The sequence below is a fragment of the Vipera ursinii genome (assembly GCF_947247035.1).
Source record: "Vipera ursinii genome assembly, chromosome: 2".
In the NCBI taxonomy this organism is placed as follows: Eukaryota; Metazoa; Chordata; class Lepidosauria; order Squamata; family Viperidae; genus Vipera; species Vipera ursinii.
This window is the reverse complement of record NC_139513.1, coordinates 152240394-152750132: the sequence shown is the minus strand read 5'-3', so window position 1 is coordinate 152750132 and position 509739 is coordinate 152240394. Positions and strand designations below refer to the sequence as shown.

The following is a 509739-nucleotide window of genomic DNA, read 5'->3' as shown; positions in this document are numbered from 1 at the left end:
TAAGGTGCCAATATTGGAGGGATGAATCAGATGCTGTGCAATAAAATTGATATTGTAAAAGCGTTACACTGAAAAAGAGTGGGTGATTAATTTCAGGTGTTTCTAAAGAAGCCATTTTTTTAATCCCATTTATATCCTGCCCTTCTCCGAAGACTCAGGACAGCTTACAATCTAAGCACAAATCAATGTGCTTAGCAATAGCCTTCATTCTATGTATATGCCTGCTTATTAGGGCTTTCACCCCCCCCCCAAGCGGCATTATTACAAAGTCAGCTTATTGCCCCCAACAATCTGGGTCCTCATTTTACCTACCTCGGAAGGATGGAAGGCTGAGTCAACCTTGAGCCTGGTGGGACTCGAACCTGCACTAATTGCAGGCAGCTGGTGTTACTTGAGGCATTAGCCCACTGCTCCACCAAGGCTCTTCTGTAATGATAGTTTTTTGTTTTGTTTTTTTCAAATTAATTCCTAAGGATTCAGATGAGGAATATCATGCTGCATTTTTCTGTTTTGGCTGTATTTAATCCTCACCACCATCATCCTAATATTAGAACCTGAACAGAGTTGGTTGAAAGATAGACAGCTATATAAACGTTTTACAAACAAACAAACAAAGTTAAAAACAACTACAATAGCCCTGTGGGCTCCTAAACAAATAAGAGCTTAGGAAATATCTTGCTCAGAGCAATAGCTCTTCTCTCCAGTATTTTATGTGGCTCACAATCACATGCAATTGCAATGCTTTCTGATCTGGAAGAATCATTTCTGACACAGTTGATGACATATAAACCTGTCTACTTCCACTTCTTTATTTGCATCACCTTCAAAATTGCCTTGATGGTATATTAAGGTAGTCTTAGCACTGCTGTGCTTGTACATGGATGGTACTAAGAAGGCTACTTGCTGCTACAACCAGAAGGTCAAAAAAGGGAGGGAAAGGACTATATTTAAAAGCAGGGGGGACATTAACACTCCTGATACATTGCAATTAATAGGAAGAGAAAGCTATTTCAGGACTGATACGCTTGAGGGTGAGATGTCTGGAATCAGAGGCCAGGGAATTGTAGATCTATGGATGATCATAATATATCACATTTCTCATCTCTTTCATTGTGGGAAGACCATCTATTCCTCTGCAGGTGTACTACATGGTCTCCAACAATTTACCTTCCATGCCATGGGTGGTTCTCCTCTATGCTGAAACATATAATATAAATTAGTGGGCAACAAAAGGAATTTGAAAAGATGCATAAGGATTACCGTAAAAAGAGCATAGACTCGAATCTTCAAGTATCCCTCAACATCTCAAGATAAGAGTTGAAATGTGAAACATACAGTATCAAAGTCTGAATAGTTTTGCCAGCTTTTGAAAATGTAGTTCTTAATGGGGGGGTTGTTCCTATTTCATATGTTTGATTTATCATAGAATGAATAATTAATATAAATATTTTAATCCAAAATGTCATAATCTAACTTTATATTTAAGGAGATGGCAGAAGCGTTGGGGGGAAAAAAACATTGTAGTCCTGAAATCCATATCTACCATCTATCTATCTTATCATCATCATCATCATCATTTTAATTTATATGGTTTCCTGCGTTAGGTTGATGATTTGGGGCAACTAACAATAATTAAAATAGTATAAAAATAAAAAAGCTATGCATATATGATTTATAACCACGGTAAAAACAAACCCACTAATAACAACCTGTTGTTTAATTCAGCAAGGCCCTCTCAAGACTGACTGAGGTCAAACACTGAGCCAGTATGACATCAAATGTTAAGTTCAAATCTATGCCTTTCCTCCATATGTTAGGTAAGCTCAAGAAAACTAGGAGCTGTTGGTGAAGACTAACTGAAACCAGGATTTGAGCCAGGCATCAGAGCCACATGAGACTCTCTATAGCAGGGCTTTTCAACCTTTTCACCCATTGTACCACCTTTAGTACCACCAGTCGCCTAGCAAGGTGTCAAAAACTTGATGACCAAAACAAAAACAAAAAAGGAAAAAAGTGATGAAATACAGGTAGCCCTCAACTTACAACAGTTCGCTTAGTGACTGTTCGAAGTTACAATGGCACTGAAAAAAGTGCCCTCCAAGCCACAGCTGAGCAGGACACCTGCCTGCCCACCCGGTGGCGCTCTTCCTCCTGTCCAAGGTTTTCACTGTTGTGAGCATTTCTGTTGAGGATTGGCAGGGTGGGTAGGGTGGGGAGTGTTTGGTTTTTATTCCCCCTGTCTGCTGGGTGGTCGCAGCAGGTTCTGGTCACTTCACATGACCCTGGGACACTGTGACCGTCATAAATATGAATCAGTTGCCAAGCATCTGAATGTAAATCACAAGACCCTGGAGATGCTGCAACATTCCACCTGATCGGTGCTTCTTCTGGGCTAAGCAGAAGCACTGGGATCAGCACCGATCAGCTGGAAAGCAGCACTGATCCTGGCGCTTCCGCTGAGCCCTGACAGCCCTGCAGCTCCAGCCATCTCTCACTCAGGCTTGTGCGGTGCTGCCACTGCTTCAGCTCATTCTCCTCCCCTGCTACCACTTTTCTAGGATGGTCATGTACCACCTGCCAGGTGCCAATGTACCAATGAAAAGCCCTGCTCTATAGCAGGGGTGTCAAACTGCCAGCCCGTGGGCCGGATGCATCATAGTGAAACCGCGCCCATCTCATTGCCAGCAATGGCAAAAAAAGTTGCGATACTTCACGACACGTCACATGACATTGCAAGTTTGACACCCCTGCTCTATAGTTGTTGTTACCTGCGAAGTCATGTCCGATGCATTGCGACCCCATGGACAATGTTCCTCCAGGCCTTCCTGTCCTCTACCATCTTCTGGAGTCCATTTAAGCTCACGCCTACTGCTTCAGTGACTCCATCCAACCACCTCATTCTCTGTCATCCCCTTCTTCTATTGCCCTCAATCTTTCCCAGCATTAGGCTCTTCTCCAGTGAGTCCTTCCTTCTCATTAGGTGGCCAGAGTATTTGAGTTTCAACTTCAGGATCTGGCCTTCTAAAGAGCAGTCGGGGTTGATCTCCTCTAGGACTGACCGGTTTGATCGCCTTGCAGTCCAAGGGACTCGCAGGAGACTTCTCCAGCGCCATAGTTCAAAGGCCTCAATTTTTTGGTGCTCGGCCTTTCTTATGGTCCAACCTTCACAGCCATACATTGCTACTGGGAAGACCATAGCCTTGACTATACGCACTTTTGTTGACAGGGTGATGTCTCTGCTTTTTAGTGTGCTGTCTAGATTTGTCATTGCTTTCCTCCCCAGGAGCAAGTGTCTTTTAATTTCTTGGCTACACTCCCCATCTGCAGTGATCTTGGAGCCCAGGAAAATAAAATCTGTCACTACCTCCATTTCTTCCCCATCTATTTGCCAGGAATTGAGAGGGCCGGATGCCATGATCTTGGTTTTCTTAATGTTAAGTTTCAACCCAACTTTTGCACTCTCCTTCTTCACCTGCAACAAGAGGCTCTTTAGTTCTTCTTCACTTTCTGCCATTAGAGTGGTATCATCTGCATATCTCAGGTTGTTGATATTTCTCCCGGCAATCTTAATTCCAACTTTTGATTCATCTAGCCCTGCCTTTCTCATGATGTGTTCTGCATATAAATTAAATAGGCAGGGTGACAGTATACAGCCTTGCCGGACTCCTTTCCCAATTTTGAACCAATCAGTGGTTCCATGTCCAGTTCTCATTGTTGCTTCTTGACCCGCATATAGGTTTCTCAAGAGACAGATAAGATGGTCTGGTACTCCCAACTCTTTAAGAACTTGCCACAGTTTGTTGTGATCCACACAATCAAAGGCTTTAGCATAGTCAATGAAGCAGAAGTAGATGTTTTTCTGGAACTCTCTAGCTTTCTCCATGATCCAGCGTATGTTGGCAATTTGATCTCTAGTTCCTCTGCCTCTTCGAAATCCTGCCTGTACTTCTGGTAGTTCTCGATCCACATACTGCTGGAGTCTAGCTTGTAGGATTTTAAGCATAACTTTACTAGCATGTGAAATGAGTGCAATGGTGCGATAGTTTGAACATTCTTTGGCACTACCTTTCTTTGGAATTGGAATGTAAACTAATCTTTTTCAATCTTTTTTTTTTTAATTCCATTTATATCCCGCCCTTCTCCGAAGACTCAGGGCGGCTTACAAGCTTAGCAGTAGCCTTCATTCTATGTATATGCCTGCTTATTAGGGCTTTCACACACACACCCAAGCGGCATTATTACAAAGTCAGCTTAATTGCCCCCAACAATCTGGGTCCTCATTTTACCTACCTCAGAAGGATGGAAGGCTGAGTCAACCTTGAGCCTGGTGAGATGCGAACCTGCACTAATTGCAGGCAGCTGGTGTTACTTAAGGAGGCATTAACCCACTGCTCCACCAAGGCTCTTTTTTGATTGTTGATTCTTGTGGCCACTGTTGAGTTTTCCAAATTTGCTGGCAAATTGAGTGTAGCACTTTTACTGCATTGTCTTTTAAGATTTTAAATAGCTCAGCTGGAATACTGTCACCTCCACTAGCTTTGTTGTTGCTCAGTTTTTCTAAGGCCCACTTCACTTCACATTCTAGGATGTCTGGCTCGAGGTCAGTGACCACCTCATCATGGTTATCAGGGATGTTAAGCTCATTCTTGTATAGTTCTTCTGTGCAATTTTGCCACCTCTTCTTAATCTCTTCTGCCTCTGTTAGGTCTCTGCCATTTTGGTCCTTTATCATGCCCATTTTTGCATTAAACGTTCCCTTCATCTATCCAATTTTCTTGAAGAGATCTCTGGTCCTCCCTATTCTATTGTTTTCTTCTATTTATTTGCATTGTTCATTTAAGAAGGCATTCTTATCTCTTCTAGCTATTCTCTGGAATTCTGCATTCAATTGGGCATATCTTTCTTTTTCTCCCTTGCCTTTCGCTTCCCTCCTTTCCTCAGCTATTTGCAAAGCTTCCTCAGACAGCCATTTTGCTTTCTTGCATTTCTTTTTCTTTGGGATGGTTTTAGTTGCTACCTCTTGTACAATGTTGCAAACCTCCGTCCATAGTTCTTCAGGCACTCTGTCTATCAGATCTAATTCCTTAAATCTATTTGTCACCTCTACTGTATATTCAACAGGGATATGATTTAATTCATACCTGAGTGGCCTAGTGCTTTTCCCTACTTTCTTCAGTTTAAGCCTAAACTTTGCAAGGAGAAGCTCATGGTCTGAGCCACAGTCAGCTCCTGGTCTTGTTTTTACTGACTGTATAGAGCTTCTCCATCTTTGGCTGCAGAGCACATAGTCAATCTGATTTCTGTGTTGACCGTCTGGTGATGTCCATGTGTACAGCCGTCTCTTTGGTTGTTGGAAAAGAGTGTTTGCTATGACCATCATATTCTCTTGACAAAATTCTATCAGCCTGTGCCCTGCTTCATTTTGTACTCCAAGGCCAAACTTGCCTGTTATTCCAGTTATCTTTTGGCTTCCTACTTTAGCATTCCAATCCCCCATGATGATAAGGACATCATTTTTTGGTGTTACTTCTATAAGGTGCTGTAGGGCTTCACAGAACCGGTCAATTTCATCCTCTTCAGCACTAGTGGTTGGGGCATAGACTTGGACTACTGTGATATTGAATGGTTTGCCTTAGATTCGAACTGAGATCATCTGTCATTTTGGGGATTGTATCCCAGTATTGCTTTTCCTACTCTTTTATTAACTATGAAGGCTACTCCATTTCTTCTGAGAGATTCTTGCCCGCAGTAGTATACCTGATGGTCATCAGAATTAAATTCACCCATTCCTGTCCATTTTAGTTCACTGATTCCTAAGATGTCGATGTTCAGTCTTGTCATCTCTTGTTTGACCACGTCCAGCTTTCCTTGATTCATGGATCTTACATTCCAGGTTCCTATGGAGGAAAAATCTTTACAGCATCGGACTTTCCTTTCACCACCAGATATATCCACAGCTGAGCGTCCTTTCAGCTTTGGCCCAGTTGCTTCATTCTTTCTGGCGCTACTAGTACTAGCCCTCTGCTCTTCCCCAGTAGCATATTGGACACCTTCCGACCTGAGGGGCTCATCTTCCAGCGTCATATCGTTTTGCCTTTTGGTACTGTCCATAGGGTTTTCATGGCAAAGATACTGGAGTGGGTTGCCATTTCCTTCTCCAGTGGATCACATTTTGTCAGAACTCTCTGCTATGACCTGTCTGTCTTGGGTGGCCCTGCACAGGATAGCTCATAGCTTCATTGAATTACGCAAGCCCCTTTGCCACGACAAGGCAGTAATCCATGAAGGGGCCCTGCTCTATAGAGATTAGCCCAATTGTCAGATGTCATCAAGAGTTGAAAACAGTTCACAGCAAGATTCTTAAAAATGCGGAGTAAATTTTTCTTTTTCTTTTCTTTCTTTTTTTTTTTTTTGAAGGCTTGGATTACATTGATTGCTAACTCATGTGCTATGTAACAGAAAGCTAATAACATTCACTCTGAAAATTGTTATTATTGTTCAGGGCACCTAATTGTTACCCTTAGAGTTGATGTAATGCAATGTAACATTAGAAAATCTTTGGACCTTTACAAAAGTAGCCCATGGTTGTTATTTTCCAGACTCCAGGGAGTTGAAAGGAAAAGCTCTGGTATTTAAACAACATCATTTGTTCAATAAAAAAGCCAATTTGTTTTCTGAGAGTGATGGAGATTGTATTATATGTATACAGAATACAGTTATGGGGGGGACAGTTAATGTGTTAACGTCAATGGTTCATAAAGGTTAACAATTAACAAACGGTACATGAGGTAAAACGTTGACAGCGGAACACGAGGGAGTTTTGACAGCTGTCAAAACTCCGGACTCGCGCATGCGCACGAGTTGACAGCTCTCGGCTGTCAAAACAACACAAGCCGCCGCACGAGGATCCGAACTGTCAAACGAACCGCAAAGCTGATTGGAGGAGAAAAGAAGCGGGAAGAAGACCGGGTAGTGATTGGACTATTCGACCGGCACCAGACTATAAATAGCCAAGTGTTCCTATTACTTGTTTGCTCTGTTCTAATAAACGTGTTAAGGTTACCTGCTGTCTGGAGTGGTCTGTCCAGCCACTTTACTGGCGACAAGGGTGGGATCCGCTTCACGAGCTGAAGTCACGGCCAGGAAGGCAGTTCCGGCCAACTGAGCTAGTCACTGGAAGTTTTAACTTCCACAGTGAAGCGGACCACCGAATTTTGACAGCATGGCTAATTTCGGACGAGTGAGAGAATTCGACACTCACCACCCCGAGCGATGGGAATCGCACCTGGGGCAGGTCGAGGGGTTTCTCCTCGTCAGCAAGATCACGGATGACAGAGCCAAAGCAGCAGCCCTTCTCTACATCAGCGGGCCACCCGTCTATGATGCTGCTGTCGGGCTATTCAGCCCCGTACCGATTACCGAGGTCCCATACGCTGAACTCATCGACCGGCTTAGCAAACACTACATGCCGGCTCGCTCGGAACTGTACTGGCGAGTACAGTTCGCCCAGCGAAGACAGCGGCCGGATGAAGCTGCGAACGACTTCATCGCAGGAGTCCGGCACGCCGCCCAAAGCTGCAACTTCCCTGATTTAGAAGAGCGGATCCGGGACCAGGTGGTCATCGGCCTGAGAGACGAACGCCTCAGAAAGAAACTCACGTCAAAACCTGAGATGACGCTTGCCCAGGTCTCACGGGAGATTTTGGCATACGAGGACAACCATAAGAAGTCCCTCAACCGAACGGTGACGGAACCCCAGAGCAGCGTCCACCAGGACGAAGCATCTTTCAGCGACGAAGAATCCATAGACTTGACCGACACGGATGCCATACAACGCCGTATGGAAAGAAGGCAAAACAGGCGCAGTGACACCAACGTCCGGCCCAAGCCAAGAAACTTCGCGCCAAGTGAACAACGCGACGCCTGTGCCAGTTGTGGGGGCAACCATGCCCGGGCCAATTGCCGGTTTAGGAGCACTAAATGCCCATTCTTACCCCATTCCAGCAGTAAGAGATGTCCTAGCTTCTATTCGCTCAGGCGCCATTTTTGCGAAATTAGACCTCACGCAGGCGTATTTGCAGTTGCCTGTGACAGATGACACTGCGGTCGCCCAGACAATTGTCACACACCGCGGTGCATTTAAAGTGACAAGACTACAATTTGGCATTTCGGCAGCCCCAGGCATATTTCAAAGTATCATGGAAAAAACTTTAAAAGGAATCCCAGGAGTTTCCCCTTACTTCGACGATGTACTCATCGCCGGAGAAACAGAAGCCATTTTAGCTGACAGGCTGTCAGCTGTGTTAGACCGGTTCAGATCGGCCGGATTTAAACTAAAGAGAGAAAAGTGCTCCATAGGAGTTCCGTCTACGGAATTCCTCGGGTATAAAATCGATGCCCAGGGCATCCACCCTACCAATGACAAACTAAAAGCTATTCAAGCAGCCCCCAGCCCCAAAAACAAACAAGAACTTCAGGCATTTTTAGGACTATTAAATTTTTATCATGCCTTCCTGCCCCACAAGGCTACAATTGCTGAACCGCTTCATAGATTATTAGACAAGGGCAGCCCCTGGTCCTGGTCAAAAGTACACGAGAATAGTTTCCAGTCACTAAAAAACATTATTTGCAAAAGCTCCACTGTCACCTTATTCAAAGAGGACGCCCCTGTCTGCATCGCGTGCGATGCATCTCCATATGGAATAGGAGCAGTCTTAAGTCACCTAGACCAGGATGACACTCAAAGACCCATCGCATTCTATTCCCGTACACTTACTAAAACTGAAAGGAATTACGCCCAAATTGATAGGGAGGCTCTGGCCATCGTGGCCGGAGTTAAAAAATTTCACGACTATTTGTATGGCAGACCTTTCACTATCTTCACAGACCACAAACCCCTATTAGGCATCTTTACCTGGAATAAAACAACTCCTCAAATATTATCCCCTAGAATCCTGCGCTGGTCAACCTTCTTATCAGCATACTCTTATAAACTGATATACAAGCCAGGCAGGGAACTTGGACATGCAGACTGTTTAAGCAGACTTCCAATACAGCGTTTCGACCCTGACCCAGCCCCCGCAGGCGGCATACTGGCTATCAGCGAACTACCAGAATGCCCCCTAACAGCTAAAATCATTGCTGACAACTCCGTTAAGGACAACACGCTCAGCAGAGTCCTGCGATGGGTCACAACTGGATGGCCTCACAAGTGCCCAGAGGAAAGGTTCCGTCCATTTTTTTCCAAACAATTAGAACTAACCTCACACTTAGGCTGTTTATTATGGGGAAACAGGGTGGTGATACCACATTCAAACATACAACAAACATTAAGAACCCTTCATGAGGGACACCCAGGGATGGTCAAAATGAAGCTTCTTGCCAGGAGTTATGTATGGTGGCCTGGGATAGACAAAGACATAGAACAACACGTAGGGGGATGTTATGCTTGCCAACTAACGAGAGGTGAACCACCCCAGGCCCCAGTTCATAAATGGGAAACCACAAAAAATCCTTGGTCCCGCATCCACCTAGATTTTGCGGGACCGATACGAGGACAGAATTTCTTAATAATAGTTGACAGTTTTTCCAAATGGCTTGAAGTGATTCCCTTAAATAAAATTACATCATACTCCACTATTCAAGCACTTAGAAAAGTTTTCGCAACACATGGCCTGCCAGACGTCATAGTTTCTGATAATGGGCCACAATTCACTTCTCGTGAATTTCAGATGTTCGCTTCGAGGAACTGTATTAGGCTGGTGACGTCAGCGCCATTCCACCCATCGTCAAATGGGATGGCAGAAATTATGGTAAGGTACACTAAAGAAGCACTTAATAAGTTCATAAAAGGAAACTGGCACCAGCGGCTTAGTCAATTTCTCCTAGCCCAACACACCACGCCGGGCACCACCACCGGAAAAACGCCTGCGGAGCTTCGATGGGGCAGGAGACTAATAACAAGATTAGACCGTCTGCACCCTGATAGAACATCTAACCACCAAGAACCCCCAACACCACTACCACGAACCTTCTCTCCAGGCCAAACCATCTGGGCACGGAATTACACCAGCAACCAAAAATGGATCGAGGGGGTTATAATAAAACAAACCGGCCCCGTCTCATACTTAATTCATTCAGACTCACAAGGCCAGTTACGCCGACACGTAGACCAACTACGTATCCGCAAACCACAAATTACACCCCCACCACCACCGCAACAACCCCTTTTACCTTCCTTCATACCAAGTATTCCACCTGCCGAAGAGGCAGGGCCACATCAACCACAGGACGAACCAGAACCCAGAAATGAGGCTTCCCTGCGACGTTCCGGCCGATTACGAAAAGCACCCACATATTTGCAGGACTACGAATGGGGAGGAAGTAACAAACAAACACATGGGGGCGGAAACCAACCAGGGGATGGGTAAGGGGTGTATTATATGTATACAGAATACAGTTATGGGGGGGACAGTTAATGTGTTAACGTCAATGGTTCATAAAGGTTAACAATTAACAAACGGTACATGAGGTAAAACGTTGACAGCGGAACACGAGGGAGTTTTGACAGCTGTCAAAACTCCGGACTCGCGCATGCGCACGAGTTGACAGCTCTCGGCTGTCAAAACAACACAAGCCGCCGCACGAGGATCCGAACTGTCAAACGAACCGCAAAGCTGATTGGAGGAGAAAAGAAGCGGGAAGAAGACCGGGTAGTGATTGGACTATTCGACCGGCACCAGACTATAAATAGCCAAGTGTTCCTATTACTTGTTTGCTCTGTTCTAATAAATGTGTTAAGGTTACCTGCTGTCTGGAGTGGTCTGTCCAGCCACTTTAGAGATGACAGACCTTTTTGAAAAACAGCTGTTTTTGTCCTACCACAGGTTGATTTTTTTTCTCTGTACAATAGGAGGCAAGGGTTTAACAGACAGCCATCTCCATAACAATTAATACCAATGGTTTCAGATTCTTAAATCTGTCTTTGATCCCCAAAAGGTAGGTGAAGGAGTAATGAGACCACTTATAAAGTTGAAAATGAAAAACGCCGAGAGTAATTATTCAGAGGAGAGGGAAGAGAGAGGAAGAGAAAGAACAAACACTGAAAGTAAAAGGCAGGGTTAAATAAAATTAAAATCTCAGAATAATGTTCATGAAGTCGTGCAGAACAAACATTATTAATTTTTATTCATTAAATATGAAGTTGCTAGTGGTACATATAGCTATACTATACTGTATACAAATATATATACCGTAGTGGTGTATACAAGTGAGCATCCTGATGCCTTCTTGATATTTTGGACTATAAGGGTTGCTACTTAGAGGAAAGGTTGTTTGGTATTGAAGTGGAAACGTTCTAGATAATTTCTGGTTATCTATCCCTAATCTGGCACAAATCTGCTTCTGTCAGTCAAGGATGTTTCCTAAATTAGGCAAAAGTCCATCTCAGGAAGAGAGCCCAAACTAGGCAGCCCAAATGGAGGATTATGAGCTCCTTTTCTTCCTTGCTCTATGAGGTGCCTGCTCCATGGTGCAATTCAAGTGCTGCTTTACTAAAACGTTCTAAGACAGACATGTCAAACACAAGGCCCGGGGGCCGGATCCAGCCCGCAAAGTGGTTTCATGTGGCCCACAAAGCCATCCTGGAAACAGTGAGGGAACAGCCCCCACTGCCTTGGCCCTGGCCCAGAGACCCTCCTCCTGCCAAAGACCCTCAGATCTGTCCCACTCCTACCCAGGCCCCCATAGGCACCCTTGATGCGAACGATGGTAGAGCTGGCCATGTCCACCCAGTAGGCCATACCCACTCTAGCTACGCCCACCCAGTAGGCCATGCCTACCCTGGCCATACCCACCTGGCCCCATGAGGGCAACTGCAATGCTGATGCGGCCCTCAATGAAATTGAGTTTGACACCCCTGTTCTAAGACTTTAAGGTCTGCTGTGGCTGCAGAGAGAGCCAGTCTGGTATAGTGGTTAGTTTACTAGGATAGAAACCAGGAGGCTGTGAATTCTAGTCCTGTATCTTAACAAAAAGGCAGCTGGGGGGACCTTGGAGCACTCCCTGTTTCTCAGCCATGGGAAGGAGGCAATGGCAAACCACGTCGGGGAAAAACCTTGCTAAGAAAGCTGCAAGGACTAGTCCCAGTGGTCACCAGGAGTCAAAAACTGACTTGAAGGCACACAGTCGTGCCTGCAGAGAAGGCAGCTGGCATGTGTGGCAATGAGAGTTGGAGGCAATCAGTTGCAAACTGTTGTTACTGGAGACTAGGAGCTCTCCACTCAAGCATGAGTTTGCTGGGCTCCTGAAGACTTCCTTAGAAAAAGAGGGGGATTTTACTGCCAGCTCATAAAAATTAGACAGAATCAAGTTGATAACATCCATGCTGCCACTGGATACTAAAGAGCAACTGAACCTTGGGCCTTCTGCAGACAAAGCAACAACAAAGATGCTAGCAGAAAAAAGTAACTGGAGGGAGGGAGGGAGGGAAGGAGGGAGGGAGGGAGGGAGGGAGGAAGGAAGGAAGGAAGGAAGGAAGGAAGGAAGGAAGGAAGGAAGGAAAGGAAGGAAGGAAGGAAGGAAGGAAGGAAGGAAGGAAGGAAGGAAGGAAGGAAGGAAGGAAGGAAGGAAGGAAGGAAGGCTGGCTTTTGTGGATAATGTAGGATTTGAAAATACATTCTAGCCACAGCTTCATCACTAAACCACATTGTCAAAATGAATTTCTGTACCTTCTCTCATACCACTAAAACAAAATGGCATTTCCTAGTTGATCTTACTGTAAGGTATAAATAGCAATGTTCTTCCAACGTTTATTGCATTATGAACACATGCATTTCTATTTCAGTACATGAACAGCATTATTACCATTGACAGAGTTGGCTAAATGCATTATCTGATATAAAGTCAAGGTCAAATTAAACATGATGGGAGGATTCTCACACTTTTCTTAAATACTTCAATGCTTCAGACAAGCATAGATCCAGTTAAAACAATCAAACCAAGTGTTTTATATTAATAAGGATTATGACACATGTAAAAATATGCAAGGTCCCTTTATTATAATATGCGTTTTTGTCCTGTGCATGGAAAAGGATACAACACCCCTTACTTTTAAAATTAGCTTTAAAATTCTCCTTTGAACATTTCTTCCTAAGTTATTTTTCCACTTGCAATCTCCCCAGAAATCTCTGTAACATTGCTTTCCTTTTCCTTCCTCTCAGTTAAATGAAAAGAGATCTTTGATATTTAAAAGCAAGAGCCAGAAAGAATATAGAAGACATAGCAACTATCTCTGTGTTGCTATAGTAAAAGCAAGATCTCACCACCCGCAAGTTATTTCTTTCTATTCTGCAACCAGCAGGCCTATTAGCAGGCAAGGTGAAACCAGATCGTATCACCCCATCAGTGCTGAAGGTTCAGCTTTTTATTCAATAGGAAAGATTTATGCAACATTAGCCAGGACATACTAAACATAGTTATTAAGAAGCAAGTGGCATGTACATTCTTACAGTATACTACAAGCTGCCTGCTCTAAATGGAAATTGGATTTAAGCACCTGAGCATCTAGATATCACCTGGTGAATTATAATTTACCAACCACAGCTTGAATAAATGGGTGGCTAGATAACTGAAAGCATTTCCTTATTAATGTTCCTTCCACCCCTTTTTGGAGAAAATTGAAGATGTTGGTGTTTTTTTTAAAATTAACCTGAGCAAAAAGTCCTTTGCCGAGACAATTTTCCTAGAGAATTTGGGGATGAACTATATAGACCGGCCCATTATATAACTGTAAAAGATGGCAGGGGAGAAGTAGAACGAGATGTCAACTCTATATTTAAAGATTGTGGGTGGGTGCTGTGTGTGTGTGTTTGTGAGGTGCTTGTGAGGGCAGAGTATGTGTATGTTTAAAAGCTTAAGTATGCAAATCCACTTATCTAGACTGTTAAATCTGCCTATTTTACTTTTTCCTAACTGTCACTTTTTATTTTAATCCTCATTTCCTTTTTTTAAAAAAAATATCTGAACTTCTGCTTTCAATTAAAGGACACCAATGGTTATTGGATACCTGAATTATTATTCTGATATTTTTAATAGAATGAGGTAGAAGGATTATACTTGCATATTTTGTGAGTTGTTTTTAAAGCTTCTTTTTTTTCAGATGAGATAAAATGAGACTTCCAACCAAGCTGTCATTGGAGAGCTGGTCTTCATTTTTAAAATTGTCCTTTCTATCACATTATCTCCTGACAACAGCAGAATCTACAGCTACCAGCAGTGGCTTGTCTCTTTTTAACAAGTTTGAATACTTTGTTCGGAAATGTGGGGAGAGAGCAAGAGTCTAGATCTGTGGTGGAGAACCTATGGCACACGTGCCACAGGTGACACGCAGAGTCCTCTCTGTTGGCACGAGTGCCATCACCCCAGTCCAAGGCCTTCAGCTGGGTTTGATAAAAACTTTTCGATTTAGGCCTCCAGCACTGAGTGCAAAAAATATAAATGGCGATGTCCATTTTGCTCTATGAGTTCATGGGGACCTAACCATAACCCTAACTGGAATTTTCCTCCAATGGGATTTTCCCATGCATTTTACCAGGAAACATAAGTAGGGCAGCCTAGAAAAGTCAGTGCCATCCTAACCATACCCAAGCACTCCAAGTTTGTTCATGATGTCCATTTTCCTCTATGACTTCATGATGACCTAACCCTAGCCCTAAGTGGAATTTTCCTCCAATGGGATTTTCCCATGTATTTTACCAGGAAACATAGATAGGGCAGCCTAGAAAAGTAGGTGCCCTCCTAACCATACCCAAGCACTCCAAGTTTGTTGGCGATGTCCATTTTGCTTTATGAGTCCATGGTGACCTAACCCTAACCCTCAGTAGAATTTTCCTCCAATGGGATTTTCCCATGTATTTTACCAGGAAACATAGATAGGGCAGCCTAGAAAAGTAAGTGCCGTCCTAACCATACCCAAGCACTCCGAGTTTGTTGGCAATGTCCATTTTGCTCTATGACTTCATGATGACCTAACCCTAGCCCTAAGTGGAATTTTCCTCCAATGGGATTTTCCCATGTATTTTACCAGGAAACATAGATAGGGCAGCCTAGAAAAGTAGGTGCCCTCCTAACCATACCCAAGCACTCCGAGTTTGTTGGCGATGTCCATTTTGCTCTAAGAGTCCATGGTGACCTAACCCTAACCCTCAGTAGAATTTTCCTCCAATGGGATTTTCCCATGTATTTTACCAGGAAACATAGATAGGGCAGCCTAGAAAAGTAAGTGCCGTCCTAACCATACCCAAGCACTCCGAGTTTGTTGGCAATGTCCATTTTGCTCTATGAGTTCATGGTGACCTAACCCTAACCCTAAGTCCATGCTGGTGAACCTATGGGACGCGTGCCACAGGTGGCATGCAGAGCCCTCTCTGTGGGCACGTGTGCCGTCGGCCCAGTCCTAGGCCTTCAGTTGGCTTTTATAAAACCTTTTTGCTTTAGGCCTCCACCACCATGTGCAAAAAAAAAGGTTCAATCAATCAATCAATCAATCAATTTCAACTTCTCGCAGGGAAAAAAAAGATCTCGCAAAGTTGGAATTAATTGATTTAACTTTTTAGTCCCACCCAGTCTGCTGCTACCACCATAGCCACACCCACCCAATGGGCCATGCATACCCAATGGGCCATGCCCACCCGGCACCCGACAATACATAAGTGGGGTTTGGGTCACAGTTTGGGCACTCGGTCTCTAAAAGATTTGCCATCATTGGTCTAGATTGAACCTTATGTAAGGCAAGGCCCCAGGAAGAACAAATACTTAACTTAAACTTCATACCAATCTGTGGTGCTCAGTGTAGCTAACAATAATAAAATCAAATCAAGACACAAACATGTGGGATATTAAGAACGCAAACAGCACTAATCCTGCAGTCCAGCATGAACCCATATATAACAAAGGCTTACCAAAAAATAGCATTTTTGCCAAGTGTGGTAAAGATAAGCCTCTGCTTATCTGTCAGGAAAACCGGGTGTCCCCTGGCAGGGAATTCCAAAATTTTAAGAGCAACCATGGGAAGATCCACTCTCATATTTGGTTGCTCCCATGATGGCAGAACAAAGAGAAAAATCACCCTAATAGTGAATCCCTTCCCCGCCACCCCCGGCAGTCAATCTCTCTCACTGGCTGTTCTATTAATCCTGTTTGATCTCTGAGTCCAGCAATGGCAGTAGAAACTTTTCACTTCCAGAGATAGGACGTTGACTTTAGAGTTTGATCATAGATTATTCTATATGTCTGAATGAATAACCAGAGCAATACAAGAGAGATTAGAGAGCTATCCGTTAAACCTCATATTTATTTATGCAGAGGCTAAGTTTCTCCGATAGCTGCTATTGTTTCAGTTTGGATTGCAGATCCAATCTTTAGCAGGAAGAATAGATATGATCTCCAAAATACCCTCCAACCTTGTGATGTTTCAAGATACACTTCAGCAAGCAAAAGACAGCCCAACCTTGGGCTGACATTGGAAGAGCCATTTATCAGCATCCTAGACACTGAAGTCATTGTGTCTTTGCTCAATCTGTAAGACTAATGGTACTTGATCTCCCATGAATTACGTCCTGTAATATTAAATAAACGAAAAGTCAAGGTAGTCACTTTAAAGCCAGTGGAATTACCTTCTGTGCCAAATCCTCTCTGGTGAGGGGAAATTGCTCTGCATGGACCAGAAGTGAATAAGCTCCACAGTCCCTGAAAGTCAAGCACAGCTGGAAAAACGTCACAGCTGATTATTCATCTGAATACCTTCCCTTCATCTCAAAGCCTTTTTTTGAGGAAACAGTGATCAGATACACGGATGCAGTTTTGAAACTTCAGAAGAAAGCTGGACGTTCTAGTGCAGGGTTTTGGTGTGGGATCTCTCTGGACACCTGCAGCCTGTCCAACATGTTAATGGGCTCCTTTAGAGGGCTGGTTGTGGTAGCATTCAACAGGAATATCAGAAGCAGGAGCTTTCAGTTACCAGAGAACTGAACCACAACCGAAAAGGCCTGAAGGCAGAGAGGTGGAGAGTTTCAGTGGCATTAAGGCCAAGACTTCATTGACTGACTGACTAACTGATTGATTGATTGAAATTGAATAGATGATTGCATCAACAGGAATCTGGACTACAACTTAGTGTAGGGTTTTTTTAAAAAAAAATTTATAACAATAACAGCAATGGATAAGAGAAGTTAAAATGCTTAACAGGTTTTTTCCCCCTCTTTATTTAAAACAGACTTTTTTTAAGATCATGTCTCTAGATGGACAGATAGTTGCTACAATTGAACAATTGCTGCTCGAATGCGATATTCATAAAAGATACCAAGCAAAAGATACCAGTTAAAAGATACCAGCTGCCTCTTGAAAAAGCACCTTTGAGACGGCCCTAACATTAAAAAGACATGTACATTTTTGACTTTAATAACAAAGTCTTTCAAATATTAAATTATTAACAGTTTTGACAAGTGTTTCATAGTTCTGATAAGTGCATCAGCCATTTGGTTAGTTTAAGAACCAGGCCAAAACCACATATCATTATCAAAAGATTAGTGTGATCAAATTCTATAGCCTAGGATTTCCCTGGAACTGCAATTGCAGTGTTATTTTTAATGATATGAATAGGGAGATAAAAAAGACAAAGATAAAAGGAAAAGAGATGGGCAAGGAAACAATGGAAGCTATTAAGGAAATTTGCTGATAGAGCAAAAGGCAATTATATTTCCTTTTAAATTCCAGAATTGGGAGCAGTGTAGCACAAGGATCACTCTCTTCAGCATGCTTCAGGCCCTTCCTACAGCATACCACGCTGCTTTTTATACAGTTCTTGTCTACAATTAAACTTTAAATCAACAGAACAATGCAAACAAAGGAGAGGAAGTCACAGAAACAATGATGGAGGGAATATCCTGATAAGATTTAGTGGTTAAGTTATTAACCAGGGTTAAGAAGAATGGTAGGCACAACAATGGACAGTGGGTATTGAGATAAGTTTTGGATACAGTATATACAGTATTTGTGGTTAAGTGACATCAATCTTAGTTGAGCTCATGGAAGAGACTTAATCTCTTCAGTGCTGAGAAAAGATCCTGTAATACCGAGGACACTTTGGAATAAAAGTAAGAAAGAGGGAGGAAAATTCCAAGATACAGTGATATCCCGAACAAGCCATGATGCCATTGAAATGCAGGGCATTTTTTCCTAAGGCGCACAAAAACAATTTTATCCTGACTTCCAATGGAAGTATACCTTACTTTGTTTTTATAATGATGTCAACTCCTATGTGATAACCTTCACCTCTCCCCTTGCAGATGATTGATGTTGGTGAGATAAGTATTTGTTTCTTGCGGCAGCTGTGTAAAACAAAGAGCAGGGCTATATATCTGAGGCACAAATCATACTGTCCTGCGTTTTATAGCAGGTCATTGAGTGCTTTCACTCAACTCAAGCCCTCCTAGGACAAACTGCAGTTTTATGTGTTAGATTTATGAAGACTGGCTCAAAGCCACTTGGTGAGTAGAAGACCACATCGATCAACCAATCAAATCAGCACGTAATGAAAATTAAAAAAAATCATTATTTATTTATAGCGAAAGTGCCTTTTTCATTAAATCACACATTAGACTTCGTTGTTTCTTATTTATCAGTTCAGTGGATCAACTGAACAGCCCAGATTCCTGCTTCTCAGAGCCTTCAAGGCAGCTCAACGCAAGGAAAGAAGCAACACTGAACTTTGGGAAGAAAAGAGGAAGCCAAGGCCTTTAAAATCTTTTCCAGTTCCACAGTGCTGCAAAGGGAGTGTGGAAGAGTTACCAAGAAGGGATCCAAGAGATATTTTTATGGCTGACAACAAATTTCTGGCAGGTTACCCAGAAAAGCAGCTGATGGCAACATAGGTCTAGAAGCCAAGCAACCTAGGCTTGATCGATGCCTGGCTCCATCATTCGTGTGTGTGTGTGTGTGAGAGAGAGAGAGAGAGAGAGAGACAGACAGACAGACAGACAGACAGACAGACAGACAGACAGACAGACAGACAGAGACTATATGTATATACTGTATGCAACACACATGTAACACATGCACTGTATTTCTTAGGCTGACCAGGCTGAGCCCAAGGCAGAGGTTAAATACGTCATCAGTCACAAGTCCCTGCGCAGCCACAAGAGATCAAACTCCAGCCCACCTTGAATTCCTTTCTTAACTCCCGTTCATTTCCCTTGATCACTAGTAGTTCAGCTTCTTAAGCTTGAAATAAATCATTTGAGCTTTATCATGCCTTGGTATAATACCACTTTATAACGCTTTGATAAGGCCACACTTGGCATATTGTCCAGTTTTGGTCACCATGATGTAAAAAAGATGTTGAAACTTTAGAAAGAGTGCAGAGAAGAGCAACAAAGACGATTAGGGGACTGGAGGTTAAAACATATAAAGAACAGTTGCTGGAATTTGGTATGTCTAGTCTAATGAAGAGAAGGACGAGGGGGTGACATGATAGCAGTGTTCCAATATCCCAGGAGCTGCCACAAAGAAGAAAGTCAAGCTATTCTCCAAAGCACCTGAAGGCAGGACAAGAAGCAACGGATGGAAACTAACCAAGCAGTGAAGCAACCTTGAACTAAGGAGAAACTTCCTGACAGTTAGAACAATTAACCAGTGGAACAACCTGCCTCCAGAAATTGTGAATGTCCCAAAACTGGAAGTTTTTAAGAAGAGACTGGATAGCCATTTGCCTGAAATGGCATAGGGTTTCCTGCCTGAGCAGGGGGTTGGACTAGAAGACCTCCAAGGTCCCTTCCAACTCTGTTATTCTATTTTATTCTTGTAAGAACTGCCTGAATCTCCTCATTTCTCTGGTGCTTGACAATTTCTCTGAGAAAGACAATCCTACCCTCACCCCAATATTCATCCTGAAAATAAACACCATCTCAGATTTGCAGAGACCTGAGAGTTTCCCCCCCCCCATTCACTTTTCCTTGACTCTAGGGCTCTCTGCATGCCACAAATGCATACCCACAGGTACATAAACATCTCTATTCTATACCCACAAGTTCAAGAAAGCTGTGTGAAGGGCTCTGTTACTTTGATGAGAGAGGCGATCCCCTCCTTCCCTTTTCCCCTCCCTTTCTCCTTCTTCCCCTCCCAATGTATTTTATACAAGATGACACATAAAAGCAAGTGCTCAAATTTAAGAATCAAGGGATTAAAGTCTCAAAGGGCAGGAGCGCGGAACCATAACCTTTGTCAAGCTGCAATGAATGCATAGTTTTGATTTCTCTTTGGTTTGGTTTCTTTTCCAAACAACTGAGATCACAGCTAATCCAGAGGCAGGCAAGAGAAAAACAGGTTAGGCTTCTCCACATGCCAGGACCAACACAGCACTTTTTCTTAATATCTTTAAAAGGGTTACATCTGGATACTCACATATTCCCAGCCATATACTGTCCCCCAAGCCTATTTCTTCAGGTTTTGGTTGTTTTCTTGCAGATGTTTCATTACACAGTACTGGTGGTGTTACCTAGTTGGGTGATGAAACATCTGTAAGAAAACAACCAAGCTCAGACAGCACCAAGGACCCCACAGTTCAATCTGAGCTATAAATATTCTCTTTTACTGGTATGGAGCTTCTCTGGCCATATCCGCTGCAAAGTAGGTTTCCACTACTACAAAGTGGAAAACACACCCTTACCATCCCTAAATCAAGAATAACATGACAAAGAAAAAGAAGAAGAATGACCTTAAAGGTGCCCCTTCCAAAATATTGAAAAAGTTCGTTCTGAACAGCCATGTAATTCAGACACATCCCCTGTGCGGGATCACTCTGCCTATTACCGCCCTTGTCTGCACCATAATGGTAAGATGCATTGCTGGCGAGAGATCCTAAAGATTCAACAATAAAATTCCCTGCTTAATTCAGGTCTTTGTCTTTGAGGCCTTTGGTTATTTCTCTAATTCCTCAGGAATGTAGGAACAAACAAAGCATGGAATTGCTGTGGATTCTGTGAGACAGGCCAAAAAGCAAAGAGAAATGTTATTTCCATGCTTCCTACCCGATGTTAAAGCATTGTATCTGATGTTTTACTTCTCCCTTGCAGAAATAAGAATATTAAATCCAGGATCTAAAACAGGGGTCTTCAAACTTGGCCCTTTTATGACTTGTGAACTTCAACTCCCAGAATTCCTCAGCCAGCATATCTGGCTGAGGAATTCTGGGAGTTGAAGTCCACAAGTCATAAAAGGGCCAAGTTTGAAGACCCCTGATGTAAAACTAGCCTGATGTACCATTGTTTGCTTGCTTTCCTGTTTGTTTGTTTGTTTGTTTAATTAATTACATTTATTGGCCTCCCATCCTATCACAAGCTAACTCCCTGTGGCTTATTGTATTCAAGGGACTCTTTGAAGGGAAATGCTAGACAAAGGAAACACTTAGAAGATACCTATTTGGTTTGAGGGGGGGTCTCCCCTTGCATATATCCCACAAGCAGACCAGACTTTATTTCTCCAAACAACTATACATTTGTCAAGCCTTGAGCCATTCTGAAATCCTGGCCCAAAACAAGGAGAGAATTTCCTGCAAGTATTACATTGCCTGGGCCCTTTGTCTCTTTTTATCATTATGTGATTTGCATAATGACCCAAAGGGATGTCAGATAAGAGGCATTGTGGGAGCTTATACAGTGCTGTTTTTGTAAGAAAAAAGGTGCCGGAACTCACACCTTGTTAATCTTTTATTTACCTTTTGCACATAGTCAATCACTGTACACAGACCCACACACATCAGTTGTGTAACGAAACATAACAGTCGTCACCCGCAGTAAGCACTCAGCGCGCAACCACATGACCAACTACAAGCCGAGCAGTGCCCCAAGCTGAGTAGCCAGATGAAGTACACATGCATCGAACTTGACACACACAAGCAGCCCGTATGCATCGTTTTAATGATTTTTGCCGCCGACCTCCTACGCTCGACAGGGCGATTCAAGTCCATTATGGACCAAACATCAAATTTTTGAAACTTACTTTTAAAACATGGAAAATCTGTCAAAAAAAAAGGTGCCAGAACTCTGTTCCAGTGAGTTCTATGAAAAAAAAAGCCCTGGAGCTATAAATGATGGCTTCTTTGTTTAGCTGATAGGTCTGTAAGAAAGGAGTGAAGGTGGATTCCCATAGGCAATTACCTGTTCTGTATACTAATGTATCTTATGTATTCCCTTCCTATGGTAAGAATTCCTATGATAAGAGTAAATATTCACATTTACTCCAATTTAAATAACAACAAAGTGGGGTAAATAGTAAACTTGAATGTGCGTCCAAATTCCTGTTTTTATAACTGATGAAAACCCAGTGCCCTCTTAACTCAGTAGGAAGGAATTGGGGGAGCTTATTTTATTGTTTACATTCATAAAAAATCATGATATCTATTTCTATCCTCTTGTTAAATGTCCAGACACTTAGTACCTGAGCATCTATAGAAAAGAATAAATCTTCTAGAAAAGGAAAGATCCTATACAGATCACACTGTGTTTCCAAGTATGCCAGCTGCAGGAATTCACCAACAGATGGGTGAATTTCATTTTGTAGTTGAATTTATCTTAGCTTTAGATCTATAGAAATATGACATATAGGTGCCAACATATCCTTCTTGTGGAATTAACCTCTCCTCAGATATAAGGCCTGCCCTCTTCCTGTTAAGTACGGTAGTTTGAGAAATGATTTTCAAGAAGAGATTGCTGACTATCTCAGCAAGACTGAGTGGCTGTGCGTACCGGCATCTCGGGAAATTCATAATATTCCATCTCTTTCTATGGGGGGTGAGTTATTACCCCCCGTAGATAGGGCTCACAACTTGGGAGTCCTCCTAGATTCACAGCTTTCTTTAGAAGATCATATATTAACTGTGACTAGGGGGGCCTTCGCCCAGGTTCGGCTTGTGCGCCAGTTGCGGCCCTATCTAGACCGGGATGCCTTGCGTACGGTCACTCATGCGCTCGTGACCTCTCGATTAGACTACTGCAACGCTCTCTACATGGGGCTGCCCTTGAGGACCACCCGGAGGCTCCAACTGGTGCAGAATGCAGCCGCGAGAGTCGTGCTGGGAGTTTCCCGATACTCCCATGTTACACCTTTGCTCCGTGAGCTGCATTGGCTTCCAGTTGTCTTCCGGGTGAGATTCAAAGTGCTGGTAATGACCTTTAAAGCCCTACATGGCATGGGTCCGGAGTACCTTAGGGAGCACCTGCGGCCAGCATCAACTTCCCTCCGCCCAGTGCGCTCCCACAGAGAGGGCCTCCTCAGGGTGCCACCGGTCAGAGAATGCCGTCTGGTGGCCCCCAGGGGGAGGTCCTTCTCTGTGGGTGTGCCGGATTTGTGGAACCGTTTACCGGTTGAACTCCGGACGGCACCCAACCTTCGCTCCTTCCGACGGGATCTTAAGACCTACTTGTTTGAACAAGCCAGCCTGGCCTGATGGGTTTTGGGTTTTATTATTGCTTTTAATGTATTTTAACTTATTGTTTTAAGGCAGACATGTCAAACACAAGGCCCGGGGGCCAGATCCGGCCCACGAAGTGGTTTCATCCGGCCCACAAAGCCATTCTGGAAACAGTGAGGGAATGGCCCCCACTGCCTTGGCCCTGGCCCAGAGACCCTCCTCCTGCCAGAGACCCTCAGATCTGTCCCACTCCTGCCCTGGCCCCCACAGGCACCCTTGATGCGAATGATGTAGGGCTGGCCATGCCCACCCAGTAGGCCATATGCACTCTAGCCACGCCCACCCATTAGGCCACACCCACCCAGACCACACCCACCCGGCCCCCTGAGGGCAACCACAATGCTGATGCAGCCCTCAATGAAATTGAGTTTGACACCCCTGTTTTAAGGGATTGGGCACTTGTTTAATCTTGTCTTAATTTTTGTATTCTTGTATTAGTATTTATTGCCCTGTTCACCGCCCTGAGTCCTTCGGGAGAAGGGCGGTATACAAATAAAATTATTATTATTATTATTATTATTATTATTATTATTATTATTATTATTATTATTATTATTATTATTATTATTATTATCTCCAGATTTTGGCTACATATTTTAAAGTGGTTGCAACTGTACATTTCTGATATTCGCTGTTCCTCATTGTTTTCTTCTTTGTCATTTTTAATCTTACTATACCGGTAGTAGGCAGATTGTAAACTGCTCACAAACTCTGAGCTGAAGCCACTTAAACATCTGAGCAAATATCCATATTTGCAGACTGCTGTTCCTTAATCCATGTGGCTCCAAATTCTTGAAATTTGGTGCCTTTTAACAATCGTTTATAAATAGTCCTTATTGGCTTAATATTTTGTCACATTCATCTTACTTCCTTTATCGCTAAAAATGGTTTGGAAGCGTTAGCTCAGAGCTATGAATCAAAAGGCATTTTAAGTGATGATATCATGACTGTGCACTTTTGGCCAAAATACTTATGTTGCAGTCACTCCAAAAACAGAATTCTTAATCTAATCCAATTAATTAATATAAGATAAACACCCTGCACTCCATTCAGGTTTTTTGATAAAAGGAATACCTTGCTATCTTTTGAGTCCAGGGTCCTCCCTCATGTTAATTTTACATGACTAGTGATCCAGTTTGGGACACCATCCCATCCTAATAATAAAGCCGAGGACTTCATATTGTCTAAGCTTGCCAGATCCTAACATAAAAAGAGCTTCACCTTCTACTGCTTTCTAGATGGGCTGTGAAGTCAAATTCCCTTTGGACAAAATTAGCCTTTCACAAACCCAGGATAAAAGTTATACTTGATGAAAGAAATTTGGCCCTTGACAATTAAAACTACTTTTCTCTAGTAAACCATGAGAGCTTCTTGACAGAAGAACGTGAATGGAGGAGGCACTTATTCAGTTAGAGAAAGAGATTTGCTCGATCCAATCATCTGACATTCACTGGACCATTTGACCTGGGCTTAACAGAAGACCCTAAAGAGATTGGGAGCTTTGCAACTGCTCTAGCATGCAACCCTCTGAAGTTGCATTTGAAACTGCATGCAGTTTAAAAGGAAACCAATCTGGTCAGTTACTAAAAAATCCAGGCAAGCCGGTTTTGTACCCCAACAGGTAGCAACATGATGTACTAGACTAGTGACACTATACACAAATGGAAATAAAATCTGTGCTCAGACTCCACATACAAAGTCCATTTTAAAAAAAATGCTTGTGGAATTCAGTGCAGCTAAAGAACAAGAGACAGAGTTCAGCAGAATGTGGAAAGGGTGATCGGCTTTTCCCCAATGTATTGACTAAACTAGCGTTTGTTGGACTTGTGTAACATTTAAGCCCTCAGCTTAACCCTTAACCCTTAACATAAACCATGGCTGGATTCCTAAAACATCCTAGTCAAACTCACAACAAAATATCACATTAGATCTCAGCAGGCTCCAGGGTCCAAATTTCCATTGTAAGGCATTGGTACTGAAGTTGTGTTTAAAGAGTTTTTGAACTTTCTTGTATTCTGCCTCTTGAAAGAGAAGCTTAAGAGTAATTGTTCTGTATTTAAAAAAAAAGAATGTTGTAACATCACATTGTTTAGTTAAGCTCTATTTAGCTAAGCCATTAGCATACAAGTTATCAGCTACAGTTTTTGTAATACACTGTCAAATTTCCTTGGGACATGTCTGATGGAGTCTTTCAAATACAAAAATTTATCTTTAAATCATTCTCTGGGGCAAAATGTTTTTCTCTTCTCTTCTTCTAACATAGATACTGTTCAAAATCTAATACACCACAGCCAAATCTGTACCAAAAGATTAGCTCAACAGCTTAATATATAGCATAACATTCACATTTATTAAAATTTATTTAACAGATTTGTATGGCTGCCCAATTCGCACACATTGACACATACTAGCAATACATTTCTGTTCCAAAGAACTACTATTTTTGTGCTTGTAAAATAATTGCTTATTGAGTGGAAGAGAGGAGTTATTTCATTGGAGAACTAAAAGGGTTCCTGAGTAGTTCCCTTTTTTATATATTTCCCATCTATTCATTTAATGACTCACATCTCATGTTTATCAGTTTGTCATGGGCAGATGAGATAAGGTTATTTAATTCCCCAAATCACAAGGTATCAACAGTCAAATATTTTCATACATAATGTGTTTAATTTTATAATAGGGCAGTATTCAATCTTCCAAAAACACATCATAATCCATTTGTTATTATCTTTCTACTAATTTCTCCTTATAGCTCCCTATCATTTTTCAAATATCTAAGCTATACTATAGCTAATATATAGATTATTAAATTCCTCTTGTCTTTGTTTTTGGTTTACTTTTTTACAGTTGTTTCTACCTCTTTTCTCTTCCCATTATTAAAATAAATAAATAAAAATACAATGTAACTGTTCCCAGGAATTTATGAACATTTTATGAATCATGATCCCTTAAACTTTCTATCTACTCCCTACAACTTTCCTTAAGGAAAAGACAACTTTCCTTAAAGGCTTTTGCTCATCATTTGGGCCCAGACCTTGCAATGAACCACCTCAAGTTGGGTTGAGTTGGGTAGGTTTCAAGAGAATGTATGCACAGGTCTTATGAGAAGGGTTGAAGGTCCAAAGATCTGGCCGTTGGTATTCCGAATAAAACAATAAACCTGATGCATTCCCCTATGACAGATTCTATACAGGTTCTCAGCTCACAGGTATAGAAAATACTAGAGGAGAAACACCACTCTACATTGCGATGTTAAACTGAGCTGAATGGCACCACAGTGAAACTAGGCTGCTTCTTGTAACACAAAGAAGTGTTGCAAAAGATGGGAAACACAAGAGTGTAATGCCATGCTTCATCATTAAAAGGTTCTTAAACTTTACTATAAAAGTATCGACTGTATCACAAGCTAAGAGGAATTTGGTCACCTAGCCTAGTGATAGATGATGTGTGGGTGTGTAAGAGAGAGATAGCGGGTGCCAGAGAGTTGGGATGGGAAACAATATTATTTATTCCCATTTCATTTCTCTTCCTGTTCATGTATTTTATGTTATTTTAATTTTGCTTTGACAGAAGGGAAGGTAGTCTTCTGCATCCGATTAAGATTTCAAACAGTATGTATACTGGACCATTTGGATCTCACAATATTCAAATTAGAAATCATTCAAATGAAGTTCCTTTCTCTCAAGATACCCACAGATTCCAAATGAGATGTCTACTAGAGTAGATGAATGAAGGACCCTGAGGTCAGAAGAATTGGCTGTGGGAATTCTTCTTAGCCCATAGACCAGGGGTAGGCAACCTTGGCTCTCTTATGACTCGTGGACTTCAACTCCCACAATTCCTGAGCCAGCCATGCTGAGGGGAAAGGGAGAGATTTCAAAGCTGAGCCATGCTGGCTCAGGAATTCTGGGAGCTGAAGTCCACAAGTCATAAAAGAGCCAAAGTTGCCTACCCCTGCCATAGACCATCTAAGACCCCCAACCCCGATTTGTATAGGCCTAATACTGCCTTGAGATGATGCTGTCAAATTTGGTGAAATACCAACAAATAAAAAAAAGCTGGATTTCTGACCAATTGTCAAAAAAGAAGCAAAAGGAAAAACTATGTCAGCCTTCTGGTAGGCATTATAAATCTAAAAACTAAAGCACTACTTCACTCTGCCCCTTACAAACACACACACACACACACACACACACACACACACTTTGGGTGCTCTCCACTCTTTTGTGATGTTACTGTATTGTGATTCCATTAGTATCTTTCGCTGCTGAAAGTCTGAAATTGGACTTGAAAAACTTTGGAATTAGAATTGGAAAACATTCCCAAAACATTTTGTAAAAAATCACTCTCTTTTGAACTAGGGAAACCAGAATCCGGGGAGGCAGAGCTCCTTATGTTGTTGCAGAATCAAGAGACTCAGACCCCGGAATCAAAAAAAGTTTGTTTTATTTTGTGCAAAAGGTTCAGAGCAAAAAGCAATATCAGTGTCTGAACATGTTTTCATGGAAAAGCAAGTACATATATAGTGTTCAAAAGTAGCAAAACACGGAAATGTAACTTATGAGCATTGATTGGTTACTTCAATTACAGCCCCAAAACTCCCCCTTGTTGCTATGCTGAATTTAGCTAAATATCTTGCAACCCTTTTACTGATCGAGGTCACTGGTTCCTAAGCACTTAAGTTTCCAGCACCATGTTTGTGGTTAGCTACAAACGAGACATAAGTGGTTAGATGTATCACAGCTCTGTGCTTGACTAAATAGGTGTGAGAGACAGATGAACTCGTGGTTTGGCATTTTCCATTTCCTTGTTCTTTTCTAACTAATACACACATTTTCTTTATGCCTCACTTTTATGTCCTGCCTTCACTTTATGTCCTGTCTCACTTTATGTCCTGCCTCAATGTGAAGGCATGCCATGTTTCAGAAAGAGCTACCTACAGTTAAGATGGCAGTCACAACTTCATGATCAAAGCCACACCTGTTTTTTTAATTGATTGCACTAGCAATGCATATTAAAAAGGGGGCAAAACTTCAAACACACAATTGTTGATCACCATTTTGACTTTTATCACTCCACTGCAGATGGCCCTAGTTTTGGAGACAGATACTCAAGATCTGTATTGGCCGTCAGCTCAGGACTTACACCCAATTCCCAGCAACCTGCAGTCTTGAATCCATACAAAACCACACCTTTCCTAAATCCTCCTCCCTCCCTTCTTCCAAGATGAGGCTAATTCTTCAGGTCTCTATCAGTCTCACTCATAGATTGCCAGATTCCATCCTTCTTAATAAGATTGTGTGTTCTCCCTCTGTTACTAAAGTCTTTGGCACTGCAAAAACAACTGTCAATGGAGCAACTGGATTTTCTAGGCTGCTATATTTGGAATCAAGAAGAATCTCTTTCCCACAGGCCCTTTAGGCCATGGATGATGGGAATTTTATTTTCCTCTGCTCTGCTATGATTTGCCCCCATGAGTCACCATCCTCTAGGCATTTGCCACATGCAACATCTGTTCAGTGGATTGCATGGTAAGACTAGTTATTACACAGATGTTGTAGACCTTCTAGAACTCCTTCTTGTGAAGAGAACAAGCAGGGCACAACTCTGACTTTTCCCTCACAGCCAGGTTGCACTACATATTTTCTTCCTTTTAACACTACAGATGACTTCTGTCCTTTCCATCTACTACCAGGTACACTTTGACTTACGACCACAATTGAGCCCAAATTTTATGTTGCTAAGTGAGACATTTGTTAAGAGTGTTTTGGCCCATTTTACAACCGTTCTTGCCATAGATGTTAAGTGAATTGCTGCAGTTGTTAAATTAGTAACATGACTGCTAAGTGAATCTGGCCTCCCTATAGACTTTGCTTGTCAGAAGTTCGCAAAAGGTGATTACATGTCCCCAGGATACTGCAGCCGTCATAAATATGAGTCAATTGTCAAGGGTCTGAATTTTGATCACGTGACCATAGGGATGCTGTCATGGTCCGAAGTGTGAAAAATAGCAATAGCAATAGCACTTAGACTTATATATTGCTTCACAGTGTTTCCCCCCCCCCCAACAATCTGGGTCATTTTACCAACCTCGGAAGGCTGAGTCAACCTTGAGCCAATGAGACTCGAACTGCCAAACTGCTGGCAGCCGGCAGTCAGCAGAAGTAGCCTGCAGTACTGCATTCTAACCACTGCGCCATCACGAGTGGTCATAAGTCACTTTTTTCAGTACCGTGTAACTTTGCACGATCACTAAATGAACTGTTGTAAATCAAGGACTACCTGTAATTGTATTCTTGCAATTAATCACCACATGTGATCACAACCTCAGCCTATCTATTGATGCTGTCTGCCTAGCAAGCTGCTATAGTCACCTGGGCTGGGGTGCTATACTCTGGTCATTAACTTCATGTTTGTTGCCAACAAGGAAAGGAATAATTAATTTTCAGCTTACTAACTCACCTTCCTAACAACCTCCCTTACCAATCGTTTCTCTGTGCCCATATGGGAAACAAGGCATTTGGCAGTTACAGTTGTGGCTTAGTTGCCCTTTGCAATAATAATCAAACAAGGGAAGCCAAACTGGAGAAAAAAGGATGGATAACAGTCTGGTGACATGACTTTTCCATCTAAATTAGGTATATATTTATGCATTTGGGTTACTTGATAATTAATTTCAACTCAATTTGTTTAAAGTATTTAAAGGCTGCCTTGCTCTTATTATTATGATGGTTGCTCATACAGACAGCCAGACTGGTTTGGATATTTCTGTCCACATACTGAGTCCTTCCAAGGACCTGGGATAGGCAGATGTGGATGACTGATGGTGCTACAGCTGTTCCAAGCGAAGCTGCCTTTTGCAATTGAGAAATGACAATTTGGTCAATGACAATAGCATTCAAATGGTGCTCCAGTTGTTCTGGGATTGTTTGTTATATAATGTAATAATATAATATACAATTACTATCAATGTTATATTATTTAAAACATAACAATAACAACAACAACAATAACAATAATAATTATTACTTGTCCCAGCTTCTGCCAACCTAGCAGTTCGAAAGCACGTAAAAATGCAAGTAGAAAAACAGGGACCACTCCGGTGGGAAGGTAACAGCGTTCCATGTGCCTTTGGCGTCTAGTCATGCCAGCCACATGACCATGGAGACGTCCTCGGACAAACGCTGGCTCCTCAGCTTTGAAACAGAGATGAGCACCGGCCTCTAGAGTTGGAAATGACTAGCACGCATGTGTGGGGGAACTTTTACAATTATATTGCAATTATAATTTGTTGCACAGTGAGACAGATGATTAGACTGGATTTGATATTTTTGTCCACTTACTAAGTCCTTCCCAAGAATCTGAGATAGGCAGATATTGTTAATCTGTTCCAAGTAAAGCATAATCCAAATTCTCATCTAATACTCTAATCTTTCCTCCACGTTTGCTCTCCCATCGCTTCCTAGGTATCATTGAGCTGCTGAATTCAAAGCAGGTCTCTAGAGAGAAGGCAGAACCCATCACTGAGAATAACTCATAAATAAGGCTGTCTCTGTCCCTTCCTCCTTTTGTGTTCACATCTCAGAGACAGGCTGACATATACATTCATGCACAGAAAAAGAGCACTGTTTATTTTCCTTTGTAGGTGTACCCACTGGCACAAATCAAGCCTGCGTGGACATGTATTTGCCAGTAGGCTGCCAGCTTCCTCTCAAGTTGAGTTAAAGCAATCTTGCCAGACCAGTGTTATCAGTCCAGCTCCCAGCAACAATTATGTCATTATTAAGATTCTCTACCAATGGAAAACAGGTCCTCTGTGCGTGTGCATGTGTGCGTTTGCTATGGAAGAATATAGGATGGATGCTGGCTACACATGTTCCACTGGGACAGAGAGCAGAGATTTTAAAAAATTGATACGGCCAATGCTGATCTTTTTGCAGACCCCATTGACCTGTGGCATTTTCAGTCTATTTCATTTTGCATTCATTTCTCTGTGCACCATAGCAGCGGGTCGGATTGAGGAGAGATGCCTTGAGCACAAACCCTTGCCCAGACCGTAGACTTGCCACTGAGCAAAGCTTTTACTGCCTCTCTCTCCCTCAGACTGTTTGTCTTTCTTACTTGCAAAATGAGTAGTCCATCAACCTATCTCAGAAGACAGATGAGACAGATAATTGCAGGCAGCTGATGCAAACAACAACTGTGAAATGAAACATTTGGCAAGGAGCAATGGCAGTTAACCCAAATCAAGTCTGCATATGTCCACCACAGCTTTTGGAGGAAGGAGTGCCATTTCTTGAGTTCCTGAAGAGAAGGTAGGATAACCATCTAATAAACAAATAGATCTACCAAAGGCTTAAAGAAGCTTGACTGGAAGATATTTGCTGAGAAATATACTAGAAAGCAGTGGCTGGCTTCTGAGGGTCAACAAGGCCCAATTAAACTGTAAGGCACCAGCGCTCCTGATGTAGCATTCCCTTGGTTGTAAATCAAGAAGAATCTTGCCAAATGAAATAGATTTCAGGTTTTCTGCAGCAAAGAGCTCTTTTTATAGTTCTACCTGATTCACCAGCTTCCCTAGGAACTCTAGCCTTGGGACAAATCAGCACATGAGAGCATGGTCTGGCTTTCAGGTTCTCCAGTCTCCCTCTGGAAAGAAATTCACTGAGGTAAAATATTCATTTCCCGAAGAACCCGGTTTGGCCAAGCTGCTTGTTATGATTGTCCAATGACTTTCCTGTTAATGAAAGGATTAAAGAAGAAGTAGACCAAAGGTGCCACAATCAAAATGCTTAAAAAAAAACATTCCTTAAACACACACACACACACACACACACACACACACAGACACAAACCCTTAACATACCAAATCAAATGTGCTTAGAAAAGGGCTGGGGGGGTGGGAAGGGGCAGAGTAAACAGACAAGGTGCTAATCTGTATGTCATTATGCAATTCTGTGGCTATCTCATAACAGCAAGGCCCTTCAACAGGGCTCCATTGTGTGGAGACAAAAATAAGGAAATCAACATCCAAATTGGAGCTTGCAAAAGGGGAAAGCTTAGACCTTGCTTGAAGATGGAAAGTTTCCAAACTCCAGAAGAGCAGGTAGAAGAGGGGACTGGCCACCTTCTTGGCTCCACCCACACCTGGGCACAATCCCTTCTTGCTACACCTACAGAGGGAAAGCTATATATATGTATATGTCTGCATGGCCCCAACATTTGGGCAATCCTTTTATATTTTTGGCCCTATGATCGCCAGTCCACCAGCTCCAGCCCAGCCATGAGGAAAGAAGTTTGCACCGTTGTTTTTCTCCGAGCCGTCTTCACCGAGTTCTTGGCAACAATGATTTTTGTGTTCTTTGGTTTGGGCTCAGCCCTGAAGTGGCCATCAGCCTTGCCAAGTGTCCTTCAGATTTCCCTGGCATTTGGCTTGGCAATTGGCACAATGGTACAGACCTTTGGTCACATCAGTGGTGGCCACATCAACCCAGCAGTGACCATCGCCTTCTTCGTTGGAAACCAGATCTCTTTCCTCCGGACGTTGTTTTACATTATAGCTCAGCTGCTGGGGGCTATTGCTGGTGCAGGCATCCTTTACGGCGTGACCCCCACCAATGCCCGTGGTAATCTGGCAGCCAATGGGGTAAGTAGTACCTCTCTCACAGGGTGGTGGAGGTCTAATAATTTGTATGAGGAATTCTCAGACAGGTCCATATTCTCCTAAGGGAGAGTTTGCATCTCAGGGGAAAAGAAGTAGCAGCTGCTCTGTTCTTGGACACTGGGGGAAAAGCAGCTTTTCCATTCCCAGAGAGCAGGTGGTGCAACAGATGGAATGCAAGGGGGAAATGTTCTCTTATCCAGACCCCTCAGCGTTTGCTAGCATGCATGGAGCTATTTACAGGGCAGAGCTCTTTGCAAATGTCCCCATATGCTAGGGGAGACAGTTTAAAAAGGAAAGCAAGAAATGCATTAACTCAATCACTGCTGTAGGTAAAAGGATCAGCAGGAACAGCGTAGAGAATCTACCTATAGTTATTGGTTGCTTATTAAGGATTCATCATTTTTCCTTTTCAAAAACCTTTCCCTGTAATTTCACACTTGATGCAAATTTGTGTGTATTGGCTTGGGTGCTCTTGGAAAGGCATCAAAAGAATGGTGCCTGGGATTTACATGCATGCACACAAGCCTACACATACACATCATTTACTATATTGTTCCTCCAAGTCTCCTAAGAAATGGCTTTTGGTAAACAGGGTCATCATTTCTGGTTCAATGCAAGGAATGAGGGCTTCGAACAGAAAAGGACAGCCAGCTACAAACATGTAGAATAGGCCTATCTCAAGATCCCCAGAAAAGATCACAGAGCAGCAATAAATTCATTGAACCCAAGGTTTCATCATAATAAATTAGATGAACAATCTGGGAAGCTTGTGAGAAACGTTATTAGAGTAGGACAAAAAAAAGATACAGAAAACAGCATGGAGATAATATTTGAAGGACCGTGTAAAAGCAAATCTCAAGATTTTGTATGGCCCTTGGTGACTGGAAAAGACACATTTATGTTTTCTTCTCAGCAAAGTGGACGTAGTTTGCCATTGTCATAAACCTCCCTTGTTGTTAAATGCAAGTGGGAGTTTCAGGTTTCATTTTTAAGAATTATAAGTAGAATTCAAGACTGGTTCTGTTCAGAATTATGCTATGATTTCAGATTATGGACAATGTGCCCTCATTCCATGCTTTTCCCAAGGACCACTTTTTTTTAGATTTTTTTAATCCTGCCTTTACTATTTTTGTAAATAATTCAAGGTGGCAAACATGCCTAATATATCTTCCTTCTCCTATTTTCCCCACAACAGCAGCCCTGTGAGGTGATTTGGACTAAGAGAGTGTGACTAGCCCAAAGTCACCCAGCCAGTTGTCATGTTAAGGCAAAAGTAGGACTCATTATGTCTTGGTTTCTAGACTGGTGCCTTAACTAGGTCAAACTGGCTTTTATTTCTCACTTTTATTTCTCCATCACATCTTACTTCATCAGTGCTTATTATCACAATGATTTAGATATTGCATCAATTGTCTAATTACGGCTATTAGACAAAAAACTTAAGGGGAGACAACTGAGAGCCTCTTGCCCCATCAAAGCTTTCTATTTGCATTATGACCCCAACTAAAGTAAGCATTGCCTTAGGGGGGAAATATATATATATAATTTAAAATGAAATATATTAGCACCAGTCTTTTCTAAGTCAAGTATAACAGATTCTTGGATTACGTATGATATCAGGACCCATTTAAAGGTCAAGGTTCAACTGAGGCTACCTAAAAGAAACTTTCAATCTATTCCAAATTACTGAACTCTCTCTTATCTTTGCTTCTGTTATCTTCAACAAGCCCCAATGGTTTTAAAGGCCATTTCACATAGATACAACATTATCCAAAGGAAAATATTCCAGATGGGATCAGCTGAGATGGGGCTTAATTTCTGTGACCAAGACACAATATGAAAGAGATTTTAAGAAATCAGGGCTGAACTCTTTTAACACCTAAAAAACCATGCTCTGGGGTGTGTGTGTGTGTGTGTGTGTGTGTGTGTGTATTTGCAGAGCTTTTTAAGATTCTTAGTTTGCTCTTTTGGGAAGGTGCCTCTAATCTCATGCCCTCTGCTGAAACTTAGTAAATGGAATTGTTTATTTGAGATTAAGGAACACACCCCCAGGGACACAAGAAAAATCATTGTACAGAGTTAATTGCAGATCACATCTCAAAACGTTTAAACCAAAAGGCAATCACAAAGACCTGTTTCACAGCTGAACACTCACAATTCTTCTCGATTTTTAGCAGAAGTGGCTTACTGACAAGAACATGCAAGATTAAAAGTCTAAACCTGTGTCCTTTTTCTTCTCACAGCTTAGTAACAACACAACAGCAGGTCAGGCTGTGGTAGTGGAGATTATCCTGACTTTCCAGCTTGTCTTCTGCATTTTTGCCTCAACTGACATCCGTCGAAATGGCAATGTGGGATCCCCATCTCTGTCCATTGGATTGTCAGTCACCCTCGGCCATCTAGTGGGGGTAAGTATTGTTTGTGCTCATTATGCAAAAGCCGAAGAAAGGAGCAAATGGAAGGAATGTACTAGTTCAACTCATCACTGCCTCCCTTGGCTGGTAACCACCCTCAGATCATAAGGTGCTATAACTTTATTTATTTATTTATTTATTTATTTATTTATTTATTATTACAGTCTGTGTGTACTCGTGTGCAAGCAGCTTATGTGTGAACTCCAGGGGCACTTGATCTTTAGGAATATGGGGATTTTCAGAGAATAGGATAACTTCCTGGGCAACTTCCTCCCAATTCTAAAGCACAAAATTTCAAAACAAAGTTAGGATCTACCATAGGCACCGTAGTCCAGGCGTTTCCAACCCACAGCCCGTAGGCCACATATGACCTGGGACAACTAGTAATGTAGCCCCACAAGATATAATAAAAATATTAAGAAATGAAGTTTGTTATTAATACATATAAACTGTGATATGTAATTAATATGCTGCCCAAGACAATTCCTCTTCACTCAATGCATCCCAGGCAAGCCAAAATGTTGGACACACTTGCTGTAGACAGAAGCTTCTGTGAGTGGTGTAATTAGCAGAATTCATAACACTCAGTCCTCACCCATCCATATGGTGCCTGTGTTGAGCTTCATGCTGGCTGTCTTTTCTCCAAACATCAGCAAAGATGGTAAAGCCTCTGTAACATCAAGCCACAGATGGAAGTGCCAAAATCACTCTTAAATAATAAATCTTCCTTGCTGTGTATTGCCTGATCTTTCCTGTTCACTGTGACTGGTGCTGGGAGCTAAATCTTTTGGAGGCCCTTTAGTGATTGGCCGCTGTGATCCAGAAAACCAGTTTTCCCATAATGTACGGCAAGGGGAATGCTAGCTGAATGACAATTGGCAGGTGGTCTTCCAGGGAAGCGAGTAGGCAGATTGTTAGATAAGTCTACCTTGAAGTGGCAAAAGAAGTCTATACGGTTAAGTTACTTTGTTTTTCTCTTGTACAGATCTACTTTACTGGCTGCTCTATGAATCCTGCCAGGTCTTTTGGACCTGCGGTCATCATGAAAAGATTTACCTCTGCTCATTGGGTAAGAAGTGGATTTATCATAGTGGCCTAGCCAGTGGTGGGATTCAAATATGTGAGCAATCGGTTCTCTGTGTGGATGCTGCTTCTGGAAGTCCATTCTGGGCCTGGGCAACAAAAAATTAGCTACCGGTTCTGCCAAAGTGGGCTGTGTTGCATAATATACTATGTCAAAACAAAACACAATATGCTATGTCAAAAGAAATTTTATTAAGTCTTAACTCAACTCATTATATCTTAACTCACTCAGAATATCATATTACATTCTGATTTGCACAACCTGTTAAAATAATAGCTAGCTTTTCAGAACCTACCAAACCTACTCAGTCCCATTTAATCAAGACTGTTGTGTTGTGCAAACCCACCAATAACTCTATTAACTGCGCTAACTAGCTTAATTGGGGAAATCTGAAAGTCTTTAACTAATTCCTTGTATTGGTTTCTCAGGTGTTCTGGGTTGGGCCCATTTCTGGAGCCATTCTAGCTTCTGTGTTGTACAACTACGTGCTGCTTCCTCACTCAATGAATATGTCTGAAAGGGTGGCCATCATCAAAGGTACTTACGAGTCAGAGGAAGAGTGGGAAGAGAAAGAGAAAAGCATGGAAATGTCTTCTCCATAAACAAAAGCAATCCAAAGGTGAGGGAGAGAAGGAACCTGACGGCTTGCGTGACAATAAACACTCCCTGTATACCTTGTAAGCCCAAGAACCTTCCCCCAGTGCCCAGGACCTGAAGAGGGAATGGAAAGAGCTTACTTGCCTAAATAACTGTCTTGAACCTGTGGTGTGAGTGCATGAGAAAACAACCTCCTGGGGCTGCAAAAACCTGGATGTGCTCCAGGACAATTCTATCCACATTTCTATTTTTTACAACAGGGCACAGTCTTGTCATTTGTTTAGATATTAACATTTGACTTCATGGCAGAAGTCCAGAATTTTTCATTATACAGGTTTATTGATATGCTCCAGGCTTTGGGGGAGGGGAGGGGCCCAGTGGCTTGAGCTCATCTCCTTTAGGCACCGATATTTGTCACCCTGAGCTGAGGGCAATTATGGTTGGCTTGTGAAAGAAGGAAAAACTGACAGCAGCTTTGCACTGGAACAGATGAGGATTTGTAGGAGGTCCCACAAAGGCAAAACTTTTGAAAAGAAGGCTGTGCTTTCAGATCCACAAATGGCCTTCTTTTCATAAAGTGTCAGGGAAAGCAATTTTCCTGCAGCCATTCCCTTCCTAAAGTGATTTCAGGGCTCAGAGGAAATACAGTGCATCCAAGTTCCTTGTTTTTGGCTTAATTCCCATCTTACACAGCTTCCAAGAAGCAACAGAGAGAACTTCTTTGAGGGCTATTCAGTAAAGCTCAGCCTGCCTCCCATAGCCATTTAGGCTAGTCTGACTCAGTTCTTCCAGGTTTCTGAGGGCTGAGAGAAAAGGGAGTGGAGAGTGAAGGATGGTCGCCATCATGTGTGCTGCTTAGAACAAGTCAGCAGGACAAGCCAGGGAAGGAGAAGCGCAGTTAATTGGTAAAAATGGGACCAGGTACAGAACTAACAGCAGGAGATGGAAGTTGGCTCTGGTATCTGACAACAGCTTATGCTTGGATTCCAGATACAGAGAGAGAAGCAGCACAGCAAGGTGAAGCTGCACAGGAGTGCAGTGCACTCATAACACCCCATGAATCACCATTTCACTCTCCCTTTCCTACCTCAGGGTAACACCAAATGAATTCCACCACCACCCCCCAAAAAAGAATGAGGATGTATGTGAAATAAATATACCAACATGCAATTTTAGACAGAATACTCCCCTAGCATGAGAAAGATGCAGTATTTCTTAGCATTCTGGGGAAAGATCAGGAGCAGATGACATCCATGTGGATAGCATTTATTTTTTTTTATCAGCTCCAAATTGGTCTCCAGTCAAGCTTAGGAAAGCCTGATTGATATATAGGGCAGGGGAGGACTCATTCTCCACTTAAGTATCTTAAATAAACTAATTTGATGTGCAGAGAAAAACAACCTTATCTGGCATGCCTACAGACCAAGAGAAAGTTTCTTGAGTGGCAACAGCCATGGTTCAAGAGAATGTAATGAAAGGCCAAGCCAAAGGTTGAATTTTAAGAAAACCTGCCTTTTATGAGGTGGGGGGGAAAGCCCTCATTCTCCACATAAAAGTCTGGAACAAATGTTTCACATCTGTCTGCTTTATAACTGAGCTTTGGAGGGAACAGGCCATGCCCAACTGTTATTTTTCTGCAAAAGAAGAATGTGTTTTGCTTGGAGCTCGGTTATTATTTGTGTTTCTGTAATATATTGTATTATTTATCATCAATAAAAAAGAAAGGCTGTGTACAACGACCTTTGGCTGAAAGTGTTTGAGATTTAAGGAACAGCTCTGGAGGAAAAGGGGCAAGGAAGTGAAGATGACAACACAGCTGCACAGTGGAAGGGCCGCCCTCTTTGTAAATGTATGCCATCTCAATTCATACACAGAAAAGTTAAGGTTTCACTCACACTTAATGCAACCACTATATTGATTCTTTTGACCCCCTCCTCCAAGGATATCTCTGACGAGCCATCTACTTCAAGTGTGAGAGACAGTAACTTAAACGGTTTATATAAAAAAAGCTGGTTACCTCAGGGAGCCAAATGGAGGCCCAAAGCCAACTGAAATGTTTACTTGAATTCACTTCACTCAAATTCACCATATCCAAACCGGAAGAACATCTTGGAGACAACAGTAGTTTCACCCTTTACATTTACATGTCTAACCCCAACCCCAATTTGTGCACTAGCCACACCACCCATCAATCAGAATTTCTGGTGATGGTGGGGAAACAACCTCACTTTTGATGGAGGAGCTCCTAAGCAGATGCTCGTCTGTGAAACCAGGATGTAAGATCAGTGGCGTAGCGTGGGTTGTCAGCACCCGGGGCAAGGCAAATAATTTGTGCCCCCTAACCCGTGGATTTTAGCACTCGAGTCTCTTCCACTAGCTCAGGAATTCTGGGAGTTGAAGTCCATGAGTCATAAAAGAGCCAAGGTTGCCTACCGCTGAGTTAGGTTCAAGGCAAAAAAGGGTCTCTGGAGAAGAGGGAAAATGCTAGTTTAAAACTGAAACAAGGCAACTTTAAGGTGCCTCAGCTGTGATTTAGGATGAGACAAAGAGAGGACATGGCGTTGAAAATGGTTAATGGGGCATGTTTGTTCCACTCCTAGTGGATGTCAAGATAAACCCCACGAGAGAATGACCTTACAACAGATGTGAATAGGCTTGGACTACGTTTGTAGATTGAGTGCATACATCACATGGAGCGATGATGGGCTTCATCAAGATTTATGATCCCACAATTGGCTAGTTTTCTCCATCTTGTCCTAAACCCTGGATACCAACCACGGGTTATGGCTTAGCATGTGGTGTGGGGTGACCCAACATGTTAGGCAACAAACAATGACTTCCAACTTACAATGCCTCAGCTTCCCAAGGTTATTCCAAAGCCGGAAAAGCCAACCAACCCACCCTGCAGCTTTGCCTGCTTAGGCTGAACCCCAGGAGTTCATACTTGCTGTGGCGCCTGACCTATTTTCTGCCCAGACGCTGCTTATCCAAGCCAAGCCGCCTCCTTCTCTTTGGCACCTTGCCCCAAAGATTTGCCGGACTGGCTGGAAACTCTCGCTGCTGGCGACGTGTGTCGGGGGGGCGTCCCGATCGCCTCCTGCAGGGGGAACCGAGTGGCCACAGAGAGTCAATACGGCAGGAGGAGGAGGAGAAGGAGGAGGAGGAGGAGCAGCAAGCAGCCGCAGGTGCAGCGGCTGCAGTTGTTACCTTTACCTCCGGGAAAGGAGGAGACGGGGGCGGGAGCTGGGTCGGGGGGGCGGGCTTGCAGGTTGAGAGCCAAGCGGAGGAGAGCCGCGGCGGGAGAAAGAGAGGGAGGTGAGACGCCGCCAAGCCTCCCCACCCCCATCCGAGAAAGGAGGCGATCCGTAGCCGCGAGAGGACGGGATCCCGCTCTGGCTGGGCACAGCAAATGCGGTTGCTTTCTACGCTCCGCCCACTCGCTCGCTCCTCCGACCCTCGGCGAAGCAGAATCGTCCCCCTCCGGCGAGCTTAATGGGCGCCCCCCCAGATGTTGCGCCCGGTGCGGCCGGCCCCCCCTGCACCCCCCACGCTACGCCACTGTGTAAGATGCAATGCTAGCTTACCTCAGCATGCCCTGACTTTTCTTTTAAGTTTACGAAGAAACAGGAAGAAGTGCTGCTTTGTTGCTTTCCATCTTTGCTGCTCCCATGCAAGATGGCAGAGCAAAAGGAAAAAAAATGACTGCTGGAAGATTGGTGGAGGGGGAGGGGTGCCCAAGCTATGGCATAAGCCAGGCATTTTTCCAAAGGACTTTTCCAAGGCAGCCGGGACTAGTGGCGCCACTGGGCTTCCAGCGATAGCCAACCTAGGTGTACAAGGCTGCTAGGATAATGTTCTAGTGATATGTTGACTGCCTTGAGTAGTTTGTAAAAATAATGAGAACAGGATACAAACAAAAATTGGCGTGACACGGCAGCCATGACTTGTATAGCAGTCTTTAGTTTCCTGTAATATTTTATTCTTAAGAGGACAATTAAAGCAGGCATAAGAGAGCTGTTAATATAAATGAGAAAAATGATATGCACAACAAAACCAACTGAGGTAATACTGATCACCCAGCTGACCTGATCCCTGGTCACTTGCCCTCTTTCTGTTGTAAACTACTTCAGTCAAATCCTCTTCCTTTGTAGCAAATTTATGAATAACACCAGCTCAGGGGAAGGATATAGGGAGTGGTTTATGAGTCTCACAGAAAGCCTATGGGGCAGAGTAAGCAATCTGGCATTCTGATGTGGCTAAAGTATAACTCTTGCTGTGGTTTACAATTGTTCATGCTTTGTAGATATGTTGAGGGTTGTAATTCAGCATACCATTGGCTACCTACTGCTTTTATCTGTCTTCAGGCAGGTTTAGTAATACCGCAGGTTTAGCTGAGATTATTTCTCTTTTGCAGGAGAACCCAATTTTGATGCAGCTGCTTCCAAGTACAAGCAGGAAGCTGACCCCACCTATTAAATTCAAGAGAAGGTGCATCAGCTTGGGGAAAAACAGTTGAGATCAAGAATAGATGAATATTTTAAGAACCATTTCAACACATGGTATAAACTTTGGCTGAGCCACCCTCTGTTTGGGGGTTTAGAAATAAGCTTTTCAGATAGGTGAGGAAATTAACACTTCTTCCTTTAGAAACTAATCACCAAAGAATGTGTTGATTGTTAGAATAAATCTGTTCAAAAACTGTTGGGGCTTAACATGAGCTTTTGACTCATTAATTACCTCTGTTCAGGCCATCTCCGAAATGCATATGATGCAGCATTCAGAGGAGGCCTAGAAAGGAAAATTTGGCACTAAGTTATTGAATAATCCATATGAAAGAACAAGCGATAATGGGCACTTGCAGACAAGATTGTTCCTAACCTTTAGACAGGAGTCTGAAGCCCATTTGCAGGAGTCCTCGCTTCTTCACTTCCCTTGTTTGCACTTCTGCAAGCACCAAAAACATGATAAGTCAGTCAAAGCTCATGCCCAATGAAAGTTTGCAAAAATTGCAGCCCTACCTATTTTCTGCTCCCTGAGCAACTGCAAATCCTAGAGCAATAAAATGTTCTGTCAGCCTTGCAAAGGAATCCAGACAAGAAGCACACACAATCTCTTTGATTAAAGTTGTATGTATAACAGCTAAGAGGAAAAGCGGAAGCCACCTATCTGTAATATATATTATCACATGATGTGCATATATAGAACAGAAATATAAAGAGAAACATGAATAAATGTGTGTGTGCATACACACAGACATATACATACACATACATTCATATATTCCTGTTTTCTGTTGTATATTTCTGTTCTGTATATGCACACACATTATATATTAGAGAAAGATAGCTGGCTTCTGATTTTCCTCTGTGTATACATACATATTACACACACACACACACACACAAATATATCTTTGGTCTTTTTTCAATCTCTTTTTTTCTTTGTATCTTCATTTCATTTCCTTACTTTTTTTCTTTTTCGCATTTACGTTATTATATTATATAAGCAAATGCAAAAACATTTAGATATTGAGGAAGAGATTAAATCTAAGGAGAAAAAGCTTATTTTGAATCCATTGGATAATAATTTAAGGATCTCAATACATTTATTGAAAGAACAATTTAACATGCTACTGGCTGATCAAGTAGCAACTAATTTGCGCTATGCTAAACACAATACTTTTTGTAACGCTAATAAGCCTGGTAGACGGTTGGCTTATCAATTAAGGAAGAAACAGAAATCACGTACTATAGATAAAATAGAATATAAAGGAAAAGAAGTCTACCAACAAAATTTGATTAAGAGGAGTTTTTTAGATTTTTATTCGAAATTATATTCTAAAGAAAATATACAAGCTTTAGATATAGACAAGTATTTACAGGGAGCTCATTTTCTGAGACTCTCAAAGGAACAACAACTTGAGATGAATTGCCCAATTACATCAGAAGAAATTTCTTTAGCTATTAAACAGTTGAAATTGGGCAAGGCTCCAGGAACAGATGGATTAACAGCAATTTACTATAAAAAGTTGTTGCTCGAAATGATTGAACCTTTAAAGATTTTGTTTAATGAAATTCAGACTGGAGGTGCAGTTCCTCCATCATGGAGTACAGCTTTTGTATCATTGATTCCAAAGGAGGATCAAGACCTTACTCAACCTAAAAATTATAGACCTATATCGCTTTTAAATACAGATTATAAGATTTTTGCTAACGTATTGGCTAATAGATTAATGCAAGTTTTGAAACAAATGATTCATAGTGATCAATCGGGATTTATATCTGGGAGGTATATGAAATATAATGTAAGACAAATTGTAAACTTGCTTGAATATTTGGATAAGAACAATCAAGTCTCCACAGCATTGATATTTTTGGATGCAGAGAAAGCCTTTGACCAATTGAATTGGCAATTTTTATTGAGAGTTGTTGAGGAGATGGATTTTTGGAGAAGGTTTTTTACATGCTATTAAAGCTATATATCAACAACAAACTGCACAAATTATAGTTAATGGGGGGCTAACAGAGACATTTAAAATTGAAAAAGGTACAAGACAGGGATGCCCCCTATCACCATTATTGTTTGTTTTAACATTAGAGATTTTATTAATTAAAATTCGAGAGTCCTCTATGATAAAGGGAATTAAAATAAAACAGAATGATTATAGATTGAGAGCTTTTGCTGATGACTTGGTTGTGATAGGATCTCAACCGTTACAGTCGGTTATAGACTTGATGGAAATTATAACTAAGTATGGTAAGGTTTCTGGGTTTAAGGTGAATAGTAATAAGACTAAGATATTATCTAAGAATTTATCTATGAGTGAAAGGGATATGTTATCTAAATTAACAGGTTTTGAAATAGTGAAAAAGGTTAAATATTTAGGAGTATATATTGCAGCTTCAAATGTAAAATTGTATAAGAATAATTATGAAACACTATGGTTGAAGGTACAAAGGGATTTAAATAATTGGAAAAAATTACAATTATCATTACTGGGAAGAATTGCAGTTGTTAAAATGAATGTTCTGCCAAAGTTTCTCTTTTTGTTTCAAATGATACCTATATTGAAAAAGGATGCCAACCTTGATCAATGGCAGAAGGGTATTAATAAATTTATTTGGGCGGGGAAAAAACCAAGAGATTTAAGATTTTACAAGATGCTAGGGAAAGAGGGGGACTCAAGGCGCCGAATTTGAAATTGTATTATGATGCGGTTGCCTTGACCTGGGTTAGTGATTGGCTTAATTTAACTAATAAGAAAATACTTCATCTTGAGGGATGGGATTTGGTATATGGATGGCATGCATATTTGCTTTACGATAAGAAGGTGGACAGGGCTTTTAAATCCCATATTCTTAGAAGTGCTTTATTGCGTGTCTGGAAAAAGTATTATTATAAGTTAAATTATAAAATACCGATTTGGGGAATTCCTGGACACGCGATAGAGGGCGTAACTATGGGAGTGAGTTTGGATATGGTTTCTTATAAGGAACTACTTAGATTGCAAGGGAATGATTGGCAACTTAAATCATTAGATGAGTTAAGACAAGAAAACATAAGTTACTCTTGGTTTCAATATACCCAACTGAAAGCTAGGTGGAAGTTAGACCAAAAGGTTGGCATCACAATTACAGATCAAAATTTAGTAAAACAAATTAGAGATTTAAATTGTGCACATATAAAGAGGATATATAATGCTTTAATTGAATTGGATTCGGAAGCGGAATTAGTTAAAGATTGTATGATAAAGTGGGCACAAAATATTCAGGAACCAATTTCGTTGGACACTTCGGAGATAATTTGGGTCAGAAATGTTAAATTTACTCAGGCTCAAAACTTAAGAGAAAATTTTTATAAAATGTTTTATAGATGGCATCTGGATCCCAAGAAGTTGTCTAACATGTATTCTAATTTACAGTCTAAATGTTGGAGATGTGGTAGTTTAGAAGCCACCTATTTTCATATGTGGTGGACTTGTAGAAATATAAAAGCTTTTTGGATTAAAATTTGGTGGAACATTCAAAAGATTTTTAAGAGAAAGATAAAGTTTTCTCCGCAATTGTTTTTATTGGGTATTGTTGTAGATTGTGATGTTAAAGAAACTAATTTGATGTTGAATATGATAACAGCAGCACGGTTACTGGTGGGACAATATTGGAAGAAGGATAGTTTGCCTACTATAGAAGAATGGGTGTTTAAAGTTTCGAATCTTGCAGAAATGTCTAAGATTTCTGCTTACTTGAAAGATCATTCACAAGAAATATATATTTCAGTTTGGAGGGGATGGATAGATTATATTCAGAACAAATATGGGACTAAAAAGTTCCATTTAGCTTATGAGTAGATTTTAGTGGGATATTGTTATTGGTACTTTGTAGGTAGTTATGTTAAAGGGGAGTTAAAGCACATTATGAATTTGGTTAATTGTATAGCATAATTTTTATTTAGAATATGATTATTATAACTATAATCCTGTATTTAGCTCGGGGAAGTGGGTGGGTTTGGGGTGGGGGGGATTTGGGGATATATTGTAAAATTTTGTTTTTGTAAAACTCTTTAATAAAAAAAACTTTTTTTAAAAAAACATATTTATTCTGCAGATATAGTTGACTCCAATGCCGGGTTCATTTTCTGTCACTTTACACTGTATTGTAATAACATTATTTTAATTATAATTTAAAATGTAAGGGGAAGTACAATGTTTTATGCCAAAAAATAGAAATCTTTTCAGTATTTATTTCTCATTTTATACATTTTCAATAGCCATACTCCTTTTTTTGGAAATTGCTTCTTCTACCTGTTTTTAAAAAGTGTACATCTCTATATTTTAGAAATGGCAGAATGTAAAATATTTTCAGAAAGAAGAAAACGTAAGAGTCACACAAGCTTTTTTCAGCACATCAAATATAGCAAGTTTATTATTTTAGCAATATGTCATTTTTTCTTCACTTTTTTCAATATGAAAAGAGTTAGGCTGCTTCAGTCAGTGGCACTGATAGGAGGTCTGAAGCACTGTATCTGAATTATATTCAAAGTCTATTATATCCTAATTATTTATATTACCATACTTTTCCATAAACATGATGATGATGATTTTAGCAATTGGAACAAGTTCTTACATATCATCAAAACAAGCATTTCCTGTATACTAATTGAGCATGAAAAACACATGCTAAGGACAGTGGTGGGATTCAGCCGGTTTGCAGAACCAGTAGCTAATTTTTTGTTGCCCAGGCCCAGAATGGAGTTCTGAAAGCGGCATCCACACAGAGAACTGGTTGTTCACCTATTTGAATCCCACCACTGGATAAGAACTATGGTTCAACAAGTAAAAGCATCAAGCCAACCTTGCTTATATCTCACGAAGCTAAGCAGGGTGGATCAGGACAGCAGTTGGATGGGAGACCACTAAAAGATACACTGAAGAGTTGGAAAACATCCCAGAAGTAGGCAATGGTGAATCTCTTCCATATATTGCCAAGAAAACTCCATAAAGTTACCACAATTTTAAGCTTAAAAAAGGGATACTTTTTAAAGGAATATACCGTATTTTCCAGCGTATAAGGCGACTGGGCGTATAAGACGACCCCCCAACTTTTGAGATGATTTTCATGGGTTAAAAAGTTGTCTTATACGCCGGAAAATACGGTATGTTGTTCTCTTAGATAATTAATCATGTCAGTGTTATGCCCATCATATTTACTTATTAGCAGGATAATGATGAACTGTTGAGGAATACAGAATCAGCCTTGAAAAAGAAACATGGCCATCATTAGGAAAATTTGAACTTAAGCCTGGAAAAATAGGAGTGAGAAAGAAACTCAAGATAGTCCCACTGTGATTTTCTTTAGTATAAAAAGAAAGCTTTAATAATCTTTCAAGATTGTGTAATTATAGTCTAGGTCAATAAAAGTAGAGTTCTAGTATTTCTTGTACCTGTACATTTTCTGACCTGGTCTACCTTAAAGGCTTGACATCAACTCATTCATATAAAAAAATTGTCAAACAATGAATAATTAAGGAAAGCTTTATACAGCCCTAAACAAAGAGCAGGACCACGCTCCCATGCCATGTTGGTTGATCAAATATACTCATGGGTTCTTTTGATTGACGTATGTACATGCAGCATCTCAAAAATTTAAGAGAAGAGCATTTTGATGTTTTTAAGGGGGATTTTGAAAAAAATGCATGAGGAAGAGTTCTCTTGCAGTTATTTAAAGCCTTGTTTATCTCAGCATTTTCTTTACTGCCTTCCAGTACTTCAGTGATAAATGTCTTAGAGAAGATATCTGGGGAGGTTGGATGTTTTATTTTACTTTAGCTTATATCATTGACCTAATCTATGTCCACACTTACTAATTTGGAGATACAGGTTAATGTTTAGTTTACACCTTTTCTTTCAGTTTTATTTGATGGAGTTATCCCGAGTTAACGCTTTGAAAATTCCTATTGAATTGTCACCCACAGATTTAGCTATTCAAAGTACTACTGGTAGTGGATCTGGGCTGAAAAACTCCACACTCCACACCATTCAATGGCCGCAAATAGATATACTACCGTATAAAAAACTCCTTGGGCATCCAATGGTTCCTCCCCACTTCCTCAGCTCATATCTGCCTTAGAAAACCAGTACAGCTTCTCCCATTCATTTCTTGATCGCTGAAGTAAAAGTGTTACCTCTTTAATGCTTGTTTGTTATTTTAAAGTTAAGGCAATGTGCCAGTTTAAGAGCAAAATAATTTTAGCTGCAAACTGTTCCTTTCTCCTGTCTTATTAGTAAAGCCATTGTTTCCAACAGGGCCTCTTAACTGTGTGTGCTGCCTGGAAAAAGCCATCCTGCAGTGATTATTTAATCCCAATCCTGAACAACCAGCCTTGCTGGCTTGTCACTCTAATCTGGCTGATAAAACACTTTGGAGCTATTGATTAGCTTTCTACAGATTCATATCTAACAACTCTTGGTCAGGTTTGTGGGTTCTGCAATGCTGGCTTTTAAAGAAGGCCCTGCACTGATTGTCTTTTTTTTTTTTAAACTGGATCAGAAATGAGACAGGGTAATCTGATGCCCTGGGGCCTCCCACAAATGCTTGGGATTTTTAACACATATTAATAGGCATTAAAGGGACATGGTGGTTCAGTGGGTTAGGACGCTGAGCTTGTCGATCAGAAGGTCAGCAGTTTGGTGGGTCAAATCCCGAGTGCCGCGTAACAGAGTGAGCGCCTGTTACTCGTCCCAGCTTCTGCCAACCTAGCAGTTCAAAAGCACGTAAAAATGCAAGTAGAAAAATAGGGACCACTACGGTGGAAAGGTAACAGCATTCCGTGCGCCTTTGGCATCTAGTCATGCCGGCCACATGTTCAGCTCTTTGGTCCTAGCCCGGTTCCCTTTTGGGAGGATGGGTGCAGAATGCCAGCCAAAGACCAAGGGTGGCTTCTAGCCCCAACTGGAAAATTCTACCTAGGCTGCAAGCTTCCTACATTAGGAACATATAAAGATGATATAAAGACGCATGTGCGGGGGAACCTTTACCTTTACCTTTAAAGATGATAGATCATTAAGCCTGACTCTTTTGTAACAATCAGGCAAGTGTCAGAATGGGTGGACAGGCAGGCTTCGCTGGCTGACTTGTGGTAGAGAGGACATGTGGTACAGCAGAAGGAGCTGAGCTCGCTGATACCGCATAACACATTTCTCAGACAGAGAGAGGACATCAGATTTGAGGATCCACTCTGCATGGACCATGTGTTCCTAGTTTGATCACTAGGTGGCGCTCAAAGGCACTGGCAGGGCTTATGTCAAAGTGACAAAAAACTGTGACAATTCTATGCATGTAAGAAAAGGTGGAACTTCATCAAATCACCACAAACCATTACTATTGTTGCTTTGTTCTTTTTCTTAGAGAGAGAGAGAGAGAGAGAGAGAGAGAGAGAGAGAGAGAGAGAGAGAGAGAGAGAGAGAGAGAGAGAGAGAGAGAGAGAGAGAGAGAGAGAGAGAGAGAGAGAGAGAGAGAGAGAGAGAGAGAGAGACGCTTCTCAATTGATACTGGGTCCCATGTGTTGCTGGAATACAACTGCCATAATTACCAACAGATGCTGAAAGGAGGTCAGGGATGATGGGCCTTTTAATCCAGCTTCTGGGAACCCAAGCCCAAGAAGCATGGCAGAGATCTACCAGCCTGGCATCCCCAGATGAATTGGTGGCTAGGGCAGCAACCAGCTGCTGGAAGGGAAGGGACACACAGGCACTGAAATCAACCAGAGACGGGACTTCCACTAGAATGGAACAATGCACTGGAAACCAACTGCTCTGAAGGGCTTAAGTAGTAAATGGCCATTTTGAACTGAAGCTGGAAAACACAGGCATGGGGTACATTTGCAGTGGGAAGGAGGAGGAGGAGGAGGAGGAGGAGGAGGAGGAGGAGGAGGAGGAGGAGGAGGAGGGGGAGGAGGAGATCCATTCAAAAGAGCTGTGGTGGTGCAGTGATCAGAATGCATTATTGCAGGCTAATTCTGCCGACTGCCAGCAGTACGATTTTCACCAGCTCAGGGTTGATTCAGCCTTCCATCCTTCTGAGATCTGTAAAGTGAGGACCCAGATTGTTGAGGGGAGGCAATCTATAAACTGCTTAGACAGAGCTGTAAAGTATTGTGAAGTGGTATATAAATCTAAGTGCTATCGCTATTCCTGCACTGAGGAAGTGGGTGAGTGGCCTGTACTGGTGATGGGCCAAGCAGAAAGTGAGAATTCACACTTTGGCACATCAGCCCAATTTACTGTAACCATAAGCTTTGTATAATTTCAGTATTTGGGCTGAAATACAGGAGGAAGAGAAGGAAAAGGAGGAGGAAGAAATGTGCTTTGACCTCTTTGGGGTGGGATAAAATGATTTGCAAATCAAAATAGCACACCATTTGAATTAAATTAAAGTAAATTATGGCTTTGCAAAGAATTCTAATTAAGGTGACAGGGCTTTTCAATCAGAATCAGAGATGCTGGAAGCCTTGCCTTTGGCATTCTGTTGTTATCTTCATAATAGTTCTCATAAGCCACTCTGGAGTCAAAGGGGAATGTGGCACACAAATAAAGGTTCCCACCTTCCAAATTACTGTGGCTGTGTTGAGGTGCTAGCTGCACAAATGCCACAATTTTGCTTTCAAAAGTCTTCCACACCAACAAAAATGGTAAACAGTAGTTTAGACAACTTTACAGGAGAAGGGCAGATAGCAAGTGCATTACAGTATTCTCTGATGGTAATGATGTGTTTATCAGAATTTGATTGGATTTTGTTTTATTTGTTTTGGGGGATTTTTTGACAGAGGACAAAAAAGAGTCTTTTTAGCATAGAAACAATTTCTATAGTAAAAAAAACAGGAAGGAAGGAAGGAAGGAAGGAAGGAAGGAAGGAAGGAAGGAAGGAATATTATTAAAATGAAAGAAAAAACTACTGTGTGACACAGTACAACAAGCATTTCTGTAGTTATTTACAGTAGCAAAATAATAAAATCTTATTATTCAGGCTTGTACAAATTGTTAAGAGTGCAGGATCTGATGCTTTTGTCAAATAATTAAATAATTTAAATAATTAAAGCAGCATCCCTCACTGTGCCTCAAGCTCTGTCCCTTTCATATGTATATGTGACATCATGGCATACTTACAAAAGGGAGGGAACTTGCAACATGACCAACCGTACAGAGCTGCTTTCATAATTTCACTTCCTTGGCCTCCTCCTCCCCTAAGCAGGTAGAGCCCATTTTTGTACCCTTTCCATGGTGGGAAATCTTGCTGTAGTCACTGCTATCCTTTGCTAAGTGGTTTTGTGAGCCTTGTATAAATCAATGGTTCTTTTAAGCCTCACATAATTAGCAGCCAGGGGTAGGCAACCTTGGCTCTTTTACTTGTGGACTTCAACTCCCAGAATTCCTGAGCCAGCATGGCTCAGCTTAGAAACCTCTTTCTTTCCCCTCAGCATGGCTGGCTCAGGAATTCTGGGAGTTGAAGTCCACGAGTCATAAAAGAGCCAAGGTTGCCTACCCCCGGCCTAGGGCAAAACAGTTAAGGGGTGCCTTGACTGTTATGAAGGTTCATCATGCCGATCTTCATAATGGGAACTCTCAGGAAAATATCAGCAGGCCTTACCCTGAATTTGAGACTTTTCCCCCCTTTCTCCTTCCAGTTCCACATAAACAAACCTTGTTGGATATTCTGGGATTGCTTAGCAAATCTCTAGATACTACCATTTTAAATATTCACTTAGGTTATACCCTACGGGTTATTTTCCTAACAGGTAACTAACCACAGGTAGTCCTCGACTTACAAACATTTGTTTAATGACCGTTTGATGTTACAATGGCCCTGAAAAAAGTGACTTATGACTGCTTTTCACACTTGCAGCATCCCCATGGTTTTAAGCAGTGCTTTTTTTGTAAAAGAAAAAGGTGCAGGAACTCACACATGTCATACAGCCCGCCTTGCCCTACCCTACAAGGTTCCATCCAAAAAAGGTGCCGGAACTCCGTTCTTAGCGTTCTATGAGAAAAAAAAGCCCTGGTTTTAAGATCAAAATTCGGGCACTTGGCAACTGGCATGTACTTAGGACAGTTGTACTGTCACTGAATCATGTGATCACTATTTGTAACCTTCCCAGCTGGCTTTTGATAAGCAAAGTCAATGGAGGAAGCCAGATTTGCTTAACAGCTGCACGATTCACTTAACAATTGCAGTGATTCGCTTAACCACTTTGGCAAAAAAGGTCACAAAATGGGGCAAAACTCACTTAACGACTTCCTTGTTTAGCAACAGAAGTTGTAAGTTTTGAGCTTAATTGTGGTTGTAAGTTGTGGACAACTTGAATAAATAAATCCTATTTATTTGCCCAGATTACAAATGCCTACAGCCGGGGTAGGCAACCTTGGCTCTTTTATGACTCGTAGACTTCAACTCCCAGAATTCCTGAGCCAGCCTTGAATTGAACTCCAGGAGTCATAAAAGAGCCAAGGTTGCCTACCCCTGGCCTACAGGGACATTTTTTACCATTTGCTATAAAATTGTGCATATTGCAATGGATTGTTTATCCAGAGGTTTTTACCATGTTGCTGCACGATTTTCATGAATGTAATAAAGATCTTTGACAAACATTATAAACAAGACCAAAATGTCCTCTGCATGTAATAATAATTTATTCTTCAGTTTTGCTCACAAGCACTCCCTGAATTTGTTGTTTTAAACATACCAAAGATTCCAAGACCAAATTAAATACCAAAGGACGGGGTTCACATCACATCTTGATTACTCTGGAGATAATTCCATTGATTATTATTCATGAGGAATAAATTAGAATAACAACAATCTATTCAAGAAATAAATTCTACAGGAAAATTATTTCTGTTCATGTCTTGTACCGAAAACTCAGTTTGTACCGTATCAAAGTTTTTCTCCACATCCAGTAATGCCTAACAGTTCTATAATTTTCTTCAATATAAAAAACTAAGTCATCAAAAACAATCTAATATTATCAAATATTTCACATTCTGTCATAAAGCAGGATTTCCCTGATGAATGATTGATGGTAATACCTTCTACAATCTGTATTTCAAAATATGTGTAAAATTATGACAAGTGTAACACATAATTGGACAGTCCTTTCTTTTGTTCTTGAGTTTATAATAGGATTTGCCAAAGTAAATTGCTGATGTGTTTGATTGCAATTAGTTTTATTTTGCTTTTTGACAGTGACAAGGAAGACGTTTTGTTGTGAAATTGTACTCTTTTGCATACACACAAACTTTTTTCATTTCTTTAAAAAAATTATTTGTCTATCATCTATCTGTCAATCTAGCTATCATTATATGTACAGTACATGTTTAGCATTTCTGGCTAGAGTATATCTTTCAACAAATCCCCAAGTGATTTAGCCATGACTTTTTTTAAAAAAAAATGTGGAGAAAACAGCACATCCAAGCAATGCATTCAAGGAGTCTTAACTGGCCTGCCATTTTCAATTTTCTTATTCTGGACCTGTCAACATATCAATAATGGATGTAAGAGTTTTTGTCAATTTCTGTTGGCTGAAGAATTCATCAAAGCATACTATTCTGAATTAAATTTTTGCCTCCAACTGTAACCATTGATCTGCTTGAATAATTTCTGAGAGTCTTCTTTGGTCTAATCTAGTAGAACATTTCTTCATATGCACACCAGCTTCACTCAGTCATTGTAATATCAGGTAGATTATTAAGCAAACTCACTAAGTGGTTGACAGTGCTAGTGATGTGTAAACAGGATGGGATGAAAAGATGCAGAAAATTAGACTTGATGATGTCCATTGATGAAATGGCAGAAGGCAATAGTTCCAATAAAAATAAATTCTATTCCATTAACCTATGGGGGGAAAAACAGTGAAAAGATTGAAAACAAAGCCAAAATCACCCAAGGGAGCTGGTGGAGGAAGTTGATTCAACAATTAAAATTCTATTGACAATTCAAATTGAATTGGGATTAGTTTGTCCCTCCCTACTTTTTCCTCACACTACATAGATGACCTATTTGTGAGGGAGCCTGTTTTCTAGATATCTGCATGTATAAACCTTTTAAGAATACTCAATTGCATATTCATCATTGTTTTCCAGACAACGCCACAGTAATGCAATGGGTAATGAGTCCAGGAAGTGCCATTCCTACCATTGGTGGAGGAAAAAGTGGCAGGAGTGAAGGGACATCCTGGAATGTCTCTTCTGCCCAGGATGGGAGGGCCGAATAAATACAGAGAGACTCATCTGCAGCTTAGGAAGCAAATATTTCCCATCTGAGGCAGGACCAGAAAAAGCAATAACAATTCAGAGATGAGGTTCCTAGTCTTGTACATTAGGGATTTGTCACCCATATCTTATTAATCTCTAAATATGTTCATAGTGTGGGCACATATCAAGCAATTCCGAAGGCTGTCACCCAATCAATGTCATATGTGAGTCAACACAATCATATCAATGCTTGAAGCAGCAATTGCTGTCTATGATTTATCCTAATTCAAGATTGGGTATCAGCCTTCCAATATAGACTAAATTTGGAAACCAAAGACACACAAGCTAATACTACTTTTAATGACAAGGTTATAATAACACAATCTTGTAAGTCTAAATGTGCTCCCTCCCTCTCCCTCCCTTTATCTTCATGAGAACTAGGGACAACCATGTCTGAGATACTTCTTCAGATTATGTTTCTGCCCTGAGCTCAGATTTCTTTTATCTGACTCTTCACTTGATTGCCGCTCTTCCTCCTGTTCCTCAAAAGTTATTTATTCTGCCCAATGCATTGTATATGACAATCTGAATGGCTTCTCCTAACAGCCATGTCAGTTTGCTATCAGGAGAAAGGGGAAATCTTCAGCATGTGATTTGTGGGCATTCTTAATCTAATTATATCATATCGCATCAGTGTAAAATAAAATGCCAAGAATTTCCTTTCTACGTATGGTTCAATATATCTCTCATAATTATTCATGATCTTGTTCTGTCTTTTTGCCATAGATTTTGGGAGGTTTTTTGGGGGGGTTGCCTGGTTGCTTTTAATGAATTAATCTAATTAATCTGAGTGTGACTGGAATGAGGTGAAGTAAAGATTTTCTAAATAACATAATTCCCTTCATGGATTACTGCCTTGTCGTGGCGAAGGGGCTTGCGTACCTTAATGAAGCTATGAGCTATGCCATGCAGGGCCACCCAAGACAGACAGGTCATACTTTGGCTACCTAATGAGAAGGAAGGACTCACTGGAGAAGAGCCTAATGCTGTGAAAGATTGAGGGCAATAGAAGAACGGGACGACAGAGAATGAGGTGGCTGGATGGAGTCACTGAAGCAGTAGGCGTGAGCCTAGATGGACTCCAGAAGATGGTAGAGGACAGGAAGGCCTGGAGGAACATTGTCCATAGGGTCGCGATGGGTCAGACACGACTTCGCAGCTAACAACAACAACAAAATAAAATAAAATAATATATAAAACAAATCAAATGGCTAAGAAAGGGACTGGTTTTATGTTCTTGGGCAAGGGTTTTAAAACTTGTTCGGGCCACAAGCAAGTTGGAAAAAAAAACCCATGCAATCCCTAATCAAAAGGCAAAGCTCTAGTAATATAAAATGGCCATATTTGCATAAACTATTTTTCCTCCCTTAGTTTTTCACAGAATGTCACCAAGTTCTTGCAGAACACTAGGGTTCTACAGAACACAGTTTGAAAAACACTGAACTAGGCAAATCTGCATCCATTTGGATGATAGATGCATTTTTGGTTATGGGCAATCTGATCAAGGCAAAGTCTGATCTACCTGAAGTACACACTCTGAACTGATATACGGATTAGAACATCGCTCTCTGCTTTTTCCCCCCCACATTGGTTGAATGATCAGATGCAGATTTCAGCTCAGAAAGGTATCAAAATAAAAAGAGTTACAGTGGTATCTCGGTACTCATCATTAATTGCTTCCAGAAGGCACAACAAATACCAAAAATGATGAACACCAAACAAATTTTTTCCCATAAGGAATATGATAAACAACTGACACAAGTTCTAGCTTGCGGTTGAGTACCAAACAAGTACCAGGACAAAATTTTCACGTCAAACGCATTGAGTACTAAATTCGACAAGTTTCAAAGCAGTTGAGTACCAAGGTGCCATTGCAATTGGACTGATATAGGCGGCTCCAGAAATTGAATGATTGGATGATTGGATGAATGAATGAATGAATAAAATACTTTGGAATAAATATGTTTAGAAATGTAAAGATGGGGGCAAGGGGATGGGGGAAGAGAGATATTGCATTCATTCACTCACTCATTGCATTGATCAACCACTCAGTCACAAAGTTCTGAGCAATGTACATTAAATAACAAGTATTTAAATTGTATTTTTAATACACATTTTTTTAAAAGGAAAAGAGATAAAGGTGAATATATTCTGAAATGACATAGGCCAGCAAATCACTTCCAAAATCATGCCAAGAAAACATCAGGAATTTGTCAAAGCCAGAAGTCACCTCTGACTCAGAGGCATCAACAGACCGGGAAGACCACCGGTAATAGCAGATGTGATAGTTGAGCTATCTTACCTCTTCTTCTGGCTTGATTTTAAGCCCCTATTGAGATCTGAGGTAGCAGCTGATCCTAGGTGACAACATTTCTGAGAACAATCTGGCTGAATAATTCATTTCAGTGGAGTTTAGATAGGAAAATGGATAGGAAATTATTTCACCCGAGAAGCAATTTCAGCTTTTGCTCTGCAAGCTGCTTCAAGAAAAACTTCGACTCTAATTCCAGTTTTTATTTTTATTTGTTTTGTTGTTGTTATTTTGTTGTTTTTTGTTTAAAAGAACTCTAAGACAAGGACCTTAAATATTTTCTGTAGCTGCAGGAGTTAGATACCCCCAAATCCTCCAATACACATTCTAGTCTTCATACTTTTTGTCATCTCAGACATCTGAAATCATCATATTTGTTGTTGTAATTGCCACTGTTTTATAAAAGAAAAGAACATAAAATACTTTTGTTTCTACTTGAAAACCGCTTCTAAACTTTGTGCTTGAGGTGGGGAAAAAAATGATATTATGGTTTTGGGTTTTTCCAATTAGACTGATTTGCCAATACAGAAATGCTTAGTGCATACTACTATGGAAATGTAAAAAGTTGAGATTGGATTTTAATGTCTGATTTTACTGCAACAGAGAGAGTCGGAAGTCAATGCCTTTTGTTTCTTCCCCTCCCTTTCTTGACACCTTTTTTGTTTTCCCTTTTTCTACTGTTGTCCCCTACTATTTGCTTTTGTATTTTCACATTTTATGTTATAAATGAATAAAACTAAGAAAAACAATATTTGTTGTTGTAATTGCCACTGTTTCATTGCCATACCATTCCTTTTCATCATTTATCTTTCCATTATTCAGCTTCCTCCTTTCAGGTGGCCAGAAGATAAAATGAATTTTTCACCTTATGTACAACCTAGCAGTTCGAAAGCACGTAAAATAAATGCAAGTAGAAAAATAGGGACCACTACGGTGGGAAGGTAACAGCATTCTGTGCGCCTTTGGCGTGTAGTCATGCCGGCCACATGACCACGGAGACGTCCTCGGACAAGCGCTGGCTCTTCGGCTTTGAAACGGAGATGAGCACCGGCCCCTAGATTCGGAAACGACTAGCATGCATGTGCGGGGGAACCTTTACCTTTACCTTTACCTTTACAACTCAGTGGCAAATGTATTAAATGGTCCTTTTGATCTATTCAGTGCCTCAAGTCTGTGAACACCAAAAATCTTTAAATAGGACTTTAGAAATGCTGTTTGTACAAGTTGGTTTCAAAAACATTTCTGCCTCATACATGCGTTATCCATTCTGTTTGAATAATGAAGACTATGAAAATGAAACACACACAGCTCTTCCTTAGAAACCAGTAAAGAATCTGGCCACAATCTGAATAGGTTTTGTGACATCATCCCATAGGGAAATATGATTGCCATTAGCATAATAGTCCGTATTAATCTAATGGCATCTGTAACTCTAGAACACAACATAGCCCAAAGCAGTGGAAGGCAAGATAACTTCAGATCAGCAGAAAAGAAACATAGGCAGAGTAGAAAACCTAGTCTGACAATAATCCCTTGGCCAAAAAACCTTCTTTTCATCCCCAAATTTCTGCTGACGAATGTATAGCACAAGTTACAAAGTGTGTATAACATTGTACTTGTTTGTTTAAATTTAAAATATGCCTGCATGGCTCACTTCCTTAATATCTCAGTGCACCTTTCAGAAAGTGAATAAAAAATACTGAAATACAATGTAAACAAACAATCGAGGTGATTACACGATGCATTTTAAAGCACATAATTAAGGGGCTAAAGCAACTACACTTATGAAAATGATGGATTCAATTAGAAGGCCCGAATAAACAAGGATGTTTTGAACCCTCTCTTCAACTGTAGTCATGAGGGTCTTCAACTTAGTGCTCAAGTGGCTTTCTCTGCTACAGCCTGAACTATCTCAGGAAGAAACCGAAATGAACTGGAGATGTCACATGGACCTGTGGTAGGACCCTCCGAGATCACCCCATTGATAAGGACACATGAGAACTTGGTCCTAAAGCAGACAAAGCTTTGTACACCCCACCTCAATGCATACAGTTGTATTTACTTGCATGTTACAAAATAAAATATGGGAACTCCCATTTTTCAGACAATGAAAATGCAAAGAAAGACAATGAACCTCTTATCTGCTTCAAGACCTCCAAAGTCCCTTCCAGCCCTATAATTTTATGATATTATGAATGCTCTGAAATAATTCTAAAAGACTTCTCAAAAACAAGCTAATGCTTTGAGAAGAATGCCCCCACCTTCCCCCAATCTTTAGAGCTCTCATTAGCTATGGAAATTGTTTGGGATATTTTAACCTCGAAATACAGTAGTCCTGATTCCAAAATTACCCTCAGGATGACTGACAGGTTTCTCTTTGGCCCCACCTCTACTTGGTTAAACCCATCCTTTTCTCTCTATAAATGCATGCAGCATGGCCCAGCAAATTCACTCCTTGCTCGTGCTGCCTACAAATTCCATGTTAACACCCACTTGGTGTCTACTGCACCAGGCATGGCTACTACTACTGAAAGACGAGCAGAGATTCTGAGCCCCAAATTTGCCTGGGCTATTCTAAGTGAATTTGTAGGAACTGCAATCTTTCTCTGCATTGCCTTGGGCGCATCCTTCAAGTGGCCTTCGGAACAGCCTACCGTTCTCCAGATTTCTTTGGCTTTTGGACTAACCGTCGCAACAGTGGTTCATATATTTGGTCCCATCAGCGGTGGGCATATCAACCCAGCTGTCACCCTCGCTTACTTTATTGGGAATCAGATCTCCATTGTCCGCTTCGTATTTTATATAATCGTACAGGTGATGGGAGCCCTTGCTGGTGCTGGAATCATCTATTCGGTGACACCTGGAGACATCCGCTCAACACTGTTTGCCAATAATGTAAGTCTTTATTTGCCAATTCATCTGAAAGAAGCTTGTGTGCACGATTCCCAACTTATTGCATTGGGTCAGTGAATGAGCATAAACCAAACAGGCAATTCTTTAAGAGCACCCCCTAACTTTTGTAAAAGATCCTATGGTATAGGTCCTATCTGGGTGCTCTGCTAAGGAATTAACCAAAGGGTAAGAGGTTGAGATGTCTAGCAGGATCCAATTTTCAAAAAATTCCTTTCTGAAGCATTTTTGCACAACAGAAGCATCAATCTGATCTTGTTGAGAGCATTTAGAGTTGACGTGTATTTAGGCCATGAGATGTGTTCCTTATAAAAAAGAAAGGTAATAACAAATTATTATGCCTAATTGCTATATAGAACCTTTATATGTAAAGCCCGCATACGGCACTTCTGAGTGTTAGAAGTTGTTGTCTTTGAGATCACCTTGCGGGACAGCGTCTAGTCATGCCGGCCACATGACCACGGAGACGTCCTCGGACAAGCGCTGGCTCTTCGGCTTTGAAACGGAGATGAGCACCGGCCCCTAGAGTCGGAAACGACTAGCATGCATGTGCGGGGGAACCTTTACCTTTTACCTTATAGACAGAGATGGCCATGCAGTGACAAGGAAGAGAGTCTACCACTGCTGAGGTGCCCTCAGGGACAGCCCTCCATGCCCTCCTACGACTGAGTCAGTAGCCTGCCACTCACACTTGGGGAAGTGTTTTCATCTGGGGGAAAAATGTGCTGAAGAATTCCACATACAGAACAAAACCTGCAGCCAAAACAGGGGGAAGAGAATTGACATGTCCTCCTCCGATGCAATGTTGACTTCCTAGTAACACATCTTTGGGAAGACAACATCAAGATTGTGTTGATGGGAAATTTACAAGGACACAGTAACAGGTTGCTTTTGCTGTGCCTGTGGTTTTTGATTTGTTTTTTTCCCTTAACTCTCCTTTCTTGCACTTTGGCAGGTCCCCAAAGAGACTTCTGCAAGTGAAGCCTTTCTGATTGAAATCATCCTAACCTTTTCTGTGGTTATGTGCATCTTCTCTGTAACTGATAAACGCAGGAGAGACGCCAGAAGCAATGCAGCATTGTCTATCGGCCTGGCTGTCTCTATGGCTCACCTTATCGGGGTGAGTCCCTTCATTTTATTCTTTACTGGTTATTAAGCAGAAAGATTCGCTTGTAGGAAACACATCACCCTATTAAAGAAAGCTGAAGGAAAGTGGTCAGGGGCTAGGTAAGATTTTGTGAGAATAGGGGGGAAGGATTACTCTTTGTGTTGACTTGTTTGATTTTGTTTTTATAATGTGACATCTCAAGGTTTTCAAAAGTTGATTGGTTTGTTTTTTAAGCAATGCTTCACTTTGAGGAGGCCGAGTAGAAGGCCGTATGCTTTTGAGACACTCTGGATCAGTTCAGATTCAAACTTGGTGATAGAAAAACTTGTAAAAACTAAACACTGAGCCAATTGGAGGAGCCACAGATATCTTGACATAGCTAATGAAATTTCTCACAGAGTGTTTCTGACCTCCTTAATCAGTATCAAAACAATTCAGTTCAGAAATCAATATTTATATTTATATATTTATTAAATTTTTATATCGCCCTTCTCCCGAAGGACTCAGGGCGGTGTACAGGGCAATAAATATCAAAATACAAAATACAAAAGTTAAAAAACATTAAATAATGTAACCAACACCCTTGATTCAGAAGCCCTATGCAGAATAAGTATGTCTTAATGTTGTTATTAAAGTGCAGAGATGAAACTCTGCAAACAGTAGTTAATTGTATTTGGATTTATTTGTAGGACAGTCTTTGCCTCTCAATTTCCACCAATGTCTTGAGAAAAACACAAGTTGGAATGTGTATCTAACCCAATAAACACCTATGCTGGAATGATAATTTTATTTCTGTCTGTCATCTTACATTTACAAATGTGTGACATTGTAATGAATGCAATATTAAGGAAAGCATTAACAAGCAGCCCAAGTGAGGGCATGATCTAATTCATATGTATACATGCAAATTTAGAAATACTTTGGATATTTTCAAGAGAATTTCAAAACCACTCACATAATGTGGGTGATTATGACCAGATGTCTCGTATCTGCCCACTCTGCTGTCTAGATTCTCATACAGATAAATAACTTCAACCTCATAGTGTATTATTTTTAAACTGGATTTGGCAAATAATCCTCTGCTCCCATACATGAGATCCTTCCATATAGAGAGCTATTCCCTATTTCTGATTGGGTTCAACACAGCTTCAACTGTTGTACTGAAAGGAAGTACTGCTGGATGCCACATACCAAGATCATTCCAAATTTATATCCACAAGAGAAAACTCAAGGAAGTGTCTGTAGATAACTTATATACAACTGTTGTTTCAATGGGCAATAAGAAATGGGAAATATGCTGACAGTGATGTTTATCTAAGTGAGGCAAAGAATCTCCACAAAGAAGGCAATAATAAATTATGCAGGACAGGAGAAAGACAAAATAAAGGCCTCCATGAATAGAATACTTTTTTATTGAAAAGTTTTTCAATACATTTTATCTTTAACAACCCCTCCCCCCACCCCCCACCCAACCCTTCCCCACCCTCCCACCCTCCCCTTCCCCCCTCCCTGTCCCCTACTTCCCAGAATAGAATACTTGAAGTCAATGTTTCTTAAGCCGAGCAACTTTGAGATATGTGGACTTCAGCTTCCAGAATTCTTAGCAATGGTTAAGCAAGCTGATGAATTCTGGGAATTGAAGTCAAGGCATCTTAAAGTTGTCCAGTTGCCTGACAGAAGACCACCACCAATCTAAATTAATGCCTTTTCTTCATTTAACAGATTTATTATACTGGCTGCTCCATAAATCCAGCAAGATCCTTTGCCCCTGCTGTCATACTGGGAAAATATGGTCCTTTTCACTGGGTAAGATTCTTTTTGTGGACTCAGATCTTCAATTGTTAGCCTAAACTTCCTGTAAACCAAACTTCCTTCACTGATAAACCTTCTTCCAGCTCCATCCATTAGTTACTCAATTTGTCAAGAGTCTTAACCCTGGTTTATATTTGAAAATTTTGAAAACAATGGCAGGGTTTAAGATCGTAATCCATAATAAAGACAAAGCAGGGAAAAGTCTTAAAAAGTAAAGGTAAAGTTTCCCCCGCACATGTGTGCTAGTCGTTTCCAACTCTAGGGGCCGGTGCTCATCTCCGTTTCAAAGCCGAAGAGCCAGCGCTTGTCTGAGGATGTCTCCGTGGTCATGTGGCCGGCATGACTAGACGCCAAAGGCACACGGAACACTGTTACCTTCCCACCGTAGTGGTCCCTATTTTTCTACTATGCATTTTTACGTGCTTTTGAACTGCTAGGTTGACAGAAGCTGGGACGAGTAACAGGCACTCACTCTGTTACCCGGCACTCAGGATTCGACCCGCCAAACTGCCAACCTTCTGACCGACAAGCTCAGCGTCCTAACCCACTCAGCCACCGCGTCCCTATGGAAAAGTCTTAGAGGGCCTAAAATTGTTGACAGTCAGAAGCATTCAAGTTTAATAACTAATTGCCAATGTAAGACTGCCAGAGTTCTTTTTCAAGCTCTCTGGGCCTGAACCAAGAGAATTCCATCACTTAAAAAACAGATTTTCATCACTTACTAGCACCAAAGGCTTAAAAGGGACTTAATCAATTTGTGAGAAATAATCATCCTGAGTAATCTAGATTTTGCTCTGAAATTGAGTCATAGAAAAGGGGAGCTGTCGTCAAAAAAAATAAGCAAATATACAACTGGTGTAGAGGACACACAAGACACCAGTGTGCATAGTATTCACAAACTAATATTTAGAAATAGTTGTTATTTCAGCAGATATTCTATGCACCTACGATGGTGGAGGAAACTGTCCAAGTCACCCATGTGCATATTCTATTAGCCTGGTGCTCACTGAAGACAGGCAGTTTCATTCTGCTTTGTCCTCTTGCAGTTCTTCACTTTTAGAGAGGCCTTCAAACAAACGATGCTGATCCTCAGTGACCCTTAGGAGCTATTGTGGTGCCCTCTCTCCCTTTGCTTCAAGAATATCACCTCTAATGGTATGCTGAGAGCCAATGCAGCGTAGTGATTAAGCTATCAAGCTAGAAACCAGGAGACTGTGAGTTCAGATCCTACCTTGGACACAAAGACATTTCAGTGATATTGGGCTAGTTAGTCACTCTCTCTCTCTCAGCCTTTAGAGGAAGGAGCTATTGGCAAACCATTTCCAAAAATGTTGCCAAGAAAATTGCAGGGATTTGTGCAAGTAGTGGCAAAGAGTCAAGACTAACCCGAAGGCATAAAAAGAAAAAAAAGTAAAACCTTGTGCTACACAGTGACTCTTCATCTATTTCTACAATTTAAATTTTGCTCTGAAGATGTCACGTGTATTGCATTTACAAGTCTTCTACATTTTAAGTGGTAGATTCAGAGAAGCAAATATATTATCAAGGAATTACTAAGACCACTCCTATCAACGTGGAGAGGGCAGATCCCACTCCCTGATAACACTGATAATGTTATCTAGGTTGGTAATGAAACGTTGGCAAAAAAAACAAACAAACATCCAAGCTCAGAGAGCACCAAGTATTGGCTAAGCACGAAATCTGTTCTAGAAGTGGAGTGTGAAAACCAGCGGGAGAGCTGGAGCAGTTGTCTTCAGAACATATTTTGGCACGAAGCATGTGGAGAGGAGATGGAACCATGGCAGTTAAATAGAAATTGGTGGTTCTTCTCAAGTGTCAAACTATTTGGGTCAAATTTGCTTCTTGGTGGCTTGTCTACCAATGGAACATTTAACCCAAGGTATACAAAGGATAAGGGACGCGGTGGCTGCTACGGTGCCGCGTAGCAGAGTGAGCGCCTGTTACTCGTCCCAGCTTCTGCCAACCTAGCAGTTCGAAAGCACGTAAAAAAAAAATGCAAGTAGAAAAATAGGGACCACTACGGTGGGAAGGTAACAGCGTTCCGTGCGCCTTTGGCGTCTAGTCATGCCGGCCACATGACCACGGAGACGTCCTCGGACAAGCGCTGGCTCTTCGGCTTTGAAACAGAGATGAGCACCGGCCCCTAGAGTTGGAAACGACTAGCACGCATGTGCGGGGGAACCTTTACCTTTACCTTATACAAAGGATCCTGGCCTGACGAAGCAACATTTTTACATTCTTCAAAGCTGCTTTTCATTTACTTCTTTCTGCAGGTCTTCTGGATGGGACCTTTCGTAGGGGCTATCTTGGCTGCTATAATATACAACTACATCCTGTGTCCCCAGAGGCTGAGCAAGGAGGAGAGACTGGCTATTTTTAAAGGTTTCTTTCCCTGCGAGGACGATCTGCAACAGTCACCAGGAAATAGGACTGACTCACGCTGGAACAGTGAGTGTGCAGAGTGATTATATCAAATCTGTGTGAATGGCTTCGCTATCCACCACCCATTCTCATTAACAATGCAGAACACAGAGAAACCGTGCCTCACCGTTGCAAGAAAAAGGATAAATTAAGGTGCTCTAAATTAAACTGTAATCTAATGCCATGCCCACTTAGTCCACCACAAGCAGACATGGGATTTAACTACAGGCCAAGGGTTTAAACCATGCCTGCAATAGCCATAGCATGTAGACTTGTATACTGGTTCACAGTGCTTTGTAGTCCTCTCTAAGCGGTTTATAGAGTCATCCTATTGCCCCCAACAATCTGGGTCCTCATTTTACCAACCTCAGAAGGATGGAAAGCTGAGTCAACCTTGAATCCGGTCAGGATCGAACTGTCGGCAGCCGGCAGTCAGCAGAAGTAGCCTGCAGTACTGTGCTGCACTGTAACCACTGCGCCACCAGTGCAAGTCAGATTAATAATAGGATCTGCCATGATTGCCAAATGTTCATAAAGTTTATCTGTTTGGCACAGAAAGAGACTGGAGATGATGTTTATGTCTGTATGTATGAACATTGGCATTGCTTCTAATCTAAATGGCTTATAATTACTGCATCAGATTTAATTTCCTTGGCCTGCCAACCAAGATTTATTATAATTTTCCCCATTCATAGAGAGGACCCACTCATGAATGTGTCTGAGCAATAAGGCCAGTGTCTACCTGCCTTCCCTATCTAAAATTTCCCAGCTGGCTGTAGAAGTCACTGCCCTTATTGACAGCAGTATCAAATACTGGGGAAGAAATTCCACAGCTCTTCTCCAAAGAGTATAGGCCAGGGGTAGGCAACCTTGGCTCTTTTATGACTCGTGGACTTCAACTCCCAGAATTCCTGAGCCAGCCTGGTTGGCTCAGGAATTCTGGAAGTTGAAGTCCACGAGTATAAAAGAGCCAGGTTTGCCTACTCCTGGTATAGGCTAACCAGCCCAATGAGTTCATGATTGTCCATTTAGGTGGACACTAGCTGCACCAATGGAATGAATCAACATATAGGTAGCATATAGAAATCAAATCTTATATTTATGCTAGGGTTTAAAACCTAGCCCTTTTCCTCTCATCCTTTTGAGTCTATGGACTTTGGGACATTACTTTTCCCTGCCCTGAGAGTCGAAGACATCAGCTCAATGTTTACGGTTATGTCTGACTTGGTTCCTACATTGTCAGCTTGAGCATTGATAGATATTCCTCTCGGGTACTTTTGAAAAACAGTAGTGTGTCTGTAATTGTGCTTCCTGGGACCCTTTAAATCAGGGGTCTTCAAACTTGGCCCTTTTATGACTTGTGGACTTCAACTCCCAGAATTCCTCAGCCAGCAAGTCCACAAGTCATAAAAGGGTCAAGTTTGAAGACCCCTGATTTAAATTGTACTGTTGGCTTCTCAAATTGGGAGCATCTATCCACCTCAGAGAGCAAAGAAAGCATCAGATCAGCTCTGCTTTCTATTTTGACTCATTTCCTTATTCTGAGTTTCTCCTGACCAAGTTACAGCAATGGGATAATACAGACTTCTACTCTGTTCTGAATTGATGCAATTATCCCATTTTGCTGAAGTTGAAAAGATGTTCACATAATGCTTTGTCACTTATAAGGCTGGAAGAAATAATTTGATTGGCTTCGGGGCAGACACATATAGTCCTTTGTGACCCATTGCATGTTTCATATTCACTGGAGAGGGGGCAATGGAAGCATTATAGAATCTGGGTCCTTGTCAGAATCACAAAATATCATTGTGATATTACAGCACAAGCCCCCACCCGTGGCGTGCATGTATGTGATGTGATAGTTATACAAATGGGGTACAGTTTGTGTTGTGACATTGCAACATATTTTGTCATCTCTATGCCCTGCATCTTCTATGGATGCCCATAGTTGGTGATAGTTAAATGGACAGATGGACACACATAGACATACATGCACACAAACAATATCCAGAAAAATCAGTTTTCATATTTTGTCTTACTACTACTTCTGTGGTTTACATAGCGGGGAGAGGACAGTCAATATATTTGATGGATGGATGGATGGATGGATGGATGGATGGATGGATGGATGGATAGAGAGAGAGATGATAGAGAGAGAGAGATCACACTACAATAGGTAAAGAGAGGCACAGTAACAATAACTTCCTGAGTGAATCGTTTGCACAACTCTTTGCAAATGAGTCTGGTAACTGGCAAGTTATGTTATGTGGTTCTCAGTCTTGATTGGACATGAAAGATCATGAGACTACAGTTCAGAGCTCCCCCCAAATGCGACTGCCCCACGTGTGTGCATGTGCATTTGGGCCAGTAATATCTCTGCTGTACAATGGTTAGCTCTCTTAAAAATAACCACTAACCCTCTGCCATTTTCAGATCCCTCGGGTCAGGAGAGCCACCCCATGAACTATACTTCACACATGTAACTTGGAAAGCTTTGCAAAGTGATGCTTACTTACCTCCTCCCCAAGATGTCCGTCAAGCATCATATTCCTGAAAAGCTCCTGTGCCAAAAAGACTTGACACTGCACTGGAGAGGAAGCAAAGATAGGTTCACTCCATGAAGGAGGAGGCCACACCCCTCTCAGTCACCATATCCTCTCTCTGAGTTCCATTAACTTGTAAGCATTTCCACTTCAAAACTGTGACTCAAATTCTTCTCTGGATTGTGGAGTTAATCGGGCAGCAGTTGTGGGGTATGTAATATCTAGAAATTTAATGGTGTACTAGATGTAGCACTTCTCTTAAATGACATTGCTGTTAATAACCCAGAAGGTGAGGTTTTATGTTTCTTTATATCTGTTAAAAATAAATGAGTGGAAATGAGTATTGTTTTTCCCTTGCTTTATATATACCGTATATCACGCGGAGAGCCTTTTTGACAGAAAACATTGTCTGATAATATAAATAAAATATTATTACAATCCTCATGCCTGGTGATCCCTTTATGCCTTGAATAGTTTAGGAATCATTTTCTTGTTCCTTTGCATTCCATTCATATGCCATTTCTGCATTTTTATAAATCAAACAAAAAATCTAAATAAAAGCAATGAAAAAGCCAAACAAAATTGCAAAGATACACATATGGAGGGAGGGAGGGAGGAAGAGAGGAAGGGAGGGAGGGAGAGAGAATAAAACCAATGGTCTTTTCTCTGTAGCTAATTATTCCTAATGCTACCAATGTACAGATGAAAATACGGTAAAAATAAAGTTTTCCCTTATCCACTTGTGTCTGACTCTAGGGGATGGTGCTCATCTTCATTTCCTAGCTGATGGAGCCAGCACTGTTCAAATAAGTTCCGTGGTCATGTGACTAGGTATAGGGGTAGGCAACTTTGGCTCTTTTATGACTCGTGGACTTCAACTCCCAGAATTCCTGAGCCAGCATGGGAGTTGAAGTCCACGAGTCATAAAAGAGCTAAGGTTGCCCACCCCTGGGCTAGGATGACTATACACTGAGGCACATAGAATGCTGTTACCTTCCCACTGAAGTGGTACCTATTTATGTACTCATATTTGCATGCTTTTGAATTGCTAGGTTTGCAGGAGCTGAGGCAAATAACCTTGCGAAGCGCTCAAGTCTTGAACTCAGGCTATCAGATTTCCAGCTGACAAGCTCAGGAAAAGTTTACAGTAGTTGAACCAGTTCAGTCTGAGAGAAATACTTGCAAAAATACCACCCAGTGCCTGTATTCAGGACATCCTACAAGTTCTCTGAACTTAAATCTGAAAGAGGAGTGCAGTTCCCACTGGAAAAGATTGGCTAACTCTTACAGAATCTATTTCTCTATCTGTAAATCCATCACAACATAAAGGAAGTTGGTTTAAGGAAACTCTTTTCCCTTGTTAATGATGTTTCACTTTCCATATTCAATTGGTTTTATCTTTATGTCTAGTGTCAGCATGAGGATATGAAAATGTGCTCCACCCCGAATTAAAGAGCACTGTCATTTGCTTAGCAATTAGCCTTCATCAAAATAAAATTTGTTTTATTAAGGTCTTCATTTGTGGTTAAATCATAGATGAGGAAGTTGACATGGGTATATTCATGGGATCTGGAGGATCAGAGGTGGGGACTATCCCTCTCAGAGATGTGCCTGTCTTGGTTTGGGGGGCAGCATCAGGCAGGAACTTGGGTGAAATAGCCATTGTCATTTGAGATATACTGCTGATGTTCAGAGGCGCTGCCTCGCAGATAATTGGATATGAGACCCTGTTTCTTAGGTTGAGCTCTGGGGACCAGTTGAGATTGTTGCTGCTGTACCACCAAGTGCATTACAGTCTCCCTCCCTGAGCATCTTGCCTCCATGGCTAGATTGGCAGTAGAACTTCTCAGGTATATTGTTTGAGGTACAGTAATTCAATCTGCCTTTTCTGGAGGTGGAGTCTGAGGTACCTTGGGATTTCATGATCACTATGTCAATCTTAGCCCTGATCCAGGTTATCGAGGACTCATCACATGACAGTGGTCACACATCTGCTCTGTTTTCCTTGTTTGGGCATTGGCAGCAGCATCTGGAACTGAAGGAGATCACCATTATTTCCACGTTATAGTAAGGTCAGTTTGATTTCAAGATGCCTAAGGAAGAGTTCTGGAAAAAGCTTGGGATGTCCCTGAAAGCCTGATGCAAAGTCCAACTAAGGCCTTAATCACCACTTGGAATGAAGGGGTGGCTGGGACCTTGATTGCACTAGGCTGCCTGTCTCCTCTCATGGATACTGGGGCTTCCTTCAGCTTACAAAGAACCTGAAGGAGATGAAATAGGAGAAGAAATGCCTGTCACTGGTGGACAACGAGAAGTAAACCCAACCAAGGACAACCTAGAACTGCTATTAAGGTCTATCAAAAGGCAGTAAGGGCAGTATTTCTCTCATGATGTCCATAGATAGTCATCCAGTACTGTACTTCCTGTAGTATCCAGTAGCCCTGCTAAAAGATATCCGTCTCTTCTTTGTAAAGGTGGAACCAAAATTTCACCCGCAATGCCACTGAGAGGAATATGTTAGACATCTGTTGGCTAAAGTTGCTTGGATTCACTTCAAGCCATACTTTAGTCATGAGGTCCCAGGTAGTTGACTGAGGCCCAGTCTGGCTTGGTTGTCTGAGATGAGTTTGATCCTGTTAGTCCTAGTAAAGCAGACAATGTTCTTGGCCACCTGTGCTTTAAATCCAGGTTAGTGAAATATATGTGATTGGGTCCTGGTGGTGGTAGATTCATCCTTGAGGAGTGGTTGGTTCTGCCCTCTCTTAAAGAGGCACTGATTCTCTTCCCAAAGAAATCACTATTGGACCTGACTGGACAATTTTCATCCTTGTCTCCAACCTTCCCTTTTTAGAAAAGATGGAAAAAATAGTCACATTGCAGCTTCAGAGAATCCTGAAATATATCAACTTGAACCCTTTCGGTCTGGTTTCAGCAGGGGAACATATATATATACCTCTAACCAGGGCTTTTTTTCTCATAGAATGCTTTTTTTTTCTCATAGAACGCTTTTTTCTCATAGAACGCTCAGAACGGAGTTCCGGCACCTTTTTTGGATGGAACCTTGTAGGGTATGCAAGGCGGGTTGTATGATGTGTGAGTTCCGGCACCTTTTTCTTTTACAAAAAAAGCACTGCCTCTAACCCTTTGGAATGGGATGTTCTCTGGGTAAACATATATGAGAATTGCATTTGCAAGAGCAGACAAGCAGAGCATCAGATTTTGGAGTGTAACTCCTAGGATTGCTTAATAGGATTTGAAGTCCAAAACTTTAGAGCAGGGGTGTCAAACTGCCAGCCTGCAGGCCGGTTGCATCATGAGGAAGCTGCACCCACCCCAGCTCCAGCGGTACATTTTTTTGTCAATTTCATTTCAAAACTTCATAAAAATGAAAAAATGACATCAAGGACCAACAGCCTGGAATAAGTTTACTCCTTAATTTATTCAGAAATTACAGCTTTTGGTCCTTGATGTCATTTATCTGTTTTTTATAAAGTTCTTGAAATTGACAATAATATGAAATTGTTAATATTCTGTTGTTGGTGAAGCATGCAATATAAATGTTTTTTGCTCTAGTTTGTGGGTCTCTGTCATTTGTTGATGGTTTCAAGAATGAAAAATTTTATGTATTGTTAAAACACTCTACTTAAAAGCAGGTTGCAATATGATGCCAAGTGTGCATTAACAATATAAACCAGTAGTTCCATATTGAATTTCCCTTCCACTGTATTGCACCACCCTAGAAATTGTTGTGTTATATAATGTCATGCATTACTCTCGGTCTTCTACCTTATTAACTATTTTTGTTGCCATATGTCACATTCCCAGCCCTGCACTTCATGATCAGAAATAAGCAGAATGAATCTACAATCCAATATTTGCTTTCAGCTTTGATCCACCTTTAGTAACAAATCCAAAGGACTGTTAATGGGAACCTCCCATTAATGCTAAGCTTCAAAGTAAACTTTTTCAAAGCTATCACTGAATCCCGACAGTTTAATTCTGCCAGAGATTAAGCTACCATGTATCCTACAAACTAATTCAATAGCATGCTTTATTGGTATTTACTTTAACTGTGACCCGGACATCCTCATATTGAATGGGTCAATTGTGTGAAAATAGGGAAATTGCTCCTGTTTAATCACACGGCTTAATCATACCAGACTCTAGATTCATAAAAATTGTGAAATCTCCACTTGGACAAGAACGTAACTTACAGTTCAGATTGGTATGTCTCTCCTTCCATGGGGTGGGGGAGAGGGGGGAATGTGACATTTACTCCTATTGTTATTCTTACTTCAAGTACCACAGAAATAGATCCCCAAGATATGTCAGAAGAAAAGCCATACCATTTAATCAAAGAGGATTAAGAAGCATTAGCTGGCATAAGAGATGGACTTGATGTGATGTGTAGCCAACTGTAAGCTCTTTGTTCTGTTCCTTGAACATGCTGTCATATTCAGAGTCCAGGGTTTCTATATCACATTGAGAAATTCTTCTCATACATTTAGCTAGGAGAAGTGTCAGAGATCTTTTTGAAACCATGGAAGGCCTAGGCCAGGGGTAGGCGACCTTGGCTCTTTTATGACTCATGGACTCATGGCTGGCTCAGGAATTCTGGGAGTTGAAGTCCATGAGTCATAAAAGAGCCAAGGTCACCTACCCCTGGCCTAAGTGGACCAACAGCCTAACCATATAAAGTAGGCATGCATAAGCTGTACCCCACCCCAAACTCCATGGGAATGCTCTCCTGAGCACTCCCAAAGTGATTGGCAGTCATTTTTCATCTGCCAGAAGAGAAATGTTGCATGATAATATATAAACTACACCTCAGTTCATTGAATTTTGATTTTCATTAAAATTAAATTAACTCAAATCAAACTGAGGATTGCCTGGATCGCCAGGACACTTTTGTGGTATTGTTGGCAAGCCTCAGTCCAAAAAAGAGTTTCATTCTTCTGACAGAAGGCAACTTATTATCTGAAGTTAGTAGGAGAAAGCTTTGCCTAACAAATAGATAAAAAGTTGCAGTGCCAGAGAATTTACCACTTTCATAAATTGCTCGTATTGGCTTTTAAAACAATTTTTTAAAAAAAACAAAGTCTATTTTCCTATTTTTCCAGTCACCTGAATCAAAAGCATGGTGCCTCAGTGGCTTAATGATGCTGGAGGTGATCTTTGCTCCAGCAATTCGAGTCCTAGCACTGCATGGTGGGGTGAGCTCCCGACACTTGCCTCAGTTTGGCCCACCTAGCAATTTGAAAGCATGTTGTATGTGAGTAGATAAATAGTTTCCAGTTCAGTGGGAAGATGAGCCAGCATTTCATGCAGACGGTCATAACCCCGATGGCACTGGACATTCCCAGATCTGACAGCCATTTGTGAGATGACTTTGGTGGAGGGAGAAGGCCCTGGATGATGCTGAGGGATGCCCTTGGCTTTCTTTCTGGTGTGGAGCTAACTAACCCTATATGCTAAATAAATAATAAGTCACCTGAATTCATCTCCAGCTCTCAAATTTTAGCTGTTTAGGAGCCGAGGGTGAAAATTTTCAATCTAAGGTAATTGAGGACAAAACTAGCTAACTCAATCCAATCCCTGAAGAGATCCTTCCTGGGCATTTTTTCAGACAGGTTCTTTTGGAGGGGAAAATGTGGAATCCATATCGTATACCCACACACATTTACACAGAGGCAACACCTAATTAAATCACACTATGTGCGATTTTAGTTCTGTTTAGAGAGCCTATTGTGGCTGAAAAGCTTGTACAATTGATTGATTAATTGATTGGCAGGAGTAAGTTTTATAACCACAACAGGAAACAATCAAATGATGCATTATTTACTTTTGGATTTCTCTTCCATAGCAGATTGTAGAGATGGTTTCCAGCCCTGTTGTTGTTATTTCATCAGAAAAAAAAGTGTAGATAAATTTATATAAAGGATAGGCATAAAGATAAGCCAAGCCCAGATTTTTATGGAACATCCACTGTAATTGTTGTACAGTATATAGAATATTTCTAGGTATGCTGCAGGAGAAAAGGGAAGTATGTATGTATGTATGTATGTATGTATGTATGTATGTATGTATGTATTTATTTATTTAATTCAATTTATATACACCCTATACCGTATCTATTTATTATTATTATTATTTGATATGCAGTGATAGGTGTACATTTAGTTTGGCCCAGTAGGATCCTTCCTTCTTATTCTTGTTTCTGTTGGGATTTGTTCTACAGAGCCAAGAGCTAAAAGATAAGTAGGAGATAAACCCTGTCCCTTTTTGGCTGTTGTCTTTGACTTTCCTGGCCCACAATACCATAAACAGTGCATATAGATCATGGATTCCTTCCTAGTTCTGAAGGATACAATTAAGATTTTATTTTTTTTACAGAAGAGGTTGAAGGAAAGGATGGGCAAGTCAACTGACTGGGCACCCAGTCTAGTTTCACTGCCCCAAAGCTTTTAAAACAACCCTTTCCCGCCATGATACTTGGATACTGTTGGGCTTACAACCGCATAGTCATTGTCATTATCCGTATTAGCTATTAAAAATGGGAATTAGCCTATAACAGCATCTGATCATTCCAAGGTTGAGGAAAGCTGTTTTAATGCTACAAATCCACATCCAATAATCGCAGCTATAAGGCTTAGAGGAATTCATCTCAGAGTTTGTTTAGAATATAGAATAATAGAGTTGGAAGGGACCTTGGAGTTCTTCTAGTTCAACCCCTTGCTCAGGCAGGAAACCATACATCATTTCAGACAAATGGTTCTCCCATCTCTTTTTTTTATTAAAAAGTTTTAAAATACATTTTTAAAAAGACAAAACCCCTCCCAACCCCCTCCCCTCTCCCCAACCCTCCCCAACACCTCCCTCCCTTCCCCCTCCCCCCTCCCCGACTTCCCAGAGCTCAATACAGGGTATAAAAATACAAGCAATCATAGTCTACCTTATGCCAACAACAATAAAATGTTAAATCTTTAACTCTTATAAAATAACTACAAGCAATTTAAATATCACATCAATACTTATTCAAATGCTAGATGAAACTTTTTAGTCCCATATTTATTCTGAATATAATCAATCCATCTTCTCCACTCCACAATATATCTCTGTTGCATTTGATCTTTCAAGTACGCTGAAATCTTTGCCATTTCCGCCAGATTGGAGACTTTTAAAGTCCACTCTTCTATAGTCGGCAGTTCTTCCTTCTTCCAATATTGCGCTACTAAAAGTCTCGCTGCCGTAATTAAGTTCAACATCAGCTTAGTGTCCACAGCAGTAGTATCAATAATAATGCCCAGTAAAAACAGTTGCGGACAAGTTCTCCCATCTCTTCTTAAAAACTTCCATTGTTGGAGCATTCACAACTTCTGGAGGCAGGTTAATTGTTCTCACTGTCAGAAAATTTCTCTTTAGTTCTAGGTTGCTTCTCTCTTTGATTAGTTTCCATTCCTTGCTTCTTGCCCTGACTTTGGAGAATAGCTTGACTCCCTCTTCTTTGTGGCAGCTCCTGAGATATTGGAACACTGCTATCACATTCCCCCCTCATCCTTCTCTTCATTAAACTACTAGACATACCCAAATCTAGCAACCGTTCCTTATATGTTTTAGCCTCCGGTCCCTAATCATCTTTGTTGCTCTTCCCTGCACTCTTTCTAGAATCTCAACTTCTTTTTCACATCATGGTGACCAAAACTGGATGCAGTATTCCAAGTGCAGCCTTACCAAGGTGTTATAAAGTGGTATCAACACATCACATGATCTTGATTCTATCCCTCTGTTAATGCAGCCTAGCACTGTCTTGGCTTTTTGGGCAGCTGCAGCACACTGATGGCTCATATTGAAGTGATTGTCCACTAGGACTCCGAGATCCCTCTCACAGTTACTACTATCGAGCAAGGTACCACCTACACTATACCTATGCATTTGGTTTTTCTTGCCTAAATGTAGAACCTTACTTTTTTCACCATTGAATTTCATTTTGTTAGTTAGTGCCCAACGTTCAAGTCTGTCAAGATCCTTCTGTATTTTGAGCCTACTTATGGAGTGTTGGCTATTCCTGCCAGTTTTTTTCCACATTTTTCACTGTACTTGATACCAGGAAATACCACAATCAAGCACAGTGAAACAAAGGACAGATAGACTAATCAACTAACCAAACTGGTTTGTGGATGAAGACATTTAATCCTGAATATACATCATGTTATTTGAATGCCAAGGAGAGGCACACACTGTTAACAAATGCAAGGCCTCCTGAAAGAGAGCCAAGGTGGCCTTATTCTGACTCAGAGTTGAACAATTCACATGACTGTGGTCTCAGGGGTGAGACTAGGGAAACACTGATGGATAGAGATGGGGCCCCATGAGGCAGAATACAAAAGGGAAGGGGAAGCAGCACCAGGAAAGCTGGAGGGGTTCAAGATTTTACTATACTCCCCATTTGTCAATCTGTAGGCTTCCCACAGGCAGAATCAATCAGATGAGCAAGCCAGTTCTTTCCCATAACTCAGGGGTAGGCAACCGTGGCTCTTTTATGACTCGTGGACTTCAACTCCCAGAATTCCTGAGCTACCACTGCCATATCTCATTCTTCAACGCACTCTACTTCACAAAAGAGAAGCCATATGATTCTGCCTTCTCTGCATACCTCGTATCCTCTGTTGGTTGCATATTCTCCTGCCTCCATCTCAACCACTTGCTTACTTTATGGCCTTAGGCATTCCCATCTTCCTCCAGCCAATCTTCCACTCCCAGTTAATAAGTGCCGAATAGCCTCAGGCTTCACTGAAAGTATTGATTACTCCATCATGTAAGACCAGGAAAGTCCAACCCGACATGACAGGATTGGTTACTGTAGACTAGAGAAGGAGGTGACAGGATTGGTTACTGTAGACTAGAGAAGGAGGTGACAGGATTGGTTACTGTAGACTAGAGAAGGAGGTGACAGGATTGGTTACTGTAGACTAGAGAAGGAGGTGACAGGATTGGTTACTGTAGACTAGAGAAGGAGGTGACAGGATTGGTTACTGTCCTTCCCTCTCCAAGGGGCAAACATCAGAAAAATAGTTCTGAATGGCTGATGCCATTTACCATAACTAAGAAAACAATCCATCCATTGAAAACAGAAATGATCTATTACAGGATTAGGCAATTTGTAGATCGCAATGTTAGATGCAACCTGATCCCTGTTTGTATAGATCCCAAAACACTCAGAAAGCAAACTGTAAATTTGGGGGGGGGGAATTACATTTATAATAAATTAGTCTAGCTTCGATATCTGTTTTCTTCAAGACTGTTAACATGATGAACACAAGAAACTAATCCACATTTTGTTCTTAGTTACCAGATTTGTTGCAACAGAACATGGAAGTAGCTTTCATTTGGAAGAACAGTATTTAAAAATATTGGAAATAGCACTGGCTGTAAAATGAACAAAGCAAAAAAAGTCTTGAAGAAGCTTTTAATTAAAGGTTATTTTATACTCCGAGTCTCAGTTTTTATTCTTTCCAGCTCAACAGTATGCTAGAAAGCAATTAGTGATAGGGGCTCAAGTCTGATTTACTATCTGCTTATCTGTCAGTAGCACTCTTGGAAAACAGAGTAAGACCAGATTTGGTGTGTGGGGAGACCCTGGCCAAAGAAAGATCAAGCTTGAAAATGGACTAGGTCAAACTAAAGGTTGCAAAGGAACAACAAATCCAGAAGAAGAAGAAAGTATCACCCAATGAAGCATATGAGAGAGGAGGCTGATATCAGCTTACCGAGATAGTCCACCTGGATAGACTAATTCTACTTTATTGTAAGGTTATATTAACAGGACTCACTGGAGAAGAGCCTAATGCTGGGAAAGATTGAGGGCAAGAGAAGAAGGGGACAACAGAGAATGAGGTGGCTGGATGGAGTCACTGAAGCAGTAGGCGTGAGCTTAAATGGACTCCAGAAGATGGTAGAGGACAGGAAGGCCTGGAGGAACTTTGTCCATGGGGTGGCAATGGGTCGGACACGACTTCGCAACTAACAACAACAACAACATATTAACAGGGTCTTGCAAGCCTGAAAGTACTTCTCTCCCCCACCATGCCTTTACTGTATATGAAGACTCACTTCTGAGATGTTTGCCACATACACATTTGTTGTGCGGGCTAAGCTGCCTCTTCTTCAACCATTCCCTTTGTTACGGCTCTTCTCCCTAAGGTCCTTCACACATTACATGGTAGGACATCTGTGAGTCAGAATGATGCCATGTCCAGTCATCCATTCTCAGTCTCCCTCCCCACCTTTCCCTCCCCCACACCCCAGTAATTCCAATCTACATCATAACCACCCAGCAGGGATTTATAAGAGGAGAGATGGCTTCAGCTAATATACAGACTTTCATATTTATGTTTACTTTTTCTGCCTAGCTTCAGAGGTCTAGTCTACTGTTGGTTTGGAGAGACACCTTGTGGGGAAAGAAAGCTGTCAGTTCCTCTGCTAGTAGGCAAGTCTTAAAACCATTCATTTAGGAACTGTTTGAAGTTATAGTGGCACTGAAAAAAGTGACTCTCACACTTATGAGTGTGGCAGCATCCCCCGAGTCACAGAATCAAAATTTGGGTGTATTTAGGACAGTTACAGTATCCTGGAATCAAGTGATCACCATCTACTACCTTTCCAGCAGACTTTTGACAAGCAAAGTCAACGGGGAAGCTAGAATCACATAACGACTACAGGATTCGCTAAACCACTCCACTAATTTGCTTAACAGGTCTAGCAAAAACATAGTTAAAATTGGCCACATTAATAACCACCTTGCTTAGGAACAGAAATTCTGGTCCCCGTGGGTAGTTATAAGTTGAGGACCACCTGTTACACAAAGAAGCTTGCTTTATCTGAGAAACACTGATGATTTCTTTGAACCTTTGGACTATTGACACAGACGTTTAATCTGTTCCCCATTGTATCCTTTATTTTAAAGGGCATCAATTGGAATGGTTCTGTGAGAGGACATAGATCCTGCAAAATGGCCGGCACCTGGGCTGTGGGTGTGCTGTCCTTTTAAGACCTCTCTCCCTAGCCAGCTCAGCAACTGGTGTCTATAAATCTGAGCAGGGACTGGAAGGGGAGTCAGAGGGAAGGTGGTTTGCATTTGTTTGGGAACCTGAAGCAGCCTAATTTATTTTTTTGATACTGTTCTCCAGAAACAGGGCCCACAAAGAGAAGATGTGGAAGAACAGAAGTTGGGGTAGAATAAAGGGAAGAGGGATAGAGTAAGTTGTGTGTACTAGCCTTTGAGTACTTGTGGCTGTGTTGCCTAGAGACCAGGTGGGATTGTGTTGACTACATTGGAGTGTTGGAGCCCACTAACCCACTAACATAAAAGAATTTGTGATAGGTCCAAAAGGGAAGGATGCAAAGCTGCAATGTAGGAAGTGGACTTAATTTGAACACATAGCCCACATGTTGCCATTTTTCTTGTGTATGTACATTGTGCTCAAGTGAGTTAGTCTACTATAGAAACACAACACAGCAGTTTAGGAAGGATCTTGGGCTTTTAAATTTTTTAATGATTTTGTAACACCATTATCCCTCTAGTTTGTTCCCCCCCAATCTAAATTTCTTCCCTTTTATTGTCCATGTCTTGTTCTAATGGAGTAAATCCAGATATAGTTCATTGATCTGTTCCAGCAACTCACCCAACCAACCTTGTCCAGATGAATGAACTTCAATTCCCAGCATTCTCAGCCTTGGTCATATTGTCTAAGAAACATAGGAATTGAAGTACCTGTATCTAGAGAAGCTTCCAAGCTAAGAAATATTGATCATGTTCTTCAGCATAGGATATGGTTCTTCACCATCTGCAACCTCTTAAAACTGAAATCAAGATCACTGCATGCAAAGTAGATAGACAGTCAATATGGGGATAAAGATTAAACTAGACCTTAACCAGAAGATCAAGAAGCAATGGCACCTTTCACTCAATGGACTGAAGATTGGATTGCACGCCACCTAGGAGCATGTTGCCTACAGATGTTAGACTTTGAATTGACCAATATAATGAAATATGGGCCTCACTTATAGAAATAAAAACAGGATAATAAAATGTTAGTTAATACAAATGCATTAAAATATATGTGCTTGAATAATAATTGCATTAGATAACATATAAAATTGTAATTAACAGCTAAAATATGTATCGTATCGTTTCATTTTTTCACTTAGAAAACACTATGGTATTTTTTTCTTTGACAATGTGTGTATTATATCTTTATGTGTTTTTCCCCCTTTTTCTCTGTTATCATTTTGACAGCAATAAATGAATGCATTTAAAAATCCAAGGGGATAAAGAGAAAGAATCCTGTCCTAGATTCTATTTGGTGCAGATTTGGTGAGACCATTTGTACTTTTTAATTTAGCAGAACATAAACAGGCTCTGCAAGAATGGAGTTCCTGCAAACAAACACAAAGGTAGAGCTTTTTTAAAGCACCAGTTTGGGATGTTATTGTATTTTTTCCTAAATTAATTTATTTGTTTTTAAAACACTGCAGTCATTAACTTTAACAGGTAAACATACATGTCCAAGATTCAAATAAAAATATAATTAATACAAATAATAAAAACAAAATTCAGCATTAATTTAAAACTGGAGTGGTATGTAAACAATTCCCAAAGACCTTTCAAAACTAATTGGAAAAAATATTCCAGAAGATTTTAATCTGCTTCTGCATGGCAGCAGGGTTGGGGGGGGGAAAGTAAGATGAATATTCATTATTTACATGTACAGTCAAATGTTTATTGATAACTGATCCCTAGCTGGGAATAGAATATTGCTTCTGTCTCTTCTCCATATTTCTATTTTGAAAAAAGTATAGTCAATACAGAATTGCTTATTAGCTTCTAATATTCTCTTCTCCATATTTCTACTTTGAAAAAAGTATAGTCAGTCCAGAATTACTTATTAGATTCTAATATCTATTATGCCTAACATCTGCATGAACCAAGTTATCACACTGCAACTTAATTTGACAGCAATCATAACAGAGGCACTCAATGATGCACTAAAATATTAGCTTAATAGGAAGTTCAGTTCATCAAAGGTTGCACTAATGAATCTGTATTTGTGAAGGTCAGTTTACGTCTACCCCAGAAGATGCCTAATTAGTAAGAGTCTCTTGTTCTCCAACAGATACTTTTTAAATGATATTAAAACAAACTCAGTGGAGGAGAAAACTCTGGAGTGAATATCATACACATCAGATGCATTCAGAATGAGAAGATTTATCCATGTCATAAGATCATGACTGGTAATATCCACATGGCAATGTCCAATCAAACTGGAGAGGAAGCAAAGGAAAAAATTGCCATTCAAGTTTTAACTACTTTTCTTCCTGCATCTTTCAACCAGATTTGCAGGGCATGATCCTTCAAACACAGGGCACTTTCAGATAGAGCTCAGACTATTTTAGTGTCCTTGCACAAAATCTCACAACAATTCCACAGTCTTCCTCATGAAACTCTACAAGATTTGGGCCACCTCGGCTGAAATGTCACAAGACTTCAGCAACCTCAGCAGATTTCAGAAGATTTTTGTTCAAAATCTTGGCTCGTCTGTGGTTGCATAAAGATATTTGAGGCCAAAAAAATAATGGATGGAGACTCCATTCAGAGACGTAGGAGGATAACCTATGCCTCATTAACTGGAACATCAGTTGGCACTTTTTTCCAGAAAATATAAAGGATACATGGAGGGGAAATAATTCAGATGAACATATTTTTCAGGTTATTGTAACAATATCAGCCCAGTCCTTACAACATAAGATTTTATGGATTAGAAGTTATTTCCTCAAATGTATACTGGATGACCTCTTTTATTGTTGACAGGAGTATATAGATTAATATAGCACAGGGTGAATATGAACAAATGGTGGAGCCCAACTGTCTGACTGTTGCTTTCTAATAAAAGGTAAAAGTTCCCCCGCACATGCGTGCTAGTCGTTTCCGACTCTAGGGGCCGGTGCTCATCTCCGTTTCAAAGCCAAAGAGCCAGCGCTTGTCCGAGGACGTCTCCGTGGTCATGTGGCCGGCATGACTAGACGCCAAAGGCGCACGGAACTTTCTAATACAAATCCCCAATATATGCCAGATTAAGAGAGGCCTATATTTTTCCTATGCTTAGTTAATATCTGAAAGATGGTGGATTTTTTAATAGGGCAATACATAATGTTGTATAGGACAAAACACATGATGTTCTTTCTCCATCAATTGCACAAGACATTTTGAAGGAGTTGGTTGGCTTCATCTTCTCTGTGGAACCACTAATAAAGTAGAAGGAGATGAAAGCAAGGAGAAATCCAGTAATGATTCATAAGTGACCTATCCAAAATTTGGAACACTAATGACCTACCTGTCATCCCTTAACATTCTACTAACAAGCTTAAAAGCACTGGTAAGAATAGCGTTAAGCCACAAAACAGCTCATACAAAGAAAAGGAACACAGGATTTAAGGAGCAACTTTCATCTTTTAGAAGGTAAGCACTATATGCTTCATCCCATTTAATACTACCTGTAGCATGAAAGGATGCATTATCATGGTAAAAAAAAATCTATTTGTCAGACAAAGTTGGAGGAGAATCTCTTATTCCCACCATGTTCTAGTTTTCTATTAAATCAAGAATGAAAGAATGTTGTTTGTTGTCCGTTGAGGACCTGAGAGGTTGTCTTAGATGGAATAACATAAGAAACATGAGCTATTTCTCAGATGTCAGTGTTTGTATCAGTTTAACTAGAAATCCTCTGCATTGCTTATGTTCTGTCAGTGATATGAGAAAGGCATATCTCATGATATATGGATACGCAGCTTATTAGATTGGATGCCTCTTTTCCTAAGCAATCAAGGGAGTTACAGTATTACAATCATTTTTACAGTAAAACAATCATATAGTAAATGGAACCGTTTGGAGAAAAAACACCAGGTTTTGTTCACAAGTTTTTAACATAACTCAAAGCTCTCTGTGTTTAGAAGACAGTGGCCAAATCTGCTTCAATGTTCTTTTGCAGTCACAGATTTTAAAAAATAAAAATAGTAAAAGAAGAGCAAAATGGAGATGAGAGTACACTGGGCAATGATTCCCATCTTCTGATCACCTTCGTTGAGGATGAACTTCATTATTGTTCTTCCTGTGTTAGAAATTGCCAATTCCTCTAAAATAATGCAAACATGAATCAACTTCTGACCAACTAATTTAGTTTAATTATTTTGGATTTTTCTGCTTAACCTTGAAAAAACTGAGTATACAAAACTCGGATTGTAAGCTCAATGCTTGCAAGAACAATTTCAACTCATCTCTGGGATAATGAAAAGCTTGAACTGTGTTTTCTTATGAGCATCCAGTCCTAAGCTGGTAGGAAAGTTAAAAGTGTGGTCCAATTCTTTTTCATGCTTTTGTTTGCCATGCTTCATAAGATCTGATGAAGAAAACATGGTGGATTTGTATCTGTGCCATGGTCATTGCAGCTTTACTCCCTGTTAGCCGGCAAATGATCCTGAAGGATTCAATGGACGAGTCCAGGTATGGAAAAACTTTTAATATATTTGTTTTGAGTTGGGGGTGTACGGGGAGAGGGAAGAATTGCAGAAGCCTCAGTGTTTGCCAACTTCCTACAGAAATCTTCTGCAACCTAAATTTGGGGAAAACAAAATTTGAGGAAGGCAGGGAGAGGAGAGAAGGGAGTGGAAGGAAGGTCAGTGGGATACCCTGCAGTAGATAGGATGGGACAAGGAGTGAAGGAAAAGGTGAAAGTGTAAGAGACTGCCAAAAATTATGATGAGAACAGAAGGGAAAGGTTGGTAGGGTAGCACATACAACCAAAACTTTATACCAGGGTCCTATTACAGACATATCAGTAGAGAGTTCCGGGGATTTTACGCTGGAGAACAATTTCAGGATATAGAGTTAGTTTTATACTTGCCCAGATGTGTGCCACGAGACTCCAAGGAAGGCATTTTAGCAGAACATAAACAGGCTCTGCAAGAATGGAGTTCCTGCAAACAAACACAAAGGTAGAGCTTTTTTAAAGCACCAGTTTGGGATGTTATTGTATTTTTTCCTAAATTAATTTATTTGTTTTTAAAACACTGCAGTCATTAACTTTAACAGGTAAACATACATGTCCAAGATTCAAATAAAAATATAATTAATACAAATAATAAAAACAAAATTCAGCATTAATTTAAAACTGGAGTGGTATGTAAACAATTCCCAAAGACCTTTCAAAACTAATTGGAAAAAATATTCCAGAAGATTTTAATCTGCTTCTGCATGGCAGCAGGGTTGGGGGGGGGAAAGTAAGATGAATATTCATTATTTACATGTACAGTCAAATGTTTATTGATAACTGATCCCTAGCTGGGAATAGAATATTGCTTCTGTCTCTTCTCCATATTTCTATTTTGAAAAAAGTATAGTCAATACAGAATTGCTTATTAGCTTCTAATATTCTCTTCTCCATATTTCTACTTTGAAAAAAGTATAGTCAGTCCAGAATTACTTATTAGATTCTAATATCTATTATGCCTAACATCTGCATGAACCAAGTTATCACACTGCAACTTAATTTGACAGCAATCATAACAGAGGCACTCAATGATGCACTAAAATATTAGCTTAATAGGAAGTTCAGTTCATCAAAGGTTGCACTAATGAATCTGTATTTGTGAAGGTCAGTTTACGTCTACCCCAGAAGATGCCTAATTAGTAAGAGTCTCTTGTTCTCCAACAGATACTTTTTAAATGATATTAAAACAAACTCAGTGGAGGAGAAAACTCTGGAGTGAATATCATACACATCAGATGCATTCAGAATGAGAAGATTTATCCATGTCATAAGATCATGACTGGTAATATCCACATGGCAATGTCCAATCAAACTGGAGAGGAAGCAAAGGAAAAAATTGCCATTCAAGTTTTAACTACTTTTCTTCCTGCATCTTTCAACCAGATTTGCAGGGCATGATCCTTCAAACACAGGGCACTTTCAGATAGAGCTCAGACTATTTTAGTGTCCTTGCACAAAATCTCACAACAACAATTTGCCAAGGAAGGCAAATTCAGAGGCTTTTTCAAGAATCAGTTTTTGTAAACTAGTAGAAATAGATGTACAACTTTTGCTTTGTGATCAATAAAATATAAGGCAAATAAATGTTAACAATATTTTAACAATTTACAGTAATAAAAGGAGATCCTATGTACCAACCGAAAGATGAACAGGAGTGTTGCAATGTGACAACTGGACAAATATAAATAAAAGCATACTTTTAGGGACACATTAACAATCCTTCTTCACAAACCAACTATAGAGTTCAACTTCATTCTCTTTTTATAACTAATTCTATTATTGTCTTGTTCCTTGTCATTCATTTTATGTAAATATATCGCATGGCATTGTTTTCATCAGCATATGGTAACCTGGTTGAGATGGTGTGATGATTCTCTTGTTAGTCTCATTGTTTCAGTTGATATATTAAATATAGAAAATTTTAAAGAGGAAGGTAGACGAGCCAGTAGGAGATAGAAGACAGCAGATCACTTTCCCTTTTTGAAAACCAACTTATTCAAACTCTATTAATAACTGATTGGTCTGTTTCAGTTCTATTGACTGTATCTCCGAGCAATCCCAATCGGCATATCCAAAGTAATGGTAGTTTGTGTCTTGTCACAGACCAGTGACACCTTTGGAGGAGAGTTGGATCATAGGGTAATTTCAGATAACTCGATGGAAGAAGACAAATATTTTTAAAAAATGCTAAGTGAAAAATTCTAAATTAAAGAGTTTGTTTGTTTAATTTACCAGATTTATAAGACTACTCAGTTGAGGACTCTAGGTGATGTGCAAGTTAAATACAGCACCTAATGCAAGGAAAAGAGCATACACCAATCCATGGATGCCATATCATTTAGGGGGACACATTACCTACCTTTTCCTCAGATTCTGGGGAAAAACAGGTCTTCAAGGCCCATTTAAAGGCTTGCATGGTTGGGAGTATCCAAACCTCTGGGGAGATATGATCCCAGGAGTTAGACGCTGAGATAGAGAAGACATACTTCCTGGTTCCATTTTCCTCAAAGCAGCCATGTTACATAAGACTACCAAGCCATAACCATCACTATCTGCATCACCGCATTCTGGACCAATTGCAGCTTCTGAGTAGTCTTCAAGGACAGCTCCACATAGGGCATATTGCAATAGCCCACTGAGTAACAATGAGGAGGCATTCCTGGTTCAGGAAGAGGTGCAATTAGTGTAACAGATAAATCCGAGTTATGGCCTCAAGGGCGAGCTGCAAGTCTAGAAAAATGCCCCAGCTGCACACCATTTCTGTCCAAGGGAATGCAACCCTAAAATTCAGAACTAAAACTGGAAAAATCATGGCAATGAAATAACTAGGACACCACAGACATGATAGCTAGTGAGATCTTATTAGAATTGGCCAGCACACCAAATTCAGCCATTTTTTTAAAAAAATTCAAAAGATATTATTTTGCTGTTGGCCATCAGTGGGCACCATGGTGTTTCGAGGGGTGTGTAGCACACCTAAAAAAAGAGCAGGGCTTTCATCACCTTTACCTTTTGACACACATATCCACCCCGTGAATGTCCTTGCTGGGCACAATCAAGAGTACTGCAGACACTACGACACCCATTGACAATTTTAAACTATATCAGTGTCATTGCTGACTTATCAGTTATATCATATTACTTTGTGGTTTTATTCTATGTATCAAAAATTATCATCACATGCTCTGGGACTAGAACAGGGGTGTCCAATCGTGACAGTGGCTTCTCTAGTATTAGAAATGTGTTGTTGGTGTACAATTGCAAGGAATAAAAGTACTGGGGGTTTTTTTGGGGGGGGGAGAATGCATAATGCAACTCATTCTTGGCTTTCACTCAGGTGGCAGCAGTCTTACAACATGAAAAGTGCCCACAGCTTTACTTCTGACATCAAACGCCATTCTGAAGGGACCTTCACCAGCGATTTTACTGAACATTTGGACAACATGAAGGCCAGAGATTTTGTGCATTGGCTTATCAATGCCAAACGATACAGGTAGAAAATGGTGAACTGTAGGAGAAGGACAGGTAGACCTTGAGGACTGAGGCTACAGTCCTTACAATCTAGGCTCTTGGTGTCAAACTCCCAGCCCCCAGGTCGATTGCATCATGCAGAGGCCACGTCCACCCCAGCTCCGCCAATGTGAAAAAAGTCGTGACATGTCGCGACACATCACATAATGCAGCAAGTTTGACACCCGTGTTCTAGGCATTCTAACTCTAACCCCTCTTCAATCCCGTTAACTCTTATCTAGCACCAATTTAATCCTGACCGTTAGTTGACTAGATTCTTGCACAAGCAATAAATCAGTTTAATTGGACCTTAATGTATGGGTCCTGATTCTTCATGCCTGTTATGAACCTTTTCTTTCCCATCTAGGAAAACTATCTTTTTTCCATCATAATATAGTTATTTCACTTATTATTCCAATCCATGGTATAACACAATGTTCAATTATCAGGTGAGCAATTAAAACAGTAGATGAAGAAAAAAATGTTAAGCAATATATAAAACAAATTCAAAAATTACATTAAAAAGATAAAATTAATTACATTTAATGACTCTATGAAAGAGCTATGTATGACATGAAAAATCTTGGATATGAATTTGATTTTAAGAGAGAAGAGCCTCTCAAGTAACATTGTACTTTCTTTTTCTTCTTTCTTTTGATTTTATTTCTTGAGATGAGTAATATAAAAGAGTTGGAATGGCTTATATAAAGGAAATGTTTTAGTTATTTAAAGGTGATTAACTTTAAGAAAATTACAATGGATTTAAAAATGTTTTGAATAAGAGTTAAAAGACTAGAGGACTAGATTTATTAAATGGAATATTTAAAGATTAAATATATTTTTAATAATGGTAAAAAGAATGAATTTTTTTGGAAATAAATATGTATTAGTTTATAGGAAATAGGGATTTTAAGTAGCATACTATCTTTTTTTATTCTTTTTTCTTTTTTAGTCTTATTTATTCCTTAAGAAAGGTAAAAGTATTGGGTTGGCTTACATGAAAAAAAAAATAGACTTAAATATTTAAATGTAATTAACTTTGAGAAAATCTTAACCAGTTAGAATGTTTTGAACATTGTGGGAAAAACAAATGTAAACAAGAACTGTAAACAGGATCTATGATGAGACAACCAGAATGTATAGATATGAAAGGAATATTATATTGATGTGATTATTATCTGTAGAAACATTAGAAAACTTTTATATTCAATCATCATTCACTAAAATAACAAGAATTGTATTAACTTAAGGTTGGTAAAAGAGAACATTATGGGAAAGAGTGGATTATAGATTATAGATTATATAAATCAACTGTTAGTGAATGTTTCTTAAATGTAAACCCAGACAACACACTGTTTACCGAATATTAAGGTGATTATGTTAAAAAAATTAATAAAACATATTAAAATGACCGACTCATGAGGGAGGCCACACCCTTGACCTAGTTTTCTTATCTGGACGGTGGTTAGATGATCTTGGTGGGGGCTCTCCAATTATTATGCCCCTGTCATGGACCGATCATCATCTCCTGCGGCTGGTCTTCCGTTTTGCCACCCCCCGCCGTGGGTGTTTGGAACCAATTAAATGGTACCGCCCCAGACGCTTAATGGATCCCCAGAGGTTCCAGGCAGCGCTGGGGTCCCCACCTGCCTCCCTTGCTCACAGCTCGGCAGATGCCTTAGTGGAAGCCTGGGAAAGGACGGCCACTGAGGCTCTTGACCGAGTTGTACCCCTGCGGCCCCTGACCCGGTGCAGATCCCGTCGAGCTCCATGGTTCTCTGCGGAGCTTCGGGAGATGAAGCGTCGGAGACGGGGCCTAGAGAGCGGTTGGAGGTCCAGCCGATCCGAATCCGACCGATTGCGACTAAGAGCCTACATTAGGTCTTATCTCGCTGCGATAAGGGAGGCGAGGTCTAACCACTTCGCCACCCTTATCGCGTCCGCAGATAATCGCCCGACCGCCCTGTTTAGGGTGACTCGCTCCCTCCTAAATCAGGAGGTGAGGGAGGATCCCTTGCAGGGTCGTGCCAAGGAGTTTAACCAACATCTGTCGGACAAAATCGCTCGGATTCGGACCGGTCTGGACTCTGACTGGGCAGAGTCTGACGATCAGGACACTGGCGGTCTTGTCGATATCATCTGGGAGGAGTTTGATTCTGTGACTCCGGAGGAAGTGGACAGGATCATGGGGAGGCTGAGCACCACCACGTGTTTATTGGACCCGTGCCCTTCCTGGCTGGTTTATGCAGCCCGGGAGAGGACACGCAGCTGGTTCCAGGCAGTTATATCGGCTTCTCTGAGTGAGGGTAGCTTCCCCGCCGTCTTGAAAGAGGCGGTGGTGAGGCCCCTCCTCAAGAAGCCTGCCTTGGACCCAGCTGTATTAAACAACTTTCGTCCTGTCTCCAACCTTCGCTTTCTTGCGAAGGTTGTTGAGAGTGTGGTGGCGCATCAGCTCCCTCTGGTCCTGGATGAAGCGGATTATCTAGACCCGTACCAATCGGGTTTCAGGCCCGGGCACAGCACGGAGACGGCATTGGTCGCGCTGGTGAATGATCTCTGGAGGGCTCGGGACAGGGGATATTCCTCTGTCCTAGTCCTATTAGACCTCTCGGCGGCTTTCGATACCATCGACCATGGTATCTTGCTGCGGCGTCTCAGGGGATTGGGAGTGGGAGGCACAGTTTTACAGTGGTTCTCCTCCTATCTCCAGGGACGTTCGCAGTCGGTGTTGGCAGGAGGACAGAGGTCGACCGCGAGGTCTCTCATTTGTGGAGTTCCTCAGGGGTCGGTCCTCTCGCCTCTCCTGTTCAACATCTACATGAAACCGCTGGGTGAGATCATTCGTGGCTTTGGAGTTGGGTATCATCAGTATGCTGATGATACCCAACTTTTACTTTCGACCCCAAACCACCCCAGTGATGCCCTCAACGTGATGTCCCGGTGCCTGGAGGCGGTTCGGGTCTGGATGGGGAGGAACAGACTCCAACTCAACCCCGACAAGACTGAGTGGCTTTGCATACCTTCATCCCGGGTTTATTCGGATGTTCCACCTCTGGCTATGGGGGGTGAACTATTACCCCCCGTAGATAGGGCTCGCAACTTGGGAGTCCTCCTAGATTCACGGCTCACCTTGGAAGACCATATAGGAGCTGTGACTAGGGGGGCCTTCGCCCAGGTTCGCCTGGTGCGCCAGTTGCGGCCCTATCTTAGCCGGGATGATTTATGCACGGTCACTCATGCACTTGTGTCCTCTCGTCTGGACTACTGCAACACTCTCTACATGGGGCTGCCCTTGAGGACCACCCGGAAGCTCCAACTGGTACAGAATGCAGCCGCGAGAGTTGTGTTGGGAGTCTCCCGATACTCCCACGTTACACCGCTGCTCCGTGAGCTGCATTGGTTGCCAGTTGTCTTCCGGGTGAGATTCAAGGTACTGGTAACAGTGTTTAAAGCCCTTCATGGCATGGGGCCGGAGTACCTTAGGGAGCATCTGCTGCCGGCATCAAGCTCCCTGCGCCCTGTGCGTTCCCACAGAGAGGGCCTCCTCAGGGTGCCACCGATCAGAGAATGTCGATTGGTGGCCCCCAGGGGGAGATCCTTCTCTGTGGGCGCTCCGGAGCTGTGGAACCAGCTACCGGTAGAGCTCCGGATGGCGCCCGATCTTCGCTCCTTTCGTCGCGATCTCAAGACGTTTCTGTTTGTTCAAGCCGGCCTAGCCTGATGGGGATTGGTGGGGTTTTTTAATTTTGTGCTTTAATTTTAACTAGGTGTTTTAGAATTTTATTCCAACTGTTTTAATATGGGCAATTATTTAATCTTGTTTTAATGTTTGTATTTAGTATTTTATTCTGCCCTGTGAACCGCCCTGAGTCCTCAGGGAGAAGGGCGGTATATAAATATTATTAAATTAAATTAAATTAAATTAAAAAAAGAGAAACAGCTATGTATGACTATCAGCTTCAGCTTGAACAAAACTGCCAGCCTCCATGGGACAACCATCTTCTAGGTTTTTAAATAAGAATTCAGTTTTATTTTTTTTGTTAGAAGTTATTCTAAATACATTCAAATATGTCTAAGAACATTCAGCAGAGTTAAACTGGGTGATACAAAAGGTAGTGAGGGATGTCCTTTAAATTGCCATGCGTTTCAAAATAAAGACTGATGTGTCTAAGGAATATTATAAGGAGTCCAAAGCAAAATGATTCTTGGAAATCATCTCTCGTGTTTAAGCAGATGGTGATTGAATAGTATAGATGATGATCAATTCTAATGATTGGTCAATGGATGGTTTGTGGTAAAATTATGATTTCAAACCGCTTGTTGTTTAATAGCTGTATGAAAAAGCTTTTCCTCACTGTAACTGGTTCGTTGGGATCCTTATCTTTATTAAGTTAGATGTTTGTTAGATTGTATTTGTACCCAAGATGCAGTTCACTCTTCAGTATAATCTAATTCCCTTCTCACCTTTTCTCCTCTTGCTCACCACACTGTGTGTGCAGCATGCAAGAGTACAGACTACAGGATACTTGCCAAGCCTTCCCAATTCTTGTGTAAAATAATGGGAGCTGTTATGTATGAGGGTTTAAGAGATACAGTAAGCCGCAGCATAGCCGATAGCACCAGGTGGCGCTGTACTGAAACTGCTGTGGCTGGTTAGTTTTCGGCGGGAAACTAAGGTTTAAACTGATTGGCTGAGAGCGTACCTGGCCAGGTATATAAAGGTACCGGTAACCCCTAGTTCCCCAGTACAGTTTCTACCACCAATAAAGAACTGCTATGCTGTACTCATCGGCCTGGCATCTTTCCTGCGTTCCAGAACCCACTATGCAATAGGAGCTGCAGGCAAGCAGCTCACAAGATCATCAGATTTGAGAAACAAAAGCCCCAGAATCAAATCAACGCCTTCAATCAAAGGTTGATTTGTTCACAGACTAGTCTCCAATTTCCCCAGGATTGATTTAATTGATTGATCCTAATACTTTAGGACAGGGGTAGGCAACCTCGGCTCTTTTATGACTCATGGACTTCAACTCCCAGAATTCCTGAGTAGCTGACTCAGGAATTCTGGGAGTTGAAGTCCATGAGTCATAAAAGAGCCGAGGTTGCCTACCCCTGCCTTAGTAAAACCCCAAACAAGACAGAAATGCATTACCCAAAAGGAGGACATATGTGGGTATAATGTGTGTGGGCTTAGATATGCAAATCTATACAAACAAGATACCCCCCCCATGTGATGCAGTGTAAAGGTATGTGGGAATGACTTTGGAAGACTGGGCAAAAAGACACAGGCTAAGAAAAGGTCAGATATAAAGAGCCTGCAAAAGGAATGTGGAAGGGACAAGAAGCTCAGAAGAAACTCGCCCTAGTATCTTTAGCATTAAAGGGGATGTGTGTGTGTGGTGGTGGTGGGGGAGAATATACTTTCAGACTTGCAAGATTCTGTTAATATAATAATACGAGCTATTATTAATATAATATTACAATAATGTAATATTATTGCATGGCTCCGGATCACATACAGGAGCACCTGCTGCCGGCATCAACTTCCCTTCGTCCAGTGTGCTCCCACAGAGAGGGCCTCCTTAGGGTGCCATCGGTCAAAGAGTGTCGACTGGTGACCCCCAGGGGGAGGGCGTCCTCTGTGGGCGCGCCAGACCTTTGAAACCGTTTACCGGTTGAGCTCCGGATGGCTCCGGATCTTCGCTCCTTCCAACGTGACCTAAAAACATACTTATTTGAACAAGCCGGCCTGGTCTGATGGGTTTGGGGTATTTTAATATTATTGTATTAATTTTATTGGAATTGGGCTGCATTATTAATTTTTTTAAACTTTTGTATATTGTATTTTTATTGTATTTGCCCTGTACACTGCCCTGAGTCCTTCCAGAGAAGGGCGGTATAGAAATTAAATTAAATTAAATAAATAAGTAAATAATGTAGAATTAGCTCAGCTGGCCATATTTCCTGCAGTGTATGCCTCCCAGCATACACAAAGGACAGCACAGCAGGAGGCTGATGGTGCAGATCAGCAGAGGGGCTGGACAGCTCCGGGCGATGACTGCTCACTCAGGATAAGCCTAATGACTTAAGCTGTTGACAGCCCCAGGCATGGTCAGCCTGGTGGGAAGCCAGGATCTACACCCATTGTCACCTGCACTGGCAGGAAGCCCAGGTTTGAACTGATTGGATGCCATCCACCTGGGCAGGTACAAATAGACACCAGGCTTCCCTGTTTCCCCAGTTCATTCTGTTCAGAATAAACTCTTCTTCACCCCAGCTCTGTGTCCATCTCTATGTGAAGCACGCGACTTTACATTTCCTCGCTGGTCTGCTTTGCAAGGTCAACATCCACAGATAGCTTATTCTGCAAATGACAGAATAGATAGGAAAAAAATACCTATATCTAAAAGACAAAAGACTGCTTATTTTTTTAATAGTCTCTAGTCTAGATAAGCCTTCCCATTAAGGAAGCCAGTCTTAAAAATGAATACTGACCTCCCGAAGAGCTCTTCAGGATATAATATTCTGAATATCTTTTTGAGGATGATATGTATCACCGTGAATCAGCCTTTCAGTTTTGGCTATTCAGAGTAGATCTAGCGCTTTCAGCAGGCAATTCTCTTGGATTTCCACCTGGAATTAAGTTCCACTGAATGAAGTGTGACTTACTTCAGAGTAGACCTGCTTAAGATGACAACATTTTTGTGGCTGTCATAACCTTTGCCTCATTCTTTTTACAGCTCTACAAAGCGGTTCATTAAAGAAAAACCCTTCTTCTTAGGCTATCCACCTGGCTCTTTCTGGTTGAGGTAAGGCTACATTAGGTAAAATATAATACTGCATATTGATGCTTAGGTTCACATTTCTCTATCTGTTTCTCAACCTCAGAATTCTGGGAGTTTGGGGGGTTGAAGTCCACACACCTTAAAGCTGCTGTGGTTGAAAAACACTGTTCTATCTGAAGGCCTCTCTCTTTCTGGGAAAAGACGGAAGTGCACGTTTGGAAAAATGGACTAAAACTGGGAAGTCCTCAGCTGAATTCCTCGCCTAGCTTTGAAGCTCACTGAATGCTAGTAGCCAAAGCTAGTTACACACTTCCATCCAAACTTCCTTCGTAGGATGGTTGTGAGAATGAAATGGAGGCAGGAGGTCAGCTGTGGCCACCTTCGCCTCTTTTGGGGGGAAAAATCAGAAAAAATACAAGAAACGTATGAAGCTTTCTGGATCTTTCTAAATTGCCTTTAGAAGCAGCACTTTCCACATGGGTAGTCCTCAACTTGTGGCTGGTTGCTTAGCAACCATTCCTTTATGGTGATTTGGCCTTATGACCCACTACAGAGGCACTGCAACAGAGTTCCAGCCATTCCCATGGTCATGTGATCCGTGATCTGGGTGCTTGGTGTCTGGGATGCAATTACGACGTTGCAATGAGCTGCAGTTGCATGGACACAATTTCGAACAGTCCTTGCCAGCTTCCCAACAGTGGAGAAGCTGGTCAGATCATGGTCACATTACTAACTTAATGACCTGCACAGTTCTTGCTTAAAGATGGCAACCTGATCTGCAAAATCTGCTGTTAGTAAACAGTCCAGTCACGTGACATCATACTTTATGACCTCGTTGCTTAGCAACAAGAATTCCAGTCCCAATTGTTGTTACTAATCAAAAGCTACGTGTAGGGCTGATACAATTGTCCCAGTCTTTCTATGCTGAGAAATTGCTCAAATCTCCTAAATCATCAATTCTATAATTACAGGGAGAGACAGTGATCCAAATGGCTTTGGTCAAGCCAAATGAATAATAATTTCTCATCATTATTGTAATTTTTCTAAAATGCACTCAGTAGTTCAAAGCAATTTGTACGGAACATCTCAGTGTCTTCCTGATCATTCTGTCTCTTTTACAGGTACAATTAAAAGGATAATATAGAAATTTCCATCTGCACATCCAGCAATGAGAACTTCTGATGCTCGTTTTCTGTTGTTTCCAACTCAGTGAATTACAGATACTTCTTTCTCTTGTTGCTAAATATATCTACAATAAATGTCATATTAAACATACCTTATTATATATAGTCTGTCTGGGAAGGCATTATCCAGTCGTTTTGCCTGGATTGGCCATCTATAGCAAACTACTATCATGTATTGTTTCCTCTTTCTCGTTTTCTTACACAGATAGTTTGAGTGGACTTTCACACTCATTTCTGGATCCCAATATATGTGTGCAATTTCCTCCTCCTCCTCCTCCGAATATTAACTAGGGAACGTTGATATACATGACCCATCCATAAGCACTTATTGGTCTAGATCAGCTTTTCCTTCAGAATGAAAACACTGAGTAGGCAGGAAGCCCACTTCATTGGAGACTTGTCAACAATTAAAAAAAAAGATGACATGCACCAATCAGAGAACGATTAAAGCAGAGAGTGATATTCTCCATATCAGCTCATGATTTGGTCACTGAAGACTTCCTTTATTCATGGCATGCACGCAGATTAAAAAAATTAAGTATCTTAAAAATATGAGTATACAGTACAAGTAAAATAATTTTTAAAAATCAGAAAATGAGAAAGCACTATAAAATTTTAAGACCTGTTTCAACGGAAACACTGTCTTCTGAAAATAACATGACAAAAAGAGTACATTTAGAATAATATTTTAATATTGAAGTTTCACATACAGTTCAGCAATGGGTACAAGTCTCAATCATCAGAGTGTTATCATTACTGACAGAGTTTGTACAGACATGGAGTATGAGGCAGAATCAGTGATTTTTAGCCATAAAACAACAAAACTATACTTATTTAGATAACTCATCTTTGAGCAAAGTTTTAGCAAATGTATTTCGGTTTCTACAGAACGAATAAGAGCCCATCTCCCCATTATTACATTTATTTACAATAAGGGGTGGGGTTTTTTAAATTACATTTCTTACAACAAAATAAATATTGTTTTCTTTTATATCTAAAAAGAAAATAGTTTCTCTATTTCTACATGTAGTTGTCATAGGAGGAAGAAAAAACACTAGAAAAATGTGCCAGCACCTTTTCTTGGATTCCCCTCCTTCTTCATTTAAGATTATGAAATTCTTCATAATTTTCAAAAATAGCCAATATGCTTGAACAACTGAACCCAGAGCGTGTTATCATCTTTTCCTATTACCTCCCTGTCTGTTGGAATTGCAGTTCCATCATCTTAGGATTTCCAGTTTGTGGGAGATTAATCTAAAATGGATCAAGAGCAGACCTCATGAATGTTCTGGAAAAAACCGGAACAAAGTCTACAGTCCCTTAGCCCCCAATGAATGATGTGGATTTACTACCTCCAGCTAGTCTTTATTTGTATTTTTTCTGGTCTACTTTGCAGAAGATTGGAATAATATTTTTTTTAAAAAAAAAAACCTATGCTGTGGTCATGGAAACTATTAGGCATTCAGAGGCAGCCAAGGTGAATTTTCTACCTTGTAATCTGTCCTCTTCCCTTTCCTGTGCTACTCAGAAGTTTAGCCTCCTTCCTCCTGCTTCCCCAAATGAATGTCAACCCTCTGAATTGAAAAACTATCCATCTGGATGCTATTTACCAAATAAATATTTATTCCTTTGTTTTTCAAAAGTATTTTATTCATCAATAGATAGTGGGCATCTTCTCTAGATTATGTAAGCGAAAGACACAATAGACTTATTTCTCAATACTGGGACCTTTTCCAGTCTTGAGGTTTACAGTATGCTTTAATTCAGAATGATCCCAAGTACCTGGAGTAACACATAGCTCCACAGATCCATCTCTGCCACCTTTCAATATTATTCCAAAACAGATTGTTTGGAATGAGGTTTTTTTTCTTCCATTCAATCGTAATTGAAACCACCTAGACAGGTCCTTGCAATTTTCTAGGCAAGGTTTTTCAGAAATGGTTTGCCACTGCCTCCTTCCTAGGGCTGAGAGAAAATGACTGGCCCAAGATCACCCAGCTGGCTTGTGCCTTAGGCAGGACTAGAATTCAGATTCCAGGTTTCTAACCTAATACTTTATCTACTATACCAAACTAGCTCTGTGATATGAATCTAGCCATGTGTTAACCGAGATTGTTGGTGTTTTACTTGACCAACTAATATAACAGTACTCTGTAAATAACCAATAATTGCCACAATCCACACATTAATGTATCTATCATGATACTGTTTTCTGTTTTTTCCTCTTAGCCCCTAATACAAGTAGTCCTCATTTACCAACTGCAGTTGGGAGTGGCAACTCTATTGCTATCAGATGTAAAGTAAATGTCATGTGACTGTGCCCAATTTAGTGGTGATTAAGAGATGCACTGTTGATCATTAAGCATTACATCATATCATGACTTGCCACTTCCTAATGGCTTCCCCATTGAAGCCTGCTGTGAAGGTTATAAATGACAAGAACGTGACCATGGGATATTGCAATCATCATAAATGTTTGCCGGATGGCAAGTGTCTGAATCACAATCACATGATTGTAGGGGTACTGCAATGGCTGCTATTTCAAGGACCAATTTCAAGTATCCTTTTTCAGTGTTCTAGCTTCAAATGACTGCTGAATGAGTGGTTTATATGTGAGGACTACCTGTATTGCTCTGCTATTTCCTACTCTGGTTCTGCCAACTTATCCGAAGAGTCTTTCAGTACTTTTAGACACAAAGCTGAGCATTTTCTTTTATGATTATTAAATAAAACACATTGCCACAACTAAGACAAACTCCTTTATGAAAATTAAGATGCAAATGATTTGGACCCTCTACCAGACCTGATTCTAGGAGATGTGGGGGTTGAGTTGTCTTCTCAGATCAATAAATCTTTTGAAAGATGCTTTTCCTTCCCAACTGATTAAGTACTACTGGGTTCTTTTTCAAATTATCCATCAAATTACCCAACGACTGAAACTGTTTTATCAGGTTGAATATACTGTATCTGATAATGAAATCAGTCATAATTTTTATTTTATATTCAGTTAGGCAGAATAAAGTAAATAATGTATATTCATTTGTAATTTGTTGCCTTTATTTTTAGCACTGCTTCTCTCCCACTGCTCTATGAAAATTCATACTAATACAAACCAGTGTTTACTGGCAGTGTCTCTCATCACCACCCAAATTAAACTCATGAAGAGTTTTAGAATTGGGTGGTGATGAGAGACACTGCTACAAAGCTCAAATTTCTGTGACTTCCTTTTTTCAGCAATGAAATCCATCAAAGAAACTGAAGGTCTTACTGAAAGACACTGCAACAATTGTTTGACAAATACTGTCTCATCATATATACAGGTAGTCCTTGACTTATGACTGCCGCTGAGCTCAAAATTTCTGTTGCTAAGCAAGACAGTTGTTAACTGCCTTCTGCCCCATTTTATGAGCTTTCTTGCCACAGTGGTTAATCACTGCAGTTGTTAAATTAGTAACATCGTTGTTAAATCAAACTGGCTTCCCCACGGACTTTGCTTGTCAGAAGATCACAAAAGATAATCATATGATCCTGGGATAATGCAACCGTCATAAATGTGAACCAGTTACCAAACACCTGAATTTTAATCATGTGATCACAGGGATGCTGCAATGGTTGTAAGTGTGAAAAATGGTCATAAGTCACTTCTTTCAATACCGTTGTAACAGTCATTAAACAAATGGTTATAAGTCGAGAACTACCTGTAACTGATTTATGGGAAACTTGCTGATGGTATGCAGTGTCAGTGTTCATACCTGCATAACCCAAGATTATTCATCCCCTGAAGCTTTAAATTTGTTTAGTTCTCACTTAATTTTGTTCAAATTGTCATTATTTTATTATTCTCTATAATTATGATTAGGTAAGCAGGAGAATCAGTACTGTTTTAATTATTATCTTCTTTATTCTAATATGCCACAATTTAAACGCTTTTATTTAAAAACCCTCAAAATTTATTTCGTGATGCAGATTTTTTTGCGGAAGGGTTTGTCATTTCCATGCAGTGGTCATCATATGAATAACCACACGTGCATGTGGGCCATTTTGTGAATTTCACCCATAACATGCTTTTCTGAAGATAAAATATGCCTACTGGCTTCAAAAGGTTGGAAACCCACGTCACAATGTTAAGTTGTCTCACGTCAATCAGAAAGAACCAATTGCTTGATTCTTTCCTATATTTGGTAGTGACATTGTAAGAATTTGAAATCTGAAATTTCCCATAGTGAAGCAGCCTAAAAGATGAACTACCAAAGAGATGAGCTTACAAGATGACTTGGCCACACTTCTACAGTACGGAGTACAAGGAACACAGAGCCAGCTTGGTTTCCACAAATACCAGTCTACATGGAAGCCTAGGATGTAAGCAGTGCTTTTTTGTAAAATAAAAAAAAAGTGCCAGAACTCACACACGTCATATAACCCGCCTTGCCTACCCTACAAGGTTCCATCCAAAAAAGGTGCCGGAACTCCATTCTGGGCATTCTATGACAAAAAAAGCCCTGAATGTAAGTGTATATAACTTTGCTTTCCCATCCTTGCTAGCCTCATTGCATCACAAAAGACACAATAAGGAGTCATTTTGCTGCGTCAAGACTGCATACCAAAGTGGATCATCTCTAAGAGTTCTCTGCAGGAAGTGGCGCTTCCCAGTTCTTAACAAAGGCAGCAATTTATGCTATTAGAGGAAATGTGGGGGGGAGGGGGGAAGTTTTATTGCCAATCACATTGCTCATCAATGCAGCTTTTTTCACTTTAGTTTTTAATTATTGGAGCTAAAATGCATAAAGAAACGTTTTGCTGCATACTTAGCTGTCCAATATTTACAATGAGTTTTAGCTTAACTTTCTCAGAAATGATACACTGAATCTAACTGACTCACTCCCGGGCAACTCTGTGTGGCAATCTTCCTTAACATTGTGACATGCCAGGATACTGGATAAGAATTTTGGGAACTGAACTTTAACACATCAGGTTAAATGTTTTAACGCAGAGAATATCCGCATTAACACTTTGTGCATTGCCTTTAATGGAATTGTACTAGAGTGCGTACAATTTGTTGTATGGTTAAAAAAATAGATATGCATCTGTACTTTTTAAAAAAGTCTGCAAAATATTTATCTTATTCTCCAAAAACATAAATCTTAAACAAGAAGGGTTCAGCGGAGTTACTTTAAAGCAGTTTTCCATAGGACCATATGCAAAGTGTGCTTTCATATCTATTATTTTGGTCCTTCTTTTTGTAAACTGTTTTGAGTGCTAGAAATGTGAGATTAAATATTCTATCACCAACAACAACAAGAAAAGGAAAAGCAATGGTGTAGAATGGACTATAGGGCAGGAATGAACGATCTCTTTGTCTGTCCACAGTCATATTTCGAGGGAGGTTAAACTATGGAGCCCACATGATGCTAGTGGATGGGATAAGAAGCAAGGTCTCTGTGGGATTAAAGTCATCCATTTTCTCTTTAACCCTGATCTCTTGTTTTATCTTCTTGATATCTTCTCTCTCCTTCTGTCTCTCCCCTTCTTCCTGTCAATCAAGCAGGCTGCGTGGAAAGGGAGAAATCACTTTTGCCAAATAATTTGTCTTATGTCATTATAACTATAACTTTTTGGAAATGAGACTGAGGAACACTTGAAATTATTATTCTAGAGAAGAAGAACAGAATCTTGAAAACTGTCAGAGCTTCTTTGTACTACATCTCGTAACGAGCAAAATTAGTTTGTATGTGTGCGTTATTTTGAGTTTCTTTCTCATGTTTCCTTATTTCTCACATCTGGGTAATATTTTGTGAATGACCACCCTTTACAGTTCATTCATCCCTTCCTATTCCCAAGGCCATATATATATTTTATCAAATGGATGAAGAGAGATAATAGATGTTTGCATTTCACTTAAGCATACTACACTACCTCCTAGTTTGTACACACCTTGAGGTCCAGTATCTATTTTATTTTTGCCCACACATTACCTTGGCAACTAGTAATCATCAAAATAGTGCAAACAGTGACATTGACAACTCTTCTATTAATCACCATTTCCTCCCCTTTGCACGGCTGAGATCAATGGCTTGGCTGAATTCACCCTAAATATGAAATCACATTAACAAAGAAACATACACATTTCCTTAAAATCTCTTCACAAGATTGGCTGCCAAATAAACAAGGAACCAAAAAAGAATTTAAGCAGCGTGATTATGAAATAAAATTGGGGGAGGGGGGGGAAACATGGAGACATTTCTCCCACTTATTTGTAATATTGGGTTACCTTTTATCAATTGCTTGTGTGGTAACTCAGCTACATTTTATTATTGGATTTTGCAGACAACACCCACATCTCTAAGTAGCACCCAATAAACCAAAACCAAAGAGAAACTCAAAATAGTTGTGGCATAATGTTGCTGTACATTCAAAGTGGAAATTGTTGAACACACACCGGAAGGCCAAAAAAAAAAAGTGGCAGCACTCTCTCTACTACTAAGAAATTGTAATACAGCAAATATGCACACAAGCGAGTCTTTAACACTAGACTTTCATTACCTTGCTGGTCAAAAGATAATTAGAATGCCCACTGAAGCACACAAAGGATAATCAAATCACTTCTCAATGGCTTTAATATGAACCCAGTTACTTGTATGAAGGAAGTATCAGGGCAGTTAGTTAGTCTGTGCCTTTTCCATTGCAAAAGTATGTTCTCTCCTTCACCTGCACACCTCGGCTCTTCCCTGAGTCATTTTCATGGGCTGCAAGCGCCTTGTCCCAAGCCAACTCCCAAATGGCCAAGCTGTAAATCGAAAATTGCCATTAGACATACTAGTCCAGGATACCCTGAAGACATTTTCCCGGATCTTTTATTTCTCCCCCACCCCAACTTGTAAAGAAATGAAACAGCAAATAATAACCATGGTTGTCCAGTTATGTCCTTGGCATATACAAACAGTCTAAAGTGGCACAGTAGTCTAGAAATGGAACTCTCGCCTCACAGTCAGAAGGCTGTGAGTTTGATCCTAAGTAGTGGCAGGTATTTCTCTCTCTGGGCACAGTGAGTAATTGTCTGCTGCGAACTCTACATAGGTGTCAGGAAGGGCATCCAGTCAGTAAATGCTCAAGCTCCGTTCAGTCGCCCCGACTCCACCCCAATGCAAGGGATTATAAGGTTGTCAAAAGAAAAAAAATGTAGTTTGCAAATTTCTGCTTCTGGATCAGAAGTCATTAGTCAAATGACTGGTCTTCCTCTATCTATACGCTATATATAATACAACTGTTGACTTGCCATGCTGCACAGAGGGTATGGTGATTTTTGTGGGCATACATTGACTATATTCAGTTCACAGTAATAGATGTAGGAAAGCTACAGTATTTGGAGAGGTGTGGATAACAATTTTCAGCATGCCATTTTTTAAAACTACCCAGATTGTTGGGGGCAATTAAGCTGACTTTATAATAATGCCGCTTGGGCGGTGTATGAAAGCCCTAATAAGCAGGCATATACATAGAATGAAGGCTACTGCTAAGCTTGTAAGCCGCCCTGAGTCTTCGGAGAAGGGCGGGATATAAATGGAATTAAAATAAAAAATTATATAATCTTCCACTGGCCCTTGGTGCTCTTTGAGCTTGGTGGTTTTCTTGCAGATGTTTCCTTACCAAACTAGGTGACATTATCATTTCTTGAAGATTTCATGTAGTGATTTGAGACTGCCCTATAGAAAATTTCCCATACCTATTCCTTTTAACTTCAGAGTTTTTCTGTGTTCATGGTGAGAGTCTTCCACATAGTTGTTTTAGGCATTTCTTCTGAGATGTTGATATCTGCAGGATCAGGCCTACAATAACATTTTCATTAAGAGAACTTCATATTTTATAAAATTATTCTCATCATTTAGAGTTGATTCCCCTGGCTTAAATGAGGTAGGAATTAATCACGGACTGTTTCCAAATACAACACATATAATTCAGTTTCTTTCAAAACACTGAATTATATTTTATAATTAGAAAAACTGTCCTTTTCCCTGATTATGTGAACAAAGCCATGACTATACTAATTAAGTGTGAGATGCCAAAATTTTTAAATATTAAAAGTGACTGTCAATGCACAAATACAGTTCATACATATCCCTATATGGGGGAGTAGAAGGAATAGCACATCCGTTTTTCTGATATTGTTATCCTTTTCTTAGTTGTATACCACCCTCATTAGATATAAGTAGTCCTTGACTTACAGTCATAATTAAGTCCAAAATTCCTGATGCAAAGTGAGACAGACGTTAAGCAAGTTTTGCCCATTTTACAACCTTTCTTGCCCCAATTGTTAAGCGAATCATTGCAGTTGTTAAAATTAGCAACATAGTTGTTAAGTGAATCTGGCTTCCCAATTGATTTTGTCAGAAGGTCACAAAAGGTGATCACATGACTCTGGGATGGATGGATGGATGGATGGATAGAGATAGATAGATAGATAGATAGATAGATAGATAGATAGATAGATAGATAGGTAGGTAGGTAGGTAGGTAGGTAGACAGACAGACAGACAGACAGACAGACAGACAGACAGATAAGAAAGGAATAAGGAAGAATGGGTGATAGTATAGCTAACTTAATTATAGTCTAAGTAAAATCTTTAAAATGGCCTGGAAATGAAAAACAGGTTTTTTTCTTTCAACAATAATGGAGAACTTGAGTCCTAGGAGCAAAATATCTTGTCCCACAACCCGCTGGAAATTCTAGCACAACACAACACAACAGGCAACTAGGCATAAATGAAGGGACTCATTTTTCCTTCAATAATGTGTGTCTGGGAAAAAGTGGGAGAAATTCAATCCTTTGTTAGATCTGTTTCAAGAAACTTATTTTCAGTACAGCATCAAGAACTACTCACGAAAGGGCACCTGCAGAATAAACAAATTATTTTGATTTTTTTTAAAAAAAGTATAATAGTAGCTGCATTGCTCATGGGGGGGGGGGCGGGGAGGAGAGAATCAGAATAAGAACAATCTACAGAAATAGTTCCTTTAACAGCACAATGTTTTAAAACAGCTGCAAGCTTTTGAGTTTAAAATCCTTCCTCCAGCTAAATAATTAAAAATCTCAAAAAAGAAGAGGGCAGAGTTGGGGCTGATGCTAGGACCTGAGGCAATCCTAAATGCAAGGAGAAGCTCCGGAGGAATGCTATTCTGATGTTAACTGGTGCAGGGTGGTGCTACACATTGAGCAACAATAATAAGGGGACATCTTTAAAGATCCTGGAGAGGGGGGATCCCAAACTTGGTCCTTTTTAAGGACTCAGCTTTGGAAACAGAAATTCCAGCAGCTACAATCCACATCATTTCCCATACAAGGGGGACACAGCTCAACTAGGCCGTGTATATATTTACAAAGCTGGAAAATATTTAAGATGCTACTCTTAAAAAAATCCCAGTGATGGAGCCATGATTGTCTGCATATGAGCAGAGTTGTAAAAGTGGTTGATAGCACTCAAAAGATGTGACAAAGCAGGGATCTTCAGACTTGGCCCTTTTATGACTTGTGGACTTCTGGGAGTTGAAGTCCACAAGTCATAAAAGGGCCAAGTTTGAAGACCCTTGTGCCAAAGGGTATTCCAATACCTTTCCAAAGAGGTTACTGGAAGAATTGAAATAGCAATACCAGGGGGCAACAACAGCACAAACAACAATGTAATAATTGCTTTTAGCTTATTTTTTTTTCTTTACCTAATGTCAATTTTTGGTACATTTTTTGAGTTTCCTGGAACTGCCAAGTAATTTGAAGTCATTGGAGACATTTCAATTAAAGCTGAGGTGCTGTCTTCCATCATCTTCTGAGATTCCTTTTTAACACGGAGAAATTTTGGTTTAGATTGTGATGAAATAGTCTGCACACAGGTCAACCAAAGTTTGCTATGACCGAATCGATAACGGTTACCTTTGGATAACATTTTCAACATTTTATATAGGGTAAGTTAACACTACAATCAGTTTATTTAGTATCCCCAATAACCTGAGTTGTACCAAGAATACTAATGACATAGAGTCTTCTTTAATGTCTTCCTATCAAAAGGAAGGCATGCAACTGAACAGGCATATAATCAACAATAATAACAGCTGAGTTTATGTCCTTTATATTCTGATAGCAAGGCATACAATTGTTGATAATGCTGGACCAAGATGCCCTACGCACAGTCACTCATGTGCTTGTGACCTCCCGTTTAGACTACTGCAACGCTCTCTACATGGGGCTGCCCTTGAGGATCACTCGGAGGCTTCAACTGGTGCAGAATGCGGCCGCGCGAGTTGTGATGGGGGTTTCCCGATACTCCCATGTAACACCTCCACTCTGTGAGCTGCATTGGCTTCCGGTTGCCCTCCGGGTGAGATTCAAGGTGCTGGTGATGACCTATAAAGCCCTAAATGGCTTGGGTCCAGGATATTTGAGGGAACACCTGCTGCCAGCATCAAGTTCCCTTCGTCCAGTGCGCTCGCAGAGGGAGGGTCTTCTCAGGGTGCCGCCGGTAAAAGATTGCCGGCGGATAACACCCAGGGGGAGGGCCTTTTCTGTGGGTGCGACTGCCCTCTGGAACCAGCTGCCTGTGGAGCTCAGGACTGCCCCTGACCTACGTTCATTCTGCCGAGACCTGAAGACTTGGCTCTTTGAGCATTCTGGCCCAGGCTGAGAATTTTAACTGGGGTTTTATTTTCAGGGATAATTTAATCTTTTATTTGTCTTTTAACTTTGTATTTTGTATTGGTGTGATTTTAAAATGCCCTGTAAACCGCCCTGAGTCCTTCGGGAAAGGGCGGTATATAAATCTAATAAAATAAAATAAAATAAATAAATAATTTATCAACTTTCATGACATTTGCTGACAATAAAGAAAAGGGTTTCCACCAGAGTAGTCTGATCTGCATTACGTCCTGAACGTATTATTTTATCTGTATTGCATCATTACTATAGTAAAATGTTCCAATTTATTTAGCACCTACATAGCCCATGCCTGAAGGAGGCGACGTTCTATCTATGATGGCCCAAGACATGGATTTCTTTCCTAAGGTAAAGGTAAAGGTTCCCCTGCACATGCGTGCTAGTCGTTTCCGACTCTAGGGGCCGGTGCTCATCTCCGTTTCAAAGCCGAAGAGCCAGCGCTTGTCCGAGGACGTCTCCGTGGTCATGTGGCCGGCATGACTAGATGCCAAAGGCGTACGGAACGCTGTTACCTTCCCCACCGTAGTGTTCCCTATTTTTGTACTTGCATTTTTACATGCTTTCGAACTGCTAGGTTGGCAGAAGCTGGGACGAGTAACAGGCGCTCACTCTGTTACACGGCACTCGGGATTTGACCCTCCAAACTGCCGACCTTCTGATCGACAAGCTCAGCGTCCTAACTCACTGAGCCACCGCGTCCCTTTCCTACAAGTTACCACCAAAGCCAGACAGTTATGCCCAGCCTGACCTAAGGGCCCACAATACCCACAGCAATTGCCACCCAAAAGAGACAGAGAGAGAGGAAGATGGCAAAGGATCATATCCCGAGAGTCTGGGACCACAATAGAGCAGCTAAGAAAAAAAGATATGGAAACACAAGAAAAAAAAGAGGACTGGAACTGTGTGCAAAAATGAGCAATTTAAGCTGAAGAAGAGGGCAACCTTTTCTGCTCAAAGCTGTTTTTTCCCTGGTGAAATTTCTGGAGAAAAAGCCAATCTTGTTTTTAAAGAAAGGTCTACGGCTCCCTCTTGTGGTCGTTCGTGAGAACCTAGAGAAGCAAGACTTGAAAGCAGCCTTGCACTTTTTCACCATAGTGGTGATTATATTAGTAAGGTGTCTGGATAAGATCTGACTTTAAGTTTCCCCAAAGCACTGGAGAGCTGCCTGCAGAAGCCAGCGGTCACATCAGATCAGCAGCGCACAGGAAAAAGGGACATGGAGTACAGTGTCCAGAAACCCGAAAGCAAACAACGATGTGAATGTTGGACGGGTTTCTGCCCCTGATTACATCATCACTCAATGCAGTTCCTGGCAAAGGGCCAGGACCCGTATATAGCCACAACATGGAAAAATGGAAAACATCAGTTATGGGCTGAGGGTGAGATGGAGACAGTATCAAGAGGACATAACAAGGTACATTCAAGTTACGGTTAGGGCCACGTGTGGACGAACCCTTGGAAGGGAGAATACCTGCAATTGTCATGCCAGTTCTGTCTGCATGTATGTAAAGAACTGCATGGACCACACGTTTATTTTGAAGAATTAGGAGAACCAGTTTGGTGTAGCGGTTAAAGCACCAGACTACAAACCGGGACACTGTGAGTTCCAGTCCTGTCTTAGGCCAGCTGAGTGACCTTGGGCCAATCTCTCTCTCTGTCTCAGCGCAGCCCACCTTCCAGGGGTATTGTTTGTGGTGGAGAAAACAGGAGAAAGGAGCATTAGGTGTGTGAAAATAATAAAGGCAGGATAAAAATAAATAGTATCTTTTTTCTTCAGAATTCCAGACTGTGTAAAGCAAGGATCAAACTTGGCCCTTTTATGACTTGTGGACGTTGATTCCCAGAATTCCTCAGCCAGGCATGCTGGCTGAGGAATTCTGGGAGTTGAAGTCCACAAGTCATAAAAGGGCCACATTTGAAGACCCCCTAGTGTAAAGACAGCAAACTTTATTCAACTTTGTCCAAACGGGATAAAAGATGTCGACAAAGATCAGTGAGAATAGATAGGAAAGTCATTTAGCCCCTAAGCAGAGGAAAACTTTAAAAAGGGATCACTAAAGACTCGTCCTTTCAACTCTGCTGAAGCACACTTAATTTCATACATACACACACAACACACACACAGACACACACGTACATATCTTGGTACTAAGTACAGGGAGTCCTCAACATACAATCTCAATTGAGCCTAAAGTTTCTTTTGCTAAGGGAGAGAGTTGTTAAGTGAATTTTTATCACATGACCATGGGGATGTTGCAACAGTCATACTTGTGAAAACCGGTCATAAGTCACTTTTTTCAGTGCTGTTGTAACTTCGAACTGTCACTAAACAAACTGTCGCAAGTCGAGGACTACCTGTATGTGTACTTAAGCCTACTCACGTCTTCTTGTTTTGCCTTTTGGATAGCATCCTCTAATGTTTTCTTCTTGCTTTCTGGCATGACATCATCAAGCCAGCTCAGTTCCCGCTTTGAAAAGCATAAATCCATGACCTTCCGAACAAAGACCAGCGCTAAAACCTTTGGGAGGGAGAAAAGAGGAAGGAGACAGGGGAAAAAAAAGTAACATTCCTGAGATGACAACAGTTTTCACTGGAAATGAGTAAAGTAGATAATAAGCACCAGAAAAAAATGAAATTCAAAGAGAGAGAACCAGTGAGTAAGTCAGGCATCATCAAGATCTCTTTTTCCAAAAGTTTTCATTATGGCAAATAAGCTTGCTTTTATGCTGATTCTGGGGCTGCTGTTCTCCCAATATTAAATAAAGACAACCATTGGTCTTTTATGATACTGCTAAAACTGATAGGAAAAGGCTAGAAACAATATAGAATTCATCAGGGACAATGGGTGCAAAAAAAGTGGATTTAATTATCTTGGAGCTATTTGGTAGACATACAGAAATGATCACATTGAGAGAAAATCAGATATTTTTAACTCCAAGCACATGATTAAAACCACAACTCCTCTGGTTTAAAAAAAAAGGCTCTTGTTAGCAAGCACGCTACAGGTAATCCTCACTTACCAACCGCCTTGTTTAGCAACCATTCACTTATGACCATCACAGCATCTTGCAGCCATGTGATCACCATTCATGGACCTGACAACCAGTTTCCAACAAGCAGAATTAACTGGGAGAACACAGAAGTAAAATCACAAGTTGTGGCCATGTGATACCTGATTTAACGACCACGGTGCTTAGTGATTGCCAGTCCTAGTTGAGGTCAGTAAGTGAGCACTACCTGTACAGCCCACTTGGGAGAACCTCCACCATAGCCATTAAGCATACGAGCAAGAGATCTATTAATTAACACTGACATTTAGGAAGAGATGATGGATGGCGTTGATCTGTTATGTCAATTGGACATGGAATTGTGAAATGGCATATTCCATCAAATCTACAAAAGCCTTCTTTATCCTAATTTCCAGTTTGTAAATAGTTCCACTGTTAACGTTTTCCCCTTAAGCCAGCAGCTTAAGCCAGTTGTCTTCCGGGTGAGATTTAAGGTGCTGGTACTTACCTTTAAAGCCTTACATGGCTTAGGCCCGGGATACTTGCAGGACCGTCTGCTACCGGGGACGACTTCCCATCGCCCAGTGCGCTCACACAGAGAGGGCCTCCTCAGGGTGCCGTCGGCCAGACAATGTCGGCTGGCAACCCCCAGGGGGAGGGCCTTCTCTGTGGGAGCACCAGCCCTTTGGAACCAACTTCCCCTTGAGCTTTGCATGGCCTCGGACCTCCGGTCCTTTCGCCGCGACCTCAAAACTTTTCTCTTCCATCAGGCTGACCTGGATTGATGATGGGTTTTTAAATATGTTTAAATTTTTAACTGTAGTTAATTTATTTTGGGGCTGTTACTTAATTCTTTTTTAATTTTTGTATTGTTGTTTTTATTGTTGTAAGCCGCCCTGAGTCCTTGGGGAGATAGGGCGGCATATAAGTCCCAAAAATAAATAAATAAATAGCTAATATATAGTAATTAAAGCACCAGGCTATAAAGTGGGAGGCCTCAAATTCAAGACCCACCTAAGCCATGAAAGGCAGCTGGGTGACCTTGGGGCCATCACTTTCTCTCATCCCAACTCACTCACAGGGTTGTTGTTGTAGGGGAAAAAAATGGGAAGAGGAAGGTGTGTTGGACATTTGTGTTGCCTTGAGTTATTTGTAAAAACAATCAAGGCGGGATACAAATACATAGATAAAATATGGTCATTCACTTGTTCTCTGACATACGTATAATATATAACCAACGACACATTTCTTTAGCATTGCAACTCAGGATTCTCAGCAAAATCGTATCTTCTTAAAATTGGGAAATGTCATACACTACCAGATCCCAGGTTAATGCCTTTGAGAGGTAATTCTGACTTTCCTCCCCATGCCCTTAGGACAGAGATGAACACTTGCAACTGAAGTATTTTTACCATCATGGGAAAGATAATGGCTGCAGGAGATGCCTTGACAACCCACAAGATGATCAGGCAGGTCAGCTGGATCATGGTGAAGAGATACACTTTCCTCAGCGGGACATGTCGCAGGTAAATGAAATCAGGCTGATGCTTGCTGGGCATTCCCATTAGCTTCAGGCGATCAAAAAACTAGAAAAATAGTACAACAAAAGCAGCAGGTGTTGTAAACAATGCAATTAGTAGAGTAGGCATTCTAAAAATTATATTGCTCCAACGGAGCATCCTGAATTTGTTCATGATAACTGGGAAGGCAAAGCAGAGAGTTGTACAATGGATGTGCTGCCATAAGGAAATCATCGCACAACCTAGTATGCAGGTGAAGAGCATTTTTCAAGCAAGAGCTCTAGTCAGCAATGCAAAAGCCATTAACCCTTCCTTCCAAACCTGCATCCTATGAACAGGAATCATATATATTTCCACCCATGACAAAAAGCACTTTGATGCTTTTTTGTGTGGTAATGTGTGGTTTCCCAGGGATCCTTTATTTTATACGTGGTAATATACTTTTAAAAAGTATATTTCTCAACCTCGCAATGCTAAGATGTATAGACTTCGACTAGCTGGGGAATCCTGAAAGTCCACACATTCTGAAGTTCTCAAGCTTAAGAAACACTGCTCTTAAATAATGACATATCCTCACAGCTTATACTTTCAAGATATTGCTCAAACTTTGAAATGTTCTAATTCTTAAGAAACAGCCCAGTTCAAAGTAAGGCATACGATTTGCATTCCATTGAACAGAACCTCAGCCCCCAATATCTCCTGCTGAAAGATAGAATGCAGTGCTTAACAGAAAAGGTTTACAACAAAAGAAAATGTATGTGCTTTGGGGAGTCACAAGCAAGCATGAAATAAATATATTGTGTCATATTCTGGTAGAATACAGAATATACAAAGTACGTTGTTGTTCAGTCACTACGTCATGTCCAACTCTTTGTGACCCCCTGGACTACAGGTCTGCAACCTGCGCCTCCGGAGCCGCATTTGGCTCTTTCAGCCATCTCCTGTGGCTCCCAGTCCTCTGCCATGTGCAGTCCAAAAAAAAAAAGTGGGACTAAAAAATTTCAACCAATCAATTCAAATATGCAGGTTAGGTGCATATCTCGCCTTGGCTCCACTCTTCAGTCAAACCCTGTTCTGCGCATGTGCACATGTACGCGCATGCACACACATTTTTTGTGGCTCCCAGTTTTTCCTTTTGTGAGGGAACAGGTTCCGAGTGGCTCTTTCACTGTTTCAGGTTGCTGATCCCTGCCCTGGACCATAGTATGCCAGCTCGTCTGTCCCCCTCCCCATCTCCCAGAGTTTACCCAAATTCACATTCCTTGCGTCAACTACACTCTCTAATCATCTCATCCTCTCCCCTCCCATTCTCCTTTTGTCCTCAATCTTTCCCAACATCAGGGTCTTCTCCAGTGAATCCTCTCTTCTCAGGAGGTGGCATACAAAGTATATCTGCATCCTTTTAAAATAGAAGTCACCAACTGTTTCATGAGATGGCATTATACCAAGACTTCAGTAAGGACATTCGAAATAAACTATTTTATTTATTTATTTTTTAAAAAATAATAATAATGAAAAACCTGAAAAATGGTCCAAATCTCAGGGTTTTATAATGTCCAACTCGGAGGGTGATGGGGAAGAAGTGAAGGTTATATGCTCTGATCCATTAACAGGCAAACATCCCAGAGACCAAAGCTCTAGTATGTAACAAATATCCAAACCTCTTTTGTCCAGTTTAGTGACCTCTGGGCCACAATGACTAGATCAAAACCCAACAGATCAATGACTCGTCTTATAGAAGCCCAGGGGACTGAACCATGGGGAAATGTAAGTCTGCAAGGCCTTGATACTTAAAGCAAAATGTCTGCTATTTTTTGCAAAGCTACTACGCAATGCTGAAATTATTGTCAGAAACTGTCTTCAGACCATGCTGGCCCCCTCAGCCAAGAAACAGAGATGAGCAGGGGTCCCCAACCTCTGGTCTATGGACCGGTACCGGGCCGCAGCATGCCAGCAACCAGTCCACACAAACAAGCAAAGCCCCATCCGCAGGATGCAGGCAACACGCAAAACCACACCCCCTCCGGTTCATGGAAAAACCTCTCTCCACGTAACCGGTCCCTGGTGCCCAAAAGGTTGGGGACCTCTGCCCTAAAGTTGCTCATGGCCGACTACGTTTTTACTACGGCAAATCTGGTGGAATGTATGTTTTCTCAGTTCGAAATGCAAAGTGCTTTTCTTAACCTTGCTATGCCTACGTAAAAATATATACATACCTGGATTCCGTTCAGAGAAGAAACACCCATATATAAAAACACTCCATAAAGAACAGGCATAGGTATGAACTGAAAAGAAAAAGAATGTAATAAGTACTACATGGAATGGAATTTAGGCATATCACTAAATTCTTTATAACTAAAAAAAATACTACCATCTTGTTTAACAATACAGGTAATCCTCGGCTTACAGCAGTTAGTTTAGTGACTGTTTGAAGTTACAAAAGCACTGGAAAAAGTGACGTATGACCGTTTTTCAAAGTTACAACTGTTGTAGCATCCCTGTGGTCACATGATCAAAACTCAGCCACTTGGCAACTGACTCATATTTATGACAGCTGCCGTGTCCCAGGGTCATGTGATCACTTTCGTTTCTTTCTAAAAATCAAAGTCAATGGGGAAGCCAGATTCACTTACTTATTTTTTATTTACTTATTTTAATTCCATTTATATCCCGCCCTTCTCCGAAGACTCTGGGCGGCTTACAAGCTTAGCAGTAGCCTTCATTCTATGTATATGCCTGCTTGTTAGGGCTTTCACACACACCCCCAAGCGGCATTATTACAAAGTCAGCTTAATTGCCCCCAACAATCTGGGTCACAAAAAAAAAACTTAACAATCATGTTACCAACTTAACAACTGTGGCAAGAAAGGTCATAAAATGGGGCAAAATTCACTTAAAAACTGTCTCATTTAGTAACAGAAATTGTGGTCGTACGTCAAGGACTACCTGTATAACTCCCCATAAATATGACATCTTTTTTTAAAAAAAAAACCCTATTCAATCACTGTTAAATATACTGGGCAAAATTAGTACATTTTGGCAACCACACTGCTATTATTTTCTGCACTACAGTCAGCCTTTGAAACACCACATGAAAATGCAACCTTTCTACTCGGTGAAAAGGAGCAGGACCACACAAAGCAACTCTAATTTAATGTGGTTGTTCAACTGAGTGGTGATTGGCAGGGTCCTGCAAAGGTCAAGAACTCCCCTTTCTGGAAGGTTTTAGACAAGATTTTGATGGCCACCTGTCAGGGGTGATTTAGTACAGGGGTCCCTAACCCAACAAGAACCAGTCCAGGCAATTGAGTGAAGCCCCATCCGCACACGCGTGGGATGCCAGCAGCATGAGAAACCACACACACACACACACACAGGGTCTGGGGGAAAAACCTCCCTCCCACAGAACAGATCCCTAGCGCCTAAAAGGTTGGGAGCCGCTGGCTCAGTGAATTTCTGCACTCTTGAATCACAGAGTTCAGAAATAGTTTTCGGAGACCGAGAAAAGGAGATATGATCTCCATGCTAGCATTACAAACATATGGAAGAGGGTGTTGTTATTGTTATGTTTAAACCCCAAGGGTCATAACTGTTTTTGAACAATTATGATAACTTTTATTCTGAATGAACAAAAGTGTCACTCTTGGTCTTTATAGCCAAGGATTTATTAAAGTTAATGTTAGTATCAAATCTGTCTTTAATCTGGGCCATGGGATACAATGTTGCATTTACACATTTTATATTGGAATTGAATGCAGAAAACCACACATTAACAGTTATGGGTTTCTCTCAGCTGTGGAGGTTTACTGAAAGGTACAGGTAGTCCTCAACTTACAACCATTTGTTTAGGGGCCATTCAAAATTATGACAGCACTAAAAAAAAGTGAATTTTAACCAGTCCTCGCACCTATAATCCTCACAGCATTCCCACAGTAAAAATTTGGGCGCTTGGCAACTGGTATGTATTTACAATGTTTGCAGTGTCCCAAGGGTCTTGTGATCTTCCCAGCTGGCTTACAATAAGCAAAGTCAATTTTTTTTTTGGGGGGGGGGGGGAGGAGCCGGTTTCACTTAATGACACGATTCACCTAACAACTACAGTATTTGCTTAACAATTGTGGCAAAATGGTGATGAAATGAGGTGCAGCTCACTCCACAACTACCTTGCCTAGCAGTAGTGGTCATAAGCCGAGGTACTGTACATACAATTTATAACTGTGGTCATAAGCTGAGGACTACCTGTCCTGTAGAATGTAACTATAGATAAGCTTCTAAATAAAATGAACAACAGAATGGTTTTAAGGGCGAATTTAAGATAAAACTGTTGCACTGAACCATTTTAGTCTACCTCCTGAGGCATGAACAAAGCCATTTATCCAAAATGGTATAGGGTTTCCTGCTTGAGCAGGGGGTTGGACTAGATGACCTCCAAGGTCCCTTCCAATTTTATTTTTATATTATTATTATTATTATTATTATTATTATTATTATTATTATTATTATTATTATTATTATCATCATCATCATCATCATTTTGTTGTTGTTGTTGTTAAGCATGGCTCTTCTGTTTCACTATGTTACTTCAGTCACTACTGTTGGGAAGTTACAGAGACTTCCACAGCTTTTTACATTTCACCAACTGATTTTATTGTGTATTTTCCCCCCACATCGTGTACGCATGTACACAGGTGCACAGCGAGGCATCTCTAACAGACTGTGTCAAAATGACAACATATGCAGTAACTTTAGGATACAAACTCTGTCCTGATGTCCTGATATCTGATGCAAATACATAAATAGCAGGTTTTGTATCACAATGTCATCATTTGCTCTCCCTTCCACCTCCCAATGCCTAGCCTTTATATAAATGTGCATGTCTATGCATGCATGATAGGATGGTGAACAAGACATTTCAGAATGTGCACAGAATGAAGCACCTCTTTTTGAACATTTAACGTCACCTGGTCATTTTTCAGGCACACGCAGTTGCTTGGCAAGCTCTCCCAGATCACCACCGCTGGAACAGGCATGCCCTTTCTGTTTCACGAACTAAAGAGATTCTACAGAATCTCTAAATTTTAAAGGATTTGCACATCTTTATCAGGCTGGGCTACACTTTGGATTGGGGAAAAATGGTGCTTCAAAATGCATGGATACATTCTGTGACGCTTGCATACCGATAGCAACAGTCAGCAAATCCTTACAGCAGCTGTTTCTTTCCCTTGGATCATCCAGATGTCCTCAACAAGCTTTAAGGAATAGCGAACAGGAGCTACGTGCATACCCATGAGTACGCCAAAGCACCTTTCCCCCCTTCAAACCCAAATTGCTGCACATCTATGAAAACGAATCCAGGATACTACCCAATCACAACGAGATCATTAATGGAGCACCACACGCACTGCCAGAGCTTTCTGCAGGTAAACTTTGAGTTACAACCACAATAGGGACTGGAAAATTAATCATTAAGTAGTGTGGTCATTAAGTTGGATATCACGTGATGGCAATTGATTTTATGAACTTTTTAGCCACAGTCATTTAGCAAAACATTGTGGTTGTTAAGCGAGACATCGCACGAAGATGACTTGCGGCCATCCCTGATGGCTTCCCCCACTGATTTTGCTTGCTGGAGGTTGGCAAATGATGATCACCTGACCACATGATGCTGCAACTGCCATAAATGCATAAGAATAGCCGAGCATCTGAATCATCACCTGGCCGCAGAGACGCTGTGGATAATTGTAAATATGAGGAGCCGTTTTAAGACACTTGTTTCAGAGCAACTTTGAACTGTCACCAAATATATGGTTGTAAGCCAAGGACTACCTCTATGGCAGGGCTTTTCAACCTTTTCACCCATTGTACCACTTTTAGGATATGGCAATATCTGAGTACCACAAGTCGCCTAGCAAGGTGTCCAAACCTTGATGACCAAAAAAAAAAAGGAAAAAAGTGATGAAGTACAGGTAGTCCTCGACTTACAACAGTTCGCTTAGTGACTGTTCGAAGTTACAATGACACTGAAAAAAGTGCCCCCCAAGCCACAGCCAAGCAAGACACCTGCCTGCCCACCTGGCAGTGCTCTTCCTCCTGTCTGAAGTTTTCATTGTTGTGAGCATATCTATTGAGGATTGGCAGTGGGGGTGGGGGGGTGTTTGGTTTTTAATCCCCCTGTCTGCTGGGTGGTTGCAGCAGGTTTTGGTCACTTCACATGATCCTGGGACACTGTGACTGTCATAAATATGAATCAGTTGCCAAGCATCTGAATGTAAATCACAAGACCCTGGAGATGCTGCAACATTCCAGCTGATCGGCGCTTCTTCTGGGCTCAGCAGAAGCACCAGGATCAGCGCTGAGCTCCAGCTGGAGCCTGGCGCTGATCCTGGCACTTCCGCTGAGCCCTGACAGCCCTGCAGCTCCAGCCGTCTCTCGCTCAGGCTTGTGTGGTGCTGCCATTCCCTTCCCCCACTACCATTTTTCTCGGATGGCCGCGTACCACCTGCCAGGTGCCAATGTGCCACGGGTGGTACCCGTACCACTGGTTGAAAAGCCTTGCTCTATGGCATTGGGATACCATGGCTATACATAATAGCACTAGTCTGGTGTAGTGGTGAAGGTGATAGACTAGAAACAAGGAGACTCTGGGTTCTATCCCCCCTTAGGCACGAGAGTCAGCTGGGTGACTTTGGGGCAGTTATTCTTTCTCAGCCCAACCACCTCACCGAGCGATAGTGGTGGTGCGGGAAATAGGAACGGAAAGGAGTCTTATGTATGTTCGCTGCTGAGAGTTAGTTATAAAATAATAAGAGTGGGCAAAAAAAAATCTAATAAATAAGAAAATTGAAGCCCAGATGTGGAAAGCAGTTATTAACTCTATTGCCTTGCAACCCCGTGGGCAGAATTTGCTCACTGTTATGGGAAATGATGCAGAAAGATATCTCCTTATTTTCTGTATATAAAAGGAATATCAGATGCCAACTTGAAGGGAGGGGGGGGAAATATCTTCGGGGGGTGGGTGGGGGGTGTCAACAGGGCTAAGGCCCACTTCCTTTAAGTTAGGCTTCCAATCTTCTCCTGACTTGGTTTGCGAAAGTCAAAAGTAGTTTTTGATACAAGATATGCCCTTTCAGAATGGGTCTTTCGAGTCAAGGTGGATGGTCTCAAGCCAGCACAACTCCATTAAAACTAGGATTATTCAAAAGAGGGAGGAGGTCGCCCTGACATACCCTTGAACGTTCTTCCATGCTTTTTACCTTTAACACACTAGTGATGAAGACTGAGAGGCCCATTAGTACAAAGATCATCACTCCGGTTACTCTTTGTTCAATTATGCCCAGGAATTTAGGTTGCTCCCCAGGAGCTGCTACAGTAGACTCAAGTCTAAGACTGTTCACGTGACTGATGGAAAGGACGGTGGCAGCAACATACCAAGGCAACCCCATCACTGAACACACACCAAGCATGATGCCCACCATGAGAAGGTCCAGATGGTAGCCACAACCTTTCTGTGGAAATAGAAATCATCGGCAGAGGTTAATTAAAACCCTGTTATCATTTCACTGCGAATCACTGAATATGTGCTAGCACAGGGGTCTGGCTGAGGAATTCTGGGAGTTGAAGTCCACAAGTCATAAAATGGCCAAGTTTGAAGACCCCTGTGCTAGAGAAAAGCTTACTAGAATCATTAAAAGTTAGAAAAGGTCGGTAAAGGTAAAGGTTCCCCCACACCTGCGTGCTAGCCATTTCCAACTCTAGGGGCCGGTGCTCATCTCCGTTTCAAAGCCGAAGAGCCAGCGCTTGTCCGAGGACGTCTCCGTGGTCATGTGGCCGGCATGACTAGACGCCAAAGGCGCACGGAACGCTGTTACCTTCCCACCGTAGTGGTCCCTATTTTTCTACTTGCATTTTTTTTACGTGCTTTCGAACTGCTAGGTTGGCAGAAGCTGGGACGAGTAACAGGCGCTCACTCTGTTACGCGGCACTCGGGATTCAACCGGACCTTCTGATTGACAAGCTCAGCATCCTAACCCACTGACCCACCACGTCCCTCTGAAAAGGTAGGTACGGTGTCTTATTTCTGGATGGTGGTAAGGGAGGAAAGTAGCTTATCCACATCAGTTACCATCAAAATTCTTTCACGTTTGAAAACATGTTCATCTGCATCGAGATTGGTTAGGAACACTTTGCTATGACCCAACTTTCCTCCAAGTGTGTTGCTCAGTCTTTCTTCACATGGTTGAGTACTAGGGAATCATGGTATGGAATAAGGACTTTTCACTAAGACGCTATCTTTTGGGATGGAGGAAACGTCAGACTTCACACACATTTAACTAGCGGTGAAAGCTAATCGCTGTTTCCATGGCTTTTTAGGTTTCTAACAGGGTCTTTTATCAGATCTGTTTCCTGATTTATTTATTCTCCCACATAAAACTCTTGACTTTAGGGCATGCTTTGAAATTGTGTGCATGCATCTGTAACCAGCAAAAGAGCAGCTCCTTAAATAGTGACAATTATGCACTACACCATATTGCTAAATGTACGGAATTCAATATTCTCAGGGCTGGTTTGAGTTTTCCAGAAATCAGGCAGGAATATTTCCTTCATGTATATGGAACGGTCAGGGATAGAGCCACAAATTGTCCGTTTGTTCTAATTGTCCATCTATGACATTGCTAAACAATCACCAACATGAATCTGTATTGGCATTTTTCTTATTCCTTTTTTTCCTTCAGGGTTTGATTTGACTGGCTGTGCTGCTTCCCATGCTGATCCTTGCATATATACGGTATACTGCACATTTGCCAAAAAGTGAACGAGGCGAACAAAACAGAGCATAAACCACAGGGATTTATTTGTTTCCATTTTAAAGCAGCAGATTGGCATGCTGGTACACCAAATCACCTATCAACTTAAGAAGTTTTGATGTGGGACTCTGAAAGAGTAGGAGAGAGGCACTTTTATTATTTAATTTCCTTTTATGCCAGCTCCAAGCTGCTTAATTTTTTTTCCCTCTGGAAGATAAACAAATGTTAACTGGAGCAGAGCCATATGTCTTCCACTTTTACAACAACGTTCCTCTAGAAAGTCTTCAAAATTACTTTTGAATTTGGGAGCGTTTCCATATTGATTCCTCCCTCTGAGATCAGAGCAATCTGAAAAATGCAACAGAACCCAAGATATTTTCACACAAGCAATGTAGGATTGCAGCCTTATTTGTCACTTGAAATGGAAGTCTGGCTCGCCCAGTTTCAGAAAACTGGAAATAAAGTTATTCCACAGGAACTTTAGATTGCCATTTCAAGAACAGATTTAAAGTTTTAATCTCTACTGTATGCTATGTACAGTAATCTCTCCTCCCCCCATGTACAGTATATGTACACCGGATTACAGCTATAATGGGATAGCTTTCACTGTGTCAGTCCTATAAAAAAACCTGTTTGAAATAGCACAACCTTCTAATTTTACTCAAACTAAAGTTCCACCTCGTCTGGATTATTATGCTGTTCCACTGTGATTTTACTTCTCACATCACAGACACAGAAAGAAAAGCTTCGCAAATTATCCTGCTGCTCCATCACCTTAAGTTTATGTTCTTTCCTGTTCACAATAACTGCTGTGATTTGTTGGTCCATAAATATCAGTATAGTACAGAGTAATGCTGGGATGATAGCTGCTAGCACAGACCACCAGGGATTGGGGCCTATTGGGTTAATGAGCCATCCACGGTCGTCTCTTGTTGGCTGTAGGAAAAAAAATACACAGATACAACAGTGGACTGTGCCGTGTTTGTATGCCCCCCCACCCCACCATCCCTTGTTTCAGCTGAAATTCTTCTTGCTTTCTAGACAATGATACAGAAATGCCATCGGATGATGAACATGTGTCTCAATTGTGAATGTAAAACCTATGACTCCTCCTTGGTAGGGAGTCAAAACGTTGGTTATACATGATTTCTAGGGCCAAGCCCAAGGAGCATTTTGAGTGACATACTACAGGTTTCAGTCTAAAAAAATAGAAGGGATTATAAGAATGTAATAGTTAGAGCCTGCTGTCAACGCTGCTAACATCGAATGTTCGTGCTTGACAAGAGATGAAGAAGCAGCTATTTCATATGTGAAACTTGTGTATTGCTTTCAGAGATAGGGTTAAGGCTGGGAGGAGGGAGGAGGAGGATTGTACCTCAAGGCCATCTGAAATTAAAGAAGATAAGAACTTGGCGGGGTTGTCTAATGGAAGAGAAACTAATTCTTTAATTGGAGAATGTGGATTAATGACAAAAATAGAAAGGTGGAGAATTGTATTTAATATATTGTGCAAGGGGGGGGGGGGAGATTTCAGATTCCAGCTTGATGTCAAGTTTCCAACGTATGGGCTTTTCAAGTGACTCTGAGGCACTGTTTACCTTAAAAGTCGTAAACAATGCCTCAGAGTCACTTGAAAAGCCCCTACGTCGGACACTTGACACCTGCAATATTAAAAGTGAAATTTAGTTTAATTTAAATTAAACACATTAAATACTCTTTACTTCAATCCTTCCTTATAAAGTTAGCCTTCTTCCCCTATTACCAGAATTAAAACCACGATTTTATGGTGACCTTTGGCCACTGAGTCACACGCAAGCCTTTCAGGGGCTAAATGCAACTCAAGAAACTCAGGTTTGTATCCCACTTATATTCCCACCACTCTAAAGTACTTTTCCCGCTTCAGAACCAACAGTGCAGCATATCCCAGATGTTACAAACAGGACCTCAGTTCCCAGTCAGCCAAACATGCAGCCTCAATGCCCTTCACCCATACACAATTAGCCACAAAGTGGGGCATCCTAAAGGATACCAGAAACCATACAGGACAGGCCTTGGCTTCTCTGTTCCAGTTACTCAGGCAAGAGACGTTTTCCCCATGCCACTATGTGCGCTTAGAGGAATTCAAGATGAGGAGAAGTACCTACCTTGAAGGCACCTGGGACATTCAGTTTTGGTGATGGAATTCCAGCGAAGTAGTCAATTAGGACCATGACAACAATGGTTATAAAAATAGCAAAATCACCTACCACATAGCGTATCTAAAGAGGGGAGAGAAAAGAAAAAAAAACACACACACACGTCTCAACAGGATTTGAGTTAATATGCATAGGATGTAATCTACGTACCTAAATAATCAGTTCCAGATAAACCAAGTGTTGGATGTATGGTATTTATATTGCCAACCAGGATGCCTGCCGGACATTGGACAGATTGCTGGACCCATTGTGGTTTTAGAGGGAGTTTGGGGGTTTTCCCCCAAAGATCTGGCATATGGCTTGGCTAATGCCCTTGTTGTGGCTTGAAATGAGCAGGTGAGGAGGATTTAGTTGCACCTGTGCAGACTCTCTGTGGATCTGGATCTTATAGAGCACATTGGTTTACCACCTCCAAGAGATGACCAAGCAGTTACCAAAAGATACCTAGAGCTTCATTGGAGGAAGGTAAAAAGTTAATCAAGCACAGGTAAGAAACTTCATTAGGACTTACCCTAAGGCAAGGGTGTCAAACTGCCGGCCCACGGGCCAGATGCATCACGAGAAAACCGCACCCACCCCATTGCTGGCAATGGCGAAAAAGTTCCGATACATCATGCGACATCACATGACGTCGCTACTTTGACATGTCTGCCCTAAGGCAATAAGGGCTGTGAAATGTATTTACTTCTCCATCCTTATTGTTCTGCAAATAGCCTCTCTGTGGCCCTGTTGTGGGTGATCAGGTCCTTCCTTCGTAGAGAGAAGCAGGAGTCCTTGCAGGGCCACTTGGAGGAATGTTCTTCTTAGAACCAAAGAGAAATATTCTTCTCAGCCAAAGTTTAACTGCTCCCATTGGACTTTGGATGAGCACATCTGTTGGAAGTGACTGAGACACATCCTATTATCTGAGAGGAGTTCAAGTCAGAAGGTCTTGAAGAGGTGGGAAGGATCCTCACGGCTGTGAGTTTGCTATCTGTGTTCTGGACCCAGGTCCTTCTTGTTGGTTAAGGCCTTCTGGGAGGTAACATCTGGTTGGGTTGGGTCTAAGCGGTGGTCATTGCCTCTTTGTGGGAAGTAGTGGTATTCCTTTCTCAAGAGGCTACCCTTGGACCAACAGCTCATGATAACTTTCATCCAGTCTTCAACCTTCCCTTTCCCATCACTTTGTTTAAGGGTGATTAGTGCTCAGCTACTAGGGCCGTGAATGGATTATCTGGGCCCTTTTTAGCTGGGATTCAGACCCGGGTAAAGTACTGAGATGACATTGTCGTGCTTGTTGATTACCTTGGAGGACTTGGAACAAGGGAGGTTCAACCATTCTGGCCCTCCTGGATCTCTCAGAGATTTTCAGTATGATCAAACATGGTATCCTTCTGAAACCAGCTTCTGGGACTGGAAGTGGGAGGTCCCTGCAACGTGGGATCCATCAGGGTTCAGGGCTCTTTCCAGTCCTGTAGTTTCATCTGCATGAAACTGTTTATTGCAGCAATTTGCCAGCATGGGTTGCAACACCATCAACATGCTCTTGTATATCTTCACCCTGGGTCAAGCAGGTGATGCTATTAAGGCAGACATGTCAAACACAAGGCCCGGGGGCCGGATCCGGCCCACAAAGTGGTTTCATGTGGCCCACGAAGCCACCCTGGAAACAGGGAGGGAACGGCCCCCACTGCCTTGGCCCTGGCCCAGAGACCCTCCTCCTGCCAGAGACCCTCAGATCTGTCCCACTCCTGCCCAGGCCCCCATAGGCACCCTTGATGTAAACGATGTAGAGCTGGCCATGCCCACCCAGTAGGCCATACGCACTCTAGCCACACCCACCCAGTAGGCCACGCCCACCCAGGCCATATCCACCCGGCCCCTTGAGGGCAACCGCAATGCTGATGCGGCCCTCAATGAAATTGAGTTTGACACCCCTGTATTAAGGTATAGACCTGGTGCTTGAATCTACTTTGAGGTATGGATCGAGAGGAATTGACCTTGACTCAATCCTGGGAAGATGGGGTGGCTTTTGGTTTTTGGCCCTTTGAGGCCTGGAGATATGACATCTTCGACTCATCGGAGAAAACTGATGTATAATTTGGGAATTCTCCTGGACTTGTGTCTACTGCTTGGCGAGAGGGTGGTAACTCTGGCAGAAAGGGGTGGGCTTCCCATAGATACATCTTCTGCCCAACTGTGCTCTTTCCTGAACCAGGAGGCTTACCTCACGATCACTCATGTCTTGGTTACTTCCTATTTGGATTATTACAACATGCTCAATATAAGGCTGCCCTTGAAGACGACCTGGAAGTTACAACTGGTCCAGAATGCGGTGGAACTCACAAGTGTCAGACATTCCTAGGTTCGTCCACAGGACAACCCTGTTATGTGAGCGGTACTTACTCCCAGTTTTTGTCCAAGTGCAATTTAAGATGCTGGTTATTGTTTTATTTTTAAAGCCCTACGTGGCATGGAACCAGGTTGTCTACAGGATCATCTCTCCTTGAGGACATCTGTGCATCCCACCAGATGGAAACACTCTGGATCTCTTCTCTTAAACCCTGCCATCTAATGGATTCCGACAAGCATGTCTTTTCCATTGCAAACTCTGCCCAATGGAACACTCTCTCTCCCCCCCCCCCTTGAGAACTGACAGGTTCCTATCTGTTTATCCTTCCAGAGACCATTTAAAACCTGGCTCTTCCCCCAGACGTTGGGACAGGATGGGGTTAGAGTAAGAGAAGAATGTGGCTGCAATCAAAGAAGTGTGGCTGTAGCACCAGGTTTTTTGTTTTCTGTTTTGTTGCTGTTGGTTTTATACTGTATTTGTATTATTTTATTGGTTGTGAGCCACTTAAGAGTTGTTTTTAAGATCGGCAGCTATACAAATGTTTTAAATAAATCTGGCCAATGACCTTCTTAGCCCAGCTTTCTGCTTCTTACAGGGACCAACAATTGCCTCTGGGGTATCTGGAAGGAGAAGGCAGACGCATATCCTCCTCCCACCACTGTTCCCCTTTAATTGGTATATTGGAGATATTCTCTTCCCAACCCAGGGATAACACTGACTCTCAAGACTGCAATCTGTAGGTAAGATAATGAAAAACAGAAAAACAATGAGAACTAGACTTCCATCTGAATGCAGATTGGCTCCAGTGCCTAGAAATGAGGGGAGAGATTCCCTTCAATTTCCAGCAATGGTATTTATTAATTTATTTATTTCAATGTATATGCCACCCATCTCACCTAGAGGTAGTTATGCATTCGAGGAAATCCATCTGGCTAGACACCATTATAAAGTAAAGCAGACAGTAGGAATTAGTCAGGGTTTCAAACTAGTGTTAAGCTGCTGGCATCTACTTACTTTTGTGGGAAAATATTTACTGCTCCTAAATTTCTTCAGTGTGCTCGACAAAATATAAGTAGTAAAGAACAAGATGCAGCACCACAAAAGAACATCAGGGGTAAGAGGTCCTTTGGCTCCACATGTAGATCCAATGAATTCTCCATGCATCTCCTGACATTGCTGATTGGACAAAAAAAAATAAGAAGTAGCAAAAAGTACAGTGTCTTCAGCAAAGAAATGGGGCTAGCTGTGGATAAACTATAGTAAACATCTGAATACATTAAGGCTCCTAATTCTCAAATGAAGAAAATGTCATACAAGAACTGAAATTAGATCTTAATTTCAGTTAAATGTAGTGTTCTGTTCCCAAGCAACAAGAACATTTAGATGCAATTGTACACATTTAATAATGCTTTGGGGAAAATAATAAGTTTAAAATCCAGAATGTTGTCAATGCATGCATAAAAGAAGTGTTTAAAATTTAGCATCAGAGTAAAGCATATCAGGGGTGGAAATTAAAATGAAATTAAAATGACATATGGTACGAGGGCAATTTGGAAATAAACCTCCATTTGGTTATCAATGACAGATACTCACAGATACAGAACTTTTATTATACACATTAGAAAACTACATTACATTACTTTTCGACATAATCGCCATTCAAATTGAGGCACCTGTCATAACATCTCACAAGGTTTGAAATTCCTTAGTAGTAGTGGCTCAGTGCCAAATCTGGGCTATGGTGGGGGGGGATAAAAAACATTAATGTCTGTCATTGATAACCAAACGGAGGTTTATTTCTGAATTGCCCTCATATATTCACATCTTCTACATTAAAACCAAAAGAAGAATTGATTAGTCTCAACGTATCGTTCATAAAAAAAATCTGTCCCACTTAAAGGTACATGCAGACATATTGAATTTGTCTGATTTATTAGTCCTAATGTCAAAGTGTGAAACAAATATAAGCGCACGGAAGCTTATATAGTTCAACAAATATTATGCAGTGACATTGCTTAATTATTATTTGGATAGCCTTGGTGGAGCAGTGGGCTAATGCCTCCTTAAGTAACACCAGCTGCCTGCAATTAATGCAGGTTCGCATCCCACCAGGCTCAAGGTTGACTCAGCCTTCCATCCTTCCGAGGTAGGTAAAATGAGGACCCAGATTGTTGGGGGCAATAAGCTGACTTTGTAATAATGCCGCTTGGGGGGTGTATGAAAGCCCTAATAAGCAGGCATATACATAGAATGAAGGCTACTGCTAAGCTTGTAAGCCGCCCTGAGTCTTCGGAGAAGGGCGGGATATAAATGGAATTAAAATAAAATAAAAAAATAAAAAATAACCAGCAGCATAACATATGACAAGCATATGAAGAACAAAATACATATATGCCCAGCCAACTGGTTGTCTTGGGAGTTTCCCGGTACTCCCATGTTACACCTTTGCTCCGCGAGCTGCATTGGCTACCAGTTGTCTTCCGGGTGAGGTTCAAGGTTTTGGTAATGGTTTTTAAGTCCTTACATGGCATGGGTCCGGAATACCTCGGGGACCACCTGCTGCTGGCGTCAACTCCCCTCCGCCCCGTGCGTTCCCACAGAGAGGGCCTCCTCAGGGTGCCTCCGGTCAGAGAATGTCGTCTGGCGGCCCCCAGGGGGAGGGCCTTCTCTGTGGGCGCCCCGGCTTTATGGAACCAACTGCCGGTGGAGCTCCGGATGGCACTGGATCTCCGCTCCTTCCGGCGCGGGTTAAAGACCCATTTATTTGAACAAGCTGGCCTGGCTTGATGGGGAAACGTCTGGGTTTTTATGGGTTTTTATATTAACTGTTTTAATTGGGCAATTTATTTAATCTTTTTTTTAACTTTTGTATCTCTATTTATATGCCCTGTTCACCGCCCTGAGTCCTTTGGGAGAAGGGCGGTATAAAAATCCAATAAATACTAAATACTAAACTTCAGAACATTAACCAATAATTGTTCCTGTTGAAAGGATACAGTAATTACTACTTTTCAAATGTCTGCAAGTTCTTTCACTGACTCAAGACCAAAAAAAAAAGGATTAATGGCTTAGCCTTAGAACTTCAATTATCAAAATAAACAGGAAGAAAAGGGAAAACGTACTGAATTTAGGCCAAGGATCTGGTTACTTTAGGGTTTCCTTTAGCAAATGTAGCAAGTAGCTAGATAATTATTCCATGAATGTATTTACTCTCTTTAAAAAATTAAATATATTGAAGCAAATCAAGTAAAGTACAGTCAACATCACATGTCTATCCCTAGTGATTTGCAATAACTCTTTGCAGAGATCTCTAGCTAACAGCCACCCTCATAATTCTACACTATCCCATTTCTGACATCCAGTCAGGCTCAGAATCCAACCTGTGAGGGCCAAAGCTCAATGCTTTTTAAACAGACTTCTCTGCTTAATATGCCACCTTACATTTTAAAAGAAAAGAAGGAACTGAATCAAGAAAATATTCCTATTACCAATTCCTAATATACCCAGGTCTTCCCATCAAAATTACTTCCCTTCCCTCCATCACTGGTTTTGTGGAAAGGAAATGCATGTAACCCTTCATCTCTTTTGGAAAGACTAATGTTCCATTCTAATCCATGAATCACAGAAATCATTTTGTCCACCATGCATAGAGTGTCAAGCTCATATACTTACAGAGACGGTGAGATTACCCCAGGCAACTTTTGAAGGATCGATCATTTGGCTGTTCCAGTACATCAGGGTATCATTACTGGGATTTGTAGGAGCTGCACATCTGCAGCTAGTGGGCACAGGAAAGGGTTAATGAGCATCACACGTAAAATCATGTTTACTTCTGAAAGCTCAATTCTCAATTTTTAAAGTTTCCATTGACTTGTTCTGATTTGAATCTTGCCATTATTGAATAAATTCAGCACACTAATGTTTCCTCCTCCTATTTTCCCTATGACAACCACAACCTGTGTCAATGTAAAACAGTTGTTTTATAACAACTATTCCAGGATCAGAAAGGAGGGGGGGGGACCCATTTGAGGCAGCTGGATTCAAAATGTTTTACACACTGCAGACTTTTAAAAAGTATTTCAATCTTTATTAATCAAAGACAAAATTAACCAACAATTATATGAAAGCACAACTTCATTTTAATAATATAGGAATTGTCTGAAGAATCTCAACTATCTCTTTTGACCAAATCAACCCTATCCAAATTTTAATTATTTGCTCCATAAGTCATCCCCCCAGTATCAAAGGGAACACTGAGCTTCTTCCAATGCATTAAGGAATCTGTGAGAGAATCATTGCTCAGGCTTGCGCAAATTATAGAATAAATTGTGTGGACAATAGAGCCATGCATACTAATTACATGTACTGCTCTCCCCTCAGTGTTTTCTTAAAAGGAGTTCAACTTATCTTTGTTGAGCCTCAAAAAGCATTCTTGCTGTATTCTCTATGATACAGAAGAAGCAAGATCTTAGTCAAGCAAACATAAAAAAGGCTATCACCAGCTGTCCTCGCTCAAGAAGGACAAGGAGTGAGTCAAGAAGGTATCACAAATACAGGACAACCTGTGCAGGCCTCTCACTTTTGGAGCTCAAAAAGGGGGTTCAACTTAGAGCAGACATGTCAAACTCGCAACGTCACATCATGTCGCGGGACGTATAGGACAGTTTTGCCATTGCCGGCAATGGGGTGGGCACAGCTTTCAGATGACGTGTCCAGCCCGCGGGCCGGCAGTTTGACACCCCTGACACCTAAATTGCCCATTCATGCTACATACGACCTCAAACTTTCATTGCAAGGCCCTAACTAGAGTTTCTCTAGCTCAGGGGTGTCAAACTCAATTTCATTGAGGGCCGCATCAGCATTGCGGTTGCCCTCAGGGAGCCGGGTGGGTATGGCCAGGGTGGGCGTGGCCTACTGGGTGGGCGTGGCTAGAGTGCATATGGCCTACTGGGTGAGCGTGGCCAGCTCTACATCGTTCGCATCAAGGGTGCCTATGGGGGCCTGGGCAGGAGTGGGATAGATCTGAGGGTCTCTGGCAGGAGGGTCTCTGGGCCAGGGCCAAGGCAGTGGGGGCTGTTCCCTCACTGTTTCCAGGATGGCTTCGTGGGCCACATGAAACCACTTCGCGGGCTGCATCCGGCCCCCGGGCCTTGTGTTTGACATGTCTGCTCTAGCTGCTCCAGTGAACCTATTGTACACTAACTCTTATGTAACTATTGTTAGGTGATAATGGCTTTCTTTTATTTCTTATTTAGGAAGCTCTGTTGGTTAGAATGCAGTATTGCAGGCTAAGTCTGCCCACAGCCCGGAGTTCAGTCCTGACAGGGCTCACAGTTAACCCAGCCTTCCATTCTTCCAAGATCGGTAAAATGAGGACCCAGATTGTTGGGGGCAATATGACGACATTGTAAACCACCCAGGGAGTGTTGTAAAGCACTGTGGGGGTAGTATATAAGTCTAAGAACAATTGCTATTTCTGCACAATAAGGAATCTTACACCAGTTGGTGGATTTATATATATGAAGTATATATATAAGTTATATAAATTAAATTAAATAATTAAATTAAATTAAATTAAATTAAATAATTAAATTAAATTAATTAAATTAAATTAAATTAAATTAAATTAAATTTTAATTTTTAATGTTATCTTAATTGTGGGCTGTATTAATTTAATTTAATTTTATTCTCTCTTTTGTATTGTTTTTAACTTGCCCTGTGAACTGCCCTGAGTCCTTCAGGAATAGGGCGGTATATAAATTCAACTAATAAATAAATAAATAAATATATGAAGTGTGTGTGTGTGTGTGTGTGTGTGTGTGTATGCCATTTTTTTGTTTGAAATAGAAAAAAAACAACACCAACTCACTAATACAAGGTCAGATGGTCCAGATTGCTATCCATGTAAAATGGGTAAGTCCTTCCCAGCTTAAACAGCTTCTCTATGGCCTCAAAAATGAAAATGAGGCAGATCAAAGAGGCAAAAGCTTCTTCTGTAAACCGAGTGATGTAGCAGACCAGAGAGCTAGCATCGGTGGCCACAAGCAAGAGGCACATGACTGTCGTCCACAAGCCAATGCAGGTTCGTAGAGCAAGATAAGAAAGCTTATAGTCTCTGCAAAGATGTGCCAAAGATAAGAAATAAGGAACATTGCATGCTGAAATCATTCAGATCATAAAATTGTAAAAGTATTGAAATGCAGAAATTGTTAAGCTTCATTAGCCATTAATTGATCAAGATCTTTTCTCAACTCCTATTCTTTCTATAGAAAGTGACAATACAGGTAGTCCTTGACTTACAACAGTTCATTTAGCAACCATTCAAATTTACAATGGCATTGAAAAAAGTGACTTATGACCATTTTTCACACTTACAACCATTGCAGCATCCCCATGATCACGTGATCAAAATTCGGACGCTTGGTAACTGACTCATATTTATGATAATGACCATGCTCGACTTACATCAGCTGTGGCCATTAAGCTAATCACCTGTCATTAAATGTAACATTGCATGACTGTGACTTGCAATTCTCTGCTGGATTCCCCATTGACTTTTTGCTTGTCAGTAGCTGGCCATGAAGGTCACAAATAGGAATCACATAATTGCAGAGATGCAGCAACAGCTACAACTTCAAGACTGGTCTTAAGTTTCCTTCTTCAGTACTGTTGTAACCTTGAACAGTCAATGAACAAGTGGTCAGTAAGCAAGGACTGCCTGTAATGGCTGAAAACTATATATATTGATATGGGTTGATAAATGATCGCCATCTACAGCACCTTAAGCATTCTAAGATTTCCACCCTAGAATCATTGCAAAGCTTTAAAAAACAACAACACCCTTCATTAGTTTCAAATTCAAAATTGGATAAATGATAAAGAAGCAGTTCATCCATTCTCTTCATTCAACCTATTTCTCACAAGCCATGAAACCTTCCGATTAAATCCACAGTGATTTAAGTAGGAATTGGAGTTCACAGAATATGAGTGGAATAATCCATTGAAGAAATAATAAGGGAACTCCCAGGCAATGTGGCACCTTTTAAAAGCCTGTAATATTTTTGGCCACATATGTTTTTAATAGGAATCTGCCAGCATTCCAGATTAGATTACCTCTGTCTACTATTCTGGATGTGGAGCTGTTGTTATCCATCAGAGCCAGGGTTTGAATCTGAAGGGAGGAGAGAAATAACTGCTCACAATTAGCACTTGGGTTGAAAATACTAACCATAATTATTCCTAGGAAGTGGAAGGGGATGGGATACTATTTCTCTTCAGATACAGTATAATACATCCAACTACATGCATCATAACCGTATCAGAATTTCACATTTTCTACCCTACTAGCTTTTCAGGCTTTCTAAGCATTCAAATGAGTCCCAGCCTATAATACTGCTGCCTAACCGTACTCGTATTTTGTTTCGTTTTATTAAAGAGGATGGAGAGGTCAGCAGTTAGAAATAGGTTAATTTATCTCAGTTTGATTCATCATCACCACCATCATCATACCTTGCAAAAAATACATAGCCTTACTTGCAGAACTTGTATAAAATTTTCTCGAAAACCAGTACTGGTCCTGTACTTCCCAGGATGGTGAGAGGCTGGCCAGCAAAGAGAGAGTAGACCACTCCAGTCAGCGAAGCTCCAAGCAAGGATTCCATAGCACTCTGCAGGTTTAAGCACAAACAAAAGAAGAGAAGAGCTCGCAATGGGTTAGACTAACAGTACATGCAGCCACTCTCCCTTTAGGATTCAGAAAACAGGGTACTTAATTAAATTGCTTTAATTTCCTCTCTCAGTGAGATACCACTGAAGACAAGTCAAGGTGATAAGCTTTGGTTCTTCCAGTTGTGTTCTGTTCCCCCCTCCCGGAATACAAATAGACAAGACTAGCAAGAGTTAATTCTACAGACTTTAGTTAATTGCCTTCTGATAAGGCCTTGGCAGCAAAATAGGCTCGTTACCTCAAACTTCAGCTGGAATGAGATAACATCCAAGTAAACAGTCCAGTAGCAGATGTAAAGAAGTGTTGCCAAGAATGCAGACCAGGGTTTCAAACACGAAGCAGAGTTCCAAAGATGTGACCAGAAGTTGTTTAAACTATTGTTCGTCACAAAGTTCTGAGAGCAGCCACACCCCCTTTATACCTTATGGCGTGTGGCTCAATGACTCAGCTACTCCCTGGCCCTCCTACCTAACCTACGTTGCTGCAGACACTTGGCCCTGCGTCTTTCTCGAGGGTCTAGCCATGACTCATCTTCGCTAGACTGCTGCAGCTGTTCGAGCACCCGCCCAACCTGGCTGCTCCCCGGCTGTTCCTCTCGGCCTCCAAATGGAGACGGAGGCCTTGCCAGAGAGGAGGGCCCCAGAGAGGGAGGCCTTGCCAGTTCCTCCCCATCATCCTCAGAGTCCTCTTCCTCGGTTAGGACAGGCGCGGGGGTCAGGGCCACAAGAAGTTGGCAGGAGTTGAACTCTACTTACGGGCATCTAAATTCACTTTCTCCTTCCTCCACACTTTTACTTTTAATTAAAGGAGAGAGATCTGTTGTGATGTGGGAAAAAGCAGCACTTGTGCTGGCACTGAACTATATTTTTCAAAGATCCTGGAGCACTGGGGAACTACCAGAGGACTGGAAGAGAGCTGATGTAGTTCCCATCTTCAAAAAAGAAGAAAAAATAGATCCAGGAAACTACAGACCTATCAGCCTGACCTCAATACCTGGGAAGATTCTGGAAAAGATAATCAAACAACAAATCAGCGAACACCTTGATGCAAACAAAGTCATCACTAAAAGTCAACATGGGTTTGTCAAAAACAGATCATGCCAGACAAATCTTATTACATTCTTTGACCAAGTGACAAAACTAGTGGACCAGAGGAATGCTGTAGATATAATTTACTTGGACTTCAGTAAGGCATTCGATAAAGCAGATCACAACTTACTACTTGATAAGATAGAAAAATGTGGGTCAGATAGCATCACCACCAGATGGATTCGTAGCTGGCTGACAGGCCGTACTCAGCATGTGGTCCTCAATGGAACTGCATCTACATGGAAGGAAGTGTGTAGTGGGGTGCCCCAGGGCTCTGTTCTGGGCCCAGTGCTCTTCAACATCTTCATTAATGATTTGGATGAGGGGATAGATGGGGAACTCATCAAATTTGCAGACGACACCAAGCTGGCAGGAATAGCCAATACTCCAGAAGATAGGCTTAAGAAACAGAAGGATCTGGACAGACTCGAACACTGGGCACTATCTAACAAAATGAAATTCAATGGTGAAAAAAGTAAGGTTCTACACTTAGGCAGGAAAAATCAAATGCATAGGTATAGTATAGGTGGTACCTTGCTCAATAGTAGTAACTGTGAGAGGGATCTCGGAGTCTTAGTAGACAATCACTTCAATATGAACCAGCAGTGTGCTGCAGCTGCCAAAAAAGCCAACACAGTGCTAGGCTGCGTTAACAGAGGGATAGAATCAAGATCAAGTGAAGTACTAATACCACTTTACAATGCTTTGGTAAGGCCACACCTGGAATACTGCATCCAGTTTTGGTCACCACGATGTAAAAAAGATGTCGAGACTCTAGAAAGGGTACAGAGAAGAGCAACAAAGATGATTAGGGGGCTGGAGGCTAAAACATATAGGGAACGGTTGCTGGAATTGGGTATCTGTAATTTAATGAAGAGAAGGGTGAGGGGTGACATGATAGCAGTGTTCCAATATCTCAGGGGCTACCACAAAGAAGAGGGAGTCAAGCTATTCTCCAAAGCACCTGAAAGCAGGACAAGAAGCAATGGATGGAAACTAGTCAAGGAGAGAAGCAACCTAGAACTAAGGAGAAACTTCCTGACAGTTAGAACAATTAACCAGTGGAACAACCTGCCTCCAGAGGTGGTGAATGCTCCAACACTGGAGGTTTTTAAGAAGAGACTGGACAGCCGTTTGCCTGAAATGGTATAAGGTTTCCTGCCTGAGCAGGGGGTTGGACTAGATGACCTCCAAGGTCCCTTCCAACTTTATTATTATTATTATTATTATTATTATTATTATTATTATTATTATTATTATTATTATTATTATTATTATTATTATGTCACATAGCCACATTGAGAAAAATGACAATGTTGGCAAATTCAGCTTATCTTCTGAAATGGAAGGTACTTCTCAAATTAACCTCTACTGAAAATCAATGTTCTAACTAGCTACCTTTCTTTAATTTATGTTCAGAACATTAACCTCCCCTAAAAACTGCAATCCACCCATAAACATTGTAGAGATGAATGAATGAATGAATGAATGAATGAATGAATGAATGAATGAATGAACGAACAAATAAAACTGTCCAGGATATAACTGTGGATATGAAAGATGGGCTGAAATATATCCAGATAACTAATTTTAATCGCCTGTTTCAAAAAAGTAATTATGAAATGTGCCTTCTATCAGAAATGAATATCTGAAAGCCACATTCTGTAGGGGTGCTTTAAAATTCTATTAACAGGACACAGAATATGAATGGGGTAATTTTGCGTCGAGTGCCTTGTACTTCTAATCATTAGGCACGCTGAAGCTGCTCCACCAATATCTTCCTGTTAGAAAAACATAGAAAGTGCAGGAAGATCTGAGGCCCTTGTAAAATTCTGTGTATGTGAATGGATCACCATCCACTTAAAACCTTGCTGGGAAGAAAAAAAAAATACACCAATAGTTTGGAACTGTGACCCATTCTAACTAATGCAAAATAGTATACAGACCAGCAGTGGTGAGGTTAAATGTCCACTGCTTTTGTAACATAGGTTTTGTTGTCACCTACCTTGACAATTATTCATAGCACATAAAAGGAAGAGGGCAAATGTTCTTACTATTTCTCCATCTGTTGCTTCTCCAAGCAGCCCCCCAAAGGTGATCACAGGAGACATGCTGGCACAATACAGGAAGAGAAAGGAAGCTAAACACTTCAAATTCAAAGCATCTCTATAGTCGCTCCAGTACCAAGGAGCTTTCCGTTTTATATCCAAGATCAAGCCACCAAAGAGCCTGCAAAGCAAAGACAGAAATTTCTAAGATGTCTTGGATTCACAGCAGTGAGTTAAATACAACAACAACATAGCCAAAGACAAACCATTTCCCAACACATAATATTGAAAGTGGAGTGGCAGCTCTTTGACATATTCATCCCATTATTTGTCCATAATTCTGATTTATAGGCTTGTATCTGATTCAAACTGAGATTCCCCTGTTCCATATTACCAGAAGCTTTCTTTCTCATTATAGTTCTTGGTGCTAGCAAAAATGATCTGGACCAATTCTTCAAAAGTTGCCCAGATGTCGCTATCCTAAATCTACTACAAGTACTCCTAGACCAGGAGTAGGCAACCTTGGCTCTTTTATGACTCGTGGACTTCAACTCCCAGAATTCCTGAGCCAGCATGGTTCAGCTTGGAAATCTCTCCCTTTTCCCTCAGCATGGCTGGCTCAGGAATTTTGGGAGTTGAAGTCCATGAGTCATAAAAGAATCAAGGTTGCCTACCCCTGTCATAGACATACAACTGTTTAAAGTTACAGTGGCACTGAAAAAGTGACTGATGATTGGTCGCCACAACTACAACTCCCACAGCATTCCCACGGTCATGTGATCAAAATCTGGGCACTTTGTAACCAGCGTGTATTTATAATGGTTCCAAGCATCCCAGGGCCATGTAATCGCCACTTCTCAAGTGGCTTTCGACAAGTAGAGTCAATGTGGGAGGCCACATTTGCTTAACAACAGCATAACTCACTTAAATTATTATTATTATTATTATTATTATTATTATTATTATTATTATTATTATTATTATTATTATTATTGATTCACTTAGCAACCATCGCAAAATAGGTTGTAAAACTGGGCGTTACTCACTTAACAACTGTCCTGATCAGTAACAGAAATTCTGTCCTAATTGTGGTTGTAAGTTGAGGACTATCTGTGCCTAGTTCATAAGGTGTCCATCCCTGAGTTTATAGAGCACTTGTAATGAAAGATGGGGAAATTTCCTTTAGTAAGTTTGGCCAGTACACAGCCCGCAAACACCACTTCTGCAACTGTGCAAAACTCTTGCATGCAGTCTGTAGTAGCACAGGGCAAAATGAAAGCCTTAAAATTTGGGAGAAGTTGTTTCCTTTATTTATTTATATTTAACACTTCTTAAACGCCCATCTACCTCATTATAATAAGGACTGAATTGGGCAAATTATTATTATTATTATTATTATTATTATTATTATTATTATTATTATTATATTATTATTATTATTATTATTATTATTATTATTATTATTATTATTATTATTATTATTATTATTATTATTATTCCAGAGAGAAAATCAGCATCTTAAGCTAGAGACATTTAACCTTTTGAAGCATCCACAAAATTAGTCAATAATTTAAGCCACTCTATTGCGCTGATGCCACTGATGGCACTGGCCATGCCCCCTGCAGGCCACAGAGGTCAAATACCTTTTAAAATGCAGTACTAGCTAGTAAAAAGATGGCTTATCCGCTGCTTCAGGGGCAGCCACACAAAACTCCCAGGACTCACTTTCCTGTTCTCTGGAGCTCCGGCCCCATGTGATCCTCGATTTCATCATCACAAAGCTTTCCATTAGATAACTTTCGCGCTCCAGGGATCTTCCTCTTATCCTAATGAAAAGGAAAACTGACAAATTAACTTGATTCTTCTGGCTTTTGAATCAAAGACACAGTGGCCTTTTTAAAAAAATAAAGAAAACTCAATATCAAAATGGAGGCTAAGCCTAATCTTGTGGTTACAACACTGCTTGTGTACCAAAAGCCGTATAAATGCCACACAGGTAGTCCTCGATTTACAATCATTCATTTAGTGACCGTTCAACGTTACAACAGCACTGAAAAAAGTGAAATAACAATTTTTCACACTCACAACCGTTGCAGCATCCCCAGGGTCACCTGAACAAAATCTGGACACTTGGCAACTCGTTCACATTTATGATGGTTGCACTGTCCCAGGGCCATCTGATCAGCTTTTCTGACATAAAATGACTAGCTAGTTTAAGTTAAGATCGTAATATGACTAGCTAGTTTAACATCATAAAATGGGGCAAAGCTCACTTAACAATGTCTCACTTAGCAATAGAAAGTTTGGGCTCAATTATGGTCTCAGGTCAAGGGCTACCTGCAATTTTATTTGCACACAGTTGCCTTATTGTTGATATAGCTTCCACTAGGCAAACAGGATCATTTCTCTTCCCTTGCAATTGCAACAGGCCAAAAAGCTGAGACAACTCTCTAGGGAACCTTAAGTATCAGCTAATAAATGACAAACATATATGTATTGTGCTATGATTCTACCCATCTAATTTACAGATAGTATCCCCCATATCAAAAGGGACACACTGGCTCAGTGGGTTAGAACGCTGAGCTTGTCGATCAGAAGGTCGGCAGTTTGGCGGGTCGAATCCCAAGTGCCGTGTAGCAGAGCGAGTACCTGTTACTCATCCCAGCTTCTGCCAACCTAGCAGTTCAAAAGCATGTAAAAATGCATGTAAAAAAATAGGGACCACTAAGGTGGGAAGGTAACAGCGTTCCGTGTGCCTTTGGTGTCTAGTCATACCGGCCACATGACCACGGAGATGTCCTCGGACAAGCGCTGGCTCTTCGGCTTTGAAACGGAGATGAGCACCGGCGCCTAGAGTTTAAAACGACTAGCACGCATGTGCAGGGGAACCTTTACCTTTAACTTTATCCCCCATATCAGACTTGATATTTTAAAAATATTACCATTTTGTTTTATTGAGCTAAAGAAGTAGGCCACAGTTTACCTGGGAAGGAACGCTTTTAGGTGGCTCAATTCTGATTGATGGGTCCCATTCCCCAGGTGGCAGCACAGTCACCTGATCTAGAAACTCATCAATGCCAGCTAAAAGATCACTTCGATCCTTGGCTTTATAAGCAACATCATGGAAAACCTATAGATACACAAGACCAAGACAAAATGCATTAATCATGATACTTCCTTACACACAATAGCTAAATCAATTCTAATTTCCCCATATACTGTATTCTCTCAAACAGCATCTTTGATTGTCTCGACAACTATTCTGGTAAAACAAGCGAAACTTTAAAATAATCTACCTTGAATGTGGAACAATATATAGATACATATGAAATAGCATCCTTGCATAATTTTCCACCAGAATCAAACATTTTTCCCTTAGCTGAGTGTACCAGTCATCCTAAACTACAGCTGTCTAACTGTGGCCTATTAGAAACAAGAACAAAGCTGGCTGTGATTATATAGTATATGAATGGAAAGCTAAGTAACACATACCATATGGGTTACTACAATACATGAACCAAGTCATGTAAATATTAAAAGGGGAGTGTGCATCACTAAAAACAATTCTACTATGTGTTTACTAATGCTTTATTTGGACTGTGCGGGTCATTATTTCTGACTTTTATAAGTTTTTTATGACTCTGTTGGTGTCCTTTTATGTATAGCTCTTTCAAAACAATGTGAACGGGCCCGCAGTGCTTCTCAACCTTGACAACTTTAGGAAACCTGGACTTCAACTCCCAGAATTCCCCAGACAGCCATGCAAAGGTTAAGAAACTCTGCTGTATAGAGTGAAATGATGCATACTTCACTTACCTCATCAGTCATGAGGGTAGCCATTGACCTTCCAATCTCATGATATTGCTGTCCTTTCCCTACCGGACCCAGCAAGACAAACAAGAACCTAGTCATTAAAAGAGAAATAGGGGAAAAAATGTCTGCAATATAAATCAAACATTTTAAGCCATTTGGAAACTAAGTCTCATTTAAATGAGACAGACCCTGTCCAATTAAAGAAAAGAAAAAGTCTTCAAAAGGCCTTTCCAAGATCTTCCAGAACAATGAAACTTTTCTCCAAGTGTGCAGCTGAAGATGAAATTGTGCTGAAGATGAAATTACTCCCTACTGAACCCACCAAGCTCTGTGTTGTTTACACTAAAGTCCTGCCTACATTCAGTCTCTTGTCCATAGAGACATCTTCAACTTTTTTTGGGGGGGGAGGAGGAAGGTAGGAGGTAAACCTATCTCCTTTCCATTCAGATCACATACCTTTCTGGATTCAGTCAATGCAAAACAAAATCCTGAGCAGAATAGGAACAAAAAGGACGGGCCTTTCTAACTGGGCACTGGTTGATCTGAAAGATTTTGTATAATTTATCTGGGAGAGCACTCCTAGCACATTACAAGAAACAAACATATGCTTTCTTCCTGTATATCAGCGCATATGTTTTCTGAAGAGTGTACACAGGTTATGCCCAATGTATGTGCATTTACGTGAAATCTTCACTTTCCTGTGTATAGGCATTCTGCATGCACACACATGCCTTTCCTATGTCGGTTAGTGTTTTGCTACATATCTCCTACTCCAGAAATTACTAGATATTGATGACATCCATGGAAAAAAATCACAAAACTTTGTATTACGGTATACAGTATATGTAGATCAACATTAATGTACATTAATGTAATATACTCTCCCAAGGCATCCCCTACCCTGACATGCTTCATGCTCCACTTCCTGCCTCTTGGGTCTTTTCCCACTTCCACTGACTCCTCACAGGCCTTAGGCCTGATTCCCATTTCCCTAAGCAAAACACCCTTCTCGCCCCTTACCTTTTGAATTGCTCCGAGGCCTTCCAGAGAACTGGGATGACTTTCTTCTGTGCATAACCACATGGCACAGTTCTGAAAGCAGCCACCGTTTTGTTCCACTGACAACATGGTGGCCGCATCTGGGGTTGCTACTGCACTGCCTGGGGACAAACTGGTTCATTTTGCTGCCTTCACCAGCTCTGCACAATGCTGCAGAAGAATTCAGAAGCTTCTTCAGCATTGTGGAGAGCTCTCCAAGGCAACAAAAAGCAGCAGTTTGTCTGGCGGCCACCATTTTGTCCCCACTAGTTTATGGGCAGGGACTAAATGGCAGATGCATTTGGGTCGTTGCTGCATGGGACACAGTGCTTTGTTTTGCTGCCTTAACAAGCTCTGCCCAGTGCTGTAGCTTCAGAAGCTTCTGCAGCACTGTGCAGGCCTAAGGTAGCAAAACAAAGTAGTTTGTCTGGTGGCCATCATTTTGTCCCCACCTGTTTGTGGGCAGGGACAAAATGGCCGCTGCATTTGGGTCTCCACAGTGCAGCCCAGGGTCTCATGACCTGCCCTCCCTCCATAACATGAGGTCTGGAGAGCTTCAGAAGTTAAAACTGGGGCGCAATGGGGGCGTGAGGAGGAGGCCCAATTACTGCAGGTTTCCGGTGGGGTGGGATAGGGGGAGAGAGGTGGGAAGGCATGGCAGCGACCCTGTGGTGGTTGATTAGGGCAAACAACCGCAGGCCCACTGCAGCTGTCCTAATTTTTAAATGAGGTCATAAGTAGCTTTGGGGAGTTGTCGCCTATAATTTCTAACATTTGCTAAATGGCCTGTTGCATCTTGAGGATTACCTATATTTAATACTGAAGTATGAATATTTATGGATCCTCTAATAGGATGCCTCATAGTAGGCGTAGCTTTTTTAAAAGGATTTAATAATGTAAGAACAGGCAGTATCCACAACCATCTAAATAAATGTTTAAATTTTTCCTATCTTGAGTCTACTGAAAAAGTTGGATTTTTATTTCAGCCAAAACAGTAAAAAACTTTTAAAGCTTCAGTCTAAATTACAAAATTACTAAAGTGGATGACTTTATTATTATTTTTCTGAACTCAGTGGGGAGGGGAGGCAACATTCCAAACTTTGCAACAAACACAATTTTAAATGGCATGGACAAATTATTTACAAGCATAAGCTCAAGTGTAATAATCAAGGTGACAAATAATATTAGTAGTGGATAAGCAGTGTGAAATTAGCACTAATTACTGCTAGGTAGATTGAGAAGGTAAAAAAAAATAATGAAACCCCAAAGGTGGCAAACCATCACTTCGGTTGCACTGCCAAGAAAACTACATAGCTGCACTCACTAAGAATCAACACTGACTTGAAGGTATCAGTACTATTAGTTATCCCAAAACATCCCCATCATCATTACCACATTTTACCTCGTAGGGAGGGGAACCTCAGTCATGCCTGGAAGAAGAACAGCTGGTGATAAGCGTAAGAAGGCAACAATAGGTTGCTTCAAGAAATCTGCTTCTCCAACTAAAACATTTGCAGCTTCGGCTCCAACAGGAATCTTCTTCATAAAATGAAGGTCTGCCTAATTAGAGAGAAAAAAAGCTTAATTTTTAAGGCAGAACTGATATTATGATGCATCTAATAAATACAGAAAATCCTCACATCCCAATCATTCTTTCAGCAACCGTTCAAAGCTATGACAGCACTGAACGAGATTTATGACCAGTCCTTGAAGGTATGGCCGTCATAGCACGCCCATGGTAATTTGATTGTAATTTGGATGCTTGACAACCAGTGTATATTTACAACAGAAACGGCATCTTGGGATCATGCAGTCCCCATTTGCAAGGTTCACAGCTGACATCCACAAAGCAAAGTCAATGAGGAAGTCAGCAGGAATTCGCAAGTCATGGTCACATGACAACACACTTAATGACTCATGGTGATTTGCTTAACACCTGCAACTGGAACTGATGTAAGTCAGCATGGACATATGTTGTTGTTGATGTTGTTGTTGTTGCTGTTAGTTGCAAAGTCGCATCCAACCCATCGCGACCCCATGGACATCGTTCCTCCAGGCCTTCCTGTCCTCTACCATCTTCTGGAGTCCATTTAGGCTCACACCTACTGCTTCAGTGACTCCATCCAGCCACCTCATTCTCTGTCGTCCCATTCTTCTCTTGCCCTCAATCTTTCCCAATGAACATGTGACATTTCACTTAACAGCTGTTTTACTTAGTCCCAGTCCCAGTTATGGTCAGGGACTACCAGTATAAACTCCAGAGAACCTCCTCCTTTGGGGCCTGATCTTAGAATTTTTAAAAATAATTATACAGAAATGTTCATATTCAGATGAGATGCTGACATACCATGGCTGCTACTCATATGACAGCAATAGTTGCCCAAGGTAAAACTCCAGGGAACCCAACTCTTTTCCCATTGACAGTGACATTATCACAAAGTCAGTCTGGCTGAAGATGCCAATTCAAAATAAAAGCAGTGCCAATTGTTTTCATTTGACTTTGATGGAGTCAGATCTGATTGGCTGCAAGAGGATCTTATAATTAGTGATAAACAATTAAATTAACTCACTTTGCACACATCTGTTGGGGTAGTATCATGAGTCAATCCATTTCTAACATCTAGTGTGTTAGAAGGAGGATGAAGAGACAATGAAGTCACTCCTAAGTAGAAACAGAGAAGAAAAATATCATTAATTATTATATTAAATACCACACATATATATAATTTTGAGAAAAATTATATTCGAGTACAAACCTTTCTCAGTATAAACACAGGTATAATGCCTGATTTCACTTACAATGTCCATGGATTATTTTATTTATGTGAATGGTGAGTACAAGAAAATAACTTTCATGAACTTCAGTGTAACAAACTTTTAAAGTGGTCAGCTCATGGCAATTTTCACTTTCAAGCAAAGGATGCAATTCTTTCAAAAGAGCAATTTGAGCAAAATGACGGGTGTTTCCCAGATCAGGGCTTTTCAACCAGTGGTACGGGTACCACCTGTGGTACATGGGCACCTGGCAGGTGGTATGCGACCATCCTAGAAAAGTGGTAGCGGGCGAGGGGAATGAGCTGAACTGGTGGCAGCACTACACAAGCCTGAGCGAGAGACAGCTGGAGCTGCAGGGCTGTCAGGGCTCAGCGGAAGTGCCAGGATCAGCGCCAGTCTCCAGCTGGAGCTTGGCGCTGATCCTGGCGCTTGTGAGCCCAGAAGAAGCGCCAATCAGCTGGAATGTTGCAGCATCTCCAAGATCTTGTGATTTACATTCAGGTGCTTGGCAACTGATTCATATTTATGGCGGTCACAGTGTCCCAGGGTCATGTGAAGTGACCAAAACCTGCTGCAACCACCCAGCAGAGGGGGGGGGATAAAAACCAAACACCCCCTACCCCACCCACTCTGCCAATCTTCAACAGAAATGCTCACAACAATGAAAACCTTGGACAGGAGGAAGAGCGCCGCTGGGTGGGCAAGTAGGTGTCTTGCTCGGCTGTGGCTTGAGGGGCACTTTTTTCAGTGCCATTGTAACTTCAAACAGTCACTAAGCAAACTGTTGTAAGTCGAGAACTACCTGTACTTCATTACTTTTTTTTTTTTGGTCAACAAGTTTTTGACACCTTGCTAGGCGACTGGTGGTACTCAGATGTTGCCATATCCTAAAAGTGGTACAACGGGTGAAAAGGTTGAAAAGCCCTGTCCTAGATCCCTCCAGGTTATTTTTTCATTATTGAACTGAACAAATGGTGAAAGTGAATGTTTCTAAAGAAATAGTATACCTTAAGAAGATGAAAATTTCATCCCCAAAACCAAAATTTCTTTTTAAAAAATAAACAAAAACTTTGTATGAATTTGCTGACTATATTCTTCCACTGTTCTGGGATTTCCATTTTTCCAATTTTCAAGCACAAACAAAACTGGATTGAAAGAAAATGAGTATGGAGGCCGAAACATCCATAATTTGCACTATGTTGATGGCAGCATTTTTATAGCTGAACATAAAAATGATATGCCACCTTTAGTAATTAAAGTCAAGAAACTTAATGAAAAAGGTCCAGGCTGGGGCAGTTCACCTTGGGGAAGAATCTATCTATATGGTTGTTAACAGTCAATACTGAGTTGACACAGCATAATAAATCAATGTCACCACCACTAGAGGCTTTTGGAAATTTACAATAAAAATGCTTATATAAAAATGATTAACATACCGTATATACTTGAGTATAAGCCGAATTTTTCAGCCCACTTTTTGGGCTGAAAAATTCCACTTCGGCTTATACTCCAGTCAACAAAAAAAACTTACCGAGGACTTGTGCGCGGCCGAGGCTTTGGTGCTTCCGGGATTGCGCGCACCTCTCCCAAGCAGCCGCCGTCTGGAGACCTGCCGAAGTTTGGGGAGGTGCGCGCGCACCTCCCCAAACCTCCCCAAACGTCGGCAGGTCTCCGGATCTCCATGCCTTGCCTGCCTGCTTCTTTCCGCAGCGGAAAGAAGCAGGCAGGCAAGGCACGGAGATCCCGAGACCTGCCGACGTTTGGGGAGGTTTGGGGAGGAGATCCGGAGACCTGCTGACGTTTGGGGAGGTTTGGGCACCTCCCCAAACCTCCCCAAACGTCGGCAGGTCTCCGGATCTCCGTGCCTTGCCTGCCTGCTTCTTTCCGCTGCGGAACAAAGCAGCCTGAACGAAGCAGGCTGCTTCTTTCTGCTGCGGAAAGAAGCAGCCTTCTTTCCGCAGCGGAAAGAAGCAGCCTGCCTGCTTCTTTCCGCTGCGGAACGAAGCAGCCTGCCTGCTTCTTTCCGCTGCGGAACGAAGCAGCCTGAACGAAGCAGGCTGCTTCTTTCCACTGCGGAAAGAAGCAGCCTTCTTTCCACAGCGGAAAGAAGCAGCCTGCCTGCTTCTTTCCGCTGCGGAACGAAGCAGCCTGAACGAAGCAGGCTGCTTCTTTCCACTGCGGAAAGAAGCAGCCTTCTTTCCGCAGCGGAAAGAAGCAGCCTGCCTGCTTCTTTCCGCTGCGGAACGAAGCAGCCTGAACGAAGCAGGCTGCTTCTTTCCGCTGCGGAACGAAGCAGCCTGCCTGCTTCTTTCCGCTGCGGAACGAAGCAGCCGGCGGCGGAGGCTTGCAGAACGGCGGATCGGCTTATACTCAAGTCACCAACTTTTTCCAGTTTTTGGGGGTGAAATTGGGGGTCTCGGCTTATACTCGAGTCGGCTTATACTCAAGTATATACGGTACTTATTATATCAAAAAAAACATTGAAAAGTGGATCTTTACCTGGGCCAGCAGGATTATTCTTATAATCCTACACTTTGGAGAGATTGTTTGGCTAAAACCTAATTAAATATAAGTTGGATCATATGCAGTGGTGGGATTCAGCCAGGTCACACCAGTTCAGCATAACTGGTAGCTAATTTTTTTTTTTTTTTTTTTTTTTTTATTGAAAAGTTTTACAATACAATTTTCCATTAAAAACCCCCATCCCCCCCGACCCTCCCCTCCCCAGCTCCCCCCTCCCTCTTCCCTCCCCGTACCTCCCCCCCACCCTCCTCCCCCCCCCGGACTTCCCAGAGCTAAATACAAGGTATATATATATAAAAACAATCATAAGCAACCATATACTAACAACCATAAATTCTAAAATCCATCACCCTCTAACTTGTATAAGAACAAACAAAACTTAACATTATTAAATATATATAAAAAAGAAAATTGGAAAAGAAAAGAAAAAACACGAAAGAAGACTTATTCAAATGCTAGATAAAACTTCTTAACCCTATACTTATTCTGGATAAACTCAATCCACTTTCTCCATTCCATAATATAACGTTCTTGCGAGTGATCTTTCAAATAAGCCGATATCTTCGCCATCTCTGCCAGGTCGGAAACCTTTAAAGTCCATTCTTCTATGGTCGGCAGCTCCTCTTTCTTCCAATATTGTCCTATCAAAAGTCTTGCTGCCGTAATTAAATTCAGCATCAACTTAAAGTCCACCACTGTAGCATCAACAATTATTCCCAACAAAAAAAATTGCGGACAAAACTTTATCCTTCTTTTAAAAATCTTCTGTATATTCCACCAGATTTTAATCCAAAAGGCCTTAACCTTTTTACATGTCCACCATATGTGAAAATATGTTGCATCTTCAGCCCCGCACCTCCAACACTTAGGCTGATAATTCGGGTACATACTTGCAAGTTTTTTAGGATCTAAATGCCATCTATAAAACATCTTATAAAAATTCTCTCTTAAGTTTTGAGCTTGAGTAAATTTCACATTCCTCACCCAAATCTTCTCCCACATATCCATAGTAATAACTTCCTGGATATTTTGGGCCCATTTTATCATACAGTCCTTAACAAGCTCTGTTTCTGAATCAATCTCAATCAGTGCAAGATATATCCGTTTAATGTGTGCAGGTCCCTGATGTCTAATTTGCTTTATCAAATTTTCATCAATCGTTGCAAATCCAATTTTCTGGTCTTCTTTCCACCTGGCCCGTAGCTGAGTATATTGAAACCATGTTTGTACAACCTTCTCTTCTCGCAAGAAGCTATATGATTTCAAACACCAAACATTCCTTTCTAAACTTAAAATTTCCTTGTAGGTAGTCTCATCGTGTTTGAAACCAGCATGTATATTTTCTATTGCGTGTTTTGGAATTGCCCACAATGGTATCTTACAACTTAGCTTATGTCTATACTTCTTCCAAACTCTCAGCAATGCCTGTCTTAGAATATGCGTCCTAAACACGGTACCTACCTTCTTATCATACAACAAATATGCATGCCAGCCAAACAACAAATCATGGCCCTCAAGATTTAATAACCTCGATTGCGTCAAGTTAATCCAATCACTTATTCCTACTAATGCAGCAGCTTCATAATATAATTTGAAATTAGGCAATTTAAGGCCACCTCTCTCACGAATATCCTGCATAATCTTAAGTTTAACTCGTGGCTTTTTCCCTGCCCACACAAATTTATTGATACCACGCTGCCATTCCTCCAAGTTAGAATCTTTCTTAAGAATCGGTATCATTTGAAATAAAAATAAAAATTTGGGCAGGACATTCATTTTCACTGCTGCAATCCGTCCCAACAAAGTCAATTGCAATTTTTGCCAACTCTCCAATTCTTTTTGAATTTTCCCCCACAATTTTTCGTAATTATTTTTATATAGCTTTGTATTCGAGGGCGACAAAATTACCCCCAAATATTTAACCCTTTTAACAATCTCAAATCCAGTTAATCCTTCCAAGAAGGCCTTCTGTGAAACTGTCATGTTTCTAGCCAAAATTTTAGTTTTCTGTACATTTACTTTAAATCCAGAAACCTTCCCATATTGTGTTATTATCTCTATCAGGTCCACAACAGAATTCTCTGGCTGGGTCACTGTAACAACCAGATCATCTGCAAATGCTCTCAATCTATAATCTTGATCTCCAACTTGTATCCCCTTAATTTTTTCCGAATTCCGAATCTTGTTCAATAATATCTCTAAAGTTAATACAAATAGCAAGGGCGATAACGGACATCCTTGCCTTGTACCCTTCTCAATATTACATACTGCCGTCAAGCTATTGTTAACTATGATTCGGGCAGTTTGCTTTTGATATAATGCCCTAATCGGCTGCAAGAAATTTTCCCCAAAATCCATTTTATCTAACATTCTCAACAGAAATTGCCAATTCAATTGATCAAAAGCCTTTTCAGCATCTAAAAAGATTAGCGCTGCAGAGATCTGGTTGTGTCTTTCCAAAAACTCTAACACATCAACTATATGTCTAACATTATTTTTCATTTGCCTACCACTAATAAACCCCGTTTGATCCCCATGAATCACCTGTTGCAGAACCCTCATCAGTCTATTAGCCAAAACCTTAGCAAATATCTTATAATCTGTATTTAAAAGCGAAATCGGTCTGTAATTTTTAACTTGAGTAGCATCCTGATCTTCCTTCGGAATCAATGAGATAAAAGCTGTTCTCCAAGACGGTGGCACCTTTCCCCCCCTCTGGATTGTCTGGAACAGTTCCTTTAACGGTTTTATCATCTCAAATTGTAAATTTTTATAAAAGGCCGCAGACAAGCCATCCGTACCGGGCGCCTTATCAACCTTCAAATCCTTAATTGCTGTAAGGATTTCTTCTTCTGTGATCAGTTGGTTAATCCCCTCTCTTTGTGCTTGCGTAAGGACCGGAATATTAGCATTCTCCAAATATTTATCAATGTCTTTTACCTCAATTTCCTCTTTGGTATATAATTTCAAATAAAAATCCACAAAAGCATCCTTAATCAGATTCTGTTGAAACACAACCCTTCCTTTATATTCAATCTTGTCTATGTTAGAGGCCCTTTGTTTCTTCCTCAGTCTATAGGCTAACCATCTGCCTGGTTTATTAGCGTTGCAAAAAGTATTATGCCTAGCAAACCGCAGATTGGTTGCCACTTGGTCTGCCATTAATTTATCAAATTGTCCTCTTAACAGCCTAATAGCCTCTTTAATCTTCACGTCCCCTGGATTCAAAATCAAAACCCTTTCTTTTTCCTTTATTTCATTCTCCAGTTCTTTCCTTCTAGTTTCCATTACACGTCTACGTCTATTATTCATATATATCAACACCCCTCTCATATAGGCCTTACTAGCATCCCAAACCATATCCATCGAGGTACCCTTATTCATATTAATCTCGAAAAAATCCTTCATCCGCTGTTTACATTCTTCCACATTTTTCTGATCTCTAAACAAGTTCTCATTTAGGCGCCACGAGCGCCTATCTCTTTTCTCCTTATCAATCTCCAACCAAACTGGACTGTGGTCTGAAATAGTTCTTGCACATATCTTCACTTTTTTAGTTCTCAAAAAGAAGTCATTAGTCAACAAAATAAAATCAATCCTTGAGAAAGATTGGTGTCTGTCAGAGTAAAAAGTATAATCCTTCTCCTGCAGGTGCCTCTCACGCCAGATATCTCGCAATTCCAAATCATCCTTCAATTCAAAAAAAGTTTTAGGCAATCTGGCGTGGCTTGGAACACGCTTAAAAGCTCCAGCTTTATCCAAGTGTACATCCAGAACACCATTCCAATCTCCCATAAAAATAAAAGATTTATAATCCAACTGGGTAAGCTTTGTATGAAGTAAGCTAAAAAAATCAGCTTGTTGTTGGTTAGGTGCATATAGTCCAACTAGAAGCATCTTTTTACCTTCTAACAGCAGCTCAATCATAACATATCTTCCATGCTTATCTGCTTCAATTAAATCTGCTGTTAGAGCACTTTTAACATAAACAACTACTCCATTTTTCTTATTCTCTGCAGAGGCAACAAAATGCGTACCCAGTCTCGCGTTCAATAAATACTTTTGATCCAAAACTCTAATATGCGTTTCTTGCAAACATATAACGTCTATCTTAAATTGCTTTAAATATTGAAAAACTTTCTTCCTCTTCTGCGGTGAATTCAGTCCATTAACATTCCAAGTTAAGAATTTAGTTGCCATGAATATTCTCCAGAAGCCCATGGACCACAGCCTTGATAGGACTAACTTCTTTAGGCCGAGCTCCTCCCACAGCTTGACTGTATGTACGTTGCGAAGAAACTGAAGACTTTTGTTGATCTTGTTCTATTATTTTCTTTGCTCGTTTTAAAGCAGCACGCGTCACTCTTTGCTCTCTAGGATCATCCAAAGAAGTTGCAACTTGATCTCCTCCCACTCCACTTTCCTCCGTTTCCTCCTCTTGTTGTTCTTCTTCTCCAGATCCTTTCCCAGCTTCCAGGAGCGTTAATGGAGTTGCTTTTAAAACATTGTTGTAAAAATCACGCGCTTGCTTCACAGTAATCAACCGGTACCTTTTACCTTCATGCATCACCATCAGCCCCTGAGGAATCTCCCATCTGAACCTTATATCTCTTTGCTTGAGCTCATGCACGAGGAATGTATAATCCTTCCTTCCCCTTAAAATCCTTGGAGGAATTTCTTTTAAAACCAAAACTTCTTGTTCAGCAATCACCACTTTAACATCATAGGCAGCTTGTATAATTTGATCTCTGATCTCTCTTTTTGCAAAATAAACCACCACATCTCTAGGCAACTTCCTCTGTCTGGCAATCCATGAATTCACCCGAAACACTTTATCCATAGCTGCTCTTATTTCAGATGCTGGCAGGTTTAATACTTCTTCAAAAGCCTCAGAGATCAGCTGCTTCAAGTCTTCTTTAGTATCCTCTTTTAAATCTCTGATTCTGACAGCAAACTGCATCTGGTAAAATTGGGCTAAACTTAAGTCCTTCTCCAGTTTATCTCTTACATTTTCATTCTCTCTTACTTTGACTTCTAATATAGCATTCCTTTGATCCAAATCATCCATCTTTTCATCTAATTCTTCCACACATTCCGCCACTTTATGCACTGAAGACAAAATGTCTACCTTCATCACGCTGAGCTTCTGTTCCATCCTCTCTTCCATTCTCTCCTCCAGTTTCTCCAATTTCTCCTCCAACTGCGCAAATTTATCAGCCATTGATTGATTAATTGAGTCCAAAAGTTTATCCACAGCATCTCGAAACTCCTTCGCTGTCAGCGCTTCAGAAGGGTGCAACGCCTGTAAAGATGATTGTTGCACTGGCGAGGATCCACCACTCCGAAGAGTTTTAGGGGGAGGTTTCGCCGCCATCTTTTAATCCTCAAATATGACGCACTTTCACTTAGAGTTTAAAAAGTTCAAGTAGTTAGAGAGTATATTAAAATAAGCCTCTTCACCTTTATCTCTTGTACCGCTCTGCCTGCTCCTTTAAATCATAGTCCTTTCTTCAGGCAGGGATGGTTCGCAGACGCCTGGCTCCGCTCCAGAAAGTTCAGAGCAGACACGCCGGCCAGCTGGGAGCAACCCAGGCTACGGGGGAGTTCAATCCTTCAGCCGCCCAAGCTCCAAGCTCAGGCGGCCTCGGAGAGCTCTACCCCTACCTGGGGCCTCACCCCCTCCTCTTCTCCCGAGGAGGGGGCTTCAATTTCGCCCGAACAGCTGTTCGACGCTGTTACGGGCGAAAAAACAAACAGCTGAGCCGCGGGCAGCCCGGGAAGGCTGTCTTCGGCGCCGCGACGCCACCGGAAGCCAACTGGTAGCTAATTTTTTGTTGCCCAGGCCAAGAATGGAGTGGCATCCACACAGTGGCATCCACACAGAGAACCAGTTGTTCACAAATTTGAATCTCACCACTGATCATATGCAGTGCTTTTTTTCTAAAAAAAAAAAAAGGTGCCGAAACTCAGAGGTGCTGTCACTGGGAGCGATGCCGGTGTCTTGCTACAGCGTCACCGCCCATCCTTTGCACCCCTGTCCCAGAGGCTTGGAGCCACATGCTGCGGGGATTCCCCTCCCCACAGCTGCTATGGAGATTCCCCTCCCCGCAGTTGCCACGTTGCGGCCCGTGCTGAGCCCCCACCCGGAGCTGCTCCGAACCCCAACCCAGAGCTGTGTTCCTCGTGGCAGTGGTTTCCGGCGCCAAACAGCCTCTTTCCAACCACATCAGAAAAATTTGTAACAAACTTTGGAATTCTCAAGTCCATGTTTGCTATTTCCCAGCAATCTGTTACTGGAAGGAAAAAGCAATACCTGCTGCGTTACTGATCCCAGAGAAGCATTTGCATGTATGCAGGTATCCTTAGGGTGCCATAGTTATGGATGAGAAAAACTGTTTGCAAAGTTGGCATTTCTGGATGTAATACAATATGTATATACTAGGTTAATTATTTAAAGACTGAAGTGCATCATAGCTAGATTCTAAATAATCTGTTTTTCAAAACACACAACAGTCCAAACAGTAAAAGTAAAGTCCAAATTAAGAACATTTCATTCTTAAGAATTGTTTAATTTAAAGTGGTTTAGTTATAATAGATGGTTATAGATTCAAAATAGTTTTCAAGAGTGTATAAAAGATACTATTTTTTCTAGCATCAGCTAAATTAGACATATTACATTGAGAAAAATGTTTCTATTTCTTTCCTGTTACCTTTATTGATTTCATTGCAGATATGTTAACATAGGAAATAGATTATTTTGTTATCTAATTTTACCTTCCAAAAAGACAGAAGCAGATGAAAAATGTGAGGTTCTTTCCTGTTGGCTTTTTTGAATTAGCTGTTTTAGATTCTAAAAGTTTAGTTCCTAAAGAAGTAACCTTGTAAATAATTTTAATGTCCTCCTCTAGTGCAGGGTAGGCAACCTTGGCTCTTTTATGACTCAAGGACTTCAACTCCCAGAATTCCTGAGCCAGCATGACTCAGCTTGGAAACCTCTCTCTTTCCCCCCTCAGCGTGGCTGGCTCAGGATTTCTGGGAGTTGAAGTCCACGAGTCATAAAAAAGAGCCAAGATTGCCTACTCATAAAGCCAATAAAGGGAGCTCTTTTTTTGCAAAAAAAAAAAAGGTGCCGGAATGCCATTCTGAGCGTTCTATGAGAAAAAAAGCCCTGATCATATGTATACCTGATGCTCAAAGCAGACAATGTCTGGGCTCATCCATGATAAACCATAAATTGCTTAGGCTAAATAGTTAAGGTAAAGGCCAACAAATTACAGTATACCTTAACATAATGTGTGAACTAGGCCATCAATTCAATATAGTTAACTTATTTGGGGACAGGATATTATACAGAGTAGTTTTGGTTAGTTTCACTAGAGATTATCATTCACTTTATTATGTGAATGCAGCCAGTTTGTCTTCCAAACTGCTGAGGCAGTATAACCAAATGGAGAGGATGAACTGCACATCCGTGCATCGAGTCCAGAGTCACTCAGAATGAGATGGGTGACATATAAATTTAATAAATAAATAAAAATAGGTTGAATAAATTTATCAGATGGAGCAAGTATTCTCCAAAATAATTTTTATGTTTTCTGTATTCCTCTGTTAGCCTGGAGTACAGACAATCCAGAAAACAAGCAGAGGTACTGATAGATTAAGACGGGATCACAAGATGTGTACACAAACTTTTGTGGTCTGGATTCGAGTGTTGTGCGACTGAGCGACTGGTAGTTCTAAATCATAAATTAGAACCAGATATGTTATATATTCCTAATGATTTCTCAACATAGGGTTTATAATTCCTAATATAATGTGGAAATTGGGCCAAAATGGCCATAGGACGGAGATCCTTACCAGTCTTATCTATTGAGTGAGGATCAGACTTTTTCTGTCCACTTTCTCCAAAAGAACGGACAATTGGAAGGATGTTTCTCCTCTTTTCATGCTGATGATGGTGTTTTTTCAAGAGGGTTTCCCAGAATTTTTTACGTGTAGATTCATAACAAGATTCCTGGCTATCCAGGATCATTTCTGAAAGACAAAACCACCTAATTATACAAATGCAATACGCATTGCACTGCAACCAGTGATCCCGAATTAAAATTATATTAATTAAACTCTGTTATGGTTCATCAGTATATTTTTTGTAAGGGAGGAAAGAAAGCCTTATTATATATATATTTTCCTATTATAGCAGCAAACCTGATAATTCTTTCTGCACTTGCTACTAGTTGCATTTTTAAAACTAGTCCATTAAAAGAAAATACTATTTCAAGAACAAGAATGTGTTTCTTCTTCCAAGGATGCCGGCATTTATTTCAATGTTAGAAGGGTTCAGTTATCACATAATGCAATCTTATTTAGAAGTTCACGCTCGGTCTTCTCTTAAATTAGCTCTCATAACCTGGGATTGGGAGCAGCATGCATGGTTACTGAAATATGCATTCTATTTCTTTCTAAGGAAAAAAAATCTAACACAGAAACAATACAATCACCCCAAAGCAACAATCAGAAGAAAATTCTTGGCTGCCATATTTAATTCTCAGAATACGGTAGCTATCCATGATGCAATTCTATGAGTAATGGTGATAGATGCGAGATTCATAAAAAGAGCCAAGTCTGTTCTGGCTTCCACAACATTTTTTTTAATCCAACATTTTAAAAATAGTTAGAGGAAAAACAACACTCTTTCCCCAACCCTTGGCACTACTTTGGCATCCTATCTTCCCAGCCCCTAATGGGGATTAATATTCTCTAAATGTAATGAATCACTGAACTGGGCTTGATTTTTAAATTAAACAAAACCTTCCCTTAAACTGTTGTCCTGCAGATGGTTGGAAATATAGCTCCAAGTATTCCTAGTCATCATGTGCAAGGCTCGATATTCCCAATATCATATCCCTAAAACATCTAGAGGGCACCAAATTAAGGAAGATTGCTGTTACTGTATTCTGCCTTGAAACAGATTTCCAGAATTTGAGGAAAACTCTGTCTAATCCAAGTTTGCACCTGGGCAGGTTATATCCGGGGAGGATGTTCTCTATACACAGGAGAAGAAGGCATAGACGACCCCTCCCAGATTCCTCGACCTTTATTCTCATAAATTGTCAAAAACTAGCACCTGCAATGTCTTCAGTGCAGTTTACAGGCTTATCCAGAAGGATACTCCCATTGATGATACAGCTCCTCAGTTCAAAGAGACTGTGCAGTGAGAGGGTGGCCACGTACGGCTTACTCCATCGTTCTCCTCCATCTTCCACATCTTCCTCAAATTTCAGCCATCTGCAAGTGAGGCAACCAACGCAACCCAAATCAAATACTGCAACAAATGGTTTCAGTATCAAATACATAATACTGTATTTATTTTTCCAGAAGGCTTGGAAGGCCCCAGCTGTAAAACAGAGAAGCCAAGCAATGCGTTAATATTAGTGAATAGTAATGTGGAGTCAGTGGACATATCTCTCAAAATATGCTAGGCTCCCTGTCCCACATCAATGAAGGCAATGCAAAACACCCATCCCTTTCATTATCTTTATTTACAAAAGGGCCTGTGGGTCCCATAGAAATCACAAACGACGTATGACCACAATTGAGCCCAACATTTCTGTTGCTAAGTGAGACAGTTGTTAAGTGAGTTTTGCCCTATTTTACGATCTTTCTTGCTACGGTTGTTAAGTAAATCACTGCAATTGTTAAGTTAGGAACACAGTTGTTAAGTGAATTCTCCATTGACTTGGCTTGTCAGAAGGTCTCAAAAGGTGATTACATGGCCCTGGGACACTGCCACAGTCATAAATATGAGTTAGTTGCCAAGCGTTTGAATTTTGACTACATGACCATGGAGATGTGCAACAGTCATAAGTGTGAAAAACAGCCATAAGTCACTTTTTCAATGCTGTTGAAACTTTGAACAGTCGTTGAATGAACTGTTGTAAGTCAAGGAATACCTGTAAAAAAATTATTTCCTATCTGTCAGTGACAGAAATTCAAAACAAGACATCTTGCAGCAAATCGTGTTTACTACCTGGTACAAACTATTCTGATCTGGAAAAACAGCCACATATATATACTCCAGGGAGGTAGATACCGTATTTTTCGGACCATAAGACACACTTTTTTCCCCAAAAAGTGGGGGGGAAAACGAGGGTGTGTCTTACGGTCCGAAGGTGATTCGTATGGCCAGCCCCAACCTCCGCAAGTGGAAAGTAAGGGAGATTGCCAGGAGCACGAATCGGCACATGCTGAGAAACGCCGATCTCACGCTCCTGCACTCTCCCTCACTCGGTTTCAGCTTCCCTTGCTACAAGAGAAAGCAGGCTGAAACCGAAAGAGGCAGATTGCCAGGAATGCGAATCGGCTGATCTCGCGCTGCTGCAATCTGCCTCGTTTCAGCCTGCTTTCTCTTGTAGCAAGGGAAGCTGAAACCGAGCGAGGGAGTTTGCAGGAGCGCGAGATCGGCCGATTAGCATTTATGGCAATCTCCCTCACTCCGTTTCACATACGGACCATTTCCTATTGCACAAAGACCAGCAAGGTGAGTGGCTCAGATTTTCAGTGGGAAAACGAGTGAAAGCAAACAGGGGGCCAGCTGCATTTCTGAGAAGAGATCCCGTTTAACATCTGGTAAACAATCTGGAACTGCAATTCAGAGAGAAGGAAGTCTGCACATCACAAGGAGCCACAAGTTTGTTTTAAGTGACAAGCAAAACAAATGAGCCCCAGTAAGTTGGGCCTGACTGGTAAAAAGTTCCCAAACTGTCCCTCATCTAGTTAGCTAAGTTTCATGTTCTTTTCTCTGCTGGGAAGAGTATGGAAGGAAGCCGTCAACCAAGTGTACTTTAAAAAGGGATCCATGGTTTTGTTTTGTTTCTTTAATTCCAGACAAAGTGAAAATTCTCAGGTTACATCTGCAATGGTAACAAACCACAAGCCATGCTTGCTTATAAACATGTTAGCGGCCCAGCCATAGTTTTTGTCTCTACAAGACCCCCGCTGCAATCCTCTCTCGTAATTTCTCTGGGATGCAAAATAAAGAGTTGCTGGTACCCCATCTTGCGGGATTAGTGAAGGATAATTCAAACAATAACCCATGTAAAGTATTTTGAGTAACACTCAGCATTGCCTGAAGTCCAATCCATTTAATGGCGACTGGAAGGAAGGAAGGAAGGGACAATGGGAGAGGGAGGGAGAGAAAGAGAGAGAAAGAGAGGGAGAGAGAGAGAAGGAGAAAGAATTTTTTTCTTGTTTTCCTGCTCTAAAAACTGGGTGCGTCTTATGGTCCGATGCGTCTTATGGTCCGAAAAATACGGTACATTTTAAAAAGAAGAATCAGAACAGACCAAGAATTAAGCAAACTTGTTTTTTTAAAAAAGATGAGAGATTTAACTTAGAAATATATATGATAAACAATCCAAATGAGTTCAGTTTTGGATTTCGTATATAGCAGATATGCGGGCCTGACTGCATGGAGAAACATTTACTGTAGTTTTTCTGATGCTGGAGATATATGCCAGTTTAGAAATAATAATGAACCCTGCTTGATTACAGACTACATGAATATCCCCTAGAGCCAGGGATAGGCAACCTTGGCTCTTTTATGACTCGTGGACTTCAACTCCCAGAATTCCTGAGCCAGCCATACTGAGGGGAAAGGGAGAGGTTTCCAAGCTGAGCCATGCTGGCTCAGGAATTCTGGGAGATGAAGTCCACGAGTCATAAAAGAGCCAAGATTGCCTACCCTTGCTCTAGACCAGCGGCTCCCAACCTTTTCTATACCTCATCCCCCTAAAACGCTTCTGATATATTCTTGCACCCCTTACAAAAGTTCAAAATGGCGGCAGTGAATTATGCCAATACACTATAATTTTGAAAACCCAAGTTTTCGCACCCCCTGGAATATCGTCTCACATCCCCATTTGGGAACCCCTGCCCTAGACTGATTATATAACATAATCCCAAAGTTTCACAGAGAAAAATTTATTAGCTCTGTTATTCAAGGCCCTATAGTGATGGCGAACCTTTTAGAGAGCGAGTGCCCAAACCGCAATCCAAAGCCCATTTATTTATCACAAAGTGCCAGGGCTGCATCAGCATTGTGGTGCCCTCAGGGGGAGGGCAGGGAGGCGCCTCTGAGTGCCGCCTCTGGCATGCAAAAACCGGGGGCGCAAAAATGGGCCACTGTGCTTCAAGGTACAAAAATGGCCACCGCCGCACTGCACCACGCAAGAACAGAGCAGGGCTATTAAGTATCACGCAGGCACTAGCCCCGCCCCATTTGCTGCACGTACATGCTTGCGGCCCCATGTGTCCATCCATGCATGTAAAATGCTTCCCCCCTCCCTTTTCTTCCAGTCCACCAATCAACAATGGTTGGTGACCTCTGCTCTACCACCTCTACTCAAGCTTACTATTTAGCCACTTCGCCTCCTTTGTGCTGGGCGGGGCTCCTGCTCCGGGCAGCAGTGGTGGCCTGATGGACCTGCCACAGGTGGCAGTGGCGTGTGTGCCAACAGAGAGGACTCTGAGTGCCGCCTCTGGCCATAGGATCACCACCACTGCCCTATAAAAAAGAGTATCAGATAATATTGGGGATCTTTCGGATACAAAACATATCCTTTACCCTCCAAGGTGTGGGCTTTCCCCAAAAGCATATGTTTTCACATTGTAACAGGTCTCTCTCTGAAGAGAGCTAGAAAAATAATAGTAACTAGAGAAAGGTTTTCCCCAGATCCTTTTCTGCATATACTTGAACTACTGAGACCACAGACTATGAAATAGGAATGGAATCATGAGGTTTTTTTTTCAAGGTTTTGATTCTTTAAGAGATTTTCCATAGAATGCTGACTGACTGAAATTTACCCAGGCAATTAATCTTAATAGATTTCTTGCTTTGCCCTCAATCTCAGCATATAACGATGATAAATTTACAAGGAGGCATTATTGTATCATTCCAATTCCTATTTATTTAAATAATAATAATAATAAACTCCCTTTTTATGACCCTGTAATTCCTTCATTTGGGGTAGATTCGGGGCACTCAGATGGAGCTGAGCATTTACTGGCCAGATGCCCTTCCTGGTGCCATGCAGAGTTCACAGCAGATATTTTTTTCTTTACGCCCTATGAGAGAAACATCTGCTGCTACCTAGGACGGAACGCTCAACCTCCTGATTTAAATAATAATAATGACAAAGTCTAAACATTTGACTGACTGTGCTACAATCATAGTAGCAACAGCAGCTACAGAAGTAATAAACTCTGTTGTGTAGTAGCAGGCATTAGTATTCCATCTGCCAGAAGATGGCATCGTTATACAACCAACCAAGCCAATAATAAATGCATTATTGTAAGGTTTCTATGAGCTTCCAAATGTTATTTTCTATTTACTTATTCATATATTTTGAATTATGTTTGGTAGTGCATTAAATGTACTCCTGAATAAAATTTGGAATTACTTTAAAACCATTTCTGAACTCTGTTCAAAGTGGTACTTGGCACAGTAGTTATCAGTACCATACTCAACAGAAATGCACTACTCCAGAAATTGATTTTAATTGAATCCAAAGATAATGATGTAAGCTTTAAAATTTTCTCATAGTTGTAAGGTGAGCTACTGAAAGCGCAGAAGTCGCCTGATTTGACATGGTCTTTTCTCATGCTGACACAAAACCAGCTGTACACGTCAAAATAATCCACAAAGTGGGGGGAAATTTGAACAGACTACCAAATTCAGAGATTTGCAGGTAAAATTAGGGAATCAAGAACAGATTCTGCACAGGAGCAGAAGTTGCTTCTAGACCAGATATCCTGATTTGACAAATTCTGTCCAAGTAAAATTGGAACAGACATACAGAAAACTATTGTACCAGTTCCCTTTGTATTTAAAAGGTGATTTGTCTGTCCCTCATTAACAATCAACATGCAGAAAAAAATAATTTGCTGGTTCTTTTGCTTTCTTTCTGGATTCTAAAGTTAAACCTATTGTACAGGAAGCTGGAATACAACCTTGTCTGTATGTATTTATATATTTATTTATTACCTTGCTGTTTCCTTCCACTCTGATTCTTCACCTTCTTTCACACAGATTTCATCCATTTCTGTGAATAAGTCATGGGGGACATGCTCCTCATCCTCTTCCATGCCAAGGATAAAGTGAACTCGCTGAGATGGGGTATCTAACAAAATGGAATGTTGCATTAATAATTGTAAGGATAAAGACAAACATGCAGGTAATCCTTGACTTACAACCATTCATTTAGTGACTGTTCAAAGTTACAACAGCACTGAAAAAAAAGTGTTATGAACAGATTTCACACTTTCACACCATTGCAACATCCCCATGGTCACGTGATCAAGATTTGGGCACTGTCAACCAGCATGTATTTATGACCGTTGCACTGTCCCAGGGTCATGTGATCACTCACTGTGACCTTCTCAGCTGGCTTGACAAGCCAAATCTGTAGGGGAAGCCAGATTCACTTTACAGCCGTATGATTCACTTAACAACTGCTATTATTCACTTAGCAATTGTGGCAAAAAGGTCGTAAAATGGAGCACGACTCAATAATTGCCTTGCATAACAATGGAAATTTTGGCCTCCATAAGTTGAGCATTGCCTGTATAAAGGGAGAGAGCTAATAGTCAAAAGGGGTAAATTATAGAAAAGATCTTGCCAAGTCATCAATTCCCAAAAAATATCAGTCAAAGATGTGATTCCTTTAGTTTATTGTTTCTAGCGTTTTATTCTTTGGTGAATGAAAGTCATTTTTAGTAATTTTGCTATTAGTGGAGAAGTACGGTAAATAGAATCTGCAGGAAGCTCAGAAGCTCATTTAAAAAAAAGAAGTTGCACAAAAGTAAAGTCACCTTTAAATGAAACTTAAGTTCATGGACCCACCCATATAGGTTTTTTGATAACTATATAGAGGTAGATTAATATTGCCTTCTTCTGGGATTTGTTTTCAAGTCCCTGTGTAGTTTACAGCCTTCTGTTTTCTGGAGATTTCTAATCAAACCAATTCTACTTACTTCTGACCTTAGAAAAGATTAGAAAATAATTAACCTATGAGCAAAGATGCCCACTTCCTGCACTTTAGATTATATTGCAATTTGTTTTTTGCTAAGTGTAATTCTTAGCAAGTTTCTTTCATTTGTGATGTGCCATGCTAATCTTTCAGTTCCCTTTTAAATTCCTTACTTTGGCAACTTATTATCTGAATGTCTTAACTGCATTCAGTCAGTTTTCTGACTGATATATAAATCTTTAGTCCTTGGTAGCACCCTATGAGCTGTGCTCAAGGTAACAAGGTGGAGAGTCTCTTGCTGGCTAAGCATCGCATGTAATGTAGTTTTACTTGTACTGGCTTAAGGATTTTATTTATTTATTTATTTGTTTTGATTTATATACCGCCCTTTTCCCTAGGGACTCAGGGCGGTTTACAGGGCAAATTAAAACAGTGCAATGTACAAATTAAAATAAAATAAAATTAAATAGCCCCAAAAGAGTTTAAAATTTAAAATGTAAAACCTTAAAACCCCTCAGTCCAGGCCGGCTAACTCAAATAGCCAGGTTTTTAGGTCCCGGCGAAACGAGTGAAGGTCGAGGGCGATCCAGAGTTCCACAGGCAGTTGATTCCATAGGACAGGCGCGCCCACCGAGAACGCTCTCCCCCTGGGGATAACCCGCCGGCACTCCCTGACCGGCAGGACCCTGAGGAGGCCCTCCCTGTGGGAGCGCACAGGACGATGGGAAGTTGATGCTGGCAGCAGGTGCTCCCTAAGATAATCTGGACCCATGCCATTTAGGGCTTTATAGGTCATCACCAGCACCTTGAATCTCACCCGGAGGGCAACTGGAAGCCAATGCAGCTTGCAGAGAAGAGGCGTTACATGGGAGTATCGGGAGACCCTCATCACAACTCGCGTGGCTACATTCTGCACCAGCTGAAGCTTCCGAGTGGTCCTCAAGGGCAGCCCCATCTAGAGAGCATTGCAGTAGTCTATCCAGGAAGTCACAAGCAAAGTGTATGGTATTACATCACACAGAAATACAGGTGGGATTTCCCCTTTCCTTCTTTTTGTGGTGAGTTTTACAACTTTAAAAAAATTACTTACAATGATATCTGTTTTAGGGGTTACACTGTAATTCACTACATCAAATTGTGAAAAACACTGTCACGAGTAAAGGTTTAACGCTTATTAGAGAGGAATCCAAGACCACCAAAAGTTAGTTTGTGCAGCTGTTTGGTTGTAAATTGTTCACTTCTGTGGTTTAGGCCAAAGCCTCCCTCCTAAATTAATGATCACATACACACAGTGGTGTGTCTGAAAAAAATGCTCGTTCACAAGCTGAACATGAGTTAGCAGTGCACTAGGCTTGGAAGGTAAGAATGGCTAAAGAGGATTTGAAGCTGCAATAATGAAATCATAGTGCCAAGTCATGGCAAGGAACTTTTCCACTTTATTCCACAGTAAGCAATCCTTCAGAACCCTGTAGAGATTTAAAACCACTTCTGGCTTTGACACTTAAGAAGAAATGTAATTTAGATGGGAGAAGGGCAAGTCAGATGATCCAACATATGAAAGACAGTTACAACAGACAAAAATCTGATGGTGGGGGTGGTATACTAATACTTTTCAATCTACCTGAAAGGCTAACATGCAAACACATCCTTTGCTACCAGGAAGCCAGGATTAGACCCAGTAAAATTCAGCTGCAAGTGCCATTTTTAGCTGAACATTAAGAGAAGTGTGCTGCTGTAACAGCAGTTCAGTAATGGAATTGATTGACTGGAGGTTTTAGGCTTCTCCATTAGGGTAGGTCTTCAAGCAGAGGGTGGGCTGCCATCAATTGGATATTTTAGTTTCTGAATCAAATTTTGGAATAGAATAATGGCCTGTAAATGCTTTTGTGCTTGTGTGACTCTAGGGCAGGGGTAGGCAATCTCAGCTCTTTTATGATTAATGGACTTCAACTCCCAGAATTCCTGAGTCAGCATAGTTGACTCAGGAATTCTGGGAGTTGAAGTCCATGAGTCATAAAAGAGCCGAGGTTGCCTTCCCCTGCTCTAGGGGAATCCTACTATTCCAGAGACAATAGGTCCTTATGTCCATCTCAAAATCTTTTGAAGATTGAGGATTCAGCACTTGGAGTTACTAAAAGATCTCAGCCATAAGATCCTAAAGAACTATACACGCCAATAGTATGACAAGTATGAGTCTCTGGCTCACTCTCCCACTGGGTTCTATTATCAACACACACTTACCATAAGTTTCATGCTCCTCCAATACACTTTCCTTTATCCGATCTCGTTTCCTGTGTTTGGGGCCGTGGGTTCTGTGATGTCTGTGGCCTTGTCTAACCAAAGGCATCCGTACCCCAACATATAATGTCCTGTGCCCTGGAACAAAAGCAATCTGTCAGTGTTTATGGCTTTGACTTTGTTGAAATTACATCAGTCCAAATTACATCAGAAATACAAAAGTTATCTAATTTTGGAAAAAAATGCCATCCTGCAGTTGGAAGCAGCCTTGACTCAACAATGAACAACAATGAAGTTTGCTAATTACATTAAGAGAACAAGTGTGCATTTATTTATTTACTTACGTGCTTTCTTGCTTTCCTTTAAAAGAAATCCCGCACTAATTTACACTTAAAAATTACAACCAAAAAGAATTTTTAAAGGATAAAACAAGTGATAAAAATATGTGTTGAAACTGTAAAATTAGTACTAAAGCAATTAAAACCCACAGTAACATTATCTTGTTCTTAAAATCTTGGTAAATAAAAAAGACTTTGCCAGAGGCAGAAAAGGCAATAAAAATGGTGAAGACTGAAAACTCAGCCAGTTGTTACACTTCAGCATGAAACAGCACCAAGAGCATTCTATAGATGCCCTGAGGGGAAGGGTAGAAACATATAAAAAGAAGTGTAAAAAGAAGAGATTGAAGACCCAAATGATAAATGGGTATATACTGTAGATTAAAACCAGAACCTATAACTGGGACAGGGATTCATCTGCAAGCCAGTAAAAAGAATAAAGAACTGAGTGATGAACTTGTTTCACAGCTCAAATCTTGCTGCAGTATTTTGTAGTAAGTGACATTTCTGAATCATCAAGGGTAGCCCCCACGTATCATGCATTAAAGGTAAAGGTTCCCCCGCACATACATGCTAGTCGTTTCTGACTCTAGGGGCCGGTGCTCATCTCCGTTTCAAAGCAGAAGAGCCAGCACTTGTCCGAGGATGTCTCCGTGGTCATGTGGCTGGCATGACTGGAAGCCAAAGGCACACGGAACGCTGTTACCTTCCCACCGTAGTGGTCCCTATTTTTCTACTTGCATTTTTACATCCTTTCGAACTGCTAGGTTGGCAGAAGCTGGGACAAGTAACAGGCGCTCACTCTGCTATGCGGCACTTGGGATTCGACCCGCCAAACTGCTGACCTTCTGATTGACAAGCTCATTGTAGCAAAGCTATCTCTATCCAAGGCTGAGCTAGTGAAAAATACTTCAATTAAAAAAAACACTTGGGTCTCCAATATCAAAAATGGGCTAGAAGTGCTCCGAGCTACTAATTGGACCTCTGTGGAAAATGGCCAGTAACATAGACTGATATATCCATGTATTAATCCATGCAGAGCCAAACTGGTAAAACTATAGCCGATTTTGACATATTTGATCTAATTGTCTTCAAAGTCTCTTGCCAATAAGTCACAGAAAGCTACCAAAGATTCTGTATGATCTCTAACAGGACTGGATAGTAAAAGCACCACAACTACCTGAAAGACTTGCAATGATTGACAGTGAAAGAATCAATGGTGGGAGAGAATATTTCTGGCCTCCATCACAACTTCATCGGTGTTCAATTGAATTCCATATGAGATTTTGTCTATCTGCATTCTGATTTGACTCTCAATCTGCTAAACTTTAAATGTTGAATGGTTTAGTAGTGTAATGTACAAACTAAGTCAGTACATCAAGCTTGTTGGTTTCTGAGTCTGAAATAGCCAGCCAAAGACTTACAAAGAAAACAAGCACTAAAAGAGGGAAAGCACTAATCCAGCATTTCCATGTGGACAGTGCTTCAATAATTACTGTAAATTATAGTTCCCATATAGCAAATGTCCATTTTTAGATTTTTAGACGATTGCCAGGAACTGTTCATTTGAGAACATAATCTGTTTGCTGCATCTTTCTTACTCGCCTTTCTCTATGTTTTTTGTTCATACCACTTGATATTCGCCATTGACAGGAAAACTGTAAGCAAGCATTCTTCCTCTGTCTCTAAGAGTCTCTGCTCAGGCATGAGTTTAGCCAGGATAATTATGCTACCAAGAGTTTCACATTTGCCCCTGGAGAGAATTCCCTGATGTTAATGGTGTAAACATGTTGCAGGCTCAGGGGAAATCATACTAATATAGGAAATGAGAGAGTAGGACTCTCATTTGTAATTCTATGTCCGCTGCACAAGGGCAAAGAACATTTATTGTAAAAAGGCCTATACACTCAGGAGAATTGAACTGGAAGAAAACACAATTAAAACTATGCTTGGTGCATACTGATCAAAAAATTCAGTTACCTGCGTAGATTAGGACCAGCATTTGTAAGCAGGAAAGGAGACCACAATTTTCTGAACAACCCTGTTTTAGAGATCTATTTTCACCTGCATTATAAGTCACCAAGTTAAAAACAATTCTTTTAACTGTTTAACACATAATAACCTTGTGGCTTTGCAGTTTGAGGTAGCTAGCAAAAAAAAAAGTGAAGGGCTCTGTATTTTGGTTATGTTAACATCTATGAATTATACTTTTCAACAATTGTTATTTTTCTCAACTGCTGTATGTATTTAACTTGCTTCTTTGTATTGTGATTGTAATTTGGTTTTAATTGATTCTTTACCACCCACTTGCTTGCCTTGGGCCCCCATATAAATCAAACAAATCAGTAACAACAGTAGCAAGAAAGGTCATAAAATGGGACAGAATTCACTTAACAATTGTCTTGCTTAGCAACAGAAATTTTGGATTCAATTGTGGTCATACATCAAGGACTACCTATAGCGGGGTTTCCCTTCATGTATTGTGGAACAAGTTGGCTCCAAGACAATATACAGATTGCTCTTTTTTTGCTGTTTTTTGTTCTACCAAGGTGGTAGTTTGTTCAGATACAATTCCGTACCTTATCCATCCAGAGTTTAACTTTCTAGCACAGGGCTTTTCAACCAGTGGTACGCGTACCACTGGTGGTACGCGAGCACGTGGCTGGTGGTACGCAGTGGTGCCTTCCTTCCCCCCTGCCTCCCCCCCTGCTCCTTCCCAGCTTGCAGCCAGAAAACATGCTGCTGCAGGAACCTACCAGGCCACGCGAAGAGCGTAGGCGCAGAGTGAGGCCCCGCTCTCCCCTGGGATTCATTGTGCAGCAACCTTGCTGTCCTTCCCCAAGAAGCAAGCACAAGCCTGAAGGGGACAGAGCCATCCACTCCCTCGGCAGGTAGGTGTTTGCGTCCACTCGCGTCCATCTTCTTTTTCTCCCCCCCCCCGCGAGCTTGCAATACCCCTCAAGGCCCTCACATTGCCTCCCTCCTGGGGCTTCAGAGATTTCCCCCTCTCCTCTTCCCAATGTGCAATGCAAAGGGGAAAGCAAAGTGGCCAGATGGCGCGCGCCCTCCCCGAGGATTCATCCTGTGTCAGCAGGTGGGAATCGAGGCCCACGTTTGTTTTCCTGATGCGTGCCAGGGCAGGTGAAGCCATCAGAACGCAGCTGTGGAGGGAAAAATGTGCCCGACTCCCTCCCCCCCTACTGTTGGCAACTCTGTACAGCTGGCCCTGACCTCCGCCGACTGGCGCCCATTAGCGGAGGACGGGGCTGGCCGTATGGAATTGCCAGCTGATCTGTATGGCCAGCCCCGACCTCTGCAAGTGGAAACCAAGAGAGATTGTCAGGAGCACGAATCGGCGCGTGCTGAGAAACGCCAATCTCGTGCTACTGCAATCTCCCTCGCTTGGTTTCAGCTTCCATTGCTGCAAGAGAAAGCAGGCTGAAACGGAGTGAGGGAGATTGCCAGGAACACGAATCGGCTGATCTCGTGCTGCTGCAATCTCCCTTGCTCTGTTTCAGCTTGCTTTCTGCAAGAGAAAGCTGGGTCGCAAGGCCGCCTCTGCAGGTGCTGCTCTAGCGTGGAGAGGGAGAGGCCGGTCCCCATTCAGCCTGCCAGCCCCGGGAGAACCCCGCACGAGTGGCTCACCGGCCGCCGAATCCTGGCTTTCGAGCAGGAGCAGCCTTGCCCTGCTTGCCCTTAGTTAGCGCTGGGAGCAGCCACCGCCACCTGCCCCGCTTTTCACAAGCCCTGCTATGCCGCTGCCGCAGGTTTCCAGCAGCGGGAGGCTCCAGGATGAGGGCCTGTCGGGGATGAAGGAGTTGGGGCTGCTCCAGCAGGCCGCTTCTGTGGCAGTGGGGCATGCTGGTGCCCTGTGCTGCACTCTGCTGCGGGGGCCGCCATGGGAAAGGTAGAAGTGCAGCTGTAGTCCGAGACGGTCAACCGCTCTGAGCCCTGTCTGGCCAGCTTTGTGCCTCCATCCCCCAAGAGCAGCTGGTTGTGAGTTGCTAGTGTGCACTTCCCTGAGTGCGCCTCAGCCCCGGATCTCCCCCCACCCGGGACTCCAGCTGCATCTGCAGAAAGCAAGTGGGGCGAAGGGCGCTTTGGTGCATCTTCCATCCCTCCCGTGTGAAGGGCGCCTTCCCGTGTGAAGGGCGCCTTCCTGTCCTGTCCACAGCAGCATGGCATGCGTGGATTGACTCTGAGCGAATACGAAGTGTTTCTGTTGCTGGAATAAAGCTTATTAAATGAGCTAGCAACCTCCAAGTATCATTGATAGATCTTCCCCAACTTTCCTCCGGTAATTCATAAAGAGTTAAGTGGGCGTCAGGTTTCTTGGTAAAAATGGATTTGGAAGGAAGGAAGGAAAGAAATGACAATGGGAGGGAGGGAAGGGGGAAAGGACAAAGAGGGAGGAAAGGAAGAAAGGAAGGAAAGAAGGAAGGGACAATGGGAGAGAGAGAAAGAAATAGAGAGAGGGAGAGAAAAAGAGAGAAATAGAGAGGGAGAGAGAGACAGAAAGAAAAAGAGAAGGAGAGAGAGAAAGCGAAAGAGAGGGAGAGAGAAAAGGAGAAAGAAATAAGGAGGGAGAAAAAGAGAGGGAGAGAGAGAAAGAGGGAGAGAGAAAAGGAGAAAGAAAGGGAGGGAAATAGAGGGAGAGAGAAAGGGAAAAATAGAGAGGAAAAGAGAGAGGGAGAGAGAGAGAGAAGGAGAAAGAAAGAGGGAGGGAAATAGAGGGAGAGAGGGAAAGAGAGAAATAGAGAGAGAGAGAGAAAGAGGGAGAGGGAGAGAAAGGGAGAGAGAGAAAGAGGGAGAGAGGAGAGAAAGAAAGAGGGAGGGGGAGAGAGAGGGGGGGGACAGAAAGAGAGGGAGAGAGAGAAATTAAATTAGTAACATGATTGTTAAGTGAATCTGGTTTCCCAACTAACTTTGCTTGTCAGAAGGTTGCAAAAGGCGATCACATGACCCTGGAACAATGTGACCATCATAAATATGAATCGATTGCCAAGCATCTGAATGTAAATCACATGACCCTGGGGATGCTGCAACGGTCATAAGTGTGAAAAATGGTCATAAGTCACTTTTTCAGTGCCATCGTAACTTTGAACAGTCACTAAGTGAATTGTTGTAAGTTGAGGACTACCTGTACTTTATCATTTTTTTCCTTTTTTTTTGGTCAAGTTTTTGACACCTTGCTGGGCGACTGGTGGTACTCGGACATTGCCTTGTCCTAAAAGTGGTACAATGGGTGAAAAGGTTGAAAAGCCCTGTTCTAGCAAACATTTAAAAAAGCAAAGTGCATGCAAATCTACTTGGAAGCAATACTCTTTTGACTTTGTAAAATCTATCTCATGGAATTCACGTTGTACCTTTTTAAGGGTGAGGAAAATTCACTCAGTTTATGTCATGGGCTCTCTTTCCTTCATTATTATTCCACTGCCTGAACCCTAGCAGTGAAAACACATGCCTGGGTTCACAAGAGAGGAAAAGTTTTGTGACATTTTGTGGCTCTGCTCTTTATTACTAATTTAAACACATTGTGCCAGGTAGGATCTGGAATAAGTATAAAGAGAATAAACTATAAGCCACAGAAATAGTTGTTTATTTCCCCTTTGTACCGACTCTCAAGAGTGACGCTTCTTTTGGCATAAAAGGAATTATTTATTGGAACTGACAACCTGCTTGCTTTTGAGGATGTGATTAAAAACTTGACGTGGGCAGCCACTCTGCTACCACTCTGAATCTCGTAACAAGAATGTTTTATTAAGTAGAGGTGCTTTCCCAATCAGAATCAACCTCCATAGGAGGGAATATAATCAGCCTTCTGATCTAATCACTATTGCTATGCCATAATCGCATCTGCGGAATTCAAAAGTAACAACTACACACTAAAGACTACAACATGTGAGTTAGAGAACAAGTTTAAAATGAATATATCTCTATCTTCCTATACACACACACACACACACACACCTTTTCTTTGTATGTTTTTAGTGGCATTCAATCCACTACATTGACCTCTATAAAAATGTATAGATTCAGAAGATTCTATTCTATTGTATAGATTTAATTCTCTATTTGATTCAATAGTATGACTCAGTTTAAGTCTGATTTCTTTCAGTGACTCGTCTACTACATGCTTTCTGTGCATTTTTCCTAAATCACTAAAGAATATGCTTCTGCTGCTGTATGCTATTAATAGGAGCTGCTATATACTTAAAAAATGTGGTTGCCCCAAATATGGTTTTGAATAAACTGCATATTAACCTAGACCAGGGGTAGGCAACCTCGGCTCTTTTATGACTCATGGACTTCAACTCCCAGAATTCCTGAGTCAGCATAGTTGACTCAGGAATTCTGGGAGTTGAAGTCCATGAGTCATAAAAGAGCCAAAGTTGCCTACCCCTGACCTAGACATTGCTAGAAATTGCTGATTTTACCAGTTGCAGCTTCTGAGTAGTCTTCAAAGTCAACCCATATAAAGCAAAGTACAGTACTGAGGTAATCAAGACAAGGGTGACCATGAGAAGGGCCTCCCTATCCAGGTACGGATGTAATTAGCAATCTGTACAAAGGCCTTGGTGGCTACCGCTCTTTAAGAGGGTCTAGGTCTCTAGGAAGTCTCCCAAACTGAGTATATGTTGCATCTGGCAGAGTGCAACCCCCTTCAGAACTAGAGATGAAAAGCCACCACAGCCTCCACCCATTGTGACACGATCTTAACATCATCACTCAATTGACTTAGGGGTCCACACATACAGCTAAATCATCAACATACTGATGAGAACGGACCCTGTTCTCCAATGAATGACCTCAGCAGCTGTTATATACTTTCCTAATATGCAGATATAATATTTGGCAGATAATGCTCTTTGGATATCAAAAAGATCTACCATGATTTTCTTCTTGCCTCAAGACCCTTATAACTGTTCTGCATGGCATAAATAAAGGAACTACCATTTAAAAAACTGAAACAAATCAACATTCTAAAAGTAAATTTTGGTATTTTTTGGTAATAGTTTTCGTGGATTTTCTGTTTTAAACAAATGTAGAATGCTTTGGTTGTGTGATACATAAAATACTTTTCATTATTCGCAGGTAGTGTCAAATAGAAAACACATTTAGTTCCATTCTCAAATATTTAATAATTATTCATGGTATAGCAGAAAAATGGAGGAAGAGATAAAAACACTAGAACATAATTGTCTTACCTTCCAGCTCCTCTGGTTCATAATGAATGTTAACAACATTGCTGGTGCCTCCCAAATCAACAACTGCCTCATCCTCAGGCCTCTGTTGGAAACATAAACATGGTATATCTCATAAATGGAGAAAGAGAGAATTTGTCTGCCGTTGAATACTCGCAGTATGATGGACTTAGTCTCTCTGCCATGGATAGATTTCAGAATCTTGTGCGACAGAGAGACTAACAACATATTTTGACAAATCTTTACAATGACATGGATTATGCAAGATATTTCTTATAGCTTTACTTCTATCACAAATTTTTCTTTCATTGTTTTGTATTGTTGAGAATTCAGTTAACACCATAGGAGAATCAGCTTCATTTCCAGAATGAAGGAGCAGAAGCATTTATTCTGTATAGTTGCTACATCTTTGGGCAAGTTTGAGCTTCTAATGTTACCGCCAATTGTTTGTGACAACCTGCATGAATGACTGGAAGTGTCCAGTTCTGGGTTATCACAATACAAAAAGGATATTGAAAGAGTGCAGATAAGATTATCAAAGATGATGAGGGGTCTGGAAGCTCAAATGTACAATGATCAGTCGAGGGAACTAGGTGAGTCTAGCCTAGGGCAGGGATAGGGCAGGGATAGGCAACCTCGGCTCTTTTATGACTCATGGACTTCAACTCCCAGAATTCCTGAGTCAGCATAGCTGACTCAGGAATTCTGGGAGTTGAAGTCCATGAGTCATAAAAGAGCCGAGATTGCCTACCTCTGGACTAGGGTTTGATATGATAGCAGTCTTCCAGTACTTGAGGAGCTGCCACAGAGAAAAGGGGTTGGCCTGTTCTCCAAAGCACTTGTGGGCAGGAAAAGGAGTAATGGATGGAAGGTCATTAAAGAGAGAACCAACCTAGAACTACCAAGAAATCTTCTGACACAGAGAACAGTTAACAGTGGAACAGCTTGCCGTTTAGAAATTTTGGATGCTCTATCACTGGAGGTTTTGAAGAAGAGATTGGACAGCCCTTTGTCCAGGATGGTATATAGGTCTACTGCCTTGGGCAGGAGATTGAACTAGAAGACCTCCAAGGTCCTTTCCAACCCTATCTTTCCTCGTTCTATATTCTATGACTTTTTGCTAGCTGCTCATATATCAACTTGGAAAAGCAGACAAAAGCTTCTGACAACAGAAACTGAGATTAGGTGTTATTTTACTTTCTCAAAGGCATCAGAGGTGCAGTTTTAAATTACTAGAGAACTCTGGGAACTGAGGAAAGTGAATTAGATGAAAACACATAACAGCTGGCATCTAAGATGGATGTAGACCGTGCTGGCATATGATTAGCTGTTTGTTTTAGAAAAATACATAGATGGCTGGTAATTCTACTGTGGAATCTTAAACTGCTGAAGCTTTATTTTGCTTCTGGGATAGCAGAAAATATTCGAAACGAAGCAGGGTACAAACTGGAAGATGGTCCTGAAGACAAAGGGCTGAGTGGATTGTGGGAGAAAATCTACAGTATATTTTGTAGATGATCCCACGGGGATTGAAAATGACAGAAACAAACAAGTTTTACCAGCCAGAAAGAAAACCAACTGTCAGTTTGATTGACAGAGAGAAACTGTTAGCCAGTATCTCTAAGCAATCCCATACACCTGGTTAAAAGTATTTAAAAACATAAAAGAGTAGAAATATATTTAAGTTCACCTTTATTATTTTTCTAAATAACTCAAGGTGATGAACATACCTAATACGCTTTTCCTCCTATTTTCCTCAAAACAACAACCCTATCAGGTGCACTTGGGCTGAGTGTGACTAGCCCAGCTTTCATGACTTAAGCTGGGATTAGAACTCACAGTCTCCTGGTTTCTAGTCTGATGTTCTCATCTTGCCAGTTTGCATCTATAGCTTGAAAAATACCTATTTAGAGAAACGTTAAGGTCCCTATTTAGTAAAAGGGGGGGAAAAACCCAGAACACCATTTAGGTAGTCTTTTCTGATTATCAGTAAAAGCAGCCAAGAAAATAGGGGAGAGCCATTCCTTGCTGAGGAATGCACTTAGATGGTCTCTTAAGGAGAGAAAGTCTAAAGTGATATTTTGCACTGAGTTTTCTATCAGATTCGGAGAACCTGTAGGAAGCTCCAGTCATGTGTTTGAATGCTGTTTCTGCTATTTCATCAAGACACAACTGACTGAAATAGCATGAAAGCTGAGATTCTAAAAAACATGCAGGAATTCTCATTGTCAGAAATCCACGAGATTTAGCTTGGCAATGAGGAATCTTTTTTTCCTGGCAAATAAATGGGAGATGGCACGCACAAACTACTACTTGGTTTAAAGTAGTAACTGTTAAGGAATTTGTTGTGCAGAGGTCTCCTTGTGCTACCAAAGAGTTGCACAGACAAGGAAAGGGTACTGAGAGCAGCAAGAGTCACACAAGAGTACACTGAGTTGTAAAAGCAAAAAGTAGTTTACTTTTGAGGTGGTGTAAAAACAAAAATGCACATTCAAAAATAAACAGTCCAAGTAGCAATCCAAAATACAAAAAGTCTTCTTACCGGTCCAGAGGTCAATACACAGTTCAGGTAACAGAGCAAAAACAGTAACAGTAGAGAGCAGTGAATTCAGAGAGAGAAAGAAGCTACATTACTAGCTCCCTCTTATGGCCATGAAAACACTTACACACCCATTGGCCAATTAACATCTTAAAGACATAGCATCATGGTTAATATATTTTCAACCCAACATTGTAGGCTAACACCATATGCCTAACAGTAACACACTGCTACTTATGCCTCATTGTATTTATTAACATTTTAATGGTCCTTCAAAGAGAAAGAAAAGACCACTCAATAAAAGCAGTCTTGCAGCCTCTTTTTATTTCTCTCCTCAGCCTAGAAATATAAATTATGCATGTCAATCTCATGCAGCTCTGTTGAAAGCAGATAGTCCCCAAGGAAAACCAAAACATTTTCTCATCAATGGGCCATAACAGGACGAAGCCAAATTCCAATATAAAAACAACAAAATGCCATTCTGTCTCTGCCCTGATTATTCCATAAATAGAACCCCAGTTAGGTTCTTAAATTTCAGTTTCATATCAGCAACTGGTCATTAGCTCAAAAAGCATAAGAGAATGGAAGGAAAGCTTTAAAAGTAAATGAATTTACAGAATCCATTACATTTCTTTTGACAATCATCTTTCTTAGAGACCAGCATAGCTATGAGCTTACACTTCTGTTTTGCTTTTATTTTGATTACACCTATGGTTCACAAGTCTAATATTTTCCAATTTTCCTATCATTCAATAAAACAATGCAGCTCTAGCCTTGCCCCCATGTTATAACAGACCTGCCTGTTTTATCAAGCCAATGCTTCAGGCTCTGTATTCCAGATGGTCCTTTCTCCATAGCTCAGACAAGTAGCAATAATACGCAGTCAGGGCCTTCTCTGTGGTGGCATTACACGTGCATAATTAATTGCAGAACCATTTTATCTGATATGATTTTCTTTTTAGGCATTAGGCACTCTACTTATCTCATATTAATGAAAGTGATATTTTATTTTATAGTTTTCATTTGTAAGTACTTTCACTTTTAAATTAATTCCTATTTGGGTAGCCATGATTATTAATTTATAAAGAAGAATCTTGTTCCTCTAGCTGTCAGAGGAGAGATCTCTGAAGGCATCTTCTGCATGGAAGACAGTTTGGTCCAAGAAGAATCTGAACAGGAAAAGTCCTTAAGCAGGAATCTAGGCCTTAAGCCTATTGTCACATTTCAATGGGTAACACTGTCCCTGTGCTCAATATCTTTTTTTTTTGAAATATAGAAATTATTTCCAATTTTTATGTAAACAGATAAATTGTCATATGCATATGTTATACAAATGGATCTCATTTATATTATTTTTTTAGTAATATTTTTTTCTTACCTGATACTCTACTTCCCATTTTTATATGTTGCATTAAGTTTGCCAAACAAAATGATAGAAATCTGTTAGACTTGCAAGAGCCAGTTTGGTGTAGTGATTAAGGCACTAAACTACAAACTAGGAGATTGTAAATTCCAGTTTAGGCACAAAGCTAACTGGGTGACCTTGTGCCAGTAATCCTATCTGTTATGTATTGATGTAAATTACTTGAGAACCGTTATTAATAGTTAACTGCTATGTCTGTTTAAACTCCAGACTGCTGCTTGTCTGCAGAATTGTTAGTTTGTGTTTTGGGCAGGAAATACTGCTTTAATTCCATTGGCAGCCGCTTATCGGTGGTCTTTATAAATAGAAGTTAAGCAGCAGTTAGTGCTGCTTCTGTGATAACCTAATAAATGTGTTGTTGGTTTCACCAATTGCCTCGTCAATGTCTCACCGATCCCGAAACATAACACCATCTCTTGCCTAGGAAGCACATACAGAAATGACAAACACTTCTGAAAATGTTTTCTTGTCCAGGCAGTCACCAAGAGAGCAAAATATTTATAAAATACTTATGATGCTTCCACACCAAAGATTCTCTGAGGGACCAATCAAACAATATTGTGGATCTATCCCTTCTTTGTCTTTTCAAAGACATACTAACAATAACTGGATTCACTTTTAAATATGTTTTTAGAGGATACACACACACACAGTTGATTCTCATTATTTCTGATAATTATATCCATTAAGTTGATGCAAACGCTGAATTAGTGAATACTGAACCATTGCTCCTAGGGGAAATAGAGGATAGTTGTTTACAGAATGAAGGCTAAAATAAGAAGGCAGTACACTGCCTTACAGAATGTAGAACGTAGAACAGGGGTGTCAAACTGCCGGCCCGTGGGCTCGACGCGTCACAACAAAACTGCGCCCACCCCCATTGCTGGCAATGGGAAAAAAGCTCCAATACGTCGCGCGACATCACATGATGTCGTGAGTTAATGACATGTCTGACATAGAATAACAGAGTTGGAAGGGCCATTGGAGGTCTTCTAGTCCAACTCCCTGCTTAAGCAGGAGACCCTATACCAGGGGTAGGCAACCTTGGCTCTTTTATGACTCATGGACTTCAACTCCCAGAATTCCTGAGCCAGCTTGGGAGAATTCTGGGAGTTGAAGTCCATGAGTCATAAAAGAGCCGAGGTTGCCTGCCCCTGCCCTATACCATTCCAAATGGCTCTCCAAGCCTTTCTTGAAAACCACCAGTGATGAAAACCACCAGTGATGAAACACTCACAACTTCTGAAGGCAAGCTGTTCCACTGATTAATTGTTCTGTCAGAAAATTTCTCCTTAATCCTAGCTTAGATCTCTCAGTAATTTTGCAAGTACACACACCACAACCTTCAAACATTAGCAAAATTAAGGTGAATTTCCAAGAACTTGAACAGAAAGTTTCAGTGATCTTACTGAAATTATGGACTGTACACATCTATAAGCCACAGCAGGTATTAAACTGAGCATCTCTCTTGCAACCAAGACAGAGTGGGCCTCTGTGGTACAGCACAGGCAGCTGCACCCACGGCCACACGGCTATTCTATTCTACTGCAGAAATACAGGCAAAGTTCATGAAGGTGGGGGGAACTTGCTGCATTGTGGTACTCTAAGGAAACATTTTTTCCCCAAGCAGGACTCCAAAGTCTAGTGGGAAATAATTAGTTTTTTTCCCGAACAGTACAGTCACAGAATATATTATTTCTCTCTTATTGTTTTCTCAGTGTGCCCTAAAGTCTGCCACAGAAATATCCAGTTTGGAAGCAGTATGGGGAATTCAAAGATGGCTGTTCCCAACATCCATCACTATTGGCCATAATGACTGAGGTTGCTGCAGCTATTATGCAGCAGGAGCTGCAGACCACAGATTGCCTCCTAAAAAACTTCAGATTTCTATGCTGTCCTTTGTTCAGGAGTTCAACAAATACAGAGCACACCTTCCTCCCATTTTTCAATGTAACATCACCCCCGCAAGGTAGACTGGACTGAGAATAACTGGACCAAACTCACTCAGTCAGTTTCCATAGCTAAGAGAGGGCTTGAACCAGAGTCAGTCCAGCACCATAACCACTATTCCCTGCCCATATAATTGCATACTATGAAGGACAATTTATATTTTAAAAAGCTCTTGTCCATAAAGTGTGTTAAGACAGCAGTCCCGACCATTTTGGCACCAGAGACTGGTTTCGTGGAAGACAAGTTTTTCACATATCAGGGCGGTGGGGGGATGGTTTTGCATGCTACCTAGATTCCACACATGCAGAGATGAAGCTTCACTCACTTGCACAGCCCGGTTCCTAACTGGCCAGTGGTAGTGGTCCATGATCCAAGGTTGTGTACCACTGTGTTAAGAAATCTGGCAAACTAATCATACAAGAGTATAGCCTCTTATTAATGATGCTCAGTATTTGGATGTCGTACTTGCAGAAAATATTTGAAAATTGGTTCCCTAGGCCACAGGTCTGCAACCCGCGGCTCCGGAGCCTCTCCTGCGGCTCCCAGTCCTCTGCCATGTGCAGTCCCCCCCCAAAAAAAAAGTGGGACTAAAAAAGTTCAACCAATCAATTCAAATATGCAGGGTAGGTGCATATCTCGCCTTGGCTCCACTCTTCAGTCAAACCCTGTTCTGCGCATGCGCGCATGTACGTGCATGTGCACATGTTTTTTGCGGCTCCCAGTTTTTCCTTTTGTGAGGGAACCGGTTCCGAGTGGCTCTTTCACTGTTTCAGGTTGCTGACCCCTGCCCTAGGCTATGCAGTCTAAAGCATGACAGTTTACCCTTCCATTCCTATTTTATAAAGCAAGCAATAAATCATTGTAGCTCAGTCATAGCTCAAGAATCACTCTGACTGTGCTTAATAAAATCTACTCTTTATCCTGAACATACAGATACAGGATTGTGTTGAAAATAACACAGATAATTTTGCATTTCTCCTATATGACCAATGATTTACTATTCCCATACAGAGGCTTTGAAGAAAAACACCACTCTTTTTTATTCTGAAAGATATTACGTCAAATCAAATGTGTTGCTACAGAATTGAACTTACTGGATATGTAACTTAGCAGCCAGTGTATTACTGTAATCACTGTTGACTTTCCATTTCCTAATTACTTCTGCAGCATTTCCAAATACTATTTATTCTATCTTAGCAACAGCTTTTCTGTAGGTTGCCCAAAGAGCAAGGAGAAATGCCATACATATATTAGCTTATGCATCACAAACAAATCTAAAAACAGGACTCAACACATGACTACACCCTTAGGATTCCTGTAGTATCTAGGCCCACCTCTATGACTTCCAAGTCACTTGAGCAACAACTCTCAGCCTTCCTGTCCATCTGGGACTACTGGGAGCAGAGGCCACAATTTCTAGCCCCTGGAACAGAAGAGCAGAAGCTGAAGAGTATAGCTTGGCATGCACGGGGAAGGAAAAGCTGTATCTCCACAAACTTGTTTTATTCTCCAAGGCATAGCATAGGATAGGTCTATCTAACGTAGTTAATGGGAAACGGCTGTGGAAGAGCAGGCTGCTGAGATAATTGCAGGCACCTGTGCTAACTTTCTCCCCCTCTTGTTTCTGCCCCAGCCTGAGCTGGGCAGAATTGTTTATGAAAAGCTTAATCTTGAAGCAGGTGCAAGAGGAGAAGGGAGGAGACAAGAGGAAACTGGTGTGTTTTTGAAATGCAGCAGGAGCAGCAAAGCAGCCAAATCTTTTTTTTTAAAAAAAAAAGTTTGCTTTTTCACTGAGTGGAAGGGAAAATCCAAGGCCAGCCCAATGTTGAGAAGATGCCAGTGCTTTATCTGCTGCTCATTAATAAAGAAGAAGAAAAAAACAATAGAAGAAATCCCAGAGGGGCAGGGAGGATTTAGAGACAGATCAGGGGCTGTAAGAGTTAAAAAGTACTGTTGCACATTAGTGATGATAGTACACCATAGTAACAGTAGTATCAGTATCCCTGTAGTAGAAATAGTATAATATAGCATAGAGCAGACATGTCAAACACAAGGCCCGGGGCCCGGATCCGGCCCGCCAAGTGGTTTCATGTGGCCCGCGAAGCCATCCTGGAAACAGTGAGGGAACGGCCCCCACTGCCTTGGCCCTGGCCCAGAGACCCTCCTTCTGCCAGAGACCCTCAGATCTGTTCCACTCCTGCCCAGGCCCCCATAGGCACCCTTGATGCGAACGATGTAGAGCTGGCCATGCCCACCCAGTAGGCCATATACACTCTAGCCACGCCCACCCAGTAGGCCACGCCCACCCAAGCCATACCCACCCGGCCCCCTGAGGGCAACCGCAATGCTGATGCGGCCCTCAATGAAATGGAGTTTGACACCCCTGGCATAGAGGTACATGGGAAGGAGAGTGTGGGTGAATGTGGGAACTCCATAGATGTTCAGAAGGTAAGTGAGCAATCAGTGATGGCAATAGGAAAGTGGGGTGGGACCTGATGGCATGGGAAAGCAGGCCCAAGGCCTGTGGGGACGCTGAAGGGCAGGAAGCATAACACAGGGTGCCTCAATAGCTGGCAGAGGCCTGGGGCAGGCCGGTGCTAGGCCTCCAGGGCCTCCCCATCCAAGGCACCCCATGCTTTGTTTAATGACATTGGGGAGAGTAGGGTGGGGGGTCATTAAACAAGTGATCACATCACCTTGCTTACTAACTGTCACAACCTGCAACAGTAATGGGCAGGCTCCATTATGGTGGTAACTTGACTACCTGTAACCCATGTAGAGATGCTTTAATGTTAGCATTTTCTCTGGATTTCCTCCCCCCCCCCCCCGGTAATACACAAAAAGCTTAGAAAAGTCCGAGAGTGTCATGTACAAACAAACATGAATTAGTAATGAACAAATCTGAGATAAAAAGGGATGATACTGTGTTGTATCACACCTCTTGTACAGCAAACAGGTTGCAAATAGGTCAGTTTTGGTGCAGTTTAGATAAACTTAATGTTATGACTGGGAACAAGCCTACCCTTAAAAACAGATTAATAAATTTTTCCACTGACCAAATTAACAGCAAGAATACTTATAAGGACCTTGGGAAAAGATATTTGATTAAAGTACTGAACTATTAATTATCCTTCTCTCTGTTCTCTGACAGAAGCCTTTCCATCGCCAAAAGGATTAATTGGATTCTGCCTGGAATGCAATAGTTTATGTAACCTACAAAGCATTGTGCTTCTTAATCAAAATAAATATCCAATGTTAACACAGAAGATCTGTGAAGATGACTAATCCATTCTCTATGAGTTGTTTTACCTGTGAAATTAAATTTCTGTATGATGTCATCATTTGTCTTCAGCACAGGTGTGAAAACACAAAGAGGAATTATCTTTCTTCTAATATGATTTAAGACTCCAAATCTAGTCCCTAGGCTATGGTCTCTCTTCATGCAAGTCGCAAACACTTGGGGTCCATTCCACACACCCAACCAGCTACATGCATGTTGTATCAGAAGCCAGTTTCAGAACTTACTATTTCTTCAGCATGTCTTTTAGACAATTTGAAAGATAGATTGCTAGGTGGGGGAAGGGAAAACAGTTGTATAATAAAGATACTGCTTTGATTGGATTTTCTCCCTTTCCTAGGGCCACATGACTATCATTACTATGACAGCACGGAACACAGCAACACAAACGTTCCAAATGGATTGGCCAAGATACCTATCCTTCCATCCCACCCCACTATATCCATTCCTAGAGAGAAAAAACACTGCCTATGATTTTCTTGAAAGTGAATACTGGTATAAAATACAATGGAATTCCTCATATTTTCATATTGGTAAGAAGGCTGCACTTTTTCTCTATGATATAGGTAAATCTAGCATTAAAAAGGAGTCATAACAACCACCACTATAGTCTTAAGAATTGTACTGAAGTCCTACCCCCAAGGACCTCTTTTCCCATATTTTCTAATTAACTTAGTTCCCCATTGGGAGGGGGGACAGTGTCTGTTGGAGCCTACACATTAATTTTATTGAAATAATTTGTACTGTTTTGTTTATCTTGGGTGCTGATTGTTTGTTTATTTTGTATTGGAGGGGTTGGGGTTTTTTAAAAAAAAAGTTTTAGCTACTCAATTACTTTTTTGAAATGAAATAAATCGAATGAACAAATGAATGAGTGAATGAATACAATGGTTTGCTCCATTATTTTCTCTCCATTTGCTGGATCATTGCTTTTCCTCTCCATCTTTTCTCTTCTCTGTTTATTGCCTTTCAGAATAAAAACACTGAACCTAGAAAATCTTACATAATTTTCTGCCTTTGTTGAAATGTCATGACTTTTTATTCTTCCTTTCTTTGTCTGTTTTCAAGTCTGGTATCCTCAAATAGCTAATTTCTCATATGAATGAATATATTGAAATATTGTTTATCCTCAATGGCTTTGAAAATGGTCCTCCCAACAGGCCCAAATAATTTTCTACATTGCCACCACTATAACTCCAGAAGTACATTCCTTTTGGGGGAACAGACAGTATTTAGTTATTATAGTTTAAACAAAATAATTATTAGTTATCAAGTGTAACCTCTACTAAAAAAAGAATTACCAATTCCCTTTTCAACTTTCCTTTGGACTATTGATATACACCACACAGGGATGCTCTTGAAAGCTACTCAGAGGTTCGATATACAGCAGGTTCAAAGTATAGCTATTCATTTTCTGGTAGGTAAGACTTGTTATAGCTCATCCACATTGACTATTACTCAAAGTCTAAAACGGCTGAGTGCCAATTTCATTCAAGCCATATGTAGAATTTATCTGTCCTGTATGGGTTGATCAAGCATGCTATGGATATCTCCTCAGGTTGGTAAAGATATGAAAGCCCAAAGCAGACCTTCTCGCCTATGGTCCTATTGCTGGAAGAACTTGCTGAGAGGTTAGGATGTTCCTTCCCCTCAAAAAGGCTGCTAAGCAGATCTTTTTCATATAGCCCTTTAGGCATAAGCTGTCAAATAATCTGGGAGTAGTTATCCAAATTTTCATGTTGATTTACTGTTGATTATGGCATTTTATGTATTGAGTATCCTTTGAATTATTATAAGACTGTTAGCTTAACTTGCCATGAGCTACCATACGTCTATCAGGGAAGTGGTCTATAAACAATTAATTTTCATAAATTCAAGATATTTATCTGAATGATTAAACGTTAATTCATAGAAATGCCATGGAAATCTCAGATCAGAGCTACATATCACTACACAGAAATAAGTCCCAGTTTGTCCAGTGGATCCCTGTCTTTTGTAATAATCCTATACATTTTCAACCTAAGAAGAATAGAGAGATATTGTGGCAAACCTTACAGCTAGCATTAAATATACATGCATTTTAAGAGAGTTTGGCTACACTTGGAATATTCCAGTTACAATTTAGCTTAACCTAAAGAAGAAAGCAGCAGAGCCTAAAGAAGAAAAATATTTATGGACCTTTGTTTTATAGACTCACATATAAGGGCCAAGTCTCAGTAGGAATGCTGTCAAAATGAAAAAAGAAGATAATTTATATAATAAATCAGCATTGCATTAATTTCAGTTCTAGCTCTAAAGTTATCCACTACACTAATATGGAATAACACAAGTGTGTTTATCTGTGCTGATTTTTATCAGGCCCTGTTGTATTCTAGTGTAGTCTTCTCAATCACACAACCAAATATGTAATTCCCACAATTCCTTGCTTAAGTCACAACTGAAATTGCCAGTAACATGAATCCATCTAGTCTAGGAAGAGTAGCTGTACCAGAAAAGTGAGGAGTTTGCACAAGGTTTACTATTTAGAGGCCTGTCTTGATTTCACTATAAGAATTCAGTTAAAGAAAATTCTATTAATACTTTCTGTCAAACTATATTTTCTTACTTATCCTAATTTGAAAGAATTTACAGCTTCATATAATGTACTATTGAAGAGGGCTGATTTCAAAATAGTAAACAAAATAATAGCAGTTGTACAAACTTTTTAACACATTGATGCTCGACAATGTTTCTTTTTACAGTACTTTCTTAATTACTGAAAAAAATATACTATGGAAGGTACATTATCCAATAAAAAGATGAAGGGATGCAAAATTAGCGTGAGAAAACCCGGGCTTAATAAGCATTAATTAGAGCAAAAGCAGATATTTTCAAAGGGATAAATAAAATTTTTGAAATAAAATATTTCTGGGTTAGTTATAGTTCTGCTGCTTGTGGGTTTGTGAGGTGTCCCTCTGGTGAAACATTGCCATGTATTACTTATTTTTTGTTAAGGTCATGTAAACTGAGGGTTTTTTTGTATTGTAATTTTTTTATATTATCCACTTTAATTTTTGTACAGAAAGGACAAAATTACTACAATGACAGCTGAACATAATGATTTTACTTGTATCTTCAATATAATAAAACATATTATGGCGTTTTAGACTAATATTTCTCAAAATATATTATTAAATAATTTAATTTATTATAGCAGATTCAGCAGTATTGTCTTTTTATAATTTAGACATATAGTCTTGCTTCTAAAATTGTAGATCACCCAGCTAACTCTACTTTCCCCTAAAGTAGAAGTAGAAGTCATGGTCTTCCAGTTCCTAACTTGGCCCCTTAACCACTGCACCATACTACTGGCTGTGTTCCTCATTCCCAGTAAAAATAACCTAGGAATCCTGGCTTATAATTATGGCAGCAACAACAGATTTAAGATTTTATTTTGTTTAAACATTAATTGAAATCAAGGTATTTTGTAGATATTAGGGCATTTTGTAAAGATTTTTAATTTTTTTTAAAAATAGCAAATATCAAAGAATAATGAATGAAATCAATATCCAACACAAAATCCGGAGAAAAGAATACATAATTCAAAAGAAAATAAAAAATGAGTATCTCTGTAAAAAAACTGACTTTCTCAATTGTAGCTGATATTTACATAGTGTGAATATTTACATATTTTGGAGACCTGTTTGTTCTAGTGCAGACCTAGATGTTTTACAACCCCTGGGCCACATCTGCCCTTTGGGTGTCCCCAGATCTAAATAAGTGCGCTGCAGGAGGCAAGGGAAGAAGCCAAGCTGGGTCTAGCTCTGTGCAATCGCCATGCATTCCTTCAATCAGTGGCAGCCATGGGAGGGCAAGGAGAAAAACTACTTTTTTTGTGCTTGTGCAGTGTTCACCCTTCACCTGGAAGAGCCTGAGGAGGCAGTAGCAGCAGTCAACGGCTAAAGGGACCCAGGCACAGCCTTGTTGGTGAACAGGCAGAGTGTAGCTGGGAGCTATTGGTTCACCCTTCCACAACAGCTCCATTTTCTCATGTGGCCCCTTGAAAAAATTAATTGCCCTCCCTTAATCTAGTGGTTAAGGCACCAGGAGACTGAGTTTTAGTCCTGTCTCAGGCTAGTCACTCTCCCAGACTCTGATGTCAGGCTCGGTCAACAAGCCAATTTCTGTTACAATAAATGGATCAACATTTAGTTGTTGTTTTTTAGGGTTTTTTTATTGAAAAGTTTTATAAAGATTACAATATTATCCCCTCCCCAACCCACCCGTAAACCCCCTCCCCCTCCCCCACTTCCCAGAGCTGAGTACAGGGTTACAAATATAATAATCATAATCTAACTAACATTAACCAACTATATAGATAACCAAGTTCATAATGTGCTTTAACTCCCCTATAACATAAATAGAAGTAAGATAAAAGTATTCAAGTTATTAAACAATACAAATACTAATAATAATAATAATACCATATAATTAAAGCTAATAATAAAAAAAGAAAAATTTCCACTATAATAAACTATAACAATCTAAAATTTACTCATAAGCTAAATGGAACTTTTTAGTCCCATATTTATTCTGAATATAATCTATCCATCTTCTCCAGACCGAAATGTATCTTTCTTGTGAATGATCCTTCAAATAAGCAGAAATCTTAGCCATTTCTGCTAAATTTAACACTTTAAGCGTCCATTCCTCTATAGTAGGCAAACAATCCATTGCCCTACCAATAACCTTGCATCTGTTATCAAATTCAACATCAAATTAATTTCTTTAGTATCACAATCTGTGATAACACCCAATAAAAATAGTTGTGGAGTAAACTTTATTTTTCTCTTGAAAATCTTTTGAATCTTCCACCAAATTTTATTCCAAAAAGCTTTTATATTTCTACAAGTCCACTAAATATGAAAATAAGTAGCATCCAAACTACCACATCTCCAACATTTTGGCTGTAAATTAGGATACATACAAGACAACTTTTTAGGATCCAGATGCCATCTATAAAACATTTTATAAAAATTTTCTCTTAAATTTTGGGCCTGAGTAAATTTTACATTTCTAACCCAAATTACCTCCCATATATCCAATGGGATAGGTTCTTGAATATTTTGAGCCCACTTTACCATACAATCTTTAACTAATTCCGTTTCCGAATCCAATTCTATTAAAGCATTATAAATTCTCTTTATTTATTTATTTATTTATTTAATTAGTTTTCTATACCGCCCTATTCCCGAAGGACTCAGGGCGGTTTACAGGGCAGCATATAAAAGACAATATAAAAAGATAATATAAAATTAAAATGAATTAAATTAATTAAAGCCCAACAATTAAAACAATATTAAAAAACTAAAACCCCTTCAGTCCAGGCCTGATAGATCGAAAAGCCAGGTTTTCAGGTCCTGGCGAAATGAACGCAGATTGGGGGCGGTTTGGAGTTCCACAGGTAAATCATTCCAAAGGGCAGGCGCGCCCACAGAAAATGCCCTCCCTCTGGGGATCACCCACCGGCACTCCCTAACCGGCGGCACCCTATATGCGCTCGGTTTTGATCTTTAATCTGTTTTACCAAATTTTCATCCATTAATGTAATACCAACCTTCTGATCTAACTTCCACCTAACTTGCAATTGAGTATACTGGAACCAAGACTGTACAATATTTTCTTGTTTTAACTCAACTAACGACCTTAATTGCCAGTCATTCCCTACCAATCTTAGTAATTCCTTATAGGAAATCGTATCCAAATTCACACCCATAGATACACCCTCTATCGAATGTCCAGGAATCCCCCAAATTGGTATTTTATAATTCAACTTATAATAATACTTTTTCCAGACACGCAATAAAGCACTTATTAAAATATGAGATTTAAATGCCTTGTCAACTTTTTTGTTATATATTAAATATGCATGCCACCCATATAGTAAGTCCCATCCCTCAAGATAAAGTATTCTTTTATTTGTTAAATTAAGCCAATCACTAACCAGTGTTAAAACCACCGCATCATACTATAGTTTCAAATTAGGCACCTTAAGTCCTCCTCTTTTCCGTGCGTCTTGTAAAATCTTAAGTTTAACTCTTGGTTTTTTCCCCGCCCAGATAAATTTATTAATACCCTTCTACCATTCATCCAAATTAGCATCTTTTTTCAAAATAGGTATCATTTGAAACAAAAAGAGAAACTTTGGTAAAACATTCATTTTAACAGCTGCAATTTTCCCCAGCAAAGATAATTGTAATTTTTTCCAATTATTTAAATCCTTTTGTACTTTTAACCATAACATCTCATAATTATTCTTATATAATTTCGCAATAGAAGCTGTAATATATACTCCTAAATATTTAACCTTTTTCACTATTTCATAACCTGTCAATTTTACTAACATTTCCTTTTCATTCATGGTCATATTTTTAGATAATATTTTGGTCTTATTATTATTTACCTTAAAACCAGAAACTTTCCCATATTGAGTTATAATTTCCATCAAGTCTATAACCGATTGAATCGGTTGAGATAGTGTAACAACCAAGTCATCCGCAAATGCCCTTAGCCTATAATCATTCTGCTTTATCTTTATTCCCTTTATTTCGGTTGATTCACGAATTTTAATCAATAAAATCTCCAATGTTAAGACAAACAACAATGGTGACAGGGGGCATCCCTGTCTTGTACCTTTTTCAATTTTAAATGCATCTCTTAGTCCCCCGTTAATTATAATTTACGCTGATTGTTGTTGATATATAGCCTTATAAATTGCAGAAATTTATCCCAAAAATTCATCTTATCCACAACTTTCAATAAAAATTGCCAATTCAACTGATCAAATGCTTTTTCAGCATCTAAAAATATCAATGCCGCAGAGACTTGGTTGTTCTTATCCAAATATTCTATTAAATTTACAATTTGTCTTACATTATATTTCATATATCTTCCAGTTATAAATCCGGACTGATCACTATGAACCATTTGTTTCAAAACTTGCATTAATCTATTTGCCAATATTTTTGCAAAAATCTTATAATCTGTATTTAAAAGCGATATAGGTCTGTAATTCTTAGGCTGGGTAAGGTCTTGATCCTCCTTGGGGATCAGCGATATAAAAGCCCTTCTCCAGGACGGGCACTTCCCGTCCAACCTGGATATTATTAAATAATTCGTTTAAAGGTTCTACCATCTCTACAAGTAAAATTTTATAATAAATTGCTGATAAACCATCTGTACCAGGAGCCTTACCCACTTTTAACTGTTTAATTGCTGAAATAATTTCCTCAGAAGTAATTAAACGATTCATCCCTTCCCGTTGTTCATGTGAAATTTAATTTAATAATTTAATTTAATATTTGCATTTGTATACCGCCCTTTCCCTGAGGACTCAGGGCGGTTTACAGGGAATTAAAATCGAAACATACAAAAGTTAAAACCAATTAAAAAAGCATTAAATTCACCCTGTAGATTAAAACCCCAGTTAAAATTTTCTCCTCAGCCTGGGCCCGAGAGCTCAAAGAGCCAGGTCTTCAGGCCCCGGCGGAATGATCGGAGGTCGGGAGCAGTCCTCAGCTCTACCGGCAGCTGGTTCCAGAGGGCAGGCGCTCCCACTGAGAAGGCCCTATCCCTGGGTGTCACCCGCCGGCAATCTCTCACCGGCGGAACCCTGAGCAGACCCTCCCTGTGGGAGCGCACTGGGCGAAGGGCGTTTGATGCCGGCAGCAGGTGTTCCCTCAAATAACCCGGACCCAGGCCATGTAGGGCTTTATAGGTGATAACCAGCACCTTGAATTTCACCCGGAGGGCAACCGGAAGCCAATGCAGCTCGCGGAGTAGAGGTGTTACATGGGAGTATCGGGAAACCCCCATTACAACTCGCGCGGCCGCATTCTGCACCAGTTGAAGCCTCCGAGTGGTCTTCAAGGGCAGCCCCATGTAGAGAGCGTTGCAGTAGTCCAAACGGGAGGTCACAAGCGCATGAGTGACTGTGCGTAGGGCGTCTCGGTCCAGATAGGGACGCAACTGGCGCACCAGGCGAACCTGTGCAAAAGCCCCCCTGGTCACGGCTCCTATGTGATCTTCAAAATTGAGCCGTGAATCCAGGAGGACGCCCAAGTTGCGAGCCCTATCAACGGGGGGTAACACCTCACCCCCCATCGTTAGAGGTGGAATAACTTGGTTAACCCGAGACGCCGATATGCACAGCCACTCAGTCTTGGCGGGATTGAGACGAAGCCTGTTTCTCCCCATCCAGACCTGAACCGCCTCCAGGCACCGGGACATCACGGAGAGGGCATCACTGGGTTGGTTCGGGGTGGAAAGAAAAAGTTGGGTATCATCAGCGTACTGGTGATACCCCACCCCAAATCCACGAATGATCTCGCCCAGCGGCTTCATGTAGATGTTGAACAGGAGGGGCGAGAGAACCAACCCCTGAGGGACTCCACAAATGAGAGACCTTGGGGCGGATCTCTGCCCTCCTGTCAACACCGACTGCGAGCGGCCCTGGAGGTAGGAGGAGAACCACCGTAAAACGGTGCCTCCCACTCCCAGCCCCCTGAGACGCCGCAGCAGGATACCATGGTCGATGGTATCGAAAGCCGCTGAGAGATCTAATAGGACCAGGACAGAGGAGCAACCCCTGTCCCTAGCCCTCCAGAGATCATTCACCAGCGCGACCAATGCTGTCTCCGTGCTGTGTCCAGGCCTGAAGCCCGATTGGTACGGGTCCAGATAATCAGTTTCCTCCAGGAACAGAGGGAGCTGATGCGCCACCACACTCTCAACAACCTTCGCCAGGAAGCGAAGGTTGGAGACTGGACGATAGTTGTTTAAAACAGCCGGGTCCAAAGCAGGCTTCTTGAGGAGGGGTCTCACCACCGCCTCCTTCAAGGCGGCAGGGAAGACACCCTCCTTCAAAGAAGCAGTTATTACTGCATGGAACCAGCCTCGTGTTCCCTCCCGAGCCGCATAAGCTAGCCAGGAGGGGCACGGATCCAACAAACAGGTGGTGGAGCTCAGTCTCCCCTTGATCCTGTCCACATCATCAGGGGAAACAGGGTCGAACTCAGTCCAGATAACGTGCTCAAGACCGCCTGATTCCTCCACATCAGACTCTGCCCAGTCAGAGTCCAAGCCGGTCCGGATCCGAGCGATTTTGTCCGTCAGATGATGACTAAACTCCTCGGCTCGTCCCTGCAAGGGATCCTCCCTCACCTCCTGGTTAAGGAGGGAGCGAGTCACCCTAAACAGGGCGGCCGGGCGATTATCTGCGGACGCGATAAGGGCGGCAAAGTAGTTAGACTTCGCCGTCCTTATCGCCGCAAGATAAGACCTTATGAAGGTTCTTAACTGCAATCGGTCGGATTCGGATCGGCTGGATCTCCAACCGCTCTCTAGACCTCGTCTCCGACGCTTCATCTCCCGGAGCTCCACAGAAAACCATGGAGCCCAACGGGATCTGCGCCGAGTCAGAGGTCGCATGGGTACAACACAGTCGAGTGCCCTGGTGGCAGCCGTTTCCCAGGCCTCCACCAGAGCATCGACTGGGCTGTGGGTAAGGGTGATAGGTATCGGCCCAAGCGCCCTCTGGAACCGGTCCGGGTCCATTAGGCGCCTGGGGCGGAACCACCTGGTCGGTTCCGCCGCCCAGCGGTGGGGGATGGCATGACGGAAAACCAGCCTCAGGAGGTGATGATCTGACCATGACAGAGGGGTGATGGACGGAGAACCCCCTCCCAGATCATCCAACCATTGTCCAGACAGGAACACCAGGTCGAGAGTATGATCCCCCTCGTGAGTAGGGCCCTCAATAACCTGGGTCAGGCCCATGGCTGTCATGGAAGCCATGAACTCCCGAGCTAACTCCGACGACCCCCCCAGTGATGGCAGGTTGAAGTCACCCAGGACTATAAGCCTGGGGAACTCCACCGCCAACCCTGAGAGGGTGTCGAGCAGCTCAGGCAGGGCTGTTGCCACACAGCTGGGCGCCAGGTATGTGAGCAACAAGCCCAACTGAACCCGAGGACCACATCTCAAGAGGAGGGATTCACTCCCGGCCATCTGGACAATGGTGGCCTCCCGAGGACACAAAGTCTCCCGAATAACCACTGCCACCCCACCACCCCTGCCCTGAGCCCGTGGCTGGTGCAGCACCCGGAAACCTGGCGGGCATAACTCGGTGAGAGGCACCCCTCCCTCCGAACCCAACCAAGTTTCCGTGATGCACGCTAGATCCGCACATTCCTCCTCAATCAAGTCACGGATGAGGGGAGCTTTGTTAACTACGGATCTAGCGTTAAAATAGACCAACCTGAGCTCAGGGGCCTGATCACCCTCATCCCCGGGTAGGAGGGTGCTAACCGGAGGGTCGGAGCGCGCCACCGCTCGGAGATAGCGGGGGCGCGATCCCAGATGTTGATATGGCCCTCCGCGCAAACACCTGCTGCCATACCCTATCGCCGTGGGGATTCGATGCCCCACCCCCACATTCCCAGCGCCAGCAGCCACCTCCCCCGACCCCGTCCCGTCGGGACCTCTAACAGGTCCAGACTGAGTGCCGGTTACGGATTCCTTCCCCACCCTCCCCATCCTCCCCCTCCCTAACCTCTTAAAATAACCGGCTAAGAATCTTATCAGGGGCCTCTTAGCGCGTCTTAACTCGAGGCCCCTGTCCAAGCCCAACCAAAGCATAGGAATATGCGCTTCCTGTAAATACCTATCTATATCTAAAGCTTGTATATTCTCGCTAGCATATAACTTTGCATAAAAATCTAAAACAGCCTTTTTAATGAAATTTTGTTGGTATATTTCCTTACCCTTGTATTCTATTTTCTCTATAGTACGTAACTTCTGTTTTTTCCTTAATTGATAAGCTAGCCACCTACCAGGCTTATTTGTATTATAAAAGGTATTATGTTTCACATATCGCAAGTTAGTTGCAACCTGATCTGCCAGTAACATATTAAATTGCTCTTTCAACAAATTTATTGAGATCCTTAGTCTCTTGTCTGATGGATTCAAAATAAGAGCTTTCTCTTTCAATTTAATCTCTTCTTCCAATTCTTTACGTTTTTGCATCTGCTTACACCTATGACCGTTATTCATATGAATCAAAACCCCTCTCATATAAGCTTTACTAGCATCCCAAACCATTTCAATCGGTGTACCTTTATGCATATTCAAAACAAAAAATTCTTTCAAATAATCTCTACATTTCTCCGAGAGCACATCATATCTGAATAAATTCTCATTCAATCTCCAAGATCTTCTGGTCCCATCTTCCCTGAACAACTCCATCCATACAGGACTATGATCCGACAATGTCCTAGGAAAAATCTTGACATTCTTGACCCTGGAAATAAGATCACCAGTAATTAAGAAAAAATCAATTCTAGAAAATGATTGATGCCTGTCCGAAAAAAAGTAAAATCTCTATCCTCCAAATTCCGATCCTGCCAAATATCTCTTAATTCCAAGTCATCTTTCAAATCAAAAAAAGCTTTAGGCAATCTAGAATGGTTAGGAGAATTTTTAAAAGATCCCTTCTTGTCTTTGCATGAATCCAAAACACCGTTCCAATCACCCATCAAAATAACAGATTTGTAATCCAGTTGAGTTAATTTGTCATGTAAAAACTTATAAAACTTTCCTTGCTGTTGATTAGGAGCATATAATCCAATAATAAATTGATCAGAAAAAAAAAGGAGAAGGACTGGAAGATGATTTACTTATTCAGAAAAAGCACCTAATTCAGTCTGATAGGCACTATCATTCCTTGTGTGAGCATTCTGTGACCATCCAAATATTGCTTGATTCAGTTGTGGGAAGAATCCAGAGAAAGAAATATTTTGGGAAACATTTTTTTTAAAAAACAAGTTTTATTAATTTTCTAATTTTACATCCAAATATTTATGAAGCAATGTGGTGATTGGATAATCAAAAGTCCAATAACAAAATATTTTTGTACATAGCTCAAGGTACATCAACAAAAAATCTCTCTCCAATTCCCTTAGTCATAATATCAAGATCAAATTAATACATTTCTGATTGTGACAAAGTCAGTTAGAACAATTATCAATACATTTTCACATATACTTATCCATGTCCTGTTTTTAAGTTTTATCTAATTTCAATACAGTGCTCCAAATTAGCCTATATCATCTAAAAAACTTAATTTTGGGGTACCCCACATTTCCCCTATTTCATTATATAGTAATTATCATATCTGAAATACATACATTGTTCATTTAAGTGCATTCTTATTATATTTCAAAAACATATTCTATTTGTCATCTTTGTAATTCATCAATAATTAACAATCTTTTGTTGTATCATTCCAAGTTCTATAATATAATTCAAAGTTATGCTCTAGTAGCTAATTTTCATTCTCTTAGAAATCTAGGTCCTAAATATAAAATCAGTTTATATCTTTTAACAGTTCCCCTTGGCCCATTAAAAGAGATTTTAAGCTTTATTATTACAAATCCCAACATTTAAAAAACCATTTTTTTAAATCTAACTCTAGCTTTCTTTTTGTGCCAGGCAGGCTTCCATATCATTGCCTTTAGCTTCTCAAATATGTCTCCCTTTCTTCCTACACACGTTTGAATCCAGGGAGACCATCCAGTTGTCAATTTTTCAAAGAGAGCGACCCCTTCATAGTCATTAAATTGTCATTCTAATAGATCAAATCTCCATGTTTGGCGTAGTATAGTTGTCATTAATTCAGTCTGGTCTTCTTCTTCTTTCAATCCCATCTGGCTTTGGTAAGAGGTCATGTCCAGTGTTATAGTTATTGTTAGATTTTTAATGTACTGTATTTGAAGGCCTTTGGCATCCTCCATCTTAGTATTGCTTTCTTCAGCTTCTGTAGTTTGTTGAACTGTAGATTTTATAGTTGAAATTGAAGTTTGGGCATCAAGGCTCTCAGTAGATTGTACTTGTTGTTCTTTAGAGTCCCCTATTTTGTTGTTGATTTCCTCCTCTTTTGAAGTCAGAGTCTCATTTGGTGAGTTTATGCTGTCAGATTTGTCTTTAAGTCTGGCTTTCATTTGTTCAGTCATTGCCAGGATTGTTTCAAGTATAAGTTTATAGTCAAGTGGTGGAATATATTCCTCCATTTCTTTGATGTTTACAGATAGGTCTTTAGTGGAGGCTATTTTGATAAAAAGTCAGTGAATATTCAGCTCCACTATTCCTAAAGGTTGTTTTCAGTGCCAGGTGTTCCCAATTCTTATCTTTAAACACAGTGTCAAGGACAAATCTGTTACAGACAGATCTCACAGTAAAAAAAAAGGTTTACTTGCTATACCAGGTTTCGCCACAAGATGTCTCAATAGCACGTAAAATCTTTTTCCAGACTAATATGAGGCTTTTATCCAATTAATCCATTTTTAGCAGTAAATAGGGTAGTAGGTCCCTGCAGAAATAAGAACTTTTCAGTGGCCCAGAAATTCCAGAAGTACAAATAAGGTTGCTTAATTATTTAGCTTAGTCATTTGATTATTATTTTTTTGAGGCTTTAAGGTTTTAGTTCCCAAGTAGGCAGTCGCCGATCTTTCAAGAAGGGGGGAGAAGATTGTCAGGAAAGTCCCACAGGAAAGTAATTAGAGAAGTAAGAAAGGTAAGGTCTCACCCAAATCCTCAACATTGCTTCGTTGTGCCTGATGGTGATTTTGGCTTTCGGCAGGGAGCGGCTTAGTGCTCGGCCGCTTCTTTGGGTCAAAGGAGCTGCTCCAGATTAAACAGAGGGCTGCCACCCTTCCACAATCGCAGGGAGAGCCTCCTCATGGTGGTCGCCCCTCCTGGGTGACTTTTGACCCTTTTCAGGGTCCTCCAAGGAAGAAAGACCAGACAGTGGGGAGAGTGTCCTTCCCGCACATCTACCAGCGCCGCGCACGCAAACTGGAAGCCCTATTTTGGGAAATATTAAAAAGCAGAATATACTTCCCCAAAGGATTTTAAAGGCAGAAACCAACACCCCCCCAATCTCTCTACCTCAAACAGAAACCAGGTCTGCAGAAATGCAGATGTGATAATCTTGTCAGAAAAAATTGGAGTCAGGAAACTGGGATTAGAAAGAAAGATCCCTAAAATCAACAATCCCTCACACCAAAAAATCCAACAGTCATCAGCCACAGCCACAGCCACAAGGAAGCAGGATATGACCTTTGGGACATAATAGGATTAATCCACAACTATCAGAATACCAGAAAGACACACTCAGACTCAGGTCAAAGTTCATGCCACAGGAACAACTCCAAACAAAAGCCCAAGAAGGTATAAAAACCCACTCCCTACTACCAGAGCCATCTTTCTGTCTGGCTTTCCTCTTCAATAAACTACAACCTTCTTTCTAAAGCAATCTCCATGTTGTTTATTCCCGCCTTGGACTGGACCCTGATGAAGATTTTTCTTTCAACACAGTTTAACTTTGTTATCCAGCATAAGCAATGTTAAAGATTGCTAGGTATTATAGTTCAGGAACATCAAAAACATTGTTCCGTGCAAGCTGTAACATTCTAATCTAGAGACTATTTTACAAGCCAATATTTTGTGGTCTACATCCAACGAATTAGGAGATAAATACAGTGCCCATCTGATGCATTTAGGAAGCAAAAGAATGAAAACATCTTGATAAACAAATCTGATCTAAAATTAGGCTCATAAGAATTTCTTATTTATTTACAGTTATATAATGAGACAGGGCGTCATATTTTCAGTGCAAGAAGCAGTTCTCAATAAATCAATTATCAAAGCAATGCTGACACCTGTGAAATGAGTCTGATTTACAATTGTATTAAAAATAAGCAAAATAAAAATAATTAAAACTTGTTTGTTTTAATATGTTTTTATTTCCCCTCCCTTTTATAAAAAGAAATACTCATAAGTTGCCAGATTTTGTGACACAGTGCTCCAAAATTTGTCAGATGGCGGCTTCTGGATTGTGCTTAGCAGACAACCATAGTCTCAGCCTGCCTCTCATCTGGCTCTACAGAACTGTTTACTGTATATCTAGCAGTAAAAGCTTAGATCTTTTAGTTTATTGTATTCACACTTAACTTCACAGAAACGCACACAATGTCCCTCTATGCTTTTTTATACCTGTTATGCTCCTATGCCTCCTTTTATTGGCTGTACAGTATTTCTTCCCTGTTCTTCCCTATACTCGAAATGAAAATTAATTTTATTAGAAGCCTGAAATATACAGTTCATATTTCTTGAATTAAAGCAGTCTTGAAAAACATCCTGGTTTTTTTGCCAACCCTCAAATTATTACATATAAAAATATATAGAAATGTTGTATGTATACAGTATTTAACAATTAATGTTCCATTCTGAATGCCTCTATAATTCCTTGACTATATCTCTGAACAGGTATGGGAAGAGGAAAATGTTTGGACAGTTTCTATTATGAAAAAAAAATAATCACTAGACCTTTCTTAAAAAAAATTTCTCTGTAGATTACATGGGAGAGAACTACCGTTATCTGTAATTTAGAATGATGTTTATTTTTTATTCAGACTATGAGTCTATCAGAGTAAGATTGTCTGATAGGAGAAATATTCCAATTTTGGAGACTTTTTCAAAAACCACATTCCCTATATAGTCTTGTTGCTATCAGTGGAAGATTTAGCAGCTTCCTGTAATCTCTGCATTATATTGCATTGCCACCATATTTTCAGACTTTGTACTATTCTCCCTGCAATAAATAAGATACAGTTCATATATAGAGAATACTGATTAATTTTTCATGTGTAGGTTTTGCAACACACACTCTTTCTCCTCCCATCACTGTAACCTTTCTGTGAACTTATCAAGCTATTTCAAAATATTGCAATTTTTCTTCTTAACACAAATTAATGGAAGCAAGATTCAGTAAGGCAATAGATTTTCCAGTTGCAACTGATTGGCTAGCATTCCATTCTTCTTCATAATAAACATTGAATTTATTTCTTTGGTTTTTCATTAGTTTATAAAATATAAACTTTATTGGCAATCCAAGTTAACATTTGTATTCTTGAATTGTGAACTCTTAGGAAAGTATCCTCTCCTTCTGTGTTACAAATAGCCATTTCCAGTGGGGAAAATAGGACAAAGCAGAATGGAGGAATATATTTTGTTTTGCTATATTTCCAGTCTGAATTAGACCATGGCTGGGTCCCTACAGGAGAGCTCTTTTAAGGATTATGTATTAATAGAAAAGCAACTAACTTGCCTCTGTTTCTAAATGCTAAAGCTGTTGCACATAAAAAACGGAAGAGCTCTGATCAACTATCGCAGCCACCATTTTGACAGTTTTGCTGTACTGTTGTCTGTGGACGCCCCCTCTAAATACAAGCATGGGATAAACTGAGCCTGGTTTGTTCTCAATCTTTTAAGTGGCCACAGACTACTAGCAAAAGTGGCATTTGATCACAAGGCAAGGAGGCATCGAGAAATGTTTTCCCCTTTGCATTTGAGCATACAAGAAGGGACAGGAAAGGAGAAAGGGAGAGAGGAAAGACAAACAAAAAGAAGGAAAGAGGGGAAGGAAGAAGAAGCAAAGGAGAATGAAGAGGGAAGGAAAAAGAAAAGAGGAAGGAAGGAAGGAAGGAAGGAAGGAAGGAAGGAAGGAAGGAAGGAAGGAAGGAAGGAAGGAAGGAAGATTATAATGAGAGGGAGGAAGGGTCTGAGGGAAGTCCTGCCTTAGCACTTGGCCAGGAGCAGCCCTGCTGCCCTTTTGTCATCCCCTTGTCCCCTCTTCCTGACCTCTCCGACCTCTCCCTACTGCTGAGGATGCTTTGGTTACAAAACTGGGTCTCCTCGTGGGGAGAGGGACCTCCCTCTGACCCAGTCATTTTGCCCTCCCACACACACCATGAGCAATTTGGGCAAGGAAAGCAAGCCACTCGGCAGCAGCCTTGAGGAGGTAAGCACAGTCGGCGCCCCCTTGGGAAAGGCTGGACTGGGCACTTGCCCTCCACTGTCCAGGGCTCCGGGAAGCCTGCATCACTGGGGGTCCTCTGCATGGCCAGAGAGGGACAGCAAGGCTCCTTTGGTGGACAAGGCTATAGTGCTTACCCTGGTCTTGCCTTCCTTGGCTGGAGACAATGAATCCCCCCAGTCCCACCCAGGCCACTACAGGTGCCCCCACACACACACACGAGCGATGTTGTAAGTAAGTGGAGAGAAACTAAAGAATCATCAGATAACAATTAATTGATATTCCCCTTTTGCAGGAAAAGGAACTATTTCTCTTTTCATCAACATCAAAACCTTTCAAAGTAAAAGGAACATTGGAGGATGATTGTCAAGTTTAGATATTATAAAGGTTTCCAATCAATACATGTGTTTCTTTAAGCCCCAGAGCTTTTTGCACTAACTTAGGTTGATCCCCAAAGAGACACCTCTCTGAGATTCTTTTTTAAAAATATTTTTATTGAAAATTTTGATTTTAATAGTGAAAGCAAATAGAAACTAAACTCAGAAAAAGAGAGATAGAAAGAAAGAATAAAAGGTGCAAGGAGGAAAAAAGCGAAAGTAAGAAAAAATATTTAAAGAAGTGACTTCCAATCTTTTTCATAAGTATAAACAAACTGATTAGTCTCTAAGATTAAGAACAAATACCTCTTTTTCCCATTTTCCATATGCAAATCCATAAATCATTTTCAGTCATGGCATCTGTAATGTACTGGCCTTACATGCTGTAATTGCGTGCTCATGTTAAACTGTTTGCTAATGGCTGAATTCACTTGCATGTGTTGTAAGGATCCTGGGCCAAACTAGACTGGCTGTCTCCAGCCGATTAAGTAGGTGTTTGGGCAGGAAACTGCTGCTTTAAATCTATTGGTCGCCGCCTAGAGGCCAACCATATAAATAGCTGCACAGCAGCTACTAGATTGCTTCTGTTATTTTCTGACTTTCAATAAAGCCTGTTGCTGTTTGAACCCTCCTTGCTCAATGCCTGCAAGAACCGAATACTCAACAGCATCAACATCAAGTCTGTACAGGATTACCAGAGCTTTATAGAAGTATATCTTATTTTAACCCTGGTCAAACCAACCAGCCTTGAATTCCTTCCTTTTCTTCCTAATAGTCTTCACCTTTAATTCATTCAGACATTGTGATAGGATTTGATCTCTCTTCATTTTTTCTTGTTCCCATCCCAAAGATTTCTTCAAGGCTTTAGCAAACCGCTTTTGTAAATCCAGTAAATAGTCCTTATCCAGGTGATTCTTTTGGCTTACCATTTGTCTTTCCACTTTATGTGTCTTTTCTGCCTTCTAATTCAGTTTTTGTTTTTATTTTCCAGTACTGTGAATTATGAGCTGGTCAAAATTGCTTAAGATGGTCAGCCATATGTTGTTGTTGTTAGCTGCGAAGTCGTGTCCGACCCATCGCGACCCTATGGACAACGTTCCTCCAGGCCTTCCTGTCATCTACCATCTTCTGGAGTCCATTTAAACTCACGCCTACTGCTTCAGTGACTCCATCCAGCCACCTCATTCTCTGTCGTCCCATTCTTCTATTGCCCTCAGTCTTTCCCAGCATTAGGCTCTTCTCCAGTGAGTCCTTCCTTCTCATTAGGTGGCCAAAGTATTTGAGTTTTAGCTTCAGGATCTGGCCTTCTAAAGAGCAGTCAGGGTTGATCTCCTCTAGGACTGACCAGTTCGATCACCTTATAGATCTTACAAATAAATAGTTTTTATGCTACACTCCACAAGTTCAGATGCAAAGCCCAGCTAATCTTAATAAACTTCCTATTTTTGCTATATTACAACTATTCTTTATATATTACTAACTTTTCATGCATTGCTTATAAGAGTCAGTTAATCCACATGCCTTTGTTAATGGACTGTCATAGGAAAAAAAAAACCGAAAACCCACCAAAGCAGGTTTTATCCTCCATGGGGTAAGATGCCCCTTCAGGCATCCCAGTTTCATTTGCTTGGGGGTAAAAACTTCATTTAGTCTGAGGAAAACCTGCTTGCTTATTGCTCGAATAAAACTATTGCCCACATTTCTTCTTACAAGAAATACCACATTTTTTTCTGTGAAAAATGTTGTGAATTATCATGCCTGTTAAGAGCAAGTTAGTTACTTGCCAGCACAATGAACACAAAGCACAAGTGCCAAGAGTAGGAGCACGTGCAGGAAAGATGAGGTAGAAACATATGATCGTGTATAAAGTCCAAATATATATTCAGTAATGAAACAGCTACTATCTTCCACCTGCTCTCAGCTCAGTCAAGCATTTCACCACCAACTGGATCTCTGTCACTGTAAGTACGGAAGCATCATAAATAAGAATGACTAAGTGTTAGGAAGAGGGAGCCAACTGATTTCTTCCTCCCTTGTCCAATCTGCAACCTTGAGTTCACTTTTTCCAACGGTGCAGCTAAAAAAGGTGGGATGTGGTTGAACATATCCTAGCCTTGTTGTGCAGGAAGCAAAGTATACGACATTTTTCACAGCATATAGATCTGCACTGTCATGTGCTATGGATGAGATGATGTTGGAAGACACAGGGAACAGTAAAAAGTTGACATGGGTGCTGGGGGATGATTCCAAGGATTACGTAACTATGGATAGCTGAGGAGAGTGAATGCAAAAGAAGGTTGTGCAATGACAAGCAGGATATACTAAAATCTCTCAATGCCTGGTACTTATTTTTACATACTAGGCTAAGTAGCTTTTTTCCTCAGATCCTTTCCAATAAATCTGTCTCCTCTTAAAACAAAAGTGATATGTAAAAACTGGAACTTCTGGGATTTCTATTAATTCAAGTGCTATAGCACAAACGCTGTCCAGAGGCAGTCAAGCAATGCCTCAAGAACACTGACATTTAAACTGATCTGATGTCCTCCCCAAAGCGGTCTTTTTTAAATAGCCTTCATATCTCTTATAGATGTCCTACCTTAACCCAATTACTATTCCCAAATTAAGTAGGGTTTTAACCTTGACATGGTCCAACCTGATTCCATCAGTGACCTTAGAGGAGAAGTACAAAGGCATCCCATTGAAATCATCTTCTTGTTTTATTAAAGTGTCCATTTTACATCGATGCCTACTTGATATGTTTAACCTCACACCTAATTAAATAACTTGGTCATTCTGACAAGTTGTACATAAAACTTTTACTTTTAGACTCAAAGGATTCCTTTACCTTAAGTGTGGCCAAATTTTATCATGTTGTACAGTATGTAAGAAGTGTAGCAATTTGTTTGATTGATCTTACTTTGATCGGTTATCTAATCAATTAGTCAATATCAGTTTTCTATAGGTAAGGTGTTTTCATGGACCAATCACTGAATGCAGTAAATTTCTTCTACTAAAAATCTATATTGTCTGAATTTGTAAGTAGGGGAAGGTTCTATGAGAAACAAATGGATAAAACATCTAATTTCTCATGCCCTCCAGTGGTCCTAATTCCTGACATTTGTCATAGATATATCCTGCCCAATTTGGACTATATTTCCTAGCATAATTCAAGCTCAAAACTGTGACATATAAATATATAAAAATTCAGAAAGGCACATAACTACCAAATATTTCATAATATTGTACTCCCTTTATGTTTCCCATTCAAACTAGGAATGATATTTATATTCTCTATATAACACGGTTGAATGCTACTGAATCAAAACTCAGTTGTCTCAAACCACTAGTCATGTACGTATGGGCAGACAGGCATGAAGAGTCAAACATATTTGGAGGACAAACAGTTCCCCACCTATAAAAAGAGATCTGTAATTTTTTATCTGTGTGTTTTGCACATTCTTTTAAAGCATGGAATTGAAATTACACAGCCTGAGTATTTTTAAAATAATTTTTATTAAGAATTATAAATGAAGAAGACAGAAGTAACTTCCCATTTTCCAGCAGGTTAAACCAATTTCAATATCACCTCTAAATAAAACATAATCACTCTTCTCCCTAAAGCTCTCCTCTTAGGTAATGAAACAAATCCCAAATGCTATGTCAATCAATCTTTCTCAGCAAAAGTACAGTAAGGGCAACCACATACAATTATTTTTCTCTTTTAAACCTGGTCAAACAACTCCATGTTACAAGGTTAATGTTAACCTTCCCAGAGGTTTTCAAATGATTCTTTATACTCAACACCCTTTTGCTGCATGGTTAAAAAAAATCATTTATTTTTAAAACTTTTAAAATCAAATCTACACTATTATCTTTTAAGGAAGTAGAAATTCATCTGATGAATACAGTACAGTAAAACCTTGCCAGTCTAAAGAGTCTTAATTTCACTAATATACAAAATTTTAAAATTTAAAATCCAACCAAGTGATTAAGATGTAAGATCAATCAAGTCCATAAAGGTTTGGTGAGAGTGGGCTTGATGTAATCCTGACTTTCAGCTACTTCACTTATAAGCTAACTAAAAGCAATATGGTCTATTTACAAGAAGCAACTGTCCGGAATCGTGGATGATCTCAACAAACTCTCCTTTGTTTCAAAGAAATTACACTGGCTTGGATCCAGCACCCATCCGTGATAACCTTTGCAAAATCTGTCTTGCTAGCCAGCAGAAACCAGCAAGACGTCAAATAGTCATGGCACTTATAAGAGGTATCAAAACTGCACAATTTGGTGTAATAATGTGCTGGGCTAGAAAGTGGGAACCCATGAGTTCCAGCCTCCTGTTAAGCATGAAAACCAGCTTCATGGTTTTAAGCAGTTTTCTCTAAGCCCAACTAACTTTACAAAATGTTTGTGGAGCTTACTATCACCTTTGCTTAAGTGTTGAATTACTAGGTGTTTTTTTTACCTTTTACAAAGGACAGTTGAAAAGAGTATGTAAAAGTTTAGATTCCATCATGTTCCAGGTTGAGGTCATCAGAGGAATTCTTTAAATATCTATCTGGGTGAACGCATTTTTACATGATACAAAACCAGGATATCTGCTGGGGAAAAAATCTGTCGGTTCCCCTTCTCCCACCTTTTATTACAAATAACATCTTTTTATTCAGAAAAGAGAGCAGTTCTGCATAAGTAAGTCTACTATGCATTATTAATGTTGCCAGTATACTTCAGAGATATTGATATCAAAAGGTTTCCAGGAATATAAACAACGTACAGGTAGGTATTCAAATGTTTTCAAGCTGCAGACCTATAGTATGCTCTTTTTCTTTCCACCCCGAACCAACCCAGTGATGCCCTCGATGTGATGTCTCATTGCCTGGAGGCGGTCCGGGTTTGGATGGGGAGAAACAGGCTTCGTCTCAATCCTGCCAAGACTGAATGGCTGTGCATACCGGCATCTCGGACTAACCAATATTTTCCATCGTTAACTATGGGGGGTGAGGTGTTACCCCCCGTTGATAGGGCCCGCAACTTGGGCGTCCTCCTGGATTCATGGCTCAGTTTGTAAGATCATATAAGAGCTGTGGCCAGGGGGCCTTTTGCCCAGGTTCGCCTGGTGCGCCAGTTACGGCCCTATCTGGACCGATATACCCTACACACAGTCACCCATGCGCTCGTGACCTCCCAGCTAGACTATTGCAATGCTCTCTACATGGGGCTGCCCCTGAGGACCACTCGGAGACTTCAGCTGGTGCAGAATGCAGCCGCGCGAGTTTTGACGGGAGTTTCCCGATACTCCCGTGTAACACCTCTTCTCCACGAGCTGCATTGGCTTCCAGTTGCCCTCCGGGTGAGATTCAAGGTGCTGGTGATGACCTATAAAGCCCTAAATGGCATGGGCTCGGATTATCTAAGGGAGCACCTGCTGCCAGCATCAATTTCCCATCGTCCTGTGTGCTCCCACAGGGAGGGCCTCCTCAAGGTACCACCGGTCAAGGATTGCCAATGGGCGATCCCCAGGGGGAGGGCGTTCTCTGTGGGCGCGCCTACCCTATGGAATCAACTGCCAACGGAACTCCGGACTGCCCCCGACCTTCGTTCATTTTGCCGGGACCTAAAAACCTGGCTCTTTGAGCTATCTGGTCTGGACTGAGGGGTTTAATGTTTTTAAATTGTGATTTTATTTTTTGCGGCTAGACTTAATTTAATTTAATTTTAATTTTATATTGTATTGTTTTAAAATTTTGCCTTGTAAACCGCACTGAGTCCTTTGGGAGTATGGCGGTATATAAACCGAATTAATAAATAATAAATAAATAAAATCACAGTAGAACCCATTTAATTCAAGAGGACTTCTGGACTTAACTATGATTGTGACATAAAGGACAGGGAAGGGTTTCAGTAGCTAGAGAGGCTGCCATTCAAATGCCTATGACTTACACCTGACCTATCACAAGAACCATTACAAGTAACTCACTTGACACACCCACCCCTGACCCATCACAAGACCTATTTACCACAGGAAGCCCTTATAAACAGAAGAATACTGACACTGACATCCCATAAACTCCGCTGAAGATGTTACCTAGCCTGGTAATGAAACATATGCAAACCAACCCACAAGCTTGGAGAAAGAAACTTCACCCTCATATTTATAGTTGCAGAGAGTTTACTGTTGAAAATTTCAATCCTTAACTATGCAATCCTACATGCAACGACATCAAAATAATCTTTACTAATTTGATGCCGACTCTGAAGTTGTTGAACATAAGGATAGAGTTATTATGCAGATCACATCAGAATTAACTTACTAAATCTGTATCAAATTCTCCCTATTTTAAAATTTTGTTTTTGTAGAACAAATTAGTTTGGAGAAAATGTGATTTCAGCATATTTATTAGCTTGTTCTAATCATGCAAGAGTTGGAATATATTTATAGTTATACTGACTATATTTGTTATATGATCTGGATTATGCTAACACCATTTGCTAAAATGTTTTCTGTTCTTCTGATCACTGCAGTTTTGTTTTTATGCAACATACTACTTTTCCCATGTACTCCTTGCTAGGATTCCAATTAACTTAGCCTGAATTAATGTGAGAAATGTGAATCTGTACATTATATTTTTTGTGTTTTTTTCAATATTTTATTAATTTTTGTATGCTTAGTATTTTATCAGCAAGATATTGTCTGGGTTTCAATATTTAGCTTACTAATAGATGTTAAACTCCTTTCTCTCTACCTCTTTTTTCTAGCCATTGATAAAATGTATCCCATGTTCTAAAATATTCTGAGTCTTCTTTCTCTTTCATTTTCAGTGTCAATCTGTCCATTTCTGCACAATCTAAAATTTTCTTAATTATCTCTTACTCCACTGGTAATTCTTCATCTTTCCAATGTTGAGCAGATACAATTCATGCTGCGGTTACCACCTGTAACATTAAGTATACACGTTCCTTCTCATAATTTCCTACAATTATACCTAACAAAAATAATTCTGGCTTATAATTTGTGTGTTTTTTAGTCACTTTCTCTATCCATATATGTATTCTTTTGGCTTTAGGGCATGTCCATCAAAGATGATAATATGTGCCTGGTTTTTGTCTACATTTCCAACAATTACTAGACATATTTTTATACATTTTTGCTAACCTCTCAGGTATTAACTGCCATCTGTAAAACATTTTATATAGGTTTTCTTTGTAAGCCACCGCCTTTGTTAATTTAGAATTTCTTTCCAAGAGGCTTTGCCAGTTTATATAATCTATATATTATATTGAAACCCTATCTAATTCCAAGATAATTTTATCCCTTATGTTTTAAAATTTGGATGAGGGGACAGATGGGGAACTCATCAAATTTGCAGACAACACCAAGCTGGCAGGAATAGCCAACACTCCAGCAGATAAGCTTAAGATACAGAAGGATCTTGACACACTTGAACATTGGGTGCTAAATGTTGAACATTGGGTGCTAAAATGAAATTCAACAGTGAAAATAGTAAGGTTCTATATTTAGGCAAGAAAAAACAAATGCACAGGTATAGTATAGGTGGTATCTTGCTCAATAGTGGTAACTGTGAGAGGGATCTCGGAGTCCTAGTGGACAATCACTTAAATATGAGCCAGCAGTGTGCTGCAGCTGCCAAAAAAGCCAAGACAGTGCTAGGCTGCATTAACAGAGGGATAGAATCAAGATCACGTGAAGTATTAATACCACTTTACAGTGCCTTGGTAAGGCCACACTTGGAATACTGCATCCAGTTTTGGTCAGCACAATGTAAAAAAGACAGTGAGAATCTAGAAAAAGTACAGAGAAGAGCAACAAAGATGATTAGGGGACTGGATAAGGAACAATTGCTGGAAGTGGGTATGTCTAGTTTAATGAAGAGAAGGATAGGGGTGACATGATAGCAGTGATCCAATATCTCAGGGGCTGCCACAAAGAAGAAGGAGTCAAGCTATTCTCCAAAGCAACTGAAGGCAGGACAAGAAGCCATGGATGGAAACTAATCAAGGAGAAAAGCAACCTAGAACTAAGGAGAAATTTCCTGACAGTTAGAACAATTAATCAGTGGAACGACTTGCCTCCAGAAGCTGTGAATGCTCCAACACTGGAAGTTTTTGTTACATGTTTTGTGCCAGCCCATGGCAGTTCCCCAAATAGGTCATCAGATGGAGCAAAGAGGCTTCTTTGCTCCCCTGCAGCAGCCCCATTGGCGAGAGTTTTATGGCTAGGGAGGGGCCAAGACCCCCCCATAAATACCTCTGCCCAGGGGCTGCTTCTTTGTTCTGCTTCTCTTTTTCTATCTTCTCACTTGCATGCATTCTCTATCATACAAGCATGGATGCTTCCATGCCATATAGCTCTTTTTATATAACCTATCGATGAATAAAGCTTCATAATGACTACATCTCTGCATTCTGCCTCTTTCACTTGGAAGCACCTTAACGTCCCATCGATCTCTTGTGAGAGCTGCTTCACAGTTTTTAAGAAGAGATTGGACAACCATTTGTCCAAAATGGTATAGGGTTTCCTTCTAGGTTGGACTAGAAGATCTCCAAGGTCCCTTCCAACTATTATTATTATTATTATTATTATTATTATTATTATTATTATTATTATTATTATTATTATTATCCACTTTTGCTCTATAATGGTGATAAAAGGCCACTTGTTTAGGATATCTAGGGAATATCTCCTTATAGCTGCATTATTTGCTTTCACATTATTGCATTGATCTAGAAATGGAAAGAGTGAACTCTATGCCCTTAGAGCAGTTTGAGTCAAACTTGGCAGTATCATGTTTTTATTTTGTTCAAAGTAGAAACAAAGATGGCTGACATAGATCAGGAGCCAATCATAAATGAGTTACATTAAACCTCCCAATTCCCCTTCCCCAGGCTGCCCCCTACCATGCAGGAGAAAATGAATAGAATATAGAATATTCTTTAATGTCAAATGTGATTGAACACACAAGGAATTTGTCCCGGTGCATAAGCCCGTAGTGTACATACAAACAACAGTGAGCAATCCTAAGATGCCAATAGGAGAAGGTAAAAGGAAAGGTGAGAAGAAAATATGCATTAAAAACTGTGCCTAAATGTCTATGCAGAAAATGCCAAGTTTAGAGGATGAAATCTTAGATTGTGGCACAGGGAGGAAGGTGTCTAACACCCCCTATCACGAATAATTAGGGCCCTTTTTTGACAATAACATCAATTAGCTCTGTAGAACATTTTGGATTTTAAAAGAAAAAGATGAAGGAAGTGTGTATATAGCACAGGGGTGTCAAACTCGCAACGCCACGTGATGTGTCGCAACATATCATGACTTTTTCCCCATTGCCGGAGCTGGGGTGGGCACGGTTTTGACATGACTCATCTGGCCCATGGGCCAGTAGTTTGACAGCCCTGATATAGCACATGGCTACATTTTTTAAAAAAAAACAGCTGCAGCTTTTCCTGGAATTTTATGATTGCCATCCTTAGCTGTAGCACCATCCCAAGAAAAGACACAATTAGCAGCATGATGAGCTGGCTGGCCAGAGTCTTCCTGTTTCCCTTGCGGCACCACTAAAAGACTTTTTCCAAATTCCTGTGTCCTTCCGTGAGCATTTCTATTATGGAGGCTGGAATACTGTATTCCTTGCCAGCACTAATTTATACAGTCCTGAGTATTTTAAGGTCAGATGTAGGAAAAAATGCCAAAATTCTATATTCTGTTTAGGAGGATGGAAAGATACTGGATGAAAAGATCACAAGATCGCAACATTCCTCCTGTGATTGACAGCATAAATCATTCTCTGACCTCTGCTTCACCCTCCATTAAGTACCATCTGATTACTGGTGGCTGCAAATGCAAGTTATGACTCACTTGCCTGGTGCTACTTCAGACAATCTCAACATCTATTGAGGCATTACGGTATAACTGCAGAGGGAAAACTCACTTTAACTATTATCTGGTGCAGATATCACACTATTGCATTTAGTCCAATCTGTTGTTAATTAGTTAATTATTTGCGTATAACTTGATATATTCTGATTTTCTACACACGCAGGAGTATGTCGAGAACTTCAGAGGTGTAGCTGAGCACTATTGTGATAATTTCCTTCATCCTATACATCTCAGCTGTTAAGGCAATACGTTAGTGGCATTAAAATTTGCTTTGAATTAGAATTTCTAAAAATGCACTTGTTTTGAAAATTGTCTCCTAGGAAATAAGATGTCCTGTGGTAGAGTTCTTGCACTTGCAAATAAGATAAGGCATGCCAAAGATTGTTGGTTCCTTCTGCCCCAGATCAGTGCCCCCCTTTTAGTTGGTCATACTGCATGGTTTTTTTTCTTCAAAATGTCATCTTATCTCTCTCCATCTTCTTTATCTTCTTTCCATCTTCCAGGTTCCTTCTGGTCAATCTTATTCACCTTCCTTCCTGCTTTATCATCTATTTGTTATATGACTTTGGGATACCAATTACTTCAATGTTTTCATTTTAGATAGCATCACACTGGAGAAAATATATTTGTCTGTCAGAAGAAGTGTTTGTATTTCTTTTGACATACTTAAACATTTGTTTCTAAGGGGTTCAAACCCTTCAGTAGGAATTGAATTCATGGACAGTTGCTGTTAGGACCCACCCCAAACCACGTCTTAGTAAGACAAAACTCTTGGAGCCAAATCTAGTCCAAAAAGAATCTTTACTATGATATGCTTGGTTGTAGGAATACAAGACAGGACTTAATATTGTTCCATGAACTAAACCCTTATAAAGAGTTCCCGGTTTAACCCCCCTTAACCCCATTTGGTCAGTCCCCCATCATTTACCTCGTATCATCCCTCTCGTGGGAAAAAGGAACTTAGGACCTTTTATGTTTATTGCTCTCTTCCGTGACACAAGCCAGATGCTAGCCCCCCCCTTTTGTTTCCCCAGTTCAAAAGGCTTCTCTTTTCCTTTGAAATGCCTAATCCATGGAATAATGTTTTAAACATACATTTATGAATATGATATAAATGGATTCTGACAGTTGCACTCTAGATGCATGCATTTGATTTAGGAGTTCTCCAGGCCCGGGTGCTTAATAGTGTTGCAGAAAAAGATATATAGAATCTACTGGACATATAGTCCACTGTCCATTAAACTTTCAGAGCAGTGATACAGATATATCATTGTGTCATATCCCCATGTGTTCAGGAATAGCAATATAAGATGAAATTGGTCATATGTTGCCTCCTGGTTATCAGTATAAATAAAAATACACATGATATATATACCAGTATAATGCAAAGATAGAGAAGTTGCTCCCACCCATACATGGGGGAGTGGGAGCATGTAAAACCTTCTACATCAGAGGTCTCCAACATTTTGGGCACCAGGGACCGGTTCTGTGGAGAGAGATTTTTCCGTGGATCAGAGGGTACGTGGTTTTGTGTGCTGCCTGCATCCCATGGATAGGGCTTTGCTTATTTGTGAGGACCGGTTGCTGGCATGCCACGGCCCAGTACTGGTCCACGGCCTGGGGGTTGGGAACCCCTGTTCTACATGGAGAGGTGACGTAATGTAATATCTGCATCCCTTTCCTCTAGAATTAAGAGAAGGTGGACGGTAAACCATCCTGAGATGTTTACATTGGGTAAATATTATACCATATTGTTTTCAAGGTGCTCAAAATTCAGTTACTTTATGGTCTATTACAGATTCTTTCCAAGTATCAGATGAACAGACTGTAGTTTCCTAAAGCTTTTCTCCTTTTTGAAGAAAAGGTCAACATTTGCTCTTACCTAGCACTTATTCACTCCTATAAATACATATTCCTTGACCATGTTTGTATGTATTTCAGTGATGGCAACTATTCGGGCTCACCATGTCAAAAATTCAGAAAATGCCTAACATGACTTTGCTGGTGTACCACTGTCACTGCCCTCCCGAACAAAAGAGAAACGATTATTTTCATGTTTATTTATTATTTTACAAAATACGGTCCAATTATATGTGATGCCATATATTATATAAAAAACTTCAAATAATTTCAAATGTGAAACATGAGTAAAACTCACTTTTGGAGGGTCCAGGGGTCATGCAAAAGGATACCCTGTTCTTGCACCGCCTCCAAAAATCAAGGAAAACTAGGGTGTGCTTTTAAGAATAGTTGTTGTCAGGGGTTGATGAACACTGGTGTGTCACACAAAATATTATATTATTATATTATCTAATAATGATGATGATGATGATGATGATGATGATGATGATGATGATGATGATGATGTTGGAAGGGACCTTGGAGGTCACCTAGTCCAACCCCTGCTCAGGCAGGAAACCCTATACATTTTCGGACAAACGGCTGTCCAGTCTCTTCTTAAAAACTTCCAGTCTTGAAGCATTCACAGCTTCTAGAGGCAGGTTGTTCCACTGGTTAATTGTTCTCACTGTCAGGAAATTTCTCCTTAGTTCTAGGTTGCTTCTGTCTTTGACTAGTTTCCATCCGTTGCTTCTTGTCCTGCCTTCGGGCGCTTTGGAGAATAGCTTGACTCCCTCTTCTTTGTGGCCGCCCCTGAGGTATTGGAACACTGCTATCATGTCACCCCTCACCCTTCTCTTCATTAAACTACACATACCCAATTCCAGCAACTGTTCCTTATATGTTTTAGCCAGTGCTTTTTTTGTAAATGAAAAGGGTGCTGGAACTCACATGTGTCATACAAGCCGCCTTGCCTACCCTACAAGGTTCCATCCAAAAAAGGTGCCAGAACTCTGTTCTGAGCGGTCTATGAGAAAAAAAGCCCTGGTTTTAGCCATCTTTGACACACATTTCATAGGTTTGCCATCATCAATCTATTTCACCTTTCTCACGAATGCAGACGAATATACATATCCCAGGATAATGTTGCAGGATCCAATGTGGGCCAATCATCGGGATCAGAGGATTAGTTATCTTTCAACTTCCTCCTTAATTCTGATCTTGTTGGGACAGATTCCTTTTGCTGGAGGTACCAAAATAGGAATTTAGTAGCTCAGTATTTACTTTCCAACTTGTTGACATTGTGTCATCTCCACTGAGCAGCTGGTACATAGATTCTTTTTCTTTTATTTTGAACTTAGAAGCTCTTTTTGTTATCTTCGCATCTTTCACAAAGTTCAGCTTATTTTGAGCTTTAGCTTTTCAGACACTTATTTTTTTACAGTTGTGGATTAATTGTTTGTACTCTTGGAGATCTGTCCTCTTGCCACTTCCTAAATGTGTCAGTTGTTTTCTTATTTTCATTAAGCTTCTTCTATAGCTGTGGCAAATTCTTTTGCTATGCTTCATTTTTATTTCTCAGTGGAATTGTTTGCAATTGTGCTTTTAGTATGTTCCTTTTTAAGTATTCCTACTACTGTGAACATTTTTTCTCATTAGCTTCTCCTGCAATGAAACCCTTATCTAACTTTATTTAAAGTCCAAGGTTAAAGTTAATGTTGTTATAGATCAGGAATAAACTGCTGTTTCCTGTGTTTTTGCTTGCTTTTGTTCCAAAGAATGCATCCAGCAAAGCCTGGTGTGTCAGGAGCTACAGCTATAAAACTGTAAAATTGAGATGGCTTCTTTCACACAAACCTATACAGATCCTCAGTGTTTCTTCCATCTACTCTGACATCCACTGTTCTATAGATTCCACACAATAAAGGCATTTATACCTCTGCTTCTTCATGGATATCCTGACTTTTCTTCTTTTGCTTTGAAATATTGCTCTCCATGATAGCTATTGTAGGTTGACTCAGCCTTCCATCCTTCTGAGGTAGGTAAAATGAGGACCCAGATTGTTGGGGGCAATAAGCTGACTTTGTAGTAATGCCGCTTGGGGGGGGCAAAAGCCCTAATAAGCAGGCATATACATAGTATGAAGGCTATTGCTAAGCACATTGGTTTGTGCTTTAACTTGTAAGCCGCCCTGAGTCTTCGGGGAAGGGCGGGATATAAATGGGATTTAAAAAAAATATATCCACTAATCTGAAAAGGTTTCATTGCACTGTCTCCTCCAAAGATAAGATGAGCATTTGTAGGTTACTTGGACTTCCCATTATCTCAAGTCTATAAAGGATATATTGCTCAAAGTAGAAAGATATTTATTTATTTATTATTATTTAAATTTATATACCACCCTATTCCCATAGGACTCAGGGCGGTTTACAGGGAAAATTAAAAACATAGCATACAAACATTAAAATCAGTTAAAACTATTAATTAAATTCCAGTCCCTGAAATTAAAACTAAAACCCAATTAAATTAAATTAAATTAAAACCCTTCAGTCTGGGCCAAGCAGCTCAAAGAGCCAAGTTTTCAAGTCCCGGCGAAATGAGCGAAGGTCGGGGGCATTCCTGAGTTCCGTGGGAAGTTGGTTCCATAGGGCTGGCGCGCCCACAAAGAACGCCCTTCCCCTGGGAATAACCCACTGGCATTCCTTAACCGGCAGTACCCTGAGAAGGCCCTCCCTGTGGGAGCACACAGGATGATAGGAAGTTGATGCCGGCAGCAGGTGTTCCCTTAGATAATCCGGATCCAAGCCACTGAGGGCAGCACAAATACAGAATCTATCTGCATTTCTTTAAAGCAACAGTCTTTTCCCGGAAGTACCCATTCCCAAGAAAAAGACATGGCTGCTTTAAATAATTTAAAGCACCTTTTTAGAATTGGTACGCAAATTACCAGCCTTTGGTAAAGTCCCGGAACTGTATTTTACAATGTAATAAGTCTCTGAAGTAATTGTAGGTAACACTGGACAGATCACTAACCTTCTGACAATACCTGGAAAAAGACAGATGTAAAATTGAAAAGCTGCAACAATTTACTAAACAGACTGGCTGATGCTAACATTCTACAAACAACAGCCTTGGCTTTGGTTTATTCCACAGCTCAATATTGTGCTAGTATGTGGCTTAAAATGCCCACACCCGAATGGTCAATGACCAACTCCACCAGACAATACGTATCATCTCTCGCACATTGCATCCCACTCCTATGCACCAGTTATCAATACTTAGGAATATCATACCACCCCACATTAGAAGACAACAAACTCTCGTTCGGCTATAATTGAGGACACTGAACAAGAATAGACTACCAATTCATCTGGACAATGCACAGCCCATCACAAGATTGAAATCCCATAGGCCAGCATAGAAAACAGCTATTCACCCAGTTTAACCTAAAAAATGCCTAGAGAGAGGAATGGTCCATGGTATCATCATCATCATCAAGTTGGAAGGGACCTTGGAGGTCATCTAGTCCAACCCCCTGCTCAGGCAGTAAACCCTATACCAATTCAGACAAATGGCTGTCAAATCTCTTCTTAAAGACTTCCAGTGTTGGAGCATTCAGAGTTTCTGGAGGCAGGTTGTTCCACTGATTGTTTTAACTGTCAGGAAATTTCTCCTTAATACTAGGTTGCTTCTCTCTATGGTTAGTTTCCATCCGTTGCTTCTTGTCTTGCCTTCAGGTGCTTTGGAGAATAGCTTGCCTCCCTCTTCTTTGTGGCAACCCCTTAGATATTGGAACACTGCTATCATGTCACCCCTCATCCTTCTCTTCATTAAACTAGACATACCCAATTCAAGCAGCTGTTCCTTGTAAGTTTTAGCCTCCAGTCCCTTAATCATCTTTGTTGGTCTTCTCTGTACTCTTTTCTGGAGTTTCAACATCTTTTTTACATCATGGTGACCAAAACTGGATGCAGTATTCCAAGTGTGGCCTTACCAAGGCATTGTAAAGTGGTATTAACACTTCACGTGATCTTGCTTCTATCCTTCTGTTAATGCAGCCTAGCACTGTCTTGGCTATTTTGGCAGCTGCAGCATACTGCTGGCTCATATTTAAGTGATTGTCCACTAGGACTCCGAGATCCCTCTCACAGTTACTACTATTGAACAAGGTACCACCTATACTGTACCTGTGCATTTGTTTTTTCTTGCCAAAATGTAGAACCTTACTTTTTTCACCGCTGAATTTCATTTTGTTAGATAGTGCCCAATGTTCAAGTTACTCCTATTGAGCAAGGTATCTCCTTTAGTACTATACCTGTGAATTTGGTTTATCTTCTTGAGGCTTGATCATTAGTGATCCCTCTACCAAGCCACCTGATTTTGGCCTGCCTTGCTCTATCTAGATGAAATTGGACAGAATTAGGTGTGATACTGGAAGAAGCACCCTGTCCTGTATCAGTGGGGATGGAAAGTTTTCCCTTGTTGCGATCGTGGTGCTAATACACAAAGTATTAAATATACTTGCAAGATTGCCCAGGACATGCATTTTATGGTTCCCCAGAAGATCTGCACAAAGCAACGCCAGAGGCAATCGCCTGGATAGGTGAATTGGACATCCAGTTATGAGGCCACTGCCATACCCCTATAGAGGTTTTCTATATATTTACATGGATTGTGTTATATGTTTACTTCTGTCATGTTCTCATCATATGCTAAATAATAAGAACTGAATCTAAAGTATTGTGCAGCCCTATAATAGTGATATTAAATCAATATTGATCAAATACAAACACTAGTTCTCAACTACACACATAACCACTACTACCAACTTGCTGCAAACATTAATGCGTTTTTCAACCTAGAACAGGTATGTTTTCTAGTATCTTGAGAAGGATGAAAATATATATATTGCTTTTTCCCCTGCCCCCGTTTTTTTTTCTTAATTTCTGTTCCCTTGTATTTTACCTTTTGAAAGTTAATAAAATTTTATTTTTAAAAGTTCTGGTATCAAACCAAAAATATTTTGCACCTGTACCAAAAGACAGTCCATCACGGTCCATGTATAAAAGCTAACAAGAGCAGAATCCTATTTCATTCATTCTGACAGTACTCCAGGGTAAATGGCAGCATGTTGTTCTGTTTTCCTGTATCTTATTTCCATTCCCCACCCATCACCCACCACCCAGGATTTGCTCTAGTGGTAGGAATGGCCTTGCTTCAGCTTCCTTGTCTTTTGTCTTTCTTTTGCTGTCCCATTTTCAATAATCTAACATTTCAATTCTGCTTTGTTGTACTTTGTTGCCTTACTTTCCGTTCTCCTCACTACTGTTGGAAGAATTCAGTTCATTTTTCTCACTCTTTTGCTAACATTTGGACGACAACGTTCGCTCACAGGGATCATCTTGCCATTATCTTCCATTACTTCCCTGAAATCTGGGGAAAGTTATTCTGCTTTATTTCTTTCATACATAGTAACTGGCAACTTGGTTAAAAACCCTATCTTGTATTCTTACTGCTGAAGAGCCTGTGTTCTCTCTACAACAGACATGTCAAACACAAGGCCCGGGGGCCGGATCCGGCCCGCAAAGTGATTTCATGTGGCCCACGAAGCCATGCTGGAAACAGTGAGGGAACGGCCCCCACTGCCTTGGCCCTGGCCCAGAGACCCTCCTTCTGCCAGAGACCCTCAGATCTGTCCCACTCCTGCCCAGGCCCCCATAGGCACCCTTGATGCGAATGATGTAGAGCTGGCCACGCCTACCTAGCAGGCCATATGCACTCTAGCCACGCCCACCCAGTAGGCCACGCCCACCCTGGCCATACCCACCCTGCCCCCTGAGGGCAACTGCAATGCTGATGCGGCCCTCAATGAAATTGAGTTTGACACCCCTGCTCTAAAAACCTGCAATAAATAGATGTCCGTGTCTTTAGTTTAGGTCTTGAAAAAGACTTTTTTGGACATAGTGTATTACCCTGAATATTTTGAAATGTTAACATGGGGAACTGGAGAAAACAAATGGAAAGAGACAGAAAGATAGCAGACTTGTAACAAGGGACGGGCTTCTGACTTGACAACAGCTCCAAAGGCTGCCCCTTAAATCTTTATTTTGCTACTGCATTGAAAGAGATGAAACAGAAAATCAGACCAGGCTGCAGAAGTATTGGTGTTACTGTAGTTCTGTGGGGAATAAAAAGATTTTCTTTTAGACGAAAAAGGGAAAGGTTAGGTAGAAAATTTATTTGCTATTTATTTTATTATTTGAATGGCAGTAGATTTTTAATGGGGTGTAGGAGGGAAATTCATATATTATTTGGAATTGTTAGGAGGAAATTATTTGGTGCTAATATCACCTGTCATACTTGATAGCCTTCTACAACACTCAGACTCTCATTTGCCTTTTGTAACAGATATTGCAGCAGTAAATAAAAACAAAGTCAGTCTGGTATTTCGTTTTCTGTCTTTTCTTCTGGTCTTATAGTCTACAGTGGGGGAAAAAACCTTGCTTGTCACATCTAATTCATCACTGAGTTTCCAATGGTAGCCAGACCTATTACACTAGGGAAATTGCAAGTCAATGTGAAGTCAATATATTCTCCTGCTGTTCATCTTTGTTCCTATCTTCAGATGCCACTTGCAACTGAACATGGAAATTCCATTTTGTCATTATGCCTGAAAAGACTGCTTTTTGTGGGTGGAGCTAGAATGAAGAAAATAGGGGGGGAAATTGGGTAAGGAAATAAAAATCAGAGTGAGGAAGTTTCATAACAAGTGGGATTTATAACATGCCCATACTGAAAAGACTCTTGCTATCCCAATCATTTCTCAGCCCCACATTGAAAACCCACATTTTAAATGGGAACTATAGTCATCTACAAGATGGCCTAATTGTCAGGATGGGTATGACAACAACTGGAATTCATACTGTCCACTTAAAACTTAAATAACAATATCAATGGCACATAGACTTATATAGCAGTCCATAATGCTTCACAGCCCACTTGTGAGTGGTTTACAATATCAGCCTATTGCCCCCAACAATCTGGGTCCTTCATTTTACCAGCCTCGGAAGAATGGAAGACTGAGTCAACCTTGAGCCGGTCAGGATCAAACTCCAGACTGTGGGGCAGAGTTTATCAGATTAGAATCATAATAGAGCTGGAAGGGACCTTGGAAGTCTTCTAGTCCAGCCCTCTGCTCAAGCATCATTTCAGTCAGCCTGCAATAATACTGCATTCTAACTACTGCGCCATATGGTTCCTTAGACCAAAAGCAGAAGAGATGTCAAACATACTTGCAGTGGCACATAAGAAAACTTCAAGAATACAAAATTCCCCTGTTCCCAGCCAGTTGAAACATATCTTACTAGAGTTGCTCTTGTTTTTGTATTTACTTGTTAAACCTTGTATGGGACTGTACTACTTCTATCTAGGGAAGCTTACTGAACAAGGTAAAAGGAACAACAAAATAAAAACTGAGCTCCTTGGCTTAACCTGGGGGGGAAAGATTATTTGTACCAATGTTATTATATCACTAAATATTCTAGAAACTGCTAACTCAAGATTACAAATTAGAAAATAAATTTTCTAAACTGACCTCGCTGTTATACAAGTGTGCCAATCCAACTGTCTTTCAATAAAAACAGAGCACCTCCATAGTCTTTATCACTGTTAATTTTTAACTTCTCCATTGAGTACAAATTCTTCAAATTTTCTAAATCTTTCCCCTCCCCATTACAATAGACCGTCCACGCTGCAAAAACTTACTTAAAAGCCTCCTTTGGGGAAAAAAATAATAATAATAATTAAAAAGCTCTGCAGAGCTATGTTTACGAAGGGTGGCTGCACAGGTGAATCCCAACAAGGTGAGTGTGCTGCATCAGTTGGGTTTCGAGTTACACATAACCTCTTTGCATCTTTTTGCACGCAACACCCATCCTGCACACAATCAGTTCGGATTAAAAAAACAGCGCGGGGAGGGAGGGAGGAGGGAAAAAAAAGAAACAAGTCAGTTTTCAGATGCTATCTAGCCTCCTTCTTTTAAAAAGCGGTTTACGCTGTGCAGACCGTTGGGGTGCTGCTGGTGAAAATGGGGCCTCGGGACCCTGAAAGCCGTAGCTGTGGCTCCTCAAACCATAATAACCCGCAGAGCCCAACACATAAAAAGAGGGGAAGAGACAGGAGAAAAAAAAAGAAACTAGTTCAGGGGGTCTTCAAACTCGGCCCTTTTATGACTTGTGGACTTCAACTCCCAGAATTCCTCAGCCAGCATTGCTGGGTGAGGAATTCTGGGAGTTGAAGTCCACAAGTCATAAAAGGGCCAAGTCTGAAGACCCCCTGAACTAGAGAGATGGTTCCCGGAGGCGGACGGCCGGTGCCATGGAAAGCAGGCTCCTTCCTCCGAACTGATTTCGAATTCCTGCTCCGAAACGCCAGGCTTCCTTCGGCACAGCGGGACCTCTCTCTTTCCGGAGAAAAGAAGGCAGCCAAACGTCCCCCTTCCCTCGCGCCCGCCTCGGGGCGCCTGTCCGTTCCCACCCACTCAATTCAATCCAACGGGGGGAGGGAGAGGGGAAGGGAAGAGCCACGCCGTTCCTCCTTCTCCCGCCCCCCCCCGCCTCCCCGCCGCCGCCACAGGCAAAGACTGCCGCAGTAAGCCGCTTCCTTCCACCCAGAGAGCCCTTGCCAGCCAAACCAGAAGAAACCCACAAAGGCCGGTGGCGGCGTGAGAGGCCCCCCCCGCCCACCTCGGGGCTCAGCCACGCGAAGGTGACCTTGCAAAGGCGTCGGCGAGAATCCGCCACCGGCAATGCACGCTCATCTCCCCTCCCCTCTCTTTCCTTCCCCCCCCCCCCCCAGCGCGCTGCCGCATCCGTCCTCCCGGCCGGGACCTGTCAGCGCTCACCTGGTAGCGGAGGAGACAGTCGGGCTCGTTACTCTCGGCCGGCATGGCTGGCTGGCTCCGCCGGGCGAGCAGGTGGCTCCGCCGGGCGAGCAGGTGGCTCCGCTCGGGACCCGGGGGACTTCTCCGCTCGGCTCCTGCTTACTTAGAGAAGCGTCGGGCGGAGCAGCGGCCGGCCGGCCGCGGAGTCATGGGCGCCTGCAGACCGCCGCCCTCTCCGGCTCCATCTCTCCTCCGGCCCCGACCAGCCACCAATCCCGGGCCCGGAGGCGTCAGGCTCCCGGGATGGAGAGGCGCGGAGGCGCGGAAGGAAAGAGCCGGGGAGGATGCAACTGGGGGGCGGAGGGCGAGGAGAGGGCTGCGAAGGACGAGGAGACGCGGGAGAGTCGAGGAAAAAGCGAGAGCATCGCTCTGGGGAGTCGGGGGGGGGGTGTATGTGGAGAGAGGGAGGCGCCAAAGAAGGAGAGGCGCAAGGTAAGGCGAGGAGAGCGGGGGAGGGGCGAATGGCATGAAGCAAAGGGATGGGGGAAATATTGAGGGCGGGAACCAGCCGAGAGGAAGAGGGTGAGGTGAGGTGAGGTGAGGATGCTGGAAGAGGCGTGTGGAGGGGGGGGAAAGGAGCTGAAGCTGGGCTTAGCCCTCAGGTGTCTGAGGGGACCAGCGGAAGGTGAAGCAGAATGAGGAAGAAAGATAACAGAACCTCCCTGGGCTGAGGACTAGACTAGAGAAAGTCCTAAATATTATACTCGGAAGAGAGGTGTCCCTGTGGGTCCCCACAGCATGACACACACAACCTGGTCTGAGGAAGGTGGAAATGAGGGAAGCAGAGAAATGAATTAATTCCTTTCCCAAAACGTCTCATCTCTCCCAAATCGAACTTTCCTCTTTTCCATTCTTTCAGTGCTTCTTTCCTCTTTCAGCTCTTATCAGCCGGCCTCTTGTATCAGCTTCCGTCCTGCAGGTGAAGGATGCTTTGAAAAATAGCCTAAAATAATGGGCGCTTCATCAAAACGGTCCCATAATTCAGATCCCTCCTTCACTAATAGTAACCATATTTTAACTGGCTCTTTCCCTTCCGCACTCCAAGTCTCTCTAGCTAGCCAAAACATCTTTGGGCCAAAACAAACTGTTTGGCAAAGTCAGAGGAGATAACCTGAATTATATTGTCAGCATTTCTAAACAACATATCTCGATGCAATATCTATATCAGACATGTCAAACACAAGGCCCGGGGGCTGGATCCAGCCCGCGAAGGGGTTTCATGTGGCCCGCGAAGCCATCCTGGAAACAGTGAGGGAACGGCCCCCACTGCCTTGGCCCTGGCCCAGAGACCCTCCTCCTGCCAGAGACCCTCAGATCTGTCCCACTCCTGCCCAGGCCCCCATAGGCACCCTTGATGCGAACGATGTAGAGCTGGCCACGCCCACCCAGTAGACCATACACACTCTAGCCACGCCCACCCAGTAGGCCACGCCCACCCTGGCCATACCCACCTGGCCCCCTGAGGGGAACCGCAATGCTGATGCAGCCCTCAATGAAATTGAGTTTGACACCCCTGATCTATATGGTCATTTTAATTAAATGCGCACATATTCTCAGAGCACAGTGAAAAGCATTCATATTCCTTTCTTTGTTTTTTCCTAGTTTCAGTTTTGAACACGACAAAAGAAGAACGTGCAAAAAATACAATTCCCTGATTTATCTGAGGAGTTGAAATAAAGGAACTTTAAATTCCTTTTAAGTCAAGGAACTTAGAAACTGGGTTTTGTAATGGTGAAGAAAAAATCAATTTAAAAGAGCAAAATACTAAAAAGAATGACACCAAGTGATCTTTGGAATCAAGTAATCTTGTTCTCTTTTGAAAGGATGTTAACAAAACAAAATTTAAATGGCACTTGCAAGTGGAATTAAGTGACAGAGTGGATTCAGCTCCTTAAATGTTTTTATGCTCAAAGAGAAATTAGCTCTGATTGATCATGGAAATGCTCTGGGATAGGGTCTGGAGATACTCAGCTCATTGCTTTGTATAAAATAGGCGGTCTCTAGGTCAGGGGTAGGCAACCTTGGCTCTTTTAGGACTCATGGACTTCAACTCCCAGAATTCCTGAGCCAGCCATGTTGGCTCAGGAATTCTGGCAGTTTAAGTCCACGAGTCATAAAAGAGCCAAGGTTGCCTACTCTTACTCTATGTCATATAGGAGAGCCAGTCTGGTATAGTGGTTAAGGCACCAAGATATAAGCCAGGAAGCTGGATGACCCTGGACCATCATTAGGTGAGTAGTGTGTGGGCTGTTAAACAAGGGCCTCACATGACCATGATTTCCAACTTCCTGTTGGCTTCCACATTGTAGGAAGTTAGCAGGAAACATCAGAAATCACAATTGCATAACCACTGGGATGCTGCAAGAGTCAGAAGTCTGAGGACCCATTGTAAGGAAATAGCTGAGATGGCTAAATTAATTTCTTTGATAAGAGAAAAGACAACATCTACATTTATTGTTGCGTGGAAACCCTTTATGGACTTATTGTGTTACACAAAAACAGGAACATATGTTTTATGGTTTTGATGATTAGACAGGATGGGTTATAGAAATAAGAGAGAGATTATGTTGTAACCATAGAGTAAGAGGTAAATTTATATTTGTACTTATAACTGCTGTAAAAAAGATTGGAAGCTATTTCTTTGTATAATTTTTCTTCCTTTTCTGATTTTCTTTTACTTTTTCTCTCTTCCTTGCATTTTTAGCTTTCTCTTTGAAATATTCTGGTACATAGACAATTCTGGACGCAACCTCCTCCCCCCCCCCAACTTCAGCATGTTCTGCTTGCCCTGAAAGTTTTGGGATCCAACATTTTTGAGACATGATCCACAAAACCACAAAACATTTGCACCAGCTAAGCCAGGGGTAGGCAACCTTGGCTCTTTTGTGACTTGTGGACTTCAACACCCAGAATTCTTGGCTGGCTCAGGAATTCTGAGAGTTGAAGTCCACGAGTCATAAAAGAGCTGAAGTTGCCTACCCCTGAGCTAAGCCATAATCTCTTTTTTACTTTGTCATCCTTTACAATCTACCCTCACTTTGCTGGTCATCTCTCTACATGACCAGCATTTGCCTTCCAATTGTGAATCTTCACTGGCCATTTTAGCATGTTGGGAGTCAAAACCTTTTGATTTTTGTATTTGTTATAAACAATATAACAATTTTGGACTGTAAGAGATATTTATTTGGGACAGTAATACTGGGGCAATACCAGTTAATGCAATCTGAAGGGTTAAATTTCAGATCCATATTTTCATGAGGTCAGAATTACAAACAATGATGTGCTAATGGAAATAGATACATGTTTGCCACTTGAGAATACTATGGCAAGATAAAATAGTGGTGCAGAATAGCAAATCATGCCAACTTTTGAGTACAAATGTTCAGGTCTGGTGGTGTGATGATTCACTTAATGGCCACATCACTTAAGCAACCAAAATTCTGGTCCCAGTTGTGGTTAAGGACAACCTGTATAGTTTTCAAAGTAATGATCCATGAGTTTAAATACAAAGAACACCATATACAAACAACAACTATAATCCCAACTTGGAATTGGGCTATTTGGGAGGCTATATTTATCCTTAATAGACTGTCAAGAGTTTAAAACTGCACTAGAAGACTCTATATATGTCTTGCCATCTTTGTAGAATATGAAAGGCTCTTTCAAAAGTTCTTCCAATGTTTGGAACTCCCTTTCACGAGAAATCAGGCTAAGAGCATCACAGTCATTATTTTAGTAAACAAAAATATTATTTATGCTTTTTGAAGGATAAGATAGCGGACACCTTGGGATTTAAATTGGCTTACTCCATTTTATTTACATGTTTCTAAATATTATGTTCTAAGCTTTAAACTATGTTCTTCAATAATGTTTTATTTAGGAGTTTGGTGATTTTATTGTTGTTTGCATTTTATCCCTTTTATACTTAACCACCTTCAGTGCTATTCTTTAATATAAATTAAATGAATCAGAAATGAAACTTGAGTGTGTAAAAATTGTTTAAGAGAGCTATGTGAGGCTCCCTAGGAATGATATACAAAGTATTTGACTGAGTTCTGTGGGAGAAGATTTACAAAGGAAACAGTCAAAATATATCATGGATTGTCTTACTTCACAGACTAATAATGTCATGTCGAGCTTGCCTATTAAAAATATCTGGATGCTTATAGATGTGTTAGAATTCTATACAGGCAAAAATGCCCACCTTCTTTGTCACTATTCTCAATCTTTTAGTATATACTGTATAGCTATGAGCCTATCATATCACTATAGTTGCATGTACAAAACATTTCCAGTGATGAGCATAGCCAGCCTACTGATCCGGTGTGTCATTCCTTCTGTTGTGATTTACAATCAATAGAATCAGCAGGGTGTTTGCGCTCTTCAGTAGGAAAGTGAAGGTCAAGAAATACGTATGAAGCTCTTCCCCCACCCAAAAAAAGAAGATGTGCAGTAGGGTTCAAAAAAACTTACTCCCAGCAAAATGCAGAACAGCCACAGTTTTTTGGCTGCTTGAAATAAATAACTTTAGGCAGCTCATGTAAGTGCTGGCAAGTTGATCATGAACAGATGCAATTTTCCCCCACATGTAGTAGGACTTGTGGAATTTTGCCAAACTGCCAACTTTACAAAGCTGACGAAATGTCAATTCTGTTATGTTAACCTCCCTCAACAGCACGGAACTGATGACCCTTGAATCAAAGAAAGATGGAAGTAGAAGCAGAGAGGATTCCTGAACTGTCAGTATTTAAGAAGAATTAAGGAAAAAGACGGGTTCCTTTAAAATAATAATAATAATAATAATGAAAAACATGATAGACACAAGAAGTGAAGTTTACCTTTCTTCCATGCTAATGACAGGGGGAAGCAAAATCTGTTCTTGTAGATGTGATTAGGTATCTAGTGTTCAGTGCACTTTACAACAAGCCAACTCTTCTAATATATACCCTAGCTTAGACGACTGAGGATGTTCACAGGAAGCAGATATGCGATCTCTTTCTGGGGAGTATGACTATGTATTATAAACTGAACATCTCTTAGTGTTTAGAATGTTGGTCTTATTCATAACACCCAACAAGGATTCTCTCAAGAGAAAATAAGTTATTTTTTCCTAAGCTTTTCTTAACTTGATGCTTGATACTATTCCCAACATTATTCAACTTAACTACCTCCAAAGTAGCCAGTTTTGGGGTTAGAGCTCTAATTTCTTTCATCTAAAGTATTATTTAGTTGTAAATGACACCACACTGCTGGGAGGGAATCTTAGAGTTGATCATAAAATTTCTGTTATAAATTGGTGCAGCTGTTAAGATACATGAGTGATAAGCTAGTTGCTTTGTTTATTTAATTTGTTTTTGCTCTATATCTTGTTTTCCCTCCAGGAGCTCAAGATAGCATATACCGTACTCCCTCCTCCGGCCTTTCCCCACAGCAAAAGCAGAGCAAATAAGTTGGAATGAGAAAGCATTTCCATGGCTAAGGTAGGATTTCAGCCTTACAATAATACCTTCGTAGGCCCAGCTATACATCATGATACATGTATGATTATATTGCATGTAAAGATGCAAGTTGCACCAGGAAAAACCGATGGCTTTTCTTAAGCAAAATCAAGGTACTAGAAATTTAATTCCAGTGCTGTGTATGTTCCCTCATCAGCTTTTTATACCAGTTTTATTAAAGATACATGAAATGCAACTACCTGTTTATGGTACTTTTGGCCTTTAGATAATTTGATGTTCAATAAAGTACAAAACAGATGTGACATACCATTGGGGGGAAAAACATTGAAGAGCCTTAAATTTCAGGTATCATCCTTGCTTAGTGTTGTATTCTTAACAAACATCTAAATGTCATTAGAGATGCTTTTGTTTCGAACTATATTATGAAATAAAATTGCAATTGTGTGTGTCTGTTCAGAGGTAAGTTCATTAAGTTAGAGCACATTTCTTACTACAAGATTTAACTCCAGTATCATACTATTAAAATGTTTTTAGCAACAGCTAAATGTTAAGATTTATTTTTAATGGTCATTCTTCTATCTGAGTCATGGTTGTCAAGGCACTATGGAATGCATAGACTCCAGTAGCTTTAAATGTCATGTATTTTTGTTATTCCTCTACGAATAAGCTTTGTATTACACTATTCCCCTGAAATGTCAGACAGAAGGATATTAGTTATTCCTGGTAAATCCAAATAACAGGACTCGCCAGAGATGTTTCGCTGCCTAAGCTGAAGGATGAGATGTCACTTGCCACCCAGATTCAGCTGGCAATTAAACCTTATGTCAACATTGGTGACAGAGTAGCAGTTTAGGGAGCCCAAGGCTGCCTGTTCAGCTCATGCCTCTGTGCTTAAGATCTCCCTGCCATTCTCCAACCTCCAGCTCTTCTGCCTAATTACTTTTCCTAATGGTAGTGCTAATCCTGCCCATCAGCACCATAGCAGTTTGTTAAAGTACATTCCAATCCTTTCTATTCACATCAGCGCGCTCTAATTAAATAAATAAATAAATAAATAAATATTTGTCTAACAAAAATCCTAAGAATAGGTGGTAGCTCATTATTGCTTCATAATTTCAGTTTACTGTAATGTATATAGCTGGAGAAAACATGTACTGAAAAAATATCAGGTGCAGAAATAATCCAATATGACCATAACCAGGTTTTCAATGAATTGTCACTTTTGCATAGTAGTGTGGAAAATATATAAAGACACTCACTAACCCAGTGACATATAGATGCTCAGCTTAGATCATAAATTTAAATACTTAGATCTTCAACCTTAGCTTATATAGGAATCCAGATTAAAACACTGGCCACAATAGAACAAATCCACTGAAAGGGACCAAATTATTCATTGGGGTAAATAGTTCCATTGTCCTGGAAAACACTTAGGAAATTCCCAAGATTAAAACAGTATCTCTGTGACTGATACTTAAATCAATTATTCACGCTCTCTCAATTATTCCTGCCCTTTGAGATGATATCATGAATTTCTACAATTAAGAACAAGTTTCATTACAGAAGTTTGTATGGCTTCCAACTAATTCTGAAGGACTGCCTTCACCTAGACCACGGGTGTCAAACTCGCCACGTCACATCACGTGTCACAATGTGTCACGACTTTTTTCGCATTGCTGGAGCTGGGGTGGGTGCGGCCTCCGCATGATGCAACTGGCCCGGGGCCCAGCAGTTTGACATCCCTGACCTAGACTAACCTGCCCATATCTTTATATGGGGGGGGGGGTGGGGAAAGGGAGAGGGTAAAGAGACTCCTCCTCACTGGGAAGACTCATCTGAGGTTTATGGTTTGCAGGCAATACAAAGGACAATACAGAGACATAACTTGTAGAGTTGGCTTAGAGGCGCAGCTGTCCTTGTAGATGAAAAGAATGGCTGGCAAACTATTGGAAATGGTTGGGGAAAGGCTGACCTATTCGTCCTCCCTGCCAAGGAAATTGCCAGTTTATTGAGTTGGCCTGAATAGAAGCTGATGCAGCTTTAAGAGTTTTATTACCCCGAATAAGTTGATTTCTCAAACAGCCCTATCTTTTTTTTTACGACGCACACAGAAACTGAGTAAAACTTTTTTTAATAGCCCTGTGAAGACAAGACGTAAATAGGTAAGCAGTGGCATCCAGTGATGCCAAAATGATAATAATGTCCAATGATGACATCAACCTTGCCTCATTTGCCTCTCCCAATGCATTTGCAGATGCTTTTACACATAACAAGGGGATATACAATTCCACTGAAATCTTCCACAAAGGTCTTATTCTGGATTTCATTTTTTTGCAAAAAGCAGTGGTACCCATCATGATGATTAAAAAATGGCAGAGGAGATCCAGCACGGGAATTTACTAGGTACTGAGATCCTGAGTTGCTCCAGTTCTAGTAAGGGAAAAGGCTATATTTATAAGATATCTGTAGTGAAAAAAGCAAAGACCTGAAAAAGCAAAGACCTGAATAAAACTTAAGGTAGAAGTCAATACTTCTGAAGCAGGCCCAGACCATAGAAGGGGACCATGTTCGAATACCAACAAAACTGCTCTCTGCTATATACCTACAGTGCCAAAAGACAGGAATATTATGAGAAAGTAACCGTAGTATCCTCAAGCATAGTTTGCAACTTATCTCCTTTTAATTTTCAATTCAGCTAAAAACGGGGGAGAAATTATTTAAATTTCTCAGGGGCTACCACAAAGAAGAGGGAGTCAAGCTATTCTCCAGAGCACCTGAAAGCAGGACAAGAAGCAACGGATGGAAACTAGTCAAGGAGAGAAGCAGCCTAGAACTAAGGAGAAACTTCCTGACAGTTAGAACAATTAACCAGTGGAACAACCTGCCTCCAGAGGTGGTGAATGCTCCAACACTGGAGGTTTTTAAGAAGAGACTGGACAGCCATTTGCCTAAAATGGTATAAGGTTTCCTGCCTGAGCAGGGGGTTGGACTAAATGACCTACAAGGTCCCTTCCAACTTTACGTTTACGTTTACGTTTTATTTAATTTATATACCGCCCTTCTCCCTGGGGACTCAGGGCGGTTCACAGGGCATATAAATAAAAATACAGTACTATACAAAAGTTAAAACAAAGATTAAATCAGTGCCCAATTAAAAAACAATAATGCAATCTAAAATGACAATTTAAAACCCAGCTCCCCCATCAGGCCAGACCGGCCAATTCAAACAAATGGGTCTTCAGGCCACGACGGAAAGTTCGGAGGTCCGATGCCGTCCAGAGCTCCACCGGCAGTTGGTTCCACAAAGCCGGGGCACCCACAGAGAAGGCTCTCCCCCTGGGGGCCGCCTTATTATTATTATTATTATTATTATTATTATTATTATTATTATTATTATTATTATTATTATTATTATTAAGCTTTGGAGTTCTATCAACAAATTAATTCCCTGAAGACTGAACAGAATAGTATGAGTTGGAGAGGAAGAGGCAAAGCCAGCAAAACAAAGACCATGTTTGAAAATGGCCTTGATCTTGCTTGGGACTATGGAGAAAAAAATCCATTGAAAAAAAATCCACTGAATCCTTATGGTAGTCAAATGCTGCTGGCTGCTCCACTGTAAGCTACAGGACTTTTGGTCTCAGGAGGAACAAATACAGCTCATCTTGTGCTTCCCAGTGCATCCATACACACAGCAAGAAGAGAAGCAGAATCTCATACACACAGAGATCAAACACATACTTCTTTAAACAACAGAAAACACCGATGCTGCCTATGGCCACTTGTGGTAAAGGGGGCCGGAAAGAATTCCAAAAGTCACCCCCTGGTTTTCTTGTTTTCTTCATAGGTAAAGGTAAAGGTAAAGGTTCCCCCGCACATGCGTGCTAGTCGTTTCCAACTCTAGGGGCCGGTGCTCATCTCCGTTTCAAAGCCGAAGAGCCAGCGCTTGTCCGAGGACGTCTCCGTGGTCATGTGGCTGGCATGACTAGACGCCAAAGGCGCACGGAACGCTGTTTTCTTCATAGAAGTAGTTAATTCATTACAGAGCACAAAATCTCCACATTTCTGAAAAGGTTTGTTTTCTGTTCTAGCCAAGGAGATAATCTGCCCTGCAGTCACCCACTTGGGAGGTTTTGAAAGAAAGAAAAAATTTGCACAGAAAGATTAGAAAGCCTATGACAAAGGGCATCACACCAGCGCGCAAAGCCGAAATCAGTGAGTCATCCTACAGTAGGATCTTAATTTCTAGGGAAGATTGCCAACTTTTCTCCTGGCTTCTGAAACTTTGCCTTTAATAGCCTCTCAAATTGCTGACACCAGCAGAGGAAGCCGCTTAAGCAGAAAAGCCTATGGCAGAGTAAGTAGATACAATTTCCCAGCACTGGGCAGGGAAGAAAGAGACCTTTCTATGTGTGTAAGTAATATATTTGTGCATGGGAGAGTTAAAATAATCTACAGGCATTATGAGATGTAACAGTGCTTTAAATTCAAAAGGGTATTCCTATTCTTATTTGTAAATTTCAGATGTTACGCATCTAAGATGAAAGGAAGAAAGCAGGGTTGTTTGAACATACTCTAATGTTAAAGGCAGAAACATCACAAGGACTTTTGCAGAGCTAGTCAGTACCACACAGGTTTGGCTGGATGAAAGCCTTTTTTTTAATAATAAAAAGCATGTATCCAAAATTTCACAGATTTTTTAAAAAGAGGGGGCTTCTAAGTGAGTGATAGTTTTATTAGTCTGATGTTGCAGACTAATTTTTTTTTTAAAATACAAGCATATAAATTTGAAACCTCAGGACTGTGTTAACCTTTTAACACAGGATGGTACTTTTCAATAAACTCTCAATTTAACACAGTAAAGCAGAGAAAGCAGTGTCCAAATGTGTGATTATTGATGACTGAGTTTTTTCAGCCCCCAAATCCTTTGCCCCATCTTAATAGTCTGACAGCAAACCAAATTAAAAATTGCCTTAAAATGAAGCCAGACCAATTGACCATTTAACTAAGTCCTCCCCAACCTCATGCCTTTGGATGAATAATTCCTATCATCCCCAACTAGCCAAGTTGAAAGGAGAGGGCAACATGGGGAGAAGCGTGTTACTGGAAATTTAGCCAAGAGTGTTTTCCATAGCTAGTTTAGAGGTGCGGGGAATTTAATATGCACTCTAATATACGTCAAGCTACATCAAAATTAGGCAGTGCTTCACTTTAACTTAAAATTCTTCTTATTTTATCTATGGCAGATACTTTCTTATTTCAGCGAATGCCTCCCTTCTTTAAACTAATATTGAACAGTAAAATAAATATTCCTTGCAATAAATACTAAATGGTATGCCAGACATAGACAACCTTTGACAATCAAATTATTCCTGAATGATAAAGCCCAGCATCCTTCACTGTTGGTTAGTTTAATTGAAGCCATTGGGAGTTGTAGTTTAGCACTATGTGGAGTGCTCACCTCTATTGGTTGACATTAGAGGTTACAGATTTTGATTTCAAAATTACTAACTTCTTGAAAAGTTCAGATACATCACCAGAAAATCCAAGAACTAAAGACTAGACTCAGAAGATGAGAAAACATCTTTTAAAAGGTAGTAGCAACACACCTGTGCACTATACCAAGACTTACAGTCTCCAACTTTCTTTACTATTCATATTTAAAATTGTAACATTATTGTAATTGAAGAAGTGTATAGATAAGCACATTTTGTTTGCTTAGGGCCAAAAAATGAGGAGGAGGCAGAGCAGAGAAGAACAAATTCACCTGACCCTACATCAGGTAAATAACCTTTAAAGATATTGGTTGGTCAGTTGATCCCTATATGAGTTACCGGTTGCATTCCTATGTGGCAAATGTTGGGTTCACTGTGCAAGCAAAACCATACTATTTTTAAATGGGAGTTTTGGAGATCACTGTATCTATAACTCCAAAATCTGTAAACCTTTCTGTACATTCAATCTGTCCTTAGCAAATGAACACAGCAATAGAAGCATGAAGACATTTTTTAAAATGTTGAAGTGGAATAGAAAGAGCTTATCTCTGCTTAAGCCTTTAAAACAGGACAGCACAATTAGTAGAGGGAAAAGAGCCATACTGATAAATAAAAAATTAAAATAATTGCAGCCCACAAAAGAGTAGTTGGCCTGCCAATCAATTGTATGGCGATTACCACATGGCAGAAGCAAAGGAGCTGATACTGTTGATAAGGCCTGGAAGCATTGGAAAGACTGGAAAGAATCTTGACAACAACAATGTGTGACTGTATATTCTGCAGCCTACTTTAAAGATTTCAACTAACAGAGATATGTGGATTGTTGATATAAATAATATTTAATACCTCCAAAATATTTGAAAACTGACACACAAATATTCTATGTAGTATCTTCAGTTAAAATCATTATGTTAAACTTTAAACACAGTGATTAAACACTATATAGATCTAGACAAATTTACTTATATCTGTCTTAAAAGGTAAAGGTTCCCCCACACATGCGTGCTAGTCGTTTCCGACTCTAGGGGCCGGTGCTCATCTCCGTTTCAAAGCCGAAGAGCCAGCGCTTGTCCGAGGACGTCTCCGTGGTCATGTGGCCGGCATGACTAGACGCCAAAGGCACACGGAACGCTGTTACCTTCCCACCGTGGTGGTCCCTATTTTTCTACTTGCATTTTTACATGCTTTCGAACTGCTAGGTTGGCAGAAGCTGGGACAAGTAACAGGCGCTCACTCTGTTACGCGGCACTCGGGATTCGACCCACCAAACTGCCGACCATCTGATCGACAAGCTCAGCATCCTAACCCACTGAGCCACCGTGTCCCTTTGAGCCACCATGTCCCTTTATATCTGTCTAGATCTATACATTTCAGGTAAGAACTATAGCAGTCCCATGAGAAGCAGTGGGTCAAGGAATTGGGTTGGCTATGAAAAGTTACCAGGAATTGTTTTCAGGTAGAATTCTGGCTATCATTTTTTTTTAAAAAATGAATTGTAAAATGAACTTTGATCAAATTAATTCAGACCAATATAAAAGGCAGGTAACATTCTGATAGCGCAAAGTAAATCTTGAGGCCTCCTGTTCTTCAAAATTCTTTCGGAATTATCCTGGTTCTGTATCCTCCTATCTACCCTATTAACTTTGGAGCCTAAACTTCCAGCACAAGTTGCAGTGCTATACAATTTTTCTTTCTATTGACATTGTTCAATTTGTCTTCTTAACTGGTCTACTAAAAAGGCAATTGTCATCATCCTGTCCACGAATGTAACCAATAAGAGCCTAAAATGGGTCTGCACATGTGTTCCTACTTTATTATTGATAGAACATAATTTTACTGATCAGGCAAATAAAATATAGACTAATTGGATAGATTAACGAGACAATATTAGGATAGCCAACTTTTATGGTACAAAATTTTATGTTCAAGCAATTAATATACCCTAAAGCTCTTGTTTTTCAAGATAAATAAAACATTTCCTCTGATTAATGCTATGCTAGGGATGCAAAACCAGACTGTGTTTTTGTCCAACTAAAGCTAGGTCACAATGAAACTTTAAAGAAACAGCTTTACAATACAGATAGTCCTCGACTTATGACCACAATTGAGCCCAAAATTTGTGATGCTAAGTGAAACATTTGTTAAGAGAGTTTTGCCCCATTTTATGACCATTCCTGCCATAGTTGTTAAGTGAATTATTGCAGTTAAGTTAGTAACATGTTTGTTAAGTGAATCTGGCTTCCCCATTGACTTTGCCTGGAAGAAGGTTGCCATGATCACATGACACCAGGACACTGCAACTGTCATAAATGTGAGTTAATAGCCCAATATCTGAATTTTGATCATGTAACCAAGGATATGCTGCAATGGTTATAAGTGTGAAAAACAGTTAAAAGTCACTTTTTCATTGTCGTTGTATAACTTTGAACAGTCACTAAATGAATTGTTGTAAGTTGAAACTATCTATATAAGTTGCCACTGTTATGTATGCAGGCACCTGCATAGCAACAGCCACCAGGGGGCGTTGGCCTGAACGGTTGTGGCGGGAAACCCAGTTTCGGTGGGAAACCTAGGGCCAACCCCATTGGTTGTCCGCTTACCTGGCTAGGTATTTAAGGAGGCCAGGTAACCCTCATTCCTCAGTACGCTACCCCCCTCCAATAAAGAGCTGAACACGTACTCCGGCTGGCGTCTCTTCCTTACGTCGGACCCACTGCACAATAGTGGCGACGAAGGTGGGATCCTGCTGACAAGGAGCTGAAGTCACTGGGGGAATGCTCCGCAAGCTGAAGGGAAAGGCATTTTCCTTCCTTCTTCCCCCCCCACGACCACCAGCCGACCGGACCACGCCGGTCATCGCATCTGCGACTCGAGACCCGAACCAACACCGCGATGGCAAGAGCCGGACAACCCCGCGAATTCGACACCCACCATCCCGAGACATGGGCCCGTTACCTGGCTCACGCCGAACTGTACATGCGGTTCAATCAGATCTCAGAGGACGGTGCGAAGGCGGCCGCCCTACTCTGCATCGGGGGACCAGCACTCCTGGAGATCGCCACAAATCTGTTCGCCCCGGAGGCCATCAACACCGTTGTGTACCGGGACCTCATGGCCAAGCTCAACGCCCACTTCAGGCCCCGGCGCTCCAAAGTGGCCGCGAGGTCGCAGTTCGAGAAAAGAGACCAGCGCCCTGACAAGTCCGGTGCCGAATTCCTCACAGCCCTACGGGAAGCCGCCATCGCCTGCAAGTTTTCGAACTTGGAGGAGCGGCTACGGGACTGGTTGATTTGCGGCCTACGAGACAGGCGGCTGCAAGAGCGCCTGTTCGAGAGAGAAGAGTTTTCACTCCAGGAAGCCAAAGATGCCATCCTGGCCCACAAAGCGGCCTGCGGGGCCGTCCAAGCAGTCCAGGAGACCCGGGCCGGCAGCCAGGCGGCCAGCATCCATCGGCAGGTCGCCACAGCCGAGGACGAGCAGAGCATCGACCTCCTCCAGTGGACGTCGACCCCCAACCAGCGAGTCAGACGCCCAGACAAGCCCAGGCCTCCCAGCAATGCCACCAACCCTCAGAGGTGCGCAGGGTGTGGTGGGAACCACGTGTGCAGCCTCTGTAAGTTCCGGTCGGCCACGTGTCGGGCCTGCAAGAAAACAGGCCACATAGCCGCGGTCTGCCGTAGCCGCCGCCCCCGAGAGGAGATCCATGAGCTGCAACCGGAGGAACCGCCGTTCGAAGGTTCTGGGGCCCCGACCAAAACGCGAATTGGCTTTGTTGAGAGCCGGCTGGCCATTAACCACACGGGTAGCCGCCGGCTGCTCAAACCCAAAATTAGACTAACAATCCGCTTGCAAGGCGTTCCTTGCAGCATGGAGCTTGACTCCGGATCAGCGGTCTCGATCATTTCGAACGAGACCCTTAACTACATAAATAGCCGGAGCAAGCAGCGGATTAAATTACGGCCTACAAATTTAACCCTGACCGATTTTCAGAACTCGCCGGTCATGGTAAAGGGGGAGGCTACCGTCTCGGTGGGGTTTAAGGGTCGCGAAAAGCACCTGGAGATTGTAGTGGTAGAGGGCCGGAGAGCCAGCCTGGTCAGTCTAGACTGGTTCGAGGCCCTGGGAATCATGGCCTCCAGGATCCACCGGATCCAGGGGTACTCCTCAGCTCCACTGGCAGCTGGTTCCAGAGGGCAGGCGCTCCCACTGAGAAGGCCCTATCCCTGGGTGTCACCCGCCGGCAATCTCTTACCGGCGGAACCCTGAGCAGACCCTCCCTGTGGGAGCGCACTGGGCGAAGGGCGTTTGATGCCGGCAGCAGGTGTTCCCTCAAATACCCTGGCAATCGTGGCAGGAATCAAAAAATTCCACGATTATCTGCATGGCAGGGAATTTACTGTCTACACGGACCACAAACCACTCCTACGCCTGTTCACAACGGACAGGCAGACGCCCCAAATCCTGTCCCCCAGAATGCTCCGGTGGTCCATCTTCCTTGCAGCCTACAATTGCAAGCTGGTGCACAAGCCAGAAAAGGAGATGGGCCACGCAGACGGCCTAAGTAGGTTACCCATGGACACCCCTGAACCAGACCCAGCACCAGCAACACAGATCCTAGCCCTGCAGGTGTTACCAGAATGCCCTCTCCACGCCAAGGACATTGCCAGTAACACAGCCACCGACAACATCATGAGCAGGGTACACTCATGGGTTTGCACAGGGTGGCAGGACAAATCCCTGGGGCCTGAGTTCCAGGCCTATTTCACCAGGCGCAACGAGATCTCCACACACAGGGGTTGCCTCCGCTGGGGAAGCAGGGTCATCATCCCCACCACAGTAAGGGGCAGGGTCTTGGACTCCTTACATGAGGGACACCCGGGGGTGGTTAGGATGAAGGCTCTGGCCAGAAGCTACCTCTGGTGGCCAGTGTTGGACAAGGACATTGAGGAACGGGTCAAGGCCTGTTACATGTGCCAGAGATCCAGGCCAGAGATGCCACACGCACCCGTGCACCGGTGGGAGGCCACACACACACACCCTGGTCCCACATCCACATTGACTATGCAGGGCCATTCCAGGGCCAACTGTTCTTAGTAGTAGTGGACAGCCACTCCAAGTGGTTGGAGGTAGTCCCGGTTCCCAACATGACCTCGGGGAGGACAATCCAGGCGCTCAGAGCTCTCTTTGCCACACACGGCCTCCCCGACGTAATTGTGTCTGATAACGGGCCTCAGTTTACCGCTAATGATTTCCAGGCGTTGTTGAAGGCGAACTGGATTAGGCACGCCACCTCCGCGGTCTTCCATCCATCGACCAACGGGCAAGCCGAACGGATGGTAAGGACGACCAAAGATGCACTCTGGCGCATCATTAGCGGGGACTGGCATCACAGACTGGCGAAATTCCTACTTGCCCAACACACTACACCATGCGTGGCTACCGGGAAGAGCCCAGCAGAACTACGGTGGGGACGGCGTCTCATCACCAAGCTGGACCGTTTACACCCAGACCGAGTAGCAGCCAAGACGGTTAGGCCACCACCACCACCACCATCATCATCATCGCAATCATCACCAGCACACAGAGTTCTCAATGTGGGGGACCTGGTCTGGGCAAGAAACTATGGGGCAGGGCATCCATTGGTTCCAGGGACAGTGGTTGAGAAAACTGGACCCCTCTCTTACATCGTGGGGGTGGAGGGGGACAGACACATAAGGCGACACATCGACCAGCTCAGAGGAAGGGTCCCTGAGCACACCACACACGCCCAACAGGACAGCCACACCCCAGGAGAGGTCAGCCCAACCAGAAACAACACAGAGCAGGAACCAGAGGAGGAGGGCCTCCTGAACCCAACTCTGTTCAACCCAGCACAAAGGCCCCAAGAACCAGCTGTCCAAGCCCAGGGCCAAGCCACACCCAGATGGTCCACCCAGCCCCACAGGACACCTGCCTACCTGGCAGACTATGTGTGCAAGTGACCTCCACATAGGGGCATTGTTCTTTTTGTTGTTGACATACAGTGTACATAGTTGTAGCTAGTTGCAATTGTTATCGTTGTTATGTGTTTCTTCTCTAAGGAGGGAGGGGTGTTATGTATGCAGGCACCTGCATAGCAACAGCCACCAGGGGGCGTTGGCCTGAACAGTTGTGGCGGGAAACCCAGTTTCGGCGGGAAACCTCGGGCCAACCCCATTGGCTGTCCGCTTACCTGGCTAGGTATTTAAGGAGGCCAGGTAACCCTCATTTCTCAGTACACTACCCCCTCCAATAAAGAGCTGAACACATACTCCAGCTGGCGTCTCTTCCTTGCGTCGGACCCACTACACAATAGCCACTATGTTTTGCGTGAAAATGTTCCCACTAATACTAATATTAATACTAATAATAATTCCAACTTGCTGAGTTAGTGTCCTGGTTCCTATTTATGATTCAGTATGACTCAGATTTAATCTTTACTCTTTCTTCCAAACGTGTAATTAACCATATATTGCAAGTAACTAAAGGCACGTGATTATTCCTTGAAAAATAGATTTATTTCATACCAATCTGCTACTACACTCACAGACATGCTAGAATGGGAGAGAAGTCAGCTTATCTTAAAATTTTCATTTCAATATCCTATGCCAACTTCATTCTCAATAAAATATAACTCTTTATGCAGCTGAAAAGCACTTTCCATGCACAAGTAAACCATCAAGTAAAACAAAATAAAATAAATTAGGGAAAAATCCAAAAGATCCTAATGCTATTTTATTGTTATAAATGCAGTTGTGGGACTCAGCCAGTTTGCACCACTTCGGCAGAACAGGTAGCTATTTTTTTTAAAAAAAGTTTTTATTGTTTTTCCCCATACATTCAGTAATAATTTATTCAATAAATGTGCTGTCTGAATTTACATTCGCTAATACATATTTAATTCCTAATCCTTTATTCTTTCCTCTAGCTATCGATAAAATAAGTCCCAAGTTTGGTAATATTCTTCTTTTTCTTTCAGTCTCATAGTCAGTCTATCCATCTCTGTGCATTCTAGTATTTTTTAAAAATTATTTCTTCATCTGGTGGTATTCCTTCATTTTTCCAATATTGCGCGAATATAATTATATACTTTGTTTATCAGTCTTTTCTGGCATTATACTTAATAAAAAAAGTTCAGGTTTAAAATTTACGTGTTCTCCCAACATCTTTCCTAGCCAAGCATGTATCTTTTTCAAATAACTCTTTACTTTGTCACATGTCCACCAAACACGATAATAAGTGCCTGACTTATGTTTACATTTCCAACATATATTTGTCATGTTTTTGAACATTTTTGCTAGTGTTGCTGGTGGCAAGTGCCATCTATAAAACATTTTATATAAATTTTCTTTGTAGGAAGTTGACATTGTCACTTAATAATTTTTCCCCCATAGATTTTGCCATTTTTCTAATTCTATATCGTATCCAAAAACTTTCACACGTCTTATTATTGTTTCTTTAACTTGTTCGCTTTCCATTTTCAAAGTTAATAAAAAATTATACATTTTCTTAATTAGTTTCTCATCAGAAGTTAACAATATCTTATCAAACACAGTTTGTTCCTTATAAAATCCATACAGTTTAACATCTTTATCATATCTAGCTTGCATTTGTAAATGTGCCCACCATAATAAATTGATACTCTGTCTCAACACTGCTAACATCAGATATTCTTGCTTTGACAACAGATGGAAATGTAGCCATCTTTTCTCTTTTGCTTTTAGAGTTACATGATGCTGGTAGGGGGGATGTGGATGAGAGTCTAGTTAGTCATAACAGTAACTCAGCCATGGGAATCAAGGTTATTGCGCCCAGAGCTGATAAAGATTTGGTGGGCTAGAGAGCTGGGGAGAAAATCTGTGCTTCAAGCTAATTGAGGAATGTGATTTATGACTGTTAATTGGAGGAGGGAATTGTGGTTTGCTACTTTGTGGCGGGGGGGATTCAGTTTTTGGCTTTAACTATGTAGTGCCAATACTTTGTTTCTCGAATAAAAGATTCTTTAAGGTAAACAATGCCTCAAAAGTTCTTTTAAAGAGTTTCATCTGTTGGAACCATGACACCCTGATTTTTCTTTTCTTGTTTAGATTTTAAATTCCCTTCAGAGTTTAGAATATCTCTATATGTCCAGATTTTTTCAAAGTCCACTAAATTTGGGTGTACGAATGTTTCCATTGTTGACAACCACCCTGGAATTTTCAAATATATTTTACATTTTATTTTTTCCCATGTTGTTAATAATGCATTTCTTATATAGTGATTATGAATTTTATTTTTCCTCTACCATAACAAAGCGTGCCACCCCAATTGTAAATTGTGCCCCTCCAGATATAACAACCTTTTGTTTCTAAGAGTCATCCATTCTTTTACCCATGTTAATGCAGATGCTTGATAATATAAAACCCACTCTGGTAAACCAAGACCTCCATTTTCATCTTAATTCTAGCTTTCTTTCCTTGCCAAATAAATTTCAAGATTAATGAATTTAGATCTTTAAAAAAATTCTCAAGTTTTATAGGTATTGTTTGGAATAAAAATAAGATTTTTGGTAATATGTTCATTTTCACTGTAGCAATTCTTCCTAATGTTGATAATTGCAAATTTTTCCATCTTTCCAAATCCACTCTTCTTTGAGTCAATAGTTTTCTATAATTATCTTCTTTTATCACTGAACATCTTGCTGTTAAATATATTCCCAGATATTTGACCTTTTTAACTATTTGCAATTCTATTTTTTCCAACATTTGGGGTTTTTTTGTTTATCTGTAAGATTTTTAACTATTACTTTGGTTTTTTCTCTGTTTATTTTCAGTCCTGCCATTTCTCCATATTGCTCTATCTTTCCCAGTAGTTTAAGAATCATCTCCAAAGGTTCTTCCAAAATAAATACCAAATCATCAGCAAATGCTTGTAATTTATATGTTTCACCTTTTATTTCTAATCCTTTAATTTCTGTATCTTGTCTAATATTTCTATTTAGAACTTCCAAGGTCAAAATAAATAACAATGGAGATAATGGACATCCTTGCCTTGTATCTTTTCTTATCTCACAGTTCTCAGTATAATCTCCATTCACAATCACTTTCACTGTTTGTTTATTGTATATTGTTTTGATCATATTTATAAAGTTCTGTCCAAAGTCCATTAATTTTAATTGCTGAATCATAAATTGCCAGGAAACGTTATCAAATGCCTTTTGGGCATCTAGAAATATTAGTGTGAGTTGTTTCCCTGGATGTAATTCATAATATTCCAATACATCCATTATCACTCCTAAATTATTTTTAATTTGTCTCTTTGGTAAAAAAAAAAAACAAATTTTGGTCTGAATGTATAAATTCAGTTAAGAATCTTTTCAGTCTCTCTGCCATTATTGAAGTAAAAATTTTATAATCCACAATTAGTAACAATATCGGTCTATAATTTTATATTTGTGTCAAATCTGAATCTTCTTTTGGTATTAAAGTAATATTTGCTTCTATCCATGTATTTGAGAATTTAGCCTCCAACAAAAGTTCATTGCAAACGTCTTTCAATAGTTCACTTACTATATCTTGGAAAGCTTTATATAATTCCACCGGTACTCCATCTGGCCCCAGTGTTTTCTTGTTGTTGTTTTTCTTCCCCTCTGTTATTTCCATCATTGTTATTTTTTCCTCTAGCATAGTCTTACAGGCTTTTGAAATTTTTGGAAGATTATTTTCTTCCAGATATTGAATCATTCTCTCTCTTGAAATTTCTTGTTTATCATACAGTTTCTTATAATATTCTTTAATTATCTTTTTTATTTCTTCATTTTTAAATTGTAGGCAACCTTTTTCATCTACCAAATTATCAGTTTCTTTTCCTTCTGTTTTTTAAATATATAAGCTAACCATCTTCCTGGTTTGTTTGCATTTTCAAAAAAGTTTTGTTTTGCTCTTTTTATTTGCTGTGCCAATTTTTCTGAATCCAACACATTTAATTTGTGTTTTATTGTTTCCATTTCTCTTTTCAGAATCTTCTTTTGTGAATTTCTTTGCAGCTCTCATTCTAGTTCTTCAATTTTTTCTCTTAATAGTATATATTGCTGTCTTTTCTGTTTGTTTTTTTTCCATGTATGTTATAGCTATACCTCTAAAGTATGCTTTGGCTGTTTCGCATACGTTTTGTAATATTGTTCTTTTTTGTTTTCTTTGAAGAAAAACTCCATTTCCTTTTTTGCTAGTTCTATAAATTCTCTTTCTTTTAATATAGATTGGTTCAAAGTCCATCTTGATTTTTTTTTTAGTATTCCTCTCCAGGTCACGTTTAAGGGGTTGTGATTTACCCATGTACCTGGTTCTATCTCAATTTCCTGTATACTTGTTCTCAGTTCAGATGTAATCCAAATCATGTCATTTCTGGACCAGGATTTATGACTGTTTGAATAAAATGTGTATTGTAATTTTCCTGGATTGATTTCCCTCCAAACATCTTGTACTCTAATTTCTTCTATCATGTTGAAAAAAGTCTTAGGTAATCTTTTTCTTCCACTTTTTCCTGTTTTGCTACTTTTATAGTCTAGTGTCTCATCCACTATTGTATTGAAGTCTCCTACTAAACAAACATTTTGATACTCCATTTCTGTTATTTTTCTATGGAGATTTTGATAAAATTCTTCCTGTTTATTATTTGGTTTGGAGTCCTAGTGAACAATCAGTTAAATATGAGCCAGCAGTGTGCTGCAGCTGCCAAAAAAGCCAACACAGTGCTAGGCTGCATTAACAGAGGAATAGAATCAAGATCACGTGAAGTACTAATACCACTTTACAATGCCTTGGTAAGGCCACACCTGGAATACTGCATCCAGTTTTGGTCACCACGATGTAAAAAAGATGTCGAGACTCTAGAAAGGGTACAGAGAAGAGCAACAAAGATGATTGGGGGACTGGAGGCTAAAACATATAGGGAACGGTTGCTGGAATTGGGTATGTGTAGTTTAATCAAGAGAAGGGCGAGGGGGGACATGATAGCAGTGTTCCAATATCTCAGGGGCTGCCACAAAGAAGAGGGAGCCAAACTATTCTTCAAAGCACCTGAAGGCAGGATAAGAAGCAATGGATGGAAACTAGTCAAGGAGAGAAGCAACCTAGAACTAAGGAGAAACTTCCTGACAGTTAGAACAATTAACCAGTGGAACAACCTGCCTCCAGAAGCTGTGAATGCTCCAACACTGGAAGTTTTTAAGAAGAGACTGGACAGCCATTTGTCTGAAATGGTATAGGGTTTCCTGCCTTAGCAGGGGGTTGGACTAGATGACCTCCAAGGTCCCTTCCAACTTATTATTATTATTATTATTATTATTATTATTATTATTATTATTATTATTATTATTATTATTATTATTATTATTAACAATGTTTTTAATGTAGATATATTTCTACCATCACAATTCTGCCTTCTTCATATGAATAAATCATTTTAGAGTCTATTGTCTCTTTAATATATACGGCTACACCTCTTTTTTTCTGTTGTGCTGATGCATGGTAAAGTTTCCCAATTTTTGGGTATTCCAAAAGTTTGTAATATTGTCTTTTTATACGTGTCTCTTGCAAACAAATTATATCTATATTTAATTTCTGTAGCTTTCTAAAAAATTTGTTTCTTTTTGATGGGGAGTTATCCATTTATATTCACTGAAAAATTCCTGTTTTCTTTCTCCATTTCAATTAATTATATTTAGGTCTTATCGATCTCGTGATCCTCTGGCAGTTCCTTCACTCTCTTGATCTGGCATTAACCATCTGAAATTTATGCCCTTTGCAATTAGTTTTGTAGTTAGGAAATGATATTGTCTTTGGGTATCTCTTACTATCTTGGGGATCTGCTTTAACACCACAATTTCTTTATTCTTGTAATGGCTCATCTCTAACTTTTCTCAATATTTCATCTCTTGTTGTTTTCTTTATAAATCTTACATGAACTTCTCTGGGTAGTTTGTATTTCCTTGCATAGCTTGAATTCATTTGAAATATTTCATCTGTCTCCATTTGCATCTCTGCTTGGTCTGCTTTCAAAGCCTCTGCCAGGAGATCGATAATCACAACTGCTATATTTACTTCTCTGTCTTCAGCAATGTTTTGAAATCTTAAATAGTGTTCTGCTTTCTCCATTTCTAAGATCGCCACTGCTCTTTCTAGATTTTGTTTTGCTTGTTCAACAGATATAATTGTAGAAAGTCTTTTCTCTCACAGAATCACATAAAGGCACTTTGTTTACACCAGGTGTTTTTCAAGGTCAAACACTTTTCAGATTCTTTTTATTATTTAGTATTACTGTGGTATTTCCTTTCACCACTAGATGTCCTCATACACTGTTTTGTCAATATCTGGTTTTAAGAGATTGTTACAAAGTTTTCTTTTAAAGTTCTTTGTAAGTTATTTACCCTAGAAATTAAATCTAAAAAATTTTTTTCTACATCCTGTAGGTTAAACAGTCTTTCTTTGAATCAATCTAAGTTCAATTTTTAAGAATTCTTTTATTTTCCTTAAATCCTTTCCCCTCCTGTAATTGCTCATCACTTTTAACTCTCTTCTCCCCTAGTCCTTATGGGGTCTTCACTTCATAGTTTCTTCCCTATCAAGGGATCAACATTTCTAAGTCCAAAAGGAAAAGGAATGAAAGAACAGGCTCACCCAGTTTCAGCAAGCTGTTGACAATCAGCTGTTTAGCGGTGTGCCGTGGCTCCTCCCTTCTCTTCCGGCTGGCGATGACTTGGGCTGTCTGGGCTTATCGGGCAGCCTTTGTTCTGTCCTTTTGGAGGGTTTCTTCAGTCCATTTGGACCAACCGCCGTCTGATCCGAAGCATCCCTCCTTCTTCTTCGTTCTTCTTCTTCGTTCCAGGGCAACTTTCTAACCCCTTGAGGTCGCCGGGCCGAACAAAATCAGGCTAAGAAGCCAGAGCCCCAGCTTCTTCCACCCATCTCATCAAATGCTAAACCAGAAGTCCCCCCAGCAGCTAATTTTTTTTTTTGTTGCCCAGGCCCAGAATGGACTTCCAGAAGCGGCATTCACACAGAGAACTGGTTGTTCACATATTTGAATCCCACCACTGTATAAATGCTTACACTTAAGTAAAGATGAAAGCAAAGATGAATTTGAAGAAATTCAACTCTTGAAATTATGAAAGGCCAATACTGATTTTGTCAGGTCTTTAGTAGTTGTCTGAACTTCAGGTGTTTTTACTCAAACACAAAATCGGAATTCTCTTTAACAAGATTTATTAAGATGAAAGAGTAGCCATAGAAGAATCCCAGCAAGTGAATTTACTTTCAGTTTCTGTATGTTAGTGTAAATTGTGGTGGACTCTTTCAGAGCTATTTTATCACAGCTGATGGTGCACTGAAGGGGAGGCGGTTCTGTACAGTTATAATGGGTGACTTTGCAGCTAGTTTTATGTAACTATGGCTTGAATCTTTGTGAGTCTGAGAACTAATCTCTGTAAATATTAATCATGCAAATAACACAAAAATGTTCAAGTAAAAATTCATAATGAAATACAAAACATAAAAAAAAATCATACTAGATGATTACTTAATGCAGTCACCTCTTCCAATTAAGACTGGAATTGATTTTTTGTCAACAGATGTTTTATACAGTGTAATGTCTGATCCAGATTAAAAATGTAGCATCTGAACAATAACCAGCAAGTTAGGTTATACTGAGAAATAACTTACTGTAATAAGATACATATTTCAGTACAGTATTTGAATCTAAAGATGACAATGACTGAAATGCTTCTCAGTGTAGCCAGTATTACATATAGCAGGTAGCATTTCCGGGAATCATAAATAATTTTTTGTCCATCAAAATGCACCATACTGCAAACAACCTGATTAGTTGCACATCACATTGTTGGAACAAGAATCAATAGAACAATTGTCACACACTATGGCGATTCCAGAGTAGAGGAACAAATCTAAAGCAAAGATCATAATCACTGCAGTGATGGAAAAGGATTTCACTCTCTTGTTTACTGTTCTCATTATTGGTATGGTTCCAAAATAAGATAGGCAACAGATCAGAAATATTGTCAAAAAAGAAAATGTATCGCAGTTTGTGTGAGGAAGAAGGAACCACCCAGCTGTTCTGAAAACCTAACCATTTCAACACAGAAAAATAAAAAAATTGAAGGAAAATTTAACAGATGAGAAAGTCAAGCTAGTATAAGATCATGCCCCATATTCTCTGACATAATCAGGTTTCTGGTGACAGTTTGTTTCAGGATATGATTCATTGCTTGAATAGAAAATCACAGTGTTGTGTCTTGGAACATGAAGTTGGACTCTTAAAATTTATCGTTTCAAGCGTTAGCATCTTCTTCCTCTCTTTAAACAACACTGGTTGTATCCTAATAGTATTCCAGAACATTTCATTTTTGCTGCCAAGCTTTTCCACCACTTTGCAAGAACTTTTTAAAATCCTCCAGCAGCTTTTAGGAGGGGTAACTCACAATTGGTTATGAGTCCCTTTATAATATACAATACAGAGCTTGGAACCTTGCCAACAAGTTCTGAGTCAGCTAATCCATCTTGCACTTGTAATTCCTCAAAGCCTTTTTCACTAGCAGATTTCCTTTTGGCAATTCCTGTAATGCATACCACAGTCAAGCATTTCAGCTTCTGAATCTGAGGAACCAGATGATCCCTGTTTCACCAAGAACCATAAAATTCCTCAAAGACCTTATTCTTAAAAACACATCTTTGTTAAGTTCTTTCCAATTCCAAGCAAGCAGTTGGAGAGAGACTGACCGAACCAGGTTAAGCAGGGGGTTAGTCTGGAATCTTTATGTAGGCACAAGAGAAGAAAATCCAACACACAGACACACACAAACTTGAACTTATTTAGTCTGGCTGAGGCACCAACCACCAGTCTGGGAAGATTCCTGTTAAATAGGTATGATCAATAAAATAGCTAATTGAACTCTTCACATGTGGATCTGGTTGCTCCTGCCTGGCACAACCTGTGCTCTGTTGCCTCATTATGTTTTTCCTTCCTTCCTTCCTTCCTTCCTTCCTTCCTTCCTTCCTTCCTTCCTTCCTTCCTTCCTTCCTTCCTTCCTTCCTTCCTGAATAACCAACCCAAACCAAATTAATTAGTAAAAATAAATAATAAAATTAATGATACCATCAACACCATCTACCCAAAACATTGTTGCAATGGAACAGGATGAATTTTACAGAATGTCTTACACAGCGCTTTTTTTGTTAAAAAAAAAAAAGTACCGGAACTCACACGTGTCATACAACCCGCCTTGCCTACCCTACAAGGTTCCATCCAAAAAAGGTGCCGGAACTCCGTTGTGGGCGTTCTATGAGAAAAAAAGCCCTGGTCTTACATAAGACAAGGTGAGTGGGGGCCCTCAGCCTTGGGACAGAAGGAATTCTTTTGAGCCCTTGTCTCCTTTAATTCATTTAGGGGAGAGACCTAAGCACCCTCTCTGAATGAATGCATATCACTGGAAATCTCTTGGAGATAGTCCTGAAAGTACTCAGAGTCAAGCAGTCTAAGACTAGGTAGGTTAAAATTCATTTAATGATTTTAACCTGGATTGTGTAGGAAGATGGAGGTGATAGAAAACCATGGGCTGGTTTCTTAATAAAATGTTTTAGAGTGGTCTTAGGGGGGAAAAACATACAAAGTAACCTAGTGAATGAAAGATTATTTATTTGAATTTTATCCTGCCTTTAGTTTTGGGTAACTCAAGGCAGCATACATATCTCCCACCTCCTATTTTCAACACATCCCTGAGAGATGGACTGGGTTACAAGACAGTAGCTTGTCCAAAACTACCAGCCTGCCTCAAGCAGAAAGGGGGACTGGAACTCACAGTCTCCCAGTTCCTAGCCCAGCACCTTAGCCACTACACCAACTGGCCCTCTTTTGGCTATAAGCAGTTGGGCAGCATAAAGGCATCGGTCTGACAGTGTAAACCAGGGGTAGGCAACCTCGGCTCTTTTATGACTCGTGGACTTCAACTCCCAGAATTCCTGAGCATAGCTGGCTCAGGAATTCTGGGAGTTGAAGTCCACAAGTCATAAAAGAGCCCAAGTTGCCTACCCCTGATGTAAACCAACACAAGTTATTCCAAGATTTATAGTACATAAGGATTTCCAACAACTAGTTGTTTTACAAATAGTTCCCAATTACTCTAAATTATATTATTAAAACAAAGAAAGTTTTAAGGAAAGAATTTGTAGAAAGGCTGTGAATGGTTAGTACATATTCCTAATTTCATAAATCTCTAATTATAGGGGAGGGGTTTCCTTTTCACCAGGCAGATCTTGAAGTTCAAGAAAAAAAAGGTAGAAACTACGAATCTACATCCTCCCCCTCCTGGGCTTCTTGCCGCGTCTTAACTCAAGAAGACAATGTAGCTAAGCAGTTCTCTCCTAATAGGTACATTAAACATATTCATAACTAGTGTTAATATGTATACATATCATCCTTTATTTTATAATTTATTTTATTCAAATAAATATTATTCTTCCCTCCCAAAGAATTCAGGTTAATACACATACACAATAGCTTCCTTCTACTTTTACCTTGAAATAACTCTACAGGCCAAGCAAAGATGCCCTACCCATTGTAGGCTAGTCAAACCTATATGTTAGTGGGGAGTTTAAACTATGCATTTAGCTACAGTCCAACAAAGAACTAAGTATAATTAAGCTCATTAATCTCAACAAGTTCAAAGGCTTTGCATTCAGTATTGGAATGCAGATTATAGATATAGAAAAGAGTATAAAATGTGTAATGGGTAAAATATATGTGGCCAACGTGGAAAAGAACATGGACAAATTAAAAAAAAAGCCCGAATAATATAAACTGATCAGTCCCTCTGTGAGCATAAAACAACCAGGAATTCTGTAGAAAAAGGAAGACTTTCAAGACTTGTAAGAAGCTATGAGAATGGTATAGCAAATAATGAGGAAAGTTTCCAGTGTGGTATCAACCATTGGATCAGTTGAACTAATCATTTGATTATGGTGGTCAATGGAAAATAACAGTGACATTAATGTATGTTTACTCTTGCAGGATGTTCTACTTCAGGAATCAAAATAAAAGGCAGTCTTGGCTACAATGAATCTTGGTTTGTGGCTGGAAGGATGAGAGTAGGGTGGAGAGAGGCAGATGTTGCCCATTTGTGACCCACCTCATGAAATGAAATGTTGTGGGCTGGTTCTATGCTTGAGATCCAGATTTAAAGCCTGTCTGCCTTTAATGAAGCTTTTTCTGTCTATCTCCTGACAAGAAAATGGGAAATGAGAATAATGACTTGTTTGTCTCTGATGATAATTGTCCTTCATAATTAGTTGGCTTTGGCTTTTTTTCCTTCTGTATATTAAACTAAGTCAAGGAAAGCATGCACAGCAAGGCTTCTGAAATTCTTTCCAACTCTGTAAAAGAGCCTCCACCAGGGGTCACATGACTAGAAAGCAAGTGGAAGGGGGTTAGAATGGAACAGACAGCAACATTCTGAGCTACTAGGCCAGGGGTCCCCAAACTCTTCAGCTCATTGATCCTTCATGAAGTTTCAGATTGTTCATCAAATCCCAAACATTACAATTTAATAAATATGACTTAATCATACTATAAATAATAATCATAATAATAATCATAATAATCATAGAACACCAGCAGTCAATTGCAAAAGGAAGCTTTACTTGGAACAGCTTATATCCTGTGACAATACATTTTAACACAATCAACAACATCTCTTTATCCCAGGGATTTGAGAAGGCCTCGCTAGATGGACAAAAAATGCCAATTTCAGTCTAAACATTTGGCTGAATGTGAAACCATCATAATAAGGCAACTTAAGGCTGTTCTCTCACTTGCAGCTGATCACCCAACACTGGCTAACATTGTCTTGCTGCTAACCACCTCACCTTCAGGACTAGAGACTGGGGTGGAACTCTACAGAGATCCAAAAGATTAGTTGACCCTAATAAACTTTTCATCATTTATCAACCACTGATCGACTGCCAGACATTTACTAATCTCCTTTTGATCCCCAGACGTCTATTGATCCCTGGATCATCTCATCTTTTGGGGGGGTCAATATTGACCACTTTGGAGGACTCTGCAGTTGCCAGTTGCCTTCCCATTAGGCCTCTGCCCAGATACACCCATTTTCAGATTCGATGTTTCTTTTGCCAAACCACTGTTGACGTCAAAGTATGAGCTACTATCTGGAGACACTCGTTCTTATAGCTGTTTAGAGGTTAACAATCTAGTCATCAAGCGTATCACAGGTCTACCCGCCCCTCGCTCTCCCATAGTTAAATGTATTGATCCTGGTTCTGACTAGATTTTTAACATCTAAACAGCTATAAGAACAAGCGCCTCCAGATACTAGCTCATATTTTGATAACGTCAACAGTGGTTTGACAAAAGCTTAGTTACTAATAAAGGTTCTTTTTTCGTCCTGGAGATCAGTGGTTTTAGCAGTCCTTTAAATGAGTATACCTGGGACTCAAATTTTTAGAATACGTGTGTGTGTGTGTGTGTGTGTGTGTGTGTGTGTGTGTGTGCTTCTGACAGGCAGATAGAATCCTGAGTTTCTTTACATAATTTATTTCCAAAATTCAGTAGTGTTGAAATGAATGAACAAGCTGAGGAAAACTTCCCGAGTATGGATTCTTTCTAACCTTTTAACCAGTGGTGGCCATAGGAAATGATTTGCTACAGTATAAAGATAGATAGATAGATAGATAGATAGATAGATAGATAGATAGATAGATAGATAGATAGATAGATAGATAGATAGATAGTCTTTATTGTTATTTTTTTACTGTGGGCACAATGGCACACATTAAAAATGAAGTTTAGTTGCTTGCTATCAAAGTGTACACATAACACACATTTAAACACACACACAAGAAATAGCATATTAGTCCATTTGTGTATTCCTGTCACATACAGGTGCACAGGGTGAGTTACGTACAGTCTCCTCCGGGTCACAAGACCAGGAGGGAGGGGGAGTAGAATGGGCCAGCCAACAACATTCTGCGTTACTGCCAGCTGCTTCTTCCTTTAAGATGTCTTGGGAGACTTTTAATATTTTTCGAATATTTTTCTCTCTAGAAGTATTTATTTAATAAAATTTTATCTTTCTTTTGCCAGCTTTACCTCCAAATTCCTCATGCACCAAATTGGGTCCCATTTTGTTGTTTTCAGAGAATTATTCAGTTAAGGAATTAGCAAATAGCATCCCAAGCTCTTTTATATGATTTATTTACAACATCCTGTTGGGTTTGAAAAAAAATAATAATAAAAAGAATGGCCTCTTCTTCAGGAAAACGATTTGCACCACCTTGTGTTGATTAGAAGGTTTGCAACCAGATCTAATTTATCAAGAATGCTTGAACAGATCTGTAAAACGATATATATCTAGAATGGATAAAACAATTTATTAGGGTAACTGAAGTTGTGCAAAATATCTGTATTTTGCTTATATTATTTAATCAATACTTAGTTGGGCAATTTTATCAACTGGTAATATAAATTGTGACTCAAGTGAGCTTTGAACCAGAGGTGTGTTTGAAAATCAAAGATGATAGTTAGCCAAGAACCTGCTAGTTCTCCTCAGCAGACTTCTTCCCAGTATCTGATACAGTTCACTAACATTAATGTGTGCTGATCTTCTATTTTTGAAATCAAACTTAAGAAATATAGGCCCAAACGCATGTCCTATTACGTCTTAAACAGTCTCTCAATCCTGTTTCTCCTTCAAGAGGCTTGAAAAATTCTTAAATTTGTTGCTTGCCTGTGACTGGAAGCGTGTTGCAAAATCTGTATTATATCTAGAAGGAATAAACAAAATGGGAAACTTTAGGAGTATCAGCATAATTTATTCAGACCAACACATTCCTAGGGCACACTTTTATTCACACTACTCTTAAAATAAAGCAACAATAATCAGACAATTGCATTGTTCGATTTTCAAGTGATTCCTAAATAATCTGGCAGATTACAAAAGGCTAGTTTACCTAATTATATCACAAATTGTATAAGGGTTATCAAGATGGGGCCTTGTCTTGGATTTAGGATTGTATCCTTGATCTTAAATGTTAGTCCTTTGCAACAGTCAGACAAGTTAGGTCAGTTTCTCTACATTATTGACATACAAAAATGGGAAATTCTGAAGCAGCTGAAGAAACAAGCTTGAAATGTCACTGTTCTACATCAAACACCATTGCAACACAGAAGCCTGTTTTGCTCAGGGCTCCAGAAAGCATTCAACCTAGAATAGAGTTTATAATATGGGAAGCTGCTAAATATCTATGCCTTTCAACAAGTGACAAAAAGCACTGCCTTTAGTTTGTGGATCGTCATTATCTTTGGACTTTAACTGCAATAAATTCATGTGACGCTGACAGAGGAGAAAGTTCTAATTCCATTTTAATGGAAATTAATATAACAGTTATTTTAATTATTTAGAAAAATGAACGGCAATATGTATTTTTTCTTGTACAATCAAATTTGCCATTTTTAAAAATAACATTGAATTCTATGTATTGCCCCTAATTTCTGAACAACCTGATAATTTTCATATTCTGAATTTAAGACCTTTTCTTTGTCATAAAAGAATTTTTGAATGAGCAAAGTTCTAGAATAGTGACAGATAAGAGGAAAACTTTGCGCCTGGAAAATAACTGAAAACAGATTACCTTTCAATCCACTGACATTTATCTTTCCTTCACAGTTTAATGGAGAAAATTCCAGAGAGACTTTCTTAATAGAAGTATAACCAACACATGAAAAAGAGGTTATTCTCATACAAGGATGGGTGCAATTGCTGCCTTATCTGCTGTAATGCAAACTACCCAGCAATTATTTCACTGTGTTCAAGAATTCTTAATAAAACTAATTCTCTGTTAGGGAATAAATAATACAAAGGATTTCCACTATTATTCACCAAGAAACCAAAGCTAGCAAGCCAAAAAATTTACACAAATATGAGCTGCCACTGCTGTGGCTACTGCCTGTAGATGGCCTTGGGCTAGGCTGAAACAGGAAATAAGATTTGTCCCGTGTCTGGGACTAAGCAAGTGTATTCTGAATACTTAACAAACATTTAACACCACCCCAGTGATGCCCTCGACATGATGTCCCGTTGCCTGGAGGCGGTTCGGGTCTGGATGGGGAGGAACAGACTTCAGCTCAACCCTGACAAGACTGAGTGGCTGTGCATTCCGGCATCCCGGGACATTCAGAATATTCCACCTCTTTCCATGGGGGGTGAGCTTTTACCCCCGTAGATAGGGCTCGCAACTTGGGAGTCCTCCTAGATTCGCGGCTTACTCTGGAAGATCATATAGTAGCTGTGACTAGGGGGGCTTTCGCCCAGGTTCGCCTGGTGCGCCAGTTGCGGCCCTATCTGGACCGGGATGCCCTGTGCCCTCATGCGCTCGTGACCTCTCATCTGGACTACTGCAATGCTCTCTACATGGGGCTTCCCTTGAAGACCACTCGGAGGCTCCAGCTGGTACAGAATGCAGCCGCGAGAGTTGTCCTGGGAGTCTCCCGGTACTCCCATGTTACACCTTTGCTCCGCGAGCTGCATTGGTTACCAGTTGTCTTCCGGGTGAGATTCAAGGTTCTGGTAATCGTCTTTAAGGCCCTACATGGCATGGGTCCGGAGCACCTCGGGGATCACCTGCTGCCGGCGTCAACTTCCCTCCGCCCTGTGCGTTCCCACAGAGAGGGCCTCCTCAGGGTGCCTCCGGTCAGAGAATGTTGGCTGGCGGCCCCCAGGGGGAGGGCCTTCTCTGTGGGCGCTCCGGCTTTATGGAATCAGTTGCTGGTCGAGCTCCGGATGGCACCTGACCTTCGCTCCTTCTGACGGGGTCTGAAGACCCATCTATTTGAACAAGCCGGCCTGGCCTGATGGGGGATGTGTTGGGGTTTTAATGGGGATTTTTATATTATTATTGATTGTTTTAGCTGGGCTACTATTTAATTCTTTTTAATTTTTGTATTCTGTATTTTTATATATGCCCTGTTCACCGCCCTGAGTCCTTTGGGAGAAGGGCGGTATACAAATATAATAAAATGAAAAATGAAAATGAAATGAAATATACATATATATATGTGTGTGCGTGTGTGTGTGTGTCTGTGTGTCTGTGTGTGTCTGTGTGTGTCTGTGTCTGTGTGTCTGTGTCTGTGTCTGTGTGTCTGTCTGTGTGTCTGTCTGTGTCTGTGTGTGTGTCTGTGTGTGTCTGTGTGTGCTTCTCCTTTTTATCTACTTTTCTGGTTTTAATAATAGGTGAAGGTATAATTTTATTTGAAACTTTGATTACTGGGGGAAGTAAATACATCTGGCACATTTTGAAGAATAACGTAAAAAGTACTGCCTTTAGATGGTTGAAGCAGCACTTTTATGCAATGAAACACAACATAAAAATGACACATACAATGATATCACTGCACAAATGCCAGCACATATTAGTACTTGCCCTTCAACGTCTGATGCAAGTACCTTACTTGTGGCATTTCTGTGATGAATCATCACATATGCTATCATTTGCTCTTTTGCTCTCATTGAGGATGCTTATGTTTTGGAATACAGTAATCACTGGTTTGCTCCATTACTCTTCCTCCTGGGGTAGTTGAGGGATTGTATCTAGGAAAAGGTAAAGGTTCCCCCGCACATGCCTGCTAGTCGTTTCCGACTCTAGGGGCCGGTGCTCATCTCCGTTTCAAAGCCGAAGAGCCAACGCTTGTCTGAGGACGTCTCCGTGGTCATGTGGCCGGCATGACTAGACGCCAAAGGCGCACAGAACGCTGTTACCTTCCCACCGTAGTGGTCCCTATTTTTCTACTTGCATTTTTACGTGCTTGCGAACTACTAGGTTGGCAGAAGGTGGGACGAGTAACAGGTGCTCACTCTGTTACACGGCACTTGGGATTTGACCCGCCAAACTGCTGACCTTCTGATCGACAAGCTCAGCGTCCTAACCCACTGAGCCACCGCGTCCCTTGTATCTAGGTAGTTCAGCCCAATTCACGAAACATTGTTTTGAAAGATTCTCTAGGAAAGGGCACCTATACACTCAGGCTTCAGCAGGACATTTGGGCTGTATGCTTGCAAGGGTGATGGAGCAGCAAAGCAACCCACACGAAGCAAGTCCAAACATGTCACGGACTAAGCACACAATGGGTTGGAAGACATGGCATGCTGTTACTGCAGGAACCTTTCTCTGAATATAATGCTTACCTTTCTTGATCTTATTCTGCTCAGTTGCTGCTTAAGTTAAATAACACCCCTAAATCTTTTAGCTGGAAGCTCAGTGGTAAATATCTCCAACCTCTCCTATCTCAGCCTTGAGACCACTTGCTTACATTTTCTAAGCAAACATGCCCAGGTAGCAATAGTGGATCTGAAATAACCAAAGGGCATAAGAGAAGCAAGAAAGACATTTAGTCAATACTAAACATTTTTCCTCAACAAACTATGTCAAATCATGATGGTCAGACTTAGAACCACGGGAAAATGTCATAATTTTCCTTTGTTTGACACCATTTCAGTAGAAAATTCAACAGAGGCAAAAACATATAAAGGATGCTGCAGTTTGAAAAGGGCTACTGATAAATATTCAGGGTTGAAGCTGTGTAACAAAAGTGTAATTTGTTAAGCTTGTCTAGCAACAAGAGAGAGTAAACAAATGTAGAAATTCAGAGATGGCTCAGTCAAGTACTATATTTAATTTTAATAAAATTTAATTTAATAAAGAGGGTTTTTAAGGCATTACTGGCCATTCTTCTTTTGCATGAATGTTGGGAAAGTAAGACAAATACTTCTGAATTTTGCCTTTGGATTCTTGAATCTATTAGCAAACACAGTTTTACAATTTAATTTAAAATAAATATATTGTTCAGTTCACGTACCAACAATTAAGTATTATGAATAGAGTCATTTTGGAGACAATTTTATATGACATAAATGATGAATTTACTGCAGAAATTACTGAGGGAACTAACAATATATGTGCATTTACCCTTAAATGACTCTGGGTGGTTTACAGTTAAAAACCCCAACATGGCAAAACAAAACAAATCAGACCAAAAGGAGAAAAAAGGCAAGACTAAAAGGCTTGACAAACAACCAAGGCTTCTATAATTTCCTGAAGGTTAAGACCGACTCAAATCTCTACAAGCGAGATAATTCCAGATAGTAGGAACAGTAATAGACTAAGTTACCAAGAAAGAACGAGTTTGGTGAAGTGATTAAAGCACCAAGCTAGAAATGTATGGCAATATGAACCAGCTTTTAGATTTGGGGGTTATATTGTAGTCTAAATGCTTTCAGCTATATGTGGGAATGGATTATTTGCAGAAATCAAATCATGATGTGGTTTAAACTTTTTTCTTTATTGACTGTTCAACTACGTAGTTCCGAAGTCTGATCACAATTGTCTTTGATGGAGGGACATTAAGGAACATTTTGCAAATGTGTTGGAGAACAGAACTGCAGCTTTCAATCTGAAATGCCATAAGTGCCTTGATTCAGAAAAACTCAAAATCTATTTGCATGACATAGCAATGGCATGGATGGATTTTATTACAACAGTTATTTCTAAGGGTTATAAAGAATTATGTAGGGAAGATTTTTTTAAAAAAAAGCTTTAAGTACTGGAATCCACCAAAGATTCTGTGACACTGCTATCATTGTATATCAATCAAATAACTTTTTCATATCTACATCTATAGTATTTGAGGGGTATGGCCAGTCAACACCTAACATTAACATACTGGCAAGAGAAAGAAACTGCCTAATATTAGTTCTGCCTCTATAATTTGCACATAAAATGATTGGAATAGGAAGTGCAAATAATTTGGATTGTTACACCTGAATTAAATTTTGTTTGTGTGTGTGTGTATACACAAACAAAATTTAATTCAGGTGTAACAATCCAAATTATTTGCACTTCCTATTCCAATCATTTTGGAATATATATATATATATATATATATATATATATATATATATATATATATATATATATATATATATTTGCACTTCCTATTCCAATCATTATGGAATATGTGTGTGTGTGTGTGTGTGTGTGTGTGTGTGTAGAGGTCTTCGGCTTCGTGCGAAGACACCAGCCTGAAGTTGACGAGTGGGACCTTGTCGAAACGTCACCAAAACACTATCAATCTTACACAGGAAAAGACCCGAATACGCCAAGACCTACATACCTGTATCCGTGAAAATCTACGAAAACACACACACACACACACACACACACACACACATATATATATATATATATGTGTGTGTGTGTGTGTGTGTGTGTATGTATATACATACAGAGAGAGAGAGAGAGAAAGAGAGAGAGAGAGAGACTATTTCCCTCCCTCCTTCCTGCATCTTTTTTATAGTGTGGTGGAAATATTTCCAGATAAAACACTGGGTTGCAGCCATATACCCATTTCTGGTTACTGAGTGTGTCACTGAAGTCAATATAGAGTCCAGAGGCATTGCGACCCCCAGGGGAAGAGCCTTCTCTGTGGGAGCGCCAGTCCTGTGGAACCAGCTCCCCCCTGAGCTTCGGATGGCCCAAGATCTCCAGTCCTTTCGCCGCGGCCTCAAAACACTCCTTTTCCACCTGGCTGACCTGGACTGACAGCGATTTTAATTATGTTTACAATTTTAACTCTATTCTTTAATTTATTTCAATTTTTAATTTTAATTTACTGTACAGAGACCTTTAAGTTTTGTTGTTGTTAGCCACCCTGAGTCCCTCAGGAGATAGGGCGGGATATAAGTCCCATTAATAAATAAATAAATAAATTTGTGAAAAGAAAGATAACCCAAGAGGTTGATATTCTGCTTTATAGGAGCCAACTTTCTGTTTAGGTTATAAAATCAAATCAATCTAAAAATTAAAAAGATTAGCTGAGGCAGGAAGCTTGTTTGATGCCAAGGAAGGGGTCTCTAGGTATATTAGAATGATTGGCTTCTGTGTTGGGGTTTGCAGGATAACTATTTGCTTCCAACTTCAAATGAGTAATAAGCAAAGAGCAAGTTGCAGAACTTCTGATTCTGTACTTAACAAACTCATCCAACTCTATCATGCCATCCTTGTTTGAGCATTAAAATTAAATTAGAAAATATTAATATTTCCTGTTATTATCTGACTCATTAAACAAAGATGATCAGAAAATGAGATATAATCTTCAGATCATTTGAAGAATGGTTTAAGGAAATGATTTATTCCAAATGTGATAATCATAATTTCTTAGCTATGAAACAATGGAAAGTATAGTTAGTTCAAGATATCAGCAACTTGTCTGCCTACCAAAAATAAGATCATGACTCAGGAAACATTGTTCATATTTCTCTCTCAACAGCCTCAAATATACTTAATGAGAACACACCTTTTTTCCTGGTGTCTATTTCCTTTATATTCCAAATTTAGCCTAGAACTTCCAGAAATCTAATTAAAGAAAAGTGTCAGCTGAGAAGAAGCAACCAAACAGAAAGAAATAGAAATACTTTTAAGCAAATTCTTTTTTTATAACTTGCCCTTTACTGTATACATTAAACCGTCTTGTTTATAAATTACATTGTCATTTATTTCACATGGACCATTTCCATGCAGCCACCAGCCTTCTTTAAATCTCTGGCAGCAATTTTGTGCTGCCCTATAGGATCTCACTTCTGTACTTCGTCCTCTCTTGCAGTGGGCTTTTGACCATAGAAGGAAGTGGGGAAATCCCACGAGAAAGGATGAGTTGAATGTTCCCAATGAAGGGAAACTGCCTGCCCCATCAGAAGAAACATTATACAACTGTCTACATAATTCCCCCCCCCTGAAAATAATCATTCTTCCCTCAGCTTCTGGTCTCAGGCCAAGTGCTCCTCACTCCCTTATAGAAATTAAACCATCAGAGCATTGGGGCTGCTGAATCATTTTTACAGTCATTATTAATGAAAGAGAGGAATACTACCTGGGTGGCTTTGCTCTTACCCACCCACCCACCCCACCCCGCCCCCGCCATAAAAACTGCTGGGGAATGACAGAGCAATTGCAGTTTACAACATTCAGAATATGGGATTCCCAATGAAATACCCTTCTTCCCCTTCTCCTACTGGCCAGCTGCAAGAAAGTAGGGATTGGCTCAAACTGTTTTCAATATTTTAGTTTGATATAGAAGTAAAAAAGGTAAAGGTTCCCCCGCACAGGCGTGCTAGTCGTTTCCAACTCTAGGGGCCGGTGCTCATCTCCGTTTCAAAGCCGAAGAGCCAGCGCTTGTCCGAGGACGTCTCCGTGGCCATGTGGCCAGCATGACTGGATGCCAAAGGTGCACGGAATGCTGTTACCTTCCCACCGTAGTGGTCCCTATTTTTCTACTTGCATTTTTTTATGTGTTTTCGAACTGCTAGGTTGGCAGAAGCTGGGATGAGTAACAGGCACTCACTCTGTTATGGGGCACTCGGGATTCAACCCGCCAAACTGCTGACCCTCTGATCGACAAGCTCAGCGTCCTAACCCACTGAGCCACCACGTCCCTGACATAGAAGTAGCCTTCCATTATTTCCTTCATCATTCCAGCTCATTTTTGCCTTTTTTTCCCAAGTGACTATGCTTACATGCCATGTCTCTGAATTAAACTGGGTTTTAAAAATTACTTCCTCAATGCTTTTTATGTTGAGTGTATTGGAGAAGGGCTTCTTGAGGGCGAACTCAGAGCAGTTGTATCCATGTAATACAGGAGAGATAGAAACGGCAGCCCTTCTGCTGTTAGAATCATTTTATGATAGTGGCTTCCACTTAAGAACATAATTTCCTTCTTTCAAAAATTTTACTGACTGCCAGGTTGTTATCTAGAAAGCATTGACCTAAGATAGGAAATATACTCTCAATGTACTTACTTCCATTTTAAGCTAAGTAAACATGAATGTGTTGTTTTTATCTGAGCATTTATTTAAAAGACGTATATATATATATTTTTTTTATTATTCCATTTATATCCCGCCCTTCTCTGAAGACTCAGGGCGGCTTACAAGCTTATGGCTGCCTATCTTAAGCAACTCTGGGCAGTGCATCACAATAAATGAATCTTTAAAGATGCACACTGGAGGGAGAGAAATGGTTGAAATTTGCTACATTCCTAACCTGAAATACGAATTACTTCTGGGGGAGAGAATTAAAAGAATGAAACCAATTTATAACAGAACTCAGGCTAGCCTTGCAGTATCACAAAAACAGTACCACCGAGGGAAAAGTTCCTCAAGGGATTTTTTTCTGAGGGAAGTTAAAATTATAACTTGAAACATAGTAGAGGTTACACATAATGTAGATGAGGAGATTTTGGGTCTTCCTTTTCTGTATACGAGGAATTGGAAGGGAGACATTTCTAGCAGTAACCAGAAATGTGGGCTTCTTGAGGGAGGCACGTATTTTCCCTCTGTAGAACACACCAAGAGCTGTGATGGGCTTGACTAACGCCTGCCTATTCCGCTGTGGTTCCACCTGGTCAGATGCAAGCTCCTGGGATGCTGAAAACAAGATTGGCTACATGCTTTTCTTCAGTTGATCCTGAAGAGCAGCCTTGCTTAGATTGAAACTATCTTAAACGAAATTTCCTCAAAAGCCCATTGCAGCAATCAGCCATTCCTTTCTCTTGCTCTTACTGCATCATCTGTTTGCACAGTCAATGGTGGACCTGCATTCAGAAAAATGTTTGCTCCGATAGGAATGAAAAATCTGTAGCTGTGCAGCAATTGGTGTACACCAGTTTAGTGTAGTGGTAAAGGTACCACACAGTTAAAAACTGGGTGACCATGAGTTCTAGTCCCGCCTTAGGCATGAAAGCCGGTTAGATGACTTTGAACTAGTTATTCTCTCTCAGCCTAACCCACCTCACAGGAGAAGGAAGAAGTATTGGGTACGTTTGCCTCCTTGAGTTACAGGTAGTCCTCAACTTAAAACCACAATTAATACCAAATTTCCATTGCTAAGAAAAAAAGTTATTAAGTGAGGTTTGTCCCATTTCCCGACCTCTTTTGCCACAGTTGTTAAACAAATCACTGCAGTTGTTAAGTAAATTGTGAGGTCATCACATGACCCTGGGATTGTGCAATTGTCATAAATATATGCCAGTTGCCAAGTCCTGAGTTTTGATCACATGACCATGTGGATGCTGTGACGGTCATAAGTGTGAAAAGCAGTCATAAGTCACTTTTTTCAATGCTGTTGTAACTTTGAATTGTTACTAAATGAATGAGGACTACGTGTACTTATAAAGTAATAAAGGTGGAATAAAAATCTAAATAAAATAAATTCCTAGCATCTCCAACCTTTGGCAGTGGGAGCTGCAGATTCTGGAAATTGAACTCCACCTACTCTTCAGGGCAGTAATTATCTAAGGTTGCCTTCATGGGGACAATACATTGTATTATGATTTAATTTGATGTACTTTGTTGAATAAGCCAGATGTCAGTCAGAAACTATACTTCACAACTCCTTCATGCTAAGCCCCACTGCAGTGCATTTGGTGCAAGTTAGCAAACCCTTTCTATTTGGTCTTTAAAGCCCTCTCTACATTTTCCTGACAGGCAGTTATTCAGCAGGTGACTGGTAAACCAATTTAAAAGCTGTCTTCTGTGTCATTGCTCAGATGTAATCTACAAGTCGAGTCATGAATACAAGGCAATTTGGAACCTCTGTAGCCGAACCGCATGAGATTATCTTTTGAGTAAACTTTACATGCTAAAGACGTTGTGTGTGTGTGTGTGTGTGTGTGTGTGTAAAACAATAAGCATGTAGTTTTTGTCCCAAACACAATGGCTTTTGTGACCGAGACCTCACAAACTGTGTAACTTCCTTTGGGCCACAGAAAAAAAATAAAAACATGCGTGCAAATGGTACATGACTGGAGTGGTTTTAAAGCAGCGTTTTCCAACCTTAGGAACTTGAAGATGCGTGGACTTCAACTCCCAGAATTCCCCAGCCAGCATAGCTGGCTGGGGAATTCTGGGAGTTGAAGTCCACGCATCTTCAAGTTCCTAAGGTTGGGAAACGCTATTTTAAAGCAACAATCCTCCCCATCCCGCCCTTTTCTCTCTCCCCCCCCACCACCCCCACCCCCCCACCGCTTAATCCATCCGTTTATTTCTTGAACGCTGAAAGTGGCGAAACGGAGGCCGATGAGATTCCCGCCTCAAGATAAAAAGCCGGCTTTGGGCTCCTCGTTGGTGACGTTGCGGCGCTAGGACCCAGCAGCCGCGCTCGCTTACACCTGTGCCGAAGGCGGCGGAGTTCCCCAGCGCCTCGCCTGAGGTCGGCTGCAGGTGAGAAGTCAGAGGCAGGCAGGCAGGCAGTTAAGCAGTTGCCCCTCCCTTCCTCGACTTTCTCCTGCTCCATCCCCTGTTAACCAGCTTGGCGCGCGAAGTGGCTCCTCCGAGCCCGACCTCTCCTTAAGCTCTTGCTGGGTGAGTCTCTGGGCGCTCCTCTTTTGTGTTGCTCGGGGTCTGGCCGTGGCGTGACCTCTGCGAGGCTCGCCGGACTTTGGGGCAAAGGCTGGGAGGCGCCCCGCTCTGCTCCGGACGGCGCGCGAAGAAGGCTGCAGGTTTAGCAGCCTTCCTTTCTTGGAAGGAGCCGCGGTTATCTCGCGTCCCGGACGCGGAGGCGGCTCTGTGTGTGTGTGTGTGTGTGTGTGTGTGTGTGTGTGTGTGTAGGAGGGGGGGGGAAACAAAGTGTAATTGCAAGTAAGGTCGAGTAGCTCCGGCCTTGGGGCGTTCGTATAGGTGGGGTTTCACTGGAAATATCAAGCCTACCCTGGATAACCGCATTTTTGCTCCCACCCCCACCCTCACCTTTTTTTTTCTCCTTTTACTTTTTATTTCGCTTCCAAACCAAACCCGGAATCTTAGGTTTAATGCTAGCCTGCCACCGGAAGATTAGGCTTGAAATAGCGGGGGGGGGATCCGAGTTTACTTAAGCTTGTCGGTCTGTTGAGGGGAAGTCACGGTGGCTTGTAGATGAGGAAAGAGTAAGTCGGTTTTAGTCTCTGTTACAACTTTAAGTGCCACCCTTCGAGGTTGGGGTTTATTTTTGTTCCATTTCCTTCAATACTTCCTACAGTACTTGAGTTTTCTTTCTCACTGCCATTTTGTTCTCTTAAATTAAGAGAACTTTTCCCAACCGGGTGCTTTTCAGATACATTCGGAGAATAAGTTCCAGGAACTGTTAAGTGGTCGAAGGTTGCTTGAAAATAACTCAAATTCGGGGGGGAGGGGGAGAGAGGAGGGATGGTATCACTGAAACAATCCATTTCAGGTCCCAGTCCATCAGAGGAGTGACTTTGGGGGAGGTAGTTACCTAACAGCACTGTTGTGTTAAACCTGAGAGCCTTATTTAGTGCAAGATGATTGAAAGGTAGTAAGGTAAGATCTCCTGTGCTTGGTTGCTCAGCTCATTCTGCTGAGGAAGTTTCTGGTTGTCTGCCTCTTCTTAACTCTAACTCTGCCGTCACAACACTATGGCAAGGAGACCCCACCACTATCTTTGGGTGACAGGCTTTTAAACAATACAAGCTGGTGCAAAGAATGCTTAAGCTGAAGTAGAATACATTGTGTGTGTATGTGTGTATGCATGACTTGCCTTGATTTTGAAAGTGCTCAGTAGGGTTAGATCTTGGATGGGAGACAACCAGGAAATGCTAGGTCTGTAGATGAAACTGGGTCATTGAAAGCCATCCTGGAAGAAGGCATTGGCAGACCAGTTCTATATTATTGTGAAGGAAACTATACGCTATGTAGTTGCCTGTAATCAAGTCCAGCTTAACTGGTGGTCGTCTCTACCATTTATACTGTAGGTATCACTTTTAGCTCTGTTAGCAGTGTATTATTTGCTTTGAGACAGAGTCCATTCAGCTGCTCATTAATATCAACTGCCATCTGCATCTAAATAGGTATGTTGCAACTGAAAAGTCCTCCAGAATTCAAAAAAGTTACTGGACTGTGCCAGTAATGGATGAAAATCATGTAATTCTTTAATCTCTTTAATTTCTTTTAACTCTGGCAATACTTTTTGAAGAGGAAACCCTTCATCTATATATTATTATGGTAATTCTTGCCTTAGGAAAATGAAGTGCAAGGAAGGTTGATAATTATCACTATCCCTGTTACAAAGGAGGTGAGGAAAAAAAAAACTTGCTGCAAGCCGCTAGTTATCAGTTGAAGCAAGATGTGAAATGTAGAGTTTAAGGTTCCAAGGAGACTATATGCTTTGGGATATCATGCAGCTATATCTTGACTTCTCTTAGATGAATTACAGGATTAGGTGGAATTATTGTTTTATTGACTCTTAGTCTTCAACTCCCCAGTCATGATGGGAACAGAAATAGTGTGTCATTTCTGCCACTCCCCCATCCTATGAGCAGAGGAAAGTTCCTCAGAGCAGACATTCCTATACTGTAATTACGGAACATTACAGTATAGGTAGCTAGAGGGAGCCAGTGAGTTAAAAGTTGGGCTAAGCCTGAGCTACCGTATATGACTTGTGGCTGGAAACTTTTATTAGCAGGAAAAATAGTTTGGGACACACAAAGTAAAAATCGCTAGTATTTCAGGTCTAAATCTTGCTCACCAAAGGGGATGTTTGAACAGAAGCAATGAAAAAAATTATCTCACTTCCTCAAGGCTGCTTGCATGAAATGAAAGTGAACCAGTTAGAGCTCCCAACAGTAAATTAAGTAAAGCAAAAGGAACATAATTATCATGGACAATGAAACAATCCGTCTTGCCTTTGTTCAAAGATTCAGTGGTTTCACCTGAAGTATTAGCACAGTGCTCCCCCAAATTGCTGCAGTTGTAGGACACTATTTAGAAAATGTGGGGATCCCACAATTAATATTTATATAATATTTATATAAGTCCCATAAATAAAATAAATAAACACAAACCCTCTCTCTATGCCTGTGTCCAAGAGCATGGAAGTTAACGTTTGTTAGTCAATAAAATACTGGCAGTATTGTGTATATTTTCATACCACCATTTAAAAAGAGTTTTTTTAAAAAAATAAATGTCTTGCCAAGGATGTAATCCAAAATTAAGGCTTTAATTAAAGGTTGAGGCAGCGGCTGTGCTGGCTAGTGGGCTCCTGTAGTTAAGGTGACTACTGAGTGGGTCATTAGTGACACTGAAGATCAGCTGTGGGTGGCAATTTTCGGATGCTGCTATGAGTCATCAGTGGCTCCCACTTTGAGAATCTCTAAATGACCAGGTAATCCACATAGTGATGGTAGCAGAAAGAGGCATCACAGGAAAGGAGAATCCTTCCTCTTAAATGTATAAGTAACATTAAAGAGTGAAAGTGAAGATCTGGGCCCCCTAGTTTAACTCTTCTGTTTTGTGGAATTTTGTTTTATGTGAGCCCACATAACTTCCCCTTTTTAAAATCTGTGTTTGGCAGTTATGTATTTTACCAAAATGCGTAACAAAAGAGACTCAAGTTTTGGTAACTTCTAATTTTCTTGGTTGAACTCTCCAGCTGGTTTGCTTATTACAGGTAGCCCTTGACTTAACACCAGTTCGTTTAGTGATCAAAATTACAAAGGCACTGAAAAATGTGACTTATGATCATTTTTCGTACTTATGACCATTGCAGCATCCCAATGGTGATGTGATCAGAATTTGGATGCTTGGCAACTGGTTGATATTTATGACGGCTGCATTGTCCTGGGGTCACGTGATCACCTTTTACAATCTTATGACAGGCAAAGACAGTGGGGAAGCCAGATTCTCTTACCCAGGGCTTTTCAACCTTTTCACCCATTGTACCACTTTTAGGATATGGCAGCATTGAGTACCACCAGTCACCTAGCAAGGTGTAAAAACTTGATGACAAAAAAAAAAAGGAAAAAAGTGATGAAGTACAGGTAGTCCTTGACTTACAACAGTTCACTTAGTGACTGTTTGAAGTTACAGTGGCACTGAAAAAAGTGCCCCCCAAGCCACAGCTGAGCAAGACACCTGCTTGCTTGCCTGCCCGCCCGGTGGCGCTCTTCCTCCTGTCCGAGGTTTTCATTGTTGTGAGCATTTCTGTTGAGGATTGGCAGTGGGGGTGTGGGGGGGTGTTTGGTTTTTCTTTCCCCCCCCTCTGCTGGGTGGTTGCAGCAGGTTTTGGTCACTTCACATGATCCTGGGACACTGTGACTGTCATAAATATGAATCAGGTGCTGATCCTGGCACTTCCACTGAGCCCTGACCGCCCTGCAGCTCCAGCTCAGGCTTGTGCGGTGCTACCACTGGTTCAGCTCATTCCCCTCCCCTGCTACCACTTTTCTAGGATGCAAGCGTACCACCTGCCAGGTGCCAATGTACCACAGGTGGTACCCGTACCACTGGTTGAAAAGCCCTGCTCTTACCAACCGGGTTACTGACTTATCAACTGCAGTGATTCACTTAACCATGGCAAGAAAGTTCATAAAATGGCTTATTTCCAATTTGCTGATCTAACCTACTTCCTGGAATTTTCTCATGGCCTCCTACCCATGTAGTTAAGGCTGATCTACTTGATTACTGCGCACTGCTAACTGGCCACTTCAAGCAGATGGTGTTGGTTTGTGACCACAAGTTTCTACCCCACTCTTCTACTCTGACAAGTATTCTTGGTGGCTAAACCTATTTTGAAATAATATGCAGGTATCCTATGATGCAAGGTTCTTGGATGAGAAGTGAAACATTTTCAAGCAAAAAAGTCCAGTTGACTTTTGAAAAAGCACCTTTGGGTCAACTGTGATCTGGATGACTGAGAATCTCCATAGACACTAAGACAGGGACCATTATGGTGCAATTAAGCTCTACCTGGTCTTTTGGTTTGTAACCTGTGCAATAAAAGGGTACGTTGTGACCACTATGTTCTCTCTTTTTTTTTAATCTAGTGGATGCTCCTCTTAATTGACTTCCATGTGGTGTTTAGATGACATTTTGTCTTTCATCCTACATGTCAAATTCTTATGGCCATTATTAAGAGTTTTAATATCAGGAAATGTTGACCCACAGTTCAACAGAAATAAAATCTCTAGTTGAGAAGGAAGATCACTGTAGTCACAAGAGTTAGAGGCTGATGTCTTATGAGTACTGTTTGAGCTATCTATTGTTGTTGTGACTAAGTAAATTAAACGCTTGCCTAAAAATGATTCAGTTTTTTACATAGATGATGGCTAACTTGACAGCATCATAATTTACCCCTCCCAAGATAGTTATTTTAATATGAATATGAGCAAACCAGTTTTCTAGTGTAATCCTGAGAAAGTCCAAGAAATTTGGAAGTGACCAGATTGAGGAAATATTTTTTGGCAAAACATATTCAGTTATATGCAAATTTATAAATATTTGTGGAAAATGAGTGTGAGTGTGTGTGTATGAACCAATCTAACCTGCAATCTTGTATGCAACTTTATGTGAGAATCACATTTAACAAAGTTTGTATGTGCCAATTTATGGTTTGCTGAAAAGGCTGTAGTAACGTGGTTCATGCTAGAAGCTAAGCTACAAACTTACGAGTCTTGATGATGAATTTACCACAGGTTGAATTTTTTTTTATTTTACAGTACTTCTAACCAATTCCCAATGACTGTGAGCCAAGTGTGAAAACTAACCCCCCCCCCCCAAAAAAAAATGTCAGAAAGGAAAGGAAGGAAAACTGGAAGTCAGTTGTGCTGTCAGGACTCATTTGAGGGATTAAAGCCCAGCTTGGCAAAATGAATAGAGGGGGAACCTACATTCCAAATTCAAATTTCCCCAATTCAGAAGTAACAAAATGCCATTATTTAAAGAGAATGAAGGAATTCCATTCTTGCTGAAATTGATAAGGAAAACTAGATGGTGGCAACCCTTTTTTGATGCCCCCCCCAAAAGCAAACTTCTCTATTTACGCTTCTTTATGAGAAAGACTAGTTCAACACAATCAATCACTATTCTGAGTGTACATTTGAAGTTATAAATCCTCATGCTATTTCCCTTGATAATGAGATCATGGGGATTAAATTTAAGCCCATCAAAATTAAATGTTAATTTCAGTGCTAATAAGGCAGCCTGCTTCCAAGACTTGGCATCCGTTAGCTGTCCAGAGATCATGATCTCTTAAATAAGACATCAGCTGATACAATACAAAATTTGTTGATTTGCTTTCCTTTTTGCTGACTAGGAAACTCCATGCACGGAACAAATGAGGAATGGCAGGAAAAACAGAAATCTTCACCAATTTACCTTGAGCTCTTGGTTTTCGTCTCTTTCATAAATATGTCTCAGATTGTCTGGTCATTATTTGGTTTGTTTGGTTTTAAATAATCTTAGAATGCATTATAAGCCATGGTTTTTAATGTAGCACTGCCAATATTGAGTTGTTCAACAAACCATGGCTTCATGCAATGTTTGAGCTACCGTAAGTCCGGGTCCAATGAAAAATAATTCCTGTGGAGAATCATGAGGGAAACATTTAGAACAGTTGTAGGCAGGACTCCTCAAATGGATACCTTCCAGGTGTGCTGGAACACAACTCCCACAATCCCCAGTTGCATACTTGTACAGGTTATAACACACACACACCCCAAATTGTACAGGATGTAACCTACCCACCCCAAAGAGCACCCTTGCCCTAAACTGTCTAAAACAGGGGTAGGCCACCTTGGCTCTTTTATGACACGTGGACTTCAACTCCCAGAATTCCTGAGCCAGCCATGCTGAGGGGAAAGGGAGAGGTTTCCAAGCTGAGCCATGCTGGCTCAGGAATTCTGGGAGTTGAAGTCCGCAAGTCACAAAAGAGCCAAGGTTGCCTACCCCTGGTGCAAAATCTCAAATTCTGTTACTTGTGATTGTTCAAAATTACTTTCTAAAAAGAATTCAAGAAAGCAACAATAATTTAACTGTATAGCCTACCAATAGTACTTTCTATTGCATATTGCATATTTCTTCCCAGTCATGATCATTCTTGCCATAGGCAAGATGAAAGCACAATTGGGTAAAATTATGTGGAAGAACCTGCTCTTTCACCCTCCCCCATCCCCCCCCCCATCCACCTCCTTTTCCAGTGTGGGACCAAACTGATCTTTTCTCAGGTGAAATCACAGGCAATTCACAAACAATTTTTTGCAAATTTATTTAACAAATGCCCAGAGTTTAGGTTTTTAACACTTAAGTTCTTGGATGAGAAAGTAGTTTATATCGAAATGGACCAGCAATATGGAAATTGAATGTTGGTTTCAGCATTCATGGCAGTATGTGCTCACATCCACAATATATTAAAGAGAGCTGCTACTTAAAAAGATAATCTTGGAACAGGTATGAGCCATTATCAGCTAATATATAACATTCCACCCTGCATGGAATTGTGGAAGCCCAACACTTCAGAAAGGCAAAAAAAACTGGGAGAGGCTGTTTGGAGTTGATCCAGACTTGTAGAGTTGGATTGCTTAATCTCCTTTTTCACTTTTAGAAAGGTTTTAAAGTACATCTCTAATTGTTCATCACCTTAATTCATCTTTAATGTTCTTCGTGGGTTTTTTTCCTCCAAATAACTTCAGTAATTGATAGTATATAAAGTAGGCATATCAAACATTCAGGTCATTAAATCACAACAAAAACTTAGGAGTTTTCCTTGCCTCTTGCTGTTTTTGCCTGTCTGTTTGTAGCCAGGATATAAAGCCAAATAGATGAATTAAACGTATGTATGCTTATGTTTATGTATTGTGCTAAGCCAAAATCATTATGTTAAAATAGGACATGAAATATTAATAGACTTTCCAGAAGATATTAGCTAGGGAACCACCACCTAATCCTACTAGCACTAATAAAGATTTATCCATGTGTGATTTTAGACTGATATTGGCTCATTTTACCAATAAAGATTTTTACCAATAAAGATAAAGTGGGGCAGAGAAGACCTTGTATGTTTCTTATGTGAAACACAAAATCTTTGAAGGAAACATATAATAAGATTATTGCAAGAGACACACCAGACGCTATAAATCTTCTTTTTCCCAGCTGATATCTTTTACAGGTGCTGCAATCCAATTTTAAAGACAGTCCCTGATTAAAAGAGCTGGTGTATTGACAGGGCTGGGAAAACCACAGACTACACATTTTTTAAGCACTGCTACTATTACAGGTAGTCCTCGTCTTAGGACCACAATTGAGTCCAAAATTTCCACTGCTAAGCAAATCAGTTAAGCGAATTTTGCCCCATTTTACAACCATTTTTGCCACAGTTATTAAGTGAACACTGTAGTTAAGTGAATCATGTCATTAAATGAATCTGGCTTCCCCCGTTGGCTTTGCTTGTCAGAAGCTGGCTGGGAAGGTTACAAATGATGATCACATGACCCCAGGACAGCACAACTGTCATAAGTTCATGCCAATTGCCAAGAGTCTGAATTTTGATCATGTGACGTAAGTGTGGTCGTAAGTGTGAAAAACGGTCATAAACCACTTTTTTCAGTCTGTTGGAACTTTGGTCACTAAATGAATTACTATAAGTCAAAGACTACCTATATTATTATAAAGGATAACTTTACCTGATTTTCTTTTAAGAATCTACCGTACATTTCTAGTTAGGTTCTCTTGAAACCCAGGTGCCCTAAATGCCAGCGTCTCTGCAGTGAAGGTATCAATAATGCTTGAGGTCAAGAAATTTGAAATTGTGCTCTGGGAAGAAAAGTGCATATCTTGGGGACATTGTAATTATTTTTCTGAATGAGAATTAAAAAGAATTAAATAAGAAATGAAGCAGTATGAGCCTTTCCAGTGCTTATATTTCACCTCTCAGGTGAATAAAACAACTGTCATTTTTGGTAAAAATGTGATATAGATATATCATTTTCCTTTCTGTGAAATTTTTCTATTTCATGTAATTATTTTAGCTCAGTGCTTTATAAGGACAGAAAGATAATTACTCTTCAGGATAGTGTAGCAAAAAACAGAACATTTTAGGGCAAGGGTGTCAAGCTGCAACCTTCATATTTATGAAGGTTGCAGTGTCCAGAGGTCATGTAATCCCCTTTTGTGACCTTCTGGCAAGCAAAGGAAGGCAGATTCGCTTTACAACCATGTTACTATACAACCACAGTGGGTATCTTAACAATTGTGACAAGACAGGTCATAAAATGCAGCAAAACTCACTTAGCAAATGTCTCCCTTGGCAACAAAAAATTGTAGCTTAGTTGTAGTCGTAAGTGAAGGACTACCTGTATGTATCATCAGATGTGAGTGCATGAATGAGGGAACATCTGAGACTGCAAGTTGACTGGGAAAAAATATCCCAGAAGAAGACAGTTGCCAAAATTACGGCTGCTAAGAAATGGTTGTGTCTATGAATGTCACCCAATGTAGAACTTGACTCTAATGTGACTATTACTTGCTTTTCCTGATGCATAAATCCTGCTCCTTGTGCTCCAGCATGACAGAGCTACTAATCCAAATTATTAGTCTCTGTATCAAGATGATGCTTGTGAGTCACTCTATTCTTGTTAAAGATCATTCTTAGTGCATAAGCCCTGAACTTGTACCTTCAAATTCTGCATGGGTGGGACCTTTTTTGAAGCCTTGTCATGGTCCTAGGCAGAGTGGATTACATCAGGTTGGATGGATAAATTACCTGAGAATATTTTCATATATTCGTGTTCTGATAAACTTTCGTGGCAAGCATTCAGATCAAACTACATCAAGTTCCAAGAATTCTCACTCAAATTATGCTGGTGATATCTTGTGTTTCCAAGATGCTGTACGCCCACATTGCCCTTGTTTTACTTGCTAGTAATTTACTTCAGACATGCCTGAGGACAGAATTTTTCCAGGCATATGGCTCAGAAGATGGGAAGCATCTCATTTGGATGTGTAGGACAAACAGTTACATCTGTAATATAGGTAGTCCTCAACTTACAACAATTCTTTTACTGATCATTCAAAGTTACAATGGCACTGAAAAAAGTGACTTGTAACTGAAATGTTAATATCTATGTTATGTTAACAGTTGTACAGACATAATATTTTACCAGTTCAGTATCAATACACTACATATATTCAGTTCACAACACTTTGGGGAAGATATGTTGGGAAGCTGTCAGGCTGGAAGGAGGAGTCACACAGGGAATTAGTCTAGAGTCCTTATGCAGCTGCAAAAGGCAGATTCTTGTAATATAGGTAAAAAAAGGTGAAGGTAAAGGTTCCCCTGCACATGCGTGCTAGTCGTTTCCGACTCTAGGGGCCAGTGCTCATCTCCGTTTCAAAGCCGAAGAGCCAGCGCTTGTCCAAGGACGTCTCCGTGGTCATGTGGCCGGCATGACTAGACGCCAAAGGCGCACAGAACGCTGTTACCTTCCAACCGTGGTGGTCCCTATTTTTCTATTTGCATTGACGTCAATAAAGTTGCTCGCTTGAGCTAGTGTTAGTGGATCTGGTTGCTTGTGCCTGAAAAGATGTTAATTCTGGCTTTCACTTTATAAGAGACTTTATTCTAACGAAGGCTAAGAAATGAGGCCAAGTGACTACTCAGCCAGTAATGTCTGTCTCACTTGTTTTCTGCCTTTTATCCTTCCCAGTCTTTGTTTTTTTTAAAATTATCTACTTAGTTTTGAATAGTTTTTATGATGCCATGACCCAGTTTAATAAGGTTATACAGCCAGCTCAATTTAATAAAGTTATAAAGCCCGATCAATGAAAAGAGAACCACCAATTCTGTAAATTAGCGAGCAATGAAAAGTGAATATTTATATACTGGCTAGAAATACTTTCAAAAAATCATAACAGAATTTTGTATTGGGGACATTTATAACTTTCACAGCTGTGATTGGTTTTCACAGTCTATAGAGATTTTGTTTGTCACCTGTTATTATTTAGTCCTTTTGTCAGCTGTATTTAGTCATTTAACACTGGATTTCATGCATTGCATCTCTGCTGATTCATTCTCTAATTAATTGCAGAATTTGGAAGGCATGATGGATGCTTTAGTTTAGTTCCACTATGGCACCATCCCTTTTCAAGAGCAGATGGAATACGCTGAGTCTTGTCAGGAAAGATGGTTCTGTAAATTAGGGAGCTGACTCTTGTAAAGTTTTGAAGTTAATAACCAGTATTTTGAACTGGGCTTGTAAAGAAATCAGTAATCTGAGTAGTGGCTGTAGCCTGGATGTTACCTAAATAGGTGACCTCAGTTAACAGAATGACTGGTACACTCTAGAACATAGGTGTCAAACTCGATCGCATCATGTGACATATCGCGATGGGTTTTGCCTTTGTGGAGCCGGGGTGGGTGTGGCCTGTGCGTGATGCATCTGCTCTAGAGCAATGGGAACGTCTGAGGCATTTTTTAAATGGAGCCCCACGTAAAGTGCATTGAGTGATCTGGTCCTGAGGTTATTCTGGACAGGGCCTCTGGTTCAAAAAGGTGTCCAATTGTTAGGCCAAAAATGAGCAGATGTCCTCTGGTCATGCTCTCCATTTGGAGTTGAAAGCCATGGAGTGCTCCAGCTAACAGACCTGTTCCTTTACAGGGAATGCAGTCCCAAACAAAGCAAAACTTGGAAGCAGGATAAAGCTAGATATGTCCCCAGTGAACAGCCATCCTGTACTGCAAAGATTCCGTCTGTGAGCTTCTTTTGGCCTATCCAGATCCTCACAGCCTCCAGGAACTGGGTCAAACCTGGATGGTAATACACAAATACAGGTAGTCCTTGACTGACAACTATTCATTTAGTGATCTTTCAAAGTTACAACAGCACGAAAAAGGTGAATTATGGCCAGTCCTCACACTTACAACTGGTCATTGGATCAAAATTTAGGCTCTTGACAAGCGGCATGAATTTACGACAGTTACAGCATCTCAGGGTTATGTGATTGTCATTTGCGACCTTCCCAGCCAGCTTCTGACAAGCAAAGTCAATAGGAAAAGCCAGATTCACTTAATGACTGCATGATTCATTTAACAACTGCAGTGATTCACTTAACGACTGTGGACTGAAAGGTCATAAAATTGGGAATGACTCATCCATCTTGCTTAGCAACAGAAATTCTGATCCCAACTGTGGCCGTAAGTTGAAGACTATTTGTAAGTATCATCAGCATATTGATGATATTTTCCCTCAGACCGACAGTTGATCATCCCAGCAATGCCATGCAGATAATAAATGGCATAGGGAGACAGCCAAGCCCTGTGGTGCTTCATATCGGAGCAATCAGTAATTCTTAAAGCATTTCTTAAATCAAAGGATATGCAAAGCATTTGGCATAAGAGTAGACTCTTGCAGTGCCATTTCTTTTGCTGTGTTTAATAATGATTTGCCCACTTCCTTTCTCTCTGGGCCCCAGAGCCTGCAGATCAGAGAGAGTGAATCAGCCATTGTTCCATTGCATCCTCTCAACAGAGGAGTAGTTATGGCTAAAAACAAATAGCCATAAAAACAAAAGAAAACAGTTGTAGCAGTGAGTTTTTTTTCTTACTATGGGTCTGTCAGGTGCCTGATAATGCTGAGTATGATGCTGGCCCCGGTTTTTAAGGCTGAGTCATGCTACTAAATAATAAGGCTTATCCTCCTTGTAAAACACAGAAGTAGATAGTTTTCTAACGTGTGTGGGATGCAGATGTGATTCATCCAAACTGTGTGTGGACATGCCTATTTTTAGAAAGAGATCAGCTCAGGGGGTTTTATTCTGTTCCATTTACAATCCAAAACAATTTAGTATAATTAACGTTTTAAAAACACCCACCCACAGCAAAGCCATTCATAAGAGTAAAGTGTAAACTTAAAATGATAAAATCATTTATCATTATGCTAAGCTGACGTCTTACGTGGCAGAACATTAACTTTCGTCTCTCATTCATATTACCATTAACTCCTTTCTTTTTTCCAAAGAAAAATCTCATATGTTTTGACTTGCCTGATGCTTAGCTCCCAGACAGCTTTGAGAGGCTGGCATTTTCTTTTGACTGAGCTGTTGTTATCCTCCCTAGTCTTAATTTTTATCCTACCCAGTTCTTGTGCACTAGCTGCAGCTGGGATGGAATTAGCTCATCACCTACTTCATTCCCTAGTTTGCAGCTAAACGTTATTGTATTTATTTATTTATTTTAGAACATTTATATAGCCACCTTATCACTCACAGTGAGACTAGGCCAGGGGTAGACAACCTTGGCTCTTTTATGACTCGCGGACTTCAACTCCCAGAATTCCTGAGCCAGCCATGTGTGTGCTGCCCCGGTGGCAGCACACAATTAAATAAGCCGTTTGATGGGCTGCATCACACTCTGGGGTCCCCAGGCCCACTGGCAAAACCACATCTTCCGGACCTTTCCAAAGACTGCCAAAGTGGGGGCCAGTCTAATTTCTGCAAGGATGATGTTCCAAAGGGAGGGAGCCACCACAGAGAAGGCTCTTCTTATTCTTCTCACCAGATTTACCTCGTTAGGGGATGGGACTCAGAACATTCCTGGCTTTTCTGCCCTAGTGGGGTGGGTGGATCTGGCCGGCACGAGGTAGTCCCTCAGATAACCTGGTCCCTTCATCCTCTGAATGGACATATGCCGCAAGCATTTGGCAAGAACAAACATTCTTGAGGGTACACAAGAACAAAACTGAATTAAAAGGTTGAGAAAGGAGACCATCGAGCAAGGAATAAATTAAAAGAGAATATGGCTGAAAAGTCTGACCTTCCTTATATTACCTGGAGGACCCTGAATGGGTTGAGAGTTGCAGTGCCTGAATGTAAAACCAATATGCTCAAGTGAAGGCTCTTAGTGGATAACAACACACTGTGTGAATGTGGGGAGAGACAGAACCTGGCCATCTGCCACCAGAAGCATGTACCGATAGTGATATATTTTGGGCCAACGACAAAGCCAAGAAGGTGGCTTCATTCTGGCAGTTTAAGGTTTGATCTAGACACGGAAGAAGAAAGTAAATTGGTGCCTTTTCTGAGTCAATGTGCTGGTTATTTGCCACAGGATTACAGAAGAATATGGCCTTGGCAGGGGGTGTAACTGGAGCTGTGAAGGTTATCTTAGTGCTGCCTTGCCATTCTAACTCCCAGAATTCTTAGCAATGGCCATGGGGTGTGGGGTGAACACCTATACAGGTAATCCTCACTTACCAACCACAATTGGGACCAGCAACTCCATTGCTAAGTAGAGTGGTGGTTAAGGGAAACACCATGTTACCTAGCTGACTTACAACATTAGTTCTGGCTGTGGTCGTTAAGGAAATCACCTCGAGTCATGACTGCAACTTGCAGCTTCCTGCCAGCTTCCCCACTGACTTTGCTTGTCCAAAGCTGGTTGTGAAGGTTGTAAATTGGTTTGCATAGAGCCCAAATCACAATCACGTGACCAAAGGGACACTGCAACTGCCACAACTTTGCAAAGCAATCCTAAGTCTCCTTTCCCATTATAACTTTGAAACTTTGCTGAACAAGCAGTCTATAAGCAAGGACCATTGGCCCAGTGGATGGAATGCAGCATTGCAGGCTAACATACTGCCCACTGCCAGCAGTTTGATTCTTACCAGCTCAAGTTTGACTCGGCCTTCCATCCTTCCGAGGTGGGTAAAATGAGGACCCAGATCATTTGGTGCAATATACTAACTCTGAAACTGCTTAGAGAGGGCTGTATAAAGCACTGTGAAGCGGTATATAAGTGCTATTGCTGTTGTTATTGCTATCTAGGAGTTGCCCAGTTGAAGAAGGATGTTTTGGTTTTCCAGATAAGCTGGCCTTCTGTAATGAAGTGTTTTACCAACGTGTCAAAGTTGAGTTCACATAGTCCCCTCTGCTGTTCTCAATTGAAGTCTCTATGTATTATTGAGCTATTATATCAGTTGTACAATTTGAGCTCTGGTTTCTTGTAAAAGGAGAAACGCAAGCGCAGTGCTCATATCAAAAGTTTCCTATAAATGAAGAATTAGTTTAGTTAATTCACCTAATTAATTTATTTGCCCAAAGAAATAAAAGCCCAGGATATTTTTTAAAAAATGGGAAGTTGGAACAGGTGGAACAAGTTTGGTAACTGTTGAGGGTGCTGGTAAGGCTTTGATGATACACATCACCTACCTGATTCATTGGGTCCGAGCCCCATTGAAATAAAACAGGTGGGTGTTGGTTTCAGCTCCTTTTTAAAAAAATTGATAGCTTTTGTGAATTCAAGATGTCAATTGTATTTGAGATATAGCCTTCACCTTTCTGAAATGAGATGCAAAGAGGCTTTTGTTTCCGCCTGTCTCATTTAAGATCATCTGCAAAGGAGGACAAATGATTACCTATCCAAGATGGTGCCACCAGTTATGTTGGATAGCATTAACGTGATGACTTCATGCACGTGTTGCTTTCTTTGGCATCGTCAAAGTTTGTTAGGGACACTGCCAGTCATCTGTCTACAGAGAAAAAAAATTCCCATCAGTTGTTTCAGTAAAGTATGTGTTGGAACCTGTCTTTGGCCAACAAAGGCCACTAACACCTCTGAACTACATTATTTTTTCAGTGTTTATTTTACAAGTTTTACATGTTTTTTCTAAGCAGTGACATGATCAGTAAACCGAGGCCAATTGTTTCATGCTTCACTGTTCTCTGCTGCAGAAAGGGAAGATGAAGGGAAGGTGGCAAAGATGGTAGAAGCAACTAACAGGCATCTTGCATGAACAAGCCCATTTTACCTTCCATATGCGGAGTAAAATTTGGGACTAATGGGGATTCCCAAACAAAATACCATTAGTAGATCTCATAGCAAAATGGTTGGTGAAGGCTTTTGTTGTTTTGTTTTTGAGGGTCTTTGTAATGCTTCTGGAACAAAGCTTTTCAAACTTGGCAAGTACTAGAGTTCCCCAGCTAGCAAGTTTGAAAAATATGGTTTTCGAGTATGGGTATGAATTAACCTTCACAGCCTAACTCCTTTATGTCAGCTGATAGCATTGCCCTTAGCCACTCCCCAAATTTGGAAACTCTAATCATAATGCATCTGGAGGGTGCCAAGTTGGAAATAGAGCCATATATAGTAGCAATGTTTGAAATCAGTGTAATACATTGGGGTTGCCTTTTTTGTCAGTTTAAAAAACTTATTTCATTACATTAATGAAAGAGGCAATGCATTTTTAATAGGAAGAGTTTATTTTTAAGAGTTGCGGGTGATGATCCCTGAAATGTGTGCCATCTTTTTTTTAAAAAAAAACCAGTTTTATTAATTTTTCAATTTTACATCCAAATATTTGTGAAGCAACGTGGTGATTGGGTAATCAAAAGTCCAATGTTTTCCGCCGCTCCTTCACTGTTCCGTCGTCAATCCCACCTTCGTCACCACTGTTAAGTTCGGAATGACGAACGTTGACAGCGAGGTTAACAAGAGAACGTTTATTGAATGCACATGGGTCAACTGGCTAGCAGCCGTTAAGCCCCGTATTAAATACTAAGGTGCCTTTAAACAATAACCAATCCCTGGCCCAGAATCTCCCGCCGAGAATGCAACAACCAATAACTGCACCAGGGTTTCCCGCCTAAGGAAAACCACTCCCCTTTAACTACTGACACAACAAATCATGATTCACTTCATTCTGGTTTATTTCAGGGTTTATTCGTGAGATGAAATTTAGATTTGAACACAAACTGGTACAATTCAAAAAGCCTGGAAAACATTAAAGGTTCTCGTAAATCATTTAATGTCTATGAAATCTGCATTAGTCAGATCACCACCCTTTTGCATCTGTATTCTCAGGATAAAATTAATTGTTCAATTTTCAAAAGTGTGTCTAAGATGCAATTGTATTTGAAAGAGGAAGAAAAATGTATGCAGTGGCTCTTTTTCTAGCAGAAACTGGAATTTTATTTTCTTACCCACCAGTCTTTTGAGTACGTTGTACAGTTCTCTCTTTTTTTTTCTTTCCAAATGCAATGTAGAAATCTCAGCAACAAGTTGATCTTCTGAATAGGGTGTTGTTTGGCTCTTGTCAAACTAAGAAAAGGACATCCTGTTTGAACTAGGTGGAGTAGGTAATTTCAGTTTAACCAAAGGTTGATACTGCCAGAGATTTGGCATTGCTTTGATAAGGAAAGTTCTCTTTCCAAGGGAATGGAGAACAGCTGTTGCTTTTTGCGTGTACCTTGCCATGTCCATCGTGACCCTCAGTTACAAATCATATTTTCCTTCCCAGGAAGAGAGTCACGATTCTTCTTTGTTATGATTCCTCATTTCCATAACTAAAGCTGCAGTGGTCTCTACAAGTAGCCCACACAAAGAAGAATTTGATAATAACTATGAAGAATCGAGTTAAAATCTTACATAATATCACTACTGCGGGAAAATAGTTTCTATGAAGATAACTGGATTATGATGGGCAGTAAAATTTCTATTGGGGCATAACTGTGTGCCCCGTAAATCCACTGACACCAATTGCTAAATTTTCAAGTAGGAAGCGAAAGTTTGAAGAGTTCTTTTAACTTCCCGTCTCAGCAACAATTTCCTTTGTTTGGTTTTGCATTTGCAGTTAAATGATTTGCCATCATTTTTTCTTTAATTCTAGTCCAGAGTTCTTCCTAAATTAAGATTATTAACATAATTGGGCTTTAAATCAGCTAACCCCTTTTTTCAGTCTTAAGTAAATGTCTTTGTGTTTCCATGTCAGACAGAACAACCTCTGCAGCTGCAGCGGATTTGATTCCCAAAGTTTTCTGAATATCTCCGTTCTGAATTATTCCAAATTAATGAATAAAGTATTTAACTATACTTTAACTGCTATATGTTGTTGGTGGTAGTGGTTTTTTAGCTTTTGTGATATATGAAATTTCGGTGATGAATTTTCAGCTGAATAATAATTGATAATCATTAATGGAAAATGTTAGATAGCAGGTAGTTATTTGTAGTTCTTTTGATCTGATTGATGGTTTAGATTAGAATAGAAGGAGGAAATTAGAGGCATCATGACTCTAGCCACCCATTTACAGGTACTCCTTGACTTACAACCATTCATTTAACAGGCATTCAAAGTTACAGTGGCACTGAAAAAATGTGATTTAGGACCTTCCTCATGCTTATGACTATCACAACTTCCCCATGATCTTGTGATCAGCATTTGGGCACTTGGCAACCATCGTGCATTTATGATGGTTGTAGTGTCCCAAGGCCATGTGGTCACCATTTGCAACCTTCTCAGCTGACCTGTGAAAAGCAAGGTCAATGGGGGAAGCCAAGATCACTTAACAACCACTTGATTCATTTAACCACCATGGCAAAAAAGATCATTAAAATGGGGTGCAACTCACTTAACAACCAACTTGTTTGGCGACCAAAATTCTGGTCCCAATCGGGGTCATAAGTCGAGGACTATCTGTATTAGCTAACTAGTGTTCTTGAAGTTCAACTCTTGGTTTATTTCTCAAGTTCTGAATAAAGTACATGATTATATGTAGAATTGTCTTCTATGCATGGGTGGTATAAATTACCTTTTTTGTCCATTTTTCTTCCTTTCAGGTTTACTAGTTTCTTCTTAAGTCCTGGATACAGATTTGCACATAAAGAGGAAAACATGATCCTAACTCTTTTTTTTTTTAAATATGGTTGAATCTACAGTTGGCGAATACTGAAAAGGATAGCAGGATATGATCTACCAGTCTTATGAGCTTCCCTGCTTGGAATTTCTGTTCGATATACATTTGAATACAGTATGAATTTGTATTCAATTTTCAGTAAGAGAGTGGACAGCCATTTGTCTGGAATGGCATAGGATCTTTTGTCATGGGCAGAGGGTTGGGCCTCTAAGGTCCTTTTAGCCCTAAAATTCAATGTTCTCTGAAGCTTCGGGTCAGCAGGGAAACCACGACTTGGGGTTCTGTCTTCACATTGAGTTAGTGTTGAGCTACAGTTTGAGGACCTTGAGCGAGCTGTACTTGATAGAAGGATGCATAGCATAGAATAGTGGCAGGCAGGCAGGCAGGCAGAGACAGTTTCCCTGTACAGTAAGTACTGCAGCAGGTGGAATTATATTACTGACTCTAGTTTTCCGAACTATTTCTCAAGCAGGCTGCAGTTATCATGAGTAGCAAGCTGGATGGTGCTAGATCCATCAACCAAAGCCTAGATTAGGGGTAGGCAACCTCGGCTCTTTTATGACTCATAGACTTTGTTTGGTTCAGGTAGACAATGACTCAGAGTGGTTCACAATGAAAAGAGTTTATTCAATACACATAAGTCAACTGACAACTGTCAAAAGTTTCAGGCTTTTATACTAGAACTGTTTAAACTGTAACCAATCATCAATCGCTATTTTCCCGCTTCTTTACACTTTAACCAATAGTTGCAGCAGAATCTCCCGCTTCAAGAACCTTCTTTGCAACCTGCTATTTGCATGTTTGCAACTATCTACAGACACAACAGACTTCAACTCCCAGAATTCCTGAATCAGCATATCTGATTCAGGAATTCTGGGAGTTGAAGTCCGTGAGTCATAAAAGAGCCGAGGTTGCCTACCCCTAGATATAAGCCACAGTACATGGCAGAGAGGCAATTTACCACCCTTTCTTGCTTGGAACTATTTGTATTTTAATCACTAGCAGTAATAAATCCTGCAATAGGTTCAACACCAGCCCAAGGATACATGGTGCATATGTTAATATAAGTGTGCTGTCATGAAGAACATAGTCATGGTATTTTAGACCCTTTTTGGTCTAAAATATCACGACGGCTTTGGCGGGGTCAGTGAAAGATACGCACATGGAGCTTTTTTAAAATCCCTCAATCAACATTCCTAATCAAAAGTGAGGTCTGTTGAAATGATGCTGTGGTTCCACTCATATCATAAACCTAACTCTGTGACTCTTTGAGGAAAATTGTACAGTATATGTTTGTACTGCATTTTGCATTTTGCATTTTGAATGAAGCAGCTTTCTCAGTTGTATATTAGCTTGCGTCAGTGGGAAGATAAAATAGGAAATAAATTCATTTATAAGACTGTGTGTTGTATTTAGGCCAGGGGTAGGCAACCTCGGCTCTTTTATGACTCATGGACTTCAACTCCCAGAATTCCTGAGTCAGCCAGAATTCTGGGAGTTGAAGTCCATGAGTCATAAAAGAGCCGAGGTTGCCTACCCCTAATTTAGGCAAACAAGCCACACTTTTTTTGGTTGCTCTGTGTATGATTGGGAAGAGCAATTTGCAGAGGCTGACACAGAAGCCTCGTGCATTTACAAGTAAATGTGTGGTCAGTCCAAATATATTGGGTTTTTCCCATGTGCACTTTGTCTAAAAACCTACGCGTTTTGTTCCTTCAAACTAACACAGTATTCATGCAAGATGGTTAAAGTGACTTTTTCAGCTTTGTGCCAGTGTGATGGCATGTGGAAATAAACCTCTTCCTTTAAAACTGGGGAAGTTCTCTTCCTTGTTCCTTTTGGAACTTTTAACTCCCCTTTGCAAATTTACTTGTGTAGAAATTGATGCAATAAGCTATTTTTTACTGACTCAAAGACAGGATTGTCAAAAAGCTAACTACTTCCTCAGAATCACATACCCCGGTTCCAAGAGGCCACACCTCTGTGATTTTAGCCTGCCTCTAATGTGCAACTAACTTGTCTGTTTGGTTCCAAACAAAATTAATTGTGCAGAGGAATTAGGGCTAATTATAACCTCATTTTTCTTATAGTTGCTGCTATGTCCTTTTGAAGGCTGCCATCTCTTCCAGAATCTGTGGGAGTTTATTGCACTTACGTGTCCTTATGAGTTCATCTTCCCTTATCTTTAAATTTACAAAGGAATGTATACAGTATTAAAGGATCTGGATCTCATTTCTAGATTATAAGGCTCATTACTGGAATTAAATAGGGGAACAGTCTTTCTGATCCTGATGAGAAGCATGTTGTTGTTATTTTTTTATTAAAGAGTTTTAAAGTTTAACAATACATTTTAAACATAAACATAACATACATTATCCAGTACATTTTAAACATAACCCCAATTCCCTTCCCTCCCCCCCCCCGACTTCCCAGAGCTGAATACAGGGTATTGCCTTTAACAAACTTAAACTAAAATATGCTAAATAACTATAATTAAACTTTAAATCCTATCACTCTTTAACTCCCTTAAACATAACTAAATAATAACACATCTTATAATTCTAATAATTATACTAATACTCATTCATATGCTAAATGAAACTTTTTAGTCCCATATTTATTCGGTATATAATCACTCCATCTTCTCCACTCAAATATATATCTCTGTTGCAATTGTTCTTTCAAATATGCTGAAATTTTTGCCATTTCTGCCAAGTTTGAAACTTTCAAAGTCCATTCTTCTATAGTAGGCAGTTCCTCCTTCTTCCAATATTGCGATACCAAAAGTCTTGCTGCTGTTATTAAATGCAACATCAATTTAGTCCGTGGGCTGTTAGGCTTTTGAATGGGACATAATCTTATGCAGAGTTGACTTGGGAGGCCGGTGTGTGGTGTAGTTGGTTCACATAGTGTGGTGGGATGGAGGGTTTGTTGTCACTGTGTGTTGGGGGGAGAGAGCACAGGGGGAGGCTCAGCTAATCTCAATGTACACATCGACAATAAAGGTTTATTATTATTATTATTATAGTACAATCTGTAATAATACCCAACAAAAATAACTGTGGAGAAAACCTTATCTTTTTCTTAAAGAGCCTTGGTGGAGCAGTGGGCTAATGCCTCCTTAAGTAACACCAGCTGCCTGCAATTAGTGCAGGTTCGCATCCCACCAGGCTCAAGGTTGACTCAGCCTTCCATCCTTCCCAGGTAGGTAAAATGAGGACCCAGATTGTTGGGGGCAATTAAGCTGACTTTGTAATAATGTCTCTTGGGGGGTGTATGAAAGCCCTAATAAGCAGGCATATACATAGAATGAAGGCTACTGCTAAGCTTGTAAGCCGCCCTGAGTCTTCGGAGAAGGGCGGGATATAAATGGAATTAAAATAAATAAAATAAATAAATAAATAAATAAATATCTTCTGCATATTCCACCAAATTTTAATCCAAAAAGCTTTAACCTTTTTACAAGTCCACCATATATGATAGTACGTTGCATCATCACAACCACACCTCCAACATTTAGGCTGATAATTTGGATACATACATGCTAATTTTTTAGGATCTAAATGCCATCTATAAAAGTTCTCAAGTTTTGTGCCTGTGTAAATTTTACATTTCTGACCCAGATTTTTTCCTAAGTATCCATCGTAATTGGCTCTTGAATATTCTGGGCCCATTTTACCATACAATCTTTAACAAGTTCCGTTTCAGAATCTATTTCTATCAATGCATTATATATCCTTTTTATATGCGCTTGACTTTGATCTCTAATTTGTTTTACCAAATTTACATCTGATATCGAGATACCAATTTTCTGATCTTTCCATCTAGCTTGTATCTGGCCATACTGAAACCAAGTTTGTACTATTTTTCCCCTTTTAAAATATTAAATGGCTTTAATTGCCATACATTCCTTTCCAGTCTAAGGATTTCTTTATATGTAGTCACATCATGTTTAAATCCCACATTTATATTTTGTATCGCATGTTTAGGTATTGCCCAAATTGGTATTTTATAACTTATATCGATATTTTTTCCAAACTCGCAACAGGGCATACCTTAATATATGTGTCTTAAAAACATTATCCACCTTTTTATCATACAATAAATAAGCATGCCAGCCATATAACAAATCACACTCCTCAATATTCAATAATCTCCCTTTTGTTAAATTAAACCAATTACTAATTGATGATAAAGCTGCAGCCTCATAATATAATTTAAAATTGGGCACTTTAAGACCGCCTCTTTCACGTATATCTTGCATTATCTTAAGTTTCACTCTCGGTCTTTTCCCTGCCCAGATAAATTTATTGATACCTCTCTGCCATTCCTCCAAATTTGAGTCTTTTTTAAGTATAGGAATCATTTGAAACAAAAATAAAAATTTTGGCAAAACATTCATTTTCACTGCGGCAATTCTTCCCAATAAAGACAGTTGTAATTTTCTCCAGCTATCTAATTCTTTTTGTATTTTTAACCATAACAATTCATAATTATTTTTATACAATTTCACCTTTGAAGCTGAAAGATATACCCCCAAATATTTAATCTTTTTAACTATTTCAAATCCAGTTAATTCTCCTAAAACCTCCTTTTGTTCTGTAGTCAGATTTTTAATTAATATTTTAGTTTTTTGCCTATTCACCTTAAATCCAGAAACTTGACTATATTGCAAAATTATTTCCATTAAATCTACAACCGATTGAGTTGGTTGACTTAATGTAATAATCAAGTCATCCGCAAACGCTCTCAATCTATAATCTTGATCTTTTATTTTAATTCCCTTTATTTTCTTTGAATCACGTATCTTAATCAATAGTATTTCCAGTGTTAAAACAAACAGCAATGGCGACAATGGACATCCCTGTCTCGTACCCTTTTCAATTTTACAAGCTTCTGTTAAACTACCGTTAATTATTATTTGAGCTGTTTGTTTTTGATAAATTGATCTAATAGGTTGTAAAAACTTATCACCAAACTCCATCTTCTCCAAAACTTTAAATAAAAATTGCCAATTCAATTGATCGAACGCTTTTTCAGCGTCCAAAAAGATAAAAGCTGCCAGGACTTGATTATTTCTTTCCAAATATTCCAATAAGATTACAATATGTCTCACATTATTTTTCATTTGCCTACCACTTATAAATCCTGTTTGATCAGTATAAATCATTTTCTGCATAACCTTCATTAATCTATTTGCTAAAATCTTTGCAGATATCTTATAATCATTATTTAAAAGCGATATAGGTCTATAATTTTTTGATTGAGTAAGGTCTTGATCTTCCTTTGGAATCAACGTTATAAATGCTGTTTTCCACGATGGAGGCACTTCTCCACCAGATTGAATTGTTCTAAAAAGTTCTTTTAAAAGTTCCACCATTTCTAACTGTAAATTTTTATAATAAATAGCTGTTAAACCATCTGTACCAGGTGCCTTACCCACTTTTAATTGTTTAATTGCTAAAATAATTTCTTCAGCAGTTATCAACTGATTCAACCCTTCCCGTTGCTCTTGTGTAAGTACCGGGATATTCACTTCTTGTAAAGTGAATTGTATCCCTAGCATACAATTTGGAGTAAAATTCTACAAAAGCCTTTTTAATAAGATTTTGCTGAAGTACTTCTTTACCCTTATATTCTACCTTACCTATATTACAAGATCTTTGTTTTTTCCTTAATAAATAAACTAGCCACCTACCCGGTTTATTAGCATTGTTAAAAGTATTGTGTTTAACATATCGTAAATTAGTTGCCACTTGATCTGCCATCAACATATCAAACTGTCCTCTTAACAAATTAATTGCTTCTCTCAGCCTCTTATCAGATGGGTTCAAAATAAAAGCTTTCTCTTTCATCTTTATTTCCTCCTCTATTTCTTTACGCTTATGTTCCATTCTATGTCTGTGTTTATTATTCAGATATATTAACGCTCCTCTCATATAAGCTTTACTTGCATCCCAAACCATTTCAATGGGAGTACCCTTATGCATATTCATATTCTCTCATCTGCTTTTTACATTCTTCCGCATTCTCTTCATATCTAAATAAATTTTCATTTAACCTCCATGACCTTCTATCCCCCTTCCCCTTCTCCAATTCCATCCATACTGGACTGTGGTCTGATAAAGTTCTTGGGCAAATCTTAATCTTCTTAACCCTAGGGTTAAGAAACATGTTGTTGTTATTTACAAATTGTTTTCTTACAATGGATCAAAGAAAGGTGTTTTTACTCTCTAGCCTCACCCTGCTGAGAATACAGGTAGGTCTCAGTGCTCTTCCTTTTATTTTCCTCTCTTTCATCATTTCCTATTTGCAACTATGGCTTAGCACTGCAAAAAAGATGGTGCCATAGAACATAGTACTTCAAAATAGAGTAAGAACGCTCTCCATTTAGGTAGGGGGAGATTTTGGTGGCACTCACAATCATCCTTCTGATTTTTCTGGAATTTGTCTCCTTGTATGCTTCTCAGGTTTGGAAGAAGATGGTAAGATTCCACAGATTAACTAAAGCTTTGAGAAGAGTGCACCTTTGACGAAGGAATAATTGCTGGACATCAGCCGTGATGAGGCTACTCCGAAGGCATTATGGCCCACTAAAGCTAGCCTTGGTGGGTGTTGTCTTTGTAATCTTCCTCTTCATAATGCAAAGAGATGTGGGCAGTGGGGAACAAAAGGAGGAGCCGTGGCTAAAAAATATTGTGGAGAGGAAAGACCAGATGATAGACATCATGATGGGAGCTGTCAACAATATCCGTGACTCTATGCCAAAGCTGCAGATCCGGGCACCTGCTCAACAAGAGGCACCTGAGCAGGACAGCAAGTCTTGCTTGCCAGGCTATTATACACCAGCAGAACTGAAGCCCTTCATGGAGCGTCCACCACAGGACCCCAATAGCCCTGGTGCTGACGGAAAAGCTTTCAAGAAGGACCAGTGGACACAAGAAGAGACAAAGGAGAAAGAACGTGGCTATGAGAAGCACTGTTTTAATGCCTATGCCAGTGACCGCATTTCTCTTCAGAGGGCGTTGGGACCGGACAGTAGGCCTCCAGAGTAAGTTTTTCTTTTCTTCTCTCACTTCTTATACCGTGTTTCCCCCAAAATAAGACCCATCTGGAAAATAAGCCCTAGCATGATTTTTCAGGATGCTCATAATATAAGCCCTACCCCAAAAATAAGCCCCAGTTAAGATTGTCAGCCAGATGGATGCATTTAGTACCGTATTTCCCCAAATATAAGCCCTAACTGGAAAATAAGCCCTAATGTGTCTTTTGGAGCAAAAATTAATATAAGACGCAGCTTTATTTTCAGGGAAATACAGGTAGAAATACTGTTTCAAAGCAACCTAGGATGAATATTAGCAGCCATTTGCTTTATCACATTGGGCATGCAATCACATGGGAAATGGACTATTTGCTGGATGGAGACCGTTACCAGTCTACTATTATTTGGGGTTGTTTTTTTTCATTTAGGTAGGGATATATATTATGGTATGTCCGTATTAATCAGTAATTGCTGCCCATGTGTTTGCATGCCCAGTGGAATAAACTTTCAGCTTTATATCTGTGGAATGAATTTTATGGGAATATTGATTAAGATGGTGTTCCTGAACTTTCTAGTTAATTCTTCAGCCTTTTATATGTTAACTAAAATCTGTCTGAATTCTAGCAACTATTCACAATTTCTTAAATACAGTGAGATTGCTTTTGTATGTACATACAACATTTAGTTAAGATGGGTGGATAGATAGGTTTGTAGAGAAAAATGGTCCCTAATGCCTTTTAAAGCAGGGTCCCTAACCCACCCCTCACCCCCCACCCCCGGCCCGGGCTGCTACCTACTACGTACCAGACTGTGGCCTATTCAGAACCAGGCCACACAAACAGCCGGTAAGTATCTGTGTGTGCGCAGTTCCATGTGTGCAAGCAGTGGGCATTTGTGCCCGTGCGTGCAGCTTCATTTACACAAGCTCAAATGTGCGCCTGCCACTTGTCCAGATTGAGTTGTGCATGCTTATGCATATACATGTTGCTCACACCAATCCATCCCCTCTTCCCCCCCGCCGCCAAGCCCGAAAGGTTGGGGATCCCTCTTTTAAAGCATCTAAATTTCTGGTATTGATATGCAGAAAGAGAATGTTTGCTGTTTTGCGGAACATCTTGCTCCCTTGGAAAAGTAAGAGTCTGACTCCTGTGGATGCTAACTCAAATTGTGGGAAATCTGCAGCCCTCCAGATACTGCTCAAATACAACTCCCAGCAGCCTCAGTCAGCATGACTTAATAGTGAAGGGTGCTGAGGATTGTAATTCAGCAACATCTGGAGGATCAAAAGCATCCTACCCAATTTACAGATAAAATACAATTTCTGCTCTCAAGTTAAATAATCTTACGGATGATATTTCAGATTTAATCGGGAGAATGCATGTTTCTCGGGCTGTATTTTAGATCAAATCATGACTACATTACCAAAAAAGGCATTTATGTGCTTATTTATTTGCAGGGGGTTCTAGCTCATAGGTCAGGTTAGAAACACTTAACACAACATCAACAACTTCTGATAGTTGGGAAGGACTGGACAGGATAAAAATGCAACATCTGCTCTAAAACTCTAACTGTCTGTGCAGTGTAACACAGTAATAATATGAAATATCTGGACTTGCAGATCAAAGTTAGCTTATGTAAAACAAATCTGTTATGTAAATTGTGATTGAAGCCCTTGGAGCGATATCTATAGAACTTCCTCAATATCTAGAAATACTTAATTTATCAGACAGGAATACTCTAATTTTACACACACACAAAACAAAATCACCCTGCTTGGAACTTCAACACTAGCTTAATAATTCTTAGGTCTTTGTTTAGGATTTGAATTGTCAGATTTCCACCAATCTTACATTGAATTTAACTATAGATTACCCAGATATAACGCAAATAGTCCTTTACTTATGCCCATAATGCAGCCTACACATTATGTAAACCATAATGGTTGTTAAGTAGATCAGCACATGAGTGACCTAATCTTACATCCTATTTCTGCGGCAATCATTAAATGAACCCATTGTTTGCTATGGGGTATTTTTGCCAAAACCTGGAAATGAACGCCAGTTGTCTGCAAAAAATACAGCAAATCACAGTCGTGCAAATAGCCATGAATGCAGACTTATTGCTAAGTGCCTGAAATGCAGTCATGTGATTGGGCTGAGGGAGGCAATAGAAGTTCTGAACTGGGTCCCAAGTACCTTTTCAGGAGTCCACTGTAACTTTGATTGGTGGCTAAATGCCAAGTCATAAATCGAGGACTACCTGAAATAATTTTAATAATAATAACATTGCTCTCATACTCTACCACCCCTGAGCCAGTACAAATACTCAATTCTTAACAGACTTCTCAAATGCTGAAAGGAGCTCAGTGACTATGGAGCAAAGCCGTTTAAGGAAGCTCCTCTTTAAAGAGTTGTATCCGTGCCGCTGCTAGTCATTGCTCGTCTTCTCCATTTGCAAAGTAAGAGGATTTGTAACTTTCGTGCACATGATGCCCTACAGTAGAATTAGACTTCTCAGCAGCTCCACAGTGGTTGGGAAAGCTGTAGCATGGAATACAATTGGAATTTGATTTTGCTGTATCGTCAGCTTGAATACTGGCAACACATCTGCATGCATTGCATACAGGCAGAAATGTGTGTGTGTGTTTTTCAACACCTTCCATATTAATACTGAAATATTAGATATTTCAGTATTATTTAGTAGAATATTAAATATTCTAATGTAGCATTGTACACTGTAGTACCGTGGTGGCGAACCTACGGCACGCATGCCACAGGTGGCACACAGAGCCCTCTATGTGGGCACACACGCCGTCACCCCAGTCCTGGGCCTTCAGCTGGGTTTTTTAAAACCTTTTCGCTTTAGGCCTCCGTCGCTGTGTGCAAAAAAAACCCCAAGGTTCTATCAATTTCAACTACTTGCAGGAAAAAAAAAGATCTCACAACGTTGGAATTGATTGATTGAACTTTTTAGTCCCACCCAGTCTGCTGTTACCACTGCAGCCACGCCCACCCAGTGGGCCAGGCCCACCCAATGGGCCAGGCCCACCCAATGGGCCATGCCCACCCGGCACCCAATGATACATAAGTGGGTTTTGGGTTGTATTTTGGGCACTTGGTCTCTAAAAGGTTCACCGTCACTGCTGTAGTACCTTTAAGCTTATTTGATTCTGTGCCCTGTCTCAGATATCAGTACTGAATGCCTCCTTCCTTGCTCTTTCTTTCTTTCTAGGAAAAATCCTGTTGCTGCATTGAGAGTCTTGCTAGGGAACTATGCAGTCGAGTTATCAACACCTACATATGGCTGGAATGATTGTCTGTGTAGATTTACATATACTTTTTTTTTTATTAAAAGCACTCTTGGTTAGCTGTCAAGGAAACTAAGATTCCTTAGAACAGAGGTCCCCAACCTTTTGGGCACCAGGGACCGGTTACATGAAGAGAGGTTTTTCCGTGGACCGGAGGGGGTGTGGTTTTGTGTGCTGCCTGCATCCCACGGATGGGGCTTTGCTTGTTTGTGCGGCCCAGTTGCATAATATATATGATTAATGACATCCAATTTGTCAGTACAGGTAGTCCTCAACTTACAAAAGTTCATTTAGTAACCGTTCAAAGTTACAGTGTCACTGGACAAAGTGACTCATGGCTGTTTTTCACACTTACGACCATTGTAGCACCCCCGTAGTCACGTGATCAAAATTCAGATGCTTGGCAACTGACTTGTACTTAATGACGGTTGCCGTGTCCCAGGGTCACGTGATCCCCTTTCGCGACCTTCTGACACGCAAAGTCAAGGGGGAAAGCCAAGATTCACTTAACCGTGTAACTAACTTTAATGGCAGTGGTTTGCTTAACAATTGTGACCAGAAAGGTCATAAAATGGGGCAAAACACTCTTAACAAATGTCTCACTTAGCAACAGAAATTCAGGGCTCAGTTGTGGTAAGAGAGAAGCACAGGATATAAGGGCCAGGTTAGAGCCTAAGACGTTCTGACTTCAGTTCTGTAATCAGCACACTTGATAATGTTGGGCTTATTGTTCTCATACATGGCTGTTGGAGGGTATCTGGGAATGTAATCATAATATGTTATAGTTGAGAAGTTAAACTTCGCATATGAGGTACGATTACTACAATATTTAGGTCATGTCAGGATTTTTAATTGACACTAGCCTATCATAGGGACGCAGTGGCTCAGTGGGTTAGGACGCTGAGCTTGTTGATCAGAAGGTCGGCAGTTTGGCGGGTCGAATCCCAAGTGCCACGTAGCAGAGTGAGCGCCTGTTACTCGTCCCAGCTTCTGCCAACCTAGCAGTTCGAAAGCACATAAAATTGCAAGTAGAAAAACAGGGACCACCACGGTGGGAAGGTAACAGCGTTCCGTGCGCCTTTGGCGTCTAGTCAGGCCAGCCACATGACCACAGCGACGTCCTCAGACAAACACTGGCTCTTTGGCTTTGAAACGGAGATGAGCACCGGCTCCTAGAGTTGGAAACGACTAGCACGCATGTGCGGGGGAACCTTTACCTTTAGCCTATCATGCTTACTTTTATCTGTGGAAGATTATACACTGGTGAAGTTTAACATTATCTCCTTTTCCACGTCATAATGACAGGACCAAATTAGACCTGAACCAGAACGCTTCTGATAGGTATATTTTCTCAATCTACTTGAGGTTCTCCTCATTGTCTCATAGATTTATCCGGCTTAGAAACCCATGGACCTTTAAATTACTAAACATCCTTATAGTTGAAGCAAGAAAATTTCAAAAAAATTCTAGGGTTGCAAAAACAGAGATTTCAGGGAATCGGAGGCAACATGCTTGATATATCAGTTGCTAGGAAGCAACAACGAAAAAAGTTAGCGTTTTCCTGGCCATATATGTAAGCTTCTAGAATGCATTTGTTTGGCCACTCTATGAACACCAAATACTAGATCAGTTTAACCAATCACAACCAATTTAACAGGTCACTTCTTATGGATTCTCTTCCCTTGCCATTAATTTGCATTTCTCTTCTTCTTTGTCAACTGTGACTGTATGTGCATAACCTTACAAAAAAAAAACAACCTTGGCATAATGCCATATGTGCATTAATAGATAAATTGCATGCCTTAGCCATAAAGGTATGTCATATCCAGCCTTGTTAACAGAAGGACTCCATGAATTAGGCTAAAAGGTAAAGGTAGGTTCCCCCGCACATGCGTGCTAGTCGTTTCTAACTCTAGGGGCCGGTGCTCATCTCCGTTTCAAAGCCGAAGAGCCTGCGCTTGTCCGAGGACGTCTCCGTGGTCATGTGGCCGGCATGACTGGACGCCAAAGGCGCACGGAACGCTGTTACCTTCCCATCGTAGTGGTCCCTATTTTTCTACTTGCATTTTTACGTGCTTTCGAACTGCTAGGTTGGCAGAAGCTGGGACGAGTAACAAGCGCTCACTCTGTTACACGGCACTTGGGATTCGACCCGCCAAACTGCCGACCTTCTGATCAACAAGCTCAGCGTCCTAACCCACTGAGCCACCGCGTCCCTTTTTTTAATTAGGCTACTAAACTGTTAATTGTCTTTTGGATCCTGCTTGGTTAAATTGCTTTTGTACTGTCTTGAGCCGTAATAAATTTATCTATCTATCTAGGATTACTCCCAGACATTTAGTGTTTAAAGTATTGAACTTTAGTGCCCCTGAAAAACCTGCCTTTAGGATTCAGACCTTCTCCTTCAAAGTGTTTAGAAACCAATGGCTGTGAAAGAGTGTCCATTTACCAAAACTGCCAGAGTGCTAAAAACTCAGAATTCCTTAGCTTCTTTGTTTGCGAGTGTAAAAAAGAAAGTAGCCCAAGAGCCTCCGATTCTGGCTATATCCATACATTAGTGGGCAGTGACAAGTGGGCTGGAAGGGAGGGGAAGAGGAGAAAAGATCACAAAGATGAACTCTGGTTTCCTTTCATCTCTGATTTAAAAAGAAAAAAAGAAAAGAAAAAAAAGCCCAGGGTTCAGTTCTACTTTTTTTAATTTTCCGACGCTTACCCCCTCCTGCCGCCCTTCGCTCCCTTACCTTGTAGCGCCACCGTCGCCCCATTTACAGAGCAGTGAACATGGACAATTGTGGCCTTTTTTTTCAATACATCAATAAGAAAAGGGGTTGCTCAAGTTCAAAAACTTCCTTGATTATGTACATCTGTCTCCCGCCCTTGGTTTTGGTCCATTTCCTCTCTGGCTCTTGAGAAGCTCCGCTGCCTCCATAATTTTTCACTTTGCTCGCCCACCCGGTGGAACAGGCAGGGCTTACAGTACAGCAGGAGGGCGAGGAAGGAGGCAAACGTGGCGCTTGCCTCCCCTTCCCCTGTGGTCTGCTGCCAGGGGCTTTTTTTTTAGGCCGCTGCTGCAGCTTTTCATAAGGGGGATAAGTCAGTCAAAAGGAGCCAACAAAAGGCAGCTTGAATAAGGGCTTAAAAAACGAGGCCAGGCTGGCGGACACTCTTCTCTCTTCAACTTACCTCCTACCCTTCTGACAGCTGATTATTTCTGCCTAGCAGGTGTAGATATCACAATAGAAGAATGCTGTGTTTGAGGCAAGAGGGCGAGGAATGTTATTCAGTCAACCCAAAAAAAAAAAGCATAAACCAATTTCAATTAAAGGGATGTAAAGCCCTCCCAGAAACCAAACCATAAATCGGGGAAATTGGCTCAGATGGAGGGAGCCTGTGAATGAAACTTTTTTTTATTTATTGTTGAGGGCTTTGGAGAGGGAGGGGAAGGCCTGATCTGCCATGTGGAACATTTCCCTCCCCCCCACCTGCCCCCCTTTTTTTGATGCGCCCTAGAGGTATGCAGCGTGTAAGCATCCCTCCCTCTCCCTGCTGAAAGATTCAGAGGATGGGATGGGTAGTGGAATCGAGAGAGATTTTCTATAAAGCGGGAGCCTCTTTTTAACAAAATGATTTGACTTCTCGGACTCTTGGCTGAGCGCAGGGATCATCTCATATAGACCTAGAACATACCACATAGGTAGTAAAAAAGAAAAAAAAGCTTATTCCTTCAAGTTAATGGGACGTTGCGGTTGGTTCACAGTCAGGTCCTCTTCTGCAACAGGATGAATAATCTAATCATGAGAAAAGCAAGAAATGTGGGTCTGTGCACTGCTGCCGCAAAAATATTTTAAAGGGTTCCCTAGGTGTGTGTGTGTGTGTGTGTGTGTGTGTGTGTGTGTTGGGGGAGATACTTTTGACTCCTGGAGCTCAAAAAAAATGAAGGGGTGCCACTTTCTCACGGGGTGTTGTTTCATCTTGAAAATATGTGCAACGTGAGCCTTCTGTATTTCTGTAGATCACACATTTATGGCCTTATACAGGTGCTCCTCAACTTAACAACCAAAGTTACAACGGCACTGGAAAAAAATGGTTTCTTTGTTTTACTGCTTTTCACGCTTAACGACTGTTGCAGCATCCCCCGTGGTCATGGGATCAAAATTCAGATGCTGGCCCACTGGCGCGTATTTATTACGACGGTTGCAGTGTCCAGGGATCACGTGATTCCCTTCTGCGACCTTCTGGCCAACAAAGTCAATGGGGAAGCCGGATTCACTTAACAACCGTTGTTACCAACTTAACATCTGCCGTGGTTCACTTTACAATTGTGGCAAGGAAAGGTCATGAAATGTGTCAAAACCTACTTAAAAACTGTCTCACTTTGCAACAGAAATTTTGGGCTCAACTGTGGCCATATGTACACGGTAAAATGGGCTTGTATACTGGTCACACATACCAAAGAACAGTTTCTCTGTTTTAAAGCAGAGCATCGCTTTGCAATCACAGTAAGTGCTCTTAAATTCTTTCGCATGTCTAGGTCCGTGTGGATTTTAAAGAAACAAAGCTCTGTGGTGTTTTCTTTTTTAAAATCTCAGCATCAACTCTCGCAGCAACCTGCCAAGCCTTAAAGGGACATTCTCCTCTGATTCCACAAGTTACAAAGCCCCACAGATTCTCTATCCCTGTTGTAACGATGTGTTTACATATTACCTGATACTGTATATAAAGTGGAGAGGGGTATGAAAAATGTTGACACTGAATTCAGTACTGTACCAAGTGGTGGCCAATGAATATGTTTTATCTTTCTGCACACAGCATGTAGCAATGCATGGTATGTGGAAAAATAAGTCAAGATTAATCCAATAAATAAATGAACCTATTAACGCAGGGATAAGCAACCATAGATTTCAGTGCTCCCCTTTTTTCTTCCAGCTTAGGACCCAAGATGTTCAGGGCAACTTAAAGCCCTCAAATCCATTTTTCCACAGCTCTTGGAAACCTTTAGTGGAGTAAACACTGAAGATCAGAGGTGCAGGTTGGAAAAGACGTAGAAATAGTGGCATAACCTAAGCTAAGAAAACATACAAGCCGGCCTGGCCTGAGGGGGGATTGGTGGGGTTTTTATTATTTTTATTGGGGTTTTTAGTATGTATTAACTGTATTTTTTAATTGGGCATGTATTTAATTACTTTTTATCTTTTGTAATTTCTGTGTTTTATTCTTGCCCTGTACACCGCCCTGAGTCCTTCGGGAGAAGGGCGGTATAGAAATATTAATAAATTAAATTAAATTAAATTAAACCAATAAACATAGATTAAACAACTATTATAAAAGAAAACTCCCATTATCATATAGATTTCAAATCCCAAATCACATTATCGTACAGATACCACTTTCTCTCCACTGTGCCACTCTCTCCCATCTTCTCCCATTCTCTCCACTTTGGCGCACAACTTCCCTCAAAGTGGGGGGGGGGAAGAACTATTGACAACACCTCCCAAATCCTTTGAAGATATTTGCCTCCAACATTACAACTTCACTCATCCTCAAAAATTGCCCAAGGCTTGTTGGAAATTTAAGGTAGCCAGCTTTTCTCATTATGGCTGTTATCAGGAGAGCACCCAGATTAACAAATAGTTCTTGGAATGAACTAGGATCTGACTTTGTTTCCACAAGTTGTGGAAACTTAGAATGCCCAGAACGGAGTTCCGGCACCTTTTTTGGATGGAACCTTATAGGGTAGGCAAGGCGGGTTGTATGACGTGTGAGTTCCGGCACCTTTTTTTTTCCTTACAAAACAGCCACAGACCATGGTTTAATTGTGCCAAGTTTTCTAGATGTTACAATGTACTGCAACTAGTCAAAGGACAGGAAGCAGAAGCTCCTGATTGTTTATCATGTGTGCAGCAGTGAATGATGGTTTCTTTTTGCATCTGAATGGCCAGCCTTGGCAAAGGATCATAAACTCTGGTGAATAAAAAGATCTTCATTGTATCTTTCTGTTTTACAGCTGAGCTTGCAAACAATGGCAGAAGGCAATGCTGTTAGTCCCTAAATCTTAAAAAAATAAATGATTCTCTCCCTCCCTCTCTCTCTCTCCCTCCCTCTCCTCCCCTCCCCTCGCCTTAATACTCTGCTTCCATTCACAAGCACATAGCAGGGAACCAATTGAGACCCTTCATTGTTGTGGCCTTTTTTCAGGGATGCAATTTGTGACCTCATCCTGTGACCTACAGGCACTTAAGGGCAAGGTAAAGGAGGGGTGAAGCCTCCTGGACTGGTAACCAAATGCAATAGAGCTCTTGTCCCTTTCAAAAATCAGGAAGAAGAGAGGATTTCAGCAGATCTTTACTCCTTTGCAGCACCAAAGCACTAAACTGCACCTGCTAAACTCGCCTTTGCAAATCTATTTACGGGCCACTCAGAACTAGCCTAGTCAAGTGACTCAAAGCCCTCAAGCACAAGAACTTATTTCAAAGGTTAACTTTGCCATAAATTTGCTAAGTTGCCTGGTTTGAACGCTGCCTCTCTCGGCCCCCCGTTTTCCACAATGTGAAACTCAAAAGTAGCACTAAAAACGTTGGTTGGGGTGACGTCTAAGTCGCCAGAGCTACTGGGTTGACTCTGAGAGAGTCCACATACAGTACCTTAATTAAAACAACTGAAGGTTTATAAAATAGTGACAAGCTTAGTGTCAGACATGGGTCTATAGGCAGGGGAAGAGGAAACGTGTGGCCAGGATCATTCCCACAACACTAAGCAGTATTTTAGTATTTAATCTGAATGTGTAGTTTTGGTGGTTTGTGGTATGGCAATGGGAGGTCTTCAGATCAAGAACTCACATGCTTTGACAGATTATAGATCTTATACCCAGTACTTTAGATGTATATCTTAGCTCAGATATGGCCATCTTAAGCTATATGGGCAGCCAAGCATAATAGCCAGGACAGAACCCCAGAGATTCCAAGCTAATTTGGAAAATTCTGGTGTTGGAAGGACATAATGTTTCAATTCCAGATACCAAGAACACGTAAGCAAATGTCTTATAAACAAGTTTGTCCTTGGGATGTAGCCATTTTCTCAGACCCCAAATTAAGGGATTACAGGGTCAAAAAAGGGAGTTTGTTGTTGTATATATCTGCATGTTAAAACTGAAATAATATCTACTTGCAAGAAGGGTTTTCTTAAATAACCCAAAAGTGCTAAAGAAAAAAACATAGGTATTAAACTAAACATTGTATAACTCTATAACTCTTGGATGCAGAGCCTATCTAACTGTTTGTTATATAATTAATGTAATACTCCTATCTAATTTTAATTTTATTTTGGACTTAATGTTCCTTTTGCAGGTGCATCGATCAAAAGTTCAAACGCTGCCCACCCCTTCCAACCACCAGTGTCATTATTGTCTTCCACAATGAAGCTTGGTCTACGTTGCTTCGCACTGTCTATAGTGTGCTGTACTCTTCTCCAGCTATATTGTTAAAGGAAATCATTCTTGTAGACGATGCCAGTACAGATGGCAAGTATAATCCCTTTGAAAGTGTGTGTGCGTGTGCGCTTGTGTGTATTGTTCCTGAAAGGCAATGAACTACCCCCTACATAAGAAATGCTTTAAGACTGTTAGATCATAAAATCCTATTTGGTTTAAGAACTGCATTACCTAGTACCCACATTTATATCTGGGGATAGGACAGCTAGCGATCTTTTCTCTGTTGGAGAGATCCAATCTAACTAGTTTAAAGTTAAGGACTATATAAAGCAGGGGACTTCAGACTTGGCCCTTTTATGACTTGTGGACTTCAACTCCCAGAATTCCTCAGCCAGGCACACTGGCTGAGGAATTCTGGGAATTGAAGTCCACAAGTCATAAAAGGGCCAAGTCTGAAAACCCCTGATATAAAGCCAAAGCAAGGAAAGTCCTAGAAATCTCCCATCTACAATGAGCACCTATGGGCATTTAATTCTTTTCGTCAATCTTGCCTCTGGTGCTAACAAAACATGAAGAGAAACAGATCCATTCTTTTGGAGTAATGAGTCAAAGTTCAGACCTAGGTCCGAAAATGTTGCCAGTCCCAAAACAAGCTGTTTATTCTGGAATACCTTGAATTAGTTTTCTCTTAAGGAATGGGCCAAAATTCCTACCCCGCAATGTGAAAAATTGATCACCAGTTAGCTTTCGGTTGCAGTTACTGAGCTAAAGTTAGTGCAGCCAGCAGCAGCCACTGAAATCTTAAGGAGGCAATTATATATATTTATTTTCATGCTGCCATGTCGCATGTTGTTTGGCTTTCTTTATACAATAAATTAAGCAAGCACCACACTTTGGTGTTACCCATTAACTCAGACTCTAGAACACATGTGAAGATAATATCCTACAGCAAAGATATACAAAAATTTAGAAAACCCCCAAACAGGCCAAATACCTTTTCACAGAACTGTATTTAGCCTCTGTCCAAACTACTCCGCCGGGCAAGTTTAGAAACCGCAAGCTGTATTTAGCAATCTAAATTGGTTATACTTCAGATTAAGATATAATGACATGGTTCAACATGATGGCTTGTATATTGTACCTCAGCTTGCTTTCCTGGCTCTCTGCTACTCAAGGTTTTCAAAGGGCCAGTAAAGATACTACAATTAAAGGTTTCTTGAGGTTTGTTTTTTTAAAAAAACACATATCAATGAGTTGCAAGTTTTAATACCAACTTGTTCATACTATCTCACAGGTTGACCCATTATTTCTGCTTTCATCTTAGATTTAAATCTTTTTCTTCTATTCCACTCTGCATCCATTCTTTGCTTTCTCTCTAAATCTCTTTAAATTGTCTCCAACCTTTCCCCTCCATATAGAACAGTACCGTTTTCCAAGAGGCAGGTAAGACTATCTTGGACATTCCTCCTGTGTATCTTTTCCTGTGTCCCTAGCTCCACATTTTTACAATGCAATGTTTTATACTATGGCAGCAGTTAGACAAATAACAACGCAATTAGTCAATATGAAATCTATTAATGGAAAAAACAATGGAGTGTATTTTTTTCCCGTCTAGTAAGATTAGTATTTTAACCACTTACAGAGCCAATCAAATGCTTACAGGTACTCCTCAACTTAGGAAGGTAGAAATTTTGGGCTCAGTGTAATACAAAAAAATATGATTTTCAAGGCTTGTTTAGAATCCTTATAGTTATGTATGTACCTCCAGCAATACAGGTAGTCCTCAACTTATGACCTCAATTGAGCCCAAAATTTCTGTTGCTAAGCAAGGCAGTTTTTAAGGGAGTTTTTTTCCCATTTTGCGACCGATCTTGTTGCATTTGTTAAGTTAGTAACACAGCTGATAAATGAATCTGGTTTCCCCACTGACTTTGATTGTCAGAAAATAGCAAAAGGTGATTCCCATGACCCCAGGGCACTGCAACCGTCACAAATACATGCCAGTTGCCAAGTGCCTGGATTTTGATCACCTGACCAGGGGAATGCTGCAACAATCGTAAATGTGAAAACAGTCATAAGTCACTTTTTTCTGTGCTGTTGTAACTTTGGTCATAAGTCAAGGACTACTTGTATTCGCCTCAAACGGTGAACAGAGGTGACTACAGAAAGTAGTGGGCACAATCTTGTTCAGGTTCTTTGGTTTCAGAGGTATTGCATCAGGGATCCAAGCATAGGTCCAAATGTGGAGGCTAGCCAGCATGTTTTTGAATAATCCATGCTTGCTTCCAAGAGGCTGTGCATCTTTTCCAGTATTCCACATCTGGACATGATGCGGTTGAGAAGACTGCTCGTGAGCAAACTGGTTATAAAGTTTCTTGCTTCTTTTATCAGATTAAGCAGATCTCGTTTCCAAAAATAACAAGCAGTTTGTTCAAAGCAGTGTGGTCTTTGAAGCCATGTATTTCCAAAAGTTTAATGTCCTCTTTGACTGCTTTGCTGTAGCTGCAACATTTAACTATGCAGCTATTTTAGAGATTTTGGCACCTGATACTGTGCCAACATACAACCCTGATACTGTATTATTTCTATGTCTTTCACTAAACCTGCCCTGCAGGAAAGGTGAGAAAGCTACTGCTTTATGTGAAAAGCATGCAGACATTTGGCTGGCAGCCTGCCCTTTAAAAGAGTTACTTTAAAATTGAAGAGTAAAATGCAAATAAATAAATAAATTGATTCTGAAGACAGATTAATTGCTAGAGTTGTCCTAAGGTACTTTGTTGCCAGAGGTAGAACAGCAAATGTTCTCTTCGTATAATTGTGTAACAATCAAGTTACTTGATACCTGAGCCAGAAAAGATCACAGATTATTCTCTTTGGGAGGCAAAAAAAAACCCCAACCAGAAAGAGAAATTGAATATCTAGCAATTTTTCACGATACGTCTTGAAGTAACTTTTCAATTTATCTAACAATAAGACCATTGCCACACAATTCTAAGGATTCTCTTCGGGCTTCCTATAGTGGATGAGATGTTTCAGCAGTCTCTCTTCACATACTGAGACTTATGCAGAACATGGAATAATAGGGTTAGAAGGGACCTGTGAGGTCTTCAACCTCTATTTGAGCAGGAGACTCTATACCATTCTGGACAAATGGTTGTCCAGTCTGTACTTGAAACCCTCCAGTGACGAAGCACCCACAACTTCTGGAGGCAATTCCTGTGATTAATTGGTCTCACTGTCAGGAAATTACTTTTTAGTTCTAGGTTGATTATCTCTTTGATGTTCTTCCATCTGTTACTTCTTACCCTGACCTCAGGTGCTTTGGAGAATAGGCCAACTCCTTCTCTGTGGCAGCCCCTCAAGTACCGGAAGACTGCTATCATATCATTACTAGTCTTTCTCTTCCTTAGACTAGACATACCCAATTACTGCACTCATTCATCGTATGTTTTAGCCTCCAGTCTCCTAATCGTCTTCGGTGCTCTTCTCTGCCTTCTTTCTACAGTCTCAACTTCTTTTTTGTATCATGGTGACCAGAACTGGATGCAGTGTTGTAAGTATGGTCTCGCCAATGCAGTGTAACGTAGTACTATCATTTCACATGATCTTGAAACTATCCCTCTGTTAATGCAGCCTAACACTGCACTGATATTTTTGCCAGCTTGTTTTGGTAGATTAGTTCTCCAGCTGAGTCTTGGGTTTGTGCACGTATACCGAGATTACGGTTCCCCATCGCCCTTCTCAAAATCAGGATTTGGGGAGGACGAGTAGCATTTGCTTTGAGCAGTAGAGTCAAGGATGCATAAATTATGACTTCCAGACATTTTGGAATGCCTGACACAGCATTCTTAGCAGGAAAGTACCTATTTGATTCAAAATCCCTACAGTTGTTGATACTTGTAGACAAAGGCCTTATGTTTGTCTCTGAATTTTGTAGTGTTGTAATATATAGATTAGGCTCAGTGGCTCAGTGGGTTAGGACGCTGAGCTTGTCGATCGGAAGGTCGGCAGTTTGGCGGGTCGAATCCCGAGTGCCGCATAACAGAGTGAGCGCCTGTTACTCGTCCCAGCTTCTGCCAACCTAGCAGTTCGAAAGCACATCAAAATGCAAGTAGAAAAATAGGGACCACTACGGTGGGAAGGTAACAGCGTTCCGTGTGCCTTTGGCGTCTAGTCATGCCGGCCACATGACCACGGAGACGTCCTCGGACAAGCGCTGGCTCTTCGGCTTTGAAACGGAGATGAGCACCGGCCCCTAGAGTCGGAAACGACTAGCACGCATGTGCGGGGGAACCTTTACCTTTTAATATATAGATGCCTAAATGGATTCTAAATTACCCTACAAGCATTAACTCACCCCATATGAATAATCAGTTGCCTATAATTTGCTTCCTTAGCTGGAAATTTTCCTAACAAAAGGCTGTGCCTGCTCTGAATTGCTTTGAACAAAGATCAAGGACCATTAACCCTTTCCTATTCCCATCTTGGGCTAACACCAGAACAGAAGGCAGCGTCAGTTGTTAGGAAAACAGCGCTTATTAGTTAAGTAAAAGAGAGTGGTTTGTTATCTGTTTTGTTGTCTATTATTTAGGAAGAATTCCAAGACCAGTTTTGACCTTTGCTCAGGAAAAGTTTAAAATCAATAAGACTTTAACTAGTTAGAGTTTTAATTAATATAAAGAACAAGTAAACTGCCAACACTAAGAATTCTTTTTAATATATATTTTAATACAAATAACTTACAGGTATTGGGCTATTTTGCTTAGGTTTTTGCTTGCTGTTGGGCTATGAAAACACATATGCACTCATACAGTTTTAGGTTTTAGGCTTCCTCACTTAAATATTATATTCTCCTGATAATAGATTTTTTATCCTGCCTTTCCTGGAAAGAATGAATGCTCTCAGCCACTGCCTTTATGCTCACAACAGTCCAGGTAAATTACACATGCAAGGCCTGTATTGCTGTCCCTTCCTCTCATTTGTTATCTTAAAGCCAGATTTATATTGAGTGATCTTCAAATGGAGGGCTTGTCAAGAACAGGACGTCACCATACTATTCATGAAGAATGAAACAAAAGTATTAGCCCTTTATCCTGCGCATAATCTGTCAATTTTAAAGAGAATGAACTTCGTAAAAACCTCCAGTCTTAATGTGGAGGAAACAATATTTGGTTGCCCTAGTTAATCTAGCAACAATTTTTATTGTTGCTGCTGTGGTAATCTATTATTTCTAGTATATCCAAAGACTTCAGAGTTGGTGGGAGAGAGTGTTTATTCATATACATGTGATTGCAAGAAGACAACTCCTCAACTTACTTTGACTGAATGTTGCTTCTATTTTATAGTTGTCGTTTTCCAATTCTATGTCTGTCATTTCCTGCCCTCTCCTTCTATACCGCTATTATACCCTTCAGATTCACAGCAGAGTTTTTCAGGTTGGCTGCAATTTACAAAGCTAACAATCTCTCCCCACAGAGACTTCAACTGCTTCCTGCCCACAGGTTGCACCTGGCCAGCAAAAGTCTGGTCAGAGTAATTCTAAATAAGGACTTAGCTTTGATGCTAAGAGATGCTCCTAACCTGGGGGTGAGTGGGTGGGGGTGGGGAATGAGAGAAACGGAGAAAGACCCCCTTTTTTGCTATCTGATCATAAATAGGGTTGTACAATTAATGCAAGCAATTGGATACGGGCAGGCAAGACATTCAGCATCTTTTTTTCCCCCACATCTGATCCCTCCAAATATGTCGGACTCCATAACTGGATGCACTCTGGGGGCACCTAGTGAAGGAAGGGAGCCTGTAATTCTTAGATATGAGCATAAGAAAGGACGTCATTGAGAAGTATTATCTTCTGTTTGAAGAATGGGTGGAATTGCCTTGTACACACTCCTGAAATTAGTGCTAAGCAACAGAGCTAAAGTACTTAGATAAACTTTTAGGCATCTGTACAAAATCACCTATTTTCCCACCCCACCCCACCCCTCTCTGATGAATACCTGCTTTCTTACTCAGTGCATTCTGCTTTTTTGATCAGTATACTTTCCCATGTCAACACTGCATGAAATGCTTAGACCCAGAACAGTCAGGGAGATAAATAATCACCCAGAATTGTTATTAGATTTGGAAGCCTCTAGTGCAATATGTTGTTCGAGGTTTAATTTTAATTCACTTTGAGTCCTTAAAAAAAATGCATAGTGGCCTTGCTGCTCTTGTTGTCCATAGTGAAGAAGGTTGTGTAACAGCGCTAGCATGTTCTGAACCGCTGGCTGAAGACCAGTGATACGAAAACATTTTCCAAATAATGGATAAGAAATTTGGGGAATGGGCAGCTATCAATTTAATGCTTTAATCATATGTTGCTGGTGGGTTATTTTGTTTTTGTTTTTCTGTTTTTGTTCCTTTGGTCATGGTGTGCTCCCCATTCCTGGATAGCAAGAATCATAGCAGATCTGGAGTGCAGCAAACTCTTCCACGGCATAATCTTGTGTCTGTTTGTTTGAAAGTATGGCAACCTGCTTTGAGGTATTTTGGCACCGCCCATCTCCCTCACAAACGGACTCTGGGTGGTGTACAATAAAATAGTAAAACATAAAAACAAAAGTTAAAATTTAAAAAAGAGGCAAAGCGTGATTTAAAACAATGTTAAACATTAATTAAAAGGAAAAGGGAGGGCTTTCAGGGCACCCACCAACCCCGTGGCCACATGCTCCTATGTGAACCGCAAGCAAGGCCGCACCACCATGTCTTCATATCTTTCTGAAAGGCCAGGCGTGTGGGGCCATGCCTCACCTCAGGGGGAGAGTGTTCCACACAAAGTGGGGACAAAGGCAGAGAAGACTCACTTCCTGGACCCTGCCAGTTAAAATTCTTTAACTGACAGAGTCCGCAGAATACTTTCCTGACCAAGAGGGATGGGTCAGTGTAATGATACAGTTCCATAGGTAACCTGGCCTCATGTTTGATGAATTCTTTTTCAGACTACTTGAAAGACGAGTTGGACAACTATGTGAAGCAATTGCAGATTGTCAGAGTTGTCCGGCAGTTGGAGAGGAAGGGCTTAATAACTGCCCGATTGCTTGGTGCCAGTGTTGCCATGGGTGATGTCCTCACTTTCTTGGATGCTCATTGTAAGTAATAATTCTCTTTGTTGATAAAGTCTGCCTTTTTTTTTCTTGACACGCAGTGCCAGTTCATAGACGTGTATGCGTTAATTCAGTGTCTCTCAACACATCTTAGAGTTGCCCAGGTTGAGAAACACTCCATTAATTGATTGGTCTACATCTTGGGTTGGTTCACAGAACCATATTCACCCCTTGATCACTCTCCATCCACCAAGGAGCAGCCCATGCGTGGAATGGGTAATGGCAGACTTAATGCTACCGATTCTTGATTGTTGTGTCAAACATAATGACTTCAGTGAAGTTAAACAAGTGGATGGCTCTTAAATGACCTAATTAACGGACTATACTAAAAAAGCAATTTTTTTGTTCAAGATAAAAGGTAAAGGTTGCCCCCACACATGCGTGCTAGTCGTTTCTGACTCTAGGGGCCGGTGCTCATCTTCGTTTCAAAGCCGAAGAGCCAGCGCTTGTCCTAGGACGTCTCCATGGTCATGTGGCCGGCATGACTAGACACCAAAGGCGCACGGAACGCTCACTCTTGTTACGCGGCACTCGGGATTCGACCTGCCAAACTGCCTACCTTCTGATCGACAAGCTCAGCGTCCTAACCCACTGAACCACCGCGTCCCTTGTTCAAGATGTAAAGTAATAAAAACTGCTTCTAACATGCTCAGATGCGGGTTGGATGCATCATCATTCAATATTTAATTGTAAAGGAAATGAAGCAGAGTTGCTAGGAACAGATGCATTCAATGCATTATTTACTTATTTAATGTTCATACAGGTGTCTCTGTCATGGAGATATGTTCTGTTTCTCTAGTATATAGTACGTGGCATAATAAAAAGAAACGCTTAGATAAATTTGATTCTCAGAATGTTCAGTATATTTACTTCAGCTATTTGTCTCTCCATTTTTACACCTCACACGATCTCTTCCCTCCATAAGTTCTATTTTTGTCCAAATTACTGAATGGCTCAATTTCTTTGAAAGATAGACTCAAGGGTCAGAAGGATGTTGACAGACTTTAGCATTGAGACCTATCCAATAAGATGCAGTCCAGTGCTGAAAACGTACGGTCCCGTACTTAGGCAGAAAAAACCAGATGCACAGCTACAGGACAGGCAGTGCCTGGCTGAACAGCAGTGCCTGTGAGAGGGATCTTGATGTCCTGGTGGACTACTGCTTACAGTAAGTATGAGTCATCAGTGTACTGCAGCTGCCAAAAAAAAAACACCAACCCAACCAACACAGTACTTTGCTGCATCAATAGTGGGATGGCATCAAGATCACAAGAACTGATAATACCCAGTAGTGAGACCACATTTGAAATACTGCACCCAGTTCTGGTTACCACAATTCAAAAAAGGATGCTGGGGGCCTAGAAAGAGTGCAGAGAAGAGCAACAAAGATGATAAGGGATCTAGAGGCTAAAATCATACAATTAACAGCTAAGGGAACTAAGTATGCTTAGCCCCCAATGAGAAGAAGGCTTAGGGGAGACCTGATAGCAGCCTTCCAATACTAGAAGGGCTGTCATAGGGAAGAGGGCGTCAATTTATTCTCCAAGGCACCTGAGGGCAGGACAAGATGCAATGGATGGAAGCTCATCAGAGGGAGACCCAACCTGTAAATGAGGAGGAATTTTCTGGCAGTGAGAACAGTGAGATCAATGGAACAGCTTGCTTCCTGGAGTCATTGGTGCTCCGTCGCTGAAGGTTAGACAACCATTTGTCCAGGATAGTATAAGGACTCTTGCCCTAGAACAGACATGTCAAACACAAGGCCCGGGGGCCAGATCCGGCCCGTGAAGTGGTTTCATGTGGCCCCCAAAGCCATCCTGGAAACAGTGAGGGAACGGTCCCTGCTGCCTTGGCCCTGGCCCAGAGACCCTCCTCCTGCCAGAGACCCCCAGATCTGTCCCACTCCTGCCCAGGCCCCCATAGGCACCCTTGATGCCAATGATGTAGAGCTGGCCATGCCCACCCAGTAGGCCATACGCACTCCAGCTGCGCCCACCCAGTAGGCCACGCCCACCCTGGCCATACCCACCCGGCCCCCTGAGGGCAACCACAATGCTGATGTGGCCCTCAATGAAATTGAGTTTAACACCCCTGCCCTAGAAGATTTCCAAGGTCCCTCCCAGCTCTATGATTCTATAATTCTATGCATTGAAATTGACATCTGGACACATTAATGCAAGTTTTCTTGGCAGCAATATGAAAGTGTTATGCCATTGTCTTTTTCTGGAAAGGCATTATTTATTTGTCAGGGGTAGGCAACCTTGGCTCTTTTATGACTTGTGGACTTCAGCTCCCAGAATTCCTGAGCCAGCCGTGCTGAGGGGAAAGGGAGAGGTTTCCAAGCTGAGCCAGGCTGGCTCAGGAATTCTGGGAGTTGAAGTCCACAAGTCATAAAAGAGCCAAGGTTGCCTACCCCTGGTCTAACCTATGGCCCAGGTAATTCCCAAACTGTTTATAATCCAAATACTAGTCAGATCTGGTCCTGGATGGATTCTGAGCGCAGAAAAGATCAGATGTCTCTTGTCCTGCAAATGCTAAGGCTATAAATAGTGAGGTTTTTAAAAGAAAATTGGGGGGGGGGGGTCCGTATGACTCTTCATGGTTGAAGTGAACATTATGAGACAAATATTTGCAGAGTAGCAGTTCCTGAGCATCAGGTATCGCTGAAAAACCGGAAAGTGAGTGCAGTATCCATCAGGCGCAAGTAACCAGGAACAGAAGTTTAGTTCAAAGCGCTTCAGGTTTATTACACACTATCTGTGCACAAGAATCTGATCTACTAATGGTCAAGCTAAATTAGACCTAGATAAAAGTAAATGTAATTCAAGGAGGGCTGGACTTAGGTCTCTTGTGGAGTCTCAGCAACTTCAAACCAATGACGCATTTGACCCCGCCCTCGGGTTCCCCCTGGTCATCTCCCACCTACAGCAACAACATTTGGAAATGGGCATTTTTAAAATGTATGTATTTTTTGTGGCATTGACATCAAGTGGTGTAGCAGTTCCTGTTTCTCTTTCCTCAGGTGAATGTTTCCATGGATGGTTAGAGCCTCTCCTATCACGCATTGCTGAAGAGCCCACAGCTGTCGTGAGCCCTGATATCACCACCATTGATCTGAACACCTTTGAATTTTCCAAGCCCATCCAATACGGGAAACAGCATAGTCGGGGAAACTTTGATTGGAGTCTGACTTTCGGCTGGGAGGCTATCCCTCAACACGAGAAGCAGAGGAGGAAAGATGAGACTTACCCAATTAAGTAGGTTCAAGATGAAAGTTTGATACCGTTGTCTCCGGGGGGGGGGGGAGTAATGGGTGGGAAGAGATTGTTTTTAAAAAGCACATTTTTCCAAAGCAAGACTTTCAGCTTTGGAAATTCTGAAACCGGTTACATACAAATTCTGTCTCTAAACCCCGCTGTAGAATTTCAATTCACAAAACAGGTAGCGTGGTATTTCTATTTTTGTCAGAAATTGGGAGCCTGGAATTTTGCCTGAACAAAGGTAGCTGGATGGCTTCAAGATTGTCTTGGATCTCTTAGTGCAGTCTTCTCTAAGCTGGATGCCATCCGGATGGGTGGGCTTCAGTTCCTAAAATATAAAATATTCTAAATGGTTACCTAATAGGAATGAGATGGAGATGCTGGGTTAGCCAAGGAAGTGCGTCTAGATGACTTATCATTTCACGTTAAGTGGCATCTGTATGGGACTAACAGGAAGAAAATACCTGAAGGTTTTCACTGAGATGTTCTGATCATCTTCGAATCAAAGTGGAAGGGATTGTTTTTTATCCATTGTGCCCAAGCTGGTTACCTTAGACCAGACATGTCAAACACAAGGCCCGGGGGCCAGATCCGGCCCGCGAAGTGGTTTCATGCGGCCCGTGAAGCCATCCTGGAAACAGTGAGGGAATGGCCCCCACTGCCTTGGCCCTGGCCCAGAGACCCTCCTTCTGCCAGAGACCCTCAGATCTGTCCCACTCCTGCCCAGGCCCCAATAGGCACCCTTGATGCGAACGATGTAGAGCTGGCCACGCCCACCCAGTAGGCCATACGCACTCTAGCCACGCCCACCCAGTAGGCCACACCCACCCAGGCCATATCCACCATGCCCCCTGATGCGGCCCTCAATGAAATTGAGTTTGACACCCCTGCCTTAGACTCTTGTCTTTCCCAAAGTTAAGAGTGGTGATGTGAGGAAACCATTATATGCTCAAAGCCTTTAGGTTTAGCCTCTGTTATCAGGTAACTGGATCATGCTGATGTTAATATTTCACAAAACTTGGATATAGTATCGTAAATTACAGTGACGGCTTGGTACTTGCAGGTATTATTTTTACTGCTCCCATTTAAAAACCAGAAAGAGCCTCGCCCGGCATCCCATGAGCCAAGCCTAATTAGACAGAATAATCATTTCTCTCCTCTGGTTGAAAGGAAACAAGAACAATGCCACAGGCAAGAATGAACCTCTCAAACTACAGATAAGGAATATCAAAGAAAGAAACTTTTTCTAACTTTTACCTCCTTTTGCCTTGCACTTCTGGGGATTAGTTAAAGCCCCCCGATGTGGCAGAAAAAGCAGAAATAATTCATGAAACCACAAATTAAACCACCTCTTCGCGTTTCATACTTCACAGTAAGCCACAGTTGCAATAAATAAACCGGTAACAAATAGTAATTTACTGCCCTAAAAGAAACAGTGGCTTATTCCTTGTTCCCATTTGCACATCATCGCACTAAACTGCAAAGAAAACCTGTAGTTTGTGCAATGTGTAAAGCCAGCTAGGAAGCTTTAATGAACAATCCAGAGATGTATCAGGCAGCATTTTCCCATACTAGAGCTCCTGAAGTCCAACTTTCCCAAGCTCCTTTTTTTACTGATCTGTGATCTGTCCTGGCTGAACTCTGCCTATAGAAAACCTTTTTTAATGGTTTAAGCTGGCTGTCAAGGTGGTGGTGGGGGGAAGGGGATGCAGCCTCCTCCTTGGACTCTTAGCAAAGGGTGGTTGTGATGAGCTTCATTCCTACAAATGAAAGAAGTTATTAAATCTCTTCAGGCTCCAGTCCGGTCTCGTTGCTTTGTGAAACTTCTCAGTAAGAAGTCGTTTCCTTTAATCTTTCAACTCTTTGTCTTAAATATCGGTCATCTCACTACCTCGCAAAGACCAGCCTGCATTTTTAAACTCTGTCCATACGTTTAGTTTTTTTAACAAAACACAACAAAGGGGTCGGCCGCTTGCATTGTGACAAAAGATTTGGGTTGAGCAGGAACAGGACAGGCGCATTCAGCTGGGACCTATTTAAGCAACAGCGCAATAGTTTAGCATTGTCACTACAAGCACTGGCAAGTCCGGTTCCCCAGGCCTCCCTCCCCACCCCACCCCCAGCCAGGTTTCTTCTGTTGAAGCCCAGAGAAGGAAACCAGAACCAGCCATGTCTACTTGTAAAGTAACTTGAATCCCTCAATATATTCCAAATATTCCTTGATGCATCCAAAGCTCCCCCACGTTCATATATGATGAAGAATTCATAGTTTGCTCGGCAAACAGTGTTTCATTGCCACCTTCTGGGACTATTTTGTCTTCCCGAACTAGTCCCAGGATTTCCTGGTGGTCTCCCATCTAAGGATGATTGAAGACCAGCTCTGCTTAGGTTTTCAAGACCAGCCAGAATCAGTCGGGCTGCTAGGTTTTTTTTATATTCAAGGTTTAATATAATCATTTAATTGTTTTAACTTTTGTAATTGTAGTATCGTTTCTTTTAAAAAACCTTGTGAACCGCCCTGAGTCCTACGGGAGAAGGGCGGTATATAAGTCTAATAAACTAAAAGGAAATAGGCGCTACTAGTGCCTTCATGGCCATCTCAGAGGGGAAGGACTGAACTGTACTTTGACACGGAAGGACTATACTGTGTATACATGATAACTTTTCAAAAAGCTAGAGGGCATATTATAAATCAAAGGCATAGACAGCTCAGGGCAGACTAGAAAAAGTCAATGGTTACAGCTAGCCCTCGACTTACAACAGTTCGTTTAGTGACCGAAGTTACAACGGCACTGGAAAAAAGTGACTCATGTTCATTTTTCACACTTACGACCGTTGCAGCATCTCCCTGGTCACGTGATTTACATTTGAATGCGTAACAACTGTGAAGTAGCCTAAGGACCACTCGGGACGACAGGCTAGTTAACAACAGGTTTATTAAGAGCAAGGCAAACACAGAATAACTTGTCCGGCTTTTATAGCCGGCAGCTGGTAGCGAGAACCAATCAGATGTGTTTAATTTGGCGCCGTGTCACACAGGGACCAATCCGCACCGTCTTCTGTTGACAGCTCCGGCTTCCGCATGGTTGGTGTTTTGACAGCCGCGAGCTGTCAGTGGTTGCGCCTGCGCTGTGCGGTGGACGCTTTGACAGCTCAGGCTTCCTCATGGTCCGGAGTTTGACAGCCACGAGCTGTCAGTGGTGGCGCCTGCGCTGTGCGGGGAACTTTGACAGCTGTCAAAGTTCCCGCGTGTTTTCCTGTCAGACGGCTTCTTTAGTTTATACCTTGTCGATGAATTATTGTTGAACTGTTTACATATATATCACACCCCTTACCCCTCCCCTGGCGCGTTTCTTCCCTCTTGGACGTTTGAACCTGCCCACTGATAGTCTTTTAGGTAGGTGGGTGGTCTTCGATTCCTGTTTGAGCGGCGAAGGGGTGGAGGCTGGTCTGGTTCTGGTTGTTCGTTTTGCTGTTCCTCTTCCTGGTTTGGAATAGGCAGCATTTCCGGTGGGGGTTGTATCTCGGCATTGTCTGGTTGCTCAGAATTGTGTGGTGGTTGTCTGGGTCTGAGCTGGTCAATATGGCGGCGTATGTTGCCATGTGCTTGCGTGGCTATAAGGTATGAGATGGGTCCCGTTTGTTTTATTACTGTCCCTTGGACCCACTTGTTTTTATCTGTGTATGACCGTGCCCATATCAATTGACCAGGGTTGAGTGTGCGGGTGGGGTGGGGGTGCTCTTTTTCTTCAGGATATGTGTCAGGGTGCAATCTGTCGAGTCTTGTTATTAGCCGCCTCCCCCATCTTAATTCAGCTGGTGATTTGCCCGTTGTCGTGCATGGAGTTGTGTGTTGTGACAAGAGGAACTGGCTGTGACGCCTCTGCCAATTCCCTTTAACGAATTTTTTTAAAGCTTCTTTTGTGGACCGTACCATAATCTCAGCCATCCCGTTCGACGATGGGTGGAACGGCGCCGACGTGACCAGCCTAATACAATTCTTCATAGCGAACATCTGAAATTCACGAGAGGTGAATTGAGGTCCGTTGTCTGAAACTATGGTGTCTGGAAGGCCGTGTGTAGCGAATATTTTTCGTAAGGCTTGAATAGTGGCTTCGGACGTTGTTTTTCTAAGGGGAGTGACTTCCAGCCATTTAGAATGGCTGTCCACTACAATTTAGAAACTTTGGCCCTGGATAGGTCCTGCAAAATCTATATGTATACGTGACCAAGGGTTCCTTGTAGTTTCCCATTTGTGGATTGGCGCTTGGGGTGGCTCGTTCCTGGTCGCTTGACAGGTATAACACCCACCCACATACTTTTCTATTTGTTTATCTATGCCTGGCCACCACACATAACTTCTAGCCATCGCCTTCATCTTTACAATGCCTGGGTGTCCTTCATGTAAAATGTGTAATGTTTGGTCTATGTTTTTCTCTGGTATGATGACCCTATTTCCCCACAGTAGGCATCCTCTATGTGTTGAGATCTCGTTTTTTCTGTTAAAATATGGTTGGAATTGGGTTTGTGGGTTTTGAGCTGGCCACCCTGTTGTGGCCCATTTGAGGACTCTGGTGAGTACTTTATCTTTAGCTGAATTACTGGCTATAATGTTTGCAGTCAAGGGGCATTCTGGAAGTTGGGATATTGCTAAAATCTGACCGGCAGGGGCTGGGTCTGAGTCTATGTTTTTCATGGGTAGTCTGCTGAGGCAGTCAGCGTGTCCTAATTCTTTACCTGGTTTATGTATTAGTTGATAGGAATAGGCTGCTAAGAATGTTGACCATCGTAATATTCTCGGAGAGAGAATTTGTGGAGTAGTTTTATTCCAAGTGAATATGCCTAGCAGGGGCTTGTGATCCGTAAATATAGTAAATGGTCTTCCATACAAATAGTCGTGAAATTTTTTGACCCCTGCTACTATCGCTAGGGCTTCCCTGTCTATTTGTGCGTAGTTTCTTTCAGCTTTGGTCAGAGTGCGTGAATAGAAGGCTATGGGTCTTTGTGTACCGTCCTTGAATAGGTGACTTAACACAGCCCCGATTCCATAGGGAGAGGCATCACAAGCGATGCCTATAGGGGTGTCTTCTCTGAAAAGGGTGATAGTTGAGCTGTGACAGATAATCTTTTTTAACGATTGGAAACTATTTTCATGTTCCTTGGTCCAGGACCAAGCTGTGCCCTTGTCCAGGAGCCTATGCAGAGGCTCCGCAATAGTTGCTTTATGGGGGATGAAGGCATGGTAAAAGTTTAATAATCCTAAAAAGGATTGAAGCTCTTGCTTATTCCTAGGGCTGGGTGCGGTTTGAATAGCCTTTAGTTTATCTGTGGTGGGGTGGATGCCCTGGCTGTCAATTTTGTACCCTAGGAATTCTGTAGATGTGACTCCAATAGAGCACTTTTCACGCTTAAGTTTGAGGCCGGCTTTTCTGAGCCGGCTCAGCACAGCTGACAGCCTGTCAGCTAAGCTAGCTTCGTTTTCCCCGGCGATGAGAACATCGTCGAAATAGGGGCAGACCCCGGGTATTCCCTTCAGGGTCTTCTCCATGATACCCTGAAAGATACCCGGGGCTGCCGATATGCCGAATTGGAGCCTCTTTACTTTAAAGGCACCGCGGTGGGTGACAATAGTCTGAGCTTCCGCGGTGTCGTCAGTGACAGGCAGTTGCAAATACGCCTGCGTGAGATCAAGTTTGGCGAAAATGGCGCCAGAGCGGATGGAAGCAAATACGTCCCTTACCGCTGGCACCGGGTAAGCATGGGGGCTGAGGGCTAAGTTGAGTGTCGCCTTATAGTCTGCGCACACTCTCACGTCACCATTAGGTTTAATTGGGGTGACAATAGGGGTCTCCCATGTTCCCCCCTCTGTTGGCTCCAGCACCCCTAGTCCTATGAGGCGATCAAGTTCGTTTTCAATTTTTTCTTTAAGGGCAAAGGGTACCCTCCTAGCTCTTATTTTAATTGGTTGGATTGCTGGATTTAGCTGCAAGGAAATGGGGGGACCGGTATACTTTCCTAAAGTGCCATCGAAGACGTCGGCATACTTGTCGCAAACGGCTTCCAGGCTGGGTGCTTGAATGGTATTTACCCCCGTTAAGGCGATTCCTAGTGGGCCGAACCAGTTTAGCCCTATCAAGTTGGTACGGTTCCCTGGCGTAACTAAAACCTCTAAGGGACCCTGGAACCCCTTATACTGCACTACGACCTTAGCTCTCCCTTCCAGAGGAATGGGGGTTTTCTGGAAATCAGCTAGGTGAACCTGGGTTTGTCTTAGGGGAAATTGTTCTTGGCCTTGCTGACAGATCTCCTGGTATGTTGTTAGCGAAATTAAGGAGACTGCTGACCCTGAGTCCACTTCCATATGGCAGGGCACCCCCTGAATTTTGACCCAAATCTTAACCTTGGAGCTTATGCTGTTTACCCTGTCAATTGTCTCTACCAGGGGCCCTGGTGGGGTTTTTCTGCTGGCCTGGGCAGCCGGCCTACCTGGGGAGTTTGCCTCCACATCATTGATGTTGTCCCGGCCCTTGCTGCGGCACACCGGCTTGATGTGGCCAGTCTTCCCGCAATTGTGGCATTTTGCGTTTCTAAAACGGCAGCTTCCTCGGGCATGATTGCCCCCGCAGCTGGCACAGGCGGCTCGTTGCTCGTAACGCGGTGGCGGCGGAGGGGGGTTCCTGGACCTACGGCGGTCCGACTTGTCGCCTCTCCTCGGCTGCCGGCGCTCCATTCTGCGCTGCAGGGCTTCTCCATCGGTGAAATCCACCGACTCTCCGCTGTCGCTGAAGGTTGCGCTTTCTTGATAGACGGTCGCGGGGCTCTCTGGGGTCGTGTTTGCCGGCTTCTTCTTGTGGCTGTGCTCGTAAGCCATGATCTCTCTGGTCAGCTCTGCCAGGCTCATGTCAGGTTTGGATGTTAGTTTCTTCTGTAGCCTCTCGTCCCTCAGACCGATCACCACCTGGTCTCTGATGCGGTCTTCCAGGTCGGGGAAACAGCAGTTCCGTGCGGCGTGTCTGACCCCGGCGATGAACTCGTTAGCGGGCTCGTCCGGCCGTTGTTTCTGTTGGGCGAATTGCACCCGCCAGTACAGTTCTGAACGAGCCGGCATGTAGTACTTGTTCAGCTGGTCCACCAGGTCCGCGTAGGAGACTTCTGTGATGGGCACCGGGCTGAACAAGCCGACGGCTGCATCGTACACTGGAGGTCCGCTGATGTACAGCAGAGCGGCGGCCTTTGCTCTGTCGTCAGTGATTTTACTGACGAGGAGGAATCCCTCGACCTGGCCAAGGTGTGATTGCCATCTCTCGGGATGGCGGGTATCGAATTCCCTCACACGGCCGAAGTTTGCCATGTCGTCCGGTCCTGGGTTGCTCCGATGGAAGTTAAAACTTCCGTGACAGCTCTTGCCGGGAACTCTCTTCCTCGGCCGTGACTTCAGCTCCGGAGCTATCCCACCTTCGTCGCCAGTGAAGTAGCCTAAGGACCACTCGGGACGACAGGCTAGTTAACAACAGGTTTATTAAGAGCAAGGCAAACACAGAATAACTTGTCCGGCTTTTATAGCTGGCAGCTGGTAGCGAGAACCAATCAGATGTGTTTAATTTGGCGCCGTGTCACACAGGGACCAATCCGCACCGTCTTCTGTTGACAGCTCCGGCTTCCGCATGGTTGGTGTTTTGACAGCCGCGAGCTGTCAGTGGTTGCGCCTGCGCTGTGCGGTGGACGCTTTGACAGCTCAGGCTTCCTCATGGTCCGGAGTTTGACAGCCGCGAGCTGTCAGTGGTGGCGCCTGCGCTGTGCGGGGAACTTTGACAGCTGTCAAAGTTCCCGCGTGTTTTCCTGTCAGACGGCTTCTTTAGTTTATACCTTGTCGATGAATTATTGTTGAACTGTTTACATATATATCACAAACTGACTCACCTTTATGACTGTCACAGTGACCCAGAGTCCTGTGGCCTCTTTTTGTGACCTTCCGATAAGCAAAGTCAGTGGGGAAGCCAGATTTCACTGAACCGCCGCCCGACTAATTTAAGAACTGCAGTGATTCACTTAATGAATGCGGGGAGAAAAGTCGTAAAATGGGGCAAAGCTCACTTAACAACTTTCTCCCTTAGCAACATAAATTTGGGGCTCAGTTGTGGTCGTAAGTTGAGAACTACCTGTATTAGTCTCCTTAGTACATTGAGCTGATCGAATTCACTCTAGCCTTATTTCCAGTAATTTTGGAGAAAAGAAAAAAAAAGTTCCATGCCTGTTTTTGGTACGATTCCATGAACCTACCAGTTCTGTTTGTTGAGTAATGGATTCTCTTCTGCTCTCCGGTGCCTGGAGAATATATCCATATTTGAGCAGCAGGACTTTGCTTTTGAGTTTGGTTTACTTTAAATATTTTATGTCAAAACACTTATCTCTGCAAGCGTACTGAGCATAGTTTGTTATCTTTCATCTTTTCATCTGTAGGCTGTAGTTAAACAGCACTTATTCTGTTTGACTTTCACGTGCTTGTAAAAATCGCTTTATGGAACTGATACTGGGGTCAAATCCTTTAAATTGTAGTTTAAAATCTAGACGTGTTCCAAAAATCTTTCCATGTAATGCATGCATATGTATGTATGTATGTATGTATGTATGTATTTCTTGAGTGTTTACACACATACATACATACATACATACACACATACATAATTTTTAAGGCTTGTTTAGAAACCTTATAGTTATGTATGTACCCCCAGCAATACAGGTAGTCCTCAACATATGACCTCAATTGAGCCCAAACTTTTTGTTGCTAAGTGAGACAATTGTAAAGTGTCAATTGCCCCATTGACAACCACTGTTGCCACAGCTGTTAAGTAAACCACTGCAGTTGTTAAAATTAGTAACACAGTTGATAAATGAATCTGGCTTCCCCATTGACTTTGCTTGTCAGAAGGTCACAAAAGGGGACTGTGTGATCCCACAACACTGCAACCGTCATAAATATGAATCAGTTGCCAAGCATCTGAATTTTGATCACGTCACCATGGGGACGCTGCAAGGGTCATAAGTCTGAGAAAAGATCACAAGTCCTTTTTTTCAGTGCAATTGTAACTTTGAATGGTCACTAAATGGAACTGTCGTAGGTCGAGTACTACCTGTACAGGTAGTACTCGACTTAACGACCATTGATTTACTGACCGTTCAAAGTTACCACAGCACGGAAAAAAGGGACTTATGACTGCTTTTCACATTTACAGCTATTGTAGTATCCCCATGGTCACACGATCAAAATTTGGACACTTGGCAATTGGCATGTTGCAGTTTCCCAGGGCCATGTCACCACCTTCTGACGAGCAAAGTCAAGGGGAAGCCAGATTCACTTAACAACCACATTTAACAATGAATGGCAAGAAAGGACGTAAAATGGCGCAAAGCTCACTTAACAACTGTCTTGCTTAGCAACAAAATTTGGGGCTCAATTGTGATCATAAGTCGAGGACTACCTGTAATTCCTGTTGGGACTGCATAGATCAGGGGTCCCCAATCCCCGGTCCATGGACCAGTACCGGGCCACAGCATGCCAGCAACTGGTCCATGTTCTACACCAGCTGCAGTTTCCAAATACTGTTCAAGGGCAACTCCAGGTAGAGCACATTATAATAGTCCACTCTGGAAGTGACTAGGGCAGTGATGGCAAACCTTTTAGAGACCGAGTGCCCAAACCGCAACCCAAGACCCACTTATTTATTGCAAAGTGCCCGGGGTGCATCAGCATTGTGGTGCCGTCGGGGCGGGGGGGGGGGGGGCAGGGAGGCACCTCTGAGTGCCGCCTCTGGCACACAAAAACCAGGGGCACAAAAATGGGCCACCGTGCTACAAGGCACAAATACGGCCACGGCAGCACTGCGGGGTACAGATATAAGGCACTACACCATGCAAGAATGAGGCAGGACTAGTGAGTATCATGCAGGCATTAGCCCTGTCCCATTTGCAGCACCTGCATGCTCACGGCCCCATCCACACACGCACACATGTAAAATGCTTCCCCCTCCCTTTTCTTCCAGTCCGCCAATCGACAATGGTTGATGACCTCTGCTCTACTTGAGCTAGCTAGTCGGCCACTTCGCCTCCTTTGTGCTGGGCAGGGCTCCTGCTCCGGGCGGTGGTGGCGGCCTGATAGACCTGCTGCTGGCAGCAGCGCATGTGCCAACAGAGAGGGCTCTGTGTGCCGCCTCTGGCACGCGTGCCATAGGTTCGCCACCGCTGGACTAGGGTGTGAGTGACTGTGAGCCAATATAACAGAAAGATGGGTATTTTCCTTGGAGTATACTATTTACACTATTTACTATTACGATAGTCTGGTACATATAATAAGATGGATGATACAGAATAGTCATTTTTTCTCTGTGCTTCATCTTTTGTGTTTCACACTGATCCCACTGATCTCTAATCTGCCACTGGGATTGGCACAAATGTATTTTGTTCCTAAGCATTTTTTGGTGCACCTGATACTTAAATACTCCTGGCCACAATCTAGCATTGAACTGTGTGCACATGATTCCAAGTACCGGTAGGCTTAAGGATGACTAAATTTGAATGAGACTGTGGGCTCTTTGAATTTTCCTCCCTGCCCACATCATCTTTAGACTATTGAGAAGGAAGGAAGGGATTTTATTTTTAAACAGAAATAATGCCTAAGTGGGATGCTCCTTTTTTTAAGGTGTTAATCTCATCCTTCAGTAGGAAAATTGAAATTCCTCTTCATTGGAGGTTCTCCTGACATTTTGTGAAGCAGCAATATAATTCTTGTTTTGCTCTAGTTATGGGTGAACTGGTTCCAGATTTCTCCAGCCCGATTGATGATTGAAACTGATGCCATCATATTTACTGTTCTATCAGCTGTTGAGTTTTATCTAATCAGTTCATGGAGCACTTTATTATGGCTCTCCAGGATTTCAATATTTCGTAAGACATAGGAGTGCGTGTAAACTGCATACTGTACTGCTGCTGAGTTTGTTATTTTATTTTATTTTAATTTTATTTTTCCAAATGCAGAATGTCTAATAATGAATTTGCGTATTTGAACCAGAACTGAATTTTGAAACATGTAGAAGCAGCCAACTACTTATGCAGCAACTCTCATGAAGCACAATGCTGGAAACGTTTAGAGTCAGTCTCAATATTAATGACACAAATATTACTGCTACATAGTTAAAAGATAATATCTGCTCTTGCAAAGGAATTTTAAAAGCTATACCTCTGTCTTGCAAGATGCTAGAAATTCCTAATGGAGAATATTCACCACCTTTCATTTTTAGAATCTCTTACAGTTAATTAAATTAGGAATTTTTTAAAAAATGTGGTATTAATAGCCTTCTAAGACTGCTTCTGCACTCCCCCATACCACAACATCGGAAAAATAAGAATTGATTTATCTCCCAAATGTCATTGGGTATAGTACAAGGTTTATAAGCTGTCTGCGAGTCTCACAGTTCCTTGAGAGACAATTACAGGACCTTCCCCCCCCCCCCCGCTGAATCAAAGCAGGATAATAAGGGCTGTGACATGAAAAAACCAAGGTTTATTCATTCCTCTTTCAAACTCTGCCAGCCCCTTGTCTCTCTTGGCAGTGGACAACTGAAGAGTCATTAAGGTAACTAGCCTCTCCACTTCTTAAAGCTTGAAATGACCTTGAAATTCATGATGCCAGCCATTTGATACCGGCTTGGCCTTCCTCGCTTCCAAGAGAGAGAGAGAAAATCCTGTTCCTTTGGCCTCAAGTACAGCTCTTCTTTGTGCAGAGGTCAAACAGGAGGCTGTTCTGTCTCAATGAAAGAGGCACAGAGATTCCTTTTTTTGTTATTGCTTATGGAGAGAGAAAGAGAGAGAGAAAGACATGGGCAACTTGGCTTTTCAGCAGCTCCTAATCTCTGCAACAGAGGGCTGGTTTCAGAGGAAACTTTGCTGGAGCTAATTTTTGGTGTCAGCCTCAGCTTTTCTTTTCCTTAAAACAAATGAACATACAAAGAAGGACAAATGATAAATAATAATGAAAGTAGTGGAATTGGAAAAATTCTTTCTCCAAATATTCTTAATTTTTTGGGGGGTTGTATTTATTTAGGATAGCTAAACCCCCAAAACACATCCTAGATCTGACCAACCACTGCCTATCTAACACATACTTCATCTACAATGGACAAAGATACAAACAAATGGAAGGAGCACCCATGGGATCACCCCTTTCACCTGTCATCGCAAACCTCTACATGGAACACTTTGAAACCCTCGCTCTAGAAAAATCCAACCACAAACCCAAACTCTGGCTCAGATACATAGATGACACCTTCGTAATCTGGCCACACGGCAAAGAAAAACTGGATGATTTCCTCACACACCTCAATAGCCTACACCCCAAAATACAATTCACCATGGAAACAGAAGCTAACAATCAACTTCCCTTCCTTGATGTCTTAGTCTACAAGAAATCCAACGGCTCCCTAGGACACACTATCTACCATAAAAAACACACACAAACCGCTATCTGAACGTACTCTCACACCACCACCCAGCACAGATCAACTCCGTAGCCAAGACACTCATCTCCAGAACAAAACACCTAGCTGACGAACAACACCAAAAAACCGAACTACACACTCTCACTAATGTACTAACAGCCAATGGATTCCAAAGAAACATGATTACCAACTTAATCCGAAGAGAGACACCCACAAAAACCCAAGACAGAGAACAAGAAAATGGCAAAGCCCTCCTCCCATACTTAAAAGGGACCACAGACAGAATCAGCAAGGTCCTCCAAAAACACAACATCAAAACAGCATTCTACACAGACAGAAAAATATCCACCATCCTAAGAAACCCCAAGGACATAATTGGTTTAGAAAACCAAGGAGTATACGAAATCCCATGCACCACCTGCCCCACCACATACATCGGACAGACCAACAGAAGAATAAGTGCACGCATTGAAGAGCACAAAAACTCGCTCAGAAAAGGAGAACAAACTTCATCCCTGGTCCAACACTTTGAAGCCACGGGACATGAAATTGATTTTTTAAAAAAACCAAAACTATCGCCAAAATTGAACATTTTAACAACAGAATAATCAGAGAAGCCATTGAGATAGAAAAACGCCCCCACAGCATAAACAAACGAGATGATACCTCTCGCCTACCAACCATTTGGAAACCCGCCTTGATTGACAGACGAGTCCCAACCACCAAGGATAGACCCAAACTCATGATAACACCACATGACATCACCACCTCACAACCATTCAAAAAGCAAATCCGAACCCACAATGATAACGAGGCACAACCACAAAACAGAAACCTAACTACAGCTGCAACATCAGCCACTTTAAACCCCTCCAAACCACACAATAAGCAAACTGACACCCACTATAAAAACATGGCACCACCACAAACACGAAGCCAAACAAAAGCAGCACAACTCACCAGCTCAGGTCTAAGGCTGGCAGCTGAGACCAGCCCATCCACTCAAAGCACACCCCCACCCAATCAGAACACACCCACCATTCAAAACACACTCCCACCCAATCAGAAAACACTTACTCCCCCACCCAATCAGAGCACACCTCCACCCACAGAACACACCCCCTCTGGCAGTTTAAAAAAGAGGAACAAACAGCCACATGCTTCTCCCAGAAGAAAAAAGCAGAAGCCACCAGCCTGATGATGACGGATGGGATTCCGTCGAAACGTCGCCCCTACACCTTTAGTTCTACGCGGGAAAAAACCCGAATAACCAAAGATCCACATATGAACACCCGCGAAAACCTCAGAAAACAAATATATGTATGTATGTATGTATGTATGTATGTATGTATTTATATGTATTTATATGTATTTATATGTATTTATATGTATTTATATATATGTATGTATATGTATGTATATATATATATATATATATATATATATATATATATATATATATATATATATATATATATATATATATATATATATAAAATTGCTTTTTGTCAATACAATAATTTATGTTGAATAAAAATTTTACAAGCATCAGTTTGGTTTGGGGATTTTTTTTAAAAAAAGGAGTGTGAGAGAAAGTGTTACTTTGCCCACTCCAACACAATATGGTTTGTTTGTTCCTTTAAATGAAGGGTTACCATTCAGATAGGTGTGAATTGCGATTCTTGACTTTTTGGGTAACTGAATCAGGAAATTGTGGGTACTGTTTGGGGAGGGTATGTGTTTAGTTTAATGCTTTTATTTTGTTTCTTAAAATGCCATTTTTATGCTTCCTTTTATACCAAAGATGCTTTCCATGTAATTCCGAAAAACTAAGTTTTTTATGATACTTGATAGAGGACTAGAAACTACGCAGAGGTTCAGCTTTTTGGACAAAGTGGAAAAAATATTAAAATATCATTTACATGTTTTGAATATTAAAATATTCCAGCCATCCTCACATCTTTTGCCATATCTGTTTTCCAAAAAAACAAAACAAAACAAACTCTGAAATGGAGTACTGTAGTAAAAGCCTTAGATCACTTCTCAAAGGTTGCTTCAGTACAAGGCTATTTGAAAGTTGCCTTTGATATAGTGCTGAGAAAGCCTTGCCTTCCAATTTATGTAATCTACTTTGATCAAGGCTTCTCTGGACGTTACGCTAAATGGAGACACTAGAAATTCAACAATATCTGGAGTGCCACACAATACATTCCCTACTCTAGCCATTGTAACAATAGCATTTAGCACTTATGTACCACTTCATAGTGCTTTACAGCCCTCTCTAAGCAGTTTACAGACTCAGCATAATGCCCCCAACAATCTGGGTCCTCATTTTATTTACCGACCTTGGCAGGATGGAAGGATGGGTCAACCTTGAGCCGGTCAGAATCAAACTGTTGGCAGTGAACAGAGTCAGCCTGCAGTACTACATTCTAACCACTCCGTCACCACTGTGCAGCTTGTAGCCCAGTTTGAGCTTTCCTTGACATTTCACTTAAGAGTTTCGGAGAGAATGAAGACTGATTTCAGTTTTTTCCATTCAGTAAATAATTTGCTTATCGGTGTTTTCATAATATTCCTATGCTTCTTCCTTTTTGCAGGACTCCTACATTTGCCGGCGGTCTCTTTGCGATTTCAAAGTCCTATTTTGAACATATTGGTTCCTATGATGATCAGATGGAAATCTGGGGAGGGGAAAATGTGGAGATGTCTTTTCGGGTAAGTAGGAAAGCTATAAAATATTCCCTGGTAGTGGAGTATGAATATCTAGATATAACTTTTTTTTAAAAAAGGGGGGGCGGGGTTACCAGTTCTCTGAAAAAGCTATCTTTAGAGAGTAAATGAGAGGTAATTGATTTATCATTGCCTGATATCAGTAATGGTGAACCTTTTGGATTCCACCTGTCAAAAATTTGGAAAATGCCTAACTTGACTCTGCTGGGATGTCACACACTTTGCATCCCCTGAACAAAAAAGAAACAATTCTTTACATATTCATTTTTTTAAAAAAAATAACAGTGCAATCATGGGTGGTGCTATGTGTTGTATAACATAGACATCATATATTATAATGTCAAATAATGACAAAAATGTAATATGAGTAAAACTCATTTTCAGAAAGTCTGGAGGCTGTGAAAGGACACCTCATTCTTGCACAGCCTCTGAATATTGCTTGAGAACAGAGCATGCTTTTCAGACATTTTTGGGTGTTGACGAACACTAGCGTGTCACCCAAAACATCATGGCATGTCACATTTGAACAGGTATCATAGGTTCACCATCATTGTCTGATGTGCTGGTTCAGGATTTTGGAGTTAGGTTTGTCAGTGTACTTTCTCCATGAGAGAACTAGGTTGCATATATATCTTGAAAAATATGAAAATTTCAGAGTGAAAATCTATAAACTAATTAAAAGGCCAATATACAGCACCACCACTCACGCAAACAGGGCACAAATGGAGCGTCGTTCATGAGTGGAAAGCGCTTGTGCTTGCGTGCAAAGCTCCATTCACACGAACAGATGGTACTCGCGTGCAAAGCTCACACCAATGGAGCTGTATGTGTACATGTGCACCTGACACACACACACACATCCACACGCACACGCACACACGCCTTGGGCCGGGCCACCAAGGTGGAAAGGTTGGGGACTGCTGCTTTAAATGAACCGACAAAGTTGTTGTCATGTTTCTTCACATAAGGATTATTTTTATTTCTGCTCTGTTACGATTTTGGTTGTATTTACAACCTAATACTTAAAAGCGATGAATATGCTGTAAAGTAGTAGCAGTATCATGTAACCTAACAGTGCATAGAATTTGTCACAATAAATTTAAAAATCAGGATAAATCAACATGGGATTGATTACATAGATCTTGTGCACAATATCCTAGCTCTGTGCTTTCAAAATGGAATGGTGTTAATGTGACACTAGTAGCAATAGTAGCAGAAGAAAGTAATAATAAAGAAAACAGTAAAAAAGAAAGTAAAGGGAAGAAAATAGAAGTAGTAAAGAAAGCCATAAAAAGAAAGTAAAGAAAGCAGAAGTAGTAAACAAAGTAGTAATTTTTTTAAAAAAAAATGGCTCTGTTGCTATGGAAACAAAACAGGAGGCTGACCAACTATTTCTTTGTATTTGGATTTGCAGTACCGGCTGTCCATCTGGGAGTAAAACTTTCATTTGCTGTCCAATCCAGGGACAGTGATTACCGTGCAGGTGCATAGATGCCATAGCATTGGTTCTTAAACTGTTTGGCCCAATTACCCCTTTTCCTGCTTTCAAATCATTACCCACACACAACCCCCCCCACACACACATCCTGCTGTTTTACACAAGAATCTTGACATCAGCAGTCCCAAATTGGATCCTCAGATTAGAAACAAACAATTACAAATGGTTCCATTACCCCCAGGATCCTCCACAATTACTCCCAGTTTTAAGAGCAGTGTTCTATCAACTGATATTGAAGATACAATGAATTATAATTTGTTTCTCTAAGTATGCATTTGATTATAATGAAGAAGAAATAAAACTAAGGATGTACAGAAGTTTTTTTATTAATATATATTTTGCAGTGCAGATGTTTAAGCGGATGCTTTGTCGGTAACTTTGTTGGTAACTGCACATTTTTTAAAAAAAATGTTAAAAGCAAGATATAAAATGGTGTGGAGTGCCACCTTGTGGCAAAAAAGAATATGAGACGCAGGAATACTGGTGGGGGGGGTTAAAGTGAGGTTAAGAACCTCTGGTTCTGTGTTGCAATTTCCTGTAGCTACGTGAAAACAAATGTAAGTTTTTCTCCCTTCAATAGGTACCTTTAAAATGGGAGAGTTCTCTCAGATGAAATGAAAATACAGAAGCCTTTTGTTTAGCTTTTGTCTAACTAAAGTCAGGCATAATGTTAAATTCAAGGTCACCTTCCGTCCAGGAGGTGAATGCAAATGTTTGTGTGTGCTTTCTGCTTTACTTTTGCTCTGACGATACATTTTCTCACCCAGCATTAAAAATATGATTATTAAAAATAATAAGACAAAAATCAATCCTAGCAATGAACATGTTTTGCAAGACTAAGGTTGGGCAGATGTATAGGCTCAGTTTTTCAGCCAAAGAGAGGACCAGAATCCTTAAAGTATGAATGTAAATCCCAAGCCACAAACATATGCTTGCCTCCCAAGCCTGGCTTGTGGCCTTGCTAAAAATTGCTACCAAGTTGTTTTGAACATGTCAGAGGTGAAATTATTTATTACACGTTTCGTGTATTCCTTAATTCATAAACGTATTACAAATTAAATTAGATAAAGTTAGATTTCTCTCCTGGTCCTCAGTTGGCTAAGAATAGTTCCCAGATGGAGAAGATTACATGTTTTGTTTATCAACATAGTACTACTTATCCAATCGAGTTGCAGGTTGAGTAAATCTTTAACTAAAGCTATACCCCTCCCAGATTAAGATTCTTTGGAGAGAGGTCCGTTCTGGGTTGAACCAGTCCCAGGTTTTGGTCAGAGGAGATTTAGAGGGTTGCACTTCCTCAGACTTGAATGCTGTTGATCTTGGGAGCTCCTTGGTTTTCAGGGGCAGGACTCCAGTTTACCTTTTAAAAGGACTGTCTCTTTTAAAGCAGGGGGGGGAACTGGTATCAGACTTGAAAGATATAGAACAGGGGTGGGCAACCTTGGCTCTTTTATGACTCATGGACTTCAACTCCCAGAATTCCTGAGCCAGCATGGCTCAGCATGGAAACCTCTCCCTTTCCCCTCAGCATGGCTGGCTCAGGAATTCTGGGAGTTGAAGTCCACGAGTCATAAAAAAGAGCCAAGGTTGCCTACCCCTGGCCTAGACCTTTTCTCCTGAAGATACTGCCTGCAAGCACAAGGCCGCCACCTCATCCTCCTAAGAAAAAGCTCCTTCTGCTACTTGATGGCAGCCTCTCTCTTGAAGGGGCTTGCTTCTAGGCGGCTGGAATCTGATCCCGGTTCCCGGTTCCTGTTTTAAAAAGAAAAGGCGTGTGAATTTTACATCTTATTTCCTTTGCCTGACTCTGACATTCAGTGCATGACTTTGGGGTTTCCTAGTGGTTTGCGTGCTTTCTCTTCCCCTCAGGTCTGGCAGTGTGGAGGCCAGCTGGAAATTATTCCCTGCTCCGTCGTTGGCCATGTATTCCGTTCCAAGAGCCCACACACCTTCCCCAAAGGGACCCAAGTCATTTCTAGGAATCAGGTGCGCTTGGCAGAAGTCTGGATGGATGACTATAAGGAAATCTTCTACAGAAGGAACCAACAGGCCTCCCAGATGTCCAGAGAGGTATGAAGTACTTTCCTTGAGATCTACTTCCCTTAATGTACAAAATCGGTAGGTCTTGTCTTTAAATTCCAAATATTAGGTTTAATGGATTCTATTTCCTCTAAAGAAAGGCGAGATTCTCCAGCTTAGTTGCTGGGAACCTTACCAAAGGAAGAGAATTTTTAGAGTATTTTCCAATTATTATTTCAAAGGCTTAGACACCCTAAGGTGACCTCATTTCTAGAACTGGAGTGACTTGCAAGAGGTTTGGTACAAAAACAGATGAGTTTATAGATTATAAAATCAAGTTGTAGCTTTATCCTTAAGGGCCTCCAGGATCTAATGAAGGAGAGCAACTTGGAAGATCTCAGGGTGAGAAATTTCAATATCTGAAAGTAATCCTAGAAGTCACGTTTTAGCTGGAACTGTCTCAGATTTAATCCATGGATTAAGCAAATCAAAGAAAATAAAGACAGATTAGTTGTTCTAGTAAACAAACAAAATGACCCTTTTGTCTGCTTTCTGTGATTCTTTTTAAACATGCACATGTTGTGGCTTTATTAGAAAACATATGGAGACCTCAGTGAACGACTGCAACTGAAGGAAAAGCTACACTGTAAAAATTTCACTTGGTATCTGCAAACTGTTTATCCTGAGATCTTCATTCCAGACCTAACTCCAGCTTTCTATGGAGCGGTAAGTGAAACTACAACTTATCAAGATAACCTATAGAAATAACAGGCTGTCTGTATGAATAAAATCACTACAGTTATGCGGGCATCTAGAATATCAAGCACACTGTAGTCAAGAGGAAGTGAATATATCAAGAGAATGAAGAAGATCTTAAAGTCTAAAGTTGTTGGAGGATTGCAGCCCAATCTGGGGGACTAAATGAATTTGATATATTCATGGGTGTGGTTGTGTGTGTTATAAATGCACTCTCAAACTGGCTTACAGCTGATTGAAAGACCTAAGGAAACAAATCTGTCTTTATTTGGCTCTGCATTTCCCATTCAAGCTGTTCTTGCCATGACTGAGTATTTGAGTGTTCATAAATATTCTAATTCCTAAAAGGATTTATTGACTCTTGTTAGTGTGAGGTACTTAGAGGCAAATTGAACTCAGAAGGGAGATAAAAGAGTTTATATGTTTAGTAAAAGAATGCAAAATTTAAAAAGCACTCTTGTCCAAGGTGCTTAGCTAAAACTCGAAGGTTTGTATGGGCTCGGTTAATATGCTCCTAATTTTATTAAATCTATTCCACTACAGATTAGAAATGAAGGTGCTCAGCAGTGCCTGGATGTTGGAGAAAACAACCATGGTGGAAAGCCTTTAATTTTGTATCCCTGTCATGGGATGGGAGGCAACCAGGTATGGGCTTCATGAAAATGTACCTCTTATCTCTCTTCCTGCAAACATTGAACCCAGGTTATACCTGTCAAAAAGAGGAAGGAAATAAAGAACCTTTGCTGAAAGTAGAATGGCTGCAGGAACTGAAAGTATTCCATACTTTTATGAAGAAGGTATTAGAACATGGATTAATACTATAACTAGAACACAGAGGAATGAAAAATAGATACAGAGAAGCATAAACTTGAAGTTGCTTGGAAAAGTGTAAAAGGGATTATGCTGCAAAGAGCCATGGAAGCACTGGGAGTTACAGTAATGGGAAATATTAAAATTTATGAGGTAAAAGTTGCTATGAATGACTGACGGTTGTAAAAATGTGGATGAGAAATTATATATCACAAAAAAGATAATTTCTAAGAACAATGACAATAAGCGACAGCTAAGATTAAAAGAGCAGATGAAATACAGACAGGTAGGATGAAAATAAAATTGCTTTAGAAGGGGGCTAAATAATGAATATTCAGAGTAGATAAAATGGCAGCAAAAGGGAAGACATTATTTTGGCTGAGACTGAAGTGAGGGAATGAGTTATTTTAGAGATTTTATTTTTTTAAAAAAATATTAAGTTTTAACTAGAATAATAAAAGGTAATAGAAACTATTATCTTTAGAAAGAGAGAGAGACAGGAACAGAGTGAGAAAAGAAAGTATAAAAAACCCCTCCTCCCCTCAAGAAAGTGAGTTCCCACCATCATCATGGCAAGTATAAACAATATGTCTAGTCTAAGAGAAGGACGAGGAGGGACATGATAGCAGTGTTCCAATATCTCAGGGGCTGCCACAAAGAAGAAGGAGTCAAGCTATTCTCCAAAGCACCTGAAGGCAGGACAAGAAGCAATGGATGGAAACTAACCAAGGAGGGAAGCAACCTAGAACTGAGGAGAAACTTCCTGACAGTTAGAACAATTTACCAGTGGAACAACCTGCCTCCAGAGGTGGTGAATGCTCCAACACTGGAAGTTTTTAAGAAGAGACTGGACAGTCATTTGCCTGAAATGGTATAGGGTTTCCAGCCTGAGCAGGGGGTTGGACTAGATGACCTCCAAGGTCCCTTCCAAATTCTTCTTCCTCCTCCTCCTCCTCTTCTTCTTCTTCTTCTTCTTCTTATTATTATTATTATTATTATTATTATTATTATTATTATTATTATTATTATTATTTCATGATCTCTTCACCTCCTCTTAGCTAACAAATATAAAACCTTTCATCCCATAACCTATCTCTTAACAATAGGCAAATCAATAAGTAATGTCTTCTTCAAACCTATTGCCAGTAAAAGATCTAAACAAATATCTGGGATTTTAACATTAATATACGTAAAACTCAACATTCCATATCTCATCCATAAGAAAATCCCATTTAAAGTTATAAAATGGTCCCAATATCATAATGTAAACAAAATAACCCAAATTTAACATGACAAAAAGAGACCATTTCTCCTTTATAAATTGATATATGCAAAACTCAATATTCCATCTCTCATCCATAAGAAAATCCCATTTAAAGTTATAAAATGGTCCAAATATCATAATGTAAACAAAGTAACCCAAATTTAACATGACAAAAAAGAGACCATTCTCTTTTATAAGACAAGCTCCCATACACAATTTTATCAACTTATCGTGTTCAACTAAACATTCCATATCTCCACTTTAAACTATAAACACACCCACATTTCAAAATAAAGTAATCCCGTTATCCTAATATAAACCAAAAGACTATAATGTAACAATGAGAAATAATTTTCCTTTAAAAAGACAAGTCCTCCAAACTTCCTTAGTTTAAATTGAAAAATAACACCAGTTAAATGCAAATCTAGTTTATGTAGTATAAAGTTAGTATTACATAAAGTAAGTATAGGAAAAAGCTTTTACAACATATTACAGTAAATGTAAGCAAATCCAGTATAACACATTTTTCCAATTAAATTATCAATAAATCCAGAAAGACCCTCCCAAAATGACATATCTCATTTTATCCCTGGTTGAATAAAACAGCTTTGTACTTTTGTACACAGTCTTTCTCTGTAATCCATTCAGATGGCTGTTGATCGACATTGCAAATTTCTTTATAACTCTCTGTTTTATAAATACCACAAAAGGAAATTATTCGAACCATTCTCTGGGATTATTTTCATGTCTTTCATTTTGAAAACCACATCCAGTTTTTTTCTTTATGTTGTTGTTAGTTGCGAAGTCGTGTCCGACCCATCGCAACCCTATGGACAATGTTCCTCCAGGCCTTCCTGTCCTCTACCATCTTCTGGAGTCCATCTAGGCTCACGCCTACTGCTTCAGTGACTTTTTTTCTTTATATCTGGTGACAAATTCAGAGTTTCATTCGTATTTTCTTCAAATAACTTTTGCTGCATATTTTGTTCTGTAAATGTCTTTGTTTAGGAACAAACCCTTCCCAAGAAGGCACAACATGGATGACATGATTGAATCAAATTCATGATCCAGGTCCCTGTGCACTTCCTTAAAGATGTTCCTAGTTCCCTGGGCCCTAGTTCAATCTCAAAAACATTTTTTCTTTCCCACAAGCATACATTTAAAGACCTTAATATTCAAAGGCCAAGAACTCCAACATTTATCTAACCGTTCTCATTTATTTTTATCTAGTCTCCCACCTCCTCTTTCTTAGGGAAGGTGGTTGAGAAGATGGTCATGATGCAGCTGGAGAGGATCTTGGATGAGACAGATCATCTGGACCCCTTCCAGTCAGGTTTCAGGCCCAGATGCTGGAAAGATATTGTCAGGCTTTTGGATGACCTCTGGCAGGAGCGGGATGGAGGTAGTACATCCATCCTGGTTCTTTTTGACTTCTGGGCAGCCTTTGATACCATTGGATCCTTTTGGATCAGTCTTGGGAGCTGGGGATGGAGGGGGGCACACTTTTGTGCTGGTTCACCTCCTTCCTCCATGACCCGTTCCAATCGGTGCTGTCCAGCCCACAGCTCACAGTAGTCAAGCTGGGAGGGGATCAGGGCATGAGTGATTGACCAAAGGGCCTTCCAATCCAAGCTAAAGTGGAACTGGTGCACCACACGGAGCTGTGCAAAGGCCCCTTTGGTCACAGCTGGCACTTGCCACTTACTCTTTAAGAAGAAGCTTAGCTCAAGAGAATGCCCAGGTAGTGCACCACTCCTGAATGGAGATGTCTTATCCAAGAATTTAGATGAAACACCCTGGTCCATGGGATCCTAATATCCACATCCATTCAGTCTTGGTAGGATTGATTTTGAATCGGTTCCATGCCACCCAGCCCTGCCCAGCTTCTAAATGTTGGCATAAGACCTCAACAAACTCACTGTTGTTTGTAAGAGTAAACCTCTGCCCATATTTTTTTAAAATTAGTGGGAATTTGAAATGTCTGGGAGGCATAAAGTAAGTTGAATGGGTTATTTAAGAAGCTGGTTTGTCCAAGAAGAGAGAGGGTCAAGGATGGATGAACGTAGCCTGAATACAGTAGGAAGTAATCAGTACAAATAGTCCTCAACTTATGACCACAATTGAGCCCAAAATTTCTATTGCTAAGTGAAGACAGCTGTGGAGTGAATTTTACCTCAGTTTACGACTTTTCTTGCCACAGTTGTTAAGTGAACCCCTGGAGCTGTTAAGTTAGTAACACGGTTGTTCAGTGAATCTGGCTTCCTCTATTGACTTTGCTTGTCAGAAGGCCACAAGAAGGGATCCCATGACCCTGGGACACTGCAGCTGTCATAAATATGAGCCGGTTGCCAAGCATCTGAATTTTAGTCATTTGATGCTGTGGGGATGCAGCAGCAGTCATAAGTGTGAAAAATAGTTATCTTTCAGTGCGGAATAGTCATTAAATGAACTGTTGTAAGTTGAGGACTACCTGTGTAAAAGAAATATATGGAGAGGTTTGGTCATATATAGACAAAGGATAATTTAAGTATCTAAAGGAAAAGTAAATGAGCTGAGAGAAAACGGAAAGATGAAAAAATAGTAGTTGAATGAAGTTTATGAGATCCTAAAAGAGAGAGAGAGAGAGAGAGGAGGAGGAGGAGGAGGAGGAAGGAGCCACTCTAAAGAGTGAATGGCAATGTAGGAAATATATGGGGCTGGTGCAATGATTTCTGAAGACAGAAAAGTCTAGAAATGTAATGAACAAAGTTGGTGTACTGAAGTATTAAAATCTCCTTTAGAAAAACATTAAAATTTTGGCTTTGTTTCTAATAGTAAAAGCTTCTTTAAAAGCCTCCCTGTTTTGCTTTTAGTATTTTGAATACACATCCCAGCGAGATCTGCGACACAACATTGGCAAGCAGCTCTGCCTCCGAGCCAAGAAGGGGGCTGTTGAGTTGGGAGACTGTCACTATACAGGGAAACACTCCCGAGTGCCAGAAAATGAAGAATGGGAACTGACACATGTGAGTTTAATCTTTGAAGTTTCAGATAAATATGCTCTTCTTTAACTCATCTCTTTCCAGATCAGCTATTTCTGCCTGCAGCCAGTCTCACATTACTTGCCAGCCAAATATTTCTTATTGTGGCTGGGAACTATACAATTACATAGAATTCATATAAAAGACAGATAGGCAGGCAAGCAGAAACTAGCCAAAGTCCAGAACATAATGCCTTTCCTGGTAAGGAATCTATTAACACATCTGGTTGCTAAAATTGCACTGACAATTAAAAATACAATTTCAGAGTCGGTTTTGAAGGTCCCCATTCGCATTACTGTGAAAAAAACTGAGCTCTTCCTTCAAAAGAAAATCTGAAGCAAAAATAGCATATTGGGGGGGGGGGGGGCTGGTGGTAATAAGAACTTTAGGAAATACCTGAAGCCATCATGACTTCAGTCTCTGCTACAAAAATCATGGCTTTTTCTGCCATGGCACCGGCCTCTGGAACATCATTCTCTCCAAGCTGAGGCTGGCCCCATCCTCAAAATGTGGCTGTGTCAAAAGGCTTAAGGGAAATGAAATTTACTGAGATGGCTACATTGCTTGCAATATTGAAGATGCTTTTTCCTAGTCTTTTTAATAATATTGTTGCTTTTATTATGGTATGTTTGCTTTTTTTAAAAAAAACAAAAACTATCCCACCTTTTGTATGTTCAGATTTTTTTGTATGCCACCCAGAGTCCTATTTGTGAGATGGGCAGATATATAAAAAGTAAGGAGGGAGGGAGGGAGGGAGGGAGGGAGGAAGGAAGGAAGGAAGGAAGGAAGGAAGGAAGGAAGGAAGGAAGGAAGGAAGGAAGGAAGGAAGGATAAAATTAGATTTCTGTCAGATTTCTTTGAGAGTAAAAAAAGCTGGATAAGGGGAAAGGTGAAATTTATATATTTAATTTATATGCTGCCCATCTCACTATCAGGCAACTTTGGGCAAAATGGCAAAAGACATTTGAACAGAAGGAGTCTGCCAAATTTTGATTACTCTAGGCATGCTTATTGATGCAGTGAAGCCAAATTAAATATTTGAAACATGTTTTTTTAAGAAATCCTTAAATCATCTTTGGAATTAATGCCCAATCAACCGTCCTCTTAACCATTCCATGATTTTTTTCTGAAGGGAGAGAGAAACATCAAACATCACCTAGCAGTCAACCAGAAGAGCTGCTCAGTTTTCATTTTGTAGCTGTGGGAGTTAAATGAAGTTTCAAGACCAGATAAATATTTAAGGAGATAGTTCGTGTGTACTTAAATGTTGCTGTAACCCTGTGAATCTCCTCGTCCCTTGTCTTTCTCCAAAGTCCGTAGAAGGCTTTTTCAGAGAAAGACACATTTTCACAGAAGAGGCTGTTTGGTTAAGCCCTCCAGATGTGAACCAGCGTTGGCAGTTCAGATGATGTCATGGAGGATTAAGAAGCGGAAGTCTAACTCCATGTTCAGATATCATGATTTTGTCAGTGCAGAAGCTGAGAGGGATATATTTCCACCCATATCTGCACATAAAAGAATTGCTTTTTCCCTCCCACCTGCAGATGAGAGAAGTTGTCCTCCTTTTGCTACCTACTACACAGGAAGTGGTTTGAGTGTGCTCCAGGTGGTGATATTGACATCAGCAAATGTGACTGTTACTAGCTTTTCTCAAAGGGTAGGGCATAGGTTGACTAAATGGGAGCCCACACTGGAAGATGGTCCGTGTGGAAGCATGGCCAACATGCCCTGTCCTTTTGTGTAGAGCAAGAGTCTTCAAACTTGGCCCTTTTATGACTTCTGGACTTCGACTCCCAGAATTCCTCAGCCAGCGTGCCTGGCTGAGGAATTCTGGGAGTTGAAGTCCACAAGTCATAAATGGGCCAAGTTTAAAGACCCCTGGTGTAGAGCACCTTCTTGGCTTAACAGAACCTCTAGCTTTAGAATTTCCCTCCAAGAAACAAGAGATATTAAAGTTCTGCTCCCAGAATTCCTAGCCACTTTAGCCAGTGGAGTCTTTGATATGTTTTATCTCAACAATATGCTTTTTGCTTTTGTTTTGTGTGTGTGTGTGTGTGTTTTTTAGGATCACCTGCTTAAGAATGTAGCAATTAACTGGTGCTTGTCTGCAAGAGGTGAGCATCCATCCATGGCTCCCTGCAACACTGCAGATGCTCATCAGATTTGGCACTTCAGCTAAAGAGGCCAAGAAAAAGACCCAAGCAGCTCTGGAATGCATCTCCTGTCAAAGCTCTCATTCTTTTGAACTCACTTTTCCAGCAACAGTACATTTCACGAAACAAGAAGGGGAACCAATTTGCTGCATAACCCAAAATTTGCCTGTAACAACACTTTTGTGCCTTTTGTAATAAGAAGGTCAAAACAGCCAACCTTAGTATATCGGTTTACTTGGGCTTTCTGGATAGAAATAATAACAAGCTGGTATGTTTGCTCTTTAGAATACTAGATATATTATCAGTCAAAGTTCCACGATCTGAGGCAAACAATACTGGTGATGTTCGTATGGCTACAGAGAAAAAGTGGCCATTGGCCAGATGAGAACTCAAACATTCCCCTAATTTTTTACGTTGTGAGTATTATAGGAAGTAGTGGTTTGAGGCTCAGTCCTAAGAAATAAATTATCTGTGTATAGTTTAGAGAATAATTGGATGCCAAAGACAATGACTTTAATCTGTTACATAGGAAACATGGCTTCTGAAAATAACTGAGCATTGGAAGAAGAAATCTCCACAGTTCTAATGCTGTCTTAAAGGTCTCTGCCCTGACATGCAGGTGAGCAGCAGGTAAACCTCTGCTTCCAAAGGCTCAGTGCAGCCACCTGCAATTAAAATAGTAACTGCTGGGCCTGCAGTATTGTTGTGCGACTGAAATCCTAGCCCCTTTGCACAGGTTGTGGCCCGTGTTTTACCTCAAGCTTCGGAATTTTTGCCAGCATTGCTGCAGGTAGCAACTGATGATTCTGTGGAAGAATTAAAACTGTGTCTTCTAGCTGTTCAGTCCTCTCCCAACAAATTGAGAAGGAATGCAGTAAGGTTGTGTCATGTCTGAATGGCCCTGTACCTAAGCTTCAGGTGCCTTTTGTCCTCCTAACTCCTACAGTCTAGGCCAGGGGTAGGCAACCTTGGCTCTTTTATGACTTGTGGACTTCAACTCCCAGAATTCCTGAGTCAGCCATGCTGAGGGGAAAGGGAGAGTTTCCAAGCTGAGCCATGCTGGCTCAGGAATTCTGGGAGTTGAAGTCCACAAGTCATAAAAGAGCCAAGGTTGCCTACCCCTGGTCTAGGCCTTCAGAAGGCTGCCACTTGCTTCCATTCTTCAAGACTAAACAGCCCAGCCTGGCTTTCTTAGATTGCAGTGGTGAGATGGTATCTGTCTTGATTTCAGATACATCCATAGCTTTAGCTGTACACTGCAGTGCCGGTAATAAGGAAAGCTGCTAATGTGCCTTAAAAAAACAAAACAAAAACTAGCAGAGCAAGAAGCTGTATCTCATGAGAAACTATCTGCCAAGCTAATTGCTTACTCACATGAGCGATGGGAGTTAAAGTAACTCAAAAACCAAATTTTGGGTGTGTGTGTGTACGTTTGTGTTTGCTTTTTGTTGACAAGAAATACCCACCAGGAAAAGTAAAGTGAGTAAAGTGATCATGGTTACTGCTAATCACAGTGATCTGCTAAACCAAAAAAAAATGCCCCTTATTATTTGTTTGAAATGTTTTAAAGAAAACATTCAGATATACATTTCTTGAATTTCCTCGGATAAGGGGCAGGAGGGAAAGAGTCCTCTCTCTAACTTTCTCATAACTGACAATGGTGGTGATACTTGTAATTTATAAATAATTAGCATTTTCACCTTCAGTGGAATGTATAAGTCGAAAGGGAAACATAAATTCTGGATTTTTGTAAGTACTGGATGTTTTATGAGCACACCAAACTTTTAAATGTTGATTGGTTGACAATACAGATCAAAATCTATCTGTGCACGATTCCATCTTTCCATTTTGTAAGGGACAAGGCTGGTTTCTGTACAATTATTTTAGCATTTTTGAAGAATGGTGACACAGGGAAAGATTTTGAATGCAGAAGCTAACATTAGAGGTTTTGGTTCATTTGCAGGAAAAAAAAATCAGTTGAAACAAAGTCTTGCTCTGGTAATCCTGACTGGAAATAATAAAGCTGATAACTATTTTATGAGAAAATTATTTCTGTGTTGGGTTCGTTTTCTTTTCACTAATTATTCTGCATTTCTTTATAGAGCACACTCCCCTACCCCAGCTCCATTCTGCAGTGACACTATTTCATTTAAAGGAGATTGGCAGTCATACAAGCTATACAAGTAGTTCTCCTGCTTAGGGGGGGGGTGGACTAGAAGATCTCCAAGGTCCCTTCCAGATTCTATTCTATTCTATTCTATTCTATTCTATTCTATTCTATTCTATTCTATTCTATTCTATTCTATTCTATTCTATTCTATTCTATTCTATTCTATTCTATTCTATTCTATTCTATTCTATTCTATTCTATTCTATTGTTTACAACCACAATTGAGCCCAAAATTTATGTTGCTAAGCAAGGCAGTGAGTTTAACCCCATTTTACAATATTTATTGCCACAGTTGTTAACCGAATCACTGCAGTAGTTAGGTGAATCAGGAGGTCATTAAATGAATCTGGCTTCCCCCATTGGCTTTGCTCATCAGAAGCCAGCTGAGAAGGTCACAAGTGGTGGTCACGTGATTCCCCCGGGACAGTTCAGCTGTCATAAAGACATGGCAGTTGCCAAGCGCCCGAGTTTTGATCACATGACCATGGGGATACTGCAAAGTGAAAACTGGCCGTAAGTCACTTTTTCCAGTGCCATTGCAACTTCAAATGATCACTAAATGAATGGTTGTAAATGAAACTGGGCTGGAAGAGCATGTGAGATTTATTTTTTTCCATTGCTTCTTCCAAAATATGTTTCATCCTTTCAGACTGTTCACAAACATGGTTCACAGGTGAATCATTTATATCCCTACATCACGCATAGAGTCAATAGTTCCCATCTAGTGGAATCAACATATTTTGGTTACTTTTAATATTGGTCAGATTAAACTTTGTATTGACTAGTTCTCCCTGAAATCCTCTACTCGCATCTCTTACTTTGTTCACTTTCACAGGCTTCGTCTCAATCCCGCCAAGACTGAGTGGCTGTGCATATCGGCATATCGGGTCAACCAGACTATTCCATCTCTAACGATGGGGGGTGAGGTGTTACCCCCCCCGTTGATAGGGCTCGCAACTTGGGCGTCCTCCTGGATTCACGACTCAATTTTGAAGACCATATAGGAGCCGTGACCAGGGGGGCTTTTGCCCAGGTTCGCCTGGTGCGCCAGTTGCGACCCTATCTGGACCGAGATGCCCTACGCACAGTCACTCATGTGCTCATGACCTCCCATCTAGACTACTGCAACGCTGTCTACATGGGGCTGCCCTTGAGGACCACTCGGAGGCTTCAGCTGGTGCAGAATGCGGCCGTGCGAGTTGTGATGGGGGTTTCCCGATACTCCCATGTAACACCTCTACTCCGCGAGCTGCATTGGCTTCCGGTTGCCCTCCGGGTGAGATTCAAGGTGCTGGTGATGACCTATAAAGCCCTAAATGGCTTGGGTCCGGGATATCTGAGGGAACACCTGCTGCCGGCATCAAGTTCCCTTCGCCCAGTGCGCTCCCACAGGGAGGGTCTTCTCAGGGTGCCACCGGTAAGAGATTGCCGGCGGACGACACCCAGGGATAGGGCCTTCTCAGTGGGGGCGCCTGCCCTTTGGAACCAGCTGCCAGTGGAGCTGAGGACTGCCCCCGACCTCCGTTCATTCCGCCGGGGCCTGAAGACCTGGCTCTTCGAGCTCTCTGGCCCAGGCTGAGGATTAATCTTATTTTAACTGGGGTTTTATTTAGGCAGGGACATATATAATTTTTTTAAAAATTTGTTTTTAACTTTTGTATTTTGGTTTTTTAATCACCCTGTAAACCGCCCTGATTCCTTCGGGAAAGGGCGGTATATAAATGTAATTAAATAAATAAATAATAAATAAATAAATAAATGCTTTTCCAGGTTCTTTTCTATAGAAAGAAAGTTAAATTCTATGAAACATAGGACATTACACAAACATGACTTCTGTGATTGACTGATTTTATTAAAATGCTTAGAGTTCTCCAGGTCACCAGTGCAAAATATTAATAAAGCAACTATGCCTTGAATCCTTCTGTGAAAATGAAACAGTATGTGGAAATCTGCAGATGGGAGAAAAACATGGGAAGCATTTCAGAAGGGACCACCACCACCCCTCTAGTTTTCCAAAGAGTAAAAGGAAGGGAGGGAAAGAAATACTTTCAGTCTTGGCAAGATTGTGTTAATATAACCTAGCAATAAAGATAGTTAATACCCATAATTGTGCTTTTCTGAACTACCTTGCAAGGCTGACAGAAAAGGATTGGCTGCAAATATCTTTTTAGCTGTCTTTATAAGGAACATGTTTTAGTTAAGTGTAATTTTGAAAGTGCTGCAGCCAAAATGCACTCAAAAACATTTGTTTAGTGGGGCATATTCATGGGCTACCAAGTACTAGGAAAGTAGGAAATGACTCCTATTAATTGTCATAAAATGAAACTCCTTGCCTCACTTTGCTACTTCTGTTCCTTGTTGGACAATATTTCTAAGTGAAGTTTTTGACACAATTCCTTTCTACTTTCTTGCCGCCTTATCTATAGAAGAATGTATTTCTGTCTGGTGGCTGGTGACCACGACATTTATAAGAATGAGGGAACTGAGAAGTTTCTAAGGGTGGAACAGATCTTTGTGCATCCAAAATGGAACAGCAATAATGTTGCTGAAGATTAAGGTGGAGTTGTCCTGAAAACTGCTAGGTCATACGCAGGTATGCTGAGACATTGAGACTTTCTTGGAGGTGGTTCTAAAAAAAAAATACTCCTGATGAATAAGGCCAGTCGGTCTGAAGCTAAACCAATGAGAAGGTTCGAATTTGTGATAAAGGTTGCAATTATGCCAGCTATTGGATAGTTGGGTTCTGAATGTGCTGAACTATTGCCCGGGTTGTCCTTGAAGGTTCTGTAGCACCTTGGCTTGTGGCTTACCACATTGCCCAAATATTGGACACAAGTAACTTCTAGTCATTGCAAACCAGCGTCTCTAGTACTGGGAAATATCTAATTATTGCTGGGGTGTGTGTGTCAGTCTGATGTAGTGATTAAAGGACCAGGATAGAACCAAGGAGACTTGTGAGTTGTAGCCAGCTGTGTGACCTTGGATCAGTCATATCTTCTCAGCTCTAGCAAGCAGGCAAGGGCAAACCACTTCCAATATTTTGCCATGAAAATTGCACGAATCTGCCAATATTGTCACTAGGAGTCAAGACTGACTTGAAGGCACAAAAAAGAACTATATTGCCAGATCATGAATGTTGGTTTTGGAAACTCCATCTGATTGCTGAAGACAGTGGGCAACGAGAGAACGAGTGTGGTATATTTGTCACACTACTATTTAATACAAAACAGGCCTATATTCTTGTTTCTGACAAATCTTTGCTCTTTTTCTCTTCCAATTCTGGTTTCTCTGCTCCTTGGCAGCTTTGACACTGCATTACTCTACCCTTCAAAAAGTGCAGCTCTGAACACATACATGCAGCCTAGTGCTTTATGCCCCTCCAGCCAGATCCTGCCCCAAAATGTATCACCAGAAGCAAATATTATTAGAATTCATGCAATATACAAAGGAGTAATAAGAGTAGTATTCTTAGATGATCCAGAAACATAAGTGCTTAACTTGTTAGTCTTGTTGATCCCAATCAACCAATCAAATAAGATCATTAATATTGAAATGAACAAATTGTGAATAAATGGCATAGCGTGCCTGGCTGAGGAATTCTGGGAGTTGAAGTCCACAAGTCATAAAAGGGCCAAGTTTGAAGACCCCTGCTCTTGACCATACTGACACCATCAGCAAATGGCAACTCTGCTGCAAGCCTATCTCCCACCTCGTGGAACATGCTATCTGCTGCAATCCACCCTATTGGGGCTCAGCAGTTAAAGGATACCATGGTGTGTGCTTGGAGGTGATGGCACATGTGCTGGATGCCTGGTAATCTCATGCTGCTGATACATGGTGTAAAAAGCATGTACATGGTAACGACAGAAGGGAGTTTCAGGAAGGTCATTGCCTGCCGCGATTGCCTGAGTTTTTTTTATCTAGGTCAGCCTTCTGCTCTGCCTTGGACCACTTCAATTTGTCAGCAAGTGTGCAAATTCAGCAATGCTAAGCTGCACTTCTCTAAACTACATGACAGGAGAAATTTCCTGTCAGTAAGAGCGATGAGTGGAACGGTTTGCCTCCAGAAGCTGTGGGTGCTCCAACACCAGAGGTTTGAAAGAAGGGATTGGATAGCCATTTGTCCAGAATTGTTATTTTAGGGTCTCCTACTTGAGCATGGCATTGAACTAGAAGACCTCCAAGGTTCCTTCCACCTCTGTTATTCTACATTCCCATTGCTTTTCACCCATTCCAGGTTCTATGAATCTTCTTGAGATGGAGCATCCAATATTGGATGCAAAACCTGCAGTGGGGTCTGCCCTGTGCAGAGCAAAGAGAAAGAATGGTGGCTGGGGTATTAAGAGAGTTGAAATCCATACGTCTTTAAAGTTGTCAAGGCTGGGAAACTGCACTTCAGGTCCAAGATTCTTTTCATAGGTGTAATTCCAAAGTCAAAAATCCGCCATCCAAAATCTGTTTCCTAAATGATGAACTCTTCCTTATCTGAGAAATCTCTGGCAAATTTACCTTGAGGATCAAACTTTGGTGATAGGATCCAGTCTGAGGATTTGGTTATTTATTCACTTCTTACTTGCAATATCTCTAGAACAATCATAGTGCAAAAGCTAAGCATCAATTGCTTAGAAAGCTTTATACAATGTCTGCTTAGTGCAGGCATGTCAAACCCGCGATGTCACTTGACGTTGTGTGACATCTTGTGACTTTTCCCCCATTGCCGGCAATGGGGTGGGCGCGGTTTCAGTGTGATGCATCCGGCCTGCAGGCCAGCAGCTTGACGTGCCTGACTTTGTGGATCATTTGCCCCACCTTGGTTTATTTCAGCATCTCTTTCATGCTTTGTGGAAAAACCAGAGAGCACAATAGATTTGATAATGTAGCTTTCTCGCCTTTGCTTTTCATTCTAATGGGGTCCAGGAAGGCCTTTAAACAGCTTGATGAATGGCAGAGATGTTGTCCATGAAATCACTAGCTTTGTTTCCAGCAGTGGACGCAACGTTTACCCAAAGCTTACTGTGTTTACTCTTGTCTCAGCTTATATTTCCTGGATGAATAATATAAGTTTGTCATGGAATCAAAGAATCATCACATATAAGTGATGGGCATATCTCTATTGGTCATTTTATTCATCCTCTGGCCTAGAAATGCTTTTATGGGAACTAGATAAGGGAAAATGTCAGACAAACACTGAGAGTTTTCACAGCTGATTCTGTTCAGCTTCATTGGTTTGGTTTGTTTCTTTAATGATATGTCCATCCAACGCAAACACTACATACAAGATTAGATGACAGGAAATGAATCAAAACAGGATAAAGATATTCATTTCAAATCCAAACAGATGTAAATAGGCAACCAGAATATCACATTTACATCCTCTCTAATTTGGAGTTCCAATAATCTTGGCTTAACACCCAAGGAAAACCTCGGGGGGGGGGGGGTTGAGGCAAAAGAGTTGGGATTAATGGTGTCATGGTAGGGGATCATTCCAGAAGGCAGGTGTTCATAACTGAAGAATTGTAGAATGATGCAGATGGATTGACTTTAGACCAACTTTGCAATATCCATTCACTTCAACATGAGCCAGCAGTGTGCTGCAGCTGCCAAAAAAGCCAACACAGTGCTAGGCTGCATTAACAGAGGGATAGAATCAAGATCAAGTGAAGTACTAATACCACTTTACAATGCTTTGGTAAGGCCACACCTGGAATACTGCATCCAGTTTTGGTCACCACGATGTAAAAAAGATGTCGAGATTCTAGAAAGGGTACAGAGAAGAGCAGCAAAGATGATTAGGGGGCTGGAGACTAAAACATATAGGGAATGGTTGCTGGAATTGGGTTGTTGTTGTTGTTAGCTGCGAAGTCGTGTCCGACCCATCGCGACCCTATGGACAACATTCCTCCAGGCCTTCCTGTCCTCTACCATCTTCTGGAGTCCATTTAAGCTCACGCCTACTGCTTCAGTGACTCCATCCAGCCACCTCATTCTCTGTCGTCCCCTTCTTCTATTGCCCTCGATCTTCCCCAGCATTAGGCTCTTCTCCAGGGAGTCCTTCCTTCTCATTAGGTGGCCAAAGTACTTGAGTTTTAGCTTCAGGATCTGGCCTTCTAAAGAGCAGTCAGGATTGATCTCCTCTAGGACTGACCGGTTTGATCGCCTTGCAGTCCAAGGGACTCGCAGGAGTCTTCTCCAGCACCACAGTTCAAAGGCCTCAATTCTTTGGCGCTCAGCCTTTCTTATGGTCCAACTTTCACTACCATACATTGCAACTGGAAAGACCATAGCCTTGACTATACGCACTTTTGTTGACAGGGTGATGTCTCTGCTTTTTAGTGTGCTGTCTAGATTTGCCATGGCTTTCCTCCCCAGGAGCAAGCGTCTTTTAATTTCTTGGCTACAGTCCCCATCTGCAGTGATCTTGGAGCCCAGGAAAATAAAATCTGTCACTACCTCCATTTCTTCCCCATCTATTTGCCAGGAATTGAGAGGGCCAGATGCCATGATCTTGGTTTTCTTAATGTTAAGTTTCAACCCAAGTTTTGCACTCTCCTTCTTCACCTGCAACAAGAGGCTCTTTAGTTCTTCTTCACTTTCTGCCATTAGAGTGGTATCATCTGCGTATCTTAGGTTGTTGATATTTCTTCCGGCAATCTTAATTCCAACTTTTGATTCATCTAGCCCTGCCTTTCTCATGATGTGCTCTGCATATAAGTTAAATAGGCAGGGCGACAGTATACAGCCTTGCCGGACTCCTTTCCCAATTTTGAACCAATCAGTGGTTCCATGTCCAGTTCTCACTGTTGCTTCTTGACCCGCATATAGGTTTCTCAAGAGACAAATAAGATGGTCTGGTACTCCCATCTCTTTAAGAACTTGCCACAGTTTGTTATGATCCACACAATCAAAGGCTTTAGCATAGTCAATGAAGCAGAAGTAGATGTTTTTCTGGAACTCCCTAGCTTTCTCCATGATCCAGCGTATGTTGGCAATTTGATCTCTAGTTCCTCTGCCTCTTCGAAATCCTGCCTGCACTTCTGGTAGTTCTCGATCCACATACTGCTGAAGTCTAGCTTGTAGGATTTTAAGCATGACTTTACTAGCATGAGAAATGAGTGCAATGGTGCGATAGTTTGAACATTCTTTGGCACTGCCTTTCTTAGGAATTGGAATGTAAACTGATCTTTTCCAATCCTGTGGCCACTGTTGAGTTTTCCAAATTTGCTGGCAAATTGAGTGTAGCACTTTTACTGCATTGTCTTTTAAGATTTTGAATAGCTCAGCTGGAATACTGTCACCTCCACTAGCTTTGTTGTTGCTCAGCTTTTCTAAGGCCCACTTCACTTCACATTCTAGGATGTCTGGCTCGAGGTCAGTGACCACCTCATTGTGATTATCAGGGACGTTAAGCTCATTCTTGTATAGTTCTTCTGTGTAATTTTGCCACCTCTTCTTAATCTCTTCTGCCTCTGTTAGGTCCCTGCCATTTTGGTCCTTTATCATGCCCATTTTTGCATTAAACGTTCCCTTCATTTCTCCAATTTTCTTGAAAAGATCTCTGGTCCTCCCTATTCTATTGTTTTCTTCTATTTCTTTGCAGTGTTCATTTAAGAAGGCATTCTTATCTCTTCTAGCTATTCTCTGGAATTCTGCATTCAATTGGGTGTATCTTTCTTTTTCTCCCTTGCCTTTCGCTTCCCTCCTTTCCTCAGCTATTTGCAAAGCTTCCTCAGACAGCCATTTTGCTTTCTTGCATTTCTTTTTCTTTGGGATGGTTTTGGTTGCTACCTGTTGTACAATGTCACGAACCTCTGTCCATAGTTCTTCAGGCACTCTGTCTATCAGATCTAATTCCTTAAATCTATTTGTCACCTCTACTGTATATTCAACAGGGATATGATTTAATTCATACCTGACTGGCCTAGTGCTTTTCCCTACTTTCTTCAGTTTAAGCCTAAACTTTGCAAGGAGAAGCTCATGGTCTGAGCCACAGTCAGCTCCTGGTCTTGTTTTTACTGACTGTATAGAGCTTCTCCATCTTTGGCTGCAGAGCATATAGTCAATCTGATTTCTGTGTTGACCATCTGGTGATGTCCATGTGTAGAGCCGTCTCTTGGGTTGTTGGAAAAGAGTGTTTGCTATGACCATCGTATTCTCTTGACAGAATTCTATCAGCCTGTGCCCTGCTTCATTTTGCACTCCAAGGCCAAACTTGCCTGTTATTCCAGTTATCTTTTGGCTTCCTACTTTAGCATTCCAATCCCCCATGATGATAAGAACATCATTTTTTGGTGTTAGTTCTATAAGGTGCTGTAGTGCTTCATAGAACTGGTCAATTTCATCCTCTTCAGCACTGGTGGTTGGGGCATAGACTTGGACTACTGTGATATTGAATGGTTTGCCTTGGATTCGAACTGAGATCATTCTGTCATTTTGAGGATTGTATCCCAGTATTGCTTTTCCTACTCTTTTATTGACTATGAAGGCTACTCCATTTCTTCTGAAGGATTCTTGCCCACAGTAGTATACCTGATGGTCATCTGAATTAAATTCACCCATTCCTGTCCATTTTAGTTCGCTGATACCTAAGATGTCAATGTTCAGTCTTGTCATCTCTTGTTTGACCACGTCCAGTTTTCCTTGATTCATGGATCTTACATTCCAGGTTCCTATGGAGAAAAAATCTTTACAGCATCGGACTTTCCTTTCACCACCAGACATATCCACAGCTGAGCGTCCTTTCGGCTTTGGCCCAGTCGCTTCATTCTTTCTGGCGCTACTAGTACTAGCCCTCTGCTAGAAAACCCTATGGAATTGGGTATGTGTAGTTTAATGAAGAGAAGGGTGAGGGGTGACATGATAGCAGTGTTCCAATATCTCAGGGGCTGCCACAAAGAAGAGGGAGTCAAGCTATTCTCCAAAGCTCCTGAAAGCAGGACAAGAAGCAACGGATGGAAACTAGTCAAGGAGAGAAGCAACCTAGAACTAAGGAGAAACTTCCTGACAGTTAGAACAATTAACCAGTGGAACAACCTGCCTCTAGAGGTGGTGAATGCTCCAGCACTGGAGGTTTTTAAGAAGAGACTAGACAGCCATTTGCCTGAAATGGTATAAGGCTTCCTGCCTGAACAGGGGGTTGGACTAGATGACCTCCAAGGTCCCTTCCAACTTTATTATTATTATTATTAGTAGTAGTAGTAAGTCCAAGATGGCGGCGCGTTCACACGCAGCGGCTCTGAGCTCCCATTACTGGTGTGTGGTGATTGGATTAATATGCGTATGGATGAATGTGCACAGTGTAGTGCAAGGCGCTAAAATAGCCTACTCACGTATAGAGCTGTTAAACACTGGGCTTGCAAGGCAATCTGAAATTACTAGTGATTTTCAGCAGTCACAAAACATACTGAACTGCATAGCGAGGCCTCCAGGATCTCCATGGATTGTCTTCGGGCTGGGGAGGAGACGACGTAAGCGAAAGAGAAAGGAGCGAAAGCAAAAATGTGGCTGCAGGGCTGGGATTCTGACTCGACTTCAAAGGCAGCCTTTTAGACCAACATTGCCGAGCCTTTTTCTGAGCAATGCCAGATCCCTCGTCCATAAAATTGACGAATTACAGCTGCAGTTAGCAGAAAGCAGGCCTCTCCAGGAATGCTGTGTGATCATTGTCACGGAGACCTGGCTACATTCAGAGATACCAAATGAAGCTGTGGAGTTGATAGGCCGAGTTTTTCACCGCTCTGACAGAGATAAACGCTCCGGGAAGGGTAAAGGAGGACTGTGTGTGTACATACACTGTGAATGGTGTGTTAACAGCAGATTGGTATACACGTATTGCTCCCCAGATGTGGAACTGATGACTGTTATATGTAGGCCTTTCTATCTGCCTAGAGAAATTACTGTGATAATTATTATAGCTGTTTATGTTCCACCTGGTGCCAATGTCAACATGGCACTTTCTAAGCTGTATGACGTCATCACCAGGCAGCAGCAAACTCACCCAGAGGGCGCTCTTGTCGTGGCTGGGGACTTCAATCAAGCTTGTCTGAAGACAGTTCTCCCTAAGTTTGTACAGTATGTGCAAGTTTCCACCAGAGGGAAGAACACTTTGGACCATGTGTATTCTAATCTAAAACAGGCATACAGACTTCCGGTGGCGGCGCGGCGCCGAAGACAGCCTTCCCGGGCTGCCCGCGGCTCAGCTGTTTGTTTTTTCGCCCGAAACAGCGCCGATCAGCTGTTCGGGCGAAATTGAAGCCCCCTCCTCGGGAGAAGAGGAGGGGGTGAGGCCCCAGGTAGGGGTAGAGTTCTCTGGGGCCGCCTGAGCTTGGAGCTTGGGCGGCTGAAGGATTGAACTCCCCCGAAGCCTGGGTTGCTCCCAGCTGGCCGGCGTCTCTGCTCCGAACTTCTTGGAGCAGAGCCAGGCGTCTGCGAACCATCCCTGCCTGAAGAAAGGACTATGATTTAAAGGAGCAGGCAGAGCGGTACAAGAGGTAAAGGTGAAGAGGATTATTTTACTATACTCTCTAACTTGTTGGACTTTTTAAACTTTAAGTGAAAGTGCGTCATAACTGAGGACTAAAAGATGGCGGCGAAACCTCCCCCTAAAACTCTTCGGAGCGGTGGATCCTCGCCGGTGCAACAATCATCACTACAGGCGTTGCACCCTCCTGAAGTGCTGACATCGAAGGACTTACGAGATGCTCTGGATAAACTTTTGGAATCAATCAATCAATCAATGGGTGATAAATTTGCACAGATGGAGGAGAAATTGGAGAAATTGGAGGAGAGAATGGAAGAGAGGATGGAACAGAAGTTCAGCGTGATGAAGGTAGACATTTTGTCTTCAGTGCATAAAGTGGCGGGATGTGTGGAAGAATTAGATGAAAAAATGGATGATCTGGCTCAAAGGAATGCTATATTAGAAGTAAAAGCACGGGAGAATGAAAATGCAAGAGACAAAGTGGAAAGGGAGTTAAGCCTAGCCCAATATTACCAGATGCAGTTTGCTGTCAGAATCAGAGGTTTAAAAGAGAATATTAAAGAAGATTTAAAGCAGCTGATTTCTGAGGCTCTTGAAGTGGTATTAAAACAGTCAGCATCTGAAATAAGAGCAGCTATGGATAAAGTGTTTCGGGTGAATTCATGGATTGCCAGACAGAGAAAGTTGCCTAGAGATGTGGTGGTTTATTTTGCAAAAAGAGAGATTAGAGATCAAGTTATACAAGTTGCCTATGATGCTAAAGTGGTGATTGCTGAACAAGAAGTCTTGGTTTTAAAAGAAATTCCTCCAAGGATTTTAAGGGGAAGGAAGGACTATACATTTCTCGTGCATGAGCTTAAGCAAAGAGATATAAGGTTCAGATGGGAGATTCCAGATGGGCTGATGGTGATGCATGAAGGTAAAAGGTATCGGCTGATTACTGTGAAGCAAGCGCGTGATTTCTACAATAATGTCTTAAAAGCAACTCCATTAACACTTCTGGAAGCTGGAAAGGGATCGGGAGAACATCAAGAGGATGAAACAGAGGAAAGTGGTGCTGGAGGAGATCAAGTTACAACTTCTCTGGATGATCCTAGAGAGCAAAGAGTAACGCGTGCTGCTTTAAAACGAGCAAAGAAAATAAAAGAACAAGATCAGCAAAAGTCTTCAGATTCTTCACAACGTACATATAGTCAAGCTGTGGGAGGAGCACGGCCTAAAGAAGTTAGTCCTATCAAAGCTGTGCTCCAAGAGCTTTGGGAGGATATGCATGGCAACTAAATTTCTAACCTGGAATGTTAATGGACTAAATTCACCGCAGAAGAGGAAGAAAGTTTTTCAATATTTAAAACAATTTAAGATAGATGTTATATGTTTGCAAGAAACGCATATTAGAGTTTTGGATCAAAAGCATTTATTGAACTCGAGACTGGGTACGCAATTTGTTGCCTCTGCAGAGAATAAGAAAAATGGAGTGGTTGTTTATGTTAAAAGTGCCTTAACAGCAGACTTAATTGAAGCAGATAAGCATGGAAGATATGTTATGATTGAGCTGTTGTTAGAAGGTAAAAAGACGCTTCTAGTTGGATTATATGCACCTAACCAACAACAAGCTGATTTTTTTAGCTTACTCCACACAAAGCTTACCCAGTTGGATTATAAATCTTTTATTTTTATGGGAGACTGGAATGGTGTTTTGGATGTACAGTTGGACAAGGCTGGAGCTTTTAAGCGCATTCCAAGTCATGCTAGACTGCCTAAATCTTTTTTTGAAATGAAGGATGACCTGGAATTGCGAGATATTTGGCGTGAGAGACACTTGCAGGAGAAGGATTATACTTTTTATTCTGACAGACACCAATCTTTTTCGAGGATTGATTTTATTTTGTTGACTAATGATTTTTTTTTGAGAACTAAAAAGGTGAAGATTTGTGCAAGAACTATTTCTGACCACAGTCCAGTTTGGTTGGAGATTGATAAGGAGAAAAGAGACAGGCGCTCGTGGCGCGTAAATGAGAATTTGTTTAGAAATCAGAGAAATGTGGAAGAATGCAAACAGCGGATGAAGGACTTTTTTGAGATTAATATGAATAAGGGTACCTCTATGGACATGGTTTGGGATGCTAGCAAGGCCTATATGAGAGGGGTGTTGATATATATGAATAATAGACATAGACGTGCAGTGGAAATTAGAAGGAAAGAACTGGAGAATGAAATAAAGGAAAAAGAAAAGGCTTTGATTTTGAATCCAGAGGATGTGAAGGTCAAGGAGGCTATTAGACTGCTAAGAGGACAATTTGATAAATTAATGGCAGATCAAGTGGCAACCAATCTGCGGTTTGCTAGGCACAATACTTTTTGCAACGCTAATAAGCCAGGCAGATGGTTAGCTTATAGACTGAGGAAAAAACAAAGGGCCTCTAATATAGATAAGATTGAGTATAAAGGAAGGGTTGTGTTTCAACAGAATATTATTAAGGATGCTTTTGTGGATTTTTATTCGAAATTATATACTAAAGAGGAAATTAATGTAAAAGATATTGATATATACTTGGAGAATGCTAGCATCCCAGTTCTTACGCAAGTACAAAAAGAGGGGATTAATCAACTGATTACAGAAGAAGAAATTCTTACAGCAATTAAGGAACTGAAGGTGGATAAAGCGCCAGGCACGGATGGCTTGACTGCGGCCTATTATAAAAATCTACAATTTGAGATGATAAAGCCGTTAAAGGAACTGTTTCAGACAATTCAGAGGGGGGGAAAGGTGCCACCGTCTTGGAGAACAGCTTTTATCTCTTTGATTCCGAAGGAAGACCAGGATGCTACTCAAGTTAAAAATTATAGACCGATATCGCTTTTAAATACAGATTATAAGATATTTGCTAAGGTTTTGGCTAATAGACTGATGAGGGTTCTGCAACAGGTGATTCATGGGGATCAAACGGGGTTTATTAGTGGTAGGCAAATGAAAAATAATGTGAGACATATAGTTGATGTGTTAGAGTTTTTGGAAAGGCACAACCAGATCTCTGCAGCGCTAATCTTTTTAGATGCTGAAAAGGCCTTTGATCAATTGAATTGGCAATTTTTGTTGAAAGTTTTAGATAAAATGGATTTTGGGGAAAAATTTTTACAGCCGATTAGGGCATTATATCAAAAACAAACTGCCCGAATCATAGTTAACAATAGCCTGACAGCAGCATGTAATATTGAGAAGGGCACAAGGCAAGGGTGTCCGTTATCGCCCTTGTTATTTGTGTTAACATTAGAGATACTATTGGTTAAGATTCGGAGCTCGGAAAAAATTAAGGGGATACAAGTTGGAGATCAGGACTATAGATTGAGAGCATTTGCAGATGATCTGGTTGTTACAGTGACCCAGCCAGAGAACTCTGTTGTGGACCTGATGGAGATAATAACACAATATGGGAAGGTTTCTGGATTTAAAGTAAATACACAGAAAACTAAAATTTTGGCTAGAAATATGACAGTTTCACAGAAGGCTCTCTTAGAAGGATTAACTGGATTTGAGATTGTTAAGAGGGTTAAATATCTGGGGGTGATTTTGTCGCCCTCTAATACAAAGCTATATAAAAATAATTATGAAAAACTATGGGGGGAAATTCAAAAAGAATTGGAGAGTTGGCAAAAATTGCAATTGTCTTTGTTGGGACGGATTGCAGCAGTGAAAATGAATGTCCTGCCCAAATTTTTATTTTTGTTTCAAATGATACCGATTCTTAAGAAAGATTCTAATTTGGAGGAATGGCAGCGTGGTATCAATAAATTTGTGTGGGCAGGGAAAAAGCCACGAGTTAAACTTAAGATTATGCAGGATACTCGTGAGAGAGGTGGCCTTAAATTGCCTAATTTTAAATTATATTATGAAGCTGCTGCATTAGTAGGAATAAGCGACTGGATTAATTTGACGCAATTGAGGTTATTAAATCTTGAGGGCCATGATTTGTTGTTTGGCTGGCATGCATATTTGTTGTATGATAAGAAGGTAGATACTGTGTTTAGGATGCATATTTTAAGACAGGCATTGCTGAGAGTCTGGAAGAAGTATAGACATAAGCTAAGCAGCAAGATACCATTGTGGGCAATTCCAAAACACGCAATAGAAAATATACATGCTGGTTTCAAACATGATGTGACTACGTACAAGGAAATTTTAAGCTTGGAAAGGAATGTTTGGTGTTTGAAATCATATAGCCTCTTGCGAGAAGAGAAGGTTGTTCAAACTTGGTTTCAATATATTCAATTACAGGCCAGGTGGAAAGAAGACCAGAAAAATGGATTTACAATGACTGATGAAAATTTGATAAAGCAGATTAGAAATCAGGGACCAGCACATATTAAACGGATATATCTTGCATTGATAGAGATTGACTCGGAAACAGAGCTTGTTAAGGATTGTATGATTAAATGGGCCCAAAACATCCAGGAAGTTATTACAATGGACACGTGGGAAAAGATTTGGGTGAGGAACGTAAAATTTACTCAAGCTCAAAATCTAAGAGAGAACTTTTACAAAATGTTTTATAGATGGCATCTAGATCCTAAAAAGCTTGCAAGTATGTATCCGAATTATCAGCCTAAATGTTGGAGGTGTGGTGATGAAGATGCAACATATTTTCACATATGGTGGACATGTAAGAAGGTTAAGGCTTTTTGGATAAAAGTCTGGTGGAATATGCAGAAGATTTTTAAACAGAGGATAAAGTTTTGTCCGCAACTTTTTTTGTTGGGAATAATTGCAGACGCTACAGTTGTGGACACCAAGCTGATGTTGAACTTAATTACGGCGGCAAGACTTTTGATAGGCCAATATTGGAAGAAAGAGGAACTGCCGACCATAGAAGAGTGGACTTTAAAGGTTTCCGACCTGGCAGAGATGGCGAAGATTTCGGCCTATTTGAAAGATCATTCGCAAGAACGTTATATTATGGAATGGAGAAAATGGATTGAGTTTATACAGAACAAGTATAGGGTTAAGAAGTTTTATGTAGCATTCGAATAAGTCTTCTTTCGTTTTTTTTTCTTTTTTTATTCTAGTTTCTTATATATATTTAATATTGTTAAGGTGTGTCTTATCCTATATAAGCTAGAGAGTGATGGATTTTAGAATTTATAGTTGTTAGTATATGGTTGTTTATGATTGCCTTTATATATATATATATACCTTGTATTTAGCTCTGGGAAGTCGGGGGGTGGAGGGGGGGGTGGAGGGAGGGGAGGAGGGAGGGCGGTTGGGGGGAGGTAGGGGGGGAGCAGGGAGGGGGAAGGGGGGTTTTTTAAAGGAAAACTGTATTTTAAAACTTTTCAATTAAAAAAAAACAGGCATACAGAGCTTTCCCTCTTCCCCACCTGGGTACATCTGACCATCTTTCACTCCTGTTGTGCCCAAAGTATGTTCCTCTCAGGAAAAGGACTCAGGCAGTCACAAAAAGGGTCAGAACCTGGCCAGTGGGTGCTCTCAGTCAGTTGCAGGACTGCTTTGAAACCACTGACTGGAGTGTATTTGAAGAACAAGATCTAAATTCATATACAGATGCCGTACTCTCTTATATTAGAACATTCACAGATAGTGTAACAACGGATAAGTACATTAGAGTTTACGGGAACTGTAAACCCTGGATGACTGCAGACATACGAACACTCCTGAGAGCCCGGGATTCTGCCTTTAAGGCAGGGGACAGGGACAGATACAGAGAGGCCAGGGCAAATCTCAGAAGAGGCATTAGGATGCCAAAACAACAGTACAAACAAAAGGTGGAGAACCATTTAGCGAACAACGATCCGAGGCAAGTATGGCAGGGACTGCAGCACTTAACCAACTATAAGGGCAGCACGAGGAGCATGGCAAACACCGATGCCTCGTTGGCTGAGGAGCTGAATATCTTCTTTGCCCGCTACAAGGTTAAAATACCAGACCCCGTAGCCTTTGCTGGCCGGCCTTCTGACTCTCAGCCACTCACCCTGTGTGAACACCAAGTGAGAGCTGTATTGAAGGCTGTGAATCCCAGCAAAGCCGCAGGCCCAGATGGGGTGCTGAGGATAGTGGTCAGGAATTGTGCCGATCAATTAGCAGGGGTCCTGACAAGGATTTTTAACATCTCCTTGCAAACGGCATGTGTACCATCGTGCTTGAAAGCAGCTACCATTGTCCCAGTCCCCAAGAAAACTGCAGTTGAGTGCCTGAATGACTACAGACCTATTGCATTAACGTCTGTAGTCATGAAATGCTTCGAAAGATTGGTTCTCCAACATCTTAGGACATGCCTCCCACTGGACTTTGATAAACATCAATTTGCCTACAGGGGAAATAGGTCGACAGACGATGCCATAGCTACTGCTTTACACTCTGTAGCAAGTCATCTTGAGAAGCCTGGAAGTTACGTCAGGATGCTTTTTGTTGACTACAGCTCGGCTTTCAACACCATTTTGCCGAGCATTCTCATCGAGAAGCTGACTGACTTGAAATTCTCCCCCGCCATCTGCGATTGGATTCAAGACTTTCTTAGGGATCGGTTACAAACAGTGAGGGTCGGGTCTGCTTTGTCCACCCCCCTGAAGATTTGCACCGGCACGCCACAGGGCTGTGTGCTTAGGGCTGTGTACTACCTGTACTCTTTATACACTTATGATTGTGTATCATCTGACCCATCCACTGCGATAATCAAGTTCGCAGATGATACAACTGTGGTGGGTCTTATTACAGGTGGGGATGAGACAGCATATAGGGCGGAGGTACAAAAACTATCCATATGGTGTAGTAACAACAACTTGCACCTAAACATCAGCAAGACGAAAGAGATGGTGTTAGACTTCTGGAGAAAAAAAGAGGAACCTGCCCCACTTCACATCGGAGAGAACTGTGTAGAGAGAGTTTCCTCCTTTAAATTTCCCTGACACCACTGGATGACATCGCCAGGGCTCGTTGCCTTGGAAGAGTGAGGAAGATTCTCAGGGATGACTCACACCCTGGACGGTATCTCTTTACTCTCCTACCATCCGGTAGGAGATATAGGAATATAGCCAGCCGTACCAACAGGCTGAAAAATAGCTTTTATCCTTGGGCTGTTAGGCTTTTAAATGGGACATAATCTTATGCAGAATTGACTTGGGAGGCCGGTGTGTGGTGTAGTTGGTTCACATAGTGTGGTGGGATGGAGGGTTTGTTGTCACTGTGTGTTGGGGGGAGAGAGCACGGGGGGAGGCTCAGCTAATCTCAATGTACACATGTTGTACTTTGACAATAAAGGTTGTTTATTATTATTATTATTATTATTATTATTATTATTATTATTATTATTATTATTATTATTATTATTATTATTATTATTATGCCATAGATTGGTAAAGGAGATCCAGTTTCACATACTGGTCTGTGTGTGTGTGTGTGTGTGTGTGTGTGTGTGTGTGTGTTTTAGTGAAAGTTTGACACAATTATTTATTTTCACCAAGTCTTTTCCTTAAATGATTTGGAGTACCAGCAAAAAGAAGCAGCAATTAATGTGGGTGGGAAAACAATTATAATGATTTATTTCCTTATTCATTCATTTAATTGCATATGCCCAAACCTGGTGTTTACCTCATTACAGACAAATAAAACATCCATGATAAAATAAATAAATAACATAAATCATTGTACCAAAAAGTCACAACAGATCAGTAATGATTTTAGGCCCATAAATAAAAGTTTGATTCATGGATATCAACCATAAATTGAGGGTTGGAAGAAAATAAGACTATATTCTGTACATTAAGTCATGTTAGTACAGCAAGAATTGCAAGTTGCCATCTCCTCTCATAGCCCCTGTATAATTTAGGGCATGTCCACCCATTTCTAAAACAAGAGATGATCTACAAAATAAGAACAAGGAAACTTGTTCTAGAGCTAGGTCACTCTCGTAGGCTGAGTGCCTTCACTGGGTGAGGTTCAGGGGAATAAATCTAGTCACTATCCTTTTTAACTATATTAGATTAATTTTGTTGGTAAAATGTTATTTTTTTTATCCCTACAGATGTCATTTTGGTTGCATTCAGTTGCTAAGTGCTAGTTCACATATGTTGTAAGGGTTGCTAGCCGCCCAGACTGGTTGTCTCCAGCCGGCTAAGTAGGTCTTTGGGCGGGAAACCTATGCTTCAAACTTATTGGTCGGCGCCTATTGGCCAACCATATAAATAACTGAACAGCAGCTCCCTTGTTGCTTCTGTTCTGTGTTGTTGTTAGCTGCGAAGTCGTGTCCGACCCATTGCGACCCTATGGACAACATTCCTCCAGGCCTTCCTGTCTTCTACCATCTTCTGGAGTCCATTTAAGCTCACCCCTACTGCTTCAGTGACTCCATCCAGCCACCTCATTCTCTGTCGTCCCCTTCTTCTATTGCCCTCGATCTTTCCCAGCATTAGGCTCTTCTCCAGTGAGTCCTTCCTTCTCATTAGGTGGCCAAAGTATTTGAGTTTTAGCTTCAGGATCTGGCCTTCTAAAGAGCAGTCAGGATTGATCTCCTCTAGGACTGACCGGTTTGATCACCTTGCAGTCCAAGGGACTCGCAGGAGTCTTCTCCAGCACCATAGTTCAAAGGCCTCAATTCTTTGGCGCTCAGCCTTTCTTATGGTCCAACTTTCACTGCCATACATTGCAACTGGGAAGACCATAGCCTTGACTATACGCACTTTTGTTGACAGGGTGATGTCTCTGCTTTTTAGTGTGCTGTCTAGATTTGCCATGGCTTTCCTCCCCAGGAGCAAGCGTCTTTTAATTTCTTGGCTACAGTCCCCATCTGCAGTGATCTTGGAGCCCAGGAAAATAAAATCTGTCACTACCTCCATTTCTTCCCCATCTATTTGCCAGGAATTGAGAGGGCCAGATGCCATGATCTTGGTTTTCTTAATGTTAAGTTTCAACCCAAGTTTTGCACTCTCCTTCTTCACCCTGTTCTGTACTGACCTTCAATAAAGCATGTTGCTGTTTTGAACCTTCCGTCTCACTCAATGCCTGCAAAGAACTGGCTACACAACAGGTTTTTTGCTATTTATTGCAAATCCTTAAAATTCTTTATTTTCTTTTGTTCAGAGTTGATAAAAGTATCTGATAAAGACTTTTCAGACTTTTTGTTCTGAAGTTATCCAAGAGCTTTAAGATGGTTAATATCCATTTCCAATGATTCAAATGTGAGGTTTGCTCATGCTTTTTAAAAGGCTCTGCCATTGTTACAAGCAAGGTGATTGATCCTATCATTTCCTGCTGTCATGCAATCTCCTTGCAAGGATCAGCCACCCAAACCACATGTGGACATCTCCTATCCTCTATTTATCCAGAGAGGTTCAAAGGAATCAGTTTATTCACCGGTTCTTGATCTTTGCCACAGTCATTGGCTCTGCACAGAATCAGCTTAGTTTTGCCATACGTCTCCCAGAAGTCCATCAACGTCCACATTAAGAGCCGTGGTGGCGCAGTGGTTAGAATGCAGTATTGCAGGCTAAACCTGCTCATATTGCCAGGAGTTCAATTCTCTGAATCCTGACCAGCTCAAAGTTAACTCCTTCCATCCTTCTGAGGTCGATAAAATGTAAACCGCTTAGAGAGTGCTGTATATAAGTCTACCGGTAAGTGCTATTGCTATTTTGAGCCATAAAGGATTATTGTGAATGTTCTCATAAAGTGACTGCCAAGAACATGGCTTACACATTTATGAACCAACTGCTAGGCATGTGCAAAACTTGCATCTGCCAGAACATGAACAATTTGCAATGTTGTTTCTCCCCAGACCATGCCAATCGGGTTGAGCCAGAGGTTGTCTAGTTGTTTTCTGGAAGATAATTTTCCAAAAATGGACACAATTAATTTTAACATCCCAGATGTAGACTATCAAACCTATTTCATCTGGAACACCACATCCTAAACAACACAAACTAGAAAATAGCTTTCTAGAACAGAGGTCCCCAACCTTTTGGGCACCGGGGACCATGGAAAGTGGCTTTTTCATGGACTGGAGGGGGTGTGGTTTTGTGAGCTGCCTGCATCTTGTGGATGGGGCTTTGTTTGTTTGTGCAGACTGGTTGCTGGCATGCCATGGACTGGTACTGGTCCACGGACTGGGGGTTGGGGACCCCTGTTCTAGAAGACCACTGGACTATCTTCACCACCACTACTATTACCACCGCCATCCCCAATTGCCAGATTGCCCTGGTGCAGAGGAGGAATGCAGGGCCTGGACTACAGACCTCTACCAGCTGTCAAGTTGGACATGAAAAGTTATAGATACCTTCAAATCATTCTTGACCCCTGGGACTCCATAGAAGCACCTATGTAGGTTTTCTGGTAACTTAACAAGTCACAAACCATTCTTTGGTGAAAGGCAAATTGGCGACCTTACACCCTGAACCCCAAAAGTCACTTTATCACCCTGGTTTCCTATTGGTTTTCGGTCTTCTGAGAAAATGGCGCCCTTTCTAAAGAAAGCACTGGACTGCAATTGTTCCCATTTTCACTTTTTTGCAAAAAGCCGTCAGGGCTCATGTGTGGTTCAAACGCATGCTTGGAAATGAAGATAAGGCAGAGGGCACATTTTTAAATTGAAATAATGGAAAATATATGTAAAAATGGTAAAATCAGGTGGAAAAAGAAGCTTGGTGGTGGGAAAGCTGTATCTGTGGGCCACTGATAAGCTACTTCGTTCTGCTGTGCCTTCCCCTGATGCCTTCTTTGACCTTTTGCTTTAATTTGGCAGGAGATAAATTTTATTAATTAAATCAGTGTGGAAGTAATAAGGTCCGATCATGCACAAGACAGATGTTTACGTGTGACTGGTTGTGCCTATCATAAAGAGAGGAGGCCCAATTAAAATTTTCATCCTATTCAATATAATGTAACGATTAGATGGCATCCATTGAAAACACTTCCCAGCATATTTTCTGTTTACAGGTATAGTTTCTGTTGGGGGGCTGAATTTATTCAGGCTATATTCTGTATCGCTTCCCCAACCCAGTGCTCTTGAAGATGATGTTGCTTTGAATTGCAATTCTCATTTTATCCATGCTGGTTTGGGATTATAAACATATATAAAGAAAGCAAAGGTGTTTTTAAAATCTGTTATTAAGATACCCAATATGCATTTGATTTTCAACATTTTGCAAAATTTCAATCTGGCAATATTAGTGCTTGTATATAATATATAATGTTTCTTCATTCCATGTTTACAGTATTTCTTAAGACTAAATATAATTCTTCTTTCTCTATTCTGAAATGCATCCAAAGTCACATTAGAAAAACTGTTTTGTTCATCCTTGCTTTGATAACTCAAATTCCTGCGTGACTTGGGGCCAGTCACATTCTGTCAGTCCAACCCTGTCAGTCACAGGGTTGTTGTTCTGGGAAAAATAGGAGGAAGACGATGTGTTGGATATGCTCACTCCCTTGAGTTATTTGTAAAAATATTAAAGGTGGGATATGAACAAATAAATAAATTGTTTGAATAGTCCTGGAGGGGCCTTTGAGGGCTAAGCAGTGAATACACTTGTTTTAAAAAAGAATTGCAATTAATATTAATAACAATAAACAGGTATCTGCAAATCTTTGAGCACAATGCAAGCAGTCTTTATCTTATATTTTGCATTCCTTATGATGAATCTAGGACTGTTATATCATTTTGCACCCCTTATTCCATTTCAGAAAGAAGGAAGGGAACATGGAAAGGCATTATTCTTTGGAGAAACTGAATCATGGTTTATATATATATATATGTTGAACAGTTGATTTAGAATCAGCAGTTCTGCAAGTAACTTCTCTCATTGTCGTGGATTACAGAACTTATTCATTTTATCAAATTTCTCAAGGAGAAACACTGTGAATTGGAGAAGCACTGATAAAGCCCCCTGGATGTGAGATAATTACATGCTGGGGGGAAAAGAACTATCAAAATGTTATCCAAAAGGTGGTGTTTTGGATAGTTCTTGGAAATGAATTTGCAAAAGGTGGTTCTTTCTCAAGTTTGAAGGATAAGCTATCTAACTGCAACCTAAAGAAGTAGATAAGTCACTTGGGGAATTAAACCAGCTACCAGTTCTCTACACTTTTGTCCATTAGCAATGTTATATTTTAGCACAAACCCCACAATAGAGGAATGGTTGGTGAAAACGATGGAACTTGCAGAAAGAGCTAAATTAACATTTTTTTTATTAGATAAAAAAAATCTACAGTTATGGTTGACTTGAAATCCCTTACACACTTTTGCATAAAATGGAAAATAATGCACTTATGATTTGTGATTTTAATAAGCAGAAAAAACTGTATAATAGAAAATAGTGAGTTTTCTTTTGTAATCATCATATAAGAGATAAATTTGTAATTGTACTTACGTTTAAGGCAAAGAAAACCAGAAACTTGTTCTTTCTACTTTTTATTCTTTCTTTCTGAACTTTTGACTTTTTTCTTTTTTTTCCCTTTTCTCTCTTTCCTGCCTTTATTTTTTATTGGTTTGTGTTAGTGTTTGTGCTCATTGTAAAACTGTCAGTTGTTTTTTTCTTAGGTTAAATTCTAGCAAGAATGTTCTCACTGGAGTAGACAGTACTTCTGTAGGTGAGAAAATTATGTCCATTGGTTGACAGGAGCAATGGCGAGTATCTTCTGAACGGATCCTAAGATTTTAGACAACTGTAGATGATCGGGTGAGTGGTGAGGGTAGCCATCATACAAGAAGCATGCTTGGAAGAAGCTAATTCTCTAAACTTAGTTCAGGCTTGCTTCAGGCCTGACTGATGACCTTTAACAAGAAGGAGGCAAAAGAAATACTACCGTGAAGATTCTCTTGGGTATCTATTTCATTGGCCTTTTCCACTGGTGATCATAGGACATTACTGGAATGGCTTGGGAACTGGAAGCCTTCTGTGACAAACTTGCAGCGGGGAATTTATGCTCAGCCCTGTGGCGTCTGCGCTGTGGAATCCTAAAGGATACTCTTCTTTCTCTCCTGCTGTTCAAGGTCTGTGTGAGCTGCATTAATAAACTTTCTCTGTGTATCCTTGAAAAGATCACGGAAGCTCATGCTGCTGAAGAATACAGTTGTCCAATTGTTAAATTATGCTGCACGACACTGGTTCTGAAAAAAATTGCCTTTCTTGCCTGTGATCTATTTATTTATTTTATTAGATTTATATACCGCCCTTTCCCGAAGGACTCAGGGCGGTTTACAGGGTATTTAAAACAACCAGTACAAAAGTTAAAAACAAATTTAAAAAGATTAAATTATCCCTAAAATTAAAAAACCCCAGTTAAAAATTCTCAGCCTGGGCCGGAGAGCTCAAAAAGCCAGGTCTTCAGGTCCCAGCGAAATGTGCGAAGGTCGGGGGCAGTCCTAAGCTCCATGGGCAGCTGATTCCAGAGGGCAGGTGCACCCACAGAGAAGGCCCTTCCCCTGGGTGTTATCTGCCGACAGTCTTTTATCGGCGGCACCCTGAGAAGACCCTCCCTGTGGGAGTGCACTGGACAAAGGGAACTTGATGCTGGCAGCAGGTGTTCCCTCAGATATCCTGGACCCAAGCCATTCAGGGCTTTATAGGTCATCACCAGCACCTTGAATCTCACCCGGAGGGCAACCAGAAGCCAATGCAGCTCGCGGAGTAGAGGTGTTACATGGGAGTATCGGGAAACCCCCATCACAACTCGCACGGCCGCATTCTGCACCAGCTGAAGCCTCCGAGTGGTCCTCAAGGGCAGCCCCATGTAGAGAGCGTTGCAGTAGTCTAGATGGGAGGTCACGAGCACATGAGTGACTGTGCGTAGGGCATCTCGGTCCAGATAGGGTCGCAACTGGCGCACCAGGCGAACCTGGGCAAAAGCCCCCCTGGTCACGGCTCCTATATGGTCTTCAAAATTGAGTCGTGAATCCAGGAGGACGCCCAAGTTGCGAGCCCTATCAACGGAGGGTAACACCTCACCCCCCCCATCGTTAAAGGTGGAATAGTCTGGTTAACCCAAGATGCCGATATGCACAGCCACTCAGTCTTGGCAGGATTGAGACAAAGCCTGTCCGCCTGGACCTGGACCGCCTCCAGGCAATGGGACATCACGGCGAGGGCATCGCTGGGTTGGTTCAGGGTGGAGAAAAACAGTTGGGTACGCGTACTGATGATACCCCACCCCGAAACCACAAATGATCTCACCCAGCAGCTTCATGTAGATGTTGAACAGGAGGGGAGAGAGAACCGACCCCTGAGGAACTCCACAAACGAGAGGCCTCGGGGTGGATCTCTGCCCTCCAGTCAACACCGACTGCGAGCAGCCCAGGAGATAGGAGAACCACCGTAAAATGGTGCCTCCCACTCCCAACCCCCTGAGACGCTGCAAAAGGATACCATGGTCGATGGTATCAAAAGCCGCTGAGAGATCTAATAGGACTAGGACAGAGGAGCAACCCCTGTCCCAAGCCCGCCAGAGATCATTCACCAGCGCGACCAATGCCGTCTCCGTGCTGTGCCCGGGCCTGAAACCCGATTGGTACGGGTCGAGATAATCAGTTTCCTCCAGGAACAGAGGAAGCTGATGCGCCACCACACTCTCAACAACCTTTGCTAGAAAGTGAAGGTTGGAGACTGGACGATAATTATTTAAAACAGCTGGGTCCAGGACAGGCTTTTTGAGGAAGGGTCTCACCACCGCCTCCTTCAAGGTGGTGGGAAAGACACCCTCCTTCAAAGAAGCAGTTATTACTGCCTGGAACCAGCCTCGTGTCCCCTCCCGAGCCGCATAAACCAGCCAGGAGGGGCACAGATCCAATAAACAGGTGGTGGAGCTCAGCCTTCCCATGACCCTGTCCACATCATCAGGGGAAACAGGATCGAACTCAGTCCAGATAACATGCTCAAGACCGTCTGATTCCTCCACGTCAGACTCCGCCCAGTCAGAGTCCAAGCCGGCCCGGATCTGAGCGATTTTGTCCGTCGGATGATGACTAAACTCGGCCAGTCCCTGTAAGGGATCCTCCCTCACCTCCTGGTTAAGAAGGGAGCGAGTCACCCTAAACAGGGCGGCCGGGTGATTATCTGCGGACGCGATGAGGGTGGCGAAGTAATTAGCCCTCGCCGTCCTCATTGCAGCAAGATAAGACCTTATAAAGGTTCTTAGCTGCAATCGGACAGATTCGGAACGGCTGGACCTCCAACCGCTCTCTAGACCCCGTCTCCGACGCTTCATTTCCCGGAGCTCTGCAGAAAACCATGGAGCCCAACGGGATCTGCGCCGGGTCAGAGGTCGCAAGGGTACGACACAGTTGAGTGCCTCAGTGGTCACCTTTTCCCAGGCATCCACCAGGGCATCAACTGGGCTGTGAGTGAGGGCGATAGGTATAGACCCAAGCGCCATCTGGAACCGTTCAGGGTCCATTAGGTGCCTGGGGCGGAACCATTTAGTTGGTTCCGCCGCCCAGTGGCGGGGGGTGGCATAATGGAAGACCAGCCGCAGGAGATGATGGTCAGACCATGACAGGGGAATAATGTCCGGTAAACCCCCTCCTAAATCATCCAACCACTGTCCAGATAGGAACACCAAGTCGAGAGTGTGACCCCCCCACATGAGTCGGGCCTTGAATTACCTGGGTCAGGTCCATGGCCATCATGGAAGCCATGAACTCCCAGGCTAACTCCGATGACCCTCCCAGGGAAGGCAGGTCACCCAGCACTATAAGCCTGGGGAACTCCACCACCAACCCTGAGAGGGTGTCGAGCAGCTCGGGCAGAGGTGTTGCCACACAGCTGGGTGCCAGGTATGTAAGCAACAAGCTCATCTGAACCCGAGAACCACATCTCAGGAGGAGGGACTCACTCCCGCCAATCTGGACAATGGTGGTCTCCCGCGGACATAAAGTCTCCCTGATAACCACTGCCACCCCACCGCCCCTAACCAGAGCCCATGGCTGGTGTAGCACATGGAAACCTGGGGGGCATAACTCGGTCAGAGGGACCCCTCCCTCCGAGCCCAACCAGGTTTCCGTAATACATGCCAGATCCGCGCGTTCCTCCTCGATCAAGTCACAAACGAGGGGAGCCGTATTAACAACGGATCTGGCATTAAAATACACCAGCCTAAGCTCAGGGGCCTGATCACCCTCACCCCCGGGCAAAAGGGTGCTAACCGGAAGGTCGGAGCGCGTCACCGCTCGCAAGCAGCGGGGGCGCTATCCCGGATGTCGATACGGCCCTCCGTGCACACACCTGCTGCCATTCCCTATCATCGTAGGGATTTGAGGCCCCACCCCAACACATCCAGAACCAGCCGCCTCTGACCCAAACCTCGTCCTGCCGGGACCCCAAACCGGCCTGGACTGAGTGCCGGTTAATAATTCCCTCCCCTCCCTCACCCTCCATAACCTATTAAAATAACCGGCTAAAAAGTGAATCAGAGGCCTCTTAATACATCTCCGCTTGAGGCCCCTATCCAAGCCCAGCCACCACTCGGGGTCCCAACAATTGGGCCCGTCATTAAGGGGAGTGTAGAAAAGGGCAGCGGGTCGAACCCAGGAGGGAGAAACCCCCCTGAGGGTATCTACCAGGTGTATTTCAAACTCTTGCTATCGTAAATCAAGCTATAATCTGGTTTAGCACCAGGATTTAAGAGGCTGACTGTACAGAACAATTCAAGCAATATGATCAGTAGGGGGAGGTCCCATAAGTTAGTTGTAGAGATTAAGAGAAAGGCCTTCTTCATGATAGTCCCTTCCACCCATGGTTCTTGCAAGAGAGACCCTGGCGGAATGATGTCTTGCTGCTGAAAACATGCTTCTACATTTGCAACAACTGTTCCAAAAGCAGGTCTCATTTGTTGTTTTCTAATTGTTTTAAAAATTATTTTATTGTATGTATTTTTGGATGGTTGCTTTTATTGTTGCTGATTTTATTTAAAAATGTTTTTGTTGTTGTTTGTAAGTCTTTAGTTTCCTTACAGGTAGTCCTTGTTTTACGACCATTGTTTAATGATCATTTGAAGTTACAACAAACCTCCCAGAGCTACTTATGACCTATTTTCAAAGTTACAACAGATATACACATCCCCTACAGTCACATGATTGCATTTTTGATGTTTGGCAACCAGCTCACTTCTACAGCCATTTTCGGTATCCTAAGACTGTATGATCACAATTTGTGGCTTTTTTTGTTGGCTTCTAGCCTTTACTTCTAGTTTCCAGGAAAAAAAAACCATTCGAGAAAATGGATTTGCTTAATGACCACAGCATTCACTTAACAACCGCTACAAATAATATTTAAAAAGTCAGGTCTGGTCATGTGATGCCTCCACTTACAACTGCAACAACTTACAACTGTAATTCCAGTCTCAGTTATAAGCAGTGCTTTTTTCACAAAAAAAAGGTGCCGGAACTCAAAGGTGCTGTCACTGGGAGCGATGCTGGTGTCTTGCTACGGCGTCGCCGCCCGTCCTTTGCACCCCCGCCCCTGCGGCTTGGAGCCACATGCCACAGGGATTCCCCTCCCCACAGCCGCCGTGGGGATTCCCCTCCCCGCAGTTGCCACGCCGCGGCCTGTTCTGAGCCCCCACCCGGAGCTGCTCCGAACCCCGACCCAGAGCTGTGTTCCTCGTGGCAGTGGTCTCCGGCGCCAAACAGCCTCTTTCCAACCACATCAAAAAAAAATTGTAACAAACATTGGAATTCTTGTCATCTCTTATTTGACCACGTCTAGCTTTCCTTGATTCATGGATCTTACATTCCAGGTTCCTATGGAGAAAAAATCTTTACAGCATCGGACTTTCCTTTCACCACCAGACATATCCACAGCTGAGCGTCCTTTCGGCTTTGGCCCAGTCGCTTCATTCTTTCTGGCACTACTAGTACTAGCCCTCTGCTCTTCCCCAGTAGCATATTGGACGCCTTCCGACCTGAGGGGTTCATCTTCCAGCATCATATCATTTTGCCTTTTGGTACTGTCCATAGGGTTTTCATGGCAAAGATACTGGAGTGGGTTGCCATTTCCTTCTCCAGTGGATCACGTTTTGTCAGAATACACATATACACATATATATACACACACACACACACAACCTCTAGGCTCCCAGGTCTGTGCTGTAAACATCTGGAGGGCAACAAAGTGATACAGAAAACTCTTACTTGTCTGAATTTTTCCTGCACAATCTGATAGCTGATATGTTGCTACCTGTTGTAATGACAAAGCAAAGCATGTTATATCTTTTGCTTCTGTAAGTATAGCAGCTGAAGAGGTTCTGTTAGAACAGAATAATTACTAGATATTTTAAGATTTATCTAGCATTGATATTCTAAGGCTACTAGATATCCAAAAAAAAAAACACCCAAAAGCCAATCATCACTTAATGTTAGTGTTTGCAATAAGGATGATTTAGAGATGGAAAGCAGTGACCTCGTGTGGTAAGGTGAGCTGGGACAGTAGCTCTCTATATTAATTGATTGTTCCCCAAAGAGGAAGTCCTGTGTAAAATATAAAACCCCATCATTTGCAGAACAATCTAAAACAATATTGAAACTCCGTCATCTTTAGAATAGGCTAGAAAATGAATCTCACCTCTGACATTTTCCATTTATACACTTCCCTCTATAGATCACACAGTAAGAATTGTGCATGCTTCAAAAATAATTTAAAGAGAAGTGTTTAGGGCTTTTTGCAAGTGCACCATTTCTATGCAATTCATTCAGACAGCCACACTTTTGCAGGCTTCCAAGTGAGGTGGGAAAAACAAATGGTGCTGTGGTTTTAAGAATTCCATTCGCCAAAGTTAATTCAACTCTATAATCAAATCCTCCCCACACACACACTTTAAATCTGGCTTTGACCAAAGCTTTCCCCTCCGTCCTGTGCAAATTTGCTTGAATGAATAGTAGAGAGAAGCTGTGCTTGCAAAAGATCTAAAGCTTTCTTTCCAATTATTTTCAAGACATACAGAGTCCTATTGTGAGTCAAAATATTGAAGAAAGTAGCCCACTAACGACCAAAACTGTAGGACTCTATAGGATTAGCAAGATGGAAATACTTTTTTTTTAAAAAAAATCAACAAATAATGGCACTATTTTTTAAAGAAAGACATCACGATTAATTTTCATGCTGCACAAGTAAGAGTGGCAAGCAACGAGATATCTAAACAAAAGATGGGAAATTACAAAAATCTGTTCAGGAAGATTTGTAAGATCTGTGATCGCTCTTACACAAACAAATGGGGACGAACTGACTTTGATTTAAGTCCATTCTTAGAAGGAATAAAATACATTAAATAAGAAATCAAAACCTAGCATGAGTTTAGCTGTAATTACTGAAGAAGAGATCAGTTGCCAGAGAGCATTAACCCTTGCCTGTCTTATAGCCAACTGTGACTACAGTTGATTATATCCATGGAGTCGATGGCTTCACATCCGAGGATTATCATAAAAATAAAAAATTCTAGGCCATTCTAGAAGATGAGGATATGTGCTATTTAAATAGCCAGGCAGCACAACATACAACAACAGATAAGGCCAGTGGTGGGATTCAGCCAGTTCACACTCCTTCGGCAGAACTGGTAGCCAATTTTTTGTTGCCCAGGCCCAGAATGGACTTCCAGAAGTGGCATCGACACAGAGAACCAGTTGCTCACATGCAGTATTTGAATCCCACCACTGGATAAGGCCCAAGATGAGACAACAGTCATTGTTATGTATTGGGCTTAATTGTAACACCATGTGGTAAGCTGGAGCTAGCTAACAGCTCCCAGCAACTCAGACACCCCATCTCCAGGGCTGCTATTGGCTGCCCCTAGGTGGCAATGGTTTGCTTTAACCCTAATGGTTGCCGCCTAAGGGCCAGGCTATAAATTGCTGCAGGCTGCAGTTCAGTTCCTCAGTTCAGATCCTGCAAGCAAATAAACATGTTCATTGCTGAACTCACTCGCCTCGTCTTCATTCCTGTGCAATGAACTCACCACACAACAGTCATCATTTAGTTTTTTATAATGATGTTATGAAATCCATGAATTTGTTTGCACGTGGGTTCAATATACCTAATTGCACCTTTTGTTTTCTATTTACCTAGTGTTGGGTATTGACCTTAATTAGGATTTTTCTGGCCTGACACGTACAAGAACTGTTGTGTAGATGGATCTTTGCAGGTAATAAGCAAGATGGAAGGTTCCAAACAGAAACATGCTTTATTGAAGTCAAGCAGAACAAAACTGAAACAGTGGCTGCTGCGCAGCTACTTATATGGTTGGCCACTAGGCAGCGGCCAATAGGTTTACTTTAAAGGAACCCATTCCCGCCCCAAATCAACCAGTGATCTTCTTGGAGACAACAAGTATGGCTTAGTCAGTGACCGTTACACAGACACACCATTGAGCAAACTTTAAGCAGCATTCAAACAGACACGTGAATCAGTACAAGTAAAAATCCCAATACATTACAAGAACAACTTTCCAACTTACATTATATGTGAGGGAAACTTCGCTTGCCCAGAACCCAGCAGAGGAAGCAAATAGGTCTCAAACCAATGGAGAGGCAGAGCCCAGCCTAGTGATCACTAACACGTCTTAACTTCCTTCCTTAAAGAAAAAAAAAACAAAAACCACAAATAAAGCTGATGCTGAAAACAGAAGTTGCACACAGCAAGTCACAGCCATGGCAGAAGGCAAGACAGGAGGTGCCGGCCTGTTTGCTAAGCGGGTTCAAAAGCAGTTCAGTCGAGCCCAAGAAAAGGTATTTATCTTGAAACGTTCTTTCACTTTTATAGTTTTATTATGATCTGAAAATGATATGGGTACAGCCCTTGTCTTTTTTAGTTCTCCTAAACTGTCCCACCAAAATGAGAGGATAGATAAAGTTGAAAAGGAAGTTGGGCTGTTGTTCGTTTCTGCTTTCTGGACATTTTTCATATTGTTCTGAATATTTTTTTCATATCCTGGATCAAGCTGGTATACATACTGTAGTATACTCCAATTTTACCCCAGCAATAACTTTGTAAATCTTATAGGCTGGGTCAAAAACATTCAATAAAAGTCCAGGGTTGAATGAGAAATTGAGGGAAATGGATTTTGTCCACCCGCCTCACCCTAATTCAAGAGCCTAATTGTCACAACTTATCAGCTATCCCTGAGCCACCCCAAATCAGTTGCTCTCTTTCTTTTGAGAACATCCCAGTTAAAGAATGGATTTTTCTCCTATATATCTGAAACAGACAATCTAAACCAGAGGTCCCCAACCTTTTGGGCACCAGGAACCGGTTCTGTGGAGAAAGATTTTTCCGTGGACCGGAGAGGGCGTGGTTTTGTGTGTTCCCTACATTCCACGGATGGGGCTTTGCTTGTTTGTGCGGCCTGGTTGCTGGCCTGCCGTGGCCTGGTACCGGTCCACGGATTGGGGGTTGGGGACCCCTGGTCTAAACCACCTCTGTAGTTATGACGGTACAATGCCTGGCCAGGGGAGGGAGGATAATGTTAATATACTAATTAATCCAAAGAAGGATTAGCACAGTTATACTACAGAGTTAAACTAGACAAATCACTACGACCTTGACTGAGCCCAACCTTTACATTGCTAAGCGAGACAGTTGTTAAGTGAGTTTTGCCCCATTTCCCAAGCTTTCTTGCCACAGTTGCTAAGTGAATCATTGCAGTTGTTATGTTAATAACACGGTTGTTAAATGAATTTGGTTTCCCCCATTGACTTTGCTTGTCAGAAGGTCACAAAAAGGTGATCACACTGCAACTTGTAGTAAACAGATGCCAGTGGGCAAGCGTCCGCATTTGATCATATGACCGTGGGGATGGTGCAGTGGTTGTAGGTGTGAAAAATAGTCATAATCACTTTTTTCCAGTGCTGTTGTAACCTGGAATGGTCACTGGTTATAAATCAAGCTCTACCTGTATTCCCCATTCCAGGGATTCAGCAAATGTCATTCTGTCAAGCAGAATAGTGATCTTTTCTTGGAAACTCTTCGTCCAAAGCAGGCTAAACGTTCACATGAACAGGCCCTCTCCCCTGGCAGTCATTCTAGGGTGAAGGTGAGAATCTTGAAAGAAGAAAAGAAAGACAGCTAACATAAACACCTGCTATTTTGCAGGCAACAGCTGGGGATTCACACATATCCCCACAATAAAGTCAGTTTGCCCACAGTTCAATGTGGCAGGTGCATTTTGAAAATAATTGCATCTTGTAAGAAAGAAGAGGTGTTACGTTGTTGAAGAGATTTTTGTCTGAAATGTTTAGAAATATCATGCATATATTTCTATGACACGGGTAGCATGTCTGCAGTGGCGTAGCGTGGGTTGTCAGCACCCGGGGCAATTTGCGCCCCCTAACCCGGTGACGTCATGGCACCGCCGAAAAGACGCGCCCCGCAGCGGCGTAGACTTTCCAAGAAGAGTCGCGCGCATGCGGGATGCTTCCGGGTCCCTCTCGAGGGCGGCTGGGCGGGGCTCCAACCTGCAAGAGCCGCTGCATTCAAGCTCGCACGTGAGCCCCGCTAAATAAAGCCACGCATGCGCACGAAGCTAGGCCAGCCGGCCGGCGGGTCCGTCTTCACTCGGCCAAGCCTGCCGGGGCGCCTGCGGGGCACTTGCGGTTGGCCTGAGCCTGGGCGGAGAGTTGGGCGCTTCTATTTATTTTATTCAGTTTATGTGGCCGCCCATCTCACCTGCCGGACTCGTTTCGCTTTGCAAGAAAGAGCAGCTCGAGAGCGGAGCCAAGCCAACTCTGTGCAGCCCTTGGGGCTCCCTGAGCAGCTCAGTGCGAGCGCCCCCCCAGATGTTGCGCCCGGTGCGGCCGGCCCCCCCTGCACCCCCCACGCTACGCCACTGCATGTCTGTGCTATCCTGACTGGATGCCTTTTAGGAGCAGCATACGAATGGCGTTATTATCCAAATCACTTGCAATGAGGCAGTTAAACAGAGGATATGGTATCCAGATTGGAAGCCTAGACCACTTCTGTAATTTGTAGCTCTTTTCCTCTACAAGCTCATAGCATTTTGCAAGAGTCTTGTCCAGTGGTGGGATTCAAATATGTGAACAACCCGTTCTCTGTGTGGATGCCGCTTCCGGAAGTCCATTCTGGGCCTGGGCGACAAAAAATTAGCTACCGGTTCTGCCGAAGTGGTGCGAACCGGCTGAATCCCACCACTGGTCTTGTGTCTCTTTTCACCTTATCCTTACCATAAAGTCCAGCTGAGGCAGGTTGGGTGGAAAAGCAGGGACTATCCAGTCTCACGGGATTTCTATTGCCTGACTGTCAAATCAAACGTCAGTCTTCCTGGTCATAGTCCCACCCAGGTTTTGCCACTCCCTGCTTCTGAGGAAGCAAAATTTTGCTCACCAAGCTTACGCCTTTTCATAAAATTAGCTAGTTGGAAAAGATGCTAACAGACTCTTACTGATTTCTAGCCCAGGACCTTAGCCTCTACACTTATACTGGCTCTCAGGGTTAATATTTCCTCCAAACCTATTCCTTTCTTCTAAATCATCTTAAAGTTTCTCTTACTTGCAAGAGAATTGGCACTGGGATTGATTTCCCACTATGCCCACAGTCCACAAACCCTCCAGCATCACACAGCACACCCTGAATGGCCTTGCCCCTCCAGAACGGTAAAGAAAAAGAAGCTGAACCATCTGATGGTACAATGACTGGGAGGGGGTTATATTCAGTCAAACATAATTGAACAAAAATGAGTAAATGCTGATCAGGAAGAAGCTCCTAAACCTGATAAGCTACATCTTTTCACATTCCCTGATGGCAGAACCTGGTTATGTGGGGTCTCAAAGCCCACTTTCTACAATGCTTTCCCCACGCGCAAACATTAGAAGCGTAAACTCGTAGAAGTAAAGCAGGCAGGGATGCTAAAGTTCATTTAGCCCAGTCCCGTGCTTGGTTCAGGATCTACTAAAGCACCTCCCATCATCCAACCATGGTGGGTGAAAACCTCTAGGGATGAACTCACTGCTTCATCTAGCAACCCGTTCCACTGGCTGCTAATTAGTACTGTACAGTCAGGAAGGTGCCCTGATTCTAGCCTGGATATCTTTCTTTGCAGTTTGATCACACTTTTTTAATTATTTTTTATTACATTTATATCCCGCCCTTCTCCGAAGACTCAGGGCGAAGACTCAGGGTGGAAGGTACATCTTCTGTGTAATCACCTTTGGGACAGCCATGAACTGGATGGCTGAGAATCTCCGCAGACATTCTGTGTAATCAATGTCATCAACCTGAAATTCAGTTTGATAGCCCTATTCTCTATTCTTGGATTCTTTACCTATATTCCCTTTTTGCCACTAGTTTGTATCCAGCCTTGAAATACTATCTTTTCTTTCATTTGAAATATCTCGACAGCTTCGTTCTTGAGGATGTATGCATATACACATATGAGTTTTAGGCAGATTCTAATAGGTAATATATCTGTTGGGGTCATCCCCATGTAATTTATGTAATAAACTTTTTACTAAATTTACAGCAGGTATCTATAACCCAAAACAAAAAAAGCATCACCCATGCACAAGATGGAATGGATCATCAGGGGTTTTTGGGGGGTGGGTGGGTGCCAAGCTTCACAGAAAATAGAGTATTCCAAAAAGAATTAATTGTGCTCAGGATCAGTGCATATTGGTTGATGGGGATAGGGAGGCGAGGCAGAATGGAAAACTGAGAAATGATGTGACATTTTCAACTGACTGGCTGACACTTTAGGAGAGAACACTTTCTTTCTGCAGTATTTAGTCAGCAGTCTAACTTGTACAATGCTTTAAGGTAAAGGAATGTGTTGTGAAATTTCACAGAAATTCAACCTTAAAGGCCTGACAGACTCTAAGATTATGTAATCTAGGCTGCAATAGTATATCCACCCACTAGATGGCAGCAAAGAGGTACAGAATATCCTCACAGCAAAAGTCTATAGCAGGGGTAGGCAACCTTGGCTCTTTTATGACTCATGGACTTCAATTCCCAGAATTCCTGGTCTATAGAATGAAGTCTTCACTTGGGCATCAGAAGAATAGCAAAAGTGAATCCTTAGCCATCCTCTCCAGAGACGGGGAGTTGTAGAAATGCCTCAAGGAGACTGAAACCATTCCTGACTCTGATACTGAAGATGGGGTCATCCCCAAGTAGTTTACCGGATGAACTTTTATTTAATTTACTAAATTTACCTACTGCCTAACTTCCAGTGACTCAAGGACTTGTGAATTAGTTTGTATTTTTATCTGATTTTTAAATATCCCTTTCATCTTATAAGCTGCTTTGTTATTGGAATGAGAACATGTTAATGGAATGAGCTTGTGTTGTTGTTGACACTGGGGTGGATTGTTACAGGGAACATGTTTGGGTGGTTCATCCATTGCTCTTCCTAACAGCCTGCTTGCCACATTTCTGTATTCTACTACAATGGATGTACCCAGACACCATAATCAATTGTTGGGAATAGCTGAGAAGAGCCTCACTCTGAGGATAATTGCTATATATAACCCAAACAGGGAAGGACAGCTTCATTAGCACAATAAAGATTCCCTCCCTTGAGACTGGATTTGGAAGACATGCTAGCTTAGTTCATCACGAATTACTCCATTATGCAAACTGAATATTGCTCAGATCTAGTTCAGTACAGCGACACATGATAGGTGATTCTGACACTATAGCTGGCAGCTCTTTATACACACCATGTTTTATTGCTTTGCCTTAATGGAACTGGTAGCCCTAAGCTCTGCAAAATATTTTGAACTACAGTTCCCACAGTCCTTTGCTATGGGCCTTGATGATGGAGAGAAACTGAAACCCAAGAAGTCTGTGGTCACCAGTTTAATCACCCATTGTTGGCCAGGCTAACATCATGAAACCTCCATCATGTTCAGAAACAATATACTATTGAAAACCAGATGCTCAGGACAATGAACAGAGGAAGCCACATTTTTCTGAGCTTTGCTTTTGAGCACTTGGCTGCTGTAGAGCTTTCATTTAAGGGCTACAAAAATTCAGATAACTACTAACAGCAGGTCTCCTGCTGTTAACAATTGGCTGCCTGGGTTTGTCCAGATATGGTAATTATGCATACCAAAAATGTTCTACCGAATAGATCTTCATTGGTCTGCTGAGCGCGAGGCCAAATTCAGAAGGCACCCTACGCATCAAACATGTTTTCATAATTAACGCTTGGATTGACTTTAATCTCCTCCAGAACATTCTGCTGGTCCTGATAGGCAATGAAGGAAGTCCTTTTATAGTAGTCAAATGCATTTTTGCTGTTTTTCTGTGCAAGTGTATTAATAGTATCGGATGGCAATGGGAGAGAAGGAAACCACAAGAAGAATGTTCCAGAATGCAGGGTGTGTCATCAACTCAGAGTGTGGGCCCTGCTCGAGATCAAGCTTTCCTCCCCCCCTCCTACCTCATTACTACTATTCTATCCAAGCCCTCATTAGACGCAAGCAAGAAAATGATACTTGCACACATAGGATGCTGTAGAAATGTCCTATTTGGCAAGGAGCATCCATCTCTACCTCTCACCTTATTAACTTGCAAGACAGAAAAATGATTAGTACCATCAAACATTGCAGTCTTTTAATTAGAGGAGTGGGGGTGGAATTTGTTTGCAAAAAAATACAGGTAGTCCTCTACCACAACTGAGTCTAGAATTCCTGTTCTAAGCAAGAAAGTTCTTAAGTGACCTCCCCCCCCCCCATTTTACAACCTTTCTTGCCACGGTTGTTAAGCAAATCGCTGCAGTTGTTAAGTTAGTCACACCATTGTTAAACGAACCTGGCTTCCGCATTGACCTGGGTGGTCAGAAGGAGACTAAAAGGTGATCACATGACTCCGGGACTCTGTAGCCATTAATAAATATGAACCAGTTGCCAAGTGTCTGAATTTGGATCACATGACCATGGGGATGCTGCAGTGGTTGTAAGTGTGTAAAACGGTCATAAGTCACTTTTCTCAGTGTTGTTGTAACTTTGCACGATCACTAAATGAACTGTTATAAGTCGAGAACTACCTGTACGTGGTGGGACGTGGTAGTGAGATGGAATCCCAGGAGGAAGGGGGGGGTGCATTCCAGAGGAGTAAGAGGCAACTCAGCCCAGAGGACATGTGTGAGAGAAAGAGGGCAAAGACAGCCCCTCCCTAATAGTTCACAGATATATTATAGAGGCAAAGACAATACAGTTCTCAGTTTGGCAAGATTTTGACTATATGTGAAATAATTTTTAGAAAAAACAAACTCAGCTTGAAAGAATCTCCAAGTGCCGTTTTTGTTTTTGGCAAGACAAATTAGCTCTCTTTGTCTGGTGTGCTGTCCAAGTTCTAAAACAGCGGCTCCCAACCTTTTCTATACCCCGCACCCCTGAAATGCTTCTGATATATTCTTGCACCCCTTTTTGTTGTTAGTTGCGAAGTTGTGTCTGACCCATCGCGACCCCTTGGACAACATTCCTCCAGGCTTTCCTGTCCTCTACTTCTGGAGTCCATTTAAGCTCACGCCTACTGCTTCAGTGACTCCATCCAGCCACCTCATTCTCTGTCGTCCCCTTCTTCTATTGCCCTCAACCTTTCCCAGCATGAGGCTCTTCTCCAGTGAGTCCTTCCTTCTCATTAGGTGTCCAAAGTATTTGAGTTTCAACTTCAGGATCTGGCCTTCTAAAGAGCAGTCAGGGTTGATCTCCACCCCTTACCAAAGTTCAAAATAATGGCAACGCATTATGCATATACACTATAATTTTGAAAACCCAAGTTTTCACACACCTTGGAGTATCGTCTCTCACCCCTGGGGTGTGACCACCCCTGGTTGGGAACTGCTGTTCTAAGATAAGATAACCTTTAATGTCATTGTTTTTTACTGTGGGCACACTGGCACACATTAAAAATGAGATTCTGTTGCCTGCTCTCAAAAGTGTACACGTACATAACACACATACTAACATGCTATATACAACATATGTATATACCTACACCCTTACATATAAGTAACATATAACTATTAATCACTGTCCATCTTGAATACATAGTGAAAAGAGGAAGCTTTAGAGTTCACAAGGTTAATACTGTATGGAACAAAACTGTGACTGAATCTGGATGTTCTGCTTTGGATACCACGGAGCCTCCTCCCAGAAGGCAACAAGGAAAACAGGTTGTGAAGTGGATGAGTAGCATCCCAGACAGTCATGCGGACCCTGCTCAAGCAACACTTATGTGTCCTGGATGGAAGGGAGTGAACTGCCAATAATCTTTTCTGCCATCCTCACCACTCTCTGCACCGCTTTCTCTGTGCATTATCAGTGCAAACGTGAGCTATATTTGCATCTAACAGTGCCTGTGTTGAAATAGGTCACAAATACAGTTTCTTATTTGTATATTTAAAATGAAATGTTGAGCATGGCATGATACAGCATATGTCATAGGGTATTTTCTTCTATGTGACTATGTCATGGACAGCAGGCCAAAACTTCTTGGAGTGGGGCACATAAAACTATTAAGCCATTAAACGATAATGATGTTCTGCAAAATGCGAGCTCTGACTGCAGAGAATTATTGTTTCTCCACTGGATGGAGCCAACCTTGTTTTGGAGAACAGAGTCCTATCACTGTGAAATGTCTCATGAAGTTCACTCGCTGAATTCTTTTCTTCTTGTGCAACAAGAAATGGGAACTAGAAACCACTTTCAACATTACCTCTAAATGCTAGTTGCTCTGGGAGGGCACTGAACCAGTTCTCCTGATGTATTTCAGTTTGTCAGTCACGACAGTTCTATCAAAGGACCATTTTTATCTCAGACATTAAAAAAAGAATGTGGCCTGAAGAAGTCCATCAAGGCAGAACAGTAAAACATCAAGGAGGATATAGAGATTTGCTTTATTCTTCTGTTTCAGAGAGGTCCATGCTGACTGGCAATCATTTAATACAGAGAGATGCTTGTACTTTCTTATTCATATGTCAAGATAGTATCTATTTTAAGATTATCAGATCTGGGCTGCAAAAATCCACATGACTAAAAGATAGCCATGAAAAGGTACAGAAATTCTTTGTACTGTCATCTAGTGGTTATCTGCTAACACTCTCCTTTTATGTAAACAAGAGTTGCGCTTTCAGTACATTAAAAAAAAAGCTGGGATTTTTATTATTGCTAGATGATAATATCCCAGTGAAATATACCTGGGATTACAGTCTTTGGATTTTATAGGTCTATCCATATATTTAATATCAAGGATCAATTCATTGTGCTAATTTTTATTTTGGTTAGTAATCTGAATACAGTAGAAGGAAAGTTGCATAGAGAAACCAAGAGAAGGCAGGTCTATGCCTACTCATTCTGTGCCCCTTATCTTATCCTCCATGTGGTACAAATATCTAAAAAAGGAAGGGTGCTGAAGTCATGTAGGCTATTCATGGGAACCGACAGATGGGCCCTGTGTGGTTAGCAAGCTGCATTGCACATCTGTAATGGAGGACTTTGTTTTGCATGGAAAATAAAAGCATGCAAAAGAGTAGAGCTACCAGATTTGGGCTACAAATGATTTCTAGATGGTGACAAAGATGGTAGCTTCTATATCTCTCTGCTGCTCTCTCCTGGTCAGCTGGAGATTTTCAGCTCAAATTTAACACTGTTAAGAAAGAGACCATTTGGAGGACCTATATAGCAGCGTTTCCCAACCTTAGGAACTTGAAGATGCGTGGACTTCAACTCCCAGAATTCCCCAGCCAGGAATTCTGGGAGTTGAAGTCCACGCATCTTCAAGTTCCTAAGGTTGGGAAACGCTGCTATATAGGGTTCCTACTGGGTTTCAAGTTACTGGAGAGTCCATGTATGTTTCTCTCCCTGAATTTTTATATAGACACTTGTGGGATAGCAGGCACTACTCCACCCTTTCTCATGGAAAGACTAATGATTGGGGGATTTTTGCTAGAAGCAGAACTTGATAAACCCATTTTTTTCAGTGCAGTGGCACTCATGGAAACAGGCGCACACTCACTCCATAGACGCACCCCTCTAAAATAAGGCTTTGTTCTACTCCCTGGATAAGTGAAGGACAAGAATGTACAGTAACTGTTGCAGTTCTCCTTTCTTTCCCTGTCTCTTCTGTAGGTTCTGCAGAAACTGGGGAAAACCGTGGAAACAAAAGATGAACAATTCGAACAAAGTGCCTATAATTTCCAGCAGCAGCAGGTTGTATGATGGAATTGTGGGAGCAACTTGTTTTCTGGAAATTTGGGGATGGTGGAAAGGTGACATGTACTGCACAAGCCTAGGTCAGATATATGTAGCATTTCTGGCATGCCAGAATATGAAATACCTCTTTACCAGGTTTTGTTTAAGACTCTCAAACTGTTTTTTTTTTAATAGAAGCTCAACCTGACTAGGCTGCTATGAAAAATACTGATGATGCTATGTCTATAAATATGGGGGATGCTAAGTTTATGGTAATACAGTAAAACATATTTGGCATAATAAAAGAGCCTTGGTGGAGCAGTGGGCTAATGCCTCCTTAAGTAACACCAGCTGCCTGCAATTAGTGCAGGTTCGCGTCCCACCAGGCTCAAGGTTGACTCAGCCTTCCATCCTTCCGAGGTAGGTAAAATGAGGACCCAGATTGTTGGGGGCAATAAGCTGACTTTGTAATAATGCCGTTTGGGGGGGTGTGTGAAAGCCCTAATAAGCAGGCATATACATAGAATGAAGGCTACTGCTAAGCTTGTAAGCCGCCCTGAGTCTTCGGAGAAGGGCGGGATATAAATGGAATTAAAATAAATAAAATAAATAAAATAATCTTCTTCTCTGCAGGTTCCTGCATTGTAAAAACACTGGGGGTGGGGGGAAGAGTTCTATAAAAACCTCTAATGTGACCTTTCCCAAATTTGGCAGCCTCCTATATAGCCTTCAATTCCCTGAATTTTCAACATTGGCCATGTTGAATGGGTAATTCTGGGAGTTGAAATTTATGGACTTGGGAATGACCAAGGTATTCTGATAGGGATGACATGCAGAAATATACTAACTAGAAGTACAATTTCCCTTTCTTTTTCCCCCAGATTGAAGGGCAAAAACTCTACAAAGAACTGAAGGCTTTCCTCATTGCTGTGAAAGGTAGAGAAAACCCAAATTTTAGAATGGCACATTTTCTAAGCTAAGTCAGCAGGCATGGGATCTTAGGTGAAGACTCCTCTGTTATTTGATGAGACACTGTTTAAAGAAAACGGATAGAAGCTTGTCTTTTATCTCCAAACGCTTGTTAAGGCCATTAAAAATCCCATCCTTTCATCAGGGAGCTTCTTGGCAGCATATATGTCTCTTTGACCCTTAATTCTTATACAAAACCCCTGTGAAGAAACAGCCAAGGAAGTTTCATTACAGAAAAGGAATCTAATATGATTCCATAAGGCCTGCCACTAACGAGGATGAGAGAACCCCTTTAATTCCAATTTGTGTACATTTATCTGCCAATTTGTTCTCTTCACAGATAGTATGGTGAAGTTTAGGAAGTTAGGGAGCTGTACTTGTTGCCCCAGAACGCAGTTTTCACATTTTTTTTTAAAAAAATTAATATATATTTTATTGATTTTTTAAAAAAAAACTAACAACCTAGTGCTTAGTTAACAGCCTGTTGTCTGGGTTCACATTTCAAAACAATCAGTAATAGTTAATTTCTATCATATGGTACTCTACATAACAGCTCTCCTTGATTTTCTCTTTTTCCCATATTGTTGTCTTTTGCAAACATTAGGTTAATACACTGCTTAGAATTTTAGTAACAAAGAGGTTAAATATAAACAATTTTCTAACATTTATCCAATTAGTAATAACATCAGTATAGAACTTCTTTTATAGTTAGTCCTCTTGGTTGCGTTATATGTCCTGTTTTCAACATTCTCATTTAGACTTTTTCTCCACAAAATTGAAATAATTTTATATTTTAAGATTTTCTCCAAGTTGATTTACGGTTAAATACCTAAGCTGTTTCCCTCACAATGATCCTCCCAACAATTACATATCTCATATCATTAAAAAAAATACAATACTACTCATAATAAGAAAGAAAAAAAGAGAAAAACATCTCTCACAAACATCACCAAAGAGTTGAGGTTCCAGCAACTTGATTTTAAACCAGGCTCTTTAACAAGTAAAGATTTCTACTCATTTTCCCACTTCATATATCATGTTATACCATAAGAAAGCTTCTCTTTAATAATAATAATAATAATAATAATAATAATAATAATAATAATAATAATAATAATAGTGTGTTGTATGAATCCAAACAGTTTAGTTTGTAAACTATTCTTTGTGGTTTAGCATAGTGTGTGAACCTATTCAGTTGTGGTTATTTGGCAACTTTGGTTAAAATATGGCTTAGTGTAATATGCAAGTACAGCCATTTATCAGGAGAACGTGCTGACCTAGATTAATAGTGACTTTTGCTATCAGTTATTTTGACTTTCCTAGGAATGCATGAAAGTTCCAAGAAAGTGTCTGAAACATTGCAAGAAATTTACAATGATGAATGGAATGGATATGAAGAATTGAAGGCCATCGTTCAGGTAATTATGATATATTCCAGGTATCAAGGCTGTGACTTTTTAAAGTGAAACATTAGACTTATATCTAATTCCCAGCTGTAGCTATTACAAGAAACCAGTTCTCAGAACTTGGACCTCCATCCTTAATTTTCCAGTATTCTAGAGTATCCTTGAAAATATGTAGGGTATATATCCCACATTTCAGTTTTAAATGACACTAACCATTCTTTTCTCTTCCTTTTGAATACTGTTTGTTCTGCTGCTCAATAAAAAGCCCAATAGAACAAAAGGGTCTAAAGGAGGAAACTAAACCAATTCCTCTTGTTTATTCGCAGTCTCTGTATAAAAGATTTGTACTTTTATTTTTAGAGTGACCCTGTAAACTTCTAGGTCTTCCTGGGAGAAGAGAATAACTGCAGAGGGGTTATTTCAACTGCATTTTGAAAAGTGTCTCCCTTTTCTTACAGAGCAATGATCTTCTGTGGGAAGATTATGAGGAAAAACTGGCAGACCAAGCAATCAGGACCATGGACAACTACTTGAGTCAGTTCAATGAAATTAAAGTATGTATTGTACTGTACTTCTGCATTTGTGTGTGCGATACGGTATCCACTGTCTAGAACAGGGCACAGGAATTCTGGGAGTTGAAGTCCACAAGTCATAAAAGAGCCAAGGTTGCCTACCCCTGGTCTAGAACAAAATACAATGCCCAAGAAGTTTAGTTTTTTCTGTTAAAATATTTATAGGTGTTTTTTTTCAAAGAATTCATTTAGGCATTATCTTCATCTAACTTCTTTTGGGGGGAAATGTCACCAATCTCACAAGAGGGACCAGCTCATTCCTGAATCTTGCCTTTTCTTTTCTTTTCTTTTCTTTTTTAATGCATGCAATGTGTGTTCAGACACTGTTCTTTTTTCCCCCACATGTACATGCACATCCACACACTTCTTTTTCTTTTATTAAAAAAGTACTTTTGAAAAGATATGGCAAAGTTTCTCCCCATACTGACAGTATATGTCCTATATATCCTGTTAAGTATTTACGGTCTCTTTATTTCTTAATTTCTGTGGCAGTCCTTATTTCTAAAGAGCTTAGAAATCAGCAGGTCAAGAACTGGAGAAATACATCAGGAAAGTGCCAGACTAGGTATTCTTTCTGTTCTTTTTGGGAATAGAATAGAATAGAATAGAATAGAATAGAATAGAATAGAATAGGGAATGGAAGAATAGAATAGAATAGAATAGAATAGAATAGAATAGAATAGAATAGAATAGAATAGAATAGAATAGAATAGAATAGAATAGAATAGAATAGAATGGAATGGAATGGAATGGAATGGAATGGAATGGAATGGAATGGAATGGAATGGAATGGAATAGAATAAGGAATGGAAGAATAGAATAGAATAGAATAGAATAGAATAGAATAGAATAGAATAGAATAGAATAGAATAGAATAGAATAGAATAGAATAGAATAGAATAGAATAGAGCTGGAAGGGACCTTGGAGGTCTTCTAGTCCAGCCCCCCCTTCCCCCGCCCCGCTCAAGCAGGAGGACCTATACCATCTCAGACAAGTGACTGTCTCTAGCCTCTTCTCAAAAATCTCCAGTGATGGAGCACCCACAATGTCTGGAGGCAAGCTGTTCCACTAAGCATAAAGGTCTTTGATATCAATGGGAGAAGAGGAATCTTAATCCTGATACCTCTAATTTATGCTCAAAACCTTGGCCACCAGTGACATCAATATTTATAAAAGCACATTCTAAACAATCATTTAATTGCCTTATATAAATTGTACAATATCTTACCATATTAATTTTTATGTCAACAATTTTTAAAATTTTACCTGTAGATGATTTTATAGCTTGTCTTACTCTAGCCTTTCTGTACTGTATAGGCTATATTGATATTCAGTGAGTTAACTCTCATTTCGTTTCACTGGTCAGCGACTGAAATAAAATGACTATAAAAATAGGTAAAATGCTTACATTTTTGCTATGTCAAGACACCAGCATCACAAATCCTGAATTATAACACCCAGCATTCTGGAATCCAATGATGACATGAGTTGCAAGGAGAAATCTATCAGGGAATGTAGAAGCTCAGACTGAATAGGCAAAATAAAAAGAGAGAAAGCTTAGAGTTTTGGTTTTTAATGGGATTTGTAATACTGAAGACACAGCCAAAAAACGTTCTCTCCCAAATTTTATCCCAGACACTGAATAAACTTTCTGCAGGGATTCTCTAGATAATCTTACAAGGCCTTGTGAAAAGAAATCCTTAACAATACTTTGCTCTTCTCCTAAACACTGAATGGTGCCTTGAAGATTGATTGCTTTGCAGACCAGATTCAGAAAGGCTATTCAAATATTCTTTTAAAACAGTACACAAAGAAGACTATTGTCTCTAGATGTACCTTTGATGTGTCCTCTTCCTTTACAGGAGCGAATTGCTAAGAGGGGGCGTAAACTGGTGGATTATGACATCAGCAGGCATCACTTGGAAACCCTTCAGAATGCCAAAAAGAAAGATGAAGTTAAAATTGCTAAGGTACAAATACCCTCCTGAGGAATCCAGTTAGATACAGATCGAAAGGTTTCTATTCAGACATTTCAGCTTCCATCTTTGGCCGCCATCCTTAGGATCAATAAGTTGGAGGAATCTGTTTGGTGGAGGAATTCTTGGTTCTGTCTAAGGCAAAAAGTGTACTATTCACACACACACACACACAAACACACGCACACCAATTCCTCCAGTGGGCGGAGCGAAACATTTTAGACTTTTTTTTTTTGCTTTTGCACTGGAGGTAGTTCATGGAAGGGGTAAGGGGACAAATGGTCTAAAACAATTATTTCACACATGAACTGTCTTCAAAAAGATGTTGGCCTGGTCAATTTGGGGATTTCAGCTGTGGAGGTGGCAGGTATGCATATCTATACTACAAACGTTTACATAAAAGAAAAACTTTGCCAGTTCCAAAAGAGAAGTAAATAGATGATGCCAGAGGAATAGAAAATAAATGTACAGAAAAAAAGGGAACAATCAGCTGTTTTCCTCTACATTTTTAAAAACAAATTCTGCATGCTTTATTGTTTCATTGGTCAGGGATTTATCCCTTCAATTTTCAAAGAGGAAAATCAGGGGCAATTAATTGCTAAAGGAGCAATGTGATAAGCAGAAAGAAAAAGCAGAAAGAAAAAGCTGATCCCGTTTTCCTGTATAGCCTACGGAGAAGAAAAAAACACACCACGTAATCAGCTTGAGGAAATCCAGAAGGCTGTTTCTATTTATTTATTTATTTATTTAGTTATATTTATATACCGCCCTATTCCCTGAGGACTCAGGGCGGTTTACAGGGAATTAAAAATCCAAAATACAAAAATTAAGAACCAAATTAAAAAATATTAAATTAACCCTGTAGTCAGTTAAAAAGAACCCCAAATTAAATTAATTAATTCTAGTGGCAAGCAATGGGGAATAAAGAACCGCTGCCTCTTACTTCTTCTCTAGAACATTTTTTCTCAACCTCAGCAACTTGAAGATGCACGGACTTCAAGCAAGCTGGGGAATTCTGTGAGTTGGTCCGTGCATCTTCAAGTCACTGAGGTTGAGAAACTTGCTCTAAGAGTGATTATTTTTTCCTTCTATTTTGGTAAAGGGAAACCAGGAAGAACTAAGTGCTGAAGGAAAGTTGAGTAGAGATCAATCTTTCTCCAGCTGATCTCTTCCATATGTGTTGCCACGGCTGTGTCCAGAACTCCCAGCTCATGTGTGGGAAGTGAGTTACAGTTCCAGTACATCTGGAAAGCATCAACTTAAGGAAAGACAGTATGAAAAAAAAATAGCAAGGTGGGAGAAAGGCAGCCTGGGAGCTCTACAAATCCCTCTGCTTTTCTGTGCTGCATACGACCTTGCGGAATGTCAACAATCATCGATAGGTTTACGCAAAGTTAACTTTTTGTGTAAAGAGCATAGTACAAAGGGACAACATGAAGCTACAGCCAATCCACATCTTAGAAATGGGTGGGTCTCAAAAGGTCCCTACAAAAGTTACTGTGATGGCTATTTTTTCCCCTTCACAGAAGAGAAAACTTAAAAAGTAGACTGATCATACAACTATTGTTCTATTTATTTGGTTAAATTGAATTTTAATCACCATTTAATGAAATTGTAAAATTAAACGTAGTGGTAGGTTTGTGTGTGTGTGTGTGTGTGTGTGTGTGTGTGTGTGTGTGTGTGTGTGTGTGTGTTGTTTTTTTAACGTGGACCATCCACTTACTTTTCCTGGCTCGGCCTATTTCTTGGAGAACATCCTCCAGTCTGGAAAAAAAAATGTTAGTCATCTCTGCTGAAGACTGTGTAACCAGAATCTGGGACTTTTTATCCTTGACGGCCTTGCCAGTCTGCAGTTTCTGTCCCTCTAATTAATGTTTGGATTCCATAGGCTGAAGAGGAGTTCTATAAAGCCCAGACTGTCTTTGAGGAACTCAATAAAGAACTACGAGAAGAATTGCCAGTCCTTTACAACAGGTAATGCATGCTGAACATCCAGTAGGAGCTGCAGGGGAAGTGTAGTTGATAGCAACAGGCCCCTCACTTTAGGATTAGGTTGAAAACCTACAAGCCTTGACTTTACACAACTTACCTAGATTGCTAAATTCAGACATGGGAGAAGACTACTGGACATTTAACCAGCACAGCAGATACGAGTCTCTGTTACAGACTTGACTGAAACTATATTAAGATACTGACTGCTCTCTCTCTCTCTCAACATGAGAATACAATTCCTGTTGTTTAAACCTATGGCTGCTGCTTCTGTCTTTTATCATGCTCAAATGGCTCTTGGTTCTGTGCTTCATCTTCCTGAAGCCAAGTTATTTTGGGTTTTTGACATAACTGACATCTCTACCCTGAAAACCTTTAGCTCCATCTCCACTATGCCTCCCATAGGAAGAATTAGGGCTGTGATTCAAAGGACAAATATTCCCAGAGACAACCTGAAAAGAATTTCATTCTTCATTCATGTCCGTTTTCAGCCCTGGGAATATATTTATTGACTATACAAGAGGCAGTTGAGAAAGGAAAGATGGAGATGTAAAAACATTTACAGGCAGTCCTCAGCTTATCACCAAAAGTGAGCCCAAAATTTCTGTTGCTAAGCAAGACAGTTTTTAAGTTAGTTTTGCCCCATTTTGTGACCATTCTTGCCACAATTGTTAAGTGAGTCAACTGCAGTTGTTAAGCTAGTAACACGGTTGTTAAGTGAATCTGACTTCCCCATTCACTTTGCTTGTCAGAAGGTCACTAAAGGGGATGACATGACCCCAGGACACTGCAACTGTCATAAATAAGGGCCAGTTGCCAAGTATCTGAATTTTGATCACATGACCATGGAGTTGCTACAACAGTCATAAGTGTGAAAAACAGTCATGTCATTTTTTCAATGCCATTGTAACTTTGAATGGTCACTAAATGAACTGTTGTTAATTGATGACTCCCTCTATAGCATGAGTGTCAAACTTGCAGTGTCATGTGATGTGTTGTGACGTATCAAAACTTTTTTTTTTTTGCTTTGCCGGAGTTGGGGTGGGTGCAGCTTCCGCATGATGCAACTGGCCTGCAGATCAGCAGTTTCACACACTTGCTCTTAGTTGGGAAGTCATGTCCGACCCATCGCGCCCCCATGGACAACGTTCCTCCAGGCCTTCCTGTCCTCTACCATCTTCTGGAGTCCATTTAAGCTCATGCCTACTGCTTCAGTGACTCCATCCATCCACCTCATTCTCTGTCGTCCCCCTCTTCTATTGCCCTCAATCTTTCCCAGCATTGGGCTCTTCTCCAGTGAGTCCTTCCTTCTCATTAGGTGGCCAAAGTATTTGAGTTTCAATTTGCCTTTTGGTACTGTCCATGGGGTTTTCATGGCAAAGATACTGGAGTGGGTTGCCATTTCCTTCTCCAGTGGATCACATTTTGTCAGAACTCTCTGCTGTGACCTGTCCCTCTTGGGTGGCCCTCCATGGCATAGCTCATAGCTTCATTGAGTTATGCAAGCCCCTTTGCTGTGACAAAGCAGTAATCCATAAAGGGGACCCCTGCTCTACAGCGTAAAAAATACCACTTAGTAAAAAGACCAACTCAGGATAGATGGAAGACCTTTTTTCAGAGTCAAGGTGGACCTGAAAACAACAGTCAGCCATCTTTAAAAATGTACAGAATTTGACTCCATGATTCAAATCAGCTCCCCAGCAACTTATTTTAAAAACATTTTATAATGTTTTTAAACACGCAGTCTGATAGGTGCTCATATTATTATCTCCACCAAATTCTCATGTGGAATATATTTAGCTGTAGAATGCAGAAGCTGTTCTAAACTATAAAACAACAGTGAGAGTGGGAAAGAAATACAAGACTTGGGTGCTTCCCAGACGAAATAGCAAAGGTGGCCTTCTAATGGGAATCATAGGAGACCACTCAGTCCACAGTCTTTAGTTGCACCCTTTCTGCCTGACCATCCTGGTTTACTTTTTCAACTTTTTTTCTGGTGGCAGGCTAGCTGTTACTTCTTAACCCTTCAAACAGTCCCGAAGATTAGGGTGAAGGTTCATTTTCCAAGCCTGTGGGTTGGTTTCTGAATGTAACCTCCACATCACAAGACCCATCACAAGACTCACTGATGACGCACACCTGACCCATCACAGACCCTCACTTGACACACCCACACCTAAAGAAGAACACTGACGTCCCCTAAACCAGGGGTAGGCAACCTCGGCTCTTTTATGACTCACGGACTTCAACTCCCAGAATTCCTGAGTCAGCTGACTCAGGAATTCTGGGAGTTGAAGTCCATGAGTCATAAAAGAGCCGAGGTTGCCTACCCCTGCCCTAAACGATGCTGAAGATTTTACCTAGCCTGGTAATGAAACGTTAGGAAACTAACCCACAAGCTTGGAGAACAAACCTTCATCCCTCATCCTACACCCGAGCTATAGATATTCAGCACTATTTCAGTCCAGAAGATTGTTCAAACAGAATAGTGCAAGTGGCAGAATAAAGGCAGAGAATAAGTTGAATTTTTCAGGACTCTGCTATGAAAGCACATTATATAAACTATGCATTTGGTGCTGGGAACGTACTGAGGCCTGGTGGCCATAGGATGGCAGCATAATCGAGGTAAAGTAAGTATTAGTTCTCTGTAAAAAGTGATTTAGATTTAGAAGTAAACTACTAATGGCTTGTAGAAGGAAAAAAAAAGAAGACAACACAAGAAATCCAAATTCTCCCATTGATTCCTCTTTTCTATAACACCCAGTTCCTGAAATGCCTGATGACACCTTATTGGGCATTCTGTTGCTTCTTTCCACCTGCAATCAATACTGGGGCATTCAATAGGTTAAAGTCTCACATTCTGAAAGAAAGTAGGAGGCTTTGGTTCAGGTGATAAAAAGATCAAATTTTCACTCAGACTCAAAGTTGGATGGGCAAGCCTAATTTAACCACACCAAATTGTTGTAAAATGTTATGGTTTCCAGACATTTTTAGGGGAAAACAAAACAGTGACATTTACAAAGTGTCCAATCTACATTCTATTATGTTCAATACTTTATATATTTGAGTTTGCCATCCAGAATCTTTGTGGAACAGCCTTATAGAACGAACGAACGAACGAACAAACGAACGAACGAACGAACGAACGAACGAATGAATGAATGAATGAATGAATGAAAACTAACTAAGGGATTGGGACCACACAGAACTTTAGCTTAGTTCTGTACAGAGAACAAACGCAACTAGTAGGTTTTCTCTTGACCCAGTTAAGCGTATTGTGAGAACATAGCCATAGAAGCTATTATGCCATCCCTAGAACAGGCTTAACAGATGAAGAATAAAAGAACTTTTTCCAAATTAAGAAAGAATGCAAAAATTCATAGGAGTGATGCTATTCTGCCCATATTGCTTCATTGCCTTACTGACACAATATGCTAACGCTAACCCTTCAAGTAAACCAGACTTGAAAAACCAAAGTTATGTATACCAAAACTACTTTTATTATAAGGTTACAGTAATGGAATCTTGCAAGTCTGAAAATGGCTTTCCCCTCCCTTCCTTTTATCCTAAATAGAATTAGGGAGGGTCAAGTCTTGAGATATTTTCCCATTTTCTTGCTGTAATAAGTTGTTTGGCTCACAAATTATTTTTTTTCCTCTCATTGAGTTGCTCAGCTAACTTAACACTGATTTGCCTATTTTGCCTTCATTGTTTCCTAGTCGAATTACGTGCTATGTGACAATATTCCAGAATATTTCCAATCTGAGAGATATTTTCTACAAAGAAATGAGTAAGGTAAATATGCAGTGGTGGAAAACATACCGCTTATTAAGAAAAGACTCCTGGTGTCTTTTTCCCACCCTGGGTCGCTCAGAATTCTGCAGTTGGCTGGAGAATTCTGGGAGCTGAAATCCACACATCCTCCAGGCTGCCAAGGTTGAGAAATGCCACATTAGATTATGCGTGTGGAAACCCAGCAAATGTGAAAGCAACTGTTGCTATTTAAGTGGCCAGAAACCAGGACAGAGCCAGCTGTAGACCAAATAGTATCCTTATCAATTGGTGAGAAGTTTGATTAGCTTGACTTGTGTTTTTTTTAAAAAAAAAATTCACCACTAAGGCGTTATTTATCCTGTGCCAAAAACATGAGATGTGAGATCTGATAAATGAGACCTGATAAACGAAACCTTCCTCATTTATTAGCAGGAAGATTCAAATCCAGGAAGCCCCCACTGGCACTTGCACAACATCTGCCCAACAATTTTAACATTGATTCTCAATGGAAAGCCAAATGAATCGCTGAACACCCAATCATAGGATGTCCTCAGGATCACTTGAGTAGTGCAAATGGGTGTGGAGCCTTCTTGGAACTGTTGAAAGGACTGTGTTGTAGACCGGAGGTAGATGATGTCATATCCCCTGCCCCCCGTTGAGAGAGGGCTGTTCAATTTTGACATAGGTGGCCTAGGCAGCATCTCTTTGCCCTGTCTCCCAAGATCTTTCTCACATACCATTACACTCTGACCCATGAAGATTCTCAAAGCAGAAATGCTAGATCTACCAATCAAAAGAAACTAGGCAACTCTTCCACATTTCAAACAGATTCAGACAACAGTGTGAAAGCACAGCAGGGTTACAGCTGGGTGATAACATCCTAGGGATCACCACCAGCACCCCGTAAATAGTGTGCATGGTGTCCAGAAAAACCATGGACTCTTCTTTAGCAATATTGCCCAAGCCTTTTCTTCACATTATTGTATTTTTCTTCTGGGTGGAAATATCTGAGGTTAGCGATGTCCTGCTAAACCCTGTAAAAGTGGAAGGATGTGATTTTTTTAAATGTAATATTCAGAAATTGAGATTTCAATTGTTCAGCCACATGTACCATTTTCAATGAGGGAAGCAAGAGTCATTACTCAGCCAATGACACCTTCAAATCCTCATCAAGAATAAATTCAGGTAACAGAGTTAATAAGTTGAAAGAGCGATAACCTTAATCATAATAGATAGTGATAACAAAGTTGAAGTTGATGATTATGATGATGTGTCTTTGTGATTGTAGCGTATGAATGGTTTTTCCCCCCTAATTATTCCTGCTTCTAGCTAAACCATGACTTGTATGATGTAATGAGTAAGCTGGACAACCAACATTCCAATAAAGTCTTCATCATTAAAGGGGTCTCCAGGTAAGTGATTTCCTTTCGGCTTTAGATATGTTAGGAGTCTGAGTAACATCCCAGGAAAGCTAAGAGAGAGAGAGAAATCTCCCTCTCTTTCCAAGTAGCTGTCAAGTGAACTAGCTTGTTTGCTTTTGTTATGGATTAGAAGATTTCAAACACATCTTCACTAAAAGAGATTCTTAAAATTATTTAGAAAAAAATATTCATACAATCAAGATGTGACTTTTTTAAAAATGTAAGTAGCAACCCTAGAGCAGCCAGAGATAAAGCAAACAAACCCAGAAGCCATTTCAGCTTTAGTAAGCTTGGAGAAAGAAAGAAAGAAAGAAAGAAAGAAAGAAAGAAAGAAAGAAAGAAAGAAAGAAAGAAAGAAAGAAAGAAAGAAAGAAAGAAAGAAGGAAAGAAGGACAGAAGGAAGGAAGGAAGGAAGGAAGGAAGGAAGGAAGGAAGGAAGGAAGGAAGGAAGGAAGGAAGCTTTTGCAATAATTCCAACAGTCTCCAGATCTACAGGTAGCTAATTCTATCACTTCTGAACCATTGTTAATAAAGGTAAAGCCTATTCTGAAGTTCAGTGGCCGCTGAAATAACGAGGTGATTTCAGATAGCTTGAAACTAAAAGTACATTAATAATTCCACAGGCTCTTCTTGAATATAGCAGCACTTCTTCCATATAATTATCTTCAAAGGAGTGTTTTAATTACAGCTAGTACTGAATTTTACCTATTGGCAAATTTAAAAGTGGTCTTGCTGTGTCACTCAGGGAACCGTCTCAGTTTCTGCCATGCATTCTACAGGTGAAAAGGATTCATGCATTTCAAGGGGCATTGGGACCAGACAGCTGGCCCCTTGCAAAAGTCATGCTGTTTTCCTCACACTCTGCTGCATTCTTATACAACATGTATGAGAATGAAGAGAGAGGCGGTTCCTTCCAGCAATTTCGGCATGTGTGTTTCAGGTGAAGCTCATTTATAGTGGCAGGTGCCCAGTTGCAGTATCTGGAACCCCCTATCCATTTTTGCTCACAGTAAGGATCCATTTTCAGTGTAATTATAAGAAAATACTTATAATTTCTACATAAAGCAAGTGTACAGAAAGAGATAGACAATGTGTAACAAGGGGTTTTTTTAACACCTAGTGCAGGGCTTTTCAACCTTTTCACCCACTGTACCACTTTTAGGATATGGCAACATCCAAGTACCACCAGTCGCCTAGCTCGAGCCATCTCTCGCTCAGGCTTGTGCGGTGCTGCCACCGGTTCAGCTCATTCCCCTCCCCCGCTACCACTTTGCTAGGATGGTCGCGTACCACCTGCCAGGTGACAATGTACCACAGGTGGTACCCGTACCACTGGTTGAAAAGCCCTGACCTAGTGGGTAATACAACCTGGAGAAGGGAAAGTTACAGAATTTCTGATGGTTAGACTTCTACCTGAACGAGTTTCAGTACTGTGAAGAATGCAACATCTTCAGTCATTCCAAGAAGCTGCTTCCCTGAGTTTGCTCATAACGACTGTCCCCAAAAGTAACCTTTAATTTCCAAACTGATTTAGGATGATGTGAGTGGTAGTCTAATACAATCTGAAGGGTGTTGTGAGGTGAGCTTTAATGAGGAGTAGCCTTCACACCACATGTTCTTCCAGCCATTTCCAACTGAGCCACAAAAATTAATTAAGCCATCCAGTCATTCAGAATTGGCTGTGTTGTTTCCTACTGTTTTAAAGTATGTTAATACTTTAACACTTCTTTTATTTGGCATTTGAAACGCCCGCATATGGCTGTCATTTGGGCATAAATAAGGCTTTGATTCTCAAACGGGTTGAGGCTTTGCAAATCCCCAAATTCATAACCAGAAGTGCAAAGTGAATTCCTGCTGAGGATTGCTGGACTTGTAATCTCAGTACATATGAAGAATGCCTGAGTAGGGCGTGCTGAACTAATTAAATGTCAGATTGTTGGAGGTTGCATATTCAAAAATTCTAAGACTAGCTTTTTTTCCCCTCCTCCCAATGCAGCAACAGAGGTTCTTTGGTTATTTCATCCCCAGTAAGGCCAACCAGCAACTCTTTTCTGCCAGCAGGGAATAGCCTAAATGAGGTCCCCACATCTCTCATTGCCACTTCCCCAGATCAAGAAACAGAAACTATTTCAGCCACCAAGGTGGCATCTACAATTGTATATCATGATGAAGCACAAGAAGAGGTCAAAGAATCGCAAAATGAGGCTGGCCAAGGTGCCGAGTTAGACTCTCAGGCTGTTAGTGGAACAGAAGGCAAAAGCCAAGATAATCAATCAGAAGAGGTTGAGGTTGTTTCCGGCAGGACCATTGAGGTTGTGGCAGAGAACCTTGCAGTGGAGATTTTATCACAGGCAATGGTTGAAGCTTCTGGCAAAAGGCAAAGCATTTCTAAAGGTTCAGAAGACTCTGCACAGCCCTTCTTGGAAGAAAACATTGAAGCCCATGATACACCTGAAAAAGAGGGTAGTTCTCTGCCCCAGGCAAAGGATGAAATCCCAGCTCTACTGAAACACGGCCTTGAGCATGCCAAAGAGATCCAGGATGAGATGCAGATTGAGAAAGCTAAAGGTGAGGACCACAAAGGGCTGCCTGAGGGGAGCTCTTCTTGCCCTGAAGATGATGATCCCCGAGGTCTTCCCTCTTCAACCAAAGATGAAGGAGACTCAGAAGAGGTCCCATCTGCAACTGATGAATCTGCTCCACCAAATACGGAGACAGATGAGAGTAGCCACAGCGGCAGAGATGGAGAAGATGATAACAGCAGCAGTGAAGGAAGCATGGAAGAAATTGAGATTTCCCCCAAGGGTACCAATGCCCAGGTAAGAGACGAGAAGAAATCTCACCAACCCCTTTTCCAATTGCTAATTAGCCGTAAAAAGCAACTGCTGTAGCTAAAATATTCCAATAGGGTACCTAAAACAAGTTTTGCAACAATGCAAGGATGTTTGTGCTCAGTAGTAATTCAAATGAATAACAATATGATATTTTGCATATTAGACCATCAGTTTGCAGGGGGTGAACAGGTTTGCCGACCCAAAAAAAAGCCAAGAGGAAAAATTAAATGCCACTGGCTGTCCAGCTCTTTGTTTAGCTACAAAAAGGAGAAGGCCCCTTGTCAGAGCGGGAAAATTGAGACAAAATTATTTTTGCTGTATATGTATCATAAAACTGGCATACAAAACACTTTCTCACAGTTCTTTTGCTCACCATTTAACACCCTATTCTTCTCTCAAGCAGTAGGCCCATCCCCTTTTCTTCCTCTTAGTAGTACATAGCTCAAAAATGTTCCTTGCGTGTCTGATGACATTAACTATTAGTTGGTATAGCTTCCTTGATCATTAAACCATCAACCATTTCCTCTACGTACCCTCTTAGCTTGACTAAAAGTTTCCTAAACTTCCATAATGGTTTCCTAAGCTACTTCCATTTTTTTTTCTAATTAAACAACTGTATTTCCAGCAACATATTTTTGAAAAGTTCCCAACTTTCCCACTCTCCCTTTGACCTGAGGATTTTTATATATGAGACCCACTTAGTACCTCTCTAACCTGGTTTGAAATGGTCTCCTCTGAAATTTAGTTTGTATGTACGACTACACTCCAATTTCATTTTATGTAGACCCTTTAAATGCAAGACGACATGGCCATTTCCTCCCAAGTCTGCTAATGCTTTATTTTATTTTCAATCAGTTCTTTTCCTGTTGGTTAGGAAAGATCTAGGAGATTCAATTCCCTGGGGTCTTCTCCAGCTGTGTAGGAAATGAGATAGTCAACATGTCCTCTGAAGGACCTTGACGTTTGGGCTGAGTTGGCTTTCCAGCAGAAGTCCAACAAGTTGAAATTTTCTTTTTTTTCTTCTTCTTTTATTTAGATTACTTTTTTCTTTTTTTCTTCTTTTATTTAGTTTTATTCATTTATAACATAAAATATGAAAATACAAAAGCAAATAGTAGGGAACAATTAAAAAAGGGAAAACAAAAATGGTGTGAAGAAAGCGGGTGGGGTGAGAAAAAACAAAAGACATTGACTTCCAGCTCTCTCTTTTGCAGTAAAATCAGACATTAAAATCAAATCTCAACTTTTTACATTTCTATAGTAGTGTGCAGTAGCCATTTCTGTATCGGCACATCGGTCTAATCGGTAAAACCCAAAATCATAATATCATTTTTTTCCACCTCAAGCACAAAGTCCAGAAGTGGTTTCCAAGTAGAAACAAAAGTGCTTATGTTCTTTTCTTTTATCAGCACAGTCAATTTGACCATCTCTGCTAATTCCATCAGTTTTTGTAACCGTTCATCCACGGTAGGAATCGAGGCATCCTTCCACTTTTGTGCATAGAGCAATCTTGCTGCCGTCACCATATATAAAATCAGAATTTCATTTTTTCCCCAGTTCTCTTTCCATTAGGCCCAGAAAGGAAGTTTCTGGTTTAATCTTTATGTTCACTTTAAGAGTTTTCTCCATTAATGTATGAATCCTACTCCAATATTTCTTTGTCTTATCACATGTCCACCATAAAGCAATCACCCAGGGGGAGGGCCATCTCTGTGGGCGCACCTGCCCTCTGGAACCATTTACCCGTAGAGCTTAGGACTGCCCCCGATCTCCGTTCATTTCGCCGGGACCTGAAGACCTGGCTCTTAGAGCTCTCTGGCCCAGGCTGAGAATTTTAATTTTAATTGGGGCTTTTATTTTTTCAGGGATTGATTTAATCTTTTTAAATTGTTTTTAACTTTTGTATCGATCTTTGTTTTAAATACCCTGCAAACCGCCCTGAGTCCTTCGGGAAAGGGCGGTATATAAATCCAATAAAATAAATAAATAAATAAAGTCCCTTCTTTACATTTCCAACATTCATTTGAAATACCTTTATACATTCTAGATAACTTATCTTGTGTTAAATAACATCATTTTGTAGAAATTTTCTTTTAGGTTATAATTTAATGTGAATGTTAAGCCTTTTATCCACATATTCTCCCATTGTTCAAACATCACATTATACTCAAAGTTGAAATTTTCCATTCTTTGTACATCTTTCCTCCCTGGAAGTTCTTTCATCAATCCAGGAGGAAAGATTATGAAAATCTTCTGTCTGCCTTGCTGCTTGGTTATTGTTTTCATCCTGGTATTCCTACTCAAATCCTCTTAACTGGACCCTTGGTTAAATTCCTGGATCTCTATGTGTACTTTCTTCACATACAATGCTGCTCTACAGTGTGCCCTACTCCTTCAATTAAGTTACATCATTTAGTCCCTGCATTTTGCTCATGAGTTTACTCCTACATTTCAGGAATGCTTACAAAATCATCTTTGTCCTTCCACATTAGGATTTCTTATTGTTTGTTCCCTATATCCCATGTATTGGCATAGGGGCAGTAAAAGCCTTATGTCGTACAGCATAACGTGATCTATTTCTTCCTTTTACTTGTCTACTCATTACAGTACTGGATGTCTCCATTTCTGGAGACATCACTCCTAGGTTCATTCCCACTCCTTGGCACTGCACGGTTTTCTGGGGCTTCCTCTGCTACAGGATTCATTTTAAAACCCAAACACATTCAATTTTTCAAGCCAAGCATAGCATTGCCAACACATTCTTGCCAACAGTCATGAAGACAGCTTATCGTTTGCCAGGAGAATCTCACTGCGGAAATACATTCCATGGGCTTGTTGTTGTTGTTCAGCCGCTAAATTGTGTCTGATTTTTTGTGACACCCCCCCTCCCCTGGATCATAGCACCCTTCTGTCCTCCACTGTCTCCTGGAGTTTGCCCATTCCATGGGATACAAGTGTAATAATAGATAAAATCAGAACACAAGTATGCAACCCACACAATCTCTCTCTCTCTCTCTCTCTCTCTCTCACACACACACACACAGAGAGAGAGAGAGAGAAAGAGAGACAGAGACAGAGAGAGACAGAGACAGAGACAGACAGACAGACAGACAGACAGAGACCAAATTTTTCCTGGAGTTTGTTAGTAGGCTCTGCAAGAGTAGTGATCTACTTTTTCTACTCATCTGATTACGCTCAGTTCTCAAGGCCATTTTTGCCTGCCAAATTTGCCTTCATGTTTGCCTTCAGCACATGTTTTCAAAAGCCCAGGGCTTGGTGCTTTTGGAAGGCATGACCAACATTTAAAAAGGGATCATCACATTCAGTGAGAAAAACCAGCTAGTTTCCTAAAACAGCAGAGCTTTGCTGTACCAAATCTGCTGATTCAAACAATCATGTCAATCTTTCACATTCGTATTGTCATTTTGATATCTTCAAAAGATATCTCAATAGCCTTCCATTCTTCCATATGGGACTGGTATTTGACCTCTTGGCTGCTGAAGTTCAGAGTTATGTCAGGCCCAAGGCACAAATGAATGGACAGAAAGGGGTGGGGAATAATAAAGAGATAGGTGGTTTCTGGCCATCGGAAAAAGAGTGTGCAGCTTTTCTTTCTTTCCTTAATGAGGTTTCTGTAGTCAGAACATGACAAAAGAATATGCTGGAAATGTGGGCAATATGGAGTCATTTTATCATGCCTGGTGGACTCATAAAAACCCAGGAAATTTTGAGTTCAGATTTAAAATCAATATTCAGCTGAAACCAGAACTTTTCTAAAGGACAGACAATTAGAAATGAGTCATAAAACATTGTTTTTGTATACGTTAACTGCGGCAAGACTATTGTTCACACAAAACTGGAAAGACTCTGAAACATATCCACAATGGAGGAATAATTAGTGAAGATGTCAGAGCTAGCAGGGATGGCAACATTACCTTGTCTGATCAGGGAAAGGACAATAACCTCATTTATTAGTGACTGGAAACCTCTTATGGACTTTTTGCTGAAGAGGAAAAAAAAGTGAACTTGTACTTTTGATGATTGAAGAGGTTAAACCAGGGGTCGGCAACCTCGGCTCTTTTATGACTCGTGGACTTCAACTCCCAGAATTCCTGAGCCAGCATAGCTGGCTCAGGAATTCTGGGAGTTGAAGTCCACGAGTCATAAAAGAGCCGAGGTTGCCGACCCCTGGGTTAAACTATGGGACTAAGGAAATTAGGATGTAATCTTAGAGAGAAGAGGTAATATATATACAGATTTATAACTGCTGTTAAGAATATTGAAAGGTACTTCTTTATAATGTTCTCTTCGCTTTTCTTTTTCTTCCTTTTGTACATCCCTTTTAATTATTAAGATAGCCAATTTCTTTTGTATGTCTAGTGTAGCATTTTTATTCATATCATTATTGTATCCTGTCATTTTAAAATCTAGTTTCAGATCAATTTTATCTGGTAAAACTGTGCCTCTTCATAACATCCTTTAAATATAGTCTTTCTATAGAACCAGACACTCTTAAAATTAAGTTCTGGATCCATTGTTTAAAAATATTCTCCAATATGTCCAATTTAAACATTTTGTTCTATGCTGAATTAGTAAGCCAAATATAAGTGTTCTTCTCCTTTAATTGAAATCTTTAGTCCCTTCTGATTCCTTCTAGTGTCCACCCTTGCAAGTCTCATCCTGTTTTTTAAAAAGAGGATTCAGAACAAAAGCATTTTCCAATGCCAATGATTCTAAATAATCCCAAATTCTTATTTCAAATGCACCTGGTTCCTTAGTCTGTAACTTTCCAAAATCAAAGTTCTAATCACCCCTTTTCTGTATGTATGTATGTGTATATATAGATTCCTAATAGTTAAAAAGCTGTTAACAAGCAATTTCCAAAAAACTATTAGAAAAGGAAATATGCAAAGCAAGTGTATTTTGTAGATTGCCAACTGTGGTGTTTTCTACCGCAATATCCCTTTGAATAGTGTGAATTCAAACAGCGCAGTCATGGAATCCTGACAATCTCAACATCCTCCACATACTGGAGATCAAGTATGTGCAGAAGGGGTCTTGCTATATACAAGTAGGTTTCCCACTGCAAACGTTGGCTTCCAACATAGGAAGTGCAGCTGATGGGAGATGTATCATTGGCTGAAACAGAGTGAGCTGAGTTAGTTAATTCATGTCATTCTCACTCTGTGAGGGAGTGAGCCTATTTCTGCATGCTGATGATGACTAAATTATCAAGGCAATTAATATACACACTGCAGTGTCTCACTCTAACAAGAAATTAAACAGCCAGAATTATAAGAGTCTGAAACAAAAGGATTCTAAATAATTTGGACTGTTCTGTTGGTTTCATTACAGGCATTAGAGTCTTTATTTAGTGAGAAACTCCTATTGTAATAATTTTTCACCTCATCTGTAGGTGAATGTAAAAAGCCACTCTGAACTTTTTTAAAAGGAATTTTTGGAAGTTTCCTAGGAAAGGAATCCCCCACCCCCAGTGATAGTCATCTCTTCTTTCCATTTCCTTCAGGCACAAAGCTGGGATTGCATAAAGACGGGGCTTTTAACTATGATCTGTTGAACCTACTGGCCTGGTTTATAATGGCAATCCATAATGGATAGGTCCATGCCTATAATGCTATGTCAGAATGACCCTGAGGCATGAGGGGAAGAGATGCTGAAAATGATCAGAAAAAAGAATGGGGGACACCAGGGGCTCAGCCATCAGAGAAAGAAACTTAGAAAGGATCCATCCTAATTGATCAGAATGTTGAAAGTGACAGTGAGAGATTGTACTCAAGACGTACAAGATTCTGTTAATGTAACTTTACAATAAAGAAGAATTATCTCATCTCGTAGTGCAGGGGTGTCAAACTCAATTTCATTGAGGGCCGCATCAGCATTGCAGTTGCCCTCAGGGGGCCGGGTGGGTATGGCCAGGGTGGGTGTGGCCTACTGGGTGGGCGTGGCTAGAGTGCGTATGGCCTGCTGGGTGGGTGTGGTCAGCTCTACATCGTTCTCATCAAGGGTGCCTATGGGGGCCTGGGCAGGAGTGGGACAGATCTGAACGTCTCTGGCAGAAGGAGGGTCTCTGGGCCAGGGCCAAGGCAGTGGGGGCCGTTCCCTCACTGTTTCCAGGATGGCTTCGGGGGCCGCATGAAACCACTTCGCAGGCCTCATCCGGCCCCTGGGCCTTGTGTTTGACATGTCTGTCGTAGTGTTTCCTGTCTAGTTTGCTTGGGAGGCTGACAATACAGCATAGGAAGCCAAAAGCTACCAAGCTACATGGATTAATAGTAGGGGAGACCTTCATCAGAATCTTGTTTGTCTGTAAGATGTTGAAAGCTCCTTTCATTTAATTGCAGAAGACTCCTACCACATCACTCCCCAGGGCTAACAAGATCAGGGATCTGATTCCAGATCTCCCTATACCTAGGCAATATCTGTTTCCCTGTCTCTTAAATTACCACATGTTCTTTTTGCTTCAGATCATTTCTAGTTTTTTCCCAGAAGCTAAAGAAGAAAATGAGAACAAGCTTCCTTTGGGTTTCCTGTTCAAGGTAAGACCCAGCAATCAAAGAGCTGGCTTTTAGGCTTCCCCAGTTAATGAGTCATAAAAACCCAGGTAATGAATTAAGGGGAGGGTGTTAATTCCAAGCCTTGCCTGCTGAGACCATTGTTGACTTTCTTTTTTAACTTTAAATATTATTTTCAGCCCTTCGTGTACTATTCAATTAGGAAATGTGATGGATGGCTGAAGAGCTGAGATGCCCATTGTGTGCTGCACTATTATTTTCACATTTTATGTTCCAGGGTCAAGCAACTCAAGCTCATGCTTCGGAAGATGACAATCATCTTCAGTTTGGAGAAGGAGATTTCATACTTGTGATATCAGACATGCAAGCGGAGGTAACACATCTGGGGACTTGCTTTGGCATGACAATTTGAAATACATTTGGCTGTGGGAAGTCAGCTCCCCAGAGAAGGAAACATTAAAAGGACAGAAAAATATATTTCCTCAAAGGATCTTAAAGAGGCAGGAAAACATGCTCAGTTTTTCTTGATAGCCCCAGGTCTCCCTCCCCCAAGCAGAAACCAGTTCTGTACAAATGCAGATGTAAATCCAGGAAGGTTACAGGCCCCCAGCTGGGAGATTAAGGAGACAAACACACCTAAAATCTGCAAAAAAAGCAGCTCCAAACAAAAGGCTCCAGAGGGTATAAAAACCCACTCCCTACATGTGTTCAGTCCTTTTTTCTGCCAGACCATCTTCCTCTCTGGCTCACCTCTTCAATAAACTACAACCTTCTTCCTAAAGCAGTCTCCAAGTTTATTCCCAGCTTGGATGGAACCATGATGAAGACTTTTCTTCCAACATGGCAAAGGAGTTTCTAACTTAGAGGTGGGCGTCCATTAGTTCTCCCATGTCATACTGACCTTTGACTCCCAGAAGATCCAGCTAACATGATCAAATCCCTCTGCAACCTCCTACGTGGGATTGATAGATATATTTGTGATACTTATCCACTGTAATGTTTCCAACTGCTTCTCAATGCTTATGAGGTTTGGGTATGCTGAGAATTAGTGCCTGGTCCAAAAGCATCCAGTGGTCTTACAGGCCAAATGAAGATTTGGAGTTAGGATTTTGCAGACCTAACACAGCATCCATAACTATCTTTTTTTTCTGCCAGTTTGGTGAAACTAAATTCTGAGTACTAAATGCTATTATGGTCTTAGTAAGGTAGTAAATTTATCAGCCCTTCTGCCAGGTTCTGCTCAAGATTCATCATAATCTACTATGCCCATTGATTTATCACAGTCTGACTGGATGTAACTTCTATCTAAAAGATTCTGACAGCCTAATCCACCAGCTACACCCTCTTGAGCCTGAAAGTGTTTTATTTTTAAATCAAAGACTGACAGCCTTGACCCCATAACTCTTGAAAGCAATGAGTGACGACTTGAAATTCACGGTCCATGGGTCACGTGCAACCCTCCAAGGAGTTTTCTGTAGCTTACAACAATGCTTTCTAGACACTGACAGACAGGCGATGCCCATAGGCTTCCTATACAAAACAGCTCTGTCCTCTGGGAATTCTCACCTGTGGAGGGCCAAGCAATGACCTCAAAGGACAGGAGGAAGTGTGCTACCAAAGCAACAATCAGATAAGAGGGGTTTGAGCCCAGGCCAAAACAATAACTTGAGAAAAACATCTCAGAAGTAGACGCACATCTAGACTTGCAGGACTCTATCACTATGGCTGCTACAATAGAAGTAGTCCTGATACAGTATGTAGGACATTGATTTCTTCACCCACCTGATAGGGCTGATATCACCTGCTGATAGATTTTGTGGCAAGTGTTACTTCTGAGGTGATACCTAAGCTTCTGACCAGTGGCAACAGGGAGGCAACTCTTGGTCCAGAAAGATCTCTACTCAGCAACAAGAGAGAAGAAAAAGTGATGCAAGATTTGTGCAGCTCTTGGGAAGACAGATTCCTAGATTATATCACTCAACATATTGGAAAAATATGTAGGATGATATAATAATAGAAAGGGTACAGAGAAGAGCAACAAAGATGATTAGGGGGCTGGAGGCTAAAACATATAGGGAACGGTTGCTGGAATTGGGTATGTGTAGTTTAACGAAGAGAAGAGTGAGGGGTGACATGATAGAAGTGTTCCAATATCTCAGGGGCTGCCACAAAGAAGAGGGAGTCAAGCTATTCTCCAAAGCACCTGAAGGCAGGACAAGAAGCAACGGATGGAAACTAGTCAAGGAGAGAAGCAACCTAGAACTAAGGAGAAACTTCCTGACAGTTAGAACAATTAACCAGTGGAACAACCTGCCTCCAGAGGTGGTGAATGCTCCAACACTGGAGGTTTTTAAGAAGAGACTGGATAGCCATTTGCCTGAAATGGTATAGGGTTTCCTGCCTGAGCAGGGGGTTGGACTAGATGACCTCCAAGGTCCCTTCCAACTTCTTCTTCTTCTTCTTCTTATTATTATTATTATTATTATTATTATTATTATTATTATTATTATTATTATTTATTAAAAATATGATATTGGGAAAAATACAGTGTGTATCAACCCAGTAAGAAAAGAAAATTAAAAACTGGGGCCAGCTATGAAATAACAGTCTTGGTATTTTTTTTAAAATGTATTTAATATGTATGTCTTTAATAGTAATACCATTTGCCAGTAAGTCATAATTTTGTACATTTTAAATGTACAAAAAGGTTTCAGGCTAATGGCCCTTGGGCTAATTAACTAGTCCTCTTGCACACCCATGGTAATTTTCAATCTGGAACCCCCGACCTAGGAGAGTTCAGGAGGGGCAGCCACTATACCAAACTGCAGAAGAGAGATTAAAGGAAGAGCATTTTCAGTGGGGGAGCTGACTTCTTGGTCCAGTGTTGAGCTCCGCATAGTATGGTGATGTATGCCTTGCCTTCTTCAAGTCTTGAGCCTTGGGCCTTCTCCTCCTTGCAAAGTAGGACCTCGGTTTGACAAAAGATAAGGTGTAATTTGGAATCGCCTGTTCTGCAGCTGTTCTTGCTGAAAATGCCATGCTGTCTAGAGAGAGTACAGAACTGCTATTGCTATTGCCATTAGATTTTAAGTTTATTTACTTCTCTCTCTTTGTATGTTTGTGTCTGATATGACCACAGCCCTCCATTAATCATTAACTCTCCCTTTAGCAGAAGCAATGCTGAGCAGTTCTTTCCTATAAAGTAGCTGTGTGTGTGTGTGTGTGTGTGTGTGTGTGTGTGTGTGTGTGTGTGTAGGTTACGGCACCACGTTAGAAACTGGGAGACCATAAATTATAGTCCCACTATAGATACAAAGACAGCCAGGTGATTTGGGGCCAGTCTCTCAATCTCAGCCCTTGAAAGGAAGCAAGGGCAAGCCACTTCCAAATGTTGCCAAGAAAACTGCAGGGACTAGTCAACCCTTATAAACATTGCACTGTTAGCATAATGATTACTATCACTTGTAATGTCGTACATTTAGCATCTTTGAAGACTTGTTTTCTATGCATAAGGATTCAAGTCACCTCTCCAAATTTCTAAATTATAACAAATAGGATTGTGCTTATGGAAAAGCTCTGACTGAAGTTTGTTTGCTTGTTTTGTTTTTCTAGGAAAAAGGATTTTGGATGGGAGTAAAAGAAAGTGACTGGAAGGAGAACCAAGACATGCTACAAAAAGGCATTTTCCCCCAAGTCCTCATCAGAGCTGTCCCTCGGAAATGAGTTCAAAGGCTGAGGCAGCAACGGAATGAAGGAAGAAAAAGTTGCATTTTCCAAAAATCTAGTTTTCTGTAATTATTAAATATTTCTTTTCCTTCAGGCCAGCTGCCCCATGTCAATATAATACTATGCAGGTGGCAGTATTTATGATATATGAATATTTGAATAATACGAATTCCATGTATTATAAGTCAGACACTGGCAGTCTTTGCAAGAAATTTATCCTTCCGAACCCTCTACCTCAGAAGTACTTTTCTAAAATGGAACATCACCATAAAGAGTCCTATTATAGAATAGCTGGTTGCAGGATACGGTTGAAACTTTTGGCCGATTTATCCACCCTGTCTCCTCAGAGAAGTCCTCCATTCAGGCTAGTTGCAATTTCATTGCATTCATTTCTACTGCACGGGTGTCAAACTCAATCGCGTCACGTGACATATTGTGATGTATCGCGACGATTTTTCCCTTTGGCGGAAACGTGACGCATCCAGCCCACGAGCCGCCAGTTTGACACCCCTGATCCACTGGAAAGTAATACAATTAATAACTGCAGTTCAATCCTGCTATTGTAGAACAAGTTAGTGGAGCAGTGGGCTGATGCCTCCTTAAGTAACACCAGCTGCCTGCAATTATTGCAGGATCGCATCCCACCAGGCTCAAGGTTGACTCAGCCTTCCATCCTTCCGAGGTAGGTAAAATGAGGACCCAGATTGTTGGGGGCAATAAGCTGACTTTGTTGTAATAATGCCGCTTGGGGTGTGTGTGAAAGCCCTAACAAGCAGGCATATACATAGAATGAAGGCTACTGCTAAGCTTGTAAGCCGCCCTGAGTCTTCGGAGAAGGGTGGGTTATATAAATGTAATAAAAATAAAATAAATAAATAAATAAAAATAAAAATAGATGATTATTCAGAGAGTGGGAAAAGTAAGAAAGATGATTAACTTCTGTGTTGTAAAGAGGAGAGGGAGGAGAAACTTAGGGAAACTTCACATGATGATATGATCACTTTGGATAGGGAAAATCACACATTAAAGTTCATATATAAAACATATTGCACAGAAAAAATATATATACTGTATATAAGGGAAAAGACTCCTTCCCCAAAATGTAACTCTGTGTGCGCTGGGACTTTTCTCCCGTTTATGAGGAATCACTTAATTATGCTGTTTATCTGTTTATAGTTTGAAGCAGTTACTTCTTCTCTTTATATATATATCCAATTGGGCTGGCATTAAGGAATAAAACAGAGGATGTTTATAAAATCCTTTTGAATCCTGGAACTCCCCTGCTCAATTGCTTGTGAACCCTGTTTTTCCAAGATTGCCCATTTTGTCATGTCGTCAAGCACACAATATTCTGTCTTCTCTTATTTTAGACCATAGTTTTAACCAGAAATGTCTGCTTTGGAGCACCTACAAATGAGGCATTAGGCTGTCATCTGTTGCTTGCTTGAAACATTTTATTATGATCATGGGTAGTAATCACCGATCGACTTGTCTCCTCCACCTTGATCCCTTGGATACCTTTTGAGAGGTATTGCAAATACATCTGTACCTGTATTAGTTAATACAAACGTAGTTCTTTTCTGCCTAACATATAATAAAATATGCCTGCTTTTCATATTCAAACACCTGCATCTGATTCCTTCAACCTGGTGCTCTATTATATCTTTGGAGGTGTAATTGCTTGCTGACTTGAGGAGAAGATGCTGATTTGGGGAAGATGGATCTCATGAGCCAGCAGTGTGCTGCAGCTGCCAAAGAAGCCAACACAGTGCTAGGCTGCATTAACAGAGGGATAGAATCAAGATCACGTGAAGAACTAATAGCACTTTACAATGCCTTAGTAAGGCCACACCTGGAATACTGCATCCAGTTTTGGTCACCACGATGTAAAAAAGATGTTGAGACTCTAGAAAGGGTAAAGAGAAGGGCAACAAAGATGATTGGGGGACTGGAGGCTAAAAAATATAGGGAACGGTTGCTGGAATTGGGTATGTGTAGTTTAATAAAGAGAAGGATGAGGGGGGACATGATAGCAGTGTTCCAATATCTCAGGGGCTGCCACAAAGAAGAGGGAGTCAAGCTATTCTCCAAAGCACCTGAAGGCAGGACAAGAAGCAATGGATGGAAACTAGTCAAGGAGAGAATCAACCTAGAACTAAGGAGAAACTTCCTAACAGTTAGAACAATTAACCAGTGGAACAACCTGCCTCCAGAAGCTGTGAATGCTCCAACACTGGAAGTTTTTAAGAGGAGACTGGACAGCCATTTGCCTGAAATGGTATAGGGTTTCCTGCCTGAGCAGGGGGTTGGACTAGATGACCTCCAAGGTACCTTCCAACTTTATTATTATTATTATTATTATTATTATTATTATTATTACTATTATTATTATTATTATTATTATTATTATTATTATTATTATTATTATTATTATTAACATTGAGAAGCATTTTCTGTGCAGAGCTGCTGAACGGTCCCCAAAACACTAGCAGCTCACTACTTTGTATGTCCTGCTGATCACAAATGACATAACTCCAGAAAAAATGGTGGTTTGGGGCTACATAAGCTGTTCTGGCTTGCAGGAATCTTCTATCCTTCCCCCCCCCGCACCCCCATCTTTAATTTTGGCCACCTCAACAGCTTTGAATAAAGTGGCTCCGGCTGAACCAAACTGTCCGGCATTATTAGTAAGTGACGTAAGAACATTATGGGCCTTGTCTCTCTCATCGGCATTACAAAGAGTTAAGGAATAAGCACTCTGATGACTTGGCTGTTTATTATCAAGGTAGTGAAACTGGAAAGGTGAGATGGGCAGGGGAACGCCTTAGCCTACTCACTAGAAAGCTAGGAAGCAGCTACAGGAAGAAACTAGAGTGAGAAGAAATATCCATGCTAGCTGGAGCCGGGCAAGAAATTCAACAAATTTGTCAAGCCAATATTATTTTCCCACCATCCGGGATTGCTCCAATCAGGTAAGAACTGATTAGGGAACAATTTAGCCCCAGGATTAATAGAAAATAAAATTATTTCTGCATCTGGGTTAATGTAAATGCTCTGAATTATGTTTACACATAAATTGAACTAGTGCTGTTCCCGAGCATGCTCTCCGGCACACTAACAGGAATGTAAAATACATGCATCACTGGCTTCATACAGTGTGCTGGTTATCCACCATCCCCAATCTTGTTCTTGTCTGCAGTGTTGTTGTTTTTTTTACTGAGATTCCCATAAGGTCACTTAATGTTTCTTAAATGTTGCCATATACTTTTGATGAAAAGCGGGTGAACATAAAGCTTTGAAACCTGCAAAGGTGAAGGCATTGATGCAAAACTTTTCTCTTTTGTTCTAATTGCTTTTTGATATGGTGGGGTAGTGATAGGGGAATATAAAAACAAATCAAGTGATTTAGTCCTTTGCTATCAAATTCAATATTTATAATTGCATAATTTTCAAATCTGGCATTCATCAATGGGGATCATTTTTATTTCATGAATTAATGAGAAATATAAATAAGAAGTTGGAAATGTAAGAAGAATTACTAAGAATGTTTCATACTATGGAACTGATTTCACTTTTGCTTAAAAAACAACCTAGATATGTGAGGATATTTTTAATATGCAGCACACTTGGAATACTGCATGCAGTTTTGGTCACCATAATGTAAAAAAGATGTTCAGACTCTGTACAGAGAAGAGCAACAAAGATGATTAGGGGACTGGAGACTAAAACATATAAGGAACGGCTGCTGGAATTGGGTATGTCTAGTTTAATGAAGATAAGGACGAGGGGGAAACATAATAGCAGTGTTCCAATATCTCAGGGGCTTCCACAAATAAGAGGGAGTCAAGCTATTCTCCAAAGTGCCCAAAGGCAGGACAAGAAGCAGTGGATGGAAACTAAACAAGGAGAGAAGCAACCTAGAACTAAGGAGAAACTTCCTGACAGAACAATTAATCAGTGGAACAACCTGCCTCCAGAAGCAGTGAATGGTCTAACACTGGAAGTTTTTAAGAAGAGACTGGACAGCCATTTATCCAAAATCGTATAGGGTTTCCTGCCTGAGCAGGGGGTTGGACTAGATGACCTCCAAGGTCCCTTCCAACTTTATTATTATTATTATTATTATTATTATTATTATTATTATTATTATTATTATTACTACTACTACTACTACTACTACTACTACTACTACTACTACATCATCGGTCATTTTAGACCAATCCCTCCATCTCCAGTTGAGTGATAAAAGAGTGCTGATCAATTATGCAAGTATATGATATCATGGATGCAGGGGGAAAAATTTTTCTCAAGCTTATAGCATTGTATCTCCAGAACTGAAATCCTGCACTCCTTACTAGTAACCATGCTACTATATATGCACAATTTTCTAAGATGCAGTTGCAACATTGTCTTCCTATCCACCAACATATTTTTTTAAAAAATCCTTTTCTTCAAAAACTACTTTGAGAGAACAATTGGAAACAAAGGAAGAGGAATAAGAAGTGATAAGTATTTTGGAGAGGAAAGGAGACAATTTATTAGTTAGTTGTAATTAATTGATATAGCCATGATACTCAGTGGTAAAGGGTGCAACGTTCCTAGCTCTATTAAAAAAAAATAACAAGGAACCAATGAGCAAATCTGCTCATCTACACAACAGGCCCCTTGATAAGATGTTTAGCTGACATATATGCCACCACTTTGCACATCTGGCTAGAGAGCAGTAGATAGGGAGCAATTTTTACACTGCAGATGGTGCTTGCTTTCCTTGGCTAATAGGGTAGTTTCCTGTTCTTTTGTAATTATTAATATCTTTCATATTTCACTCCTGGACAACTTAAGCAGAAAAACCAAATGCTGCAATAAACATATATTTCATTAGTTTGGGTTTTTTCAAAATTGTGTTAAGGCTACCAGAATTGCCCCCCCCCCAAAAAATGGAAAACGTTCAGATGAATACATGTGGTTTGCATATATCAGTGATTTACTGAACTAGTCAAATAATGCTGTTCAAATTTTTCTCAGTGGATTGTGCTATTTGTCCATGCAGAATCTGGGTTCATGCAGTAGTTCAAAACCAACATTTGGAAACAAGCATATAACAAAATCATCCTCATCCTCATCAATGGAATTCAATAATTCAAACCAGGCTTGAAGTTTTGGAAGAGATACATGTGAGGGAAAGGCCAGCTTTAAAAATCTGTTTTATAAACTTTCTTGAAGGTCTTGGACCAAACTCATAAAAACAAAATCACACAAAGGTACTCCCACAATTCAGAAAACTCTGTTGCTTTTCCTCCCAACCAGCATTACCACATACCTTGACAGTGACCTAAAGGTCTTAAAATATGGGAGTGCTTCGCATGCAATTTGGAACTTCTGAATCAAAGGTGGAATATAAATCTTATAAGTAATGACTAAAGTGTTTAGATGGATGGATGATTCTTTTGTTAACCTATGGTGCTTCAGAGAAGGCTTTTATTCTATAATGGCTCTACTCGGACGATGAAATTCCACACACGCAAAAAATGATCATCTTCCATGTGTAATGTTCTGTATTTCCACACTGACTTTTCTATCTTTTCCCCCTCTCAACATATGCTCTCACACACACAATGTGTGAAAGAACAAAAGATGGAATACGCTAGTTGTGAGATGAGGTAATAGTTGGTGTAATGTATTGGGCTTGCTTTGTTAAGAGAACACCACGTGGTAATTGCTGGAAGGCTGTTTGAGCAGGGAAGCTACCTAATGGCTCCCAGCTCCTCAGACAACCCGTCTCCAGCACTGCTATTGGTTGCCCTAGGACGGCAATAGGTTGCTTCAAACCTATTGGCCGCCGCCTGGGGGCCAGGGTATAAATTGCTGCATCTGCAGCCCTGTTCTCCAGTTCAGATCCTGCAAGCAATCAACCATGATGTTTGCTGAACTCACTCGCCTCGTCTTCATTCCTGCACAACGAACCCAGTACACAACAGTTGGAGTCATTTGTCTGCAAGGATCTCAGAAAGAATTAAGTCCGCAAACCATAATTAGTACTTTGAAACAGACAAATCCAAATTGGTAAACAGTACTGTGGACACAAAGGGATGCTATGTGTTCATATTTTCTGTTCCTGTTGGCATTTGGGAAGCTGCTTGGTAGGTCAGTTAGAATTTCCAATGAACAGTAAACACCTCATGTTAATCTAGTGTAGGGATAACAAAGCAGGGGAAACTCAAAATTTAGTGAAAAGAAGGAGCTGTTTCAAGAGATAGACTGGGATGTGTTATTAAATTGAGGTCAAGGGACCATCCCTTGCATCTTAATTTACAACTGGAGCAGCATGCTTGTTGTCTCTTAAGACACAAAGCTCTCCAGACTGCCTTGTTTTTGTTTTTTGTTTTTTGAGTGTGTGTGCCTTCAGTCAGTGTTGACTCCTGGCAATTACCTAGATAAGTCCCTGCAGTTTTCTTGGCAAGATTTCAGAAGTGACTTGCCACTGCCTCTTTCCTAGGACTGATAGAGAGACGAATTCATGATCTCCTGGTTTCCAGCCTGGTGCATTAAACATTATACCAAAATATCTCTCTCTTGTTTTCTTACCAATTGCCTACACAGGATATCCCAAGAATGATATTCAAAAGGTGACTGGTCCAGAAGCTTAACAGGAGGGGACATTGGTAGGACTTATAGTGTTCTGTATGCACCTGTCCAGCCTCGTGATTGGCTAATCCGGCCGGCGGGAATTCCTGGACACCGGGTTGGGTGTCTGGGGCAAGGCGGGAGATTGCAGCCAGGGGGTTGGCTAGCGTCCGGCAGTTGCCGGACATATAAGGGTTACCGGGGCATGCGAGGTCAGTTCGGCCACGTTTATGGGAATAAACAGAATAACCCCATACCAGTCTCCGAGTCATCTGTCGCAGCACTGAACACAACAGTGGTGACGAAGGTGGGATTGCGGCAGAACAGCGGAGAAAAGGACGCGTGAGCGGAAAAGCGCGTGGAGCGGGAAATTCAAAGAGCTGTCAGCAGCACAAGTCTTCAGCCCAGTGGCACAGATTCGCGGACGGGGAAGCAAGAATGGCACAGGTCGGCTCAGTGAGAGAATTCGACCCAAGACACCCAGAAGACTGGGAGGAGTACGTCGGCCAAGTTGAAGGGTACATGCTAGTGAACGGAATAACCGATGACCGAAAGAAGGCTGCCGCATTGCTGACAATCAGCGGTACACTGGTTTACCGGGTCGCCGTGGGATTGTGCCAGCCAGCAGCAGTCGCCAGCGTGTCGTATGCCGACCTCTTGGCGAAGCTCAGAGAACATTTCACCCCAAAACGATTGGAACTTTTCTGGAGGAGAATCTTCGAGAAAAGGAACCAGAAACCAGGGGAATCCATAACGGAGTTCGTGGCAGCAGTGAGGGAAGCCGCACTCCGTTGCAAGTACAATAACCTGGAAGTGCGAATCAGGGACAGAGTGGTCCTAGGGCTACGTGATGAGCAACTGCAGAACAGAATCATTGCAAAGCCCACAGGAAACTTACAAGAAGTCCTGGACGAACTGCTGACGTACGAAGCCACCGGGCAGCGCGACACCCCCCCCCCCACAACAGCAATGGCGCGGCCGGATCCATCCACCAAGAGTGCCTTGTGGACGGTGGGGTGGAGGACTACCCATGGGAGATGGACATTGACGAGATCACCCGGTGATTCGGGAAGACCACCGCGAGAGCAAGCCGATCAGATGACGCTGACCGACCCAGAAGACCACCATTGTCTCAACAACCCAAATCACTGAGGGAGGCCAAGAACAGACAAAGGGACCCAGAATCCAAATGTGGAAGCTGTGGGGGAAATCATCCCCGCGCTAGCTGCAGGTTCAGGAACGCGAAATGCTGGAAGTGCGGGAAAACCAGCCACATTCAAATAATCTGCAGAGGCAAACCTCGGGAAAACCTCCACTACATCGACGTCTGGGCCACAGGTAAAGTAACCCTCTGCAAAAGTGGCAAAGAGACCCACAGGCCACAGGCACGGAACCCTAACCGGGGAAAGGTTGAGGCCATCAACCAGGTGCTGAGCCCCAAATTAAAAATTGAGGTCCATCTGCAGGGCATTCCCTGCAGAATGGAGGTAGATTCGGGGGCAGCGGTGTCCATAGTCTCGGGGGAAACGTTGGCATCATCGAGGCCAGAAGCGGGCGTCGGGTACCCATTAAACACACACACATACAACTAGCAGATTTCCAAAGGACACCCATTAAAGTGAAGGGAAGAGTCACCATCGACGTCTGTTTTAAGAGGTTTAAGGGGCCACTAGAACTTCTAGTCACAGAGGGACAGAGAACCAGTTTAATCGGTCTCAAATGGTTCAGACCATTAGGTATCTGGGTCGGGGGAAATAATACGGTACAGCACCGAACCCTAGAATCCGTCTGCAATAGCTATGCAGACGTCTTCGATGGGACATTGGGGAAGTACAGGGGGCCACCCATTAACTTTAAATTAGACCCCTCAGTAAACCCCATAAGGATTAAGGCTAGGAGAGTCCCCTTTGCCCTTAAACAAAAAATAGAATCCGAGTTAGACAAGTTAGTGGGCCAAGGAGTGCTGGAACCGGTAGAAGGGGGACCCTGGGAGACACCCATCGTCACCCCTCTCAAACCCAATGGGGACGTGAGGATATGTGCCGACTATAAAGCGACACTAAACCGAGCTTTAAATCAGCATGCTTACCCAGTTCCGACAGTGAAGCAGGTCATCGCAACTATCCAGAACGGCGCCATCTTTGCTAAACTCGATTTGGCGCAGGTGTATTTGCAATTAACAGTTTCCAGGGAAGCAGCGGATGCACAAACGATAGTTACCCACAAGGGGGTGCTCCGAGTCAACAGATTGCAATTTGGCATAGCAGCAGCCCCAGGCATCTTCCAAGAAGTGATGGAGAGGACCTTGAAAGGTATACCTGGGGTGTGCCCTTACTTTGATGATGTACTGATAGCAGGGAAAACTGAGGGAGTCCTAGCTGAGCGGTTGGAAAGGGTACTGGGGAGATTTAGAGCTGCAGGGCTTAAATTAAAAAAGGAGAAATGCTCTATTGGAGTAACATCCACTGAGTTTTTAGGGTACAGGATTGATGCTCAAGGCATACATCCAACAGAGGACAAAATAAAAGCAATCAAATCAGCCCCAGCACCCAAAACGAAGGCAGAGTTACAAGCATTTTTGGGACTCATAAATTTCTATCATACATTCTTACCACGCAAAGCTGCCATAGCAGAACCACTGCACAGGCTACTTGACAAAAAAGCCACCTGGCAGTGGCAGGAACAACACAAAAGAAACTTTCAAACACTGAAGGAGATACTATCCAGTAGGTCCACAGTCACCCATTTTATTGAGGGAGAGCCAATATGCTTAGCATGCGATGCATCACCATATGGCGTGGGGGCGGTGATCAGCCATCTGGATAGTGAGGAGGAACAAAGACCCATAGCATATTACTCTAGAACCCTGACCAAGGCAGAGCGGAATTACGCACAAATTGACAAAGAGGCGTTAGCAATCGTGGCAGGTGTAAAGAAATTCCACGATTATCTATATGGTAGGAATTTCACAATATTCACTGACCACAAACCACTCTTAGGACTATTCACAACTGACAGACAAACCCCACAAATAATGTCCCCAAGGATGCTGAGATGGTCAATATTCCTATCAGCATATACGTTCTCCATCAAATACAGACCTGGGAAAGAAATGGGCCACACGGATGCATTAAGCAGGCTACCTCTACCAGACACAGACACAGACCCAGCACCCGTGGGACAAATTCTCACAATACAGGAACTCCCAGAATGCCCTCTAACAGCCAAAGACATCGCCAACACCACCAGCAAGGATCCAGTACTAAGCAGAGTAGCATCATGGGTCCAAGGGGGGTGGAAAAGGGAAAACCCAGGACCACAATTCCAGCCGTATTTCAGGAGAAGGGACGAGATGTCATCACACTTAGGTTGCCTATTATGGGGAAACAGGGTGATAGTGCCAGAGAAATTAAGAGAGAAGGTCGTCTGTGAACTACACGAAGGGCACCAGGGAATAGTGCGCATGAAAGCCCTGGCCAGGAGCTACCTCTGGTGGCCAGGATTAGACAAGGCTATTGAGGAGAGGGTAGCAGGGTGCTACCAATGCCAGAGGTCAAGGCCAGAACAAGCCCACGCACCAGTACACAGGTGGGAGGCAACACACAACCCCTGGTCCCGAATACACATAGATTACGCAGGGCCTTTCCAGGGTCAGACATTCTTAGTAGTGGTTGACAGCTATTTCCGGTGGTTAGAGGTGGTGCCTGTTAAGAGCATGACGTCAGCAAAGACAATACAGGTCCTGAGGGGACTCTTTGCCACTCATCGGTTACCTGACGTAATTGTATCTGACAATGGCCCTCAATTCACCTCTGCTGAATTTCAGAACTTCCTCAAGGCCAACTGGATTAGGCATGCAGCATCAGCACCCTTCCATCCCTCCAGCAATGGATTAGCAGAGAGGAACGTGAGATCAACCAAGGATGCACTGTGCAGGATTATTGTAGGGGACTGGCACCAACGATTGGCTCAGTTTTTGCTGGCACAACACACAACACCGTGCATGGCAACGGGAAAAAGCCCAGAAGAAATGAAGTGGGGCAGGAGACTGACAACCAAATTAGATAGGCTCCACTCAGATAGGGTAACAGCTGAATCAGAACAGGACTGCACAGCCAGATCATTGAACATTGGAGATTTAGTGTGGGCCAGGAACTACGGCCAAGGGGACAAGTGGACACAGGGAGTGGTTGTAGACAAGCTGGGGCCACTATCTTACATCATAGAGGGGGAAGGGGAACGCCAGGTCAGGAGATACATTGACCAACTCAGGAAAAGGGCCCCAGAGAATACCGCATCGGCATCCAGAGAGATTCAGCAACAGCAAAGTTACACACACTACGAACCACTCCCACTTCCAACTACATCACCTCGACCTAACTCAATGGGCAGTGCCGGGCCAACAGAGGCCGGAGCACCAAGGACTACAACAAGGGGGCCAGAGCCCCCAGAGCCAGTCACAGAGACAGTGCCAAGAGATCTCACAGGAACCTCACAGCCAGCGGGTCACCTGCAGATGGGGGAGCAGCCAGGGCCAACAAGGCCAGTCCAGGGGAGGGAGACTAGGCCTGACAGTCCACCAGGGAGATACCCTGCCAGAGAACACAGACCTAAGGGATTATGTAAGGAAATGAATCAGGGGAGTAAGACAAACAGGGTATAGATTAATTCACAATTGGGGGGGAAGGGGTGTTCTGTATGCACCTGTCCAGCCTTGTGATTGGCTAATCCGGCCGGCGGGAATTCCTGGACACCAGGTTGGGTGTCTGAGGCAAGGCGGGAGATTGCAGCCAGGGGGTTGGCTAGCGTCCGGCAGTTGCCGGACATATAAGGGTTACTGGGGCATGCGAGGTCAGTTCGGCCACATGTATGGGAATAAACAGAATAACCCCATACCAGTCTCCAGGTCATCTGTCGCAGCGCCGAACACAACATATAGGGAGTACAGTCTCATCTAGTCTTGAGTAGCAGAACCTTGTCCTAGCTCTGGGAGTGGCAGATTGCTCTGCTTCTAGATTAAACTATAATTTCACAATCACCATCACAAAGAAAGATAGGCAGGGTGGGAGGGTGACTGTTTCCAAACATAATTTGTCTTCCGTGTTTTTCTGTTCTTAATACAGAATGGTGGTAAGAACACTTAGTAGCATCAACCTTTGAGTAGCAGAGCTACTCCAGATGTCTGTAATCCAGCAGCCCAAAGGGAATGGCAGCTGGCATATTGTTCTTCATTGATAAAATATGTGACATATTTTTTCCAGACAGTCTGAAATCCAATAGGACTGTACAATAGTATCTCTAATTCCTCAAAAGACGTGCAACTCTACCTAGGGGTGGCTTAATGCCACACAGAGAACACATTTATTTCCCAAACTATATATCCAAATTAACTGCATATAAATATACATTGCTGTTGCTGTTAGTTGCGAAGTCGTGTCCGACCCATCGCGACCCTATGGACAATGTTCCTCCAGGCCTTCCTGTCCTCTACCATCTTCTGGAGTCCATTTAAGCTCACACCTACTGCTTCAGTGACTCCATCCAGCCACCTCCTTCTCTGTCGTCCCCTTCTTCTATTGCCCTCAATCTTTCCCAGCATTAGGCTCTTTTCCAGTGAGTCCTTCCTTCTCATTAGGTGGCCAAAGTATTTGAGTTTTAGCTTCAGGATCTGGCCTTCTAAAGAGCAGTCAGGGTTGATCTCCTCTAGGACTGACCGGTTTGATCGCCTTGCAGTCCAAGGGACTCGCAGGAGTCTTCTCCAGCACCAGAGTTCAAAGGCCTCAATTCTTTGGCGCTCAGCATTTCTTATGGTCCAGCTTTCACTGCCATACATTGCAACTGGGAAGACCATAGCCTTGACTATACGCACTTTTGTTGACAGGGTGATGTCTCTGCTTTTTAGTGTGCTGTCTAGATTTGCCATGGCTTTCCTCCCAAGGAGCAAGCGTCTTTTAATTTCTTGGCTACAGTCCCCATCTGCAGTGATCTTGGAGCCCAGGAAAATAAAATCTGTCACTACCTCCATTTCTTCCCCATCTATTTGCCAGGAATTGAGAGGGCCTGATGCCATGATCTTGGTTTTCTTAATGTTTAGTTTCAACCCAAGTTTTGCACTCTCCTTCTTCACTCGCAACAAGAGGCTCTTTAGTTCCTCTTCACTTTCTGCCATTAGAGTGGTATCATCTGCATATCTTAGGTTGTTGATGTTTCTTCCTGCAATCTTAATTCCAACTTTTGATTCATCTAGCCCTGCCCTTCTCATGATGTGCTCTGCATATAAGTTAAATAGGCAAGGCGACAGTATACAGCCTTGCCGGACTCCTTTCCCAATTTTGAACCAATCAGTGGTTCCGTGTCCAGTTCTCACTGTTGCTTCTTGGCCCGCATATAGGTTTCTCAAGAGACAAATAAGATGGTCTGGTATGCCCATCTCTTTAAGGACTTGCCACAGTTTGTTATGATCCACACAATCAAAGGCTTTAGCATAGTCAATGAAGCAGAAGTAGATGTTTTTCTGGAACTCTCTAGCTTTCTCCATGATCCAGCGTATGTTAGCAATTTGATCTCTAGTTCCTCTGCCTCTTCGAAATCCTGCCTGTACTTCTGGTAGTTCTCGATCCACATACTGCTGGAGTCTAGCTTGTAGAATTTTAAGCATAACTTTACTAGCATGAGAAATGAGTGCAATGGTGCGATAGTTTGAACATTCTTTGGCACTGCCTTTCTTTGGAATTGGAATGTAAACTGATCTTTTCCAATCCTATGGCCACTGTTGAGTTTTCCAAATTTGCTGGCAAATTGAGTGTAGCACTTTTACTGCATCGTCTTTTAAGATTTTGAATAGCTCAGCTGGAATACTGTCACCTCCACTAGCTTTGTTGTTGCTCAGCTTTTCTAAGGCCCACTTCACTTCACATTCTAGGATGTCTGGCTCGAGGTCAGTGGCCACCTCATTGTGATTGTCAGGGACGTTAAGCTCATTCTTGTATAGTTCTTCTGTGTAATTTTGCCACCTCTTCTTAATCTCTTCTGCCTCTGTTAGGTCCCTGCCATTTTGGTCCTTTATCATGCCCATTTTTGCATGAAACGTTCCTTTCATTTCTCCAATTTTCTTGAAAAGATCTCTGGTCCTCCCTATTCTATTGTTTTCTTCTATTTCTTTGCATTGTTCATTTAAGAAGGCATTCTTATCTCTTCTAGCTATTCTTTGGAATTCTGCATTTAATTGGGCATATCTTTCTTTTTCTCCCTTGCCTTTCGCTTCCCTCCTTTCCTCAGCTATTTGCAAAGCTTCCTCAGACAGCCATTTTGCTTTCTTGCATTTCTTTTTCTTTGGGATGGTTTTGGTTGCTACCTGTTGTACAATGTTGCGAACCTCTGTCCATGGTTCTTCAGGCACTCTGTCTATCAGATCTAATTCCTTAAATCTATTTGTCACCTCTACTGTATATTGAACAGGGATATGATTTAATTCATACTTGAGTGGCCTAGTGCTTTTTCCTACTTTCTTTAATTTAAGCCTAAACTTTGCAACAAGAAGTTCATGGTCTGAGCCACAGTCAGCTCCTGGTCTTGTTTTTACTGACTGTATAGAGCTTCTCCATCTTTGGCTGCAGAGCATATAGTCAATCTGATTTCTGTGTTGACCGTCTGGTGATGTCCATGTGTAAAGCCGTCTCTTGGGTTGTTGGAAAAGAGTGTTTGCTATGACCATCGTATTCTCTTGACAAAATTCTATCAGCTTGTGCCCTGCTTCATTTTGTACTCCAAGGCCAAACTTGCCTGTTATTCCAGTTATCTTTTGGCTTCCTACTTTAGCATTCCAATCCCCATGACGATAAGGACATCATTTTTGGGTGTTAGTTCTATAAGGTGCTGTAGGGCTTCATAGAACCGGTCAATTTCATCCTCTTCAGCACCGGTGGTTGGGGCATAGACTTGGACTACTGTGATATTGAATAAATATACATACCTATCATGTTATTACTTTTTGGGGTAAGCAGCATTATGCAGAAAAGAAGAAAGAAATAGTATGTCAGAAAATGCAAGAAATATAACAATATCTACTTTTCATATTTTTCTGTCCCTAAAATCACCCCCACTTTCACCATCCCCACACATTTACATTTTGTATTTTGTTCTTTTTTTCAGTATCCATTTTTTGGCATTGCCCAATAACTTATCCAGCACTCTATTTAGTAATAACTGCCTGTTAGTCTGCTTTTCAAAGCGTATTGTTATATAATTGCACGCTGTCCAGTTACATGATTGTACAGCTTAAAACTACACCAATGAGAATTGTTTTGAGGAATGCTAAGGGCATCACTTTAGGTTAAATATAAGGATAAGAATAAAGGGAAATTAATATATAAACAAAAATGAATAAGGAGTTTAAATTTGCACTGCAGTTTTTCTCAGACCAGAGTGTAATTTACTAAGTGAGAGGGGTTGTATTTGCAATAGTATAACTTAAAGATGGCTCAAAGATGACAATCTTGCATGCAAAAAGCAACTAGTAATGTCCTGAGTTTGGAAAGAAGGGCCTGAAGATTGAATAAGCATAATATACACTGGTAAGTTCAGATACCATGATGGCACCATGGTATCACTAATTTTGTCACTTGGTCAAAGAATGCAATAAGATTTGTCTGGCATGATCTGTTTTTGACAAACCCATGTTGACTTTTAGTGATGACTTTGTTTGCATCAAGGTGTTCACTGATTTGTTGTTTCATTATCTTTTCCAGAATCTTCCCAGGTATTGAGGTCAGGCTGATAGGTTTGTAGTTTCCTGGATCTATTTTTTCCCTTTTTTGAAGATGGGAACTACATCAGCTCTCTTCCAGTCCTCTGGTAATTCCCCAGTGCTCCAGGATCTTTGAAAAATATAGTTCAGTGGTTCTGAGATCACGTCTGCCAGTTCCTTCAGAACTTTGGGGTATAATCCATCTGGTCCTGGTGATTTGAACTCGTCTAGGCTGGACAGGTGCTCACTTACCATTTTCTTGCCTATCTTAACTTGCGTTTCTATTCTGTTTTTTATGGCACTGGTTTTGGTAGGTTGGACTGTTTTTTCCCTTTGTGTAAAGACAGATGCAAAAAATGAGTTAAATAGTTCTGCTTTCTCCCTGTTGCTTGTCACTTTCTTGCCACTTTCCCCCACTAATGGACCAATCATTTCCTTAACTTTTTTCTTGTTTCTTATATGTTGAAAGAAGCATTCTTTGTTATTTTTGACTTTGGTCTCAAGCCTTAGTTCATTTTGAGCCTTAGCTTCCCTCACTTCATCTTTGCAGGCACGGGCTGTTTGCTGATATTCTGCCTTAGTTATGTGCCCCTCTTTCCACTTCTTATACTTGTCCTTTTTATCTTTCAGTTTATCAGAGAGTTCTTTATGCAGCCATGCTGGTTTCTTTTGAAAGCTGTTATTTTTCTTCTTTGTTGGTATTGTGCTAGACTGGGCCTTTATTATCTCACTTTTCAAAATTTCCCAAGCTTCTTGAGTTGTTTTCCCCTTTAGGATTTTCATCCATGGAATTCTTCCCAAGGTCTCTCTAAGTCAGACATGTCAAACACAAGGCCCGGGGGCCGGATCCGGCCCGCGAAGTGGTTTCATGTGGCCCGCGAAGCCATCCTGGAAACAGTGAGGGAACGGCCCCCACTGCCTTGGCCCTGGCCCAGAGACCTTCCTTCTGCCAGAGACCCTCAGATCTGTCCCACTCCTGCCCAGGCCCCCATAGGCACCCTTGATGCGAACGATGTAGAGCTGGCCATGCCTACCCAGTAGGCCATATGCACTCTAGCCACGCCCACCCAGTAGGCCACACCCACCCTGGCAATACCCACCTGGCCCCCTGAGGGCAACCACAATGCTGATTCGGCCCTCAATAAAATTGAGTTTGACACCCCTGCTCTAGGTTTATTGAAATTAGCTCTGTTAAAGTCCAAGACTCTAGTTTGGCTGTGTTCTATTGCTTGTGCTTCCAGAATGTTGAATTCCAATATTGCATGATCACTTTCCCCCAAGGTTCCTGTGGCTTTGACACTTTCTATCATTTCATCTCTGTTAGTGAGAATTAAATCCAATATGGCTAATCCCCTAGTTCCCTTCTCTACTTTTTGGGAGAGAAAGTTGTCTGCTAGGTTTGTCAGGAATCTGTTTGATCTTCCACTTGGTGCAGAGTTTGTCTCCCAGTTGATATCAGGATAATTAAAGTCCCCCATTAGTATTGTGATGTGCTTCCTACATACCTTAGTTAGCTGACTAGCAAAAAGTTCATCTATTTCCTCTGCTTGGTTGGGCGGCCTATAGTATACACCTATGGCAATGTCATTTTCCCCCCTTTTATATTGACCGAAATGCATTCAAGTTTACAGTTTTCATCACTGTTGTGCTCTATTTCTGTAGAAATAAAGTTATTTCTTATATAGAGAGCAACTCCAACTCCTCTTTTGTTTAGTCTGTTTCTTTTAAATAGTTTAAATCCCTCTAGCTGTGTGTTCCATTTGTGGGTTTCATCCCAACATGTTTCCGTAATGGCAACAATATCATATCCGCCCTCATTTACCTGAATTTCTAGTTCACCCTGCTTACTGTTCATACTCTGTGCATTGGTGTATAGACATTTGAGTCCTTTATGACTGACCCTGTGTTAACTTGCTACATAACTTGTGTGGTGCCTGACTTCCCCTATTTTCTTAGATTGCCGGGGAAAGTGATGTTCTATATCAATTAACTCACTGTCCCCGTTGTTTAGTTTAAATGTTCCTCCAGAAAAGCTGTGAATTTATTGCCAAGTAACTCAGTCCCTTTCTTGGATGGATGCAGACCATCTCTTTTGTACATTTTTCCATTGGAACAGCTACAGACATCGTGACTAATATAACCAAAGCCTTCTCCTTTACACCACTCCTTTAGCCACATATTAAATTCTGCTATACGCTGGCCTTTTCCATTTTGCTCCTTATACACTGGTAAAACGTCTGAAAAAGTAATCCTACAGCCTATTCTGCTAAGTTCTTGCCCCTAGCTCTAGAAATCATTCTGCACAGAGAGTACATCTTTTTGGGACAGATCGTTAGTGCCAAGATGTACAATAGCCTCCACATCACACATCACAGTCCTTGCTAGCATTCTTGATTATTTTAGAAATACGCTTCTTGTCCCTACTGGCAGTAGCACCTGGAAGACACCTGACGTCTTTCGAACCCTCTGTGTCCTTTCCTAAATTTACATCCCTTATAATTGAATCACCAACCAGAAGGTGGCTTCTCTTTTGGGATGTCTTTCTATTCTTGCATGACTGGTGTGTAATACCAGATTCTCACTTCTTCCTGTCGAAAACAAGTTTTTCATCTTGGACCACGATCCCCTGCTTATTTGAGTTATTATCACAGATACCTTTACCTGTCTCCTTAATGTCCCTATTAAGGTCAGAAAGGACACTGTATCTGTTGTGCAGGGACACAGTGAAAGCTTTGTGTTTATGGTTCACAGATCTCACCCTGCCAGATCCCACGGTTGTCCACACTGCCCTTCTCCTGCAGGATCTTTGTGGTAGAGGGGGCTGATAGCACGGAGGCTCAATAGGGTAGAAGGGCTGAACTGGACATCTAATTTCTGCCTGAAGACCACAGATTACAGACCCTAGATCAATAACCTGTCCTTGTAGACTAGTGATTTGTTTTTGGTTTTTTTATTAAAGAGTTTTACAAAAAAAAATTTTACAATACATATCCCCAAAACCCACCCACCCCAAACCACCCCCCTCCCCCCCGCTTCCCAGAGCTAAATACAAGGTTATAGATATAATAATCATATTCTAACTAAAAATTATCCATAATATAAAATTAACCAAATTGATAATGTGCTTTAACTCCCCTTTAACATAGATACATACAAAGTACTAACACTAAAATTAATAACAATATCCCTCTAAAATCTACTCATAAGCTAAATGGAACTTTTTAGTCCCATATTTATTCTGAATATAATCTATCCATCTCCTCCAAACTGAAATATATCTTTCTTGTGAATGATCCTTCAAATAAGCAGACATTTCTGCAAGATTCAATACTTTAAACACCCATTCTTCTATGGTAGGCAAACTATCCTTCTTCCAGTATTGTCCCACCAGTAACCGTGCTGCTGGTATCAAATTCAACATCAAGTTGGTTTCTTTAACATCACAATCTACAACAATGCCCAATAAAAACAATTGCAGAGAGAACTTTATCTTTCTCTTAAAAATCTTTTGAATGTTCCACCAAATTTTAACCCAAAAAGCTTTTATATTTCTGCAAGTCCATCACATATGCAAATAGGTGGCTTCTAAACTACCACATCTCCAGCATTTAGACTGTAAGTTAGGATACATGTTAGACAACTTTTTGGGATCCAGATGCCATCTATAAAACATTTTATAAAAATTTTCTCTTAAATTTTGAGCCTGAGTAAATTTAACATTTCTAACCCAAATTACCTCCCAAGTATCCAATGGAGGTGGTTCCTGGATATTTTGTGCCCACTTTATCATACAATCTTTAACTAATTCTGTTTCTGAATCCAATTCAATTAAAACATTATATATCCTCTTTATATGTGCACAATTTAAATCTCTAATTTGTTTTACTAAATTTTCATCTGTAATTGTGATGCCAACCTTCTGATCCAACTTCCACCTAGCTTTCAATTGGGTATATTGAAACCAAGAGTAACTTATGTTTTCTTGTCTTAACTCATCTAATGATTTAAGTTGCCAATCATTCCCTTCCAATCTAAGTAATTCCTTATAGGAAAACATATCCAAACTCACTCCCATAGATACACCTTCTATCGCGTGTCCAGGAATTCCCCAAATTGGTATTTTATAATTTAACTTATACTAATACTTTTTCCAGACATGTAACAAGGCACTTCTAAGAATATGAGATTTAAAAGCCCTATCCACCTTTTTATCATAAAGCAAATATGCATGCCATCCATATACCAAATCCCAACCCTCAAGGTGAAGTATTCTCTTATTAGTTAAATTAAGTCAATCACTAACCCATGTCAAGACCACCGCATCATAATACAGTTTCAAATTCAGCGCCTTGAGTCCCCCTCTTTCCCTAGCATCTTGTAAAATCTTAAATTTAACTCTTGGTTTTTTCCCTGCCCAAATAAATTTATTAATACCCTTCTGCCATTCATCAAGGTTGGCATCCTTTTTCAATATAGGTATCATTTGAAACAAAAAAAGAAACTTCAGCAGAACATTCATTTTAACAACTGCGATTCTTCCCAATAAAGATAATTGTAATTTTTTCCAATTATTTAAATCCCTTTGTATCTTCAACCATAATGTTTCATAATTATTCTTATATAATTTTACATTTGAAGCTGCAATATACACTCCCAAATACTTAACCTTTTTTACTATTTCAAAACCTGTTAATTTAATTAACATTTCCCTTTCACTCATATATTCTTAGATCATATCTTAGTCTTATTACTATTCACCTTAAACCCAGAAACCTTACCATACTGAGTTATAATTTCCATCAAATCTATAACCGATTGTATCGGTTGAGATACTGTCACAACCAAGTCATCAGCAAAAGCTCTCAATCTATAATCATTCTGTTTTATTTTAATTCCCTTTATCATAGAGGACTCTCGAATTTTAAATAATAAAATCTCTAATGTTAAAACAAACAATAATGGTGATAGGGGGCATCCCTGTCTTGTACCTTTTTCAATTTTAAACATCTCTGTTAGCCCCCCATTAATTATAATTTGTGCAATTTGTTGTTGATATATAGCTTTAATAGAATGTAGGAATCCTTCTCCAAAATTCATTTCCTCAACAACTCTCAATAAGAATTGCCAATTCAATTGACTAGTGATTTGTTTACATATAGGACAACTTCTCTTGACAACTTGATTATATGCCTTACAGTAACTTGTAAAATATTTGCTTTTGTTTTATTTTATTAATACTTAATCCTTCATTCCATTTTAAGATTCTTTTAGATTTCCTTGTTCACTGGACTTTAATGCATTATTTATTTCTCAAGGTTTCATGTCCACCCGTTCTCTATGTCATTCAGTTAATAAAACAACAGGGGCTGCACAATCTCACAGGTGATGAAGAATGCCCATGTCATCCTCTAGATCAGGGCTTTTCAACCACTGGTACGGGTACCACCTGTGGTACATTGGCACCTGGCAGGTGGTATGCGACCATCCTAGAAAAGTGGTAGCGGAGGAGGGGAATGAGCTGAACCGGTGGCAGCACCGCACAAGCCTGAGCGAGAGATGGCTGGAGCTGCAGGGCTGTCAGGGCTCAGCGGAAGTGCCAGGATCAGCGCTTCTTCGGGCTGTCAGGGCTCAGTGGAAGCACCAGGATCAGCACCAGGCTCCAACTGGAGCTTGGCGCTGATCCTGGCACTTCTGAGCCAAGAAGAAGCACCGATCAGCTGGAATGTTGCAGCATCTCCAGGCTCTTGTGATTTACATTCAGATGCTTGGCAATTGATTCATATTTATGACATTCAGTGTCCCAGGGTCGTGTGATCTGACCAAAACCTGCTGCAACCACCCAGCAGACGGGTGGAATAAAAACCAAACACCTCCCCCCCACCCCCACTGCCAATCCTCAAGAGAAATGCTCACAACAATGAAAACCTCGGACAGGAGGAAGAGCGCCGCCGGGTGGGCCGGCAGGTGTCTTGCTCGGCTGTGGCTTGGGGGGCACTTTTTTCAGTGCCATTGTAACTTCAAACAGTCACTAAGCGAACTGTTGTAAGTCGAGGAATACCTGTACGTCATCACTTTTTACCATTTGGGGGGGGGGTCATCAAGGTTTTGACACCTTGCTAGGCGACTGGTGGTACTCGGATTTTGCCATATCCTAAAAGTGGTACAATGGGTGAAAAGGTTGAAAAGCCCTGCTCTAGATAAAAAGGGATGGCAAATCTTACCAATCTGGAGAGTAAACGGAGGAGTGGTCTTAATAGCAAACAAGGGAACAGCACTAAATACTGATCCAACCCACAGAACCAGTGGCTGCCTTTTTCATGAAGATAAAAAGATCATTGCTGGCTTTCTTCAGCTACAATCAGCAATGGCATAATTAAACTGGCATAATGAAACTTACAGTTTATGGATACAACTTTTGTCTCTTAGTGCTACAGAAATTCTTAGAAAGTCTTCATATATGGTTTTGAACCTCCTCATCACTTCCACAAAGACAGTAGCTTGTGGATGTTGTATTCATTTTTTTACTGTACTGGTATATTTAAATCATCCCTTGATCGTATTCTTGTGGTGTTTCATAAAATGAACCAAACAACTAAAATGTAAAACAAAATGGAACATTTTAAGTAATTATGTTAAGTAATACTTAAATGAAGTATTAAAAGGCATATAGCTATTTATTTTTTACAGCATAGCATCGTTTAAAGTTAAACTGTATTTAAAATATCTCAGAAAATAAAAATGGTCTTCCATGCCAAAATGACTATGAAGAATAGACGCATCACAAAGTATTCTGGCTTCATTGTGATTATTGGCGCTGGATAAAATCTCCAAAGGGAAGGAGCATGACCCATGTGCACACACACATTCATCCTCTCTAATATATCATTTAAAAAGTGATGAGTTTTACGACTCAGATTTGGGGGTGCCTTTCAAACATTTGAAATTGGAAATAGTAATAATTAATATGGAGAAATGATTAATGGAGGGCAGCTAATCTTGTCACTCCAGGTTCCATTTCGCATACAATTTCTTTCGAAAGGGTGCTGTTTCAAACTAGTTCCCCTTTCAAGCTTTCCTGTGATGGATTACGAGATGGGTACTTCCAGTGGAGTCTTGTGGTCTTGTTCTTCTCATGACACACCAAGCACAAAGTGTTTCCTATGGCTTTGCAGCAGCAGTCTGATGCTCAATTTTTCCAGTCCTTCTGTTCCTAACTTTTTGCCCTCCTCTCTCCTAGGCCCAGACCAGAAGGTGTGGCTTCTGTGTGCATTTCTACGGCTAGTCTCTAGGCCTTTGATGGGGCCTGACAGGGTCCCTCTGCAGATCTGAGTTATTGGGGAGCAAAGGAAACAGGACCAGGAGGTAAGTGAGGCTTCCTCCTTCAACAGTCCCTGCTGCTCTTCTCTGCCTTTACTTGCCACCAAACTGGATCCGACCACCATTGAACCAAAACAGCACTGCAGAGGCCTAGAGACTAGGCTAGGTAGTGTCTTACATGCTTCTGCCCTCCCTGGATCATTTATTATAGGCTGGGTTCAAACAGCACAGTGAACTAGGCAGTGGTTGCATTTGCACAACTGTCTAAGTGCGTATGGCTTAACGCATAAAGCCAATCTAGCCTATGCATTTTATTGTATAGGTTTGGCATGAGCTCAAACAGTGGGCTAAATGTGTAACCTAGTTAAATGTCTGGGATGAACTCAGATATAGTCAACCCACATGCTCCTAGATCCATTCTATTTAGGGGGTAAAGAAACCTCCAGAATTCAGGTTTCCTCACCCCCTAAATATTCAATTACCCTTTTTCCTGGTTTGTCCTTTATTTTTTTCCAAGAAAGTATGGCCACTGGCCGAGCGGTTTTAAGACATTAACCGGGTGAGATTCAAGGTTTTGGTTATGGTCTTTAAGTCCTTACATGGCATGGGTCCGGAGTACCTCGGGGACCACCTGCTGCCGGCGTCAACTTCCCTCCGCCCTGTGCGTTCCCACAGAGAGGGCCTCCTCAGGGTGCCTCCGGTCAGAGAATGTCGACTGGTGGCCCCCAGGGGGAGGGCCTTCTCTGTGGGCGCTCCGGCTTTATGGAACCAACTGCCGGTTGAGCTCCGGACGGCACCGGACCTTTGCTCCTTCCGGCGCGGTCTGAAGACCCATTTATTTGAACAAACTGGCCTGGCCTGATGGGGGGCGTCAGGGTTTTTAATGGGTTTTTATACTGCTATTGTTTTTATCTGGGCAATTGTTTAACTCTTTTTTAATTTTTGTATTTTCTATTTATATATGCCCTGTTCACTGCCCTGAGTCCTTCGGGAGAAGGGCAGTATATAAATTTAATAAAATAAATAACTAACCAGAAGGTTGGTAGTTTGAAAGCAAGTACTGCATGATAAGAGTGAGCTCCCTTTTTTGCTCCAGCTCAAGCAGTTTGAAAGCATGCAAATGCCAGTAGATAAATGGATATTATTTGGTGGGAAGATAACAGCGTTCTGGGCCCGTTCGGCATATAGTCATGCTGGCTGCATGACCACGGAAGCATCTTCGGACAACGCTGGCTCCCTTGGCTAAGAAACAGAGATGAGCGCTGCCCCCTAGAGTTGGACATGAGTGGCAGGGGAAACCTTCACCTTTACCTGTTTATTGCACCTGAAACAGCAGTTAGCTTTGAAAGCATGTCATCCTCGTTTGTAGTTAGTTCCCTTTTCCCTGTTGAATATATGGGTGAGCTAACCCAGTAACCCACTCCAAATGTTAAGTCTGGACATACTGTAGATCTGCCACTTGTTTCCTCCTGTTGCAGAATTCTTGGAACAGATGGTGGATTATTATTATTATTATTATTATTGTAGTCATCCTTATCATTCTATGAGTCAACTGCTTTTTGCCATCTATCCCAATCTTCCTCTCTTAGCTTTTCACCTTTTAGCCTTCACCTAAACTAATGACTCCTTGCTGTGGTGTTCCTGGTCTTCTCTCAGAACTGTCCTGCCTCTTAAATTTTTCTACTGGGCAGCTCTCTCCTCTGATCCCATTTTTATCTCTTTTTATACCACTCATTTCTCACAGGTTTTTTTTAATGATCTGTGAGTCTTTACATGTTGATATATTTGATTTTCATTTTTGTTTTAGAAATTCTCCTTCCTCCATTCTTTATTAACTCTTTATGATAATCAGCCCCTCGGGTTCTTTGTTCTATTATCCTTGCTCTAAATGTATTACATGCCAGACTACTTCTGAAAATAATTTAAAAGCTTCAGTCAGAGCAAGATGCAGTAGTCAAGAGACACGGTTATTTCTGGTTGCTTTGATAACTTGCCAATTTTAAAAGAACTTCACAGACTATTTGCTTATAGTCCCTGTTCAGAAGTGCTGGTGCATGCTTTTAACCGGTAATCTCTTTCCTCCCTTTTTGTCTGTGACCTGTCAAAGTCACAGAAAAAAAAATGCACTGCTAATGCTTAAAATTTTAATGAGTAGTCAGCTTCTTGGGGTGTGCTCCTTAGTAAGTCTGTTTAGAAATTCAGCTGCTATTGCTTAACAGTTCTAGTCGTGCCTTAGGCATGGAAGCCAGCTGGGTGACTTTGAGACAGTCAGCCTCTCTCCACCATAAGAAGGCACTGGCCAGAAAAACGTTGCCAAGAAAACTGTAGAGTTGACCTCATGGAGCTAATAAAGTCCATGGGGCATACTTTTTAATAAGCTTGTTTAAAAATGCAAGCAGTGTTACTAAAGTTACCAGTCTGTAATTTATATGGAGAAGGGAGGAGGAGGAGGGAAGAAGAAGAAGAAGAAGAAGAAGAAGAAGAAGAAGAAGAAGAAGAAGAAGAAGAAGGAGGAGGAGGAGGAGGAGGAGGAGGAGGAGGAGGAGGAGGAGGAGGAGGAGGAGGAGGAGGAGGAGGAGGAGGAGGAGGAGGAGGAGAAGGAGAAGAAGAAGAAGAAGAAGAAGAAGAAGAAGAAGAAGAAGAAGAAGAAGAAGAAGAAGAAGAAGAAGAAGTTGTTCATAATATCCACTTGCACACTCTGATCAACAGTAAGGACGAACTGATAAATTTCTGTTCATAGCATTACCTGGATAACAGCATTATCTTTTGGTTTTCTTTCTTTTGGTTTCCACAGCTTCAATTTTTTTTTACAGTTTTAAAAGTCAAAACTCCTTAACGAAGAAGGGTGATGCCATGGCAGCTATTCCAGCAACATCACCAGCCACAGGTAAGTGCGCTCAGGAGTAAGGGGATGATAAAACAGAAATTTTTTTAGAGAAAGGAAAAGTTGTTATTTTAATCTGTATAGTGTGTAGTAGGGTGAAGAATAAGCTTACTCATAAAATGATGGATGTAGAAAATTATTTTTCCCCTGGCCCCCTCATTTCAGCAGCTCAAAGTATTTATTGTTGAGAACCCATGGATAGGATTTAAAAGTATATGTACAATATCTAACATATTTAGCCATTTTATAGCAAATTATGGTAGTAGGGGAGAAGGTGATTATCTTTTTTCACTGTTAAATCAAGACGTGGAGGTGGCTGTACAGAAACAAAGGAGAACATATTCAGGAAACATCATCCTTATAGTTGGGCCCACATAAACCCATAGTTGATTTTAAACATGGTTTGCTGCACCTAAGCCATACTGTAATACATAACTCTAAGCTACAAATCATGGTTCCATTCCATTAGATTTTGTTTGTAATGAGATTTTTTTATAACAAAAGATAAAATATAACTTGCAAATCCGAAACAATTGACCTCACCATTTGCAAGTTAAGTAAAATAGTTGTCTAGCTTTTTAAAATTTGCAACTGCAAATAAAGTTATGCGATTAGTGATATCAATATTGCAGAATACAAGAGAACAAGCTGTAGATTTTCTCAGTTGGGGTCCCGCACAATATTCTTCTAAACCAGTGGACAAACAAACATTTCCCTGGAGGTGGAATTCAATTCCCTAAGGCGGTGATGGTGAACCTTTTAGAGACCGAGTTGCCCAAATTGCAACCTAAAACCCACTTATGTATCGTCAGGTGCCGGGTGGGTGTGGCCTTTGGGTGGGTGTGGCCAATTGGGTGGGCATGGCTGTGGTGGTAATGGCAGACTGGGTGGGACTAAAAAGTTCAATCAATCAATTCTAACTTTGTGAGACCTTTTTTTTTTTCCCCGCAAGAAGCTGAAATTGATTGATTGATTGAACCTTTTTTATTTTTTGCACACGGTGGTGGAGGCCTAAAGCGAAAATGTTTTATAAAACCCAGCTGAAGGCATAGGACTGGGGCGACAGCATGCATGCCCACAGAGAGGGCTCTGCGTGCCACCTGTGGCACCCGTGCCATAGGTTTGCCACCACGGCCCTAAGGTTTCTGAAGATATGCAGATAAAAAGCTGGTTAAATATTGGAAGGTTAGCATATCTCCCATTATAATAATCAGAGGCTACAATCAAAAGCCATAATTCTGTCTGCCCACAACTAAAGGAACCCATCTCCAGTGGCAGGCCTTTGAAATTGAGCCCTGTTACCTCTGCTGAGCAGCAAATACCAAAGTTTAGAAGAGTGGCATGTTCACTATCCTCTGCAAAAAACAACAACAGTATAGCTATATTTGCCCCGATGGAAAGAATTGGAAATCCTTTTTCAGTAATGACAGCTGCTGTTGCGTAGGCAGAGAGTGCTAAGATTTATCCTATAAATATATGCTGCACTTTTTTTCAATTCACAAACAATCCACAAACATTCTCAATGCAGGATAGACCTGTCTGTCTGGTTGTTGCTGTGTTGGCTTTACTGGCTTGCTTCTGACATTCTCAGAATCTGACTTCAGAAAAGCGAATGCTGAAGTACTTAGAAAGAATGATATATTCCGCTTGCAGTATTCTTTAATTTATCAATTATAGATGACAAGATAATAGACCACCTATGGTGTACAAGCTGTATGACTTTGATACAATTTTTTGTGGACATATGTGCAGGGAGAAGATAACTATATTGCATCAGGACATCAGCATCTAAATGTCACAAATTATAGTCTCTGTCTGGACATTTTGCAGTATGCAAAATGACACCAGTATGTAATTCACAACATTTGCACAATAGCTTAATTAATAGTTTTGTTACCACTGTGGCTTCTACTAGAAGCCTAGATCAAAGAAGCTAGATTACTGTTTAGTGTAAACTATGAGCCCAGCCTCTTGCCCAAATGATAAGAATGTAGATGTCTCTATGTGTAAAAATATTTGTAGAAATGCTTGGTTTTGGTCAATTTCCTTCCTCTTTCATTTTTGAAAACATAAGCAAGCAGTGTTTCTCTGCTGCTGAAACAGCCACTAGAAGGGAGGACTTGTAGGCAACCTTGGCTCTTTTATGACTCGTGGAATTCTGGGAGTTGAAGTCCACGAGTCATAAAAGAGCTAAGGTTGCCTACTCCTGCCCTATATTGACTCTAGCCCATTTAGTTGGCATTTCCTCTGTTCCCACTAGGCTTGATTCACATATAAATCAATTGTTAGATGTCACCCACTGTACTGAGCCGTGATTTTTAACCATGGTTTCCTGACTGAGCCAAAATAGGTTCTGTTCATAAAAAGCCTGGTTTGCAAACCATCCAATATTGAAAATAGAACATGATCTTAAGATACTAGCCATCCTACTCATCCTTTGGCGAGTAGCTATAATAATTTGCAATAAATGTCACAGAGTATGTTACAGCACCCAAAAGTTATTTGACAGGCAGACAAAAGTTATCATTTCTAATATCATTTCTTTATTTGCTAATAAGAGGACCTTTATTTAAGAGTTGGGCAGTTCAGAAATGTGATGGATGATAGAGAGAGAGTGTGTGTGTGTGTGTGTGTGTGTGTGTGAGAGAGAGAGAGAGAGAGAGAGAGAGAGAGAGAGAGAGAGAGAGAGAATTATAGATAAATGCAACATAGATTGTGAGCTTTACATGCAAAGGAACACATCTATTCATTCTGCTTTTTTTTTCCTTTTGGCGTCTTCTCTGACTCCATTTAACTTACTCCAAATAATTACTGGATGAACTGGCTATAATTTCATAGCATGTTTGCAGTCATTCTAATGTCTCAAGAAAAGCTCAGAGTTCTTCAGAGAGAGTAGCCTATTTATTTGGAAATAAATATCTCTTAAACAACCTAGGCTTTCACATCATGCTGAACCATTGTTGTTATGGTCATTGTTTACTGAATAAATGACAAATAAACTACAATTAAACAGATTCACCCACTGAATCTGCTAAGTTAAAACCAAACTATATTATTGCTCAGCATATGATGCCAAATTAAGGTTGGTTCCAAGACAGACTTCAAGTCAAAATGTGGTTTGCTTGTTTATATTGTTTTAAACCTGGTCAGTGTGATTTATAAACTATGGGTTACAGCTTAAATTGGATATAAATTTCACCATTTATGTTCTAGTAAAAAAAAATGAGGTTAAACAAATGTTATCTTAGCATGTTGTACATATATACATAGTCTAAACACTGTGTATTGTTAAACAGATGTTCATTTCTGCATAGGTGAAAATGCTGGATAACCTGGAAAGAGAGCTTTGCAAGGGACAAGATGAAAAGGCATAATTCCACACATAGGGTTTTCGCTAACCAGACATTAGATAGATTGCTGTCTTGCATAATGTTTTGGTTTGTGCCTACTGATGAATTTGATTGGAAGGAGAGGATATAAATTTAGTGCTTCACAAATATAATTCAGTTTTGCAGCAGGGGAAAGGAAGAAAGGGTGAGATGTGTATATGGCTGGATCCCTTGGACTTGGCCACCATTTGGAGGAAATAGGTCAGACATGTCAAACACAAGGCCCAGGGGCCAGATCCGGCCTGCGAAGTGGTTTCATGCGGCCCGCGAAGCCAGCCTGGAAACAGTGAGGGAACGGCCCCCACTGCCTTGGCCCTGGCCCAGAGACCCTCCTTCTGCCAGAGACCCTCAGATCTGTCCCACTCCTGCCCAGGCCCCAATAGGCACCCTTGATGCGAACGATGTAGAGCTGGCCACGCCCACCCAGTAGGCCATACGCACTCTAGCCACGCCCACCCAGTAGGCCACACCCACCCAGGCCATACCCACCCGGCCCCCTGAGGGCAACCACAATGCTGATGTGGCCCTCAATGAAATTGTGTTTGACACCCCTGAAATAGGTTGTTATCTGCAGCCTGGAAAAACTTTGGTCTGGCTCAGAGGCCCTTATGATAAGATCCCTCGATGTCATACATCCTTGTAAAGAGTTTGGCTCCCAAATAGCTGGCATGTCTTAGAAATCTTTAGAAATGAGTTGCTGGCAGAACATTTGTTCCTGTTGGCAATTCCACTGTTGTACATTATTAGATATTCACTGAGTAAGCATGATTACCTCAGCCCTGAAACACTACAGAACAGACCTGTTTCTGCTCTGTAACTGGAGCCAAAGGTTGAAGGCTTTTACTGAGCAACTCTTCCATCAGCCTCAATGGCATTTTTCTTCCCCTTTCAATCTGGCCAGTTATTCCACCAAAAGTACTTGCTCCTAATTATTTTAAGCCCTGGCTTTGCAATTGTTGCTGCATATTATGTCTCGACATCTCATCTTATTTAGCCTACACATTTTTTTTCCTGTAGAAAAGAAACCTTGGTGTTTTGTTTGTGTGTGTGTGTTTGTGTGTGTGTGTGTGCGCACACACACACACGAGCAGGATGGACACACACCTACTTCTGGAAGATGCAGTATATTTATTAGTATACTGCAGGGGTCTTCAAACTTGGCCCTTTTATGACTTGTGGACTTCAGCTCCCAGAATTCCTCAGCCATAAAAAGGGCCAAGTTTGAAGACCCCTGTAGTAGACTGTATTTACTCTCATTCCTTCAGCAAGGATATCGTTGCCCCTTCCTGCTGTTCTCGTCAGTATAGCTCTGGGAAGTCGGTTAGCCTGAAAGTAGCGGGGTGAGGGGGTGGAGAGACAGCCTGTTGCAAGGTCATCCTTCCCCTCTTCCATTTTCATGATGGAAGGAAATTTGAATCTGGACTTCCTGGTTCAAATCAAGCACACTATCTGCTGCTTATATTGACATCTCCCTCTTTTCTCCTCTATGAAGGGGTGCTGACCAGTCCGTTCATGAAGAAGATGAACACACCTACGTCCCAAGAGGATGCCAATATGGCTGTTATAGGAGGTATTAGTAATATCTTTACAGAGCTAATTATGGGGTGCATTCCAACATGGCCCCAAAGCACTAACGGTAAAGCCAGCAGCATAGATGGCAGGTGGTAAAAGTGCCAGTGTATCCTACGTATTAGGAACTACTCCCAGATCAGACCTGTGTATCGTTGACACAAGGACAGGTATTTTTTTCAGCCAGTGGCTGCCTTTTATAAGTATGTATGTGAATTCATGCACACATGTACATGCACATGCACAGTGTGTACATTTTGGGGCACCCAAGGACAAAAGTGTGATGCTGGTCTTGTTTATCCCTTGAGGTTAGCTAAGATTACCCATCCTCTTGGCACATTTTATTTCTTGATACGCAGGGTGTTATATCATTCATTTTGGGTAGTGCTTTTGGAGGTAATGATCCCAGGAGTAATGGCTGCTTCCATCCTTGCTCTGAGCTTTTTTTCTTTAAAAAAAATGCACTGCAATCATCCAACTTCCCTGTTCAAAGGCAGGTTTCTGCCTCCCGTGAATGTTTTGCATGTTTTGACTCAAAAGAAATGGTTAAGCAGTTCTAGAGGGGAACAAAGTTGTTCATCTAGTGCAGGGGTAGGCAACCTTGGCTCTTTTATGACTCGTGGACTTCAACTCCCAGAATTCTGGGAGTTGAAGTCCACGAGTCATAAAAGAGCCAAGGTTGCCTGCCCCTGATCTAGTGCATGAAGCTATTATGCAAAAGCCCCCACTTCTTTACCCCAGTGCTGAAACCTTGACTAACACCATTTTCAAGTCGCATTATTGCATTTGACATATCTCTACTGCCTGTTTGTAGAGGTTCAGGCATACAGCTCTGGGCAGAGAATTCATTCAGGGGGGACCATCGCGTTAGAAGCCTATTCTGCTGCTCCCCAGATAACATCTGAAGGAGCCACGCTATCATCCCATTCAAGGCTAGGAAGTTAAGCCTTTTGTAGATCAGGGCTGTAATTCATAAGAGGGCAGAATCCTGTACCCTATCAATTTCATCATTTGTATTGTTATGGAAACCATATAACCTTTCCATAATTGAATCTGAAAAGTGAAGGCCTGCAGATTCAGGAAGAATGTGACTTGGCAGGACTTGGCACGCAAAAGCGAAGTCGGTGCAAGAACATAAAAACCAACAGGATTGTTGATGCGATCCATTCGCTACATGTGTCCACTCCTTCAGTGGAAGCTAAAGGTAGACCACGATGCATGTGCAGGATTTTGATCCGATTCCCATGTTGTCTAAAATCCTGCATATGTATTAAAGCACGGGGAATTCTGGGAGTTGGAAGTTCACATAGCTTAAAAGTTGCTGAGCTTGAGAAAGATGGATCTAATGTAGAAGTTTAACTGCACTATGGAGCATGAACCTCAATTACTTTTAATTATAAATAACATGTAAGGAATGGGCTCTAGGTTCCTTCCTCCATAAATTCCACATCGCTCAGTGCTGTTCTGCTTGCTTCATTCCTTTTAATCCTACCATTTAGAGTCATAGGTAGGAAGGCCCTCAGACTAAGAGGCTTTGGGGTCCCTAGGTTGCTGTAGTTCTAACACTGTTAACATTAGCTCGCCTTAACGATCTCTAGCTTTTTGCTTTCAAATGTTATCTTCCTGGCAGCAAATGTTAATGGTAGATAAAATGGTAAAGGGAAGGCGAGGTTTTCTGTGCTACGGGGGGGGGGGGGGGGAAGCAGGTAAGATAGAAGCTTGTTCTCAGGCTAACGATTGCTTGGTTGGCTAGATCTGCTCAGAAACAATCTGTCCTAAAGTTTCTTTTCTGTTTTGTTTCAAGCTGTTATCGCCGTGGTTTTTCTCACTCTCCTTTCAGTCGTTGGGATAATTGTTGTTTACCTGTACAAGAATAAAGGCAACTATCACACTTATGAACAGCCTGAAGCAGATCCAGAGGGATCAGTCCAAATGGAAGATTTCCCCTGTAAACGTGAAAAAGAAGAGTACTTCATATAGAAGGGGACACACCGCTGCCATGTTTTAGACTGTCCTAACTTAAATAAACTGAAGTTTTAGGTTTGTCATTCTTTTACTCAAGGAATTAAATGTGGATTAGTCAATGTTGTTTATATACTTGGGGAACTCTGGCTTGAATAAAGTAGTTGAGCTAGGAGTTCCACACCTTGGTGGCAACACACAAGTTATTTACGGATTGCAGTGATCCAACCCTGAGATTACAGTGCCGAGTGGTCATCATGCTGTCCAATTCTAATTATCTAAAATTAGAATAGGCAAATAGGCACCTCTTAACCCCAGAGAGGTTGCTATCTGGTATAGGAAAGAAAACACCAGGGTGAGGATTGACCCAAACGGCAGCTATCTTTTTTCACATCTTATCCACAGGTGAAGCAAACACTAAAACCCACTTCAAACCAAAAATATATTTAATATGCAAAACTGCTTTTTTTTTGCTGTTATAATCCTCGACACGTAGAAGAGAAGCTTTATGAACTTCTAATGTCAGGAGAAACTGCTCTAGTGAAATAAAATATTTATAATAATAATAATAATAATTTGGAAGGGACCTTGGAGGTCATCTAGTCCAACCCCCTGCTCAGGAAGGAAACCCTATACCATTTCAGGCAAATGGCTGTCCAGTCTCTTCTTAAAAATTTCCAGTGTTGGAGCATTCACCACTTCTGGAGGCAGGTTGTTCCACTGATTAATTGTATCGTTGCATTCAGGCCTATATACAGTTCTAAACATTTTTAGAAGCATACTGGTGTACTGCATTCTTATTAACAGAAGCAGGAAAAAGATTTCTATTGGAACTGTGGCATACGGAAAGGAAAAGTTTTAAAGTTTTAACCCTTTCTCTCCCACGACTCAGTCCCAAAGAAAATAATCCACTCTACATTGCTGTCCTCTGAGAAAAGAAAGCACGCATGGCTGTTAATGACAATTCTTTCCTGGGACTAATAGCAATTTTAGGGAAGGAGGAGGTTTTAACTGGCCTTGCATTAATTTAAAGAAAGAATACTAACTGGCTTCCTAATGACACACTTAACATTGTTATGTAGCAGTACATGTGTTCGTAACATCCCTATATCATATAATGAAACCGCTGGGTGAGCTCATTCGTGGCTTCGGGGTGGGGTATCATCAGTACGCTGATGATACCCAAGTTTTTCTCTCCACCCCAAACCAACCCAGTGATGCACTCGACGTGATGTCCCGTTGCCTGGAAGCGGTCCGGGTTTGGATGGGGAGAAACAGGCTTCATCTCAATCCTGCCAAGACTGAGTGGCTGTGCATACCGGCATCTCGGATAAACCAGGTTGTTCCACCACTAATGATGGGGGGTGAGGTGTTACCCCCCGTCGATAGGGCTCGCAACTTGGGCGTCCTCTTGGAATCACGGCTCAATTTTGAAGACCATATAGGAGCCGTGACCAGAGGGGCTTTTGCTCAGCTTCGTTTGGTGCGCCAGTTGCAGCCCTATCAGGACCGAGATGCCCTACGCACAGTCACCCATGCACTCGTGACCTCCCGGCTAGACTACTGCAACACTCTCTACATGGGGCTGCCCTTGAGGACCACTCGGAGGCTTCAACTGGTGCAGAATGCAGCTGCGCGAGTTGTTATGGGAGTTTCCCGATACTCCTGTGTAACACCTCTTCTCCGTGAGCTGCATTGGCTTCCGGTTGCCCTCCGGGTGAGATTCAAGGTGCTGGTAATGACCTATAAAGCTCTAAATGGCTTGGGTCCGGATTATCTAAGGGAACACCTGCTGCCGGCATCAACTTCCCATCGTCCTGTGCGCTCCCACAGGGAGGGCCTTCTTAGGGTACTGCTGGTCAAGGAATGCCGGCGGGTTATCCCCAGGGGAAGGGCGTTCTCTGTGGGCGCGCCGGCCCTTTGGAACCAACTTCCCACGGAGCTTAGGACTGCCCCCGACCTTCGCTCATTTCGCAGGCACTTGAAAACCTGGTTTTTTGAGCTGTCTGGCCCAGACTGAGGGGTTCTAATTATTTATTAATGGGGTTTTAGTTTAAATTCAGGGACTTAATTTAATCTTATTTTTAATCGATTTTAACTTTGTATGTTATGTATTTTTAATTTTTCCCTGTAAACTGCCCTGAGTCCTACGGGAATAGGGCGGTAGACAAGTTTAAATAATAAATAAATAAATAAATTTATCATTTTTCACACTGACAGCACCGTGAACAAAGGAACAGATAGAAAGGCAAACTCAATTTTAAAACTTGCAGCATTGTAATGGACAGGAATTTAAGAGGCTAAATTCAACTTTGTCACTTTATTCAAATTTTCAAAATAGCCTTTATTCTACTTGTTTTTAGTATAAAAAGTCCACAAGTTAAGTGCACCACAGTGTTTACAGAGAGACCTAGAATCCCAACCTTCCATTAACAGTCAGCTGTATGGATGACCATGACACATACAACACACAGAAAATTAAGATAAAATATATTCACCAAATCTGATAATTTTTTAATTCATAAAAACAAAAGCAACAACAACAAAAGATTGAGGATCCCTGAAATATTCTTCTTAATCCTAATAAGACTTCATTGTACCCAACTCACTTTTTTAAATGTTTGCATCTAAAAAAAACAACAAAAAAACCCCATCAATCCAGCAAACTTGCACACTGATTGACAACTACCGGACATTTTTTTTTGTCTCTCTAGCCTGAATAACATTCCACTTAAGAGTTTTTGTTATTACGACACTGGGTTGCTTCCCTCCCCCACACCCTTTTTTTTTAAAAAAATGGTTTCATTTTTTAAGCTCTTTTGTTTTGTTTGTTGAAACATACAGGAAGCATTTAATGAAATGTTGTATTTCTGGCACCAAAACATGGCTTCAGTTAGATTTTTAATGTGCAAAGGAGTCCAAAATCACTTAAGAATATATAAAAAAGGACATCCTGGGACATCGCTCTAGCTGCATACTTTCCTAGCGAAGGAACAGAGAGCAAAGGTGAGTAGAAGGAACCAACCAAGGGGTTCTGAAATGGAAAATTGAGCCCCCCCATCATACTCTTCCAACAGGCATCCACCACAGATGCCCCCCAAAAAAACATTATGTCTGACTATCTTTCTCCCCAGCACCATTGATTCTAAGGAAAAGGAAAGATGGATCTTAGTCCTAGTCATTGGCAACGGGTGTTATCTGATCTGCAAGCTTTGTACGTTTGATACATGGAAGCCAGTTTTTTTCCAACTTCCGTTCCTCCCTCCCCCATTTCTCATCCCCAACCCCAACCCCATTTTTATATATAGTTGATTAATAAAAGCCAGACACAGAGAAAGAGAGCTGCAGTGAAAAGCACTCTCTTGGTGGAACTAAAGGGAAATTTGATAGCTTAGCTCACATTCATTTCACAATTTAACCCCCAAGGTTTAAGAGAGGCACTCCTACCATTGCATGGTTTTGTATTTTAAAATTTGCTTTTTTTTAAAAAAAGAAAAAGTGCCTGAAGGGTCAGGGCACCAGGAAGACACCCCGCATCATCATGTGTCTAAATTGCAACTCCAGGTTAATACGACTAAAGCGGTTACATTGTGAGAAGTGCTGACAGTATGTGATGTCGTCCCTTTACACCAATGTAGCCCCCCCCCTTCCTTCACCAGATGGTGTAGCCACCATCAGAGCCCCCCATGAAGAAGTTGCCCTTCCGTTGCGTCACTAGCACGTTGGCACCCTGCATGACAGCCAGCTGGGCTGCATTGGGAGGACAGCCAGGAGGAGGAGGCTGAAAGAGAACAACAGCAACAGATTAGAGGGATGCTGTAAGACCAGGCTAACCAAGTGCAGACCACAGACTCGACAGAGGCTGCCAAGCTGGGCTGCAAAAATCGGTTTTAGCTAGCTTCTTGCATGGCTTCCAGGATGCATGAGTTACACTAAGCTAGATTTTTTTTTCAAACTATGGTTGGATGACTAAACTATAGCAGGCTAGGATATCTTTTTTTTAACCTGCTTCCCTGACAATTCTGTAGATAAGTTAGGTTTGCAAATCAAGCAGGCTATCCTTTCAAAAGGGTACCTCCTCAGTAAAGATGCATTCACTACAAGAAGATCAAAGCATCCTCAGACAAGCATCCTCAGTGTCACCTTGAGCTCGAGGAAATTTATGTTATCATTCTCACTAACGTCTACAGAGATAAAAGCATAAAAGACACTGGACCCTTGCAGGCGGCCCTTTTCCCTGCCTTACCTCACAGTTTACATCACCTTAATACTTGAGCCCAAAAATCCTTAACATCCTTACAGGCGCTTTGTATTTACAATCATGAAAATATAGAGAGAAAAAAATGATTTCATTTGCATCTTGGAAATTGCGCACAGACCGTAATATACCATTATTACCGTGAAAGGGTTAGGGAGGGGGACTAGTTGCATAATCCTCTTTCAGGGATAGCAAATACAATATTCTGTGCCTACTTACAGGGATATTAGCAGGAGCACTAGTTGCAAACCTTGCTCCAGCATCAAAGCCACCTTCTACAAGTACAGTAGATCCAGGAGGATAGACAGGGCCAACAGGATAAAAAGCCACTGGAACTGAAGAGCCCATTGGCCCCATAGCTACAGACTGAGCCATAGGAAGGTACAGTGAAGCACCAGGATAAGCTGCAGACATAGTAGGTACAGTGGCAGCTCCGGGATGTACGAAACTCGGGCGGTACAGCTGAGGAAGAAAACACACATAAAGCATTCCTTATGGCTTTATACTCAGAAATTCTCCTTCTCAAAGCTCTCTTTTCTACTTAGAAAGAGGTTTTGCCACAGATAATGGAAATAAGCTTCCGAAATTAAGCAAAAATAAATCAATGTAGACCAGCTGACAAGATATCTCTGGGAAGTTCAAAACAGGACATACAAAGTTTATAGCTTTCTCTCATTTATCCTTTGCCTTGTAAAACTTTTGACTTTTAAAAGGATATCTGAACCAAAGTCCATAGTTAGTCTCAAGTGCCAAATTCTGCAGTTTGAAAAATGGAAAGAGGTTCAGTATAAAACATTATTTTCATTTACATTCACCTAAAGTTGAAGTTATACACTTCTGCTTTTGGCATCAACAGGTATCTTGATCATCATGTGGACCTTGAAGTGCTCAGGCAGATGTATAATTTGCATATGATGAAATCACAACTCATGGAATGAAAACATTTTACAAAACTACCTCCAAAAGAATTGGAAACCTTCTAGAGAACATCCTTGTAATTAAATCAGCAGTATGGTAGTAACCTGTCTGGATCATCAATTATCAATCATAGCTATTATTTTGCTAAGTGAAAAGACGTTTTTGATCTGATCCAGAAAGTCTTATGTTATTTCTTACAACAGAAAGTGATTAGAGTACATACTTCTGAGTAGGCAGGAGGGGCATCAGAATAAGGTGGAGCCTGAGGAAGTGGTATGGTCTGTGGGAACACAGACGGATTACCAGGAGATTGAACTGGATAGGAAGGCTGTGTAGGGTATTGACCTAAGAAAAGAAATTGATCAATGTCAGCACAATTGTCTTTCCTGTAAAAGACCAGGAAGTGTATGAAATAAGAAAATCCCCTCCCTTGGGAGCTTCACTTGAAAGAAAGAAAAAACTTCAAACAAAAAACAATATATCTAAACAGCAAAAGAGCTGCTCTTTAATATGCAAAACTCCATAGATGAGATCCAGGTAATATCATTCAAACCAGCTCTCCCATTAAGCTTAAGAACAAAGGTAGTCAATAATTACATTGTATTTTTAAATGAACAGTGCCATCTCATGGGCACCATTAATATTTTTCAGAAGTCAACAAATTAATTACTTAACCATTCTCTATTGGATACCAAATCTATTTTAAATCCACTGGTTTAACTATCAAGCAAGCAAAACCAATGAGTTGCTTGCTTGATAGTTGTAAGGGTGCATGGGCATTTCTTCCAATATATACAATATTGCACATATAGCACCCTTACCCAGATTTTAGGGTTCTACCCCCGACACACACACCCCAAATAAATTGCCTATATTTTGCTGTTTCCAAAATAGTTAAGACTGTTCAAATGCCTCATTCTGGCCTGCCACACACAACCAAAGGAAGCATATGCCGAATTCAGCTATAAGGAACTAGATTTTACAAGAAAGTAGACGTTACCCTCCAGCCCCTTATACTTGAAACTTTTAAGTTGGCTACACTCATTAGGTTGCCCACTCCTTAGCATATAGCTTTCCTTTGGACAATATGCTCAAGCAGTCAGATTGTTTTGTGTCTTAAAAGAATTTAATTAATACTCTGTAGGTAGGTAGCATTTAAGCAATAATGTATTGAAAAAAGTCGTAGGAAGCAATGAAAAATAAGTAAAGGACATACAGAGTTAATACCATCAGTTTGTAATCATTTATACACGTATAAGCTAAATTAATTCAGTTGGGGCAACCCTTTTTACTGGGGAGTATTTAATAAGCTTGAGTCACTTAAGTCCAAATAGTTCATATTCTGAGCTCCTCAAGAGGCAATAATAATAATAATAATAATAATAATAATAATAATAATAATAATATTCATTTGCCTGAAATAGTATAAAGTTTCCTGCCTGAGCAGGGGGTTGGAATAGATGACCTCCAAGGTCCCTTCCAACTTTAATTATTATTATTATTATTATTATTATTATTATTATTATTATTATTATTATTATATGTGATTGTTTTTTTAACCCACTCTTACATGCCCCCACTATCCAAGTATGATCCTGCAACGTGTTTTCCTTTCTTTTAGGACCTGCCAACAAAAACGACACCTCTCATCCAAGAAGTAATGAATTAAATGCAGGGCAACACCTAATAAGGAGCAAAAGGAGAAATGAATGTGCGAATCCTTCCCACGTTTTTTGTGACTTGCTTCTGCATTCTGTGGTTCATTGTTCATTTCTTTCCAATTTTACTCCAAAGGCGAGAGGGCACATTCTGGTGTCAAACCCCTCCCCGAGGATCAAACACAATTTCTCCCTTTAAGTCATCATTCCAGCCCCGTGTCCAACCTCAGCCTCTCCCTACAGCACTTAAATTTACAAAGGAAAGAAGGAACCGTTGTAAGACAGAGCCACCTTTTGACAGGAGCAAATGATGCCCCTGGGCTTGTGTGTAAGTAAACCCTTAACATACTCTTTGCAAGCAAGGGGAGAAATTAGGTACATTTCAAAGCATCCCATGCAGGAACACCAGGGATTGTGTATACAGAACAAGAATGGGTTGGCTGTCAGTTCTGGAACTTTGGCATCTCAATCCCTTTCAGGACTAACGGGTAGAGAGCACAGTATTAGGCCCCACGCCTGCCCATTGCGGTCCTGTGCGAAAAGGGGAGCTCCCACCAAAGGATCGACTTCAAGGGACTTTTTTTTCCCCTTCTACTCGTCAAAGCTGCGAGCCTCCCCTCAAAGCTCTGGCGACCAAGCTCTACCCTTCGCGTGCAAGGGGGCACCTACGGGATCCATTCCCCGAGAAACTGTGCCACCATCAAAATCTTTCGCCGTGCGGTGTCTCCGGACTCCCGTGTTTCCGGCGAACATCTGGAAAGGGAAAGCAAGGGGCTCTTTCGGCCCACGAACACCCGTTCCAGGGGCAGCAGCCGAAGGGTTAACAACCTGCCGAGGAAGGTTACGTCATAGCCACCCAACCTGAGCCCTTCCCCCATTGCCTTCACCCCGACTTCGCCCGGCTTTCTATTGGTCAGGGCTCCCGCCAGTCATTGAGTAGGCCCGCCCATAACAACACTGCGGCGGTAGCCTTAAAGGAGCAGCGACCCTGCTAAAGGTTGGTTAGGCGATTGGGTGGGGTTGTTGGGGGGGGGAGGGAGGGAAGGAAGGAAGAGGAGGAGGAGGAGGAGATCAGCCTCTTGCCTTTGCTGTTCATGATGGCGGCGTTGCAAAACGAACGAACAAGAAGGACGGTTCACCCGACTACGAAAGGTTCAGGCGACTCGCTAGCTTTAGCAACGGCAGCGACCCTCTTCGCTCAACCACTTCCTTGTTGTTGTCGCCGCAGCCCTGATGAAAGGGGTTACGTGACCAGCGCGTGACGTCACGCCGCAGCGCTGGCGCGAGGAACGGGACGGAAAGAGCGACCGGCTGTGTCAAGGGGTGTGGCCACAGAGGCGAGGGGGCGTGGCGCTCCGTCTCGAGCAGGCAGCGGGCGGAGGAGGGGAGCCGAGGGAGCTGTTCTACATACTGCCTTCCCGATTGTTACCTATCCCTTCGTGTTTACACAATCGCATTCGTGTGTTTATTTAGCATGTTTATAGAGCCGCCCATCGCACCAACATATGACACGGGGTCTCATACAACAACCGCTAACTCCACAACAACCTAAAAACAAACAAACAAAATAAAACAGATGAAGCGGTTAAACATAAAAAAAAGGGGGGGGAAGCAAACATTACTTAATATGCAGCCATCTTGCAGCAGCCGCCCACCCCCAACATGGGATCACCAAAAATCAGGTTTTAAAGACCTTTCTCAAGGTTTTCAGAGGTGGGCTAACTTCACTTGGAGGAGAGGGAGGGAAAACGACCCACAGCATGTCCTTCCTGCCTGGCCTGGTGGGACATGTAGATGTAATTGGGAAAAGATGGTCCTTCAAATACCCGAACCCCATGCCACGAAGGACTTTAAAGCTCAAAAACAGCACCTTGAATTGCACCTGGAAGCTAACAGGAATTGAGGTATCATGTATATGCCCTCTTAGGGACAAGGATAACAATCTGTGCAGCCACATTCTGCACCAGCTGAAGGTTCTAACCTAAATAGTCTTCAAAGGCAGCCCCTCGTACAAGCCATTATAGTAATCCATTCTGGATATGACCAAGGTGTGAGTGAGCAATCCAGGAAAGGATGCAACTGGTGTACAACGGGAAGCTGTGCAAAGTCTCTCCTAGTCAAGACTGCCACCTGCAGTTAAGGTTAAGAAGGAGCCCCAGATTGCAGACTGTCCCCATTACTTTAGACTGGTCCCATCCAAAACCAAAGGTGATACAAGTCCCAAAGCCAAAGAGACCACAAACCTAGATCCATTTAGTCTTGCCAGGGTTCAGCTGAAGCATGTTGTTCCCCATCCAAATCCCTCCAGGAAACTAGAATAAGACATCAACCACATCACTTAGTTTGCCAGGTGTGGAGATAATAACTAAGTATCATCAGTATGCTGATGATATCTTACCCGTGGCAACAGATGATTTCATACAGTAGCTTCATAGGAGTGGAGAGAGTACCAAACTCTGTGGAATATAATAAGGGTTGAGGGCAGGACCTCTCATTCCCAATTAACTCTAACCGTGTACTGGTAACAGCTCCGCTGAAAGGAAAAGAACCAGCACAGTACTGTGCCGCCCACTCTCAACCCAGAGAGCCATGCCAGAAGGATACCATGGCCAGTGGTGTGGAAGGCTGGCAAGAGATTATGGAGAGGAAAGACAGATGGACTACCTCGTCCCATTCCCAGCACAGATAATCCAAAAACACGACCAGTGCCATTTCCATTCCAAGTTCAGGCCTAAATCCCGACTGAAAGGAGTCCAGATAATATGCTTCATCTGGGGTTCTAAAGATGCTTTACAACCGTCTTGTCCACAATACTTGTCCACAATTGTCCAGTGATGGCTTCTTGGGGGGGGGCAAACCAATGATTCTTTATTCCAACCCCCTCTTTCAAGGAAGAATTAACTACCACTCAGATGCAACCACACAAGACCTTTCGGGCAGCTGCAACTAGTATGAGGGCAGGGATCTAAGGAGCAGGCTCACTATTCTAAGCACCTTGTCCACTTCCTCAGGTCCAACAGGATCAAACTGTTCCCAGATAACCAATCAAGACAGATAACCAATCTCCCCTGGACCTGTACCAAAATTGGCATCCAACCTGGAATGATTGTGAATGATTTTGTCCAACAGATGTTGTGCAAATGCCGCCACCTGGCCTTGTAAACAGACTTCTGAATCCTCTTTCCCTAGGAGAATGCAGGTCACCTTAAACCAGGTTGGCCTTAATACTGGCTCTTGTGTTTGGTCAAGTTTAATTGCCAAAAAAAATAAATACAAATGCAATACAACTAACAATAGCAATAGCACTTAGACTTATGTACCGCTTCACAGTGCTTTACAGCCCTCTCTAAGCGGTTTACAGAGTTAGCATACTGCCCCCAACAATCTGGGTCCTCATTTTACCAACCTCAGAAGGATGGAAGGCTAAGTCAACCTTGAGCCAGTCAGGATCAAACTCCTGGCAGTGGACAGAGTTAGCCATACAATACTGCATTCTAACCACCGTGCCACCACAACTAAGAGAAAGCCTTAAAAACATGTAAGTTCCTCCGAAGCATTGAAGCTCCAAAATTAGAATGCCACTACAGAAAAGACCTTATCCAGTCACTTAGTTAAATTAAAATTTTAAATTAAAAAGTTATATTTTGCCTTCTTGATCTGTTGAACATCTTCTCAGTCTCTCATCCACAAAGTTCTTCTCCTAAGAAAAACTGCTTCTAGCCAGACATCAACTAAGCTCATTTTAGTGCAATATTTGTACTAGAGAGGAATAAGTTATTTTAAATAAAGGGGTTTGTTTATATAAATTGAGTATGAACAAACCAAAAATACATTCAAAATATGTAATCCTAAATGCCACAGCATACAAAAAGATATGACGACTGTTTAATTTCTTAAATATTTTATAATATGTTTTTGTATATTTGCTCTAGAAACAGTCTCACTACATGCAGTAATGCTTATTCCAAATAAATGTGAGAGAGTTGCATCCCAAACTATTTGTCAGATGTGACAAGGAACAATCAAATATGCCCTCTTTTCTAATTCTGTATGCTGCAAGATCTCAGTCAAATGAAAATAGAGGCACCTTTATACATTTACTCCTTGACTTACATCTACAATTCTAATCAGAATTTCCACTGCTAAGCAAGGTGGTTAAGTCATGCCCAATTTTGCAACCTTTTTTTGCCATGGTTATTAAGTGAATCACTGAAGTTGCTAAGTGAATCATGAAGCAAATCCATTGACTTTGCTTGTCAGAAGCCATCAGGGAAAGTAGCAAATGATGATCAACTGTTGTGAATACATGCTCGTTGCCAAGTGCCAAAATTTTGATCACATGACTGTGGGGATGTTGCGACAGTCGTAATTGTGAGGACAGATTGCAAGTCACCTTTTTCAATGCTGTTTTAACTTTGAATGGTTGCTAAATGATTGGTTTTAAGTTGAGGACTACCGTCCAAGAAGTAGCTTTACTTTACATAATTCATTTAACAGCAGTTTGACTGCAATGAAACCTGGAAAGTTCTCATAGTAACGCCTGAGGGTGAAGAGTGAATGAACGGTTTTAATTATTACCAACTTATGTCTCCTACAAAGAATGAGGAAGAAATGTGATGGCTCTTTTGATGCCACTCTAGGCAAAGATTCCCAAGATCAGAAAATACTCTACAGTAATTCCAGAACACTGCACAATTATCTATATTGCAGAAGACTAGCTCTCTTTTACCTAGGGCTTTCAGGTTACAGTATGTTACACTGCAACTCCCATTAATCATGCCAATTATGGATAATTGTAGTTGTATCCCAGCACTTACGGAGGGAATCAGGCTAGGATTGTAGTAGGCCAAAATTACTGTAGTAGGCCAAAATTACAAGCACAAAGCAGCACATTCCCCTGACACTTTGTTTAATTTAATCCCAGTTTGCTGAATAAGCCACAATGGTTGATCTCTTATATTGTGTTTAACCAAAATCCTGAAAAATCACATTATGGCTTATTATAATGTAAGAAGTAGGTCTTAGTGTTGCATTGACTCTAAAGCCAATAAGGAATATATATCAACTCTGTGTGGCCCGTTGGGAATACATTATACATTAAGAAGCTATTTTCATATATTGATTAATACAAATCAATTTGGTTCTCTTTTTCTGCAAAACAACCATTCTCAGGGAGATAAAAATCACATGGGAAATTCTCAGGCGTTTCTTTCCCAGTTGACGAACTGCACACATGTCCGAATCCATGCATATGAGATCAGTGGAAGACCTTGCACATAGATTTCAAGTTTAATTATGCCAGAAAGATTTTAATTTGCGCTAGAGAGTACTGTTCTTTCACATCAAAAGCAGGCTTTCTCACACTGCTGTTTTAACATCAGCCTTAGCTAAGGATAATACCGTAGTTATTTTAAGGGATAACCTCATGGATTTTATTGTAGCAAAAAAGTGGTACAGGTAAACCTAGACTTTCAACCACAACTGAGCCCAAAATGTTTTAAGCGAAACAGTTGCTAAATGTGTTTTGCCTCATTTTACAACCTTTCTTGCCACAAGAAAGTTGTTAAGTGATTCACTGAAGTTGTTAAATTAGTAACATGGTTGTTAAGTAAATCTGGCTTTCCCATTGACTTAGCTGGTCAGAAGGTCGCAAAAGGTGATCATGTGACCCCGGGACACTGCAACTGTCATTACGTATGAACTAATTGCCAAGCATCTGAATTTTGAACACGTGGCTATGGGAATCGTCGTAGGTGTGAAAAATGGTCATGTCAACTTTTTCAGCCTTTTTGTAACTTAGGATGGTCACTAAATGAACTGTTGTAAGTCTGAGGACTACCTGTACATTATTCTCCCATGCTTCCTAGGTGTAGACAGACTTATCCCAAGGTTTCCGATTACTTGCAATATTTTCTTGCAAAGTACTTATTCTGAGAACAATGATCAGCTTTTCAATCCAAGCTGTCCTTCACATTCCTTCTTGGAAGCATTGCATTTCTTTTCCAAAACCCAATTGATGTTAGCTATCCTTCTTCTCTCATCCACCAGATGGCTGTACTGAGTTTTTCAAACCCCAGTGCTGGAAATTCGTCCAATCCCAGCTTCATTCAGTGCTTACGAACCAGAAGTGTTTGCTTCAGGGATCCATACTAACAAAATGAAGCTTGAATAGCCCTGATGTTGAGGCTGGTAAAAATGCCGCCTGAGTTTTTCATTAAAAAAAAGGTAATAATAGCATGCAATTTGAATGAAATTAGACTTCTGTAATGTATTGCACATAGAGCAGCTTTTGAAGAATATTACAGTATAACAAACTGTAGCAGTTACGTAGGAGTAAGTGTACAGTATGGAGTCTCTTCACCAGTTTTTTAACTTTGCTGTTGTCTTCCAGTCTAGTTTATGCCACTCTTTCAAGCGCTGGTGCTGAACTATAAAGTTCAAGATTCATCTCCCCAAATATTCTGTTCAACATAGGAAGCTCCTCTCAGACACCTTCAAATATTTAAAGTATATAGGTCTAGTAAAGAGTGGAGTTATTTTTCCCCCCTTGTTATTCACAGATGGAATATCCTCCTCAAGGTACCCTGCATGATATAATTCTAGGATTATCTGGGGAAAATATTTTTTAATATCATCAGAATGGTTAGCCTCTTCCCTATTGATTTTTCATTGATTTTTTTAAAAAAAATATTTTATATTTTGCTGTATGTCACTTTGATAGCTTTACTGAGGGAGATTTAAAAACATTTTCCTCACTTTAAGATAAAACAAATGAGTGCTAGATAAGATCTCCCCCAAACATATAAATTCACCATGGTTTTTGATGCAGACTCTGCCTCATAGCATAATCCTAAACAAACTACTCAGAAGTTAGACCCCACTGGCTCGATTTTGTATGAACCTAAATGAGGAATAAATTATAGTATTACATGTTACAATATTAGGCTTAAGTGATCATTATAAAACCTCAACAGATGTCAACATCTAGTTCAGGGGTGTCAAACTGCCGGCCCGCAGGCCAGACGCATCACGAGGAAACTGCGCTCACCCCATTGCCAGCAATGGGGGGAAAGTTCCAATACGTCGCATGAAGTCACGTAACCTCACGAGTTTGACATGTCTGACTAGTTGATCTTCCTTGAACTCAAGTATTAAATAATACTGGGCAGCTGGTTCATATATGGATGAGAGACCACTAGGAAGTCACAGCTGTATGCTAGGCAGGATAGTTATAAAACCTAAAGGATTTTTTTACTCTTCATTCATTGCACTCAGGTGGCTCACATGTTAGGATGCTGGGTTGGAGGTTATCAAGCCCACGTTCAAGACTTGAGTGCTGTTGTGTGGCGGGGTGACTCCTCTTATTTGCTCCACCTCCTTGATGGGGACTGCAAAAAAAGGCTCCATTATGGTTGCAAGTCAAGAGCTACTACCTGTATTTATACTTACCATCTTGTCATTTCATCTCTTTTAAGGAGCATCTAGAATTTTGGAGTAGATGGTTGTGGTATATTATAGAAGTATTTCTTGGTCAAAATGTAATCAAATTTACAAATATAATTCCCGCCAATTACATTTGGTGCAATTAAGTCTATTATTGTATATAGGTAGTCCTTGACTTAAGACCACAATTGAGCCCAAAATTTCCGTAGTTAAGTGAAATATTTGTTAAATGAGTTTTGCCCCATTTTACGAATTTTCTTGCCACAGTTGTTAAGTGAGTCACTGCAGATGATAAGTTAGTAACCTGGTTGTTAAGTGAATTGGGCTTCTCCCATTGACTTTGCTAGTGAGAAAGTGGTTACATGAGCTTGGGACACAGCAATGGTAATAAATATGAACCAGCTCCCAGCATCTGAATTTTGATCATGTGACCATGGGGATGCTGCAAAGGTCATAATTGTGAAAAAAGGTCATCACATTTTTCAGTGCCATTGTAACTTTGAATGGTCACTAAACAAACTGTTGTAAGTCAAGGACCAGGGCTTTTTTTCTCATAGAACGCTCAGGAAAAAAAACCCAGCTCTCTTATTGCCTTTCCTAAGCCTATTGCAGGGCTAGCAATCTTGGCTCTTTTTTATGACTCATGGACTTCAACTCCCAGAAATCCTAAGCCAGCCATGCTCAGGGGAAAGGGAGAGGTTTGCAAGCTGAGCCACGCTGGCTCAGGAATTCTGGGAGTTGAAGTCCTTGAGTCATAAAAGAGCCTGCAGTAGAAGAGGACATTAAAATTATTTACAGGATTACTTCTTTAGGAACTAAACTTTTAGAATCTAAAACAGCTAATTCAAAAAAGCCAACAGGAAAGAACCTCACATTTTTCATCTGGTTCTGTCTTTTGGAAGGTAAAATTAGATAACAAAATAATCTATTTCTTATGTTAACATCTCTGCAATGAAATCAAAGGTAACAGGAAAGAAATGAGAAACATTTTTCTCAATGTAATATGTTTAATTTAGCTGATTCTAGAAAAAATAGTATCTTTTGTACACTCTTGAAAATTATTTTGAATCTAAAAAAGTCTTAAGAATGAAATATTCTTAATTTGGACTTTACTTTTACTGTTTGGACTGTTGTGTGTTTTGAAAAATAGATTATTTAGAATCTAGTTATGTTGCACTTCAGTCTTTAAATAATTAACCTAGTATATACATAACAATATATGATGTTTTCCCTGGTGAGCTAAACATCAATAACAACATTTATTAAAAAGGGTAAAATAATTTCTGGTGATATTATCTGTATATTAAAATTTTGGACAAGCAGTGATCATGTATCCTAGCAAAAGATGTTACATATGTGCATAAGTGTAGTCAGTAGCATATGACTTTTTAAAAATATCAAACATGCAAAGAAACAAAAATAAGTCCAAAATATCTGTATTACATCCAGAAATGCCAACTTTGCAACCAATATTTCTCATCCATAACTATGGCACCCTAAGGATACCTGCATACATGCAAATGCTTATTTTGCTTTTTTGTTCCAGTAACATATACCTAAAACCAGTTTATTGCATTTGGCAATTGTACTAAAAAAAATCTCATTGTCAATCAATATAATTCATTTAATTTGAAATCAAGTGAAAAATTGATTTAAATTATTTTATTAAAACAAATTAACGGCAATTCTTTTATAAGAAGTTGCCTCAAACAAAATGAGTTTGACATGCCTGCTCTTGATAGTTGAATGCTCCAAAATAAATTCTAGACCAGGCCTGTACGTGCAGCCTACCAAGCACCCTTGGACAGAGCACAGACTTTAAAAAAAAGTAATAAAATCACCACCACTGCCCTGAAAGTCATGTTGCCTAGTGCCTCCATGGCTTACCATGACCACAAGCTCCAACACTGTAGATGCTCCTCTAGTCAACAAATCGTTGATTAGCCCACCAGCATTCCTTTGCAGACCACAAAGATTTTTAATTTATCAGTGTGGGCCTTTCCCTTCTACAAGTTGCACAGATCTCTTCTATATTTTCCTCTTGCCTTTCCGAGTTAACTCCTTGGTCTGTCATTGAGCAAGAATTGACTTTGTAGGGAAGCATATTATCATTTGATATATATTTAACATATGCTCTACCTTTATTTACCAATTATATAATATTTGTATGCAATCCACATGGTGAGGTATAATAATAATAATAATAATAATAATAATAATAATAATAATAATAAGAAGAAGAAGAAGAAGAAGAAGAAGAAGAAGAAGAAAAAGAAAAAGAAAAAGAAAAAGAAAAAGAAAAAGAAAAAGAAAAAGAAGAAGAAGAAGAAGAAGAAGAAGAAGAAGAAGAAGAAGAAGAAGAAGAAGAAGAAGAAGAAGAAGAAGAAGAAGAAGTTGGAAGGGACCTTGGAGGTCATCTAGTCCAACCCCCTGCTTAGGCAGGAAAACCTATACCATTTCAGACAAATGGCTGGCCAAGTCTCTTCTTAAAAACTTCCAGTGTTGGAGCAATCACCACCTCTGGAGGCACGTTGTTCCACTGGTTAATTGTTCTAACTCTCAGGAAGTTTCTCCTTAGTTCTAGGCTGCTTCTCTCCTTGACTAGTTTCCATCCGTTGCTTCTTGTCCTGCTTTCAGGTGCTTTGGAGAATAGCTTGACTCCCTCTTCTTTGTGGCAGCCCCTGAGATATTGGAACACTGCTATCATGTCACCCCTCACCCTTCTCTTCATTAAACTACCAATTCCAGCAACCGTTCCCTATATGTTTTAGCCTCCAGTCCCCCAATCATCTTTGTTGCTCTTCTCTGTACTCTTTCTAGAGTCTCGACATCTTTTTTACATCGTGGTGACCAAAACTGGATGCAGTATTCCAGGTGTGGCCTTACCAAGGCATTGTAAAGTGGTATTAGTACTTCACATGATCTTGATTCTATCCCTCTGTTAATGCAGCCTAGCACGGTGTTGGCTTTTTTGGCAGCTGCAGCACACTGCTGGCTCATATTTAAGTGATTGTCCACTAGGACTCCGAGATCTCTCTCAGTTACTATTATTGAGCAAGGTACCACCTATACTATAGCTGTGCATTTGATTTTTCCTGCCTAAATGTAGAACCTTACTTTTTTCACAACTGAATTTCATTTTGTTAAATAGCGCCCAGTGTTCAAGCCTGTCCAGATCCTCCTGTATTTTAAGCCTATCTTCTGGAGTATTGGCTATTCCTGCCAGCTTGGTGTCGTCTGCAGATTTGATGAGTTCCCCATCTATCCCCTCATCCAAATCGTTGATGAAGATGTTGAAGAGCACTGGGCCCAGAACAGAGCCCTGGGGCACCCCACCACACACTTCCTTCCGTGTACATGCAGTTCCATTGAGGACCACACGCTGAGTACGGCCTGTCAGCCAGCTATGAATCCATCTGGTAGTGATGCTATCTAACCCACATTTTTCTATCTTATCAACTAGTAGGTTGTGATCTACTTTATCAAATGCCTTACTGAAGTCCAAGTAAATTATATCTACAGCATTCCCCTGTTCCACTAGTTTTGTCACTTGGTCAAAGAATGCAATAAGATTTCTCTGGCATGATCTGTTTTTGACAAACCCATGTTGGCTTTTAGTGATAACTTTGTTTGCATCAAGGTGTTTGCTGATTTGTTGTTTGATTATCTTTTCCAGAATCTTCCCAGGTATTGAGGTCAGGCTGATAGGTCTGTAGTTTCCTGGATCTATTTTTTCCCCTTTTTTGAATATGGGAACTACATATTGGGGCAATTTACAATAGAAAAAATATATATTTAAAATCATAAGATTAAAACATAAAAGCAGGGCTTTTTTTCCTCATAGAACGCTCAGAATGGCTTTCCGGCACCTTTTTTTGCACACACAAAAAAAGCTTTTGCACAAGCTATGCTACTCCCTCTATTGGCTTTCAAAAGCCTATTGGCTTTCAAAAGCCAATAGGAATTGCTACTGAGCGCACCAAAAGACCTGGCTAGCAAACGTTGCACCGGCTAGTTGTCTGCAGCGAAAACAAGTAGGCAGGAACTTTGCATCCCTCCCTGCTGCCCAACTACACCATCTCAACTAGGTAAGTAAGAGAGGAGTGGGAGGTGGGTTCTGTGGAGTCCATGTGCACTCCATCCTTGTGCTCACCCGTGTCAGCCAGGCTGGTGGCCTATCTGGTGCTGGACCTGCGCCACCGTTGCCTCACCCTGCGTGCATAAGTGGCCGCCCTGCATCGCTTGGCCTGCACCGCCTCCACTGCCCGCCCCGCGCAGCCCCACCATATAGAGCGGGCCCTGCTGCTCCCACAGCACCAGCCGTGCCGGCTCCGGCCCTGAGGGGGGGAGCCTGCTGCCAACACCCCTCGCACCCGTGACCACAGCAGCGCTGCTTCACCCCCCGCCTCCTGTGCCCGCCAAGATGAGAGTTCCGGCACCTTTTTTTTTTTTTTAGAAAAAAAGCACTGTCAAGGACTATCTGTACACTTTTCTTTTGACAGCAAGCTCTGAATGCATTGAATTCTATATAAATATAGATGGGTTCATTCAGGAAGTGATCTATGCAAGACAGATTAGGGACATAGGCTGCTTGTATTAGAGATTTTAAGGTGTCCAATAGACATAATGTGTATTATTATTATTATTATTATTATTATTATTATTATTATTATTATTATTATTATAATATTTATTTTAATTCCATTTATATCCCGCCCTTCTCCGAAGACTCAGGGCGGCTTACAAGCTTAGCAGTAGCCTTCATTCTATGTATATGCCTGCTTATTAGGGCTTTCACACACACCCCAAGCGGCATTATTACAAAGTCAGCTTTTTTTTTTATTGAAAAGTTTTATAATACATTTTATCTTTAACAATCCCCCCCTCCCCCTCCCCTACCTATCCCTCCCTACCCCTCCCCCCTCTCCCCCCCCCCCGACTTCCCAGAGCTAAGTACAAGGTATAAAAACAGAAAACAATCATAAACATCCATATGCTAACAACAATAAACTCTTAAATCTATCGCTCTCTAGCTCATATAAGATAACTACAAACAATATTAATATTACATATAAAAAGAAAGAAAAAGAAAAAAAGAAAGGAAGATTTATTCAAATGCTAAATGAAACTTTTTAGTCCCATATTTCTTCTGGATATATTCAATCCATTTTTTCCACTCCATAATATAGCGTTCTTGCGAGTGATCTTTCAAATAAGCCGAGATCTTTGCCATTTCTGCCTGTCTTAAAATATGCACTTTAAACACATTATCTACCTTCTTATCATACAACAAATATGCATGCCAGCCAAACAACAAGTCACAAAGTCAGCTTAATTGCCCCCAACAATCTGGGTCCTCATTTTACCTACCTCGGAAGGATGGAAGGCTGAGTCAACCTTGAGCCTGGTGGGATGCGAACCTGCACTAATTGCAGGAAGCTGGTGTTACTTAAGGAGGCATTAGCCCACTGCTCCACCAAGGCTCCACCATATTATTATGGTGATCACATAGTCAGACAGATGTTTAGACTATACTTGGCATTTTTATTTACCAATTGACTGGGATCTGGGATGGACAGGACCTGGGATAGGCAGATGTTGTTTGATAGCATTAAAAGTATTGTTGCAGAAGGTAAGCTGTTCCAAATAAAACTGCCTTTTACAATTGACTGATGGTGTTTTTGTTAATATTGATGGTGTTCAAGTCCTATTACTATGCTATATTTGCTTTCTTTTGCCACAATCATTCTACTTATATTTGCAGGTCTTTGTATTTTGTGATTTTCTTCCATTCTTTCTCTTCTTCTGTCTCCAGGTACTGCAATATTTGCTATCCAGACTTTTTTTTACTTTGTTATATCAATCATTGCTGACTCTGGTGTGTTATGAAGCAAATGCTTGCCTGTTTGAATTCTTAAGTCCCAGATCATTTTAATGTCTTCATTTTCTATTACATTCTCTATTTTATAGTCTCACCAGTTCTTGACTGCAGGCAAATCCAAAAAGCTTCTTCAGTTGAGAATCGAAATGTCTTCAAGAAAAAAAACCCAAATAAAGTCCAGTTGCCTTTTGAGAAGCACCTTGGGGCAATCTCTATCTGGAATTATATCCCGTTGAACACAAACTAATTTATGCCTTTCTTAAGACAATCCAAATGTAAGTACCCATGACTGCAACCTTACGCTGACATATTGATGTCCACACACTTCAAAAAAAATATCTTTAGAGCTGGATTGTGATGCTCTAGATTAGTGTTTCTTAAACTTTTTACATCCTACTTTTTAAAATTATGGAGGACTCCAAAAAAGCTTTTGTTTCTATGGTTGTATTTATCAATATCTGTGATTTGTGCCTTTAAGTCATTGTTGACTCCTGATAACTACCTGCAGTTTTCTTGATAAGATCTTGGAAATGGTTCACCCTTGTCTTCTTCCTAGGGCTGAGAGAGTATGAATGGCCCAAGGACACCCACCGGGCTTTGTGCCTAAGGCAGGACTAAAACTGCCAGGTTCCCCGTTTCTGGTCGGGTGCCTTAACCACTACACCAAACTGGTTCTCATTATCAATATTTACCACATTAAAAATTAAAATTGATGTATTCGTAGAATATTTATTGAATTATGCAAAAATAACATCAAACCCGTTAGCTACTAACATAAATACTTGTAATGAAAAAAACTATATTTTTAACAAATGAAAACAATGAGAATGACATTGCTTTATTGATATCTATATCTATATTTATATCTATATCATCTATATCTATATCTATATCTATATCTCTATATATCTATATCTATATCTATCTCTATATCTCTATATCTATATCTATATATTTATTTTTATTTTTATTTTATTTTATTACATTTATATACCGCCCTTTCCCTGAGGACTCAGGGCGGTTTACAGGGAGTTAAAAAAACCAGCGATACAAAAGTTAAAACCAACTTAAAAAAGATTAAACAACCCTGTGCAATTAAAAAACCCCGAATTAAAATAAATTACTCCTCAGCCTGGGCCCGAGAGCTCGAAGAGCCAGGTCTTCAGGCCCCGGCGGAATGACCGGAGGTCGGGGGCAGTCCTCAGCTCCACTGGCAGCTGGTTCCAGAGGGCAGGCGCCCCCACTGAGAAGGCCCTATCCCTGGGTGTCACCCGCCGGCAATCTCTTACCGGTGGGACCCTGAGCAGACCCTCCCTGTGGGAGCGCACTGGGCGAAGGGCATTTGATGCCGGCAGCAGGTGTTCCCTCAAATACCCCGGACCCAGGCCATGTAGGGCTTTATAGGTAATAACCAGCACCTTGAATTTCACCCGGAGGGCAACCGGAAGCCAATGCAGCTCGCGGAGTAGAGGTGTTACATGGGAGTATCGGGAGACCCCCATTACAACTCGCGCGGCTGCATTCTGCACCAGTTGAAGCCTCCGAGTGGTCTTCAAGGGCAGCCCCATGTAGAGAGCGTTACAGTAGTCCAAACGGGAGGTCACGAGCGCATGAGTAACTGCGTAGGGCGTCTCGGTCCAGATAGGGACACAACTGGCGCACCAGGCGAACCTGTGCAAAAGCCCCCCTGGTCACGGCTCCTATGTGATCTTCAAAATTGAGTCGTGAATCCAGGAGGACGCCCAAGTTGCGAGCCCTATCAACGGGGGGTAACACCTCACCCCCCATCGTTAGAGGTGGAATAGTCTGGTTAGCCCGAGATGCCGATATGCACAGCCACTCAGTCTTGGCGGGATTGAGACGAAGCCTGTTTCTCCCCATCCAGACCTGAACCGCCTCCAGGCACCGGGACATCACGGCGAGGGCATCACTGGGTTGGTTCGGGGTGGAAAGAAAAAGTTGGGTATCATCAGCGTACTGATGATACCCCACCCCAAAACCACGAATGATCTCGCCCAGCGGCTTCATATAGATGTTGAACAGGAGAGGCGAGAGAACCGACCCCTGAGGAACTCCACAAATGAGAGGCCTCGGGGCGGATCTCTGCCCTCCCGTCAACACCGACTGCGAGAGGCCCTGGAGGTAGGAGGAGAACCACCGTAAAACGGTGCCTCCCACTCCCAACCCTCTGAGACGCCGCAGCAGGATACCATGGTCGATGGTATCGAAAGCCGCTGAGAGATCTAATAGGACCAGGACAGAGGAGCAACCCCTGTCCCTTGCCCTCCAGAGATCATTCACCAGCGCGACCAATGCCGTCTCTGTGCTGTGTCCGGGCCTGAAACCCGATTGGTACAGGTCCAGATAATCAGTTTCCTCCAGGAACAGAGGGAGCTGATGCGCCACCACACTCTCAACAACCTTCGCCAAAAAGCGAAGGTTGGAGACTGGACGATAGTTGTTTAAAACAGCCGGGTCCAAAGCAGGCTTCTTGAGGAGGGGTCTCACCACCACCTCCTTCAAGGCGGCAGGGAAGACACCCTCCTTCAAAGAAGCAGTTATTACTGCATGGAACCAGCCTCGTGTTCCCTCCCGAGCCGCATAAGCTAGCCAGGAGGGGCACGGATCCAACAAACAGGTGGTGGTGCTCAGTCTCCCCATGATCCTGTCCACATCATCAGGGGAAACAGGGTCGAACTCAGTCCAGATAACATGCTCAAGACCGCCCGATTCCTCCACATAAGACTCTGCCCAGTCAGAGTCCAAGCCGGTCCGGATCTGAGCGATTTTGTCCGCCAGATGATGACTAAACTCCTCGGCTCGTCCCCGCAAGGGATCCTCCCTCACCTCCTGGTTGAGGAGGGAGCGAGTCACCCTAAACAGGGCGGCCGGGCGATTATCTGCGGACGCGATAAGGGCGGCAAAGTAGTTAGACTTCGCCGTCCTTATCGCCGCAAGATAAGACCTTATAAAGGTCCATATATAAATCTTATTTCCTATTTCAGCCTAGCCCAAGGCCATCTACAGGCAGTAGCCACAGCAGTGGCAGCTCATATTGCGTGCTAGTCGTTTCCGACTCTAGGGGCCAGTGCTCATCTCCATTGTCCGAGGACATTTCCGTGGTCATGTGGCCGGCATGACTAGATGCCAAAGGCACACAGAACGCTGTTACCTTCCCACCGTAGTGGTCCCTATTTTTCTACTTGCATTTTTACGTGCTTTCGAACTGCTAGGTTGGCAGAAGCTGGGATGAGTAACAGGCGCTCACTCTGCTACGCGGCACTCGGGATTTGACCCGCCAAACTGCCGACCTTCTGATCGACAAGCTCAGGGTCCTAACCCACTGAGCCACCGCGTCTATATATATATATATATATATATATATATATATATATATATATATATATATATATATATATATATACACACACACATGACTGACCGGTTTGATCGCCTTGCAGTCCAAGGGACTCGCAGGAGTCTTCTCCAGCACCATAGTTCAAAGGCTTCAATTCTTTGGCGCTCAGCATTTCTTATGGTCCAACTTTCACTGCCATACATTGCAACTGGGAAGACCATAGCCTTGACTATACGCACTTTTGTTGACAGGGTGATGTCTCTGCTTTTTAGTGTGCTGTCTAGATTTGCCATTGCTTTCCTCCCGAGGAGCAAGCGTCTTTTAATTTCTTGGCTACAGTCCCCATCTGCAGTGATCTTGGAGCCCAGGAAAATAAAATCTGTCACTACCTCCATTTCTTCCCCATCTATTTGCCAGGAATTGAGAGGGCCAGATGCCATGATCTTGGTTTTCTTAATGTTTAGTTTCAACCCAAGTTTTGCACTCTCCTTCTTCACTCGCAACAAGAGGCTCTTTAGTTCCTCTTCACTTTCTGCCATTAGAGTGGTATCATCTGCATATCTTAGGTTGTTGATGTTTCTTCCGGCAATCTTAATTCCAACTTTTGATTCATCTAGCCCTGCCTTTCTCATGATGTGCTCTGCATATAAGTTAAATAGGCAAGGCGACAGTATACAGCCTTGCCGGACTCCTTTCCCAATTTTGAACCAATCAGTGGTTCCGTGTCCAGTTCTCACTGTTGCTTCTTGGTCCGCATATAGGTTTCTCAAGAGACAAATAAGATGGTCTGGTACGCCCATCTCTTTAAGGACTTGCCACAGTTTGTTAGGATCCACACAATCAAAGGCTTTAGCATAGTCAATGAAGCAGAAGTAGATGTTTTTCTGGAACTCTCTAGCTTTCTCCATGATCCAGCATATGTTAGCAATTTGATCTCTAGTTCTTCTGCCTCTTTGAAATCCTGCCTGTACTTCTGGTAGTTCTCGATCCACATACTGCTGGAGTCTAGCCTGTAAGATTTTAAGCATAACTTTACTAGCATGTGAAATGAGTGCAATGGTACGATAGTTTGAACATTCTTTGGCACTGCCTTTCTTTGGAATTGGAATGTAAACTGATCTTTTCCAATCCTGTGGCCACTGTTGAGTTTTCGGGTACAGGTATGTGGGTCTTGATGTATTCGGGTCTTTTCCCGTGTAAGATTGAGAGTGTCTTGGCGACGTTTCGACGAGGTCCCACTAGTCATCTTCAGGCTGGTGTCTTCAGCTTCGTGCTTGTGCGAGCAAAGCATGATTGGAGCTGCTGTCTCTCTATAAATATTGGCGGGTGTGTGTGGAGTGCTGGCTTTGTTGCTGTAAGCGGGTTGGTTCATGCTTTGCTCGCACAAGCACGAAGCCGAAGACACCAGCCTGAAGATGACGAATGGACCTCGTCGAAATGTCGCCAAGACACTCTCGATTTTACACGGGAAAAGACCCGAATACGCCAAAACCATATATATATATATATATTGCAGACACCTGAGATGGTTTTGGGAAACCTTGAGTCACACTTTAAAAAAAAACTGCTGGAAATCATAGAAAACGCTGAATTGCACAACCCAACATGGCTAGTGGTAAGTCTTCTTTGGCAACATCTAGAGCAGACCTGGGCATATCATGTCTTCAGGCCACATCTGGCCATTCAGCCGTTTGTCTGGCCCATATGAGGTCAATGAGAAATTAGAAATTAAATGTAAACAAGTGCAATGGTTCGGTCGTTCACAACAGTCCCAGTTTTTCATGTTGCCCCTTGGGAAAATTAATTCCCCACCCCAATCTAGAGAAGCAAAAGCTTCCCCCTCTGCTTTAGACAGCCTTAAGCTTTCTAATCAACACTCTCTATTTCCTGGTAATAACATTTTCAGCTCTTGTAGACTCATGAACATGCAGAACAAACTGTTAGTAGGCACAAAGCTCTAAATAATTCATGATTAGAAAATATTCTTATTTTAAAAGGTGGGAAAGATTCCTGGATAAATTTAGAGTCAAGCCAGGCTCACTGCAAATTCATCATGGCTGCTCGCTTAAAAGGAGAAGCAGTATGAAAGCACGAACCAGGTTGTCAGAGATAACGACTGCCTCATTCTCAAGATTTTCCTGGGTAGAGAGAAATGGATTCCAGATGAGCTTCTCTTCCCATTGAAACCATCTGCATTTTCCTAGCATTTTCTTTTTTTCCTCTTTATGCACAAAAAAAAGATTGAAGGAAAGGCAGAAACGATCTACATTCTACAATATTTTATGCCAGCTTGGAGGTGTGAAGAGATCCCCTGCATTTTTTATCTTTTACCGGTCCTGTCTGATAAAAAGAAGAGAAACTGCTTTTATTTCCTCAAAAGACAGGTATATTTGAAAAATTCTTATGGCTGATAGGGGATTCTTATACAGTACTTAACAGAATAACAGTTGGAAAGGACCTTATAGGTCGTCTAGTCCAGCTTCCTGCTCAAGGAGATACTTAATACTTAATCTGATACTTAATCAGTAGTCTGATGGAGGTATGTAAATATCCTGTTTTTCTACAATGAAAATCTCTCATCTCCTTGCCTTCCAGTTTTTCATTTAAATAAGACCCAAACTTTCATTTAAATAAGACCCAAACTTTTTCCATTTCACTCCTAAATTAGAAATTGTGGGCAGAGGTTTTCAAAGGGAGGCACTAATGTATAAGAGAAAAGAACAGCACTTCTCGTAGCAAACTCTGTACACTACAGTCTTCCTCAACCTAGTGTACACCAATATTTTGTATACTGTACTGGTGAAAGCCAAGCCATCCTGGAAATTACAGATAGTCCTCAACGTACGACAACAATTGTGCCCAACATTTCTGTTGCTAAGAGAGACATTTATTAAGTGAGTTTTGTCCCATTTTATGACCTTTCTAGCCACAGTTGTTAAGTGAATTCACGGCAGGTGTTAAGTTAGTAACATGGATGTTTAGTGAATCTGGCTTCCCAGTTGATTTTGATTGTTACCAGGTTACAAATGGTGACCATTCACCCTGGGATAGTGCGACCATCTTAAATATGAGTCAGTTGCCAAATGTCTGAACTTTGATCACATGACTGTAGGGATGCTGCAACCGTTGTAAGTATGAAAAACGGTCATTTTTTTCAGTGCCACTCTAAATTCGAATGGTCACTAAATGATCTGTTGTGAGTCAAGGATGTACAGAGGATGGAATTTCTAGGGACCACCAGGAAAAGGTTGCTGCTGTTGCAACTCAGAATTATTATCTTTGTTCCAAAAGGCTAAATATCTTCTAGACAAATATATCTGTTTATTGAATATGTACCCCACTGTGATCTGATGACTCTTGGAAGTGTGCAAGATGTGAAAAGGGGGGAAATTAGAACATCCTGGAGAGGATTAAAATGCAAGCAATATTTTAAAAAGTGTCAAAATAAATGACGTAAAAGTGAAAAAGGAAAAGATGGTGCAGTAAGTGAGTGACAGTCCTTGGAAGGCTTCCTGAAAAGCCTCCAATTTTTAATATCCTTTTGAAATTTGTCAAGGAGGAGGATAACCTGGCCTCTACAGGACGATCGTTCCACAATTCCGGTGCTGCCATTGAGAAGTAGCACCTTCTGGCTTTCTTCTCTGGAAATCACTTAAGGGTGGTTTATATTCTGTGTTGGATGGTTTAAATCTGTGTTTCTTCAACCTCAGATACTTAAGGGTGTATGGACTTCAGATCCCAGAATACTCCAGCCAGAAAGCTGGTAGGGGAATTCTGGAAGTTGAAATTCACACATCTTAAAGCTGCTGAGGTTGAGAAGGTTGATTGGGCCAACACGGTTTGGAATGTTGCTATTTTCACATGCATTTCAATCACCTACAAACCTTCAACTGTAATATTCCAGTTTGACCCTCTTGGATTGAGCTTATTTGAACTCACAATGGACAATCACGATGGACTGTGTCTAGCCAACCCACAATGGTCCTAGTCATTCAGCAAAGAGTCTCACTGCCGTAACCAAAGCCTGATGGGGGATGGGTTTGGATTTTATTGTTGTTTTTAATGTATTTAACCTATTGTTGTAGCTTGGGCATCTCGTTTAATTCTATCTTAATTTTTGTATTCTTGTACTTTTATATGTTTGCCCTGTTTACCGCCCTGAGTCCTTCGGGAGAAGGGCGGTATACAAATAAAATTAATAATAATAATAATAATAATAATAATAATAATAATAATAATAATAATAATAATAAAAAAATAATAATCATCATCATCATCATCATCATCTCTGGGTATTACAAATAGAATAAAGCTTTTAGAATCTGAGGAGATATTGGTGTACTTTGGTGGATCTTCAAAAAGCAAGTATGATCAAACCTGCTTAATGTTTGGGTTGGAGATCATGAGGTAAGCCCAAAGGATGGGCTATATATTTTAAATGAAGCAAGTTTTTTTCCCAAAGCCCACAAAGTGACTCTTGATATTACAAGCATATTTCTATTTTTATTCGTAAAATGCTGGAGATTATCTGCCCAAGCATGTTAATTTGGTGTCAATTGTAATTCAATTTCCTTCATAGTTAGGCATTCTAAACTTAATTTTCTTCTTGTTTCTTCCTCTATCTGTAAGCAGATTCGATCTGCTAATGGGTAGGTAAAACAAACCAAATCCAGTTTTCATTTAAGGGTGCTTCCACATGGGTTTCCTAGTATTTCAAAGGGACGCGGTGGCTCAGTGGGTTAGGATGCTGAGCTTGTCGATCAGAAGGTCGGCAGTTTGGCGGATCGAATCCCGAGTGCCACATAGCAGAGTGAGCACCTGTTACTCGTCCCAGCTTCTGCCAACCTAGCAGTTTGAAAGCACGTAAAAAATGCAAGTAGAAGAATAGGGACCACTACGGAGGGAAGGGAAGGTAGGGTAGGCAAGGCAGGTTGTATGATGTGTGTGAGTTCCAGCACTTTTTTTTTACAAAAAAAGCACTGCGCATACACATACATATACTACATACATGCATACTACTGGTGGGTTTATAGCCACTTATATCTTAAGTCCCTTATATGTTAAGTACCATTTATCACCTTGAAAAAAAACCTATAACTCTGGGCATTTTTTGCTAATTTTTTTAGTACTTGTGCAATAAATGAAAAGACATTTTAGAAGAAATTTAGCTCTTACTAGTAGCTACCATATTGAACATATGTAAGTGTGGATTAGTAATAGCATCAGGAAATTGGGTATATAGTTTATAAAATATTGCAGTAGTTAAAGAATACCAGTCACAGAATGCAGAGAGAATGTATAAAAGGGAATTTTAACTATGATAGAGAAGCAATTGCTAACTACAATAACCTCAATAAATACAGATTTATTGAAAAAGGAATAGAGATCTATGAAGTGTATTTGATAAGAACTATAAAGAAACAGAGCTTTCATTTTTTAAAGTATATTTTGCCCCCTTTCTAAAATGTTGCTTTAGAATTTCTACAGATCTCTTGGTTGAGATAAAAATTTAATGTGCTGTTTTCCTGAATGTATTATATTAATAGCATGCCAATGTATGTAAATGAGCCTAAATTCAGCGAGATGGATGTATTTAAATATTCATAATCACCAGGCAGCCTATGCAAACTAAGTTATTAGCTGAATTGCAATATGATGCCTGAAAACCAGCTGTACCAGAGCAAAGACATTTTACCATAATGGATTCAGTTGTTACTGAAAATGTTGACAATGTTACTTAGGTATACATTACAGAAAAAGAATATGCATAATATTAATGTTCATGTGCTTCATCGATCTGGATGCAGACAACCATCCTTTTCTGAACATTTGCTTTGATGGAAAATGTGGTTTCATTTCATGTTTAGAAAAGCAGTAGCTGGCAAATGGGACTAAATTTCTGGGAGCTATAAATTTCAACTCTCAGTTATTACAGTAATTTATTTCCATTAAATGCTCATCTCCTTTCTTCATTCATTTACAGAGAGCTTAGCTGGTGTGTTTATCCAATGTAAAACAGTCTCTTTGGCCTGAGAAAGTCAACGATGATTAGTGCCCTCACATGCCAAAGCACATTATAATTTTTAAAGGCTGACAATTATACAGGTAGTCCTCGATTTACAGCAGTTCATTTAGTGACCGTTCAAAGTTACAACGGCATTGGGAAAAAGTGACTTATGACCATTTTTCACACTTACAATTGTTGCAGCATCCCCATGGTCATGTGATCAAAATTCAGATGCTTGGCAATTGATTCATATTTATGATGGGTGAAGTGTTCCAGGGTCACGCGATCCCCTTTTGCGATCTTCTGACAAGCAAAGCCAATGGGGAGGCCAGATTCACTTCACAGTCGTGCTACTAACTTAACAACTGCAGTGATTCACTTAACAACTGCGGCAAGAAAGAGCGTAAAATGGGGCAAAATTCACTTAACATCTGTCTCACTTAGCAGCAGAGCTTTTGGGCTCACCTGTGGTCATAAGCCAAGGACTACCTGTACATTGCTGCTGTTCCTTTGACAGAACGCAGCTTCTTACTCTGTGTTTTGCAAAGGTGCCAGATTCAGTCTCAGGAGGGACGCTGCTACTGACTCAGGAATTTTGGGAGTTGAAGTCCATGAGTCATAAAAGAGCCGAGGTTGCCTATCCTGCTGGATAGAAAATGGCAACTTAGATTACAGATACACTTAACTTATGACCATTACTGGGATCAGAATTTCCATTGCTCAGCAAGGAGGTTGTTAAATGAGTTGGGCTCAATTTTACGACCTTTTCCCCCCCAATCACAGCTAAGTGAATCACTGCAGTTGTTAAGAGAATCTTAAGTTAATCAGGCTTCCCCCCATTGAAGCTGGCTGGGAAGGTCATAATCTGATCTTGGGATGCTGCCACCCTCATAAATGCACCCCAGGTGCCAAGTGCCTGAATTCTGATCACATGACCGTGGGGATGTTTCAATAGTCATAAATGCAAGGACTGGTCATAAATCGCTTTTTTCAGTGCCACTGTGACCTTGAACAGTCACTAAATGAATGGTTGTAAGTCATGAGTCGAGGACTACTTGCGTATGTTAATACTTTATTCATTTAATAATTTTCTCTATCATGATTGAAATATGTTGTCACAGCATGCACACTCTTGTTGCGCGAGATAACCCAGGAGTAAACACAGTAAACAGTGGTCTATATTAAATGGTGGTTTATCTTACACTATCTACAACATCATACACCAGTAACAATATACATACACGTGCTAATACAGCAGGATCCACAATTACAGCAGGAAACAGAAGAGAGAGAACACAGCAGTAGAGCCTTCCCTTTTATACAAAGGCTCTTAAAGGGACCTAGACCCTGCTGAGTCATTCCCATCATTACATCATACATCTTACATCAGGCATGTCAAACTCACGACATCGCGTGGTGTGACTTATCGTGACTTTTTTCCCATTGCCAGCAATGGGGTAGACGCAGTTTCAGTATGATGCATCCAGCCCGCAGGCGGGTAGTTTGACATGCCTGTCTTAACATTATACAAGCTGGTTAGCTGTTAAATTATTACCTTGACATATGTTGTGGAAAGCTTGAATGTTTCTCTGTTAAGCTATAGTCCTCCCAGGCCAACTGGGTCATATTCAGAATGTAGAATGCTAACCAATTTCTGAACTGTAATTTGTCATATACCGTCCCTTTTGTTGAGTTACAAAGTTGGGGTAATCATCTTTTCTTGCTACTAAATTCCAAAATAAAGTTTATGATTTAAGTACTGCATCCTTTAGAACAGGGGTGTCAAACTGCCAGCCCACGGGCCAGATGCGTCATGCGGAAGCCGCACCCAGCCCATTGCCGGCAATGGCAAAACCATCCTGACATGTCTGCTTTAGAATCACAGGATAGATAGATAGATAGATAGATAGATAGATAGATAGATAGATAGATAGATAGATGATAGATAGGCAGAGTAAAAAAACAAATTTGTGGTATCTGTGGGTAGACGTGTGAAGGAATGTAGACCTGACCCTGGGAATGAGGAAGAAATGAGGAAACCCTTAAGAGGGAATTTGGAGGAAAAATGACTCCATTCTGAGAAAGAGGAAAGCATGAGAAAGAAACTCAAAATAACCCTGTCTTGATTCTGTTCAGTATAAAGTAGGGCAGAAGGAATCTCTGAAGGACTTTCAAGTTTCTGTTATTCTACCCCAGGGGTGTCAAACTGCTGGCCCACGGGCTGGACACGTAATCTGGAAGCTGCGCCCACCCCTTTGCCGGCAATGGTGAAAAGGCTCGCGATGTCACGTGACGTCGCAAGTTTGACATGTCTGTTCTACCCTGTTGTTATACTGGTAGTCCTCGATTTACAACAGTACATTTAGTGGCCATTCAAAATTACAACAGCACTGAAAAAAGTGACTTATGACCATTTTTCACACTTACAACCATTGCAGCATCCCTACTATCATGTGATCAAAATTTAGACGCTTGGCAACTGGCTCATATTTATGACAGTTGCAGTGTCCCGGAGTCACGTGATCACCTTTTTGCAACCTTCTGACAAGCATAGTCAATGGGGAAGCCAAGATTCACTTCACAACGGCAGTGATTCACTTAACAACTGTGGCAAGAAAAGTCATAAAATGGGGTAAAACTGTCTGGCTTAAATGGTAGAAATGTTGGGCTCAAATGCAGTCGTAAGTCAAGGATTAGCCCGTAAAGAGCATTCCTGGAATCACTTCCAAATCTGTCCCTTGACCTGGGCTACCTTGAAGGGCTGACACCTAGATACACGACAATTTGACATTGTTTTCAATGAGAAATTAGTTTACTATTACTCTGGAGGCAGCCCTGGATTATCGACTTTTCTTATCAAGCAAACAGCAATACAGTACTGTATTGTTGTTTCTTCGTCTTCTTTCGCTGAACCTAAATTTATTTTTTTGTACTGAATTTCCAACCGTCTCCCAAGTGTAAATCAACCATATATTCTATCCCTTGCAGTGGAAATGCCCAGGCATGGAAGAATTGAATTTTAGCTTTAAGCTATTGCCCGAAAAAGAATACTGGCAGCATGCCTTCTGCATGCTTCTTCAAAAAAAACCAAAAAACCCTCATGCAGAAAGGAGTGTTACTTCTAGGCTAGGATACTGTAAACCACACTGGATTTCTGCTTCAATCCTCTAGTCCAGGGACAGGCAACCTCGGCTCTTTTATGACTCATGGACTTCAACTCCCAGAATTCCTGAGTCAGCTGACTCAGGAATTCTGGGAGTTGAGGTCCATGAGTCATAAAAGAGCCGAGGTTGCCTACCCCTGGCTCTAGTCATTAACACTTTGTTTACCTGTCCTTTGTCAGGTTGACTGCAGTTATTCAGTTGGCATTGGTTTGGGTTTTTTATTCTCATTTTATTATATGTATTTATTGTTTTTAGCTGGGCACATGCTTAATTCTTTTTTAACTTTTGTATTTTTGTATTTTTATATATCTGCCCTGTTCACCGCCCTGAGTCCTTCGGGAGAAGGGTGGTATATAAATAAAATTATTATTATTATTATTATTATTATTATTATTATTATTATTATTATTATTATTATTATTATTATTATTATATTATTATTATTATTACATTATTATTATTAATTATTATTATTATTATTATTATTATTATTATTATTATTATTATTATTATTATTATTATTATTTGTAAAAAAAATCGCTCAGACCTCCTCCAAAACCACTTGGCAGGGCAGGGCAGGGCAAACCAGATCTGCCTTTTATAGTATTCACTTTCACTCTGAAACTGAGAGGGGGAGAGATTGAGACAGCATCCCCCCCCCAAAAAAAACCCCCCCACTATTTGAATACTTTGAGTTGGGGCAGCTTTTTTTTTTCCTTTTTCCCTTCTCCGACTTGACGAGAACGGAAGAGAAGAAAGGAAAAGAGAGAACACATCACCACGGGCGCAAGAGAAGCTTCCTCCCATCGAGAGTTGCGGGTGGGGAAACGGGGCGGGAGGGGAAGCCGGCTGGTTTGCTCCACCTAGTGGCAACCTCGGGGCTACGCAGGATGCGGCAAAGGCCTTTGCATAAATTATGTTCATGACGCAGCAGCTAAAAAAAAAAATCAAAAAAAAAAATTCCCGAGTCTCCAAATCTGCCCCTGCCTTTCTCTCTCCTCCCACCCCCCCCACCGCCAGGCGGGGCAAATGCTTCGCCGGCTGGGGAGGGGGGCAACCTGGATGCAAAGCCTCGGGGGCGGCGGTTCCAACCGGGACTTGAGGCCGGCTGGGCCTGGGAAGGGGTGGGGGGGGGGAGCGCTGCCTCCCCGCCCGCCCACCCGCCCCCTTTTTGTGTGTGCGCGCGCCAACCTTCGCTCCAGCTGCTGTGAGGTGAATTTTTAATCATTCCCAGGGAGAGAAAAAATAGAAAAGTGGGGGGGGGGGGGCAGAGATCGGCTTGGCGGAGCCCCAGCCCGGGCAGGGAGGGGGGGGGGGCTTGGGGCAAGCGTTTTCTCCCGGCTGCACAGCGGTGAGTGGGGGTACGGCGTGGATCGGGGGGCGTGGGGGGGGGGAGAACCCGGTTCGGTGAATATGCAATGGTCTTAATTAGCATAATTTATATATTTATGATAAAGAGAGGGGGAGAAAAGAGGGAACGGGGCGCCGGGGAAGACGGGGTCGGGGTAACGTTGTACGGTCTGCGGAAAGATATTGGGTGGGGGGGGGGGTAGGGGGGAGATCCGATCGGGGAGGGGGCTCACACCACCCCCCCCCAAAGAGCGGAGGGGGACTTAAAGCAGATCGGTTGAAAGGGAAAATTTGGGAGACGGGTCGGGAAGTTGGTGCTCAAAACAGAAGTGGATCTTAGGCGGGGGAGTCGTCCCTTCCCAAATAAATGGTGGTGCTTTTTTGGGGGGGGCGGGTTGGGTTTTGGGTTTTTGTTTTGTTTTGTTTTTTTTTGAGATCGAGCTTTTTTGAGGACGATCCGCCGGGTTTGGATGTCGGGACTGGGACGGGCTGCTTCTAGAGAGGGAGGTGGTGGAGGAAATCTTGGGAATCAGGCTTGTGGGCAGCTCAGGAAAAGGGACAGGGTTAGTCCCCGGGGATGGCAACGGGCTGCGGGGGAAGCGGGGGGGGGCAGCATGGAAAAGGCGGCGTTTCTGGGTTTTCAGAAAAACGGAACTGTCGGGAAACGGGCCTGGGAGAAGCAACCCACGGCGGGGTATCTGGTTGGGGCGAACGGGGAGGCGTGCGGGAAAAGGCTTCAGTGGGGAGCGGGACCTGGATGGCGCTCCCTTGCCAGGATCTGGGCCGGGGGAATCCCTGGAGCCAAGATCCATTTACGGCACCCAGAGGAAGAAGGCTTGAGGCGCGGGCTGAGGGGCTGCCTGTCGCCTCAAAAGGCGCTTCTTTCCAGCTTTCCCTGGGAGTTTGGAGAGAGTTGAGCGTTGGGAACGGTGCCGGGCGAGGGATGGGCAGGAGGAGGCGGTGGCGGGCGGGGATTTGATCTGGGCAAAGGCTGCGGGATAAGGAAGGGCGAAACGGGGGTTCGCAGCCCAAAGGGATGTATTGACGTTGAGGCAGGTGAAAAAGAACAAAACTTCCTCTCCAAGCAAGAAGGGAGACTCAGGCTGAGATGAGCTGCGTGTCTGTGTGTGTGTGTGTGTGTGTGTGTGTGTGTGTGTGTGGTGGGGGAGAGCAGCGGGCAGCGAACCGAAGGAGAAATTTCGGGGCGTTCGCGAGTGCTCGGAGCGAATAGCGCGGGAAAGAAGAAACTCGTTGGAGCCCGAGCGCAGCCACGGAGCTTCTGTTCAATGCCGGAGCTCGGCCCTAAATACATAAATAATGAGAAAATTCGAGAAAGGCAAAAAAAAAAAGCTCTGCCTGCAAATAGCGAGACCTGCGCCGCGTGTAAAGGCAAAAAAAAAAAAAGCGAGCCCGTTTATTGGGGCTCGAACTTTAGAATCCGACGCGAGGGGTTTTGCTGTGCGCCCTTGGATGTTATTCTGTAGAGGGATTGGTGGTTATGACGGGATGTCAAAACAATGAGACCAAACGAGTTGGAAAAGCAACGGTGTCGCCCTGCTTCTAGTTCAGGAAAAAGTCGGAGCGCTTTCCTTCCGGCTATTTATAGATTTCGATTCTGGAGCTCCGAATTGTTTTTATTAGCTGTACAGAGCAATCTTGCATCTGTGTACTCGGGAAGCCCCATCGACTGCAATGGGGGCTTAGCTATGCCTCCCTCCCTCGTGTGTGTGTGTGTGTGTGTGTTTCTGTGTGCGCGGGTATGTATTGAAAAGTGACATCTGGTGATCTTTTTAAATTGCATCACTGGAGCAAAAAAAAAAGAGGGGGGTAACCGCCCCATATGTTATTCCCTTTCTCTCCAGTGTGTTGCTAATACAGTAGTAGCTTCTATCAGACGATATGCATTTGGAGAAAAGGATCAGATATGTCTGCTCCTATATTTAGCCCATCACCCATGAATGCCTAAAAATCCTTGAAAACATCCAGTCATAGATCTTTCACTCCAGTGACATAACGGTTAGCCTTGAAAACATTGCTTAAATCCCGTGAAATCTGAAATTAAGGAATGAGGGGATCAAGGCCAAAGGACACAAATTCCACAACAGCTTCACAACACCCTTTCCCTCCCTGCTTCCTCTTTATTTTACAAACCTAGGCAACAAAGGTGAAGAGGTGATAAACTGTTGATGTGGTGATCAAGCCACATGAACCATGTTGCTTCTATCCATGCTATCACCAACAGCTTCATTCTAAAAAATTGTGTGGCATAGAATCCGGATGTAGAGAGAAATATTCTCCAATAACCTTCCCCTCTGAAATGCTAGTTCTCTTGTATTATTTACAATTATGTGAGTGCCTGCCTGTAATCTCAAGAAGTACAAGGAAGACACTGTCTTCTTAGAACTAGGGTAGAGGATTGTAAAAAAGGAGTGTGCTTGAAAAGGATTTATTGAACGAGCAAGGGTTTTACATGTGTACATTTTGACTGGTACCTCTGCTATCTAAAACCTTATGCATAGAAAACACTTAAATAAGATCAGGTAATACAGTTGGGGGTGTCCCATATAGGAAATTTGGATGAATCATTGCCGATTAGTTGCTATTGATCATGATGACATTCTTGTCTTCATCCATAAACTATTCATACAAATATATCAAACCAAAATCTTTATTTTGGTCATGGACCAACAGAGCAACTAAATGTGGTAATCAGAGCTAATCATTTTCACATTTTATGTGATAAGTGTTCTAAAAATAATCTTCCTGTTGAGCAAGAAATGAAGAGATAATGGCAGCATTGCTTTAGTCCCTGCTGAATTACTCTGTCCATAGTCCTCTTGGTGGGATCTGGGTGGCACTGTTTCTGTAGTAGATGTTCACACATTCTCACATAGCTGGTGAAAGACAGTACATTTCTCATGGGTCTTCAAACTCGGCCCTTTTATGACTCATGGACTTCAACTCCCAGAATTTCTCAGCCAGGCATGCTGGCTGAGGAATTCTGGGAGTTGAAGTCCATGAGTCATAAAAGGGCCGGGTTTGAAGACCCCTGTCCTAGAGACTCCAGGACAAAGTGTCAGTGTAATAATATAATAAATATATATGTAAATGCTATTGTGTAAGGCAGGGCTCCCCAACCCCTATTGGGAACTGAGCCGCACAAGTGGCGGGTAAAACTCCATTTGCACAAGTGGTGGGCGAGCGCATGCGCGCTGCTTGCACACAACAATCTTCTCCCCGCCACCCTGCTGCTGCAACTGCTGCCTCCGGCGCTGGTCCCTAGAACTGGAAAGGTTGGAGACCACTGGCGTAAGGCAATGCACATGCCTAAAATTCAGGAGACTTCATAAAGAAAAGCAGGCAGAGATGGAATGGTGGAGTTAAATGAGTCATCAGCCTAGAGCCCTTACCTTCTCATAAATGGTCTAGGTCCAACCCCTCTTGAATTCTGTTGACCTTATCAGGTGCAAGTTTAGTATTGTATGTTAGTAGACTAGATTCTTGTGTATAGGCTTGAGCAATAAATCTTATGAACTGGAACTTATGTGTAATCCAGATCCCTTGCACATGAGACTTCAATTCAAATCCCCCCAGCCATGTGAGATTGGACACCCCTTCTCAGTCTGACCTTCCTCATGCTCCATGGATTAGTATGAAGGTCAGATTCAGAGATGGATGATATCCGAGATGAAGATAGCCTTGTAACTGGCCATGAGCTCCTTGTATAGGTAAGAGAAAGTTGGAAGGAATCTTATTTGTTTCTTTGTCCCATTTGTATTACACTGAAACATGCTGGGGACGTTTGATGGTTTAAAATGAGACTGAAAACATCCATGGTAACTAATCATCAACCAGTTAAAAACTTCCATACTAATCATGTTATTAACAAGTAAACATTAATATGATTAATCAGTCAAATAGCAGCAATATTGATACCCGTTTCCATTTGGGATGGATTCTTCTACAGATTCCATTCATTCTCTAAAATAGGTACATAATGCCAAAAGGGGAGAACTTGTGAGAAGCAAGAATCATGGATCTGATAGCGCTTTCAGCACCTGTGATGTTATTCCTTTTGTAGTTTATTATGTTTGGCGGGAGGTGCAGTGCTGGAGTCTCGTATTTAATTTTATTAGGGTAACTTGATAACTTGATATACCTGCTTAGGATAACTTGTCAAAAAGTCAACTCATTTTTTTTAATAATAAGCTTTTTATTGTTTTTTCCCCTCTACATACATATGTTAATTTTTCAAACAGTGTGTAATCTGAGTTCATAAAATGCTAATACATAATCAAGTCCTACTCTTTGGTTCTCTCTTCTAGCCATTTGTAGAATAGATTACAGCTTTGATAGTATTCTGTTTCTTCTTTATCTTTCAGCCTCATAGTTAATCTGTCCATCTCCGCGCATTCCAGTATCTTTTTTATTACTTCTTCTTCTGAAGGTATTCGTTCATTCTTCCAGCATTGCGCATAACTTATTCTTGCTGCGGTTATAATATGTAAAACCAAATATAGGTTTTGCTTATTAATCTTTTCTGGTACTATACCTAATAAAAAAGTTCAGGATTAAATACTGCATGTTCTCCTAACATTTTTTCTAGCCAAGCATGTATTTTTTTTCCCAATAGGCCTTTACTTTGTCACATGTCCACCAGATATGATAATACGTACCTAAATTATGTTTACATTTCAAACATTTACCTGATACATTTTTAATTTTTTTTGCTAATCTTGCTGGAGGCAAATGCCATCTATAAAACATTTTATACAGATTTTCTTTATAGAGATGGAAAGTGAATAAACTAAAGAGACAATGATAAGGTGGGGGAAAAACTTTGGTTATAATATAGAATTAGAAAAATGGCAAAAACTATGGGAGAGAAATTATAAATTGACAATGTCAAAAAGTCAACTCATTTCACTTGGGTTAACTTAAAACAGTTCCAAGCCTTGGAAGATACATCACCCGCAAATACTTGGCCCCCATCCCTTCTTGCATTTGCAAGGTGGTGAAAATTGTTTTCCAAGCATGCCTTCAACCCAGCTGATTGTAATCATCCATCATAGGCAGTCTTCTATTAAGAGTCTGTTGATGTTATTAGATATTATACCAAAGATTATTTTACTTCTGCTTTGATGTTCACTGCCTGATACATGACCAGATTGGGGCAGTCTACAGATGTTATAAAGTAAACAGATAGTCTATGCATTGTTGCACCTTATTTTAAAAATTTCCATGTACTCATTTTTTAAATTTATGGTTCTGTATATTAGGACGCGGTGGCTCAGTGGGTTAGGATGCTGAGCTTGTCGATCAGAAGGTCGGCAGTTTGGCAGGTCGAATCCCGAGTGCCGCGTAACAGATTGAGCGCCTGTTACTCGTCCCAGCTTCTGCCCACCTAGCAGTTCGAAAGCACGTAAAAATGCAAGTAGAAAAATAGGGACCACTACGGTGGGAAGGTAACAGCGTTCCATGCGCCTTTGGCGTCTAATCATGCTGGCCACATGACCACGGAGACGTCCTCGGACAAGCTCTGGCTCTTCGGCTTTGAAACGCAGATGAGCACGCATGTGCGGGGGAACCTTTACCTTTACCTTTACCTATATTAGGATAGGAGGTGCAAGCTATTGGCACTGTGCCTGCCTTTTTGAAAATCTATATTCAAACTATGATTAAATGCATCATACCTCATTTATTTAATGTGGAGGAAACAAACACTTATCAATAAAAGATAATAGTTGTAGCTCAGAGTTGAATTGAGGAGTCCTTGGCACTTTCTGAACTATGACATCTGCAAGAAAACAAGCTCACCGAGCACCAAGGACTCCACCAGCAAATGTTTACTAGATTTTCTTACTAACATTGAAACCCTGTTAATCAACAATAGCAGATTAGAATATTAATAGAGGTCACCGTTGCTTTTCCCTAACATGGAATGTCAATACATTTCAATGTGTTGAATTAATACATTGTTTTATTTTGCATAGCAAGCAATGTATCTCTTCCCTTGGGCCGAGATGGATCAACAAATAGCTTTTATCTTTTTATTCCTTTTGCCAAATTCATTGCAAAAATGAGCCAATGTTTTATCTGAAATAGTTTGAACAAAACAGCTAAAGTTTTTTTTTTAAAAAAACCTACAATTATGTCTTGCTCTTCTCTTTGGTAGGGCAGATTTCTTTTGGAAATGGAAAATGTCAGGAAAGAGCCTTTGGTTTTTATTTTAGTACATGAAGCTGGGTAAATTATCACATTTCTCTGTTGTGCAAGAGGTATATAATATAATTGTCAAGGATGAAACTTTGGCAGCTACATGCCTCTGTGTTTCATCTTGCCTTTAGATTAAGGGTGTGGGGGAGATGCTATTTTCAAATAGGATAAATTGAGAATTCGATTCAGTTGAAGACCGTGAGAGACTGAAGCCTTGTCAAGGGCACCATAACCGGTGTGGATTTGAAGCAGACAGTTCCCATAACAAAGTGAACTTGCTGATAATGAATTTCGCAAGATGTTGGAGGTTTGGCTGGGAGAATTATTGTTTTAAGTCTATAAATTGGTGTTGGAACCTCAGAGTTAGTTTTGCTTCGACACAACCAAGCAGTGTATTCAATAAACAGGAAGATTTTCGGAAACGGAATGAACCTGGAGTTTTATTTGGATTCTCAAGAGCTAGCACATCCTGGATTCTGGAATTCATTCTGACCCCTTAATAGCATCAGAACTCTGAAATTTCATGACTAGGAGAGAGGAAGGCTTAGAATAAGACGGTCATCAACATTCCAAGATACCACCCACTTGCCTCCCCTATAGAGATACACTGGGAAAATTTATTATTTTTTCCCCTCCTTGGCAGCTTATGACCAGATCTGATCCATTTTTAAATCTGAGTTTTCTTTTGTCAACTCCTCCCCCCTCCCCCAAATATCAAATTTGGTTTTAATCTGTTCTGTGTTGTGAAAACAGACAGGCAGAGCCCCTTTGCATATCTTTTTTTTTTAAAAAAATATTCTGTTGGGTTGGGAAAAAAACAACAACACAACATTGCCCTCCCTACAGAACAATAATTAAAGGAAACTTCTGAAATAGTAATTTTTGGTATTTGTGGAACCAAAAGGAAGAAAGCTACCAAATATCTATTAAAGTAGATGTTGTTCTTTATGCTTTATATCAGAAGGGGTACAATGTTACATCCTATTAAACAAATGTACACAATAAAATGGTGGTTTTGTTTTGGTCCTGGAAGTTTCTTTTGTTCTTGATTAGATGTGAGTTCTGTTTAGAACAATCTCCAGATACAGCATTCATAATATTTCATTATTTCTGGCAAAAGAATTTTGCTTCTTATAAATAGAACCTTATTCTTTTCCCACTGCCATGTAGATTAAAGCAATACTTTTATACTGTATAAACATATTTAATTTTAATTGAAATCCCCTACCCCCTACCTCTATCTCTCCTGACAGGATGGTATTCTGGTTTTAAATTAAGTGGAATCACTTAATTCCACCTGATATATAAATTGGTTCAGATATTGGCAGTTGGACTGCTTTGTCTTGGATCTTAAGAACCTAAATACAGTAATAATTATAAAAATAAGATAATTAGAAACAATCATTAGCTTAACACACTGTATAATACTATAACATGATCTGTTTGATTTTAGTGTATTATGCAAAAAAAATATCTACGATGATTTGTACTTTTAAGTGTTGGTGAATCCAGTTAATTCCAATGTAATCTACAACTCGTGGTTAAGAAAACTATTGCTTAATGTGACGTACATCAAACTCCCATATTATTTGTATAGATAACGTTGTCATTTTGATGCTAGAATTTGAAACAGGGATGTGTTTTCTTCTAGCTAGTGACATACCTGCAAATTGGAGCCATTTGCCTACTGCAATTGCTTTGCGTTTTCAGTGTGAACATATTGGGTTATTGCCATAGCTCATGCTACACTGGGAGACTAGTGCATCTTATTTTTACTTAGGAGGATTGTTTTGCTGACTGCAGCTTAAATTCTCTACTTAGATGTATGGTTCAGTGTGTGGCTGTCATTAGCAACTTTGTTTTCTTTTAGGAACAGCCTAATTGAACTAAGTCTCTAAATGAAATTATATTTTACTTTGGGATGATACTCCTCCTGCCCACCCCCTGTCCTCCCAACAGTTTTAAGCAAATTCTTTGATGTCTTATTTATTCTGCAAATGTGTTTTCAGAGACTCCACCAGTAAAATCTTTTCTAAGATGGATATTCCAGCATAAGCTTTTCAGGGATAAGAATGAGTCACCTTAAATACGAGTGGAAATTTGGGATATTGGGGGCAGCCAGACATGTTCCAAAAACTGCATTAGCAGCAAGTTTTTTCATTGGTTTTCATAATTTTTAAAACCACCTATATTACAAGCTTGAGGTTCCCCACCCCTTGTTTCTTCTTTTTTTTAAATCCACATTCTGGATTCCAAGCATGAGATGCACAGTATCCCAGTATGTTGTGCAGAGCACGTTTACAGGATAAATGTAGGTTTAAAAGAATCCTTTCAGCTATCTCTTCCCAAAAGCCTGCTGAGAAGTACCTGCCAATATTTTAAAATGCAAGAAAAGCAAGATTTAGGGCACTTGCAGATAGAGAATTTGAGAAATGGATACGTCAGCTTTCTGATCTCGGCTTCTCCGATTAAATATTAAAGCCACTGATTATCACGTAAAACCAATCAAGCTGTTTAAAGGTTGCAGCCCTTCTGTCAATAATTTGCTGCCAATACCCACAAAGGAATTTTTTTTGTTGTTTAATCCAGGAGAAACAGCATTGCCTCCTTGAGAAAAATGGTCATCAGTATTGTCTCCTTCTCTCTCTACATTGACCCTACTTTCCCCTTGTCTGACTATATTGAGGAGGAGTGTTAAGCAAGTATATACATTCTTTGTCCCTTGTTTTGTGAGTGCTTCTGGTCTCAGGTGAACAAGCAGTAAAATAAGGATGAGGACAGCTGAAGAATTAAGAGGCTGTGTGATGGTCTTCCCATTTGCAGGTCTTTTAGTTGCATTGGGAGTATAAATATTACCACCTAGTTTGGAGGAGACAGAAATTATGGTGAACACCAGGGGTCTTCAAACTTGGCAGCTTTAAGACTTGTGGGCTTCAACTCCCAGAATTCCTCAGCCAGCCCTGACTGAGGAATTCTGGGAGTTGAAGTCCACAAGTCTTAAAAGTTGCCAAGTTTGAAGACCCCTGGTCAACACCATTTGAAAGGTATTAGGCCCCAAACAGGCTTCTCTGTGGAGGAGTCCCCATAAGAGCCCAAGATGATGGAGTGGAAGGAAAACAAATATTTAAATGTAGTTGTAATACAATTTTGCCCACATCTAGGCTTGAAGTTGGGACTTTACCCAACCTGTATTTAAATGTAAATGCTGTAGACATCATTCCTGGCGCTCTAGGGGGAAAAAAGTGTATATTTGAACCTTCCACGCTTCCTAGATGTGCTTGGATACTATCAGCTAACCCTAGTTTTTCCTGTTTGCACAGAAAAGCCAAGGGGAAAAAATGCAAGGAATATTTTTTATTTATTTCCTACTTTTATCATTTTTATAAATAACTCGAGGTAGTGAACATCTCCAGCGCAGCTTCTTCCTTCTGTTTTCCCCACAGCAACCAGGATGAGTTGGGCTGAGAGGGAATGACTGGTTTAACATCACCCGGCTGGTTTTCATGGCCAAGGTGGGACTTGAACTCATAGTCTCTTGCTTTCTAGTCCGGTGTCTTAATCCCTAGACCAGGGGTAGGCAACCTTGGCTCTTTTATGACTCATGGACTTCAGCTCCCAGAATTCCTGAGCCAGCATGGCTCAGCTTGGAAACCTCTCCCTTTCCCCTCAGCATGGCTGGCTCAGGAATTCTGGGAGTTGAAGTCCACGAGTCATAAAAGAGCCAAGGTTGCCTATCCCTGCCCTAGACCAAACTGGCTGTCTAAAAATATCCTCTAGCTATTGCATGGGGTCTTCAAACTCGGCCCTTTTATGACTCATGGACTTCAATTCCAGAATTCCTCAGCCAGCGTGCCTGGCTGAGGAATTCTGGGAGTTGAAGCCCACGAGTCATAAAAGGGCCGAGTTTAAAGACCCCTGCTCTAGTCTAGTGTAACTGGAAAAGAGATCGTTTCTGTAACTTCCCTACAGAAAGCATCCCCCACGTTTATAGCTTGTTTTCACACATGAATCAGAAATACCTTGAGAGTCTTTGGGCTTCTATTTGTATTGCTCTGGTGTTTTGCCTTGTTTCCGACAACAGAATGTGTAAATAAATGTGGAACCAAAGGTACCATCCAATTCTGCTTCATATGCTGCCAGGTTGAAGAACCATTTCTGCATAGGGATGATCTGCAATCTGCTGGTAGGCCAGTCCTTTTAGGATTAGAGAACTAGGACACTGTTAACAGTTTTCCAATGATATATTTCTTGCCCATTGGTAAAGATAAAATTCTCGCTGGAATGCTATCTGGGACAGTTTCACATCTGACTCATCAGCACTTGTAATTAAACTTGGTAATTATGTTCACCATGAGACTTGGAGTGTTGCAAGTCATCCCCTCCCTTTAATTTTGCACACTTTCAGTTGTCGCCATCTGCTGTGAAATGGCTGTGATTTTTGTTTTTGTTTTTGCAGTGCACACATAACATTGCCATCTGGGCAAAATTGTTGTCCCATTAATTGGAGAAAGGTATGGAGAAGCAAATGAAAATGCTTACTACATGTTAGGGGAATGTCAGCTAAATGAAATTCAGCCCACTTGTGAACTACAAAACATGTATAGAGCCTGACATTATGAAATGCCTATTTTAATAGCCTCTCTTGCTAATTGGTCTCCACACGGCATCGGAAAAAATAGCTCTCTGCTTGACTCTGTCCCACTGGGAGGACCCGAGAAGAACTGAGTTTCCTTGCAAATGATAAATACCCTGGCTTGAATGTTATCCTCCCGTGGCCGGCTTCAGACTTTGCACCATCATTTTTGCACGGGAAGAGAATCTAAAAGCACCGCTTTGATTTGACTTGTTAGCTTTGTGTAATGAGGGACCTTTTTTGTAAGGCAGGGAGGGGTAATCTTTCAAACCCTACCACTACCACCTGAAACTTTCATATGGAAACTACACCTGCGCTTATAAGGGACACGTATAAGTCCCTTGAGGCCTTCACATCTTCCAGCAGTTTTTCCCTTTGTGGAGAAGGACATCTCTGAATGCTTATTGACCTTAGCAGCAGAATGATTGAAGGCCTTTCACTGCTTTCCTCTCGGTTGATTCTCCCAAGTGTCTAGGGGAGGCTACCTGCTCATCAATTTCTGAGGGACTCTTATCGTAAAGGGGACAGATGTATGCTTTTATTCCCTCCTGGCCCCTGTCTCCTTCCTCCTGCCCCATCCGTGTTTCCAACACAAATCATTTCTGCTCTGGAAGGAACTTGGGACTACAGAATTAATGGCACTTATAGTTCTGACTGACCTATTCTTAGCAATTGAATTGATCACCAGGCAGTGCTAAATAAAATCTAGAGCAGGGCTTATCAACCTTTTCACCCATTGTACCACTTTTGGGATATGGCAACGTCCGAGTACCACCAGTCACCAAGCAAGGTGTCAAAAACTTGATGACCAAAAAAAAAGGAAAAAAGTGATGAAGTACAGGTAGCCCTCGACTTACAACAGTTCACTTAATGACTGTTCAAAGTTACATTGGCACTGAAAAAAATGCCCCCCAAGCCACAGCCGAGCAAGACACCTGCCTGTCTGCCCCGCTCTTCCTCCTGTCCGAGGTTTTCATTGTTGTGAGCATTTCTGTTGAGGATTGGCGGGGGGGGGTGTTTGGTTTTTATTCCCCCCCCCCCCGTCTGCTGGGTGGTTGTAGCAGGTTTTCGTCACTTCACATGACCCTGGGACACTGTGACCGTCATAAATATGAATCAGTTGCCAAGCATCTGAATGTAAATCACAAGACCCTGGAGATGCTGCAACATTCCAGCTGATCCGCGCTTCTTCTGGGCTCAGCAGAAGCGCCGGGATCAGCGCCGAGCTCCAGCTGGAGTGGCGCTGATCCTGGTGCTTCCGCTGAGCCCTGACAGCCCTGCAGCTCCAGCCGTCTCTCGCTCAGGCTTGTGCGGTGCTGCCACCGGTTCAGCTCATTCCCCTCCCCCGCTACCACTTTTCTAGGATGGTCGCGTACCACCTGGTACCAACCCGTACCACTGGTTGAAAAGCTCTGATCTAGAGTTCACTCTAGAGTTGCTGGAAGTTGGTGCGTATTAACCTTGCATTTGATTTCATTTGCTAAAATAATTACATGCAATTTCATAATATCTTCCTCATTTATTTAATGATCCTTTCCCGGTCATATTAAAGATTGCACTTTGGAGGCAACTTCTGCAGTGGCTCTGAGTACCACCTATGTACTTATAGGGCTGCAAATCCTGCTTAGCTGCCGTTCAGTAGTACAAGGCATGGCACTTGGTGATGAGTTACAAGCTTTAGAAAATGCAGATGTACAGATCCAACTGTTCTGGTAAGAGACAAGCCTTAAAAGCTGCCTCATCTTCCTCGTTGAAAAGGACTTCTAGTCCATTCTCCCAACCTTTTCTATACCCCGCACCTCTAGAACACTTCTGATATATTCCGTTACAAAAGTTCGAAATAGCGGCAACAAATTATGCATATACACTGTAATTTTGAAAACCCAAGTTTTTGCACCCTCTGGAATATCATCTCGCACCCCCAGAGGGTGCAAACACCCCAGGTGGGGAACCCCTGCTCTTGATGGACTTCTTATCTTTAGAAGAAAGAAAACGAAGTAGACAACAAGGGGATTATTTTTAGATTCAAGAGCCGCTGTGGTTTTTCTGTTCCTGCTGGATTTCTGAACTGGAACCCATCATCCCCAGATTTTTAAAGAGTCCCTCAATTTGGATTCAACTTCTGATGTTTCGTTACAAAAACATCTATCCCTATACAGGTAGTCCTTGACATATGACTGTAACCCAGCCTGCCCATTATGTTTGCATGTCGTGACAGTCATAACTGGCCCCATTTTTGCAGCAGTCGTAAAGTGAATGCAGCGGTCATAAAGTGAACACTAGGTTAGTTAGGCGAATGCTGTGGCTGTTGAGTGAACGCTTTGCTATGGGTGCGGTTTTGAGGAACAGCCGAAGTTATGGCCGGGTTTTGCCAAATCCATCATGAAATGTGACCACAGGGTGATACAAATAGCTGTAAATGTTGGCCAAGCATTCAGAGTTCAGTCACATGACCACGGAAGGGACCCAACTGTTGGAACTTTGAATCTAGGTAATCAACTGCAAGTTGACAACTACCTGGAGTTTTCTAGGCAGCGATATAGAAATATAGTTTGTCTTCTTCCACCATATTTTTTTTCCTGATGTTGCAGTCTAGCTATAGCCCTCAGGCTTTCCTGATCTCCCATTGAAGCTAATCTTGTCTGATTCTGCTTTGGGTATTTTTGGTGCTGCTACCTAATAATATGAGATTGCCATTAAATTTATAATGTAGGTCTGTTCTCAAGACTTCATATACTTTGATATATAAAGGTAGTCCTCGACTTACAACAGTTCCTTTAGCAACTGTTCAAAATTACAACACTGAAAATGGTGACTGTCTTTCACACTTAAAACCGTTGCAGCATCCCTGTGGTCACGTGATTTACATTCACATGCTTGACAACTGACTCACATTTATGACGGTTGCCATGTTCCGGAGTCATGCGAGCCCCTTTTGCGACCTTCTGACAAGCAAAGTCAATTGGGGAGCCAGATTCACTTAACAACCGCGTTGCTAATTTGACCATTGCAGTGATTCACTTAACAAATGTGGGAAAAGTCGTAAAACGGGGCAAAACTCGCTTAACAAATTTCTCACTTAGCAACATAGATTTTGGGCTCAGTTGCGGTTGCAAGTTGAGGACTACTTGTACTTCAGATCAATTCCAGAATGATTTGCCAAGCCAGTGTTAGGCATGCCAATAAAAGAATACAGATCAGAATTTTCCATTATAAGCACAGTGGAAATGCATTAATACAGAGTCCGATGTCGGACATAAAGAATCAGGAGCACCAGTTAGGTGGAAGCATAGATTTATTCAAGCCTGTACACAAGAATCTGGTCAACCAAAGTTCAACAATAAATTGGTGCCAGATAAGTGTCAGTGGGTTGGATCTGGAGCACTTTTGGGAATGCAACAACTCTAAGCTGATGACACATTTAACTCTCCCCCCCCCAAGCTTTGCCTGCTCTTATACATCCTGTTCCTATTTGAGTATTCTAAGTGAGTTCTGCATTCGGATTCTGAGTAAATTCACCTTCTGTCTTAATGAAAACCCCTAGGAATCTCTTGCAGGCACAGTGCCCACAATGCTGTAGCTTCTACACCCTTGAAACCATCAAGCATTTATTTGATATTGTCTCTCCCTTTTTGTTTTGTAATTTTTAGGTTCATTGGCTTTGGATGACAAATGATTGCACGCATAACTTTTCATAGGGGAGGTGGTCCAAACTGGTAAAATTATATGTATGCTTAATAATAAGTGTGTAGGTCTATCTACCAGTATCTCTGTAGTAAATCTAATTAAAATAAGGACATTGTTCTAAGTTAATTAATGATTTGAATTCTTCTTTCATGTACAGCAGAGCTTACAGGATAATTATCTCTGTGCATTAATCTTTTCCCATTATTTCCCTTCATCTGAAATCCACTTAAGGAAGATGACACCAAGGAGGTATCAAAGACAGATAAGAGCAAGGTGTTTCAGAAATGGAACATAGGAAAAGGGATGGCAAAGATATATATATATATTTGCCTTGAGGGACTCTAGGTTGACCTAAGTGAATTTGGGGGGATGGGGGGCCTTCTGCAGTTTTAATAGATTCAAGTTATACATAAAGCTCTCAGCTATATCCCAATTTTTACAAAAAAGATGGTATGATGTTTTTGTTTCTGCATTATAAGATTTCAAACTGCAGACAGTGGCAGATTTTCTGCACATAGAGCATAAGTAGGTGGAAGTAGATGTGCATAGATTGGGAAACAACGAAAATAGCATCTTCACTGACAAAAAAAATCTGACATTAAATTAACTCAGGAAATAACCACAAATCAATCACTGTCTGAAGAATGACCTAACACAGGCATGTCAAACTCGTGACGTCGCGCAACATATCACAACTTTTTCCCCATTGCCGGCAATGGGGTGGGCGTGGTTTTGGTGTGACGCATCTGGCCCGCAGGGCGTCAGTTTGACATGCCTGACCTAACACAACACGAGTCTCAGAGTTTGGAAAATGGTGGAAAGTGAAGTTGAAAGTCTTGGAAGTCTTTTGGGATGGTAGCTCTGCTCTCATAAACCCAGGTTAGCACCTCTGTTTCAAATTTTCTCAAGAATTGTGAAGCTCAGAGATTGGAATTTGTGATCTCCTGTGTGGCTATATCAAAAAAATTCAGTTCCATGGATCAAGGAGTTGAATGCCATCCAGACAATAAGTGCATTACAGATACTGCTTATAAAAAATGAATCAAGTCTTTTATAAAGGCAATTACCTTTCCACAAGGCAGTACAGGGGCTGTATGTGAGGTTATGAAAACATTTGTAATAGATCTCTCAGTTCAAAACAAGTAAACAGATACAGAGCCTGACACGAATAAAAATAATCCAATACAGAGAGGATGCTGTTTTATGTCTCCCAGGCAGTAATACTTCTTTGAAGAGTTAAAAATTCTGCAGAAGGATTTCAAGATCAGTTTATATCAATGTTATTCAACCTTGACAACTTCAAGATATCTGGCTTTCAATTCTCATAATTTCCCAGGCAGCACACCGACTGGGGAATTCTGAGAAAGTCCATATATTATAAAATTGCTAAGGTTGAGAAGCAGTAGCTTTGGCTTGCTTTGTTTATAGGTAGTAGAAATAAGCATAATTAAGTATCTAGTTTGGATATCAGAAAATTGGCTTGAATAAATCAGAAAAAAAGGCTAGATAGGATTCAGCAGCTGGATATATTCACAGGCAAAGAAGCCTTAAAATAGATTAAAGGTAAAGATGAAGGTTCCCTCGCACACGTGTGCTAGTCGTTTCCAACTCTAGGGGCCGGTGCTCATCTCTGTTTCAAAGCTGAAGAGCCAGAGCTTGTCCGAGGACGTCTCCGTGGTCATGTGGCCGGCGTGACTAGATGCCAAAGGTGCATGGAACGCTGTTACCTTCCCACCTTAGTGGTCCCTATTTTTCTACTTGCATTTTTACGTGCTTTCGAACTGCTAGGTTGGCAGAAGCTGGGACGAGTAACAGGCACTCACTCTGTTACGCGGCACTCGGGATTCGACCCGCCAAACTGCCGACCATCTGATCGACAAAGCTCAGCGTCCTGAGCCACTGCGTCCCTTATTAAGATAGATTAGAGTTCCTGAAAAGCAACTTATCCAAGCACAGTCACTGATAAGCAACTGCAGTAGGAAGAATAATGACACAAAAATGCTTTGTGGGCTTAAATAACATTTTTAAGAAATGGGAAGATGAATATGGACAATTGGTTCACACCTACAGAGACAGTAGGAAAGAAAGTTAAAACAAGGCAGGACTGGGGAACAGTCTGAAGCACAATCCGAAAAAAGTATCCAAGTATTTGAAGAAAGAAGTGGAATTGATAGGTCATCCACTCAATGAGGATGGTTTAAATGTTAAAAAATAAAATGGAAAAGGTAAAGCTGATTCTTCTTACAACAAAAGGAAAATTATATTCATTAATAAGTCCTACGGCTGGTTTGAGGTGAGGGCTATGGTTCAAAAATAATAAGGTGTTTATCAGGAATTTAAGACTTCCACGTCAGACAATTGCTTCTCAGGTTATTAAAGGAATTTACTAATGTGTTCTCAGAAAATCAGTCATTATTTCTGAGATCTTCTGAGGAATGGGTAAGATGCCACATAACTGGGAAGAAAGTACTCAGAACAGAAAAAGATAGATAAAACTATAAATCAGTCAGTGACTTCAGTACAGTATGGGAACTTACCAGAACAGATTACAATCATGTAGAGGTTAGAAACGGGGAGAGCAGTCCTGCCTTAGACATAAATTCGGCCTATGGTACAAAGGACTTTTGTGTTCCTGTCTTATTTCCTGAGCTAAGACACAAGAAAAATCTCTTTAAACTCTCCTCCCCATGATGGTTGCTGAACAGTAAGGGGATTTTTCCTCTCTTGCCAACAATCTGCTGATTTTGCTGCCTAAACTGGCTGTCTGACAGTGCTGCTCCCTGGATTTGAATGGGAGCACTTAGGAATGACCCAAGATGACTTTTGGACAGCCATGGACCCATTTGGGAAGGGGAATTTGAAGATCCCAGTTCCTTTAGGAGCAGTCAGAAAGTCGTGGGCATCTATCTTCCTGTTGGCATTTCAGATTTTTTAAAGAATGCCTGGGTTTTTTTGAATTTTTACTTTGCTTTATATCTTTAAAAGTAGACTGGCTGGCTGAAAACTGATTTATTTCAACCCCCTACTGGACTTTAGCTGTTCTCTTTTTTTCTTTTTCCCTTTGATTCATAATGTTCGTTTTCTGTATGGAAACACCACATTCTTGTGGATGGTGAAGTGCTTTCATTTGATTTACATTAATATGCCACAGGGTTTTTGCATCTTTTTAATTTGCAAAATACTTGGAGTTTATTTCTTTTTAATTTTTCTTTTGATCTCTGATTGAAATATCCAGAAAATGCCTTTCCTGTTTCCTTCTGCTTCGGCTTCCTTGTTCCCTGGATGAGCTTCATAGAGCAATAATGTTTCAGAGTGCAGACATGCAGTGGCTGCAATCTGAGAAAAGATCTTTTGGCAGCATGCAGCTTTTAGTTGAAAGCTTTTTAAAAATGTTTGATGAGATGATAGTGATCATGGAAAATATTCGGAGGTATGTAGCTTTGGAGGAAATCTGATTTGAAAGCTGTAGATCAAAGAGACATCAATTGTACAGATGGAGAACTGAGTTGATTCCGTACATCTTTCTGAAGTTCAAATCTGCGTTTGTTTACAGTGACATGGAGAGGTGACAAACTAGTTTTTCTTAAGAGGAGGGAGGAGATTGGGGAGTGGATTTGTTACTCTTAATTGCAAACCACTTTTATCTGGACTTTGTTGTGGAGATTGAAATGGATTATATTTAATTAGGCAACAACTGGTAAGAAAAAGTATCAAGAAACAAATGTGGATATTTGATCCAGGATGAATTACTCTTAACCTTTGGGAAGATTTGGGATAGGTAAGATGCTGTGGTAAATGTTCTACAAGTTGATTACAATAACATTTTGTTAATAGTTTTGAAACACTAATCTTGTCCTTTTCATTATTATTGTTCTCCCTGTTAACTATTTTGTCTTTAATGTAGTATATAGATGACAGGTCAATAGTTTTGCAAATAGATTTATTAGTTTTAAAAAATTGGGGAGACCTGTTTCGCAAGGGGTAGGACCTAATATTGTAGCAATGTATTAATCAGTATTCAAGCAGGGGGGTGGCGTATATGTGTTGTTGTTTTTTCTTTTCTTTTTTTAATGTGTTGTATGAATTGTGTCTTTGTTTTTAATTTTTTTAAATTTAAATTGTTTTGCATTTTAACTTTTTTTGAATAAAATAAAAATTGCTAAGAAGAAAAATCTAAACTCTTCCCCTCTATTTTCAACAGTACAGGCTCTACCCACCTCTAACCACAATGTCCACAAATAATCCTTTCACCTTTAACGGCTTCCTTCTAAACATGAAGCTTACACAGGTTAATTAAAGTTACGGTAGCAGCTGAAATGCAAATAATTGTGTGGCAATCTATATTTGTCACAGTGCCAAGGAGAATTTGAAAGATCAAACAGGGTATATCTTGGCAATTAAGAGCTGGCATCAAAATCTTTTGTCACATAGAGATGGCCTGAGTATTTGCAGTGCAGCTACGGCAGTCTTTCCCAACCTGGACAACTTTGTAATGTGTGGACCACAACTAGAATTCCCTAGCTGAAGTCTAGACATTTCAAAGTTGTCCAGGTTGGGAGACACCGCCGTAAGTGCACTGCAAAAATTCAGGCCATCTCTATGCGACAAAAGATTTTGATGCCAGCTCTTAATTGCTAAGAATACTGGGAGTTGAAGGCCACAGATCTCAAGAGTTGTCCAGGTTGGGAAATACTGAGTCACAGCATAGCAGCACTGTACAGGGACAACGATTAGGCTTATTAACAACCAACAGATGGCATACTGCTCTTCAATGTCTTCTTAGAAGGGCTTATCCAGTTCATAGATCTTGGAACAATGGGAACTCAAGGGCTACTTGGGAAAAGGGGGGGGGGGTGTCAACAGTCACTTTTTGAATCTCATATAAGCACAGGAGTCAGGAGCTTTCCATATCATTCTTCAATAAATACACAACTATTTTGAATTGCCTATATTTAGCTTTGGTTGAAGGCTATCAAACACCTTACAAAAAGCAGGAAGCAAGATAATATTGGAAAGTGTCTTAGGCAAACACTTCCCTGATTCATTGGCATATAAAAAGTAAGGGGGTTGATGCACAATCAGAGTTGCAAAATTCTGTTATCATTGCCTGTTTCAATAAAGTGCAGTTTTTGTCTTCCTGTGGAGTTAATTTTCTGGTTTGGTCTACCAAGTGGGCTAACTGACATACAAGCAAACAACACAACCATGTGATATGAGCATGTCAAGAAGAACTACATCAGAATGCCAGGATGAGAAATGGCTTTCCTTCGATGGGTCCATTACTTGGTTAATGTGGACAATCCATCCTATCAAAAGTATACTTACTTCTTAAGACGGCAAAACATTTTGAACTTCCTTTAATAGAAGGGTCGAGCGGAATCAGAGGGGGATGAAGGAGCCAGATAAAAGAGTTTTTAAAAAATGCTTTGACAGGGCTGGATAAATCATGGAGAATAAGAGGTGCTGAAGGTGAGTCTGACATACAAATACACTACTACTCTTGTTGCTTTTCAGTATGTGACCCATCAGTTGCAGCACCCATTTTTCAGCACTGAATCATGGACACTGAAACTGTGCCCTCACAGGATGCTTCCCTGACTGTTAATGAACAGGTATGTGTCTCCCAGACCTCCCAGGGATGTGGAAAAGGAGGAAAGAACTGGCAAGGCAGGTTACGAAGCGAAGGCACTGATTTGGCTCAGTGTGGCCGTAGTGAGATCTCCACATATTATATGGAGAGATTGTGGGTGTGCAAGAGGAAATGAACTTTAGCCATGTGCTGGGTTTGCGGCTGCTAAAAGATTTTTATGGGTCCTATGTAGAAAAAGTCATCTCCTTCCCTCCCTTCCTCCTTCCTTCCTTCCTTCCTTCCTTCCTTCCTTTCTCTTTCTTTTCCTTCCTTCCTTCCAAATTTATATAGCCACCCTCTTGTGGAGTGTGACTCTGGGCAGCGTACAGCGGTCCAATAATATAGTAGATATATAAAAAAGCAATCTACCTAAAACTATTATATAATAGTTATTTTTTGAAAGTATTAAAAACCAGGAAGGCAAAAGTAATTACAGAGAAAAGAAAATAATAGTTGGAGGAGTGTTAATAATAACGGAACCGCCTCATTTTATCCACCTTATATCCAGTCTGACAGCTCATCACTGTCAACAAAGATCTGCAGCCGTTCTCCTGGTTTTCAGGCGGAAAGTTTTCCAGACCTCTCTTGAGAGTTTTGGTCTGCATAGTCAGGGTCATTCGCTGCCCCTGGGCAATGGCTTCCCTGTTTAAGAACCCGTTGCATATCTCCCTAGTTGCTCCTCGTTCGTTGCCTATATTGCACTGATGATTTGCAGCCCTGATGTCCTCATGTGCTTCGCTATCTTTCCTCAGGTGATTGTGATGTCAGGACATGAGACAATTAGGGTGCTGGAAGTGGGAGTAGATGCTCCCGTCTCAATAAAAAACGAAGGGAAAACGCTGAAAGCAACAGATGCAGCAGCTGGAGGAGAGGATTCTGCGAACTGCCCTCCAGAATCAAGTAAAACAGGACAGGAAAGGGCACAAGAAAGCCCAGAGAAGGCATGCAGAGAGTCAAGCGGTAAGTGGCACTTTACACGTTTCCATTTATTCGGTCACAAAGCTTAGCAGGGGCCATTTATGGGTATCTGTATTCGGGGGGCGGGGAACCCTCCTTCTCTTCAGAAATCTGCAGACCTCAAAAACACAAAAGCCGAACCATGGAGGTCTCCTTAGGTCCCGCTTCCACCTGCTGTAATTCCCTGTTCTGTTCTTCTCCGATAGCCAAGGGACGCTTCCATACAGGGGGCTCCGGAGCTGGCCATCAGCAAACACTCTGCAGCTCTTCTTTTGCAATAAGACAAAAGATGGAAGAAGTCATGAGAAAGGGCAGAAGGGCTATAAATGTAAGACATCGGGGTATCTTCTTCCCCAACCCTAAATTATATGACTGAGGCAGGGAGATTACAGAAGAAAAACTTCCTCTGGAACAGTCCAGAGATTCAACATGAGAGGCAGGAGAAAACAAAACAAAACCACAAGTTAAGATGAATAGTGTATGGTATACCTAAAGCCCAGGGGTCTTCAAACCTGGCCCTTTTATGACTTGTGGACTTCAACTCCCAGAATTCCTCAGCCAGTAAAGCTTACGGGAGTTGAAGTCCACAAGTCATAAAAGGGCCAAGTCTGAAGACCCCTGACCTAAAGCCTATTGTCAGGTGTTCCGTTTCTGGACATTTGCACATACAAAGTGTGCAGAAAATAGTAACGGATGGAGCCAGGTAGCTGCAGTATTGGACAGTCCAAATTTCACATCTCAAATAACAATTCATAGGCGGTGGACCAAGCAACGACAGAGCAGAGAGGTTAAGGAAATGACAGGTGGGCAAACAAAGAAGAGAGCTGGTTGGCAGTGAGGCAGGACCAGTCGAGTGACATTTTTGGCAACAAGGAAGTTACCCAGATTAGAAAATGGTAGTGGATCTCATGACAAGATTTATTGACTACAAATATTCTATTCAAAGTGTTCAGTTACCGCCCTGAATTCTGATTTCTATTTCTGAAATCAGATGGGTACGGGATGGAGGGTCATGTTCCCGGGCATTGGGCTTGGGTGTAGTGTCAGCATCTGTGGCTCTCCCAAGTGTTACGTTCTTTAAACTCCTGCTGGCCTTAAGAAGAATCCCCTTGCAAATTCTGTGATCCATTGTTACGTGTAAACATTGCATGTTGTTAAAGACCATTTAACAGTCTCTGAAGGAGAAACAGCATCAGATTTATTTTAAGCAATCAGTTCAGAACTCATCCAGTTTGCAGTGGGGTTAAAATCATGAGCATCACAAATAATGGTGAAATGTTTAAGTGCTAAAATTAGGGCTTTCTTTTCTTTTTAACAGGTAAAACTTTTTCCAGAGGAAAATCAAGATAGGAAATAGGGAGTAGGGAAGGGGCTGATGTAATTTTATTTGTGGAGGCCTTGACACTCTCAGAGCCTGATTGGTTGCTTGCTTGCAGACATTTCATAACCCAATTAGGTAACATCATCAGTGCCTCCATTATGCATGCTTTCTGAAATGTTTGGTGTCCACATGTGGTTCCAATTAAAGAGAATATTTGTAGGTCAGAGTTGAACTGTGAAGTTTTTTGTGATCTCTGAACTTGGGTTTTTTGTTGTTGTTAGTTGTGAAGTTGTGTCTGACCCCTCGCAACCTCATGGACAATGTTCCTCCAGGCCTTCCTGTCCTCTACCATCTTCTGGAGTCCGTTTAGGCTCACGCCTATTGCTTCAGTGACTCCATCCAGCCACCTCATTCTCTGTCGTCCCCTTCTTCTATTGCCCTCAATCTTTCCCAGCATTTGGCTTTTCTCCAGTGAGTCCTTCCTTCTCATTAGGTGGCCAAAGTATTTGAGTTTCAACTTTAGGATCTGGCCTTCTAAAGAGCAGTCAGGGTTGATTTCCTCTAGGACTGACCGGTTTGATCGCCTTGCAGTCCAAGGGACTCGCAGGAGTCTTCTCCAGCACCATAATTCAAAGGCCTCAATTCTTTGGCGCTCAGCCTTTCTTATGGTCCAACTTTCACAGCCATACATTGCAACTGGGAAGACCATAGCCTTGACTATACACACTCTTGTTGGCAGGGTGATGTCTCTGCTTTTTAGTGTGCTGTCTAGATTTGTCATGGCTTTCCTCCCCAGGAGCAAGCGTCTTTTAATTTCTTGGCTACAGTCCCCATCTGCAGTGATCTTGGAGCCCAGGAAAATAAAATCTGTCGCTACCTCCATTTCTTCCCCATCTATTTGCCAGGAATTGAGAGGGCCAGATGCCATGATCTTGGTTTTCTTAATGTTTAGTTTCAACCCAAGTTTTGCACTCTCCTTCTTCACTCGCAACAAGAGGCTCTTTAGTTCCTCTTCACTTTCTGCCATTAGAGTGGTATCATCTGCGTATCTTAGGTTGTTGATGTTTCTTCCTGCAATCTTAATTCCAACTTTTGATTCATCTAGCCCTGCCTTTCTCATGATGTGCTCTGCATATAAGTTAAATATGGGTGCACCGGATTTATGGAACCATCTTCCGGTCGAGCTCCGGATGGCGCCCGATCTCCGCTCCTTCCGGCGCGATCTTAAAACCCATCTCTTTAAACAAGCTGGCCTGGCCTGATGGGACGGGGTGGGATTTTTATAAATGAACTTCAATTTTTAATCTGTATTAATTTAATTTAAACAGCATTGTTTAATCACGTTTTAATAATTTTTAATTTTTGTATCTAGTTTTTATGTATTGCCCTGTTCACCACCCTGAGTCCTCCGGGAGAAGGGCGGTATATAAATTAAATTAATAAATAAATAATAAATAAATAAATAGGCTGGGTGACAGTATACAGCTTTGCCGGACTCCTTTCCCAATTTTGAACCAATCAGTGGTTCCATGTCCAGTTCTCACTGTTGCTTCTTGACCCGCATATAGGTTTCTCAAGAGACAAATAAGACGGTCTGGTACTCCCATCAATGAAGTCAATGAAGCAAAAGTAGATGTTTTTTCTGGAACTCTCTAGCTTTCTCCATGATCCAGCGTATGTTGGCAATTTGATCTCTAGTTCCTCTGTCTCTTCGAAATCCTGCCTGTACTTCTGGTAGTTCTCGATCCACATACTGCTAGAGTCTAGCTTGTAGGATTTCAAGCATAACTTTACTAGCATGTGAAATGAGTACAATGGTGCGATAGTTTGAACATTCTTTGGCACTGTCTTTCTTTGGAATTGGAATGTAAACTGATCTTTTCCAATCTTGTGGCCACTGTTGAGTTTTCCAAATTTGCTGGCAAATTGAATGTAGCACTTTTACTGCATCGTCTTTTAGGATTTTGAATAGCTCAGCTGGAATACTGTCACCTCCATTAGCTTTGTTGTTGCTCAGATTTCCTAAGGCCCACTTCACTTCGCATTCTAGGATGTCTGGCTCCAGGTCAGTGACCACCCCATCGTGGTTATTGAACTTGGTTGCTGGCTTGCAAATGATCAGTAAATCACGATACCTACAGAAAACAGGGTATTCACTTCTATTGGCCACGTAGTCCTTTTCCTGTCTGTCATGTAGTAAGAATTTCCTTCTTGAAGGATCATGACACACCATGCTTGCTAGTTTTATATGCTCTTGCACATATATACCCATCGTGCTGTTCCTTTTTGGAGTATGCAAGGCTATGAAAAAGCACAAAAAACAAGTAAGGAAGAAGAAAAAGAGTGGTGCATTGGTCTAGAGATGAAGGCTTAGTTATATGTGTTCTCTAAATCAACAAATGCACAGTAAACTTTCATTCATCATATTTCTTCAAAACCTGCTGAACAGCAAAATTGATTTATTGACACATACAAACACTCATGCATACAATTTGAAGACTGCCAAACTCCCAACAACTCTGACCAACATACAATTAATTTTTTTAAAATACGAAACCCAAGACGGAATCGTGAACAGCCCCAAAGTAACATAATAATAAAACATTGAAAATAAATGTAAAACAGCAATTAAAAAAAAAAACATCCAGCAGGTGTTCAACCATAATTCTGCCCTAAAGCCTGGGAAAATAATCAGGACTTCAGTAGCTTCCTAAGCATCATTAGGGTGGATAAATCAAAATGGTTGCATAATACATGTAATTAGAGAAAGAAAGGCTTATCATTCTTAATCATAATAGCATTCTTTATTAATAGTGGCAGTTTGGGCACATTTTGGCCAGCATGCCATAACTGTAACCAAAGACCAGCTTTGCCTAAATCATGCTCATGCTTTCATAATTAAGCATTATATGGATCTCTAATCCAGATACGACTTGCCAGCAGACAGTACAATGACAGTAACAGAGTTGGAAGGTACCTTAGAGGACATCTAATCCAACCCCCTGCTTACTATACTAATACTAATACCTATCCAGTCGGCAGTTTGGCAGGTCGAATCCCGAGTGCCGCGTAACAGAGTGAGCGCCTGTTACTCGTCCCAGCTTCTGCCAACCTAGCAGTTCGAAAGCACGTAAAAATGCAAGTAGAAAAATAGGGACCACTCCGGTGGGAAGGTAACAGCGTTCCGTGCGCCTTTGGCGTCCAGTCATGCCGGCCACATGACCACGGAGACGTCCTCGGATAAGCGCTGGCTCTTTGGCTTTGAAACGGAGATGAGCACCGGCCCCTAGAGTCGGAAACGACTAGCACGCATGTGCGGGGGAACCTTTACCTTTACCTTACTTGCCAGCAGACAGTACAATGACAGTAACAGAGTTGGAAGGTACCTTAGAGGTCATCTAATCCAACCCCCTGCTTACTATACTAATACTAATACCTATCCAGTCTCCTTAAATGTTTCCAGAGATGGGGCACCTACAACTTCTGAAGGCAATTTGTTCGCTAGTTAATTGTTCTCACTGTTGGGAATTTTCTCCTTAATTCTAGGTTGCTTCTCTCCTTGGTTAGTTTCCATCCATTTTGTCTTGTCCTGCCTTCAGGTGCTTTGGTAAATAAGTTGGCCCCCTCTTCCTTGTGGCAGCCCTTCAAGTATTGGAAGACTTCAAATATTGGAAGATGTAGACTGTTGTCTACATCCCACCAGTTTGAGATATATGCAGTCTATTGACCCATGTTCAGGATGTCCTCTTCAGCCAACGAAAGTAACTTGGTTTAATATACAATATCCAAGTGTCAAGGTTGAATTGCTAAGATATTTGCTAACCTCTATAGCTGCTCAACTTGCCATAGAAACCGGGGAGCGGGAGTCTGGGAAAGAAATGGGAGTTTCAGGAAGCCATCCATAGACTCTGAGAACCAAGGTCATACAAAGAGGTGTCTGGCAGAGAAGTGGACTGTTGCAACTATGAACAGAAAGAATGTGACTGGCCAACATGAACACATGGTGGGTGGGGGTTATGAAAAACTATTGGTAACTAACCAGAACTTCACGCGGGAAACTTAGAGTTGATTTTACTTCTTCAGTGCCTGGATGTGTATTCAATAAAAATTTATCTCTTGTGGCACCTCAAGGCCATAGAGTTTCTTTAATGTTGAATTCGTCGGCCGGAAAGTTGACACCAGGATGATAGTTGAAGAGGTTAACAGGATAACATGTTTCCTCTTTTTTAAGGTGAAGTCAAGGCACTGCCTGAAGTAACACCTGTGCCTATCCCAGGAATTGTGCCATTTAGCCAAGTGACAAGCCAACCAACACCAACTTTAACTCCTGTCACAGTGCAAGCAGCACCACAGGTAACTAACCCTACCATTCTGGTTTTCATAAATAGGAGGTAACCTCTTGGTCAATGAACAAAGGAAATACTGTAGTGCATTCAATTTCTCTAGTGGAATCAGGAGTTCCCAGTGCCCCGTGGAGGAGCTGAATATGGGCAGGATACTTAGGCAGAAGAAAAATCTTTATTAAAAGTCCACAGCGACATTCCCAGAATGTTGTGGAACTTAGAGGTTCTCAGATTTAAAATACTTCTTGATGTTATAGATCAGGGGTCTCCAACCTTTACCAAGTCTTAAGATTTGTAGACTTCAACTCCTAGAATACCTCAGCCAGACACGCTGGCTGAGTAATTCTGGGAGTTGAAGTCCACAAATCTTAAAGTTGCCAAGATTGAAGAGCCCTGTACCTTTTGGTGCTCTGAAATGTGCTCTCATTTTTTGTTTGTTTGTTTTTAAGGATGCAGTTGACAAAGCTTTGTAGAAATTAAATGCACCCAGTGTTTTCTTGGCAGGCATTTGGGTGGCTTTTTATAGACTGTTGCAAGATACACAAATGCCACTTCACATACGATTAATCCCTTATATTAGAGCCCCACCCAACAAAACTAAGAAGTTAAAGAGAGTCTTACCTTGTTTATCTTCTATTAAGCCTGCCTACTTTTTATTCCATACAAGCTGTCATATAGCAACAGTCGTTTAAGACAATTACATTGCCTCACACTTTAGAAATAAGAGAACTGCCTTAGTTCAGTGACATAAAAAGCACACAAGAGGAAAATATCTAAATGTGCTGTAGACTATTAGTTTCATTCTCAAAAATAACACATTTAAGAGTGTCAAATTCATGAGATAATGCCCCTTTTTAGCTCTTGGAATGGGATGTAGAACTTCTTCACTTAGTTTGTGTCTCCAGGAGAACAAAATTATCCCAGAAAAGAGCTGAAAGATTGAACATATTGAGACACATATAGAGAATAAAACTGGTTTTCTACAGTATATTTTGATTTTTTCCCCCCTCTGCTGTCCTGCATCTTATCCTTCTTATCACATGGAGAACAAGGCAGGTCTTTTACCTGTTGAGGGTTTTGATACTATCCGTATGGCTTTGGAACTTAAAGGAATGGATAAAATGCCTTCGAGTTCTGATTCATTTAATTGTGATGCAAGCACTATTATTTCAACACTTTCATACAAAGTAACGCTTTTCCCTACTCTGGAAGATATCACCTATTTAGAAAATACTGTAATGTATAGGATGTGAACAGTGGGTTAAGAATTAGGGCAGAGGCAATGGGAACGAATGCTTCCCTATCCAGGCGATGTACACAATTTCACAGGCAATACATTAAAATCACCTGTTATTGCTTGCCCAAATGGGGAGATTTCTCCTTCCTCGCGCCTCTTGTCAAAATATTTTAAACTGTGGCTGGCAGCTGCAAAGAGAAATCATGTTTTCATTGTCAAATAAGCTTATCAAGCTTTGCTCTGAAATAGCAGATTGGAACACATCCTAGACCTAGAACATTTGGCCTTCGAGAAATTGCTGAACAACAACATGCAGCCTTTCTTATCCTTGGCCACGGCGGCTGGGATTTGTAGTTCAGCTACGAAGGAAGGAAGGAAGGAAGGATGGAAGGAAGGAAGGAAGGAAGGAAGGAAGGAAGGAAGGAAGGAAGGAAGGAAGGAAGGAAGGCTATTGGTGAGGAAAGCTGTAGCTTTTATCATGAAATGATTTCCCAGTAGGAAGATCTGCTGCCCACCTTTATGGGAAACAAAGCCAGTACTGTTTGCAGCACATATTTTAGATAGCTTGTGAATATTGCAAGAAAGTTATTTCTGCCTCCCTCTCGGTCTACACTGACTTGTGGGGTGGCCATGCACCCCAGGATGCAGTACAGTAGCACCAGTTTCCTGAAGGGAATATCCCTTGCTAAAACTGACTTGATACTAGCAAACTAAAAAAAAAAACTAGGGTTTAACTGCTGTGCAATTTTGAGTCAAAGGGGTTGTGGTGAACAGACAGCAGAGACTTATTGATCAGGGCTGGGCCCTTCTAAAAAAAAAAGGGTGCGTCCGCAGCTTCTTTCATGGTGGACTTTGAACCAGCCCCCCCATTGGAGTGTTACAGAGCTGGATCACCCAGCTGCTGGCCAGGGGGGCGCCAAGCCGCACCTGGCACATCTCAGTCGGGCATCTCCCGACTGGGCTGGGCCTCCGGTGGGCTGGCTGACGTGACTGCTGCATTGATGCCTTCTGCAGTGGCGTTGATTTTGTTTTCCCTTTTCTTTTTTACATCTCGTTTGCTTTTGCAGGTCTTGACTCAGGAAAACTTAGCAACAGTTGTGACAGGCGTAATGGTTCCGGCAGGGGCAGTTACTCAACCTCTTCTTATCCCCATCAGTATTGCAGGTCAAGTGGCAAGTCAGCAGGGGCTGGCTGTGTGGACATTTCCTGCAGCAACGGTGGCTGCCCTCCCAGGACTGACGGCTGCCTCTCCTACTGGGGGAATTTTCAAATCACCTATAGCCAATTTGCAAGGTAACCGCTGTGTCTTGGAAGATCACATAGGGGGGGGAGCAAGAGTCCGCCCCTTGGGCCTCACCGGGATCAGCCTTAAAATCTGGGAGGGAGTACGTTGGGAGACTGATAACCTTTTTTGAATTTCGGGAAGTGGGGGGAGGGCTGGCTCTTTTGCTGTACGTCAAAGGCCAAGGTTCTAGTCCAGGGGTAGGCAGCCTTGGCTCTTTTATGACTCGTGGACTTCAACTCCCAGAATTCCTGAGCCACCGTGGCTCAGCTTGGAAACCTCCCCCTTTCCCCTCAGCATGGCTGGCTCAGGAATTCTGGGAGTTGAAGTCCACGAGTCGTAAAAGAGCCAAGGTTGCCTACCCCTGCTCTATGTCAAAGGCCAGGGCTCTAGTCCAAACCTGTAGGCATCCTGCAAGCAGACTTTCCCATTAACTTGAGTGCAGGAACCAGATCTGCTTCCTCCTCTGAAATCAATGGGGACATCTTTCTGGGTTTCATGCGTGCATCCAAACCCCCAGCCCCCAGGATGTTCCCTTGCATAACCAGCACTTTCTTGGATAAATAATGTCACTAAATTCCTAGTCCGTGTGAGAGCAGAAAAACGCCCTGCGGTTTGCTTTCAGTGGTCTGTCATTTAAAGGAAACGGTGGTTCCAGTCAGTAATCCTTGCAAATAACTTTTATTTTCTGAAGACTGTTAGGACAGCGATGCTTAATTAAAAATGGAGAGCTAGGATTAATTCCCCAGGGGCTACTTCTTGCTAGCAGTTAATTCACACAAGGAGCCAGTGATGCAAATTATCCGGGTAGCTGTGGTTACTCTGAGTGACAACAGCTGTTCCAGCAATGATGGAACCTAGCCCACCAAGCTGTTGGTTACTTATTTAGGCATCCCCTGGTTTCATCTTGCATTAGAGAGAGAATTTCTAGCACTAGCAGAGAGAATTCCATGGAACTCAAAACTTCCTTATCTGTTTCAATATAATTGCTTTGTGTGCGGCGTATCTTTTCACTCCAGCTGGTACAATAATTCCTCTGAATGTGAAATACCGGTAGTCCTTGACTTACAAAAGTTCATTTAGTGACCATTCAAACTAACGTCACTGAAAAAAGTGATTCGTGACCGTTTTTCATACTTACAACCATCGCAGCAACCCCGTGATCACATGATCAAAATTTAGCTGCTTGGCAACTGACTCCTATTTATGACAGGTTGCAATGTCCGGTGTGTGTGTGTGTGTGTGTGTGTGTGTGTGTGTGTGTGTGATGTGATCCCCTTCTGACAAGCAAAGTCAATGGGGGAACCCATTTCACTTAACAACTGGGTTACTAATTTACCAGCTGCAGTGATTTGCTTAACAGCTGCGGCAGGGAAAGTTGTAAAATGAGGCAAAACTCACTTAACAAATGTTTCACTTCGCAACAGAAATTCTGGGCTCAGTTGTGGTCGTAAGTTGACGATTGCCTGTATCTGCTACCCCATTTTATCTTTTAAGGTTTTATTCTTGGCTAATTAGATCCCACACATGCTGAGAAGTCATTCTTCCCATTGCTTTCCCATGGATCCAACCTAGAAATCATATGACAAACTTCTATTAGAGGAGAATGTTGCAATTCCCTTCAACCAAGGCTTCTGGTGTCTAATTGTCTATGATTTTACTTTCCCCATGTTTTTCTTTTGTTGCACTCGTACTTTGGTCTGTGACCGCAAATAAATAAATATAATATAACCATATGACAAACTTGGGAGGCTGACCCTCCACTTCAAAAAGTATATTTTGTGATGACCCGATATTTAGCGCCTCTCTTTCTGTCTTGCTCTCACAGCCACTACAGTGTTGAACACAGCAGTACAAGCCCCTTTGCAGCCAGCCCAAGCTTTCCAGGCACAGCCAACGGCCCAGCCTCCCCGGCCGTCCATCCAAACACAGACTGTGTTCCAACCAGCAGCTCAGACAACCCTTTTGTCACAGCCGACCACAACAGCCACTCCACCTGCCACCAAGCCACTGGAAACTCCGACACAGATCACAGTTCAACCAGCAGGATTTGCAGGAATAGTAAGACCTTGGGGGGGGGGGGGAACCCTTCCCCCGAAGAAGATTTTCTGAGCTATGTTGAAAGAAGGGTTGGGAACAGAGAAACCTTCTATAAATACATTTCTGACCCAACGAAAGGTCTTCTGCATCACTTTGGTTCTTTCTGATTTTGCCAAAGAAGAAAATTTCATGTAGTCCCACGAGGCAACTGGACTTTCTTTTTTCTCTTGGAAGACATTTCGCTTCTCATGAAATGACCGGCTGTCTGCAAGGAATATAAATCCTTCCATTCCCCCACCATCTAGTCAGAGCGGAAGAAGCTTCCGCGAAACGTCTTCAAAGAGAAAAAAGAAAGTCCAGTTGCCTCATGAAAAAACACCTTTGGGACAACCGTGACCTGGATGACTGAGAATCTCCACAGACAAAATCTCATATACATTTCAATGATGAGTTCAATACTGAATAACTTTGATAAATCTAGAAAATGTAAATCTCTGCATCGATAAGGACAAACCTATTTCTTTGGTGCATGAAAAATAATTTCAAAGTCCCTGATATAAAATCCTGAGTCACAATCTGTATTCAGTCTTCCTTTCAAATGAGAGTACGAAACACTATTAACTTGAACACATATTTGAATGAGAGCCAGGATGGTATAATGTAGTGGTTAAAGTGCTAGCCTAGTTTTAGTCCAGGTTCCCAAGCCCATGGTTCTAGTCCTCCCTTCAGTATAGTGGTCAGCTGGGTGACCTTCTCAGCTCTAACCAACATCAGGCTCTACCACAGACATGTCAAACACAAGGCCCGGGGACCAGATCCGGCCCGTGAAGTGGTTTCATACGGCCCACAAAGCCATCCTGGAAACAGTGAGGGAACGGCCCCCACTGCCTTGGCCCTGGCCCAGAGACCCTCCTCCTGCCAGAGACCCTCAGATCTATCCCCTGCCCAGGCCCCCATAGGCACCCTTGATGCGAACAATGTAGAGCTGGCCATGCCCACCCCGTAGGCCATACACACTTTAGCCACGCCCACCCAGTAGGCCACACCCACCCGGCCCCCTGAGGGCAACCGCAATGCTGATGCGTCCCTCACTGAAATTGAGTTTGACACCCCTGCTCTACCACATGCTGGCTGAAAAACAAAAAAATAAATAAATAAATAAATTTTTTATTGATTTTCCAATGTTACAATAATATCTTTGAAAAGCAACGTGGTGTCTGGGTTACAATAGTTCCGTTTCATACAAATACGTATTATTACAAATCTCCAACTTGTTGTGATCAGAATTTCCTCTCTTTTTTCCTTTAATACATATTATCTCTTATCTATATCAACATACTTCTTATTGTTATCCATCAGTTATTTAGTGGCTTTCTTACATTTGTCAATACTTTTGTATATTGAATATTTTAACATTCCATCTTTAAGGCATCAAACACCTTATATACTTTTCTACACTTCTTATCTATCTCATTTCCATATCAACAAGTTGGTAATACAATATAATATTCTTATTTTCATTATAATTTCCACATATTGAAAATTAGTCAAAATTTCTCCCATTTCAACATTTAATACATCCTTTCATATCACTACATCCAAGTATATTAATTACATTATATCATTCTTAACATACATACTGTACATCTTAATCAATTTCATTTAAACAGCTCAATATTTCAGTTTAGCTGTTAATATTCATACCTCTGAGTTGTTTTTTTAATTAGCCAATATTTTTATCTGTTCATCAAAACAATCTCATAATCCAAGTACAATCCTGTCTATTTTAGTATTTTACGTTTCAAGCCTCTTAAATATGTCCATTCTGATTCAGTCTTATTCTTGCTTTTTTCCTTTGCCATATCATTTTTCGCTTTTTTGCTTCAGGGTCATCAAAGAATTCTTGTGTTATTGTATCATATTGAACTGACCCTCCAATCTTCCTTTTTGAAGGGTTGAGGGGTCTAATAAAAGCACCAAATCTTCTCATTATTTTCACCTCTTGATATAATTGTCCTGGACTGTGTATTTTTTCTTCCATCTGTTTCTCATTTTGATCTTCAAATATCTGTGCTTGTTGAATAGTTAATTCTTCTGTCAATGTATTTGTTTGTTCAGTTTCTTCTGTTATGTTCTGTCCTGATAAATTATTAGTTGTAGTCACAATTTGAGTTTGCTTCTCCAAGACGCTTTCTAGCTTTTTCCCAAAAGCTCTTATTTCATCACCGGCTGTAGTCAGGAACTGATAAGTTTGATAGGTTATTTTCATCATAGCATAGATTTGTTTTTGTATTTCTTCCATGGTGGAGTCCCACATCTGGTGTTCAAGGTTAGTCTTATCTTGTTTTTCTAAGGAATCAGCCAAGTCTCTTCTCTCTTTTTTTTAAGAGTGTCAGATTGCAATTTCAGGTTTAGCCACTGGGTGTCCCCCAAGTGCTTAGAAAATTCTTTTCTTTTAGGGAACTATCTGTTAATCTCTTTTCAATTATTTCTTCTATTTTAGAAGAGCAGAGCCAAATTTTCAAATAAGAGTAGGAAGTAAGAAGTAGGTAGTCAAAAGCTTTTAGTCCACAAGTTATAAAGTTCTAGTTGAGGTCAATTCGTTTTTTCAACATTTTTTTAAAAACACCCCTGGAGGCTTGATCGCTGCTATTTTGAAGGGAAGGTTGAACTCCCCCCTCCCTCTCCACAGGGGGGAAAGTACTTAGCAGCTTATTTAGGTGAAAGAAAGAAGATTAAAGTATGAGAGGAATCTTACCAGTCTCTTCCACGCTACTTTAATGTTGCCTGGTAGTAAGTGTGACTTCGGCTGTCTGCAGCCTAGTAACCGGCCATGTTGCTATGGCCGGTCTTTCGTCGAAGGGAATGTAGGCACTAACGGGAGGGGGGGCGTTACGGCTCCCCCGCATTTCTGCAAAAACCCCTTCTTGCTGGTCGCCGCTCCAGGGCGACTCTTCGGCCCTTTTAGGACCCCCCAGCTATGCAAAACTGGACATGGAAGATGAGACCCATCCTCCAGACGTCCATAATGATGGCGTTGGCAAACTGGAAGTCTGAAAAATAAAAATTCTTGTTACGTTGTGCATTCATTGATAGCTTTGCCATATCGACCTCTGAGCACGGTTGCAAAACAAGCAGATGCTGCAACAAGAGAAATGCTAAAAATAAGAAGAATGAGAATTCAGCAGCTCTTTTCTTATCGAAGAAAGTATTGCAGTGACAAATCACATGTTAGCCATATTTGAAGATTGGTGCCAAAAACGGCATTCATTATCCAGGTGTTAACTTAGAACAAGGCTAATCAGATTGCATCTTTTCAAAGGTAATTTTATAATGGAACAGTGCAAATTGACCTGAGGAGTGATCAGGCTCCTTAATAGAATTGCTTCCTAACCTTTGACCTTTGTTTTATTTATTGTCCTCTTTTGGTGTCTCTTGCAGATCAGTGCAGCCTCTCTGGGAGCCCCAACCCAGCTGCTTAGCTCACTAGCCACCACGTCTGTCATTGCAAACACCATTCCTAGTGTGCAAGGAATAACTGGACAAATCCTGACTAATGCTCAAGGACAAGTAAGTGCTGCACCATTCCAGAAACAGAATTAATGTATTAGTAGGCCGTGCTTAAAAGGACACCAGAGTGTTGTTGTTTTTTTAGTTGCCAAACAAAACATCTATGCAATTTATTCATTCATGTTATATATCCTGCCTTTCCTCCAAAGTTTAAGGCACCCTAGAAAGCATGTTCTCCTGTTTTGATATAGATTGGACATAGAGATAATTATTAAGCCAAAATCATTCGGTGAATTTTCATAGTCATGAATGGACTCAAATGGGGCTCTGCCTGGTCCCAGTCCTATACCCAGGCCTAAACTGTATACTATTTTGGCTCTGCTACAGAAATCTTAATGGGAAAACTTAAACCAGTGTGGTTTTGATAGGAAAATGTCAGAAGATTAACATACTACAGCCTTGGTGCTTCCCTTGCCTTTGACCTCCAGGTTATTGGAACGCTTCCGTGGGTAGTGAACCCAACCGGAATTGCCACAGCAACTCCTGCCCCTGCCACGTTGCCAGCACAAAATCTACAAGTACAGGCAGTGACACCACAGCTGCTTTTAAATGCCCAAGGTCAGGTCATTGCCACCTTGGCTAGCACCATCCAGACAGCGGCCATGGTCAGGAAATCAAGCCCCCCGGAGTCTCCTGCCAAGAGTGAGGTGAGTCCAACTAGCAAAGCTGCTGAGAAAAATCACCAGAGGATCCTGCAGCAAAATTACCAAGATGCCCAAAGAGGCACCTACAGAGAAAGGAAAGTGGAACATGTTGGATTCAATAGAAATGGGGAGCCTGCTGCTTTTGATAGATTGTTGAACTAGAAAAGTCATGAGAGAGCTCCAGATTATTTATTTAACAGAACAACAGATGTGGAAGGGACCTTGGAGGTCTTCTAGACCAACCCCCTGTTTAAGCAGGAAACCCTATACCATTTCAAATGGCTGTCCAACCTCTTCTTATAAACCCCCAGTTTTGGCGCGCACACAACTTCTGGAGGCAAGCTATTCTGTTGATTAATTGTTCTAACTGTCAGGAAGTTTCTCCTTAGTTCTAGGTTGCTTCTCTCCTTGATTAGTTTCCATCCGTTGCTTCTTGTCTTGCCTTCGGGTGCTTTGGAGAATAGCTTGACTCCCTCTTCTTTGTGGCAGCCCCTGAGAGATTGGAAGACTGCTATCATGTCCCCCCTCGCCCTTCTCTTCATTAAACTAGACATACCCAATTCCTTCAACCGTTCTTCATATGCTTTAGATTAATAATCCAGATTGTCAATCACATTTATACAACCGCCTATCTCAAAAAGCTACTCTGGGTGGCATACATCAATAAGAATAACAATTATATAAATACAGTTAGTTTAAAAATATAAAACAATCACTATGGAAAATTAAAACCTATTAAAATGTAAGGCACAGTACGAGACACTTTATTATTTTTACTGCTCTGGAAGACGAGGCAGACCTGTGGGATTTTGCATCTCACCTGTCAAATTAGCTAATCAAGCCAGAGGTGACACCAAATTGGCTGGAAGCAGGAATAGCATTTCCTGTTTTGCCTCAGGCTGTAAAACATCTTCCCTTGGACCTGACCCTTGATGACTTGGTAGCTGAATGCGTAAAATAGCCACTTGTCAAGTGTTGCTGGAGGCATGAAATATATCTGTGTCAGGGTGATCGTTGGGGATTTTTTTTGCTAGATATAGCAACACTGGTGCTCAGGTTAGTTTAGTTTAGTTTTAGTTTTATTTGATTTCTATACCGCCCTTCTCCCTAGGGACTCAGGGCGGTTCACAGGGCACATATAAATAACAATACAAGAGTTAAAAGGAAATTAAACCAGTGCCCAGTTAAAAACAACAATAATAAAGTACTAAAAAACCAATTTAAAAACCCATATTCCCCCATCAGGCCAGACCAGCTAATTCAAATAAGTGGGTCTTCAACCCGCGGCGGAAGGATCGGAGGTCTGATGCCATCCGGAGCTTAACCGGCAGTTGGTTCCATAATGCCGGAGCGCCCACAGAGAAGGCCCTCCCCCTGGGGGCCACCAGCCGACATTCCCTGACCGGAGGCACCCTGAGGAGGCCCTCTCTGTGGGCACGTACTGGGCGGAGGGAAGTTGACGCCGGCAGCAGGTGGTCCCCGAGGTAACTTATCAACTAAGGCCCGTGTGGAGAGAGTCCTGATTGAAATAATATCACCCTGGGTAGAGATGAAAAGAGAAGCAGTGTTTTGAGAGCCAGCAGACCACTTTTAAAATGTCCTCCCTCCAATTCATTTTCTTTTCTAGCACCAAGCTCCAGAAAACCTGATCCTATTCCTTTTGTAGCTGAAGTTTGTGATGCCTAGCATAGACTAGCTGGTACCTATGGACCATAACTTTATAAGACCGACAGGAGTGTCCTGCAGCTGAGCTAGAATCTAATTGGCTGATCTGATGCTTGGTATTTCAGATGAGAAGTGAGAAGGCTGGGCACTGACTCTTCAAGTAAGAGCTCTTGTAGCAGGCATTTGAAAGTCAAGATATGTTAACTTTATTAAAACAGTATAAATCACACAAAATAAACAAAGGTAAATGTACGGTATTTCCTACCTGGTACAATTCTCGTTGGCCAATGTGCCTTCTTTGATCCCGATTGCAACCGGCATAATGACTCATTAGGCCATTCTTCATTATTAGTCATTTTATTCATTCATTCATTCATTCATTCATTCATTCATTCATTCAGTTTATCTCAAACAGATATCTCTGGGCGGTTGCAAAACTCTCAAAAAAGCTACAAACAATGCAAAATAAATACAGGTAGTCCAGGGGTAGGCAACCTCGGCTCTTTTATGACTCATGGACTTCCAACTCTCAGAATTCCTGAGTCAGCATAGCTGACTGAATTCTGGGAGTTGAAGTCCATGAGTCATAAAAGAGCCGAGGTTGCCTACCCCCGAGGTAGTCCTTGACTTAAAGACCACAACTGAGCCTCAACATTTCTGTTGCTAAGTGAGACAGTTTTTAAGTGAATTTTACCCCGTTTTACAACCTTTCTTGCCCCACTTGTTAAGTGAATCGCTGCAGTTGTTAAGTTAGTAACACGGTTGTAAAGTGAATCTAATTTCCCCATTGACTTTGCTTGTCAGAAGGTCGCAAAAGTCTATCACGTGATCCCAGGACACTGCAACCGTCATATATATGAGTCAGTTGCCGAGCGTCTGGATTTTGACCATGTGACCCTGGGGACGCTGCAATGGTCACGTGAAAAACAGACCTTTTTTTCCAGTGCCATTGTAATGTTGACTGGTCATTAAATGAACTGTTGTAAGTCAAGGGCTACCTGCAAAAAAAAATTTGCAGCCAAGCTAAATCAATAAAAGCAGTATTAAACTGTTTTGGTCTGAATATTGCTTTCTTCTGCTCCGTTGCCAGGTCCAGCCAATTCAGCCTGCCCCAGCTCTCTCACAGCCAGCTGTGGTCATTGCAAGTCCTCCCCCAGCATCCAAACTAGCTTCCACTCCTGTCCCCATCACCTGCTCAGAGACACCAACTGTCAGCCAGCTGGTTTCAAGTAAGCATGTTGGTATCCCTGTGATTCCTGTGGCAGGCAGAGAAAGAGGCTACCATTAATGGAGGCTGGCTCACGATCACGTGCATGGAACATTTATGGTAGAAAAAACCACGAAGTGGGTTGTCTGATTTCTGTGTTAAAGGGGCATTGTTACCCTACAGCTGCCGAGAAAAAAGCTGCTGCTGGTGACATCTGCAAGTGTTAATCCACAAAAAACAAAAAAAACCACGTATAGTGTTACTTTTTTAATGTGTCACTCTACTCCTAATAATGAACAGCACATACACAGAAAAACAGAGGATTAGAACAACACAACGTTAATAAATGATGTAGGTTGTAATGACATTGACCAACAGAGTGAATACCAAAATCTAACATCTTGCAAATTCTCTCTCCCAGAGCCAGGTTTTATTGCTATGACCATTATTTATAAAGGCAACCTGCTCCATAAGATGGACACCTCTCAGCAGCTTTGTGTAGATAGTAAATAAAAAAGTGGGAAAGAGCTGAGCCCTGTGGCACCCTGTCATGGAGTAGTTGTGGGCTCAACCTCTTCAACTGACTAGAACCAACCACTCAGTCAGGAAGGAGAACCACCAGCACATAATCAAAGGAGACTAGGGTGTGACCTAAAGAGATTGATGGAATTCCCCCCATTTTCAGATCACAACTGAACTGCTGTGAAATAAAATCCCAGTGGCGTGAAAGATGCATGTGGCTGCAGGAGAAAGGATTTATAGTGCACTTTAATCAGAAACTGCAAAATGGAACAATGGTGCCTCTTTCATACTTTCTCCTACCAGAGCCTCAACCTTCAAACAGCGGAAGTGATGAAGATGGCATAAACCTGGAGGAGATCAGAGAGTTTGCCAAGAACTTTAAGATTCGACGTCTCTCTCTGGGTCTCACCCAAACCCAGGTGGGGCAGGCATTAACTGCCACTGAAGGACCTGCATACAGCCAATCTGCTATTTGCAGGTAAGGAAGTCTGTTTCCCTGTGCAGATGATTCTGAGTGGAATGTAATCCTCAATAGAAAAACAGGTTGCCGAGTTTTCTTTTGAACCAACACTAGGCCTCCTCCTTCCTGGTTCTTTAAAGTAGCTCAATACCCTCAAAACATATCTAGGCTGCAAAAATCCAGATATCCAATACATGGCAGCAAAAGAGATGGCAGTAGCAATAGCACTTAGACTTATGCTTAGACTTATATACTGCTTCACAATGCTTTAAAGCCCTCTGTAAGCGGTGTACAGAGTCAGCATATTGTCCCCCAACAATCTGGGTCCTCATTTTACCAAGGTCAGAAGGATGGAAGGCTGAGTCAACTTTGAGCCGGTGAGGATCGAACTGCCAAACTGCAAGCAGCCAGCAGTCAGCAGAAGTAGCCTGCAGTACTGCGTTCTAACCCCTGTGCCACCATGGCTAAGAGTTGTTTGTGTCTCTTGATTATCATCTAGTGAGTATCTAAATGCAGTCCAAATGGAATACTGTAGCTCTAAATAGGTGTTAGGCCCAAGCCCATAGATGAGACAGTGAGGTCCAGTTGAGTTCAATCCTTTATTTGCTTATACCCGATGGACAGGTCAAACTAAAGCTATATCATTCTAACTACTAGATATTTCTTGACAGATTCTAGAGTGGCTACACTGCACCTCTTCCCCCTTCCCACATGCACCTGGGAACTGTGCAGTCTCTTTCTCTGGGAAAGCTCTGTCAGATCTCTCCCCCTCAGCTCCTCCAGGTGTACGCTCCTTCACAACAGGATTCCATATTGGTTTCTAATCCTGAATTAAGTGGAATTATTGTTACGATGGCAGTTACGAGGGCAATTCAGAAATAAACCTCCATTTGGTTATCAATGACAGACGCTCGCAGATACAGAACTTTTATTATACACATTAGAAAACCACAACATTGCATTACTTTTCGACATAATTGCCATTCAAGTTGAGGCACTTGTCATAATGTCTCACAAGGTTTGAACTTCCTTAGTAGTAGATGCTCAACACCAAATCTGGGCTGGGGGGGGGGTGATCAAAAACATCGCAACAGAACTATTTCAGAAGTTCTTGGGTGCGTCTAGCGGTGTGCGGGCGAGCATTATCGTGAACCATCGCCACACCGGAAGTGTTGCCATAGAAAATCCGCCCAAATGTAAAGGTGCCAAAGGAATACTGCTAGTGAAGTTCGTGGAGCATGGTTCGACCATCAGTTCAGCAGTCTATTGTGAAACGTTATGAAAACTCAGATGAGCCATCCATAACTAGTGTCACGGCATGCTGACTTCTGGTGTGGTGTTGGTTCGCAATAATGCTCGCCCGCACATCGCTAGACACACCCAAGAATTTTTGAAGCAGTTCCGTTGGGATGTTTTTGATCACCCCACCCCCCATAAGCCAGATTTGGCGCCGAGCAATTACTACTAAGGAAGTTCAAACCTTATAAGACATTATGACAAGTGCCTCAATTTGAATGGCGATTATGTCAAAAAGTAATGTAATGTTGTAGTTTACTAATGTGTATAATAAAAGTTCTGCATCTGTGAGTGTCTGTCATTGATAACTAAACAGAGGTTTATTTCCGAATTGCCCTCGTATTTCTAAGGGACAATGTGGAACCCACTCATTTTGAGCTCTGCCCTGCCTTAAACGACTAATGAATCAAGCCTGAACATCGAGGATATTTATTTCCTCAGGGTGGGGTAGCAAACAGGAGTGACAAGAAGTCCACCCTGCATAATTCCTCAGTGATTCCTGCTGATTTTGCAGATTCGAAAAGTTGGACATCACTCCCAAGAGTGCCCAGAAGCTGAAACCCGTCCTGGAGAAGTGGTTGAGTGAAGCTGAGCTTCGGAATCAAGAAGGCCAGCAGAACCTGATGGAGTTTGTGGGTGGGGAGCCTTCCAAGAAGCGGAAACGCCGCACCTCTTTCACCCCACAGGCCATTGAGGCCCTCAACGCTTATTTTGAGAAAAACACCCTCCCCACCGGCCACGAAATCACCGAGATCGCCAAGGAGCTCAATTATGACCGGGAGGTAGTCCGGGTTTGGTTCTGCAACCGGCGACAAACACTCAAAAACACCAGCAAACTCAACGTCTTCCAGATCCCTTGAGGGCTGGAGCTCAAAGTGAGAATCTCCCTTTCCCTACCTGGCTGCTGTAAGCACTTTGTGGCTAAGTCTCCCCTGCCCCTGCCACCTGTTTATAGTGATGACTGAAGTGAAAGAGGGGAAGTCGGATCTCCTTGTGTTTTATTGTGCCCCGGCCTACTCATCAGCTGCTTCCTTCCTCCCTGACGTTGCACTGAGCTGTGAAGGCTTAGGAGTCCATTGGCGTTTAGCTTCCTTCTGTGTCAGACAAATCATGGTCGGTTAAAGGAAAAAGGTTCTCCTCGTCTAGTTTGTGTGCACTTTTCTTTTTTTCTTTTTTCTTTTCGAAGGTGGCATTAGGATTGCCACCAGCATAGCGTCCACAAGGAACAATGGGGGGGGAAAACCCCATCTTTTATTTGAGCCACTTTTCATGGCCACACCTATCGTTTCCTATCCAGGAAATCATATCTTAAGCAGAACTGTGGCATAATTTATATTTCCCTTTCTGTATGGATATTACTATGATGAGAGAGCACTATTAAACCAAAAGGTTTTTTTTTCCATCCACCAAGATCTTGAAGTTTAGCATCCTGGTTCTCTGTTGATTCTCTTATTTTAAGACTGATTTGACAGCTAAAGTTTCCCTTCCAGAAGAATGCTGAGGAGAAGAAGAGGGAGGCAGGTACAAATGTTTATATCTTGGGATATTTTATGTCTTGGAAATCTCATGCCAGCAGAGCAGCACTAAAAGTAACAAGTAGTCCCGGGCCTAGCTTCCTATAGGGCAGGGGTAGGAAACCTTGGCCCTTTCATGACTAGTGGACTTCAACTCCCAGAATTCCTGAGCCAGCCATGCTGAGGGGAAAGGGAGAGGTTTCCAAGCTGAGCCATGCTGGCTCAGGAATTCTGGGAATTGAAGTCCACAAATCATAAAAGAGCCAAGGTTGCCTACCCCTGCTATAGGGCAAGGAGGATCTAGCCAAGTAATAACAAAAGAGGAACACAGAAAACTGCCTTACACTCGTCCATCCATTGTATTAATGTCAGCTTTGCCTGGGTTCAACTCAACCTAGAGTTTTTAAGCAGTTTTTTTCAACTGTACCTGGCAATACAAGTAGTCCTTGTTTAGTGACTGTCTGCAGTTATAACAGTGATGAAAAAGCAGCTTCTTTATGACCAATCCTCACACTTAACCACCTTCACAACAGTCATGATTTCACTAAGCCACTGCTTTGCTTAAGAACAGTGTTGTTGGTTCCAATCATTGCTAAAATGAGGATTACCTACACTATGGATTCAGCCGGGAACCTTCTGCATATAGGTAGTTCTTCGACGTACAACCAAAATTGAGCCCAACATTTCTGTTGTTAAGTGAGGCGTTTGTTAAGCGAATTTTGGCTTGTTTTACAACCTTTCTTGCCATAGAATCACTGCAATTGTTAAGTTAGTAACCTGGTTGTTAAGGGAGTCTGGCTTCTCCGTTGATGTTGCTTGTCAAAAGGTCGCAAAATGGGATCACATGTCCCCGGGAGACTGAAATGGTCATAAATCTGAACCACTTGCCAAGCACCTGAATTTTGATCACGACCATGGGGATGATGCAGTGGTCATAACTGGGACAAAAGGTCATAAGTCACTTTTTTCAGTGCCATTGTAACTTTGAACAGTCACTAAAGGAACAGGTGTAAGTCGAGGACTACCTATATAAGGCTGGTGTTCCACCCCTTGATGATGACTTTCCGAAATCCAGCAAGATTTTTGGCTGTTCAACCCCTTGAGCAGATGGTCCGGATCTGGAACAATTACTGTCAGAGCTTAGAGAACTAGGACAAGTAGGAGTCACAGCAGGCACCTTGCTTTCTCCTAGCAGTACATGTTTAGGGTATCAATAAGTTCTTGCTTCATGGAAGGGCTCCATCGGAAAGAATGTGAAAATGCAGTCTTCTACACCAGGAGTCCCCAAACTATGGTCTGCGGACCGGGCCGTGGGCTCTTGGCCATCAAGCCGTGGAAACTGCTGGCCGGTGGCTTGCACGCGTGGCTGTGCATTCCCTCCCCCATTTATGCTAGTGCGGGCGCAAACGGGGATGCTAGCACGAGATGGGTGTCCACAGCCTGTTTGCAAATGTGCCGTTAGCCTGGGCAGTTTGCGCAGCCCGTTTGCACATGCGTGAACAGGCTGCTAGCCGCCATGGGGGGGGCGCAGCTGTTTGCTCATGTACACAGCGTCAGCGTGTGCCACATGTTCAAACGGGGCTGCTAGTGTTGCGCCAGTGTGCGTGGCCTCGCATGCACATGCACGCGTGCACCAATTTTGAAGCTGCCCTACACAGAGAAGCTATTGATTAAAGTGGGTGGGAGGAATATGGCTGTGTCCATGAAATCGGATTATGTCAGCATCACTAGAAAGGCCACACAGGGAAATCAACTCTATAGGAAGGCCAGAATTAACTTTATTGAGATTGGCTATAATAACAGAATCTTGCAAGTCTGACCCTGTTGTACCTTCCTCCCCAGCCTACTGCTTATACTCCAGTACATCAGAGAGAGATCTGCCTAGGCCACTTTCTAATTTTTGTCAAATTTTGAAAAATATTACAGCCCCCTCTGCCTAGGCAAAAATTCTTCCTTATATTTCTTTCAAGGTTGTCTTCCCAATTCCGTACAGGTATTGACAAAAATTAAATCAGCATTTAAAACCTGAGGTAATCTTCCCCTGCTGAATCCCTCAGTCTGATTCCGCTTCCTGCCTCACCAGCGTTTTTCAGACAATTCAACACATTTTACCTTATACATGAACTGAATTACACACTGTAGGACAGAGCTTATTTTTAAGGGAGAAACAATCACTTTCTCTCTTCTTTAGTAACAATCTTGCATCAAGAAAGACGACTGCTGATGGGTAATCCATGACATAATGCCATTCCAATACATGCACAATTGATGTGGCATTACAAATAATGCAAAAATTGTATTATTACTGTGCATGTAAAAAGTAAGTGTCTGGGGAGGTCTATTAAAGCAACCAAGGGGGAAAAATGATTCTTTTATTCCACACTGCATTAAATAAAGTCATTTTTTCCTACCAGAACTGAAGTTAATTTTTTTAAAGGGTATGTGTTCACCTCACTCTTCCAAAATTAATATTTTAGTTTTTTGTTTTTGTTTTTTAATTTAAATCACTCAACTGGGGAATATTAAGGTGAGGTAAGGAATGTAAAAAGTTGCATTTAGCAAGCTGCGGCTTTGATTGCCTTAAAAGTAACATTTTAAGTTGATATTAAAAAGGATTGTCAGAATCAAATTTTGAAAGCAAGATTTTAAAATTTTCACAAATTAGTGTTGTTGTTTTTTTGGTATGTGTAAATTGCATGGCAGCTTT

At 41.4% G+C, this 509739-nt stretch overlaps 8 protein-coding genes across 16 annotated transcripts; 6 read left to right on the top strand and 2 right to left on the bottom strand.

The window, feature by feature from the left end:
- Positions 1 to 32679: 32679 nt before the first annotated feature.
- LOC310634265 (aquaporin-5-like) lies at positions 32680 to 414606 on the top strand. 3 transcript variants are annotated; one of them, XR_014491183.1, is made up of 5 exons: positions 32680 to 33170; positions 35432 to 35596; positions 36588 to 36671; positions 37115 to 38428; positions 414465 to 414606. XR_014491183.1 is itself a non-coding variant. In XM_083352474.1 (4 exons), the coding sequence occupies exons 1-4, from the start codon at positions 32808 to 32810 to the stop codon at positions 37286 to 37288; spliced, it is 786 nt and encodes a 261-aa protein (XP_083208600.1). In that variant the 5' UTR covers positions 32680 to 32807; the 3' UTR covers positions 37289 to 39017. The 3 variants fall into 3 exon arrangements, 1 of the variants encoding a protein (XP_083208600.1); XR_014491184.1 differs by lacking the exon at positions 414465 to 414606 and adding an exon at positions 176610 to 176801; XM_083352474.1 differs by lacking the exon at positions 414465 to 414606 and having other exon boundaries at positions 37115 to 39017.
- On the top strand, positions 82699 to 94238 carry LOC310633416 (uncharacterized protein; the record flags this gene model as incomplete). The annotated part of the gene is made up of 4 exons (XM_083351121.1): positions 82699 to 82766; positions 86150 to 86305; positions 93063 to 93131; positions 94229 to 94238. 4 exons carry the CDS (start codon positions 82699 to 82701, stop codon positions 94236 to 94238), a joined length of 303 nt encoding a protein of 100 aa, XP_083207247.1.
- SLC4A8 (solute carrier family 4 member 8) lies at positions 102014 to 215850 on the bottom strand (the record flags this gene model as incomplete). Its single annotated transcript, XM_083352449.1, has 24 exons — positions 102014 to 102114; positions 103999 to 104114; positions 107368 to 107505; positions 109408 to 109581; positions 111732 to 111800; positions 116769 to 117020; positions 119094 to 119255; positions 120464 to 120577; positions 123861 to 124022; positions 126519 to 126624; positions 128716 to 128961; positions 130380 to 130513; positions 133715 to 133889; positions 135434 to 135534; positions 136692 to 136838; positions 137525 to 137612; positions 139962 to 140119; positions 141130 to 141218; positions 151715 to 151891; positions 152982 to 153142; positions 157899 to 158034; positions 161125 to 161259; positions 168668 to 168749; positions 215806 to 215850. 24 exons carry the CDS (start codon positions 215848 to 215850, stop codon positions 102027 to 102029), a joined length of 3255 nt encoding a protein of 1084 aa, XP_083208575.1. The 3' UTR covers positions 102014 to 102026.
- Positions 257195 to 332428, top strand: GALNT6 (polypeptide N-acetylgalactosaminyltransferase 6). The gene is made up of 11 exons (XM_083352480.1): positions 257195 to 257288; positions 281846 to 282426; positions 293068 to 293240; positions 300128 to 300277; positions 303315 to 303549; positions 318644 to 318761; positions 322144 to 322344; positions 322888 to 323019; positions 323593 to 323694; positions 327976 to 328128; positions 330209 to 332428. Exons 2-11 carry the CDS (start codon positions 281939 to 281941, stop codon positions 330320 to 330322), a joined length of 1866 nt encoding a protein of 621 aa, XP_083208606.1. The 5' UTR covers positions 257195 to 257288; positions 281846 to 281938; the 3' UTR covers positions 330323 to 332428.
- Positions 363258 to 399898, top strand: BIN2 (bridging integrator 2). Of its 3 annotated transcripts, none has more exons than XM_083352450.1 (13): positions 363259 to 363657; positions 373018 to 373098; positions 373962 to 374016; positions 375373 to 375467; positions 375914 to 376009; positions 377891 to 377998; positions 379893 to 379978; positions 383713 to 383788; positions 385097 to 385179; positions 387185 to 388007; positions 394508 to 394579; positions 394833 to 394928; positions 398168 to 399898. In XM_083352450.1, the coding sequence occupies exons 1-13, from the start codon at positions 363580 to 363582 to the stop codon at positions 398276 to 398278; spliced, it is 1860 nt and encodes a 619-aa protein (XP_083208576.1). In that variant the 5' UTR covers positions 363259 to 363579; the 3' UTR covers positions 398279 to 399898. The 3 variants fall into 3 exon arrangements, with proteins under 3 accessions (XP_083208577.1, XP_083208576.1, XP_083208578.1); XM_083352452.1 differs by lacking the exon at positions 363259 to 363657 and adding an exon at positions 371145 to 371219; XM_083352451.1 differs by lacking the exon at positions 377891 to 377998 and having other exon boundaries at positions 363258 to 363657.
- SMAGP (small cell adhesion glycoprotein) lies at positions 401091 to 430867 on the top strand. 2 transcript variants are annotated; one of them, XM_083352478.1, is made up of 5 exons: positions 401091 to 401253; positions 420889 to 421013; positions 423782 to 423855; positions 428734 to 428811; positions 430615 to 430867. In XM_083352478.1, the coding sequence occupies exons 3-5, from the start codon at positions 423822 to 423824 to the stop codon at positions 430788 to 430790; spliced, it is 288 nt and encodes a 95-aa protein (XP_083208604.1). In that variant the 5' UTR covers positions 401091 to 401253; positions 420889 to 421013; positions 423782 to 423821; the 3' UTR covers positions 430791 to 430867. The 2 variants fall into 2 exon arrangements, with proteins under 2 accessions (XP_083208604.1, XP_083208605.1); XM_083352479.1 differs by having other exon boundaries at positions 423763 to 423855.
- A 2398-nt stretch (positions 430868 to 433265) lies between these two features.
- On the bottom strand, positions 433266 to 438947 carry DAZAP2 (DAZ associated protein 2). The gene is made up of 4 exons (XM_083352757.1): positions 438690 to 438947; positions 436172 to 436293; positions 435250 to 435492; positions 433266 to 434553 (listed from the first exon to the last, which is right to left on the bottom strand). Exons 1-4 carry the CDS (start codon positions 438700 to 438702, stop codon positions 434425 to 434427), a joined length of 507 nt encoding a protein of 168 aa, XP_083208883.1. The 5' UTR covers positions 438703 to 438947; the 3' UTR covers positions 433266 to 434424.
- Positions 438948 to 463966: 25019 nt separating this feature from the next.
- POU6F1 (POU class 6 homeobox 1) lies at positions 463967 to 509534 on the top strand. Of its 4 annotated transcripts, none has more exons than XM_083352456.1 (11): positions 463970 to 464671; positions 484860 to 484957; positions 485727 to 485934; positions 491484 to 491605; positions 493900 to 494125; positions 495943 to 496175; positions 499596 to 499724; positions 500153 to 500371; positions 503124 to 503262; positions 504066 to 504240; positions 506033 to 509534. In XM_083352456.1, the coding sequence occupies exons 2-11, from the start codon at positions 484904 to 484906 to the stop codon at positions 506376 to 506378; spliced, it is 1851 nt and encodes a 616-aa protein (XP_083208582.1). In that variant the 5' UTR covers positions 463970 to 464671; positions 484860 to 484903; the 3' UTR covers positions 506379 to 509534. The 4 variants fall into 4 exon arrangements, with proteins under 4 accessions (XP_083208585.1, XP_083208582.1, XP_083208584.1 ...); XM_083352458.1 differs by lacking the exon at positions 463970 to 464671 and adding an exon at positions 464779 to 464810; XM_083352457.1 differs by lacking the exon at positions 463970 to 464671 and adding an exon at positions 482946 to 483123.
- Positions 509535 to 509739: the final 205 nt, after the last annotated feature.

Bases quoted from the DNA above. Each gene is read 5' to 3' on its own strand.
- POU6F1 (XM_083352456.1), top strand. From the start codon at position 484,904: ATGGACACTGAAACTGTGCCCTCACAGGATGCTTCCCTGACTGTTAAT. The intron at 485,935-491,483 runs GTAAGTGGCACT...CTCTTTTTTAAG, and splicing joins GGCATGCAGAGAGTCAAGCG to GTGAAGTCAAGGCACTGCCT. The intron at 503,263-504,065 runs GTAAGCATGTTG...TTCTCCTACCAG, and splicing joins TGTCAGCCAGCTGGTTTCAA to AGCCTCAACCTTCAAACAGC.
- DAZAP2 (XM_083352757.1), bottom strand. The intron at 435,493-436,171 runs GTATGTACTCTA...TTTCTTCCTCAG, and splicing joins CCCCTCCTGCCTACTCAGAA to CTGTACCGCCCGAGTTTCGT. The intron at 434,554-435,249 runs GTAAGTAGGCAC...GTTCTCTTTCAG, and splicing joins GTGCTCCTGCTAATATCCCT to CCTCCTCCTCCTGGCTGTCC.
- BIN2 (XM_083352450.1), top strand. From the start codon at position 363,580: ATGGCAGAAGGCAAGACAGGAGGTGCCGGCCTGTTTGCTAAGCGGGTT. The intron at 385,180-387,184 runs GTAAGTGATTTC...CTCCCAATGCAG, and splicing joins ATCATTAAAGGGGTCTCCAG to CAACAGAGGTTCTTTGGTTA. The intron at 394,929-398,167 runs GTAACACATCTG...TTGTTTTTCTAG, and splicing joins TATCAGACATGCAAGCGGAG to GAAAAAGGATTTTGGATGGG.
- GALNT6 (XM_083352480.1), top strand. From the start codon at position 281,939: ATGAGGCTACTCCGAAGGCATTATGGCCCACTAAAGCTAGCCTTGGTG. The intron at 303,550-318,643 runs GTAGGTTCAAGA...TCCTTTTTGCAG, and splicing joins GATGAGACTTACCCAATTAA to GACTCCTACATTTGCCGGCG. The intron at 322,345-322,887 runs GTATGAAGTACT...TGGCTTTATTAG, and splicing joins CCTCCCAGATGTCCAGAGAG to AAAACATATGGAGACCTCAG.
- SMAGP (XM_083352478.1), top strand. From the start codon at position 423,822: ATGGCAGCTATTCCAGCAACATCACCAGCCACAG. The intron at 423,856-428,733 runs GTAAGTGCGCTC...TCCTCTATGAAG, and splicing joins AGCAACATCACCAGCCACAG to GGGTGCTGACCAGTCCGTTC. The intron at 428,812-430,614 runs GTATTAGTAATA...TTTTGTTTCAAG, and splicing joins CAATATGGCTGTTATAGGAG to CTGTTATCGCCGTGGTTTTT.
- LOC310634265 (XM_083352474.1), top strand. From the start codon at position 32,808: ATGAGGAAAGAAGTTTGCACCGTTGTTTTTCTCCGAGCCGTCTTCACC. The intron at 35,597-36,587 runs GTAAGTATTGTT...TCTCTTGTACAG, and splicing joins CCCTCGGCCATCTAGTGGGG to ATCTACTTTACTGGCTGCTC. The intron at 36,672-37,114 runs GTAAGAAGTGGA...TTGGTTTCTCAG, and splicing joins GATTTACCTCTGCTCATTGG to GTGTTCTGGGTTGGGCCCAT.